The sequence below is a fragment of the Hemicordylus capensis genome, chromosome 2, assembly GCF_027244095.1.
Source record: "Hemicordylus capensis ecotype Gifberg chromosome 2, rHemCap1.1.pri, whole genome shotgun sequence".
NCBI lineage: Eukaryota > Metazoa > Chordata > Lepidosauria > Squamata > Cordylidae > Hemicordylus > Hemicordylus capensis.
Window position 1 is genome coordinate 169,613,948 of NC_069658.1, and position 576,716 is coordinate 170,190,663.

General features: G+C 44.7%; 6 protein-coding genes and 1 long non-coding RNA gene across 30 annotated transcripts; 3 read left to right on the forward strand and 4 right to left on the reverse strand.

The window, feature by feature from the left end:
• Positions 1-3,185: 3,185 nt before the first annotated feature.
• LOC128347350 (uncharacterized) lies at positions 3,186-9,010 on the reverse strand. The gene is made up of 2 exons (XR_008317521.1): positions 8,351-9,010; positions 3,186-4,152 (listed from the first exon to the last, which is right to left on the reverse strand). It is a non-coding gene; the product is annotated as an uncharacterized LOC128347350 (long non-coding RNA).
• Positions 9,011-9,130: 120 nt separating this feature from the next.
• Positions 9,131-12,346, forward strand: NDUFB4 (NADH:ubiquinone oxidoreductase subunit B4). The gene is made up of 3 exons (XM_053301838.1): positions 9,131-9,388; positions 10,543-10,686; positions 12,182-12,346. The coding sequence occupies exons 1-3, from the start codon at positions 9,188-9,190 to the stop codon at positions 12,242-12,244; spliced, it is 408 nt and encodes a 135-aa protein (XP_053157813.1). The 5' UTR covers positions 9,131-9,187; the 3' UTR covers positions 12,245-12,346.
• A 3,695-nt stretch (positions 12,347-16,041) lies between these two features.
• Positions 16,042-55,752, reverse strand: HGD (homogentisate 1,2-dioxygenase). 7 transcript variants are annotated; one of them, XM_053303265.1, is made up of 14 exons: positions 55,597-55,752; positions 44,201-44,272; positions 43,397-43,485; positions 38,935-39,040; positions 36,783-36,842; positions 32,503-32,594; positions 30,528-30,562; positions 28,308-28,387; positions 24,684-24,783; positions 22,847-22,971; positions 21,278-21,382; positions 20,579-20,705; positions 19,977-20,158; positions 16,042-17,774 (listed from the first exon to the last, which is right to left on the reverse strand). In XM_053303265.1, the coding sequence occupies exons 1-14, from the start codon at positions 55,618-55,620 to the stop codon at positions 17,649-17,651; spliced, it is 1,323 nt and encodes a 440-aa protein (XP_053159240.1). In that variant the 5' UTR covers positions 55,621-55,752; the 3' UTR covers positions 16,042-17,648. The 7 variants fall into 7 exon arrangements, with proteins under 7 accessions (XP_053159240.1, XP_053159242.1, XP_053159241.1 ...); XM_053303267.1 differs by lacking the exon at positions 55,597-55,752 and adding an exon at positions 54,930-54,942; XM_053303266.1 differs by lacking the exon at positions 55,597-55,752 and adding an exon at positions 44,652-44,667.
• A 7,027-nt stretch (positions 55,753-62,779) lies between these two features.
• Positions 62,780-86,523, reverse strand: RABL3 (RAB, member of RAS oncogene family like 3). Its single transcript, XM_053295963.1, has 8 exons — positions 86,381-86,523; positions 85,471-85,562; positions 82,753-82,882; positions 73,903-74,017; positions 71,185-71,335; positions 68,038-68,109; positions 66,604-66,642; positions 62,780-64,229 (listed from the first exon to the last, which is right to left on the reverse strand). Exons 1-8 carry the CDS (start codon positions 86,424-86,426, stop codon positions 64,164-64,166), a joined length of 711 nt encoding a protein of 236 aa, XP_053151938.1. The 5' UTR covers positions 86,427-86,523; the 3' UTR covers positions 62,780-64,163.
• A 134-nt stretch (positions 86,524-86,657) lies between these two features.
• GTF2E1 (general transcription factor IIE subunit 1) lies at positions 86,658-123,148 on the forward strand. Of its 3 annotated transcripts, none has more exons than XM_053295961.1 (5): positions 86,658-87,416; positions 99,864-100,321; positions 113,231-113,432; positions 116,397-116,638; positions 121,035-123,148. In XM_053295961.1, the coding sequence occupies exons 2-5, from the start codon at positions 99,874-99,876 to the stop codon at positions 121,463-121,465; spliced, it is 1,323 nt and encodes a 440-aa protein (XP_053151936.1). In that variant the 5' UTR covers positions 86,658-87,416; positions 99,864-99,873; the 3' UTR covers positions 121,466-123,148. The 3 variants fall into 3 exon arrangements, with proteins under 3 accessions (XP_053151936.1, XP_053151935.1, XP_053151937.1); XM_053295960.1 differs by lacking the exon at positions 86,658-87,416 and adding an exon at positions 87,916-88,133; XM_053295962.1 differs by lacking the exon at positions 86,658-87,416 and adding an exon at positions 88,148-89,062.
• Positions 123,149-137,441: 14,293 nt separating this feature from the next.
• Positions 137,442-319,837, forward strand: STXBP5L (syntaxin binding protein 5L). 4 transcript variants are annotated; one of them, XM_053302765.1, is made up of 27 exons: positions 137,442-139,296; positions 173,216-173,313; positions 178,097-178,178; positions 194,068-194,168; positions 200,749-200,883; positions 206,371-206,434; positions 208,408-208,491; positions 213,930-214,053; positions 215,740-215,818; positions 221,338-221,492; positions 223,573-223,645; positions 229,709-229,856; positions 232,707-232,774; positions 239,388-239,428; positions 252,393-252,607; positions 256,284-256,456; positions 259,944-260,069; positions 273,371-273,522; positions 275,772-275,843; positions 278,554-278,622; positions 279,535-279,705; positions 284,188-284,427; positions 302,358-302,718; positions 308,256-308,421; positions 310,291-310,402; positions 317,418-317,638; positions 319,188-319,837. In XM_053302765.1, the coding sequence occupies exons 1-27, from the start codon at positions 139,096-139,098 to the stop codon at positions 319,227-319,229; spliced, it is 3,573 nt and encodes a 1,190-aa protein (XP_053158740.1). In that variant the 5' UTR covers positions 137,442-139,095; the 3' UTR covers positions 319,230-319,837. The 4 variants fall into 4 exon arrangements, with proteins under 4 accessions (XP_053158740.1, XP_053158741.1, XP_053158743.1 ...); XM_053302766.1 differs by lacking the exon at positions 275,772-275,843; XM_053302768.1 differs by lacking the exons at positions 137,442-139,296; positions 173,216-173,313; positions 178,097-178,178; positions 194,068-194,168 and adding an exon at positions 198,671-198,774.
• An 8,177-nt stretch (positions 319,838-328,014) lies between these two features.
• Positions 328,015-414,847, reverse strand: POLQ (DNA polymerase theta). 13 transcript variants are annotated; one of them, XR_008317677.1, is made up of 32 exons: positions 414,629-414,847; positions 407,948-408,130; positions 407,063-407,193; positions 405,732-405,888; positions 403,646-403,754; positions 402,151-402,370; positions 400,318-400,459; positions 400,084-400,230; positions 391,534-391,746; positions 389,481-389,623; positions 385,295-385,493; positions 383,701-383,840; positions 380,718-380,911; positions 375,551-375,675; positions 373,965-374,208; positions 369,435-372,472; positions 367,118-367,264; positions 365,196-365,389; positions 362,442-362,682; positions 360,903-361,096; positions 359,517-359,648; positions 358,273-358,447; positions 352,630-352,759; positions 346,302-346,417; positions 344,698-344,882; positions 340,871-340,982; positions 336,981-337,105; positions 335,023-335,176; positions 333,573-333,688; positions 333,250-333,385; positions 329,912-330,229; positions 328,015-329,208 (listed from the first exon to the last, which is right to left on the reverse strand). XR_008317677.1 is itself a non-coding variant. In XM_053302757.1 (31 exons), exons 1-31 carry the CDS (start codon positions 414,732-414,734, stop codon positions 329,192-329,194), a joined length of 7,665 nt encoding a protein of 2,554 aa, XP_053158732.1. In that variant the 5' UTR covers positions 414,735-414,847; the 3' UTR covers positions 328,015-329,191. The 13 variants fall into 13 exon arrangements, 8 of the variants coding, with proteins under 8 accessions (XP_053158732.1, XP_053158731.1, XP_053158734.1 ...); XR_008317678.1 differs by lacking the exon at positions 333,250-333,385 and adding an exon at positions 334,278-334,378; XR_008317679.1 differs by lacking the exon at positions 333,250-333,385.
• Between the last annotated feature and the right edge of the window lie 161,869 nt (positions 414,848-576,716).

The following is a 576,716-nucleotide window of genomic DNA, read 5'->3' on the forward strand; positions in this document are numbered from 1 at the left end:
CTGAGACGGGCCTCCAGCATTTTGGGTTCCCATCATTTCCTTGCTTAGAAACGGCTCCAAAAGCACGTCTCTGCTGGAGCTGGTTTGTATGGACTGTCTCCTGTGAACACCCCTTTGGACAGAAGCAGTCGGAAAGAAAGGCTCCATAGATGCAATCAGTTCATCCATGTCTGAAAAGACATTGTGGAACTGGTCAAGGAGATACCATTGCTTTGACCATCCCATGTTCTCAATTTCTCTCATTGGAGAGGAGGTGGTTGAAGGTAGCCTAGTGTAGTGTTCCATATGGAGTGTCTGTCACTGAACCAAAGAACCAAGAATTATCAGATATAAATTAATGTCACCTCCCATAATTATCTAGGAAGAACTGACAGTCTTAATATTATGCTCCTCCTTTCTGATCAGTACTCTGATGTTGCTAAATTTTCTGCAGCAGCTAGCAAAATTTGTAAGTTGTGTGCAAATAACTGTAGCCAATTACATTCCGGCTAATATGATTTTTAGTATGCATATTCCAGTTTTATTATATGTTTGTATGGACAATTTCTTATTCTACTGTTACTATTGCTGCTGTTCTCATATTTGTTACAAGAAGCTGGTAATTGACTGTAATAAAGATTTGATTTGATTTGATTTGAAGAATACTGTAATCAGAGAATTCTATCATCAAGAACCCCCCACACATACATTAGTTAGAGGAAGATGCAACCATATCTCATAGCATAGTTATTTCATATTTTAATATACAGTGATGGGTAGAAAGTTATCCTAGCAAGACCACCTGCACGCCACTCAGAACAAAGAAAAGGTCCTGGGAGCACCAAGAGATTTCCCAGATGGTGACTTTACTTTGGGAGGGTGGGTTTACATATCAGCCAGATTTACCCCGAAGTCTGAGCAATATATCAGAGAGCACTCCATACATGATGACAGAGCCAGCGTGGTGTAGTGGTTAGAGTGCTGGACTAGGACCAGGGAGACCCGAGTTCAAGTCCCCATTCAGCCATGAAACTAGCTGGGTGACTCTGGGCCAGTCACTTCTCTCTCAGCCTAACCTACTTCACAAGGCTGTTGTGAAAGAGAAACTCAAGTATGTAGTACACCGCTCTGGGCTCTTTGGAGGAAGAGCGGGATACAAATGTAAATAATAAATAAATAAATAAAATGATTCGGGTTTCCCCCTGTGTACTGCAGCTGAGCCTGATTTATGTCCAGAATAAAAATATCCACTTTTTGCCTCAGTTTTTTGGGGGAAATTAGAACTTGCAGTAATAATAAAGCCTTGCAGTGAATCCGGAATAAAGCCTGGTGTCTGGGAAAGCTCCAGGAGGCTTTACACACAGGGCTTTTACTTTGAATCTCCTCTGGAATGGAGGATGCCAGTCCACATATTACCTGCATTTACCCTGAAGTCGCTGCAGGCTATCAGGGACCAGTACAGACAAGACTCTGTTTTTCCCCAAATCAAGGCTGTGCATTTTGGCTTAGCCCAAAGTATGTCTGGCATAAAAAAAACCCTCAAGGGAGTTATTCACACATGCCTTCATGCTGCAGGGTATCTGAAGAGGCTTTAGATATGCAGAATGGATGCAACCTGAGCCTTTTTGTCTGAGCTGATTCCATTAGCCTGCAATTTTCTTCATGACAGAAAGCGCTGGTTTCTGCTTTAAACTTCCCTGCCTCTTAAATGGTCTGGGGTGTATGGGGGGAGGGAGAACATGAGATGATGCAGTCACTCACAAAGACAAGCGTTAAGTGTTCTGCTCTTTAATCCAGCTATTGGCAACTAGTCATGCCTGTCTCCTTAGCTCAAACTAACAACAAAAAAGCTCTCTTACCTCCTCCTCTTTGTGATTGGTTGGAGGAAAAACCAGGAGCAAGCTAGTGGGAACATACAGGAAAAAGATCTGCCAGGGTTTGCTGAGAGGAGCCAACCCTATGTGAACTGTCCATTTAATCCCCCAAATTAAACATCTTGCAAATCTGTTTCAAAGCAGATTTGCTCTTCAGATACCCTACAGCATGAAGGCATGTGTGAATAACTCCCAGGTGAGGACAAGAGATCTTCCTCAAGTGAGAATGAGCTTGAGAATGCTGCGGATTCCCCACCTCACACTGCATTTTGCCAGTGAGGGGCCCCGCTAGCAGTTCCCCTGTAGAGCTGAAAGAGACTCTTGTCTGCATCCTTGGAGAAGCCGCTGCCCGTTTGTGTAGACAATACTGAACTAGATGGACCAATGCAGGCTTGCTCCATCCCACCCCCATCTCTGCCTCTCAGCTTCTCAACACGCCTTCTCCCTCTTTGTGGCGTGTATTTGTCTTTCTCACCCCTTGCCTTTCTCTCAGTCTCCTCCCCCCTCCACAACTCCCCAGCTTTACAATCTCCCTCCCCAATTTGCCTCATATGTAGGCAAACTGGGGAGGTGATAATCCCTCAGTCATTATTTATGCATTAATTTATTCAGGACAGAAGGGGGATGAAAATGATTCAGTGTCATTTGTAAATGGATTGTTTCTTGATCAATTCTAATTGGAATCTTAATAGAAGTGAATTTAACTGGTGTCCAGGACTGGAACGAGTGACCAAAGGAATCTGCTCCTAGTTGGGAGAGGCTTTCTATTGGCAGAATGTGTGCAAGGGTGGGTTCTTCATTCCTTCTGATTTAATGTGCTGCCCAACTCCCCACTGGCCTGTTGCCTTCCAGGGCTGACATATGCAGGGAACAGGGGACACAACTGGGTGGTGATCCCAAACGTCCCAGGTTCAATTTTGAGCATCTCCAGTGAAACACATCTCAAGTTGGGAAAGATCTCTGCCCCAGACCTTGGAGAGCAGCAGTCACTTATTGTAGACCTTACTGGGCTAGAGACTAGTAGTCTCTAGTAGACTAGTCCATGGCAGTCGCAAACACATCCTCCATCTTGTCGAGCCACAGGAAGTGGGTTGTCATGACTCCTACCAGAGTTGGAGGGGGGAGGGGAGTGCACTGGGGTGAATCCTTGACTGCAAGAGATTCACACTAGGCTGCCACCACCCACTTTACTTGAATGTGGGACAAACTACTCTTTCCACATAAGATTCCTGGGGGAGGTTAAAATGGCAAAACCCTCCCAAAAAAGGCTGAGCAGTCCTAAGGCTCCAAAGGTGTGTTACTAAGGCAGACCCAAAAGAAAGAGTAGCACACTTCACCAACAAGGATTTATTATTAGATTAAAAGAAAAACAACAACATGCAATAACAATAATTGTCTCATAAAACAGATTATAAGAGAGTTTCCATTAAACCAGGCAACTCAGATTTCAAGCAATATAGTAAAGAAAAATAACTTCCCTTCCTTCACATTTCCCCAACAGGTCTCTTTTCTTCATTAGGTTGTTCTCTCTGTGTGTGTGTGTGGGGGGGGTCCCACCCAGTCCTCTGGACTGGTCCTTCTGTTTTGAATTTCCTGGGCTTTCCCCCTTAGTAGGAAAGGACTACCCTCCCAGCAGTTGCTCTTAGTGAGGCCTAGTCCTCCCCTGAAGTCTTTACTATCACTACATGGGTCTATTCTCCTTTTAGTGGGATAGGAGGCAAAACAGAATGAGAAAGCAATTCTCAGGGGATAGGATCAAGAGACATTTAGCAACTGGGCTCTACGGAAGAAGATAATCACAGGAAGTCCTTCTGGACCAGGGACACTGCAGCATCAGCTTCCTGCTTTTACTGAAGACCTCCAAGTTCAACTCCAGCTAATATTTTTTGAGATGCAGGAGCAGCTGTGTAAGGCTCCAGGACTGAGGGCAGGATGAGGGCTGCTGCTTCTCAGCCTGAGGGTTGTTGGGATTCCTCACCTGAAAAATGTTACAGGATTCAGAGCTGCCTAGCATACAGGTGGGTGGCTCATCAGACTGTGTCTCCTTCCAAGTGACCTATGCGATGGGTTTAGCAGGAGGCCTTGGGCCAGTCACTTCTTCTTGGGGTCTTGGCCCCAGCCCCTCCCTTCCGCAAAGGCACCATACGGACCTCTTTTGCAGGGTTGTTGTAGGTATGGCTGAAATCAGGTTGCACCCTTCTTTTCTTACAGACAAGCCCACGAACAGGTGGCCATCTGCAGGCTCAAACTTGTCAACCATGAACTCTACAATGGGAGGAGGAGCTTGGCTGCACAGCACCTGCAAGACACCAATGCTGGACATCAGCCCCACTTTTCTACAGTCTACAATCTCCGACCTCACCATCGAGTCCACCCAAGAGGGCAAGCAGAGACAGCAACTGGGTACCTTCACTCCAGTAGGGAGATCTGGGGAAGCCCCAGCAGGAGCTCCAGATGCCTGGCTCAGGAGTAGCTTTTCCCTACCATCTCTCCGGGCCTCACTTTGGCCCGTTGGCCTCCAGCATGCCCACTGACAGCCCCATGGCCCAACTCTGCTGGCATCCGCATATCGGTGGACTGCCAAGCCTTCAGCTTGTCCAGCTGTAGCCTACAGGGCAAGTGGAAATCCAGCCAGAATTCCAGGGTGCAAAGGGGCCCTTTTCAACAGATAGGGATCACGAGCCCTCAGACCCCTGGCAGAAAGGAGACCTCTGGTGCAGGGTTGTCAGAGAGCCAGCAGCAGCGCCAAGGAGGAAAGTGCTTCTGCTCACCAACTGGTTGGAGTCTGAATGCAGAATCGCACCTGCCGCAGCTGGGGAGTTTCAGCCAGCCCCACCAACTCAGCTGAGGAGCACCAAGCCAAGAAACATTTGCTGTGCCTCAGAAGGTTAGTGCTGGTTTGGGGGAAAGGGATGTTCTCCCGCCTAAGGCTCCCTGTGTCTTTGGGAATCCTGGATGCTTCAGACTCTCTCCAGTTGCTCTTTCGAGTAGAGATGCTGTAGGCATCCTCCCCGCCAGCCAGAAGGTGTAGCAACTGCCAAAGGAGACGGCCCCTTGCCATCTGATGATCCTCAGGAGGCAACCCAAGGGAATTCCTTCAGTGAAGTGACTGCAGAGGGACCTAAAGTGTGGTTGTTAGCCCCAGCGGAGACAAAGACTGAAAGCAAAGGTGCCAGACCAGAACCACAGCCCTCTGACATCTTGCCTCCTCATACCCCCACTCCAATACATAGGAAGCTGGATCTCCCTCAGCAGAAAAGTCTTCTGAGGTTGGAGGGAACTCCTTGGAGCAGAGCTCTGTCCCTCGCTATGTTTATCGGGTCAAATTCGGACGTCACACAGTCCAACCTAGTTTGACAGTCCCAAGTGAAGATGAAACACTGGAGGAAGGGAGAGACCTGGCAGCGTAGCCCACCCTTTGCTGGAGATGGCCAGGGGAGCCTAACTGCTGAGGAATAGAAGGCTTCTGCGCAAAAGAAGAAATATCTTCCTCTCGAGAGACACAAAGCTATGAAAACGATCCTAATATGCCATCTAGAGGTTTGCGTTGATGTACTGCAGCAGCAACAGAAACATCTTGGTGGGGAAACAAACAGAAGCCAGGAAAAAGGAGCCTCCAGAAAGGGTTAAAACAAAAATTGTTCTTTCCCGAGCCTGCAGCAGCATTGAAGAGGAAAGTGGGGAGAGAAAAGAGTGGTTCTGCAGCTGCTCAAGCAGGCTGTCTTGAGGTAACCAGGAAGGAGGAACGTGGCCATTCCACTAGGGATATGTGAACAGGCTCAAGGTCAAGCTGGCTTGAGGCTGCGGGCCAAGACCAACTTAAGGTGGCTGCTCTTGACTATAGAATTCAGGGCAATAAGATGAAAGGGCCAACTGTGTCCACAGCTCCGGTGCCTCCTTCCGTAGCCCAGCTTTATTGGTGGGGGAGGCAAGAAAGCAACAATGGGGTAACTACATTCAAGAGACACAGGGGAGAGAGGATTACTGTGGCCCAAGCTACCCCTACCCTGCACCCTCCTAACCCAGCTCCACTATACCTACCAAACTAATCCCACCCCTTCCCCAATCCCACCCCTTCCCCAAACTAGACCCTACTTATTTAACCTAACCAAGGCAAGAGAGTTTGTCCGGGGTGGAGAACTCACCAATCAGACATCTTTCAGCTTCTTCAGCTGGAGTCTGACCAGTGGCTCCAGGCTGGCACTCAACAGGTGGGGGGCAGGGGGAAATGGGGGCCAGCAGATAGGCCACCCACCCACCAAATAAAAAAAGAACAGAGATAAAAACCACTCAGAAAAACAAAAAGTAGTTGGTACTAGGGATGTGCATGAACCTGTTCGGAGGCCCTTTTAAGGGCCTCCGAACAGGTTCAAACATGCAGCCAGTTTGAAGTTAGACTTTGAACACAGCGGGGGTGCCTCTTTAAGGGCAGGGGAGGGTGCACTTACCCCTCCCACCGCTTTCCTCCTACAGGTGCCCATTGCATTTAAAAGCCTTTGGGGCGGCAGCGTACCTCCCTGCCGCCCCGTTGCCCTCCCCGGCCGGAAGTGGCTGGAAATACTGGGCGTGCATGCGCCTATCACATGTGCGTGCATGCACAGCAGACAGGCACACACACAATGGGTGCCCAGTACTTCCGGCCAAGGAGGGCAATAGGGAGGCAGGGAGCTATGCTTCCACCCCAAAGGCTTTTAACTGCAACAGGCGCTGGTGGGGGGTGGTGGCAAGTGCACCCTCACTCACCCTTAAAGAGGCACCCCGCCGCCTTCAAACCACCCAGCTGTGGTTCCATGCACATCCCTAGTTGTTACTGCAAAAGAAAAAATAGAAACAGATAGGCAGCCAGCTCTTTCTTCAGAGATTCTGAGGCAGAGTGAAGCCAGGTAGGCATTACCTGCCTTTAAATACACTTTGAATCTCCCTCCTTTTTGCTCAGCCCTCCTTCATCCCCACCCAACCAATGGGGTCAGAGTTGCCCTGAGAAGACTGATTTGAATGACAGCAAGCCAAACAGGAGCAAGGAGATCACTAGCCAATCGGAAGACAGTGGCAGAAAACCAATAGCAAGGATAGGATTTTTGTCAACAGAAGCAGAAAATGGAGGCTACTCAAACCTTTGAACTGGAAATTTGGCACACCCCTTATTTCCACCACTGAAAACAACACTATTACCATGAGTTACTTCCGAGTTTGAATAATTTGTTCCCCAGAGCTAATCAGAAATTATGGGGGTGGGTTTTTGTGCTTGGGCACCAGGCTGCAGTGCTCAAGCCAACCTGGAAGGCCAAGGCATTCAGAAGGGTGGGGTGATTGAGGCTGGGAAGCTAGAGTCGGCCATCTTGGCACATGTGACTGAGGACTTGAGATTGCTGCTGATCACTGATCTTGGTGGTGCAGTGCCTGTGGCACAAGCAAGGGAGAGCAAAGCACCCAGCCAGGCTAGGGAAGAAAGTGCTTGCTGGCCAGACACACCATGTGTCTATGCCTGAAGCCAGCAGTGCCCCCTGCTGGCATGTTGATGCAGGCAGAAGGGGTGTGACTAGCATGGGGTAGTGTGCCTCGTGCTGTGTGCATGAGACAGCAGCGACAACAGGGCACAGCAGAGTGACAAACAGGAGGCACCCAGGGCTGTCACCAGACTTCCTACAACCCTGGCTCTGCTATTGAGACTGCAATGTGTTGAATAGAGACCTGTCTCTGAAGAGTGCTCAGAAACCACACTTAATTCAAAAACAACCTCAGGATTACTAACTGGGTCAAAACATAAGGAACATATATCATATACTCCAACATTTTGCAGGTGAAAATAGGAATACACTAGCAACAAACAATTCTCATCTCTCAGCCAAGCCAGCCCATCTGCCCACCCTGCCGAAGACTGGATCCCACCCGCTATAAGCTGTGCACGCCATTGTGCCGTAGTGTTGTGCACCCATTTGCAACCAGGTGAACTAGAGACAAGATGTATCCCCCCACCTACTGGAGATGTAATTTCTAGAGATGCTGGGGAGGAAACTGAATCCTGAAGAATGGCAGTTCTAGCAACTCACATGAAAACAAATGAACAAGGCATTCCCAGGAAGCAAAAAAAAAAAAAGGGACAATGATTTACTAGAGGTAGAATCCAGAAAATATGTACTCTCCTTAGTAAAAAAAGGAACATTTGGAGCCTATGCATATCTTGCTAATTTTATAATGGCTATACTGGCTCCTGATCCATTTCCCAGTACAATTCAAAAGTGCTGCTTTTGATCTTTAAAGCCATAAAGGGCTAGGGACCCTGACCTAAGTACCATAGGATCAACTTCTCCCCTAACCTACCCAAACTTTATGATCATTCTGGTGAGCCTTCTCTGAGCCCCCTCCTCCTGGGTAGTATTGGAGACAAGGCTACTGTAATCACCTATCTCCAGAATTCCCTCTCCAGAAAGGTTTGCCTCATACAGTCATTATTTTATTTTTAATGCCAGATGAATAACTTTTATTTGGCTTTTTACCTGCTCTCTGAAATTGTGTTTTTGCTGTCTTCTTATATTGCATTTTATATTTTAGACTGATAATGTAAGCTGCTCTGAGAGCGTCTTGGCGCAAGAGCTGCAAATAAATTCTCTTTATCACGAGGGAGGAGGGTCTGAAGCAATAACTCTGCAGTGTTATGAACTTAGCACCATTTAGTATACCATAATCAGATCTAGACCACACAACATCAGGATATTCTTAATCAATATCCTGACGGTTTTATTTTTAATTTTTAAAAGGGAAGTGAAGGTTTGTGGGGACTGCAAAACTGTTTGCAGCAGGAGTGCTGGGGTGGAGATGGCAGTGATTAATCCTCGTCCCCACAGACTGCTTTTGCAATAAAAATCGCCCTTCCAGCAGCTTCCTCACAGGCACCCACAAAAGAACCATGAGATGGGGAAACAGCTGGGGGGGATTTTTTTAATTGCACAACCAGCCTGTAGGGAAACGGCTAACTAACCACCCCCATCTTCCAGCATTGCTCAACCACAATCTTGCCCCGCTATTTCCACCACAATAAACAAAACCTCCATCTGATCAGTCACAGATTTCCCAGTAGTTTTGTGTAGTCTGAGCAAAAGCCCACCACCCTACAACAAATGCGTTGGTTTTTCAGGTGACAAAAGATTCTTTGCCCTTTTTGCTGCAACGTCCTTTCCGGGCGACCTCTCCGGTTCTTTCCGTTTGCGTGCCTGTCAAGCCGGAAGTTGGGCAGTGGGTGTGACTCTGGGCTTTCTGTCTCGACTCTCTATGGTAGGTGCGGAAAGAGCGCTTCCGGGTTAAAGGGTGTTGGTGCATCTTTTTGCTCCAGCAAGATGGCGACGGGTGACCCGCCAGCCTCGACCTCTAAGTACCGCCCGGCGCCTTTGGCCTCGCTGCCGCCGCAATTGGACCCGGCTGAATACCAGGCGTCGCCTGAGAAGCGCCGCGTCGAGGAGGAGCGCGTGGCCCTTCGCTCCCGCCTGAAGCGTCAGTACCTGCTGCAGCTCAACGACCCCCGGCGGACCCAGTTCATCGTGAGCGCGGGCGGGGCGGCGGGGCCTTCCCCCTTCGTCCTCCAGGGCCCCTTGGAGGACGCTCCTGCTTACCTGCCGTGAAGCTGAATACTGCAGAAGGGGAAAGAAAGCTTTCCCCCGAGGCTGGAGGAGTTGCGCATTTGAATGCCGCTCCCGCCTCCAATCAATCAAACAAACAAAACCTTTCCTTGCCCGCCGAAAACGGTTGTGTCGGCCTCGACCTCCTTGGCAGGCTGCCGTCCGCTGTGGAGTGCTAGCTTGCTTGCTTGTTTGTTTGCTCTTTAAATGGGAGGCAGCATTCAAATCTGCAACGGTTCTCCCCAGCACCTGCAGACTAAAGTGGCACTGCCCAAGGAAACCTGCCAAAATCGATTCTGTAGCAGCTATAAGTGGGCTGGCTCCTTGTTTACCTTAGCCAGGCAAGAGGGGTGGGGGCAAGTCCAAAACTACTGGCTGTCCCAGCACTACTTCAGTAGTCACAGCCCTGCCCTTTTGCTGGGCCCTGAGGCAGAAGGAACCCTTTAAGGGCATAAACAAAGACTTCTGTGGTTATATGGTGGTGTGTCACTCCTTTTCGTGGACTTAAAGCCCCCACGGTTTGCTGCATGACGTCTCAGTTGACTGGTGTGTTGTTCCAGATTTTGGGGATGGTATTCACACCCTGCAAATATGTGGGTCTGAGGAGAGCATGATGGATAATTGTTTCTATTTTGAACACAGAAAATGTACAAATTGCCCTTGTTATACTTACCGAATGCCCCCCCACACACACAAATACTCTTCAGAGAGGTTGAATGGGGAGAGCTTGGAGTCACCCAGCTGGCGGGGCCCCCTCCCTCAGGGGAGTCCTCCTCAGTTGAGCAGGGAAGGCTGCCTCTTTGGCCAGGATGGTGGGGGAGAGGAAGCGAGCGATGATGGCTCAGTTTTCACCTTGGATATCCCTAGTGAGCTTAAGTCATCTATAGGAGGGCAAGTATGAAACCAATCATGTCACTTTGGTGGCCTCATTTTCTGTAGTTGCATTTAGCATGCACTTCAGGCCCAAGACATGCACTAGGTAAATGCATCAGGCTGAGAGATCAGTTCCTGGTATTCGCTGGGCTTTTTGTAAAACTTCATCGTTGTCAGGTGTTCACTATTGTTCTTCACTTTAGGATGATCCTGCTTTGACTCGTTGGACGTATGCCAGATTACATGTTTACCCTAACTTCCGAGTTACACCTAAAACTTCCTTATTGGGTGCTGTTGTTGCAATAGGCCCCATTGCTTTCTGGTGGTATATCCTCAAAAGGGACAGGGTAAGCTAATAGATATATAGTGTGCATATGAATACTTAGTGACTGGAATGTAACCATACATGGCTCACTATGCAAGAATGCTTTGGGTTTCCCAACAGGCATATGTTACTAGGAAATATAAGAAACAGATAGGAAACATAGGATGCTTTCTAACATCCCCTTTATCTGTTACATGTGTGCTGTCATTTATTTAAGGAAGCAACTATGGCCAATTTGCAATGCTCTTCATTTTTTGCATTGTATTTATTCATATCTATGTAAACTGCTTTGGGAACTTTTATTGAAAAGCAGTTTATAAATATTTATAAATATTTGCTCTGACATGGATTTTGTTTAGAGTAGATGCCACAGAAATGTGCCCTTTTGGAACACGATTATTCTAAAGAATGCTGCAAGCTGCTCTGAGCCTTCTGGCAAGAGTGGGATATAAATGTAATAAACAAACTGTATAGCTGTTTTGGATTCTATCCAGTTTGTTCAGGCTGATGATGTGGATAGGATTCCTGTAGGAGTGCAGCTGACCATGTGCTTGTTCAGCCCTTGCCCATCTTGGCTAATTAAGGCAGTGGTGGGGGTCCTGGTCAAGTGGGTATCAAGGGTTGTTAATGACTCCTCCGTGGAGGATGCAGTGACAGCTGTTTTCAAGGCAGACCACTGCTGAAGAAACCCTCATTAGACAAGAATGACAAGAAAATAGTGCTGGGAAACTGCTGTTTGAACTAGTGGCATTTGGCCTGTGGGGTTCCAAGAGTTCCAACTTGTTCTCCATACCATTTAATATCTACATGAAACTCTTGGAAGAGGTTGTTCAAAGAACTGGGTTGTCAGCAATATGCAGATGATATTGTACAACCCCACACCCCATTTCTGAGGTAGCAGTAGAGATCCTAAATCAGAGTCTAGGCTCCATTGTAGATTGGATGTGGGCTAACAAACTGAGACTTGGTCCAGACAAGTTAGAGGTACAATATTGTTTGTCTGTAGAAGAGCTGATCTTGGAAGACATGTTCAGTCTGTCCTAGATGGGATTGCACTCTCCCTGGAGGACCAGGTTCACAAAAGCAGTTCTTGGACACTTTTGTGGCTGCAGCCAGGAGAGTTTTTGCACAGCTTCAGCTGGTTGCGCCAACTGGAAAAGACAGATCTGGCTATAGTTAGCATGCCTTGGTCACTTCCAGGCTTAACTACTGCAATGAGTTTTATTTGGGGCGCTCTCTCTCTCCCTCTACCCTCACCCCCTTCCCCAGCTCACCCAGTTGGTCAGTCTTCATTGACTTCCTATTTGTTTCTTGGCACAACTTAGTGCTTGGTTATTACCTTTAAAATGTCATATAGCCTGAACCCCTGCTATTTAAATCCTAAAATGAAAGTATTTGACATGTCAACTAAAGGAGTTTCAGTGTGAAAAAGCAAAACAGCCGAATATTGACCTCTGCAGAGTATTATGGAATAGTGGGATGTGCACCTTATTTATTTCACTTCTGTCTTGGTATAGGATAACAGAGAGAAACTCATACAGGAAGGCAAGCTTGAGCGGCCGTTCCATCTCTGCTCTTGAGTCCCTGACAACTCCGTGCTGTGATGCTGCTGAAGGTCCACTGCTGCAACTTTCTCTGTTAGTTCTTGCCCTCTTACATAATAAATCTTATCAATTCAGAAACTGGTTTATCTTCTTTATATTTCAGATTACCCACAGTAAATTGTATTTGTCTTGATGCAGAAACATATTTCATGCATATTTTATTACATATGTAATATGTACATATTTCGTACATATGAATTACAATTCAACATGCAATTCAGAATGCATCCCCGGCACCTTTTATAACGGAGATGAGCAGGCATATACCTGCTCCTCCCAGCTATCTTCATGTGCCAGCAGCGCTCATCCCAGTTGCCCTCATGTGACGCCGGCATGTACATACGATTACAATGGATATTTATATACCGCTTTTCAACACAAGTTTCAAAAGTGGTTTACATAGAAATAAATAAAATGTCTCCCTGTCCCCAAAGAGCTCACAATCTAAAAAAGAAACATAAGATAGACACCAGCAACAGCCTCTGGAGGGATGCTGTGCTGGAGATGGAGAGGGCTATTTGCTCTCGCCCTGCTAAATGAAAAGAATCGCCACTTTCTGTGCTCAGTTAGCAGGTGACACATGACCTCTGTGCATGCGTGACAGCCATTTGCATGGTCAGCATGGTTGCTGTGCATGTACGGAGGCCATGTGTGTGCCATGGCCATGTGTGGACAGCTGGGGGAGAGTGCCACCAATTCAAGAAGTGGCGGTGAGTGGTGAAGGAGGAGCAGGTATGTACCTGCTCTCCTCAGTTTAAAGGTGCCAGATGTGTTTTGAATAGCAGTTCGTGCACATCCTTATATTTTATAGTTTGCATTTCAGCTTCCAAAACTTGGATTTTCAACCAAAAAAAAAAAATTGGAATTTTCACACTTCAGTTGTGAGTAGTTGTGGAGAAAATGGATGGGGAAAGGTCATAGAAGTGGGAAGGTAGGGCAAGGAATAGCGGATAAGGAACATCCCTCTTGCTGTAAGCCAGAGGAACAAGAGCAGGTCATTTATCAAAGAGTGATGAAATTTGGAAATGTTTGTTTCCTTAAGGAGGACACAACTGTGTTCAACTGTGGTGTGAGAGATTCTTCTTCCATGGAGGAGGGTATCTTTGAATGGGTTGCTCCTCCCACTCACTCCCAACAGGTAAGGTTATACAAAACAGACTTGTCTACTCTCCTACAGGAAGAGCCCCTTTCTCTTTCTAATCCTGCTTAGTTGATGAAAGTTGTTGATGAAATGTCACTGAACAGGCAGGAGCTAAGTGGTGTCAACACTGAAGTGGATTGGTTGAGTCAACAAGATCTGGATTAGATAATGAATATGAAACTTCAAAGCAGATTCCTGTAGATTTGGAACTTTGGCAATGGGTCTCTGGATCAATGGCTCAACTGCCCTGAGCCAGTTTTTGGAAGGGTGGTATATAAATCTAAATAAATAAATCTCTTCACATCACTGGTGAATTGCAAAGTGGGCAGGTTCTACATGAGATTCTAGTGCAAGGAAGTGGAAGCCACTAATGCCTTCACATCAAATTGACCGACACAGCTCCTTTATGTGTTTCTACTGACAGTCCTTATCAGGATGCTCAGGAAGATCAGGGCAGAGGTCGTGGGATGGTGGCATCAGAGCCGAACTGGGACAGTGCTGAGGCTCTCCCTTCAAGAAGCACGTGGCAGTTCTCTTCATGGTTCTAAAGAGCCCGTGGTCCTGTTTCTCACATTTGAAGCACTTTCTGATATACAGCTAAGTCGGGTGCTGCACTTTATACTGCATTTATAGATCTGACGTCGGCGTTTGATTCCATATCAAGAGACAGGCTCTGGCAAAAACTAATAGTTGAATCGTCTCCTTATGCATAAGTTTCCAACTGGGGATCTACACAAAGTTGCAGGCACTGAACAAACTAATATTTGAACTGCTCGGCGAGGTGCCTTTGAAGATGCTATCTTGAAAAGTCTTGTTCATGGCAATTGCTTCTGCACATCAGGTCTCAGAGTTGAGCACTTTTTCTGTTAGAAAGGAACTCTGCCTAATCCACCAGGACAGGTTTTAGTGCTTAGGATAGACTCCTGCCTTTCTTTCAAAAGCTAACTTTTTCATGGGGCACAATAATCATTTCCTCCATATCTTAGACGTCCTAAGATGATGAAGTGGCGTGCCTTGGACCATATGCAGAGCCATCCAGGTTTATCTCAAGGACATGAGGGAGTGCCACACTTCTGATATTATCTTTCACCCACCCATTATGGAAAGGAAATTTTGAAGGCTGTGAATCTTTCTTATGAGATCGGAGTATCTAGAATTTTCACCATTCTACTCAGCATGGCTGCTTTTGTGGCACCTAGCACTAATGCTTCTAAAGCTGACATTTGTAGGACAGCCATACAGTTCTTGCCTTGCTCTTCTGTTTGTCACTAATAGATGCCTTCAGCTCTGCAGAAGCAGCCTTTCAAAGATGGGTGCTTGAGCAGGTTATCATCGGTTAATCTGAAATACTGAGAGAGGGCACCCTTGAATGGATGCTGCTGCTGGATATGCCATTCAAAGCTATCCTTTTCCACAAAAGGAGAAAACCGCATTGGTGTTAGAGGTATCCTACCCACCCAAGAAATGTTTGCTATCAGGGAGAGGGACTCTATGGAGAGGTTTACCCAAGTCTTCAAGCTAGATGGTCTTCCCTCCTGTCCTACTGTTTCCCTCCCCCATCATAACTTTTTGAAGATATTGGCAGTAGAGAGATCCCTAGTTTCCCCTTTGGGCTACTTGGTTTTCAGATTGGAAGGGTGCTCTGTTTCCCAGGAAGACGTGAATAAGTCTTTTCTGCTTATTGGAATGAGTGAGAGGAAGAAACCTGTTCACTGAAGAGAATGAGCTTACCATGGTAGTCCAATATTCTTTTTTAGACTTTAGTATTTAACATTTCTTTGGGGTTTTCCAAGTAGTGTCAACCCACATATGCACATGAAGGGAAATTATCCTTGCTGCATTCTGCAATATCAGTCTCTGACGTGACTGGTGCTTCTCTCAAGAACTGCCTCATTTAGCAATTGAACAGAAGAATATTGCTGACTGGGATTACATTGAAGAATATGCAAGTGATGTCATGGTGTCTTTTAAAGTCTTTTTAAAATAGTGCCAGAGCAGGGAAAAGATTATAGGGGGCTTAATTCCTTGACCTGACTTGAGGTGTGTGTGTGTGTGTGTAAGTAAAATATAGAGTTTTTGAATTTGTTTTCAGCTTGTTAATGTGGTGTATCCATAGGGAAAATTGTACCCAAGGCCCATTAAAATCTGACTCAAAGACCTCAGTGGGTGATTAGCTACTTGATTCACTTGGCTCTAACTTGGATTGTATCTAATGTCTTTATGTAGCCACCACCTTCTTAAGACCCTTCAAGTATCTGCTACAAGTTTTGACTTTAAGGAAGAACACCATCTCTTATCTTCCACCACAGACTAGTTATTGGTCTATATTTCAAGTTGATTACCATAAGTGAGCTATGGGGAATCAGCCACCCTTCCTAGTAATTGATACCACGTCCCTAGTTCTCAGCGAATGTCTTTGCTGCTCTTCAACTCTTGAAGATGGAATTTATGAGACCCACACAGGTGGCTACAGAAAGCTTTGGTGCTTTGGTTTAATTTTGTTGGGTACCAGATTTTCCAGGCACTCTGCACATGCTCAGGGCACTGAAGTCTTGCACACTGCTCCATTAGATTCATTTGAATGGGTTAGGCTTGCTCTGTTGGTAGTGATGCAAGAGACTGCAAACACCAGGAGTCTTTAAAAAAGCTTTACTGTGTTATTAAAGGCATACAAAATAGTGAAAAGGCAATGCATATATATAATTCTATCTTAATATGTCTGGCCAAAGATTCTGACTAAAATCCTAACAGGAGATTTAGAGAGAGAGAAAGAGTGAGAGGGGGAGAGGAGAGGAGAAGATAGGCAGAAAAATTGGAGGGTGGTGGTGCAGAGGCAAGTGTCTTGCTGTTGAGTTCAATTGCCAGGGTGAAGGTAGTCGGAGTCCACAGATCAGGCAACTTGGATGCGCTGCAACTGGCTACAAAACCAACAAACGGGAACTTTGAGTATGTCGTCTTAGCACCAGGACGACAATCTAGCCAGACTGACGGCTTGGCTGACAAAAGTGGCCAAATCCCGGGGCCAGTATCCTCCTCAGGTCCCATACAGCTGTGAGATCCCAAGAAAGTCCAGCCGAGCACCTCCTTCCCAAGGTCACCCAACCTGGTCCTAAGCTCCTATAAGGAGCTTCTCCCTTTGATCTCTCCATCTTCTTTTGATGGCTGTCTTGTTGTCTTCCATGCAAATCATTATTCCACCTCTCATGACATGCATCTTCCAGTGTGTGCAAAATCCCATAATTGTTCCTTGCTAGATTGTCCAAAATGTGCTGATTAGCATTTGGTGGGGATGGGCGGGGGGCGGGCTACAAACCTGGCCAGCCTCCATTTTACCATCTCTCTTTCTTGGTGTGTTAATTGCAATTTGCTTCCACAGACTGCAGGGAGCCAGAGGGGAGGGGTAGAGATGGAGAAAGAGGAAATCTGATACTCTTGCCAGCTCGGACTAAATTGCGGGGCCATACATCTATTCTAACAAGCCCAAAGGCACAGATGGTTAAGGGAGGATACATTCTAACAAGAAGCTAAAAGCTCATATTCTCATACATGGTTCATTAGCGAGAATACATCCAGGCAAGCAAGCAATTTCCCCATAATCTCCCTGTAGTGCTCCGGTGCAGCTTAGGTGCAGGATCAGGCTGGTCTGCTGGGGTCTGGCAATCTTCAGAAATACTTGTTCATTGGGCACTGTCAAGAGCAAGCATAACTGAAGGGGGTGAGGTTGTGTGTTGTGGGGCCAGTAACTTTGCTATGCTGCTCCTTGCTATGTATTAATTCCTACCTCCTACTCTTATCATAAAGCAATAATGGTTCAACAATTGGCTGACTAAATTGCACACAGCTTTGGATGTCTATGATCTAGAGTTAGTGGCAACAGATCAGTCTATATTGGAAAATCCACCAATGAAGTCAATTATTAATATTATTCCCCTACATAAGCCTATAAGATACATTAGTCTCTAGCTACATTAGTCTCTAGTCCAGAAAGCAACTAAGTAAGTAATTACATTACATTGAGCCCATTCTATGTGATGGGAGACCTGCAGGCTTTTCCAGACTTCGCACAGAAAGCTTTACTTGATCAATTAAGGCTAGTGGTCATTTTATTTTATTTTATAGTTGCTAGTCATGCTTCTTGTTGGCTGCTCCTGGAGTTTTCACATGTAAGACTGACCAAAGCAAACTGTTTTCTCAACACCCTTTATGCTGTACAGGAAACAGCTCATACATCTGGACTCTTCACTTCTGCTTAGGATTAAAATGGCTCTTCAGGGGTTCCCAGCACTTGTAGTAGTTCTTATCCAAGCCAGCTTTCAGCCCCCATTTGGTAACGGCCAAGCTAAGAGAAGACTCGAACATGAAGGCCTGTTGGGAAACCGTAGGATTTTAGAGTTAGAAGGAACCTTGGAGGTCGAACCCCTGTTCAGTCCAGGAAATGGCTACAGCACCCCAACAGGTAGCCATCCAGGCTCTCTTTGAAAACCCCCAGCAAAGCAGAGCCCACCACTGTATGAAGCAGATCGTTCCACTGCTGAACTGTTAGGAGAAATTTCCTAATCTTATATCTAGCCCAGGGATTCTCAAACTTGGGTCCTCAGGTGTTATTGGACTTCAACTCCCATAATCCCCAGCCTCAGTGGCCTTTGCTTGAGGATTATGGGAGTTGAAGTCCAATAACACCTGAGGACCCAAGTTTGAGAATCACTGATCTAGCCTAAACATTCTTCTTTAAATACAGAGCCCAGAATTGGACATACTGTCTTACAGTACATACTGCTCAAGGGGATGTGGATGGCACATCGCACAACTGCATGCATGGAGCCCTTACCTCTGAGCACTGCTGCCCTGTGGCACAGCCGCCTTGCAGCTGCTTACACACATGCAGGGGTGCAGGTGGTGTTCAAGCTGCCCACATTCCTTTGCAACTCATCAAACAGCGTCTAATGAACATAGAGCGCCAAACTGATCTAGACAGGGCCCCAAACTTCTTCATCAACGAAAGTCTATGATATACTGCATCCCCTGCTGCCTATCTAATGCAACTGGAAGTTCCAAATCATAGAAGGGCCTTTACCCTGGCCCGATGGCGTGCCCTCCCATCCGCTGTGCTAGAAGGCAAATACAGAAAGACCCCACCCTTGGAACGCCTGTAGCCTTGGGACTCTGGGCAAGTTGAAACAACCACACACATTCTCCTCCACTGTCTGTTCTACAGAAACATTCGTACCACCCTCATCCTCCCAGTACTACTCAAGCAACCAGGACAGTCAAGCCAATTTTACACCTCTCTTCCACTCTCTGACTCCAAGCCTGCAACAACACATAACGTTGCCAAGTTCTGTGCGGCAGTGTGTAAACTCCGCCGGGTCCTGACAGGCACCAAGACCTAATCAGGCTGGACACAGCATTCAACCCCATAGCTCAGGTGCAGTGCACTCCTCAACATTTTATAATAGCTTTATAATATTATAATCACTTTTTATAACCTGTATTCTAAAGTTCTACAGTTTTATAGCTTTGCAACTTTTAAGGTACTTAAACTATGGAATTTTTAAATCATACGGATTCTGGGATCTCAGGATGTTGAGATTCAGACATTTAGGCCCTTTGGTCCTGGGATCTTGGGATCGAGGGAGCTTTATGTCCTTTTTATGTCTTATTCATGCTTTTTATTCCATTTTGTGTCTTTGCCATTTTTCGCCTTGTACTTTATGCTGGTCTAAGACCGTAACAAAGATCGATTTGATTTGATTACTTCACATCCCTTAGTAGCAGTATGTAAGCTACTATTCCAGATGAGGTCTGCCGAGCACAGAACAGAATGGAAAAACCACATCTCATGATCTGGACGCTATACCTCTGTTAATGTAGCCTAACACAAGATGTTGAGACAGTGAGAGGTCAAGCACCATTTGCATTGTATTAAATGCACGCACACAAGTTTCTTTAATGACTGGTTGTTAGAGAGATTGCCATATGCCCTTGACGACTGAGTGAATCCCAAGATAAGTCTAGTTCACTTATGCACTCAGAGGACAATTTCTGTAGTGTGTTCATTGGGCTTGCTGATATGTCTGGGAGAGATCCAAAGGCATATTATATCGATAGAGTCCTCCATCTAATCCCTTCCCAGCCCCGTTTTTTTGCCCGTGACTCTCTTTTCATTATCCTGGCTTGTGATGAGTAGACTACCACCTCTTTCCAAAAGGAGTTTAGACAATCTGCCATTTGACTACCTTATGACATCCCTCTTACTACTGTGTTGCCTTCTTCTGGCAAGGCAACTTAAAAACCATCTCAGCCTTCTCCAGCTATGTCTTACTTCTCTGTCCCAATTTTCCAGTTAGTCACAATGGGTCACAACTGAATTATCTCTTTTTCCTGTGGATCACATCCTGTTGAAACGTAGGCGTGACTCTCATGCTTTGTTACCTACTTTTTAATTTTGATGTATTTATTTGCATTTCCTGCCAGAGAGCAAGCTTGGGAGGAAATGGTTAGACTCCCATAGAGCTGCCCCGGCCCTTGGCCAAACCAATCTTTCACTTGGATGTTTGAGGCTCTTACCATGGTCCCCTCTGCAATTCTCTCTGGTTCCAGTTTGCTTGTGCTTGCCTTCTCAAAACACTCAGCATCTGGTCCATGGGGTGTCATCATACTGTGCAAAGTGGCCCCTCCGGGTAGAAATCCCTGTTCCTTTGCCTCATAACTCCCTTGAATGAGGCCCATAAACTCACTCATGCAGTTCCCTGTGGAAATAAACACCCACGGTTAATTTGCCGCTTGGTGAAGATCTCATGAGAGTTGACCATTTCAGTGGGAGAGGTCCAAGTCTGTCACAGGACTGAAGATGTCTGACGCACTTCACAGATGCTATATGATATTCCCTAGTATTCAATGGCATTTAGTTAATGAGGCTTGTACAGCTATTTTATAGGATGAATAAGCAGCAGCTCATATGTTCTCTTGTCTTTAGTAAATGTTCTCATTAGAGGAGACATCTCTTATCCAGTTAGTTTTCAGTCTCTTTCTGGGGATTTTTAGAGAGAGCTGTGCTTACAGCTAAATTCTGCTAAAGGTGCCTACAGTTTCCTGTGGAGAACTGAAGTCTTGATGCAGGCACCGGGTGTAACCATTTCCCAGTTGGATGGAGTGTGTGTGACACCTACTGTGGTAATAAGGTGGGCGGAAAGTCTTGCTGGCCACTGCCCAGCGGGGTGGGAATATAACAAAATCAGCAACTGCCACTCCGGGATGAGCTGACTTTGCAGTCAAGACAGAGAAGATAGAAGGATCCTACAAAGAAAAATAAAAAGAGATTATTTAAATTGCATTGGCTGACATGATGAAGAAAATTACTCAAAATAGTCCTATTGAAATTAAGATTCAACTTGTTCTTGTTCTTCAGTGGGACTACTTTGAACAATTTTCCTCATGTCAGCTGTTGAGTTTAGCTAGTTATAATTTTTACTGTCTTGTGTCATTTGTTTTTCTTTAAGCATGATGTATTAGCTATTATGTTTTATGTTGTTTTATTATGCTTTAATATGTGTGTTGTGACCTGTGATTACAACAATACTTACTTACCTGAATACACAACTGCATTCCATGACACCTGTAAATTTACAGGCCTAAACTGTTAATCCCCATTAGTGTTATAAGCAGCAATTGTCCTTAGATATTGAGTTTTAGACTGCAAAGGGCTTTAGTCAATTTATGTTAAGCTATTTGAACAGGCATCTGTAATTCCAATTCACGCTGGATTCCAATTTTACTTTTGGTTGATGGAGCTGCTTTTGGTTGATTAGCACTAAACAGTGTGTCCAAAGTGAAGATTTTAAACCTACCCAGTAAGGTCCAAAACTTACCGCATGATCAAAAGCCACAGAATTTATGATCATGAAATTGCTGAGGTTATACTTGTATGGTGTATAATTTCCATGCCAGGCCACAACATTGAATGGGGAGCTTCCCTGTAACATTAAACAGAGCAGCGATATCTTGTCTGTTGAAGATTTCTGATATCCGTGGAGAAAATATATAACATACAACCAAGGAGAAACTGGAAATGCTTCCCATTATATAGAAAATCTATATCTCACAGACGTATGTACACATCAACATGTAGGAGCTTTCCCAGACAGAAGGCTTTACCATGGGTTTACTGCGAGTTTCAAGTTGCCAAACACACACACACACAAAACCCTAATGCAAAAAGTGGATTTTTTTAAAACCCCAGATATAAATTGGGCTATACTCTAACTCGCAATGAAAAACCTGAATCGTGTGTGAAGTGCTACCTAATAGCTCATAGGGACTTTGAGGTAAATTTGGCTATGTGAACACACCCCTCCATTCCAGAGAAGATGTGAACTAAAAGCCAGATATGAAAAACTTTGTGCGTGCTTTTAATCTAGCCCCAGAGATAAGATTTCCCCCAGATGTATCTAGCGTTTTTTCCTTTGGGGTTAAAACAGTAATCGGACCAAAAACAGCAGTGTATTCTTTGTGATGCAAATTTGCTCCACAGACATGAACTGGTTCCCGCTCTGTCAGAGGATCAGTGTTAAAGGAGTGGGCATTTTTCCTATCAGGAAAGCATAGAAAAAGTGAAGTCCACCAGGGCTTGCCTTGGGTTTTTCTCCTCACCTGTTCCAGGCTCAGAACCAGCTTCAGTCTATTTAGGGTCTTGCCGCTCACCACCAGTACTCCCATGAGAGGGCCCTTCCCTCACTTAAAATGTTTTGCTTCCACTTGCTTCAAGCTGGGCATGCTTAGAATTTACACATGTTAATTTCACTAGGAGGAAGCCAGCAGCACTGTAGTCTTTGTATTGTACAGTTTCATTTGAACTTTGCAATACATCTGTTGGAAGTGAAGGACTATGCGCTGTCTCTTGTCTCAAAGACAGTGGAGGACAGAATAGTGAGTCAGAGGGCTAGAGGGTCAAGACATTGGTCATCCCTTCTCTACTGCTCTGACACTACCCTTTGGAATGTAGATTGCTACTCATAGGGACTAACTTACTTCCTTCCTGCTTTGTACTTCCTCTTCCCTTCTCTTCCTTCCTTCTACCTTGCAACATGCAAGCTCCTCTCCCCTGCACCATGTGTGCAGAGATGCAGAATCCATCTGCATCCAGCTAAATAGATAGATTAGAGATCCTAACTCCTCACTTTCCTATCTAGAACTGAGTTTTCTAATAAATACCATTTATATTGATTTGAAACTATGAACTGGCTCCAAGTTACTTTACTCTCAGCATACACACATGCCTAACCAAATTCTGCTGTGTTGTGCCTCTGTGCACTCTGCTATAATGAAAAAGGGAGAGAATCCCCAACAACATCCCAATGACCTCACTGTGAATTAAAGATTAGGATTCTTCATCCTCCATCTAAATAATATAATTGAATAGACAATTCTAATTACCTTACCTGTTGTGCTGCAAAGAGCTTGCCCTGATACTTGTTGATAACTGTGTAGCCCTCGGCTACTTGGCGATCTTCATACCAGGCAACTGGCACAAGGAAATCTCGCGGGTTAGCCAAGCCATTGGCTCCTAGGAGAGAAAGAAAGAAACAAGCAAGCTGCACAGCTTTGTAGCCAATTATATGTTTGAGCACATGGGCATTGTCAGTCTGCTCCTGGCTAACATCCAAGGAGCTTCTCTATACCATATTGCAGAGAAAACACATGTTGTGCAGTCTTGTATATTTATATTTTATTGTATAAAGCATTTCATCTATGATTCTTGCTGTGGAAATTTGTGTTTGTTTGTTTTTAGCAACAGAAATTACCGTATATCTTTGCTCCTAAATTTACGTTTTCATGGTACTTCCTTTGATTGTGCTCTTGTAGCTTGGAAAGCTGTAGACCAAGTCACGAATCTACCAGAGAACCAGGGCTCAGCTTTCATGAACCCAGCAACAAACCCCATAATGCTTCATAAATCACCATGTGGTGATGTTGTAATGCATGCTGGAAGAATGGATCCCCAAATACTCTGACATCCTTACCACTTTATAATGATAACTTTAAGGGATTAGAATCCTGAAAGGGCTTCTTGGAGTAAGAACATGATAATTGCTCTTGTGCATCAGACCAAGGTTCACCTAGTGACTTTTAAACACTAATAATGTATTATAATTATAACATTTTAATTTTGATATACCATTTTCCAACAAAGAAGTTTTCAAAACGGCTGACACAGCAGAAAGAATAAAAAGTTGATTCCCTGCCTCAAGGAGGCTCACAAAAGAGAAGGAAACACAAGGGAGACAGCCACAACCACTGGGAGAGGGATGCTGTGCTGTGCTGTGCTGAATAAGGACAATCTTTTTGCCCCATAAGAGAGCCACCACTTTAACAAGGTGCCTCTTTGTCCAGTTAGCAGGGAGAAAGAATTCTGTTTCCAGCAACAGCCAACCAGATGCTTCTGGACGTTCACAAGTAGGCCATGGAGGTGGACAGCTTTCCTCTGTTTGTCTCCTGCAACTGATATTCTGAAATAGACTGTCTCTAAATATTCTGCTTTGCTGACATGCTGATAGTCAGTAATAAACACCTTGCCCATGAATTTGTCAAGCTTTTCCAAAGCTATTGAAACTAGTGACCATCACCATATCATACATAAAATTTCATAATTTAATTATGTGTTGTGTAAAGAAGTGCTTTCTTTGGCCTATCTAGAATCTTCTGCCCATTCAATTCGCTGGATAACAACGGAAGTTGTTGACAACATACGAGCTTGAGGATTAATGTATGGAGGGCATGCCTTTTGTTTTACAGAATGCTTTGAGAACTATTTTTGTTGACAAGTAGTATATAAATAGTATAAATAAGTTATAATCTAATGTCTGTGAACCAGTCCTCAGATTCATCATTAACCTTTTGCTGTTCCTCCAGTACTCTTCCTTACAATAATTTAAAGTAATTATAGCCCCCAAGTATCATTTTTTCCTCCCCTGGCTTTTTTGCTTTTACTGAACTCAAATTAAGCTTGCTTACTATTTTTGTGATGTTTCACTTGATCCTAATATCCATCTTTACCAGCCTTTAAAAGAGCCCTTAAGACATTTTTTTTTTTAGCCTGGCGTTTAGTAATTGTTGAGTGTTTTTAATTGTTGCTTTAATAGCTGTTTTGTTTTTATTGCATTTATGTGTGTGAACTGCCTAGAACCTTTGGAGTCAGGTGGTATATAAATAAATTAATTAAATAAAAGCTCTGGCACTAGTGTTGTTTTCAGAGGTAGTCAAGTAGTTAATTGTTACCAATCGGTCCCAGGTCAGGCAGTTCAAAATGTACTCCATATACTTCCAGGATATAGCCCCGAGTTTCCCCAAACACTTCCACACTGAAACGCATCCCTTCCTGGAAGACAAAACAGAACAACGAGCATTAGGCGTCACGTCCAGATCATTGATCCAAGCCAATGACAGACTGGCACAGGAGTGGCCAGAGGCGGGCCAAGCCCTCTTCAGCTGAGGGCTTCCTGAGATAGTGTAGAGGCACCATGCAGAACTGATCCAAGTAGCCAAGCCACAAATATGGTGCAGCGGGTGCTGTTTTCTGTCTTAAATGACCAGAATAGTGTTACGATATGTTCTTGAGAGAAACTGGAGTCCCTGGAATGCCTGCATTATTCCCAAATGTTAGCAGCTTGAGCCAAAGAGGAGAATTGACAATGGCAGTTGGGAGAGGAGGGTCACTGCAGTCATTTCACAACTTACAGCGGTGCAGCTCCAACAGCTGAGTACAAGGTCTGCAAGCAAACATTAAAGAGCAGAATGTGCTTACAACAGAACTCAAAGAACATGGAGATTGTCACATGAACTTGGAAAAAGCTTACTGATTGGAAGTCACACGGGCTCCATGTTGCTCTAGAAATACATGACAGGACATCCTGGCACCAGGCCACACTGAGGAGGAAAGAATCCCATCACTCCAAATGATGCATTGTACCCCAGATGCCCTTTGCTCACACCCATAACTGAGCTAATCCTGCTTCATTCATGAAATCAAATGGTATCATAGATTACAACAGCCTATCGCGTGCTTGGGCACAAGGGACCAGGCATTGGAGTCTGTGGCACATCTTACCACCCTGGTTTCAAAGCTATCTCTATATATAATTCTCCTGGGTGTGCCCAGGAGAAATGCGTCCCGGCAGCCCAGCTGATTGGCTGGGCTGCAGCGGGCGCCCGATTGGTTGGCAGCACACCCAGGAGAATTCGCTTGCTGGGCGGCTGCGGAGGCAAGGTGGCGGGCCCAGGGCTGCGGCGGCGGAGCCCAGCAAGGTGGCGGCGGCGGCGGCCCCGGCCGTGAGGTGGGGCGAGGCGGCGGGCCAGAGCGATGGCGGCGGGCCAGGCCGTGGTGGTGGGGCCCAGCGAGCGGCAGGCCCAGCGAGGCGGGGCAAGGCGGCGGGGCCCAGCGAGGCGGCGGGGCTGGGCCCGGCCGCGGAAGCGAGGTGGCGGGACTGGCCGGGCCGCGGAGGCGAGGCGATGGGACTGGCCGGGCTGGGCCCGGCCGCGGAGGCAAGGCGGCGGGCCTGATGGCGGCACTCTGGGGCTGGCCGCGGCATCGGCGGCGGCACTCTGGGGCCGGCCAGGCCCGCTGGCGGTGGCGGCGGCTGCACTCTGCCCCACCGGAGACGGGGGGCGGGAGGAGAGAGAGAGGTAGCCTGGCCTGGCCGGGCCCGGCCGCGGAAGCGTGGCGGCGGGACTGGCCGGGCCGCGGAGGCGAGGCGGCGCGGCGGGACTGGCCGGGCCCGGCCGCGGAGGCGAGGCGGCGGTGGCCGCACTCGGCCCCCGCAGGGCGGCGGCGGCCGCACGGGTCAGCTAGTGTTGTATAATACAAATATGATGAATACGCTGCTTTTCAACAAAACTTTCCCAAAGCGGTTTAGATGGATAGCTGGAAAAATAAAAAAGGTCCCCTGTCCTCAAAGGGCTCACAGTCTAAAAGAGAAATAAATTAGACACCAGCAACAGCCACTGGAGGGATGCTATGCTGGGGATGGATAGGGCCAGTTGTTCTCCCTCTGCTCAGTAAAGAGAATCACCACTTTAAAAGATTCTTCTTTGCTCAGTTAGCAGGGTAGCATTAGGTAAAGGGGAAATGGGCCCAACAGATGCAGAGCAGGTCGTTCTGTACATAATATGGTCATGATCTCACCAGCAAAAGGGCCAGAGAGATCCAAAACTTTCATATAATCAGAAACTGAGACAAGTTACACATGGATACATAACCACAACAACTACAGTGAATTCAGACAAGTGACAAGACAAGCTAAATGCACAGCCTTCTTCCTTCATAGACACATGTTCTGATTCAGGCACAAGCTACAGCTACAGCTTAGGGCCTCACATTATGAGGGGCCTCTGGATTATTATTTTTTTAAAAGACCAAATTCAAAACTTTTATATAATGAATTTTCATTTAAAGGTATTTCTAATGCAAATAGGCTTCTTAGAAGGCAACTGGTTGTTGTTTTTTGTTATTCATTGCATCTCCGCCAAGTAAAAACAAAGCTTTATTACTTCTATTTTTATTGTGCCTTATGTTAGAATAATACATTTTTTGGGTAATGCTTTGGGGCCTTTTAAGCTTGACATAGCATAGGGCCACAGCATGTCATAAACCTTTCCCTGTTTTCCTTGGTCCATATTAACTAAAATATCCCTTTCCTACTAAATGTGCCTTCTAAGAGAGGGCATAGATGCACTTGGGTATAGGAACATAGGAAGCTGCCATATACTGAGTCAGACCCTTGGTCTATCTAGCTCAGTATTGTCTACACAGACTGGCAGCGGCTTCTCCAAGGTTGCAGGCAGGAATCTCTCCCAGTCTTGTCTTGGAGAAGCCAGGGAGGGAACTTGGAACCTAGATGCTTTTCTCAGAGCAGCCCAATTCCCTAAGTGGGATATCTTACAGAGCCCACACATCAAGTCTCATATGCAACCAGGGCGGGCCCTGATTAGCTAAGGGGACAGGTCCTGCTTGCTACCACAAGACCAGCTCTCCTCCCTGGAAGGAGGAGTGTGGGGGAAAGTGGAGCAGGGCCTTAGCCCTGCCTCTCCAAATGTTTTTCTGTTAAAAGTGTTCTTTGTATTGCATCCATAATATTCTTGTGACAGAACTCCCCCAAATTATAGCATCTCTCTAAGTGGGGTGGGTGAGGCCATGACGTGTGGCTGCCAGGGAGAGTGCCTGCACTCCTCAATTTGTGATTATACCACTGCCTGGCAGGGAAAAAGTTGGCATCTGACTGAAGCCTCCCCTGGCATGGAGGTGCAGCTCTAGAGCTTCATCTGCTCAAGTTTACTTATCAGGCTGCAATGTTATTCACCAATGTTTGTTTGTTTTTTAACTAGCATGGTGGTTTTAAATTGTTTTGTTTTATGTTGTTGTAAACTGCCCAGAGATGTAGGTTTGGGATGGTGTAGAAATATGATACATCAGTAAATAATCCAGCCCTGTTCTGTTTCAGCACAGGAGGCCTATGTCCTGTGATGGGGAAACACTTTAGTGGTAGTTGTGTATCTGGACAGCAATAGTTGTGGCCATTTGGTCCTCACTGGACAATGGATGAGGATTTTTCCAAATTCCTCTCTGGTGCCAGCTCTGTTATCACATCAGTGAGAATGAGAACTGGGTCAGGGACATCAACTCTGCATAGGTATCCATTGTATTCCTTGAAGGGCCACATTCATGCTTCTTTACTGCCACTTGGATATGGAGTATACAACTGCTGTGACTGTGTAGGAAAAAACAACTATGCAGTGAGCCCTCCAATATCCAATGGTTGTGTACCTGATCCTAAAGGACCCACACAGCATTGTGCTCTTAGGCTATCAGACACAACCAATTAGACTGACCAAGTACTCAGAGCTCACCTGAATGACACAGATCTCATTGGGCTCCACCAGCAACCTGCCAAACTCGGTTGTGATGAGCAGTTTTCCTTGCTGTGGTACTAGAGAGAGTAGAAAGAAGCGCCATCAGATGATGTTGAAGGACTGAAGATCATTCTTGTCCACAGCTAACGCCATTTAAAAGATGTTGTTGTCACATATATTAATCTCTGTATACTGCCAAACAGCTTGTTTATTTACAGTAATTTTATTATAAAACAAAATCGTACAAACTCAATCACAAAACCATGACTTTACATCAGTATAAACAAATAACATGGATAAGTATTGTCTGCAGATTTTGTATTTCAACAATCAAAACACAAAATCCAGTTTCTAGCCAATTTATTGCAACTAAATTATCATTTGCTTACCTGTAATAGGTATGTTAAAGTTTTGTAACCAAAGCTAAATCCAAATTTGTTTATACCAGTTTTCAGTGTTGGGAACCAAGAGGTTTAAAATTAAAAAAAATCCGTACAAGGCCAAGCAGCAGTTAACAAAGAAAGTACCATCTCCAAATCCTCAGGTAATCAGACAAAAACCTTCCTTGGAGTATGAGTAATGGCATAGCCTGTTATTCCTGCCCCCGCTCCCACACCAGTACAATTTCTACCCAAATTTTAATCAAAAGGCAAATCCAGCAAGTATTAAAAAATATCTGCATTATGACATCTTCCATTTACAGATGTAAATGTACAGGAGTTAGATTGCAGGTTCAAATAGCTCTCCTTAAGGGCTGGTTCTCACGATCAAAGTAATGCCAGATTAAGGCTAACCAGGTTGAGAGTCAAAGCAGAGTGCACGATCAGAATCCCACTGATCAACATCAGTCACTCACATGATCCCAGATCCCGGCTAGGGCTGATGCCTGCTGCCCCACCCCTGCCTGGGCGCTTTCCCGATTACACGCTACAACAATGTCACTATGTATCCTCCAAGTATGCTTCCACACTGCCTGTGTTTCAACATCGCAGTCCCTGCACTGTCAGCAAGGTGCCGGTCACATTTCCAATGCCTTCTTTCAGGTTTTATCTTTGCAATACAGTGCTACAACATTGTAAAAAAATCGCTGTGTTTTCCCATTGTAGGACATTTGTGCAAGTTAGAAAAGACTGTTCTCCCTGCTGGTGGCTTTGCGCAACACCCTTTATTTACGGTTTGAAGACTAAGTAAACTACTGTTGAACAGCAGGTAATCTGGAAAGTGCCCTCACCAAGCCTCCAAAGGCCAGGAGGCTATCATCAGCTTGCTACTGCTGCCATGTACATGACGTCTGAAGTCAGAAATGCAAGGTGGGGAATATTCACCTCAACCTGATATTCTTAACCAACATTTGAAGTTGGCTTAACAATGTTGAGCTGAGGTGGGTAACCAGCATTCTCTGCCCAATATTTCTTTTACATTGGATGATTGGAAGCTGGCCATAATCTTCTGTTCTCCAGGCTAAACATACTCAGCTCCTTCAACTGTTCCTCATAGGACTTGGTTTCCAGACCCCTCACCATCATCTTGGTTGCCCTCCTCTAAATCCATTCCATCTGTTCAACATCTTTCTTAAAATACAGGGCCCAGAACTGGACACAGTATTCCAAGTGAGGGCTGACCAGGGCAGAACAGAATAGAACTATAGATCTGGACTCTAAGATACATGGAAGTAAAGAACAAAGGCACCTGCTGGATAAATTTTGTTTCATATTTCTCTCCCATTTTAAATAATCACTCATATTTGGGGTTAGGAAGGAATCCCCACCCCTGGTCAAACTGGCCAGAGCAAACTTATTTGGGAGTTCTTTTGCCTATGTATGATTTGGCTTTTTATTCATTTAACATATTTTAACATATTTGTATTCCGTTTTTTAACTTCCGCTTTCTGAAAGATGTTGTTAAAGGCACTGTTCTCATATGGAATTTTCTCATTCCTGTTATCTGCTTGTGGGTCTCTGTTTATATAGGGCTCTCTATTGTACCTAGATTTATTTATAAATGAAACCAATGCATTTGAGGCATACAAAAATTGATTGGTACGTGCAGGATCCTACTCCCGGACAGTGGACTGGACTAGATGGTTTTGATATTGTATTCAGCTATGATTCTATTATTATTTCATCTTACTTCTCTTTCCAGTCATACCGATTTTCAAAACTTAGAGACGGCAATCCGCAAAATACAAATGAGTTGGAAATCAGAGTGGCAACTCACCAATGAGAAAGTCTCCATCTGAATTATAAAAGCATCTATAAAGAAAAAGAAGCAATAGCTGAGTTTACACAAAATAAGGTGCATACAACAGAACCTTGGAGAGCCAGTGTAGTGTAGTGATTGCAGCATTAGACTAAGATCAGGACGGCCTGGGTTGAAATCCCCCTAGCGACCTTGGATCAGTCACTATCTCTGATTAATCTACTTCACAGGGCTGTTGTGAAGATAACGGGGAAGGGAGCCATGCATACTGTCCTGAGCTCCTTGGAGGCATGGCAGGATTGACATGTAATAAATAATTCTAATCTTCGAAAGAAATCTTACGGTTTTCAGTGAAACTTATTCTCAAGCAAAACTGCTAAGAAAATTCCACAGTATTAGGTACATGGCTGTGGAAGTAAATGCCCCTGAAACAACCAAACAACCAAACAAGCTAACTTTATTTGTTAGCCACCTCATAACAAACTGTTCCCATTTCCATGTCATAGTTTTAGGATCAGAGGGGCATACTGAGCACACCAAAATACAAAAAGTGCTATCCTAGCCAGTAGGGATTTCATCCAAGTAATGTACTTTGATGCAGCTGCTGCAATGGGCTTCCTTTCTTCATATAGTCAGCACAACTGGATCCCTCCACTGTACTCAAGTAGCAGGATCACAGATGAAGACCAAAAGGTACCATGATGGTCTGTTGATACCAATGTCTGATGTGCTTTGAATGACCTTGGTCTTATTTTGGGTGTCTTCGTTTTAGTATTTAATGTATAACATATAACACAGTGGTAGAGTAGTCAACTTTTTAACACATTAGCTATGTTTTCATTTTAGGCAGCAGTTTAGAGAGGTTTGCAATTATATGGACATGTTCTCACGATCCTAAACAGGGTAGGAGAGCCATGGGCGCTCCTGATCGGCAGTCATGTGCATGCAAAGATTAAGGTAGAAGGGAGGGAGAGTGATCATATGGGGGCCAGGAGCTGGGTAGGATGGGGTTTTATAGCAGCTTCCCTCATAGACACAAGGAGAGATCTTATCTAGATTTGACTAAAGGCTTATTCCAGGTACAACTCCATTTTTTCCTTCTCTTTTTCCTCCCTTTCCCTTTCTGACTCCATCCCCTACATTCTCTACAGCCTCCCTACTTGGACAAACTTCTCAAAAACAAAACATACAAGATTACTACATAGAATGCAACATGGGTGTAGCCAACCCACATTCTTTCCCCAGCATTTTATTGAAAAGCCATCCTACCCAGCTCCCACACCATCATTCCCCCCACCCTCCTCCTGCTCCCTTGATCTTTGCATGCACACAACCACCGATGGGGAGCACTCACGGCTTTCCTACCCTTGCTGGGCGCTTCTCCTACCCTGTTTAGGATTCTGAGAATGAGCCCTATGGTTTCTGCCTTTGTGTCGAGGTTGGACAACAAGCTGAAATGTGTCAGGCAGAGCCAATTGTGCTTGTTGTTGTTGTTGCTTTTTTATCATTTTAATTGTAGTACTGTCCCTTGATTTTCCCTTCTGATTATTCACACTAACTGATCAACAGTGCACTACCCAATATTGATGGCCAGATCATTTGGTTGCTTTTTTAAAAAGAGAGAGAATTGAAGGTATCTACAGGAGCCTGAGCACCTTTAGTAGTCACCAGCAACAGTCTATTGAGGTTCTTGTGAAGTTTGGGACATTTTGTGGTAGGGGAAGAAACTTGGAAATAATGCTGACTGCCTCCCATTTTCATGACACATGTACATCCTCAAACCACTTCAGTGACATTCACAACATTTGCCCTGTGCAGTTTAAGGAAAGGGGGAGAAGAAGATGGAAAAGAAGGGAGGGTTGCTTGACTGCTGTCAAATGTCAAGGGACAATCAAGGTCAGCTGGTAAAAATTGCAATTAAACCATCTCTGGTGTCAGACAGTGATTTGCAAAACCCTTGGAAACCCACACAATTGCCACATAACTCACAGACCTGTTGATCATGGAGGTGTTACAGCTGAAGATATGTATTGCAAGCCCTCTCCGAGACTTGGGTTCACCAGCTCCACACAAAGTATGCAATCCCTATGGAAAGAACCCCCAAAGAGAGGAATGAACAAGTGGTGGGTCTTATCCCATCAACAAGACTCTCTTACCCTTAAGGAATCACTTTGCTATGGCTATTTTAAGTAAAACCACTCCAGAGCTTTAAAACCATTCACTTTTGAGCATGACATCAGAGTGTTACGTGTCTCCAAAACCTATTAGAATTTTAAACACAAGCCATGCAGTGCAATGCATTCCTCATCAGCACATGAGGAGCTAGACCAGAGGGACACCAGGGAAGTGCTTTACGTTTTTTTTTACAGAGGAAAAGAGTTGCAAGAGATGTCTGCTGCAGAATTTCTCAGAAGCTAAAAATGGGAATGGGATGGGGTAGCATTACACAAGCAAAATCAAGTGAAATCAGTAGGTTTTGTTTGGTTGTGTAGGAGGAAGATTTGGCTGTGACAGTAGAGAGTGGCAACTTTGGCATGGAGAATTCTATATTAATGAAGGAACCTGCAGCCTCAGGAGTCACCTGGCCCTTTGGCTGCCTGTCTTCTTTACATATCAGCAGTGAGGACTGATACTTATTCAACCAAATCAGTTTGCATCAGCTGCATGTTGAAAAATGTAAAATTGCTTCACTGGTTTAGATCAGGGGTTCCCAACCTGTGGTACTCCAGAAGGTGCTGAACTACATCTCCCATCGTCCCCAGCCACAATACATGGGGGATGATGGGATTTGTAGTTCATGAACATTAGGAGTACCACAGGTTGCATGCAGAAGGTTCCAAGTTCCCTCCCTGGCAGCATCTCCAAGAAAGGGCTGAGAGAGACTCCTGCCTGCAACCTTGGAGAAGCTGCTGCCAGTCTGTGTAGCAGACAATACTGAGCTAGATGGAGCGAGGGTCTGACTTGGTATAAGGTAGCTTGGCCAAGGGCAGGAAGGAGAAGAGAGGCCAGGGTGCTCATTCTGCGCTGCCTGGCTTAGAAGAAAAGTGGGGGTGGCTTGTGCTATGGCCAGTTAAGGTAAATACAGAAACAGTCGGAGTATATGCCTCAGTGAAAACTAGGGCTGTGTTCTCTGCATTGCATTGTCCATCGTTTTGGGATTCCACAACCAGATTAAATTCATTCAGTCTTCTGAGGTGACCATAGCATCAAACACTCATGAGACTATTTGGGTTCCCCATCCCAAAGAGTCACCCATGCAAGCACCTTGCTAAAGCTAAGGAGCTTCTCAAACCAAACAGACCTAGACCTAAATCTCCTTAGCTTTAGTAAGGTTGCTGCATCATGTGCCACTAGATGGCGCCTCAGTATGGTGAGGAATAAGGGAAAGCCTGGTCCTGCTGAGATTGGGGGAAACAGAAAGGGGTACATTAGCTGAAATTTTGGAACAGAAGGAATGTGTTAAAAATGGTCGAAAGCCCCTGCTCTGAAGCAACCAGGCATTCTTTGAGGAAAATGTTGTCATGCCCTCCTAACTACTAACTGGAAATAGGGGGAAAGGAGAATGCTAAAGCTCTCCTTCCCATATGGCCAGATGCTACAGGCAACTAGTTTTGAACATGGTCACAAGTGCATTGCATCCAGTGGCTGTGAGCATCATGACCATTTGTAGCCACCTGGTGCTTCTTCCTTTGCAAACTGGTCTCAATCCTTACATTCGTTTTCACAACCTTGAACCCAGCAGGGTACCGGTCACTCTTTCAGGGAGATGAATGGGACTGGAGATGTTGTTCGAGGTGAGACATTTCAATGTTTATTTTTCATATACTGAACTGCTGACAGCAGAAGAGTCATGGTTATATTGCTTCTTTCATGGATTATTTCACCGTGTCGTTGCTTCAACACTAGAGCCCGTTAGTGTGGCTGAGGCACAGTTTTCAGCAGTTTGGTAGGAGCAGAATTAAAACTGAAGTGACACACACAGCACTTCAAATGGTTTCATAATATCCAGCAATCCCTTCTCCGTGGCCAATATATTTCTATAATGTTAGGTCGTTCAGCAAAAGTGCTTTCCAACATTAATTAAAAGAATCCTCTTTGCGGGTCTTCCCATTTTATTGCTGCTTGTATTGCTTGTGGCTGGAACATTAGTAATGAATTGCTCTTTAATGATCCCTTTTACAGCCTCTCTGCAATGTCAGTTTCTCTTCCCATGGGTGGGGGTGGGAGGCTTCAAGTACCCAATTCCTCTCATGTTTTCTTTTATAGCAAAATAGGACTATTTCTAGTGCCAGCCGGTTGCTGCTTGAAGTGAATGGCAACAAGCCACCTGCAAGAAGGACCCCACTTGCTGATCCTTCTCCCTGCGTGGGAGCCAGCATTGATTCCCCCCTCACTAGCCCACCTTCTGTCTCACTGGCCCAGACATCACCTCTCTTGCCCCTCACTGTGCCAAGCTCTCCTTCTGGGGCTCACTGCAGCAGCAACTTCACTGGCTGGACTTTCCTCATCACCACTGTACCAGCATCAGGCAGCTTTCTCTCTCCCCTGCAGTCTCAAAGCAGGCAGGTTGGGTGCTGGAGGAGACCGGCAGCAGGGAAAAGAGAGGCAGCCAGTCCCAGTGTTGCCACAGCAATGATGAGAGTCCAGCTCTCGAAGCTGCCAGTGGCAGTGAGCCCCGAAGGTGAGGCCAGTGGCAAAGGGAGAGAGAGGCAGTGTCTGGCCACTGAGCTGGAGGGCAGGTTGGACTGTTGGAGATGGAGTTCCAGTGCATCGACCTTTTGCACCAATTACTGTAATGGCCACTAGGGGCATTGGGAGTAGAGGTAGAGTGAGTGAGGGCCTCCTTACCTGTCTTTGCCTTGCCTCTACTCTATGACCCCTGCCTTGACTCCTCAGGTGTGTCCTGCAAAGAGTCAGTTCTCTTCTTTTCCTCTTGGAGAGTAGATGGAAAGATCTCTCTCTCCCTACCTATCCATGATGTAGGACTAGGTCTTTCCTATCTCAAATGTACTTCACCAATAAACCTACTTTGTTTAGATTGTACAACAGTCTCCATGCATGTCCTTTAAATAACTGCAACAACTAAACTCTGCACTCTGCTCTGGAACTGGAGTGGGTCGCTTCCCTTGTTGTTGGCGCTTTGCGAAATAAACACAAACCCCAACATGGACAAAGTGTGAAGGTGGGCTGCGGCAGCACAGAGGAGGTAGGAGTGGCCGTGGCCGTGGCAGCAGCAGCTGCAGGCACATAGGAGTGGGAGGGTGCCTGCACTTGCCACCTCAGGCGGCCTTTTCTAGCTGCCCACAACAAAAAGGAAAAGGGGGGAAAGGGGAAGAAAAAGCCTACACACACACACACACAACATTGGGCAGATCAAAATTATATTTCAATTATGTATTAATCAATTTTAACTAATTATTCAATTCTCAACTTGTTATTAATTTTAATAACTAATAAATTTAATTAAAATAATTTTAATTAAAGTTTTAATTAATTATTATTTAATTAGAGAGTAAAGCCTACACGCACAACACTGGTTAGTTCACTGATCAAGAGAAAATAATGTAATGGGCAGGACACAAGACACTTATTCAAGGCATGTTGAAAAGCCTCCTTTGCTTGTCCACAGCAAACAGGCGTATACTATGGTTTGTTGCCATAAAAACCAAAACACAACACAAACCAGGTCTGAAAAGCGAGGGAGGACAATACTAGGAAGCCTGGACTACAATGATCTGACATCATCGTCTTAATTCATTATAAAATGTGAGTGAGGGAAAGAAAAAAAGGCTATACAAGAGAAAAGGGCTAGGTTGGAAACAGCCTGTAATTTGGAACAAAATATATATGCCTCCATATTAATGTTAGTTGTATTAATATGCCTCCATATTAATTTTTGTTGTCCATATTAATTTTGCCTGTAAAGGTAAAGTTGTGCCATCGAGTCAGTGTGTCGACTCCTGGCGCCCACAGAGCCCTGTGGATTTTCTTTGGTAGAATACAGGAGGGGTTTACCATTGCCTCCTCCTGCACAGTATGAGATGATGCCTTTCAGCATCTTCCTATATCACTGCTGCCCAATATAGGTGTTTCCCATAGTCTGGGAAACATACCAGCAGGGAATTGAACCGGCAACCTCTTGCTCCCTAGGCAAGTTACTTCCCTGCTAGTTGAGGCAAAACTAATATGCCTCAACGACAACTCTAACTGTTTCTTGTTATATTGAAAAGCACCCGTCAGAAAACTCTTCAATACTTCTCTTTTCAAACTTACATTCACGAAGTCCACCTTTCTCTGAGAGGCAGTCGGTATCTCGAAAGGATTCCATCGCAGCTAGAAAGGGGGGAAATTGAAACTATGATTCCTTCTTTAAAAGAACAGAGACTCTTATCCCCCAACCCCACCCGCCACTGCACAGCCAGGATGGTTCCTATCCTCTACTCTCTTCTTGCATTCTCTGCCGCATTCCATGGTTGTTGGCTGGCCTGGGCCCCTAAGCTACAGTTTTGGCCTTCTGCCCCTGTCCCTGGCTGGCAGGGTGCCTGAGCCAGACACTGACAAGGACACTCACCCACCCTTTTCACTCCGGCTCTAAAGCAGCAATGGGAAGCACCGGAGCTGGCTGTTTACCCACTGTTCTGCAGAGCACTGCAATCCAGGAGGGGCCAAAGAAGCCCCCTCCTTCCTTTCCTGAACTAAAGTAGAAAAGCACCAAGTGCTTCCATGGGATTCGTGGGAGGAAACTTTCGGCAATTTGTTTAAGACAAGACATATACGGATGGAGGGATTCAGATGTCAATGAGTGTGCCCTCGTGGGATCTGATTGGAAGACCTAGCTAAAGATAAAGGGATGGTTAGGAAATATCAGCATAGAGACAGGAGAAGACCCCAATAGGTTTGGGTATTAAGTTAACCTGTTACATTGGTTGAGATCTACCAACACTTTCTGAAGAATGATTATCTTTGTGGTCCGTTGTTGCTGTTGTTTTATTTACAGAAAAAGGGGGGTTTACTGGAGTTGCCATGCCCCCCAGATTTCACCCAGATTTTAAGCATCTCACCCAGATTACTTAGCCCACCCAGTTTCACCTGGAATTCAGCTTTCATTTAAAAAGAAGAAAAGAAAAAGCTAAGCTCTAGCCCTTGTGGAAGTGGAGTTATGGAGCAAAACATGAAGTCACTATTCTGCTCAAAAATTATTTTCAAGCCAGTTTACATAATATGCAAATTAGGCAACCAATTTTGGAACACCAGAATATGGCAACCCTAGGATTAACAGAAAAAAGGAGGATGGAATGAGGGCCTTAGAAATTCATCCGGCAACAGCACCTTCTACATGAAGAGAGAGGTAATATGGGCAGCAGCGTGATTGATGACCCTGATCCCCAAGTCACAGCAAAACAGTAATCAGGCAGACAGGGTGAGAGCACCTAGAAATTAATCAGCCTACCAGCTGATTTATTAGAAATAAATCAGACACCCAGCAGCCTGATTCTTCTCACAGTTTAGATTATGGTGTCCAAGGACAACAGAGCAATTATTCTGCGTACAGATTAGAGTGTACTGTATTGGAAAGAATCTGGAATGGAGTCCTGAGTTCAAATCCTAATACAGCCATAAAGATGACTTTAGGCCAGTGACTGTCTTTTAACAGGGGAAGTCACAGGGTGGTTGCCAAGATACCTCCAGGTTTCTGTTGGTCTGCAGGTAAAACACGCTTAGTGGAGCCCTCTTCCCTCAGAGGGGCTGTGACCTCTGTTACCCTTTCCATCGCTCTTTGGCTTGCCTTCTTCCCCTGGGCCCAATTCCCACTGCCACCCAACAGTCAAGTGAGCAAGTGGCTACTGTGTCTCTCTCTTTGTTCCCATTGCTGTGTTCACTTCCATATACCCACTTTCTCCCTGTAGGCCAGGCAGGATGAGCAGGTGGCAACAGCACGGAGAAGCAGGGCCAGGGGTGGGGTGGGGTGGGGTGGGGTGGGTGTCAGCAGTGGGGCCAATGCCGGGGTGTGCGCTCAAGAATGGCGGCCCCTGATGCCTGCATGAAGATCCTTGGAGGAAGGGCAAGTTACCAACCAATTCATGGTCACTGTTTCTGACTCTAACTATCCAGCGGTTCTTGGGACAGCAGGGGTAACAGCAATAGGGCAATTTGCATTACTGAAATTAATGGACTTTTGCACGATATTCTAATTTTCCGAGTTTCACCTGTACAGGAAGGCAAAACCATCCCCCAGGTGCAAAACAGGACCAGCGGGACCCCTTCTGAGGAGCGCGTGACTTGACATTAGTTGTCAGAAGTCAGGGCAACTTGAGCTCTTGTCTCCCAGACCTGCGTGTGAAGACAGCAGTCATGGGCCTCCACATGGGAGAAACCAAAGCCCTTTGATTTCAGTGTCATCATCATCATCATCCCTTGTGATTACCTGATTGGGATCCGGCTCAGCTTCATCCCAGTCATTTGCCAGAAAGCCGTGACCCATAGACTGGAAGGGCTTGTGGCACACAGAGGGCAGGATTCTGTACAGCCAACTAGAGTGAAAACAAATACATTGATGTCAGACTGAGAGAGAAGCGGGATGATTCAAATGCACCAGTAACATTTTGATTGAAACCAATTATTTCCATGTCTATACTGCTCACTCCTAGCGGCTCTAGGCGGATCACAATCTGCAGTGCTTCTTGAAATCAGCTCGAGCCTTCTCTATGGAGTCTGCACACCATTACCGACTCCTCCAGTCAGAGCAGAGGATGAGGGAGAACCCCTTGAACAAGAGCACTGAGGCCTAGCAGGTCTGAGGTAAAATGAAGCCCACTCTCCTCCTCCTGGAAGTTAAAGGACAGCAGTTAACGGTCAAGATAATCTTTCTACGTTTGAAAAATAAGACAAGCTCAGTTCTATTAATGCATTAGCACATTTGTTTAAGACAAGACATATACGGATGGAGGGATCCAGATGTCACTGAGTGTGCCCTCGTGGGATCTGAGTGGAAGACCTAGCTAAAGATAAAGGGATGGTCAGGAAATATCAGCATTGTATTGTATCCATTCTATTGTATCCATCTCTGTGGTAAACATATCCATGCCTCCTCGGATTCTCTTTTGCAAAATGTGCGGATTGTAATTGTTGCCTCCTGAGGTAACAGCACTTACCATATGCTCAGAGGCACGTTATCCATTTCTTCTTAAACATTGCTGTAATACTCATCCCCCATTTTTGCTGTTGCCACCAACCTATCCATATTGTGTTTCCATGATGATGTATTCTACCCTCAGAACTGTGCACTTTTTAGAGTGGCAGACAGTCTCCATTCCTAAGATCTATGTAGTTCTGAGGTTTTAAGCGTTGCACTAGCCTTACTGAGGGCAAAAACAAACAGACTGTGAGAAGGGTCCCGTAAGAACAGCCTGCCGGATCAGGCCCAAAGCCCATCTAGTCCAGCATCCTGTTTTGCACAGTGGCCCACCAGATGCCGCTGGAAGCCACAGGCAGGAGTTGAGGGCGTGCCCTCGCTCCTGCTGTTACTCCCCTGCAACTGGAACTCAGAGGTATCCTGCCTTTGAGGCTGGAGGTGGCCCACAGACTAGTAGCCCATGATAGACCTCTCCTCCATGAAGTTATCCAGACCCTTCTTGAAGCCATCCAGGTTGTTGGCTGTCACCACGTCTTGTGGAAGAGAATTCCACAAGTGGATTATGCGTTGTGTACAAAAGTACTTCCATTTGTTGGTCCTAGATTTCCCGGCAGTCAATTTCATGGGATGACCCCTGGTTTTAGTGTTATGGGAGAGGGAGAAGAATTTCTCTCTATCCACTTTCTCCACACCATGCATGATTTTATAGACCTCTATCATGTCTCCCCGCAGTCGTCTTTTTTCTAAACTAAAAAAGCCCCAGGTGTTGTTGTCTTGCCTCATAAGAAAGGTGCTCAACAAGAATTCATGGCTGTCTCTTTGTATTCTGACTGTGTGTTTGAAATGGCCTTTCCACATTATTTTGTCCCAGGCATTCATATGACAAACACAGATTTGTTATTCACTCTGTTGCCAGGAGTGGGGGATTTAGATGCCCTCTCTCTAACTAGGGCTGTCATGGAGAGAAGACATTTTCCTGACATGTTAGCACATTGATTGCTATTGTGGTTATATCTTTTTCTGCCAGCACTGCCCCACCCAGACCTCATGAACCATTTAGAAAATTGCTTTAATAAGGTGTGTGTAAGTTGTGAGCAGGCACACCCCTATCTTTGTGTAGAAAGACTATTCCGCTGCCCCATTGCACTATTGCTCTCCATCTGTTGAGGGCAGGGATAGGATATTGAACTACGGATGCTAGACTAGAGCTAATGTAATTGTAGTCCATCATTGGGGCAGGTAATTATGTGCGTGTGTGTATCTTCTGAAAAGGTCACCAAAGGGCACCACCATCGCTCAGAAAAACTGGTCCAGCAAGCAAACATGCATTCTTCTTTTTCTATTTATTTAGTAATTAAGGATGTACTTGCATGGAACAAAGATCCGCCACCCTCTCCTGTCCACATTTAGACAAAATGGAGAGGAGAGCTGGTCTTGTGGGAGCAAGCATGACTTGTCCCCTTAGCTAAGCAGGGTCTGCCCTGGTTGCATATGAATGGGAGACTAGAAGTGTGAGCGCTGTAAGAAATTCCCCTCAGGGGATGGAGCCGCTCTGGGAAGAGCAGAAGGTTTCAAGTTCCCTCCCTGGCTTCTCCAAGATAGGTCTGAGAGAGATTCCTGCCTGCAACCTTGGAGAAGCCGCTGCCAGTCTGTGTAGACAATACTGAGCTAGATGGACCAATGGTCTGACTCAGTATATGGCAGCTTCCTATGTTCCTATGAGAGCAGGTTCTCTACAGTCAGGGAGACCACAGAGAGGAGGGGGACCTGGCTGTTCAGGCTTCCTTCTTGCATGAAGGACAGCCTGCACAGCCAACCATGGCCAGAGTGAGGGAAGAGCTTCCTCCCTCAACTCCATTTACAGCGAATGAAGCCTCCAGTTCTTTATTCGTATGCAACACTCAAACCTCGAGTATGAGCAGCAAAACTCACTACAAGCTGAGGGTTAAAACTGGAGTTTGTGGGGCCCAACCTCAGATCGCTTTCCAAATGGGACCGAAGTTGCATGCATTCAAATGCGCAGGTTTGGCAACCTCTGGCCCCTTTAACTCTGGTTTCCCGTTATGTGCAAATGTGGCCTAAGTAATAAATCACTATCAATGTTTATGGTACTTTATCAAGAAACTGAAGCAAAAGGGGGCAGGTTACACACATTTGCATGTACTGTGTAGTTTGGCCCTCAACCAGTTTCTAATCAGCTCAAATGCCAGCTCCATAGCAGAAATCACTGTATGAGCCAAACAAATGAGAACAGCTTCCTCCATGTGATTAGCAGTTTCCCTTCCATTCCTCTGCAATCTGACTAAATGCTGCTTCCTTTTAAGCTGTTGCACCTGCTTCTTGAACCTCCAGCTGCCAGCATCCGGTTCCTCTACAGAAGAACTGTGCCAAAGCAGAAGATGGCTTCTCAACAAGAACAGCAGGTCACTGATAATTAGGAAGGCAGCACACCAAATGTTCTGATGTGCTATTTGATTCGACTGAGGAAGAAAGGAGAACTCTCTGCTCCTGTGAGTGCAAGACGTGAATCCAGCAGGACTCAATGACACCTTTCTGTGAGCATCTGAAGGAGGTGGCAGGGCACCAGCAGGTATCTGCCAGGAGACCATGGCATCCATCTGAATGAGCAGCAGAGAAATCAGAGAGTCTCTCCAGGAGGAAGCAGGAAATAGAAAATGGAATTCACGTCATTAAAGTGGCCTAAGCAGACCAGGGTTTCACTCCCACTTTCCTGCAGGCTTTGGCCTCCATGGACGAGCACTGGTCCATGACAAAAAAATGTGAGCCCTTTGGGGACAGGGAGCCATCTTATTTGCTTTATTTCTCTTTGTAAACCGCCCTGAGCCATTTTTGGAAGGGCGGTATAGAAATTGAATTAATAATAATAATAATTAATAATAATAATAAAGGGGTGCCAGCATGTAAAACTGCCCCAAAGCTGCCTGTAAACTCTCCCTTCTAATTCCAGAGGCAAGGGTACCCTCTCATATGTTCCCAAGGCTGACACAGCAGGCTCCAGGGGTGAGCAGGAGAGCATCCCATGTTGAAGTCAAGAGCAAGATGATGCCATATGGAGCTTTCATCAAGGATACCTACTCAGGCAGCCAGAATTGACACAGCACTGACTAAAAAAGCATGCCACTTCAGGCCTCTTTGGCCTTGGGCATCTTTGGGAGGCCAATGCACAGCTGCTTCCTTCCTGAAAAGTATGCCAAAGGCAAAAAAGGAGAGGCACGTTGTCATCACCATTCACAAATTTGGGTTGTGAAATTGGGTTGTTTAAGTACAACCAATACAGCTGAGCCTCTCAATCCAACACACCCGTCTTTATCACATTCTCACTCACCTGTTCTTCCCTCTTTGCTTTCATCCATATAGCAAATATCTCTTTCCAGCAACATACTTTCAGCTCAACACAACATGGGGAGGAAACCCAGTTTCACTGATGCACCCCCTGCCTGCCACCCAAAGGGAAGGCAAAGGGGAGAAAGTAGCCATGGAGGGAGGGAGGCATACACGGCCTGGCCCCTGTCCAGGGTATCCCAGGCAAACAAGCAGCATGCCCCAGGGATCTTTCCCTAGAAATCCAAGCTCAACATTGCTTTTATTTCAAAAGGAGGAGCACTGCAGCAGATTTTAAATACCATTTAAGTACCAACATGATGTCACTATCACCACCACTTCATTCCAGCACTTCTAATTAATTTCTCCACTCATTACATTAATTTCTCCACTCATCCACTCATCACAATACCTTCTCTTGTTGCTGGATCGTGGGCAGGTGAATGCCGTGCCCGACAGCTGTTCAGCATACAGACCATACGGGCAGACCTGAGGATTATTCTAAACCAAAACAGATCATGGATTATAAGGACCAAGTTTGGCTTTTAAAAGATTTATTCTTAAGAGGCAAACTACACGAGAGAACCTTGAGGATCCTGCTGGGTTGCCATTAAAAATGTTATTCAAAATCTGTATCTACTGCTTTTCAACCCAAATGAAAAAAAGTTCTCCAAGTGGTTTATATAGCAAAGGCATGAGAAAAACATTCCCTATTCCAAAAGGGATCACAATCCAAAAAGAAGCACAAGGGAGACACCAGCAACAGCCATCAGAGAGACACTGGGCTGGACCCTATGTAAACTGCTTTGGAAACTTTGCTGAAAAGTGATATATAAATAGTCATCATCGTCGTGTCTTAGAAATTATATTTCATAGACAGTCCTTCATAATCAATCCTTTTTTATGTTTGATGTTTTGTCTATGGTTTATATTCTATATATGCTGCACTAGAAGGTATAGACATTATAAACAAGTGTTTTGGTAGCAATGTTTTTGCTCGAGTTCTTCTCTTTTGCATTGTCAGTACAATACTCTAGTGAAGACGATCTTAGGTAGTGGTGTATTCTCTAAATTATAGCTTTGCACCTTCAAAACTATATTACTTTTCTGATATAGCTCAAAGCTGATCTATGTACTGAAGGTGTGAATGAGTTGATCTGCAACAGCCTGAGCTGAGAAGTACCCTCTCCCCTCATACTCCAAGTGACACAAATACCTGTCCTTGTGGTAAGGCTCCAGGGCAGCGTGGATCTTCAGAGTGGAATTCGTTACCAAATCCTGACATGTACTGAAAAACAAAATAACATGCTGCACAAACAAGCCAGAGTTCAATCGGAGAGAGAGAGAGATCTTGCTTTTAAAGACATTTGGATTTCAAAGTAGATTGCTTCAGTAACCTGGTCTTCAAACTGTACTTCATATACTTCCCACAAAGCAGGTCCACACAGTGTGGCAGTGTAGCCTGATAGCCACACACACACACCCCGTTTTGTAAAGTCTCCAGCAGACTGCAAACCTAGGTGGCTTATTGAACCCTTGAGAGCCACCATGGTGTAGGGATTAGAGTGTTGGACTAGGACTGGGGTGACCTGAGTTCAAGTCCCCACTCAGCTGTGAAACTCACTGGGTGACTCTGGACTCGTCACTTATCTCTCAGCCTAACCCACCTCAAAAGGTTGTTGTGAGGATGTACATAATAATGTACAGTGCTCTGGGCTCCTTAGAGGAAGAGTGAGATATCAATGCAGGGGTAGAGCCACCATTAAGCAAACGGGTTCAAAGAACCTGGGCCACCGACCCTCAGGGGCCACGCCTCGCATCTGATGTCCGATGTGGGGGGCGTGGTTTAGCTCCCAAATGGGGCCGCGCAGCCCTGTTTGGAGCTAAATTGGCCAGCACTGCATTTGCAACGTGGCCAGAGTGACTTTCCCTGCCTTTTAAAGGCAGGGAGAGCTACTCCTGGCTGCACTGCAAATGCAGCGCTGGTCAATTTAGCTCCCAAACGGGGCTGCGTGTCCCCGTTTGGGAGCTAAACCACGCCCCCATGTGTGTGTGGCTAAATGTTCGGAGTCTGACGTCAGACACAGGGGGCAGGGCTGGGGGGGGGCACGGCAGAACCCGGGCCACTGCTGGCCTCCCTCCGCGCCTGTATAAATGTATAAACAAACAAATAGTGGTGGTTGTAGAACCCAGAGGAAAGAGTTGTGGTGTGCAAGGACAAGGCAGTGGAGTTGAATCAGGAATAGTAATGGTTGAATGAGACAGATATTATGTACGGAGAGGCAAGTGCAGTCTGCCTTCCGTGCTCTTGCTGCAGGACTGGCATACAAGTAACTAAAGCCCCATTCAAAAGCTGGCCTGGATCAAGGAATGGATTAATCAAAACACTACAGTGGGTTGTTATGCAGGGCTTTCAACTGCATTCAGCACTAAGCCAGTAAGTGAGAGAACAAGGAACATAGGAAGCTGCCATATACTGAGTCAGACCATTGGTCCATCTAGCTCAGTATTGTCTTCACAGACTGGCAGCGGCTTCTCCAAGGTTGCAGGCAGGAATCTCTCTCAGCCCTATCTTGGAGAAGCCAGGGAGGGAACTTGAAACCTTCTGATGCTCTTTCCAGAGCAGCTCTATCCCCTGAGGGGAATATCTTAAAGTGCTCACACATCAAGTCTCCCATTCATATGCAACCAGGGCAGACCCTGCTTAGCTAAGGGGACAGGTCATGCTTGCTACCATAAGACCAGCTCAGCTTCCTCTTTGAAACTGCTGGAGTCCCACACCCCAGTCTCACTCTCCTCGATTTAGTGCTGCAGGAGGAGTATTCAGAGATGTAGCAGCAAATTCAGAAGTGCAGAGGGCGTTCTCCATGACAGCCCCCATGGCCATGCCCACCCCAACAACCAGAGAAGCTGAGAAGTATCTCTTCGTTCCATTCCTGCGCATCCTCCCTCCACGACACCCCTGGGAGTATTGATATGCAAAACAGCAAGTGGCCATATATAGCTTGGGCAAACGTATTTTAGCAGAATAATTATTTATGGAGATGCAGCAAGAAGCACCACAGAATTGCAGAATGATTGGCGCTCCAGTCACTGAAGGGGGAAGTTCATGCCCATTGCCTGCTACAGCCCCATTGCCTGCTACTAGCCCTCTCCACCCCCAACACAGCACCTCCAGTGACTGTTGCTGGTGTCTATCTTATGTTTCTTTTAGATTGTGAGCCCTTTGGGGACAGGGATCCATCTTATTTATTTGTTATTTCTCCATGTAAACTGCCCTGAGCCATTTTTGGAAGGGCGGTATAGAAATCAAATACATTAATAATAATAATAATAATAATAATAATACATGTTTGAAAGGCACAGTGCAACCAAGCAAATCATGGCACCAGTATGGGAAAGCCACACTACAGGTCTGAACAAAAGGCAGATACATAACAAATCAATTCAATTCAGTTAATATCGCTTCCATTTAAAGCTGTATGTATATAGTGTGGTATAGACATGTCTTATAGTTTTTCAGAGCATGATTAGGCATGCACATTTCACCTGAACAAAAAATGGTCCTATGTCCACGAGATTGATGATGCTGAACTACAGCACACATAGAAGAGAATCCACCACACAGTTTGACTTTCCAGAATATTATTTTTAAAAAATGAAAAGGAAAAAAAATCCACCCAACTTTCATTTGAACCATTTCAGCCTTTCATAGCTGATCCTGGAGACTTAAATTGCTGCCCTGCTGTGAAATGCAATTTTTAACCCATCTCTTTCCAATGGTCAACCCCAGTCCCAGTGGCAGCATATTTGCAATTTGCCAGAGGAGGTGGAGGGAGAAGGGGATGATGAGTCATGCTTTGTCAAGTCAGTCTGACATTGCAGGGAAGGGAGGGAAGGAAGAGGTAAGTGCAGCTTCTTAACTGCTGTAAAGTAAAGTGTGCCATCAAGTCAATTTCAACTCCTAGTGCCCACAGAGCCCTGTGGTGGAATACTGGAGGGGTTGACTATTGCCTCCTCCCGCCCAGTATGAGATGATGCCTTTCAGCATCTTCCTATATCGCTGCTGCCTGATAGAGTACCAGCAGGGATTTGAATCAGCAACCTTCTGCTTGTTAGTCAAGCATTTCCCTGCTGCGGTTGCAAAAGAACTAGAACAAGCTGGGCACTGAGTGCCAATCTAGGTTTTTATTTGATGAATAGTTTGGATTCAAGGTCAAGCTTTGTTGCAGTCTGAATGGAAGATGACTCATCTTTTTCCCTTCCTACGCATGTCTCTGTAAAGGTAAAGTTGTGCTGTGGACTCCTGGTGACCACAGAGCGCTGTGGTTTTCTTTGATAGAATACAGGCGGGGTTTACCATTGCTATCTCCCTCACAGTATGAGATGACGCCTTTCAGCACCTTCCTATATCGCTGCTGCCTGATATGGGTGTTTCCCATAGTCTGGGAAACATACCAGCAGGGATTCGAACCAGCAACCTCTTGCTCCCTAGGCCAGTTACTTCTCTGCTGCGCCATCAAGTGTTTTTATTTTTTTAAAGTAGAATTATTTGAACCACTTTTCTGCTTTCACCTTACGTCAGAGACATTATCTTTTCTATTTTAGCTTAGTCACATAATAATAATAATTTTTTAAAAAGGTTGAAAGTGTTGGAAGTGAAGGACTGTATGCTGTCTCTTATTTCAATGACATAGGAGGAGAGACTAGTGAGTCAGAGGGCTAGAGAGGTCAAGACATTAGTCATCCCTTCTCTACTGCTCTGACACTATCCCTTTGATAGGTAGATTGCTATTCTTAGGGACTTCCTTCCTTCCAGCCACTCACTTCCTTTTCCCTTCCTTCTCCCTTGCAACATGCAAGCTCCTCTCTCCCTGCACCATGTGTGCATCTGCATCCAGCTAGATAGACAGATTAGAGATCCTAACTCCTCACTTTCCTATCCAGAATGGAGTTCTCTAATAAATATCATTTATATTGATTTGAAACTATGAGCTGGCTCCAAGTTATTTTACTCTCGGCATACACACATGCCTAACCAAATTCCGCTGTGTTGTGCCTCTGTGCATTCTGCTATAATGTTGGGGATTATGGGAGTTGAAGTCCAATAACATCTGGGGACCCAACATTGAGAATCCCTGGTCTAGGCTGGTCTATTCTATTCACATTTATGCCTAGGAGTTCTATCAAGTTCTGAGTGTAAGAGTGATAATGTTCCTACATGGAGCCTAAATTGCTGAACAGGAATTGTACCATAAATGAACATTTTGTCCAATGTTTGCAAGACAAAATCGATTGCAGTAAGAGCTGCTCCAGCTGCATATGTGAAAACAGCTCTGGTCCGTTGTTTCCAAAGTCCATCACTCTTCCCTTTTACAAAAAGCTCTGTGTATTCAGAGGTCCCCATAGTAGGCCACACCTATGGGCAATGCTGCCTACCCAGCAGTGCCCTTAACGTCACACCTTCCTTTCAAATAGAAGGTGCATATCATGCCTCCTAGAAACTTTAGAGAAGAGAGGAGAGCTGGTCTTGTGGTAGCAAGCATGACTTGTCCCCTTAGCTAAGCAGGGTCTGCCCTGGTCAGGGGCGAGGCGGCTGCCTGGGGGCCCCCATGTCTCGAGGCCCCCCCCAGAGGCAAGTCACATGTGAAGTCTCTGTGTGTACATCAACGAGGGGCCCGTTTTAAAAATTTGTCTCTGGGCCCACTCCAGCCTTGTTATGCCCCTGGCCCTGGTTGCATATGAAAGGGAGACTAGAAGTGTGAGCACTGGAAGATATGCCGCTCTGGGAAGAGCAGAAGGTTCCAAGTTCCCTCCCTGATAGGGCTGAGAGAGATTCCTGCCTGCAACCTTGGAAAAGCTGCTGCCTGTCTGTGAAGACAATACTGAGCTAGATGGACCAATGGTCTGACTCAGTATATGGCAGCTTCCTATGTTTGTTCCTATTATCTGGGAAAAGAGAGGGAGGGAGAATTGCTGATGGGACTGGAGGAGGGACAGCTATTGGGACAAGAGCAGCATTCACATGGCCACTTTTCTGTGGTGACGGCGCCTTCCCTGGCTTGGGGAAATCACCCAGATTGAGACCTGGTTGACCTCTGAATCACCCTGGCAGGGAGGCAGGCACAAGGAATGGGTTGTCTAGGATTAGATTGAGAGGCAGGTATTGCAATCATATAGGCCTGCCTGAACTCCAGGGTTGGATTAGGCAAGTCTATGGATCTTGAGACATCCTGAACGCTTATTTATTTTATTTTAAAAAAATATTTCTATACCTCTCAAACCTTGCGTCTCTGGGCGGTCAACAATTAAAATCATTTAACACATTTATGAGGTCTACCTGCCGTCGTACTGAGACCATTGCCTGTGCCCATGATGGGCAGATGTGGATCCAGGGGGGGGGGCACTCCTTACAAACCCAGCCACTATGAATTTGGCAGCTGGCAGGAGGTGAAGGGACAGCATCCCCCGCAGGGACCCTTGCTCTCTGGCTGGCTTAGGAGGGAGGCGTATCAACTATGCCCACTCACAAGTTGTCCCCTTCCCTACCAGCTTGGCATCTTCTTCACACTCCAGCAAATGAACATCTGGAAATGTACAGCTGTGCAGCAAGTAGCAGAGGTGGCCCAAACACAGGTGCACTTGCAGCTCATCTGTGGGATGCATGCAAGTGCAGTGAACATAGGAGTGCAAATGGGAGGAGGGCAGCACTACTGCAGCCAGTAATGAACAGCAGAATACTGGGGAGTTGGAAGCATCTGGGAACGACAGGCAAGGGCATGCATATCACAGGGATCTGGGAACTACAGAGCCACAGGTGTAATCGCTGTAATCAGTGAGGAGGATTGGGGAGTACACCCAACCAGTGTTCCCTGTAAGAGGGAATCCCAGGTGGTGGTGACTACAGCTCCCAGAATCCCTAGCTGCAGTGGGTTTTGGCTGAGGATGCTGGGAGTTGTAGTCCACAGCATCTGGGATTTTCTATAAGAGGGAGCACTGCACCTAACCCCTCAGGAGCTACTAAACTCAGGCAGGGGCAATATGGTTTCTCAGGGGTGCGACTGCAGCTTGGCAGTGTGGCGGGGTGAGTGCCAGACTGTTGGAAGTTAAAGGACTTTGCGCTGTCTCTTTGCCTCAGACAGTGGAGGACAGACTAGTAAGTCAGAGGGCTAGAGGGTCAAGACATTTGTCATCACTTCTCCGCTGCTCTGATGCTATCCCTTTGAAATGTAGATTGCTAATCTCAGGGACTTCCTTCCTTCCCTACCTGGCCTCCTACCTTGCAACATGGCAAGCTTCTCTCCCTGCACCATATGTGCAGAGAGGATGCAGAATCCATCTGCATCCAGCTAGATAGATAGATTAGAGATCCTAAATCCTCACTTTCCTATCTAGAATGGAGTTCCTTAATAAATGCCTTTTATATTGATTTGAAACTATGAATTGGCTCCAAGTTACTTTACTCTCAGCACACACGCATGCCTAACTAAATTCCGCTGTGCTGTGCCTCTGTGCACTCTGCTATAATGAGAAAAGGATTCTCTCACCACAGAGAATTTCCAACAACGGTACCTGGGGGTTGATGCAATGGGGTTTGTTGGAAGGACCATCTTGCGACAGCTGCCTGTGGTGGGCCCTGGCACTCCTTCCCTTGTAGGTGACCTGCGCACCTCGGGCCCCTCCAGCTCCTCAGCCCCATCCCTCCCCTGATCCTGTGGCACCATTAAGGGCATTTACCCCTGGGGTTCGGAGTGGGTAGTGCTGATGGGACGGGGATCTCTGTGGAGGTGATGGTGGTGGAAGGGCTGCCTATCTATAGCCAGCAGCGACATCTGCGGTTCTGTGCACCTCAGCTGCATGCACAAAGGATTTTTCTGAGCAGCCACACATCTTTGTCACCAAGGACATGGCACTGGAATCCGTCAACCCCATGGAAGCATGGTTAACATGGTCACATGAATGCAACCAAGATTTTAATATGCAAAACCGTGCTAGGATTTCCCTGAAGTCAGCAGTACGCCATTCTGCACTCAGTCTGATATGGTATTACATTTGTAGCAGGGAACCAGAACAGCCGTGTGTCGGGCAAGAGAAAGAGAGACAGTGTTGTGGGGCGGAAGGTGGGGGAGACTGAGAAAGAGAGACAGGCGGGATGGTGAGGGAGTGGAATTGAGATGGGAAGTGGTGGACTCTGGTGGTAGGAGGTAGAGGGAAAGTGTGGGGCTGCCTGCAGAGGCGCTCTTACCCCTGGACTTCTGGGCCGAAGTCCAAGGCCTACACAGCCCCTAGCCCCCCCCCCAAATCCTCTTTAGCTTGTCCCAGGTGGTGTGGCTGCCCAGACGGACATAATGATGCTTAATTCCAAGCTCCAAAATGTTGAAGGAGTTCCAGTGCATTGACCTTTTCCACCTGTTATCCTAATGACCACTAGGAGCACTGGGAGTAGAGGTAGTGAGTGAGGGTCTCCTTACCTGTCTCTGTTCCATGACCCTGGATCTGACTCTGCAGCACTTCCTATGCTGAGTCACAATCCTTCCTTTCCTCCTAGAGAGCCGATGGAAACATCTCTCTCTCTCTCTCCTTACCTATCCACTATGTAGTCCTTTAGATTAGATATAGGTCTTTCCTATCCAAGTGTACTTAACCAATAAATACTTAGTATATAGTTCTACAAGGATCTCCATGTGTTTTCTCTAAACAGCTGCAATAACTAAACCATCCTCTGCTACCCACTCTGTAACTGGAGTGTGTGCCCATTCCTTAGTGCTCTGCTCTTTTACCCACTGGGGTAAAACTTAACAACCTCTAACACAAAATGACCTAGTGCCCCTCCGGCTGCCTGGGATTGTGTGGAGGAGACAGAGGGGGATGGAGAGAGGACATCCTCCCATTATCTGCTGAAGGCCCTTACAGTCCCTCTGGTGCCACTGCCGGCTGCATCTTAGGCCTCACAGATGCCCTGGCCCCCTAATATTCACAAAGGGGTGGGACATGGGCAATCTAACACGGCACTGCTGCCAAAGGAACATCCACTGCTGCCCGCTATCCCCCGACAGACTTGCCAGGGCTCAGTGGCTTGCCAGATGACGGGTGGGTAGCATGCCGCAGCACCAGACTTTCCTCCTCCAGTGGTTGTACCACGGCCAAGCCAGAGATACAAATACAGAATGGCTTGTATAATTGAGCCAGTTGTTGTGTCATGTCCTCCTCCCATCTTCCACACCTGCAAAAGGGCTTGCTTCAGAGACCCCCGTATCATCCAAGGGGCCCCCAGGCCTCTGATGGGTGCAGGGCTCAATCTGGACAGTCCCTGGAGTTAGCCCTGATATTTTGACTGGAGAGAGGGTGTACGGATAGATAATTTATCAGCCAAAACCATGGCTTCAAGCCGCTAGTCCTCCCTAATCCTGCACGCACATGCACACACACACACACACACACACACACACACAACACACACACACCCCTTTATACTCAGGGTGTCTTTAAATCTCTAGTCCTTAGATAAGAAGAATAAAAACAGGAAATAAACAGTCCATTTTTTGCTTTATGGTAAACAAAAAGAGTACAAGGTAGCACCTTTTAGACTATGATGTTTCAAAAACATCAGCTTTCATGAGCTTTCATAACCCACTTCTTCAATTGCAGAGTGAAAGCAACAATAGTTACAGCAAGAGGTGGCAAACATTCCATCTACATTTAAAGAGACATGTACAATGGTTTTACACATACTATACATAAATACAATGTATTACATAAATAATAAATAAATAGGCAGCAAAAGAGAGATTGCTGACGATGTGTCGCTATAATGCGTATAAAACCCATAACCTCTATACAAAGAGAGAATGACACAATCAGATTTTACTATAAGTTCTTGTTTGGCTATTTCACCTCCCAAATGTTCCCCTGAGCTTATTATACAGTCATCCTGAGGTCTGTAATCTTATGCCCAGGGAGGTTAAAATGCTAACCAACAGTCTTCGTAGTATGTTTGGTCTTAATATCAGATTGTATCCATTCAGTGGTTATCAATAAAGTCATTGCTTTATGATGTTGCACAGTATTGTGCACTGTAAAGATCGATCCTAAACTATACAGATCTGGAGGAGGAGATACCAAGGATACACACATCCTAGCCCAAACATTTTGAACCTGGACCTGATTTTTCTGCACTTGCAAGATTCATACTATGGGACATTTTAAACATTCTCTAGGGTTGCTTTTGGAAATACTGACAAGGACTTTTGATTTTAGTTTGCTTGCTCATCATCTTATACCACTTAATACAAATGTGATATTAAGGAGTTCATCAGGTAACATTCTATATTTGCTTTGCATTTTGCAATAGAATTAGGATATGAAAGCTCAGCCTAGCATAAAAAATTCAGTATTCATTGAGCTGAATTACTGGGATTAGGAAGTCAAATGCTCAGTGCTTTCTTATAAACCATGACCTTTCACAGAAGAGATTAGACAGCAGGCATGGAAAAATACTTTTGAAGTTGGACTCCATAGAGTGGAACATGAATAAGGGGGCTTCTCAAGCATTGTGCATAATGTATTTTCTGTATATGCCACCCTGGTGACGGCTGGCTTTGAAATACACTTTTGTTATGCTTTCACAACACCTGTGAAGAATTCAGCATTGGCCTCCTTTTAAACTACATCATGCAAAGGTGAGAGAATTAAAATGGTTTAGGTCAGGGGTTCACAAATTGGGATCCCCAGATGTTGCTGTACTACAACTCCCATCATCCCCAGCCACAATGGCCCCAGTCCATTGTGGCTGGGGAAGATGAGTGTTGTAGTCAAACAACATCTGGGGACTCAAGAGAACATCTGGTTTAGGTATTTGTGTGTGTGTGTGTGTGTGTGTGTGTGTGTGTCCGTGTACCATCCACATAAAAACTGACTGTAGATAGCCATGTAGATCTATTAGGACAAGTTCAAAAGCTACAATTCTAGGAATATATGTATCAGCCCCAGCAAAAATGACATAATATCTTAAGCAAGGCTACTGGATTACTGCAATGTGCTCTGTGTGGGGCTGCCTTTGTATGTAGTCCAGAAACTACAGCTGGTCCAGAATGCGGCAGCCAGGTTGGTCGCTGGGTCATCTCGGAGAGACCACATCATTCCTTTGCTGATAGAGCTACTCTGGCTACCGATAGGTTTCTGGGCAAAATACAAGGTTATAACCTATAAAGCCCTAAATGGCTTGGGCCCTGGGTATTTAAGAGAACGTCTTCTTCATCATGAACCCCACCAACCATTGAGATCACCAGTTGCCACCAGCTCATTTGGTGGCCTCTTGGGGAAGGGCCTTCTCCACTACTGCCCCGAAGCTTTGGAACATGCTCTCTGCTGAAATAAGAGCCTCCCCATCTCTGACAATTTAAAAAAAAAAATCTTTAAAGACACATCTGTTCACCCAGGCTTTTAATTAAATACCGTTTTAATAATTTTAACATTGTTTTAAGATGTTGTTATAAAGTTTTAGGTTGTTGTAATGTTTTAATGTTTTGCTGTCATGTATTTTAACCAATGTTTTAATTTCTCTAGTATTTATTTGTTTGAATTAATGTTTTAACTTTCTTGTCATTTTTTGTTGTGAACCGCCCAGAGACGCAAGTTTTGGGTGGTATGTGTTAAATAAATGAAAAATAAATGAAAAAATACAGGTTATTCAGAACGCTTCATCAGGCTGGATGTTAAGAAACAAAACAGAAAAAAGAGAGGGGCAGCTGGTCATGGTGTCATAGCTGTAAGTGTACAGTTAATACAAGTTTTAAGCTTCAGTAAGTCTTAGACTCTGACCTTAGGCTGCACCCAGGGCTTTTGGGATAAAGAAGAGACAAAAATGAGAGAGATTATTGCAGACTCTTACAGCAATTACACCCTGCCCAGCTACCAAAACACAAAATAAAAAATAAAAATCTTACACTACAGCATGAATGGAGGCTGCTTGTTCAGTCTGGGAACTCTGGAGTTAACTAGAAGTTATGCAAGTGCAAAGTAGATGATTGATCTGATTGGCTGATTGAGGAACAGCCCCTGCATGAGAGGATGTGTGCTGAGGGGAAGGGATGCCAAATATACAGACTCGCATTACCAAATCAAATCTTTACAAAGAATTGCAGTATCAGTCTTGTGGAATTTTGGGGAGAGGAGATCTGCAGTTAAGAGATCTTCCCTTTCCCAAGTCTTGACTGAAAGGGAATGCCACCACTTAGATTTAAAGGATGTGGCTTAAAAGATGACTGAAAAATATTCCGATATTCAAAACAAAGTTCAAAGCAAAACCAGCAAACTAACCAAACACTATCTCCTTGGGAGGGAGAGTTGGAAAACATGTAATGAGCTGAACAAATCAAGAAATGAGAAGCCTTCAGTCCAAGTCAAATGACAGGGTTTACTTAATAGGAAAGCACCTCTCCAAAGCATATGTGGCTTCATTCAAACATCTGGTGTTGGTTTCAGTGAGGCACACTGACCGCATTTGCAGCCCGGGCTCCAAATAAAGTTTTGAAGCAATCCCCTCCCTAAGAAAGCAGCAAGGGGAAATTTTTTCAGGCTCCTTCTGTCCTGACAAACTCCAGGCTCACTTACCTTCAGTTCTGCCGTTCTGTCCATGTTCCTTTGACTTTATTGGGGCAATTACAAAAACTAAGCTAGATGTTTTGCCCAGATGGTGGATGGTGAGTTTCAAATGGAAGTACTGTTGGGCAATGACTGGAGACAGCCAAGATAGTGTGAGGGCAAACTCTCTGTGAAGCAAGTGAGAAAGTCCAACAGATGTGTAAAAACTGTTTACTTAACTGAGCCTGGGTTTAATCAGAAACAGGCCTCTCTCTTATGGGGACCAATCAAAGGACTGATCTTTGCAAAAAGAGAATGGGGTGGAGGGAGGGCAACTTGTTCAGCAGTCATCTTATTGCAGACAACATTAGCAAGGGGCAATGGAACACTAAGGATAGATAAATATTTTAAAAACAAATTTAAACTACAAAAGGAATGTTTAGAACTAGGACAGAAATGTTGAAAGCCATAAGGAGCCTCAGTTTATAAAAAATCCTTTTAGCACTTAAACCATGTTGGGGATTCTAATTAAACTTCAGATATTTCTGCTAGTCAGAGAAATATAATTCTAAATACATTATAATTCTAAATACATCATAGGCTAGCCCCAGATTCAATTGGTCTTTGGAGAGGTAGTGCTTCATTTCCAGACCCTCAAGTTGGGACCTGGCCCCAGTCAGTTGATTACATTGTTTTATTCCAGACCATAGATAATAACAACATCATATTTCTATCCCCCTCCCACAAAGTAAATTCACAAAGAAATATATAAAAGTTATTATCTTAAAAAGTAATCTACCACATGCACACCTAGCTGCCCAGAGATGTAAGTTTGGGTGGGGTATAAATTTAATAAATAAACAAACAAACAAACAAACATACATACATACATTCTTGGTTAATTTTGCAGATGCAAACTTTCCCAGATCTTTACTATCACTGTCTTTATCAGCTAACAAAAGTTTGATTTTCTTTGTTGATTCATTGTGGCTCAACGTCACGTTCCCCCACGCAAAGGGAAACATTGCAAATACAGTACAGCAGATCTTCCACAACCCCTTCACTACACATGTGTTTTCCTCAGGTTGCAAGGGGGTGTTTTATAAAAACCTCAGTTAACTTCTGCTAGAAATGTTGGATTCGGGGCTTTCCTGGTGGAAAAGGTAGAGGGATCTGACAAAGGACATTAATATTTATAGAACAATTTAAACACATAGTGTGGCATTTACCTGGGATACCTCCAAGGTCCTTCTATCCATTTTTATACTATGACCACAGATACCTACAGAGCAAATAGCTCAAGAGAACTCACGGAAGCAAGCCAAACATGGCAAAGTCTTCCTCACTCCAGATACGCCACAGAGGGCGATTCCATTAGTGGCATGCTTTGTTCAGAACAAATAGCAAACTGATGCACATCTTATGGCCCTATTCACCCCCAGCACAGTACTTCTAGTGACTGTTGCTGGTGTGTGTCTTAAGTTTCTTTTTAGAATGTGAGCCCTTGGGGACAGGGAGCCATCTTATTTGTTTGTTGTTTCTCTTTGTAAACCGCCCTGAGCCATTTCTGGAAGGGCGGTATAGAAATCGTATTATTATTATTACTGTTGTTATTATTATTAGGAACAGCCAGCTGTTTTGGCTCATGGTTGCACACGTGGACAATTTTATGCAAGCTCTCATGCAAAACCATTCCAGAGTTTCTTCACTCATACTATCAAGGCTGCAGAAAACTTCCACGATAGCTTCACACCTGGTCTCTGACTGGTGGAGGAACTACTGCCTGCCAAGGACTGTGGGGTTTTCAAATTTCCACAGGTGGGAATTCATAGTGAAACACCAGAATCTCCGAGCCACAGAAATCTGAATGCTACCTCAAGTCACTGAAGAAAACACAGGCAGTAGATGCAGGCAATAGTAAGGAGACGTGATGGTTTTGCCGGATATTTGATCAGGCAAAAAACAAAATTAGAGATAGCAGCAAGCATACTAGAACAAAGCGCTATTAGCAATGTTGCACATTACTAGTCTAGGGCAGACAGACAAATAGGGGAATCAGTGCAGGCTGCATCTGGGGTGGCTCCCCCATGAGGCCACGTGAAGTGATGGTCTAAGGTGGTGAGTGTGCCATGGATCAACAAGTGCAGCCATCTCCTGGGCATCACCCCACCTGCCTGCTGCCACCTTTTCTCCCTCGTTGGCCCTTAGGGATGTGCATAAACTGAGAGCGGTGAGTAGGATCTTTTTTTAAAAAGGAGTAGAGCAGGTCCTTACTTGCTCTCTGCTGCTACATGCAGCTTCCTGCTGTGTTTGAGAGGAGAGCTGGTCTTGTGGTAGCAAGCATGACTTGTCCCCATAGCTAAGCAGGGTCCACCCTGGTTGCATATGAGTGGGAGACTTGATGTGTGAGCACTGTAAGATATTCCACTCAGGGGGTGATGGGGCCACTCTGGGAAGAGCAGAAGGTTCCAAGTTCCCTCCCTGGCATCTCCAAGATAGGGCTGAGAGAGATTCCTACCTGCAACCTTGGAGAACCCACTGCCAGTCTGTGAGGACAATACTGAGCTAGATGGACCTGTGGTCTGAATCAGTATGTGGCAGCTTCCTATGTTCCTATGTGGCGCTCATCCCAAGAACCTGCATGTGGCGTTGGCACACACAACATCCATGCATGTGCAAGCACCATTTGTGTGTTCAACATATTTCTGACCATGCGCAGATGCCATATGTGTGGCAGCGCCCTGTACGGGTTCTTGTGACGAGCACTGCAGCAGTAGGAAGGAGAAGAGAGAGGAGGTCAGGACCTGCACTCCGTCTTTTTAAAGACCCTGCTCGTCACCTACCCGTGGTGCTGAACCAGTTCAGACCTCGTTTGAACCAGTTTGGCGCCGAAGCAGTGCATGCTATTGGCACTGTCTCAGCCTCATAGGCCCTACCCCAGCCACCCCACACACTGCCCCATCCCCTTGTCTGGAAGCCCAGTGCGGGTTGCTGCTGTTCTTCCCCTCACTGATGGTGCATTTGTCCTTTGGTGGCACACTTTGTCCTCTGTAGCAGGCAGCAGATTTTGCCTGTCAGCCTGTCTCTCCCTGCTATCACTGTGCCACTGCTCCAGCTCATTCTCTTCTCCCCTCCACCCAACATGTTTGCTTGTGAGCCAGTGAGGAAGGCCAGCAATCAGGTGCATCAGGTGGCTGGGTCAATGAGATAGCGGGTGGACAGCGTCACCACTGGTCTTGCCCAAGGGGTGCAGCTGGCCAGCGTGGGCGGTGTGGTGCACTGCAAGTCGCCTTAAGCGGTGACATACCAGGAGCCACCTTGGGCTGTATCTGAGTGCTGCATAGTTTGGCGGCTAGAGATTTGTACACAGCCTGGAGATGTCTATATCAGGTGGTACAAAAATATTATGAATAAATAAAATATCAGGAGTGGGGTGGACCACTGTATCACAAGCAGTTGTGGAATTCCGTATTGTTGAGAGAGAGAGAGAGAGAGAGAGAGAGAGAGAGAGCGCACACACACACACACACTTTGTTCTGAGTGTCTGCTCATGAATGCTGGCTGGCCTTTGCTTTGCTGAATGAATAGCTCAGGAAGGCAGCTGATGTTTCTTCAGGTGAGCTAATGGCAAAGAATGAATGGCCCTGAAGTATCCTGAAGGTAGGAAAAGCCCTCACAGCCTTCTAAGATGAGAGTGGCTGATCTGCCAGTGGGAAAGAACAAAAGAAGCCACTTCAGAGTGAGGCTGGACACCTCAGAGAATTTTTAATAAGGGTTGGTTGCAAACTTCTAAGTTGTTGGAGGTGTAATTTGGATGTGTGGACACTTACACATATGGTTTGGTCTTGTCCTGTTATTGTTCCATTTTGGCTTGAAATCCACAAATTAGCAATTATAACTTTACAAGTGAATTTTAGCCCGTTGAAAAACGGGCGCTAGTAATGCTTTCGGCCTCGCCGCCGAACCGCCCTCCCAGCTGCCCGATCCCACCATTTGTACAGGAAAGAGGAGCTCGCCAGCAGAGCTCCTCTTTCTGCAAAGGCTCTTCTCAAACTGGCGCTTTGAGGGGAAAGGACGCCCTTTCCGCTCAAAGCGCCAGTTTGAGAAGAGCCTTTGCAGAAAGAGGAGCTCTGCTAGCGAGCTCCTCTTTCCTGTACAAATGGTGGGATCGGGCAGCTGGGAGGGCGGTTCGGCGGCGGCATTTTTCAGGGCCAATTTGGCCCTTAGTAATTTGGCGGGGGGACGGGAATGGTGGGATCGGGCCCCAAGGTTCCCCCCCCCCCGCCCGGCTTTACTGGCGGCACCAGGCCTCGGCGGCGGCTCCGCCGCCACCTCGGCCAGCTTCCCTGCCGCCTCTTCCCCCGGCGCCTCTCTCCTTTATTTGCGGCGGCCGCTTCTGGCCCCGCCGCCGCCTCACCCGCACTCCCGCCGCCAGTTGCCCCGTCGCGGCCACTGCCACCTCTGGCCGTGGCCACGGCTGCGCCGCCGCCTCTCCTGCACTCTCCTCCTGGCGTAGGCGGCGGCCACTTCTCCTTCTCCCGGCCCCAACATGGCCGCCGGGTCCTGCCGTTCGTGCCTCCCATGCCCTGTTCTGGGCATGCCCAGAACAGGCCAGGCACGAACGCACGCTTGGTGTCCGTCCACGGACGGGGCTATATGGGGCTGCTCTGGGAAGAGCATCTAAGCTCCAAGTTCCTTCCCTGGCAGCATCTCCAAGACAGGGCTGAGAGAGATTTCTGCCTGCAACCTTGGAGAAGCCGCTGCCAGTCTGTGTAGACAATACTGAGCTAGATGGACCAATGGTCTGACTCAGTATATGGCAGTTTCCTATGTTGATGCTGAAAGAAAAAAAAAGTATAATTCAAGTACAGTATGCATGCAGCAACAGGATAATTGAATTCTAGCAGTGTTCCCTCCAAGGTGTGCGCATGTGCGTGCGCTCACCAGTTTCTTGGTGTCTGCTCAGTTAATTTTAGATCTCCTCAGGTTGAATCAGGAAGGTCCCACTCTGAATGCATCTGCACACACACTGCCTCGATACTGCTGCCCAGAAGAAAACTCATTCTGTACACAGATGAAAACAAATAGAGGGAACACTGTTCTCAAGCCTCCATGGGACTGGTAGAACCAAGGAAGGCTCATCCCACAAATCTTCGGCAACTTGGAGCACTTTGCCTGTTCCTCAAATTAGGAGAGAGGGAAGAGAAGCATTAACCATGGAGAAAAGCTTACTATCAGTGCTTCTTCTGCTTGTTGCCGTCTCCTATTCCTTGGCTAAAGACATTACTACTAAAGATGTAAGAAAGGGCACAAAAGAAGCAAAAGAGACCTGTCCTAAACTACCCCAGACTCTCTCTAGAGGCCGATGTGATCAACCTATTTGGACTCAGACTTAGGGCATGCCCTCAACTCCTGTCTATAGGCTTCCAGCAGGCATGCTGGACTCAGAGGGCATGCCCTCAACTCCTGCCTGTAGGTTTCCAGCGGCATCTGGTGGGCCACTGTGTGAAACATGATGCCGGACGAGATGGGCCTTGGGCCTGATCGAGCAGGGCTGTTCTTATGTTCTTAATCTGGGCTGGGAGGATGGGGAAAGCCACATTTGTTGCAGGGTCTGGTTGCATAAAGTGGTACAATGGGTAGTCAGTCCAGAGAGCCATTGCTTTTATTGCCCAAAGAATTTGTTCTGCATACTTGCAGAGCTCCTTGGAGGGAGAACCACATTTTTGTGTTGCCCATGAGGTGGATGGGGATGGATCAGAAGCACAATCGGAAAGCACAAAAACGTCCTCTCAATCTAAAGACAAGGAACCTCAGACCTAAGTAGGGATCTGTAGATGGAACAGAATGTGTTGGTCTTGAAACTGGGGTGGAACAGGTCAGGATTGTAGAGACTAGTGTTGAAACTGGCACAATATGGTAACTGGAACGGCATGTGGTAGGCAGTATAACAGTAGACAGTCAGAGATGGGCACTTTTTCAGCACAGACATGGAACTATGTAAAATGAGCTAATTTGCACCATGCAAAATAAAGTCTGAAATCCAGAACATGAAGAATGATTAACCTAGATGAAAGAATGATAAAACAATTAAAGAAAAACTGAAGAATTATGAAGATACTCCAGAGAAGGATGCTGAAACTTCTAGTGTTCTTGAGTGATGCTGCTTGTGCAGCAGTCAAACAGTAATTGAGCAGGAAGGTGTTTACCCACCCTGCAAAGCATGAGCACAGTGTAGGCTCTGCCTCTTAATAATGAGCAAACTCCTCCTTGTACACAAGAGCCTGAAAGGTCAATTGCATGCAGAGTGCAGAAACTGACCGCAAGATCTCTTTGTTTTCACAAGGCAGTTTATGATATACAGTATTAAAAATTTGGCATGCTCCATTGTCATTTGAGTCTGACAGATCCATTGAATGCAAAGCACTCAGAGTACACTTGAAAGTAATCAATCTATATAGCTAAAGAAATAGTATGAACACTTCAGAAGGGACCACTTTTGGGTCTTCCCTTCCCTCCTTCAAAAATAAGGAGTCCTCAATATGCTATCACCATCTACTGGATATTGGAAGAAGCAGCAGGATAAAGGAGACATTAAAGCACCTAGGATGTTCCAGTAAGGGTAAGACTGCCCATGTTCCTACCGTGGCCTCATACTGCCTCCTGAAAGTAGCCTAGCCAAGTCCTCATTTGGTCGCCATAGACAGACCTAGCAAGGGGCCCTTGCTCTTCCATTTACACTGTGAGCAGTGATGGCGGCTTCAGCAATATTTGAACTGCAACACGAAAATGCATTCCAAAGGGAAGACAATGGTGATTGGCAGGAGCTGGCTGCCAGGGACATGATCAGTGTTACAACAATGCTGAAGCTACAGAGGTGCAGCGTAACAAGATTAAGAAAAAAGCACTACCACCTCCAACAACAGTAAATTTATCCCAAACTCCTTGAAAGTTTGGAAAGAGTCTGTGTTAGGCACTCCCCTCCATGACCCCCCCAACCCAACAAAAACTGAGTTGAGAATCTTTCCTCAAGTGAATTTCATCTATTTCTTGTAGAAATTGTCTGCAAACAGGCAAGGAGACATTTTTGCAGATGAGTACATTATGTGGATTTAATTACAAAGCTGAAATGGCCCGTCAGTGTTGCCACCAGCTTCTGACTTAGGTAGGTGATGCAATGACTAATAGAAACAGACTGGAAGGTAGACAGACATTTTCCCCTCAGCTTCCTTCATTTCATGTGGATATAAATACAAACAGCAGAATTCAGTTGTCAATTTTACAAAAGCATTTTCTTCCATTGTTACCACTTTCTCCTTATGTTTAGAAGATCTATGGCAGGGCTAAGGCAACATGTGGCTTTCCAGATGTTGACGAACTACTTCATTTTATTTTATTTTATTTTATTTTTTATTTTTTATTCGATTTCTATACCGCCCTTCCAAAAATGGATCAGGGCGGTTTACACAGAGAAATAATAAATAAATAAGATGGTTCCGTCCCCAAAGGGCTCACAGTCTAAAGAAGAAAGATTATCCTCAGCTGTAATAAACTGTGGCTGAGAGTGATGGGAGATTTAGTTCAGCAACATCTGGAGAGCCCCACCTTGCCTTGTTCTGGTCTGTGGCAAGAGGGGAAAAAGCAACACTATTGCTACAACTCTTTGCACATTTGTAGAAAAGTGATCTTCCAACATTCTTTCCTGTCATGTGGCAGGTCATACAGGCATTTTTAACTGTATAGTTGCGTGACTCACAATGGTGCTTTAGGGACCATACAGTTAATAATTTGACTGACTGACAATGCTGAACATGAAATTATTCAAAAAAGCAACGGATACTCCCCAATGCAAGTTCTTGGTAGTCAATGAACTCTCCAAGAAATCAGACATATTATCTAATATCTCACTCCCTTACTTCCCAAACTTGCCCAAATTCCTGCTCTAGTCTACTCTTGCAATGCATTCAACAGTCCAGTTATGCACTGCATAAAAGTACACTTCCATTGATTAATGCAAAAAATGATAGATATTAAATATACTTCTTTTTAAAAAAATACAAAGCCATTTATTTGCAATCTAATTTTTCCAGGCCTCTTCCAATTTCTCTTAGCTTATCTATGAGCAACTTTTTAATGCTCATATACATTTTTAATACAGGGTTCTTCTAGCAATGGTTTACAAACAGTGGTATAGTCTCATCTGGAATATTGTTAAATAAATTGGAACGCTGCATTTTCATTCCTTATAAACCTTTAATTAAAGAATTGTTTTCAGCATCCCACTCAGCATGATTATTCTGCTAGGGGTAGCAGTACAAGTTCATACATCCTGTCACAGCATATCCCACAATGATGCTGAATATACAGTGGATATACTGTACTGTTTGTTCAAAAGATCTCATATTTCGAAAAGAATCAAGTGACTGTTCTCCAAAAAACTCCTTCTGCATATATTCGCCAGTCCTTGTATTTGAACAGTCTTGTGGGTTTATGTGCTAGAGAACCTGATTTTGCCAAGCATAAGCATCTGCTGCAGCAACAGGAATGTTACAGTGAAAGTGAGAGATTTCCCACAGTCTCTGGATGGCAAGTGAAGGTCAATCATAGTGAAGACTCTTTACAAAGGCACCTCCAAATCGCTTCCTCTCTGCGAAGCCAGGAATCTGTTGACAGAGAAAAGGTGCTATGTTAGAACAACTTCTGCCTCAAATTGCCTTCTGAGTCAATTACTCCTTGATCTTCATAGTCACATTACTTCTGTTAGGCTGCACTCTACTATGATTTCTATTAAGCCATCTATGTACATTGAGCTTTACAGAGAATGAGAGAACAGGTCCCTACACCAAGGGGATTACAATCTAGAAAAATGCAACAGAAAAAGTGGAGGGAAATATATGATTCTTTCAGCGAAACCTATGCTTAGATATAGTATGGTGTTTGGATGAGAGGATGGTGCCAAATATTTCATTAAAAGGTTTTAAAAACTGCTTTAATTCTATTCCAATCAAAATTACAAAACAAATTACAGTTTCTGTTAATGAACAACAGCATTTAAAAACTAAACCAATTTAAAACCACAGCTTTGCTAATTTTGTAATTAAATTAAAAGACAGAAACAATATAAAGGATTGTTTTTCATAGTATTGGATAAGCAGGCTTCATCTTTCTACAAATCTACAAAGTTAATTTAGACAACAAAGCTACATCCCAGGCTTGCCCAATCCATTCTTCAGTTACTGAAACCTTATGTGATTTCCATTCAGTTGTTTATGCACACCACTGCTAACATGTTACCAACTCGAAATTCAGACGTATTAGGAAATGAGAGGTCCCCTTCACCTCCGATTTCCCAAACCGCACATCTGGATTGAGGAAACCCTTAACCGGAGTTAAGGGCGAAAAGGGATCTGCAGTTTTCCTTCTCAAACTTCACTCTGAACAGTTAGAGTAGTGTCTCGTAGCACTTAACTTCGGTTCTGCGGTGCCAGCGTTACATCCAAACGCTGGCACTGCAGTTTCGGCCCCACGGAACCAGAGTTGAGGGAGGAAGCTCCTCCCTCACTCCGGCCTGATTAGATGTGTGGACTATCTTTGTCATGAAGCCAGCCTGCACAGCAGTCAGCAGTCTTGCTGACTTCAGAGAGGCAGCTCTCCCCGATGTCCGAAAGTGGACAGGAGAGCGGGAGCTCTAAGTTTTTTGCTTGCTCTCTCAACAGTTTTTTTTTAAATTATTGCCTTGAATAAATAAATAACGTTCCATAGTTTTTCTTGAATCAAAATACCTAAATACCTTATAGGATCTATTGTCTACAAAATGACAGATAATTCCTAAGAAGTTCTGTAAGCAAGATTAACATTCAGCTACTCTGACTCATCCTGATTTATCCTATAACCAGAGACCTTACTAAACCGATGTAAAAGAAGATTAAGGTTTTAACAAAGTAACCACTACCATCTGCATAAGGGGCCACTTTCATTTTCTCTTTTACCCAACTTAAACTCTGTAATATCCTTATCCTCTCTCATTGGTACCATCAGGCACCAATGGTGTATAATTTTCAGTTGCTTCTTTCCCATTCCTGCCTCAATATAGAACTTTCTAATTTGATTATGTCTTCATTAGAGAATTTGAGTAATTTTATATCATAATAAAAAGAACCTATTACAGATACAGATGGATTCTCTGTAGTGTGCAAATTTTTATAATAAAGTAAGACAAATTGTTGGACTCTGTCTCAGCAGTAGCTGTTTTGCCTCTATATTTGATTGCTGGGAGAAGTCTTTTGTTTTGTTGCCACTCATCTTACCACCAACTTCACAAGTGCGTTGCCATATTCAAAGAATATCAACCTAGCCAAGTTATAAGAATTTTTTAAGGCCTTAGTTCTTTTCACTTCTAACTGTTGCCTTAAACGTGAAAAGGTGGGTTTTAAGGAGCCATTTGAAAGAAGTAAGAGAGGAAGCATCATACAGGCATTTGGGGAGGCAGTACCAGGTATAAGGGGCTGCAAGGGAGAAAGGGCACAGTAAGTTGAGGTAGCAGAATAATTTTGGATGTCTGATGGAGGTACAGCTGGATGATCAGCTGATAGCAGGAAGGGATGTGTTGGGATAGAGAGAATAGAAATAAAGACAGGCAAGGTCATAAAGAGCTTTGAAGCCAAGTATGAGAAACCTGTGTGGGATTCGGAAGCAAACAGGAAGCCAGTACTAGTATCTAAGAAGGGATGTCATTTGGTGAGGAGACACACGAACGATGTTGGGAGCAGGGTGCTAGGCAGAGATGCAAGGAGAAGGAAGCCCGGAGGGGAAAGGATTGTCGTAAAGCAAGAGATTACTGGGGTGTGAGCTAGAGTTTTTGCCAAGGAAGGGCTGTGTTTTTGTAATGAGGAGAAACAGCATGAATTGACGATGAACTGAATATTGGGGAATGGGAGGGAGGGCAAAGGAGACAGTAGAAAGAGTAAAAGCCAAGGCTTGAAAGTATTTTAAATGTGAAATCAATCGAGGACAAAAATGAGGAAAATGTACACATACCTGGTTACCATCCCGTAAAAAGTGTCTCTTCTCGATGACCTGCAACAGAATAAAAGAACAAGATAGATGTGATACATCTAAAGTCATCAGATATAAGGAAACTTCATTATCAAAGCATAAGCACCAGTTCCTAAACTGAAGGTTCTATCTAGTCTGTAGAACACAATTGCTTATTTCAGAAACAAGGGACAGATCTCATCACACTCAGCTAAAAGCCATTTCCAGAAAAAACCATGACCACTGGTATTTGCAGCACCTTTTAGGGCATCTGCAATGAATCATGCAATAGAGTACATTTTATTTCAGTCCAACTGGTTTAAGTGCTAATTAGTTAAATTCCACATGGTGCCGATTCCCCAAGCAGGGGTGTGGGTTGACTGTCAACAAAGGAATTCACAGAGCACTACTACAGTTATTGCACTGTGGAAGCCAAAGAGGAGCATGATCAGACTGCCAACTGTACAGAGTTTGGAGACTGGGCTGAAGCCTCCACCTCTTAATTGGCCTCCGCCTGTGCTTTAAGTCGTTCTATTAGCCCCCTGCTTATCCATCACCCCCACCACTAATCACTGCCCTTTCTGATCCCAACGGGACAGGAAAAAGACAAGGGTTATGCATGCCTCTTATGTCTCCGCTCCCATTTTGAACATGGAAACAAACACCAAATGTGCTGCTGAAGTATACATTTTATACATATTCTTGGGCAAACACACACATAGGCTCAGTGAAGAAGATACTGACAACAAAATTAAGATTTTATACTGTTTTCCTCCACTGAGTCCAGGAAACTGTTTACTTAAACAAATGTACATAACCCTTTCCCCTTATTTATTTGTTTTTAAAAAAATGTGCATAGCCTTTTAGAAGAGGCAGTCAGTAAGTGGGAGTTAAATGCAGTATTAAAATGTCACACACACTGTGAAATCAGATTAGGTACTCCAAAAGCTCAAGAGAATAAGACAAACTTAGTCTGACACCTAACAGATAAGAGTGAAAGTGCCATGACCCTGCAGGGGCCCTGCTTTTCAATATGCCATTATCTGCATTGCTTACTTGGACTCCTTTAGAGAATCGGTGCCTGCTTTCCTATATGACCATGAACTCAACATGTTGCCTCAGCCTGACCTCCTCACGTGGAGGAGCATGTGCAGACTGAGTTTGAGCAACAAGGGGAATGAATTGACCTGTGCAATACAAACTAGGCCACACAATTCTGATGCGTGTTCATTTCCATGATTCTATGCCTTAGAGCAGGGATTCTCAACGTTGGGTCCTCAGATGTTATTGGACTTCAGCTCCCATAATCCCCAGCCCCAGTGGCCTTTGGTTGGGGATTACGGGAGTTGAAGTCCAATAACATCTGGGGACCTAACGTTGAGAATCCCTGCCTTAGAGTATTAGAAGGCAAAAGCGAAACTTAACTGAATGGCTCACCTTATCAAAGAATCTACTGAGCTTGACAGCATTGGAAGAGCCTGCAGCCAGGTAGCGAGGATTGGTGCAGTCCTGAAATACCAAGAGGTCATTTTCTTTTAGGACTCATAGAAGCCACAATCCCTAAGAAGCACAGCGGGTTTGCAGTGCAAGACATAAACCTGTGTACAAATTTGGACATAGCTGCCATGTCTGTGCATGCAGACTCCTTCACACAAGATGGTTTTTCTGTCTGGGTAATCGTCACTTCCATGTAGGGAAGCCATGAGTACACCACAGTGTGCAGCATGCATGGCCATGCACAGCTTTTATCCTGTATGAAGCACCTGTTTGCGGGCAACTGTTAAAACTAAAACATGAAGAGGTTCAGATTGTTCCAAATGAATGAATCTTGCAAACATTACAGTAATCTCTCGCCAACCACTACGGTTCCATCCTGGCAAAACCTCACCATCGGCAAATTCACGGTTGGCGAGGCATTAAAGTTTATGGGAAATAGGGGGTTAGGGGAACCACAACTGAAAAAATACCTAAACATAAAAGGAAAAAATACCCCAAAAATGCTAAAAGAAGAATGAGCAGATCAAACCTCTAGAAATCTTTTGAACACCCCGCTCCCCAATCACTCAAAGGCATTTTAAACAGGCAAGGGACAGCAAGGTCAGCAAGAGGAATGAGCAGATCAAACCTCTGAACCCTCCAAAATAGCTGGTAAAACCGTGGTTGGCAAAGGATGTCTAATTAACTGGTTTCTGAATCATTAAAGATCCAGATAACCAAACACTTAGCATTCAGACCCTTCCATGGCATGCTGTTCGCAAGCAAAATTCTATCTTTTATATTTTTACAATATTTACTCCTAAAAGAGACAATGTCTTAAATTTGATCCAGATACTTCACTGATATTGCAAAAAGGGCTGAGCTGAGAAGTGGGTAGAGTACTTTTCATGAAAGCTTTCAGCAGCTTGGTGATTTTTTGAAAAGTCCCATGAAAGTATTTGCTCATCCACAGTGAGGGCAATGCTGATCCAAGGATGTCATCATGTAGCCAGATACGATTGGCCTAATGGTGTGGCAACATCACCACACAACATCACCACACTCACTACTTAATCTCTGATTGGGTGGTACTGCTTCCTGGAAGAAGCAGCCCTGCATAGAATGGGGGAGGGGAAGGCAACCAATCAGCAGCTACTGACTGGGCACTGAAGAGCCAGTGAAAAGATATGGGGAGGGACATTTTGCACCCACTTCCCAACATTTCCGTGCCAAAACGTTTGAGGGAGAATATTTGGTGCAACCCGGTTACAAACTGCACATAAATCTTCTTTTCTGGATTTCCCCAGAGCTGTTAATTATTAATACTACACTAGGGGGGAACCTCATCTTGATTATATCATTACCTCCAGTAATGTTTTCAGCTTTACTATTTATTTATTTTTTATTTCTATATTGCCTCAAACCAATGCCTCGTGGCGGTTTACAAAATAAATGATAAAATCAGAATTAAAACCAAACATTAAAACAGTTTAAAAAAAACTTTAAGAATTTAAAACAGCAGATCAACCGTAAAAAACTAACTCGCAGCTTGATGAAATAAATGTGCCTTGAGCATCCTTTTAAAACCTGCTAGAGATAGGGAAGCTCTTACAACCACAGGGAGTTTGTTTCAGAGCCTTGGGGCAGCTGTAGAAAAGGTCCAGCCCTTAGTTGCCACCAGACGAGTTGGGGGCAGCTGCAGGTGGACCTTTCCTGAAGATCTTAATAAGCGGTGGGGATCCTGAAGCAGAAGGCGCTCTCTTAAATATCCTGGGCCCAAGCTGTTGCTATCACTCCTCTGTGCCCATCAGAGAAGATGGGAATGAGAAGCCACTCTCAAGTTAATACACAGAGGGTACCCAATGCCAGTGAAGCTTCACTACGTTAACAGAACACTTTCTCCAAATTTTTGGACGGGATGTCAGGACCGTAGGCCCTTTTTACATTTATGGCGGGAGTGCCTAGTTAGAAAATTCTGGGGGCTTGTCTTTGGCATGATTTCAGACATAGCAATACAGATCATACCACCAGCACTGTTATCCACCTTTAACACCGATTATCAAAGCACTGGAAGTCAGAAAAGGGCCTCACAATAGCAGGATGGCAAGGCTGGGTGTGGCAAATTGCTGTAGAAAAATGTACTCGTCAAAGAAGACTAGTTAATGGTCTGGTAAAAAGACCAATTCAGGATACTGTATGGCAGAATATGGAAACAAGGCATCCAATAATTGTTACCCTGTTTCCTCTGATCAGATAAGCCTATGGAAGGATATCATTACATAACTGAGATATTGTATATGTAAAACCATTCTTTTCTCCTCTTTATTAGTAGGACCTGTCAAAAAGGCATGTGTATGTTCACTACCTCCCTTGTCACAGATTATTTGTACACTAACTTTTGCTTATTTGGATTATTACACTGGTCTATGATTTTTGTTGCTTTTTAATGATTCACTAATGAGCCATTCACAAGAGTGGAAATGCATTTCTGTGCTTTTTCGCTATGTAGAAGAAAAAAAATCAAAATAATTATTTTAAAAAGCAAGCATCTTTGAAGAAGAGTCTAGCCCAGGGCTGCTAAACTTCAGCCCTTCTGCAGATGTTGGCCTACAACTCCCATAATCCCTGGCTATTGGTCATTGTGGCTGGCATTATGGGAGTTGTAGTCCAAAAACAGTTGGGAGGGGGCCTACATTGAGCAGGCCTGTCCTAGCCTGAAATGAATGCATGCTATTTAGTTTCTTGGTGAGCAAATTTGTTTTGCCTTCTACAGAGGCTCTACTTGGGGTCCCAGATGATGTTGGACTACAAGTTCTATCATCCCCAACCACAATGGCTGTGCTAGCATTTGTGGGCTGCCCCTCTCCCCCCCTAGTGCTTTTTGGTAGATACAGCTTTCTGTTTTTTTCCCCACATCAGTGTCAAGAATATTTAGGAAGAATGTATTTGGTCAGAAGATCACACTTACTCTCTATGCCTTAAAAAAAACAAAAAACAAAAAACAAAAAAAAGAGGGGGGAGGTGCCAATGCACAATTTAGTTTTCTCCAATTTAATTCCAGCCCCTTCCCACAAAAAAAACAATGCAAAATACGATATAAATACAAACCAGATTAATTTCTTCTGCACTGAAATCCTCAGCAAGAAAAGCAGTTCTGGTCAAGACGTCATTGCGCTTTGTTTCTGGGATCTGGTCCAGCTTGGTCCCGATGACGAGCAGAGGAATCTGGCTGTCAGCAAACTGTTCGCGGTCATAGTCCCTATGCAGTGAAAGACAGACCCACATCAGTAAGTATCAGGCCCCACAGATTGACAGAGAGTAAATATGATTGAAGGTTGTGGGCGGGGGAAGAGGTGAAGGGAGTATCCTGAAGTGTGTCCACTTCCCCCCACCCCCATGGAAGCAACAGTACATATTGAGGAAGAATAGAGAAAACATGGACTAGCCCCCAAGAAGGAAGTTGGACTGAAGGGGGCAGGCATATATTAGGGGGCTCAGGAACTCCTGGCAGGTCCTGGGCTTTTCTGAAGTAGCTCTCCAGGCAGCTGGTCTTTCTTCCTTTCCTTCCAGCCCACATTGCAAACCCGGTTAGCTGGCTGAGTGGTTCAGAGTTATTTTTACTTTGTCTCCCATTCATCTCTCTCCATTTTCTTCCCCCACAGGGTAGCTTCTCCCCTCCGGTCCTGCAGCAAAACTTTCCTGGGGTTCAGGGGTTTTGATGGTAAAATCCCCTATTCTGTAGATGTGCATTTTTGTATGAGCTACCATACTGCAACTGGCTCCACTTTCCCAAGCTGCCATTTTGTGACTGGCTCTGCCTCCCCAAATTGCTATTTTGTGCTGCTAGTTCCCAAGGCTCTAACAAATCACACACAAAAGAAGGAGTTCCTGGAAGTCCGGTATCTGCCCATCCCTAGTATAGGAGAGAATAGGGAATGGATTAGGACCAGGGACCTAGACTCAAAGTTCCGCTCAGCCATGGAGATCACTGGATGACCCTTAGCCAATTACAACTTCTCAGCCTCCCCTTCCTCACAGGGTTGTTGTGAGGATCTAAGAGTGAGAGATGGCATGCACGGCCCTGCACTCCTTTGAGGAAGTGAGGGATAACAATGTAATAAACAAATGAATCACTAGCAGAGACAGGAGAAGGAAGGAATCAACAGCTGTACTGGGACTGAAAGGGAGCAGGTAGATAAGAAATCAAAAGCAAGCAAGCAACTGGGGACATTGCATTTCAGAAGACACTGGACTGGAGGAGGGTGGCAGAAATAATTGCAACAGCTTCCTATAGACAGTAACAGCAGGTTGCCTTAGACTAAAATGGAAAATATGACGTAGATGGAAAGGAATTCCATATGTGACAAGTGCATGGACAATTGTCTGCCCGAGGTGTACAGTCACTGCAATAACTAATAGCTTTAAAACACCCATAATGTTTTCCCAATGGAGGCTTTAAAAGAGCACAAGGCAGACGAAGAGAGAGGCATTCTACAATAAATGAGAACAAGTGTTATGTAATTAACAACTGTCATGTCTCACTATACTGAAGCAAGTCAGTTATTACTGAAGCAATAAAAAACAAAACACAGAATATTATTTATAGGAGGTAATAATTAGCACATTTTTTCATAAGGATGTAACAGGGTTTGGTTGTAAGGTATACCTTGGGAAAAAGTAATCTGCCCTAAAAAATGTGCTGGTGAGAGATGGGTGACTTGTTTATTTATTTATATCTATGTAAACCACTTTGGGAACTTTTGTTGAAAAGCGGTATATCAATATTTGTTGTATTCGTATTTTAAATCGTGAATAGTGGGCGACATCCAGACTAAGTTCCATTAAAATTAATGGGACTTAAGTTTATCATCATGACTGACTTGTCTCCCTGATTTCAGAGGTGCTTAGTCTCACTAACTGGTCTGGAGGTTGTGCAGCGGGAGTTATCACATACATAAGGAAGTCATCTTAGGTTGTGAGTTGTACCTTTTCTAGAACGCAGAAAAGTACAACCTTTTTTTAGAACGCAGTGTTGTGATTTGACCTTTTCTGCTTCATACTGTGAGCTTCATATGTGGTCCTGAAATCCATTTTCTGAAGCAGGTGTCTGGCCTGCAGGGGTTCCGGCAGCATTTTACTATGTCCTGCCTGTTCACAGCTGGACGTTCCCTCCATTCCTCAGTCTGAGAGCCATTCCATCATGGTGATGGAGCAAGGGTTAGATTCTAGAACAGAATGACTTGATTTTTCAAGTCAGCAACAGCATCCATGTACAGTTTTTGTGTTTGTATATTATATATTTTAAATCAGATTTGTTTTCATATTTTTAGCCTAATACTTTTAACTATCATTTTCATTATATTTTTTAAACTTTTGTAAACTGCCTTGGGATTGTTTTTAACGAAAGGCAGTATATAAATTTAACAAATAAATAAATAAATTTTGTTCTAACCATTAGCACAAAATGCTGTTGCTGTCATGAAAAACCAAGTCATTCTTTTCTCAAACCTAAGGCTCACCACCATTTATTCATACATAAAGTATATGGTGTAAATTTCACCCAGCCTTTAAGGGTGAACAGCTCTGAAAGTTTGCAAACCACGACCTTGCTAGCTGTTTACTATCTTTGTGGAAGCGAAGCATTTGCTATATGTAACATAGTGCAGGACTAATCTTCAGTAGTATATTATTTCTTTCCCTTTCCACAAATCTCACAGCTATTCTCATCCCCCTACCTTATTCTCTCTAATGTTAAAATGCCTCTGCTATTAACAGAAAACAGTCTACAAGAGAGATGAAGAATGATCAGGCATTCTCAACACTTACCCATTTGTCACCACAACTCCAGATGGAGCCGCATCTCTGTTGAGTGCTTCCAAAGACCATCGATACAAGTTCTGGGAAGACTTCTTATTGGTTAAGTCATGAACTAAAATTATGCCTAAACAATAACAAAGCCATTCATAAATAAAATGATTTCTTCCGAATCTCACCAAAATCAGGTTGACAATCTATTAACATAAGAAAAGCCCTGCTGGATCAAGCTCAAGGAGTCCCATCTAGTCCAGCATCCTTTTTCACACAGTGGTCCACCAGATGATGATGATGATTTTGCATTTATATCCCGCTCTTCCTCCAAGGAGCCCAGAACAGTGTACTACATAGTTAAGTTTCTCCTCACAACAACCCTGTGAAGTAGGTTAGGCTGAGAGAGAAGTGACTGGCCTAGAGTCACCTAGCTAGTATCATGATTGAATGGGGATTTGAACTCCAGTCTTCCCGGGTCTCCCAGCACTCTAACCACTACACCATGCTGGCTCCTTCCCAGATGCCTCTGGGAAGCCCAGAGGCAAGAGCTGAGGGCACACCCTCTTTTGTACTGCTACTCTCCTGCAACTGGTGTTTAAGGCATCTTACCTCTGAGGCTGGAGATGGCCTATAGCTCTCAGACTAGTAGCCACTGATAGACCTATCCTCCATGAATTTATCTAAACCCATCCAGGCTGCTGACTGTCACAATATATTGTGGCAGAGAATTCCATAGGTTGATTCTGCATTGTGTGGAAAAATACATCCTTTTGTTGGTCCTACATTTCTTGGCAAGTTGAGAATATAGATAACACATGCCCTTTGGATACGCTAAAACTAGGCTCTGTGTCTATGCAAGATGCTTTTGAAATCAAGGAGACTCAAAAGCAGTTTATGACATGGCTTCCCTTTTAAAAAAAGTGTGTGCATGTGTGTCTGGATGCATACATTTCATTACATTTTTATCCCATCCTTCCAGGAAACAAGGCCAGCATACATGGTTCTCCACCCATACATTTTATCCTGTGAGGCAAGTTTGGTTGTGTGTGTGTACGCGCGTGTGTGAGACTGGCTGGCTGGCTGAAGGTCACACAAAGAGCTTAATGTCCAAATGAGGATTTGAACCTGGGAATCCCCAGGCCCAGCCTACCCAGTAGCTCCTTGGATCATAGCCATAAGGCTTATCTGCATGAAGTACTGGCACAAGGAGACAGGTGTCTTGATAGATAAAAAAGCCATTTCCTGATTTATCTTCTGCAGTTTACCTATACAAGTTCTTCTGCCAGTAGAGGTCATTCATGTAAAATGATTGAGGGGTTCAGACCAACAGCTAGAAAAAAGCCTCTGCACTGTACACAACAGCCTCTCAGGGAAGCTTTTGGTCAGGGATGGGATAGGGGGAGAGAAAGGATGCTGGGAAAAGTTGCCCACATTCCTAAGGGATCCTACGGGTAGTGTCAGCAGCAGAGACAAGTATTAAACGCGACAAAGGGCCTTATTTAAGGGCAAAGAAGGAAACCCAGTCACCTCAGCCTCCCTTTGGGGATAACACTCAAGCTGTAATAGTATAAGCAGAGGTCTACGACAGCAGCACAGACATACATAATATTTATTCGGTCATTTGACCAGCAGTTGCTACAGCAGCACACATTCTGGATAAGACTGGAGTGTATGTTAATAACACAACCTTTCACCATAGTTATTCAGAACATACCACCTGAATGAGGTGGCTCTTCCCAACAATGCTAGTTTTCTATGTGCAGAAGTTTGGGGGGGTGAGTGGGTGATACAGACCAGGGGTTATAGATGTGCCCAGACCGCAGTTCAAGCACGTTTTGGGAGTGGCATGGGGTTGCTGTAAGAAAGAGGAGAGCAGGTCCTAACCTGCTCTCCGCCACCCCATGCAGCTTCCTGCTGGGGCAGTGCACAGCCCAACGACCCCCATGTGGCACCAGCACACATATGGCATCTGCACATGTGCAGGTGCCATGGGTGTGCTGGTGCTGCTCGGGGGTACTTGGGCCGAGCGCCACCCCAGCAGGAAGCTGCATGGGGTGGCGGAGAGCAGGGAAAGACCGGCTCTCCTCTTTCCTAAAGCTCCCCTGCGCTGCTCCCAAAACCTTTTGGAATCATGCTTCAAACTGCAGTATGTGCACATCTTAGCAGAGGTTTTCATTTAAACAACAACCACAACAACCACAAGTGTACCCCTTCTATCCCAAAGATTCAGCTCAAGGTGCTCCATATAAGCAACGAAGAATTGTGACTACCAGAAAGAAATCTTCCCAAAGTCGGGAGGAAATGAAATACAAGCTAAGTGAATCTGTCCTGGAATTTGGCCAAACACACCCCAAGCCCCTAACTAGATGCTCTGGCATCCTTCCATCCTCCGGAGCCTCATGGCCAGAGGGCTCCACAGCATACCCCGGACTTGACGCTGCCTCTCCCTCCTTTCCATGTGATTGGCTGGCTAGGTCATCAGGCTCAGTCCACCCCTCCCTCAGCAATGCTGAGCATTAGCCAGCATTTCCCTTGCTGCTGAGTCTGTCAGTCAGGCTGAGGGAGGGACAGACTGAGCCTGAACACATAGCTAGCCAGTCATGTGAAGAGGGAGGGGGGAGGGAGGCTGCCTGACAGTCCTCCCTCTTCCCTCCTGGAGAGGGAGCCAACAGTGTAGCATGTAAATCAGTGATTCTCAAACTTGGGTCCTCAGGTGTTATTGCACTTCAACTCCCATAATCCCCAACCAAAGGCCACTGAGGCTGGGGATTATGGGAGTTGAAGTCCAATAACACCTGAGGACCCAAGTTTGAGAATCCCTGGTGTAAATGAGTCAAGGAGGGCAGGAGGGATTCCCATGTACCCCCAAGAGTCTTCAAAGTACCCCCAGGGGCTCAAATACCTTGGCTGAAAAACCCCTGGTATAGAATATTCAGTGATGCGAGTCTCCACCTGCTTTGTAAAGTGGTACAGTACATGGCACTGCCGCCTTAGTCAGAATAAGGCCATAGAGCAGTGTTCCCTCTAACAGGGATTCCCAGATGTTTTTGACTACAACTCCCATAATCCCTAGCCAAAGGCCATTGTAGCTGGGGATGCTGGGAGTTGTAGTGAGCAACATCTGGGAATCCCTGTTAGAGAGAACAGTGCCATAGAGTTTAATTAATTATAAGAAAACTCAAACAGACAGACTAAAAATGATTTTGCTTTCAAAACAGGCCAAATGGTATCTTTTATACATTTTTGAACTTTTTTGCCATGGATTAATGCAAAAGTCTGCAGTTTACAAAATTGTAGGCGCTTATTTGTGCCATCAAAGGTGTAATCATTGGATTATTTTATATAACAGATTTTTTTTTTTTTAACTCTGGTTATAAATTAATGGAATCAAATGATTCCAGGGCATGATTTGAGGGCACAGGGTGCAGCGACCTTGCTGAAGCAAAACAGGTCTGGATCTGGGTCAGTGCTTGGATGGAAGACTGCTTGGGAAACCCATGTATGCCACTTTGAGTTCCACCATGAGAGAAAGGCAGGCGATCAAGGAAATGAAATAAACAGCACCCAGAGCATCACACACAGTAGTTATCTGTTCACCTTGCAAACACAAGCAGCATAAGCTGCATGAAAGCTAGCAGCAAAGGTTTTGCCAGGTGCAAACAGTAGCCCAGCAACTGCAGGAGCATGACACGCAAGGGTTCTGTGAACTAAACCATAGACAGCTTGCTAAGCTCAAAGGGGATGCTGCTCTGGGAAGCATGACACACATACGGGGACAAAACAATTGCTCACAAAACGGCCGGCTCTCGGCGGCAAGCCCACAAGGGAGCCCCGGCTGTTAGCCCAGGTTAAGGGTGCAGACGCGCCACTAGCCGGGGCTAACTAATCGTGTGTCAGTGCCTGATCGTGTGTCTTCGCATGGCACCCACACTCCAGCAGCTTCCTGGCCAGTGTCAAAACACTCCCCATAATGCACCAGACACTCACGTGGTGCATCATGGGAGTTCCAGAGGCCTCCTGGCCCCCAATCCTCCCTGCTGCAGGCAGAAGCTGGCAATCATCTGGGCAACAAGGAGAGGATCGTTTGTGGGGGAGGTAAGCTTTTTGAGGCTTCCTGTCTTTGGCTCTTCAAGCCCTTCTCACGGAGAGGGCTCGCTGTGTTTTTCTCTAAGAAAAAGGCATTGGGGGTCAATGGAGGGGGCAGCAGGCAGCCTTTGTGGCCAGCAGCAACACAGGAGCAAGGAGGAGGGGGTTGCAACAGCCCAGGGAAAGGAGGTAGCACGCTCTCTCAAAAAGTACTGATACCTCCCGCCCAAACTCTGTTGTTAAAACCCTGTGCTACTGATTTTTTAAACTGTTAAAAAAAAAAAAGCTGCTACTGATGCAAAAAAGAAAAAGAAAGAGAAAGAAAAAGCTGAGGGGTGACATACACAGTAAGATCCCAGGCCAAAAACAAACGAACAAAAAAAGTTTATGTGGTGGCAAGGTCACCACAAGAAGTTATTACAAGAAGTACTGTGGACCAGAGACCCAGTCCTAGTAGGCCCGTAGCATCACCTCTGCTCCTCATGAATGAATTTCCTTCTCTTCTAAATTTGATGCATTATGATTGAGTCAAGGCTAAACTTCAGTTAGGGCTAACCAAGGCTCTAGAATTTGCAAACTAGAATTTGCAAACACCCATCAAACCACCATTTTGGGCAATCCTGCTTAGCTTTACCACAGTTTAGCATCAATGCAACCACACCAACTTTGGTTATAGCTAACCACATAAGGAAGATGTTACCACGAGAGCCTGTATGGGGGCTCCCTGGAGCACCCCTCTATGCAATTCGGGGCTACAGGCTTGTGGTTCCCACATTTTGCGGCTCGCATCCTACAGGACCACGAGGTCTCCATTTTGGTTCTCATGAGCTAACTCACTCGGCCTTGTCACTTGGAGCACAGCCTGGGGTGACAGCTCTCAGGTCAAGTTTAATTTCTGGACTGCAGGTGTATCTCCCTGCGCTTGCCTCCTTGATTGCTTTCAGGTGAGGAATGCCAGAGTAGACATGACTGAATCAACGCTATTCTTTTCGAGAATCAGCCAACTATTCTCCCTATGTTGGCACAGAGGATTAGGTCGCAAAATCACCTCCTCAGGAAGGTACAATAAGGTAGCAGGTCATCTCCTCTGCTAAAGAGTATGCTAATGTTGGGTCAAGCCATGGGAAGCTAGCTTGTTTACATTTTAGTCTCTCCCAGATATTCTAAAAGACACAAGAGCTAAACCTTTATGTGTCAATTTAGTTTCTCCCTGTATGGGTCTTTCAGACCTCTCTCAGCCTTGGTTCAAGAAGAAGTCCACTCCTCACAATTAAATAGGACAATGCTTCATCCTGTCCTTTGTCCCTATTGTCCACCTTTTCAGGGTTTGATCAGCCTAATGCCTTTGGACAAGATTTTCTCTATAAAAGATCAAGACACAATCAGTCCACGTGTCTCCTGGGTCTCCCATTTCTCTACCCCAGATTCACCAGGTGTTTTTTCCTTGGATCCACCAGCTGCTTTTCACTACATCTTGGCACGGGCACCTCCCTCTTGCCCTGCCTTGACTCTCGCTCCTGCTTTACTTTTCACCTCCAGAATGGCCTTTTTCCTAACCCGCTCTGTGCAGCACTGTGAGATCCTGGTCCCTTTTGGGATTTTTCCTGGCTCCTGGACCTCTGCCTGATCCCTGAGTTTCTGCTCCTGCCTACCTTGAAGAAGAGAAGCCCCTTGGTAATGGCCAAGCTACAAGGGTTTACGGCAGCCCACTGGAAGGATCAAGGTAGTATGATCCTTCCCCTGCTCTCAAATCTCTCACTCTCTTTCCTCTTACCCCTTCTAAAATCCAAAGCCTGTTTCTCTCACCCGCCTTGAGAGAACTTAATTCAGAAACTCAAGCCAAATTGCCTCCTTGTAAGCTGTAACATAATCCTGCTAATCTCTTAGCCTTACTAGTTTTAAGTATTGTTGCTCATTAATCATTTTCTCTTCCTGTACCCCTAAAACCCCCAAATAAACATTCTATTTTTGAACTAACTTCTCTGTTCAGTTCTTTCTGCAACCGGAGCTCTGTACAAATTTATTCTGAAGGTGGGTCTTCATTTAAGCTAGCTAATTTCCCCACTCAAGCCTAAAACATAGCACAGGGGATCTGCCAATTTCCTGGGAGCAGTTTGCTAACCCCTGCTAACTGAGCAAAGAGGCATCTTTTAAAAGTGGTGCTTCTCTTTATTTAGCAGGAGGAGAGCAACTGGCCCTATCCAACCCCAGCACAACATCCCTCCAGTGTCTGTTGCTGGTGTCAACTTTATATTTCTTTTTCGATTGTAAGCCCTTTGGGGGCAGGGATCCATCTTATTTATGTATTACGAGAGCTAGCGTGGTGTAGTGGTTAGGGTGCTAGACTAGGACCGAGGAGACCCGAGTTCAAATCCTCATTCAGCCATAATACTTGCTGGGTGACTCTGGGCCAGTCACTTCTCTCTCAGCCTCACCTACTTCACAGGGTTGTTGTGAAGAGAAACCTAAGTATGTTCCTCTTTGGAGGAAGAGCGGGATATAAAATATAATAAATAAATAATTAGGATTTGTCTTCTGCACAATCATCAGGCACACTCATGAAGAGCCTTTTCATAGTTCCCTGGGGCTGCCTCAATGGAGCCAGCGTGGTGTAGTGGCTGGAGTGCTGGACTAGGACCGGGGAGACCCGAGTTCAAATCCCCATTCAGCCATGAGACTTGCTGGGTGACTCTGGGCCAGTCACTTCTCTCTCAGCCTAACCTACTTCACAGGGTTGCTGTGGGCTCCTTGGAGGAAGAGCGGGATATAAATGTAAAAATAATAATAATAATTATTATTATTATTATATTTATTTTTCTATGTAAACCACTTTGAGAACTTTGGTTAAAGGGTGGTATATAAGTATCTATAGTAGTAGTAGTAGTAGTAGTAGTAGTAGTAGTATCATTAACAAACGGAGTTGCACAGAAGCCTGTTATATGTTCCTGATCTTCAAATCCTGGTTTAGAGATTGGTAACATGACGACTGAACCAAAGCAGAGACAGTGTATATCTTGCTGATGTATAGCACATCCAGGCGATACATACACGATGCATATTTTGTGAAGAAAAGCAAAACAAAAGAAACTAACACCATATGAATCCTTCAAGTAACATCTGAAAAACTGATGTTGTCAGCTCTACGTATGGAATTGCACATCAAATTTCTTTCTTTCTTTTTTATCCTGTCCTCCTTCCAAGCAACTCAGGGAAGCATACACATTCCTCCTCACAAACACCCTGTAAGGTAGGTTCGGCTGAGAGTGACTGGTACGAGGTCATCCAGTGAGTTTCATAGCTGAGCAGGGATTTGAACCAGGGTCTCCCAAGTGCTAGTCTGACATGCCAACCACGACAACCACGTGCCTTCTCTGGTTCATATGTTTTCAGGGCAGTCCCACTGGCCCCAGTTCTCCCCCATACCACATGCTACCCAGGAGAAAGAGGGTGAAAAGGCAGAAGTGGAAGATGCCGTCTCCTCCTCTTGCTTACTGGCTCACCTGAGCTTTCCCTGTGGCAATGTGCAGAGGGCTCATTTCCTTCTGGCAGACCAAGAGGTGATGGCAGTGGTGGCCATTCTTTGCAACCTCCACCCACTTGTCTGCTTTTGTGGCCAAGCAAGTAACACCTGTGTGCTCCAAGGGCAAGATGTTGCTGTGCATGGCCCAAAGCAGGGAGGCTTCCCCATCCAGTAGGACCCAAACCTCCCAGGGGCTGCTGCATTTCAGTAGCAGCTGCTCAGTGTCCAATGCCAGTGAGCCCTCCTGAGGCCCTGGACCTCCAGCAGCTGCCCAAGGGTGTTGAGTCCCCATAGCAGCCCTGACAGCAAGGATTCTTGGATGGCGATGCTTGAATACATTGTGCTCCGCTTCAAGATCAGGGTCAGATATTTGTTTCCTTTCAGCCCTATAGTTCATGTGAACACACAAATCTAGAGACAGGTCTAACCTGTCTCCTCTCCTAGGAGAGGAGAGCTAGTCTTGTGGTAGCAAGCATGACTTTTCCCCCTAGCTAAGCAGGGTCTGCCCTGGTTGCATTTGAATGGGAGACTTGATGTGTGAGCACTGCAAGATATTCCCCTTAGGGGATGGGAAGAGCATCTAGGTGCCACGTTCCCTCCCCGGCTTCTCCAAGATAGGGCTGAGAGAGATGCCTGCCTGCAACCTTGGAGAAGCCACTGCCAGTCTGGGTAGATAATAGTGAGCTAGATAGACCAATGGTCTGACTCAGTATATGGCAGCTTCCTATGTTCCTAACCTGAGAGCAAGCTGGTGTTCACTGGGTTACAGCTATGCAGTATAAACAATATGAACACTTTTACTTGCCTAGTGAGCAAGAGGTTGGCGGAACGAATCCCCGCTGGTATGTTTCCCAGACTATGGGAAACACCCATATCAGGCAGCAGCGATATAGGAAGGTGCTGAAAGGTATCATCTCATACTGCACGGGAGGAGGCAATGGTAAAACCCCTCCTGTATTCTACCAAAAAAACCCCACATGGCTCCGTGGCCACCAGGATTCGACAGCACAGCTTTACTTACACCCAGAAACTAGTTTCAGGAAAAGAAAAGGAAAAATACACCCAAATGTGCCAGAATTTGCATGCACACATGGAACCTAGAAAAGTTAAACATGTTCATTTCTAAATTTAATCTATTAAGGAATTATCCTTTAATATCAGAGATTCTCTTTTGCAACATTTCTGCAACATAGTCTGCACAAACTCAGATTTTTCACAGCATGAAAATATTGGAAACAGATCCAACAGCATGCTTACATTACCATTAACTGAATTGTAGAATACAACACGTGTACTTTTCACACTACTGGCACTGCCCACTGAGCCGCCAACATCCCATAACTCTACGTAGTAGGTCTTCTCTTCTGGAGTTCCTTCTTTGTAGTCATGAATCTGACAATTAAAAACAAGCAAACCAAACAGCAAGTAAACAGAACTGAACAATGTTTGAAGGTACATGGTTGTCAACCAACAATATCCACCTATAACACTATAATCCAGTTCCAAATTATTCTTAATAAGAATATTATGTATTTTTATTGTATTGTATGTATTTTTATACAACACGGAATAAGCCTAGGTGTTGTACGAAAATTAAAACAATGCGGGGTCTCCCTGCAGGTTTCTAGTTTGGATGAAGACAAGACACATTAGGGTAAGGAAAACAAATGGGAAAACAAGACAAATCAGAGTGAACAGCTACATTTTTAAGGAGGCCCTCAAATTTGAAAACATAACAATAATATATTATTTATCTTATTATTGTCCTGCCTCATATATACATCTCTAAGCGGTGTACAGAACTTCACACACAATACAAAACAGAGTAAAATAAATAAATTTTAGAAAATGCAATAAAAATAATCTGATAAAAATAAACAGTATAAAATTGACTGATCTGATTTCAGTTAAAATCAAATCACAAAAATGGGTGCATCTTGAAGGTCTTCCTAAAAACAAGCAGAAAAGGCGATACTCTTATTTCGGCAGGGAGCATATTCCAAAGCCTTGGGGCAGCCACAGAGAAGGCCTGGTATCATGTATGGTGTCATCAATATGCAACAGGGTGGATTTGATTTAAATCAAACTGATTTAAATCACGATTTAAATCACTAGCAGGGTGGATAAAAATAAAAAAAATCCAATTTAAATTAAAAAAAATCTGATTTAAATCAAAAAAATCAGATTTTTTTGATTTAAATTGGATTTTTTTGATTTTTATCCACCCTGCTAGTGATTTAAATCGTGATTTAAATCAGTTTGATTTAAATCAAATCCACCCTGATATGCAAGCCATGTGACACAGTACCATAAGCAAAAGTCAAGGCGCTTCATAGAAAGCTCCCCAAGGAGCTTCATAGAAAAGTTGGGTTTTGCCAAAGGATTTAAGAACACAAGAACTCTCTTTCTGGATCAGACCAAGATCCTCCTGTTTCCAACAGCAGTCAACCAGCCAGAAGCTCACAAGGAGGGCATAAAGGCAACAGCCATTCCTTATACTCAGAAGGATGCTGCCTCTGAACATGATGGCTTCTTTTAGCTATCATGCCCAATTGCTGTTAATATACCTGTCCCCTAAGCATCTAGCTAATCCTTAAAAAAAAAACACCCATCTAAGCTTGATAACACCACACCTTCTGGTAATTAATTCAATATTTATTTAGGGTATTTAGACCCCTCCCACTGCAAGTTAAGCATCATCCCCCTACACACACACACACACACACACACACCATGACAAACCCAGTATTTTTAACAGGTGGGGTATATTTATGCAAATATGCAGTAGCAGAAAATTTCAACACGAAATTTAAAATATTCCCATCCCACATTTTTCTTTCCCCACTCCCCTCTGTCTCTAAAGCACACCACACAGATCATAATCACAACTGGCCACCCAGCACAGTGCAGACCAACAGCAACCACACCAGTCTAAAGAGGATTTGGGGACCTCCCAAGGGTTGTGGAGGCCCTGGACCTCGGCCCCAAAGTCCAGGGGTAAGAACACCACTGTTTCCACAAAAGGCCTTGTTTATTCATTTAGAATATTTATATATTGCTTTTCAACAACAACAAGTTCTCAAAGTAGTTCACAAAGCAAAAGGAATGAGAGAATAGTTTCCTGTACCAAAAAGGGTCATAACCTAAAGGAAACACAAGGGAGACACAAGCTGGATCTATTACAAATTTAGTAAATACATTGATGATATGAAAACAGGTATTGTATGCATATAAGATTGGAAACCATTTTTTATATCTTTCTTTTACCTTGTTATTTATGTAAAAAACTTTTGAAATAAAAAAGAAAGAAAACGAACAATTTTCTCAGTATACAAGATGGCCTGTCACTCTATACTTCTGCACAATCTTTCTTGGTGGCTTCATTTATGTATTAAACAAAAGATGAGAGAGAACCATCACTGAGAGATAGCACAAAGTAGATCCCAGGGATAAGAAACGACTAGTGCTGTCCTCCTTTGGAAAGAAGCTTTTCTTAGCATTTTTGTAAAACTTTGGAAGGCAGGTCATATTACAGACACAGCAATATAACTTCTTGACAGGCATTACCTTGGTCTGTCAAAGAAAAGTCACTATGGAGAAGTAAAAGTGTTTTCCTGCTTATAAACTAGACAGGGCAACCCCCCACCCCACCCCCGTCCAAAACAAAAACAAAAAACAAAGAAGATGAGGAAGGGGGTGTATTTCAGAGGTGGGGGAGCTTTGTCCCATCAGATTTCTGAAAGAGTGCATTTTTAATCCAAGAAGGGTTAAGTCGTGACCACTTTTTTCTTAGCAGTATTGCTGTGACTATATCTATGACTCTATCCTACGGAAAATTGTACTTTTCATTGATAATCCCCTTTACATCTTAATTACACGTTTACCAATTGGGCTTTGGTAGTTTAGCTATTGCTAAATGTCATGATTCATTTCTTGAAATCTTTGACATGCAATAACAAGAAGTTTATAGTTTCACCTACTCGGACATCAACGGAGCATCCCACTGTCCAAGATGGGTTTCCCAACATCTGATTGTGACACAACAGGTGGACAAGTGATGATTTGCCCACACCTGCAAGAAAACCATAAAACTAGACTAAAATATCAAAGACTGGGATATTATTTCCCCTTTGCTGTGTAGTTTAAATGAAGTATAGATCATATACTCGCACACAAAAACAGTAGTGAACAATTCAAATGGTCCGTTTAAGAAATAAGCTTCAGGATGTACACGTGTCACAGTAATGCAGATTTTTTAAAAAATGAAAGCATGCATTTCTAGAAAAGGAAATCTGAAATAAATTCCACCCTCTCATCACCGGTCTCAGATGAGAAAAACACCCTTGCTTACAGTAGCAGAAAGAGTTAACTCCCTATTCTAGATAGGATGAAGTCACCAACATTCCTAAACAATACACTTACAGTTTATAAAATGGAATTACTTAAAGGAATAAGGGATGCAAATTCTGTTGTTCCCATCACTAAACACTCAAGCTGAAGGCTAAGTTGATCACAAAGAACATAGCTTGGGTTTTTAGAGTGTTTTGAAGATTTAAGGGCGAGTCAATGACCTGATTAAAGTACAGTATTGGGAGAAATGCAGCTTTAAAAGACACATTGTTTTCTACACGTATGTATTTCAAAATCAAAGTCGACTACTCAAAATGTTTAAATAACAACTATTCCCACCAGTCAAGCATAAAATGCTCTAGAAACGTCATGCAAAAGTAAACAAGCAGTTTTGTTGCCTGTTTACAAAGAGCAGCATTTAGAAATGTTATTCATTATCCATCTGTGTCGCCAAACGACACTGTCAACTCCTCCACTTCATTTCCCTCTCTCTCTACTGCATGGGCACACCAGGCTTCGCCTCTGCATTACGGCTCTCACCTGAGTCGCCCAGCACCAACACCTTCACCCTTTCCAAGGCAGCCATTTTCCCTGCACAGTGCAACCACCACCACCAACCAATAGTTCACATCCGCCCCACCTCGCTGTCAATTGCCCTATCCTCGACAGGCCAATCGCAAGCTCGAACCGGACAATTGCTTGTCTTTCTGTTGGCTAACAGCTGCGCCACTCGTTCCTATTGCTGTTCTATTGGTTGTTGGTTTAGCAGGGCGGAACCAAATGTTGTGGGGCGGGAAGCATGGATGTAAGAAATCTGTGATGGCTACTTCACGTTACCCATAGAGATAACAACTAGAGAGACATTCCAGTTGTCCTTAACTGCGACAGCTTATTTGGATGCTAATTTCTTTCCTGTCTCCCTCTCCAGGGGGCGGAAGTGAGCGCTATCCATAGAACCAACGAACAAATCCAGGCTTTTTTGCGTTCCTGTGATTGGACAGCAGCAGCATATGCCTACTCAGAAACAAAAGACAGTAGTAGCGAAAACTGGGGTTCATGGTCTCAGGTCTTATTTGGTGTGAAAAACTGGATTTCACTTTTGAGCTTTTAAAATGTTTATTAAGTTGGTGTGCCAGTGTCAGTATCTCGTGCGCTCCAACTGTCCCTATTTATTAGGGTTAGTCCGTATATATGCTGATCTCCTTGATCACTCGGTAAATCAAACACCGTCTCTATTCCGTCTTTGAGGAAGTAGTTAGCGATGCCCTTTCGTTCGTGTGCGCACAAAGATACTTGCTTCGCTTTGCATTCAAATCCTTCCCCCTCCACACACATACTACACCTTTTACGGCCTATCCAGATAGAAAATGAACGAGTTGCAGCTATTCCATGTAAATACACCACATCTCTTGTCAGGTTAAAGATAGATCATTCTGTCTTTTATAAACGGAAACCGGAAAATAATACTAATAGTCTGCTTCAGACGCTTAAGGACAAGCTGCCGCAGAAGACGACTACAAAGAGCCGTCAGCAACGTCTCGAGGGGGATTCGGTCCATGAGGATGTGAGGATAGGGGTACAGTACTATATGCACTATTTTAATCTGTGTGATATTGGAGAATAAGATTTATTCTTTATTTAAAATATTTATACTGCGCCTCTCCAATACACTACTGCTCGGGGCGGCTTACAACACCTTTTACCGCCTATCCATATTTATTGCCTATCATATCGTCATATTGCTGGTTGTGCGGGGGATGGGGTGGGAGAGGACCATGGCTGAGACAGCAGCTTATTATGGCAGCCCTGCCGTGTAGCGCACTGTTAGTATTGCAGGTTAGAAGGAGGAATGAGACTGGTTCGCATAGCAATTTCCCGTACAAAACACTCATCAGATTGCAGCAAAGGTCAGTCTACTTTAATTACCCCTTCAGACTCCCTCCTCCCAACTCAAATCCCATGCTTAGCTGCGTGCAGAAGCCTTGAGCAAGAGAAAAAAAAATCGCACGAAACAAAACCTAAATTAAAAAGAGCACTGACGTTTGCCTTTGTTACTATATTGTGGTGGGGGGGAGAAGGGAACGAGAAAAGAAGAGACTCGCGGAGGCTCAACATGTCGTGCATCTCACGGCGTTGTCTCGCGTAACTCTATGACTCTGGCTGAACTGAACGTCGCGTATCGCTGACGTCGACGCGACCGACGGCGTGCCTGTTGCCCGGACTCGACGACGTGACGAGAATTTGCGGGCCCGGTAGCGGTGGGGACGGAAGAATTTATCGCGGGATCTCGCAGGTCAGTCCAAAGGCCGCTGGGAGGAGAAGCCGGGCTCCCAGAAGCATTCCCTTTCCTCCTTGCTCGCCTCACTCGCTCAGGAGTCCCCTCCCTGCCCGTGGGGCTTCCTCACCGGCCAGAGGCGTGCCCGCCTTGCCGCCCTCGGCTTCAGAGACCCGGCTGGGGCTGCCGTGCAGCTGCAGCGCCTCCTTGCTTCTGGAGCGCGGGGGCAGAGTCGGCCACGGCGGAGCGGGAAGGCTGTTCCCGCGGCTGCTGCTGCTGCTTCCCAGTCGAGCTCCAAGGTGGCCGGCCAGTCGCCTGCATGGCGTCAAGGGGCAGGGGGGGGGCTCACGTGACTGGACCCCCCAGGCCCTCCCTGCCCCCTAGACGGTTAGCGTGGTGGCAGGGAGAAGGGGGGTTGGTGGTCTTGCTAAGCCTCCTTCTCTGTGGGCAGGACAGGGAGGAGGAGCATTCCGTCAGGTGAGGCCCCCCACCTGCACTCTGGTGAAGTTGCTCCGGGCGCCACAGGCTAATTGCCATCTCCAGAAGAGGCTGTCGGACCAAGCTAGACGTGATAGCACTTGTGGGATGTGTCTGCTGCCCACATCCCCACTTTAGCATACGAAGCGAGTGATCTGATTTTTAACATGGAAAAGGGCATGCAGGTGAGAGGGAGGTCAACCTTTCCCTCCCTTTCCTGCATACTGTCTGGCGCCCAAATGCTTGCCTGTTCCCCAACTGAGCTCTGATTGCAGAGGCAAGCTGGGCTGGGGTAATGATGTGAGAGGAAGGAAAGTTCGCCTCCTCTCACTTGCACCCCATATACAAACTCGAAGATGTTGCCCCTCACCTTCCTACTTGAAGGAAGCTGATTGTAATTAAACCAGTGTTGTTGCTCCCGTCAACTCACTTTAGCCTGTTGAAGGTGTTCACAAAAGACTGAGCTTAAGGTATCCATCTACCATTTCACTGGTAGTCTGCACCAATTATCTTGCTTATCTATCTGCTTAGGCAGCCCAGTTGAAGGGTGAGAAAGTTAGAATAGAGACACACACTCTTCCTCAGTGTTTCAGGGCTGTTTACACAGTCAGTTTCTCTGCAGAAATATTTGTGCACCCTGTAACAGAGCCACTGTTAATGCTATGTTTTGAAATATTTTTCGTTTGTTTTTCTGTGTGAAAATTAACATCTGTAGACTGAAGCAGCTACTCTGTTGCTATAAAAACCTCAAAATGTTAGCTACTATCATGTTTTCACTCTGGATATTTCAGCATTTATGTAAATGGACTACTTACACAAGCAGTTATTTACAGGGGCTAGCCAGTTTTTATCTGTCTGTCTGTCTGTATCTATCTATCTATCTGATAAATAAAACCTTTTAGTAAGATTTGCACTGGCTCTGAAGGAAGATGTGCCTTTTGAGTTCTTGTGCCTGTGGCATAGGGGTTTTTGTCTTTGTTTTTTTGTGCCCTAACCACCCTATTCACCTCTTTGGAAATATTATTACTGGTTTATTTTTAGGTCTAAAAAGTAAATGTTCCTGGGAGTTATGGGAAAGCTCTGGAAAACCTTTAATAATTTGAGTAAAATTGGTCACACTGGGTGGAGGGCAGTGGTTCTGACTTCAGACATAAGTGACTGAACAATACAATGTGTTGAGCGCCCAATGCACAAAAACTGAATTCTGATTGTATTGTATTGTAATTTTATTTACGGTCATTTTACCAAACAGAGAATAAAAACTAGTAAAGGACAGTTTGCAATTAGGATGATGTCCCATTATACCTCTTAAAGGCAATATAACTAAACTTAGCTACAGAAATAGAAATTGAAGCATCTTTATCTGAGAGCAGATGTTTAACAAGATTTTTTCAGATTGATCTACCAGTTTACATATTAAAGGAGCAATAAGACATTCCCTAAGGGTATAAATGGAATTTACAGTGAAGAAGAATATGTGCAACAGTTTCTGTATGTCCTGACCCGCAACTACAGTGTCGTCGTTCTAAAGGCACACCCTGAAACCTCCCAGCTAAAAGTGCAGATGGAAAGGAATTAACCCTTACTCTCGTGAATATCCATCAAAACTTAGAAAAAGTGATAGTTGACAGATATTTTGCGGGGGAAAGGTCCATCTTAGTTCTTTATTACTCTATAAAACTCTGAAAGTACAGCCCAGTTCTCTTGGATCTCAGTATCAACAAGGCGTTGTCTCACTACTCTTTTCGCATTCACTAGACCCAGTTCCAGCAATTGAGCTGGATCTAAACCTAGAGAGGTGAGTTTATTACTTACTGTAACACCCCATAGTGACTGGGGACTAGCTGAGAGAAACTCAGGAATTAAACTAACTGGTTGCAGATGTATTTTCAACCAAAAATAGATAATTAAAAGCCAAGCCCAAGATTCAATTTTTTAAAAGCCAGCCTCTGTCCGTAAAATCACATTCTCTGTACATTTTGGAGTGCCAAATAAGTTCCTCAAGAACTCTGATTGGCTTCTTTCCAGACTATCAAACCTTGAATATGGACCTAACTGAATACTGTACAATAATTGAGGAATGCCCTTTGCAGAATAGAGCTTTAAAGCAGCTGGAATGAAACCTGCACCCTGAGTTCTAAAACATCTTAAGATTGCTGTCATGCTACGTTTCGCCGACTCTGCGACCATACTTATATGTGTTGATTTCCCAGCATTCTGTTGAAAGATTACCCCCAAATATTTTATTTGATTTACCTGTTCTAATTGATGTCCATCTAACATCCATACATTTTAAAAACTTCATTAGTGAAGCACATAATTTTAGATTTATCATAATTAATCTGTAGATGCTCCTCTCTGCAATATAATGCTAAGGCATCTAACACTCTTTTAAGCCCAACACTGGTTTGAGATAAAATTACTGTATCATCAGCATACATCAGGATTGGGATTTTCTTTTTGACTAGTTTTGGTGGATGAGTGTCAGATGTCTGCAAATGCCTTATCAAATCATTAATATAAAGATTAAATAAGTAAGGGGCCAATACACACCCTTGTCGCACCCCTTTCCTAATGGGTATTAAATTTGTAAGATTACCAGCATGATCTAAACATACTCTTAAATAGGAATTTTTGTGCGGTTTGATGAACAAAAGTAGAAGCTTTTGGTCCGTAGAAGTAGCAGCCAATTTAGACCAAAGATGACTTCTAGAAACTGTATCAAAAGCCATTTTAAGGTCTATAAAAGCGGCAAACAAAGGTTGTTTATTCCTTTTAACCTGTTTGTCCACAAGATGTTGTAATATTAAACAGTGGTCTGGTTCAGATCTATTAGTTCTAAACCCTGCCTGTTCATCCTCAATAATGCACTGTATGCACTATCCAAGCACATAATTTAACACACAAGTGCTTGGCATAGAGTTTACTTATAATATTTAAAAGGCTAATTGGTCTATAGTTAGACCTTCTTCCTTTTTTATGGATTGGAACCACGATCGCTGTTCCCCAATCCTGGGGAAATTGTGCAGTTTGATCGATATATGTTAAAAAAGCAGCCAGCACAGGAGCCCACCAATCTTTATAGAGCTTCAGAAGTTCCAGCGGGATATGATCGTTTCCAGGTGCTTTCCTGCATTTCAATTGCATGATTAGCTTCAGAAGTTCCAGCGGGATATGATCGTTTCCAGGTGCTTTCCTGCATTTCAATTGCATGATTAACTGCTCTATCTCATACGTAGAGACCGGAGACCAATATGATAATGAGCCTATTTGAAGGGCACTTTGAGGAGATATCACTATAAAGTGCTCAAAAATGAGTTTCCCACGATTCTGGGGTTATTGGGCAAACCTGAAAGGAATATATCTTATTGTTTGGTATTGAAATCAGTCTCCAAAAACTCATCAAATCTTTATTCTTCACTACACTTATTAGAAGTGACCACTTCTTTTGTGTATCAGCCCTTTTTTTAATCTAAGAAGGGCTTTATATTCTTTTTTCTTTTTTGATATTTCTATAACCAGGTCTGCAGAGGGATTAGAACTGGCATACTTTGAAAGAGTAACAAGATGTTTTTTAGCCCTAATACACTCATGATCAAACATTTTTTTAGGGTGATAAGGTTTTAATTCTGAACTGGCATGATATGATTTAGTTTTTAAAGCTTTAATTGAGCAAATAAAAGCCTCATAGCTCTATCCAGTTTGGTTAAAACACTGAGTAGATTCCTCCTGGCCACTTCACCAGTCTCTGAGTTGATCCAAAGAGAAAAAACTTGATCCAGTTTATAATTCCACCTAACTTTGCCACCCCTCAATTCCTTAGATTGAGTTAAACACACATTCTTATAGGTCTTAAGGTGTCCATCGTATATATAGGTTAAAGTTAAGGGATTATGGTCACTTTCGGGTCTAGCACTAATTTTAAAATTATCTATTGAGTCAAATACATCTCTCATGAAAAGCGTATAGTCAATTGTGGATAAACGTTTCCCTCGATGGAAAGTGTATTGACCCGGACAATCACCTGGAGCTATCCCATTTAACAGAAATAAATCCAAGTTATTAGCCATACGGGCTAAACATAGTCCTGCAAAATTGCTCATGGTATCTAAAAAGACACGATTTTAAGGACTAAACTCTGTGTCCTCCAATGGGGGCCACTGGGAAAATTTACCATAAAGAGAAACATCATCATACCCCAATCTCGCATTACGATCACCAGCTATAATTATTGGAACATTAGGGTATTCATCAATTAACCTTGAGATTTACGACTCAGCTTCTTCCCATAATACCTTTGTTTGGAGATGGCAACTCTGGGTAGGGACATACAGACCAACACAGATACATTTAATGTTATGAGAAGTGACCAACACCGACAAAGCCCAATCTCCCTCATAAATGCTCCTTCTTTCTAAATCAGTTCTTTCAGTAGAATTGAATTCTATTTGTGAGTTATAATTTTGGTCTAAAGCTCCATCCGTAGATTCACTTATTGATAGCCGTGTTGTGAGGTAGGATTCTAACTTGGTTTGCATAGAGTTTGTAATTGGTTTAGTAGCAGCTTGTTTAACTCTCTCCTGTTCCTTATTCCCATTCAGTTTCTTTTTGGTTTGTTTCTTCCTCATTATTAATACCCAGTTTTCTTCCCAAATATTAATTAACAGTCAGGAATAATCATCCACTTGCACCAGCTTGAGGGCTTTTATTATGCCGTGTCTTGCCCCCGTTCCAAACTGCATACTACATCCTCCGCTTCCTCAATTCTGTAAGCCAAGACCTTCAAGCCTATAATTCTTCCTATAGTTTGTCTGTTATGGGTTATAGAAGGAGGCCTCTTACGTTGGTAGATTAATGAGATTAGCGAGTAGTAATTAGCCGATGCTTTATTTTTTGTTCTCCTAGTTTCCTCAGTCACAAATGGCTAAATAAATGCTGACTCAGCCATTTCAGACTAAGCCAAGCTAAACTGTAAACTACCAGCTACTAATTAGATTTTGCAGGCTTTTCCTCATAACAACTGACTAAGTTGATAAGGAAAGAGCAACAGTAGCTAGAAATATTTATAAATATACCTAAATAGCTAAGATAGAATGGAGCTCACACACAAAAAATTGTCTCCCTGTCGCCGGAACCAGAACCCCCTGAATTCTGATCCCCCCCCCTTCTTCACTCCCAGCTCAGACCCATGCAGATTAGTGAGCCAAAACTCTAGGACTACCATTAGCATTTTCCTGATCTGTTCTGTGAGATCTTGCAAATGTTCTGACCAGTATTTTAGTTTCTAAGTGAAGGCAGTTAATCTATCCAAGTTAGTTAGTGTTATTAGATGTTCTCTGGCCGAGGCTTTGGAATGCACTTCCTGATGAAATAAGAGCCTTCACATCTCTGACTCTGTGTCTTAGTCTTGTGATTTAAAACCACAATTCTAATTAAAAAGCTTGGGTGAATAAATGTGTTTAAGGTTTTAATTTGTTTTATGCTTGTTGTAAACTGCCGAGAGACATGAGTTTGGGAAGGTATACAAATATATTAAACAAATTGTCTTGTAATCAGGGGCTCACAAACCCAGTCCCCATGGCAACTCTCCCTCCCCAATTCCATTTATTTCATTGGGCATGGGCATGGAGAACTTTGTGTAGAACTGGGCTATTAATTTCCAGAACCATGCTCTATGCTCTTGTTAGTGAAATTTCAGTTCACTTAGAAGTATCTAGTGCTTGCTTATAGCACCTTATGTTCATGCACAAAAATAGGTGTACATACTTCAGTATCTCTGATACCATCATAACGGCTTTTTGCTTCATTTCCATATGCTCATTTAAGTTTGAAATGCTGTTTCACGTAAAGTCACCAATAGTGACAGGTTGTTGCCTTGACCTTTTAATTAGATCTTAGTTGTGTCAACTGTCTTTGAAATTTCTGTTATGGTCAAGAGGTGAAATGCTCTCACCAGGTACTTCTGATTTAGGGGCTCTTAGGTGATATACAAGTGGTAGCACCTCCTTTTGGCAACATGTTGGTCATTCACCATTTACAATGAATCCCTAGTATAGGAGGTATGCTGGACTGCCTTTGTATAATGCTGGGCAAAACAGCTTTTCCTGTCCGCTCAGAGAGTTAGTTTGGGTGGCGTATAAATTTGATAGATAGATTAAAAAATGATCTCTTTGACACATGGAATAAATGTCACTAACCTTTCTAACTTTAAAAGGTACGGGAAGATCAGGAGGAGCATTGGGGTGCCTTTGTATTCCGCAGTTTTTTAGACTGGGAGCAGCAGCAGTGATGGTGTTTTCCACCTAGAAAATTAACAGTGTAGCGCAGTGTTCTCTCTATTTTTTTCCATCTGTGTGTGGAATGAGTTTTGTTCTGGGCAGCAGTATCAAGGAAGTGTGTGCACAGATGCATTCATAATGGTTCCTTCCTGATTCAACCTGAGCAGGATCTAAAATTAACAGAGCGGACATCCAAAAACGTGTGAGCGCACGCTCACGCCTTAGAGGGAACAATGGTGTCGCACAATAAATACCGTCTCTCCTATATATTTATTACAGCCAGGAAATATGGCTGCAACTTATAAATAGGAGCTATTGGTGCAGCGTGGAAATTGACTAACAAGCACAAGGTTGCCGGTTCTAATCCCTGCTGGTATGTTTCCCAGACTATGGGAAACACCTATATTGGACAGCAGCGATATAGGAAGATGCTGAAAAGCATCATCTCATACTGAGCGGGAGGAGGCAATGGGTAAACCCTGCCTGTATTCTACCCAAAGAAAACCACAGGGCTCTGTGGGCACCAGGAGTTGAAATTGACTTGACGGCACACTTTACCTTTATGACTATTGTGCCTCTGTGTTGGGAGAGCTGCCTTGCCCAGCCTTAAAGGCTTGTAGTCAGGTATAGGTCTGCAATTTGGGGAAATGGAGAATGTGTGAATAGTCAGATTTATGTGGAAGGCTGGTTTTGTAATTATTAAATTTTTAGAAAAGCTGTATTAATTAAAGTACTGTTTAAAACAGGCAGCCAGAGTTCCCAACCGCAAAGTCTTGATCGGCCACTCATGTGATAAATGCCAAAGCAACTGAAGCAGCATCTTGTGCTTTCCAAGTGAGGCACAGTCATTTAGCTCTTCACCCTGCCAGCCAACATTTCATAGCAATTGCTAATACCAAAGACATACTTAGAATTGTGCTAAGAATTAGGTTCTGGGGCTGGCTGAACAAGCTGCTGTATAGGGAAATTTGTATTATTCCCTTGCATGCAGGAAAGGTTGATGTGATCTTTTTGATGAGTGTAATGCTGTAGTGTCAGAAAGAACAGGATCAGGCTGATAGCCTAAAAGCAACCTACTGAAATAGTGTCAGTAGCTCTTGCATGCAAGGTGTTTTGCTCCTACAGCCATGGTTTCATCCACCCGCCCCTGCCCAAGTCAGACGCATCCAGACATCTACCCTCACACCAACCTGCCTTTAGTCCCAATCAATACACCTATTCCCACTTGCTCAGCTTGCTTCACTTCTTTTCCACCTCTGCGCTGTCAAGCAGTCCAGAGACTTTCTACTTTGGTAACTTACTGACTGGGCTCCTGCTGCTTCCTCCTCTTATGAATTTCCTCGGCATTCCTAAGCAGTGTGGAGGCAGGAGAAGAAAGGAGCTTTACTGTACTTCTGGTACATATGTGCAGCAAGGTCAGAATCTTTTAACTTCATTTTGGTGATCTGTCTGGAACCTACAAGTTTTTATATATAAAACACACACATCTAAGCAATCCACCATTTACTTATTATTATTGCTCAGCACCAGCTAGTTGGGCATCTAAGGAAGTCCTTAACGAAGATCAAGAGTCATCATGGTTATTAGCCACTTAGACGACAAAGTAGTATTGGAAAACGTGTGTGAGTACTGTGAGGTATTCCCCTTAGGGAATGGAGCCGCTCTGGGAAGAAGGTTTCAAATTCCCTCCCTGGCATCTCCAAGATAGGCTGAGAGAGATTCCTGCCTGCAACCTTGGAGAGGCTGCTGCCAGTCTGTATAGACAATGCTGAGTTCGATGGACCAATGGTCTGACTTGGTATATGGCAACTTCCTATGTAAAACTTTTACTTCTGCTAAACCATATACACTGTTTTGTTTGAGCTACTTTTCCTAATCTTTCTAATTGTCTCACTGATATGTTTTGCATAAGGCTGGTACCTGAAATTTCATATTTTCCCATGATGCTGTATCTGAAAAGTATGTTTTCCACTGCTATTGTGTACTCTATATGTGCAGCAAGTTCCAGCATTAAATTATAAGCCACCTGTTCAAGTAGACACCTGGAATTTCCAATCACACCCCCACTGCTATCAAGAATAAGTGAACCTACACTGGCAAATGTAGAGCCAGAAAAGCAGGAGGCCAAATGTTAGGCAGGATGAAGGAAGTTTGATAGGAGTCCTAGGAAGAATGAAAATTGAGAAGAAGTGTGATGAACTCTGTAACTCAGATTTAGCTCAAGAGAGCTATGGGTACACACGCACCGGGTACTTCCGGGCAAAGAGGGTGGCAAGGAGGTATGCTGCCGCCCCGAAGGAACCTTTCCAAACGGAGCGCCAGTGGGGGGAAAGCGGAGGGAGGGGTAAGTGCACCCTCCCCTGCCCTTAAAGTCAGACACCCTCCACCCCTGCTGCCTTCAGATCAGCAGAACAGCCGGTTGTTTGAACCGGTTCGGAGGCCCTTAAAAGGGCCTCTGAAGTTACAGGTTTGTGCACATCCCTAGTGTTGGGAAGTCTTAAGCAAGGCAGCTCTGGAGTTTGTTGAAGCAGTGTCTGAGTTTGGTTAGTGACTCTAGATCAGTCTTCATATTTTTTATATTCTTATTGATATTTATTGTACTGCTGTATGTTTTTCCTAGTGTTTTCTTTCTGGTTGGCTTAAGGCTGTAATAAAATTGATTCTGATTCTAGATCAGTTTTCAATTGGTGATAGACTTAGAGGTGAAACTCGGAAAATTAGAATATCGTGCAAAAGTCCATTAATTTCAGTAATGCAAATTAAAAGGTGAAACTGATATATGATATATGACGCATTACATGCAAAGCGAGATAAGTCAAGCCTTAATTTGTTATAATTGTGATAATCATGGCGTACAGCTCATGAAAACCCCAAATCCACAATCCCAGAAAATTAGAATATTACATGGAACCAAGAAGACAAGGCTTGTAGAATAGAACAATATCGGACCTCTGAAAAGTATAAGCATGCATATGTATTCAGTACTTGGTTTGGGCCCCTTTTGCAGCAATTACTGCCTCAATGCGGCGTGGCATGGATGCTATCAGCCTGTGGCACTGATGAGGTGTTATGGAAGACCAGGATACTTCATTAGCGGCCTTCAGCTCTTCTGCATTGTTTGGTCTCATGTCTCTCATCCTTCTCTTGGCAATGCCCCATAGATTCTCTATGGGGTCAGGTCAGGCGAGTTTGCTGGCCAATCAAGCACAGTACACTGTATACTTTTCAGAGGTCCGATATTGTTCTATTCTTCAATCCTTGTCTTCTTGGTTCCATGTAATATTCTAATTTTCTGGGATTGTGGATTTGGGGTTTTCATGAGCTGTACGCCATGATCATCACAATTATAACAAATTAAGGCTTGACTTATCTCGCTTTGCATGTAATGCGTCTGTCTCATATATCAGTTTCACCTTTTAATTTGCATTACTGAAATTAATGGACTTTTGCACGATATTCTAATTTTCCAAGTTTCACCTGTACCTAGAAGAAGCAGTGTGTTCCTAAAGTAGGATCAGATCATCCCTCTACTGAAGGTGGATTCCAGGGAAACATAATAGCCACCACAACCCCACATCCGTCACAAGAAGAAAAGTTCCTCGAACATAATAGTGAGACCATTTCTTTTAGAGCAGAACAGATGAAAACTAGGTTGAAGAGGATTAAGGAGAGTGTTGGATGATGAGAAGTTGTTGTTAGAAGAAGTTAGATGATATGGTGATGTAGTTATGGATGAGGAAAAGGGAATAGACTAGTGTCATAAATGGAGAGTGAAAATACAGAGGAGTAGGTGGAACTCTTTATTAAACTTTTTCTTCAAGGCTGAAATATCTCTGTGGGAGGGATAGAAATATTTGAGTAGTAAAATAGAGTTCAGAGCTCTAAATCGGTGAGGCTTTAAGTATAGACTTGACTGATATCTCTAGTAAAAGTTACTTTGCTAACAATCTGTGCTTTATTAGTTCCATTGGTAATTAAAATAATCTAACACAAAAGTGCATATAAATAATACAGCCTTTATTTATGAATGAACAAACTGTACAGTGTTTATGCAAGCCGTAATTGCTCACACATCTTTTGCAGAATTCTGTCTGTCTAAAGGCTGAGGGGGACAATTTGAAATTAATGGATTTTTCTAGTCTCTGTACACCTGTAAGAGCACTTTTGCAGGCCAGTTCACACATGCAGTTTCTCCAGATTTCAGCACGCAAAATTTTCTCACTTCCTACATTCGTGTAGAAGAAGTCGCTTGGAAACTGGAAGTGTTGGTACATGTTACTGTCTGATAGCCATGATCGCAGCAGCTCTTTTCAGCTGCTATAGTTTATAGTTTTCCCATGTTCATTGGTGTACCAAAATGTATTTGTAGACTTATTTAAAACTGCAGAGGCAAATTATTCTAGCAACATCTCAGTAACAATTCAGTTGACAGATGTATGTTGGCAGTAGTGAAGTTCCATACTGGACTTGATGTATGGTGAAGTAACGACCCTTATACATTATGTCTGATGGAGAACCACTTTTGGGGGCTCTGAAGTATGTAACCGTCAGTTTTTGTGAATATCATAAGTTCTGATTTCAGTTCTTCAAGATGCTAAGAACTTTGTGACAATGATAAAGATAATAGAATGATACTACAGAAAGTTTTCCCCATGGAATTGTGAAAACTTTGACCTGAAGATAAAGTAGCCTGCTAAAAGTAGTATGTGAAGCCATATTTTACTGCTTTTGCAACTATAAAAATCTTTAGGGCATCTCTCCAGGGCCAAAGAGATGAGCTAGACATCAAACCTCCTCCCTATCCATTTTATGCTATCATTCTTTGTAAACTGCCATATACATGGATGGTCCTATATAAATAATATACAGTGGTAGATTGCAGTTGTGGAGCTTTTAACTGGGAGCAGGTGATGGAAAGAGGGAGAGTTTCAGTTATCAAAACAAACAATGGAATATAGCTTTATAATTTTCTTCCTTTGTACTTGTGTTGCAGTATACTTGAAATGACAGACCCAGAAGTTCTCAAGGAAGTCCCAGCTGCTCTGAAGCGTCTTGCCAAGTACGTGGTACGTGGCTTCTATGGTACAGAACATGCTTTGGCCCTGGATATTCTGATTCGCAACCCATGTGTAAAAGAGGAGGACATGTTGGAGTTGCTGAAGTTTGATCGGAAGCAGCTGCGAGCTGTTCTGAATACTCTTAAAGGAGACAAGTTCATCAAATGCAGGATGAGAGTAGAAACAGCCCCAGATGGCAAGACTACCCGGCACAACTTCTATTTCATCAATTACCGCCTACTGGTCAATGTGGTGAAGTATAAGTTAGATCATATGAGGAGGAGAATTGAGACAGATGAAAGAGACTCCACCAACCGGGCGTCTTTCAGATGCCCCATTTGCTTCAGCACCTTCACAGACTTGGAGGCAAATCAGTTGTTTGATGCTATGACAGGTAAGGTGCAACCCCAAGATATCAGTGACATAAGTGAAGCTGCTCTAATTAACCTTCATCCTGAGCTATGGGGTAAAGTCCTACCACTGGTTGCATAAATGTCTGTAAATAAACAAACCGGCTATGCCCCTGTTGTCACATTACCTGCACTTTGGCACACACTATATCCAACAGTATGACTCTTCATCAGTCATGAGATTTGTTATTAATAAAAATATGACACAGGGTAGAAAACCACCCCAAAATCCTTGGACTCCCTATGGTGAGATAGTTTCTATCCTGTTTCCACTGTAAGTCATTTAGGAGAAAAACCACCCCAGGAATGCATGGACTTTCTCCATTGGGGTAGTTTCTATCCTTGCCAGTGGTGCACCTAGCTGATTTTGGTGCCTGGACTGCTGTTGCAAGGCACACACCCGTTTCCCGCTGGGAGGCCCAGCTACGCCAAATTGCGGCTCTTCTGTAATTTTAGCTGCCATGTGCAGGGGTGGGGAGTGTGCTGAGCAGGCCTCCCCCCACTGTGGCAGCCTGCTCAGCTCAACCCACTGCTCAGCTCACCACCCACTGTGGCAGCCTGATCACCGCCACAGTGGGAGCAGGAGTCCCCCCCCCCCCGTTCTTTGAAGGCCAGGGCTCCAAAGTCTGGAGGTTAGGACGCCTCTGATCCTTGCCACACGTCAAGTCAATTGGGATAGAAGATAATGCCCTGTTTCTTTTTAGAAACTTAAATTTTATTTTCCCTTGCAAGCTCAATTGACCTTCAGTGATGATAGTGTCTGGCCAATAGTCTGAGGTACTGTTTAGGTTTATGCTCCTGAATTTGGACAGATGAAAGGAACCGAGATTTATCTGATTTCATCAGATTTAGTGTTTGAAATCATTCAGAAGCATCTGACCTCACAGAAGCAAGGATTCTAGCCACCACAAAAAAGAAAAATCCTAATGGGCAGCACCCACAACATCTCAGCTTCATTAAGCCTGGCATCAAAGGATCAACCATCAACATTATGTATTTGGTCTTTTCCCACTTCTCCTGGTGAGATACATCCCAACAAGAGGGGAGTTGGAGCTTGGTTGCAGGTGGAGAGAGCAAGAAGATGTAGTGGTAGGATGCATAGCACTGAACAGTCTGCTGAACCTCTCACCTGCCTGTGAAGATACTGAGATCATGGATTCCACGATGGACAGGAATGGCAGAAGATGGTCTACAATACCAGAAGCAGTCTGTCACTGGCCCAGTGCAGACATCATATGTGAACACACTGGAGCAGTGTGTGAAACAGTCATAGAATAGGGGAGGGGAAAAAAAACACGAAGTGAAGTCCTGGAGAGCCACTGCAAAGTAGGCAATACTGCATTAGATGGGCCAATGGTCTGACTTAGTAGATGACAGCCTCATATGTTCCTATATAAGCCCCTTGATCTAACAGAACTGAAAGCATATCTTGGCCTGCTAGTCTTCTTTGGTGTGTTTCATGCCAGTAAGGAAGTACTGCAGGGACTGTGGGCAGTACATTTAGGGCATCCCTACTTCTGTGCAATGATGTAGATGAGATGGTTTGAGGGCATCACAAGTGTTGATGGAACTGCCTCGGGCGTGATTGGGCAGCACCCCAGCAGTTTGGGGGAATGTGAGGAATTCCACTCAAGGAGAGGCAGTTCCAAGCAGTTTTAATTTGTGCAAGCGTCTGAACTCAAGAAATTAGCTTGAGAGAGACGTTTTAATTAACAAAAAGGAGTTTATTAGAAGAAAAATAATAAAAGAATAAACTAAGTTACTAGGTGGTCATAATGTGAAAGCATTGCAAATATGTTTAAAAACAGACTATTGTAAGGCACATTAGCGTCATTCCAAATTATGTGTAAATTCTCAGGCGGGCTAGATTAATTTAAGATTGTGTGTGTGTGTGTGCGTGTGTGTGTGTGTGTAAAGTTTCAGAAATAAGAGAAAGCGATAGATTCGGCCCTGAAGGAACCGGGCAAATGGCTATATCACCTATCCTCACGAAGATCCGACTTGGGCAATTGGAGACTCGCATCCGTCCAGGGAGTCAAAGTGGGAAGCAGGAGAGTTGAAGGAGTTAGCGAAAGGATGGATGCCCATGAGATAGGTATCTCAGTGGGCCCAACTCCCTACACCTTTATACAAAGAAAGTAAGCAATCTGCTCTGCAATGACTAGTAATAAAAGATGGTGGAAGACAAGGCACACCAGGGAAAATCACATGACAGAAGCTTCATCAGGGGCTGGTTCGCATTAGAACAGGACAGAAGTAGAAAAGCATTTCTTATACGATCAAATTTATCCAGGCATGTTAAAGCCTCAGGGTTACCTGAGTCATTGCAGAGCAGGTTGCTTACTTTCTTCATATGAAGGATTCATTATTTGATCTACATGCATCTTCATCACCTCACTGAGTACATCGTTCCCTCTCTTTGGATTTGAGGACTCATCACCTGTACTGCATGTGCTTTTCAATTTCTCATTTTTGAAGACATCTCAGACTGTGTTTGGACACCTGCATACACTGGTTTCTCATTTTTTCATTGTATTTCTTTATTCTACTTGGTATTTTGTTATTGTATTTTTACATGTATTTTAATATGTGTTATACAGATGTGTTTGATATTTTTGATGTGTGTTGAGAGCTAGTTGTTTATACATTCATCATTTTTTACTCTTTTTTAGTTCACGGGTCTTGCATTCTTTTCCCTCTCCTGTTCTGTGGACCCCAGTTTTTCTCCTTGGCACTTGTCTTATCTGCTTTCCCTTCCTAGACTAATTAGCAACAGGTGTTATCTCTCGTTTTAGAGTTCATCCTAAGTCCAAAACGACCTTGGATGCCAGATAACTTGCAATAGCTAGTTCTGGAGTCTGCTTAGCCATGCCCCCACATAGGGAGAGGGGGTGTGAAGCTAATCCCCTTTGCAATTTGTGTTACTTGCACAACTAGGGGCAACCAGTCCACTGCCAACTAAGCGACTTGTCCCCATGTATAACATAAACTGGGAGCTCACATTGTGGTGCAGCTCCTGAGCATAGCAAAAGTGCAATCTCCAAGCCTGGAGATGCAGCTGTAAACAGGGAGGCTTCTGGGAGCCGGGCAGAATAAGCTGAGCTAGTACCATGGTGATTTTACTATATGTCTAAAGTGGTTTGTCCTTGACCCCAATTATATGTTACTAGAACAGTGTAGGAGTCACTTTGACCTAGAACCAGATGGTGGGAATGTGGTGATGTCCATAAGGAGAAATAAAATATGCCGGCTAAATTATTTGGTTCTGTCCTGTGCCAGTCTGGTTCACAGGATGGGTTGATGCTGGAATGAATATAAGCCACATAATTCTGACCCACATGGTTCCTCATCATGCAAAGGTACCAACAAGAAGAGATGACATCTCAAGGTGCTTGTGAATATTTATGGATGTTTTCTTAGAAGCCCATTTTGGCTCCAAAAGGTATCTTCCGGGCAATGTTATAACAAACAGAATAATACCATTTTATGACAATAATTGTAAAAAACCTGCCATAAAAACAGAACTGATGTGCCAAAGACCTTTTTAGACAATATATTCTCAACATGTTTCAAAATATGTATACTTACATATTCCTGAAATACTTGCAAGAGATCTCTGTTGAAGTACTATACTACTTACTTGAACCTGTTGCAGTCTCTCACAGAAAGGAGTGAATAAATAATTCTCTCCCACAGTGTTTTTGATTGCAAGACCTGGGAGCCAGTGTGGCACCTCCTGTTGACCATATGTGTGACTCCCTAACTACTTGTTTCTTAGGCCTATGTGAAGCTATATGTCTTTAGGCTTGTGCACAGTCCCCCTGACACCATACAGAGGTGACCGTTGCTACCACACAGTGCTGTGCATTGCCAAGCGCCAGTGGAACTCCTCTAAAAGAAATGGGGCCCTCTCACATTCCAGCACTAGCTTGGAATGTGCACACGGAGAAAGTGCTGAGAAGAACTACACTTCCTAGTGCTCTGTGCATGCCTTCCATGATGAGGCAGAGTCTTGATAGGGCTCCATATCTCATAAAGTGGCCTCTCAGCTCTGGGGAAAGTGCAGCACCGTGAGGAGGTTTTGTTTCTGTAAAGATAAAAGTTGGGGGTGGGATTCAGAAGAGTACATTCTTTTCACATATTTCTGTATACAAATTGGCCACCCTGGTGCCATGAGGCATCCCATAGCCACTCCTATTAAAATTGATTGTCAAACTTGAACTATTTTTTTCTTAGATCAATTTCTGCCAAATTAAGAAGAAAGTGGGTAGGGTGATGTCGGTCCTCTCTCTAAGAAATATTTCAGATTAGACAACCCTCTAAAATGTGTCTATATGCTCAAGTCACAATTATTGATATTCATCCCACAAATAGGACTTGATGATGCTCTGGATATATCCCTTGACTGAGCTGTGGAACTAGTGGCATTGAAACTGATGTAGTAAACCATCCAGGGGTTTAGCAAACGTATCACAAAGTGGGCTTCTTTATATTCTCCTATGGGCCGAGTTGTCACCTTGAGAGGCGCAGTGGGGAAATGCTTGACTAACAAGCAGAAGGTTGCCAGTTCAAATCCCTGCTGGTACTATATCTGGCAGCAGCGATATAGGAAGATGCTGAAAGGCATCATCTCATACTGCGCTTTAAGAAAATAGAGACCAGGTGCTTATCTGCTCTCCTCATCCCCTCCCTGCTGGGGTGACGCTCTTCCCCAAAAGGCCATGCACCATCAGCATGCACATGACGTCCATGCATGTGCAGGCATCATTTGTGTGGCCAGCATGGTGTTGCTGACCACGCAGATGGTGCCCACGCATGTGCATGCTGATGGTGCATGGGGCTTTTGGGGACAAGCGTCACCCCAGCAGGGAGAGGGTGAGGAGAGCAGATAAGCACCTGCTCTCCATTTTCTTAAAGTTCCCTTTTTATTTCTTTCAGAGTGCTCGAACCACACTTCAAACTGGGGTTCGGTCATATCCCTATCGGGGCCAAGCATCCTGTTTAGTCCAGCATCCTGTTTCAAACAGTGGTCCTCCAGATGCCTCTTGGAAGCCCACAGGCATGCCCTCTCTCCTGCTGTTGCTCCCCCTCAACTGGTATTGAGAGGCGTCTTGCCTCTTAGGCTGGAGGCAGCTTATAGCCCTCATACTAGTGGACATTGATAGACTTTTTATTTGAATGTGATTCTTTTTATTTGAATGACCTGTGCTGCATTATCCAAAGTTAATGCAAAATGTCCCTTGGAGGTAACTGCGTCTGGACAATGTTTTTTGTCTAGGCAGTGAACAGCATTTTTTTTAAATGGTGTTTTTTCGCAGCTTTGTTAGCAAGTTCTAACATATGTTTCTCCAGGGCAGGGTTTGTGGTTTCAATATGTGTTTAAACAGCTGGCTGGATTGGTGGTGGTGGCCTGCTCAGGGGCAGAACTATAATTGGCTGGATGGGTCCGAAAAAGATGAGCCACCTACTTTTGAGGAGCTCACTCCCCTCCATTATAATGTGGGGTTCCTGTATACTGCTCCTGCCTCTGCCACCTGCCTGTCACTTTGCGCTGGCTCTTGCTGCAGTGACTGAGTGGATTGGTTGGGATTTTTTCTGGTGTGCAGACAAGAGAGGAAGCAGTCTGTCTGCCCTCTCGTCACATGTACTTCCATCACCATTCCCAGTTGGTTCTTGCCGTGACGAGAGGGTGGACAGGCTGCTTTATCTCTTGTTTGCGCGCCAGAGAAAAACAACTGATCTGCCTGTTCGCCGCAGCAAAGTAACAGGTGGGTGGCAGAGGCAGGAGGAGTAGGCAGTGGTGGAGGTGGCAAGGCGAGGGTTGGTATCTTTTTGCTGATCCTAAATTCCTGGCAATCATTTTCATGGAATTAGCCATGGTTCTAGTGTCCCTCTTTCATGACACTAGAACCAAGGGTCATCCCATGAAACTAAATGTCAGGAAATTTAGGACCAGCAAAATGAAGTACTTTTTCAGTGCATATTTAATCTTCAGAATTAGCTGCCACAGGATGTGGTGACGACCACTAGCTTGGATGGCTTTAAAAGGGGCTTAGACGAATTTGCAGACATGCCTATCAGTGGCTACTAGTCTGGTGGCTATAGGCCACCTTCAGCCTCAGAGGCAAGATGCATCTAAATACCAGTTGCAGGGGAGCCACAGCAGGAGAGAGGGCATGGCCTCACCTCATGCCCGTGGGCTTCTCAGAGGCGTCTGGTAGGCCACTGTGTGAAACAGGATCATGGAAGAGATAGGCCTTGGGCCTGATCCAGCAGGGATGTTCTTATGAGGGGTAGCAGAGAGGAGGCAGTGCCAGGCCCCTTCCTGATATCAGAGGGGTGCAGGACTTTGGTGCCATGGGGACCCCTCATGCAGTCTGGCTGCTACAGGGCTTCCTATGCCCCAGCCCTGTTCCCTGCTAAATGGCCCTTTAATGAAAATTGGTGCTGGTACTGTAGAACAGCCAAAGCTGTCTATACTCTGGGCAAAAAGAAAATTTATGCCAGGTAATTCAAATTCTGTGACTTATATACAAGATGCACATTAAGCAGATTTGCATAATTCCATTTGTTGTGCATAATCCTCCAATCTATTTTGCATAACCTATTCTGGTTTTGTCATCAGGAGGCATCAAAACACTGCCTCTTCCCCATCCCCCAGTCCTTGGAAATGTTATTCAGCTATTCTGTTGGCTCCTGAGATTTCAGCAAGCATTGCCCACACACTTTCACGCATTTCTTCACAGCTATGAAAGGCTAAAAACTTGCTTTTTTAAAAAAAGCTGAGATTCTGAAGAAGTTGAATTCTGCACTAGTTACTACCTGATTAATTTTGTGTGTGTGTGTGTGTGTGTGTGTATGTGTGCATGCATGCATGCATGCACATGCTTTCCATGGTAGAGATGTGCACGCACCAGTTTGGAAGCTGTTTTGCGGACCTCCAAACCAGTTCGAAAGTCCAGCGGTTTGAAGGTGTGCAAGGGATAGCTTTAAGGACCGGCGAAGATGCTCTCCCACTACCACCACATTTCCCCCGCCTGTGCTGTGCTTTGAAATGGTCCTGCGAGGCGGAGGCGTACCTCCTTGCTGACCTAGTGCATGGCGGACCAGAAGTACTCGGAAATGTACCTAAGGTGGTACACTGCTGCCCCGTGGGGCCATTTTAAAGCACAGCACCGGTGGGGGAAACACAGCTCGGTCTCTCTCTCTCTCTCTCTGTGTGTATGTAAGAGCATCCTCCTCAGTCCTTAAAGCTGTCCCCCCTCAACCTTTGAACCAGCAGTAGCTGGTTCTGTGCACATCCCTATTCCATGGAATTGTGGTCATATACACTGCCCTGATAAAAGCAAAGATCTTGTGATACTAAAAGGTAGGCTATACAAGAGGTATTGATTTAGTTCTATATGCAAGCCCAATTAAGTCAACCCTAGAGAACACTTTGAACTAAATGCAGAGAATGGTGAAAGGTGATGACTGACTTGTGCTATCCAAATTGTTGGGCTGGAATAAGTTCAAGAGGGAATGTGGAGGGATTGGATAAGGACATAAGAGTGTCAGTAAGGCGTACTGAAGTGGGAGGGGAGGTTTGAAGAAAAGGGAGATAAAGAGATTGCAACAGATAATGTTGATTTTTATCATTGGAGAGGCAGAATCCTGGAGTGGAAAGAGGAGCAGACCTTAGCAGAACTATCAAAGATAGAGAAGAGACACCAGGAATAGTTAGAATGTGACCCTAGGGGAAGGATTGTGCTCCAAATATACAATCTGGTTTGTGATCCGGGCATTCAAGTCAACTGGTCGAAGTTCAGGTTGGAGCCAACAATACAGATAGATTACATAGGGGCGGTCCTCAGTGCACAGCTGCAAAAGGCATTTCTGCCCGAGGAGCGCTTCCTCCGCATCATCATTCATGGACCAACCCACACAGAGAGCCCACACAGCTTAAAGCTGCTGGGACTCATGGCTTCATACAACTCGACTGTGTGCTTCGCCAAGCTATGTCTTCGGCACCTCCAACTTTGGTTTCTCTCCATGTTTCATCCAAATGTGGACAGTGCGCAGATGTTGCTGACGACCCCACCTCTGGTCCTTGTGTTTCTTCAATGGTGGACAAAGCCAATCAACCTGCTTTCTGGGGTCCCCTTCCAGGTTCCCCAACCAGCGGCATGGCTGACAACGGATGTATCCTTATGGGGCTGGGGAGCCTATTGCAAGGCTCTGTAAGCTCAGGGTCTATGGTCTCCAAACCAACGCCAGATGCACGTCAACTTCTTGGAACTCCTGCTTCAGGCCCTCAAATATTTTCAGCTGTCCTTGACAGGGAAACACGTCCAAATCAGTCTAGACAACACTACAACCATTGCCTACTTGAATCGCCAGGGAGGAACAGTCTCCCGCTCCCCTGTATGCTCAGCCTCCATATCTGGAACTGGCCATACTGAGACAGGTAGGCCTAGTCGCGATCCACAACAAAGGGGTGGATAACTTCTTGGCGGGCCATCTCAGCGAGTTCTCACTCTTTCTGTACCAACACAAATGGGAGGTCAACCTTCAGTACCTCCATCCATTGTTCTGTGCCTGGGGCATTGCCAGAAATTGACCTGTCTGCTACACTCATGAACGAGAAGTGTCTCCAGTGCTGCTTGAGGGCAGGCATTGGTCACGGCTCCAGAGGAGATGCTTTCCAGTTCAATTGGAGTCAAAAATTTCTATACATTTTTCCTCCATACCCATTGCTGAACAGGGTACTAGTAAAAATCCTTCAAGAATCTGTAAACTGCATCTTGATTGCCCCATGGTGGCCCCGGCAGCCATGGTTTCAACAGGCACTCAGACTGTCGAGGGGTTGCCACACAGGCATCTGCCCCAACATGAAGACCTTCTTCTGCAAGAAAATGGAAGGCTACGCCATCCCAACCTAAGGACCCTGAACTTGACCACATGGAGAACAGGCTCTTGACATATATTCTCCTAAACCAGGGATCCTCAACGTTGGGCCCCCAGATGTTAGTGGACTTCAACGCCCATAATCCCAAGCCCTAGTGACCTTTGGTTGGGGATTATGGGAGTTGAATAACATCTGGGGGCACAACGTTGAGGATCCCTGTAAACAACCAGAAGAAATCAACTCGAGTAAACTATAATAGCAAGTGGAGACGGTTCAGACTCTATGCCCAGGAACTCAGGTTCCTACCTTGCACCTCCACTTCCTGGGGAGTCTTGCTTTACCCTGCGTCTCTGAAGCAAAGTAATCTGGCCAATGTTTCCATCAAGGTCCACCTGACCTCTTTTTCTGCCCGCCATCCTGGATGGGATGGGAAAACTGTCTTCTCTCACCCACACTCAAAAAGATTCCTCAAGGGGTTAACAACCTTTACCTGCCTGTCCAGCAGCCCACTGATCAGCAGAGGGTCTCTCTCATTCTCCTGATGGAGTCTCCATTTGAACCCATGGCTACGGCACCTCCTAAATTGGTGACACTGAAAATGGCCTTTTTGTTAGCCATAACGTTAGCTCACCGTGTCAGTGAATTGAATGCCCAGCAGCAATATAGGAAGATGCTGAAAGGCACCATCTCATACTGCATGGGAGGAGGCAATGGTAAACCCCTCCTGTATTCTACCAAAGACAACCACAGGACTCTGTGGTCGCCAGGAGTTGACACCGACTCGACTTTACTTCTGCTTTACAGATAGATATGCCTTATACTAAATTTCATGAGGATAAAGTAGTACTACGCATGGACCTTTAATTCAGACTTAAAATAGTCACTGACTTCCATATTAATAGTGACATTGTCCTACCTACCTTCTTCTGGAATCCCACGACCCATCTGGAGCACTCGCTACATTCCCTGGATGTCTGATGGGCTCTCCTACTTGAAGTTGACAAAGCCCTATAGAAAGACAACGCATCTCTTTGGGAGTTACAAGGGTACTGTGAAAAGTTACTGAATCTCATGACAGAGACTCTCCCACTGGATCATGGAGCTGATCTTAGCTTACAAACATTAAAAAGTGGACCCTCCTAAAACCATATGGGCCCACTCTACTAGAGCTTCTGCTGCCCATATGGTAGGTATCAGGCTCAGGGACATCTGCACTGCAGCTACCTGGTCCTCTGAGCATTCGTTTATCAAGCATTACACTTTGGACCTTTGCTCTGCGGCTCAGGCCAACTTTGGGAGGTGTGTGCTGAAAAGGGTCTTACCTTGAGCATACTACACCCACCTCCAGACTGACAGCTCGTTAGTTACCCGTTCTTATGGCTGCAACAGATCAGATATACAGGTTGCTTACCTGTAACCAGTGATCTGGTAGTGATCTGTTGCAGTCATAAGAGTCATAAGACTTCATAAGTCTTCATAAGACTTCAAGATCTTATTGTGTCAGGGATGGTTTGCTGTGCTCTGATTAATTTGTGGGTCCTTGAAAGGAAGAATGCTGGTTGGGAAGAAGAAAATGGGGATTAAAACATTGTGGTATTACCAGAATATATAGGAGAAAGGAAAAGTTGACTTGTCAGATATCACTTAATACTATTCATTCATTCATTCATTCATTCAATCATGCAATCATGCATTCATTCATTCAATTTCTGTATCGCCCTTCCAAAAATGGCTCAGGGCAGTTTACACAGAGAAATTTGACCATAAATGTACTCTTATATATAATTTCCTTATTTATTTATTTATTTATTTATTTATCTATCACATTTATATACCACCCTATATAAAATCTAATCAAACCAAAACCTAAAAATCATATAAACAGATTAAAATTCCCATAAATAAAGCTTTAAAATATTATAAACTAAAAAGCCTGATAAAACAGGTGTGTTTTCAAAAGTCATTTAAAAGCAACCAGAGATTATTATAAAATAAGTTGTCAGTTAAAAAGGTCTCGCGTCCCAGGATGTCCAAGGTTTCTAATCCTGAAAGCCACTCATCACAACCTTAAAGCTTTGAGCTAGATCCTCAGCACTGCACTTCCTTTCCTCTCCATGTAGCCTCTCCCTCCCTTCATTCACTTCTTGCTGCCAGCACTGGAGGCTGTGGATCCCATCTCTCCCTCTCTTCCTTCCCCTGGCTGCATACCCACTCCATTTTTCAGTTTGGTCTGTAATCACTGATGAACCTTGAGACTGTGCAAACTGCCATGGCTACTTCCTAGGCTACTGTGTAGGGCATCACAGCTTCAGCCTTCTAGCGGCTGTTGGACTACAACTCTCATCATCCCCAGCCACAGTGGCTAATAGGGCTGATGGGGAATTGTAGTCCAACAACAACTGGAGGACTGAAGTTGTACAACCCTGCCCTACTGTGTGGCCAGAGAAGCGGGAGTTGAAAGAACAAAGAGGGGCAAGCCTCTTCAGCTTTCCTGGATCTGCAGTTGTAGAATGGCAATTCTGTGAGCAGTTGTCCTGTCATAGTGGATGCATGGTTCCTCTGCCTCTGTTTGGAAGTGGAGGGGTTAATTTAAATTGCCCTGCAACCTATAAGCAAATAAAAGCTTGGCTATATTCATGAGAAGCTTGTTGGCTTGCTATTCTACCTTGAACTTCATCTCAGCTGGTGTGTCAATCTCTCTCCCCCATGCTGCTTTTTCTCCACAGTAGTCTCTCATCTGGTGTCCTTGACCTTCAAGCTCAGCCCTTTGTGCTTTTCATGCAGAGGAAGAACATTTTTGTTTTTTGGCTAGGATTGCTATTTGTTGGGTCCCCCACCCCCGGATACATGCCACATGAATAGTGCACAATTGATGTGTTGGTTAGCAGGGGCCTTGAAGGAGAGACCAATAGTTGCAGCTAGTTGAGAGGAAGCTTTTGGGTATAATTAAAGACACATTGCACTTCATCGCAGCTGAGGGAAATCACAATTTAAAAATGACTAGTAATTGCAGTGCCAGAAAATTCAGTGTTTTGGAACCATGCCCAAGCCTTCAGTTTATCACACTATTTTTACTAAAACGTGTCAACTGAAAATTAATTAACCCTGATGGCAAGCTGGTGGGAAATGTCTAAATAGTAGCTCAAAGTAGTTCTGAACAATGTTGGTCTTGTGGAAAGAACACTTTGAGTTCACACTTGTTGAACTCAGCCATGACTCTCTGGGAGTGCTATTTGATGGTGATACATAAGGAAAAAATACCAGTTGCTGCTGAAAAGTGTAGAGCATACCTGAGATGTTAGCAGGTTTGACGTTACATAATAAAAACCAAGCCTTTGGAAGATCTCTGTAGAATGTGTTTATCATTTTAGATTTTTTCCAGCTGTGAACTAATGAATGAATTCTTGATTGAGCTAGGAATGTCAGAGCTTTCAGTGCTGAGCATTTAGGCTGGGAAAGGCCAGGAAACAGATAGAAGACAATGCAGAAAAAATCCACAAGGTAGCTGCTTAGAAATACTCCAAAGGAAACAACACAGGGATGTTTGAGATAATCGGGGAAGATTTGGGAAAGTTGGGAAATCTGCTGACTATATGGCTTTCTAAAGAACAAAAGCAAATTTCACTTGTACTGATACTAAACATTTGATCCTTATCATTCTGTTGCCTAGGCCAGGGTAGACAACATAAGGCCTAAAAGCCAAATCGCAATCATACAGAGTGTTTCATCCTACAATTCCTAGAGATCACGTAGCTGCACAACTCATGTCTTGACACCCTTGGTATATACCACCGGCCTTATGTTGCTAACCCCTGGCCTAGTGAAACGAATATCCTTAGGAGATAAGGCGGTATTCAATATTAAGTATTAAGACATTTGTGATTTCAAATGTCTAGGAGCATTTTTTTTTGTACTCCATCAGGGAGCCAGAGGACCATCAGTACTCATACTTAAAATGTTTCCAGTTGTTTCCCTCTTGGTACTTAGCAACTTTTCTTTTGCTTAGGAATTTTTCGATGTACCTTTTGTGAGACTGAAGTAGAGGAAGATGAGTCAGCAATGCCCAAAAAGGATGCACGGACGCTTGTGGCACGGTTTAATGAACAGATAGAGCCTATCTACGAGTTGCTCCGTGAGACTGAGGATGTTAACCTAGCCTATGAATTACTTGAACCTGAGCCTATGGAGATCCTTGCACTGAAGCAAAGGTGCGGCATCTGTATTGATGTATTGATAGCTTTGTCAAATGTCATATTTGGAAAAAGGGTGTTTTATGTGATAGTATAAATATGATCACTTTATTTCTCATTACTTGATAAATGAAGAACCTTTGTGCATTTAGGTTACAGGTAAGGGAGGAGGATACCACCAAAGGATGTAGAAATCAAATCTACAATATAACATGCCCAGGTATTAGTTGTTCGGCCAAATGTACTTTAAAAATAGAATAATATAATTTTGAGTTCTAAGGGACCTCGAAGGTCTTCTAGTGCAACCCATGCTCAGTTCCAGAAATACACTTGATGATCTGTGACTGATCTGTGTGTCATATTCTCTCAGTTCCCAAGCTAGGATTGATTCCATGTTCCTTGATTGTCTTTTTCAAAACTCTGGTATCAGCTTCATGGAACAAACTACATCCCTCCTTTCACTAAACTTATGGACAAGGCAAACAGTGTTCCCTCTAACAGGGATTCCCAGATGTTGTTGACTACAACACCCATAATCACCAAGCAAAGGCTATTGCAGTTGGGGATGCTGGGAATTGTAGTCAACAACAACCGGGAATCCCTGTTAGAGGGAATACTGAAGGGTCATTCATTTCCTCAGGTGTTGACAGATGCAAGGACTGGAGCACCATGCATGACTTTTCTTTATCAGATGAGTAAGCGTGATTCCTGCTGTAGTGTGTTCTGTGTCTCAGCTCATGTGTGACTTCATTAATTTCCTTGATCTGTTAAAAAAAAGTGCGTATAGGCATATATCTTTCTTCTGTCTTCAAACATGAGCCAAGAGTGCGTTCACACACATGATGAGTAAGGATCTTATCTGCATCCAAAGCAGGACACACACGTATGTTGCTGCAGATAAGGTCCTCTGCTCATCATTTGAAAAGTACATGTAAGCTGGACTCTGACTAAAAAATCTGATGGCTTCCTAGATGCTTGACCCCTGCTAACTTGGCAAAGAGGCACCTTTTAATGTGGTGACTCTCTTTATTTAGCAGGGGGAGAGTAACTGGCCCTATCCACCCCCAGCACAGCACCTCCAGTGACTGTTGCTGGTATCTATCTTAAGTTTCTTTTTAGATTGTGAGACCTTTGGGGACAGGGTTCCATCTTATTTGTTTGTTATTTCTCTGTGTAAACCACCCTGAGCCATTTTTGGAAGGGCGGTATAGTAATCGAATTTATAATAATAATAATTAATAATAAAGAAAGGCAAAGAAAACTCGAGGGGCCTGTAGAGCTTCTGGCCACCTAATTTTCCCTAGGGGCTGGGAGAAGTAGGAGATAGGATAGACAAGCTTCATTAAACAGTAACTGCCGGAGGCATCAGGACTGTCGTTCATAGGGATGAGGTATTTAACATTTTCCCACTGCAGTCCCAATGAAAACCACGCTCCCAGAGCTGCTGCTAGCCCCAGAAGTGCAATTTTAATTAAGTCTGTGGCATGACAAGAATGAGATGCCCATGCACGATGGTCATGCTCCTGTCACACACACACACACACACACACACACACACACACACACACACACACACACACACACACACCCTATGCACATAATGTAATATGTTGTCCCAGGGCTGAGAGCACATGATATAGCCATCTTGCTGGAGGTAAGCTGGTCTGGGTCTAGCCAGTACCTGGACAGGAGATTGCATAAGAACTCCTTGTACATTCTCTTGAGTTCCACCATGAAAGAAAGATGGAATATAAATGTCATAACATAAATAAAATCACTGGGGATTGCTTGAGACTCAAACAAGTCCTACAGCAATCACATATGTATAGGAATCTTTTTTCTTTTTTTTTAAATGAGAATTCCAAAAATTTCTGTAGGGTTTTGAAAAGGGGAAAGGTATCAACATAAACATTTATTTAAATTATAAGATTATTGGCAGTTTATATAAAAATGTAATAATCCAATAATGTTCTTAGAAGAGGTTCTTATTCTCAATCCATTCATACAGACAAATTATAGATCTTAATGTTTAAATTATAAGTAAAGCCATCAGAAACTTGTTAGCCTAGGTCTGGTCTACACATGCTGCAGAATTAGGCAGTAGAATCTTGAGGTGGTAGAGTGAACTGTACTACTTTGTACTGGAGGTGGGGATGCAATTTTTGAATGTCCACCCACATAAAAAAGAAACTGCTTGCAAGTGACAAAAACCTAACCTCTTAGGAGAGATGTTTTAGCTTAGCCTGCTCGGTTTTCTCTCTGCAGGTAGGTTGGTGTTTTGTTTTTTTTACATCAAAGAACATTTAAAAATAGTACCACCACTGCAGTCTAAAGTGGTACAGTCCATTCTAGCACATCATTACCACCTCATTCTGCTGCTTACACCTAGACAATCTTGTCTGTTCCCAAATAGTTCAATTCTATGTCCTTGAGATGGTGATGATGATGATTTCTCTTCATACATCCAACCTTATTCATAAATGACCCCTGCTAACTGGGCAAAGAGGCACCTTTTACCGTGGCGATTCTCTTTATTTAGCAGGGGGAGAGTAACTGGCCCTATCCACCCCCAGCACAGTACTTCCAGTGACTGTTGCTGGTGTGTGTCTTATGTTTCTTTTTAGAATGTGAGCCCTTTGGGGACAGGGAGCCATCTTATTTGGTTGTTATTTCTCTTTGTAAACCGCCCTGAGCCATTTTTGGAAGGGCGGAATAGAAATTGAATATTATTATTATTATTATTATTATTATTATTATTATTATTATTATTATTATTATTATTAAATACATGGTGCTATTCAGATTCTCTGAAAAATCAATTCCACTGGTAGAAAATCCCAGGTTAATGGCCCTGTTGAGAAGTCTGTGGGATGTTGGATGATATTTAGTAGCTCTTAGGATAATTTGCTGAATAACTGTAATTATTTAAACATTTTTGTAAGACTTACTTTTGGAATATGTGTCTTCTATTATTGTATGCAGCAAGGAACGGGCCGCTGGTGCTGTGGGGACTGGCAGTCTACAAAGTGGGCAGCACAGGGAAGCCTGGGCTACAAAGGGACCCTCTTATGAAGACTTGTATACCCAGAATGTTATCATCAACATGGAGGACCAGGAGGATCTGCATCAGGCAGCAAGCGAAGGGAAGCCACCCAGAGAGAGGCCAGTTTGGCTACGGGAGAGCACAGTGCAGGGAGCCTATGACCCTGATGAGGCCAGAGAAGGTAAGATGGAGAGCAGGGAGGGAGACCTCACACAGCCTGAAGGCTCCTTCTGAATAGTGTGCTCTATAACCCAACATGTACGTTCATGCACAGGCACACATCTTCCTAACACTTTGTTCTTTCTCTCCTGGCCATTCCAAGCACATGCAAAATGGTAACCTTTACTGGGTAGAACTAAATGTACTTCTGTTGGGACAGCTAAACCATTTGGGATGGACAGAACTCAAGATTTACTGGTAGATCACTGGTTGATTTATAGTAGACCACAAGGATTTCTGAATCCCAGTTGTTTAGCAATAGCAACAACAAAAATGCTTTTTATCCCTAAATTAAGCTGATGTGAAATGAAGATTGCTCAGGAAAAAACCACGGGCAAATTGTATATCTCTTTGTATCAGTGTTCCCTAGTTGTGAAATTGAAATTTTTGCTTTAGAGTGTGCTGACACAACTTTCTTTTCCTTTAAAACTGCAATTTTTTTTAAAAAAACTGCTTTTGTAGGCTTACTGTATGTCAGTTAATCATCATCATTATAATCTTTATTTGTTAGCTGCCCCATAACAAATTGTTCTCTGGGCAACTCACAATAAAAAACAACCAGCAAAAACACATGGAACAAGCCAAGCAAATTAAAATAAAATACAGTGCAAAAAATTTTTAAAACTTCTTTAACATTTGTTTGTTAAGCCTGAATATACAGTCCCCAGCCCCTAAAGTCTTGCAGAAAGAAAGGAATTTGGTGTGTGTGTGTGTGTGTGTGTGAGAGAGAGAGAGATCTTTTTCTTTCCCAGTCCCTTGAAGCCTTTTCCTGATAGTATATCTAGAGGGTCACTTCTGGGGCTGCTCATCAGACCTAAACCTGAGCATTTGGTGCTCTGTGTGTGTGTGTGTGTGAAGTTTTGAAGAGAAGAGTTTCCATTTCCTTCCTCTTTCCTGTATAATTCTGGGAGGGGAGTTTTTCAGTCTTCCAGCACACATCCCCCCCCCACCCCCAAGGATATGGCTGACATCCTGACTAACAAAGCACTTATGGAAGGAAGGATATCTGGAACCTGCATTCCAGGTTCGTGTTGCATTACTGCATACATGAAACTGCGGCATTCTTGTTTTTTAATATTGTGCACTTCCCTTGTCATTTTAGCACTACTATGTGTGATCTTGTGCTAGTGCAACTTTGCTCATTAAGCAAGCTCTTCATTTGTCAGGATGTCAACCACTTACTATAAACTGTTAGGCACTTGAGCAGGTCAATTCTCCATTTTCTTTCTTAAACAAAAACAAACCAACTGACGCCATAGCTTCATTATTCTTCAAATAATCATCATTATTTTTCAAGTGGGGGCCACTTTGGCAAAAAGTCCTTCAGTGTGAGAGCCGTTTCCCACGATGTTGCTCTCTGCACAGGAGGACACTTTTCTCAGTGCTGTGAGAATGCCCTTAAAAGAAATGGAGCCCTCTCTTAAGCACTTTAGGAGAAAAGTGCAGGGAAGTGCTACACTTCCCAGCACTCTGTGCACACCTTCAAGATGGCACAGAGGCTCAAGAGGGCTCTGTTTCCCTTAAAGGAGCCCTACTGGTGCTGGGCAAAGCATAACTCTGCACAGGGGGAATGCTTATCTCAACATGATGCCATGCAGAATATTCACCTTGGGCCAAATCTTTTGCACGGGCCCAATAAACAAAGGGCTGCCACTGGCCCCAGGCGGTCTCACCGTGAAGAACACAGCCCTAGCTCAAGAGTCTACAACATTCTGTAAGTTCTGAAAAACATATGGGGTCATTTGGGTTTTAAAAAGAAACACACACATTTATCAATCAGTCTCTTTATTTCGGTCAGCGACCAGCATGAGGTTAAAACAAATGTAAAAGAGAGGACAATCAAACTTCTATTACAAACAATAACACCAAATAAATTTTAAAAAGTCCTCCTCAGCATAGATCAAGGTACTGAAAATACTACTAAAATAATTAGAGATAAAGGAGGCAGCAGTATTTCATACTTATGACGCTATTACACACAAATCAAAACTCAACCAGTTGCCTTCTCGACTCCTAAATCTGAGAGGGGTTAAACAATTCAGGAGCTTGGGAAAATATTGTCATTAGATTTACTGCTGATATACAGGTGATAGCAGTACCTGCATGCCCACCTGCAGCTAGCCACATTATAGCTACAAGTTGCTCTGGCCTTAAATCCATCGCCTATTTTCCCATTATTAAGCTCTTCCACAAACGGAGGGCTGTACTACAAAATTTAGCTACCTGTCTGGTGGCGCAGGAATTACTTCCTTCCAACAGCCTGTCAATCATCTGAGGAGAATTAAGACCTGGGCATTTAGCTATCAAAGGGTAAATGAGATCCCGACGCAGGTCTCTATAGAACAAACACATTTATTTTTCTTTTACCTTACAAATGTATATACAGTACTTCTGCATCCTCAGATTGAAGTCAGGGCTTTGATTTCAACCTCTTTTGGACTCTCTACTATACCATCTCACATTAAATGAATACATTGATTATGGCAGTGGGAGCTTTCATAGGGTAGAGTTTGTCCGGGTAACCTCTTCCCTGTGGGGTTTAATGCACTTCCATTTACACAGGTTTACCACAGATCCTGACTAGAAATGAAAATGAGCCTTGAGATTCCTCCTCCCTGACATGTTGTTGTTCTACGTACATAGAGCCTGCTTGTGGAAGAGCATTCCAGTATGCATCTTCTCTCCTTCTCTCATATACACGGGCACACATACCAAGAGTTTTTACAACTTCTAGATCGCCTACAGGTACTTTAGCTGGATGGACTGACTGGGTGGAGTCAGACATGCTTTTGGCTCTATGTGAACAAGCCGCCTGAAACTCTCAGGCTAGCATATTCCCATCTTCCCTTGCATGCCACGATTTTCTTTTTCCTTTCCTGATTTGAGGCAAACTGTAGTTCATCGTTTTGTCCAAACCAGCAAGTGATGCTTGCCCTGCAAATCAGGGTTGGGAACTAGGATCTGACAAACAGCACACTATGGCTTGCCTCAAACCAAGAAGTTCTAGAACTAACTCTGCTAACTGAGCAAAGAGGCACCTTTTTAAAGTGGTGATTCTCTTTATTTAGCAGGGGGAGAGCAACTGGCTCTATCCAGCCTTAGCACAGCATCCCTCCAGTGGCTGATGGTCAACTTTATGTTTCATTTTAGATTGTGAGCCCTTTGGGGACAGGGGACCATCTTATTTATGTATTATTTATTTTTCTATGTAAACCGCTTTGAGAACTTTGGTTGAAGAGTGGCATATAAATATTCATAGTAGTAGTAGTAGTAGAACTAATTCATATAGCATCGAATGAGGGTTTGGGATTATGTCTGAACCAGCTCACAGTGGTTATTAAAATAAAGAAAAGTTAATTCCCCAAATGTATTACTAAAAGACTTTCTAAACTCTTTCAAGTTCAGCCATTTTGTTAAACTATTGATCCCTGCAGGCAGTTTGTGTTTGTGATATATAGTTTGATATACTGTATAGAAGCTGCAGCTAGCACAGAATGCCACAGTGTGACTCTTGGCAAGCAGCAAGACACATCCAACTGGTGCTGCACCAGCTGGACTGGCTGCCAGTGAGCTTCCAGGGATGCCACATCTTTGAATATTCTTCCTTTAAAAAAAAACAAAAAACACCTTACACATTTTTTTTTTAAAAAATCCCAAACAACCTAGCATATCAAAGAAGGCTAGGCTAAAACCCTTCTGTCTTCATGCTAGTTTTCTATGAGGGGGGAACTTTTTTTTTTAATAGAGAAGCATTCAGTCATGGGATTTGTCCACCTGCAGGCTACCTAGTATAGCCCACATACAAGTTGATTGCCTCTGTGAGAACTAGATCATGAGCTTTGGCAAGTCTGGGGAAAGGGAATTTCCATAGCTGAGAGGCAGCCACCCCGAACACCTATCTTATACCTTCTGAAAGTGTGCCCAAACTTGGTATGTAAATGGAAAAGGTAAGAGGGGAACACACACCACTCCCCAATTTGGTCTTGGACGTTATGCTGGAATACAGAGGTGGAGACTGTCACCTAGGTATGCTGGGCTCAGACTATTTAGGGCTTCATAGGTCATCACCAGCATTGTGAACTGAGCTCAGAAGGCAAGAGGCAGTCTGATGCTTAGAGCACTGACATCATGAGTCCCTAATCAGTTACCCTGAGGCAGCAGTTGGGTGGGCTTTTCACTCATGCAAATGGTAGCCTTGCCTTTCATTTAGTTGAAATGAGCAGCAGATTGAGCTCCTTGAGGTGCTTATTACAAGAACTCTTCTCACTCTTCTCATAGCACTCTTCTGTGCACCCTTGGTGGAAACAGCCGCTTATAAAATAGCTCACTTCTTTTGCTTTCTTATGCATCCATTGCAGGTGATCAAGGCATGGGTGTATTCCAGGAAGGAGAAGAGGGTCAGGCTTCTCTAGACAATAACGAGGAGGTGATGCGTGCTCTGTTGATCCACGAAAAGAAAACCCCCTCTGCCTCTGTAGCTGCTGTTGGTGGGGCTGCTCCATTATCTAGCACCAATGCCAGTGACTCTGAGAGCGAGACCAGTGAATCGGATGAGGAGACCCCTCCCCGGGTGGCTACTGCCACAACAACACTTTATGGGTTGACAGAAGATGATGACGATGATGAATTTGAGGTGGTTACGGAGGACCCCACTGTTATGGTTGCCGGACACCCATTTTCTTACAGTCAAGTGAACCAGCGGCCTGAGCTGGTGGCCCAAATGACTCCTGAGGAGAAAGAGCTGTATATAACTATGGGTCAGCGGATGTTTGAAGACATGTTTGATTAGTTTCCTTCTTGCCTGGGGAGTATTTATAGATGACATCTGCAACTGGAAATCCTGCAATGAAGCAAAGACTGAATTATATCTTCCCCTTGTCAGTTAATTTAGTCATCCTTTAGATCCACTCAGAGAACCTCATGTAGCTGTCAAATATCAGAAAATGGGGCCGGCCAAAGGTATTGTATGAGTATGGGAGAAGAGTGTCAGGACAGTCCAGTTACACACATTCATATACTCACATTCACACAGCTGTTTTAATCTACAAGTTTCCAGATCCCATTGATTGTTGAACTTAATTTTGCTTAACCTTGGAAATCTGAATGCTGTTTGGGTACTTATTTTTTCTGTCTCAAGAGGGGGTTGTAGAAAGCATTGTCTCAAGTGCCCTTGATCCTGAATGTGACTGATAATAATATCAGTCTGAAAATAATACCTGCAGTCGATTTTGCTTCAGAACTGCATCAGCTTGTTGTAGCTGCAGATTTCTGCACAAGCAGGGTATACAGGGATTTTTATTTCTGAGAACCAGAAATGCAGGAATCCTATGTTATCCTCATTTACACTTCTCATATAGATCCAGTTTCTAAAAGAGAGTGTAACCACAGAAAGTGTACATATAATCATGTTGCCCAATGGGTATTTAGTCACTGCAGTGTTTGAAAACAGTTTCTTTGAGAGGGGGGGGGGGAATTGGGGACAGGTAGACAGTTTAGTTATTGAGGCAGGTGCCCCTTAGAACATCCACCCCCGGAGTCCCAGTAGAGAGATATTCTTTTTTAAAAAACTTTTTAACACTTCTTTTACAAGTCAGCGACTGTTTCTTTGCTTACATGAGGAAATTCCTGTCCTCCCATGTAATCACTTTACTGTGTTGCTGCAATTTTCATTTGAGGGGACTTGACTTGAAAATGTAGTGTGAGTTTAGTTCTCTCACATCTCCTCCAGAGATGTTGAGTTCTTATGCTTCCTATTGGAATTTATTGATGAAAAGCATGTTGGAATCAAGCCTCATTTGGTCCCAGAATGACTGAACCAAAACACTGGAACTGGTTTATTTCCATGCTGCGTCATGTTGAATGAGCAGAACTGTTGGTCCCCCTGACTGGCCTTCTGCGAGAGTATGAGGACAGCCTTTCCCTATTCCTGAACTCTGTCCAAGCAGCATGCATTTGCTGTGAGTGAGGATTGTCATCCGAGCAGCTTTGTGGATTTTTATTTCTTTTAAGACTAACTCAAAAGTCGTTACTATTTTTAAGAAGAGTATGCCAAATTTTGTTGGATTCTAGTATTTAGCATGGTACAGTCTATTTCCAGCAGTGCCTACCTGATCAAATTCAATTTTTTTTAATGTTTTATCTTTTTTAACATTTACAACTTTTAAAATCATTGTGCTTTTCTTAGTTAGCCTCACAGTAGAGCAGAGTGATAGAATTGTGTGTTCCAAAGCTGGAATTTACTGGGATGGTACATCTTTCACACATGCTCTTTTAATTTACTGGGATGGTACAAGTTGCCAGGCCTTTAAATTGTAAAGTTGTTGTATACTGACCATGTACTCTTTGCTGTGTTTGTGAGGTTTCATTTGTGAATTTATTTCCAGAGACTTAGTAAACAGTTGATTTTCTGTCAACTAGAGGTGTGTCTAAATTTGTTACTTCCATATTCAAATAAAAACTAGTGAATAACATATTTGCATCCATAGCCATTGGTTTCTTATCCTTCAATAAGCAAGTTAGAGTGGTTGGCTTTTCTTTCTCTTTTAACTCCATAGATAAAACCTGCTTTCTTCCTACACAGCTATTCGTAGACAATGCCCAAGTCTGTCTCCTGTACAGTAGTCATTCATATAGTAGTCACTTCTGCTACCTGGGTAATCATAAGCAAAGCCCACATGAGCCAATGGATACTTGGCAAGTGTTCAGTTACCAGTTTGGATGTGGTCTTGCTGCACTCAACTGAAATAGAACCAAACCACAATGCAGTTATCACAAGCGGCATCCAAGCGTGTGCCTCCTTGCATGAGGAAGGAGGGAGCGTGCAAGTCCAAAAGTGTGCTCCTGATCACCAAACCACAATGTAGCTTGCATCTGAACAGAGACACTCTTGTTTCTTTTTTAATTTTTATTTATTTTTACATTTTTATACCGCCTTTCGTTAAAAGAAAACCCCAAGGCGGTTTCTGATTTGTTCTCTTACTTATGGCATAACATATGGGATGAAGAGAACTACAAGCACTTTGTTTAAAGTGTCTGAGATGTGAATGTCCATTGCCTCAAAAACACCCCACAGTCATAGTCACCCCATGGCTTATTTAGAATTTCTTACTGCTGAGAAATGCTTGGGAGGTTGTGGTGACTTCAAACTAGTAGACGCTCAGATCATCCTTTATTACAGTCACTGCCCAGCCAGAAATACATCCAACATCAATAACATCCGCGTCAAATAAGCATCCTTTACAAATATGAGCAACTACAAGACGTTTAAGTGGCCCTTCTATGGTAAAGGGCAGAACTGTGACTGTGCTCCTGGCCTGACCGCATTTTGCCCACATGGTGCCTTGTCTTTTACCACCAAGGCCCAGCTCAATCAGTTAGGAAAAGTCCCATGTATAGGCACAATGTACTTGAGTTTTCTAGTTTCCTAATGTACAAGTATAGTATATGTTCAGCTCAGAAGTCTACACTCTTACTTTCCCCAGCTTTATTGTTTTCTCGGGTGTGGGGGTGTTCTTTCTTTCTTTGAGAAAAGGCTTGTAAGCAAAGGTGGCTCTTATCATCTGGACTGTCAGGTCCTACAGCTAGTAACGGAAGAAAAGAGACAAAGTGTGATACCAACATTGTCCTTCAACTGGCAGTGCTTCTAATGTAATGAAATAGCTCTCAGTGGAGTATGTGATTTCAAGATACGTGAAGGCTGGGCAAAAATGCAATGTTCTCTACTTTAGAGAGGTATAGATCAAGTAGCATGTGAGGCCCTGGGTAGTATGCCATAAATATAATTTCTTGTGGTTTCCCGTTAATAGCAAAATGCATGCTATCAGTATATTAACTTCGTAAACCTCCCTTGTGATGCCACTACAGTTATAAAATGTGAAGCATGGTACAGACTTGTTCCTGGCTGATGAGGATATTCGTGGCATTTCAGTTCTATCGGCACTAGTGAATGAGCAATTCCACTGGTATGGCATACTGACAAGAACAGGATGCACAAGGAGATGCTCTGCGCAAAGTTTTAATGGCCACTCTATGGAGAGAGAAATGACAGTTCAATAAAAAACGTTTCATGAGGCAAGGTGTGGCAGTCATCTTAGGTAGCAGATAACTGGGGCACCAGCAGGGTGGTAAGATACACACACACACACACACACACACACACCATCACGATCACCATCACCCCCGGTTGCCATCAGATGAGCTCTTTGGGACTGATCTGACCCTTGCAGGCTTTGCAAGGAGTGCCTCTCCTCCCACTTCTTGCAAAGCAAGCAAGAAGCACAAGGAGAGAAGAGGTGGCTGCTAACAAACCGCTCTTCCCTGCCCCTATGCACTTCCAAAGCTTGCAAGGGTCGGTTTTGAGAGGGGGCTGACCCCCACCAGGAAGTCGGGCAAGGCACCCCTGTCTTTTGGGTAGCTTGAGCCCTATCACTCTTCCCTCTCAAAACTGCCTTGCATGATCTCCTATAATACCTGCACTTGGAGCATCTATCCAGGCCAGCCTATTAATGAGGTGTGCTGAGATGGCTGCCTCCAGTGTCTGATGGGCAGAGGCTGATTCACTGGCCTGCTGCTTCTGACCATCTGCTCACCATCTGCTCTGTCAGCAGGTGGGCAGCTGCCCCTACCTTACCTGACCCTCCTGACCAGTGGCAACAGCAGCAGTGCATCTGCAGCTGCTGCTGCTCCACTTTGCAATTGACAGCCTGGATCCAGAGGGGAAAGAACCAGGGATCCCCAGCACCACCAGCAGCTGCTGAAGGGCAGGACCGAGCCTTGGCAGCAAGGAGGAGCGCTGGGAGCCCAAACGCGGACCCCTGGAGATGGTCTCCTCCTTTAGCCAGACTCACTTTCAAGGATCAGATCTGGCCAGGCTCTCACCCTTTAGTGCCCACTTGCTGATGCATGGAATGCATCAGGGGAGAAGTGGGGGCAGAGAGATGGTGAAGAGCTCAGCTCCAGGCCTGGGGGTTGCCTTTTAAATGTCACCATGCTGCAGCGGGGTGGAACCTGAGGAAGGCAGTCTTTAAGAGACATAAAAGGGCTCCATCAGATCAACCTGCTCTCTCTGATCCCATAGAGCAGGAGTTCCCAACCTTTTTAAATTTTATTTTTACAAGTGTGCCACTTTTGCTGCAGTCCTTCAGCTCAGGTACCCCCATGGAAAGTGTGTGCACATTTGTGGACTTGTAACTGAACACTTACAAGTTACAGTCAAGATGACAGCCACTCCCCCATTCCACACAGAGAATATAACAGACTGGGCGCGTAGCTATAATTGAGCAAAAGGGTTCAAAGAACATGGGCCCCCAGCTCCTGAGGGCCCTCCAGATCCACCCCTCTCTATTTTCTTCATTATCTCCCTCACTCGGGGGGGGGGCACCAGAGAAAGGGATGAACACGGGCCCCCTCTCCTCTAGCTACGCCCCTGGGGGTACCCCCACCCACAAGCAAAGACTACTAATTTCATGAATATTTACATACTGCTTTTCAACAAAGATGGTAAGAAAGGAGACAATTAGGAAGTTGGCAGAGGATGACACAGGGACAAGGAGGAGCTAAGAGCCTTGAAGAAAAGTAATGGTGGCGAACACACACATAAGCACACGTGGCACGCTTCTGCCTCAGTGCCCGCCCGCTCTGCCCTGCCCGCTGCCAACCAATTGAAATCAAGCTGGCTGCGTGTGCCACTGACAGAGCTTGCAATTGGCTGAGCTCTGTCAGGAGGATTCGGGAGCAGACATGGAGAAGGACTCCGGCGGAGATGTAGGAGCAGTTGGAGCAGGGAAAACAATCCAGTACACAGCTAAGCCCCTGCTGAGTACCACCCGGGGCTCTTCAAAGTACCACCAGTGGTACCCATTCCACTGGTTGGGAGCCCCTGCCATAGACCAAGCTCAGCTCAGCAGCAACAAGGACAGGACTTTCTTCTTCCTCCTGCTCATTCCACATTCCTTGCAAGGTGTTTGGTGTGTGTGTGTGTGTGGGCGGGGGGATGAAGTGGAAGGAATTGTGAGGTCCTCTACACGCTTCCTTCCATTCCTCACCCCTTCTTTTCACAGAACAGGGAACAGGATGAGTGGGAAGAGAAGAGAGGAGGAAGAGTGGCAGCAGCTGCTGCCACATAAGAAGAAATGGGGTGGGAATGATTGGCATGAGGGTGGGAAGAGAGAGTTAGGTGAGGAAAAATTGATGTACAGCATGCAGAATATATTGCAGATGGAGGAATGACTGAAGGAGATGGGAATGTTTAGTCTTAACAAGAGATTTTTTTTTTAAAAGCTCATGGTATATAAAAGAAGTTCTCATGCATATGTTGGTTAATTCATTGTTCATAAAAAGTCCTCAGACATATACAGGCTGAATCTTATGGTCTTGTGGTTCTTGGCTGGATTAAAGTCCTTGTAATATTGTCATTGCACAGTCAAATGCATTTTGGCCATCAGTCTTCCTTGGTGACTTTTTTGCCAATGTTCTCATGAGGACAAAGTGCCTCCAACCACCATAGATAAAATAGCCCCAGAGGCGTATCTAGGGAAAATAGCGCCTAGGGCAAGCATTGAAATTGCGCCCCCTGTCCAAACATCTGACACCCATCTTTCAGATAACTTTGCCATAATATCAGCAGAAAAATACAAGTCTGAAGGTCACATACAAGTCACATATCTGAATATGTGTACAGTGACTTATATTATATTAATTTTTTTAAAAAAAAATTACCTGTAGCTCCTTCGGGGGGCTTCCAAAGGCTGGGGGGGTCTGCAAAGGTTCCCCCTCCCCCCTGCTGGCCTCTAGGGCCTCTCAGGGACCATTTAAGCATGTGTGGTGGCCATTTTTTAAAATAATATTTTTTAATGGCAGCTGAAAACAAAATGGCCACCACGCATGCTCAAATGGCCTCTGTGAGGCCTGGTATGGCCCAGGGCCTCAAAGAGGCCATTTGAGCATGTGTGGTGGCCATTTTGTTTTCAGCAGCCTTAAAAAAAAATAATTTTAAGAAATGGCGCCCCCCTTCAAGTGGCGCCCGGGGCACGTGCCCTGCCTGCCCCACCCTAGATATGCCCCTGAATAGCCCAACTCTATGAATGTTACTTACACCCCCTATTCTATCCCTTATTATTCATCACCTTATAAGATAAACAAAAGAGGGGCAGGGGGACAAGCTTACCCTTCTAGTACAAAAAAATTACTTCTGTTATCTTCTGGATCAGGATTATTCCCTATTTTTTTCCTACTATCTGGAAGACTGTCCCATAGAAGAAGGAGCAGCCTTGTTCTCTGTTGCACTTGAGTTGAAATTTGAAGCAGATTTGGGCTAGATGTTAGGGAGAATTTCATTGACTAAGAACTGTTTGACAGTGGAATGGTCTGCATCACACTGTGGCGAGCCCTCCATGCTCAACTGTGGTTTGGCAACCTCCGGCTTCTGGGCAAAGGAACGCCTCCCTCTTTCTGGTCCGCCGAGGCTGCATGCCAGAAAGCTCCATACCGCCTGTGTCGACAGACTGTGGGAAAGGCGTAAGGACATCAGTGAGGAGGCTACCATTGGCCACGATCTTTAAGGGAGCATGCCCAGGGCAATCATGCCTTTTCGGCATTGATCGCCCGCCACCCCCACCCCCCACCTCCGGCAGGGAAGAGTCATTTTAACCCTTTCCTCACACCACTTGCACCACTGCCTTTGCAAGAACTCTGCAGCTATACAGTCCTGCACAAGTACAATTATTGATACTGGGGGGTGGCAAGGGGCATTTGCATATGGCAATGGGGTTTTGAGGGAAAGAACAAGAATAGCAACTGAGAAACTGGGGCGAGGCGGCAGTTTGCATTGTTTGCAATGAAGTTTATATTGCCATATAGCTTTGATTCTATGGTGTGGATGTCCGTAGAGGTGGGGGAACCAGACCTATGTACCAATGTGCCAATGAATCCCAGGGAAGGACCCCAGGTGCCAGACCAGAGAAAGGTCCAAAGCTAGTTATCTGTTACTCTGGGAACGGATGTACTCTGGGAAGGGACTTCCTAGGAGGGAATATAGGAGGCAAAGGATCCTGAGGTTTTCACTGTGACAAAAAGATGCTCTTAGATTTGTAAAACCTGGCCAAGCAGTCCAGGAAGTCTCAACACACTATTGCCCTCATGCTGGCTTGCTGGTTGGGGATTAGGCCTCTCATAAAAGGGCCAGTCCATCAGAGAAGAACAGAGGCACCATGTGCTTCAGCTCTCCGTTGGGCTGCACTCTCATGAGATGCTGATGTGGGGCTCCTGGTATCTCTGGTTAATAATAGAACCCATACTCCATACCTTCCACTCTCCACTCAACCCTTCCAGACTTCCAAGGAGTCCAATCTGGTCCAATCTGCTTCATGTGTCCAAGCCGTTTCGGGTGGGCAGTTAGGAAAGACGAGGGATGGAGTCTATGTCCAGAGCTAAACAGGCCAGACTTGGACTGGCGTTGTGATGTATGTAAATCAGCTACTGCAGGGCATCCTTGGGCAGGGCACCTGCAGATTAGAGCAATCGCTGGCTAGCCAGGTGACTGTAGAGACCCAAAAAAAGCATGGATATATGTTACGGGGAGACCAGACTGTCAGAAGGAACGCTTACTCTTGGTTCACAGCAGTCACTGGGACCAGGAAACAGGTTGCCGAGGGACCTTTCCCCAGAGCTTGCACGGAACTAGCAAATGGGTTGGGCGGCCATAGCCCTCCGGCCCGCACACATGTCTCCATGGCTAGGCACTTTCATGAGAGTGCGGGTCCTTGGAAGAAGGGCATAACCATCTATTACAGTTTCTGTCATCACACAAAACTTTAAAGCCTGATCCCTTTGTCCCATTAGATGGCTTTGCTCATGAGGTATGGCTGAGACTGAATGATTTCACCCCAGGGGATGGGGATGAGCCCCCTTCCCTACAAACTGGTACAAAAAGAGAACAGGATCACAGGAAAAAAACCAAGGGATTTCTTTGAATTCAAACTTAACTTAGGGTTATCCCGTTCATGGTAGATTTTCCTTTGCCAGAATGCATAATACCACACCAGTCTGAGGTATGTCCAAACTGGGGGCCAAGGCTGAACATCTAGATACATACCTCTCTATACATACAGATTTATAGACATCCCTCTATATAGTTGGAGGGAGAAGTACTGTCCACAGGAACTTTAAAAATACAGACAATGTTCAGGCATGCAAGGCAACCAGTGTCATGCTGCCCAACCAGACAACATGCACAACACCTTTAAAACGATGCCTTGCTGAGCAGTTATGTTAGATCAGGTGTTTTGTGAATGAAAGGGTTCCTTGTGTGTGTGCCTCTTCTCCTTCCCCAGATGGAAGCTGTCAAAACATTTTCTATGGTAATTCTAAGTAAAGATCCTGCATGCTGGGCAACGTGCCAAGGTGTGTGTTGCAGGTTGCTGACAAAATCCAATCCCTCCTGGTGCTAAGCACACATGAAATCAACCACCCCCTTTCCTGGAGCAAGTCAGGCTTTGTTTGTCATAGCTTTTGGAACCCTTATCTTTAAAATCTCAGCACAGAAGAAGTGCCACAGAAAACCTGACTTGCCAGCCTCCCACCACCTACAGATGAGTAGGTGCAATGGGCAGAGACAGATCTCAGATTTGTGGGGTGACATGTAGTCTCTTCATTGACTGGACCACAGGAAGATTGCCACGGCTGGGGTTTTCCCAGGTCTATCCCTGATGTAGCACTGATGGGAACCCCACTGTGTATGGGACCACATTGATATTTCTGATAAGCACCATGGTATCACTCCCCCAAAGCCACTTAATGGTGCAGCTGGGAAATAACTTGACTAGCAAGCCGGTTCAAATTCCCACTGGTATGTTTCCCAGACACCTATATTGGGCAGATTATGATTGTCTATTTGGCTGATGACTGTAATAAAGGAATGAATCTATCTATCTATCTATCTATCTATCTATCAGCAGCGATACAGGAAGATGCTGAAAAGCATCATCTCATACTGCACAGGAGATGGCAATGGTAAATCCCTCCTGTATCCTACCAAAGACAACCATAGAGCTCTGTAGTCGCCAAGAGTCGACACCAACTTGTCGGCACACTTTACTTAACCATTATCACTCCCCCAATGCCCTCTGTGGGAAAACAATCTAGTTGTTCAATTTCTTGTGCTACCAGGGCTTCATGTGTTTGGGCACAAATCACTGCAGTCCTGAATTGCTGGAAACCTCTCTTGATGTCCCTGTCTTGTCATCCCATTGTTTTATTGCAGATGGACTAGGGGGGCCGATAAGACACAGGGGAAAGCAAGCGTTCTCCAATGTGGTTCTTTCCCTTTAAATGAATGAACTCTAGGGATGCAGCATCCCTGTTGCCAAGCACTGGCAGGAGGAGTACGGAGATGCAGCGCCGCGCTGGTGGGCAGGGTACCAGCTCTGAGAGGCAGCCAGCAAGAAATGCGGCCAGCATAGAACAAACCCATTTCTGGGCTGCTATGAGCCGCCCTCTCTATGGTTTTGGGTGGAGCCAGAGCACAAAACCCAGAATATGTGCGGGTGGCGGCAGAATTCAGACAAAATAATGGCTGTTGGGAACTTGAGGTTTCAGCAGCTAAACTCACTACAAACTGAAGGTTCACATTCAGGCTTGGAAGCGAAAACAGAGCTGTGGTTGGGTGATGAAACCAAGACTTCATGCATTCATACGATAATAAACTCCAACCTCTGGCATGTTTACTTCCAGACGGTTTCACGTTATGTCTGAGGGCAGCCTGTGAGATGGGATGGATCCCAGTGAATCTATTATCAAGGAATAAAATGGTTCTTTGCATATGCATGCAGGTAGTTAATTATTTAAAGCAGGTAATGAGGGGAAAACTCCTATCCATTTTCTATTTAATTGAATGTATTGGGCTCTAAGCAGGAAGAAGCTGAAAATTCCAATCACAGAAGCAGTGTTGGAAAATGGGAATAAAAGCAGCAGGCAAATGCCTCACCCACAGCTTCAAGCTGTTCATAGAATCTTCATAGTTTTTGAGCCCAGAACAAATTGTTTCATTATCTAGTCTGAATTTTACAGATTCAATTAAGCAGAAAGCTCACCCAGCATTTCCTGAAGCAGGCCCAGAAAGTCTGGCTGTATTAGAATAGAAGAAATGCATGAAGACTACAAGAGTCAGCCCTGATCTAAAATAACAAAGACTAAGAATCCATTTAGGCTACTCTAATTGTTAAGAAAATAAGAAAGGTTCATCCTGTCTCCAGTATGTCTCACAGGGCATACAGGATACTCACTACCATCCATGCTCAGAGGAGGCCAAACTACCTGTTATCTTAGACCCATTAATAGCAGATATGCTTAAAGCAGGACATGGACTAGAAGTTATCCTTCTAGCCACAAAACAGCCACATGAGAAGTGGGGTGAGATTCAATTTTAGAAATATTCTAAACATTTGAACACAAAACCAAACTATCCGATCTAGTAGCTGTTGATATAGTTGGTAATGACCAGTCATTTCTGCATTTTAGGCCTCTTTTGCACTTTGTGATCTTATTATGCTTTGGTTCTAAAGGCAAATTCAAGTCTATAAATCTAATCCAATAAAATTATAATATTTGTGTTGGAAATGGGATGAATCAGAAGTGGCCCAAGGCATGCAACAAGGAACAAATATGTGCTAACCTAGGATTACTGCCATTTGATTAGGTTTAAAAACTGAAACATCTGAGTATCTTTTTGCTCTTGTATTTTCTCTACTAATGGCTCACACCTTTGGAAGTGTGTCTAAGAACAGAACAATAGATGAAGAAAAACGAGGAGCACCAAATACAGATGCAAATGAAGAGACAGGTGCTGTAAAGCCCAACACATATCAGCTGAAGCCTTCTTCAGGGGCAAAATATTATCCAACTAGCTGACCCTGCACAGAGCATCTGTGCGCTCTTGGTGGCCGGCGGTTACCTCTTCACCCCCACCTTCTGCCCCAGTCTCTGCTTCCTGACAACGGCCGGCCCGTGCCGAGGCCAGCTGCCTCTCCTCCCTGCCGCCTCTCCTCCCCACCGCCACTTCTGCCCCCCCTTTCTTTCCCCCCTCCTGGGCCTTGCCTCCACAGCCAGGCCGGGCTCGCGGCGGCGGCCAATCCTCCTGGGTGCGCCTTAGTCAATCAGGCGCCTCCGCCGCCCAGCCAATCAGCTGGGCGCTGGGATGCACATTCCAAGGCGCACCCAGGAGAATTAAATATATATATGTAATTCTGTCACAAAAACACTTCTTCAAAAACAGGTAACAATATATTAGAGTAGCCAAAGGTAATGAAGCACATTTGCTGCTATCTTCCTGCTGTAAGCTTACAGCACCACAACAAGACCTCCCCCAGTGATCTTAACAGGAGGCAGGGTTCATTAAGAAGCTGGTGCTCCCTGAAATATTCTGGACCCAAGCTGTTCAGGGCTTTATAGATAACAAGCAGCACTTTGTATTAGGCCCAGAAACTTATTGGCAGTCAGTATAGTTTGTTTAGAATAGAAGAAATGTGGTCTCTCCGAGATGACCTGGAGACCAACCTGGTTGCCTCATTCTGTGTCAACTGCAGTTTCTAGACTACATAAAAAGGCAGCCCAATGTAGAGCACATTGCAGTTGTTTATCCTGAATGTTACCAGCATGTGCACCATTGTTCTAAGGTCGTTTATCTCCAGAAGTGGATGTAGCTGGCATATCAGCAGGTGCGGATTAACTGTTTTGCTGCCTATAGGCAAAAATACTTAAAAAAATAAAAAAAATAAAAAGCTGCCACTGGCCACTTCTCGCCAGTGCCTCAGTCTGAGGTACCAGGAAGAGTACTCCCAAACTATGCACCTGTTCTTTCTGATGGAGTGTAACCCCATCCAGGACAAGCAGATCTAAATAATTTCCAGCCTTCAACAAGAAGTACCTCTGTCTTGTTTGGATTCAGTTTCTGTTAGTTATCCCTCATCCAGGCCATTACCAACTCCAGGCAGGCTTTAGAGGAGTTAAGCCATTTTCTGATGAAGCTGATATGGAGAAGTAGATATGGATATCATCAGTACATTGATAACATGCTGCACCAAATCTTCTGATGCTCAATCCCAGGAGTTTCATATACTGTAGATGCTAAAAAACATTGGAGACAGTATGGAGCGCTTCAGTACTTCAAACTGTAGCTCTCACTTTGAAGACCAAGTCTCCAAGTGACACCATTTAGAATCTACTTTAGAGGTAGGAGTGGAACTACTGCAAAGCAGTGCCTCCCATTTCTAACCCCCTCAGGTGATCCAAAAGCATACCATGGTCAATGATACTGAACGCCCCCAAGAGATCCAAAAGAACCAACAGTCTCACACTCCTCCATTTCCTAATTGGAGATGATCCATCTGGCTGACCAAGGAAGTCTCAACTGCATAACATGTCTGAAAGCCAGTTTGAAATGGGTCTAGATAATTTGTTTCCTCCAAGACCATCTGGAGTTGAGAAGCCACCACCCTCTCAATCATCTTGCCCAACCATAGGAGGTTGGAAACAGCCTATAATTTGAGAAATTGAATGTAGATTTCTTCAAATGTAGTCTAATAATTGCCTCTTTGAGACCAGGGAGCATCTCTTTCTTAGAGCAACATTAATGATATTACAAGACCCTCTCCAATAACCTCCCTGCTAGAATGTATAAGCCAATGTTGGCAGGGGTAAAAAAAACAGGTGGTAAGATGAACTCACAAGAGTCCCCACCAGTGGAACAACACCCTGCTCAGAGCAAAAGACTAAATTGAGCATGTGACCAGCAACATGTGTTGTTCCTGAAACCACTTGGGATAGCCCATAGTTGTCATGGCTGCTATGAACCCCTGAGCTGCTCCTAACAAATTGGTCCCAAAGTGAACATTGCAGTCTTCAACCATTATCAGTCTGGGAGACTAATGCCAACTCTGCAACCAAGTCAGTCAGCTCAGTTAGGAATTCTGTTGGACAGCAGGATGAATGGTATATTGACAGTGTTAGAGTTCGTAGGGGTTGTTTATCTACCCCACCTGCAGCAGAAGTGAACAAGTAAGAAGAGCACTGCTAAATAATATTGTTTGGAGACATGGAGATAAAGTTCTAATTAAAGTCATTGATTTAAGAAATACATCAGATAGATAGACAGCCTACATGCCTAGCTGCTAGCTACATCAGGACAGGGGAAAAGAAGAAATCTTTCTCTTAGGTGAGAGAATGAAACCTGAGACTATCAGCCTAACAAAGGAGACTCAGGAGAGAAATAGCATGGTCAGAGGGTAATCCATTCTCCCTAAATTTGCCCTAGTGGTCAATAGGGTTGCTGGTGCTGCATCAATGCCTTCTGGAGCTGCATCTCCAACAAACAGAAGTCCAAGTCTTTCCCTGGTCTTCAGATTTAAGTACATACATCCAATATAGGTTAATTCTCTGACAGGGATCCTAGTAAGGGGGATATTATTCTTAGAGACCATAGCCACTCCATCTTCCCACACACCTTATCTGCTCCACAACACAGTATCCTGCCAGGAGAAGCTGGGTACCATTAGCCTCCCCCAGCCAGGTCTGCATTACAGTACCTAATGCACAGGTACTGCATTAGTGTTTGGTATTCAAATGAATACTCCCTATGAATATCAAAGTGCCATTTAGCTACAGTGACTAATATGATACCTCTGTCAATCTGTCTAATCCTTCTTGAAGTCAGTGGCTGTCACTACATCTAAAATGCTACTGAATTCCAAAAATAAATCATGCACAGCATGAGACAATACTTTAGTTTGTCTGAACCCATCACCAACAGAAGGAACCCATCACCTCCTCCTAACTGAACAAAGAGGCACTCCTTCATTCTTTGCACCTCACTCCTTCATTCTTTGCACAATTGCAGCATGGCCCTCAGGAAGAGGCTGCTAATTAAGTGGAAGTGCACAATGAATTTTGGCTGAAACAGTCTTGCCCCTAATTCCAGATCAAGTATCCTGGCAGTGTCCAGCAAAACACAACCTCTGTTTCTGGCATGTATGTCCATTCAAGAAGATTTTTAAAGCAGAAATGCAGAAAAATACAACTTAATATTGGATATCCCCAGGCCACCTTATTTAGCTGGCCTCTACATTATAGTTTTCTAAGCTGGGACCTCCCCACACTGATTAATATCCCCAAATGGACGAATGAGCAGCAGAATGGAACTTATGGAAACTTGTGCTTCACATATTTTAACATGCATAAACATAGGGAATGCATCTTTCTCCCTCTCATTCTTTTCCCCCTTTCCACCCACATTTCATCACCTATCAATAGCTGAAGCAGAGGGATCAAGCCACTTCCTCATAAACCTATTGGTACACTCTCCTTGAAGATAGAGAAGACATGGGTTAATCTGTGGCAACAAGGAAGAGAGATGGAAGGAAAAGTCTTAGCTTGTTACAAAGGTAATAACGGCACCCCAAACTGAGATTCCCAAAACAGTCTCTCCTGTGACAGCTGTAGTTCATAACCCCCACCCAACCTCACTTCAGCTTATCCCTCACTTGAACTGTGGCTGAGATATTCTGGGATCCCTAAATCTCCCAGGCAATTCAGGGTCTCTGAACACAGGACAGGGAAGTAAATGTGCCAGTATCAGGATGAATAACTTATTTACAGATTAATTTTCCCTGATCCTTTCAATGCACAATTAACTCTCCTCCCTTATAGGGAACTCCACTTTGCCCCACTACCTTGAGATGTGTTGAATGGTTCATTGACTACTCTAGCAAAAAGAATAAAGAATCTTGTGGCACCTGTGATTTATTGTAGCATAAGCTTTCGAGGTCTATTGAACTTCATCACTTCATCATGCACTTTATTAAATGCATGAAAATGTTATCCTAAACTGGTTATAGTGAAGGGGGGAGGGGGGATGTAAACAATGAGGCCCCAAGTGGCCATGAAAGGCAAAAAGCATGGTTTGTGACAATTCTATATCAAATAATAAGGTATTACAACTACAATTGTATTTAGTATCAAATGTATATTTGACGTTCCAAATAAAAATTGACCTTCCAAAATGACTGAACAAATGTACCTGACATATACGTGCACATACAGACACATGCATAATGAACATTCAACATACAGCATCTTCAACATGTTGACAAATAGAAGTGTATTTCGGATTTGGTGTCAATTTCTGAATTATTTTGAAAAGGATTTGTGTGCGCGCGTTTGTATATAGCTTAATGTTGTTTTTTAAAATCTAAATGTGTGCCTTTCATTAATGTACTTTTTATTTAAGACATAATTGCATATTTATTAAAAACAGATCTTTGTATCATGTTTATTTGTCTGACTCTAAATTTCTCATGTTGTGGTTGGATAGGAAGAGTATTTGGGAGGTTCTTGATACTGAATATCTTGACATTATGTAGGATCATTTTTAATTGTAAAAGCATTCTGTAAAAATATTTTTCTAAACCCGTTATAAAATTGTAAATTAAAAAATAGAATAAAAATTGCCAGCTCTTCTTTTCAGCCATTTTCTTGAGCTATAGCCGAGGAAGACGCGTCAAGAAGCTCCTCCGCCCTCCGCTGCAGCGTTTTGCCCCCTTTCCAGATTCCTTATTGGCTGGGGACCTGCATCCAATTCGGAGCTCCGCTTTTGGCCCTCGTTATGTAACTGGCTTCCTTAAAGTTGACAGTCGTGTTTTCGGACCTATCGGAGCAGCCTCTGGGTTGGTGACTTCCCCCTCTCATTGGGCTTTTTGGTTCTCCCCGGTTTCTCCCAAGCCTGACACCTCTTCGCTTTTACCTCAGCTGCCGGTCGTATTGGCGACTAGCCCTGTCATTCACCTCTCTGTTCCTACCAGGTGCCGGACTAGCCTCTCTGGCCCTGGCGCGCGCCGCGGGTGGGTCAGGGGGAGGAGCTCCTGGTGCTGCTGCTGCTAAGATCGCCGCCGCCGCTTCTGGTTTCAGCACCTTGGACGGCGGCGGCTGCACAGAAGCCGCCCGGGACTGCAGAAGAAGTCGGGGCAAGAAGAGCGCGGCGCGGCACGAGGAGGCTTGTGGCCCTCCCAGCCGCCCTCCGCTGGGGGCGCCTGCTGCCCTCCATTGCAGCTGTCCTGGCCCCAGCCTTGCGCCCCCTCCCCCGCCCCCGCCCGGGGCGTTCTTGGCAGCAGCGCTTCCTGAGGTGGTGGTGACAGGCGGCCGGCCTCCCAGGCGTCGTCGCCCAGTGGGGAACAGCTGGTCGGGGCGTTGTTTCCCACGCGCGGTGGTTGTTGTGGTTGCTGCTGCTGCTGCTGGACTCCTGGGTGGTTCGAGCTTCGGGTCATCGCGGCGTCCAGACCGAAGAGGCCCCCCTCGTGCCTCTAGGCGACGGATGGACAGTCAGCCTTGTGCTCGCCTTGGGCCAACAAGTTCCTCGCCAACAAGGGGATCCCCCACTCGGCCTGTGGTTGCTTAGTCGGGACCGAGAGCCAGGGGTCAAACAGGCCGATTAGATTCGAGAGACCTTTTGGCTTTGCTTCGATCAGAGTCCATGTGAGACTATGGGAGGTTCCTTCATGATTAACCAACGGTGGTTTAGCCCGGGAGCGCGGCGCTCACTCCAGCAACCTTGCCGCTGAACGTGGTGGGTGGGGGGTCCAGATCTGCAGGACGGGGAGAGGGGCGGCTTAGCTGTGTGAAGCGCAGCCAGATACGCCAGGCCTGCCAGAGAGGATGCGGTTCGTCCATCACCGTGAGGGCTCGATGGGTGTACGAAGAGCACTCGGTTGAGGAACAGTTGATTACTCACCCTGACGATTCTCAAAGGAAAAGGTGGCAGGGAAGATCAAGGAGCATCTGCAGTTCCTGTAGATGGCAGGCAAGCAAGTGCGACAGTGGTAGAGGCAGGAAGAGGAGAATTGCTTCTCGAAATAATTATATTGGCTAAAATAACATTGCCTGCTCTGGGCAGTAGCTCGGGAGTTCTGTAAGGCCAGTCACTTCAATATGTGAATATTTTTTCAGCTAAAAGTGATGAAAGTTAGTCAGCATGATAATTAGTTCATAGGCAAATATATTTAGGCCAGTTTGAACCTTGGCTTGGATTCTGATTACTAATATTTTTTATGGATTATTCAAGAATGACATCCTGCAGTTGCTACAGTTGATTGCTTTCTGAATTCCAGTTCTTGAGTTTGCTGACTGTGGAGTTTCACTCCTTTTAAAGGATCCTTTTCCAGCCTGCCTTCTGTATTTTGATAAAATGAAGTCTTCATATACTTCGGTCAAACTGAGATTCTAGTTAATGCAAAAGACTGTATTGCTGCATCACTCACTCAAAAATTTGAGCAGTTCTTTATTATTGTTGTTACTGTTATTATTTTGCTAAATGTGAGCCTGTTAAGGGCAAGCAATTTTTTGTCCCTGCAAAATCCTTCTTAACATCTTTTCTTCAAAATGAAGAAATTTAACTTTCACAAAGTTTTGGATGGTTTAACTTCGTCCCCTGGTGGAAGCAGCAGTGGTTCCAGTTTTGGCGGTGGGAGTGGCGGTAGCAGTGGGACTGGAGGTGCTTCTGTACATTCAGGAGGGACTGCAGGGACTCCCAGGGAGGAAATCCACGAGATTCTCACTTCAGACTATTTTCAGTTATGCAAGGTAAGAGTAGGATTTTCTTTCTTTGTTTCTTTCACACTAGAGTACTACATGAGGTTAACATAAAAAACTAAGTCAATATGGTGAATTTCTAGAATATCTTTCACTTGCTAGCTGATATTATATTAGAAATTGGAGACAAAGAATTTCTGTTCTTCCATGAGCACAGTTATGAAAAGCCAAATTTCAATACCAAGAATCTGATCCTGCTGTGACAGCCATGGATAACAGAGAATACTCAAAATATTTACGATGTTTGTATGAATGAGATATTAAGCTGCAATTGTTAGCACATTTATTTGAAAGTAAACAACATGTTTAGGATTTGAATTTTGGTCCCAAATATTCATATTTTGTCGGTCAATTCAGTTCTTTAAAAACTGATTGCATTATGTTCTCTGAAAATAATGATCATTCCAAATGCAATATATTAAACTGTGGCCTAGTTAAAAGCTCTGGAAGAGTCAACTGGAAGACTTCACATTTCAGTTGTCTTGCATACAGGACTGATAATTTAATAGGAATATTATTGGGATGTTAAATATATGTTTAATTTTATGGTTTCACTCATTTTTTCATAACAGTTGCTTACATTTTTGCATAATGAAATCAATTCTAGAAGCTCAGCTCTCATGAATAATCATACAATAATAAGCTGCATGTTTAAAGCAGCTCTCTTGATGAAAAATATTTGGGATTCATTTTTCATTTGCTGATACTGAATTTAAATTCTGTGGGATTTTTATTGTATAATGGAAAAAAGAACATGTTTTCTTATGTTAAGCATTCAAGATTTTTTGTTGTTCAGTGAAGGGAAGCAAGATGTTCACTGTTTTCTGTTAACTTTTACTAGTGTCCCATTCACAACTAAACTATCCCAAATAAATTGTTTTTCACATATTTAACATTAAGTGTTTCTCACATAATCCAAGATAGAAAAAAATGACTTTGGCTCTTAAATCTCACAGAAAACACAAACACACACACACACAATTTTATTTATTTATGAGGATAGTAATTAAAATATATGAAAACTTATGTTGTCTTTCCTCCCATTTAGGATTGTATTACTTTACTGTGGTTCTCCCCACAGTAACAAAAACATATAAATGAGTATGAAGTTTAAGCATGCAAAAATGGATGCTATGCATAAATATTGCAGTAATATGAATGTTGGAAAAGGGGTAAAGGCCAAGTACCCAATGCATCATGTTTTTTTATATTCAGTATCCAGAATATCCATTAGTCTCATGCACAGCAGAAAAGCACCTCTTTCTTCATTTGTTGTTTCAGAAATCTTTGTATTAAGCGTTGCATAAATGGTGATTACTGACTGGCCTTTTTTGATAAATAGATCTTCTTCTAAGTTCTAACATTGCTGCAGCTTTCTAAATAAAGACAGCAGCAGCAATGTTAAATCAATCAGTTTGATTGTACCATGGTAGAAGTTGACTTATTTTGATATTTCTACAGCAACATAATTTAGGCAAACCCAGTAATTTTTTCACTTTGGGTGTGCTCTAATTTGTGAAAGAAACTGAAGAAATCAGTAAACTATGACATTGCCAGTATAGGTTATGTTTACTACGTGTCAGACAAAATCTGGTCACTGTTCTGATTCTGAATGGTGTTTAAGATTAAGCAGCTCTCTAAAGGCACACATTTATGTGGTCTCTTATGTAAGAGATCTGAGACATTTTTGCCGTGTACTTCATCCCACATTGTTTACTAATCTACAGAACCAGTGGAGGCTAGACAATGTACATTGGTGGATTCCCACTTGGAGGGGCAGGGTCCCATTAAAAAGTGCACTGCCCAAAGTTTTTGCACATATAGGAATTGCTGATGGGTGATTTTGGTTAAACCTATTGATGTAAACTAGTGGTTTACACCAATTTCCCTGTGTCTCTAGATCATTCTGTTAAGAAGTGAACTGTGAGATCCTTGTGGCATATTTTTAAAAACTTGCAGATGTACAAATACTACCACCCTTATACTTAAAATTCCTATGAAATCCTGACATTTGGCTAATTACCATCTACCAAATAAGTTTTTTTGACCTTATTCATCTATCTAGTTGTTGTTTCAACACACATTAAATTAACATTGCAAATCCATATTATTAAAATAATTCTATAAATAAAATATATATTTAGAAAAAAAAGCTGACACTGCATCTGACTCCATGTGCTATAACTGTGGAGAGAGAAATAAACCTCTTTTCTAAAGACAGTGATAATTTAGATGAACACATATTTACTAGGAGGTATGCTGTCAACAGCCATATTTCCTAAGCAAGTGATCTGAGAGACTCGGTGTAAAGTTTCCAATCCACATTTAATTTTTCTTATATGCCTGTTTTCTCTTGTTCTCCTTAGAGTGTCCAAATGCAAAGGAGGGAAGGGCTCTTGTATTTTTAATATTGTAGTGAAAAGGGAATTTTGGCAGGTGAAGCTTGCAGTGAAGGGGTGAAGAAAGCTGCACGCACCAAATGTTCTTTTTTCTATATAACAGGTAAAGGAACTGTCCCGTGTGCATCTGGGCTCTCTTTTGTCTCAGTTTTTATTTCTGCCTCTCACCATGTTTTTAAAACCAAAAGAAGGTGTTAGAGGTGTAAGTTGTTAATCCATATTAAGATGGGGCATGAACCATTTGGGGGTCCCAGCTCACAAGATCAATGCATTCGATTTCTCCATATTGCCTGGCCAATCAACATGTGATATGAGAAATTCTTGATCAGATCTCCCAATGTCTTAATTTCCCTGAAACCAACCAGAGTGTTTATGTGCCTGTGTGCATGACTGTGCGAGAGAGATATCTGGATCAGGACTGCAGCCTTGATGCAAATCCAGGGGTGTAGCAAGGTTGGAGTGGGCCCAGAGATGAGATCTTAAAATGCCCCCCTCCACCCCCCCCACACACACATCCAGGGCCTCCACACACCCCAGGCTCCCAAGGATTTAAGTCTGATATTTCAAAATAAGTATGCTTCCTGGAAATACATTTAACCGAATATACACACACTGCACAATATATAGTGATATACATTGAATACTATATATTTGTGCTACTTTTAATGTCTAGAACACACTAGAAACACTAATTATTAAAATGGGCCCCTCACTGCAGATTAGCAAAGGAGACTTTCAACCATGCAGTGTGAGCCTATGTATGTTTTCTCAGAATTCTGAACAAATTCAGTAAAGTTTGAATCCAGGAGGATTTTCACATGAGGCTTTTAAAGCCCTTTAACACACATCTCCTCTGGAATGGAGGTGCTACATTCACATGTTGGTCAGATTTACCCTGAAGTCCCTGCGAGTTATTGGGGAGCAGTTCACACACAAGAAAAATAAAATAAAAGCACAACACATGCTTCACAGTTCTCACTCAGACCTTCTGGGTTGCAGAACAACTTGAACATAAGTGCATTTATGAATGAATGAATGAATATAATATAATATAATATAATATAATATAATATAATAAATATAATATAATATATTTGTTCCAGAAGTTTTTGTAATTTTCTGCCATGAAACAAGCCACTTATAGGACTTTTTAGATAGTTACAAAGCTAGCAAATTTTCCAATCTATTTTAAATTAAATATTCAGAGACTTCTCAGTCTCCACCCCCCCATCAAAGCCCTATGGCAAGCAGATTGCTAAATATCGTGGGGGGGGTAACCACAAAAAGGAATTCACATTCTACCTGGCAAAGGCTGGGCTGGCTGGCCTAGGCAGATGGTCTGCTGCAAACTATGGTGGCCACTCTGCCTGCCTCCTTCCTTGCTTGCTTGCCTTGGGGCCTGCCGGCGTACTCGAGTTCAGGCTTCAGCGAGGCCTACATGGAGGCCTCTCTGGAAGCCCCGCCCACCCGCCAATCTGCTGAGAGCCAGGGAGAGAAAGAGCTCCTAGTAGCTTGCCAGCTGCTTAGATTGCCGGCCAGGAGGACAAGCAGGAGAGAGGGTGAACAGGGCAAGTGGCTGTGGGGCCTTGGGGCTGGGCAGTGGGCAATGGGGAGTCATGTGAGGTGTCTCTGGGGGTCCCCTCCAGGCAGTGGGGCCCCCAGACAACTTGCCTAATTACGATTAGGCAAAGGGACAACTGATTTTAGATTGTGAGCCCTTTGGGGACAGGGATCCATCTTATTTATTTACTTTGTAAACCGCCCTGAGCCATTTTTGGAAGGGCGGTATAGAAATCGAATATATGATGATGATGATGATGATGATCATCATCATCATCATCATAATTCTGCCCATGTGCATGCAAATCATACCCCTGAAGCAATTGTTTATTACAGAAGGAGAAAAACATATAAGTACTCATAGTATCTGTATATTTTCTCCTCCTCGGCTAACAACAACTTCATGTGGAGGGGAGTGATAAGTAATTTGCATTGGGGGCTCCTCGCTTCCTCCCTACTGTTACTGCCACGAGTGCAGCAGTTGCCAGTTAATGGGCGAGAGTGGGAGGGAGGACAAACTGATTCTCCTCCAGTTCTTCTCTGGCTCATATTTCAGACCAAGCCAGACAAGAATCATTGAGTGGGGGAATTGACCCAGTTCAGGAGAACATTATGAATGTGCCAAATTAGTATTCTGAACTAGATAATTAAGAGTGACAATCCCCATGTCACATTTTAAAAGTTACAGCTCAGGTGGTGATGACATTGTTTTTAGTGGCATCCTTGTGAAAAGTATAATATTTATTTTTATTTATTTTTACATTTACATCCGCTCTTCCTCCAAGGAGAGGGAGAGCTGGTCTTGTGGTAGCAAGCATGACTTGTCCCCTTAGCTAAGCAGGATCTGCCCTGGTTGCATTGAATGGGAGACCACATGTGAACACTGTAAGATATCCTCCTCAGAGGATGGGGCCACTCTGGGAAGAGCAGAAAGTTCCAAGTTCCTTCCCTGGCTTCTCCAAGATAGGGCTGAGAGAGATTCCTGCCTGCAACCTTGGAGAAGCCACTGCCAGTCTGTGTAGACAATACTGAGCTAGATAGACCAATGGTCTGATTCAGTATCTGGCAGCTTCCTATGTTCCTGTGGAGCCCAGAGCAGTGGTTATATATATCCTCACAACAACCTTGTGAAATAGGCCAAGCTGGGAGATAAGTGACTGGCCCAGAGTTTCATGGCTGAGTGGGGAGCCTCAGTAATCATCCTTGTCATCATTTATTGTTTAAAAAGTATTCAAAATATTAGGCTCTCTCTCTATCTATAGATCTATATCTATCTATCTGTCTATTCCTGCCCAGCTTACAGGGCCTCCAAAAGGAAGGGAGCTTGGAGGAAGTTTTATGCTTGCTGCATGAAACTGAAAAATTAAGGAACCTAAAAAAGAGTTACAATGAGCTACCTGTGTGATTTTAGTCCACTATTACAATGTTGCTGTTATTACAAAATATATTTAGGAGACTTTTAATTTCTTGGCAGTGGCATTCCAATAAGAATCCAACAAATGTATTTCCACATAAATGTCTGTCTTTGTGATAGATAGTTCTCAGGACCAAATGGCATGTTACTCAGGAGATTTGCAATTTGTTCTGCTTTATTTTTAATGAAATGCAGCCACAAGGGGCTGCCAGCTGTGGTAGGAGGTTTTTAACCCCTTCCCTGTTCACCAGTTCCTGAACCAGCACCACCTCCAAACAACCTAGTATTCCACTCTCCCCACACACAGGGGAAACAGAATCCTGAGGGGCAATCTGAGAAAATGGAAGGAGCAGTTAAAAACTCTCTCCCCCAGCATTGGTACTCCAATGAAGTTTGCAGCTGCCTGTGGCAAAGCTGGGTCTGGACTCCTATTACTTCAAACTGCAGTTGGGGAATCATGTGACTTCATGTCCTGCCATTCAAAAATCTCCCTGCAAATAGAAAATAATAGATATCATCATAATAGAAGAGTATTCAGTCATGTGGACCCTCGCATGCAACTGGAAATAGTACAGCCCACACAAAAATTTACCTCACCATCTTGGGCAATGTCTTCTTGCACAAGGGCATTAGACAAGTGCCTTGTCAAGCGTAGGAAAGAACCAGATTTACTTCTTTGCAGTCATATTGCACGAAGGTGGATAGGATTGATTTAAATTAGGGCTGCATAACTTTGGTCCTCTAACTGTATTTGGACTACAACTCCTATCATCCCCAGCCAAAGTGGCCCATTGTGAGAGATAATGGGAGTTGTAGACCAACAACAGCTGGAGGGTAGAAGTTGTGCAGCCACCATGAGGAAAACCTGGTTTTTATCTCACTGTTTAAATCAAGTTTCCCACTGATACCTTTTCACATATTTCTTAAACAATGGTGCAAGTCTGATCCCTAAAAAATATTAATTTATATCTCAGAGTAAAACTGAGCATTAAAACTTGTTAATTTACAACTCAATAGAACATTTACAATCTAGGAGGGTATATGACTTGATTTTTACTAATTTAGGAAATGGTTCAGCTGCATTCTCACATTCACTGTGATCCTGGTTAGTTAACCAAGATTACTGAGCCCCACATTTAACTAGGATAGGTAACCAATCAATCAATCAATCAATCAATCATTGATTGATTGATTGGTAACCAGGAATGTTTTAACCTGGGAAATTTGCATTCTCACAACCAGCTCCATGGGGCTAAGCAATCTTGGTAACTCTTTAACCATGATCGCCTTGATTGTGAGAGCAAAGTCTATTTAACAAGTATGGACTCATGACAAAATGTTGCCATATAGCCCAGGTTCCATGAAGCTCTCCACATGAGCAGTGTGGGACAGCACAGACAAGCAGGGAGCTCAGCCTGGGTTGCTGGATCGGCTGCCCACATGACTATTGGCTCTGTCACAAAGCCGGTAGGGGCAGCGGGGTTCAGGGGCTGCCTGGCCCTGAAAATCCCAGAATGCCCTGTGCAAGTGCACGAGACATTCTGGGGAGACCCCTGAAGCCGGGAGGCTTGTTGGAGCCTCCGGTTGGGGGTATCTTTGTGAGGCGGCGCAGAGCCGTGCAGTGGCAACTCACAAGCGCCGAAATGGGCTTAGCGGAGTGCTTGCTCTGCTAACCTAGTTTAAGGGGAGGGGTACTTTGGGAGATTTGCTACCGGGAGCTGTGCAGCCCCTGTTGCAGCACACAACCTCCCAAAAGCGGGCTGGGCTCCCTTAGCCTGCTCTTGGGAGGTTGAGAGAATACCCTCCATGTGTTACTTGGATCTATGTCTGAGCAGAGTGAAAAAACAAAAGTTTGCAATGGAGACAAGAGTCCTTGCTATAACTAGGGTCACCCCCCCCCGTTTTCTGGGTTTGGGGGCAGGCACTGGTGTTCAGTACCACTTCCTTTTCATCCAGCCCTGAAGCTTCAAGAGTTAATGTTAAGAAGCGGGGCTCTTCAGCTTTGTGTAATTGCTATAGCGTGGGCTATGGTATGTTTCTTCTATTTTGTTGTCTGAAACTCCAGAGCTGGTGAGTTCTGTGGAAATTCCCGCAAATTCCCTCAAAACCTGCCCATTAGCACATGGAAGGGCAGTACTTCATAACACCAAGAGATGAACTGTGCCAAACTCATCCTTCAGAAACAGGTTACCTGACTGGTGAGGAAGTAACCAAGTTTCAGCATTTTCTTTTGAGCAGGAGGGGTTGTGACTGTCTTGATGAAGTATTTTTCAAGCTGATAGGTTTGCTGCTCTTTTAGCTCAGACCCTCCCCCCACCTCTGAGTTCCATTAGCCCTGCTTCACTCTCCCTTTCCTTAACCTGCTACTGCATTAACCCCAAGTATGTGAGCTGGTCAATCACTGGATTCCCATACCTGACAATTGACCAGCTGCATGACTGGGATTAATGTGGTGGTGGTGGGGGCAAAATGAGGGAGAGCAAGGCAGCCAGGGTGGGGTGAGAAGAGTGGAAACAAGCCTGCCTGCCTGCCTGCCCTCACCTGGATGGGCCACCACAGCCACAGGATGAAGCAGGAATCCCGCAAGAATCACTTTTGGAGACCTACCTTCTAAGAAGGATGGAAGCTACTACAAAAGAGTGCCTCCCAGCTCCACCCCAGCTAGTCATTCCAGAATCCAGACCAGGATCAGTGGTTTTGAAAACTGCTAGTCCAGAGGTATACCAAGAATAATGGTATAGAAAGCCACTAAGAGATCCAGAAAAATAATCATGGTCGCACTCCCCTGTTGATCTCCCATGGTAAGGCATCCACTGGGATGACCAAGGCAGCTTCAGTTCCAAAACCAGGTCAGAAGCCAGATTGCAAAGTATCTAAGTTTTATTTAAGAAAAACTACAGCTGGTTTGTCACCATGCACTCAAGCACCTTGTCCAGAAAATGTAAATTAGAAACAGACCAGGACAATAATTATTCAGGCCAGATAGGTCAAATTATGTTTTTTTCAGTCTTAATGGTCTCTCTATAAGAGTTTCTAGAATCATCTTCTCACAGCGATGACATTACATCGGACAGCAATGTCATGTCCTAGATGATTTAATAAATCAGGATGGGCAAGGGTCAAGAGGCAAGTTGTAGGAATCTTGTCCACGTGCTCAGGTTGCATCAGCTAAAAAGTATCAAAGAACCAGGACTGGTTCTGACCACCTCCACCCCAAAAACTGCAAAAGAGAAGTTACCATTAGCACCAATTACAATAGCAGTTCAGAGGATGATTTTTGTTGGGATTGTGGTACGGGGGAATAGAGTCAACTTGCTCCTCCAATGATGCAGTCCTAATCTGAATTTGGACTCCCTATGACTGCTGTATTAGAAATATCTACACATGGAAGTGTAAAAATGCAGTTAACATCATGTGTTTATTTGACGCATCGTCTATCACACAGGCAGCCTCCAGGGCCGGATTAAGCTAGTGCAGGGCCTGTAGCATATGTTATAACGGGGCCCTAAATTTAAAAAATGCACATAAATATTAAAACATAAATTATTTACTTGTGACAAATGTCTGTCGCTTCAGTAATACTATTACTTACATGTAGGTATCAATTTCAAATGTATTTTATTTCTCACATCATGGATCAACTGGGACCTGTTTCTCTCCTTGCTTTTTTCAGATTCATTCCTTGTTATAGCCATAAACCCCAACAACCAAATAGTTACCTCTGCAGCCTGCTGGAAAGTTGCTCTGTGCACACAGTGCCTTCACAGTTGAGTAATCACAGCAGGTTCTCAGCCCTCTAGGTGAGGGCATATTGTTTTCAAGAAAAAAGAATATTTTTTTTTAACCTTGTGCCTGCCGGGCCCGGCATTCCTGGCTCAGGCTCTTCGGATTCTTTTGTGTGTGTGTGTGTGTGGGGGGGTAGTAGTCAGCACTGCATCACCCTGCGGGAATGGCGGTGGGTGGTGGCGGGTAGACATGCTCCTCTCTGAGCATAAAGCAGCAGCCAGTCAGCCCAACGAGAGGAGTGGGTAGAAAGAGGGGTCAGGTGGGGTGGTGAGACCACACGTAAGAGAGAGAAGCGCCGGAGGGATCGGCTATTACGTGCGATTGCAAGCGATGTGTGCGTCGCTTGGTGTGATAAGGTTGCATGCCGCAGGCATGAGGAGGAAGTGTGTACGCGTGCAGGCTGCCCACACCTATCATCAGCCCCCACGAGAAGCACGTGGGCGAAGGGCAACTGGGCAAGGAGGCAGCAGCCTATTGGAATCGGGCGGCAGCCGCCAACTCGGTAGAGAAATGGCTGGGCAACAACAACGAGGAGAGAAGCCGCGCTGCGGCATCAAGTAGAGAGCAGAATGGGGCAGTTGGAAGCTGGGCGTGTGGGGCCCTCGAAAATGTGGGGCCCTTAGCACATGCTACAGCCAGCTTCTTGGTAATAGACTTTTATCAAAGTGTCATCAGTATGGAGGAATGGCAACTGGAAGTACAAGGCAACTAGCCATTTCAAACAAGCAAATTTTGAGATGCCACAATGAGAGGTGAATTTGCAGCAATTGAATCTGGGCGATGAAATGGATGCTGTACAGAAAACAGACCACCCCACTCCACCATTACTTCTTGTGGATTCCACACTATGGAGATTTAATATCTAGAGCATGAGTTGTTGTGGGGCAAGATTGGGGCTGTGCAATTTACAGAAAGTGGCTGTTCCTCAACCTTTCAAGTTCCAGTTTGCCCTTGTTCTGTTCTTTCCTGCTCTGTTGTTTCTTATTCTGTTAATTCCTTGCTCTGTTGTCCTTTGTTTTATTCATTCCTTGCTCTGTTGTTTTCTTTTCAGTTATTACTCAGTTATCGTAGAGTGGGGTACCTAGTTCAATTCAGAGGACTTTATTCGTTTACTACTATTTTTCTTTGTGAGTCTTTCGTTTCGAGTAGCTTCGCTGCTACTTTCTGTTTAACTCACAGGGGGAGAGCTGAAGGGGTTGTAAATCCTGTTGGGTTAGCTGAGCTAACAGATTTACGACAGATTCATCTCCACCACCTGGGTCAGAGGCCAGTAACTGATGCTTGAGGTTTGCCTGCCCATTCCCCCTTGGGATCTGATTTCAGACTGCCACTTCTTGTCTGGACCATGACACTCACTACTGTGCAAGTCAGACTGTTTCACAGCCCTTACAGTTAGGATGGTTAGAGGTCTTGGGAAGAATAGATTGAAGCCTACTCTGGGAAGAGAAGGAGCAGCTTCAAGAGGTGAGCAAGCTTCTCTAATCAACACCATCTAGCTTTCCCCCCTTTAAACTAACAGGAAGAGGGGAGATCTTGAGGGGCTGGTTTATCTTTAAGGGATAAGTCCTAGTCTCTTGCTAGGGCTAGCATAGTCTTTGTGTGTTATTTGCCAGGGCTAGCATTTGCCAGGGCTTGCAAACTCCTGTGTTTTAGTTTGTCCCTGTCTAGAGGGGGTGGAGTCAGCTAGGGCTGGGGGAGACCCCACATTCCTTTGAGTCACATCCTGTGTCTCAGTTGGAAGCCTACTTTCTACTCAAGAGGTGTAGGCCCGAGAGCATAGTGCATAGCCAACTGGGATAGCAAACAAGATGTTGGAGTTTTGTAGGAGTTTAGCGGGAAGTGTGTGGGGGAGCCTGGAACAATCCCCTGTGATCAAAAGTAGCCCAGTGGAGAAGAGAAGGTAAGTACAAATCCCTCCCTAATATTCTTGAGAAAGGCTGTTTGGACAGTTAAATAGCTGACCATTACTGCTGAGACCTATCCTTCAAATAAACTATCTCTAAATAGTGTAAACAGCCAGCAAAACCAGTATGAAGCTAGAAAGCCAGCAGGAGAGGGGGCACCCTAGTGTATTGCACAGAGTGTCGCATATATGACTATTTGCTCCATGGGCAGAAGTCATGGGTGTGTGCTTGGTGCAAGGAGCTTTCAGGGAACAAGTTTTGTTCCCTCGAGACCAAGGTGGAGGATCTGGAGAAGCTCAGAGAGACAGAGAGGCCTGCGAACGAGACCTTCAGGGACGTGGTAGAGGCATCCCACTCCAAGGCAGATAGCTCCTCTGCCTGCGGGGAGAATTAAGGTCTTTGGGAAGGAGGACATCGGTCTGAGGAAGAGGGAAATGCTCCTTTAGAAGGGACCCCTTCCATGGAAGAGAAGGAGGTGGGGGCATTCTTGTAGTGGGTGCTTCAATCATTAGAGGTATAGAGAGATGGGTTTGTGATCCACATGTTGACCGCACGGTGACTTGCCTGCCTGGTACGAAGGTTGCGGACATCATGCAGTGTCTAGATAGGCTGTTAGGCAGTGCTGGGGAGGTGACAACTGTTGTGGTTCATGTCGGCACCAACAATGTGGGGAAGTGTAGTTGGGAATTTAGGCTGATAGGTAGCGTTTTGAAGTCCAGTTCCCTCAAGGTAGTATTCTCAGAAATGCTATCTGTTCCATGTGCAGGTACAGTGAGACAGGCGGAGCTGAGGGGTTTCAATGCATGGATGAGACGTTGGTGCTGGGAGGAGGGGTTTAGATTTGTTAGGCACTGGGATACGTTTTGGGGCAAGCAAGGCTTGTACAAAAGGGATGGGCTGCACGAACCAAGATGGAACTAGACTGCTGGTGCTTAAAATCAAAAAGGTTGCAGAGCAGCTTTTAAAATGATGCCTGGGGAATAGCCGACAGGAGCTGGACAGTATCTGGTTCTGCAAATGCCATCCTTTAAAGTGCGAGGGTGCAGAGGATTCAGATAAAAGAAAGGGACAGAGCAGAACCAGATAAAGAGCAGACAGAAGGCTGTGCCAGCTTGTCAGAGTCAAAAGAAAGGTAGCAGACATCAGGGAAGAGATTCAGCACATAGGTGCTTATATGCCAATGCCAGAAGCCTCACGAGCCAAGATGGGTGAGCTGGAGTGCTTGGTTGCTAACACAGAAATAGATATAGTGAGCATAACAGAAACATGGTGGAACAGTGAGAACCCCTGGGACACTGTTATCCCTGGATGTAAACTCTATAGAAAGGACAGGGAGGGGCACCTTGGAGGTGGAGTAGCACTGTATGTTAATGAAGGGATAGAATCTAACAAAGTAGAAAACCTAGGAGGACCCTGTGGGTGACAATACCCTGTGGGTGACAATACAAGGCCTGAAAGGAAATGTGCTAGTGAGGACATGCTATCGCCCTCCGGATCAAAATGCGGACAGTGACTGGGAGTTGCAGGAGGATATCAGGGAGGCTTCAAGGAGAGGCAGAGCAGTAATAATGGATGACTTCAATTACCCACACACAGACTGGGTAAATTCACAGTCAGGTAATGACAAAGTGGTCAAATTTCTAGATATGCTAAATGACTGTGCCCTAGAACAGTTGGTCATGGGACCAACCAGAGAGAAGGCGACCATGGACTTAATCCTGTGTGGCACAGAGGACCTGGTGTTTGATGTCAGTGTTGATGACCCTTAGTGAACAGTGAGCATAGTGCGGACATAGCATACATGTGGGGAGAGAATCACCAAGGAAGTCTAACACAGACATTTTGAATTTCAGAAGAGGAAACTTCTCCAGAATGAGAAGTATGGTGAAAAGAAAGCTGAAAGGGAAAATCAGGAGAGTCATTTTGCTCCAGAATGCATGGAGTTTACTCAAAGCCACAACATTAGAAGCCCAGTTAGATTGTATACCCAAAAGGAGGAAAGGTACCACTAAGTCCAGGAAGATGCCAGCATGGCTAACAAGTCAAGGAAGCCTTAAAAGGGAAGAAGATTTCCTTCCAGAATTGGAATGCCTGTCAAAATGAAGAGAACAGAAAGGAACACAAACTTGGGGGCGGGGGGGGGGGGGGGGCGGGGCGGGGATGCAAGGTGACAATAAGAGAGGCAAAATGAGAGTTTGAGGAACATTTAGGTAAAAGCATTAAGGGGAATAACAAAAACTTATTTAAATACATCAGAATCAGGAAACCTGTCAGGGAGGCGGTTGGGCCATTAGATAATGAGGAATTATTAAAGAAAGGGATTATTAAGGAGGATATGGAGGTTGCAGAGAAGCTAAATGAGCCAGTAGTGGTTAGATGCTGGACTAGGACCGGGGAGACCCGAGATCAAATCCCCATTCAGCCATGAGACTTGCTGGGTGACTCTGGGCCAGTCACTTCTCTCTCAGCCTAACCTACTTCACAGGGTTGTTGTGAGGAGAAACCTAAGTATGTAGTACAGCGCTCTGGGCAACTTGGAGGCAGAGCGGGATATAAAATGTAATGTAAATAAGTAAGTAAGTAAGTTCTTTGTGTCCGTCTTCACAGCAGAGGATACTGAGCATATACCTGTTCTTGAACTAGGCTTTTTGGGGATGGAGGCTAAAGAACTGAGTCAGATAGAAGCGACAAAAGATGACGTTCTAAACTGTCTGAAAAAAACGGAAAGCTAGCAAATCACCCTTGCCAGACGGCATCCATCCAAGAGTCCTCAAAGAACTCAAATATGAAATTGCCGACCTCCTTGCTAAAATATATAACTTATCCCTGCAATCAGGCTCTGTACCGGAGAACTGGAAAGTAGCAAATGTAACCCTGATTTACAAAAAGGGATCCAGGGGTGATCCGGAAAATTACAGGCCGGTTAGCTTAACGTCTGTTCCAGGCAAATTGATGGAAAGCATCCTCAAGGATAAAATTGTAACGCACATAGAAGAACAGTCCCTGCTGGGAGAGAACCAGCATGGCTTCTGCAAAGATAATATCTTGCCTCATGAACCTTTTGGAGTTCTTTGAGAGTGTCACAAGTGCAAAACCATGTATCTTCCAAATCCCTTTGCAAGGTCAGTTTGCATTTCAATCACACTGAATACAACACATACTTAACTAAACCATTCAAACTCAAAAGCTTTTTGCGTTTCTTATCTTCTGCTAATCACTCAGTGCCTCAGCTGGAGTGGAGAGAGTCAGAGAAGTCAATTTCAATTGCAATGCTTTTCCAAAGAACAAAGCATTCTGTCCAAAACACAGTCATTTCGATTTGGAAACAAAAATCTCTGTTTTTTAATTCTTGATTTTGTTTTGGTTACAGAACCTCCGAAATTGCCGTTTTCGGGCACAAAACGTTTTGTACCCAAATCGAAATGCACAAACCTAATTTTTTTCCTGTCCATCAATTTAACTTAGTATTGTTGCAGTGATGTTGCTCGAGGGCTTAGGCAACACTACTTCTCCTAACCCCAAAGCTGCTGTTGCCAATTCCTTTGGAATGTTCTCTCCTTTTGTGCTAAGACCTCCATGGATGTGCACAAAATGGATTTTGTGTTCTGATTTGAGCTCGAAATGAAATGCAGATGGCCAAAACGTTTTGTTGAAATAGCAGCCAACCCTGGCTGTTTTGATGAAACAAACTAGAAACATTTTGAGTGTTTCGGAGATAGGGAACAATGGGGAAATTTGACATACCCCATTGTTCCTCATGGGTAGCTCTGGGTGGTAGGGCATGATGGATGCTACCTACCACCCAATCCACAAAAGAAATGGGCAGGCACAAAACATTTTTAACCTTTTCACAAAATCCCCATATCCTATGGGGGTTTGGGGGAAAGGTTAAACATTTGTTTAAAATTGCCTGCTTGCCCATTTCTTTTGTATGTTTGGTGGTAGATAGCACGCATCATGCCCTACTACACAACCCACATTGGTGTCCCTACCAATGGGCTAGGGAGCTACCCCAGTGGGGAACAATGGGGTGTTTCGAGTTTCCCCATTGTCCCTTATGGCCAAAACAAGCCACACTCACAGAGTGTACACAAGTTTTACATTGCAAATAGCAATGCATTTTGCAACCCTGCCTCCAAAAACACTGTAGAATCACCCAGTAAAGGGGAATCTGTCCCTCCCAAAAAAGTCTAAAAATGGCCAAAAAAGAATCACTGACCTAGAATCCACTGTTAGCCACAGTGTAGTAACATCTTTGGCCCAAGTTACTCTTTCACACACATTATGAGCATTTTCTCATGAGAAGTGACAAAAGGCTGCAGGGTTTGCGGAGAGGAAGCCCTAAAGAGCTTACCTCCCTGCAGACGCTCATGCCGTCTTTCCTGGGCAGACGGATTGCACACGCATGCACCTTGGACAGTTCCGTGCCGATGCTGACTGGGGCTGCAGGGAGGCATGCTACAGTCCTGCACACCCGCCTTTTGTGAGAGCACTGGTGGGGGGAAAGTGATGGGGCTGGTGCTGGCAGGTAGGCAGCACCTCCCCTGCCCCTTAAAGGAACTCCCCCACACTGGTTGCGTGCACATCCCTACTCCCTTAGCCCAGTTTTGCATGTGCATGTGAATAGACTCTATGACTTCTTACTTCCTAGTATTGCAACAGCTGCCACAGCAACACCCTTACCTAACAGCAAGGATAGCCATTAGGGATGTGCGTTTCGTTCTGGATACAAAATGTTTTGTGCACAAAACAGGCCATTTTGGCTGTTTTGTAGCCAAAACAAAACACCCGATGCTCAAAACAGAAAATTTTGCAGCCAAAACAAAATGTCTCTTTTTCGGATACAAAACGTTTTGTTGTTTCGGTTGTTCTGGAACTCCATTTTTCAATTGCAAAAAGTCTTTCTCCTTCAGTCTCCATTTTGAATTTTGACATTTGTTTGAATTTCCAGCCCTTCCAGCCCTTCCAGCCCTTCCAGCCCGCAGATTGGCTACCAAAAGCATGGGCTGATCTGCTGGTAACTGCCTCCTTATTCCTTTTAAGCAAATGTAAGGGTAATTTTTACCCTCATTGGCTAGTGGGGCAGTGTGAATTTACCCTCACTGGCCAGTGGGGGAGTGTGCATTTCATTGCTGTTGTTTCACACTGTTGTGTGTAGATCAATTGCATTTTGGGCGGGGGGGATGTGGATGTGCATGACCTTTGGAAATCTGCCTGATTTCCCCCAAAGCTCTGCTGTTGTTGATGTGTGATGTGTGTTGTTGATGTTATTGGGGGTGGATTTGGGGCAGAAAGGGGGCTTTGGGAGCAGAAGAGTGGTTCAGGTGGTAGTGCCCCAATGGGTGCCTGCTGCCACCCAGATTTCAAAGGAATTGGGAAAAGGGCTGATTTTTAAAGAATTTCTGAAGTTGACATGTCTTTGGGGCATATTCGGGGCAGAAAGGGTACCTGAGCGGCAAAACAGTGGGTTGGGTGGCAGTGCCCCAAGGGGTGCCTGCCACAACCCAGATTCCAAAGGAATAGGGCAAAGGGTTGATTTCTTAGAAATTGTTGGAGTTTATGCTTCTTTACAGTTCCCCCCCTTAGGGAATAATGGAGGTTTCAGTAGACCCATAACTCCACCTGGGGGGCACTGGGGTGGCTGGGAGCGAGTGGTGGTGTAGTGCACATAGGGTGCCAACCACCCCCATGGGTTGCTAACCCATGGGGTGCTGGGGTCTGTTGTTTCTGAGATGTTCTGAGTGTAGGTTCTCTGGTAGCATATGAGATTTTCAATGAGAAGCCATGAATCCACTCTCACATGCTACCAGAGAATCTGAATCTACACTCAAAACATCTCAGAAACAACAGAACCCAGTACCCCATGGGTTAGCAACCCATGGGGGTGGTTGGCACCCTATGTGCTCTACACCACCACTTGCACCAACCCCGGTGCCCCACAAGTGCAGTTATGGGGCTGCTGAAACCTCCATCATTCCCTATGGGGAAGCACTTGAAAGATGTGTAAACTCCATTAAATCTTTAAAAATCAGCCCTCTGCCCAATCCGTTGAAATAACTCTGGCAGTTTCTTTGCCCCCACTGGGCACTACCACCCACCCTACTCTGCTCTGGGCCACCCCTTCCCCCCAAACATGAAGCTATACTTTTGTTGAAACCTCCATTATTCCATTATTCCCTATGGGAAAAACCCTATACTTCAAAAATTCACCAAAGATCAGCCCTTTGCTCAACTCCTCTGAAATTTGGGTGGTAGTTTCCACCCATTGGGCACTACCACCCCCACCCACTAGTTTTCTCTGGGGGCATTTTTAAAAATCCAAAACGTTTCGGATTCGGATTTTGCAATTTCGAACAAAGAACAAAATTGGGGTGTTTCGGATTGGCTGGTTTTGAACAAAGAACAAAATGGGGGTGTTTCGGATTCGGGCCAAAAACAAAACAGAAAAAAACACAAAACGCACAACCCTACCATAAGCTCAATTAGAGCAACTTTAGCCACATTTTGATTGAAATCAGAGCAGTGAGTGAAGCACAAGTTAATCCTAAGGCCAGACATGGAGTTCATCACAGCAATCACTAAGAAATATTGCGCGTGCGCGCGCGCACACACACACACACACACACGAAGGCAGGCTCCCTTTGTCAATCTTAGATCCAGCAAAGCCAGATAGTAAAACCAGCAATAGCACAGACTATTATACTCAGTGCTGAGAAAACAACAACAAAAAATCAAACCTACCTACCTCCTCTTCTGATGTATCCTCTTCTTCAAGAGAGGCACACTATAATGGCTCTCTCTGCTTCCCAGTTCCTTTGAATATACTTTGAAATTCCCTCATTTTGTGTCCCCCTTCCTCCCTCCCCCCAACCAATGGGGGCACAATTGCCCATGGCTACACTTGATTTGTATAAGAAGCCAAACAAGAAGCAAGGAGATTGCACGCCAATCAGAAGTCAGTTCCAGAAAACCAATCAGCAAGGGAAAAACAGGCCTCCAAAATTGCGCTCAAAACATCTAAACATTTCGCTCGAAATGGAGTTGTACTGTTCTGAACTTGAAACAGGCCCTTCATTTAGAGGGTGTTCTGTTTTGAGCTTGAAATGTTTTTGAGCTCGAGTCAAAATGTTTCAACATCGAAATGTTCTGCACATCCCTACTGGCCAAGCTGCTCTGGAAGGAGATGATGTCATTATCAGGGTCCTTGGGGCAATTGGGCCAGAAAGTCTCCAGCCTGGCCAAAGAACTTACCCATTTCTGATCTTTAGGTACTTTCACATGATACAGCCACATTTTGTTTTTTCTGTAGATTCTTGGTGTGCACATCTGCATACTGTGTAGGATTGTACGTGGAGTCAGGGAAGGGGCCAGATTTTAAGGGGGCAGCCACTAATAGCCACTGAACAGTTTACGTTTAGGTTACCTGAGAGAGCACCTTACTCTGCAAGATCCGCATCAGTCAGTAAGATCATCAGGAGAGGTCTGACTTTGGGTGCCATCTGGTGCCAATTTGGGATCAGGCCTTCTCAGTAGTCACCCCTAGGTTTTAGAATGCACTTCTTGCGAGTATAAGAGGTTGATCATCCTTGGAAGCCTCCAAGAGAGCTATAAAGATTCACCTCTTCACCTTGACTTTTAATTATACTTAAGTGGTTTTCATGGTTTTAAAATGAGTTTTATGTTATTTTTAAAATTATTATTTTATGCTTCATGTTAACATTTTAAATGGTTTTCTTTTTTATTATGAACCACCCTGAGCTGTTTTTGGATGGGCAGTATGTAAATGAAATAATAATAAATAATAGGCCTGCCTTCCATCTATGTGAATCTTTCCCCCTCTCAATAAAAGAATGGTATTTGATGCACAAATGGCATCAAATATATATTTTTACATATATTTGTAAAAATATGCTGGATGTCAGTGTGCGGTGTAAAAAGTAGCGCATTCTGCTAATTTAAGTGGTAGGATTGTGTCTGCCAAATTTGATATCTCTAGGTAATCACAAAATATAACTTTATTTTGCACAAACAAATCCACATACAATACAAACAAATTTCAAAATATATAGATTTTTTATATTTTAGATGTATTTTAGATTTTAGTTGTATTGCTTACTATCTGCCCCACAGGACAGGCTGCTGGACTGTGGTGAGGCTTTGCAGGACTGGGGCCCACAGGAGGTGACTTGGCAGTTTCCTGGTTTTCATCTGCTGGAGCTTGCTGCTCAGGGCTATTTAGGGTGCTGCCAGTGGTGGCGGGCCCACCACTGAAGGGGCGACACCAAAGGGGGTCACCCCTTTGGTGAAGCCACTTTGGGGGACAGCGAGGGTGAGGGCCAGCCCCCTGGCCCAGGTATTTGTTTGTGGGGAGGGGATTTAATAGTGGAGCTTCTGTTTCAATTAGTCCTGGATGTGATTGTTTTAGAGCGTGTCTGGGCTTACCTGGAGATGGAGAGACGGGGTGTGTGTCCACTGGGATGGCCATTCCAGTGGTGGTGGGGAACAGAAGAAGTAAGGTTGGCAGGTCAGCGGGACATTACAGAGGAAGGGGACTTGGAAATATAATAGCTGTTTCCCCTTCCAGCTGTCCTGCCAGCTCTTTGATCTTGGGAAGCAGTGCTGACTACCCTTGGAACCTCACCTTGCTCCTCTGTAATGCCAGGTTGGTCCAGAACAAATCAGAAACTATCCATGATTTGATTCTGGGTGAAGGTGCTGACCTGGTATGTATTACATAGACCTGGCTGGGGGGAGGCTGGGGGCCCAGTGTGGTCCCAGCTTCTCCCTCCAGGGTACTCTGTTGAGGAGTGGATGAGGGACCATGGGTGGGGGCGTGGAGTGGCTGTGGTCTATAAGAACAATATCTCACTTACCAGGATCCCTATTGAGGCGTTGGACCATATCGAATGTGTGCACTTAAGTTTGGGGACCAGGATTAGACTGGGACTTCTGTTGGTGTACCGATTGCCCCGCTGCTCAACAGAGTCCCTAACTGAGCCGACGGACTTGGTCTTGGGCTTGGTGTTGGAGTCCCCCAAGCTTGTGGTGCTGGGGGACTTCAGTGTTCATTTCGGGACCAAATTGTTCAGCGTGGCTCAGGGGTTCATATTAGCCATGACGAGTATGGGCCTATCCCAAGTGGTCTCGGGACTGACGCACATTTCAGGTTACATGCTTGATTTGGTCTTTCACTCTGATCAGGGTGGTGTTCCATGGATGGGGACTCCTGTGATTTCACCATTGTCATGGATGGGTCACCATCTAGTTAAGGTTGGACTTACAGTAACTTCCCACTTTTGCAGGGGTGAGGGACATATTAGGATGGTCCGCCCAAGAAGGTTATTGGAGCCAATAGGATTTCAAGAAGCCTTGGAGGTATTTAGTGTTGGCTATGCCAGCGATCCTGTTGATGCCCTGGTGGAAAACTGGAATAGCAAACTCACTGGGGCAGTGGACATGATCGTTCCTAAGTGTCCTCTCCAACCCGCTTCAAAATTGGCCCCTTGGTATACGGAAGAACTACGGAGGCTGAAGCAGCGAGGTAGATGACTGGAGCGCAAGTGGAGAAAGGCTCGACTTGAATCTGATAGATTACAACATAGAGAGCATTTGAAGATCTACGCTCAGGTGATACGTGCGGCAAAGAAGCGATTCTTTTCTGCCCATATTGCATCTGCAAGTTCACATCCGGCGGAGCTGTTTAGGGTTGTGAGTGGGTTAGTATGTGCCCCTCCTCCCTTGAATCAGAATCTGGAACCATCGATTCCCTGCTGTGACATGTTTAATGAATTCTTTGTGGAAAACTCTCGTATTTGGTCCGATTTAGATTCCGTCTCCACAATTACTTCAGTGTCTGGTGTGGAGGTGTCCAGCGACTCCTCTTGTGTGGTTAAGTTGGATCAGTTCCAGTTTGTGATTCCTGATGATGTGGACGAGCTGATTGGAACATTGCAACCTATCACCTGTTCTCTTGACCCTTGCCTGACATGGCTTGTACTATCTGGCAGGGGGTTGTTGTAGAAACTATAAATGCATCTCTGAGGGAAGGCAGGATGCCTCCTTGTCTTAAGGAGGCAATTATTAGACCGCTTTTGAAGAAGCCTACCTTGGATTCCTCAGAGTTGAGCAACTACAGGCCTGTTTCCAACCTTCCGTGGCTGGGCAAGGCAATTATTAGACCGCTTTTGAAGAAGCCTACCTTGGATTCCTCAGAGTTGAGCAACTACAGGCCTGTTTCCAACCTTCTGTGACTGGGCAAGGTAATAGAGAGGGTGGTGGCCTCCCAACTCCAGACAGTCTTGGAGGAAACTGATTATCTAAAGTTTAGATAACCCATTTCAAACTGGCTTTCGGGCAGGTTATGGGGTGGAGACTGCCTTGGTCGGCCTGACGGATGATCTCCAATTGCAAATTGAAAGAGGAAGTGTGACTCTGTTGGTCCTTTTGGAACTCTTGGCGGCATTCGATACTATCAACCATAGTATCCTTCTGGAGCATCTGAGGGGGTTGGGAGTGTCACTGTTTTGCGGTGGTTTTGCTCCTACCTCTCAGGCAGGTTCCAGATGGTGTCCCTTGGAGACTGTTGTTCTTCAGAATCTGAACTTTTGTATGGTGTCCCTCAGGGCTCCATATTGTCTCAGATGTTGTTTAACATCTACATGAAACCGCTGGGAGAGATCATGAGGAGATTTGGTACAGGGTGCTATCAGTATTCTGATGACACCCAAATCTACTTCTCCATGTCAATATCAATGGGAGGGGGCATAACCTCCCTAAATGCCTGTCTGGAGGAGGTAATGGGCTGGATGAGGGATAACAAACTGAGACCGAATCCAGATAAGACGGAGGTACTCATTGTGCAGGATCGAAACTTGGGAGATGAGTTTGATCTGCCTGTTCTGGATGGGGTCACACTTCCCCAGAAGGAACAGGTACGCAGTGTGGGGGTGCTTCTGGATCTGAGCCTCTCCTTGATCTCCCAGGTTGAGGCGGTGGCCTGAAGTACCTTTGATCAGCTTTGGCTGATATGCCAGCTGCGTCCGTTTCTTCATAAACAACCTCAGAATAGTGGTACATCTGCTGGTAACCTCCAGACTGGATTAATGCAATGCGCTCTATATGGGTCTGCCCTTGTGTGTAGTCTGGAAACTACAGCTGGTTCAGAATGCGGCAGCCAGGTTGGTCTCTGGGTCATCTTGGCGAGACCATATTATTCCTGTATTGAAAGAGCTACACTGGCTGCCAATAGTTTTCTGGGCAAAATACAAGGTGCTGGTTATAACCTATAAAGCCCTAAACGGCTTGGGCCTTGGGTATTTAAGATAACGTCTTCTTCGTTATGAACCCCGCTCATTGAGATCATAAGGAGAGGTCCGTCTGCAGTTGCCACCGGCTGGTCTGGTGGCTACTCAGAGACGGGCCTTCTTCGTTGCTGCCCCGAGCCTTTGGAATGTGCTCCCTAGTGAAATAAGAGCCTCCCCATCCCTGGGGGACCCCACTTCTTACTTCCCTCCGTTGTGAAAACTCTCCATTTATACCTACCCTATTGCTGCCCCAGAGCTTTGGAACACTCTCCCTGCTGAAATAAGAGCCTCCCCATCTCTGACAACTTTTAAAAAGTCTTTAAAGACACATCTGTTCACCCAGGCTTTTTACTGATATTGTTTTGATTGTTTTGAATGTTGTTTTTAGAATATTGTTTTTTAAAAATTAAATTGTTGTGTTTTAAATTTCTTGTCTTTGTTTTTAACTAATGTTTTACTTTTGTTTTTATCTTGTAAACTGTCCAGAGACGTAAGTTTTGGGCAGTATAAAAATATGTTAAATAAATACTAATAATGATGGTGGTGATGATGATGTTTTAGCTTTTTGTTTGCTTTTTGTAAACTGCCCAGAGACGTGAGTTTTGGGCGGTATAGGTGTTAAATAAATGGATAGATAGATGGATAGATAGACAGATAAAATTGTATTGAATTTTACTTACTTCCCCTCTCTGTGCTGTGACCATCCAGGTATTTTGTTTTTAGGCCTTTTCTGATATATTTTTCTTTGTCTCTTCTTTGCTCTTCTTTCATTTTCTTCACCTGCAGCTTTCCCTGGCAGTTTTTCCCATGGGACTTTTAAAGCCCTTTAACTCACATGTCCTCCGGAATGGAGGGGGTGCGGTGCGTTCACAAATCAGATTTACTCCAAAGTCCCTGCGAGTTATTGGGTAGCAGTTCACACACAATTCATGCTTTTCACAGCATGTTCGAGTACAGCCCGATTTATATCTGGGGTAAAAAAAATACACTTTTTGCGTCATTTTTTTGGGACAACTTTGAATTGCAGTGAAGCCTTCCAATAAACTCATGGTAAAGCCTGCCATGTGTAAATGTCCCTGCTGAATTAGGATTCCCTTTGTGATTGCAACTCTGTGTCATTTAAGAATTTAATCATATGAACAACTCTGCAGTAAAGCTAGAAGCAAAAACCCTGGAATCAATTGACTGATCTCTTTCCTAATTTATTTTTATTTTTTATTTTTAGCGAAGCTGGTGGTGTATGGAAGATAATGTAATTACGTTTTAAATAACTGTATTATACATATCAGGCGTTCATCTGTTTGTTTCCCTTCTCCCTGGATTAATTGGTTACAGACAAACCTCACTGTACACAGCCCCGACACCCATGGTACCTGCGGTTGGACAATTGACCCCTGTCCTCAGTATACACAGCTTAAAAATGATTTATTTTCGCATGTTTGTGATTTCGGGGTAGCCAGAAATGACCTCCGAGGTCATTTCTGCCACATTTTGGATAAAATGAGCCGTTTTGTGTGACTCATTTGCAAAAATATATAAATAAACAAACAAACTCTCTCTCTCTCTCTCTCTCTCTATCTGAATGATTTATTGCTGGAAAATATCGGAATTCGGGCTTGCGGGGACATTGTTGGACATCTGGAGACCCACAGAGCATAGTACATAACTTCTTTCTCATGTTTTTAGCCATTTTTAGCCTTTTAAAAAAGCCTCCAGGACCCTAGCCCCACTCCCCAATTCCCATTGCCTCAATGCTTTGTTATCTGCAGTTCCATTATCTGTGGTTGTAGCCAGGAACGGAACTCCAGTGGATAATGAGGTTCACCTGTATTTGGAACATGCAGGTACAAGAGATACGAGGAGATACATGACAGCCACACTTGTTGGCAGGTGGGAAATACACAGAGTGTAATTCTGGCTGTGATAGCTGCTTAAAAGCTGTCCACAGATGGAAGTTTGGGGCGGCATACAAATTTGCTAAATAAAAAAATAAAATAAAATAAAAAGAAGGTGGTAGAAGCAACCTTGCCTGCAATGATCTGCTCTGCTCCTGTTCTGAATTAGCGTTTCCTGCCTTGCAGAATGTATTTCTGTAATTCCTATTCAATCTAATTTTGCAAATAGCCTGACCTCTTATTACAAAGACAGCATAAGCACCCAGACGCACACTCTCTCTCTCCTAACAAAGTTGTCTGGGCCTGAACATTTTGCTACTTGAGGAATGGGGAACAAAACATTATGAAGAAAGGGTGCAGAGGTGACTCTAGAACAACTTGTTTGGGGGAACAAAGGAATGGCAAAGGATTTTGTTATACATAAAATATATATAGAAGTAAGGTATTTAAAGTTGTTAGTTTATTCACCTTATTCATGAAGCTTGCTTCACATTTTCAAACTTATTCAGAATTGGCCAGATTCCTCTCTTTAAAAATACTGCCTTTTTAGTCCAAACCTTCCAGTCTGCTTTCCAGGTTAGTTTTCTCCCACAACTATGCATATTTTTAATTTGATCATTTTTTAATATTTTATTTGCATTTACCTCAGAACTCCTAGATCTCAGTGCTGCTGTTTGGCTTTTAGCACCCTGCAGCCTTTAACCTCATAATGGAGAGGAACTGCTGATTCCTTGTAAGGGCATAGAACATAGAAAACTGCCTTCTACCGAATGAGACCATTGGTCTCTCTAGCTCAGTATTGTCTACACAGACTGGCAGTGGCTTCTCCAAGGTTGCAGGCAGGAGTCTCAGCCCTATCTTGGAGGTGCCTGGAAGGAGCACCAAGCATGCAATTGCTCTTCCCACAGCGGCCCCATCCCCTAGGGGCTATCTTAAAGTTCTCACATGTAGTCTCCCATTAAAATGGGAACAGGGGGGACTCTTCTTAGCAAAGGGGACAATTCATGCTTGCTACCACAAGACCTCTCCTGGGCCCAGAACTTTGAATAGTTGCAAAACAGCTGGAACTTTACCCAGCATATGCAGATGGAAGTAGTGCCTCCTAGTCTATACTTTAATTGCATAAGAGTCAGAAGAACTTCAATAGGTGCAGTTCCCATCTTCACATGCTGGGGAAAATACTGAGTTTCTTCCTGTCATTCAGCTGTTAGACACAGAGCTCCAGGCATGGTCAAGCCCATGTTTTGGCTTAAGACACAGGTTTCAGAAACCAATCATCTTGTAAGTCTGAGGACTTTCTGTATTGTCTAATACTATGTATATTCATCCGCTTCTTCTGTGGACCCCATATATCTCTTCTGTCACTAATTGTCCCTTGTAATCTCTACTGTTCCTCTAATAAACAGAGCCTTTGGATGGGGCAGTATAAAAATGTAATAAAATAAATATTAATAAATAAATAATAAATAATCTAACTGACATGTTACTCCCGTCACTTTATCATTCTCTGCTCTGAACATTCCATCCCATTCTACCAATCCTGAAAACACAAAGTCCTCCTTCTATTTATATAACCTTGACATAAATTAACATATTAATGCCATATAGCCCATTTTACTACAACTTCCCCTGTGCCTCTGACTGACTCTTCATCATAAATAAATAAATGAATAAATGAATGAATAAATAAATAAAATTCTGTTGTTGCACACTTGCAGTTTAATGAACTTCCTTAGCATTTCCTGCTTCCCATGGAGTTTGGAATGGAAGCAACAACATGTTTGATTGGGTTTTAAGTGTCTCCAGGTTCTCTGGCATTGGTTCGGATCCAATTGTAGTTTTTCTAATTCCGCCCCCCCAGCAATTATTGTCAATGCTATTCAGTACTGAGTTTTTAAAAACATAATTGGCATAGCAAATGATAATGTCTAAATATGATAGTTATAAAACTGAAGCAATTTGTCCACAGCCTCATGGAAGTTGGTACAAAGAGTAAATGTGGCAAGGATTATAACGGGGCCAAATACCAGTCTATTCTGGATGGGGTCACACTTCCCTGGAAGGAACAGGTACACAGTCTGGGGGTGCTACTGGACACAAAACTCTCCCTGGTGTCCCAGGTTGTGGCAGTGGCCAGAAGTGCCTTCTCTCAGCTTCCTCCGATATGCCAGCTGCAACCGTTTCTTGAGATAAATGACCGCAGAACAGTGGTACATCTGCTGGTCACCTCCAGACTGGACTACTGCAATGCGCTCTATGTGGGGCTGCCCTTGTGTGTAGTCTAGAAACTACAGCTGGTTCAGAATGTGGCGGAATGTGGCAGCCAGGTTGTATTACTCCTGTACTGAAAGAGCTACACTGGCTGCTGATAGGTTTCTGGGCAAAATACAAGGTGCTGGTTATAACCTATAAAGCCCTAAATGGCTTGGGCCCTGGGTATTTAAGAAAACCTCTTTTTCATCATGAACCCCACTGCCCATTGAGATAATCAAGAGAGGGCCGTATGCAGTTGCCACTGGCTCAACTGGCGGCTACTTGGGGACTGGCCTTCTCCGCTGCTATCCTGAAGCTATGGAATATGCTCCCTGCTGAAATAATAACCTCCCCATCTCTGACAACTTTTAAAAAATCTGTAAAGATGCATTAGGCTTTTAATTAAATACTGTTTAAATAGTTTTAACATTGTTTTAAAACATTGTTTTAAAATTGTAAATTGTTGTAATGTTTTAACCTTTTTGCTGTCATTTATTTTAACTAATGTTTTAATTTTTTCCTGTTGTCACTTATTTGGTTTTGTTGTAAACCACCCAGAGACATAAGAGTTGGGCAGTATAAAAATATGTTAAATAAAATAAAATAAAATAAAGTGGGTAAGAAATGGCTGATATACAGTTGTCTAAAGAATTTGCCTTGAAGTGCAGTTTAACTTGTTTGCAACTATTCCTTATGCACTCACAACAGACCTTCAGTCCCCACCCCACCCTTTCCAGTTTATATTCTATCAAAAATTCAGGGAGGTTGCAGGAGTATTGATCTTCATGGTTTAAAAGAAGCCTGTTGTGTATTAATAAATTTATGAGATGTTAAACTCCCCATTGTAATCAATTACTATGTGTGAATGCCATCGGAAAGTCCATTTTGCTTTGAGTTGCATTCTTAAACTTTTCATATAAAGAAAATTGTGCTTTATCAAATAATGCCATAACAATGTCCTCAGCAATTTGTTCAGGGTCACTTTGTGTATTGACTGTAATAATGGAAAGATGCATACAATTAATAACCCATTAAACACTGTGCTAGAGGTCTACAAGTCTCAACAGGGTGTTTTATGTAGACAAAAACCAATTCCTTGACCTTAAATATCTCTATTTAGATACCAAAAACATCTTCCTCCAATATCTGCAAAGTAAAAGAAAATGTGTTAAAACTGCTGTTTGGTGCTAGGCATCTTGTATTTTTTGCCTAGTTATTTTTTCTCAGGTCATCCTGATCCAATTTTATCTACCCTTTTAATCTAGCAAAACATTGGCGGCGTGGGGGGAGGATTTAAAACATGTCAGACTTGTCCTCATAGAATGGTCACAGAATCCTGTTGTTTTACCTTTACTGCTATGTGGATCAGTAGCAAAAGTGACAGGACCCAGATGCAGTAGCAAGAGTATGTATTAATTGATCAGTCAGTCTGGCTGGGTAAATGGATGCCAATCATCCTTGAGGAGAACCAGCCACACATAAATAGGGCTCTGGTAAAGAGAGGCATTTCCATCAGGACTAACCGATCCAAGCAGTGCAGATGCAACAGGGTGGAAACTTATTTCTACTGTGGTAGCTTGATCCTGGGAGTAGGTGCCATTTGAATGAGAGTCTCTGCCAGAAGTCTACAGATTCATTCAGATTTGGTAGTCAAGGATTATTTTTGCCAGGCAGTGAGAATATAGTAACCATATCTCTGAGCACTCTTTCCCTTTGAGCCTTTCCCTTTCCGCTAAGCAAGCACAGCCTGCTGCCCCTCTCCAGCTAATGGGTTATAGATGGCACTGCTGTTTCACAAGCTTAAGTCCAGGCATGGCAGTCAGAGTTGGCCAAGTTGGGCCCTGGTCCAAAGTCCCATGACTGAGTGCCAGGACCCATGTGGGGATGCCAGAAGGAGGCAGTGCCATCATAAGTCTCTTGTACGGCCTTAGGGATGCCATATTCTGGCTTTCCAGATCCGGTTGCCTAATTTGCATATTATATAAGTTGGCTTGAAAATAATTTTGCATATGCAAATTAGCAGCTGCATTTTCCAGTTGACTTGTATTTGCTCTGGATATCTACCAGCAATAGTTGGGGAAGATATCTTTGCCTGACCATTTTCCTTGACATATTAACAGCAGCAATAGAACAACAAAAACAACAACAAAAAGCACAGCTTTTAAATTAAGGCTGCAATTCTGTACACACTCATTTGAGAGAAGATCTGATTGAAACCAACGGTGCTTACTTCTAAGCAGGCATGCATTGAGCATAAAGCCAAGAAAGTCTTTAAACATCACAATACACAGCCTGGTACGCAGGCAGTGCTATACATCAAAAGCAAACTATCCTCTCAACTGCCCGATAGAGATCCCCTGCTGATAAAAAGCAAGGCAGCATTCCTCAGCGGATTACTGTACTTGTGAAAGTGAAATCCTCCCAGCGAGCCTCCTGTGCTACCTTTCTTAATCAAAGGCCAACAGTTGAGCAGAATAGTGACTGCACATTTTGCTCCATAACTCTGCTTCTACAAGGGCTAGAGCTTAGCTTTATTTATTATTGTTGTTGTTATTGTTTACATAGTCAGACAGGTGTTACTGACTGGTTTGTTTTATCCAGACATTGAGTCCTTCCCAAGGACCTGGGATAGCTGAATTTTATTATCAAATTTGTTGCTGTTATTATTATAATAGATATCGTCGCAGAATATAAGCTGTTCCCAGTAATGTTCCTTTTTGTAATTGGCTGATGGTGGTGTCATGGCTCAGACTCAGAAGAGTCAGAGCAGGAGGATTCGCCTGCTAGTGAGGGCTCAGAGGCACAGCAACAGGATTTGGCAGGGAGACCAGACTCTGGAGCTGAGGATTCGGAACAGCTGTCAGACATGATTTCTGATGAGGAGGAGCCTGGGATTTCAGCTGTCTTAAGAAGACGTCTCAAGAGGCAGGCTCAGTGGGAGTCACGCAGGCGCAGGAGATAACAAGAGAGGAAGCAGAAGTGCTGACTCAGGGAAGCCTGATTGGCTGCTGGTTCTCTTGAACCATATATATTTAGCAGTCTCTCAATTGCTCAGATGCTGTTAGCAACATCATTGACTGTAGTCCCTGTGCTATTCTGAATTCCTGACTTTTCTGAATTCCAGTTTGCCCTTGTTTATGCTTTCCTGCTTTGTCCCGTTAATTCCTTGTTTCTGGTGTCCTTCGCTCTTTCATTCTTCTCTCTGTGTTTTCTTTTCAGTTATTACTCAGTTATTGTTAGAGGGGGGTACCTAGTTCAGTTCAGGGGGACTTAATTCATTTACTGTTTTCTTTGTGAGCCTTTTATTTTCCTTCATGTAGCTTCGCTGCTGCTTTCTGTTAACTCACAGGGGAGTGCTGAAGGGGGTTGTAAATCCTATTGGGTGAGCTGAGCTAACAGATTTACGACAGGTGATTTCTGTGGCCCCTATTGTGTTGAGGTGCTCTTCAAGTTGTTTTGGAATTGCACCTAGGGCGCCAATTATTACTGGGATTATTTTGGTCTTCTTCTGCCACAGCCTTTCAATTTCAATTTGTAGATCTTTGTATTTGGTGATTTTTTCTATTTCTTTTTCTTCTATTCTGCTATCCCCTGGTATTGCTATGTCAATTATTTTCACTTGTTTTTCTTTCTTCTCGACTACAGTTATATCTGGTGTATTGTGTGGCAGATGTTTGTCTGTTTGTAGTCGAAAGTCCCATAATATTTTTGAATCTTCATTTTCTTCAACTTTTCCAATTTTCTGGTCCCACCAATTTTTGGCTACAGGTAGCTTGTATTTTTTGCAGATGTTCCAGTGTATCATCCCTGCTACCTTGTCATGCCTTTGTTTGTAGTCAGTCTGTGCAATCTTTTTACAACAGCTGATTAGGTGGTCCACTGTTTCATCTGCATCTTTACAAAGGCGGCACTTGCTGTTTGTTGTTGATTTTTCTACTTTTGCTCTTATTGCATTTGTTCTTAGTGCCTGTTCTTGTGCAGCCAGTATTAAACCCTCTGTTTCTTTCTTCAAGTTGCCATTCTTAAGCCATTGCCAGGTCTTGGTGATGTTTGATTTTCCAGTTATATTGTGCAAATATTGACCATGCAGGGGCTTAGTTTTTTTCTTCGTTGTTGTTGTTGTTGTTGTTGTTGTTATTACCTGAAGTCTGGGTGGGCTAAGCAATCCAGGTGAGATGCTTAAAATCTGGGTGAAACCAGGAATTCTGGGGAGGGAGGGCATGGCAACTCTATATGCCTTTTCCCACCTTCCATCAGGAAATGGACTAGAGCCTCCTTTTTTGCAGGTACCTCTAGGAGGAAAGCTCATTTGCTCATGGGGAGGGGAAAGGAAGAACTGCTATAACCATAGCCTTCCCATTCAATAAAGAGGGACTGTTGCCATGTCACTCCACCTAAAAATACCCCACCCAGATCATGGAGGAGCCCCCTGCCCATGCTCATGTGTTGAAGGCCCCCACAAACCTAGAGCCAGCCCTGCTCAAGTCCCTACCCATTTCTTTTTGGAAATAAAACACTGCTCATTTCTCTAGAAAATATGCTATGTATACTATGAGAACACTGTCTCTTTCATCTCAGCTAGCCTGTCCTGGTTTTTCTCAACAGCTCTTAATTAAAATGTAATCATCTATATTTTCCACAGACATACAAGTCTCTAGCTCCCTTGCCATAGGCAGCAGGATTTTATTTTATTTTATTTGCACCCACCCAGGCTCAGGGCTTCATTTGTGCCACACTCTAGCAGGAATCTCTTCTCAATACCAGAGCTAAAAAGACTAGAGGAAAAAAACCCTTTCCCTCCATTAAAGAAATCTACTCCAGAGTTTTATGCCAACCCCTTTTCTCTATAGTAGTACTGGAACTGACAAATGGATCCTCGCCCCCTTAAGATGATGGCACAACAGCCAAAGGAGTTGGTACAAAATGTCTTTCTCTCTTTCCTTCTTGGTGAGAGAAGGTGCAATCTGCTGCAAAGGGCACATGCCAGGAAGAGAGAGGGGACTCAGGAAGGGACTGGAAGAGGATCTTGCCAGAGGTGGAGACATAGGGGAGAACAGCAGATGAGCTGAAGGAAGTGCCAAGCACATTTAAAAATGCCACTGCCTGTTCCCACTCAGTCAAGTCAGCGGACTATGGGGGCAGTTAAAGAGCCAAATCAAACCCCAAGAGCAAAATGCCATGACTGGGGACTGCACACCGATTCTGATTGCTAGAATTAAATGCGTGGTTGCCATGGCAAACATCTTTGTGGACATGTGGTCCCCGCTTTCCCCAGGCGGGATTCTTCCCATCAGCCTCAGTGTGCTACAGAGTGTGTAGGAAATGTGGGCAGTGATTGTCAGGATGGTATTGTTACACACTCCCCCATTTCTGAGAAATTTCAGGTGCAGCAGTACAGGGTTCAATCAGTTCACTTTGAATGAAAGAGTGCTGAAAACTTATGTCTTTGTAATATCTCTTTTATTTACAGATACATAAGCTGCACATGAGTGGAGGCAAATACACTTCTTTCTATAAGCAGACAGTGCAGTTGCTAACTCTGCATTAGAACCACAGAGATCAAGTTGTGCAGCCTCTGCACTCTGGCTAGTAGCTTTAGTTAACTCCTGCTAGATACTCAGAATTTTCTCTGTGTTGTGTCATTCTGTCTAAATTCAAAACTCTAAACTGGCTGTTTCTTGGGGCCCAAACATGAGAAAAGGGAGATCCATAGTCAGATCTCCCAGTGTTTCTTTTTCTCCCCCCTTCTCCCCCACCCATTTCTTAAAAGCAGCCACAGGACCCTCTAAATTGGACTGCGATAGCAGTGCTGAGAAAGGTTTAGGTCCCACCCACCCCCACCCCATGCTGTTTCCCCAATCTGAATTGCCTCCTTAATATACTATTTGAAGCACTGGGGGAAATGCTGTGGGGCAAATAGTTTGGGTGGACAATTTGTGTCAGGGAAATAGAGCAGGAGGAACATAGGAACATAGGAAGCTGCCATATACTGAGTCAGACCATTGGTCTATCTAGCTCAGTATCGTCTTCACAGACTGGCAGCGGTTTCTCCAAGGCTGCAGGCAGGAGTCTCTCTCAGCTAGGGATAGGCCTGGACCGGTCCGGAGGCCATTAAAAAAGCCTCCGGACCAGTCTGGATCTGGGCGGTCCGGTTCGGGGGGGGTACCTTTAAGAGTGGCGGGAGGGTTTACTTACCCCTCCCGCTGCTTTCCCACTCTGTTGCCATAATCCTAAGAGTAATTGGGGTGGCAGGACACCTCCCTGCCGTCCCTTCCCCGACGTTGCTTGAAAAAACTCCCAAGAGTCCTTTGCGTGAGCAAAGTCATAACCTTTATTCAAGGAGATCTTTCCAAAATGAACTGTGAAGAAACAGTGGAGATAGAGATGGACCATTGCTGTTTATATATGAAATAAAATTATACAATTTTAAATAAAAAGAGTTTGAGCCTTTGTCTCTTTAAAAGTCTGACAGCTTTTCTAGGAAGCTACTTTGCCATACTCTTTGATGCCACTTGTTGAGCTAATAATATGAGAGCCAGTATGGTGTAGTGGTTAGAGTGTTAGACTAGGACTGGTGAGATCAGAGCTCAAATCCCTCCCCATTCAGTCATGGAACTAATTGGGTGACTCTGGACCAGTCACTTACTTCTGAGTCTAATCTACCTTACAGGGTTGTTGTGAGGCTAATTTAACAATGTACACCACTCTGGGTTCCTCGGGGAGGAAGCAGGATATAAATGTAAAAACAAACAAATATTTTACATTGCCTTGCAACCAACCAATAACCAGGAAGTTTTTCACATGGGGCTTTTAAAGCCCTTTAACTTGCATCTCCTCCGGAATGGAGGGTGTATGTTCACATATCGGGCCAGATTTACCCCCAAGTCCCTGTGAGTGTGTGAAGGGGAGCACTTCACACACAATTTGGGTTTTGTTGTTGGTTTTTTACTGTGTGTGAGAGTGTAGCCTGATTTATGTCCAGGGTTAAAAAAATCCAGTTTTTGCGCCGGTTTTTGGGGACAATTTTGAGTTCACAGTAAAGCCTCCCAGTAAACTCAGGTAAAGCCTGCTGTGTGAAAAAGTCCCAGGTGAGCATATATTTGTAGAGTATGACTTGTCCTTGACAAGTCCATCCTATAACAATAGTAGGGTTTGAGGAGTATGCAACATCTTTATTAAGGAGTTGCGTTATGTAAATATGTGAATTTAACGGGTTCATCTGTTAAAAACTTGACTGGTGATTAAAAGAGCTTTGGTCAGTTGTATCCTATTAATCAATGGTTACCCAGATCTTTGTTTGCTCCAGACAACTAGAGCTAATGAGACTATAATACATTCCTGTCACCTGAAACTCTACAACTATTTTACATAAACCAGCTTATTTTTCTTGTTGCAGACAGTTCGCCATGGGTTTCCATATCTGCCTACCGCATTAGCTTTTGATCCAGTTCAGAAGATTCTGGCTATTGGAACAAGAACAGGAGCCATCCGAATGTATCCTTTATTATTGCACAAGTATGATTTCTGTTGTGCAAGTTGTTCATTCATTTTCTTACACATTTATTGTGTAAGATACAGTTTGTATGTACTTACAGTTGTATGTACTTTGCTTATCTGGGGTAGGATTAATCAGTTGTCACCATATTTTGTGGGCTTTACTGTTTCATTTTCACTGTTACTAATTAGCAGAATAGATTTTCACCTCAATTCAGGAATACCTTTCCACATTCATTCTGTGCATGCAACTTCTGTGGGGTTTGGATGCATATGGGTAAAAAGACATATCCACAGTTTGCCTTCTGCAAACAGAAAACTCTGTGGAATTTTCTATTGTATTAATGTTATAAGAATCCCTCTGCAAGAAACATGATAAACTATATGTTGCTTAAGGAACCTTTTGACATGGATAGGGTTCCAGCGGACAGGATTGTCTGCTGGTTTCATTATGACTTGTTTTCATACAAAACACTTAGCAATTACACAGACGTGTATAATTAAAGTGAGGTGTAAAAGCTGAATTCCATCATTATAAGTGTTAAATGTTCTATTTGTATAAATCTTCACCAGTCACCCAAACTAGCTGAAATTTGGCTTGGAGTAACTAGATGAGAAGTGCCACCATCTCTCTACATTTGTTGCAGATCTGTTAAGAAATGAAAAAGATACAGCAGTTTGAAAAGTGACCCCTAGAAATGACCCCTAGGGTAGTCAAGTCTTGCCATAGATCATAGCACATGACAGAAGTGGGATATGACAGTTCTGTGATTGAATGTTTGCCCACAAAAATAATGACCTGATCAGCCAAATGTAGAGGAGGCAGCCTCATAACAGCTTAGGCCCACGGTACTTAAGAGAGCGTCTTCCTCTGCATGATTCCCATCGTCCACTACGTTCATCACGGGAGGCTCGTCTGTGGCTACCTTAATGTCGTTTGGTGGCCACCCAGGGACAGGCCTTCTCTGTTGTCGCCCCGAGACTTTGGAACGCACTTCCTGTGGGAATAAGAGTCTCTCCATCTCTAGTGGCTTTTAAAAGGGGTCTAAAGACTTATCTTTTCTCCCAAGCTTTTTAGCTTTTTAACTTCTTAACTTTTTAAATTTTTGATTGTTTATTATTTGTTTTAAATTGTTTTTAGTATTTGTTTGCTGTGAACCACCCTGAGACCTTGGGTTAGGGCGGTATAAAAATGTGCTAAATAAATAATAAATAAATAAATAAAATCCTTCCTACTTTCTCCATCCAGGCTGAGGGCTAAGGAAGCTCCTGCATTACCATCAGCATGGATGGGAGAAAGATTTGCTGGGGGCGTGATCAACAAGCCTGCTTGTTAAAATTCTTCTTGGACATTTACTATAGGAAGTTACATTTTGGGAAGCCCTGCACTTTATAGATATACATCAGGCAAAAATTTATCAGGTGCATCTGTAACTAGTGACTGGGGAAACAGCACCTCATGAATTTCTGCCTGGACACATCCCTCAACCCAGTGTCTAGCTGAAAGACCAAAGCACCGTGTGGGTGCATGCAGCCTAATTTGTAAAACCAGCATAATATGAGACCATGCAAAGCCTTTACAGCTTCCATGGTGCAGAAGTTAAGATGACTATCTTATCTTGCAGTTTCAATGCTTTTTAAAGCATGAGTGAAAATGGGAAGCACTGTAACTCTCACCTTAAACTGAAGGTTTAATACATCACAGTCTGTAGGAAAGACAAGTAAATAAAGCTTTTGTGAATACACTCACTTCAAGTCCAAATTCTATGTCATCTTTGGAAGGTATTTTAAAAATATTCAAGGAATACCGTCATGTTTTGAAGGATAACGTAAGAAAATCAGAATTTGCAAATGTAAGTTTCAACCCAGATTTAAGACCACAGTTAAAATATAAAATGAAATATAGTGGGAGAGTGACGAGGTACTTTATCAGAAAAGTTGTATGCCTTCTTTTTCAAATACCAATCATTCAATTAACTTGCTTACAAAATCCCAGTATCTGCGTGGCCATTGAGTTAATATTGACACATCGGGTAGCTGCCTGAGTAACTGAGTAATGCTTAATTTAGCAGCTAAAAATAAAAGATATAATTAAATCTTTAAAAGCCAAAAAAGATAGCCTCCTTGTAGCCGCCATTAAGAAGTATCCATTGGGAAGAGATTAGGGGGCTAGTCACATGACGGCGCTTGTGTGTGGTTGGGCGGGCAGCGGGGAAGGCAGGGTTCAACCTACCTTCCCCCAGATCATCCTTTGCAGTCCCTGCAGCATGCAAGATGCACACCCATGTGAACAGTGCTGCTGGGAGCAATGCGGATGACTCTCTGTGCTGCTCCCAGCAGTGCTGGCAAACAGAGGCGGGGACTTGTTGTCCCGGCCTCCGAGTATCCCACAGTGCACAATGTGCCAAGCGTGGCGCACCTGGGGGATTCCCCCAGGGTATGGCCACTCTAGGCACCCCTCTCTGTGTCAGCATGAGCTGCAAGCAGCTCACACTGACACATGATCTTAGGAGGATGCCCTTAATCTTAAGGGAGTTTGTGCCCTTAACTTCAGCTAAGAGCTGGGCTTCGGCGCTGGGTTTAGTGCCACAGTGTTGCTGGGATCTGGTTGGATCATGGCGGTTCTCACGGGCAACTTGAGGTTTCTGAGCACAAACCTGAATTTGTACCCTGGGTTGCTCTTTGGTTTCACCGCCAAAAACTCTGGTCAGAAAATGGCATCATATTGTCCAAAGGTGACATGTTCTTATGTTCTTAATACTGCTGGCATTCACCAGTAATAGAACTATGTGCTGTTGACACTCACGTGAAGTCAGGCACTGAAGGCACCAATCCTCTCACCTCCAAAGCAACCTGCTCCTCACCAAATGTATTTGCTGCTCTGTAGCGGGGTCTTTTTATTTTCAAAAATGTTTTCACTTTAGTTACGGCTTCAAGCAATGCCTGGAAGTAGCAAGAACAACTGCACTATTTTGGTGCTGCCAATCAGCATTTTTCTTAGTCTGAAATTCTGGACTAAAAAAAAATGGCGGCCACAGTTTATTTTAATCTAGAACCAGGCAAGCTCTTTATAGGCTAAGCTAACAAACAAAGTAGGGTAAGGGTAGCATTTAACAGAAATACAAATACAGTACATCTACAATAAGTGCTATAGAATAATGCAGGGGAAAACTTTTAAGTATAATTATTTGAAAAAGAGTTTTAATACAATAAATAGAAAAATAATTTGCTGATATATAGAAGTCAATACAAACTGTCAATTGGTATAATATACCATTAAGAATAATAATGGACAATGAAAGATAATGTAAACAATAGTATTGTGTATGTTAATGAAACTGCCTCGGGGTGATTGGTGAACAGCCCTAAATTTGTGTTCGGGCTTGTGTGGAAAAATTAGCCCAGAAATGAACAGTTCCATGTCAGATTAAATTTGTGCAAAGTTGTGGACCCAGGAAATGACTGGACTGAAGCAAGATTTAAGTTTCAAAATCTAAAGAAAGTTGTTATTGGAGGGAGGGGTACAGCGGAAAGAAATGTGTGGTTAAAGCAATATTACTATTAAAGATGCATTCAGCTGCAAAGAGGCGTTTTAGCTTAAAGTCCTAATTGTATAAATTCCCAGGCGCGCAAGAGAAAGAGGCTTTAGAGAGGAAGGTGGTTGGATTTAAGAAAAGGGAATGGGGATAGAGTTGGTCCCAGCAAGGGGCAAACGTTCATATCACCTGATCTGGATGAAGAAACCTTGGGGACCCTGGAACAACCTAAGGACCTCGTTCCTCCGGGACAGTTCAGTCAGAGACAGGGGCAAGAAGATTGGAGGGGTTAGGTGATAGAGGTGAATTCACAAGGGTGCTTCCTCCAGGAATCAGCTTCCTATATTAGCAAGAAATTCTGGGCAGATCAGGCTAGGCAAGAAAGCCAATCTGGAGAGTGGCACGAAGAACTGGACACAGCCTGGCTTGATGGCCTGTGTGAACAGTAAATTGCCCAAACAGCTGGTGACTCCAAGGTAGAAGGATAAAGAGCCAAAGTTTCCTATCTCTGCTTTATGGTATATTATACCAATTGACAATTTGTTTTGGCTTTTATATATTTGCAAATCATTTTTCTATTCATTGTAATAAACCTATTTTTCTAATCACTATACTTAAAGTTTTTCTTGCAATATTTTATAGCACTTATTGTAGTTGTATTATGTCATTATAGACTTTTAAAAAATGGAAGTCAGCACCACTTGGCCACTATGATGGTTCTTGGCACTTCCAGGTGCTGTTTGAAATTGCTGTTGTGGCAAAAAAAGGTGTTTTAAACATAAAAAGACTGCTCACTCACCCACATACATATCAGCCCACCCCCAATTCTAGCTCACTGATGGCTATATTGGTTGGTGAGTGTCATTTGGAATGTGTGTGTAGGGGTGGTGGCGGCAAAATATCACTTTAAATGTGATATATCACTTTGTAAGCAAACTTACTCACCACTGTTACCTGGAATGTTTCTGCGGAGCAGAGGCACCCGACATGGCATCTTGTAGAGAGACTGCCCCACCCTTTCTGCTCAGTTGGCCTCCGCATATGCTAGTAGTAGTAGTAGTAGTAGTATGCCAACTATATATAAATGTAAATTATCTTCTCATCGTCATAGTTGAGCTAACTCTACACCTTTCTATAGACGCTTTGGGGTTGTGCAAAAAATGATGGTTAATCACGATTCACTTTGTTTCGCTGTTATTTCAGCTAACAATCTAGGCAAAGTGATCCTTAACTCTGGCTGTTAACAGATTGGGCAGACCGGGTGTTGACTGTTATTGCCAACATGAAAGTGGTGCGGGAGTTCTGCAGCTTCAGTTTTTAATTAACGAGGTAAGAATAGCTTTACTGGGTCTTTAAACACAAATGAAGTTAAATGTTGCAGTTATACAAAAGGATAAGGATCACCTTTGTTTTTATGTATACAGGCATAATTTTGAGCCTGAGGGAATTTTTGAAAGGTTTAGGGAGATGAGCCAAAATTGCATACTCACAGTCTAGATCCCCTATCACTCAACCCTTTTCTTACCCCCCCCCAGTTTTTAATATTTTCATTAGCAAAGTCAAAGTTTGCAGTTAGCTGCTTTATGAATTAAATATTTCCCTCCTACAGCTCAAAATTGTGCATAAGTAGAATTAGTTTGGTGATTTTGGGTTGTTGGTTTTTTCGGGGTGGGTGGGGGTGGCGTTGTTTATCTAAGTCCTGAACACAAAGAAGTTTATACACAGCTAAAAAAAACACTCCTAAGAGATGGTTTTTAAGATTCCAAGGCATATGGGCAAACACCATTGGGAGCAAGACAGCTGTACAATCCCTGAGCTTTTCTAACTAGTCACCATGAAATCCTTGACCCTAATGAACTAGAGTTATACTGAAGCTGAGGAAACAGTGAGGGAAATAAAGAAAAAATGGGGCTGGGCACAGGACCAGATGTGGCTGTGAATTGATGGCAAGGAAGAAGTGAAGAGGCAAAACATATGGAGCATGGTGGTTCTGGGACCCGAGTGGCAGACATAAGTTTGTCAGACATAAACCTTGAGAGGCTCTTGTTGCATGGAAGGGAACATTTTGCCACGTATTGCTTTTCCTGTAATTGCACCATGATGGGGTGAGGACTTCACCTGGAGTATTTCCAGATACCTGGTGTACTGCGAGGTTTTACAGCAAGTTCAAATTTTCCCCTCCCCGCCAAAGTAGGTTTTTTTTAACCCCAGACAAAGATCAGGCTGCACTCTAAAGTGCAATGAGAAACTCAAATCATGTGTGAAGTGCCCCCCAATAGCTCTCAGGGACTTCGGGGGTCAATCTAGCTGATATGTGAATGCACACCCTCCATTCTGGAGGAGCAGCAAGCTAAAATACCCATCTGCAAATGCTCCTGGGAGTTATCCAGACATGGCTTAATGCTGCAGGGTATCCAAAGAGCTTTGCAGCAGATTCGCAGCTGTTTAATTCGGGCCGTTCGATGGGCCGTTCACATAGGATTGGTTCTCTGTGGATCTCTTTCCTGAGAAGAAGCTTGCTCTGGGTTTTTTCTACAACCAATCACATTCCAGAAGGAGGTGAGAGATGCCTCCCTTCATCATCATCATCATCATCAGTTTGACAGTCAGCATTCAGCAAGATTGACTAGTCAAAACAACAGTTTAACCCAAACCTGCCAATCTGACACAGATCTTTGCTGATTTTTATAATGAACTTGCCTTTGTGAGTGACTGCCTTCATCACCTCATGTTCCCCCCACCACCCCAGACCATTTAAGAGGCCATGGAAGTTTAAAGTAGAAATCATTGGTTTCTTTCTGTGATGAAGAAAAATGCAGCCTCATGGAATCAGCTCAGACACAAAGGGCTTAGGTTACATCAAACCTGTAGTCTCCATTGTTCAGCTTCCAGGAATCCTCCAACAACATCTACATATGTAAAGCCTGCCTATCTGCCCGATTTGCAGCATCTATGTTCCTATGGTAACCAGGCTTCAATAAGACGAAGCCAAAGACTCATATATGAATTAAAAGTAGCCAAAAGACTGGAGTAGAACTAGCAAGGATCTTGTACATGTTGAAAGTATAGGAAGACCCTCTAGTCTACATTACTTCCCAAGAAAGCCTTTGAGATTGACCCATTGGTCTCAGTTAGAGGGACGGAAAGCATAATGGCTTGGAATAGCAAAAGAATCCCACATATTGCATTCCCATTCATGCCTGCATTTAACTCAGGAATTTCTCCCTCCCCCTCATAAGAACAGCCTTGCTGGATCAGGCCCAAGGCCCATCTAGTCCAGCATCCTGTTTCACACAGTGGCCCACCAAATGCCACTGGAAGCCACAGGCAGGAGTTGAGGGCATGCCCTCCCTCCTGCTGTTACTCCCTTGCAACTAGTACTCAGAGGTATCCTGCCTCTAAGGCTGGAGGTGGCCTATAGCCCACTGACTAGTAGCCATTGATAGATCTCTCCTCCATGAAGTTATCCAAACCCCTCTTAAAGCCATCCAGGTTGTTGGCTGTCACCATATCTTGTGGCAGAGTGTTCCATAAGTTGATTCTGCATTGTGTGAAAAAGTACTTCTGTTTGCTGGTCCTACATTTCCTGGCAATCAATTTCATGGGATGACCCCTGGTTCTAGTGTTATGTGAGAGGGAGAAGAATTTCTCTCTATCCACTTTCTCCACACCATGCATGATTTTATAGACCTCTATCATGTCTCCCCACAGTCATCTTTTTTCTAAACTAAATAGTCCCAGGTGTTTTAGCCATGCCTCATAAGGAAGGTGCTCTAGACCCTTGATCATCTTGGTTGCCCTCTTCTGTATCTTTTCCAGTTCTACAATGTCCTTTTTTAGATGTGGTGACCAGAATTCTATGCAGTACTTCCGGTGTGGCCGCACCATCGTTTTATATAAGGGCATTATAATAGTAGGAGTTGTATTTTCAATCCCCTTCCTAATGATCCCTAGCATGGAATTGGCCTTTTTCACAGCTGCCGCATATTGAGTCGACACTTTCAACGAGCTGTCCACCGTGACCCCAAGATCCATCTCCTGGTCAGTCACCGACATCTCAGATCCCATCAGCATATACTTGAATTTGGGCACATTGTCGTCCCAATATGCATCACTTTACACTTGCCAACACTGAACTGCATTTGCCATTTTGTCACTTACTTCCCCCAGTTTGGAGATCCTTTTGGAGCTCCTCACAATCAGTTTTGGATATCACTACCCGAAAGAGTTTGGTATCATCGCAAATTTGGCCACCTCGTTGCTTACCCCTACTTCAAGATCGTTTAAGAATAAATTAAAAAACGTGTAAAATAAATTTAAAAAGTCCCAGTACAGATCCCTGGGGGACCCCACTTAAACTTCCACCCATTGTGAAAATTCTCCATTTATACCTACCCTCTGTTTCCTGTCCTTCAACCAGTTAGCAATCCACACATCCTCATCCCCTTATCCCATGACTGCTAAGTTTTCTCATGGGTTTTTGATGAGGAACTTTGTCAAATGCTTTCTGGAAGTCCAGGTATACTATGTCAACTGGATCACCTTTATTCATATGCTTGTGACACTCTCAAAGAACTCCAAAAGGTTCATGAGGCAAGATATTATCTTTGCAGAAGCCATGCTGGTTCTCTCCCAGCAGGGACTGTTCTTCTATGTGCTTTACAATTTTATCCTTGAGGATGCTTTCCATCAATTTGCCTGGGACAGACGTTAAGCTAACCGGCCTGTAATTTCCCGGATCACCCATGGATCCCTTTTTGTAAATCAGGGTTACATTTGCTACTTTCCAGTTCTCTGGTACAGAGCCTGATTGCAGGGATAAGTTATATTTTTTAGCAAGGAGGTTATATATTTTAGCAATTTCACATTTGAGTTCTTTGAGGACTCTTGGATGGATGCCATCTGGCAAGGGTGATTTGCTAGTTTTCCGTTTTTTTCAGACAGTTTAGAACGTCATCTTTTGTCGCTTCTATCTGACTCAGTTCTTTAGCCTAAATCCCCAAAAAGCCTAGTTCAAGAACAAGTATATGCTCAGTATCCTCTGCCGTGAAGACGGACGCAAAGAACTTACTTGCTTATTTATTTATTTACATTACATTTTATATCCCGCTCTGCCTCCAAGGAGCCCAGAGCAGTGTACTACATACTTGAGGTTCTCCTCACAACAACCCTGTGAAGTAGGTTAGGCTGAGAGAGAAGTGACTGGCCCAGAGTCACCCAGCAAGTCTCATGGCTGAATGGGGATTTGATCTCGGGTCTCCCCGGTCCTAGTCCAGCATCTAACCACTACTGGCTCATTTAGCTTCTCTGCAACCTCCATATCCTCCTTAATAATCCCTTTCTTTAATAATTCCTCATTATCTAATGGCCCAACCGTCCCCCTGACAGGTTTCCTGATTCTGATGTATTTAAAAAAGTTTTTGTTATTCCCCTTAATGCTTTTATCTAAATGTTCCTCAAACTCTCATTTTGCCTCCTTATTGTCACCTTGCATCCCCCCCCCGAGTTTGTGTTCCTTTCTGTTCTCTTCATTTTGACAGCCATTCCAGTTCCGGAAGGAAATCTTCTTCCCTTTTAAGGCTTCCTTGACTTATTAGCTATGCTGGCATCTTCCTGGACTTAGTGGTACCTTTCCTCCTTTTGGGTATACGATCTAACTGGGCTTCTAATATTGTGGCTTTGAGTAAACTCCATGCATTCTGAAGCAAAGTGACTCTCCTGATTTTCCTTTTCAGCTTTCTTTTCACCATACTTCTCATTTTGGAGAAGTCTCCTCTTCTGAAATTCAAAATGTCTCTGTTAGACTTCCTTGGTGATTCTCTCCCCACATGTATGCTATGTCCGCACTATGCTCACTGTTCACTAAGGGTCATCAACATTGACATCAAGCACCAGGTCCTCTGTGCCACTCAGGATTAAGTCCAAGGTCACCTTCTCTCTGGTTGGTCCCATGACCAACTGTTCTAGGGCACAGTCATTTAGCATGTCTAGAAATTTGACCACTTTGTCATTACCTGACTGTGAATTTACCCAGTCTATGTGTGGGTAATTGAAGTCACCCATTATTACAGCCCTGCCTCTCCTTGAAGCCTCCTTGATTTCCTCCTGCAACTCCCAGTCACTGTCTGCATTTTGATCCGGAGGGCGATAGCACGTCCCCACTAGCACATTTCCTTTCAGGCCTTGTATTGTCACCCACAGGGTTTCTGTGGAGGACTCCAGTCCACCTACGTTTTCTACTTTGTTAGATTCTATCCCTTCTTTAACATACAGTGCTACTCCACCTCCAAGGCTCCCCTCCCTGTCCTTTCTATAGAGTTTACATCCAGGGATAACAGTGTCCCACTGGTTCTCACTGTTCCACCATTTTTCTGTTATGCCCACTATATCTATTTCTGCATTAGCAACCAAGCACTCCAGCTCGCCAATCTTGGCTTGTGAGGCTTCTGGCATTGGCATATAAGCACCTATATGCTGAATCTCTTCCCTGGTGTCTGCTATCTTTCTTTTGACTCTTTGACCAGCTGGCACAGCCTTCTGTCTGCTCTTTATCTGGTTCTGCTCTGTCCCCTTCTGTTTGATCTGAATCCTTTACACCCTCACACTTTAAATGATGGCTTTTGCCGAACTGGATATTGCCCAGCTCCTGTCAGCTATTCCCCAGGCATCATTTTAAAAGCTGCTCTGCAACCTTTTTGATTTTAAGCACCAGCAGTCTGGTTCCATCTTGCCCCAAAATGTATCCCAGTGCCTAACAAATCTAAACCCTTCTTCCTGGCACCAATGTCTCATCCATGCATTGAGACCCCTCAGCTCTGCCTGTCTCACTGTACCTGCACGTGGAACAGGTAGCATTTCTGATAATACTACCTTGGGGGTCTTGGACTTCAGTATGCTACCTGTCAGCCTACATTTGGCTTCCAGTCCTTACCGACTACATTTTCCCACATCGTTTGTGCCGACGTGCACCACGACAGCTGTCTCCTCCCCAGCACTGCCTAAGAGCCTATCTAGATGCTGCGTGATGTCCACAACCTTCGCACCAGGTAGGCAAGTCACTGTGCAGTCAACACTCGAGTCACAAACCCATCTCTCTATACCTCTAATGATCGAATCACCCACTGCAAGGAGGCTCCCACCCCCCAGAGGAGTATCCCCTATGTGAGAGGATATGGGCTCATCATCCATGGAAGGGGTCCTTCTAAAGGAGCATTTCCCTCTTCTTCAGAATGATGTTCTCCTTCCCCAAGACCTTTATTTTTCCTGACAGCAGAGGAGCTACCTGTCTTAGAGTGGAATGCCTCTACCACTGCCCTGAAGGTCTTGGCCGCATGCCTCTCTGTCTCTCTGAGCTTCTCCAGATCCGCCACTTTGGTCTCAATTGAATGAACTTTCCCCTGAGAGCCAGGAGCTCCTTGCACCAAGCACACACCCATGACTTTTGCCCATGGAGCAAATAGTCATACATGCGGCACTCTGTGCAATACACTGGGAAGTGCCCCCTCCCCTGCTAGCTTTCTATCTTCATAAATGGTTTTCTTGGCAGTTTACAGTATTTAGAGATAGTTTATTAGAAATATAGGTCTCAACTGTATTGGTTAGCTATTTAACTGTCCAAACAGCCTTTCTCAAGAATATGAGGGAGGGATTAGTACTTACCTTCTGTTCTCCACTAGGCTCCTTGTGATCATGGGTACTTGTTTCAGGCTCCTCCCACACACTTCCTGCAAAACTCCAGGGCCCTGTTTGCTATCCCAGTTGGCTATGCTCTGTTGGCTGTGCTCTCAGCCTTCACCTCTTATGTAGAGAGTAGGCTTCAAACTGAGACACAGAAATGTGGCTTGCAGGAATGTGGGACCTCCCAGAGCCCTAGCTGACTCCACCCCCTCCAGGCACAGAGAAACAACAACTGAATGCCACAGGCATTCAGTGCTAGCCCTGACAAATGCTAGCTCTAGCAAATAACAAATACACTGACTAGGACTTCTCCCTTAAAGAGAAACCAGCCCCTCAAAATCTTCCCTCCTCCTGTTAGTTAGTCTGAGGGCGGTGGGGAGTTTGATGTTGTTCTGTTTAGAAAAGCTTACTCGTCTCCTGAATCCGCTTCTGCTCTTCCCAGAGTAGGCTTCAAACCAAGAGTAGGCTTCAAACTTCCCCTTCTGGACTCCCTCCACAGAATTTCACCAATCTGTCACAACCGCTCCCTCCGCCCCCAGCACTCACAATTGCAAATCACTCAAAGAGCAGACCATACCGAACACAACTCTCAAACTCCCTTTCATTTAGCCTTGCGAAAGATCGGTGAGACAAGTTGCCAAGCAGTGCCTTCTGCTGACACTTGGTGTTCCGCTAGTTCACCCAAGGAGCGACCTGCTCAATAATTCAGCAAAGTGGGTGGCGCGGGGGGATTGGGGGGTGGGAAGAGATGCGGGGAGAGAGAGAATAAGAGAAGCAGCTTTTATTGGTTGGAGATAGTCACTCCTGCTGCCAGCCCCCTCCCATCCGCAGGCACGGCATAGGGTGGGTGTCAGGATGCATTAGGACAGTCTCACTGAACTGACTGGACCCGCCTTGGCAGGAGGTGAGGGAAAAAAGTGGGGAGGGAGCAACAGCTGGGTTTGGGGGCAGGCAGGCAAGGCTTCATGCCTCCTCTTCTGATCCCCAGAGCTTCATCCAGAGAAAGCGCTTCCTGAGCTGCAGGCTCTTTCTGAAGCTGATCGGCGCCGCTTGAAGTTGTTTAATAAAACCACGAAGTGTGAGTTTTGAAAAAAGCCAAATTATTGGCAATGGCCACTCCATACATCATGGGAGAAGCGTCAGGACATACAAGAAAGCTTGGTGGTTTAAAAAAAAAACAAAAAAACCCACTGCAAATAGTGGATTTTTTAACCCCGGACATAATTTGGGCTAGGCTAGAATGCTCAGCAGTAATTCGGGGGGAAAGCAGAATTGTGTGTGAACTGGCCCCTGATAGCCCACTGCGACTTTGGGGTAAATCCAGCAGATATATGGACTTGCACCCTCCATTTTGGAGGATATGCGAACTAAAAGCCATGTGTGTAAAGGTCCCTGGTGAAATTCTCCTTTTTATGTAACTACTAGAAGCACAGGATCCCACTTAAGGTCTGGACTTCAAAATCTAGTGGGCTGTCAGGCCCATGAGGTAGCTGCATTTCACAAAATGATTGGGATGAGCAGGTTGTTTACTTGTAACTGATGTCCTTCAAGTGGTCATCTGTCCAGACACGCCTATGGGATTGGTGCCTGCATGCGCAGAGCTTCATCCGGAACTTTCTAGAGCATACCCATAGAGGATATTGGCACAGGCTGTGCCCACCAGAATGATACATACCTGTGTGTTTGCACTCAGTTCACCTATCAATTGCTACACTGTATTTGCAGTTAAGCGGAAACTTGGAGAGAGAGCTGCAGCGAGAAGGTGGGTAGGATGTGTGTCTCCACAAATTCTCACATTTTATTTAATGAGACAGGGGAAGAAAGCCTGACAGAAGCTTTGAAATCTTTAGCATTCGTATTATTTTTATTGAAGCTTCATGAAAAAGAAATCAGTTATGCCCTGGCTTAGGCTCACATTCACCCCACTCATACACACGTCACCTAATTAGTTGTGGTCACGCTGTGGGTGGCCAACACAAGCCATACTTGTGACATAGAGAGTCATGTCAACATGTTGATGCTTCTTTTTGATTTTGAGCCTTTCTCAAAATCATCACACTGCTGAGGCACTTTTGTAGTCAGTGTTCACTGCTTGTGGGTCTCCAGCTTCCTTTCATGTTTAAAAACTGTCATCTTGGATCTTGACTATCATTCTGTCTCCCAGAAAAGTAAATAATCTGGTTATTTCTCAGAAATTGTCTCATTGTGCTTCAACACATTTGGGTCACAAAGACCTCTTCCTTTCCCTTGGCCTTGCCCGTTTATTGTTTTCCAGCACTAACTCCTTAGGGTAATTTTCATTCACCCATCCACCCACTTCACACACATACATTTTCTTTATACATTAAAATGGCTTTTAGAAGAAAACAGCAAGAATATAATATTGATATATTGAGTGTAGGAGTGTGGCATTGGTTACATATAAATGCTATCATAGGACTAAGGCTACAAGCAATAGAACTACAAGCAGGATATACATAAGGCAGAATGGCAAAATTGCTCAGCAAATGACAAAATGACCAGTTAAAGAACATCAGTTTCAGGTAAACAGAACTGCATATTCCTTGATGAATGCAGAGGGTTGTGACTGATTCATCACAAGAATCAGGAGTTCTGGTACAGGAGTTCTTCTGCTGAACACTGAGAAGGCTGCCATAGCCTTTGTCAAGCAAGCTCTGGTGCCCTCTGGAAGAGATTAACCTGCTGGGGTGGCTGGGAATTGTAGTTTTTATATTTGTTTGTTTTATTCCATTTCTATACTGCCCTTCCAAAAATGGCTCAGGGCAACTTACACAGAGAAATAACAAATAAATAAGATGGCTCCCTGTCCCCAAAGGGCTCACAATAGTTCATCAACATCTGGAGGACCCCAGGTTGAGAACCACTGTTCTAGAAAATTTTGAACAAAGCTCTGTGGTGTAGATTGCCTCGGTATAACTGCACAAAAACCACAAGGAAGAATAGAAGTCACTGCAAAATGGTGTGGGGGAGAGGCAAACCCTAGACTGGGATACTTATTACAGGCAGATTAAAAAAAATTGCAATAGTGGGCAGCACTAGTAGCAATGGGCTTAGCTTCCCTTTCCTTCCAATTGTAATAGTGGCAGGTTTGCCTTAGGGAGTACAGCTGAGCCCCACAGCTGAAGATGGTGGGCAGGGCAAATCGCATCCCAGGCCTCAACTCCTCCCTTGAACGCTATAGAACACAGATAGGCCATTTCCTTGGTGTTCCTCTGCCTCCATACCAGGCCGCCTTCTCACTGAGGGGGCATGCCTGAGTCTGGTCTGTACCACTTCAGATTGGAGGTGTGGAGATTTTTAAGCATTCAATCATGTGAACCTGCATCTGCCGAGGGAGCAGCCAATGCAGTTTTTCCTACTGTGAGGCTTTGCTCCCATACTGATATGCCTACCTGATTCTGTCTCCAGTGTTTCACCCTTCCCAGGCTTTGAACAAGTTTTTGGCTGTTAAAAAAAATGTTTTTTGCACATGTCTGACACATTTATTTAGTTAAATGTTTGTTTAGCTCCCTCTATCTTTTTTTTAAGCCAGTCCCTTTAAAAAAAACCTACTTGAAATATTGCTCTGGGCCAGGGGTGTAGTGATAATTAAACAAGGAGTGTCCATGGGCCTTGAGAGTGGGGCACTGAGTGGAGAGTGTGTGGTATTATTGCAAAGGAGTGAGTGAAAAGGGCAGCATGCCAAGAGTGTTTTTCCCCACTATGTCCTTACCGTTCTTATGCAGCAAAGACATGGTAGGGAGAGAAGAAGGTGGGGGCCGGGGGCCATCTTTACTTCTTGTTGCAGGGTCCACTCCAACCTTGCTACATCCCAGTGGCATAACAAGCTTTGAAGGGTCCAGGGTTCCTTAACTGAACACTGCCTCTTCCTTTTTTTCTTTTTCTTTTTGCAGTGCCATAGGCACTGCCGGTTTTTAAAAAAACATCATTTTCTTGGTGGCCCCCACCAGCCACCTGCCTGCATGCCTTGCTTGCTGCTGCCAGTCCCAGTGCCACAGCCCAAATGCCGGACAGGACTGTAAGACTGTGTCAAGCTTAAGAAATGGGGTACCGGTACTAATGTTGTTTTGGAGGCTGATGAAGCTTTGTGGGCGAAACGGCACATATCCGGAAGAGCCGTTCGACTTTGATTCATGAATCACATTGATTCATGAAGTTTGTTTCACTCCACAAGGACGTGCAGTGGGCTTTATCTCTGATCCAGGTCAGCTTATTTATGGAAGCATCCACGACGGGTTCTCTGTTATCAGTACGTTTGTGACTTTACATCTTCACTTTTGTGTGGACGGTATTGAGTATCTCGCTATTGAGGACGTCCACACCTCTTCTGAGACCACGTCTGACGCAGTGCTTTTGTCATCTGCCACTTCCATTTTGATTTTGATAACTGACTTTGCTTGTTTCATCCTGCAGTCCATTTTTTGCCTGGCTCAGTTACTTCCTTAACTTTTGATGGTTATTGCACATGCTTTTGTATATATATTCTGCACTGTGAGAAGGCATTTTGTATATTGTTCATTAATGTTATGGCTCATGTATTACTGACTTATTATTTTTGAATATATATTTCTAGTATTTATTTACATTTTCAGCGTTTGGTCATCATTATTAGCATTTTTTTGTTTTGTAGTCACGGTGGGATTTCCCTTTTCCCCTCTTCTTTGTTTGTTTTATTCTGTGACTGCCCCTGTTCATTGCTTTAGTTTTAAAAAAACATCATTTTCTTGGTGGCCCCCACCAGGCACCTGCCTGCATGCCTTGCTTGCTGCTGCCAGTCCCAGTGCCACAGCCCAAATGCCACCATCCATCCACCTGCATGCTTTGCTTGCTCATCTCCCTCCCCAGCGCTGGCAAAGAGCCAGCATGCATGGGATCAGGGCCAGGGAGCTGCTCGCCTGCTCACTCGGTGCTGGCAAGGGCTAATGACATCATTGCTCGGTAACGGGCAGTGACGTCATTAGCCCTTGTCAGCTTTACCAGCATTGTCAAAGATGGGCAGGCCAGCATACAGATCTCTTGCCACTGGCCCCAGCTCTGGCCCCATGCATGCTGCCTCTTTGCCAGCACTGGCAAGTGGCAGCAGGTAATCAGGACAGGGGTGGGGGGAGGCAGGCAGGGGAGGGGCCCTCGCAGCCCCTCTTCTGGGGGCGGGCCGGGGCATCTCATTTTCTTTGAACATATCAACCCAGTTATAGATATGCCTCTGCTACATCCCTGCTGTGGGCAGTGGGGGGAAAGTAAATTTTTTACATTGTCAGAAGAAGCAGCCAATCAGCACTAAATGCAGCTTCCTTCTGTTGGAAGCAGGGATAGCTGGTTGCTTCTGAGCTTGATGCTCAGTTTGGAAGTTTATGCATCTGACAGAAAAGGGATGAGTGGAGATTTGCAGCAGGATCACTGCTCCACCAATGTATATCTGTGTACCTATATTTATTTATAGGTATTTAATTCTTAGCCACCTAATGGCACAGTGGGGAAATGACTTGCTTAGTAAGCATGAGGTTGCTGGTTCGAATCCCCACTATATTGGGCAGTAGCGATATGCTGAAAGGCATCATCTCATACTGTGTGGGGGATGGCAATGGTAAATCCCCCCTATATTCTACTAAAGAAAAACCACAGGGCTCTGTGGTTGCCAGGAGTTGACACCGACTTGATGGCACACTTCACCTTTATTTAATTCTTAAATTGGGCAATTTTCTCAATTCTTCCCCAGTTAACTTCATCTTTAATTGACTGCAGAATGTTAATAACTATTTTCAGTGTAGGAGTTCTAAAGCATTCTCTAATAAATGATTTGTTTCACTTCCCACATAGTTAAAAACAACAACAACCCTTATGGGGCATGACCTAGCCAAAGTGAAGTTATTTTAAGACTTACTGATTTTCATTTGGCTCGATTTAAGCATTTGCTTAACTCTCACTGAAATCAATGGGGCTATTCTCACGATCAACAAAAATAGGGCTAGGAGAGCCTAGCCCGATTTTTCTTGATTGTGTAAACCACCATTTTTGTTGATCATGTAAACCACTTTGCTGGCAAGCCCGGTGGTTTACGAGCGGGTAACCCACTCAAGTAGCCCTCCCTAAAGCCCGGGTTTGCAGAGCGAGCGCTCTGCAAACCCAGGCTTTCTGATTGTGAGTAGCCGAGTACTCATGAGGCTGCAGCTACTCATGCGCTGCAGCTACTTGTGAGGAGACCCCCGGAGGGAAGGTGAAAAGCCGCCTCCCGGCTCTGGGGGTCTTGCCAGCATGCCCTGCCCCCGCTCCCCCCAGCCCCCGCCAGCTTCGTCACGGAGCCGGCAATTGTGTGGGCGGCCGATCCGGCTGCCCAGGGCTCCCTCCCCACTCACCGCCCCAAACTGGGTCTCACGGATCGTGAGACCCAGTTCAATGACTTGTCAAAATGCTTAACTTTGACTGGATCATGCCAAAGGTACATTATTATGTAGAATAAAAACCTTTGGTTTTAGTCAAGGCTTCTAACTTCACATATATTATATCAGAATCTTCACATGAATTCTGCAAGGTAAGCCTTTTATTTGTATTTTTATTATTATCTTCATAGCTTGTCCAGTTGTTCAAGAAATGTATTGGGTACTCAATTATTATATCCATATTGTGCCAAGAAGTATGAGACTAAAGGTGAAAGGGAGACAGCGCGGTATAGTGGTTAGAGTGCTGGACTAGGACCGGGGAGACCCGAGTTCAAATCCCCATTCAACCATGGTACTAGCTGGGTGACTCTGGGCCAGTCACTTCGCTTTCAGCCTAACCTACTTCACAGGGTTGTTGTGAAAGAGAAACTCAAGTATGTAGTACACCGCTCTGGGCTCCTTGGAGGAAGAGCGGGATATAAATGGAAAAATAAATAAATAAATAAATAAAGTGGCTTTTGGTAATGCTGGAATATAGACCATTATTATCACAGAATGTAAATAAAGTGAACATGATTGAATTTACTCAAGGAAGTGAGCCAAGCCAGACTGCAAATTAAGGGATTGCATGCAGAGATCTCAGAACATATAGAGATGTCATCACTGGATGAAAATTCTCTCTCTTCTCCAACAAAGCACACATAGAGCAACAGCACCTCCCCCAGGCCGTATTCGTCTGAGTACCCATACAGAAGTTGAGGGAAAGGCGTTGTTTTGTTTGTGAGTGAATCCGAATATGTCAGAGAAGGAAGGATGCTGTCTGTCAGCAATTTCAGACATTATCTAAAAAGACGGTGCACACGATTACACCGCCAAAAGCGGATTTGGAACTCCTGCCCTGACCCATCACTCAGCCCACTCACGTGCCACTCATGGTTACATCAGTGCCGGAAGAGGGAAAACCTGTAACTGTGATGGCAGGCGCTTCCATGATTAGCAGCCTGGATCACCCCAGGCCGCTAAGCCTAGAAGCCTGCCCAAGGCTGCTAATCATGATAGTGCCACACTGCTGATCATGGAAACCTGCCATCGCATGATCAGCATCAAGCACTGCTGCTCACAGAAGCCCTCCATCTCAGTTACAGCACTTCCCGCTTTAAACAAATGCCACCATAATCATGAGGTGAGGGGATTGAGGAACTGACTGGGGTGGGACTTACAGACGTTCTTGCAGTGGTCTAATCATGTACACCGTCCTTTTAGATCATGTCCAAATAGGGCTTCTGACGGACAGCAACATCCTTCCTCTCATACACTTCCAGCCACCTACAAACAGATCAATGCCTTTCCCTCACCTTGTGTATGGGTACTTCCAGATGGAGGTTTATTTCATTGTGAATGGCTGCTTATTACGGGGGATTTTGTGGTGCATCCAAATTATATTCTTATCTTATAAGAAAGTTGCCCTACTCCCATGAAACAACTGTTCCTTTTCAGACCACTTTTTTCTATCTTAAAAGCACTAGGGGAAAATCTTAAGCAACGAACAAACTTGTAGGGGGACTACAGTGTTATCTCAGAATGGTTTTCTGCATAAGTTGTGACTGTTGGGGCTGGCTTCCAAGGGCATGCCACACTCTTCTGCACCTGATGGCTCTATTCATGTTTACTCAGATGTAAGCCTCACAGCTTTTCATGGGACTTCCTTCCAAGAAGGAAGGAAGCAGAATCATGGGTTTTGGGGAAAGAAGTAGGACTATTCATCAATTCAGATGGAAATTTCTTTCTTTCTATTGTTCAATTTGTATACCGCCTTTCATTAAAACAATTTCAAGTCGGTTTATATAGAAAAATAAAAACAAGACTATAAAAATTGCACAATTAAAATATTAAGCTAAAAAATAAAAACAGAGATCTAACTAAAAAGGTTAAAAAATATATGCATAAAATAACCATACAAAATACAAAGAAGCATTTTAAAACATTGTTCTCATCCCAACTGCCCCAACTGCAGCAACTCAGATGACACAAAGACAAGCCTCAAAAGTTTAAAGTATGCCTGTATGGAAACTGCTGAAGATATGTCTCTGATGGAGGGAGTATCATAGTATAGCATTGGAAGGTTCTATTGCAAATACACATTTCATCCCATTCAGCAAAGAAATGAAGAAGTTATGGGGTGGGGTGGCTTCAAACTTTAACGTATGCATGCACAGAAATGCCCACACCTACTTGCCTACAATTTGCTTAGCATCATGACCTCCCAAGAAACTAACATGCCTACAACCTTTGTACAATTCTGACAATAAATAACAAACTTAGGAGGAGAAACCTCAAAATTTAAGGGCTACCTTTACATAAATCTTCAATTACAGCCTGAAAGTATAATGCCCTCAGAGGGGTCTACCATACAGGTTTTTTTAGCCCATTATATCAAGAAATAAAAGTGATAAGCATTTTAGTGATTTATTTAGTCTAGAGAATCATTTCCGTACTGAAGATTTTGTGCTACATCGCTCATTCTTTCCTTCACCCAGTAATCAAAAAAGTACGAAAGTGGCAATTTAATCTTAACAAATTAAAAAGGACAAATTGGTGTTCTGTATAGCACAATGTAGGCAGGTTTACTCATAAGTAAATTCCTACTTATGATCAGTGGGGCTTACTCCTAGGGAAGCATGCACTGGATTGCAGCCTAGTCCATTAAAGGGAATCATTCAGGAGGGAGAAAAAGAAAAATAATTGAGCATCAGCAGCAATGCTCAGAGAACCAGGAGACACTTGAAACCATATCAATCATTGTTTCTTGCATTCCAAGTTCTCTGAAAGTCTTGGCAGAAAGTGGGGAGGAATACTGCAGAATTGGTCAACTATAAGTGTGCATCAACAGAATTTAAATAATAATTAAAAAGATGGTCTCAGTGGGGAGGCTGAGATGGGGGTGGTTACAGAAACATAACTTCATCAAAACTGGCAAAAAGAGAAACTGAGTATCTTTCGGGTGGACAGAAATATTGTCACAAACAGCAGGGCCTCAGTAGTTCAAAGCAAATTTCTTAAAACTGTTAGGGTAGCCATTTTTCATTAGTGTCTATAACCTCAACGTAACATTTCAGCTTGCTTGATTTCTGTCACTTCAATAGGGTGCTTTGGTCAGTGCAAGTTCAGATGACATGCTCCATTTGTGGAATCTAAGACAGAAACGGCCAGCAATTCTTCATTCTCTGAAATTTAACCGAGAACGGTAAGGCATGATGAAAACCAGTTTTAATTAATCCCATTTATTTTGCATCTCTTAAAACCTGCTGAACTGTCTTTATGAAAATAATCTTATAGCAGTTATTGTACAGAACTGAAACACAGAGTTTGAAGTGACTCCTGCTCCTTCTTCCTTCCATTTCTCTTTGTCACCATATGGCAGATTAGAAAAGGGGGGCTGAGCAGTCCTCCTTATACAGTTTGTACACAGGGGTGTAACTATAATAGGGCAAGGGGAGACTGTTTTCTGGGGGTCCACTGCCTCGGGGCTTCCCCAGAGGCAAGTCACATGACTCACTCCCCCAGCTGCGCACCTGCCCGGGCTTCCTTCAGTTATATTCATCTTCCAAAATTGATGTGAGTGTTAAGACCTGGAGCTACCAGAACAGCATGTCTTTCTCTAGTACCATTAAATGACTTGCATTGTCCAGAATTGACAAAACCTTTAAAAAAATAATTTAGGATGATGTTTTATTGTGGCACATAGGAGATTATTTTATTTTATTTATACACACACACACACACACACACACACACACACACACACACACACACACACCACTATGTTATTTGTTACCACTATTCAGCCTCATTTATGATTTCTTTACTTCATGAGCTGAGCTTCAGTGTGTGTGGGGGGGGCATTTTAAAATCTTGTCTCTGGGCCCACTCCAACCTTGCTACGCCCCTGTTTGTACAGGTTTCTATAATTTCATCACAGTTGCCATGGCAAGAGCTCAGGCAACCTCTGGCAAGTGAGCCCAAGTCTACCTTGAAACCTTAGGGCTGGGTGCCAGATCCCACTTCTTCCCAAGGCCCAGCGTTCAGATGATGCCTGGAGTTTATTTTGACATTATAGTTCTGAGGACTCTGTACGCCCCAGAAGTGAAATACCAAAACAAGTTCCATCCTCCTTTTGCTGAGCTGGATATGGAGGGCAGTAGCTTCTTGGCTTGCTTCTGTGCTCATCTAGCACTCTAAGTGCCTGACAAGAGCAGACCTAAAGAAGCTTCAGCCTTCCCTTTCTGACTGAACTAGTAAGTGTGTGTGTCAGGTGGGGCAGGGCTTATTGACTTGGCTGTGTGCTTCTGTGGCAGAGCCTGTGGGGGCAATCTCTGTTCTCCTCTAACTCATAAGGACATAAGAACAGCCCTGCTGGATCAGGCCCAAGGCCCATCTAGTCTAGCATCCTGTTTTGCACAGTGGCCCGCCAACTCCAGATTAGGAGTTGTGGAAGGAGAGCAGCACAAGTTTAAGTATGTTTGGAAATGTTCCATTGTATTAAATGGAACTTACTCCCAGGTAAGTGTGGATAGGATTGCTATATACATTTACACAGGAGTAGACCCCATTGAACATAGTGGAAATTACTTCTGAGTAAATGTACAGGAGCGAGCAATGTCCTGGCAACCACAAATTTTGATTTGGCTAATAAGGCCAGCCAAAATCTATAGACCTCTGAGTTTGTACTGTGGTACCTAATAGGGTTCAAATCCCTACCCGTATGTTTCCCAGACTATAGAAAACACCTATATCGGGCATCAGAGATATAGGAAGATGCTGAAAGGCATCATCTCATACTGCGTGGAGGATGGCAATGGTAAACCCCTCCTGTAAACCAAAAGACAACCACAGAGCTCTGTGGGTGCCAGGAGTCGACAGCAACTTGAAGGCACACTTTACCTTTACCTTACCTGGGTCTTGAAAAAGACCTAACAGCTAAATTAGACAACTAAATTAGAAGATGCACGCACATTTTCTTTGACTGAAAGGGGAAATAGATTGTAGTAGTAGTAGTAAAAGGCTCTGTTTTCCATCTGGCTCACTACTGTGTGCCGGAGAAGAGGGCACCTCCTCCCCTGAGTATAAAAAAGTGAGTCAGCTGCAAAACCATAAGTTTAAACTCCCAGCATTTGGAACTGATTCACCCCGTAATGCAGTGGGAAGGAGGCACCCTGTACTGGTGTGCATGGAACCGGCATCTGCCGGTTCGAAGGCGTGGGGACTTTAAGGACCAGGGAGGGTGTACTTACGCCACCCCCACATGTTTCCCCCGCTGGCACTCTCTTAAAAAATAGTCTGGCGGGGTGGCAGCATACCTCCCTGCTGCCCTGTTGCCTCCTTGAACTGGAATTGACTGGAAGTACCCGGCATGTGCACACACGTCGAACACATGCACACGCACATCATGCTCGCTCACATGACATGCATGCTCGATGTGTGCATGCGTGCTGGGTACTTCTGGTCTGAGGAGGCAATTGGGTGGCAGGGAGGTACGCTGCTGCCCCGCCGGACTGTTTTTAAAGAGAACGCCAGTGGGGGAAATGTGGCCGGGTGAGGGGGGGAGTGCACCCTGCCCAGTCCTTAAAATTATCCCCCCACCCCGGGCCTTTGAACTGGCTCAACTGCCAGTCTTTCAAACCTGTTTGGAGGCCCGCAAAAGGACCTCCAAACAGGTTTTTGCACATTTCTAGTGCCCTGTTCCCAATGCATAAAAACATGTTCCCAGTGAATTATCCCAAGGCTTAAGTTCCCGATGCATAAAGCCAGGAGTTTTCAAACAGCTGTGTTTGATGTGTGCATGCATGCTGGTACTTCTGGTCACTTCTGGTCTAAGGAGTTTGAACAGCTTTTGCAGCTGACTTGCTTCTACATGCCACAGGAAGGTAGCATCTCTTTCCTGATGCATTGTGGGGTAAATCAGCACAACACACCAGCCTGCAGCACATCAGATGGGAAACACTGCTCTACCTGTAATGTTCTGTCCTGTATTGCTTTGTCAGCTTCAAACAGCCCTTATCTGCTCCTTTTGGTTGGAGCCTACAATGTTGCTTTTAAACCACAAAAAGAAGATGTCAGACTGTTGACATGTGTAACCTGTATACACCTGTATATTGTCTTGTTTGACTCCAAGATTTGCATAGGGAGAGAAAGGAGAAGGCAGTGATTCCTTCACCCACTAAGTGCTTCTAAAAAAACAAAAACTGAGTGAATCAGTCTGCTTTTGACAATCAGTCTACTTTGACTAGTCAGGATCTCACTGCAAAAGTCTTGTTGGCAATGGTGTTTTCTTATTTTACTTGAATTTCTTCTGGGTGCCTTTCTATGAAACACCAATTAGCAATTACAATTTTTGATGGCATTGTCGTTCAGGTGCCCAAAATTATACTGTAACCCACTAAGGACTGGTTACACAAATCTCCACTATTACTCACTTTTCTAAAGTCACACATTTTCAGTATATTTTGAAAGTGTAGTGTGTATCTGTTAGTAAGGGCATGTGTATACAGGTGGACATTGGGGGTTCCATTCTCCGCTACTACCGCAGATACCAAAACCGCGGATACTGAGGCATTAAGTAACCTGGCTAGAGAGCAGGAGGCTGTTGGTTCGAATTCCCGCTGGTGTGTTTCCCAGAATATGGGAAACTCCTATATCAGGCAGCAGCGATATAGGAAGGTGCTGAAAGGCATCATCTCATATTGCTTGGGAAATGGCAATGGTAAACCTCTCCTGTATTCTACCAAATAAAATCCCATGGCTGTGTGGTTGCCAGGAGTTGACACCGGCTTGATGGCACAACTTTATCTCTTTTTAAATTTCTGCATTGGTTTCCAGTGGTTCCAGTACACTAAAAGCATCCTAGATACACTAAATACACTAGATACCAGTACACTAAAAGCAGCCTTCCCAAGGTGCAGTATCTTTTTTTTTTTTTTTTAAGTATAAAAACATTACTGAATCTTGGAGCATTCCTGGAAAGGTGGCACCCACTGGCAGGCAAGAAGCCAAATAAAATGATTTATGATTGTCCTTGAGAATAGTCAATCCACATATAGTACTAAAAATAAAAGCAAAAAGCAGACACCAGTAACAGGAATTTGATATTTAAATAGTTAACATAAATTCCAATACATTCAAATTTATATTTCAGCCTCAAAGCACTTAATTAAGACAAATATTTCACAATAAAAATGAAACAATTTTATGTATTTGCTTAATTCATTCTCAACTGTAACCACGTTTGCACATTTATCCACAATAATATTTTCCTACCCCATTGTTCATTAAGCTTCCTGGGGGTAGGGACCTGTCTTTTGTTGTCTATACAAGTCTATAAAGTGCCATGTATCTGATGGCACTGTATTAGCAATTGCAACAATAATGAGCAGCAGCTAAAAGGTTGCATCAAGTAAACACTCACAATGTCTGGCTGAATAAAAGTGTATTTACTGCCCCCACCCCAGTACAATAGGAGCGTGCCTACTAATGGATGAGACACCCCCCAAAAACATCTTCCTGTGTATTATGCAACCTACAGAAATGTCAAAGGTAGAGTGAAACAAGAGGCAAACCTTGAGAATCTTCCAGGCAAGAAACTTTGTCCTTCTCTGAGGGCTCTGTTTATGCACAACTAATTCATTGCCTTGGTAACCAAAGTCAGAATGTGCAGAAAATGGGTTGTGTGGGAGGGAGCCTAATGGAGGCACAGAAGCTCATCATCATTGTTGAGCTTCAGAGAAGACCTTGTCCAGATTAATGAAAACATCAAAAAGAATGTGTGGCACGAACTGCTGAAAAATTAGAGACAAGTGAGCACGGAATGTAGGGTGCCATTATGTATTTTCATATGCGGCAAATTCCTGCCCAGCTCTGGGGGCGGAAGGGATGCGGGGAGACAGATACAGAATTGGGTGTGGATCATAGTTTCACAAAGTAAAACTGGCTACCTCACCAGTTGCTGAGTTGTGCACAATGTTGCAAAATGGATCAACAGATGTTATTGTATATTCTATGGTGTTTTATTTGCTCTAAATATATATTCATAGTTGTAAAAACAAGCATTGTCTAAGGAAAAGAACTGCAATGCATGGGAGAAAAAAAGGAATTAAAGATTCATCATACTTACTAAGTTAAAGCAGTTGGGGGACTCCATCAGAAGCAGAAGTTGATGAAAGATATGATTGGTTGGAGGTTAAAGGAGACAACTAGAGGTATACAGCTGGGCCAATGATAGTTGGAAGAGAGTTGGTCAGTTAGAAGAGAGTTGGACTTGGAAGTAACTGAAGGAGGAAAAGGCTGCCTGAATAATCATCTGGTAAAAGTGGTTTCATTAGGTTAGGAGTTATATATTTCTTTTCAATAATCCTTGGTTTATATTAGTTTAATAACTTGGTTTAATAACTTGGTATATATGGTTACTGTTAAAAATAAAGTTCAAGGGTTGCCATCTGTTGATCCATTTTGCAGCATTGTGCACAACTCAGCAACTCAGTTGTAGTGCAACTGGAGGGCCCGTGCGAGCCCTCCAGAGCTCATGCCCAGCCAGTGTTTGCTGGCTGAATTCATTTAGAGGAGATCAACAAACATGGGCTGGGAATGAACTCCGGAGGGTTTGCATGGCCCTTCCATGGCTCACGGCCAGGTTCTTTGAACCTGTCTGCTCAATGGTGGCTCCGCCCCTGCTAACCACCTGACCATGGAAGTGCCTGCTATCATGATTACAGCATTCAGCTCTTCAGACAGACTCTGTTGGAATTGATTGATTGATTGATTGATTGATTGTTACATTTATCTACCGCCTTTCTTTAAAACAGTCCCAAGGCGGTTTACAGCAAAATTTAAAAACAAGATGGTAAACAAGTCACAATTAAAATATTAAGTGAAAAATATTAAACAAATCTGATTAAAAATTTAAAATGAAAGCATAAAAGCAATACAGAGTACAAAGAGCAGCAGCAGAGAATCAAATAAATGCCTGGGCAAAAAGCCAAGATTCTACACTCTTTATAAAAGCTGTGATGGAGACCGAGGAGCGAATAGCCACTGGGAGAGCATTCTGGAGTCTGGGGGCAGCAACAGAGAAGGCCCTGTCCTGCGTGCACAACAACCGAGCCTCCCTCATTGTCGGCACCTGGAGCAGAGCCCCATCAGATGATCTCGTCAAGCAGGCAGTAACCCTTGGGAGCAGGTGGTCCCTCAGGTATCCTGGGCCCAAACCGTTAAGGACTTTAAAGGTCAAACCCATCACCTTGAATTGGACCCAGAAACAAACTGGTAGCCAGTGCAGCTCTTTCAAAATGGTTGTGATGTGCTCCCACCGGGCAGCTCCAGATAAAACCCTAGCTGCCGCATTTTGCACTAGCTGCTGTTTCCGGATATTATTCAAGAGCATAATGAGCAGCATGGGGGAGAAGATGAATGATGTGCCAGGGAGGGACTTCCAGCGTGTTTTCGGAGGCTCTACACGAGTACAGCTTATGTTTCAATAACATCTGGATGGGGCTTGTGACTTGCCACAAACTAGAAGTGGAAGCTTCTCATTTCCTCTCCTCATGATTGAAGAGTTTGGAAGGAGAGAAAGACATGCATGAGTCAAAAGCTGAACACATGGTTTGCAAACCATGGTTTTCTATTACATCTGGACACAGCTTCAGTTTTTCCTGTGCTTACTGACAAAGTCCCAGTTTAGTAACTATTACCCAGTAGTTTGTATGCATGTGTAAACTTGAAGAAGTGACAGCTGTTATATTTTTATGATTTTATTGTATTTGTTCCCAATACAGGATCACCTTCTGTCATCTGCCGTTCCAAAGCAAATGGCTCTATGTTGGAACAGAGAGGGGAAATACTCACATTGTAAATATTGAGTCCTTCGTACTTTCTGGATATGTTATCATGTGGAACAAGGCAATAGAACTGTAAGTTTTGAGTTGTTCATCGTCTCTGTGTTGTTGATTTTTTAGGGTCTTTTAAAATTAGAAACAGTCACTATATTTATCTCTTGCTCATTATTTAAATAATTCTCACGCTGATCCAGAGTGAGGTAGTTAAGTTTTAAAAAGGTACTTCTGTGAGACTTCTGTAGTTACACCACAGTTTGAATGGGGATGTGTGTTCATGTGCTGGGCAATGCAGTGCAGACAGACAGCATTCTTACTCCATGATTTGTCTTGCAGTCTTATTTCTGCAAAGAAAGTCTGTTCTTTGCAGAGACAGAGTATAATCATTTTGAAGTGTTGGTGGGTATTTTAATCCTCTGAAAGCATATGGAAACAGACTATAATTAAATGATTTATATTGTTATAAGTACAGAACAAAATAAAATAACCACTAATTCTAAGAGGTGTAATTCTTATTAGGACATTTCTCCTTCTGTACAAAGTGATACAGATAGACTTTGCTCAAGGAAGAATTGCATGTCCTGTCCAAATTAACACAAACACACATGGCTACAATGCTCAATGCAGTTAAGTGCCATTGAACTTCAAGGGACCTACTTCTGAGAAACATGTTTAGGATTGTGCTGAAATTCTTAAAAATCAGATTTCTCCTTTCTTGTTAACAAAGATATTTTGACCTTGCAAAAACAGAATTTTTACACCTGTAAAGAAAGGTGTTCCCCCAGCACAGTGTTTTTCAACTGCTGGTCAGCAGACCGATGCCAGTCCGCGAGGCATCACTAATAAAAATCACCACCCCCAAAAACCAATTTTGAGCTGGCGGAGGCTGCTGCTGGGAGTTCTCTGAAGCTTATTTCCAGGCAGCCCTCACTGCTTGATAATGCTCATTTTGAGGTAGGGAAATGAACATTATCCAGCAGCAAGGGCTGCCTGCCTAGAAATGAGCTCTGGAAAGCTTGCCTGAGCTCCATGGACCCTGGGGCCCTGCCCCCTTTGCACATGACATCACTGGGGGAAGGGGTGGCGGCGATGGGGGTGACCCCTTTACTAACTGCTGGTCCGGAAACGGCGCATGAAGAATGTACTGGTCCATGACTCTAAAATAGTTGAGAAACACTGCCCCAGCATATTCCAGTGTAAAATGTAGAACATTCAGCTACTTTAAGTGGCAAGATTGTTTATGCAAGGTTTGGTATCTGTACAATTATAAGCCTCAAAATTCTGTTGCTTATAATGATGACATCTGTTGAGCTAATAACTTGAAACTTGGCATTCATGATCTACTGGACAAGGTCTACAAATGTGCCTAATTTCAAAGTGATACAATAAAAATAGCCATTAAAAAGTGCTGAAAATTGACAAATTGACCCCCTTTTTGCTCAGATTTTACCCAGGTGTATCATATATGTCTTTTAAATATGGTGGAAATGACTGATGTACTCTGTTTAGGCTTGTCTAGGAAGAGTGTATTTTAGTGGTTTGGTAAAGTTTTGAACAGTGATTCAAAAGGTTTTACGGTTTCCCTGCCCCTTTTACGCCTGTGGCTAGCAATTGCTGGCAAAGTTATTCAGAGCATGGCCAGTTTGACAATGAAGCCAGAATGCACATTTGCTAGGACTATGACATTGTCAGGAGAAGCTAACTAGTGGCGTGGTGTAGTGGTTAGAGTGCTGGACTAGGACCGGGGAGACCCAAGTTCAAATCCCCATTCAGCCATGAGACTTGCTGGGTGACTCTGGGCCAGTCACTTCTCTCTCAGTCTAACCTACTTCACAGGGTTGTTGTGAGGAGAAACTCAAGTATGTAGTACACCGCTCTGGGCTCCTTGGAGGAACAGGGGGATATAAAAATGTTTTTTTTAAAAAATGCAGTTCCTATTCCATTAGTTATGGAACGTGAGCTCTCAGGAAAAGGGCAGGACATGCTGACACACAGAGATACATGTGTATGCAGAGAGAGAGAGAGAGAGAGAGAGAGAGAGAGAGAGAGAGATGGTTGGGCATGCACACAAAAACACAGACGCTTGTGCACACACATAGTTAACTATGTAGATGCATACAAGTCAAAAGAAAAAAGGATATTTTGGCTCAATTTGTTATCTGTACGCAAGGGCTTACTTCTGAGTACACCTGCTCAGGATTTCAGCATCCCTCCCCCCCCCATCCTCTCTCCATTCGTAAACTGTCAGACAGAGAGTGCTTTCTTCAGCCCTCACAGCTGTTTCCTCAGTGTCCTCCTGCCCATCCCCCACTGTCAGAATGCTAACAGGAAAAGTGCCCTCAACTTCTGCGATAAGAAAGGTCCCATTGTCTTCAATGGAGTGGACCACTTTAAGTACACCTATTTTATAAAGCAAAACACTGAGGTAATCTCAGATACATTTAGCCCATTTGTGGACTATTCACAAAATGCGGTTTGTCCCACAGTTCCCAGCTCACTAACTTCCCTCTCCTACCCCTTGGACTTTGAGGCAGGGGGTGGGTCTCTGATTTAAAGTAAAGGTAAAGTGTGCCGTGAAGTCGATTTCGACTCCTGGTGCCCACAGAGCCCTGTGGTTGTCTTTGGTAGAATACAGGAGGGGTTTACCTTTGCCTCCTCCCACACAGTATGAGATGATGACTTTCAGCATCTTCCTTTATCACTGCTGCCTGATATAGTACCAGCAGGGATTCAAACCGGCAACCTTCAGCTTGTTAGTCAAGCATTCCCCCGCTGCGCCACTTGTGGGTCCCTGATTTACAGTGGAAAAATTTCATAGGTGCAGTGCTGTGCTTTTCCCAGCATGGAAGTTTGGGGGTGGGGCCTTAAAGACTAACAGACCACAAGCATACCTCCATCCTGGAAGTTGCACATGGAGTACTGGAAAGTGTAGACCTTCCTAGCATCTTCCCCACAGATTTATATGGGGTAAGTGCTGAGAAGGACTACACTTCCCAGCATTCTGTGTGCACCTTCCAAGCTACTGTGTACAGATGGTAGTGTATGACAACGATATAATGCAGAATATACTACAACTGTTTAAGAAATATGTATGATGTAATGCAGTTCACTGGCTGCATTCACACGTAATGCGTAACTACAGGTAGGGGTGTGCACAGAACCGTCACACTGCTGTCCGGCACTGGGGTGGGGGGTAGCTTTAAGAGCGGCGGGAGGGTTTACTTACCCCTCCCGCTGCTTTCCCGCTCTGGCGCAGTAATCTTCAGAGTAATTGGGGCAGCAGGATACCTCCCTGCCGCCCCTTCCCCGCTGCTGCTCTGCAAACCTCCCAGGAGTGCTTTGCGTGTGCACGCTTCACGTCTCTGACCTCCTGGGAGGTTTGCAGAGCAGCGGTGGGGAAGGGGCGGCAGGGAGGTATCCTGCTGCCCCAATTACTCTGAAGATTACGGCGCCAGAGCGGGAAAGCAGCGGGAGGGGTAAGTAAACCCTCCCACCGCTCTTAAAGCTACCCCCCCCACCCCCGAACCGAACCACCAAGGTCCGGACCGGTCCAGGCCCATCCCTAACTACAGGTCCGATGGTTCCACTCCCCACCCCACTCACCTGTCTGAATGCGGACGTCATGGAGAGCACTCTCTCTGTAGTCAGTGAGACTGTAGAGAGGAGGGGGAACTGGCTGTGTGGGCTTCCTGCTGGCATGAAGGACAGCCTGCACAGCCAGTCAAGGCTGGAGGGAGAGAGGAGCTTCTTCCCTCAACTGTGGTCACAGTGAACACAGCCTGCGGTTCTGAATTTGAACTACATGCAGACTGCGTGAAACCTTGGGCTGGGCTATGAGACTCTCTACAACCTGAGGGTTCAGACTGGAGTTTAAAAATCCAAACCCAGGTGGGTCGCCTCGCAGAACCGGTGTTGCACGCATTCAGTAGGAGTGTGCATGGTTTTGGTCCGGCGGTCCGGATGTGTGGGGGCCTGTAACTTTAAGCGGAGGGTGGTAGTTCTCCCCCCCCCCGCCGCACTTCCCCCTCGGGCGCTGTTCCTTTGAAGAATCTTCTAGGGGTGGCAGAGTTCCTCCCTGCCGCCCCTGGCCCCGTTGTTCCTTAAAGTCCAAAAGAGACGAGTGCTAGTGGCGCATACGTCACGGCGCGTGGCAGCGTCAGAGATGAGCGCGCGTGCTGCGCACGGCGCGTGCGCGCCGCTAGCACTCGTCTCTTTTGGACTTTAAGGAACGACGACGGGGGCAGGGGCGGCAGGGAGGAACTCTGCCGCCCCAAGAAGATTCTTCGAAGGAACAGCGCTGGAGGGGGAAGCGCGGCGGGGGGCGGGGTAAGTACTACCACCCCCCGCTTAAAGTTACAGTCCCCCCGTGCCGGACCGGGGGGGACTAGGGACCATGCACACCCCTAGCATTCAGACAAGCAAAACAAGCTCTGCCCCCTTAAACTCCCGTTCCACGTTATGTGCTAATGTGGCCACTGTCTCTTTAGAATCAGGTCTAAATGTTACATTGGAGAGGGTATTGGATTGCCAGTACAGCCAGTTGGGGATGTGCACAAAACTGTTTTGCCCGGTTTGGTTTGAGTCTGAACTGGACTTGAACCAAACTGGGCATTTCTCTTGACATAAATGAGCAACTTTCTTCTACATTAAGGCCCTGTGATGTGTGGCGCAGGGGATGTTTCTCACACACCATCTGCTAGTTTTCATCTACCAGAGACATGCTGTACATAAATTATCAATCATTTTGCACTTGCTCTCCAGTGAGCAAGTACTGCTCTCTTGTTGAGCAACAGGATCATATTCTCTAGCTGAACTTGAGATATTATCTACAAACTGACACTATGTTTGGTGTCACTGGACACTGAGTTTGGTCAGGCTACACAATTTTTAATTTTCCACCTCTATGTCCCTGTTTTCATGGAATTCCTCTATAGGCATGCTTCTTTTACTGCCACAGTGCATTGTGCTGAAGTATTCATTTAGCTATCCACCATGACCTCTATGGTTCTTAGATAATCAGAGCCACTGCAGATCAGTGTATGTGTGAATTTAGGACATTTTGCCCCATTTCATGTCACTTAATACTCACTTTCATTGAATCTCAGAGCAATTTTACAGTCTTTTTGGTTTTTTTCATTTTAAATATTTGTTTTTTACCATCTTGAATAATTTGATGTCATCAATATGTTTAATTATTGTTCACCCCTAACTCCAGACCACTTATGAATAGCATCAGTCCCTCAGTGACGAGTTTGGAAACATGTCCTCAGTGACATATTTCCAATTTTGCAGAGACTTTCTAGAGCGCAGGGAGTACTTCAAAGTCTAAAGGCTTTTGTGCAACTGCATTCACGCAGGGGGATGGGAGAATTGTGTGAGGGCTCCCTGCATACCCACTCAACCCCTCAAAGCATGAGTCAAGATGTCAGCCAGTACATCTGAGTGAACCCTACAGGACTAGGGACTATTTCTCTAATTTATTTTTCCTTCCACTAATTCTAACTTACATGACATTCAAGATAAACATCTATTTTATTCCATTTTTATTCCAATTTTGATTTGCAGGTCTACAAAGACTCACCCTGGGCCCGTTGTGCATCTAAGTGATAGCCCAAGAGATGAAGGGAAAGTGAGTAAGAGGAACTTAAGTATTCTCAGCATTTTTGTTTTAGCCGCTTTGCCCTTTCATTCTATCATTTAATTGGGCAACTCAAATATTAAAAAATGCCTTTTGTTAAAAAAAAAAAACAACACCCCACAACCCACCCCTCTGAACATCCACATTAATGTTGCATGTGCTGAAAATTGTTTCATATGCAAAACAATAATGTTTTCCAGTCTCCCCTTCCCTCTGCAGCTCATTGTGCCTCCTGAAACTATGTCCCTGAGGGCTTTGGGGCCTTCAAGGACATATTTTTGGGAGGCACAGTGGACTGTAGAGCGAAGGGGAGATTGGTAAAAATTGCCGTACTCCTCTGTGTACATGAAATGGTTTTTTGGCAAGTGCATTATTGATCTGGATGTCAGCCACTGCATACAACACATTATTAAATAGTATAAACAGCACAATTAGCCTCAGTCTTCTGAGACAAAATTCAATTTTGTTTAAATAGAAGCTTTTCTTGAATTATAATGAGCAAGTACAGCAAATGAATTTTATTATGTGTATTTGATAATTAGGCTGTTAGTTGATCTTTTTAATAAATTGATATTCTTGTGTTTAATGAACTAGCTCCCTAATAATAAATCAATATTATCGTATGCCCCAATACAAATTTTAGTTTTAAATTATAAATACAATTCACAATTTAACAGGGTTGTCATGAACCCAGATCCAGGAACACCCTCTTCTCCACCTGGAGAGTTCAGGGGATGAGACAGGGTAGTGAGAACCAATGATCCAGACCCCAGGTTACTTCCACCCCAGGAGACTCCCCACCATGGAAGAACTGGAGGAACTCAATTCATCCACTGCCTGAGTACAGAGCCCTGCTTTCATTCTCCGACTTGGCGGAATCCTCTGAGAACTTACCAATATTAGCAGTGGCCCCACAGCATAATCAGAACTAGCCTTACAAAATCGGGCAAGATCTATCTGGGAGTTCCCAGTGCCTTCCAGCACATTGTTTGTACCAGGAAGCATTAGAAGCTGATTTCCTGTGCTTCTTGGCAATAATGGATGCTCTGTATGGGCATTCAGGTCAAAGATGAAGCCTCTGCCACCCCCATCAGGTCCTCCCCACCACCAGTGAAAGGGTGGATTGGTGGTGGGGAGAGAAGGCTGGCACTGGAGAGGGCAGGCAACAGCGGACTTACAAACTGGGCTCAAATGTTGGAGGAGTCTTGAGCTCAACTTGTGATGGGCTCACAGTTTTTTGGGCTTTAGCATCATCACTCATTAGTTTAGTGAATAAAGAGCCTAAATCTTGGTATGTTCCCCAGATTGAGACCAATAGCACTTGTACCCATATTTAGGCAAGATTGTTTCATCATATGAGATGCTAGCTATTGTCAAAGGTGACAATAATCCACCTTCTCAAAGTCTGTGCCATTTGCCTAGCATTTGGATTCATTGGGCCTGCATATATTTACTTATTTAAAAAGTATATATCTTTATATTTCATATTTATTATTATATGACAAAATGGAAAAAATGATCAGGCGATATATGGAGACAACTGCATTGATTCCTGTGACTGAAACAGTATTTGGTTCTCATTCTGGGTTAGGCAACCATAGCTCACCAACTGTTGTTGAACTACAGCTCCCATCATCCCCAGACTCAATCAATCAATCAATCAGTTGTGGCTGGGAGTGATGGAAATTGTAGTTAAACAACAGCTGGAGAGCCACAGTTGCCCATCCCTGTCTGGTTCCCTGTCTGGTTCATGTATTCTTCTTTGTAAGTACACTTCAGCTTATAAATGCCTTGACTGACTCATTTTCTTTTTAAGAAATATGTAAACTCAACTCGGGTGTGAAAAGTCAAAGAACATATTTAAAAGTATAATGTTACATATTTAAAAGTTTGTTAAAGAAATATTTGAAATAAATGTTAGATCTGAGAACCTGATTATGTCTGGGTTTCTCCCCCGCCCCCAGCTGTTGATAGGCTATGAAAATGGAACTGTAGTACTCTGGGACTTAAGATCAAAAAGAGCAGATTTAAGACTATACTATGATGAGGTAAGTTGTTTCAGTTTCCTTAAAAGCATAACCCAGTGTGCTGAATGTCTTGAAAACTACTTCTGCTATTAAAACTGGACTGTTGCGCCCAGACCCAAGGAGACATGGAGACATTACTGTGGTGTAATTGGTCACTTTTATTGAGGCTTAATTTTCTTGTGCCTACAAGGTATATTGGCTGGGATTGGCCCTCCTCCCCTAGCAGGCAGGCCACAGTCGTGGCCGCCATCGCCTATGACCATGGCGATAGCACCTTGGCTCCAGGCGGCTCCTCCGCTCTAAAGTGTGGAGCGCCCTTCTTCACTGACCTAAGGTCAGGTGTCCGATAGCAAACGCCACCCCTCCAATGCTATACAGCCATACGGAAAGGATGTCGCCTGCGAAGAGGTAGGAGTTAAGCAGCATCCCTGATCTGTCAAGCCTCAAGGGATCCGCCCCCTCCTTGATGTATAAAGCATACCTAAGGTGCCACACCCAGCGTGCTGAATATCTTGAAAACTACTTCTGCTATTAAAACTGGACTAGTTTTTACAATGTACACAACTACCATTTCCTACACCAAACACAAAAATGAGTCTTGTGGCACCTTAAGGCCTAATATATTGATTGAGGCATACACTTTTCATGGGCTAGAGCCCACTTCAGATGCATGAAGTGTAAACTCAGCCGATAGATGAGTAAGAGGGGGAAAGTGGTAAAGGTTTGGGCTGTTACATTATATTGCATTCAAGAGGCTATTGCATTCAAGAGGCCTAACGTGTAACAAGTCTATTCAAGGCTCAAATGTATACAATATAAGCATAATGATTATTTACAATAGCAGTAATTAGTGATAACAATCTCTTAGCTTAGCTTTGCTTTCTTTAGTTTTGTGTCTGCTTTTATTACAACCAGTATGGCAAAGCAGATAATGAGGCTGTTCTCACGAGCAACCAAGACCAGGCTAAGGCAACCAAGCCTGTGAGAAGCACTGGGATCCACGCAGATTCCAGTGGCGGCATGGCAGCAAACTTGCCTATGAAGCCTGTTGTTTAGCTGAGGTTAAGGATGCTAGTGCGCCATTAATTTGGACTAACTGCTCATGTGTGAGCACTGGCTGCTCCAAGCTGGCAATGGCACAGAACCAGGCTCCTAGCCTTCGCCAGGGGGATTCCACAGTGTACCATATCCTCACTGGGATATGCCTGGGACAGGGGCGTAGCCACCATTATGCAAAAGGATTCAAAGAACCCAGGCCACCAATGGTAGGAGCTGCTGAAGAAGCCCCTGGAGGGGCGTGGCTCGGGCTCCGGAAGAGCCCTGAATGAACGCCCCTGCCCCTGCCCCTTCCTGGGCTACCGGGAGCCAGAGAGCACTTGCTGATCTTTTTCAGGCAGTGTTTGCTGCCTGAAAGCGTCTGTTCCCCTTTCTCTCCCTCAGAGAGCTGCCTAAAAGCATCTATTCCCCTTTCTCTCTCTCAGAATAGATGCTTTCATTCAGCAAGTGCTGCCTGAAATGAAATGGAAGGGCTCACTCGGACTCTTCGGTCGGTCACAGATGTTGCACAAAGGGGGCGTGTCCTCAAGCTCCGAAGAGCCCGAGTGAGCCCTTCCCTTTCATTTCAGGCAGCACTTGCTGCCTGAAAGCATCTATTCTGAGGGAGAGAAAGGGGAATAGATGCTTCCAGGCAGCAAACACTGCCTGAAAAAGATCGGCAAGTGCTCTCTGGCTCCTGATAACTGGGGTGGGGGTGGGGCGCACGGACGTCAGCAGAGAGGCCGCCGGGTGGGGCTGGACCGAGGCCGCCGCTTGGCTGGCTCCGCGCCTGCCCTGGGATATCCGGGGACCGGGATGACGCATCCTGGCCTCTGTGCTGTCGGGGACGGCACCAGCACCATAAGACAATTGTCTGTGGGAGAGATAAGCTTTGCTAGGCTTCTTCCCCAGCTGCCCAGCTGCCCTCATGTTTGATCGTGAGAACGGTCTCAATGTGTTAGATTTGGCTGAGGGAGACCTGGGCTCAAATCCCTACTTAACTTGGAAGCTCGCATGGGCAAGCCTCTCTTTCTTGGCCTAATTTATTTCCTAGAGATACAATGAGACTACTGGGAACTTCAATCAATGCAGAATGTAGCTGCTAGGTTGTCGATTGGCACTAGAGATTGTGGTCATGTCACATCCTTGTTGTTTCATCTTTACTGGCTGCTGTTTTGTTTCCAGAGGCGATTCAAGGTGCTGGTATCGCTCCACCCTTAATGTGGGGGGCTCAAGTGACTATGAGTAGAATGCAGTTCATCAGTAAAAAAATGTATTCATCAATACATAATAATCCCCTACGCACTGGAAACTAGCATGTCAGAGAGAAGACGAGACTTGAACCCTTCACTCTGTCATACTGATTACTCAGGCACAGGAATGCCTGTATTATGGGTGAAGAGGTAAATTATATCATGTTATTTCACTCCATACCCCGCCACCCATCCTCCATGGCTTCTCAAAACTTTCCCTTCACAGTATTTATGCTAAAAGAGGCGTTTTAAAGCTCAGGATCACCTGCAGAACAGGCAGTGCTGAATCGCCTGTGTGAGTTGTTGGGGAAACGGCTAACTTATGAGAGCACATGTGAAATCTCAGCATCATGGTTGAGTGTTTTCTCCCCCTATATTTTCAGTAGGTGGTTTTGCTAACTAATCTGGAACTCATTATTCCTGTGGTTGTGACATGTCTAGCTGACAACACCCAACGGCAACAACCCCCTTTTCCGTTGGAACCCCAGAGATAAGAGAGGTGTGTGGAGGAAGTGGTAGACACACTGACATTCTCTATGGGATTGGAGCAAAAAAAAAAAAAAGCTGCTGGCCGGGGATGCCTTCCCACTTTTCCTGTTCTAGGCTAAAAAGCAAGGACTGCTTAAACTGTTTGCGTCATAGCAATGAAAACTTTGTCAGAATGGCTTATACTAGTCAGGGTTGAAAAATGAGAAAGAGATACGAGTGCAGACTTTAATATGGAATTATATGCAGAAGGGGGAAAGACAAAAGGATGAAACCTAGATCTCACACACCAACGCTTGCACAATTCTATAGGATGAACAATAGTGAATGGCTGTTACTTTCTCAGTTTGTGAGCTTCTCAAGCACATCTGGCTGGCAATCTGTAGAAACAGAATGCAGGACTAGATGGACGTTTGGCCTTTAGCCCTAATCATACTTACACACTAAAGTTGCTGCCCTATGCTCTCTTACTTAGGAATTGGCCCAATTGAACACATTGGGAAAGTAAACATGCATAGGATTTGATTGCAAGCGTACATATTTGTGTACTCACTGAGGGTGCTTCCATGCTAGCTATTTTCACTGGAATTTCTATCCTTTATCCACTCACTTTTTATGGAGCACCTTTTTATGGAGCACCTGGTCTGTTTCCAGACTGGTGGCGTAGTGTATTCTGCATTTCTCTTCTGTGCTTTTCAGACTTGATTTGTGGTGATGTTTTTGTAATAAAATGTAGTTGCAGCATGTCCTGTGTAGGTAGGCAAAGTGCTATTGGGGCTTTTCAGAGTGTTTTTACATTAACCACCACCTCTTGACATGTTTCACCAATGTATTGATTCCCTGTTCAGCATAGCCAGAGGACTAGTTCTGAATACCCTCACTGATTTTCCCTAATGTCAGAGGCTGACATCCAGACTAAGTTTATTTATTTATTATTTATTAAAAATATTTATACCCCGCCCCTCCAGTGCACTACTGCTTGGGGCGGCTCACAAGAATAAGATAGACACAGATACAATAAAAGTAATAAAATTTACTAATTTTTTAAAAGTCAGATTAAAAACCACAATTATTAGGTTCAAATTAAAACTGAAAATTATAAAAAGCGAAAGAAGCGGAAGAACCTACCAGATAAAACAAAACAATAAAAAGCCTTCTTAAAAAGGTGCGTTTTGAGATGTTTTTTAAAAACACTGAGGGAGGGAGCATGGCGAAGCTCTTCTGGGAGGGTGTTCCAAAGCCGAGGGGCCACAGCTGAAAAGGCTCTGTCCCTAGTCCCTACCAACCGGATCTCTGTTAGTGGGCAGGGCCTGGGATGATGAGGTCATGGGCAGGGCCTGGGATGATGAGCGGAGGGCCCTGGCAGATTCATATGGGCGAATGCGATCTGACAAAGTTACTTAAGTTACTCTAAAGAACTACTTAGTTTCAGTAGGACTGCTGTTAAATAATTCAGTCATGTCGTCAGCCATTATATTTTCTTGCAGGGTGATGGTGGTGAAGTTTTGATTATTTATTTCCTCTCATTTTAATTTTCTGTTAATAGCAAAAGAGCAATATTTTGCTGTTACAAAAAGAAAATAAATGAGAGAAAAAGTAATTTCTCCTTCTCTCTGGCAATAGATAGATAGATAGATACCGGAAAACCTTGGTATTCATTGGGGCTCCATTCCCAGCTAGTGCCACAGATACTGAAACCGTTAATACTGAGTAATTGGGTCAAGCCAAGCCGGCAAAGGGGCGGCAGGGAGTTATCCTGCTGCCCATTTGCAATGGAGCACTGGGGAGAAGGGGGCGGCAGGGGGCTTGGGGGTGGCAGGGGGCTTGAAGGGGGCGGCCACCAGCCGAGCGGGGTTTTGAAGGGGGCGGCAGGGAGGTATCCTGCCGCCCGATTCGTAATACTTAAGGAGCCAAGCAGGGAATGAAGCGGGCTGCAGGGAGGTATCCTGCCGCCCGATTGCTCAAGAAAATACGGCGCCGTTGTTGGGAGGGGTAAGTAAAGCCCCCCCATCCTTATTGGAACCCCCCACCCCATCTTCCCAAACTGAACCACCCCGTGTCCGGACCGGTCCGGAGGCCTTTAGGATGGCCTCCAGACCGGTCCGTGCACATCCCTAGAGCCCACCAAGAGTCAGAAATCAACCAAAAATCACGTTCCCTGTTTTTTTTAATAAAATAAGCCACAAAATGGCTCTTCTCAAAATTGTGGCCACGAATGACCTCTGGGGACATTTCTGGCCACCCCTGACCCGTGGATATGCAAGGTTTAACCTTTCCCCCCACCCTCCATATTTTTGACTGAGTATACCGAATTTGGGTGTCCATTACCCGACTGCGGATACATGAATCCATGGATGCAGGATCTGCGAATATTGAGATTCTCCTATATATAGATAAGATATATATTCAAATAACTAACTTTGCTTTATTTGTGTTAATACAGAGCCTATCTAGATTTGTAGAATAATGGACTGTGAACATTTTGCTCATCAGCAGTTGAATATGCTGTTCATTCTAGTTTTCTGTGCATGTTAAATGAGTATTCTAGAGCTGGTGGTATACAGTTTAGATGGTAAAAGTAAGAGGATCTCAACATAGCTGAGCGTAAACTATACATAGTTGGATTGATCTGACTTGAGTCAAGTGTCAATGTGAACTGCCTGTTATTGCTACTATTTCTTTTAGGCTATTCACTCAATTGGATGGCATAATGAGGGGAAGCAGTTTATGTGCAGTCATTCTGATGGTAGTTTGACTCTGTGGAATCTAAAAAGTACCAACAGGCCATTCCAGATCATCATTCCACATGGTAAGACTTGTAAGGTATTGCTAGGTAATTATTTAAATTGCTTGGAAAAACAGGCATGCACAGCAAAACATGCGAATGTAACTGAACTTCTAGCCAGTGGCATGATAATGGGAATATATTGGCTGTGTGCAGACTGTTATTTCTGTGGGGAAACAGGAGCAACTCCTTTTCTCCTACCACAATGATCGTGTTAGTCCCCGACTAGCGTTGGAAGCTTGGTAATTGTAGAAATGCAGTGGAATCTGTGGGGGTCCCATTTGCACAACTTTCCAGATTCTGAATTTTAGCTGTAGAAAAATGTGGTGTGGAAGAATGTGGTGTGGAAGTGAATACCTCCTTAATAAGCTACCTAATTTTTAAAAAGCACCCTTCTCCTGAAATAGGACTTTAATGAGGAGGTTCAGATTGTAGTAATTTCTGTTATTTGTAAAGCCAGTTGGCTTTTGGAAATGTTAATCACAAATGTGTAGCTAATACTATAGATGTTACTATAATACTAAAGATGGGAGGAGAGCTGGTCTTGTGGTAGCAAGCATGACTTGTCCCCTTAGCTAAGTAGGGTCCGTACTCATTTGCATTTGAATGGGAGACTACATGTGAGCACTGCAAGATATTTCCCTCAGGGGATGGTGCCGCTCTGCAGGGGCGTAGCAAGGTTGGAGTGGGCCCAGAGACAAGATTTTAAAATGGGCCCCTCGCTGATATACACACACGCACACACACTTCACAATATATAGTGCACTCACACTCACATTCCCATTTTGAATATGGTGAATAGCTAGTTTACATTGAATCTGGCTTTTTTACTTTCTGCTACTGCCGATCTCCAAGAGGCTCAACATAATTCATAGGGGATGCAACACAGGTGGGTGGGGAGTCATGTGACGCGCCTCTGGGAGGCCCCTTGAGGCAGTGGGGCCCCAAGACGACTGTCTTCCCTTGCCTAATGGTAGTTACGCCCCTGCCGCTCTGGGAAGAGCATCTATGTTCCAAGTTCCCTCCCTGGCATCTCCAAGATATGGCTGAGAGAGATTCCTGCCTGCAACCTTGGAGAAGCCGCTGCCAGTCTGGGTAGACAATCCTGAGTGAGATGGACCGATGGTCTGACTCAGTATATGTCAGCTTCCTATGTTCCTATGTTATTGTCATATGCCACCCTTTCCCCAAACAAGTTGTTTCATGTAAATTATTTGGCCATTTAAAGAGCACAGATTAAGGAATCTGTGTTAGTAAATATAGGCCAAATGATCTGTGCTGAACATACTGTACCTCAGGGGCTGAAGTACATTGCAGTGTATCTGAGCAGACCGCAGTAGTTTGATCTACTTACCACCCTGTTGCTGCTTAACAGTGACTCATGAGATGTCTGGAGTTACATGGATAGCCATCTGTTAGCTCCGGACACACAGTGGATAGCATGTCTTTCCTAGATTTCTGAGGGATTGCAAGAAGATGATAGTATTTGGTTTACTGAAGCATTGGAATCTACAGATAGGCAGTTCTTCAAGTGATCAGTGCCACTACATGGAATATTTTAAATCACATGCTGAATTATTATCTGCCTCCACTCTGGTTCTTAAGGAAAATAACTGTATCAGCTTTTCAGTATGACCTTTGCAAATGCAGTGGACTGTAAGAGAAATATTTTGCCTTTTCTATATTAATTTTTAAACTACCTTTTGACAGGTAAGATTCAACGAGATGGGAAAAAAGTTGAATCTTGTAAGCCAATTCTTAAAGTAGAATACAAGACTTGTAAAACCAGGTAAGTAGGGTTCTTTATAATATTAAGGAAGTGGCATGATCACTCCACAATAGCCTCTTTCTGTTGAAATCAGTGCAGCTATGCTATTATGATTCTTCTGTTTTATGTTTCTCTCAATTTACAGAGTTTATGACACTTATAGTGAATATGTCAGATCATATTCACTGTCAGGCTGACTTTCTCCGTAGGGAAATGGAAGTAGCTCTAGAGACTAGAGCTTAAGTGTTCAGTGCTCCAGTCTTTCACCACAGTTCCAGTAGAGGTGGGGAGGTTGATTCAAGCTGCTCTCTCCTCCCTCCAGCTGAAGGAAGGTAAGGGTTGTCCCCAGGGATTGCATTGCACCCAGACAGCTTTCCCAGACAGCAGGCTTTACTGCTGGTTTTCTGTGAGGCTTTACTGCAAGTTTGAAGTCCCCCCCCCCCCCCGAAATGATGCAAAAAGTGGTTTTTTTTAACCCCAGATATAAATTGGACTACATTCTAACGTGCAATGAAAAACCCTAATAATGTTTGAAGTGCTCCCTGAAAGCTTGCAGGGACTTCAGGGTAAATTTGGTCATTATGTGAATGCACACCTCCTTTTCAGAGGAGATGCGAACTAAAAGCCAGGTGTGAAAAACTTTCAGGAGCAGATTCCTGGAAGTAAAAACTCCACCCTGGAGAGAACAATAAATATTGTACCCTCCCCACTCCACCACCATAACTGGGACTGCAGGGGAAGACTGGAGCACAATGAAACTTCAGTCTGTTTGCATCTCCACAGGGCTACTTCTGTTCCTGCAGAGAATGTCAGCCATTTTCCTTTATAATGTAATAGGCAGAAATGGTTCAGCTCCCCACCCCTCATGCCAGATTTGCTTGGAAAGTAACTCGAGCTACTTTCAAAAAAAATTGGGAATGCTTCATATTTTCCAAGGGGCATAGCAAGGTTGGAGTGGGCCCAGAGACAAGATTTTAAAATGCCACTCCCCCATTTAAGCTCAGCTCATGAAGTAAAGAAATCTTAAATGAATAGGCTGAATAGTGGTAACAAAAAGCACAGTATATATATATATATTTCCATCAAGGCTGGCAAATACACACACACACACACACACATACACACACACACACACACACACCCCATCCAGGCTGGCCTATGTGCCACAATAGAACATCATCCTAAATTATTTTTTCAAAGGTTTTGTAAATTGTGAACGATGCAAGTCATTTAATGGTACTAGAGAAAGATAGACATGCTGTTCTGGTAGCTCCAGGTCTTAACACTCACATCAATTTCGGAGGATGAATACAACTGAAGGAAGGCTGGACGGGTGCGCAGCTAGGGGAGTCAGTCAAGTGACTTGCTTATGGGGAGGCCCCCAAGGCAGTGGGCCCCCAGACAACTGTCTCCCCTTGCCCTATTATAATTACGCCCCTGAAGCTAAAGCAATGTTTGGAAGTTGCTTCAAAACCCCATTTGCCTTCCAGCTATCCACCCAAATCCCTCAAGCCCCCTCTCCCTTTCATCAAAATTTACCCATCCAGGCTGGCAGGAGCACACTGGCTGCTATAGGAAGGAAGGTGGGAGATCTAATCTCTCTCCTTCCTTTGTCTTGAGCATTGATTACAAGCAGTAGGGAGAAAAGTCCAGGAACTCTTGGGCCTTTGCAAAAAAAATAAAAATAAAAATAAAGTATCTTCCAAGAGTCACTGTGGCTTTTCTCCCTGGCGAGCATAATGAGCACACTGGAGGATTTCCCTGCTTCCCACTTACCATGTCCAGAGCACCACCACTGCTGTCCAAGACAGGTATGTTTGGGAATTCTTCTCTGGTTCAGAGGCAAATATTATGGAGGCACAAAGCTAGTTTCAGGGCCTGGGCCTGGCAAACGTCACTGGTATCTCTGATAATAGGTACAGGGGGGGAAATATAGCAGAGCAAAGCCTTGGGGTTTTAAAGGTATTTCAGAGAAGCATGCACAGACTTTTGACTGCTTGTCTAGGCCAATGGGGTGTGGGCAGAGAGTTGGATTTCCATTGGGATGATTTAGCTATGAAACTCAATGGCCTAGTTCTCACTGATGTGACAAATTTGTATGCATCACATCAGTATGTATTTATCACTTTCAGACTGCAGGTGAGGGCTCACATGATTGAATTTGACAGCCATACAAAACCATTCCATGCATACAGAAAACTTGTATTTCAGGTATAATTTACATGAAAGATGCTTTCTTGGAAGCTTTTTTCCAGTCTTAATCACAAACACATCAAGCTGCTTTCCTGCTTATAGGAAAAAATATATAGTACTACTACTACGACAACAACAACAAATATTTATATTCCGCTTTTCAACAAAAAGTTCTCAAAGCGGTTTAAAAATAAATAAATAAAAAATGGTCCCCTGTCCCAAAAGGGCTCACAATCTAAAAATAAACATGTCAGACACGAGCAACAGTCACTGGTAGGATGCTGTGCTGGAGTTGGATAGGGATATATCTGATCCTATCTTTTCTCCTGTGAAAGAAAAGTAGTTTGGAGAGTTCAATTATTAGTTGGCCAATAGTCTTCAGGGAAAGGATTAGGCACCCCTTTCTTATGTTAGTGTTCTGTTCAAATACTGAATTCCCCACAACTTTTTTAAAAATCAAGAGACACATCTTGGGTCTCCCATTGCCCTAAGAATTAGGCCATTGAATAGCTCTGGACTGTCACTCTCTCTCTCAGCCTATCCTCCCTCACAGGTTTGTTATGTGAATAAAATGGGGAGAACCACATGTAAGCTGCCTTAATTTACTTTGAGGAAGGATGGGATACAAAGTTGTTACTGTTGTTTTTATCAATAATAAGCAATTAACTGTTTTCATAATCATTGGTTTACATGACTTAAGAAAACAGTAAAAATGACACAAGTATATCACAATAGCAATACCACAACATATTATCAACTTTAATACAGTAATAATCCATATCAATAGTATATCAGAACAATGAATCAAAACTCATTAATGGGCTGTATCAAAAGAAAACTAGTCATAACTAAGTCCCACTAAATTTAATAGGACTTAAATGTTAGTCACAATTAATTTGTTTCAATGGCAGGCAGTCATGACTAACTTTCTTTGAATACAACCCAATAACAGCAACATTAGTAGACTAGCAGACAACAAAATTTAAGATAAACATTTCAAAACAATATTAGCATTAACTCTTTACAATAATTCATGTCTAACATATTAAAAAAAAAACTAAAGTAGCAGCAGCACGAAACTTCAACACTATATAAATAAATGAACCAACCAGCTACTCAGACGCCAACATTCTGACTAAGGAAGTGTGAATACTATGTGAGAAGCGTCAGTGCTGCTGATGGGTTTTACTAATGCTGCAACAGCACTTACAGGGGCGGGGTTGTGCAATATCAGTGGCCTCCTTCCCCCCCAGAAGTATTCTGTGCTACTCAAAAATATGTCCCTGAGGACTGCACAGTCTTAAGGGGACATATTTTCAAGTAACACAGAGCACTTCTGGGGGAAGGGGAGGTTATCAAAATTTGCTTTGCCTTCTGTGAGTGTCACCCACTCTGCTTTGTGAGTGGGTGGGTTCAGTCTTTATCTGGGAGTGGAACTCCTACCTGCAGTTGCACCAGCACCTCTGAATGAAATCTATAAAAATAATGCAGTGGTAAATACCATATTTTGGAAATACAAAATTTAATATTTAAAGCATGGAGTCCATCTGTATGACTCCGAGTATATATGTGATCTTGCTGCTTTTGCTTCCTAGCAGGTAAGTGTCATACAATTTAATAAGAAATCACAATTCTCTTCAGCATCCATAACGATGTATGCAGTTGTATACACAAACATTCACATATTTGAATGCAAACAGTCTTATTGCCCTCAGTCAAAGTGTTCACAAATCCTGTTTTTCAGTAGATGTGTTGGCTTGACTGCAGTGCAGATCCTGAATCTGCAACTGCAAACAAATAAAAGGCAGGCCCATCAAATAGGTTCTCTGCAGACCTACTCTACTCTTTTCTGGAACAGCTTTCTTTTGCTTGTTGCTAGAACTTGCTCCCAGAGCTTTCTAAGAGTCTATAGCCCACACTTGGGGGTGGTTTCTACTGAGCATGCTCCAACACCAATGAAGAAAGAGGGAGGGAGGGAGCAGATTTGCTAGACCCTTTACTGGTAGCCACCGGTAGATTTATTTCTATACTCTTCTTTACTTTGCTAGTCAATGACCAAATAAACTTATAACTAACTCTTCTTTACAACTACTGCTGCTGATAAAAATGGTGGCAATAAAAGCATAGGTACAAGTACCAGTGCTGTGTTAGTCTAGAACTCAGCAGCAGTGCCATGGCTTCCCACATATCTCCGATGCTTTGTAAGGATGTTGGGCTAGAAATGGCAGCAATAAAAATTCAGAGGTGAAAAAACGCAAGTGTGTAAAAGTAAAATGTGTTTGACACCAACAATTAAAAGCAGCCTAAAAATCACCCATCTACTTCTCTCTCACTCCACATAGGAAACCACACCAAGCAACTTCCAAAAATATGAATGTGGAATGATGCCTCTCACATGCTAGTCTAGCCTGCCCCCAGCAGTCACCTAGGATGTTCTTCAAAAAACACCTCCTCCTCTCACCTGCTCAAAAGCACACTCCCAGAATTCCTCCTCAACCATGCCTGTGGCAAGTAAGAATCACCTCTGACACAAAGACATAAACACAAGCCTCTCTTTATATCCCTGAGCCTTCTGGAAGAACCAGCGTGGTATAGTGGTTAGAGTGCTGGACTAGGACCGGGGAGACCCGAGTTCAAATCCCCATTCAGCCATGAGACTTGCTGGGTGACTCTGGGCCAGTCACTTCTCTCTCAGCCTAACCTACTTCACAGGGTTGTTGTGAAAGAGAAACTTAAGTATGTAGTTCACCGTTCTGAGCTCCTTGGAGGAAGAGTGGGATATAAAATGTAATAATAATAATAATAAGAATCAGTGCCATCGGCATCCCATTGCTATTTTGAAGGCTTCTGTATATGCCCATGGGTGCACTAAGGCTCACAACCTGCTCTATTTTCTAACAAACTTGGACACTGCCAGAATGCTGTAGGTCCCAGGTAGGGGTGTGCATGAACAGTTCATCCCGAACCAGTTTGTCTCAAATAGGCTGGTTTGAGGGTTTGATCATGGACCAAAGTGGAGGCAGTTTGGTCTATGATTGAACCAAGCCATGCCCAGTTTGGGCTAACTGGTTTGGGACAGTAAGGGGCAGCTGGGTGGGGGTGGCAAGAAAGGTAAGGAGCTCCTTACTGGCACTGCCACTTTCCACCGCTCACCTGGCGCAGCTCCAAGTGTGCTCCCCCTCCTTTACCAAGCTGCCTGGCTCAGTACTCACACACACATACATATATACAAACAAACAGAAACTACCTTTGTTTCAACTTGCAGAGATCTTTGGACTGAAAGTAAATTTGAAATGCAGAAATGTGAAATGATCACTTTTTTAAAATGTCTTTTCCCCCCAATATAGTGAACCCTTTATAATTTTTTCGGGTGGCCTCTCTTATGACAAACCTTGGCGAAGACCAAGTCTAACAATCATGCATGGAAAAGCAATTACAGTTCTTGAAATGGATCACCCAATTGTTGACTTTTTAACTCTTTGTGACACGCCATACCCAAATGGTGAGTGTTTGCCATAATTTTAGCAAAAGCAAATAGTGCAGCTGTAACTGTAGAGCAGGGAAACCGAAAGGAGGCTGGGTTTAAAGACTGGTTGATTGGATATTTGGATAAATGGAATATTTGGATAAATGGAATATTTGGATAAATGGAATATTTGGATAAATTTGGATAAATCTAAGAATTTACAGTCTGCTTGGGGTCTTGCAGAACCCAAGACATTTTGAAATCTCTTCTATGTAAGTGGATATATAAGAATGTGTGGGTATTGGGGTTTACTCATGACAATCACCATTCTCACATTTGTAAAAATGCCTGAAGTATACTGAAGTATTACTCCTTATGAATGTTTGTATTAAGCCCTATTCATACATAACCATAGAACATAGTGGCCATTAAAATTTATTTCTGTGTGGTCTGGGCTCCATATGACTACAGAAACATTTGACTTGGCTTCCCAATATGGGTTAGCCAGATTGCATAATAAGGAGCCTTGAAGCATCACACCTCCCAACACCTTGTACATTCTCACACCAATAAAAGCTCTTTTAGTGCTTGATAATTCTTGATAATAACATGCTTAATATAGCATTCGCCACTATCAGCATTGGCATATTAAAGCCACGTTTAGCTTTAGAGCATCTCACAGGGCATGTCATTAGAAGGAGCCCAGCTGGTGCCACCTCTGCCCCTCTTCCCACTTGCAGATCTCACACTTCCAGGGCACACTCTGTTTGCAAACTGCTGTTTGCAACAGCAAGAATGACAGCAGCAGGAAGGCAGAGCATGCACGGAAAAGGGGAGGTCAGCAAGGGGGAAGCACTGGGCTCTGGCTGAGGGGGCAACGTGGTGAGGTGGGGGAGCAGGACCAGTGAAGGAGAAGAGAGGGAAAAGGGCCCAGAACAGGTTTGGTCACAGTGGAGAGGAGTTGGTAGCGGTGGCAACAGACTGCACTGCAGTAGGCAGGTGTGGCAGGGGAGCCAGGTGGATCGCCTACACTCAGCACCCTGTGGTTCACTCACCACCTGAAGCTAATGCCTCACTTGGCCTGCTGGGAGAGCCACCTCTGTATTGTTGACTTAACTGCTGAATTAGCATGCACACTTCGCTCAGAGTTCCAGATGGGTGTCAAATCTTTACCTACTACTTTATTATAATTCTAATCATGTGAGAGAAAGGGAGAGAAGCCCAGTGCTTTAGGATTATTTTAAACACATATTCCAGTGTGTGTGTGTGTGTGTGTGTTTTAATAGGAGCTGTAGGGTTGGAGATCTAGATCGGGATTGTGGCATGAAAAGAGCAAATCCTGATGAAAATCCTCCTCCTCACTGCAAAATGGGAGGGATGCTGCCATTGATAGCAAGAAGCATTGGCAAGAAGCTTATGAACTGCTGTTACAGCCTAAGAGCTAAGCAAGATGTGCTTTTAATCACATCTTCCATTGTGTGTGAGTGTGTCTTAATAGCTAGCTGAGTGGGGATCCAAATCAGAACTGTGGCATGCAGTGAGTTAGGGTATATGTGTGTGGGGCAGCGGGAGGGCAGGTAACCATCTCCTCTATGTCACAGCTGCAATTAAGTTTGCCACCCTCCAAAAATGCTGTTTGCAGAAGGAGGAATGCTGTCATTGGCACTCCAAAGCAGCTTTGGGAGGCTGTGATTTTCATCAAGACTAGGGCTTAGGGTTGACCTTCCTCCCTGTATGCCATAGTTTCAATCTGGATCCCCTGCCCCCATGACTGTTGGTGGGGGGAAAACCACAGGGAACTGTTACTTAAACTATTGTTTTTAAAAATAACACACATACAGAAAAGAACATATTCAGTTGTATCCAGTTTGACCATTAATCTGTAGCAGCAGTCTAGAAGCTTCTTTACAATGCTACTTGCCAATGTATGAATTTAATTAAAAATATCATTCTCGATTCAGTAGGATGTCTTCCAGACTGCTAAACAATTTTCAGCTGTTCAGGATTCTGTCTGAAGTTTTTCATTGCTCAGAACTGTGGTGTCTTTAAACTACTTAAGAACCAAATCATATAATGTCCTAATTCACGAACTTTCTGTTTGACTCTTGGTTCCTAGAATTTCAAGAACCCTATGCTGTAGTTGTACTATTGGAAAGAGATCTCATTGTCATTGACCTGACTCAAAGCAAGTACGTATCTCTCCTGTCCTCTCTCTTCTCCAGGCTTAACATATCCAGCTCCTTTAAATGTTCCTCAGATTTGTTTTCCAGATCTCCCACCAGCTGCAAAGGCCTCCTCCAAACTTCTTCCAGTTTATTAATGTTCTTCCTGAAATGTGGTGCTCAGAACTGAGCACAGTATTCCAAATGAGATCTGATGAGCACAGCATAGAGTGGAACTATTGACGCTTCTGTTAATGCAGTCCAAAATTGTGTTAGCTTTTTGAAACATCTTTCATCCACTGCTTGCTCATATTCAATGTGTGGTCCACTAAGTAACCTAGATCATAAGAACAGCCCTGCTGGATCAGGCCCAAGGCCCATCTAGGCCCATTTCAGCAGGAGCCAGCGTGGTGTAGTGGTTAGAGTGCTGGACTAGGACCGGGGAGACCCGAGTTCAAATCTCTATTCAACCATGGTAGAAGCTGGGTGACTCTGGGCCAGTCACTTCTCTTTCAGCCTAACCTACTTCACAGGGTTGTTGTGAGGAGAAACTCAAGTATGTAGTACACTGCTCTGGGCTCCTTGGAGGGAGAGTGGGATATAAAATGTAGTAATAATAATAATAATAATAATATTCTAGCATCCTGTTTCGCATAGTGACCCACAAGATGCCGCTGGAAGCCACAGGCAGGAGTTGAGGGCATGCCCTCTCTCTCCTGCTGTTACTCCTCTGCAACTGGTGTTGCTCTCCTGCAACTGCATCCTTTTTAGATGTAGTGCTACCAAGCGTGGTATCCTCCATCTGATGCAGTACTTGTGTATTTGGTTTTTCTTACCTAATTGCAGGACTTTATATTTCTCTGTTGAACCTCATCTTGTTGGATCTGGCCTAATAGAGCCTCTCCAGATCAGTTTGAATCTTGATTCGGTGTTCTAAGGTGTAAGCTATCTCCTCCTCCCACAACATTGTGTAATTTCAAGTTTATAAGCAACCTTATATTCTCTCCATCTCAGCATACCCAAATGCAGGCAAAGAATTAATTTTTGGTACTATCTTCTTTGAAGATGACTTCCCACCTGCTTCACAGAACTATCTGTGTCATAATGATTGGCTACATCACCCAGACATGACTGGCCAATTAATTAAACTGGCTTCTTAGCATAGTGGGAGAATAAGTGGAAAATAAATTGGGACAAAACTACAAGTGATGTTAAAGCTGTCATTGGGGGGTGGGCTTAACCTTGAAGTTGACAGAAATTGGGCCTTTATCATCAAAAATAACCAGTGGGGTCCCAGTACCATGGAAGCAAGGTGCACAGCAATGTGTTAGGGTTTTTTGTTGTTTTTAAAACATTTTCATCTGTGCTGTTCCAGTGTTGAAAATTGTGCCCCCTGCTGCCACCTTCCACAAGCCACTGTAGCAATAATGGCTTCAGAGGTGATTTTGATGCAGAAGCAGTGCAACTCTCGCTACCATAATGCTGATGGCTGAATCAGTGGGGTGTCCAGAGTTGCCTTGTTTGTGTATTTTGGGCACTAGATATTTATTATTTATTTGATTGATTGATTGATTTATATACTGCCCTTCCAAAAAAGTCTTAGGGCGGTTTACATCAAAATAAAAACAATTAAAATCAATTAACAGTTAAAATCAAACCTATAAAAACAGCATAAAACTAATTTACAGTTAAAACATTTAAACTGTTAAAAACCCTGGAGAACCAGGCTGGACACTTAGAGCAGTTAAAAACAATTTACAACAAATTAAAAACCCTGGAAGGCAGGGGCATAACTAAGGTGGGGCAGGCAGGGCACATGCCCTGGGCGACATTGCAGGGGCACACAAAGTGCCTGCCATGCCCCGCCATTGCCCCAACTGCGGTCTGGAGAGGCGCCTTGCCCCTCCTCCCAGCGAGCACTTGCCGTTTATTTCAGGCAGCGTTTGCTGTCTGAAAGCGTCTATTCCCCTTTCTCTCTCTCCAGAAGAATAGATGCTTTCAGGCAGAAAGTGTTGCCTGAAATGATGCCGAAGAGCTTGCTCAGGCTCTTCAGAGCTTGAGGCCATGCCCCCTTTGCATGTGATGTCAAAGGGGCATGGCCTCAAGCTCTGAAGAGCCTGAGTAAGCTCTTCAGCGTCATTTCAGGCAGCGCTTGCTGCATGAAAGCATCTGTTCTTCCTTTCTCTCCCTCTCTGGAGAGGGAATAGATGCTTTCAGGCAGCAAATGCTGCCTGAAATAAATGGCAAGTGCTCGCTGGTGGGGGGTGGGTGGCGGATGTGGATTGGGCAATCAGGTGTCGATTAGGCAATCAGGTGTTGGTGTAAGCACCTAATGTGTTGGTTTTTCCCATTTATAACCTGCTTTTACTCCAAGAAGCTCAGAGAACTGCATGGTTATGTTTATCCTCGCAATAACCCCGTGAGAGAGGTTAGGCTGAGAGATAAGTGGCTGACACAGAGTCACCTGTAAGTTCCATGGCTTGAATGGGGATCTGAACTTGGGTCTCCCCAGCCCTAGTCCAACACTCTAACCACTACATGCAACCGTTTTCCTCAACAACCCTCCCCCCTCCCCCGCTCCTGGGTAAATTCAAAGAAATATTCAATTTCACCTTCAGTGAAAGAGAAGCCATATAATAGTGAACAGAAATCAATATTTCTTTTGGAATGGATGTACTCATGCCTGATAAATATTTACTCTGTACTCATGCCTGATAAATCTTTAACACAATACAAGCATTTCACCTTCCATTGAAAGATGGGTGTCAGATGTTTGGATGGGGGGGGTGCAATTTCAGTGCTTGCCCTAGGTGCTATTTTCCCTAGATACGCCCCTGAGGCCAGGCCAAACAGGTTTTAAGGGCTCTCCTGAAGGCCAGCATTGAATTCAGATTACGTATTTCTGCCAGGAGTGCATTCCACAGCCCCAAGGCAGCTACAGAGAAGGTCCGCCTCTGAGTCACCTCCAGATGAACCGGTGGTAACTGGAGACGGACCTCCTCCGATGACCTTAACGTGCGGTGGGAATCATGATAGACCCTAAAAACCTCAACCAGAGGTCTTGTAAACTATTTCTATGCTTATTCCATAAATTACCTTAAAGTAAGAAAGTCACCTACTGTACCTCTTGCTTTCCATAGCTATTTGGTCCCGTTACTTACAGGTCTGGCATTTAGAGTCCTTAGGAAAACATTGTTCCTATTTCACTACTAGTGCTGATTTATTTGCAGAGCCAGGAAAATTGCTATTAGTGCTGTTGTTAATTGTCACTGTACTCACTTTTAAGCTTCACATAATAATGATCTTAAAAGGCACCTTTTACATCCATATTCACATCTTTTCTCTTTATTTTACCCCATAAATACATACCAACTGAAGATAATATTTGATGCATATGGTAAAGTGGACTGCAGTCCATGAAAACTTATGCCAAAATAAATTCATTAATCTTTAAGGTGCTACAAGACTCTCTTCCTACTCCCCAGCGAACAATGTTTATACATTCTGACATTTTAAAGTGGTTCCAGTATAGCCAGGCTGTTAAGAAGAAAAGCATACATTGACTTCCTTTTCCACACTGTTGCTTTCTCTTGCATTGCTTAAAAAAAAAAAAAATGCCTGAAGCAGCCCACAGTAAAGTATCTCACATCTTTACTGGCCTATTCATGTCAGGGCATGTCAACCTAAACCACTTTCTAGCCTGTTTAACTTTCATGACTTTAAAAATAAAAATTGGATCACAGTTCTGTGAGGGAGTCCCCCCCCCCTTAATCCAGAGGTTCCCAACCTGTGGATCTCCAGATGTTGCTGATTACAACTCCTCATTCCCAGGAGGCTTTACACACAGGGCTTTTGTTTTGCACCCACTCCTGATTGGAGTGTGCCAGTTCACATATTAGCTGGATTTACCTCGAAGTCCCTGTGGGCTATCAGGGACCAGGACAGACAGCACTTCCCCCCCCCCCCGAATGGGGGCTGTGAATTCTGGCTTAGCCCAAAGTATGTCCAGCTTTTAAAAATCTTCTAATTTCAGAGGCTTTTGAGAGAGAAAATGAGGCTTTTTTCAAAACTCAATGAAGGGTTCATCCCTGGTCCCCAAACTCAAGTACACACATTCAATATGGTCCGATACCCTAAAAGGGACCCTGGTAAGGGAGATGTTATCCTTATAGACCACAGCCACTCCACCTCCCTGCCCATGTCCCCCCACCTGCTCCTCTACAGAATATCCTGGAGGGAGAAGCTGGGACCAAACTGGACCACTAGCCTCCCCCAACCAAGTCTCGGTAATACATACCAGGTCAGCCCCTTCATTCACGATCAAATCATGGATGAGTTCAGGTTTATTTTGGACCGACCTGGCATTACAGAGGAGCAGGGTAAGGCTATGTGGGTTGTTGGGGATGAAACCACACTGGGAAGAGCAGAAGGTTCCAAGTTCCCTCCCTGGCTTCTCCAAGATAGGGCTGAGAGAGATTCCTGCCTGCAGCCTTGGAGAAGCTGCTGCCAGTCTGTGAAGACAATACTGAGCTAGATAGACTAATGGTCTGACTCAGTATATGGCAGTTTCCTATGTTGGCAGTGCTCCCCGAGGTCAAAGAGCTGGCAGGACAGCCGGAAGGGGAGACAGCTATTACATTTCTGACTACTCTTCCCCTGGAACGGCCTGCTGACCTGCCAACGTTACTTCTTCTATTCCCCACCACCACTGGGATAGCTGCCCCATAGTCAACAAAGGTGCCCCCTGTCCCCCCATCTCCAGACGAACTCAAACACATAACAGCAACTTCAATCCAAGTCCAAAACAGCTGAAAACTGATTAAACAGAAGCCTTATAGCCCTTGCCCTCCCCCGAAGTGGCTCCCCAAAGGGGTGACGGTGGTGGACCCGCCGCCACAAGGAACCTTCCTATAAAGCCCAAAACTGAGCAAGTGACCTGAGGAACAGCTGAGTCACTCAAGGGCTGGTTCCAATCCTGCCCACACTTCCCACAGATGTTAACCTGAGGCTGCAACCCCACAGGGGAAGCAGAAGCAGGCAGGCAACAGCAGAAGAAACCCCAGAGCCCACCTGGTCACTTACTCCAGGCAGCACTGGGTGGGAAGTGGAAGAACTCTCCCTGTTCCTCTCTGATGGGCTTCTAGCAATTGAACTTCTTCTGGCAGCTCAGTGTTCCCTCTATTCTTTTTCATCTGTGTGCAGAATGAGTTTTATTCTGGGTGGCAGTATCAAGGCAGTGTGTGCACATGTGCATTCAGAGTGGGGCCTTCCTGATTAACCTGAGCGGCATCTAAAATTAACGGAGCAGACATCAACAAACATGTGAGCGTGCATTTTCTGCCTCCACACCCTGAATACCCACTTAAAATGACACTATGTGATGATATAGCATCATTCTAGAGCATCCTGTTGGGGAGATGGGAGCTGCTGGTGGAGCACCATGGTTGCCATTAAGGTCCCATTTTAGCTCCCAACCCTCAAAAACAGGTGAAATTGGGTGGGGCATTTTAGTTTCAGCCTTGAAATATAACAACAGCAAAACTGACAGAGGCATACTTCTCACTAAACCTGTATCTGGGCTGTATCACTTAAGACAGCAAGTAGAAACATACTGAATGCTCATCTCTGGAGAAAAAACCTCAATGCATATAGAAAATTAGCAAGTCAGGAAGCAGACTAAACTAGAACCCAGGTCCTTGAAATATGCTGTTAATGTTCATAGTTTTTGCTTTTTTCTGCATAAATGAGCAGCTCCCACTACAGTCTGAAGTGCTGCAACCACATGCAGCTTTATCACATCCACGAGAACAGCCAGAGCTGAGACATCTAACAGAGCGTCCCCCCAAATGATAATTATCCTAGTATTTTGAGAGAAATTAAGGCAACTGAACCAGCATGGATGTCATTTAAACATTTTTCTTTACAAATGCTTCACCATGTTTTTATAAATTCTAAACCTGGTATTAAAAATATGCTTTGAAGAAAATAAAATATGCATTACTTAGTAGTATGGTTTAGTATAATTTGTTTATGTATTACATAATGTCCTACTAAAATGTTAATATCTCACAAAATATTTTTCTCAAATAGTTTTCCAATTTTTGAAAATCCTTATCCCATGGACATTCATGAATCACCAGTTACCTGCACAGAATACTTTGCTGACTGTCCTCCAGATTTGATTCCTGTGCTATATTCTGTAGGCGCTAAACATAAGAAGCAAGGATATAGCAATAAGGTACAAAAAAGAAGAAATGCTTTGAACTGTTTTAAAAGCTTGAAGTTTTCCCGATGAGGACTTTAATGTGTTATAAGTTATATAGCATATTAAATGTGTTATAAGATTTATGTGTTTATAAGTTATAATGTGTTACAAGTTATAAGCAGAGTTGTAGTCCACAATCGGAGTCAGTACAGACTGTACACACAGATTGCCTTTTATTATTTCCACCACCACGCCCTTAGTTTGTTCACACAGTAGGGTTTCATACTGAAAAGGAGCAGGTTTTTCTTTTTCTTTACCTGTATCCATACCTGGCCATTTCTGGCCAATAGAGTGCTAGAGGAGGCGGCCAAATTTCCCATTGGTCTATATACCTGTGCTCAGGTATGGCAGAGAAGGGGGAAGAACATGTGTGCATGCATGTGTGGTGCCCCTGGATTAACTCTGTGTCCCCATGCCTCCGAAGTTCTAGTGCTTTAACAGCAGTTCACCAGGACAACAGGAAATGGCTACTTTAATAAAGTGCAACATACGGAGTACATTTCATGGTTGGGGGGAGGGGGCAGCTGGGAAGCTACTCTCTGCTTCCATTTTCCCAGGTTGTAGACTCCATTAATGGCCAATGGGGTGCCAGAGGAGGCAGGCTGGGCAGTCTTCTTGCTTCCCATTGGTTTAGTCACCTGTGCCCAGTTACAGGACCGAAAAGCAAAGGATAGGTGTGTGCATGCGCATGGTGCCCACAGATCTCTCAGAAATGTTGTTTTTGGTCTAACTCTGATATATATGTACACACACACACACACACACATGCGCGCGCGCAGATGAGGCCTGTTGTTGACTGGGCAGTCATTTAGAAATCCAGGAGGCAATCTAATATCATGAGATTAATGTTCACAGAAACCACAATATTGGAGTGCTTGACCTAACCCCCCAAATGGGGTTAGGATCCTTCGCAAAATAATCCACTCTCATGGAGAGTGGCTATGTACACTTTAAACCTCCCTGGGCATCAGCTGAGAAGCATGGGGAGGTGTAAAGTTAGCTCGTTGCCCCACTTCTCCATTGATGCATGGGGAGGTTTAAAGAAGCGGCTCAGGAGGACAGAATGGATAGAGCAGCCTGTGCCTTTCATGGCACTTCTTTAAATCTCACCACATGCCAATTGAGAAGCAGGGACTGTGGCCATTTAAACTATATACCAATGTAATTGGGGGTGGGGTTGGTAACTGCATTTAATTAAAACAAACCCCTGCAGTAACTAAATTATACAGAGGTGGCCACGAATGGGCGAAGCCACTATTCCAGGACCATATAGCTTTTTAAAATTATTAATGTGCTTGCAAAAAGGAAGTAAAAGAACAGTTTGAAATTTGTAGGATTTCATTATTCATATAATTCAACCATAGTAAATTTGAATCTGAGAAAGATTATCTGCTTCTCTTGGACATGATATTGTTTTTGAATTACAGTACTGATCTGATTATTGAGTGTTAAAATTTTTTGAGGACAATAACAGTTAAAATCTGTTAATTGTGTTCAGAATTACATATAATTTTTTTTAATTATACCTTCCTCATTGGTGTAAAAAGTAGTGCATTCATCTAATTTCAGTGGCAGGATGGTATATGTAAAATTTGGTATCTGTAGGTCCTCGGGAAGTATGACTTTATTTCACAACAGCCAGCCAACCAACCAACCAATTCTTCAAAATATATAATAAATAAATATAGATTTGAATTTTCCCCTGTGTTCTAGCACTCCAGCAGCAGCTTCCAGGTAACTGGTGCCGGTTACCTGGAAGTTGCCTGGAGGAGTGGCGCTCCCCCCAGCAGCCCGTGTGATGGTGGCATTCACTTGGCCTCTGTGGATGCGTGGAGGCCAGGTGAGTGATGGAGCTGCTTCACCGCCACGTGGGCTGTTGTGCGGAGCATCAGCACACCTGGAAGCTGTCTGGAGCAGCGGTACAACCAGTAAGGACCTACTAAATTACTTTTAAAGGTGCCTCTCACCGCCCGCCCCCACCCACCAGTGCTGCCTTCACTGGCCCTTGAAGCGGTTTGCTTCTCACTGGGTTCGGTTTGGTTCAGTCTTGGACCAGCCCCCTTTCCTGAAGGGGAGTCTGGTTTGCGATCGAACCACCTCGGTTCACAGTGGACCAGTTTGGATTGAACCAATTCTTGCACATCCCTACCATTAATGGCTAATGGGGTGCCAGAAAATGTGGTCACAGCAAGCTTCGTGCTTACTGTTACTGTAGTCATCTGTGCCCAGGTATGGAATGGAAGGCGAAGACATGCATGTGTTCATGCATGGGTGCCCCCTGATACCCCCTCCATAGACTGCAAAACCCTGCTTGTGTTTTGTGCTCTGTTACAGTAGTTGCTTTCCCATTGTCCTGGTTCACAATTGTTTTCCAAGCTGGGTCCATTTCCTGCCCAGCCAAGTTCTTCTGTAGCTCAGATAAAAATTGGAACCAGAAGGGGGGGAAAGGCTGAGTTGTCCCTCCTTCCTACATGTTTATATGGCTGTAGTTCTGAGTGCAACTGCAACCTCTCTCTTCCGCTTTCGTCTTTCTTTCCCCTCCCTCTCCCTTTCCCTGCTCAGAAGCACAAAAAGCCAGCATATATATGTCCATATATATTGTTACTGGGTAGCATATATTGTCACAATTGTTACTGGAGCCCCCCAATGAAAAGGATGGCATAAGGGCATGTTAATGCAACATTTTTTCCCAGGTTATCTACAAAATATTCCATTAAAGTCTATAAAAATTTTAGAAGCTGCTTTTATACCAATACAATGTAACTTTTCTAAATTTTAACTTTAATTACTGTACTAAAATTTACATTTTCTGATTGTGTTTAGGAGTGGCCAATCAGTGGTGGAATATGGAACCTAGGATCACAGACATATCCTGAAATTATTATTACAGGGTAAGGGGGAATTTATTTTTACAGGATACTGGTCTCTGAAGGAATTGTGAACCTGTTATGATGATCTGATTCTGGAAACTTCTAGGTCCATATGGAATAGCCATGAGAGATTCTTTAGCTGATTTGGCCAGCTGTACTGTTGAAATGACTTGGCTTCTGAAATAGTGAGTTCTGAGATCATTCATACCCCGGATGACTGCCTATAAGGTGACTTCTTCCCGTTGCCTATCTGTGGATTAATGCAGTATTAAGGGCAGTGAGGTAGCAGGAACAACTTGAGTGTAAGTGCAAGAAAATTAAGGCTAAACTGAAAGCTCTTACTTGAGAACTCAAAAATGGGGAGGGGAAATTCAGGGTCCTGAAATGGGGTGGGATGGGATGTGTGAGGGAAAATTTGAAATGTGTGTGTCAGGGCAGGGGGTGTGGGTTGAGATGAATGCTACTGCTGCCTGTGGTGGTGATGGAAAAAGAAGAAAAGAACCAGCAATGGGAACTCCTAAACTATTTAGAATAATTTTGCCTCCCTGAAAAACTGCTGGAATTGCACGCCTCAAATTTGCAATGTGTGACTGAGGTAGCAAATTTGGGAGACAGTTTTTGCTCAGTTTGTGAGCCCACTCAAACTTGGCTTTAAATTCATTTGAAGGCCTATTCTATGGTCGTCTTGAATAATTGCAGAATAACTGTCTGTGGGCAATTTGAAGGCCTATTCTATAGTCGTCTTAGATTCTTCTATGGTCTGCCTTAGATTGTCTGTGGGCTTGGATGATGGTGAATGATTGAAATTTAATCGAAACAAGATGGAGTTGCTCATGATGGGCAGTCCTAAAGTCAGGGAAGGCATGGAACTTCCTCTTCTGGATGGCGTTACAACTCCCCCTGAAAGATCAGGTTTGTCACTTGGGAGTGCTTCTGGATCAGCGTATTGTTTTCAGTTGGATGCTGTGAGCATTTCAGTAGGAAAGCCAGATGTTCCCCTTCCTGGGGGGGAAATCCCACATCAATGCATATATGCTCATCCCTAATGGGACCAGACTGAAAGTGTTGGAAATGCAACTAGCACAGCAATGTGGAGATGCCCGCTGTATTTTCTGGATTGTTCTCTAGACCTGCCCCCCAGCAGTAGTTCTGATAGCTTTCTTGACTCACACAATGCACAATCCTCCCTTCCCCTCCACATCCTGTAGATCATTCATCCAGTCTGCCAACTGCACTTCATAAGAAAACTGAGAGGAGGGTCTTGCATAGTGCCAGCACAAGCAAAAGTCTTATGCCTTCCATAGAAACACTATGGCTGAATTCAGACATAACACGAAGCCGGGTATTGGTGAATCTGGTTTCAGTTTGAAACTTTAAATCGCACTGCAGATATTCTTCCAACTGTGGTCCGCCAACCTCCAGTTCCAGGAGAGGGGAGCCTCTTCCTGCTTCTCAGCCACCGAGGCCGATCCCAGCAAGCTCCATGGCCAGACTGTGAGCAAAGCATCAGCACATAGTGGAGTGGCTGCGATTTGCCACGATTTTGAAGGGGGTGTGCTGAGCGTGATCATGCATTTTCAGAGCTGTCCTCTCACCCTCAGAATGGAAAGGGCATTTAAATCCCTTTAAATGCCATGCCAGCTCTTCTTCAGACATCAGTGGCACTGCTGCCCTCCTAAGGGCACCTAAATTGTTTGGCACAAGCATGATTTCAGGGTGGATGGATATCGGGGTGGGGGGCACTATTTCCCTGTTACTCAGTAAAGGGAAGAGAACATGAAGACTCCCTAGGAGGCCATATGTATATGAGGGAGGGCAAAGGATCCTGGGGGGTGGGGTCTGTCCCACCATGACCTAGATAGCTGTTGTGAGGGATCACCATGGCAAAGCAGTCCATGCAGACCAAATTACACTCCTGCTGTGCTGGAAACTTGCTGCTGGAGGACTATTCCTCTCAGGACCAGTCTACTGGGGAGAACCAGTCTACTGGGGAGAACCATGTAGCTGTAACCCCTAGGTCTCTGGTTGGACTTGACACTCATGAGTTGAGCTAACTCAGCAATGGGGGCCCCACTTGTGTGGGGCACTCTACTCTCCATGGTAAAAGATAGAACAGAAACACTGCACCCCACCCCTTCCCTGTGAATACCCAAAGGAGATTTTGATATTCCATGTGTCAGAGTCTGGCCACGTGCATGGATGGAGGGAACACCAGGTGTGGGGATGGATCTTTACTCCCATTCAGAAACCCCAGGTTTGGTCCAGTATTGCATCATATGCATATCTGCTGGTGCAGAGAATAGCTGGAGAGGGGAGCCCCGGTTTCCAGTGGCCCCAGGAGAGTGAGGTCGCCATTTTGGGGCACAAGCAAGGGTACACATGCAAATGGGCTGGCAGGGTCAAGCTTAGATAGCTAATTGGAGGCAGTCACCAAGACAGGGAGAGCAGTCAACAGAGTATCCATCCCCACAGCTTTCCTCCGTATAGCAACCTGACTCGATATAGAGCCCCAATGGTTTGACACTCTCGTGAGAGAGCATTCCATGGGAGAAGGGGTTGTTCTGTTGTCACACATGATTAGGGATTTTGCTCAGCAATTCTTTCCCCTCCCCTCTGACGCTTCTTCTCATGAATTGTGAGGGGGTGTCCCCATGGTCTGGCACTCTCTTGAGCAAGCACGGTCCGCCCCGGGTCAGCATCCATCATCATCACATATGTTGAATTGGTCCTTTGACTGGAGCAATGCTGACCCTGGTGACCAGCCCTGCTCATGAGCGTCAGGGAGAGGAGAGTTGGCCTTATGGTAGCAAGCATGGCTTGTCCCCTTAGGTAAGCAGGGTCCACCCTGGTTGCATATGAATGGGAGACTAGAAGTGTAAGCACTGTAAGATATTCCCCTCAGGGGATGGAGCCACTGCTCTGGGAAGACCTATGGTCTCACTCAGTATATGGCAGCTTCCTATTTTCCTATGAGTAAGCGTAAGAGCACTTCCCCAACCTTTCCCCAACCCTTCCCCAACCTTTCTGTGAAAAAAATTAGAACTTAGCTGTTTAAGAATCCCTGGTTGGGGCTGCCTTTTAAACCCAACCCCAGGCGCGCGCGCGCGCACACACACACACACACACACACACACACACACACACTCCATTTGTTCCCCTCCTGGCACTGTGATGGGGTGTTCTGCTTATGTTGCCACCTGGAGTGTTTGTGCTTGAACATACATAATTGCCACTTCGTTCTCAGGGAGCAAAGCACTTCGTGCATGTTCTGTCATCCCATCCTCTTTCCTTCCTGCTTGCTAGGTGGGGGAGCAAGGGACAGAATGGGAATGCCCCTGGGTGACTGTGCCACTCGACAGGCTGAAAAGCTTGGGATGGGACTTGGTGGCATCCCTGTTGTCGGGCAACTGCATAGCTGGATAGGTGACAGGAGAGACAGGATAGCTGCTCAGAGAGGTGGCCAGCGAGAAGTGCCACAGCCATGGAGCAGCCATGTTCCCGGGAAGGTCTGTGCTGCCATCTCTATGATTGTGGTTTGAAAATTGACATGAAACTGGTTACAGCAGCTTCCAGGATTGGATGTAATGCTTTGGTGGCCAAACCGAAGGTCTCAGCAACTGTACGTTCAAAAAAGTTTGAACCTTTGTGCAAACTGAAGGTTCACGTTGGAGTTTGGCAAGGCAAACCACAGGTTGCTTTTGGCTTGAAACAGCGGTTTCACAAATTCGGACGTAATAGAGTTCCAACCTCTGTCCCTTTTAACTCCAGTTTTGTGTTATGTCTGAAATTATGTCTGAATTCAGCCTCTGTGTTTCTAGCAGACAAGGGGTAGAAAAGCATCATTCATTGCAGATCTGCTTCTCTATAGCTAGTCTAGCAAAGACTGACTGGTGGAGTGGTTACTGCATGTCTCATTTGAGACACAAGGAGACTGGGACACATGCTCAGTCTCTGTAGAAAAATGTGATATTGACCGAAACAGTAACAGTTCTTTAGCCCTGGTTTTCTGAGGAGTTTGGATCATGAAGCAGCTGGGTAGGTTACTGAAATGATGGTGAGGGAAGACTTGTGATGAATCTAAGCAAGCATGGGTTAAAGCCCATTTTAGCATCTGTGCCATGGTAGTGATGGTGTTGGAGAAATTCTGCTTATCCACCATGATTGCATTGGCACAGAATGGCAGGTGATTAAAGTTCTGTAACTTGGCCCTTAAAGGGTAGAAATGAATCCCTGGTGATCTACTGTGATCCCCAGGGCCGGGAGGCTTGTTTCAGCCTCCTGGCGGGGTCTCCTCATGTGTTGCCTTGCCGCGAAGCTGCACCATGGCAAGACACGATCAAATAGATGGGGTTAGAGGAGCGCTCGTTCCTCTAACCTCGTCTAAGGGGAGGGGGAATTAGGAGGGTTTGCTGCCAGGAGTCGTGCTGCCAGGACTCCCTTAGCCCGCTTTTGGTGGATCGTGAGAATCTCCTCATTGTCTGATAACTGCTTGTATTTGTTCTAATTTAGACTCTTCTATAAGAGCATATCTATGAATGTGCACTTGACATCTGCTTGTCATGTTTTAATGGATATGTTTCAGCTTGTTCAGCCTGAGAATATGAACAGGATATTTGGTAGTCTGAGGTTTGCCCTCTCAACCTTTGTTCTTCCTGGTTGATTAAGGCTGACTGGTTGGCTGGTGGAGATGGTAAATGCTTCCCTGAGAGGGTGAGATACCAAATGTATTAAAGGAAGTAGTGGACAACATTCTGATTTACACTGCATCTGTGCAGCAAAAGGATGCCTTGCTGCAGTGATAGCATCCCCACTTCAAAAGTGCAGGTAGTCACGGGTGAAGAACCAGTCAGGAATCAGGTATCAAGCCTGTTCTGAATGGGGTTATGCTCCCCTTGAAAGAGCAGGATTGAGGAAGGGTGGTGCTACCAGCGTTCAAGGGTGTCTCTTGAACACGGGCCCCTCCATTCCTGCCTCCCCCTCTGGCCATCTGTATTCTCCTGCTGCTACCTTCTCCGCTGCCCGCCTGCGTGCCTCCACCCACTTGCCCAATAATGCTTCTCCTCTCCCTGTCTGTTTTCTCCTCCTCTGCCTGCATGCAGTTTTCAAGCACTTCCTGGTTTTGTTGGAAATGCTGGAAATGCTTCGTCCACAGCATGTGGACGAAGGAGGAGGAGAGGAAAGAGGAGGAGGCAGACAGAGAGGGAGGTGGCAGCAGGCGAGCAGGCGGAGGAGGAGGTGGAGGAGTCAGAGGGTGAGTGGGGCAGTGCCCGCAAAGTATGCACCACTCATGTACCCCCAGCACTGCAGGAGCCAGGGGGGATCTCCTGTACACTAGCTACACCATTGGAGTTGGAGCCATTTCAGTTTTGCTCCTGGATAATCGGGTAGTGTCTGTGGCCAGAACTGCCTTTGCATATTTTCTGCTGAGGCACTGGGACTCTTTCCTGGAAAAGATAGGCCTGGTCACTGTAACACATGCTCCAGATTTGATTACTGCAACACACCCTATATGAGGCTGCTTCTGGAAAACTTTTGGAAGGTTCAGCGGCACTTTCCAGATTAACACACCACAGTATCACTACAGATCTGCTAAGTGTGCTTCCGTAATTCCTGTATTGTGACACTGCATTCCCTGTGCTGACAGCAAGGTGCTGTTCACATTTCCGTTGCCTTACTTCAGATTTTATCTTTGCGAAAGTGGGTTACAGCCTTTTTACTACTAAAATGTTGCAAGTCCATTGCAGAAAAATAGCTGTATTTTCCCGTTGTAGGAGTTTGAGATTCTGGGAGTCGTTTTCAATATGATCTTACCAAAAAGCTGAAGAATTTTACTGCTTTTCTAGGATGTAATCTGGAAAGCACCCTGGTGCACAGGGTTTTGTCTGGATTCTGTTTTTCAGAGTTGCAATATTTCATTCTTCATAGATTACCTCCTTGTTCCTGAGCACAATTCTAAGTGTTGTTTGTTCTCTTTAAAGCCCTAAAGCACGAGTATCAAACTGCGGCCTTCCAGCTGTTGTTGGCCTACAACTCCCATCAGTCACGGTGGCCAGTAGCCAGAGTTGATGGAAGTTGTAGGCCAACAATAATTGGAGGGCCACAGTTTGACACCCCTGCCCTAAAGCCTGGGACCAAGATACTTGAAAGACCACCTTCTCCCACCACTGCAGTCCTCATCAGTGGCTCTGCATCGTGTCCTGTTGCCACACTGGAGATCTGATTAGCCAGAAAGTGGGTTACAGCCTTTTCAGTTGTAGCATCCCAGTTGTGGAACTCCCTACCTTAGAAAACTAGATTGGCCCTCTCTTTATTGGTGTTTCAGTGTTCTTTCAAAACTCTTTGTTTCACTGTGAGTTTGATTTGGTTTCTTTTCCCCCTTTCTGTAATGTTCATATCTAACTTCTAATTTTCAGTTTGGTTTTTGTTTACTTTTGTGTGCGTTATGGATTGTTCAGTTCAATTCAAACTTTATTTCAGTCACCAACCAGCAGAAGTGTTATGGATTGTTTTAAGTGATGTTTGTGAGCCACCTTGTGGTGCCTGTGAGGAGGTGAAAGGTGGAATATAAGTATTTTGATTCTAAAAATTAAATAAATACAATTCTTGTATTAACATACTCTTTTTTTTTTTTAAGTCATGCAGATGGATCAGTAAAATTTTGGGATGCTTCTGCCAGTAAGTTCCTCAGCGTAATTCTTACACAATTTACTAACTGTAGTACTTTACAGATTTGAAAAGGATGGAATTAATTTCAAAATTTCAATTTCAGTTGAAATTGTATAAATAAGATTCATGACACTGAAGCAATGAATTTAATTCCTTACATGTATATTTTGGCAGCATGGTATGCAATAGGAATGCTCAAGTATTGTGACTTTGTCATCACTAAACGTCAATTCATATTATTCATTCAGGGTCAGGATCCTAGGATAGCCCCTTAAGAGGCTTCTACTTCTGATTTGTCTACATATTCAAGTGATTTAATCAGCAATTGAAGGATTGGAAAGAGGAAAAATAGCTAGAAAATACCGGCTCTTCTTAATGCTTTGGATCTTGTGAAGTGCAAGGATAGAGTAACTGTGAATTACCTGAAACATAGACATTACCACATATACACTTACAAATGTGAAAGGGGGGGTGGAAGCCCTGTCCGCATGCATGGCACACCCGCCTTCAAGGCACTGCTCACAAATACGGCAGTGTTCATCTGAAGAAGCGAACGCCATATCTGTGATGGTGGGTGCTTCCGTAAGATCAGTATGATGCTTGCTAGAGTAGGAGACGCCTCCTTTTCCTCCTATCTCATCTAGCAGCTGCTTAGTAAGAGGGAACCCTCCAATTCAGCTGTTGCTCACTACATCATGGAAGGAGCCTCCGTCCTCCTTTTCCCCCTCCTTCCAGTGTTCTCTCTAATTTTTTTCTTCTTCTGTGTGTGGAATGAGTTTTGTTCTGGGCAGCAGTATAAGGCAGCGTGTGCACATGGGCATTCAGTGTGGGGCCTTCCTGATTCAACCTGAGCGGTGTCTAAAATTAACTGAATGTGTGCACACCTGCATTAGAGATGTGTACCAATGGTTTGTGCATAGGCTGGCAGGGCGGGGAGCAGATCTGGATAGTGGTTCCAACATCCATAAGGACTGGGTTCTGTGCCTGCGCAGACTATACTTCGGATAGAATTCTCTAAGGAATTCTAAGGAGCGCCTTACTAGGGGAACCATTCCCTGCCCCATCGACAGGGCTGTCCCTAGTGGGGTGAGGGGCTGGGGGCGAATCAGCATGTGTGGGGCCTCCTTAACATTTCATAACATTACAAAATCATACTGATTGATGACATATAGTATAAATAGTGTGAGTGAGGTTTTTGGACATGTCCAACCAGCTTGGACATATAATGTATTTCTAAAGAAATAAAAATAAAAAGCACAACACATGCTTCACAGTTCTCAGACCTTCTGGATTGCAAATCAACTTGAGCGTAGTACATTCATAAGTAAGTAAGTAAGTAAATAAATAAATAAATAGCATATATTGTTTGTTCCAGAAGTTTTTGTAATTTTCTGCCATGAAAAAAGCTACTTATAGGACTTTTTGGATGGGTTTTTAAAAGTTCAATTAAAAAAAACCAAACCAACAATTTGTTCAGTCCACTTCAATTTAAATATACATATTCCTCCCACCCTGCCCTACATCTCTGCTCAATGCCGAAGCCCTATGCCAAGTCATTCCAGGTGTTCTAAAGCCTGGGGCAGAAAGGGGGGCGTTTTACCCTTTTTTAAGGGTAAAGAAATCTGTGAAGGGCAGATTCTTCCATATGGGGGTTGAATGATGGTCTAGGTGCAGTGGGGCCGGGGGGCTTCAGTTCCAGACATTTTTGTAATTTTATGCCATGAAGCAAGCCACTTATAAGACTTTTTGGATGAAGATTTTTTAATTAAAAACAAAAACAAAAAAACAATTTGTCCAATCCACTACAATTTAAATATACATATTCCTCCCACCCTACCCTACATCTTTGCTAAATGCCAAAGCACTATGGCAAGCCAATCCCTAAATATTCAAGGGTGGCGGGGGGGGGGATAACCACAAAAAGGAAATCATATCATACCTCCATTACTAAGGCTGGGCTGGGCAGAGGGTCTGCAGAATGCTCTGGTGGGCAAGGGGAGAGCAGCCAGGGCTGGTCACTCTCTGCCTGCCTGCTTGCTTCCTGAACTTCAGGCTTCACGAGGCCTGCATGGAGGCCTCTCTGGAAGCCCCGCCCACCTGCCAAACAGCTGAGAGGCGGAGAGAGAAGGAGCTCTAGGAGCTTGCCTGGAAGGATGCTTTTCAAGCTGCACACACACAAAAGATGGGCTCTGGCTGGGCTGCGGGGAAAGATAAGTGGCTGGGACTGGGGGGGAGAGGAGGGCAGGCTGTACTGCAGTGTGACCAGAGCAGGCACAGCGGGGCTTGGGGCAATTGCCCTGGCTTCACCACTCTAAGGACGGCCCTGCCCATTGAGCTGATTCAAACACCAGCACATGAGCCAATTGGAGGTGCTAAACCGGCTTGTGCACATCCCTAATACACATGCCTTAGAGGTAACACTGTCTCCCTCGCAGATGATCAAATATGGGAACATGTACAGCTCCCAAACAAGGGTAAAAGAGATGTCCTATTCTAGTAATCATTGTGTGAATGCCCTAGTCTCTAGGTTCCCCTGATCATAGAGCAGTCCAATGAACCAATGTGGTTCAATATAAGCAAGTATAAAGTGATGCATACTGCATACAGTTCTGGTCACCATATCTTAAGGAGGACATTGTAGATCTGAAAAAGGTACAGAAGAGGGCAACTAAGATGATCAGGGGCCTGGAGCACCTTCCTTATGAGACAAGGCTACAGCATCTGAGGCTTTTTAGTTTGGGAAGGAGGCGACTATGGGGAGACATGATTGAGGTGTATAAAATTATGCATGGAGTAGAGAGAGAGAGTGGACAGAGAGAAACTTCTCTCTCACACACACAACACTAGAACCAGGGCTCTTCCCATGAAACTGAAGGCCAGAAAATTGAGGACTGACAAAAGGAAGTACTTTTTCACACAGCGCATAATTAATCTATGGAATTCTCTGCCACAGGATGTGGTGACGGCCACTAGCTTGGATGGCTTTAAAGGGGGCTTAGACAAATTCATGGAGGACAGGTCTATCAATGGCTACTAGTCTGGTGGCTATAGGCCACCTCCAGCCCCAGAGGCTAGATGCCTCTAAATACCAGTTGCAAGGGAGTAGCAGTAGGAGAGAGGGCATGCACATACCTCTTGCCTGTGGGCTTCCCAGAGGCATCTGGTGTGCCACTGAGTGAAACAAGATGCTGGACTAGAAAAGCCTTGGGCCTGATCCATCAGGGCTATTCTTATGATCTGGATCGAGATCCATCGACAGCCATAAGAATGGGTTCTGCGCCTGCGCAGGAATCCCTCCGGTGGCCATGCCTCAGCTTGTCGAGGCGTCCAAGCCCTGCCCACACGCAGCGCGTGCTATTTAAGAGCGGGGCTGGGCGCCATGTTCCTCAGTTCTTCTCCGACCGCCTTCGTGCGTGGACCTCGGTCTGCCGCCTCTTCGTCGGAAAGTTACCTCAGTATTCTCTTCAGAGACGATTTCTTTTTCTTGGACTGATCGCTTCGTGTATGACCCTCTTTTTCTGGCTGACGGACTCCTCTAAAGTTGACAAGGAATGGCTACCGACCAACGAATGGCTTGACGCGGACTGGACTTGACTTCCCTGTCGTCGCGCTATGGCGGATGATAAAAAGTCTTTAAAGAGGTGTAAGGGTTGCGATGCAAAGCTCCCTTCCAAAGACCTCCATGAATTATGCCTTATGTGCCTGGGCGAAGAACATAATGTTTCAACTTGTAAAATTTGTCTGTCTTTTTCGAAGCAGACGTGAAAAAATAGAGCGCTTCGCCTCAGAGCGGCAATCTATGATGAGGTGTTAAGTCCCTCGACACCGGGCACACCTCACCCCTCGACATTGAGAGCTCAGTCTGCTTCCACACCGCGTTCGAGGTCGAAAACTTCGACGTCGACGCATCCGGGATCTCCACGTTCAAAGTCCATATCCTCGACTTCGAAAAAGTCCAGACCTTCGACATCGAACCGTCCGTTGCCTACGAGCGAAGTCTTCTCGGTTGCAAAGACATCCTCAACACCGAACAGCCGTAAGCGTCGAGTTCCATCGACCTCCAGCAGTGACCCCGACGCCGACGAAACAGTGACAACATCTACGACAAAACGTTGACGATTGATTGATCTAATGGGAGACGCTACGCCTTCCCCTACTGCTCGACATCGACCATCTTTGACGCCGACTCGCCCGTCGACGCCGAGGCCGTCGACACCGAATGTTTCGGCTTCGAGAGCAAGATCCCTCTCGCCTGCTCCAACACCGGTTCCTTCCTTTCCACCTTCAACACCACCGCCTCAGGGACCTAGCGCGCTGCTGTCGCTACATACGCCGTTGATTACTGCATCAAGGCAGGTCACCCCTCGATATCGATCTCCACCCCTGAACTTCGATATCGACGGAGATACTCAAGAGGCTGAAATTGGTCTACATCCGACTACGACTCAGTCGCTCCTGTCGCTCTTGGATTCCACAGCAAGCACACCTTCACAAGCCACATATACCTGGTTCAGGCCCTGCAATCTCGACTGGTTCTCAAACCTCTTTACCAACCGTGTCATGGGAACCACTGACGTCTCTTCCCGCCACAGTGGCTGTACGCACGATATCTGCGTCTACTAATACTCCCTCCACAGCAACTAGACACTCAGCGACGCAAGCACCTACAGTTATCACCTTCAATGCCTGCGGGCAAACGAGACTGCCGGTAACCCATTCCGTAGCGGCTCAGACATCACCCCTGCCTTCACCTCCCACTCCTTCAGTCCGTTCTCAGGGGACCGCACCTACTTCTCCAACAGCCTCGCCTTCTGAACATTATGGCTCGTCTGATTTTGAATCGGACCCTGAAGGAGAGGAGACCATTATTGAACCTCCCACGGATGTGGCACCGACAGTGTATGTTTCACCCAACGAAGAAATGAAAGCGTACCACCGTCATGTGCGTACCATGGCAGACGCCCTAGGGCTCGACCTACGCTCCGAACTGGCGACAATAGACGATCCCGTCTATAATTTTATGTTGAAGTCACAATCGATGGCCCCAGTAGCCCTCCCGATGCTCCCTGTAATCACAAGGGCAGCTAAATGTGCTTGGGAAGTACTCCATACTTCCACCCCTACTTCTAAAAGGCTGGAGAGCCTTTATCGTATAATGGAAAAAGACAATACGTACCTTCTAAAACATCCGGCTCCCAATTCCCTCGTAATTGACTGTGCCTCTACGTCAAAATCTGGGAAGCGGCATATTGTTCCTCCTGAAAGAGAGGGAAGGAAATTAGACCTCTTAGGCCAGAAAATCTATTCAACTGCGTGCCTCTCAATCAAAGTTGCTAATTACGCAGCGTGCACCGCCAAATACACTCACAGTCTTTGGGAAGGATTGTTTACTGAACTTGACAACCTGTCACCGGAGGAGTTCAAGGTTAACTTTCAAAAGGTTCTGGAACGCTCGGGCGATCTGACTAGGCAACAACTCAGTATTGCCAAACACCTAGCTGAGAGCGAGTCCAGAGCCATGACGGCCGCTATCACTCTTCGCAGGCATGCTTGGCTCCGGTCTACTACCTTACAAATGGACATGAGAGAAAAGATAGAAGGTCTTCCTTTTGACGGCTCCGGCCTGTTTAGCGAAAACACGGATGCCACAATGGAACAACTTAAAAAATCTAAGTTTACCACGAAAACGTTTACCGCGCAACCATCCACTTCTACGTACGTGTCCAAGTACCGTTCCACGTATAATAAGCAGTGCCCTTCTTTCAGACAACAAGACCGTAGAGACTTCCGCAAGTCCTACCAGCCTTATCACCGGTGCACTTACCAGAACAAGTTCAAAACAAATCGGGCCCAACGTACCAAAGGGCCAGAAACTCAGAAGCGCCTTTGAAACTCAGGTCCGTCCACCACCAATTCTCCACTCCCCGTCCCCGCTGTCGGGGGCAATAACATCTCAACTGATGGGTCCTTCCAACGACCCCTGGCCGGCTCAACCCTCCATCAGGCTGGCAAGCCATGCCCCCGCATGGCAACATATAACATCAGACCATTGGGTCTTGCAGATCGTATCTTCAGGATATGCCATCGAATTCAAGTCGATTCCACGGTTCAGGGGAATAACATTCACCCCTCCTTCCTCTACACTACGGGAGGAGGTCAGGGAACTACTGGAGAAGGGGGCAATCACCCCAGTACGGTGGACGGACAGACAGGATGGATTCTACTCCCGTTATTTTCAAATTCCGAAACGGGACGGGGGCATCCGTCCGATTATGGACTTACGCAACCTAAACAAGTTTGTTCATGTCAGGAAGTTCAGAATGATGACGTTGCAGCAAATCCTCCCGCTCCTCCAAGGCGAACAGTGGTTGGCAACGCTGGATCTCAAGGACGCCTATTTCCATGTGAACATTCGGCCTCCACATCGGAAATTCCTACACTTCACGGTCGGTCACCAAGTGTACCAATACAACGTATTGCCCTTCGGCCTGTCCTCCGCCCCAAGGGTCTTTACGAAATGTATGGTGCCAGTGATTGCCTACCTGAGAACACATGGCATCACGGTCTACCCTTACCTGGACGACTGGCTCCTGGCCTCAAGGGATCCAGACGAGTTACGTTCGCAGATCCATTATGTTCTGTCGGTCCTTCACGACCTAGGCATCCAAATCAATTGGAAAAAGTCACATCTGGAACCTATGCGGGTGGCAAACTACATAGGAGCGGTATTAGACACAATGCGCCAAAGAGCATACTTACCAGAAGAGAGGTACGTCTTGATCAAGGACATGGTAACGCTCTTTTGGGATCACCCCACCCAGCCGGCACGCTCCATCCAGCACTTATTGGGCCTTATGGCCTCCTGCAATGCGGTGATTCACTATGCCCGTCTAAAAATGAAGAAGCTTCAGCTCTGGTTCCTCTCAGTTTTTCACCCTACAAGACACAACCAAGAGAAACGCCTACTGATACCTACTCCCATACTTCAATCTCTCTCCTGGTGGACGGAACGCAGGAACCTCCTGGAGGGAGTACCTTTCCCGCTTCCTTCCCCAACAGTCTGGCTAACAACGGATGCCTCCCTGCTAGGATGGGGAGAGCATTGTGCAGGCCGCCGGACGCAGGGCAAGTGGTCCCTCAACCAAACTCAACTCCATATAAACTTCCTAGAATTGCTGGCAGTTTTTCTGGCTCTACGGTCCTTCCTACCACTGTTGCAAGGCAGCTGTGTACAAGTACAATTAGACAACACGACAGCGCAAGCATACATAAACTGCCAAGGCGGGACGGTCTCCCGGAGCTTGTGCACTCTAGCCCTCCAGATGTGGCACTGATGCATCCGCCACAAAATTTACCTTCTCGCAGCCCACATCAAGGGCCTAGAGAACAGCTTGGCGGACAATCTCAGTCAAGTATTCCTGAACGACACTCACCACGAATGGGAAATCAATCCAAGATACATCAATCCGCTATTCCGTCAGTGGATTCGTCCATCAGTGGACCTGTTTGCGACCTCAACAAACAAAAAGTGTGCTCGCTTCTGTTCCAGAGCAGGTCACGACCCACTATCATTGGGGGATGCTTTTCAGATGGACTGGTCACTAGAAACGCCCTACATGTTTCCACCTCAACCCTTAATTGCCAGAGTGGTGGCTCGACTCCTAGCGCACCCAACTCCCTGCATCCTCGTGACGCCATGGTGGCCGAGACAACCATGGTTTCCACAAGTACGCAGACTGTCCGGAAATCTTTACCATCGCTTCCCACCAGAAGTGGACCTCCTCTCGCAGGACAACGGCCTCGTACTCCACCCAGACATTCTCACTCTCTGTCTGACGGCTTGGCGAATAAACTTTTAGATGATATATTGTTGAATCAAAGGAAATTGTCAACCAGGAGAAATTATCACAGCAAATGGCTTCGATTTAAGGCTTATGCGAAATCCCATGGGTTTCTGCCAAAATGGGCCTCCGTTCGTCAAGTACTCCTCTACTTGTCCACTCTTAAATTGCAGGGCTTGGCAAATGTTTCTATCAAAGTTCACCTTGCCGCCCTATCATCCCTTCACCCGGGCTGCGACGGTGTTACTCTCTTCTCACACCCCCTCAGCAAAGCCTTCCTGAAGGGCCTCTCCAATGTCTATCCTCCAATAAGACCACCGGTGGAACCTTGGAGCCTGTCTTTGGTCCTTTCTTCGCTGACGCAAAAACCCTTCGAACCTCTGGCCTCGACGTCTTTGAAATTGCTATCCTTGAAAACCGCGTTCCTGGTTGCGATCACGACAGCACGTCGGGTGAGTGAGCTCACTGCATTGAGAGTTGACTCCCCGTACACTCAATTTCATGAGGACAAGGTGCGTATGCGACTGGATCCCACTTTTCTGCTGAAAGTAGTTTCCGATTTTCACTTAAATCAGGACATTATTCTACCTACCTTCTTTAGGAACCCACAATTGGCCCTGGAAAGGTCCATGCATTTGCTGGACGTTCGTAGAGCCCTTCTATTCTATATGGCTCGTACGAGGGACTTTAGAGCCTCTTCACGTCTCTTTGTATCATACCAGGGCGCTACTAAGGGATCTCCAATTTCTCGTCAAAGATTGTCTAGATGGCTTGTCAACCTCATCGTACTCACGTATGAGATACAGCATAAAGCACCTCCGAAGTCCATCAAAGCCCATTCTACCAGGGCTTATGCTTCATCGTCCGCACACCTCTCAGGGATTGGCTTCCTGGACATATGCAAAGCAGCTACCTGGTCGTCCAATCTCCCATTTGTCAAGCATTACGCCATAGACGTGCGCTCTGCTGCAGAGGCTAGTTTTGGGAGAAGTGTCCTAAAAAGGGTGTTACAATAGCACTACTGCACCCCCCTCCTTGGGGAGCTTGCTAAACACCCATTCTTATGGCTGTCGGCGGATCTCGATCCAGATAAACAGGTTGCTCACCTGTAACTGATGATCTGGTAGAGATCTGTCGACATCCATAAGACCCTCCCATCCTTCCCCTCTGCAGTAGTGATGCTCCTCTGTGTGCGTGCTGCTTACTATACTTACCGTATCTATTCGTCTCCACTCATGATGTCCATCTGCGATGATCGTCCTCCTCAGCGGTCGTCGAAAGAACTGAGGAACATGGTGCCCAGCCCTGCTCTTAAATAGCACGCGCTGCGTGTGGGCGGGGCTTGGATGCCTCGACAAGCTGAGGCATGGCTACCGCAGGGATTCCTGCGCAGGCGCAGAACCCATTCTTATGGATGTCGACGGATCTCTACCAGATCATCAGTTACAGGTGAGCAACCTGTTTTTCTTAACAAGAGAGAGTAATTGGTGGCTTCCTTTTTTAAAAAAACACCCCCCCCCAAATGCCCAGCTGTGGTAGCCACCTCCAACCTTCATAACGCGTCAACTAGAGGTAGAGCGCTCTAACAACCACACCACCACTACTTGCTCCTAAAGCCTATTAATATTTAAAGAAGTATGGAGCTGCAACAAAATGTTGTATGTTCCTGGTGTCCATATGTTACCTGAACAAATGCCTGAGCATGGTGAAAAAGGAAAAGTTAGCAAAAGAAGGCAGGAGTCCCTGCTTTCTGCTTGGGTCTTTCTTCACATGAAAATTTTATTTTTTCTGATTTTGGGGTGTTGTGTGGAGGGAGCACTGGTTCTCAGTTCTGTCTTCTTTTTAATTCATCCTTAAAGCTTCAAGAGTTAATGTTAAATTGTAGGGCTCTTCAGTTTTGTGTAACTTCTACAGCGTGGGCTAAGGCACATTTCTTCTGTTAAGTTTTACTGTGGGTAAAACTTTATCTGAACCTTTTATCTGAACCTGCAGAGTGTTCCCATAAAGCTGGGGAGGTTGAGGAAATTCCCTCAGAACTTGTCCACTAGCACCTGGGAGGGCAGTACTGCATAACACGAAGAGATTAACTGTGTCAAACGTCTTCCTTCCCCTTCAGAAATAAAACAGGGTTACCTGGCTGGTGAGGAAGTCACTTGGTTTCAGCATTTTCTTCAGTGGAGACTGTTAGACAGCTTTCCCCCTCAGGCGAAGGGATTGTGACTGTCTTGAAGTATTTTTCAAGCTGAGCAATTTTCTACTCTTCTTGCTCAAGTCCTCCTTCCCCCACAGCACAGAGTTCTCTTACTTCCACCCATCTTCTTATCTGTTGAGCTGCACTTGAAGCATGAACATTCCACCCCACTGACTAACATGGGGCAGTTTTTTGGGGAGGCGGGCTTTCTCACTTCAGAATTTTTTAACACTGACATATCTGCAGGTCACCCGAGTCTGCCAGTACCTTCCACTTGCCTGCAGGCACTCCAGTTCTTTGTTCATAAGTATCCCAAATTTCAGCACTCTCAGAAATAGTATACAGATTGCAAATCCTAAGCAGGGAAAGACTGGCAGGACAAAATACACAGGCAGTTCCCAGGAGGGCTTGGTGAAGGAAAAAGTGTTTCAGGCAACTCATTGTGACAGACAGAATTAAACAAAGCAAAAGCAATGTGTACACCTTTACTTTTTACTTTAATAAATGTGATTCGCTAGCTGCCTCCCAAAATGGAATCTTTGAATTTTTAATATGGAAGCCAGTAATGTTGTACTGATCTAGCATAGCAATAATGTCAGTATACGTCAAAAGACTATATGGCAAAATGTGTGCATTTGCAAGAAGGACTAGATGTTAGATTTTAATTTGAACATTTTTGGGTTCCCATTGCACATTGTGGTCTCAGAACTGTATTTTAAGAATATTTTAAATATATATATATTAAAGATGCAGGACTCCTAGGCTGAAATCCAGACTAGTACTGCACTGGTACAATAATACTGACATCCAGATTAATACTGCACCCTCAATGGCATATTTTCAGGAGGCACAGTGGGCTTCAGAGTGAAGAGAAGATCAGTGAATATTGCCTCCTCCTCCTCATATGATGGTGCAGCATTAGTCTGGATGTCAGCCAGGGGTGCACCTAGGTAATTTTGGTGCCCAGACCTGAAGGGCTTCTGAGGGCCTGCCCACATCCCGCCCGCCCCAGCAAATTAAAATAAAAAAGTTAAAGTTTTTTTCAAGTTAAACCTGCATTTTTGGAAGGCCTCCCATGGATGGCCTCCCTAGAAGAATGCCACTGCTGCCCTGCAGTGCCAAGAGGTCCGTGAGGGGGCCTCCAAAGACCCAGGAGGGTCTCCTGCTACCACCCCACCCCACCCCTGACCCTCTGCTACCCCGTGGTGCTGAACTGCGGTGCCAAAAACTTCAGTAATTCTAGCAACCATGTGCACGGCTAGGGGGTGGGGGTGAGGTGCACCAAGCAGGTTTCTCCCACCTCCGTGGTGGCGGCAGTCGGCAGAGTGGGATTGGTGATGTCACGATCTTGAGACACTATTCTAAATGCACAGGCACGCTGGAGCGCCTCGCAGTTCTCAAGGGCTGCTGGGATGAACAGTCAGGCCCAGCGGCCACTCTCACTCTGCTTGCCATCACCACCACAGGGGTGGGGGAGGTCTGATTGGCTGACCTTACACCCCCCCCCAGCCGTTCACATGGCAGCAAGAATTATTGAAGTTTCTGGTGTTGCAGTTTGGGGCAGTGGCGGGGGTGGTGGCAGGAGTCCCCTCTGGGTCTTTGGAGGCCCCCTTGGAGGCCACAGGCAGGGGCCCCAAGGTCTGGGGGTAAGAGCGCCTCTGATGTCAGCATTGTGGTACCAGTACAGTGCTAGTCTGAATATCAGCCCTAATGTTGAAATGTTGCCCTTTTCTTTTGAAATCAGAATTGTATCCTGCCATAACAGCAGATATACAGTAGTTGTCCTTTTGATCATCTCAAAAATCAGAGTAGCCAATTAAAGCCTTTGTCTCAGAGCAAGCTCACATGAGGGAAAGAAATGCTGAATCATCCCTGCCGAACTTCCTGACTAGGCGTCTCTGTATTATTGGTAGGTTCAAAATGCTGCCACCAAGCACCCTAAAACTTGCAGAGAACTGGACCAGAGGATTGGGTGCTGTGATCCAAGGTCCTGCTGCAACTGGGTATTGGGCAAATACAAAAAACCCACCTTCCATGTGTACACTTACACGGGATGAGAAAAACTGATAGTTGCTGAACATTTGAGGATGTGTTTGCACCAGGGTAAACCCCCTTCGTTCCTGAGTTAAAAACCAACTCAGAGAGGCTTGTAAAAAGAAAATAACAAAAAAAAGTTTTATTCAAATTCCTACAGACTGCTTCCATCTGAGGCTTCTAGCTTTCTTAGATACACTCAAAAATACTTAGTAGGTTACAAAAATAGGTTGTCTTAGGCAAGCTAAAATGTTTATAGAGTCTTTTGCAATGCCCCAGGTAGGGTGGGCGTAGGCTAGTGTTTATTATTTTAATTATGTTACAGGTAAACAGTAATAGAACAGTATCAGGAATATGCAAAAGCACACACCAAAGAAACAGAAATTCTAACGCAAAGTCTGATTAAACAAACATTTCCCTAAATCAATCTTCCCAAAGCCAAAGCCCTGGCTCCTTGCCTTGAACTCACCAAACTCCGGATGAGATTTCAAGCTTCTTGCCCTCCTGTCTTTCAAGGATCTGCAGAGTCATTTTCCTGCAGCTAACTTCCATGGCCTCTTGTGCACCTCTAGCCTAGCTTCTTCTCACAAATAACTCTTCCCTTCCTGGCAACAGCTCTCTACGTCCCACCCACTTGGTGTACTGATTAGCTGAGCCTTGGAGTTCACCAGCCAAGTCAAGACAGGGTTCACTTCTGGTTAACTCTTTAGAGGGAGGGGAGGCTGGTCACTACAAAAAGTTACAAAACCTAGTAAATAAATATAACCTATAATTCTATGTTTTGCAATATTTTACCTTACCAGCCTTGTCTTACAAGGCTGGAAAAGACTAAAACTGTGATAATGTGCAATTAATAAATATTTATTTCCTCTAAGGCAATACAGTGGATGTGTTCACTATTTTCCAGATGCACTTCAGATATTATACAAGTTAAAAACTTCAAAGGTTTTTGAAAAACAGAAGCAAGAAGGAAAACCAACTGCAGAGATTGTAGAAGATGATCCTTTTGCTATCCAGTTGATGTACTGGTGTCCTGAAAGTAGAATCTTCTGTGTAGCAGGAGTCTCTGCGTATGTTATTATTTACAGATTCAGCAAACATGAAGTTAACACTGAAATATCAGTAAGTAGGCATATGTTTTGCGTATATATCAATCAACTTACTTTACTTCAAGGCTTGATAAAGTAAAGTGTGCCATCAAGTCGATTTCGACTCTTGGCTCCCACAGAATTCTGCAGTTGTCTTTCGTAGAATACAGGAGGGGTTTACCATGCTTCCTCCTGCGCGATATGAGATGATGCCTTTCAGCATCTTCCTGTATCACTGCTGCCTAATATAGTACCAGCCGGGATTCAAACTGACAACCTTCTGCTTGTTAGTCAAGCATTTCCCTGCTGCGCCACTTAAGGTGACATTCATAGGTAGTAGTTAAACACAGCTGAGATTCCAGAAGAGAATTAATTACTTCAGACAGCTCCAAGGGGAAAGAGTCAAGACCTTGCATAGCTCTGAGCAGCAGCAAAGCAGAGAAGGGTATAGCAATATAAGAGCAATGTTGCTCCAATGGCAGACTTTTTATGTCTACGGCCCAGGTAGAATAGATTGCTCCTGTTCCTTCTCTGCTAAAGGCTATTTGTTTAAAACAGGGCTTGCTCAGTTTTCTCAGCGTTGACTCCAGCAGCACTGGAGATCCTCTCCTTGGGCTGGGAAGTCCTTGAGGGACTCCTCCAAATCAGAGGATGAATTCAGGGCCGTGTTCTTGAGCTTGGGTGGGCAGTTATCTCTGGTTCTCCTGGTTTATCTGGGATGGTGGCTGCTGGTGGCATAGGGTTACCTGTGGTCAGAGTTTTCCCACCCTATCTCTTCCCCTGGATTGTTGGCATCATCCCCAATCGGGGGAGTCCTGGATCTGGGAGCATAACAAAAAAATCTTCAAGGTAGCGAACAATGGATTTCAGTAATAATAATTTAAAACAAGCTACACTCACACATACATGCACAGTTTAGGCCCCCGGCTGATGGTAGAGGCTAGAAGGTGCTTCCCTTTGCTTTGCTTCTGCCATCCCCAGGCAAATGGCAGCTGGAACAGACAGTTCTTTTCTGGCAGAGAGGTGGGAAGCAAGCTCCTTCAGCTGCTTTTTCCTTGGCAACTTGGGTTAGGCTAGTTGTCCCCTTGCCATGATGTTCTTTCAACCTCCCGGTGGTGCTTAGCCCTTAGTTAATAAAGTATAATGCTGAATAAAATTTCGGGGTGATGCAACACAGTGGGGCCATTCACATGACCTACTGGGTGTGTGTGTGGGCGGGAGGCTTCCCAAACCTTGCCTTCCCCCAGGACAGCCCTTTGTTGCTCAGTGGGAATACGGAGTAGGGAGGATTGTTCTGAGGCCGGGACTTGTCCTGGCTTCTGTGAAGCCCTCAATGCAGCACATGACATGCATACTGAACTGGGGGAGACGGGCACTCTAGGTGTGAAAGCAGCCCCTACTCACACATGAGTAGGGGTGTGTCCGAACCGGTCTGGAAGCCATTGTAAAGGCCTCCGGACTTTCCAGACCGGTTCGGATCTGGCTCGTCCGGGTCCGGGTGGGGGGGTTCCTTTAAGGGCGGGGAGGGTTTACTTACCCCCCCGCCACTTGCCCCCGTCCAGCGCGCGTATTTAATGTAATAATTGGGGCAGCAGGATACTTCCCTGCTGCCCCTTGTCCCTCTGCCATGCCGCCAGCTTTGACTCACAGTTTTGAAAATAAATTACTGCTGCCCAGTGCCAATAATGAAGTTGAAGAAGAAGCCGGCCTCCACTTCGGCGCCTCTCCGCCCGGCGGCTCCCCCAGGAGCCACCGCCGCCTCCCAGCAGCCACTGAGAGCGGCTCTGCCATGGAGGACGCGCCGCGGCAACCCTCACTTCCGGCTACCATGCGACTTTCCCCCACATACAGAGTGGCTGCATTCTGCCACTCTGTATGCGGGGGAAGTCGCATGGAAGCCGGAAGTGATGCAACCCTCACTTCCGGCTTCCATGCGACTTCCCCCCACATACAGAGTGGCAGAATGCAGCCACTCTGTATGTGGGGGAAAGTCGCATGGTAGCCGGAAGTGAGGGTTGCAGCGGCGCCGCGGCGAGTCCTCCATGGCAGAGCCGCTCTCAGTGGCTGCTGGGAGGCGGCGGCGGCTCCTGGGGGAGCCGCCGGGCGGAGAGGCGCCGAAGTGGAGGCCGGCTTCTTCTTCAACTTCATTATTGGCACTGGGCAGCAGTAATTTATTTTCAAAACTGTGAGTCAAAGCTGGCGGCATGGCAGAGGGACAAGGGGCAGCAGGGAAGTATCCTGCTGCCCCAATTATTACATTAAATACGCGCGCTGGACGGGGGCAAGTGGCGGGGGGGTAAGTAAACCCTCCCCGCCCTTAAAGGAACCCACCCCACAGTGCCGGACCGCAGCTCTGCGGTTCCGTGCACACCCCTACACATGAGCAGATAGCCAGGGGTAAGGGAGAGCTCGCTCCCTTGACCTCGGCCAACAGCTGGGCTTAAAAGCCGGGCTAGGCAGTGCTGGCCTGCCGGGATTGGGCCCGATCCCGGTGGTTCTCATGCACAGCTTAACCTGGTTAATTAGCCCAGGTTAGGCTGCGTGTGAGAACAGCCTCTATATCTTTTGAGTCATGGTTGTGTCTGAGCCTGATTTCAAGCATCACCAACAGCTATATTGGAGACAGCTTTCCTATCTATCTCATGAATGCAATAATCATCAATAGAGGCAGGCATATCAAGTGAAAATAAGCTTAATGTTTTATACCTATCACCTTGGCAAGCTGTGTGGGTAAGGTTCTCAACACTATTTTTTTTAACCTATTGATTGCTTTGTTTTGATGCTACCTTAATGTACTCATTTTCCAAGATACCAAACTATGTTGCCAACAAAAAATGGAGCCGTGTTTTCAGTGGATAATTTGTGAAAGCAAAACATTTTACTGCATAGTATTGCATATACCTTGCATATACCTTTGTGTTTCTGTACCTGAGATAACAGCATGGCTTAATTGTCCAAAGAAAAAATACATAGAGATGTATCTTTTGAATAAATGTTACAAATAGACCATGGTTGACATTCTGTGAGCGAAATGGCGATACAGACCAACCTGTGCCTCTGCAGGGCTCACAATCACCTGGCAATACTGCTGCGCAAGAGGGCAGTACAGGTACTGCTGATTCTTGCATGATCACACATCATGCACTGCTTCCATTATTCCCAATGGAAACAGCTCACAACATGTGATTGCAAAAGAGTCAGCAGTACTGGTACTTGCGCAGCATCAGCATCAGGTGATTTTGAGCCCTGCAGTAGTGTGGGCAGGTCTGTACTGCCAATATTTCACTACATAGGATGTCATCCAATTCTCTTATCTTGTGCTTAGTAGTAGAAGTGAAGAGTGCATCATCTGCTTCCCTGAACATCGGATATACCCTGACCTTGAAGACTTTGATACTTCTGTGTGTAATATTTTGTCATGAATCTAACCTTATTTTAAGGATTTTGATTAATAAGCACCCTCTGTGTGCCTAACCATGGATTTTGATGGTTTTTCCAGGTTAACCTTTATTCTAAGGCACTACATTTTACTTCTTCCCTTAATCTCTTGCACACCATTTCCATATTACATAAGTAATATATCACATCTATGATATGTATTTACAAATCTATATTCAAGAGCCAACCAAATTTATTCTTATTAATTTAGTTTTTACTCGGGAAATATTCTGATGATATCATAAGATAATGTGGGTTTTAATTTCCTTAAGTCTTTAGAGGTGCGACTTCAAAGTGAGATAGAAGATATAATTAGTCCTGAGGCAGAAATGATTCCTCCATTTCCAGATGCCTCTTTCCAGCTTCCAGCTTTAAATGATCTCTCAGGCAGTACAAATACCGTGGCATCTGAAGGAACAATGAAGGATAGTATCCCATGTCTCAGGTAAAACTTCTTATACTCGTTGAAAGGTTCCTTCTCCCCACCCTTTGTTGTCTTTCTGTCTGTCAGACTTTATATTGCAAGCTACTCAAGTCAAGCAGGGACTTTTCTTTTTGCTTGTTCCTCTTTAAAGCATAAAATAAATACTACGTCAGCTCTGTATTTTCTCGGCCTTAGAAATAAAAATTTGTTACGTATCCCAATGTATTGCCATATTTAAGGTATTTGTTAAATATTATACTAAATTGGGTTATGCAGCAAATATTGGAAAGCACCAAGAAATAGAAAGCTGGTGTAGTATAGTGGCTAAGAAACTGAGTTAGAAACCAGGAAGTCCTCAATTCAAATGCAGGTAATATGATCTGTCTACAGAGTGGTTGTTATAAGGATTACAGATTAATATATGTAAGCATTGGAAGTTGGCTAGGAAGAACCTCATCACAAGGCTGAATTTGCACTAGTTGCTACAAAATACATTTTACAGGAACATGGTTTTGCAAAAACAGCAATGGTGTTTAGGCTGTGGGCAAACTCCGTATTTTTAAACCAACATTAGATTGTACCAAAATGTGTTGGCACAAACACATCTTTGATGGGTTTTATTTATTAATTAATGTTTTTCTATACCATTTTTTCTACTAAAAGTGTCCAAAGTGCTTTTCACTCATGGACTGACATCCAGACCAGCCTACTAGTAGTATGCCAGGAAGACTTCACCCGCCTGTGCAATGGAGAACTTCTCCAATACCACTGGAACCATGTATCCAGCAGTGGGGAGCAAATTTTGATGATTTGTTCTCACTGCATGACACTCCAGGACATACCATATTTACCCAAACAGAAGAAAAGTCTGAATTTAAGATGACCCCTATAAGACGCAGGTTAAATGCAGGTTATACCTGTATTTACAGGAAGCAAAGAGGAATTTAAGACAACCCCCCCCCCCAATTTCTAGCATGAAAGAACTGGGGGAGGGGGACCTAGTCTTGGATTCAGGCAAATTCGAATATTTGGGGTGATACAGGGCATTTCTGAAGCTAGAACAAATTGTCAGACCTCAACCCCCCATGCTGTGCACACGCTTCCAGCGCAGCTAGAAAAGCTCTCCATTGTGCAGGGGAGTCTCTCTGGCAGGCTGTTAACAGTAAAGCATAACCACAACATACCCGCACATGTTAAGGAAGGAAGAAACAGAAAACAAAGGAGCACTCAGAGTCAAGCTGCACATGACATTTAAAGCATGGTTAGCCTTGATAGGCTTTGTTTTTCTTTAATGGAGAGCAGCCAGATTGGAGCCTTCTGCAGTGGCACAATCCAGCTGCATTTTAATGGGTGGGCCGTGGGGGTGGAATTCCATCTGTGCCAATGGTAGGCTTTTCCCTTGGGGTAAGCAGCAGGTAGATAAACCCCTCCCCTATGGATCAGGACCATGGCAAGGTGAGACTTAAAGCCCCTCTCTCTCCCACCACGCTCACAATCCTGATCTAGCTGCTATTAGTGGAAGGAACTGCCAGAGCTCAAACTACGCCACATGTAGTTTGAGTACTATGTGATGAAGAGAGAAACTCTGGGTACCTGGATGGTCCAAATTTAGATTTTTTAAAAATCTAATTTTTGTACAGGAAGAACAGTGATCACGGGGGTTTGGGAAATTATAGCAACATTAATCTGAAGATGCTTTCTCACTGAGGCTTCAAGCAGCTCTTGCTTCAATTAATTTGTAATGTGAATGTTAAAACTACATGGGCTAGAATGCTCATTCACATTTCAAATGCCTCTTCTCTGCTTTCTCTCCCACATTAACTATGAACAGGTCTTAACATAAATAGCACGAGAGAAGCTTAAAGGCAATATAATCCTTACATGTGAAAATGTCCTATAAAGGAGCAGTAAAGGTAAAGTGTGCCGTCAAGTTGATTTCAACTCCTGGCGCCCATAGCACCCTGTGGTTTTCTTTGGTAGAATACAGAAGAGGTTTACCATTGCCTCCTCCTATGCAGTATGAGACGATGCCTTTCAGCATCTTCCTATATCACAGCTGCCCAATATAGTACCAGCAGGGGTTCGAACCGACAACCTTCTGCTTGTTAGTCAAGCATTTCCTCACTATGTCACTTAAGGAGCACTGCCATGCAGTAAAAGCAGCACCTCTGGCACTTTGCAGTCCTGGTGCGTCTGTCCATTGAGAAACAGCTGCAAACAGGCCCCAGTGAAAAAAGCACAGACATCTGCAGACAGGTACAGAAGTTACTGAAGGCAGATGCATTGCTAGAGAAAGATAAGGGGAGAGACCCATTCTAGTTAGAACAGGCACTAGGGCGATGACAGCATTCGACCACATTGCAGCTAGCGATGGTGGTGGTTGGGTGCAGTGCCAAGCAGGGGCCGTGGAGGTGAGCAGCAGGTGGGCAGGGGGCTGCAGAGGTGAGCAATGGGTGAGGTCCATTAGCACCAGGAGGTGCATGGTGCCCCCTCACCCCAGGTTCTTATGGTCTCCCATGTGTTCTGCACATATGGGCTCAATTATGAATCTACCCCTGGCAATAAGAGCCAAACTGCAGTCAGCAAGCCCCTGTTGCTTGCTGAATTCTACCATCTCAGGTTGAAGGGCAGGGATATGCCACACTGCTTCCTTTGACCCTTCGTGTGATGCTTCATGAAATTCAAACACCTTGTCCCACCAGCGATCCCTATAGCTGATTCTGTGCTATGGATTGAACAGTGTTGTGTGTATGTGTTTCTTACAGATCAAAGGGCATCTAAAGCTCTGTTTACTAATATACAAAGCTGTTCTGAGTTAAGTCTTCCAAATTTTAGGAATTGAAGAGCATCTTAGTGCTCTTCACTTTAGGGAATAATGATGTGTCAAGAAAGCAGATCATATGAAAATCCAAAGAGGTGAAAGGGGTTGAGAGAGAGTCCCAAAAGAGCCAAAAGATGTCCCTTGAGAGCCAAAAGATGATGCCTGTATCTGACTGAAGAAGTTCAGTCTTGCTCCATTTTCCCCTGCATTTTAAATAAGGGAGAGGCGATAGCCTGAACACTTACTCCAGGCCTTTCAAGTGCTATCTGTGTACAGATCACATGCATCTCATATGTAGTAGCTTGAAGGGGGATTCCTTATCTGCCCCAGTTTAAAGCCCAAACTAGACTTTGCTTGCAGATATGTGTAATATTACCCCAGCAGCCCTAAAATCAGTCTTTTAAACAGCCCTTAAAAAAAACAAACAGGAAGAACTCCCAGAGGAGCAGTTGTGATCGGTGGAGGAGAAAAGATTCTTAACTGTTTCACAATCTATTGTTTCCTCTCTCCTAATCACCCCCTACACACACACACACACACACACACACACACACACACACGTAATGTTACATGTATTTGTGGGTAACGTCTAGTTTGACCCTCTCAAGGTAGTTTTCTCACCCACACAAGTCCTTTCCAGTTTTGTAGCCTGGTCATTCTGTTCACTGTTTCTCCTTTCCTTCTTAGCGTTAAGACTCGTGCTGTGAGGATGCCTCCTGGTTACCAAGCAGACCTTGTTATTCAATTGGTATGGGTAGATGGTGAGCCTCCTCAACAAATAACCAGCCTAGTGGCAAACTCGGCATATGGATTGTAAGTTAACCCAATCTATTTTTACAGAATAGGCTATGTTTTATTCACGCAAATAATGTTTGTGCTACTTATTCTTTGCAGTTTGTTGGCTACACTTAGCTACCAACGTAAACATGCCCTAAAGGAAAGGATGTTTAGAGTGACCATCATTTAATAATGATGGTATACAAATACCCTAGGTTGAGTTCAGATGGGGACCAATAATTACAAGCTACATTGGAGAACACTCAACAAAACATGTCCCCCCCCCACCTACATATATATTTGTGTTCCTAACTCTTCCCTATGAGCTCCCAAGGCCCCTAACTTGATGGCTACAGCTGCTAGTCTCCAGTGGGTGAGAGCTTGTGGCAGCTTAGGTGAGGGCTTGCAGCATCTCCCTCCTCAAGCCCGCAGCTTCAGGAAAGGCCTGAACACTGCGCAGCTGCTTCCAATTACAAATGTGGTTCTAGGCCTTAAGGATTGCTTCCATGAGCATGCACAGCACAAATCAGTTGTCAGTGGAAAGCTTGGGAACTACATTTCCCATGCTTTTCAGATTCAATTGTATAATGCTGCAAATGCTCACAGAAAGGTCTAGGCCTTAAACCTGAGGTCTATGTTGCTGTGAGCTACACCATCTGCTGCCTCTCAGTTCATTTTGGGAAAGGAAGTTGCAGGCAAGTTCCTACAGCTTAAGCAAAACCAAGCCATTTCAGATTGATTCAGATTTGAAGTGGGCTCGGAAGAGGGGGATTAAACTGCAGAAATGTGCTGTTTGAACCTCCCAGTGGTGAGGTTCAGGTGCCTGAGAGATCTTAAGGGACTCAGAATTGAAATTGTTGATTGAACATTTAACCATAGTATGTCATGCATTGCTAACATCAGCTCCCTCGCCAAAAGTTGGAAAAGTAGCAAAAATAATACAGTCCTTTAGAAAAGGGTCTGGAGGGAGCCGCAAAATCACAAATTTGTCAGCCTCTGACCCAGATGAATAAGTGCTCAAAACAGAATTGCAAAACATATAGGAAACCAGTCTGGCTGAGGCAAAAGCAGCAGGACCTGCAGACGGAAGTCCCATTTCACCAGCCTTTTACGAATTCTTCAAGGGTGTCATCAAACATGTAGACAGGATATATGAGTGATCCAGTAAATACCTATTTGAATTACATGGTGTAAATGTGTTAGTATGTGGCACCTTAAATATGAAGATTTAATTTGAAAACTTTTTATTTTTATAACAAGCTATAATTTTAGAATAACACAATAAAATATACTTAAACTATAATGCTTCATAATCTGCCCCTCCTTTTCTTATCCATGGGAATTTCTTACTAGGGATGTGCACGGAACCAGTTCTGTGCACTCCCGGGAGGGCAGGGGGCTCACTTTAAGGGGCAGGGAAGGCATTGCCTACCTGCCAGCCCGTGCCCCACCACCTTCCCCCTGCCTGCGCTCTTCCAAAAAGCGGGTGTGCAAGGCTGCACCGTGCCTGCTTGCAGCTGGGATCAGCATGCACACCAGCCATTTGTGTGGCAACACTGATCCCGGCTGCAAGCAGCCCCCCATGCCCGCTTTTTGGAAGAGCAATGGCAGGGGGAAAGCAATGGGGCAGAGGCTGGCAGGAAGGCCTTCCCTTCCCTTAAAGTGACCTCTCCCCCTCCAAACCGGTTCGAACGGTGGTTGCCGGAACTGGTTTGTGCTACTAGAATGGAGCACCGAACGGTTCCATTCACATCCCTATTCCTTACTCGATTCCTCCTGGAATGTAGTCCAGTGAATCCTTTGTTTGTCAGATGTAACACACCTTTACGTGGCTTCAGCAGTTTCAACTTTCCTTGCTTCATGCTTGTTTCTAACAAAGTAAGATGAAACATGATGAGAGGTACTTGGAGATGTTTCTGGACTACGACTCCCATCATGGGAACCTAGCTTCAAGAGCTTCAAAAAGCATTCCGCTTTGGGATGGCCATTATTATTGTTTTAAATAACAAACTTATTTTTAAGTTTTTGTTAAGTTATTATTAGCTTAAGTTAATGTTGTTATTATTAAGTTTATTATTATTTTATTAATTTTTAAAAATGAGATAATATATAATGCTTTACGCGCTACTGCCAAAACATGATCTGTCATGCCTAAAGAGTAATTTTGCTTTTCCCGAAAGGGCATTAGGTAAATTAAACTCATTGTTAGCAGATATTTTAGAGAGTTAGAGGGAGAGAGAGATTGAGAGAAATAGTGCTTAAGTTTTAATATGTATCATTAACAAACATCTTTTAAAAAGAGGCAGGTCTCTCAAGTCATCTTTATAAACATTTACCAGTTTCTATAATTTCAGTAACTAGGAAATAAGCATATGATTTTTCCAGGTTGTAGAAGTAACCTGAAGAGTATGGTATATACAGTATCAGAAGGAGAAAACCTTCCCAGGAGGGGGTTGGACCCTTAGATGATGAGGGTGTGAAAGGGATTATTAAGGAGGAAATGGAGATTTGCATGAACCAAGGTTCATGCCACGGTTTGAAGCTGAACCAGTTTGTGCTGCCACTAAATCGGTTTGGCAGTTTGCGTGCGGTGCTGGAGGGGGTGAGCAGGATCTTTAAAGGTTAGCACAGCAGGTCCTTACCTGCTTGTCCACCATTCCATGCAGCTTCCTGCTGCTGCGGCACTCCCCCCAACAGCCCATTTGCAGCGTCGGCACACATGTGGCCTCCACGCATGCATTTGCAGATTACAAATTGGAGATTGCAGAGAAGCTGAATGAGTTCTTTGCATCTGTCTTCACGGCAGAGGATACTGACTGTATACCTGCTCCAGAACTGAGCTTCTCAGGTTTGGAGGCTGAAGAACTGGGCTAACTTGAGGTGACGAGAAAGGATGTTCTCAACTGTCTTGAAAATCTAAAAGTGAACAAATCGCCAGGGCCAGGTGGCATCCACCCAAGAGTTCTGAAGGAACTCAAATGTGAAATTGATGATCTAGCAAAAATATATAACTTGTCCCTACAATCAGGCTCTGTACCAGAGGATTGGAAAGTAGCCAATGTAATTCCAATTTTCAAAAAGGGATCCAGGGGGGATCTGGGAAATTGATGGAAAGCATACTTAAGAACAAAATTGTTCGACATATAGAAGAACAGGCCTTGCTGAAGGAGAACTAGCATGGCTTCTGCAAAGGCAAGTCTTGCCTCACTCATTTTTTGGAGTCCAGGGTCAACAGGCATGTGGATAAATGTGATCTGGTTGATGTAGTATACTTGGACTTCCAATATGCTTTTGACAAATTTCCCCATGAAAGGATCTTGAGTAAACTTAGCAGTCAGGGGATACATGTGCAGGTTCATGTTTGGATTGGTAACTTGTTGAAGGCAGGAAACAGAGGGTTGGAATAAATTGACAGTTTTCACAATGGAGGAAAGTAAGAAGTGGAGTCCCCCAGCAATCTGTATTGGAACCAGTGCTCTTTAATTTATTCATAAATGATCTAGAAGCTGGGGTAAGCAACGAAATGGTCATATTTGCAGATGACACTAAACTCTTTAGAGTAGTGAAATCCAAAACAGATTGTGAGGAGCTCCAAAAGGATCTCTCCAAACTGGATGAGTGGGTGACAAAATGGCAAATGCGATTCAGTGTAAGCAAGTGTAAAGTGATGCATATTGGGGCCCAAAACCCCAGTTTCACATATACACTGATGAGGTCTAAGCTGTCCTTGTCTGACCAGGAGAGGGGTCTTGGGGTAGTCGTGGACAACTAGTTGAAAGTGTCGATTCAGTATGCGGTACAGTATGCGATTCAGTACACTACCCATTAACATGAGTACATTAGCATTTCCCCCATCCTCTTTGGAGAAGAAGAAATTCTGGTATCTATCTTCAGTTGCTGCATTACTGTACAAAATGACATTTTTGTTGTATTTCTAAGAATGAGTTTTCTTTTTAACACCAGCAGATCTTTTGGGCTCCAAGGTAAGGTGTCCCAGAGACACACAATGGTCAGTTATTGGGACCTCAAAGAATGACAACATTCCATTCTTTTAAGCCTGATGTGGCCCAATCTCTGCATGGGAAACTGATGCAGAGTTTTTTATCCTGAGGTGATGGTGGCAGCATCTATAGATCCTACAAAGCCATATTACCATATCTATAGATCCTTTCAATAACATGTCACACCTTGGCCTGCAAAAAGTGAGTCTCTTTCCCACTCATACAGGTGAAACTCGGAAAATTAGAATATCGTGCAAAAGTCCATTAATTTCAGTAATGCAAATTAAAAGGTGAAACTGATATATGAGACAGACACATTACATGCAAAGCGAGATAAGTCAAGCCTTAATTTGTTATAATTGTGATGATCATGGTGTACAGCTCATGAAAACCCCAAATCCACAATCCCAGAAAATTAGAATATTACATGGAACCAAGAAGACAAGGATTGTAGAATAGAACAGTATCGGACCTCTGAAAAGTATAAGCATGCATATGTATTCATTACTTGGTTTGGGCCCCTTTTGCAGCAATTACTGCCTCAATGCGGCGTGGCATGGATGCTATCAGCCTGTGGCACTGATGAGGTGTTATGGAAGACCAGGATGCTTCATTAGCGGCCTTCAACTCTTCTGCATTGTTTGGTCTCATGTCTCTCATCCTTCTCTTGGCAATGCCCCATAGATTCTCTATGGGGTCAGGTCAGGCGAGTTTGCTGGCCAATCAAGCACAGTACACTGTATACTTTTCAGAGGTCCGATATTGTTCTATTCTACAATCCTTGTCTTCTTGGTTCCATGTAATATTCTAATTTTCTGGGATTGTGGATTTGGGGTTTTCATGAGCTGTACGCCATGATCATCACAATGATAACAAATTAAGGCTTGACTTATCTCGCTTTGCATGTAATGCGTCTGTCTCATATATCAGTTTCACCTTTTAATTTGCATTACTGAAATTAATGGACTTTTGCATGATATTCTAATTTTCCGAGTTTCACCTGTATGATACCTTGAGTCTCATCCAGGGAAAAGGAGAGAGAATTTTTTTAACTAGCTATGAGCTCTCTTCCTCCCATGCAGAGATGAGAGTTGCTGGTTTCATAACAAAATTTTGTTTATGACAATGTCCAAGATTAGGACACTGATCTGAACTTGGGCATGGGGAATAACAGCAGGAGGGAAGGCATGCTCTCAACTCCTGCCTGTAGGCTTCCAGCAGCATCTGGTGGGCCACTGTGAGAAACAGGATGCTGGACTAGATGGGCCTTGGGCCTGATCCAGCAGGGCTGTTCTTATGAGTTTTGACTATCAGGTCAACCACTAGGCATTATAGTCTTAGGATGAGGAGTGTTTATCTGGATTCTGCTGATTCAGCATCAGTTCAGTCCAGTGGGATTTCCTTATATTTTTCTTTCTTCAGTGTTCCTTATAGCGTTGCACATCTTAGAGCACTTATATTGTTGAATATTTTATTTTTTGACTTGTGAGGGTGAAAGGGCTTACTTCCAGAGTCTGGCTTCATCTTGGAGCTGAGGCGAAACTCCTCCTTTTGGTGATGTTCTTGCTGATGGACCCTGCCTGTCAACCAAAGGGAGGTACATCCCAAAAGTAAAGACTGCCCTACCCCAGAAATCCAAGAATAGAAATCCGTGGTATTTCCTTTCAGACATCATGCCAAACTCTGGTTAAGGATCTGAATTAAGAGACCATGGTTGTGTCTACCACTTTGCCTCAGATTCTGCTGCAGCATGGAGATGGGAGTGGAGACAGAAGATGCAAGCAAACAGCTCTAAATCATGGTTTCTCTCCCACAGTGTAGGGCATCCTTTAGACAGGTTATTGTTCTCTTTTGCTCCGGTCAGACAGGGCTATGTAGATTTAAACTTTTTCCAAGATCCTCTGAGAGTAGCTCCTCTCAGTTCTGGTCCAGTCTTGCTCTGTGGAACAGGGTTTTGAGCGTTCTCTTTCACTTCATGCTTTTTGCTTTGTAATCTAATGTTCACTTTATTGTATCCCTGCTTGCTTTCTTTTCCCCGCCCCTGAGCTGTTAGGGAGGGGAGGAAGTCCCCCCCCCCGCCAAAAAACAAACAAACCCCTCATTATATCTGCTACTTATCTGTCTCTACCTTTATGAAGCCAGGAAATGAGCAAATACCTTGCTGTCTGTCAGCTGTTGGATTCATACCAGAAGAACTCTCGGCTCCTGAGAATGCTGTCCCTTCAACTGTTGTATCTGACCGTGGTTGTTCTCCACAGAGAAAAAAAGTGTTGATTTACTGAAGCTGCCTCCATGCTCCAGAAGCATGTGTGCAAAAAAGACAAAGTGGTGAAGAAGCCACCTCCAAAACACTGGCAGGGGCATATAGTCATGGTGGCATGGCTCCTCAAATGGACAAGTACTCTTTGATGAAGAACAGGGTTCAAAAGGCAGGAGCCATCATCCTGACTTCATCTACCCCATCAATGACCATTTTAAAAGAGAGTACAGTGTACTCCATAATGGGATGCCATGCTCTCAACTGACCACTTGGTGGTGCCATTGGTTTCTGATTCAGAGGACAAAACCACTTTACAGGGTGCTTCTTCCCAGGCAGTCCCAGCAAGGTAGCAGATGCTGGAACAGCCAAAGGACTGAGTAATACTCCTGCTGCCCTTGCTGGCCCATCTCCATCTCCTTCCTCACTTTTTGGTGAATTGCTTCCACTCAATATTTCTTGTTGGATAAAGACAATGGTAGCTGTGTAAGTTAAGAACATAAGAACAGCTCTGCTGGATCAGGCCCAAGGCTCATCTAGTCCAGCATCCTGTTTCATACAGTGGCCCACCAGATGCCACTGGGAGCCTACAGGCAGGAGTTGAGGGCATGCCCTATCTCCTGCTGTTACTCCCCTGCAACTGGTACTCAGAGGTATCCTGCCTTTGAGGCTGGAAGTGGCCTATAGCCCTCCGACTAGTAGCCGTTGATAGACCTCTCCTCCACGAAGTTATCCAAACCCCTCTTAAAGCCATCCAGGTTGTTGGCTGTCACCACACCTTGTGGCAGAGAATTCTACAAGTTGATTATGTGTTGTGTGAAAAAGTACTTCTGTTTGCTGGTCCTAAATTTCCTGGCAATCAATTTCATGGGATGACCCGTGGTTCTAGTGTTATGTGAGAGGGAAATGAATTTCTCTCTCTCCACTTTCCCCATACTATGCATGGCTTTATAGACCTCTATCATGTCTCCCCACAGTCATCTTTTTTCTAAACTAAATAGTCCCAGGTGTTTTAGTCATGCCTCATAAGGAAGGTGCCCTAGGCCCCTGATCATTTTGGTTGCCCTCTTCTGCACCTTTTCCAGTTCTACAATGTCTTTCTTTAGATGTGGTGACCAGAATTGTATGCAGTACTCCAAGTGTGGCCGCACCATAGTTTTGTATAAGGACATTATAATATTAGCAATTTGATTTTGAATCCCCTTCCTAATGATCCCTAGCATGGAATTGGCCTTTTTCACAGCTGCCGCACATTGAGTTGACATTTTCAATGAGCTGTCCATCACGACCCCAAGATTGCTCTCCTGGTCAGTCACCAACAGCTCAGATCCCGTCAGCATATACCTGAAGTTAAGAAAATGTCTCAGGAAGTGGGTAGACAGCCCACCACTGCTTCCTATCATTGCATCAGGTCCTTCAGAGTTGCCCATACAGATTTTTACTCCTGATATAAGGGGTCTCAGAAAGGGAGGTGCAAATAAGACATATATCTGATTCATCCCCAGATAGGAGACCTATACACCGGGCAATGCTAATGGGGTGTCCTCATTCCCAGGGCTCTATCATTAGGACATAAGCCTTCTAAGAGAATGGTTGATCTCAATACAGGATCTTCCTCTGGCTTTGCCGATCATGGTGGGGGCAGGGGGATGCAGCCAACTATATTGCCATGCAGACTATGCTGTCCCGGCCCTGCTCCTATACCTCCATGCAGACCACATTCACTCAGCCCTCCTCATTCACTATACTGTCTGAACCTGTCCTGAGATTAGACTCAGGGAAAGGAGGAGGAAGAAGGAGATATCTTTGGAAGAGGCTTATTTACCTCAGATGCCCTTGGTGACACTGTTTTAACAGGCAGCTTTTGAGCTGCTGCTGACAGACTACTTCAGATTACTGATAAGGCTAGCTCAGCAGGTGCCTCCCAATTTGTAGCGCAGTAAATTTTTCCTTCCTGCGTGCAACCAATTTATGTAATTCCCTTTCCAAATTACATAAATTACATTTATGTAATTCCCTTTCCAGGAGAGATGATGGAGGCTGAGTAGAAGGTCCCCACTTCTGCTAAAGGGGCATCAGAAATGTCTGCTGGATTTGATACATTACCGACGATGTAATGTCTAGCCTCATCATTGATACTCCAGTGACTGCTCTGCTCTCCAGAGCAGTGGTAGCTAAAGATGGTGATAAGCATCTTTAAAATCCCAAAGATTTAAAAAGTGCTTACATGTTACGTACAGTAAGTTGCACAAGGCAGCTACACTAACTTTCTAGGCATTGGTGTTTATACCAGTATTCTCCCATGCCTCTATCCTGTGGGCAAAAAAAATGTGGAAAGGCATCCCCAATTAGAGAAGGTAGAGCCGGCTTGAGGTTGAGCAGCTTGCACTCGAACCGGCCCAGCTCAAGGGTTTCTCCAGTGGAGGCTGTCTCCTGCCCTGCTTGAGTGAGTTCCCCTCAAGGAACCCAACCAGCTTCTAGTTGCAACAGATGCCAGGCTATTGGGCTGGGGAGTGGGGCACACTGCGGCAGCCAATTTGCTCAAGGCACATGGTCAGTGCTGGAAATCAAGCACAGCATCAGTTGGCTGGAGCTCTGGGCAGTCCATCTGGCACTAATGAAGTTCTTTCTCATAATTTCACATCGGCTTGTTCTACTCTGGATGGGCAATGTCATGATGAAAGCACATCTAAATTCCAGGGAGGCACCAGGTTGCATTCCAGCCTTCTGTTACAGTATATGGAGTATCATCTTCTCTCAGTGACAGCGGGATATTTCTGCAGGATATCCAATTGGACAGTGGACTGGCTCAGCCATCAAGTGGATCAGACAGAATGGCGCCTCAAAAAGGAAATCATGTCTAGGAATTCCAGTCACATGTATCTTTTCACCTGGACAGTGAACACCAAGCTTCTTCACGGGATTCCAGTGACTCCAAGGAAAGGCATTAGATGCCCTCCACTCTCCATCGCTTTGTGGTCTCCTATATGTATTTCTAATCTTTCATGCTAATCAGCCAGGTCATTCAAAAGAGCAGGACAGAGAGGTCGGAAGTAATTCTCATTGCACCCAGGTGGCCCAAGAGACCATGGTTCTCCAATCTGACCAATCTTGCAGTTGCACCCTCTGCACCTTCCAGCTGTCCACGATCTTCTATTACAGGCCTCTTCGCCTGGAACCAGCCTGGCTCCAGCACCATGTCTGGAAAGGTTGACCTTCTCTCTCCAAAGCTATTCAAAGTTGATGCTAAGCACCATCAGCTTCACAGCATCCATCTACAAAATAAAATTATGAGGCTACCTGGTCTTCCTAATGTGGTATTGAATCTTGGAAAGAGCTCGAATCTATATAGCTCTTTCTGACTGGAGCAAGAGAGAATGACAACCCATCTAAAGGATGCCCTCCATACTCTGCATAGAAAGAAGCCTTTGTGGTAAGACTAATGTTTATTTGAAGCTCAAACTATGGTTTGTATTCTCAGTTATGGTTAGCACATATATTTGTGCTATAGCATGATGTCTGAATAGAGTTTCTATCATAGGTTACGACAGGTCATTTTATAACTCAGTAAGTCATTAGAAAAATAGGAAGCTGAGGCAGACACCAACAGGGTCTTATAACAGATGGATGCTTTACCCATTCCTGGGTCTTTAGCTCAAGGGTACATGTCTGTCCTTGCCTCTTCCTCACAAGTAGAGTTAAGGGAAGGTAAACCTTGGGCAGCCAAATGGGAACTTGGTTACTGGTTCTAGGTTTCACCCTCACCTATCATCACTGCTGCTTTGGAGTTCCAAGGTCTAGAACTGGGTCGAGAACTAGGACAGCAGTCCAGGGTGGAGGATGGGGAATCCCTCCATATCTCCCGATTGGGTGTCCTTGGGAGAGATGGACACCAGTTGGTGCTGAGGAGTTGCTGCCTCTGTGGAGTTACCATCTGTACCAGATGCTGTGGCAGAGTCTGGCTCCTCCTCCTCCCTGGAAGTTAGACAAGAAAACAGGCATTAGGGTAGGCAGTAAACCCATCTTTGGTTATATCTGGTAGGTTTTTTAGTTTTTAGTATTTTATTTTTTAGTTTTTATAATTCTAAATTTTTAGCTTTTAATATAAATTTTAAATTGATACTTAATTCTGATTGTGGTTTTAGCCTGACTTTTAACTTAATTTGTTTAATTTTATTACTTTTATTTTACATTGTATCTATTTTATTGTTGTGAGCTGCCCCAAGCAGTAGTGTACTGGAAGAGCAGGGTATAAATATTTTAAATAAAATAAATAAATATATCAACATAATTGTCAGTTTTTCTCATGTGCCCAACACATATATATGTTCAAATCTGGGACTCTGTTAAACAGGAGACCTGTGAGGGAGCTGGAACTCAGATAGCCCACAATAGGTCCATCTCCCCAACCACTGAGTGTAGTCTGAAACTGCTCCAAAAATCTGAGTGGACATAATTGAGACAGGCTTATCCCACCTGCATTATCATGACTAACTGGATCTGGGGTCATGACATTGTGTCTTGGTGATTGTCATGACCCTGGATACGGACACACACACATATTACAATTGAGGGGAGAGGTGGATAGTTCCGGAGATGAAACTGAGTAGGGAAACCCTAAGAACAAGACCCTGGATGACCCTGTGCTTCTAGGACCTCCCCCCACCAACATCAGGAGAACCAGAGCTAGCTCCCCCACCACAATTCAAGGACACAGCCCTGTCTTCATCTTCTGTGTTGAAGGAATATCTTGAGAGCATACCACCTCAAGCAGAGGTTCTTCAGTCCTCCCGGAGCCAGTGCTTAGAATACCCAAAGCAAGACCCACAACCAAACTGAAATGGATTCAGATATCTAGTTTTATACAAGAATATCTGGAATTGCCAACCCATCTTGGGTCCCTTCCCCCCACCCCCCAAAAACCCCAGCTTAGAAGCTAAGCTAACAAATTTGGGGATGTGTACAAACCAGTGCTTGGCTGGTTTGGCGGGACGGTTACTTTTAAGGAGCAGGGAGGGTGCTCAACCCCCCCCCGCCATGTCTCCCCCACCTCCCGCCAGTGCTGTCTCCAGAACTGCTGGTGCGGGGCAGCAGCATACCTCCTTGCCGCCCTGGTCAGCATCGGATCGGAAGTGGCCAGTGCATGGGCATGATGTGCACACGCGCACCGGCCACTTCTGATCCAGTGCTGACCGGGCAGCAAGGAGGTATGCTGCTGCCCCGCGCTAGTGGATTTGAGGGGAATGAGCACCTTCCCTACTCCTTAAAGTAACCCCCTTGCCGTCGAACCGGCCTGAACTCCAGAAAGGAACGCTGAACCTGCTTATGGACATCCCTATGACAAATCTCTAAAAAGCATAATATAAAAAACAACATTAGTAAACACAGCTTGTATTAGAAAACGGATATAGTCTTGGTTCCCACTGAAAATCACCCTTCCCCCAGTCTAAGTATGTGATGGGGAAGCTCTTGCACATGCTAGTAATATTATGATTAATATTACTAAATTGTGCATCACACGTTTGGAGTGAGAGCTCTTACAAGGTCCCTTTTTATATTTTCTAGGAATCAGGCTATTAGACAATGCATATAGCAGCTTTCTGTTTTATGGAAGTATATTAGTAATTTTGATGCTGTGATCAATGTATGATGTTTTCAGATAACTATCTTTTTAGCTGACAGGGCTCAGCAAAGAACATGATGGATGAAATAGCTCAGCAGCAAAGCCTGTGTATCTATTTTAAAAAATATTATTTTCAAATTATGGCACATGGTATATTTCAAAAATATTGTTTTATACAATTTAAGCTGTCTAATTTGGACATGGACATTTTAGAACTAGACTAGATCCATGTTCTAGTTCTCTTTTAAAATTATTACAGATTAATATCTATACATGCATCCTAAACTACTCATAATTGTGCAGGCAAACATATTATGTGCTCCCTGAGGGTAAAGTAGTTGATAGGAATTTCAAACCCTGTTGTTTTACAGCACAATTCTTTTTGTGAAGTGTGGTGTTTTTGGTTAATCTGTTCCTTGATCCAGGCCAGCTTTTGAATGGGGCTTTAATTACTTGTATTCCAGTCCTAGAATAGAGGCAGGGCTAACAAACAGCCAGCAGCAAGAGTACTGAAAAGCAGTCTGCACTCTCTGTACATAATATCTGTTTCATTACACTATTAATATTCCTGATTCCACTCCACTGCCTTGTTCTTGTATGCCACAACTCTTTCCCTTGGATTCTTCTACATGAAGGAACTTCTATTCCACACGAAAGATATCCTCAGGTCCCTAGACCTGGATTGCCAGTATTTTGATATGACATTTGTCTTCTCAGAATAATGAGCATGTCTATCACACCTCTAGAAAATTGGGGTGGGCCAAGTTGCTTTGAACACAGAGAAGATGAAAAGCAGCTGCAGTTTTTAAAGTGACTAAAGCACAATCCAAGTCAGGATCTCTTTGTCTTATTCAAGGTATCCCCTTTCCCAGTCCTAGCTGAGACATTGAAAGGCAGTGGGGTGTCACCAAAATCTAGAAAACTACCTAATGTCATCTGTCGAAGCCAGACGCCTACTTTATCCCCTCCTCACATACATACATCTTCCCAAAGTTTTGGATTAGGAAGGTCAAGATCCACTAAATTTAAATGGCCAAGGGCATTCTGGCATACTGTGCACATATTTTTGGTGAGTGTGTGAGTACAAGTTCAAATATAGTGAGAGTATGGGTGTGTAGTTGGGAGTGGTTGGAGAAAGGGAGGTATTAGCATGTGTGTGCACAGAGTGCAAATAGTGTTGTGTGGATGCAGTAATGTATGTGTGGAGGAGTGTGTCAAGGGGCATATGGTTGCTGTACATGTATGTAAATAAGATGAAGAGTTAGAAGAGCTGTATGAGCATGTGAAGTGATTGAAGAACAGGAGGGAGTGCTTAGATGTCATCCTGGTTAGAAAAGCGGTATATAAATATTTGTCGTATTGGTCGTCGTAATATACCCCCAACAAGTATTTTGCTACACCACCATTGTGGATCATATTAAACTACAGTATCTTTGAAGAATATTTCTTTTCTCAGAGTTGCATTTGGAAACTGCAATGGTTTGGCTGTTGTGGATTTTATTCAGAAGACCACAGTGCTGAGCATGGGAAGCATCGACCTCTATGGATCTGGTGATCCATATCAACGCCAGCTTCGCTCTCCCCGTAAAAGCAAACAGTTTGCTGCAGGTAGGAGGTAAAATGTAGTTGGGATGAGCTGGGATAACCTTTTCTTTTATTGCCTGCAGCTTTTGGAATAGGTTTGAACTTGAAGTGCATGCCTGTATGCTTGTTAGGAGAATGCTTCCAAGAGGCATCCAACTGATTGCTTGTTAAATACTTATACCTGCATAGTGGTCAAAGACTGTGTGATAATTTATTTGGTTTGGTTCAAGCTGAAAGCTCTAACTTATTTATGATGTATTTTTAGAAGTTCATGCTAAGCTGTACAATTCTTGTTAGAATTATGGTTCCTTCTTATTGTGAAATGTTTCAGTAAGCTAAGAAATTTTTAAGTCTTAAAGCTGCCTGTGCTTTCAGCCTTCTTTAGCTTTTAAATTGTTAGTGGTAGAATTAATGACAATAAGCATCTAAATCTTTAGGACTCGAATGCAAGAGTACTAGGACTACTAATCAGACATAAGAATATATCTTGATAGCCTATTTTTAAAAAGTAGATGTTAAGCAATGTACAGCTACAGTAATGAATGGTGAGCATTCAAATGTGTGTGCTGCTAGCAATTACACTAGGACTTTTATTTTCAAATTAATATGTTTTATACAAGAAAAGAAATACATAGTTATTTAGTATCAAAATACAATGCTGTCCAAGTTTCAAATCTACATAATAAAAATATCTTATTAGAAGCCACAACTTTTCAGGGTTAGATACCAGCTACAATGTGGGTGAAAACCAGTCCAGCCATGACATTTTTAAAATGCAAGTTATGCTGTTGTTTGGGATAAATACAACTACATATCACACATATACACACATACTTAGTTGGTGGAGGAGATGAGGCAAATGGGAGGAAATAAGACTTTCCCTCTCCTCATCAAGCATAGACACAGAAACATATTCCCACCCCTCCTCTCTTTCTCTCTCTCTCTCTCTCTCTCTCTCTCTCTCAGGCAGTCTCTCTCCCTCTCTCTCTCCCTCTCCCTCCTCGACTGCAACTCTGACTCTCAATATTTTGACAAGACTTGGGTTCTCTATCCTTGGTTTTCCTGTGACATACATTACCCTTCCACCAATCCAAAGTGTTCAGGATTATCCACTCACTTTAGTGAATAAAACGAAGTGAATAAACCACCTTTAATGCTTTTCTGCACTGGTCAATTAGTTAGCAACTTCCATGGTAGCAGGTCCGGCCTTCCATGAAAGGTACAATGGAGACATTTTGTATATCTTCTGGTCTGTTCCTGAGAGGGAATTTCTCTTCATAAATCTTTAACAGGTTACGTGTCAAACTATATGTGATGTGGGAGATCTGTGATCAGATTTCCAAGCATTTTATTTTAGACTTAAAAACAACTGTGTGTTCAGTTTAGATTGGGCTTGTAGCACCGGGGGAGGAAGTTTAACCTTATGTCATTTCCTTAAGGGAAATTCTCCCCCTCCTAAAACTATTAGCCACAGAGAGGGGAAAGGCCAGGGACAAAATGGTCTTTTATCTCCACCAAGGCTAATGGCAGCTTTGTGGGATGGTACATTTCCAATGGTACATTTCCATTGGGCAAATGACACGAGGGAGAGAGTGATACCCCTTTCCCAGTATTGTGGCATCTGTGCAAATACCCCCTCCTCAGCAGCTGCTTTTCAGACAAAGTTAAAAATTAAAAAATTGGAAGATCCAGCCATGGATTCCCCACCCCCCACCCCAATTCATGTATTTTGGCCTGGACAATCCGTTAGTAGTACAAGGATGCAAACCTGGCACTAGAGACAAGAGGCTTCCTTTGCTTTGGGGCTGACTAAGGTGCAAAACAGAACTCAGGATAAATTAAAGAACCTCAGAAATCAGACTTAGGGCTGCTGTAACATATCCCAACTGAAATAGATATAGTAGCTTGTTTGGCAAATCCTTGGGTGAAACTTCAGAGCAACGTTTCAGCTGCTGAAAAGTGAGCCCAGTGTTTCAAAATTATACTTAGAATAACAAACCTCTTTAGCCCATACAAAAAATACACAGAAGAAGACCTCAGGTATGCGCTTTCTCTTTCTCACTCTCTTCCATCCATCCCACATCCTTTACTTTTTAGACCAATGTCTTTGGTATGTCGTATGACCCACAGTGTCTGCAGAGACATCCGTGAAGGTCCCTTCATCTGGGCTTGACTAGATGCAGGTTACAGTATCGCTTCCTTTCACTTTGGACTTTTTTTCTCTTTCTTTCCTCTGCCTGCTGCTGGTGCTGATGTTCTGGCATGTTCCAAAGACAACTTTTGCATGCGTGGCCTGTCTAACTTTTATCCTGATTTAACGAAACGGATCCATGCTTCCTATCAGAGTAAGTTCTGTAAAGATTAGGCTTGATGCTTTGTCAAGACTGGTATGTGACCAACCTGAATTAATTTTAAAAATATGAGTTGAATGTGTTTTTTAAAACACATACAGCTCATAATTTAAAATTAATACAAGTTAATTGAATTTATTGAATGTGTTTTTAAAAACACATTCAGTGTTTTGAATTTTCTTTTTCTTTTCATTTATGTGTTTTTAACACATTTTCAGTGTTGAATGTGATTTTTAAACACATACACTGTGCATGCCATTTTGTTTTCTTTTTGGATGAAATGTGTAACTTGCTTTGTTTTGGTAGTGGTATCCGTTATGCCATCTTTAGTTCTGATTTTGCTTCCATTTAATTTAGAGACAACACATTTTTACTATCATGGGACCATGGAATAGATTATTCTGTTGTTGTTTAAACAGAAGTATTTTAAAATTAATGTAAAAACAATCAATTTTCTATTAGCTTTCTCATGATTAGTGCCAGATGTTACTGAGGTCAGGCATTTACAGGGGCCCAGAGACCAGGAAATGACCATCTGAGCAAAGATTTTGATTTGCTGCATAAAGTGTGGAATTCTGCAATTGAAGAGACGCTCAAAGCTTTTTGTGCAAGGCGGTTCTTGGTGTAAAGTGCCTAAGAAGGTCAGAAGCTGCTGAGAAATATAGTGTTTCCTAGTGCTTTCCCCATAGAGCACCAGGAAGGATACATTTCTCAACATTCATAATGTCACTAGGGCAGCTGCATATCCCTTTAACTGGCCTCCCTGGCTCTGTGTAGAGAGGGCTGCTGTGGCTGCCTCCATGCAGGCAAATGATTCAGTTTCAAGTTCAACACTTCAAGGCTAATTGTTTCCACAGATCTGCTGGATGCCTACAGATCTTTGTGTTCTCTGTGAAGTGTAGAGACATGTAGGCCAACTGACACAAGGTGAGAGAATGACCTCTGGCATGAGCAGAGAACTCAGGAAGGGGATCCTAAAGTTGCCCCTAAATAAAGCCCTACATGCATACATGTACCCTGAACATATGGTACTAGACCCCTGAACATTACAACAGCAGCACCATTAGATGAAGACACAAAAATGTTTCTATACCACTACTGCAATGTGTAAACACTTACAGTACTCCAGATGTTCCTATCTGAATGGATGGGGGTGGGGTGGAGCTGAAGTTTGTGGTAGGGTTTATCTTTGAGATGGGAAAAGAGGAGGTGGTGATGATGCAACTCTCTTGACCAAGAGAATTGCTCTGGCATGACCACACAGAGCAGAAGTGGTCATGGGGATCAGCAGGGGCCCTTCTGAGGGCTTTGGCCCTTGGCAGCTGCCTGTGATGCTGGCTTCTGATGCTGGCCCTGTTTGGGACCTGTGGTCGCCCAGTTCAGAAGGGATTCAAGATTCTGAACAGGGAATGTTTATTTCACGACCTTCCCTCAAATCTGAAATTCACCCCCATCAGTATCTCTCAGGATCTCTTTTCATTTAGTTTTCCAGTATTTAGCTTACCCCACCAAACTTTCCTATCACTGTGTGAAATATTAATCCCTCACAAGCATAAAGTATCCCAATCCATCAAAGAAACGGTTCTGTGGTTGCTACACATTCCTGAGTAGCTGGAATGTTTGGGAACATCTTGTGACATCATACTACCTCGGCTAATGAAGGTGCAGCCCAAGGTATTAGGGCATCTGAGGCAAGACATCAAATGCCACATCACCCCAGGCCCCACCTGGGCCAGTCCTCCCCCACTTGCAGCACTGAAGTGAGGATGCTGCTTTTTGGCAGCCTCTTGTCACCCTGGGCACCCTTTCGAAGTCTTCCAAGGGTCAAATTGCTTCTGAATTGCTCATTGCAAGCCTGGCAGTCACCCATCCTGGTCCTGCTCTCCTGACAGTTTGCAAGGGATGGATCAGAGGCTTCCAATCTTATCTTTGCAGGACCAGGATGAGAGACTGCCCACTCTCCTTGCGGTTTGCAGGGGCTTGCAAGGGTCAGATTGGGGGTTCTGACTGCAGGCCTTTGCAAAGGGAGCAAGATCAGGATGGGAGGCTGCTGGCTTCCCTTGCTCCCTGTGCTCCTTGTAAAGGCTTGAAAGGGTCAAATATGGTGAGAGGAGGGAAGTTGCTGTCTTGCCCTGCATTCCAGGCTTGCAGATGTTGGATTGGGAGCTGCCCATCCGACCCATGCAAGCATTTGGAGAACATCCCGCCACCCCCAGCTGCAACAATGGCAGCAGCTGCAATCACCATCCTCCTCTCCCTCTTTCCTCTGTCACCTGCAGCGAGTGGGACATTGGAACAGTAGGAAGTGTCTTTCATTACTTCCTGCTGCTCCAGTGTCCCTGCCCTCTGCCTTTTGAACAGGCAGAGGGCAAGAGGCAGTGAGGAAGGAGAGGAGGCGGAAGAGGACATTGGCAATAGTAATAGGCAATCACATGTTTGGAGAACAGAGGCAGTTCTCTCCTTCAGGCTTCAGTTCTCTCCTCAAAAGGTAATCTCCACCTGATTTGTGCAAGTGGTTCCTTATTGAGCTAGGAATGCATGGGCAGAAACTTGATTTCGCTCTTGAATCTGCCATACTGCCTCAGGGTACAAGCCTGACAATATTAATGTATCCTTTGTTTGAAGTAACTGAATTTTTTAAACAAAGTCACATATTATTAAATATATTGGTTCATAAATAATTTTCATTCACTGTTTTTTCAAGGTCTTACTGAGCTGTCAGATGGTCCAGTTTCACTAGAGCTGGAGCGCTGCAAGTCCCCCACAACCTCAGGTAAAAGCGATTAATATTTCAGTCATTTGTGAGAGCCACTTTGTTCCTTAGTTGTTTTGAGGTGAACCACATTTTCAGTGTTTGAACAAGTTAGTTTTTCTGTGTGCTGGAGAAGATCTGAATAGCTGTGCTATAATAAGGGATTGATTATACATAAGTTATACAAAGTTATAAGTTATATTTAGTTATAAAATGAATGAAATAACTTGCACAATTTGGTTCTCCTATAGATTATTCTTTAATAAAGTAGTTATTCATCTTGCCTGACAATGCATTCTAACAAGAACCTTGCAGTCAAAGAACTTACTGTGTTCATTTAGCAATCTATAAAATTTAGCTCCCTTTCCCATGCTGTTTCTAGGCCCTTATTATCCCCTTAAGGTTGCTAGTCCCAAATGCTCCAGCAACCATAGAAGTCACAGCCTGACAGATATGAGCCACAAGGGTCACATCTCCACTGGCTGCTGCTTCTCTAACTGGGACTGGGACTCATCCTTCTCTCACTGGGTGGGGTCCATGTAATCACCAGCTGCCAGAGGAAGAGCAGAAGGGAAAAGCAAGCAAGACAGTAGCCCTGTGCAGACATTTGGCGGGGGTGGGGTGCGGCCCTCTACTTGTGTACACCATCCCAGAGCGTGCCTGGAAGTCCTGCCCTGGCACTGATGCACTGGGAAGAATCATCTTCCCGCACTCTTCACAGTTATGGCATTCGTCTGAAGAGGAGAATGCCGTAAGTGTGGTGTTGGCTGTTTCATAATTGAAAGGCTATATCAGCTTAAGTCACTTGCATTTTGTATCTCCTTTTGCCATTTCCCTGAAGCTGTTGAAAATCTTTGTAGTTCTCAAGTACCAGGATTTATGTTTTTTATTCATAAAGTTATGGTCATTAAAAATATATATATATTATTGCAGATCATATAAATGGACATTGTACAAGTCCAACTTCCCAGAGTTGCAGTTCTGGAAAACGGCTATCTAGTGCAGATGTCACAAAGATAAACCGCCGAAGTCATGGAAAGCCCCCATTTAGAAAAGCTCAATCTGCTGCTTGCATGGAGATTTCTTTGCCAGTTGCGACAGAAGGTTAGTGAACATTTAATTTTGGATCTGCTATTTTCACCCTTGAATCTTGTTGTAATAGGACTTCTAAACTGCTGTTCTCAGGCAGTTGTTAAATAAACTGTTTTTTAGTATTGAATGAAAATGTATTTCAGGTTGTTGGTGCCTACCCTTCCAGGGTGCTTTCCCGATTACACACTACAACAGTGTCACTATGTGTCCGTTAAGTGTGCTTCCATACTGCCTGTGTTTTCTGACATTGTAGGCCCTGCACTGTCAGCAAGGTGCCATTCACATTTCCAATGCCTTCTTTTGGGTTTTATCTTTGCATTACAGTACTACAACATTGTAAAAAAAAAGCAAGCTGTAGTTTCCCGTTGTCGGAGGTTCACACATGCTAGAAAAGACTGCTTCCCTTGCTGGTGGCTTTGCGCAACACCCTTTATTTACAGTTTCAGGATGGTCCTACCATGCCGAAGTAAACTACTGCTGAATAGCGTGTAATCTGGAAAGTGCCCAGGCCTCTTATCTCCCCCCCAAGTTCCTCAGTTAGGGAAGGGAAGGGGATTATTCACCCATTTTCTTCTCATCTGGGTTTCCTACCACTGGCTGGACTCCTCCTCAGGAGCTCCTGCTTTCTCAGCAGGCCCTCCTTCTTCCTCAGCACCAGCTCTGTGAGTCCTAAAGAGCTCCATGCTATCAGCAGGAGTCCGTCATGATATCCTTCCTTCTTAATAAGGGTTGCAATGTGGGTAATCTGTTTGTTATGGTAAGTGATGTCTAGGGCAGCTTTTGAATCCAGCTCTTGAAGAGCTTTCACTTGCGTTTGAAGTTCAGGATGTTTGAAAAAAAGCTTGTAAATGTTCTAGTCCACTCGCAAGAGATTACCTGAGCCCCTCAAGATCCTACTGGAGTTTCTAGCCCAGCCCCTCCAGGTACAGCCTTATCAGCAGTGCCTCTGCTGCCCTCCTCTGCTACTTCCTGTGGCCCTCTGTCTCCCTTCCCAGACTGCTTCTCCAGGGACTTATACAAACAAGGCTTTTAGCTTACATCTCCTCCGGAATGGATATCAGCCGAATTTACCCCGAAGTTGCAGCGGCCTATCAAGGACCAGTTCACAAACAATTCTGGCTTTCCCCAGATTAGGGCTGCGCATTCTAGCTTAGCCCAAATTATGTCTGGGGTTAAAAAAAATATGCTCTATTTGCAACAGTTTTTTCTGAAAAACAAACAAACACAACAACAAGGTTTCTGCTATGCCCCAATGCTTCTCTGCGATGTGTGGAGGGGCCATTGCCAATAAATCGGCTTTTAAAACTCACACTTTTTGTTTTGTTTTGTTTTTAAAAAATATTTGCTGGGTGGATTTGCGGACCACCAAGAGTCAGCAGAGAGGGTTAGGGTTAGGGTCCAACCAGCAGACCCAGGAGGCAGGGCTCCCGTCTTGCTTTCCCCCCTTTCCCCCTCCCCCATTTCCCTTTTTGTTTCTCGGTTGCTGCAATCAAGGGCATCTCGATGAGTTATCCCCCTCACGTGCTCCTGGGCAGGACTTTGCTAATTAGCTAAAAGACAGAAGCCTCTAGAGCCTGAGGGGGATGACCCTGCCCAGTTCGTAACAGTCCTGAATCGCTCCTGGCAGTTTTTCTCTCTCTCTCCATTCCATCCTCAGCTTTTTCCTGGATTTTCGAGTTCTGCTATCTTTTCCAAACCTCTGGATTTGCTTGGCTCCCTACCTTGATATCCACCTTCTTCCACCTTAAAAAAAAAAGAAAGAAAGAAAAGAAAATCTCTGTCATCTCTCTCTTTCTTCTTTTCTCTTCCCTCCTTCCCCCTCCCTTTTTCTCCCCCTTTTTATGGAGCATGTGGGAGGGGTTAGGAATATTTGTGTACCTACGGGAAAGCCTAGCACTTCTTTTCCACAAGGCTCTTGAGCGCCCGGATTGCCCCTGCCGCTCGTGTTTCTGCCAGCCGCTGCGAAGCTGTTCGATAAGACGCAGGAGAGTGCCTCCATGAGTCTTCTGCCCTCGGGCTGTGAAACGTGGACTGAGGCGGCGGCCAGAGCAAAAATCTAAAACGTGGCTGCGTTAAGCGCCCTTACCTACCATGCTCAACTCCCAACTAAGAGCAAACAGGAAGACCCCTCTCCCCCGGCAAATCCTCCTCTGTCTCAGGTTGAAATCAGGGCTCTGAGCGGAGCGGGCAGAATAGCAGCATCGAGAGGGGCTGCAGTAATGGAAGATCTCCAAGATGGCAGCCGCAAGGAAAAGTCTGCCAAAACACAGAGTACCATTCTGCAGCAGTGCACCGATCAGGCTGAAGAGACTGCGGCGAGCCCTTTCCAGGGGGAGGGTAGTTCTGACGGGGGCTTCTCGGCACAGTCCTCTTCTCTACCTAAGTCAGTGCCCCTGGAATGGCTGTTTTGCTGTTAAAGCCCCCTAGGAAGGGTAAAAAAAAAAAAACCAAAGAAGCGTAAACTCCCTTCCTCTCCCTCGGAGGAGTCCTCTTCCTCTGACCCGCCTTCATCATAGCCCAGAAAAGCCAAATGCAAGAAAAAGCATTCCAGTAATGCAGTTAGCAAGGCACAGTTAGCAAGGCACAGTTAGCAAGGCACATTCCAGTAATGCAGTTAGCAAGGCACAGTTAACAAGGCACAAATGTAAAGGCAAAGAAACTAATTCCTCTGACCAGTCTGGAGCTGAGTCTGGAGACCCTACCCCTCTTAATGTGAGGCCAACTAGTTCCAAGAAGCCAATTAACCCTATGTCTGACCTAGATGGTGATGCAGCAGGGGGTATGAGCGAGGGTGCTCAGGACCCTTAAGTAGCTCACGAAGAAGAAGAAGAAGAAGAAGAAGAAGAAGAAGAAGAAGAAGAAGAACGGGAGTGGTAAGGGGCAGAGGACTTGGAACCTACACAGGTCTCACAGAGCCTGTTTGTTCCTGAAGATTTTAACCCCTTATTGACTAAAGTACTTACCACCATTGGGCTGCAGTCTAAATTGTGCCCAAACATTTTCCTCTCTGTGGCTAACAACAACTTGGAGGGCAATGAGACTCAAGCTGGGAAATGGTGGGAATCCCGATTAATAACGCCCCCCCCCACTTTGCCTGGTCCAAATTCCCTCCCTCCCACACAAGTTTTTTAAGGCAAACACAACCACCAAAAGGCAGAGAGACCCAGTCACCCCAGACCTCTCTTTGCTTGCCCCATCCTTCTGGTGGCCCCTCTCTCATCTGCACAAGGGTGGCTGGAGTTCTTCCTAACTGCAAAGTGGTGAGCTGCCACCAAAAGACCGCTGCCAGCTGAGTAATGCCAAAAGCAGCAGGGAGACAGATCCCAAGGAACTCTGTCCACGGTGGACAGATGCCCAGAGGAGGACCAGCCTGGGGTGGACAGTGCTTTGGGAGGCAGGACTGATCCCTAACAAAGCTACTTTGAGCAACTGCAGACTAGAGCCCCTGGCCTTGATCCAGCTGCTTGGCAACCTGTCTTGCCTGTCTTCCACAACTAACTGTCACACTAACACACACACACAAAAGGTCTCTCACCTCCTCCTCTGGGATGTGATTGTTTGGAGAAAAAACTTGGAGCAAGTTGTGGGACACACAGGAAAAAGATCTGCAGGGATTGCGGAGAGGAGCCAATCCTATGTGAATGGTCCATTTAATCCTCCAAATTAAACAGCTGCAAATCAGATGTGAAGCAGATTTGCTTTTCAGATGCCCTGTGGCATGAAGCCATGTCTGGATAACTTCCAGAGGAGGGTACGGATAGGCCTCCTGTGCCCTTATTGTCACTGCTCTTATTCCATCGTGGCTCTGATTCTTGACAATGCTCAAACTATCTGTCACTGTCCTTTATAAACCTGGGCCTTTTGATTCATTTCAGATTATAGGAATCCAGAGATGTCCACTTAGCAATAAAATGGGCAACTTAATAAAAGCAAGCTCTTAGCTTATTTTAGCTCGGCTGCTATGATGAAGATTTGAATCTTGCTGGTGATTATTATTGTTCTGAATGTTTTATATTTTATTGCATCTTATAATGTTTTTCTAGAATTAATTGTTGGTATTATATGTTGATTTGATTGACATTGTGCCAGAGTGGGTGACATACGTGTTTTAAAATCAATAGATTTAAAATACTGTACATGAAGTACTTTGAACATTGCAATTCTCTATCTAAAGCGAAGCTTCTGCTTCTTGTTGTCCTCTTCAGCTGATGTCTAATGACATTTTATGCTCTTTATTCTTATGATTGCCTGTGACATTGTGATACTCTTTAGATATTTGTAACCTGCTGGCTCATATGTTCTGTACAGGAGAGGAGCCATAACTTAGGGCCATAGGTAAAAGAATGTCTTGTATCAAGACTGTGGAAGACCTTGGCCTGAAACCATGGAGCGCTTCCTGCTCAGCATAGTAGATAACACTGGCGAGATGGACCAATAGTCTGGCTCTGTATAACACAGATAAACATGCTCATATGTATTGCTTTCTTTAAACAGAAAACAGAGAAAATTCCTTCAACCATTCTCGAAGCTCCAGCATCTCCAGTATTGACAAAGAGTCTAAGGAAACAATTACAGCTTTATATTTCACTGAGTCATTTGCACGGAAAAATGACATGACGGTGTCTCCTTGTCTTTGGGTTGGTACAGGCCTTGGTATGGTCTTGACCATATCCATTAACCTGTCCAGTGTGGATGAATTAAGGCAGACAGAGCCTGTAACAGTTTCTCCAAGTGGTAAGTATTTTCTTACCTTTGTATTTTCTTGGAAAGGGTCCAGAAATATGCCTGTAAACATGACGACTTCTTATACTCAGGATATAGGTAGAACTGGTGTAATGGAGCCAAAGGATATGGTCAGGAAAGGGTGCTCATGCTGTCTCCAGGACTGTCCCTGTATGCACTGACAGAGACAGTCCTGTGTGCACACATGTGCATGCATGTCAGGGGTAGGGGTGAATGGGAACCTGGATACATGTGATCCTTGCATTCGGGGGTGGGCATCAATATCAAATCAAATCTCAAATCTTTATTGTTATGGTCATTCAACCGGCAAAACACAAAGTACAAAAACTTTACATAAAAGCGAGCTTTACATAAAAGCCAACTTGATCAAATAAAGTAATAAACTGTTAAAACATAAAACAGAACTATAACATCCGAATTCATCCATTACATAAAACAGAGGGCTCCATGCATTATAATAATCTAAAATTTAATTCAGTCCAACCCCATATCTCGCTTCTCAACATTTCTTATCCTAGTCTTATTAGCCAGAAAACAATACTTCGCCATGTTATAAGATACTATATCTCAATGGTCTGTCAAAAGTAATTCTAGATAGAACTGCTCAGAACAACTGGGGTATTCTGTTAAAAAAGGACTTATATATCTCTCCTGCAAAGTTCAATAAAACTGACAATTCAAGATAACATGGGCCATTGACTCCACTTCCCCAGAACCACAAGGGCAGACACGCTCCTTATAGGGGATCTTACAGTATCTCCCCTCCCGGACAGCCGTTTCTAAGGCATTACACCAGGCCAACGTCAGAGCCCTCCGGAAACTAGATACTAATATTTTATTAAGGTATCTTGCTGGGCCAGACAGTGATGTTTGATTACCTAAATAAATGTCAACCCCTATCTGGCTTCTGTCCATCCGTTTCTCCATATCCACAATGCATTCGCGCAGACATGATCTCGCTCTCCCGTAGTCCAAGACAACCAAAGCATCGCTGGAGAAGCCATAGTAGTTCAACCCTTTCTCCTCGTAGTATTTCCACCTAGACCTATATGTATCATTCAACACTAAGGGTGCTGGTCCTACTGGCTGAAAAATCAACTTCAGCCAATATTCAAATATTACCAGCCAGACACTTGCCTCCACCCGAATCCAGCCTGCTTCCAATCGTAGAAATGCATTGGAGACACCCCGGGATGCATTGGAGACACCCCGAGGTAGTTGAAGCACACTTCTCAAAAACTTTGATTGGATTGCCTCCAGCCTGGCAAGGTTGGAATAGATACCTAGCTGCGCTCCATAAAGGAGCAAAGGCTGGACTTTGGCCAAAAAATGTTTAAGGGCAGCCGGAACAAACTGTGCACCTTGCCTCTTATGGAAGGAGTTAATAGCTGCTGCTGCCCTTGAGGCATTTTGCATTATATATTCCTTGTGCGCATTCCTCCTAGTATTGGTCTGGAAGATTATACCCAAATATTTAAACTGTGATACCTGTTCAAGTCTATGTCCATTCAACAGCCAACCTCGCTTCTTAGGTTTGTCTTGGTCTTTTCATAATTTATGATGATCGCCTGTGAATCACAGTAGGACACCAAAGCATTAAGGGCTCTCTTGAGGCCAATTGGGGTCTGTGATAAAATCACCGCGTCATCCGCATATAGGAGTATACGCAGTGTCTATTAGCCAGCTTAGGGGGATGAAAATCCTGGTTATTCATCTGAGTAACTAAGTTATTAATATAGAAATTGAATAACATTGGTGCCCAAATACACTCCTGCCTAACTCCTCTACTCGTTTTGATTTCATTTGTAAGATCGCCATGGCATATCTATAAAGAGTAGGCAGCTCCTCGAATGAGGCCCTTATTAAAGATGCAATAGAAATAGAGAGCCCTCCACTTCCCCCTCTCCCTCCTGCCCCAGCCCCCGGCACTGCACACAAGGCAAGGGTCACAAACCCGGGCACCAATATTAATGTTGTACAGTACAGACTGTAAGATATTTTGGCATGCAGTAGGGGAGGAGGAATTTTTGCTTATCCCTCTGTCTCTCTGTGCCTCCTGAAAACATGTTCCTGGGAGTTGGGGGATCCTTGGGACATATTTTTGAAAGGTGCAGAGGGCTGCAGAAGGAATAGAGGATCAGTGAAACTAGATCTGGATAGTGGTTCCATCATCCATAAATAGTGGGTTCTGCGCCTGCGCAGATCAACTTTGGGTAGAATTCGTTAGCTCCTCGCGATGCCCACAACCGCCTGTCGCACGTGACTGTAGTAGCCTCTAGTGGCGGTTGGGAGTCTCTGCAATCAGTTTCTTTCTGACCGCCATTGCGATCAGTACTCGGAGATAGTTGCTCCTCGAAGAAAGTTTGTTTTTCATTTATTTGGACTTCTGAACTTTGGACACAGACTTTGACAACTCTTACGGATACTCCTTTGGACTTGGCATTATTTCGGATCATTTGGCTTGAATTTTGCATACGGACTCGGCTCCCCTCACGGACACTCCTTTGAATTTGTTGTGATCTCTGATTTCCCCCTCTGATGACAGAACGGACTCGGCATCCCTCACGGACACCCCTTCGGATTTGTTGCAATCTCTGATTTTTTCCTCTGACTACGGAATGGACGACTAATCTTCGAAAATGACGGAGAGATCTGGTAAGACAGATGGCTCGGGGAAGTCTGGGAAGGACAAGACAATCTTTAAGCGGTGCACCAACTGCCGCGGGAAGATTCCCTCAACAGACGGCCATGCCCTCTGCTTGTTCTGTTTAGGAGAGAGGCATGACACAAAATCCTGCTCGGTCTGCGTTACTTTTAGCAAGCAGACTTTAAAGAATTGTGCAGCATGCCTTAGGGTGTATTTGCTTGAGGAGTCTCTGGCGCCTAAGATGGCTACAGAGAGTACTGTGCCGAGTCCTGCTCCGAAAGGGCAGTCTAAGACCCCAAAGGACGCTGGTTCCTCAAAATCGGCAGAAAAGGCCTCAACATCGATTGCTTCCACATCGAGGGCTACGACATCGAAAGCTGTGGCATCGACCGCTTCGACCTCGACTGCATCAGCCCCTTTTAAGCGACTGGAGGATCGCCATTCAAGCCACAAGAGGAAACACAGGGAAAAGCTTTCGAAGCAGGAGCCGCCACCTAAGAAGCTGAAGCAGTTAGAGCCAGTTGTGGAACACACTCCCTCGCCTTCGGGTCTGCAGAATTACGTCATCCCTCAACGGCGAGTGGCTTCCTTATCCCTGGCGCCAACACCTCACCAGTCTCCATTGACTCCACTGTCTCGACAGATTCCACATCGAGACCACTCGGCGTCGAGGGAGAATAGACAGGAGATGGCGGTGCCTTCGATACCAACTTCTCGACACCGACACCACTCGGCATCGATGCCGGTGTCTACATGCTTCACTGCTCTGGAGTCGACGGTTGCAGTTATTCTTGACACCGAACTCGACATCGTACCAGACATCGACATCGACATCATGCCCGACGTCAACCTCGGCGTCGTGCCCTATGAAGAGAAAAATTCAGAGGTCATCCAATTGCCAACATCTGGAATGTCCCCTGTGACCACGCCAGGGCAAAGAGAGCTTTCTCCTGGTGGCAGGCTGGCACGCTTGCTTAATTCAGAGGAGAGTACACCTTCTACCTACACCTTTACTGGTTTCAATGAAGGTTACTATAATGCTCTGCATATTCCTAAGACGCCCTCTCTTTCGGCAAAGGCTACACCTGTCATGGGTCTCTTACCCAGAGGTGGTTGGGGAGATTCCATAACAATATCTCAAGAGGACTACTCCCTTTTCACGAGATGGCTTGAAGAACGGGGATGTACCCCCCCCCCCGCCGTAAGAGCACATAGTACGGAGACTGCCGTGCAAACTGCCATGCAAGCTACTAGAACTGAGATAGCTGTGCAAACTGCTGTGCAGCCTATGATTCCTGTGCAGTGGGTGGAGACGGCCGTCCAAGCCTCTGTACTGAGACCTACTCAACGTACGGTTTCGCTTCAGACGTACTTACCACTCAGACCAGAACTCACACTGCCGGCGCAGCGATCAATTTCGTTGCAGACTGATATGCCACTTACGTCGACCCGACCATTGCTCTCCGTTCTCCACCAGGCAGCAACACAGACAGCTAAAGAACCAGTTAGGGTGACCTCTACAGCTGTAGGCAACTCACCTGTTTCGTCTAGGGAAGACGACGATGATGATGATGTTGAGGAGGACTATACCTCAGACTTAACAGAAGGAAATCCCTAAAATCCAGAGACTCCTTCACTCCTGGATCCAGACTCAGATGTTGCAGCAGTTCCATCAATTTCTCCTAACGAGGAAATGAAAGGTTACCATCAGCAGGTGGCAGAAATGGCTCGAGTCCTGGGTCTACACTTCAAAGAAAAAACAACTGACTTAGAGGACCCCGTTTATAATATGATGTGGTCCGCCGCGGGCCTCCAGCCGGTTTACCTGCCTATGCTGCCACATATTTCAAGGGCGGCTAAGTCGGCTTGGGAGGTATTACAGACTTCAACACCTACTTCCAAACGATTGGAGGCTCTATATCATATTCAAGCGGAGGAAAATGCTTACCTGGTGCACCATCCCGCTCCAAATTCTCTGGTAGTAGATTGTGCGACAACAACTAAAGGCGGTAAGCGACATAAAACACCGGCAGATAAAGAAGGCCGCAAACTGGACATGCTTGGCAGGCGGACTTACTCAACTGCATGCTTGTCGATCAAGATAGCTAATTATGTAGCTTGCCAGGCAAGATATACACATTCCCTCTGGGAGGCTTTGTATGATCAGCGCGCTGCGCTGGAGCCAGGGGAGTTTGTCAAGAGGTTCGAGGTGATATTTGTGAAGACGACTGCAGCCACCCTCCAACAATTGGCGAACGCAAAGCACCTAGCCGAATCCGAGTCTCGGACTCTGACCTCTTCTATTTTTCTAAGAAGGCATGCCTGGTCGCGTGCAACGGGTCTCCAACAGGACATGAAGGATCGGATTGAGACATTGCCATTTGATGGTGCTGGTCTCTTCTCTGACAAACTGGATGACAACATGGAACAGTGGAAGAAATCCCGGATTACAGCTCAGTCTTTCACTAATTCCAGATATACTGGTAAAAACAGACCTTACAATCAGTATAGTCAGTACAGGCAGTATCAAGCTCATCAGGGTTCCTATCGTCGTTCTGACAGGAGGGACTTCAAACGACCTTACCAACGTTACGGCAGTAACAACAGATGACCCTATTACCCGAGGAATAGGGCAAACCAAACTTCTCAAAATAAGAGAATGCCACAAGCGAAGCAGTAGCTTTGATCAGCCGCTGAGCCCACCAACACCAAGCAAAGTACCTCATCTAACCGAGATCAAGCATTTGAGTACCAGGAACACCATCTCCTTGAACACCGCCAGGGTAACCATCAAACTGGCAAGCCATGCCAAAGCATGGCACCATATAACATCGGAGCAGTGGGTCCTATGCATAGTTACAACGGGATATGTGCTGGAGTTCAAGGAATACCCGCCGTTCCTGGGAGTGAAATACACTCCGGAAACACCGATATTGAGGGAGGAGGTGCAGAAGCTCTTATTGAAGGGAGCGATATCACCGGTGAGGTGGGCTTTCAGTCGGACAGGATTTTATTCTCGCTACTTCCAAATCCCCAAGCGTGACGGGGGCATAAGTCCTGTAATGGATCTGCGAGGCCTGAATCAGTACATCGAGGTACAAAAATTCAGAATGACAACGTTGCAAGCCATCCTACCACTCCTCCATGGGGAGAACTGGATTGCAATGCTCGACTTAAAGGATGCGTACTTTCACATAGGCATTCAGCAGAATCATCGCAAGTATCTACACTTCACCATGGGGGGCGAGATTTACCAATACAATGTACTTCCGTTCGGGCTAGTTCAGGGTGTTCACAAAATGTGTGGTAGTGATAATAGCCCATCTCAGAGTACAGGGTGTGTCCATATATCCGTATTTGGATGATTGGCTTCTGACAGCTGAGACGAAGGAACAGTTGCTGAGGCACATAGACATGGTGACGAATCTACTGGAGGACCTGGGAGTGCAGATCAATTAGGAGAAATCCTTTCTCATGCCGGCAAAATGCCTGCAGTACATTGGTGCGGAGTTGGATATGTCAGCCCAGAAGGCATTCCTCCCGGTAGCTCAATTTTCTCGTCTGTGTGCCCTGATTTACTGTTGTCAAGATAATCCTGTGCAAAAGGCAAAGACAGTACAGGTACTGTTGGGTCTGATGGCGTCCTGCACCACCACAGTCCTGTACGCGAGGTTGCGGATGCACAAGCTACAGCTCTGGTTTCTGAGGGCCTACAAGCCGAGATCCGAACCTCAGTCCAAGTGGGTTACTCTTCCACAGAAAGTTTTGGACTCGCTGAGTTGGTGGACAAAAGAATCAAATATGCTCAATGGCATTCAGTTTCGCACGAGGGAACCCGCATTGACAGTGACATCTGATGCCTCCATGCATGGCTGGGGGGCGCACTTGCTGCACCACAGAGTTCAAGGAGTATGGTCTCCAAAGGAGAGACTCCTGCACATCAACTTTCTCGAACTGCTGGCTGCATTCAGAGCCCTGGTCGCCTTTCAGGGAGAACTTGTCGGGAAAACTGTCCAGTTACAGATGGACAATAAGACAGCCATTGCTTACATCAACAAGCAGGGCGGAACAGTGTCCAGGTCTCTATGCGATCTCAGTCTACAGTTATGGAACTGGTGCATCCCGCTCGGAATTTACCCCGTGGCCATTCATATCAAAGGCAGCATGAACTGTCTAGCAGACTCACTGAGCAGAGACCTAGTGTTGGAGCAGCATGAATGGGAATTGCATTCGGAGGTGCTGGATCAACTATTCAAAGCTTGGGGCAGACCAGGGGTGGACCTATTTGCGACCACCGAGAACAGCAAGTGCAAGCATTATTGCTCCCGGATGGGAGTCGGACCTCTGAGCAAGGGCGATGCCTTTCAGTATCTCTGGAGCCAGGAGCTATTTTATGCTTATCCACCCACGCCCTCACTGCCCAGCGTGGTGGCCAAGTTACTACACGACCAAACGAGAGCAATAGTGATTTCGCCATGGTGGCCAAGACAGCCGTGGTACACACAGCTACTCAGACTATTGGGAGGGAATTACAGGAGACTCCCTCCGTGGACAGATCTAGTCACTCAAGATCAAGGCAGGGTGGTGCACCCCAACCTGTCTGTACTGAATCTCACAACGTGGAGGATAGGCTTCTGAGGAAGATCCTCCTAAATACCCGTAAACAGTCCACGAGACGAAGCTACAGGGCGAAATGGCATAGGTTCGCTGCACATAAGGCCTCCAAAGGCTATGACCCTAGGGAGGCGAGTCTGAAAGCTGTCCTTCTCTACCTGACCACTCTGAAGCAGAGCGGACTATCAAACGTGTCTATTAAGGTGCATATGGCGGCAATATCGGCGCACCACGATGGGTGGGACGGCAAGACGGTCTTTACCCATCCACGTTGTAAGGACTTTTAAAGAGGCATCAATAATCTATATCTTCCAGTGCGGCAGCCGGCCGAGAAGTGGAGCTTCTCCTTAGTTCTTTCATCTCTGACGGAAGCTCCCTTTGAACCACTAGCTACGGTATCTCTAAAACACTTGACCCTAAAAACTCTGTTCTTAGTGGCAGTAACCTCAGCCAGATGCGTAAGTGAACTGCGTGCACTTCGTATAGACAAACCCTATACAAAATTCTATCCGGAAAGGGTTGTCATGCGCTTGGATCCTGAATTCCGGCCTAAAGTAGTGACTGATTTTCACCTGAACGCCGATATTGTACTGCCTACCTTTTTTAGGGATCCAACATCTCCCCTCGCATGTGCGATGCATTCGCTAGATGTCCGACGGGCTCTTCTGTTTCACATCTGTTCACATTTGAAGGCCACGAGTGCTATACGTTAAACACCTTGGATGTTTATAGACTTACAGGGGAAGTTCAAGGGGTGTTCACCAACCCGACAGAAACTTTCCTTTTGGTTGGTGGAGTTGATTAAACTAGCGTATGACCAGCAAGGGGTCAGTCCCCCAAAGACAGTTAAAGCACACTCTACTAGGGCTTATGCCACATCGGTGGCACATTTGGCTGGCATTCGTTTTGCTGACATCTGCACGGCAGCAACGTGGTCATCACATCAGACGTTTGTGAAACACTACTCTATAGACATACGAGCAGCAAAGGCTGCGGACTTTGGACGGGCAGTTTTAAAGAGGGTGTTACAGTGACTGGCAGGTTATGCCCACCACCAGCTGGGTAGCTCGCAATTCACCCACTATTTATGGATGATGGAACCACTATCCAGATAAACAGGTTGCTTACCTGTAACAGATGATCTGGCAGTGGTTCCATCATTCATAACGCCCTCCCTGCCATCCCCACATCTGAAATGACAAGCCACTGTAACAGAAGCATCGTACGGCCATGTCGGCCATCAAGAAACTGATTGCAGAGACGCCCAACCGTCACTAGAGGCTACTACAGTCATGTGCGACAGGCGGTTGCTGGCGTCGCGATGAGCTAACAAATTCTACCTGAAGCTGATCTGCGCAGGCGCAGAACCCACTATTTATGAATGATGGAACCACTACCAGATCATCTGTTACAGGTAAGCAACCTGTTTTTCCTTTCCCATTGTATGCATGAAATGTTATTCAGGACAAACAACATTAGTCTGGAAGTCAGCCAGTATACTGAGAAGATACAGCCTGTTTCCACACATTGACTTAGTGAGGTGAAGTCACTAAGTCAATTTTGCTGAAATTGGTCAGCAAAATAGAAATGAAAACAAATACTTTTAGCTTTATAAACTAGGATTATTTTTTAATTAATTTTTTAAAAATTAATTTTTTAAAAATAGATTTTCATTAGGTAGAGAGACTGCTGGAAAAGACAAGGTTTAAATGACAAGAGAGTGTTCTGGAAAAATTGTTGCTAGTAAAACCTAATATTAGGGTTCCTGGTGAGCTTTTTTAAAACTCTGAAACAAATTAATAGAAAGCATTTATATCAATTCTGACTTCAACTCAACCATTAGAAAAGTAACTCTGGATATGCCTCGGGCTCTGTCTTTCCACTTGTTAAAGATATATTTTAGTTTGTGCGAACAGAGGGCATGGTCAGGATGCTTAGAGGAGTGAGACTGACCACTTGTGCTCTTGCGCTTTCCCTTTCTGGACTTATTAAAGCTGCCAGTGCAGGACTGACATCTTGAGCAGTGTAGGGTTTAAATGCTCTCTTAAGGGTTTAAATGCTCCCTTCAAAGAGATCAAAGGCTCCCTTCAAAGGCATCCTGGTAGATTTGAAGAGAGTTGTGAGACTTCTCTTGAAAAAGCCTCATTATATTAATGTCTCAGCAAGTTGTTGTTGTTTTTTAGAATACCACTTATCTAGATTCTTATGAGTTTGGATATCTAGTTCCAGTTATCTAGATCCCTATCAACAGGCATGTGGATAAAGGTGATCCAGTTGACATAGTATACTTGGATTTTAAAAAAGCTTTAAAAAAAGTTCCTCATCAAAGACTTTCAAGAAAATTTAGCGGTCATGGGATAAGGGGACAGGTTCATGTGTGGATTGGAAAGTGGTTGAAAGACAGAAAACAGAGGGTAGGTATAAATGGACAGTTATCTAGATGGAGGGAAGTAAGAAGAGGGGTCCCCCTGGGATCTGTACTGTGACCAGTGATTTTAAATTTATTAATGAATGATCTAGAAGTTGAGGGAAACAGCAAAGTGAACAGATGACACCAAATTTGCAGATGACACCAAATTATTTAGGGTAGTAAAATCCAAAACAGATTGTGAGGAGCTCCAAAAGGATCTCTCCGAACTAGGGGAGTGGGCAACAAAATGGCAGATGTGGTTCAATGTTAGCAAATGGAAAGTGATGTATATTGGGGCAAAAAAATTCCCCATTCACATGTATACTGATGGGGTTTGAGCTGTCAGTGACTAACCAGGAGAGAGATCTTGGGGTCATGGTGGACAGCTCATTGTATTGACGCAAAGTATTGACTCTGTGAAAAAGTCCAATTCCATGCTTGGAATCATTAGGAAGGGAATTGGAAATAAAACTGCTAATATCATAATGCCCTTATACCCTAGGGTGTGGCCACATTTTGGATTACTGTGTACAGTTCTGGTTACCATACCTCAAAAACGACATTATAGAACTGAAGAAGATGCCGAAGAGGGCAACCAAGATGATGAGGGGCCTAGAGCTAGGGATGTGCACATAACCGGCTGGCCCAGTTCTGTTCGGGTCCAGACCGGACTTGTACCTTACCAGACCAGTTCGGTCTGGCACCCCCTAGAACGCCCCCGGTTCACTTTGGTCCAGGGGGGGTTGTGAATTTTTTTTAAAAAAATCAAAGGGTTATTTTTAACCTTTAGGCCCTTTGTGGAGCTTTCTCTAGGCTGTGGGGTATGTCTGTGTGTGTATCTGTGAAGGTTCCCCCTCCCCCACCAGCCTCGGTCATCACCGCAGCAGCTCGGGCCTCCGTATTTTTGCGCGTTGGCCATTTTGCCCACCGCCGTGCATGTGCAAATGGTCTCTGCAAGGCCTAGCATGGCCCAGGGCCTCTCAGAGGCCATTTGTGCATGCACGGTGGCCATTTTTTTTAATGCCTCCGAATACCACTCTCAGGGGAGCAAAAGCAAGAGACAGGGCATGTCCTCACCTCTTGCCTGTGGGCTTCTTGGGGGCATCTGGTGGGCCACTGTGTGAAACAGGATATTGGACTAGATGGGCCTTGGGCCTGGTCCAGCAGGGCTGTTCTTATTGTTTCTGGCCTGGATTGGGGACTAAAACCACCTTGGTCACCCTGGTGGATAATGTATGTTGAGACTGTGAGAGTGCAACCACGTTCATTCTCTTAGAAGCAGGAAGGCATAAATTATTCCACAGAGCCTTAGACTCGGCTCCTGTGAGAAGATGGGTCTCACCAATCCACCCCAAGGAACCAAAAGCAGTGCATACAATATACTTCTTGCCATTTGGACCAGTCTAATAACATAAGAACAACCCTGCTGGATCAGGCCCAAGGTCCATCTAGTCCAGCATTCTGTTTTGCACAGCAGCCCACCAGATGCCGCTGGAAGCCACAGGCAGGAGTTGAGGGCATGCCTCTCTCCTGATGTTACTCCCCTGCAACTGGTACTCAAGAGGCATCCTGCCTTTGAGGCTGGAGATGGTCTCTATCTTTCTAACTAGTAGCCGATAATAGACATCTCCTCCATGAAGTCATCCAAACCCCTCTTAAAACCATCCAGGTTATTGGCTGTCAACACATCTTGTGGCAGAGAATTCCACAAGCCGATTATGCATTGTGTGAAAAAGTACTTCCATTTGCTGGTCCTAGATTTCCTGACAATCAGTTTCATGGGATGACCCCTCTAGTGTTATTTGAGAGGGATAAGAATTTCCCTCTATCCACTTTCTCCACACTATGCATGATTTTATAGACCTCTATCATTTCCCCCCTCAGTCGTCTTTTTTCTAAACTAAAAAACCCCAGGTGTTGTAGCCTTGCCTCATAAGAAAGGTGCCCTAGGCCCCTGATCATCTTGGTTGTCCTCTTCTGCACCTTTTCCAGTACTACAATGTCCTTTTTTAGATGTGATGACCAGAATTGTACACAGTACTCCAGGTGTGGCTGCACCATAGTTTTGTATAAGAGCATTATAATATTAGCAGTTATATTTTCAATCCCCTTCCTAATGATCCCTAGCATGGAATTGGCCTTTTTCACAGCTATTGCACATTGAGTCGACACTTTCAACGAGTTGTCGACCATGACCCCAAGATCCCTCTCCTGGTCAGTCACCGACAGCTCAGATCCCATCAGTGTATACTTGAAGATGGGGTTTTTCGTCCCAATGTGCACCACTTTACACTTGCCAACACTGAACCACATTTGCCACTTTGTCGCCCACTCACCCAGTTTGGAGAGATCATTTTGGAGCTCCTCACAATCCGTTTTGGATTTCACTACCCGAAAGAGTTTGGTATCATCTGCAAATCTGACCACTTAGCTGCTTACCCCTGCTTCTAGATCATTTATGAATAAATTTAAAAGCACCGGCTCCAGTACAGATCCCTGGGGGACCCCACTTCTTACTTCCCTCCATTGTGAAAATTCTTCATTTATACCTACCCTCTGTTTCCTGTCTTTCGACCAGTTAGCAATCCACACATGTACTTGTCCCCTTAGCCCATGACTGCTAAGTTTCTTCAGGAGTCTTTGATGAGGAACTTTGTCAAAAGCTTTTTGGAAGTCCAGGTATATGATGTCAACCACCTTGGGATTGTTTTTAATGAAAGGCAGTATAAAAATCTAACAATTAAATAAACAAACAAACAAATAAATAAATTGGATCACCTTGATCCACACACTTGTTGACATCTCAAAGGTTCTATCTACAGCCATTGTGAAGCTATTTTGGAAAGTGACTCCTCCTACAGGCCACTCAGGGGCGTATCTAGGGTAGGGCAGGCAGGTCACGTGCCCTGGGCGCCACTTGAAGGGGGGCGCAAATGCTTAATTTTTTTTTAAAATGGCCACCAAAAACAAAATGGCCACTGCACATGCTCAAATGGCCTCTGTGAGGCCCTAGGACATGCCAGGCCTCGCAGAGGCCATTTGAGCATGTGTGGTGGCCATTTTGTTTTCAGTGGCCATTTAAAAAAACCCAGTTATTTTTAAAAATGGCCACTGCACATGCTCAAATGGTCTCTGCGAGGCCCTAGACGCCAACAGTGGGAGGGGAAACCTTTGCAGACCCCCCCCCCCCACAGCCTATAGGAAGCGCCCCAAAGGGGCTACAGGTAAAAAAAAAAATTATTATAATATAAGTCACTGTACACATATTCAGTTTGGCACTATGTACAGAGAATCAGGGCTTGTGAATACTGAGCTGAAGCTTATGAGCTAGGATTGTATTCATTTGCTCTTACTTTGCTTATGATAAGTGAGTTAAATGTGGTGTCTTAAAAATATGGTTATTAATGGTGAGTTTGTCTTTGAATCAGTGTTAAATCCTTATTATTAAGGCCCACTGGGAGTTTCTTGCTCTCTTTCTCTCATTTTAACTGTCTTTCTGAAATACTAGAATAAATTCCAAGCAGTGACACAGTTTACTCTGCATATCCTTTAATTATTTTCAGAGCATCTGGGAAAAGTCAAATTCTCCATTTATTTTTAAAACTTATGTAATAGTGATGCTAGTAGATGCATAGTAGAGAATTAGACAGGCACTTCTGTTTAGTTTTCCAAGTACACCTCCACATAGTATTTGGGTATTTCATGAGCGCCAGCATACTGAAATTTGTAGTTTTCCAGCATTTTTTGGTCTGGATACGTCCACTGCTAAATAGTTTTTGAAATTTTAAAAGATTAATGAGCTTGACTTATATTTTTCAGCTGATATTATAGTAAAGTTATCTGAAAGATGGGTGTCAGATGTTTGGACAGGGGGCGCAATTTCAGTGCTTGCCCTAGGTGCTATTTTCTCTAGATATGCCTCTGAGGCCACTGCATACATGTGTGTGCCTTCTGGTGGATTTGAAAACTTCCACATGCATACATCATCAACCTGAAATATGCCGCTGATAGCTGGAAGTGAAATATTTTTACAGTTAGTTCCCACACAATATGGAATTCATTGTTGCAAGATGTCTGTTCATTAAATTTCTATGCTGCTTTTCATACAACTTTCTCAAAGTGGCTAACAGTATGTTTTGATGGAGCATTTCCAGATGCTGATTTATTGTGTCTTTTAAGTGGTCATGAAAAGAGAAGGGAAGGGAAAGACTGGCAGGTGATGTACCAAAAATATTGAAAGAAAGGTGCTTTTCTAGCTTCAGCACTGAAGATTGCAAAGAGGGACAAGAAGTTTCTTTGAAAGCAGATCCAGGTGTCTAGAGCCTGCTCAAGAGCCCATCAGTAGCTAAGATAGGCTTTTAAAAAGACACAATAAATCAACACCTGAAAATGACCTTGAGCTCTAGCATTAAAACAATGTGATGAATTATGGAGGATTGGTAATACTGCAAATTCTTTATGACAACTTGATCTAGAGTTTAACCAATCAATCAATATATTTACTGTATCTTGGTCCTTAACCAGCATAAGATTAAAACATTTTACCTTATTAACAGCCATAGCACTTAGTCTGTGCTTAAAACTATAAGGATAAAAGGTGGAGACATAATTAAAATTGAAATTTAGTTAAAATTACTATAATATGAATACTAAAAAGTATTAAGGTAAGGTTGCTATAAAACCTAGATCTATGAAAAGCTATAAAGAATTAAAATTAAGTTAAAATTAAGTCTAGAGGGAGTAGAGTTTAACAAGAGGTAACTATTTTAATGGCAACAGTTTGGCATCCATAGTGGTGAACTTACCTCCAAGAATGACCAACTGATAGCTCATTTGAAAGCTATGTAACCTAGGTATTCATGCTAGTAGGAGTGTCTCATAAGCTTAGCTGCTACGTGGAGCAGGGGCAGTAGGAAACCAGCCAGTTGAGAGCAGCATTTGAGTCTTTCATGTATTGCTTTTGGCATTGACAGTACTGCTCCCCAAGTGAGTTAGTACAGGAAAGCAAGCTCAGTATTGCCCATACCAAAATAGTGGCAGACCTCTTGCTCACCACTTAAAACTGACAGGCATTACACAGGCACAGGAGTAAAACAACATTCCGTCATGTTATTTTACCGGACACCACCCTCCCCACCCACTGCCGCTCAACCTTCTGCGGCATCTCAAAGCTTTCTGCTTCCACTGTTCATTCCAGAAGGGGCGTTGTTACACTCAGAATCACCTGCTGAACAACTGTCAATTTATTATTGAATCCGTGGGGAAGTGGCAAAGTTAAGAGGAGTAAAAGTTGAAATACAGACATGAAATCTCATGACCACAGTTGGGTCTCTCTCCTCCCCACCCCTTTATAATGGGAATCTTTAGCCTTGACTAGGGAAGCACAGACTGTCTCAATTACTTCAGGAAAGATCTCTTCAGATAGCCTGTGTTCCATAGGATGTGCTAGTACCTTTCATGGGTTAGTCAAAATAAAAATGTTTGGAACTTCTACAAATTAAGAACAAAGAGGGGCCCATCCAGTTGGAGCATGCTCATATCAGTCAGAATGCTCGTGAGGGGGAAGAGAGTGAGTAGGCAGAGAAGGGTGGGGCAAGTACATGGTTTCTGCCCTGGTTACCCAGGAAACAGCTGTAAAAGAGACTTTTATTTCTGCTCCTTCCCAAAGAAATAGAAATGTCTTGAAAGGAAAACTATTACAGTTGAATGACATAACTCCTGTCTCTGAGGCAAATAGGAAAACAGGCATCACTGTTTGGTACATTTTAACTCAGAACTGGTAGGCCTCAGTGTTCCTGTATGGCTTTAAACACCTTCCAACTAAGGGGGAAGAGCTGCTGAGTTGGTTGTAAGGGCTAGAGGGGTCAAGACATTTAACGTTTGATGGGCAGAAACTTAACAGATGCAACTTGGGCTAGCCCAGGAGGATGCAAGCAGTACCTGCTGATATTCTGCCTGTAGTTCAACTGCTTGATAGCCAGAAATGAAGTGAGCCAGTTTGCATGTCCATAAGAAGCAGAATGGCCTCTTTCCTTGATGAACAGAATTTGGAGGGGGCAATGTTAATTATTAAACATAGGCCCCCCTCTGACCTTTTAATACCACCATGGCACTGTCCATTTTAAAAAGCAAGGAAATTCAATTAAAGGAAAAAACCTTTGGTTCACAAGATAACTATGGGTGTGGCAACTCCAACTGAACTCCCCAAAGTGAGGAAATTCAATGGTCCATGATTTTCACGCCATGGCGGTATGAGACCTGATGTCCAGTGTCTGAGATATTGTATTGGTTTACAAAATCATAACCATGGAAACATAATTTGGCTAGGTCCTCCATGCTCCAATCCACTACCTGCGTAGGTAGCAGCAGTCACCATAAGGTCAGAGGCACACTTTTCCAAATTCTTCTTTGTTGGAAATTCTCCCTTTCTCATTATAGCAGAGTGCACAGAGGCACAACACAGCGGAAATTTAGTTAGGCATGCGTGTATGCTGAGAGTAAAGTAACTTGGAGCCAATTCATAGTTTCAAATCAATATAAAAGGCATTTATTAAGGAACTCTGTTCTAGATAGGAAAGTGAGGAGTTAGGATCTCTGATCTATTTCTCTAGCTGGATGCAGATGGATTCTGCATCTTCTCCGCACATATGGTGCAGGGAGAGAGGCTTGCCATGTTGCAAGGTAGAAGGGCAGGTAGGGAAGAGAGAGAGAGAAAGGAAGTTAGTCCCTGAGATTAGCAATCTACATATCAAAGGGATAGTATCAGAGCAGTGGAGAAGTGATGACCAATGTCTTGACCCTCTAGCCCTCTGACTTACTAGTCTGTCCTCCACTGTCTGAGACAAGAGACAGTGCAAAGTCCTATAACTTCCAACATTCTTAAACATTGCTCTCACATGAATCTGCTGACTTTTCTTTTGCTATTAGCCTATGCAAGCAGTGCACTTGTTACTAGTCATAACTCACTATACCATTTTGGGGGTGCTTTAGTGTATCTCCCAAACTTAGCCTTTCAGCCATTTTCTTCCTTTCGCCTGTTCGGAAGAGAAACACCGGCTGCATTTCAGACAAAAAGTCACTCTGGCCAGGCATCTCACTAAGTGCCTGCCAGGTCATCTGCAAAAGCAAGGGACTGAAGGAAGGGAGTGCTTCTGGATCCAAGCCTCTCCCTGGTGTCCCAGGTTGAGGTGGTGGCCAGAGGTGTTTTCTATCAGCTGCATCCATTTCTTGAGATAAATGACCTCAAAACCATAGTACATATCCTGGCAGCCTCCAGACTTGACTGCAGTAGGTACAATAAAATAGTAGAAGAGGTGCTCCATGTGAGGCTGCCTTTGTACGTAGTCCGGAAACTGCGGCAGCCAGATTGGTTTCCGGGTCATATCGCATTAATATAGGACTGTATTACTCCTATATTAAAAGAACTACATTGGCTATCAATATGTTTCTGGGCAAAATACAAGGTGCTAGTTATAACCTATAAAGCCCTAAACAGCTTAGGCCCTGGGCATTTAAGAAACTGTTGTCTTCAGTATAAGTCCCACCACCCATTGAGATCATCTGGAGAGGTTCATCTGCAGTTGCCACCAGCTCATCTTTTTTTGCCACCCCAAGACTCTGGAATGTGCTCCCTGCTGTAATAAGAAGCTCCCCATCTCTGACAACTTCTAAGAAGTCTCTAAACACACATCTATTTACCCAAGCATTTTAACTAGACTTGTGGTTTTATATCATTTTAAGGTTTTTATGTCTGTTTTAATTTGTTTGACATTATTTTAAACCACCAAGAGATGGAAGTTTGGGGCAGTGTACAAATTAGATAGATAGACAGACAGACATCTCAGTCAGCACAAGAGAATTGCAAGAGAGACTTGTGTTTCCACTGCTTCCACTTTAGTTGGCTCCTGCACCACGTTAAGTAGCATGATGCTCCAGAAGCTGGTGGATAATGCTTTGATTTGGCAGTCATCAGCACTTTCCCCTGTGTACCAGCCTTCAACCAGCTCGGTGACATATGGCCCTCCAGAGAGAACAAGCTGATTGTTCCTGGATTTAGGCGTTATCCCAGTAGTTGTTATTTCTTATGCCTTATATTTGTCAGTGTCCTAAAATAGTAGAAGGGGGGGCACCTACTGTATATGTTTAACTCAGACAAACACATGGCAGCACAATTTAACTAATATGTGCTGGCACTGTGATGCAGTGGTGACCACTTTCAACTCATAAATCGTGTTGAATTATGTTTTATAGGAACAATTCTGACAGTGAAGGGAACAGTGTTGACTTTTGCTTGTTTGGACTGCATGGGGACCTTGATACACCCACCCTACGAAGCATGGAGAGATCCGAACAGTACTGATGATAATGAAAGAACAAGGAAAAGGAAATTTATCCTGCATTCTCCATCATCCTCCCAGGACATGGGAGATCACCAGTTTGCTGTTATATGTTCAGAGAAGCAAGCCAAAGTATTTTCACTGCCTTCCCAGATATGCCTTTATGTTCACAACATCACAGACACGTCCTTTCTGTTGCGAGCAGATGTCGTGACTCTGTGTAACAGCGTTTGCCTGGCATGCTTCTGTGCCAATGGGCATATAATGACACTAAGGTATTTGATAGCATTCTGAGCCAACAACAACAACTCCAAGAAAAGGGGAAGTGGCAGACTTAGTTAATTCCTACTCAAGGAAGTTTTAGAGGTTGTGATGGGTAGTTGCTTATCAAGAAATCCCTAAGGGAGGATCCCAGCTAAAACGTTATTCTTACACCATGTTCAACATGCATCAATACAAGTGACGCTCACTTTACAAAAAAAGTCCGTTCCCCCCCCCACACACACACTTTAAAATTTGTTTGTTTATTTTTCAAGTTTACAACCCATTGTATAGTCCAGCCAGGACCATCAAGGTGTTTTCACATTAACACTCTAAAGAGAGTTTTTAAAAAAGAGTTAAAGACTAGAACATATTGTTTTCATCTTGTTTTTACTTCCATTATTGTTGAAAAGCACTTCTGCTACTGGGTGTGCTTTTGACTGCCTCCTAAAAATTTTGCATCTTCTTCCTCACCCACCCCCCACCCCCGTTCCCTCTGTAAGCATGAAGATAAGCAAAGATTAGTTAGATATTAACAAGGAGCAGAATACAAGTGAGGCAAATCAATTAGGTATGTGCAAATTGATTTGGGTACAAATTGATTTGTACTGGAATCTAGCTGATTCAGGTCATTTGGAGACAATTGTCGTCCACTGGCTAGATTCGGGTACAAATCGAATCACGCCTGATTCAATTTGAATTTATTCAAGATTCGGATCCCTCCTATTAATTCCCCCAGATTCCCAGCTTTCATTTTTTAAAATAGGTAAGATCTAGCCCTTGAAGAAGTGGAGTTATGGAGCAAAATGTATGGTCACTATTTTTCAAATGTTTGGATTCTTTGGTGTATAATAACTTTCCTTTAGTGAATCCCTATGAGGATTCATTACAAACCTTCATTTCTTCTATTCATTTTGACTGTCTTTTTGAGTGTGCCAACTGTCAGCTGCCATGTGCCAACTATACCCCACTCCCACCCGCAAGGCATTGGGGTACTACTCAGTTTATGTTCTAGGGGTCCCCCCCAAAAAAAATGTTTAGGCTCTTTAGTGTCTAATAACCTTTCCTCATAATGAATCCCTATGAGGGTTCATTACACACCAAAGAGTCTAAACACTTCAAAAATTCCTAAAATATAAACTGAGTACCCAGTGGCTTGTGGGTTGTGGGGTAGTTGGAACATGGGATGCCACTAATTCCCCTCCCCCACCTGCAAAGCAGTGGGGTCAAAATGAACAGAATAATTGAAGGTGTGTGATGAAGACACCAAAGAATCTAAACACCTCAAAAATGCCTAAAAAATAAATTGAGGACCCCAGTGTGTGTAGTGGGAGGGAGGTGTAGTTGACACATGGCAGTTGACAGTTGGCACTGTCCAATGATTGTCAAAATGAACAGAAGAAACGAAGGTGTGCAATGAATCCTCATAGGGACTCATTATGAGGAAAAGTTATTAGACACCAAAGAATCTAAGCAGTTCAGTATTCCTAAAAATAAAAATGAGTACCCCACTGCCTTGCAGGTGGGGTGTGTGTATGTGTATTTGGCACATGGCAGTTGGCACTGTCCATTGACAGTCAAAATGAACAGAAGAAATGAAGGTGTGCAATGAATCCTCATAGGGATTCATTATGAGGAAAAGTTATTATACACTAAAGAATCCAAACACTTGAAAAATGACTACACGTTTTGCTCCATAACTACACTTCTACATGGGGCTAGAGCTTAGCTCTTTCTTTCTTTTTAATAAAAGCTGGGGATCCGTGTTAGGGTTAGGATATGGCAACTTCGAATCCCCATTGTTTCATATGGCAGAAATGTTAAAAAACAGTAAAAACTAAAAAATAAATAAATAAAAAATCAACCAAGTGTCCTACTGCCCTGAAATTTGGGTGGTAGGTGACACCCATGGGGACCTACCCACCACCCACATTTGGTGCCCCTAGGACCTTGTTAAGCGGTCAGAATTGGTCTGAATCCAAATTGAATCAAAGCAAATACAAATCTGGGGTGATTCGGAGGGGGTAGATTTGGATACAAAACAAATCAGGGGTGATTTGTTCTGGGCACAAATCAAATTAAAAAAATCAATTTGTGCACATCCCTAAAATCAATGTGCCATCCAAAAACCACCTTTGAGTGGGTGCCACTCCTTAAAAGGCACAACTCCTTATAGTTGCCAGTGTCACTTCTAAAGATGGAGGCAACTGGAGCAGGGTCATATCTTGTTGACCTCCATGCATGGAAATATATGAATGGGAGATCCTGGAAAACATCAGATTAATGATCTGAGCCAAAAAAAAAATACCCTCATAAAGTCAATGGAGCTTCTTCAGAGTTAATATACTTTGAGGCTGTTCTTACAATCAGCCTAAACCAGGCTAGGAAAGCCAAACCCGGTCTTTACTGATCGTCAGAACTACCAAGAGCCACACGGCTTTCAGCAGCAGCACGGTGGCAAACCCCGCAAAGAGGCCAGCCTCTTAAATGAGGTTGAGAGTGCATGTTCTCTCTTAACCCCCTTTTTAAAATCATCTGCCAGCCCCGGCTGCTTGCAGCTGGGCTTGGGAGACTGCAAGGCTCCTGGCCAGCGTTGGGGGGATCCCCATAATGCCTCACACACTAGCGTGGGGCATTATGGGAGTTCTGGGGGGAGGAGAGACACTCCCAGCTTCCCGACCCTCCACACTGCCTGAGGAGGCAGCTGCACATGTGAACTCCACACTCAGACTCTTCGAGAGGATCGTCTGCGGAGGAGGTAAGCTTTTGAAGGCTTCCTCCCCTCACCCTTTCTAAGTCCCTTCTCCAATCGTGAGAAAGGGCTCATTATGTTGCAACTACCAGTTAACAACTCGGTCACTGGAAGTGTCTAAGAACTCTCCAGAAGCAGCCTCACATAGGTTTGTTACAGTACTCCATAGATGCATGTTACAACTTATGTGGCAGTGACCAAGCTATCAGTTGGGCCAAGATGTCACCTTGATTGCATCCACATGTGAATCTTCTTTTAATCTAAACCTAGACCCTTTTGTTTACTCTGTCTTGAAAGTGGAAAGCAGCAGGCAAGCCGAAAAACAGAATCTGGACTAAAGAAGAATGATTGGCAGGGGGAAGGATAACTAGGATATCTGGCATTGATGGAGTCCAGCCTTTCCTGATTATTCATATTAGCAGTCTTGGAAAAATCATGGTGCATGTAGACATCAAAATTACCTTATCATTGTAGACAGGCCTACTCTCCATTTCAACCATAACTCTTCACCTTTCAGGACACCCTGATTGACTCAGGCCCCCTTTGGACATAATTCTAAACCGGAAGCAAACTCACCTCAAGTCTTGCCCCCCACAGCTGTCTGAATGATTGCTTCCCGGACCCAACCGCAGTTCCAGTTTTCACCCCAAACCTAGGAATGAACCCTTGGTTTGTAGTGAGTTCTGCTCACCCAACCAAGGGTAGATTCCTTCCTCCGTTATGTCCAGATTGGTATTCTTCGCCAAAGGTAAGAGAAGCTCCTCCCATGAGCTTCCCTCCCATTGGCTGGCGCAGGCTGTCCTCCCAGGGTTAGCGAAAGCCCATGCAGCCAGTCCTGTCCCCTTTGTTGGCTCCCAGACTTGAGAATGTAATCATCTGGGAGTGCATAGGTGGGGTGTGGGGGGGGGGGGGGAATGGAGGACCACTTTGTTATGTCTGAAGGCAGACTTATTTAGCAGGCTCTTGGAACAATATAGAAGATGTCTCCAAAGTGATGTGTTCAGTTTTTTAGAATAAAGAAACATAGGAAGTTGACATATACTGAGTCAGACCCTTGGTCCATCTAGCTCAGTATTGTCTACACAGACTGGCAGCGGCTTCTCCAAGGTTGCAGTCAGGAGCCTCTCTCAGCACTATCTTGGAGAAGCCAGGGAGGGAACTTAGGACCTTCTGTTCTTCCCAGAGTGGCTCCATCCCCTGAGGGTAATATCTTGCAGTCTTCACGCTTCCAGTCTCCCATTCATATGCAACCAGGGCACTCCCTGCTTAGCTAAGGGGACAAGTCATGCTTGCTACCACAAGACCAGCTCTCCTCTCCTTCCAGGGTGGGAAAGATCATTATTAGGGGAGTCAGGATTTTGCTCTACATTAAATTTGCACAGAGGTAAGGTAATTAATGTTGTTAGACCCTGCACCCCCCCCTGCACACATGGTCTCAACCAGGCCCAGTCTCTGGTCAGAAAGGAAGCTAAGGGGTTGGCCTGGCTCCTGGGACACTGGAGGTGCTAGACACAGAATTAAATAACCTCAGGTGATGAAAAACATTTTTTCTAGTTTTTATGGTTGAAAATATAAGCTTAAAAGTGTTTGGGCAATACCTAGTGAAATCCTGGGAGCTTGTGGGGGTGACTAAGGCTGAGTAGAGTTTTCTGAGATGGGATGGAACTTCAGTGAACCCGCATAGATACTTCACTTCTGTGAGGCATGGTACTTGACTCCCCCATGTCTCACAGAAGTGAATATCTATTCATTTTTACATAATTGATATAGGAGACAGAATTCAGCCTTTGGGAGACCTCATTCAGAATTTTGGATCATTAAGAAGAGGACTGAAAAGAAAACTGCTAATATTATAATGCCCTTATACAAAACTATGGTGCAGCCACATCGGGAATAGTGCGTACAGTTCTGGTCACCACATCTAAAGAAGGACATTGTAGAACTGGAAAAGGTGCAGAAGAGGGCAACCAAGATGATCAGGGGCCTAGAGCACCTTTCTTATGAGGCATGACTACAACACCTGAGGCTATTTAGTTTAGAAAAAAGACGACTGTGGGGAGACATGATAGAGGTCTGTAAAACCATGCATAGTGTGGGGAAAGTGGAGAGAGAGAAATTCTTCTCCCTCTCACATAACACTAGAACCAGGGGTCATCCCATGAAATTGATTGCCAGGAAATTTAGGACCAACAAACAGAAGTACTTTTTCACACAACACATAATCAACGTCGAATTCTCTGCCATGAAGATTGTTGACAGCCAACAAACTGGATGGTTTTAAGAGGGGTTTGGATAACTTCATGGAGAAGAGGTCTATCAATGGCTACTAGTTGGAGGGCTATAGGCTACCTCTAGCCTGAAGGTCAGGATGCCTCTGAGTACCAGTTGCAGGGGAGTAACAGCAGGAGAGAGGGCATGCCCTCAACTCCTGCCTGTAGGCTTCCAATGGCATCTGGTGGGCCACTGTGTGAAACAGGATGCTGGACTAGATGGGCCTTGGGCCTGATCCAGCAGGGCTGTTCTTACGTTCTTATGAAATTATCAAAATCATATAAAATGTTGGTCATTTTCTTGGGAGTGCTATAGCAGTTTAATGGAACAAGCAGATGCTTGATGGCTTGACAACGCAATGTTATCCATGCTTACTCAGAAGTAAGTCCTGCTGAGTACAGTGGGACTCACTCCCAAAGTGTGCACAGGATTGTAGCTTTAGTCTTTTTAATTGCATTTAGCTTTTTGAGGGTGAAGCTGACAAATGGGCTACAAAATTTCCCCGTACCAACATATGTTTCTCTTCAGTTTACCCAGCCTCCGCCCATTGCTAGATGTTAACTATTTGCCTGTAACAGACATGAGGATTGCCCGGACCTTTTGTTTTACCAATGAAGGACAAGCGTTGTACCTTGGTTCTCCCACAGAAGTCCAGCGATTGAACTACAGCCAAGAGATGTGTGACAATCTACAGGTGAGTCTTGCATTATTGACAGACATAATATTTGTTACTGCTGGAGATGGGCAAAATCATGGAGTTAGGCTCTGGACATACAATAGCTCAGCAAAAAAAAAGGGGGGGGGAGGGATTTTGCATCTGAAATACAGTGCAAACCATCTCAGATTCTGAGAGGATGGACCATACCCAGTGTTGTGCACGCTCAGGGCAGGTATACAGAATTAAGCTTGTTTTCTCAACATCATAAGAAAATTTAAATTTTCCTTTTTATAAAGTAACTGTCTCATTTATTGGAATACATCAGGAAAGTAATCAGTCAGAATCCTGTCTCCTTTGACTTACTGCATAAATAGACTTTTCTCTTCCTACTAATCGTTGACTAAGAGCGTGATTTTGCTAGAGCAGTCAGTGGCAGTCCTTCCATATGAAGTTGAGGCAGTTGCTTCAAGCGGTAGATTACTGGGGTGTTGTTGGAGTTGCAAGATGCCCCCCCATCAATCTGCTGCCACCCACCATTGGAGCAGCTCTTTGCTGGCACTGCCACCTCCTCTCTTCCTCCTCCTTTTCGCTGTTGCCTGTCTAAACACATCACACCTGTTGGCATCTTCTGCCTCCTTCTTTGTGCACTGGTGGGCAGACTATGAAAAGGGAGATAAAGCTGAAGAGGAAATGAGAAGGCAATAGATCATCTTCAGTAACTTCTACTGACCTTTCCTTATTTTATCTTTCACTTCCTTTTCATAGTCAGTACAACAGCACTTGAAGGTGGAGAGTGTGTGCAGCGCTGCAGCAGATATCACCATAGCAAAAGAACAAGGGGAAGATGAGCATTTGTGCCTGCATGCACATGCCAAACTTGGTTTATTTTAAAACTGAGGGCAGTTGCAGACTGACTTGTGGGAGGTGGAGGAGGAGGAGTGGGGCTCAGGTAAGAGTGGGGAGGTGAGTTTTGGGAGACCCCCAAAGAGCTTCAGCTCGGTCCTGGGCATGATGGGATAAAAACCTCATGGTGATTAAGTGTGTATGTGTGTGTGTGTGGCAGCTGAAGGCTGTGGGAGAAGGAGGATATAGAGGAGAAGAGACTCCAGGAGGAGAGAGAGACAAAGAAAAACAAAGATGGAAGAGGAAGGAAGGAAGAGGGGAAGAGAAAGAAAGGAAAAGAAACAGAAAAGAAAAGAAAGAAAGAGGGAAGAGAGAGGGGAGAGCGAGCTGTAGCTGGGGCTAAGGGGAGCAATCAAGTACTAGCGCACAGATGCTCTGTGCGAGTCAAGCTAGTATGATCTATATTTGCTTCAAGGGCGTAGGGACAATGGAGCAAGGAAGAATTAGCATCCCTAGGCTGCCGGGTCTGGAGGTCTGCCAAAGCACCCCTTTGCCCCTCCCCCTGGACACTCCCACACACAGCTAATCAATGAAGTGCTCATAGGCTGGAGGCATGAGGCGCACCCTTCTCCTGCCCAGCTAGTGCTTCATTCCAGCGCTGGCCTGACCATGCTCCCTGTATCAACATCAGATGCAACATCAATTCTCACGAGGCAGAGAAAGAAACTCGCAGCCAGTCAGCGCTAGAACAAAGCTCTGACTGGGGAAGGATCAAGAGAATGGCTGAGCAACTCCTCAAGGTCAGATGCAGGGGGCGTGGCCAGTATTGGGAGCAGGCCGCTCTGCCCCACACCCAATTCTCACCAGTCAGCCCTTTGTTCAAGCACTGCTGGGAGCTCCTTCCTTTGCCTCATGAGAATTGATGTTACATCTCACCAATTTGAAATGGGGTGAGGGCCACCAGCGGGAGCTTGTCCACCAGCAAGCTTCCTACACCCCAGTCTGCTTTCTATTATGTTGTTTTGCTTTAAAGTAGTTTTGTTTTGCTTTATCTTTGGCTAGGACATGCTTGGGGAATTGTTCACCCCTGTGGAAACTCCGGAAGCCCAGTACAGAGGCTTTCTAAAGGGGCTGTTTGGTGGAACTGGTGGAACACTCGACAGAGAAGAGCTCTGTAAGTGATCTTCACAATTACATAAAATACATTAAAAGGAACACGAGACAAAGGAAAACAATGTTAAACAAGAGGTTGATTTTTGAAAGGAATTTATTTTCCAAAGAAATGAAATTGCTCTTTATAGCATCATTGGTTAAACAGGCAACCTTTTTGAGGCACTGCCCCCTCCACCAATAGTGCCCCTGAATATTAGGAACAAAATGTAAATTAAACAATTCTGTTATGAACATCACTAGTTGAATTCTCCACCAGAGTTATTCTGTGTGTGATACAAGTTTTATTGGGGGCATTGAAGTAAGAAGGAATGGGAAATTGTCTTCTCTGCAGGGGGAGATCCAAAACTGAGCAAAAGTCTGGAATAAACACAGGCTACCACTAAGAGAAGCCATGCTTGAATTTGTGGCTTAAATCATAATTTCCCCATAGGGTTCAATGGGAAACTCAAAAATATTAAGAACTCCCAAATGGCTGGGCAGAAAGCTCTGAAAATCCACATGGTGTTCCTACGTGATTGTTTATTAGTTTATTATTATATTTGTACACCATACCAACTTTCCATTTCTGGGCGGTTTACAGCAACTTAAAAAAATAAACACAGAAATTAAAACTATAAAACGATTTAAAACCACAGGTCTAGTTAAAAAGCTTGGGTGAATAAGTGTCTCTTTAGAGACTTTTTAAAAAGTTGCCAAGTGGGGACGGGGCTCTTATTTCAGCAGGGAGCACATTCCAGAGTCTTGGGGTGGCAAAAGAGAAGGCTCGTCCCTGTGTAACCACCATATGAACTGGTGGCAACTGCAGACAAACCTTTCCAGATGATCTCAATGGGTGATGGGACTCATAGTAAAGACAATGTACTCTTAAATACCTTGGGCTTAAAGCTGTTTAGACTTTATAGTTTATAACCAGCACCTTGTATTTTGCCCAGAAACATATTGGTAGCCAATGTAGTTCTTTTAATATAGGAGTAATATGATCTCTTTGAGATGAGAGGGAGACCAACCTGACTGCCGCATTTGAATCTGTACCAACTGCAGTTTCTGGACTATGTAAAAAGGCAGCCCCACAGAGAGCACATTGCAGTAGTCAAGTATGGAGGTTACTAACATCTGCGTTACTGTTTTGAGGTCATTTATCTCAAGAAACTGACGCAGTTGATATAAAGCACCTCTGGCCACCACCTCAACCTGGGACACCAGGGAGAAGTTTGGTTCCAGAAACACTCCCAGACGGCGTACCTGTTCCTTCTGGGGAAGTGTGGCCCCATCCAGATCCAGCAGATCATAATTGTCTCCTGAGTTCTGACCCCGCACAATAAGTACCTACATCTTATTTGGATTCAGTCTCACTTTGTTATCCCTCATCCAGCCGATCACTGCCTCCAGGCAGGCATTTAGGGAGGTTAGGCCTTCTGCTAATGATGTTGACATTATAGCATTAATTCCTGCTCAAGGAAGTCAGTCCACCTGTTAATTTTTAATTAATTATAGATTTTAAAAAAACAAACACCTTAAGACATTCATTAAAAATCAATAGGTGCACTGATGTCCTTGAACATCTACAGATTTAATGCTACTATCATGTGTTACTTCCATATTAATTTCAAGAACTGTATGCCCCACCATTCTGGAGTTATAACATCTGGTGCAAAAATTTGAGTACTCCTTTTATTTCAAGACAAGGAACAGCTTCCTCCAAATGAGGCTTGAAAGATGTACAGACTGAGGGATTAAACTCTAAAACATTTTGTAACTTCCTGCCTTGAGACAAAGCAGTTATGACACTTTTAAACAGTTTTAGAAACTTAAAAAATCAAAAATCAATGAGTGAACCAATATCTGAACAATGAGTATAATTAGATTTTCTCCCACAGTGTAGGAGGGTATCCTTTAGAGCGAGTTGTGCTGCCCTGCTGCTCCCATAGACAGGACTGCATGCCAATCAAAGTGAGGTCCCATAATGCACCATGAAGTGGCACCTCCCAGTTCCAGACCAGTATTACTCCTGAAAACAGGTCTTTGGAAGAGCTCCTCTATTGTGCTAATTTCCCCCTCTATTTTCTTCTTTTGGTTCATCTTCAAAAAACCCAAAACCTTATCTCGCTTTCTCTCTGCCTTTCTCTCCACCTCCTCTTATCTCCTCCTCTTCTGCAATCATGGTACACGTTGATCAATCAGATCAGGCTGCCTCCTTATCTGAAGACCCTTCGCTCCTCTTGGGCAGGAAAAGAAGATGAGACTGCATGTGCGAGTTTTCTCCTCCCTACACATGGCATCGGAACATCCCAGGAAGAGGAAGCATGCACCAAGTTGGCCCACTGGCCTCGGCCCCACCTTGGATTGCAGACACAGCTCAAGTATGGAGTGCAGGCCCAGGCCAAATCTCAGCTGCATCTCGGTTGCCGGGCTGCTAGGGACAGCAGGAGGACTGAAACTTTTCTGGGGCTGTGCAGTTGGCTCAGCCACAGGCTTTATGTGGTTGCACCACCAAAAGAGACAGCATCAACCCAGGCACCTTCTCACCTCAGCCTTCTTCAGGGGCCAAGGGAGTATCAGAGGCGGAGTTTGTGGAAGGCCCACAGGAGGCCATGGACCACCCACTCGAGGAGGACTTACCCTATGACAGCCTGCTGGGGGAGGATCAACTGGCTAGCACCATTCCCTTCCACGAGATTGTGAATAATGGCAACTGTCCTGCAGGTCCCTCCTGCTGTCCCTGGCTCCACAGGACCCCATTCTTTCCTTACCTGCCCCTAAGGATTGTTCACCAGCCCCAGCCCCACCTTCTCTCCTTCTGGTTCTCTCTGCCTCGATAAGGGTTGTAATAGCTGCAGAGATTTAAAAGAAATTTAGTGGGGCTAAAGGCCTCCCCCAGGGCAAATTACAATTGAAAACCCAACAGTGGCCCCAGCAGAGACTCATTTAGACCCGAGCTGCCAACTAGAAGGTGCTCCATTTTGAGGCGGGAAAATTCACAGTCCTCCATTTTGTCCACCCCCACTCACCAACCTATTCCAGTCTGTGAGCAAGGCCATTTTCAGTCAAGGCCTGTATCCAGACACCACAGGCAGAGGGCCAGAGCCCCTGGAAACAGATCTTCTGATAGTTCCTGCTAAGGTTCACCAGACCCAAGGCGTGTAATTTGGTATACAGGGTCTAGACATTCTAGATGTTACTCAGCATTATATTCAGTTAGACTCGGATGGACTGAGTAATGGAGGGTTACCATGTTCTGATGCAAACAGACAACACTGCCATCAAAGCACACATCAACAGAAAGGGAGGGATCTACTCCTGGTCCTTGATGAAAGTGACAGATCTGCTGTTCACCTGTGCAGAAACTCACCTAGCTTCCATCAAAGCAGAGCACCTAAGTGGGGTACAGAACAGACTGGAAATGTCACCTCTGCGCATTCAAAGAGATAGCCCAACAATTCGGTCTCAATCTTGGACCTATTCGCCACAACGAGCAACAACCAGACACCCAGGTTTTACTCCAGATTATACTGACAACAAGCAGAATGCATGGATGCCTCGTCAGCCCCTTGGCTTTAGGGTCTTGTATATGCCTTTCCTCTGTTTGCTCTGATTTCCAGGGTAATTCAGAAATTCAGGCAGGAAGAAGCAGACCTCATCCTGATAACTCATTTTTGGCCCTGAAGGGCCTGGTTCTTAGACCCAGCAGACCTCACTGTTAGACCTCCCTTAACAATTCCAAACCATCAAGATCCACTCATACAAGGCTCACTTCATCATGCAGATCCCTGGTGGCTTCAGCATCACTCATGGAAACTGAGCAGCAGAGCTCAGTAGCTCAATAGCAAGAGGCTATTCTTTGGCCATCCACTGGCTGCCAGACAGCCATCCATGACAAGAATCTATTAAATACACGGTCTTACACAAATACATTTGTGTAAGGCTCGGCATAGTGATCCTCTGCAGGCAAGGATCCCACAAATAACAGCCTTTCTGCAGTCAGGACAAGGGTCTCAAACCCAATAAGCTTAGGATGCAGGCATGAGCACTTCCATTAGTCCTTTCTTCACCTTCAAAAGATTCTGTAGCATCTCATCCACATCTGAAGAGGTTTCTGTGCGGTGCAGTGAACATCTCTCCACTGTCCATACATAGATTCCTTTCTTGGAATCTAAATAAGTTTCTGAACTCTCTCACTAAACACCCCTTCAGACATTTAAAATAAGTTCGTCTACAATTAATTTCCTACAAAGTGCTATTCTTGGTTGCCATAATCTTGGCTCGCTGGGTCTATGAACTAGGAGCATTGTCGGTTTGGAAAGAACTATGTCTTTTTCAACTTGATTTAGTGGTTCTGAGGACTGACGCTACCTTTTGTCCTAAAGTTAACATTCTTTCCATAGGAATCAGGATATCATCCTTCCCTCCTTCTGTCTATTGCCGAAACAATCTCAAGGATCTTACACAAGCTGGATGTGAGAAGAACCTTAAAAATCTATCTCAGACGTACTCAAGAATTCCGTCAATTGGACTCTTTTTTTGTTTCTTTTAATTCTCTATTGGCACTGAGGCTTCAAACGCTATACTTTGTGCTGCATAAAAGCATGCAGTATTGTAGCCTGTGAAGCCCTGTCTCTGCATCGTCCTGGAAGAATCAAAGCTCATTCAATCAGAAGCGTTTCAACCTCTATGTATCAATCCGTAAAATATGTATCATATCATCCCATATATATCAATCAGCACAAATAGCCTTTGGATGCACTGTTCTACAGCAAGTGGTCACTCCAGAAAACCTTTTCTTTCCTGCCCTTCTTGCTTCCTATCTCACCACTCTGGTGTGTCCCACTATAAAGGGTACCCTCCTACACTGAGAGAGAGAGGAACATTGGTTGACTTAGCATGAAATGTTCCTTCTCCTCCATGTATGGAAGGTATCTGACCCACCTGTGGTTTATGGGTGAGGTTCCTGTACTGAATTGTAATTGGGCACATAAGGGAACCCCTTCTTGTTCCTATGTTTTTACTTCCTATGCTGTATATAGTTATGGCTTTGTTACCTGAAGTTTTTTCTGCATCAGTGTTCATTGCTATATCTGTTAAGAGTCTTTTTATTCTCTTGGGAGTTCCTTCGTACACTGAACAGTACTGGAACAGGGAGGTGCCTCCTTCTAGTGTATCATGGGACCTCACTTTGATTGACACGCACACAGTCCTGTCTATGGGAGCAGCTGGACAACACAACCTGCTCTAGAGGATACCCTTCATACACTGAGGAGAGAGAACCCTTCACAGTAAGTCTACCATTGTTCATTTTGTTATGAGGTGGTTGTTTTCTTAAACTGATGGAAAATCATGCATGTCAAGCCAAGCCATTTCCTGATAATAAAACACGTTTCAATAGTATTGTTTCTCATTCTGTAAGAAAGAGACCAAATGGTGGCTTTCTTTAGCAATAAAGCTAAATATATAAAATAAATAAAGCAATAAAGCATCACGAACACCACTGTTCCTTACTTTGCGTCATTCCTTACCTTGTGCCACACTTTTTGTTTGGTTTACTTTTCTTAAACTTGGCGGAATCTATGGGTTTTTTTTAGCATTTCCAGATGTTTCCCCAAACGAAGGCAGTCTTATTGTCAGTTTGTAGTTTCCTCAGGGGCAGAGGAAACATTGGGCAAATGGGTTCAAAGAATCTGGGCCGCCGCCACCCCTCAGGGGCCATGCCTCATGGCTCCCAGATATGCCCCCCGCATCAGCCCCGTTTTGGAGCAAAAATCATGCCGCTGCACCTGCCATGACTGTGGCTGGTGTCTATCTCATGTTTCTTTTTAGATTGTGAGCCCTTTGGGGACAGGGATCCATCTTATTTATTTATTATTTCTCTGTGTAAATCGTCCTGAGTCATTTTTGGATGGGTGATATAGAAATCGAATGAATGAATGAATAAATAAAATACCAGTACTATTCTGGAAGTTCTAACTTTCTGCCCAGCCATTCAGGAGTTATTCACCTTTTTGTTTCCCATCAATCCCCTATGGGGAAATTATCTTATGGGGCCCATATTCAATTCTTGAAGCTCCCTTTTGAAGCTTGTTATGTCACTGCTTCTCTGTCATTGGTCACAAGATAATCTGACAAATGTACTTTAATAGCACCACAGGGAGAATGTGTTAACATAAACAGAGAAATTTGAGCCAAGCTACAAAATTCTGAAGGCTCACCAACCTGAAGGCAAAGAGAACTGGAGGAATTAGCATGTGTGCACGCGCATACATACACACAGAGTGAAGGAGGAGCTGCTGGTTGCCTTTCTCCATCCATTGTTTATCTCGTCTTCTCTCTCTCTCTCCTTAGCAACTCATTCTCTTCCTATTAGTAGGGCAGCCTTCAGAATACTCAGTGGGCAGAGCTCTCCCATGATGGTGCTGTTCTCATGTAACATGTAGACAACCTGTTAGATGCAATGTGAAACTATCCTCTCATAACCTTTCTCAAAGCATTTCAGTAAGTCAGATATAGAATATGAAACTATATTTTGCCTCAGTTGAATAGAAGCTGGATGAGAGTAGAAACCTGTCCCCATTTTACTACTCAGTACGTGAGTAGCTGACACAGAACATTATGAGATCGTAGGAAGCACAAAGAATTAGTTTCTCCTGGAGAAGAGGAGACTAAGAGGAAAAATGATCACTATCTTCAAATATCTGAAGGGCTATCACATAGGAGGAGGAATGGACTTTGTTTTTGTTGCTCCTAATGGCAGGGCTAGAACCAATGTTTGGAAATTTCAAGAAAACAGAGTTAGGCTAGACATCGGGCAGAATGTCCTACCTGTACAAGGTGTCTAATAGTAAAATTGAAAAGAAGCTCTTGTGTAGTACTACATTCTAACAGAAACTTTGGTGGTCACCTGTTAGGGGTGCTGCAGCAGTTTCCTGTGCTGAGCAGGTAGTTGGACTAAGAAGACTTCCAATAAGACCTCCGTTCAACTCAATTATGTGAAAATACTCTGATTCTTTCCTGTGTTCCATTTCTAGTTGGTGAAGCTATGGCAGGAAAAGCATCTCGAAGCCTTGCTCAACATATCCCTGGGTCAGGTGGAGTCGAGGGTGTGAAAGGAGCTGCAGGATCTGCTATTGGGGAATTGGCTCGTGCACGAATTGCCCTTGATGAGAGGGGACAGAAACTGGGAGAGCTAGATGAAAGGACAGCAAGAATGATGTCGAGTGCAGAGGCTTTTTCCAAACATGCACATGAGGTGGGAATGAGGCTTTTCTTTCAACTGTGTTTTGCCTAGAAATTGAGAGCTATGTATTCGTCTCCCTTTGTGTTTGCAGTCTGTCCACTGGATGCTTCAAGAGCTACTTCAGTTCAAAATATGAATGTCATATTTTGAAATGAAACAAATTAAAACTAGTATTTGAAGTGGGACCCTATTTTTTGAAAAAGTACCTCAAAGCATTCTTCTATTTGTTATATTATTACAATGGTGATGTCTTATCATTATGAAAAGTTTCAAGAGGTTTACATAGGAAAAGGAATGCAAAGATGATTCCCTGTCCCCAAAGGGATCACAATCAGAAAAGAAATACAAGGGAGACCATGGCAATAGCCACTGGTGAGATGCAATGCTGGATTGAACAGGAACAGTTGCTACTCCCCTGCTTAACATGTTAAAGTCAAGGGGGAGAAAGATAGCAGAGAAGAGTGCTTAGCTATAGTGGCCCATATGAACAGAGAACGTCAGTTCATGAATATGTACCCTCCATTGTACTCATACGTCCACTAAACCCATGTGACCCACCACTCTTCTTGAAGCTTCCTGCCCATAAACGCCGCAGTGGGATCCAGTGATGAAAGAGTGCCACTGGGCACTTTATACACAAAATGTCTTGCAAATTATTTGTGATCCTTTGGAGCATTCAGTTTTAATCAGCATTTATGGGGTCAATGTATTGCTTACATCTGTAAGAGTTCCCCTCAGAGTGTCTAAGAGGACACAGGGTTTTATTGACAGGTTAGGTCAAGTCAGTGAGGTGGATACATTTATGTAGACCTGTCACTCAAACAAGGTACGAGATAACCTTTCTAGTAAGAATTTAGAAGTGAGAGGAATAAACCCTCACACAAGATGCCAATGAAGGATTTAAATCCCTAAAATGTAACTGGACAATACCGGTCATTAGTTAAAGAGTGTCCTAAAATAACCTATCAAAAGACAGATTGAGCATACAATACTCCAGTCAGCCGAGGAAGAGAGATTGGCATAAAAGGACCAGAGCAGACCCAAAGAGAAAATTGTCTTTGGTTCCAGAGCAACTTCAGCATAAGAGGCCAGTATAACACCTTTCAAGAACTAGCTGACAAATATGGCTGCTGTCACCAATAATCATTTCTAATCTGTAGAGGTTTCTTACATCTTTGATTTTAATATATGCAGTTTAGTTACTCATAGGGCATGCAAAAACATGCGTATGAGCAGGGGATTCAGCCAGGTTTTAAAAAAAATAGGAAGCAGTAACACAGGAATGGACACAGCTGTGCTGGTGGCTCACTGTGGTACATTCAGTTTAGACAAGGCCCCCACCCCAAAGGTTGTCTTTTACCAAAGTATTTTTAGCAGAGTGGTTGCTGCAACTCCCACAGTTGCTTTTATGCTAGCCAGACACATATTGGAACTTACTTTGAGAAGTTCTAATGCTGCTAATTAAGTTAATCTTCAAAAATGTCACAAACTAACAACAAAATATTTATTTTGTTTTAGAATATTTGTTCTACTTGAGTAATTTTATTTTCTACCCCTGCAGGTGATGCTGAAATACAAGGACAAAAAGTGGTATCAGTTTTAGATTTTTAACCATGAAGTTACATTTTAATGTACTGAGAACACAAATCAAAGGAATGGACCTTATTTTCAAAAATCAGCCACTGGACAGAAGCAGCCTTCTTCTTGGAAACCTTTCCCTCTTTTACCATATCAGACTATTAAGAGAGAGAGAAGTTTTGAGACATGGATGTGTGTTGAGTCTTTGCAGTCAGATCTCATTAAGCGAGTATTTCCCCAGACCATCATCTTTAACAGATAATATTTCAACAATTTCAGGTATGAACTGAAAGGGAGACTGTTGCTGATTGAAAACATCCTTTACAAAGTAGATTGTTAATGCATTTAAACTGAATAAAACTTTGCATGAGTAACTGACTTCTTATACAACAAAGACAAAAACAAAGCATGAGGGAAAGGGATTTATTTCTAAGTTCCACAATTAAATAATAAAACAGCAAAATCTTTGGTTTAAAAAACAAAACAAGAAGTTGATACATTGGAAGCATGTTGCTCTCCACAGAAGATAATAAGCTGCATTTCTCTTATTTGACATCACTTTTCTGTGGCCAGTCTTAGTTTAAAAACACTCATACATTTCATTAGTAGAAAAATAAAGTAACATTAAACTTCTGCGGCCAAATTATGGTGCTTTATTTATGCGATGTCTCCTGAGCTAGACAGTCAAAGATTAAGAAGGCATCATGCAGCTATAAGAATAGATAGCGTGAAGTTTCAGCTTATACGGTGGCTGTGGGAATCACAGCAGGAGTGTAGAAATACACGCTTCTTTCCTTTCCAATATTACCTGTGGAAAACATAGCTGGTAATCAGGTTAAGAAACAAATGCCACTCAATGCTACCATTCTCACAGTCTTGCAAGAAAAAGGGCCTTGCAGTGCTCTAGCCCAATGAAATAATGACTAGATCAGAAGACCAGTTATTAGTCCAGACATGGGAGACTGGCCTCTTAAGAGAGAATGCCCTTTTGACACTCATTGTTAATGAGTTGCAACAACAGGTTGCAACAACATGTCAATTGTGTAGCCAATGTTATAGCGTTATAGTATGTTATAGCAATTTCATGGAAAGCAAACCAGAAGATAAATACACTTCTTTCTTGGTAGAAATCTACCCTCTACCTTTGGTAGCTGATGATCATGACAGTGGCTGACACCCAGACTAACAATGGGTTGGTGAAAGTGTGTTTTCCATTACACAAAGGGGTGGGGAAGGGGCAGTTTTCAATGATCCCCCCTTTCCACTGTAGACACCTGTGCCTCTTGAATGATGTCTCCGAGGAGGTATATTTTTAGGAAAGAGGAGACAGAGAGGTGACTGGAAGGTGGTGGGTCACCAAAAATCACGCCCGCTCCACTTGCGTGATAGAAAATGCTTTTTGGCCAGAGTGGTGTTAGTCTGGATGTCAGCCAATATGCTTGGTGCCTCTGACTTACTAACTTCTACTCTCTCACATAGCTTTCCTTTTTAATACTGAGACAAAGTAAACCTATTCAGATAGATTTGTAAAATAAAGCTGAGAGTGCTTGATCCAGAAACAACTGTGGCTGACTCACTCCCTCACACAAGAGTACTTAGATGCAGATATGCATACACCTCTTATTCTGTCCTCCCAGATAAGCTGATAGTCCACACTCCTTCACCATTGTGCCTACTTCTGCCTGAGCACATGTGGAATCTGATCTGGAGATGCACTCTGCCAATCTACATGGCATTCCTTTTCTTAACCATATGCTGTTTGTTAATTAGCATTCCAAATGAATTTCTGCAGATGAAAAGTAGAGCTGTGGGTCTGCTTGCTATATGTCATGATCCTCTCTCTGTGTATTCACACACATGGAAGTGCTCCTGCACAGCTGATCTTTCAGGAAACTTCCAAAGCTCCACATGAGATCTTCAAACATGCAGTGCATCTGTTTGAAAAGTACAGTTGGAGTATCACCTCCTTAGTTCCTTTTCAACCGCCATGCAAACAGATTCAAAGGAAATTGTGCTCCTCGGAGAGCTTTGTATCTGAATGAGAGAGAGAAGTGAGAGAGATGTTTGCTGTGTATGTGCTTGTGTTTTGGGGTGTATTTCATTTGATTTTCATGGACTCTAAAAGAAGTTTTAAGAAATGTGTTTCTTAAATGTGGAGCTAAGCTCCCTTCCCCCAGTAGGCACTAAGTTTCTCTGATCTGCCTCGGGGAGTACCATGAAGTGCAAACATGTCACATTTGTTTGAGTTTCTCTAAACAGACTCACAAGGGTCAAGAACTCATCTTGAGAGTGGCATTTTCCAATTTAGCACTTCATGCAGATATAATTGGACAGCTGCACACTTAATATCAGTATCCATGTTGGGACTGACACAGGCTTTGATGTCTACTACAATAGTGATGCTGAAACCTACTGCTAAGCTTCCACAACAAATATTGAAACGCTCCTCTGGGCAGTTGTCCTCATCAAGAGCTCAGAGAAATGTGGCTCAAGACGTGTTTTAGATAAGTCCTCCTTGTCATCAAGGCAAGAAAAAACATCTTCAGAAAAGTTCAGAAGTGATCTCATGAGCAAAAAAGAAGCAACTGTCATCTGACACATCAAGGCAGATATCTTCTACATTGAAAGCAGGCATCATCCCATCAACATTTGAAAAGCTGTGACCATCTCAACAGCAAAGGATCTGTCACCTCCATCAACATCAAGGAAAGATTTGCCAACCTCATCGACATCAGGATAAGATCGACAAACAGCTTCAATGTCAATAGAATCACACTGTGGTCACTATGCATAGATTGACATGGAAAGAAACAGAGACTTGTTTTAGAACAGTGGAAGATGATGATATGGTGGTATCTCAAACATCATCATTCTCTCCTTAGCAAATATTAGAAGATTCTCAATCCACTAGAGATGCTTGAAAACCAAAGGTGATAGATTGTAACAATCAAGGTCATTATGTACCTAGATATGAAGATGGACGTCCCTCTCCATTTTCATCTGCTCTGTGGAGTATTCTGGCAGGATACAAGTGTGGATTCACACACCATTCTCATGATCACCATTATGGAGTTCTGTTTTTGTCACATCAAGGTTGTGAATTGATGGTTATCATCCCTGTCCTATGGGATATCCCTATCCTTCTGGACCCCATAGGATAAAACACACAGTGTTATGGAACATCATTGATAACAGGAATTGATGCAAAGAATGAAAGCCTATGCCACCATAACATACATATACAAGAACAAACGACAGAGGTTATATACAACTGCAAGAAGTACCCCCAGTAACTTTATCAACATCAAATAAAGTATCTTCCTGTAACATTGGTATTGAGCTATAACAGCGAGCTATTCTACTTAAGCATCCATATCAACAAGGACTCTGAAGGTTTTTGCACCAATGTATATCATGGGGGTGGAAAATAAAAGTATGGATCAGATTTCAGCATCAACAGCTAGGTTGATACTTGCCATTACAATGCAAGCTTCCAGGGTTTGTTTCTGCAACATCTACCCTGATGTTATCATTTCGCTGGCTGTTTCACTATCAACCTTGGCATCAGTAGAAGGAAAATTCAGTTCACCTAATGAAGACAACAAAGGATAAACAGGAAATGGCATCAGAGTTATATGAGTCAGAGGAGGAGGGTTTAGGGGTAACAGACAACCCTCTCTGAATGAATCAACACAAACAAACAAAACAAAACAAAACAAAACAGGCTACAATTCCTTCAGAGGAATTTAAAAATTACAACATGCAAAAGTCTTGAGTTTAATCATAATCATTGTCACCAGTGGACGACCCTGTTTTCAACTTAATACAATCATCCAAAGGTTCAAAATGCTCAACCAATGCCCTGGCTTCCTGTTTGAGTCAAGCTGCCAAATAGGCCTGATTTAAGCCATCTTCCACCCTTCCAACCTCAGAGAGGTTATAGGGAATGTACAGATGACAACTGCCCCTTTTAAATTAAAAACCCAGTTCCAAATTCCATGGTGGTGGAACATGCTTGTATTTTCATGGCAAGTAGGAAACAAGCGGCACCAACAGATAGAGAATTCAGAGAGTTAAGATAATTTTGGAAGAAAAATATAATCAACATCAACATTGACCACAAAAATTTCAAACTATTTGGCTTTTTGTCTTGCTATCAACATGTTATGGGAATAGACAAACCATTGTTGGTTGTCAATTATGAGGACTGTGAGTGAGTGAGACCTGAGTCTTAGAAAAAAGTAAACAACACTGAACAAGAAAGGGACTTCTCTGAGGAAGGGAAAAGAATGGGTTTTAGGCAGAGGAAGATCTGCACTGTAAAGTTTTCTGTGCCTTGTCTTCTGTGCAGGGAAAGACCTAGGAGTCCTCAGCTGGGAGGCAGGTCTGAAACTACACAAAGTAACCAAGCAAGGCACCCTAACCTTAAAAGAGTAAATTCACATAGAAGGAATCTTAACTGTCAAACATCTCAAAACATCAACACTGCTAGAAGTTATAAGTTATTAGTTATGTTTGAAACCTGAAACCATTACGCTTATAAGAACCTGTTCAACAACACCTGAGCAAGACTGATTCACACGTACAGTTTAACAGTATTTAAAGCTAACATTTTTTTGTAACAGCAGTATGCCCGAATGCAGAAAACTGCTGTTAAGCCTCAAAAGTTAACTCCAATCTTCCCCAACTAACTACAATTTGTACCTGAGAGTTTTCCTATGGTCCGGTGCTGATAACTGCAGTTATGCTGCCGAAGCATTACACCCGAACACCGACTCCCCTCCAACAGTTGTGCCTCTGTCTGCAGTCCTACAGCTGCAATCCTATGCACTCTTACTTAAGAGGAAGCCCATTGAATGAAATCATTTACTTCTGTGCAATCCCATTTGTTTACTGCAAGACAATGGAGCAGTCCAGGGCAGAGAGAGAGAACTGTCACTTACTTAAGAGGAAGCACATTGAACTGAATCATTTACCAGCAAACCTGCAAACTGTTCTCAAAACACAGAAAAGCAGCTACTATTTCATGATGCCCATGCCCCTCACAGCCAAGCCTGTTTGGGATCTTATCTAGATGTTTCAGGCTTGGAGGGGCTCTCCTTGCCTTCAACTCCGGTTAGGCTAACTGGAGTTGTTTTCTGTACATCTGCAGCATGAATTGGAATTAGGATTTTTAAACTCCAGTTAGCGTTAAATCCAGTTAAACTGTAAGTGTGAACTAGCTCTGAGTAAAATAAAGCTTGTTAATTCAATGTTACCATGTTGTTAGAACATTTTCTTTCCTCTTTTGCGTTCACCAGAAGTGTTCAAAGCCTGCCAGGTATGAAAGCTACATTTAAAAGTTCCGTGGCTAAATCAGCAGATACTACAGGCCAGCAGATTAGTGCAATCCACCACTTGGTGAACTGCAAACTTAGGAATTTAGCAGGGGCAATAGTGCCCCATAGACATACTTGATTAAGATAATCAAACCTACTGCAGAAAGCAAGAGACAGGATAGAAGATCTTCCATTCAAAAGAAATGGACTATTCAGTTCTGAGACAGATGAAACTTTAGAGAAATTGAAGAAACCTAAGTTTACAGCAGATGTGTTTGGAATTCTGGGTCATCAAAGTCCTCAGAGATATCACCAGTCTAAATGCAGGCAGTCATATTGCCCTCTGGGAGATAGAAAGGATCCTAGGAGAAATTTTAGACCTCGACAGAAGAAACCTTTTCCCCAGAAACAGAAATAATCTTTAGGCCAGTCTAAATAACCAGACACTACAAAATAACATATTTGATCCCTTATTCCATGCAGTAGTCAAGAGGTCCTATTGCAAACATCAAAGATGATCCAACTTTCCCATTATAACAGCAATTGGAAACACATAACAGACTCATGGGTATCATAATCAGGATTGGGTGTGCAGTAGAGCTTTACACCTGTTCAGTATTTTCAGGGGTGAAGTACACCCACCCCACTCCTACTCTTATCAAAGACATGGAATCATTACTGACAAACTATGTAATAGAACCTGTTCCAAGTTGCTACCTCCAAGGTTTTTATTCAAGGTACTTCCAAATTCCCAAAAGGGATGGAGGTCTATGTCTATCTGCTAATTGGCCCCTGCTAACTTGGCAAAGAGGCACCTTTTAATGTGGTGATTCTCTTTATTGAGCAGGGGGAGAGTAACTGGCCCTATCCAACCCCAGCACAGTACCTCCAGTGACTGTTGCTGGTGTCTGTCTTGTGTTTATTTTAGATTATGAGCCATTTGGGGACAGGGATCCATCTTATTTTTTTATTATTTCTCTGTGTAAACCACCCTGAGCCATTTTTGGAAGGGTGGTATAGAAATCAAATACATACATACATACATACATAATCTTAGAGCTCAAGGATCTGTATTGTTTTATGACAACTAAAGAATTACAAATGATTTCTATACAAAACTTTCTACCATTGTTTATTTATTTATTTAAATCGATTTATATACACACTTCCAAAAATGGCTCGGGGCAGTTTACACAGAGAAATAATAAATAAGATGGATGTTGATTCAGGAAATGTGGTTTGTGACAATAGTTCTCAGGGATGCCTACTTCCATGTGAATACGAGAGTCCCACAGAAAGGACCTTTGGTTTGCTTTAGGATACACGATCTACCAACACAAGGTTCTGCCATTTGGTCTATGATACATTGAGTCTCATGTATGGTATGCCATGAAATGATGGTATAAATCTGTACTTAGATTACCGTATTTTATGGACTATAAGACTCACTTTTTTCCTCGAAAAATATCCGCCCAAATTCAGGTGCGTCTTATATGTTTTAACAGTTTAATATGTTAAAACTCTGAAAAACTGGATTAAAATTAAGGTGCGTCTTATAGACCGTAGCGTCTTATAGTCCGTAAAATACGGTATTGGTGTGTCATGGTGAAGGATGCATACCAACTACTTGATCAAGTCAAGTTTATTCTAGGAAGGTCAATGCTAGATCGAGCTCAGAGAATTCAGTTTATAGTTGTGGTTCTAGATACTACAGAGAAGTGCGGGCTTTTTGCCAGAGCCAAGGGTAAAGGTTTTTGAGTTTTATAGGGAGCCCAGTAAGAAGGGCCATGAGGAGGAGTTTTATACGGAGCCCAATAAGGAGGGCAAGGAACACACAGTGCCTTTTGGATCTCACAGCCTCCTGTATGGTGGTGGTACCATTGGCTCATCTACATACGAGGCCTCTTCAGCCATGGTTCAGTTCCAATTATCACCCAATAAAAAACAGAAAATAAGGGTTATGGCTCATTTTCAGAGACTAGAATCTTTGGAATGGTGGCTTCATCAGCAAAGTTTAATGAAGGGCATCCTGTTCCAGTCCCCCCAGCCCTCAGTCATAGTGACTTTGGATGTTTCATTGAAAGGTTGGAGTGTACACTGCTAAAGTCACAAGGTAAGGGGGTGGGGACCTCCAGCGTAAAGAAATTACATCATCAGTTTATTGGTGTTAATGGCTTTTTTTGGTGTGGCCCTAATATTTTCTTCCAATCATTCAAGGAAAAGCAATTCAGACAGCCATAGACAATACCACAGCACTGATGTATGTAAACAGAACAGAGAGGAACAGTGTCCAAAACACAATATGTACTGGCAATAGAGATGTGGGACTGGTGTGTTCAAAAAAAGCAGTACTACTCTAAGGTGCCACTTTACCCTGCCACTCCTCAGTTTGGTGGCATTTGTCTTCTTGAGGATTGCAGTCCCATCCACATAAATCTTGCAATGTCGATACTGTCTACATTGCCCTTTTTGGCATTTACAGCCACAACTCTGGGGTAGGGATGTGCACAAACCTTGGTCAGTGCACAGGTTTGAATATGAATTGGTTCATGGTTCTGCAAACCATTTGGCCCAAGATCTGCTGAAGAGATGTCTCCAAAGAAAACGTTATGCTGATATGGGCAGGGATGAGAGGTGGAGAATCATGCTATAGATTCCAAATGCTTTGCATATGTATTGCAATGGGGAAGTCTTGTTCTTCTAGATTGTTCTAAATGATCTCTCGAGGTCATATGGGAGCTGATACTTTAGGATCCAAAACTTTGGTTGGTACTGGTCCAGATGAAGCCATCATGGCAACAGCATCAAGACTAATCACAGATGTAGGAAAAAGATTTCAAAGGAGCAGTAGAAGCTTGAGCCATGGAGACTGGATCTGATAAAGAACATTTCCACACAGGAGGACAAAGGCCTGTCAATCCGTTGCAAAAAAACCTGTTCAGTAATTTTTTGACAGTGTGAGCAAGTGTCCATTTTGTACTCCTTACAAAGACAGAATACCAGTTGAGACAGAACAAGCAACTGTCATGCCTATCTGTAACTGGTAATTTGCCATTATACCTCTGACACTTTTAAAAGGAGGCTCCTGCATCAGACATGCGCAGCTGGCAAAGAAAATGCAACAAGAAAACAGATGGAAAAAGACCAAACAAATGAAGAACAAACAGTAGGCCTAGCACATTGTAAAAGAAAGTTTTGCTCTCAAGCACATTTCTCTGAAAAACACCAACAAGTTGATGGGGTTAGCTCCATAACATTCCAAACATTGCATAGAACCCATGTGTGTATCTGCACAGAGACCATGATGAAAAACACTGAATGTATAGAATGCTCCTGTGTGCACATACTCTAAAAGTTGCTTGAGTAGATTTGGGGCAGATAATAATGGTTTCATCAGTGATAATCAAGAAGTGATCACTTGAAATATGTGGCACATTGATATCATTTCATCTTCTGTAAGACACTGTTATTCTTGTTTTTCAAGAATAAAAGTAATATAAAAATCTGTTTTATTATTTACACAATAAATCACCATAAATCAATTTAAATCAATAAATCAAGTTACATGAATAAAAGTAATATAAAAATCTGTTTTATTATTTACACAATGATAAATCAAGCATCTATCCAATGGTACAAAGCAAACAACTTGATTGAAAAGCTAGCATAAAAACCTGAAGAGGCAGCATCACATGACATAGCATAGCTACATAGCATTTGTGAAAAGGAAAATGAGACTGGTAAGAAAAGTGTCCCTTCATTTTCCCAAGGCAAGTAAAATATTTACTAGAAGTAGATCTCATGCTCTTTATGAGACTGCCCAATAGGAAGCCAGTTCAGTATGGTGTAGCAATGAGCCATTTCACTCATTTGCTGTCTGGAATTCATGTAGATGAAGGCAGGATTGCTTGGGCACTGCAACCACAGCTGTTCATTTGGTGTAACATACATGTGCATGTATGCCCAGTTCCTGCAATCCTACGCCCAATTCCTGAGATGCTTTGTTAAAGAGATGGAAAGATCACAGAAACTTGGGGCATCATGCACACAGCTGCCCCATATTATACGTTCTGTTAAGTGCATGGTGAGATTAATGGTACATAAATATAAACTGAGCCAATATGAGGCTTCTGTGGCAACAGAACAGAAAAACAATCACACTTTCCTGAGGATCCAAATTGTGCTGTATCTGAAGAGGCTGGCTCACTTATTTAAAAATACTTAGAGTGGATGTTTTTTGGAAGTTTCATTAAGAAACGGTGAATTACTAAACTTTAAAAATATTTATCTCAGCTCTTAATATTTTAATAGGAATCAGTTTAAATACTTTGCTCTAAACAGTTCATTGTAATTTGAAAGGGGAAAAAACACATTTCTGGTTGTGCAATGTGACCTTAAATGTTTGCTTAGGTGAATTCATTTAAAGTTTTAAGATTCATCTGATAAGTCAACTACAGCATCAACTGAGCATGAAAAATAAATGTGTCCAGGTTGCTGAGTTTGGTGTTAGAAGCCTTGTATTAGGTTGCAGAGTTGGGAGTCCATTATGTAGGACAAGCTTCTATGTTATGTTGACAGCTCCAACTCTTGCAGGTCTCCCCAGCTAGGTCCAACTTTGACTTTTACGGAGAGCTTCACTGAGAGTTTCACAGCATTTTCCATTTCATGCTTAACAATCTGTGCCACCTACAAGGCAATACAGAATCAGTGAAAGGAAACTTGGAGTCATGCAGTCCAGATGATCAGACATATTGAATTTCTTATCACTTACATATTTGGAGAAACCTCTACCTCTGGGAAGTGCCATATCGTCCCACCAGAAAAAGAGGGGCACAAGTTGGACATGCTTGGGGAAAAGATTTATTCTACAGCATGCTTGTCCATTAAGGTGGCCAATTATGCAGCATGTACTGCCAAATATACCCACAGCCTCTGGGAAAATTTGCATGACGGAACAGACACTTCATCCCTCGAAAAATTCAGGGATAAATTCAGGGATAAATTGTCGGACTCTGGAGAGATCGGGAGATCTCACCAGACGACAACTCAGCATAGCAAAGCACCTTGCTGAAAGCGAATCCCGGACTATGACCTCTGCTATCACCCTCCATAAACATGCCCGGTTAAGGTCTACGAATTTGCAAATGGACATGAAGGACAAAATTGAGGGTCTTGCCTTTGATGGCACTGGGCTCCAGCAAGACCGATGCCACCATGGAGCAGCTCAAAAAATCAAAATTTACTGTAAAGACGTTTACTACTCAAACTTTCTACATCTTCATACTCTGCTAAGTACTGCTCAAAATACAACAAGCAGCTCCCTCCATTCCATCACCAGGAGTGCCATGATTACAGGAAACCATACCCGCCTTTCCAGAAGTGTTCTTACCAGGCTAAATTCAAGCCTTCCCAGCTGCAGCCTTCCAAGACTTCAGTCGCCCGGAAGCGGCTTTGAAATGCAGGTCCACCCACTGGCATCTCTCCACATCCCATTCTCCCCATCAGGGTTTTCACATCTCAGCTGACAGATCACACCATCCCTCCATCTCTGCTACAGCCTTCCAACAAGCTGGCATGCCATGCCCAACTGTGGCAACATATAACATCAGACCGCTGGGTCTTGAAGATCATATCTTCAGGATATGCCATCGAATTCAAGGCAATCCCACGGTTCATGGGAATGAGGTTCACCCCTCCATCAACCGCTCTATAGGAAGAGGTGAAGGAACTGTTGGAGAAGGGGACTATAGCCCTGGTGCAGTGGGCAGATAGGCAGGATGGTTTCTATTCCCGCTACTTTCAAATTCCGAAGTGGGATGGGGGCATCCACTCCATCATGGACCTTCGCCACCTGAACAAGTTCATTTGCATCAAGAAATTCCGCATAATGGCATTGCAACAAATACTTCCACTTCTCCAAGAGGAGAAATGGCTGGCAACGCTGGATCTCAAAGATGCCTACTTCCATGTCAACATCAGACCACAACATTGGAAGTACTTGCGTTTCACAGTCGGCCACCAAGTGTTCTAATACAACGTATTACCCTTAGGACTGTCCACCTCTCCTAGGGTCTTTACGAAACGTATGGCGGTAGTGATCACCTACCTCAGGACAAAGGGGGTGTCCATCTACCCCTACTTAGACGATTGGCTCCCGACATCCAAAGACAGAAGTGCATTACTTTTGCAAGTCCGTTATGTACTGGCCCTCCTTCAGGATTTGGGCATCCAGGTCAACTGGAAGAAGTCCCACCTGGAGCCTGTGCCAGTTACCATCTACATAGGGGCAGTGCTAGACACCAAGAACCAAAGGGCATACTTGCCAGAAGAGAGATATATCTGCATCCGAGATCTAGTGACTCTCTTCCAGCAACGCCCTGTACAACCTGCGCAGTCAACTCAACACCTACTGGGCCTCATGGCGTCCTGCAAGACAGTCATCCACTATGCAAGCCTAAAGATGTGGAGATTACAGGTATCGTTTCTCTCTGTCTCCCACCCTGTCAGACACAGTTAAAGGAGGCGAATGGAAATACCCCCCAGGTCCTACGATTGCTGTCCTAGTGGACAGAACGCAGAAACCTCCTCAGTCGGGTGCCATTCGAAGCACCATCACCATAGGTATGGCAGACGACTGATGCCTCCCTGCTAGGCTGGGGCGCTCACCGCAAGGGTCACCGGACTCAAGGAAAATGGACCTCACGCCAGACTCGGCCGCATATCAACTTCTTGGAGTTGCTAGCTGTCTTTCATGCTGTGCAGGCTTTCCTACCAATCATACAGAACACGACAGTACAGGCCTACATCAACTGTCAGGGCGGAACCATATCCCGCAGTTTGTGTGTTTTCAGTGTTCAAATGTGGCACTGCTGCATCCGGCATCGAATTTCCCAGTTGCAGTACACATCAAAGGTCTGGACAATATCCTGGCGGATGACCTCAGTCGAGTCTTCCTCCAGGACTGGCAGCATGAATGGGAACTCAAATCCGAATACATCACCCCCCTCTTCTGCCAGTGGATACGGCCGACGATAGACCTGTTTGTAACCTCAGTGAACACAAAATGTGCCTGCTTTTGCTCCAGGGGAGGACACGATCCTTGGTCCTTAGGGGATGCTTTTCAACTGGACTGGTCGAAGGAAACACTGTATATGTTTCCTCCTCAGCCAATAATCACCTCCTCAGCCAATAATCACCTCCTCAGCCAATAATCACCTCCTCAGCCAATAATCACCTCCTCAGCCAATAATGGTAGTGCGTCTGCTATCTGCTCCGATAACCTGCATCCTCGTAACACTGTGGTGGCCAAGGCAACCTTGGTTTCCACAGGTACACAGACTGCCCACTATCACCAGTTACCTCTGGGACTGGACCTCCTCTCCCAAGACGAAGGCCATGTCCTTCATCCGGACGTTCATACCCTCTGGCTGGCTGTTTGGCGAATAGGCTTCTAAACAAGATCCTACTCAATCAAAGGAAGGCCTCGACCAAACAATTATTTGGGCAAATGGCTCCGGTTCAAAGCTTACACAAGATCCCGGGGTTTTCTATCAAGCCAAGCATCTGTCTGGCAAGTACTACTATATCTCTCCGCTCTAAAGTCACAAGGCCTCACCAACGTTTCGCTGAAGGTCCACTTGGCTGCTCTATCCTCTAGGCATCTCGCTGCTGATGGAAAGACGCTATTTTCTCACCTGCAGACTAAGGCTTTTTTGAAAGACCTTTCTAATGTTTACCCTCCAGTGAAACCCCCAGTGGAGCCATGGAGTCTATTGGTGCTGTCCTCACTCACCCAGGCACCATTTGAACCTATGGCCATGGCGCCATTGAGGTTGGTTTCCCTAAAGACCACTTTCCTGATCGCCATCACCACAGCATAGCACGTCAGCGAACTCACAGCACTTCGGATGGATCCTCCGTACACAAGGTTCTATCAAGATAAGGTCCACATGCACCTGGACCTCTCTTTTCTACCGAAGGTGGTTTCTAGTTTTCACCTGAATCAGGACATCCTTTTCCTACTTTTTTCAGGAACCCTTCCTCTGCCCTAGAGCGGTCTATACACTCCCTCGATGTTCGCAGGGCTCTCTTATTCTACCTGGCACGCACAAAGGACTTTAGGGCCTCTACACGCCTCTTCATAGCCTACAAAGGCCCCACCATAGGCTCCTGTATATCTAGACAGAGGTTGTTGAGGTGGCTAGTCAAACTTATCCTGCTCACCTACAGACTCCAGAATAAGACACCACCAGAAGCCATCAAAGCCCACTCTACTCGGGCATATGCTTCTTCAGCTGCACACCTTTCTGGAGGGTCCTCCTTGGATATCTGCAAGGCAGCTACCTGGTCCTCCAAACTCCCATTTATTATATTATATTTATTATATTTACTCCCATTTATTATATTATATTTATTATTATAGACGTAAACTCTGCTGCTGAGGCTAGTTTTGGGAGAAGTGTGTTAAAACTTTTGTTACAATAATCACTACTGAACCCTCCTCCATCGGGAGCTTGCTAAACACCCATTCTTATGGCTGCCGATGGATCTTGATCCAGATAAACAGGTAACTCACCTGTAACTGATGATCTGATAGAAATCCGTTGGCATCCATAAGACCCTCCTGACCTCCCCTCTGCAGTAGTAGTGTTCTGCTATGTGTGTAGTGGTGTACATGCCATTTTGCCCTTGGTGTACTCTGTCATCGATGTGAACTCACCTGCTTACCTGGATGGTTGTCCTCCATGGCAGTTGTCCAAGAACTGAGGGACGTCATGTCCAGCCCGCCTTTAAATAGCACGCTCTGGTGTGGGGGCGGGGTTCGAACACCTTGACAAGCTGAGGCATAGCTACCGCGTGGTTCCTGCGCAGGCACAGAACCCATTCTTATGGCTGCCCATGGATCTCTACCAGATCATCAGTTACAGGTAAGCAACCTGTTTTTCTAGTCCCTATCAAGTGCATTGGCTTAGCACACGAGGGAGCCTTCATCAAATTGGCCCCAAAAGGCAAATGTATCAGATGTATTCAGAGGATGAAAGGCCTCTTACCTGAATCATGCTGTCTTCTGTCACCTCATATAGAAGTTCATCATGGAGCTGGAGAATGAAGAACCCACCATGGCTGGGATACAAAATCTTCCTCTTTTCTGCCCTCTCTGAATTTCCTAGGCAGAAGAAAAACCCGAAGGATAGGTTTTAAACCCTTGATAAAGAAGTTGGAGTTACAGTGACAGATTCTATCTGTACAAGGGACAGCAGTTAATCTAAGATGAGTTCTACAACCCACTTGCTCTGGAAAAACGGAACCACACAAATTCTAAACTTGTCCAGGATACTATAGGAGGTAGCTGCCCCCAGTTTTGGACCTGAGACAGTTACAAAAGGTACATGGGCCACTAACATGTAATGGGCCAACCAGAATGAACAACAAGAAAAGCAGACTGTTTACCTGTAACTGATGTTCTTTGGGTGGTCACCTAGTGGTTCTGCATTTGCACAGTACCCTTATTTTGGAATTGTCTAGAGATTTAACTCAGAGCATTTTGGCCGGAACCCGACACCCGCAGAGTGCCAGTACAAAGTCTAGTTCCCGCCTATCCTTCCTCAGTTCTAATAGACTCCTGCAGCAAGATCAAGAAAAGTCCTGCAGCAGGGAGGAGGGAAGGCTGTGTGACTTCACAGATGACCAAGTCAGAGAACATCAGCTACAGATGCAGCAAACTAGAAAAACATGGAATTCAGGAAAGGTGTTACCAGGATGGCTGAAAACCATTTTAGGGCTGGAATATCAAAGAAAAAGCAGGAGTTTTGCAGAAAGAAGCAGTCCTGACTTGTAAATGCAGATGGATAATGCCCTAGGAACAGCAAGAGAGTGCAACAACCATTCAGTATCCAAAGCAGGAAAAGGAACAAATACTGGCAAGCATATATGCCTGGAGTAAGGTAGAGCAAAGAAACCACTTTTGGCAGGAACAATGGTGTTAGATTGTGCCACTACTTTATCTACACAAAATATTTAAAAGGAAGGTAAAGCCTCGAACCCAACGAGCTGAAATGATGGCAAAGGGAAAGGCCATCTTGAAGAAATGAACATCCCAGGTAGACAGAGGTTTAAAGGGTTTTGGCACCAATGATGTTAGGACTGAAGTGAGATACTATCAGTGGCAAAGCTAATCAGGTGGAACTGGGGAGGCTGAAAATTAAAATTATTTAAGAAAAACATTTAGCAGCCTCCTCATAGTCTGGCAAGCAGGAAAGGAGAAAGGAGATCAATCCCGCTAGTTGCTTTTTTTGTGTCGTCATTTACCTCTGCCTAGTAGAACCTGCATGAGAGGGGAAATGGAAGTGATGAGAACTGTCTTCACCATCGGGGTTTCGCGCCTAAAGGCTAAACTCAGGTTGCGATGCGTTAAGCTGGTGCTAAACACTCTTTACAACCCGCCCCCACCTTTTCCCCATGCAAATCTGCTGGAATACAGAGCCAGAAGGAAAAACATACCTGACCATTCTTTCTGGAATGAGCTTTCCAAATGTCCATAAGATTTTACTGCTGAAGGTAAAGCTTCTAGCTGTGTCTGAATATTCACTGTGGCTGTTTTGACAATATCTGCTGCAGAGCCTTGGACAACAGTGTTTACAGCTTGCCTCTCTGCCTGCAGGTTATAAAACACACAATTTAAAGCTAAGCAAGGAGCTCCAGTCTAAATATTTAATTGAAAAATTGTGGGGGGTCTTATTCCAGTAATTAGGATCAGTAATTTGTTGAAGGATCAACAAAACGGTTCTCTCTCTTTTTCCCTACAAGTAGGAAGACTTCCTACAAGAGGAAACTCTTTCTCATTCTATGGGACTTGCAACAGACCATTCAGAGCAGTGTTTCTGAAAGTGAAGAACTGGGAGGGGTTGGAGGGTACAAGTTGCACAGGCTTTGGGTGATGGGCACCAGTGGGGTGCCATGGGGATCCATTTTGTCCCCCTGCATGCAGTTTAACATCTACATGAAACCTCTGGAGAGAACATCTGCAAGTATGGGCTCTACCTATCATTTAAGTAAACACATATCAGGGAGGCGGTGGGTGTCCTTCATATCAGGGAGGCTGGTGTTTGGAGGCTTTGCTGGGCTGAATGGAGGCAAACAAGCTGCAGATAAGATGGAAGTGCTCTGGGGTGAGTAAAACTGATTATCTGAGTGGTGAGGTAAATCTGGTCTCAAATGGGGTCACACTTCCCCGTTAGACAAAGTTCACAATTGGGGGTACTTGGGACTTAACACTGTGCTTAGAGGCACAGGTGGTAACTGGGAGGGGGAATCAGAAAGTGGAACAGCTCTCGGTTGTTTGTGACCCCCTCCCATCAATGCATCACACTCTACTCCCCACACTCTGAATGGCAGCTCCTTCTCTCCCTCCACCCATGATCTCCAAACACATGCCCTCTCTCAGCAAACACAACACACACACAAAAACAGTTCTGTAGTTTCAAAAGACACTAAGGAGGAACTGCTATTTCCCTATGCTGTTGCTGCAGTTTGAGACTGAGTAACACCCTCAGGATTCCTGTTTGTTTTCCAATCTCCAGTTTACACTGAGAGAGGTATAAAACCAGAGTGTCTGCGTGCAAGTGTATGGAGAGAAACACATTCAGTGCCAAACACTGGCTTTGAGTTGGGAAGGTAGTTTGAAGGGGCAGTTAATTAGATGTACCTTTGCTGACCTGAGGTCAGTAAAGGTAATTGGATGCCTGTCTTTTAACTGAATTGGGTGCCTTTCTCTTTATTCACTTGCATGCAGACCCTTCTGTGTTCTTTCTCTCTTGAAGTAAGAAATGGAGATCCCTAATCAAACAAAAAAGCTGGGATATGTGCGTTACTCTAGCTCTTATGTTAGCAGCAGCAAGCTGTTCTCAATATGTATACAACCATTCTGTAGTTTCGATGCTTGATGGAGAGCATAGATGCCCAGTATTGTTTGGTTGGCTTTTGCTGCACATGTGCTGTAAGTGCAACAGGAGCCTAGAACCACAGTCATTTGGTGCACATGTGCCTTCATTTGTTTGCAAGATCCTTAATCCTCAAATGCACCACACACCCAACAAAAAGCTCTGCTATGCACAATCATTGTTTTCGCAGCCTCTTGATCCAGTGTTACACCTCCATTCCTTCCCAAGTCCCTCCCCACTTTTAAGGCCATAGTGGCCTAACCTTTCCACTCCACATTGATTGGTCCATGACAGCCTCTACAGCACAAAGGGGATCCAACACTCACAAGAAGTGGGATTAAAAAAAAGTTATAGTTGCTAACAAAACCTAAGACAAAACATCTTAGCAAGACAGAACAGGCATTGTAATCTTATCAGCCAAGTCAGCAACACTGATAGTGTGAAACAGAGCACTGCTTTCTAATTTGGTTTCCCTCTGAGCAGATTTTAATCATTTGAACAAAATGTTTGTCATCATACCTGAGCCTTCTTGTAAGGGTTTGGGTCCTTAATAGCTGGCAGGTACCTACGCCGTCCCATGATTGTCTGCACAAACCCATCCTGGCTGCACTTCTTCACTGTCTCTCTCAGGAATTTTTGAATACCTAGAAAAATATGAAGGAAGGTGGAGCTATCAGTAGAGTGTTCGGCTACCACTTCAAAACGTACTACACATCTGAACATATTTTACGTCTTACTAAACATATTTCCTATATGCATACACTGATCTTTCATAATGTTTTGCTCAATAATCAGACACTCCAGAGATCCTTTTGAGTGGAGAAGGGTTATTCCTCAGATACATCTGAGGAAACTGTATTTCCCAGTTAACCATCTGAAAATAAGGAGAAGACTCGGAACAGCTGAAGGGAGTGGTAGGCAGGGCCTAGGCATGACTGGGAGGCCCCTGGTGCTCCGGGAGAGGCTTGCCCACTCACAGACTGGTGTCCAGCAACAAGGGGGCAATGGGAAGAAGGATGCTTAAACTGAAGCTTCCTGGCACTGCAATTCCTCTTTGCCACCATTCTACTTTTCATCCTAAACAAGGAATTCGCCTGTTTCTTGTTGTAAAACCCTACAAAAATGCAAAATAAACATTTTTTAAAACAAAGAAAATAATGATAATGGGGACGCCTCTTCAAAAATAGTTATTGTTCAGTTCTGAAAAGCGTTAACATGTCATCTGGCATTCTCTTCCTTAAAGCTGTTCCTACGCAGCTAAAATCAAGGCTTGAAGCTCCTATTTGCCCACCCCCCCCTGCCTCCCCACAGGCAGCAGCCATGTTAGCGGTGCTGTGACATCACACTTGCCTGTCTTCCTTTGAGGCCTGGGGAGTGAGCATGGAGAGTGACATTTCCGGTTATAATTTGACCAAAAACCAACTGTGATCTCAAAAAGCCCAGAAGGCACAGTATAATTGGTGTATAGTACCATTGTGCAAGAGTACAGCAAAAAGCACACTGTAGAAAATAGTTGTGTGTGCCCCTATGAAAAGTAAGTGACAGAAGGCATGGGTAGATGCTATGAGAAGAGAAAAGGTGTTCAGTGAGAAATCTGTGGTGTTTGTGTGTCAAGACCATGTCACTGTTAGTATAAATAGCTTATATAATGTTTATTATACCCAACACTATATGTTTATTATCCCTATGCATATTTTTATTTGATCATTTTATTTGCATCATTTTACCTCAGAACTGCTAGGCCTCAGCCCTTTTAGAACCCTCTCGTCTTGTACCTCACAGGACCAGAGAACCCAGATTGCTTAACAGTTGTATGACAAGTAGGCATTCCACAGGTGCGACTTTACCGAGCACATGAGGGTGAAAGCACCACCTGTTGATATTCTGCCTGCACTTCAGCTGCACAAAGTACAGCAGCCATAGCAAAGGAGCCAAGGCCTATATGATAGGGGAACAGGCTCAATCTGCCTCAGAGACGTGAGTTAAACTGTTCAAGTGTAACGCTTGCCCTTTATTATCAAGACATTTCTCCTTCCGAGAGGGGCAGATAGAGTCCAGATTACAGCAGCCCTGACAGAAACCCTTCTCAGCTGTTTCCAGGGCTAAAGACAAAAGGAGCAGCAGACACTGACCAGGCAATGTTGGCTGCCCCTCCTTTTCCCCCCACTCCCCCCACCTTTTTAAAAGGGGGAACATCAAATAAAAATATCTACCTATACTGGCATATCGTATGAGAGGGGATTTTTGAGTTATAGAACCAGCTCTAATATTAACCTTGTGGTTTTTACTCCCTCATCTCCACTCCAACGCAATCTTCATTGCCAGCCCAGAAACATGCTACCACAAGGAATCTACAAATGGCAGGTTCCCAGGATTTCCTTTCACAAATCCTTTCACAGTTATTTTAAGGATTCGGTGCAAAACAAATCACAGTTGACATCATCACTTCAACCAATGGGAGAGCATTCTTGCCCTGCCAGGAAATGTGAATTTTAATCAGGTTTTTAAAACAAACTATTTTATGTATTGGGGGCGGGGGTGGGTGGGTGGGGGGGCTACAAAACTACTTAATGGAGTAAAACTACAAAAAATACTATATGGGATTTGGGAGACATCCCCGTTATTACTTCTGAATAATATACACGAGAAAGTTGAATATTATTCTGCATGAAAAATATCTAAACTGGTAACTTTTTTGAGTTACAAGTCTGAATTCGAGAGTAAAAAAATGCTGATGAACCATAACCATACTCAAATTTTTAATCGTTTAATTCCCTACTCCTAAATCTTTGGGTCAGCAGTTTCTGTTGCTATTAAAAATGGAAAACAAACATCACTCTGTCTGGCTTACTGTATTCCCTAAGTACTTTAACAGAACAAGTAGATTGTATGTTACATTTTTTTCAGCTGCATTCAGAAACTGGATCATGTAAGAATGCCACCATACATAATGAGGCTGTTCTCACGACCAGCCTAACTATGTCTGGGCTGCCCCAAGCAGGATTAGGCTGGTCGTGAGAAGCGGCGGGATCCTCGCAGATCCCTCCACTCCCCACCTGCTTAACCCCCTTAACAAACCCAGCTTCTAGCAGAGGTTGAGTGTGTTCTCGTACCCTTAACCCGGCTACTGGGTATCGTGTGATAGAGACGGGTGCATAGAGTGCCGGTCTGATGGGGGAATTCCCAATGCAGTGTGCATGTCATGCGTTGCATTGAGGGATTCATTCCATGCCTGGAGGCCGAAACAGGTTCCAGCCCTGAATACCTCCGCCCTGCTCTATGCTTCACAGAACTGCATGGAGCAGGGCTGCACATGTGGGCGCATGGGAGGCACGTGCTGAGGATGGACGATTTGGTCATCGGGGGGGGGGCAGGGGAGGAGATAGATTAAATGCAGCTTTTCCCCCGCGCCCTCCCAGCCTGCCTGGGATAATCAGGTGAATCACCCCAATATATATCTCCATCCTTATATGACATTTCCAATACTTTCCTTCTGTATTTCAAATTTTATATTAATCTGCTTGGTGTTATGTACTAGTGACAAATTGTATTGTAGTGGGTCTCTCTCTTTCCTCCCCCTTCCCCTCAAATTCAGAGACTCAAAGTTTTTTTCTGTTGGGATGCCTACATACAGGGAGTGATATCAGGGATAATCTCTCTTCTATAGTTTTAAAAACCTATAATATCTATCTGAAAGTATCCCTTTATTTCAAATTCTCAGTTTTGATTGTTGCCTCAACTAATAATCACAGTGACACCCTACCAAATGCTAATGAAATGTCAAATTTGCAGGTACCGGGTCAGGGTAGGGTCTTAATAACTCCTGGTCTGTCTTCCTGGAACACAGGAAGCTGCCTTATACAGAGTCAGACCATTGGTCCATCTAGCTTAGTATTTTCTACATAGACTGACAGCAGCTTCTCCAAAGTTGCAGGCAGGAGTCTCTCTCAGCCCTCTCTTGGAGATGCCAGGGAGGGAACTTTAACCATCTGCATGCAAACATGCAGATGCTCTTCCCAGAGCGGCCCCAACCCCTGAGGAGACTATCTTACAGTGCTCACATGTCTCCCATTCAAATGCAAACCTGGGTGGACCCTCCTTAGCAAAGGGGACGATTCATGTTTGCTACCACAGGACCATCTTTCATCCTCAATGACATGAAATAGTTTTTATCTCTTCTACTATCTAATTCTGAAGCCTAGAGACTCTCACAAGTCAAAAGAGCTTAGTATATTTGCAGGATTCAATTTTAAGAAACAGACAAAAATGGACTTGGAGCCCTATTTATTCCAAATTTTCAAGAGTTAGTGTGAGTGGAAGTTTGACAGAGAACTTTCAAGCACAATTAAACAAACCAATAATTTATCTCCAGAGAAGTCAGGCCCCTATCAGGTACTGGCAATCTTTACCTGTGTATCTTGATTTGAAGGATTCAATGTAACAGGAAGCTTCTGATTCCTCAACATCCATTTGGTCTCCTAAGGATCTAGCTCCTATTCCATAGATTATTCCATAGCAAATCTACAGAAACAATGAAAACAATTCATGCAAATACTACAGTCAATAAGTTTCCAGCATGAGAAAGATAGGATGCATATTTATAACTGATGTTTATAAATAAGCAGGGATGTTCTTATGTTCTCTGAGTGGTCATCTCTGCAGTCCTACGTATGAGAGCAGTGCCTGCACAGGACTACCTTTGGAAGTTTGCATGCCAGGGAATTTGGGATGTGGTGGGGGTGGTCCTGCAACTGCACATGCCTCAAAGAAGCAGGGCAAACATGTTCCCCCTCATTTTGTTTTCAGCTGCCACGTGGCTACATGTAGGAGTCAGAGGACACAGGCAGTGGAGATGGATGGTTGTCTGACTGTAAAGATGACTACTTTAAAAAAATCAGTTACCAATAAGCAACCTGTCCTTTTTCCATCTCTGTCCAGTACCACATATGGGAGTTCAGCAAGCTTGCATACCTGGAGGAGGGTACTGTGTTCTCCGGCAAAAAGGCTCAATAGAACCTGCCAAAAAGGGTACTTGCCTTAGAGAGATATCAATTTATAAAAGATATTCTGGACTCAATCTGCAGCTTGGAAGCATAACTCAAGTTCTCTTTCAACTGATAGCACCTTTTGCCTCCACCACACTTGGATACTATGAACAAATGAATCCAAAATAATTCCCGAGTCTGAATTAAAAAAATTGCTGCCCAAATAGCAAGAGGAGTTGTCAGGTTTTGAAGTACAGGAAACAGTCCATTTGATTTGGACCACCAGTGGTTGTGATTAGAAGATAAAGTTTTGCAGTCAAGTCAGTGTCGACTCCTGGTGACCAGAGAGCCCTGTGGTTGTCTTTGGTAGAATACTGGAGGGGTTTACCATTGCCATCTCCTGTGCAGTCTGAGATGATGCCTTTCAGCATCTTTCTATATTGCTGCTGCCCAATATAGGAGTTTCCCATAGTCTGGGAAACATACCAGCGGGGATTCAAACCAGCAACCTCTGGGTTGCTAGTCAAGTCATTTCCCCACTGCGCCATTAGGTTTTCCCATATATTGCCTGAATAACATTGTGGGAAAGATGTTAAAATTATAATGGGTGACACAGTAGTGCCAGTATACTTATAAAGATGAGGAATTGCTTCAACATTCTGCCATTATAAAGAGCCCCTGGTGGCACAGTGGTAAAACTGCCGCCCTGTAACCAGAAGGTTACAAGTTCGATCCTGACCAGGGGCTCAAGGTTGACTCAGCCTTCCATCCTTCCGAGGGCGGTAAAATGAGTACCCAGAATGTTGGGGGCAATATGCTAAATCATTGTAAACCGCTTCGAGAGCTCCGGCTATAAAGCGGTATATAAATGTAAGTGCTATTGCTATTGCTATTATAAGCCCTGAACATTCTATTACTCATAAAATCAATACTATCCATCCAATTGCCCTGAAATTGTGCACATATCAACTAGATGACAAGAGACACTACCCCTCCAGAATTTCAGATCCATTAAAAAATGGCTGAGATACAGCAATTTAAAATTTTAACTCCTAAAAAGTATTGGCAACTAGGGATGTGCACAAAGCAGATCGTTACCTGTTCCTCTACTGCGGTGCCATGCTGCTCAGAAGTCCATGTGCAGCTGCTGCACTGCACCTGCACGGCGGTGAGACACATATGGATGGCCGCCGCACATGCATGTACATCCCACGCAGCAGCCACACATGGACTTCTGAGCGATGCTGCATTGCAACAGGAAATGCAGTAGGGCAGCGGAGGAGCAGGCAAAGACCTGCTTTCCTCGTTCTTAAAGGTCCCGCTCCCTGCCTCGCCGAAACTATTCAGCAGGCTGCATCGAGAAACTGCTGAACAGTTTCATGCACATCCATATCAGTGACCTTTTGTCATCACAGATAATGGCATTTATTTTTACATTTTTAATGTCTCTTAAATATTTCCCAAATATTCATTGGACTAGTTCCTTTGGCTGGTTTGAAAAATATCCATCCAATGGTTTTCAAATAACTACTGTTTGAATGTGGAGTATCTTTTTCTCTTCATCCCAGTTCCTCAGCAAAGCTCAGAAGAACATACTGAGTGGGCTAAACCCATTTATTTATCTGGGGCTTACATTTGAATAAACATTCATATGATTAGGACCAAAGACTCCATGAGAGGGAATTCCAGAGAAGAAAACCCCCCAAACCATTCCCACCCGACATCAAGAGACTGCCTGTGAATATGGAAGTTTCACTTGACCATACTTCAGAAATGAACCCTCCATATTCACAGGCAGTTTGACTCTCTTGAAGAGCCTCCATGTTCAGTCTACACCAAAACACAAGTTTGTTGGCACAGGGTGGAAAGGTTTTCTGAGATTTCCATGCTGCACTTCCTTGGAGCTTTCTGGAAGCATCTGGCTGAGCACTTTGGGAAACAGAGCTGGAATACATAGTGGGATACTGCTCCTTCTAAATAGATAGCACATTTTCCTTAAAGCTAGTGTTGTGCAATTCAATTTGACATCGAATCAATTTGGGTCAAACTGGGGGAGTGAGGTTTGAAAATTCGACCCCAAATTGAATTGGGGTCAAATTACACTTAGGAACACAGGAAGCTGCCATATACTGAGTCAGACCATTGGTCTATCAAGCTCAGTATTGTCTACACAGGCTGGCAGCAGCTTCTACAAGGTTGCAGACAGGAGTCTCCTTCAGCCCTATCTTGGAGAAGCCGGGGAGAGAACTTGAAACCTTCTGCTCTTCCCAGAGCAGCTTCATCCCCTGAAGGGAATATCTTACAGTGCTCACATGTGGTCTCCCATTCAAATGCAGCCAGGGCGGACCCTGCTTAGCTAAGGGGACAATTCATGTTTGCTACCACAAGACCAGCTCTCCTTTTACACTTTGAAACAGAGGGCCTGATTCGGGGTCAAGGAGAATCAAACCCTCATTCAACCCAAATCAATTTGAATGCCATTTTGGAGGCCCATTTTGCTGGGCTTGGTCCACCCACCGATCTCAACTGGCAGACCAGATCTCCCTGGGAAGAAGTGCCATTTTGAGGCCCATTTTCCCAGCAAAATGGCCCTCAAAAAGGTGCACAAATCACCCCAATCAATTGGGTGATTTGGGGCTGATTCGTTGAGGCAGCTGGCCAAGCTAGCTGCTTTCAACAAATCAATTCTGGGGAGTCTCTGATTTGACCCCGAATTGAATCATAGATTTTGATTCATGAACACCCCTATTTAAAGTTCTAATGTGCTTGTATTAGCATCCTAATCTGGTCTCAGATTTAAGTAAATTGTGAAAGCTACAAAGCATTTTTAGTAGGCCTAATTCACTTTTATTGTTGCATTTAAATTATCAGAAAACAATAAATTTTCCACTTAAAAGTGAGGCCTGATTGGAAAGTAAAGATAATAAGTTTAGGTAGCTTTGTACTTCATATTGGGTAAGCATTTTTCTCTTTTAAATGGCTAATAAAACAATGGGCACAAAGCACTACTGGATTGTCATCATCCTGGATATTGCCTTGGACTGGTGGTTGGTTTTTTGTTTTGTTTTTTAGAGACAGAAGCATCATCTGAACAGACTCAAGTTATTTTGAGCCAGAGAGATATATTGCAAATATTTTATTTTCTGCAGGTGGTAAAGAATCACCCACTCACATAGCAATTTACATTTAAAAAACCATGTTAGTCAAGTTATATTAAATGCTCTGGGAAGGCTAGATATGGGCAAGACTACCTGCTTGGCTTGTTGCCTTAAATCATCCCCAACCACTTCCGGATCAATCATTTTCCACTCAGCTGCAATGGTTTTGAAGACATCACCACCATCATTTAAGACCTGTAGAAGCCGATCATCACGGCACAAATGAGCAAGGATCCTCAGCTCGAGCTGGGAGTAATCTGCAGCCAAGATCAAGCCACCTAAAACCAAGGAAAACAGAATCAGAAAATAAAACAAGCATTTCTCTGTATCGTTCCAATTTTAGTATATGTGCTGCCGAAGTGAGCACAAGCATTTTCATTGTAATTATTGTTCATCCACATAATCTGTGTACAACCATTCATAGACAGTGACCACGTAAGGAGCATTCTACAGTCTTGAACATTGTCCTTGCTTACAACTTAACCTTGATCCACTAGTTATTTATATAGCTCATTATTGTCTATGCTGACTGGCAGTGGCTCTCCAGGATTTCAGGTAGGGATGTTTTCCAGCCCTACTTGGAGATGCCAGGGATCGAACCTGGGACCTTATGCAAGGCAGATGAGGGGTTTTATTTATTTTTATTTTATTTATTGTTAAAATTATACCCTGCTTTTCATTAAGAAAATCTCAAGGCGGCTACCTCCATTTTTGGGAGGCTTCCGGTGCTCCACTGACAGTTGAAGTGGAAGCATCTGAAGTCTTCCTTCATCCATGAAGGAGCTGTGGAGAGAAAACTGCAAACAGCCAGGAAGCCACCCTATTACCTCTGCAGCCAGTGACAGCCAATCAATTTCAAAGATTCAACTTGCCACAACGCAAGATACCACACCATATTCATATTGCTTGAATAATGTGCCTGTTTAAGGGCGTGGCCAGTAGCAGCCACAACTTCCTGTCATTTTGGAGCTTGAGTGAACATGGAAAGCCCTTCACACACCATGTAAAGCCAAAAGGTTTTTGGTTAATGAAATAATTTTTTCAGACTGTACGATGATAGAACATTTTAAAAGGTTCACACCTTAACTTTAGGGTTGGCACTCACAGCCCTATAAAAGTAGGAGGGGTGTTCATTATACTGTGCAGCTTTTAAAAAGGAAGATATACACTTGAAGCACAGTACAATATTCTGAATCCAACATTTAATTCTGCACATATTGGTATAATAGCCGTTAGGGACACTTTTTGACCAGCTCTATTTTTATTTATTTTTTAAAATGATATTTTGTGTAATATTTTTGAAACTGTGTTCTTTATGTCAGATTGTTTTTGTTTTCCAAGCATATTGTCCAAGATTACATATCTTGCATCCTTCCAACTACGATTTCCATTAATTATTGCTGCCACCTTAAGTGGTGAAGCAGGGAAATGCTTGACTAACAAGCAGAAGGTTGCTGGTTTGAATCCTCACTGGTATGTTTCCCAGACTATGGGAAACACCTATATCAGGCAGCAGCAATATAGGAAGAAGCTGAAAGGCATCATCTCATACTGCACGGGAGGAGGCCATGGTAAACCCCTCCTGTATTCTACCAAAGAAAACCACATGGCTCTGTGGGTGCCAGGAGTTGAAATCGACTCAACAGCACACTTTACTTTACCTGCTTAAGTACTAGGGCAACAAAGCAAGGTATTACCTGGAAATGGAACAAAGGCATGTCTCAAGCTAACAGAAAATGGCAGTCTTCTCCTCTTGCACAACTCTTCAGTCAAACTCTTAGCCCCACATGGAAGGACTGAACACTTTCTAACTCTGTAAAATTAAGCACAAACACACCCCATGGCATTTAACTGTTTTCAATAGGATACTGCACCTGTACCAAGTTAAACAAGAATTAACATTGTAGAATTAATTCCAACATACGTAATGATTAAAAACAAAAACTTCATATTAAATTTATCTATTTATACATACACACACCACCCCAAACTTCTGTCTCTGGGCAATTTACAAACAACATAAACAAATTAAAACAGAAATGAATACCTTAGAACAATTTAAAACACAAGTCTAGTTTAAAAGCTTGGGTGAAAAATGTGTCTTTAGAGAAATCTCATTTTTACATTTTATTACACTTGTATACCATCACTCATTGACTCTTGAGGTATAATAAAACAAAACAATTGTTGATTGACAGTATATACTTGGGATTTAATTGGCTATTAATAAATATAGTAATATAAGCAGTATTTCTAGTAGTCTAGTCTTCTCTCTTTCTGAGAGAGAGGGAGAAAGAGGGGTCCGGGAAAGGCAGAGGCTTGACCAGCCTAGCGGCTCGTAGAAACTATGGGAGGTGGAAGCAGGGGAAGGGGGAGAGAGAGAGAGAGAGAGAGAGAGAGAGAGAGAGAGAGAGAGAGAGAGAGAGAGAGAGAGAGAGAGTAAAAACAGGTTGCTTATCTGTAACAGATGATCTGGCAGTGATCCACTGACAGTCACAAAAGTGGGTTCTGCGCATGCGCAGAACAACGTTGGGACAGATTATTTAGCCCCTCCCCCGCCAAGTATGCGTGCTCCGCGCCTGTTACATTTGGTGGCTGGGTGCCATTTCCCTCATTTTCTGATGGCTGTCAATAGCATACTATTGCAGTATTCTTTCTATTTAATTTAGCTTTCCCAATGCTTGCTTTCTGAAGTGGGGTTGGATGGGTGGGTTTTGTGACTCTCCAAAAGGTGGTAGGACATTGTACTGATAAATCTTTTGTCCCACTGTGAAGCAGAAGAACTTCCTGTGAGTTTCCTGTAGGCTGATGTGGAAGTAGGTCTAATGTCACAATCCACTCCTCCCCATGCAGGAGGGGAAGGATCGCTTGCAATGTGATCATTCAAAATTTTCTTGCCTCGACATACAGGTTGAGCCACTGCAAGCCCATTATGGGACAGTTTCTCCCGTCCCACTTTGAGCTCTGAAAGTAACGGGAGTAAAATCCCCCGTGTCTGTATACCCACTACACTGGAGATATTGCTCCTTTCTCCATCCACAAAACAACTTCCTCCATCAGAGTCTCTTAGGCAGGGGTGAACGTCACCATCATATAAACTGGAAGGGAATTGAATTCTATCGCCTATCCTGTTTGCATTATCCTGTTTGCATTATCCTAATCTGATGTTATGCGGCGCCATGCTTAGGCATGACTCGCCAGTCTGATGGTGTAGCTGGCTCTGTCCAGGGAGATGGTGGTCCTGGTTCTGAACGGTGGAGGTATCAGTAGAAAGGGTGACGTTTCCGACTGTGCAGTTGGGCTGGCATTCCAACCAAAGGTGTTGCTTAGTTGATTGCATAGCCTTGCTGTGTGCAGCTTGATTGCCTTTATTCTTGGTGTTGTAAGGCTTCTTATTGTAGCATTGGAGGAGACCGTGGTAGTCCTTCCAATCTGACTGGCAATAGTTGCTCTGTCTATGGTTGTAAGGATGGAACCTAGTATCTTAGTATTGGAGTACTGCTGCGTTGTGGATGTGAAAGTTTTTAGGGATGTACACAGACCGGTCTGGAGGCCATTCTAAAGGGGACATGGAGCCAGTTTGGTGCCGAGTGTGTGTGTGTGTGTGTACCTTTAAGGGTGGGGGAGGGTGTACTTACCCCTCCCACCACTTTCCCCCCGCCAGCATGCCTGCTTTGTAAAGCATTTGGGGCGGCAGGGTACCTCCCTGACGCCCCTTCTCCCATTCCTCACCAGAAGGCTTCAGAAAGCCTGATTGCGTGTTTGCATGTTATGCGTGCACGTCGTGTGCACACATGTCTGATGTTCGCACATGTGCACAGTCAGGCTTTCTGAAGCTTTTTGACGAGGAATGGGAGAAGTTTACAAATGCTTTAGAATACAGGCGTGCCGGCGGGGGGGGGGGAGCGGCGGGAGGGGTAAGTACACCCTCCCCTGCCCTTAAAGAGCCCCCCTCCCTAGTGCGGGGTCGCGGAGGTGCAGTTCCATGCACACCTCTAAACATTTTAGCTGTATATTTATATTTTTTCCATTTTTCCATAGTGGTGGAGTCTGTTTCATCACAGAACAGACCTTTTCCACCAAAGGGTAAAGCCTCCACCCTGTCTCTCATATCCTGTTGGACTGGTGGAGCGTAACCAAGCATACCAGTATAATGCTACTGCAGATGTGAGATGCTGATTCTGCCAGATGCTTGGTGTTACTCAGCTGTTGTCTTGTTGCTGTAGTTGTCTCAGTAAATGTTTCCTCAAATTTCTTTTGGAAGTCTGCTGGAGCCGCACATTTCTCAAAAAGATTGTCCTACAAGGTTTGTGTATATTAGGATAGACAAGCCATATAATTAGCAATCTTTATTGACAAACATGCTGCGGCATAAGTGCAGCACCCCAAAACATCCAACTTGCGGCCCTGTTTATTGCCCGGGGAAGTATACTATCTGTTGCTTTTTGAAGAAGAAGCACCGTCGATAATGATATAATTCGGTATAGGGCGTTTCAATAGATATCTGTTATCTTCTCCCTGCACCCTACAGAGCGTTTCCAATTTTTTAGAGGTGGGTGTTGATGTCACAAGACCCTCCCATGCTGACTTAGCAGTCTCAGTTATCACTGGGACAATGGGAAGATATACAGGTTGAGTTGTTAAAGTTTTCTTCATAAAATTATAGACTGTCATTTTCTGCTTAAGATTGAGACCCAGTACAGAAGCCATCTCTGCCACTTGCTGGTGGTAGGAGCGCATCTCCTCATTGGGTGATATGGAATGAGTGGCAAGTACATCCTGGCCAGGGTCAGAATTCTTTCTGGTAGATTCAGAACTCAAATTCATCATCAGAGGAGATAGGTTCTTCAGACCTCACTCCTAGTTTGGAGCCGACTATCTTAGTAGCATTACATGCTGTAACTGAAGCACTCGCTTTCGCCAGCCAGTGCTGTTTGTCTAAGTTTGTCGAAGAGCCGGATGAAGTCTTAGACTTGGAAGATTGCAAAGTCTTGTCCAAGGTGAGTGTTTGAGTGATATTAGAGGTCAGTAATACCTGAGTCTGTGTAGACATAGATTTTGGCTGAACTATAGTTTGCATATACATAGAATGAACAGCCTGAACTGGAGCGGGGATAGTAGCTAGAGATTGAGTTGCAGAGGTAACAGCCTTAATAGAAGCAGTGACAGGTGAAAGTAGGCATGCACAACTGCATCTTGATGCACAAACAGTGGAACAGCCCATTGAAGCATTACGACTTGCTGTACAACTGTTTGTACAGCCATATCCTGTATGATCACTAGAGGGGGAGAGACTTGAATAGCCATCTGCACCATGGAGCCTCCTGCAGTCTTGCTTTCCATGCTTTGAATGCCTTATAGTCCTCTAGGGGAACAGGCGAAGGATCCGAGGATGCAATATCCCATCCTCAAGCCAGCTGTAAACCCTGTACAGGTGTTATAAAGCCTGAGTACTGGCAAAAAGGATGGTCTTTTTGGAACTGGTGGGGTTACATCCACAACGTCGTCATCTTGCAAATCCAGCCCCTGACTAAGAAAGCCTCCAAAAATGCCCACTGACAGAGTGCTGTCACCAGACTCCCAGGGCTAAAATATGCTGTGTTGACTTTGGGTCCAAAGACATCACTGCATCGACATCGAAGTCGACACTGAACACCAGCAGAGATGTTGCATGCTGGATCAACGCCGAATCTTACCTCCAACAATGGGCATCGAAGTGTCGATGGTGACTGTTGAGGGGTTGGAGCCGGAGATAGAGATATGGCTCAATGTCAAAAGCCCTGAAGCAGCAGTAGTTGAAGTTGGAGAGGGAGCTGTTTGATTTCAACCCCTCTATGCCAAAGGCGGAGAGCTGCGTCACAGCCCTGTAAGGGAGGGAGTCGTCTCACTCAACTTCGAGTGAGGACAGGACGACCTCACAGACTTGTCCTTGTGCTTCTTCGTCCATGGAGCATCTGAACTATCCCTCTCTGCCTTGCACTTTCCCTTTTCTCAATGAGAAGACTTGTGCTTCCATGTCGACTCTGGCTTTTTAAATATTGAGGTCAACTCCGATGTTGACTGTCTCAGTGCTGGAAATTAAGACTGTATAGATAGAGCAGTCCCCAGCTTAAACGTCGGCACCATGCCGAGCACTGAGGGAATTTGGGGCAGCGACTTCCTCGAGGATAGAGTTTCCTTCAATCGAGCCGCTCGATTCTTCAAGATCTGCTGCTTAGAAAATGAAGTGCAGCACGATCAGTTTGAAGTGGCATGCCCTTCCCCCAAACAAAACAAGCAGAGGTCGTGGCCGTCTGTAGATGGGAGTTTGCCTCTGCAGTCAGCACACCTTTAAAGGTGGTCTTCCCCCAGGGAGAGGTCCCAATCATGAGGAAGCAGTCCAAACACTAATTTAGACCGTAAAGCAAAGAATATCCAAAAAACTTTCCAAAGCCCATTACGAAAAAATCCACTGAGGTAAACATAGCCAATCCAAAAAAACTAAAGACAAGTCCTTTAACCGTCCTGTGTCAAAGGATCCATAAAATCACACCGAATACTTTATGATTAGAAACAGAGTAGTCAAAGTCCAGTCCAAGATCAATCCGGTAAACAGGTAGAAATCCAAATTACAAACTTTCTGAGAAGCCGAAGACACTGAAGATCCGATCGTATTGGCGGTCAGAAAGAAATTGATGGAAATGGTGTCCAACTGCTGAATGTAACAGGTGCGGACTACGTGTACTCAGTGGGGAAGGGGGTGCATCGAGGAGCTAAAGAATCTATCCCGAAGTTGGTCTGCGCAGGCACAGAACCCACTTTTGTGGCTGTCACTGGATCACTATCCAGATCTTTATTTCTGTCTTTTATTCTCCTGTTTCATAAATGAGGCCAAGGGAGTGGATCTCATTGGGGAAATCCAAGGAGTCCTATCCACAGAGATGCTGCCAGAATAGTAGGCAAGGAGAGACAGCAAAGTGCCGACTTGGTACCAAGTTCCAAAGGGCTAAGGCATTCTGTATGCCAACGGCCAATCAGAGGGAGCACTGGAGTTTGCCTTGATTGCATTTTAGGGTGCGGTTAGGTTCTCAGGATGTGTCTTTTGGCGAAGACACATCCTGTTTGTTCTATATGTAAATTTAACTTTAAGAATTCAAGGATTTAGTGCTTTGCCTCTCCAGACTGCTGTTATATGACAGTTTTCATCTTAAAGGAGAGACCTGTTTCCTGCTGGCACCAAATATCTGACTCTGCAAAAGGATTGCTCAGGTTTAAAGCTGAAATTCAAGATGGAGAGAAGGCTATCTGGAAACATGAGATCTGAACCAGCCCCATACTTACTGCCACCAAAGCAAAAAAATGCATCAGTCCATCAGACTTCATAACATTTCCCCTAGTCTCTTCCTCTCATTTCCCCTAGAACATGGCCTTACGTTATCACTATTGAGCCTTCCTATGATGTCAACAATACATTGAACTGTGGAATAGAGCAAAAAGAATACACCTGCTAAACCTAGATAGTAGCTTGGATTAGAAAACAACACTAAACCAGTAACATCTTTAACATCTGAACCAAGCCTGCCCTGCCCACAAACTGTGACTTGTTTGGGGCCAATGAACCAGAATCTGCAACTATGGTTTGATGTTGGTTTGCAAACCCAGTTTCTGCTAACACTGATATACTGTAATGGCTAAATTCACAGTCCATTGACAAACCACAGTTAAGGCCACTGTTCTACCATAAGAGGGCAGCTGTACTATGAAAATGAAAGTGAAATTATAAAGCTGAGTCCTGAGCAGATGGGAAATAAAAGGAAACAAGCAGCTCTAAATCAAGGTTTGCCTCTTGCCCATTTGGAACTCACCAGTTAAGAAGTGGATTCTTAGTACAAATCAGAATTACACATTTTCTCTGAACCCAGCAGCCATCTCAAATGCCATCGCTTAAATCTAATGCCATTATTTTCTGGAACATATTTGGAAAATCCAACAGTAGAGCTAAAATTAAGAGGAGAAACTGTAATAAATTGTCCAATGTATTTTTACCTTCTTCCTAGAACATTGGATCCCTTGTGTGGTCCTTGAGAGGGAGGACTCTCTTCAACTAAGGTTGGCATTTCAATCTCAAAGTCTTTGGGCACATTCTGTATATTTGGCTCTCTGAAGCTTATGCGACCTAAAAGCAAACAGAGGGTGAGCTATGGGAAATCAGTATTCTTGTTCCATAGCACATCTCTGAATACAGAAGCTGAACTAAATAAAGCACAAGACATCTAAATGCAAGAAGTACTCACAAGTACAAGCCACGGCATGCTTCCTGATTTGTGAAAGAGTACATCTCTTTTAAAAAACTGAAATAAAATCCCTTGAAGGGATTAATCTGAGAACACTTAGTCTGTACATGGTCCAAAAATCTAGCTTTTGTACATTATACATGTTCCTGAACTACAGAGAGATATCTTGATAATATCCCCTTAAAGTACAGTGGATACCAGAAATACACACACGCACGCCTACGATAACCAAATGGTACTTCCTTAGTGGCAACTTCAGAACTCGAGAGAGAATGGACTTGAAAGGCATCACAACCTCTCCAGTTTTCTCTCTGGAAACCTCCCCCACCCCTCCCCCCACACCCCTAGTGTTTTTAACAGGTGCAGAAAGACTTTGCATACTTTTCTTTATGGTAAGACTTTGACTATTGCTTAATGGTGATCCCCTTAAAGACTTTGAGTACAATGTCTATGCTGCTTTTGCTTTGTCAGTCTAGGTCAGCTTTCTGAAGAGACACACAAAGATCTGAGAGCCTGTCACCAGAGCTTTGCAAAAAGGAGATTACAAAAAGCAATAAGGGAGTTTTATGTGGGAGTTCAGCAGAGGAGTGTGCAGTGAGGGAAGACCAAGTGCTAAGGGACTCTAAACAACATGGATCGTAAGAGAGGTGCTGTGGTAACCTGCAGCAAATGTGTTCATTTTCTGATGCAAAGAAAATTGAGAATGACACCTGTTTCAAGAGCAAACTAGTAGCCCTGCTGGAAGAGAAGGTGGAGGGCCTTCAGGCACATCTTTCTACCTGAAGCTTATCAGATTCAAGGGAGATGAGGAGCTCCTGGACAGGACAGAAGAAGCTCTCCAGAAACAACCACAGAAGGAGGAGGTTTACACGGAGGATGAAGTCACCCCATCAGAAGAAGTGAGCACATGGAAACACGTGACAAACAGGAGCTGGAGAATCAAGAGATATTCAGTGTCACTGGTTCTGAGCAACTGGTACAATGCTGACCTGTGGCCCCTCTAATTTTTTTTATCCCTGTGCGGAATAAGTTTTGTTCTGGGCGGCAGTATCAAGGCAGTGTGTGCGCACCTACATTCAGAATGGGGCCCTCCTGATTCAACCTGAGCAGGATCTAAATTGAACTGAACGGACATAGAAAAACTTGTGAGCTTGCACACATGCGCATGCCTTAGAGGGAACAGTAATGCTGGCCCACTGTCACCTGAACAAAGGATTACCATCCCAAGCTGCACAGGACAGGTAGGAAAACAGTTGGTCCCCCATAACTAGGATGGACCCAACTACTATCCCAACGAGCAGGAGATGTGCAGTGGTTGTGGGTCACTCTTCCAAGAGGTATGGAGCCAGTTGTGTGCAGACCCAGTAAGTCACTAAAGGAGATATGCAGTTGCATGTATCCAGAATGCTATGAAGTGGTTGCAGAGACTTATCAAAGGCATAGACCACCACCCTTTTTTGCTGACCCATGTGACAACAAATGGTATCACCAGAATAAACTGATGGATCTATAAGACACTGGATAGGAATGTGAAGGAGTTAGAGGCACAAGTGGTGTTTTCACTAGTGGGGGAGGGAGAGCTCAGTAGGCTTAATACCAGTATCAAGTATATGGAAGAAGAAAACATATTTCAAATGTGGAAGCAAAAAGGAGCATTAGTTCACTTACTGTGAAGGCTTCTTCTTGCTGCTGGAGCTGAGGACATCTCCGATTCTTGTGGGCGGACAAGGCGTGCAGTTCTGAGACCCTATGCACAGAAGTTACTGCTATTAGGAAAACAGTCTTGTAGAATAAGATTCTTAATGGTATGGATCTTATCGGTTCAAAAGGTCGTCCCTGTAGTGCTCTCAGTACAGTGTGTAGGTCCCAAGATGGAAACCGATGTACCACCATGGGCGAGAGTAAGGTTGCTCCTCACAGAAACCTTTTAATATGAGAGTGATTTAACACTCTGCTTCTTGAAACCTCTGAGACGATTCCAGCAAGTGATGCCACCTGTCTCTTTAGCATATTTGCCTTTAGCCCCTTGTCCAAGCCCTCTTGTAGAAAGGCTAGGTCTTTAATCGTTATTGCATCACAAAGAATTGAATTTTTGGCCAACCAGCATAGAAATGCTCTCCATGTATATTGGTATCAGTATTCCATACTGTCTCAGTATTCCCCGCTCAGTCTCCAGGTGGCTAGCTGTAACCAGCTTGGATCATGGTGCTCTACTGGACCTTGATGTAGCAAGTTGGCTGATACAGGAAGAAACCATGATTCTTCGGTGGCCATGTGATACAGTTCGGAGAACCATGGTCTCCTGGGCCAGTATGGTGCCACTAGGATGACCTGTACTCTCAGTTGTCGCATTTGGTGAAGGAATTGTGTGAGAAGTGGGGTCAGAGGAAACACGTACAGAAGTTCTGGAGGTCACACTGCTGATAGCGCATCGACTGCTTCCGCTCATGGGCACAAAATCACCCAATGTTTCGGGAGACCATAGGTCAACTTGTTTACATCGACTCTCAACACCCAACTCCCCAGGTTCCTCACCCTCAACTGTCGGGATGTATTGGAATATGTAAGTATGCCTCCTTGAGATCTATGGAGGCTAATGGGTCTAGGTGTTGCAGAGATTCCGTTATGGAGTGAAGAGATTCCATGTAGAACCTGCGCTTCAGTACCCAACAGTTCAGAAACCTGAAGTCCAGAACAGCCCTGAGAGAACTGTCTTTCTTGGACACAGTGAACAGAATTGAATAAACCCCCTTGCTGTGTTGAGATGGTGGAACCAATTCTATCACATTTATTTCCATCAGGTATTGTATTGCATTTAGTAAACCTATGTGCTTGATAGGCCAATGTGATCTTGGCATGGGTATGAATCTGTTGGGAATAGTAGCAATTAATTCTATTCTGTATCCTGTTGCAATAGTTGCTTAGTACCCACTGGTTTGTGGTGGTCTTCTGCCACTTGTGTAAGAAGGCTGACAGTCGCCCTCCCAGACCTCTTACAGGTAAGTCATTGATGTTTTTGTGGTCTGGGCTGGCTTGAGAAGTTCTGTTGGTTCTGGTTGTATGCCCTGCCCCCCGCTGCTTGTTCCTTTGGGGGCCCTGGGATCTAAAATCCCTGTCCCTCCCTCGAAAGGAGGGTTGGAACGAGCGAAAGGGCTGGAACTGGAACTGAAAGTTCCTCCCGCGTGGTGGGCATTCCTGTCTGCATGGCTCTGGAGGCATTGGCATAGTTTTGCATTTTTCTTTTGACTCCACCAGTACTTCTTTGAGAGCCTCTTCTCCAAAGAGCTTTACCCCATCAGAAGGGACTGCAGCTAGATTTGCTCTGGACGCTGTGTCTACAGGCCAATGTTTTAGCCACAGATTGTGTCTTCCTACAACTGTTGCGGTAGATGCCCTGGAGGTGAATCTTATAGCGTCCAAAGTGGCATCCAATACAAACGCCTGGGCCTTTTGGATCTTTATTAATTGATGTCTAAGGCTACAGATGTCAAGTGGAAGATCTTGAATCAAGTCATCCAACCATTCTACAGAGACACAGGATAACATAGTTGCTGCCGCTGACGCCCTAATGGATAACGAAGAAGCCTCGTTTGCTCTTCTAAATGAGGCCTCTGTACGTTTATCATTTTGATCCTTGAACGCCGATTCCCTGTCTCTAGGGAGCAGTGCCACATTTAACAAGAGCTACCACCGGTCCATCTGTGGGAGGAACTTTGAACATATCAGTTGCCTCTTGCTGAAAAGAGTACTATTTGTTAGCCACTGCTATGGATTTCCAGTTAGATGTATCAGCTTCCCTTTGATTAGTGGAATGATGATGCCTTGTTTCCCTGGTGTGCTTCCTTTTTCTTTCGGCTTTTCTAGGGGAATGGCTTTCAGAGTCCACAGATGAAGATGATGCAGAATGCCCCCTGCCCCTCTTTTTTCCTTTCCTTTCCGTCTGCATTACACCTTTTAAGGATGAATCTAGAGTGTCTTTAATCCAATTTTGCCATGTAGTGGGCATTGCCTGGGGCAAATTTATCGTTGTCATATCTATCAATGGGGGCTGGGGGGGCATTTATGCTAACCATGACAAGAAGGGATCTCACTGGTGCAGAGGTAGCATCCCTTTGTGAGGCTGCAGCAGTGTCTCTCCTGTGCTCTGTTCTTGCTCTCTGGCAGTCTGTGGCCAGCAAAGTTGGAGTCAGGGAGGCGTGGCTGTGATCCGCGGCAGCTCCCGACCTTCTCGTCAAAGCCAATGAGCCATCGACGCCCGGAGTGGTAATGGCGTGTGTCTGCTGCTGCTGGGAGCTTGGCTGTGGTGGGAGCGAGGTGTCTGCCTGGCCCACGCTGGCCGGCTCTGAGCCTTCCTGAGCTCTGGCAGCTTCTTGTAGTGCGGGCTGGTTGGGAAGGACCCGATCCGGTGTCCTTCCATGCAGCTTGGGAAGGACCCGGTCCGTCACCCTCCATTTCAGTTAAACCACGTGCCACAACCATTGAGGGTGGCAGCACGGAAAGCGGGGAGCCTGGGGCTCTAGATGCAAAGGGAAAGCCCGTTCCGCTTCTTCCTCTTGGTAAGGGAATATGCCTAATAGCCTGTTGGCGCTCCATAAGCATACAGGGAGAGGAGAAGTGAAAATAAAAAACAAAGTAAGGTTTTTTGTTTGTTTTAAAGAGAGACGGTAGCAGAATAAGAAGCACAACAAACAGACAATAGATGAGTAGAGAACAAGAAAATAATAATTGTAAGATAAGAGCGTTCAAAGAGAAGCTATGGAGATCTTTCTAGGAGCGCAGCAGGACTAAAAGAACTGGGTGTGGTTATCCATCCCAGGCTCTTAAGGCTTGTAATATTTTTCCATTAGTCCTGCCTGGGAGCACGCGGGAAGGATAACCCAATCAGAGATGTCCTCGGCTCAAGGCAGCAGAGAATGGGGGAGAGGGAGCTCTGAATTACACAAGTCACAGCAGCAAGGAAGCCAGAATGTCTCCAATGTCTACATACTAATGGCTCAGAGTATGGGGGCAGCTGCAGAGGGAATGGGAAATAGCTGGAAATTTCCCTCCCCCGACTTGCACAATGAAAAATTGGCAGAGAGTTAATTGGTATGTTGGACACTGTATTTAATATAATACGTAGTTTGGTTGTTAGTGCTCCTATACTATGAAAGACCACAAGAGTTGGGATGGGAGTAGGAGATGGAAATCCCACTTCCCAGAACAATTGATAAGCATTTTGCTAGTCCAAGAAATTGAGATTACATAGAAATCCAGCCATCAATGAGCAACAGCATAGTGGAAGAAAAACAGAAAAGCTTGGATTATTCGTGACAGCAGAATACTGCATCCACTTAATTCCTTTTCATTAGCAGAGATACCTTTAAAAAAAGAGAGAACACACATCACTGGCTACCTGTAGCACTGTAGCATTGGGAAACAGGATAGATTCTTTCCATTCCTAGCACAGGATTCAAATGCTTCTCCCTCTGCAGTGGATATATCACTTTGGTTATTGCATTGGTTATCTTCCTCCATTCTAAAATGAGGCCTGGTAATGGGTGTAACACCTTCAATTTCTCTAACACATCCTATGGAAATTAACAATGGGACAAATCAGTTATCTATAAGCGTTTTCATTGCCTTGATATTAAGTTTTACCACCATGTTCCTAGAGAGAACTCTCTCTCTCTTTCTCTAAATACACACACACACACACACACACACAGCTCAAAGGAAATGGGAGTTTAGCCAGGCTAGCATGGATGTGGAATGACCAGACTGCCATGCTCTGACCCAGGCTGAACAGGACCAAGGCTGTGGCACAACTGCTGTGACTTTGGGGGGGAAATACTTCCTGGCCTTCCCTAGACGAACAGGGAAGGAGTGATACAGGGCTGCTGGGGAGCATGGACGCTGGTCAGTCTCCCATTGTTGTTCTTCCTTTTCTCTTCCTAGGCTCTACCTTACAGGCTCACAAAGAGCTCTGAGCAAGCTTGCCTTCTTGCTTGAGAGTAGAACGTTGACAGGTAAAGGTTAATCCCTTTCAGGTATCCCCTTTGGCATTTCTGAAATCAAAGCACACCTGTGCTAGCACTGTTTAAGTAAAGTTGTGCCCTCGATTCAGTGTCGACTCTTGGCGACCACAGAGCCATGTGGTTGTCTTTGGTAGAATACAGAAAAATGGTTTACCATTGCCTCACATTGCAGTATGAGATGATGCCTTTCAGCATCTTCCTATATCACTGCTGCCCAATATAGGTGTTTCTCATATTCTGGGAAACATACCAGCGGGGATTCGAACAAGCAACCTCTTGCTCGCAAGGCAAGTCATTTCCCCGCTGCGCCAGCCTTAAAATGACAAATTCCATTATACAGTACTGCCATGATGAAAAGATGCACATGTAACACATTTGGGGTCTTTACGTAAAAGACTGAATTAACAGTATTGAATCAGACATACCAACTATAATCCACTGAAGTTTAAATTGGTATATGGCTTTTTCATGGGAGTTAGTAGTTCAAAACTGCGAATTGTGAAACAATTTCTCCCACTAATTTTTTACATCCCTGCCTTCTTATCTGGCTGATGAGAGCAAAGCAAGTTAAAGGCTGTAGTGAGTTATTTTCATACAATTTTTTTTGGAACAAAAATTATACCTTGGTTGTTCTGAATTGCTTGCCCAATCTGACTCGGTTTCCTTTTGCCATTGCCCTTCTGGTATAGCCTAATGTTTTCTTTTGCATTTTTATTTCTCCATCTGGTGGCAACTTCTGCTCCAAAAACAACACCTGTAAGAGATGCAAACTTAAGTCACTCATCTTTTAGCAGACAACAGCCATGGATTCTGAATGACTCACACTTCATTGATAATCTTTTGAATCAGCTAATTAAAAAGAAGAACAAACATAAAGTGAAGTATGCCATGGTGGTTCTGCATACAATTTAAACAGAATCTTACCTTAATTTCTAATTTACAGATAATTCTACTATAATGGGATGTAAATATCCAGATTAAATAGTTTTAATATGTTTTTTTTTAAAAGCCAGTTGCTTACCTGTAACTTATGATTTTCAACATAATGTAATTGAACTAATGTAAAATGGAATCACGGCTATGGGACTTGTGCCTGAGCACAGCCGACTGCAACTACTAAAGCTTTAGTCAGGAAACTGATTCCCTTTTCACTCAGTTGCTTCTAACAGAAGGACCAGCAGCATGGGAAAGAGGGCAGGTTGTGCAACTGCACAGATGGACATTTTTTAAAAAAACTAAGGTTAATCAGGGTAGCAAGAACACGGGGCAGTGAACACTGTTTATGAACTAAAATTAGTAGGGATGTGCATGAACCACAATTCGATCTGCGGTTCGAGCACAGTTCAGGATTGCAGTTTGGGAGCATTAAGAAAGAGGTGAGCAGGTCCTTACCTGCACTCCACCACCCCATGCAGCTTCCTGCTGGGACGGCATCCCAAAAAGCCCTACGTGGCTCCAGCATGCACATGGCGCCTGCACATGTGGTTTGTGCACATCCCTAAAGGTTAGTCAGGGTGGTAAGAACCCTGCAGAAATCTCCCACTGACTGTCACAGTTCTTAATGGTACATTTGGCTTAAAATAGAAATAGTTTCCCACTCCAACTACTCATGCAAATTATATTAAGTTTTCACTACAGATACAAGGGGATAACCTCTGTATAAAGAGATGATCATGGCAAATGATGGCTTTTAATTTTTACTAGAAGTCCAGGCTATGTGTTGCTGTCTTTTTTCTGTCAATAAAGAATGGCTCTGATAAAGAATGTATCAGACCATACATAGGGAGTACGGAGACACTCAGAACATGCTCAGAAATTATTAAATGTTGAGAACAGACTGCCATTGGAAGGGGTCAGCACTCTTGCCAGTTGAAGAGGGGCAGCAACTCTGTTTCATTTGTGGATTTCTGTATGATCCACAGTTATCAGTCTCCCATTCCACTTGCAACAACAGGAATCACTCTATCAGAAAGAGCGGCTTATTCGCCCAGCAAGATCATTCCAATACCTCAGCAATGTCATCAGGACAAGTCAAGCAGAAACTGTGGCCTGCCAGCTGATATATTCGATTCTCAATCTCATTTAGTTTGGCCTGCATGATATATTTTTGGGTCTCACACTCTATCATGCTAAAGCCTATACCGTTGAGCTCCAGCAAGGCCAAGCAATATTGATTTGGCATCTCCACCTTACGAAAAATATCTGGAATAAATATTGACACAAACAGGGTAGAACACAACATCAGTTTAATGTCACAGTTTGCACACACTACTATTGTAGGCCACCTAAATTAAAATAAATTAGACGTTCCTACAAATATTTTAATCCCACACAAACATTCTTCAGTTGCTCTTGATAATATGTAGTATATAGCATAGGGAGTGTAAGAGTAAGCAGGAGCTCATAGCCTAGGAATGGAGACTAATCCAGCTGGGAAATGACTTTAGAATCTGAAGGGATTCAATATAATTGGCTTAAAAGCAAGACTTTGAAAAACTCTCTCTCACGCACGAGAGCAAGAGCGAGAGAGAACACCAGCCAGCCAGAATCACTAGCCTATTAAACCTGGGGAAACATTCCTCACGAACACTAAAATATATCATACTCAAGAGCAGTTATTGTTTGTGTTACATGTCACCCAACACCCTTTCTAACTGTGTATGATGTTCAGCGGAGATGGGGGACATGGTTTCTTATGAAAAAGAAAACACCTCCTAATGGAAAACTTGGAAACTGTCATGCATGGAAGTCTCCACTTTGTTCTGTTAACATCTTGCTGTGGGTTCCAAACATGTTTATTTGCAGCAAAATATTTAGTGTAGAGGACATCCAGATTAAAAGAGTACTTGCATAAACGTGTGCTTCCACAAGGCTGCTGTGCTAAGGCTGGAGTATGCATTCCAGGCCAGTGTTGTGCTAGCAAAAATATGTCTGCACTAGTGCAACAAGGTGCACAACCTGTGGCTTGCTTCGTGTGTTTTGCAGGAAACTTTTGTGCAACAACACAATTTTGAAAATCCCCATGGTTTAGCAAACTAAGTACTAGGAACAAAGGAAGTTGCCATATACTGAGTCAGACCACCAGTCCATCTGGCTCAGTATTATCTACACAGATTGGCAGCAGCTTCTCCAATGCTGCAGGCAGGAGCCTTTCTCGGCCCTATCTTGGAGATGCCAGAGGGAACTTGGAACCTTCTGCTCTTCCCAGAGCGGCTCCACCCCCTGAGGGGAATATCTTACAGTGCTCACACTTCTACTCTACTATTCATATGCAACCAGGGTGGACCCTGCTTAGCTAAGGGGACAAGTCATGCTTGCTACCACAAGACCAGCTCTCTCTCTCTCACTGTGGTGCAATTGTATTCACTGTGCAAGTGCTTCATTAGCCAGGATGTCTGATTTTCACTATGTGTTGCATTTATTTTGTACATTGTTGCCAACACTCATTTATCAAGTGCTTCCGTGAAACTGACCTCAGCTACTAACATCATGTAATCTTACCAATAGTAAATCCACATAGTAAAGTTTCAACCCCTGAATGTTTTACCTTGCAAGTTATCCCTATGCAATGAAGTGTTGAGTGGATTCATGATATGGAAGACCAGCACAGATTCTACAGCTGCTCTGTACCGTCCGGAGTGATCTGCACTGGCACCAAGCCCCAGGCTCTGATCCCCATGGCCTACTCCAATTCCATCAAGCAAGGACAATTCTTGAGGAAGAAATCTGGAGACCATGTTGTAAAGGGAGTACTCTTTAGACCCAGAATCTAGCAGCCAGCATGCCACCTGGAATGAATGAAATGTACAACACACACAAGACCAAGAAAGAAAAGAAAAGAAAAACACACACATTTTTTACAAGAACATGACAAGCATTGGGAACAGAAGTTCCTGAACAGCTGGCAAATTAAACTGGTGTCTTTCCCACACCAAAGGGATTTAGGATTTTATGTATTTATTGTGGGACTTATACATAATCTTCTGTCTGCAGACCTCATTCTTTGGGGCCTCAGAACTCTCAGACACATTTAGTGATTCACTTCAAGGGTCACTCTGCTTGGTCAAGTTCTGGCACAAAAAAGGATGGCTTTGACTAGTGACCCAGTGGGCCCTGGATGGTCCTCTCTTTGCTTCACTGTTGATCCATCTCCCGAGTACGCAGAACAGCTGGAGGTCCTTGAAGTGACTGGGAAGGGGGCTTGAGCAAAGATGGCTGAAAAATGCCAAACCTAACCCGCCACAATACAAAGACCATTTGAAAGATGTTGCCATTGGGGTGAGGAAAGCAGCCTGCCTCCTCTTCAGAAGACAAATGTGCAGCATTATTTCACATTTTTTATATTATGATTCTATATGCTTTATAATGGTTAGGTTTTGTAAGCTGCTTTGGGCCTTCCATGAATGCAGCAAATCAAATCAAACCTTTGAAAAGTCATTTGTATAGGAAGTGCCAATATTGAAAGTGGATAATTGCAAAATGGAGCTAGTCTGTGATCCACACTTGACATCTCTCTGAGCAATGAAGCAACTGACAAAAGGGACTTGTTTTATTCCAACACAATCCAAGATTAGTCAGGGAAAAGAGTGGAAAGTTAATACAGGACCCCAGTCATGATTAAGAACACAGAAATATAGCCAACGCATATAAGGATTTAAACCCATCTGTTAATAAATATGCAATATTACAAGTAATTACCTTTAACTAATTCATTGGAGGCAAGAAGACCCCCTTGCTACTTAAAAAGGGGAAGGGAGAGAATTTGGCTTGAGTGCCCTTTGGGATACCTCCTCAGAGCCCAGTTCCCTCCTTTGAATTCTTCCAGGAGCAATTGCTCATGAATTCCTGTTTTATTTATTTGCATATGCTGCAGTTTCTACAGGGGTTCTGCTACAGAGGACTCTCTTGCAGCTTTAATTTTTTTTATTAAGAAGTAAACAATGAGAAGAAAGCCGAAAAAGAAAAGCGAATCGCCATAGAAATAGTATAAAGCAATATCATCAATTGGATAGCTCTTCTTACAGCTGAAAGGATCCTTTGTTGGGAAGGTGAGGGGATTTGATTTGGAAGATGCCTGCACTAAAGGGTGCAATTCCTCCAAGCTAAGGGTGTACGTGGAACTGGTTGGCATGGTTTGGTATGAATTTGTACTGGATTGCAGCCCATGAACCGGTTTGGTCGAACCAACTGGCTGGTCCGGTTCATCCGACCAAAGTGGCTTGAAATGGTTCGAATGCCTGTAAAGTGGAATCTGGTGAGGATTCCCTTTGCTTCCAAAGGTGATAAAAGGCGTCGGGGAGTGGCGAGAGAAAGGCGCCTTTAAAACTGAAAGAAAAGGCACTTACTGGCAGGCCTGCACAGCACTCAGCATGAGTGGAGGCCATTTGTGTGCCGCTGCCGAGAGGGTGGAGGGAGCGCCGCCCAGGCCTGCCAGTAAGTGCCTTCTATTTCAGTTTTAAAAGGTGCCTCTCTCTCGCCGTTCCCCTGCCACCTTTTATTGCCTTTGGAAGCAAAGGGGAATCCAGTGAGGATTCCCCTTTACAGGCACTCAAATTAGCCTGTGGACAAACCGGGTTCGGTCTGGTTCGATCACAAACAGGGCCAGTCCGGTCTGTGATTGAATCAGTCAAACCGGCCTGGTTCTCTGTGGACCAGTTCAGCACACCCCTACTCCAAGATCAATTTCTCCCCCACCCTATCTGTTCAAATGGTGAAGGGGGAACCGTGCTTGCCATTGGAAGGATCCTTGGAAAGGGAAACTGGGCTCAGATAGGAATGTAGGAAGCTGCCTTATACCAAGTCAGACCATTGGTCCATCTAGCTCAGTATTGTCTACTTTGATTGGCAGCAGCTGTCCAAGGTTTCAGGCGAGAGTCTCTCCCAATCCTTCCATGGGGATTGAACCTGAGACCTTTTGCATGCAAAGCAGATGCTTTATCACTGAGCTACAGTCCCATCTAGATGGCGTGCACTCTCCAAGCCCCATTCCCTCCCCAGGCTCCAGGCTGAAGGGTCACCTACTTCCCTTCAACCTGCCAGACTCTTGCCTACACTCTTCAGCCAGGGTTCCCAGTAGCAAGTGGGAAGCATGCATGTGCAACCTTTATTCTTTGGTGGTTTGGAGACTTGTGGTAGGGATATATTTTGACCTCTCAAGATTGTTCTGTGAGAATATAGATCTCTACCATGGAAAAAGACCTTCTCCTATCCTGTCCCCGGTCCCTTTATCTCATGTTGTCTGCTGATGGCACTCCCACTTTACAAACAGAGGAAGAGATGAAAAAATGGTTACTCATTTAACCTTTGGGTCCTCAAAACACCCTGCCAAAGAGATGCCACAAGTCTTCAGGAGAATCTTGTAGTGCTCAAGGAAGTCATAGACGGCAAGTAAGAAAGATCTCTTGGACTCCTGCAGGCATAATTGAAGGTGCTGCAATCTCTCTGCTACAGACAAATTCTGATCCAACGGAGGTGGTGCCAAACTGGCACTAATTTCTAAAACAGGAGCAAACAGGCTGTGTCAGTCATTATGCCAAGGTTCCAAGGAGTCCTGTCCTCGTAATATGGCCTTCTAGTTAAGATCAAGTGTAAAACAACTTTCTTGCACAGTAAGGCAGAAATGCAGGAGGGGAGCCTGTGCTCAGCCCACCTCTGACTGCTGTTGGAGCAACTTGGCCCACTGAGCTGTTTCTGGTGCTGCAGTCCAACTTGCCTTACTCCTTCCAGGCCCCATGGAAGGGGCCAGCATGGGACTGGAGGAATGACTGACTGAAAAAGGATATGTGTGGCCCATTCTCTCTAGAACCCAGTAGCTGACTGCAGAGCCTTGTTTGCAGTGGCTGGGAGCAGCCCAGATGAGCTCAGTCTCAGAATTACTGCATGTGGAGTGCATGTGAATGAATGTGTGTGAGGTTCAGAGGAGAAGCCAAAGAGTCTTGAACAGAAAGCTTCCAGTTCCAAAGTTCATGTACGGACTGTGTCTTAAGTACAGTTGACCGACATCCCCTTTGAATGGAATCTTCATTTAACTGGATTAGGGTTAGGGTTTAGCACAGGCTTTATCTAGTCTAAATGTGTAACTGCATGCATATTGAATCAGAAGCAAGTCCCACCTAATTCAGTTGTGCTTACTCCTAAGCAAGCATGCACAAGCTTGCAGCTTATTAAAATGGCTGCTGTGCAGATTTCAAATGTTCCAAGGAAAATTATTCTGTGTCTGCAGGTGGAAGGTAGGCTCCAAACTCATAATGCCTTTGAAATGTCTCAGAAAAATTAAAAAGGAGATGTGTCTCTAGTGGCAAATGGTCTAGGAGAGCAGCGGGGAGAAACAAACTCTCTCTGCTCCCCTCCACCTTTCTAGTGATGTTTGCCCCCAAAGTCTGCCATACCACCAAGCAGGCTGAGGTGGTCATCTCAGGTAGCAGATTTATTTGCCCTCCTCCCCCAGATCTGCTGCCTTCTGCCTCCTCTTCCCCTCTCTCCAGTGTACAGGAGAAGGAAACACATCAGCTTTAAATATCTGGTGTGTTCTCCCACCTCCTGCTGCAAATAATAGGAGCAGAGGACTGACCAGCTCAGTCACCACGGGGTCAACGGGGAGAGAGTAACAATGGAAAGAGGACTATTCTTGCTCTATTGTTCTGCCCACAATCTCAGGGCCAGTCTGCTCCAGATGGCCAGCCCCTTTCCTGTGTGCCACTTGCCAAGAGGTCCCCCACCACCAGTGTTCACTCTAACAGGGATTCCCAGATGTTGCTGACTACAACTCCCATAATCCCCAGCCAAAGGCCACTGCAGCTGGGGATGCTGGGAGTTGTAGTCAATATCTGGGAACCCCTGTTAGAGTGAACACTGCCCACCACCCCACAGGATCACCTGAGTGTGGGTATAATATAAGGGAAAACCTGATGATCTGATCACTTTCAGAACAATGTCAAAACAAAAAGACAAAAAAACCTGTGGCTTGGTGCATGCTTGCACAACATTCATTACACCCTGATTGCCTTGAGTTCCCACACTTCCGGGGCCTGTTACTGGTCTCCCCCTCTCTCCTGCTTCTCCTTCACAGGGCGGTGATGACAGATGGCCCTGTGGAGGGGAGTCCAAATGAAGCCGGAACAGGTGTTCAGCATTATTATAATTTTCTTAATGGATCTGGCAACGAAGCGAGGTGTTTCACATGCCCCCCCCCCTCTGAAGTGCATTCCTTTAGCAAACACTTACCAGTCTGTTCTTGGGGCTTCTGCTGCAATGAGATATAATAAGCATCCTTTCCACCCCAGCAAACAGCTAACCCAGTGACCAATAGCTCTTCACAGTCTTTAACGGGAAGCCCATCACCTTTGCCCTGCGTTTTCTGGGAAGCTTTTCCTATGAAAATGCACACATAGATTGACCTATTTAAACTGTTTAAATTCCAACCATCTAAAGCAATTTAAGTATAAAACAAATGTTCCATTCCTGTTCTAATTAATTAATTGGGACATTTAAAAAACACACACCACTTGCAGTCACTGGGACATTTAAAAAATATCACCACTTACCGAGATTCTGATACACAGTGGGTTTCAATTGTTTCTGGCCCCTTTCCGCCATGACATGTTCTTTAAATATTAACATGTGAAACTGACAAGAGCCATCTGTACTTGCCACCGCCTTCCTCTTCTATCCTTCTCCTTCTAAGTGGCAAAGTAGCAGGGAAAGATTCTTGAGAGCCAGACAGCTCAATCTCCTAACGGTTTTTGTGTGCTGAATGCTGAAAAATCCGCCCCCCCAGCTGAACACAGCTTTTTTCGCCATGCTACTCTTTTTTTCTTTTCTTTTTTAATCTTTTGCTGTTCTTGAATGCAGCTCCCCAAAGTTTTATCAAGAAAAAAGAGTTTTGAGACAGTGGATATATTTTGAGATTCACTGGGTACAAGAGAACCCTGTTAATCAAAAAACCTGGCATCCACGTTTTCGCATATCCGTGGCTGAGTAATTGCTACCTGACCTCAGTATACGTTGCAAAATCAGGCACAGAAAGGGTTACGACTCACGTATCTGTGGGTTGGGGGTGGGCAGAAATGACCTAAAAGGTCATTTCCACCCACCATTTCAACTAAGGGGACCATGTGCTGGCTCATTCCTTTTTCTCTCCCACCCCCCAACACTGTAGTTTTTTGTAGGAAAAAACCCGGGAAATCCAGCATTTGGGGAAAATTGCTGGACAGCTGGAGATGCATAGAGCATGGTGAGGCACTTCCCTTGCCCCCATTTTGCTTGTTTTTTCATGGCTAGGGAACCTAACCCCCAATTTCCATAGTCCTAATGCCCCGTTATTTGTGGTTTTGCTATGCACCCCCACCCACACGGAACAGAACCCCCACAGATAATGGGGTTCTCCTGTATTTCCTTTGTGGGAACACTGTGGGGATCCAGGGAGCTACACTCAATGGCACACAACAGCAGAGTTACTCAGTGTCATGCAATACCACGGTAATGGTGCTTGGGGCCACATGCTGCATCAGATATAGCACAGTATAGCTGTGCATGTGTATTTATTTTCTTCCATTTTTTCCTATAACACACTGTGTGCTAACTAGAACCAATACATCTGTGCCAACACTTACTAATTTGCCAGTTGATCATCTGCCGTTGCTGCCTTTCCCCAGTCAAATTCCACGAGGTGTTCCTATGGCCCAACAATGCATGCTGCCCCTTTGTGGCAATATTCTCTTGCTCCTAGAGCTTTTCACATTTGTGCACCAATCTCTCCCCTCTCGTGAGCCACATATTATGTGCAGCCACATATTATGATATCTCTGGAACAGTGTATTGTTGGTGTTGGAGGGAGGATGGGCTTGGCAGTTTATTTTACTTATTGTTAAATTTGTATTTAAAAATCATTAAACTTTCATTAAAACAATCCCAAGGTGGTTTACACAAAAATTAAACACAAGACTAGCACAACTTTAGCTAGACTAGCACAAGACTCTTTAGACTAGCACAAGACTAACACAATTTTAAACACAAGTTGTTTTCAGTGGTGGTGGTCTCTCTGCATGCTTACCTTATCAGCTGCCTTTTCCTGCATACACTGTTGAATGCACATTTCTGCAACTGTGCATTTTGAAGCATGGGTGGTAGTATCTGGATTGTGCCCCAACTCCTAATAATACTTTCTCTTAACAAAAGCTTGTAAACTACATATCTGAAGTGGTGTTAACAAATAACACAAGAAACAAAGTGGAAAAGAAACATTGGGATTTCTCATTAAATGGCGAAAAAAGCTGTGTTCAGCTGCGGGGCGGATTTTTCAGCATTCCGAGTGCCTTTTAGTAGAAGGGAAGTTTTAGATAAAGACTGTCCATGGGCATTCTTTCTACAGGGCTTCACAGCATATAGTGTAGAATAAGACCTTTGTTAAGCATTTCCTTCCAAGATCTAGATGTTCTCTCTCTTTAAAGATCTTATCATTTGCAATATTAACACAAATCCAGAACATTACTTTTTAATGCTTTTCAAAAGAATTGTATGTTCTAACATGCAAGGAACTCACCTTGTTGGAACTTGGCACCAATAGCTGATTGATGGGGAAAGTGGTTCTTTGTTTTTTCACAAGCCACTGAGATAGCAAACTTCTTTTTTGTTCTCCATTCTTTAATAAATGTTTGGAAGAGATCTTTATCATTTGCCACATCAATTATAGTGAAGCTTTCAGCGCCAGAAGATGGTGATGAGACTTTATCTTGAGATAACTGAAGCGAAAAATGTTCATCTATAATAGAGTTATCATCCTCAAGTAAAAGCTCACCATGTGCTCCAGTTTCTGGTTGATGCTGCACGATTTCTGCTTGCAGGTGTGAATCAAGTTCATCATTCTGTAGGAGGAGGAAACATGGAACATTGTCTGTGGGGTTCATATTTTTTGTTTGTGCAGATTTCACAAAGGATAGTCCTACACACTGTGAAGTAGACTCCATAAGGGACACTGGACGAAGAAGTCCCTTGTTTCCATCTGTCCAAGGATCAGATCGCTCATTTCTGCTGATTAGCATAGATGTACAAATCTTATTTTGATCCTCCATCTTTCCAGTTATGCAGATATTCTTTAAATTGTTGCAGGAGGATAACTCCTCTTGTTGATGATGGTAGTCTGAAATTACACTTGAATCCTGATTACTCTTGGAGGCAACTACTCTCAAATTATTTATTGAACCTAGTTCAGGTTTATTAGTTGAGGAGCTTGGCCATCTGTCTAAAATTTCTTTCATTCCTGGACTTAAATCAAATAAAAAATCGCATTGGTCTACTGGATTGGCAGTTTTTCCTACATGAGCTTTCTGCAGGTTTTCACCTGCACCCTTTCTAGTATTATCAGGTCTTGCATCACCAACTACCTCATTCAGTTTTGTGTGGGTGACTCTATGGAAAGGAGACAGAACCACACTATCCAAATTCTCTGCTACATGAGAAGAATCTGTATCTAAGAAGAGAAGGGACTCATCTTCATTACACCCTGCCAATTGCTGAAATTCTTCCTGGCTTACACTGGCACGTGTAACTGACTCTACATTCTGATGACTGGAGGGATCATATTTTACAGTGGACTTGGAAGGAGAAGGAATGATTTGCTGCTGTGAAGGTGCCACCAAAGGGACAGCTTCACTAAAGTGAATGTCCTGGGGGTCATTAATGTGGCTAAAGCTTTCATCAAACAGCAAACTATCACTGTGATTCAGATTTACTTCAGGCAGGGGACAGCACTTCACATTTGTGGCTACAATGGGAGGGTACTGACTAGGAGAATGAGAAGTGGTATTTGGAAGAACAGGAGATGCTGGCTCTTCTGTTAAATCGGGAGTCTGATAACCTTGTAAGAAGCTGTGCAGCTGGGAGTCAGTGAAGGAAAAACTGTTTCCTTCCAGGAAAATTGGTGTTTGGGAGTACTTTGCAGCAGGCTTTAAATGAGAAATCTCCGAGCTTGACACCTTACTACACAGTAAACCTGTACTTTCTGCTGCATTATCTTTCTTCACATGTGATAGTTTTACTTTTCTGCACTCTAGTTTGTCCTTGGTATACATAACATCAGTTTCTGAAATACTAGCACCCTTTGTGCAAATAAAGCTTTTCTGGTTTGGGTTTATTAGTTCTCTCCTATTGACTCCTTGTTCATCAGCAATTGCAGCTGTCATTCGCTGTTGCAATATCCTATCTGTCTGGGTATCCAACTGGAAGCTGTCTTCGAATTCTTTCTTCAAATACAAATCAGGGGAATAACCATTTTTAATATATTCAGAATTCTCCAGAAAATCATCAGGACGATGGTTCTCTTTATTCATATATGCCACTTCTAATAATGCCTCATTGGATTTTCCAGGACAATCTGTGTCTTTTTGACAACTGTAAATAGCTTTCTGTTTGCTCCCATTTCTGTTGGAAGAGCCACTTGCTGCTTTGGCATAAACATCTCTGCTTCCAATTATTGTATTTTCAATAAGTATGTTTCTAGTACTGTTTTTACTTTGCTGCATTTTGTTCCCATTAGTTTCCAGCTTCTGTATCTTAGTAGATATTTCTAGATCTTCAGGATAATCTTGTATTTCCATTTGGTCTTTAATAGGAGACATATATCCCACTACAGTATTACTAGTAGGTTTATCAGTGTGACAAGTTACTGTTAATTTATGTTTGGATTCACTTGTATTTATAGGTTCCAGAAGCAATTTTTGCATATCATCTCTGCAATCTTGATGGGTTTCATTCGCCCACAAAGTTATTTTGTCAGCTTCTCGCTGGTAACGTGACCATCTTTTATCTACAGTGTGTCGATGCCTTTGCTCTGACCCACAAGTGCTAGTAGAGGACAGGCAAGGCTTACTGGAACATCTGCTTTTCACTGACTGTTGAGACTGCGGTCTACTCTGTTTTACAAATGCTCTATCCCAACTTTGATTTAAATGAATTGCAATCTTTGCATTAAATCTAGTGGCAATGTGCACTTTTCTTGTAGTTGCTTTTAAGACTGGCATTCTCTTTTCAGAGTTCTTCATTGCTTCCCTGGCATCCAACTTTTGTGTCACAAAAATATTCATCACATTTTCTCCCTCTTTGTTCAGATTTGGCCATTTCCTTGCACTAGAGTATATGTGATCATTCCTGGCTGATGTTTTAATCTCATCTATCAAAGGCTCCTCTTGGAATCTGGCATTTGCTGTACTAGAGTCTAAGTGTCTCTTATTGTTTTGTTTAACACATGATGGATTCCCAAGCTGAGAACTGACATTTTTGCCTGATAAAATTATGTTGTGGCTATTTCTGAATGCCTGATTGCCATTCAGTCTACACTTTTCCTCCTCTAGATCACTACTTGTTGCGGAAAATGTGTCAGATCCATCTGATAAGAGAGAGGAATCACCATTCCATTGCACTCCCAGATCAGCCAAGTCCTGCTTTAAGAGCTTTTTAGCCTCCTCTACCACAAGATGAGCAGCCTCACTCTCATTTAAACCCTTCAGGCCAGTGATCCAGATACAACGGTCATTAAGGCGTTCTTCAGCAGCCTGCTCATCTTCATCCACTGCCCTACGAATACTAAAGGAATACAAATCAACATTAGCCAGAAGTCATGGTTAAAAGAATAGCACAACATTAACCAGAAATCAACATTTTAAAAAAATGCTCATTTAAAGGAAATGCTACCATGCGCTCAGACTTTCAGCTAGCACAATAGACATAGAGAACCTTATGCAGAAGTCACATTCTTTTCCACTATATTGCACACTGGTGGGGAGGAGAAGGCAGGAGGTAGAAAAAAAAACAGTAATGACATCTTAACTTGGTTGAGCTGGGAGGAGAGCTGGTCTTGTGGCAGCAAGCATGACTTGTCCCCATTGCTAAGCAGCCTCTGCCCTGGTTGCATTTGAATGGGAGACTACATGTGTGAGCACTGGGAGATATTCCCCCTCAAGGGATGGGGCCGCTTTGGAAATCGAATCTGAAGGTCCCAAGTTCCCTCCCTGGCAGCATCTCCCAGACAGGAATGAGAGAGACTCCTGCCTGCAACCTTGGAGAAGCTGCTACCAGTCTGTGTAGACAGTACTGAGATAGATGGACCGACTCCGTAGAAGGCAGCTTCCTGCGTTCCTATGAGAAGCATGTGTATTCAGTTTCCTGCCCCGCTGAACTAGGTAATAGGGCTAGACAACCAGAATAGGGAAGTATGGACTGGCACAAAAGGAGAAGGTTTTGCTTCCTTGATAGGAATTCTTCAAAATCCTTCTCTCCCTAGAAACTGCAGGGAAGCAGGAGGGAGCGACAGGAATGAGCAGATCTGCCCTGGCCAGGAGATGTCAATTATAAACAACACATCTTGCCCATCCGGAGATGACATACCTCTTAAGACTAGGATCCAAGCACCACATCTTTAACACAGATATTTCTAGGCATTTACCATAGTTAAAAGATTTTTATCTAGTATCTTAAACCTAGTCGAGATAAACCACAACAAAAAACTTGTTACATTGACAGGAAATCTCAAACACACACATGCATCATACTACCACTGGAAAAAGCAGTTATGTTGGGGGTACATGGGCTGGGAGCTAAAATAAATTCTCAGGAGTATGAAGTACCCTACTCAAGCCAACTGATGTTAGGGATTAGCACCAACTGAGGTTTGTAAACAGGTTCACTGCCTCCGGGGGCCGAGGTGGCGTGGGGAGCAGGGCGTTTAAAAAGGGAGTACAGCAGTTCCTCTCGCTCTCCACCACCCCATGCAGTGGCCTGCTGCGACAGCACTCCCCGTAACCCATGCGTGTGGGTTGTTGGCAGAAGTACTATTGCAGCAGGATATTGCATGGGGTAGCGGAGAACAGGTAAGGACCTGCTGTACGGCCTTTTAAAGGTCCTGCTCACTGCTCCCCACCCCTACCCCTGGGCGCTGCCAAACCTGTGCAAGAACAGTTCATGCACAATCCTATCCTGGTTCGTGCACATCCCTAGCTGATATCTGAGAGATAGCAAGAAACCCACTTCCCAAACTCAAACTGCAAAGAACTTTAACAAGAGTAACTTTGTTTTTCACCTTCTGAATGGTGCTGCGTTCCTCAAAGCATTTTCCACCTCGGCAACATTCCCTTTAGCCAGCTGAGCTACTGTGATAAAACCAGCCTTGTAAAGAGCTCTGGCATACTGTGCATTTAGCAGAGATATCCGGACAAGATCACAGAGTTCCCTCTGGACACCAAAACTGAGGCGACTCTGGAACTGCGAGAGCAATTGCTCCATATTGTGCCATCCCAGCCGATTACAGAAAACGGTGATCATCCCTGGAACATACAAGCATCGTTAGTGTAGATTAAATGCAAGACCACTCTTTGACTTATCATTTAAGCTGGGATTCAGAAGGCTGCTCTTACCTGTACTCTGTGCTCATCACTGGCAGTGGCCAACTACTTCCTTACGTTGGCTCTACTTTGCAATATATACTTTTAAATATACAAGTAAGTTTTTGTCTAAAGTTGTACACAAAATGGAAGACAGCAAGCAAGATCATCATATATAGAATACAGCAGAGGGGGTGTTCAGGGTTACCACCTCTGCTCTTTGGAAGTTGGAACAGTCTTATTTCTATTCAATTTAGCCTTGTCTTGAACTTAAAAAAAACACACCCCAAAACGATCACTATTCAGAATATTTATATACCACCTTGCAACAAGAGAGGATCTCAAAGCAATTTACACAGAAAAGGGAAAAGATGGTTCCATGTCACAAATTGTTTTGGAAGATTTTACAGAAAAGCTTTTATTTAAGGTTCTAGAAGCATTTTTGGTAAAAAGTTGGCAAACCCATTTTCCCCTTAATTTGAATGTGCAGAATTCAACAATGCAGTTTATCAAGCTAGATTTTGGCATTTTTGTAGCTGAAAATCAAACAACAAAATGGTGACTGAAGACGGCTTCTAGTCGAGCTACATGAGCACCCTGAATAATAAACATTTTCATTCCATTACACCCCAAAATATGCTGCATAACATAAACCCCCATGACTGCAAAACTACCCTCTTTCAGATGCACAATTTTTCAGCCCAGTCCAAAATGTTGTTTTTTACATACAATGCATTGACACACCATGCCCCCCAGCAACACTTACCATTAAGAAAGTAGGGTGTTACACCACAAATAAGACTTGGGCTACCTTAGACTACACATCACCATGATCAGAAGACTGTCCCCTTTAACATGTAGTAGCACAGTACCTGAACCAATGCTGTGTTTCTGCACAGGACATTGCCAAACACAAACAATTTAGTCCTGAGTGAAACAATGAAGGGCAGCACCAAAAATAAATAAGTGTACCTTTGACTTTTCTCCACCAGTGGAATCTCTCACTTTAAACCCCCCCCCCAAAACCCTCATGTTCTGAGCATCTTCTTGCCATTTTGCCTCCCTTTTGTAACATTTCAGATCACCTTAATACCCCCCTTCTGCTGCAAAAGTGTTCAGCAGCACAGCCTTAGGGGAAAATATGCTTTAGAAGTGACAGCTGCACAGAGTTTTCTGTTCAAACGTATCTTGCGTGCACTTTCAAATATAGATCTTTAGTGCTATATGCATTATAAAAATATACAATTTACATACAACAAATCAGTGTTTAGTATTAATGTCTCACCTGCATAAGTAGCAGCAGACTGCTGTAAAGACTGAAGTTGTCCACGATTACAACCATATTTCTTTGCAACATCCTTTAAAGGAATCTCATTTATTAAATCGAGGAGGGCTAGGCTAGTGAAAAATCTGTAACAATAAAAATTAGGACAGATAGATGAGAGATAGAGAGATCATAAAGAATGTGACAAAAGTTCTCTGTACTTCAGAAGAGACAGGAATACTGGTCTGTGGTAAGAACACAATTAAGAAATTTAGAAGTCTATATAAAGATACCATTGTATTCTAGATAGTTTTTTATTTCGTATGTGGATACTATAGTGTCACTGGTACGAATAATTATCCCAAATCGCTGCTGGACTTGATCATCTATTTCCCCCTCAAGTGTTGATGACTGGCTGCACAGACTCTTGTACAAGCTAGCTAGAGGGTTGTGAATGGAGATGCACATCTGTATTCAGATGTGTACCCTATTGAAAACTATGGATAATATCCATAATGGGATAAATATGCATATTATTTTATTTATTTCATTTTTATTTATTTATTTTTGCATTTATATACCGCCTTTTGTTAAAAGACAACCCCAAGGCGGTTTACAAAAGTTAAAACATACAATAAAAAGACAATAAAAACATCAAGCTAAAAAGTATAAAAACATATAAAAACAGGCATAAAAACAATACAACAGATAAAAACACACAGAAGCAGCAGTAAAAACGATTATGTAAAAGCCTGGGTAAAAAGCCAAGTCTTTACAAGTCTTTACCATTGCACATCTGATTTATGCTGAATAAGGACCACCAATATACTCTACAGAGTTTCCACAGACAATTCCACAGATAATTTCCATGGAACAGAAACACACAAAGAAATAAAATAAAGAAATAAATGGACAGACTTCGCACAGAAGAACATAACAGCAGCCTTGCTGGATCAGACCGTCCTATGGCATCTGTAATTCAGCCCCCTCTTCCACACAGTGGTCCACCAGAGGCCTTGGGGAGCCACATGGCCAGGAGAAGAAGGCATGCTTCCTATCCTGCCACTGCTCCTCTGCAGGGCAATCTCAGCCAGTACAGGGCTGTGATAGCTTCAGGCATGCCCCACTGTTTCCTTATTTTAAAAAGGGCTGACAGTCATAGCAATGCCATAGGACTGCACTGCTGCTCTCTCAGCTGCGAAAGCAGCAACACAAAGCCATCTTGGCTCTACACACATACACGAATACAACCCCCTCTGCTGCATCAATGGTAGAACAGAAGCAATATTTGACAGCATTAATAGACTGAAGCATATTTTCTATAAATATATAGAGAGAAGACTGTGAGTGTGCACATTACCACCTGCTTTAAACACAAATTGGGAGGGGGGGTGTCTTTTCATAAGGCAGCCCTTTCAAAACTACCCTTACCTGCACTTCCATGCCCTGTACTGTCTCTTGGTCCACCTCAATACATGTCCTTTGCCCACCACCATCTATTAGAACGTGCCTCTCAGGCGATCATTCCATTCTGTGCTTTGAATAATGCCTACCACACAGACGACACTAAATAAATACCGAACTGCAGCAGAAGTTCAATACAAATCTGAACAAAGTCAAATATTATCAGGGCCTCTTCTGCCTGGAGTGAGGCAGAAGAGGCTTGAATAGAAGTTACAAATACAAGAACAAAAACCAAGTTGGGGGCAGGGGGAACTTCTAGAAATTAAGCTATGTGCCTAATACATATAGCTATGGGATGGATGGTAATATTCTGACCAAAACTGAAAAGGAAGACACGGTGAACTGAACCACCGTTACAGTTCCACTATAAAGACTCACATATTCATAAGGAAAACAAGATTTAAGGAGCTGAATACGTAAAACAAAAATTATAGAAAAAGAGTGTCATTCCATTAACACATATGCTGAATTCACACGAAATCAGAGTTAAACGGGGCAGAGGTCGGAATTCCAGTATGTCCAAATTTGTGAAACCATGGTTTTGAGCCCAAAGCAACCCACGATTTGTCTCACCAAACTCCCATTTGAACCTTCAGTTTGTAGTAAGGTTCACTGCCGACTCAGACTTACGACCGATCCTGGATGCCACCATAACCATGGTTGCATGCCAGTTTTCAAACCGCAATGATCCATGCCTGCGGCACTTCTCACTGGTTGCCTCTCCCGTCCAGCTAGCCAGCTATAGAGTTGCCCAGCAACAGTGACACTGCCATGTGTCATCCCCAGCTTGTCAGCCTGTCAAGCGGCACAGTCACAGAGGGGCATTCCCTCTTCCCACTCTGTCCCTTGCTCCCCACATCTGGCAAGCAGTAGGGAAAGGGAGTGGGGTGACAGGACAGGCACGAAGTGCTTTGCTTCCCAAGAATGAAGTGACAGTGATGTCTGTCCCCTGCTAACTGAGCAAAGAGACACCTTTTTAAAGTGGCGATTCTCTTTATTTAGCAGGGGGAGAGCAACCAGCCCTCTCCATCCCCAGCACAGCATCCCTCCAGGGGCTGTTGCTGGTGTCTATCTTAAGTTTCTTTTATGAGCCCTTTTGGGACAGGGAGCCATATTTATTTTATTTTATTTTATTTCTATCTATCTAAACTGCTTTGGGAACTTTTGTTGAAAAGTTACATGTAAATATTCAACATATTTGTATTTGTATGTAAGTTCAAAAGCGCACACACACACACCAGGTGGCTAGGGCACCCCATCACAGCACCAGGAGGGGAACATATGCCGGGGGAGGGGGGAGAGATATCCAGGGTTGGGTTTAAAAGGCAGCCCCAACTAGAGATTCTTGAGCAACTAAGTTCTATTTTTTTCACAGCAAGGTTGGGGAAGTGGGGCCCAGCCCCTTCCTCTGGGGGGTTTGTAATACCCAGGCTTAGTCATGAGCAGAGCCGGGCAACAGATTCAACATTGCCATCACCAAGAAGGAAGATTCTTCATATGTGATGTCAACAGATGCCAACCCAGGGTGGATCACTCTCGCTCAAGAGAGTACCAGGCCATGGGGACACCCCAATGGATTTCAGCCGCAGGGGCAATAATTTGTAGTATTTGAAAAGGAAACCTTGACCAAGTAGACCTCTGCCTTCCCTGAAGCAAAGATCTACTTGTTAAAGGTCTCTTTGAAATACTACAGATTATTGCCCCTGGAGAAGGCCTCTGAGGCTGAAGCACATTGCATTTCAATAAATGCTTCACTGCACCATGACACTGTCGCCTTTTTTGCTTTTCTGATTCGCTGCCTCTTGGGTTTTTCTGCCTGCATGGGGATACCCCCTCACAACTCATGAGAAGAACCATCAGAGGGGAGAGAGTTGATGAGCAAAATCTCTGATCATGTGTGCCGATAAAACAACCCCTTCTCCCACAGATAGCTCTCTCACGAGAGTGACAGGCCATTGGGGCTCTATATCAAGCAAGGTTGCTATATGGAGGAAAGCCATGGGGACAGATACCCTGACGACTGCTCTCCCTGCCTTAGTGATTCTCACCAGAGACTGCTCTCCCTGTCTTGGTGTCTGCTACCAAAGTATGCCCCCTGCCAGCGCTTCCACCCATGTGGGTGCGTGCACCCTTGCTAAAGGGGTGCACGAAGTGGCAACCTGGGATCGCTGGAACTCGAGGCTCCCCTCTCCCATGATTCCCCGTACCAGCAGATCTGCATATGGTGCAATGTTGGATTAAGCCCAGGAATTTTGAATGGATTTAAAGATACATCCATGCACCCGGCATTCCCCCCATGTGTGCGATCGGCCAGGCTCTGACACATGGAACACTCATTTGGGTGTGTGCAAGGCTTCAGGTAGGGGGGGGGGGGTTTGCAGTGCAAAAGTTCTGTCTTTTACCATGGAGAGCTGGGGGCCCACAGAAACGGGGTGGGGGTGGGCTTTGTTGGGTTAGCTCAATCCGTGAGTGTGCAGTCTGAAGGGAGACTTAGGGCTAACATCCTATGGAACATCCTATGGCCCTCCCCAGTAGATTGGCCTTCTAATGAGGGGGATAGCCCACTGGCAGCAAGCTACCAGCAGAGCAGGAGTGTAGTTGGGTCTGCATGGACTGCTTTGATGGGGTGATCCCTTGCAATAAAATCCTAGGTCACGGCAGGACAGACCAACCCACCCCAGATCCTTTGCCCTCCCTCATATACATATTCCCTCCTAGGAAGTCTTGGTGTCCTCTTCCCTTTCCTGAGTAACAGGGGGAAAGTGCCCCCCCAACACCTCCCCCCTCCCGAAATTGTTCTGGTGTATGACTCTTTGGGTGCAGGGCTCATTGGGGGGCGGCGGTGCCATCGCTGTCAGAAGATGCACTAGCATGGCATTTAAAGGGATTTAAATGCCCCTTTCCATGCCAAGGCTGGGCGGAGCTCTCCGAAAATGCACTATTGTGCTTGGCACACTGCCTTTGAGATTGTGGCCAATTCCAGCCGCTCCACTAATGTGCTGATTCTTTGCTCACAGTCTGGCGGTGGAGCTTGCTGGTATTGGCCTTAGTGGCCAAGCAGCATGGAGGGACTTCCCTCTCCTGGAACTGGAGGTTGCCAGATCATGGATGGAAGAATGTCTGCAATGCAATTTAAAGTTTGAAATTGAAACCGCAGGTACACCAACCTCCGGTTTCATGTTACGTCTGAATTCAGCCATAGTATACATCAGTAAAAACCTACCAAATGCACTAGAGACACATGAAAATAATCACATATAGTTAAACATCACAATCAATACATATTCAGCACTTTAAGAGCCCCCTCCCCCACCTTATGAATGTGGGAACCCTTTTGGAATCCATAATAGTAATAAACCATTCTTTCCCCTGCACAAATGAGTAGTTTCTACAGTAAGAAAATGGATGCCCATAAAAGTAACATTGTGTGAATTAATATCAAATTATGGTACTTGTACCATTAATCCAGCTCTTCACATTTTGAACTCTCTCTCTCTCTCTCTCTCTCTCTCAAAAGTCAAAACTATGTGTGTATTTTAATTATTTACAAATATTGTTGATGTGAAGTTGACTGAAGACTGTAATGCATGGGGTGGGGGGCATTTCACCTTTCCCCTCTATTGCTGTAGGCAAAGTTGATTATTGGCAGTCCTTATCATCACCCATGTGGGAAGTCACCATGTACCCATCATACAGCCTATTCCTTTAGTTGTCAAATCATTACCTTTTGTGGATGGCCATTTGCCTATGCTGCTTTTCTGTCCTGGCAATAATTCTGCCCTTCACAGAGCGTGCAAGAAAGCTTTCTTCAATCCCCACCAACTCTGCTACTCTTCTCATTGAAGCAGGCAATTTTTCCCATAAGCAAAAGAATTGGTACCAATCGATTTTGGCCCAGTCTTCATAAACGGGAGTGACCTTTATTTAAAAGTAAAGGAGAAACATATTTTGAATCCAATTCCATTTTCAAAGTATAGGCTTTCACAACCTGGGCCTTTCCAGGCAATCGCCCCAATAAACAAACCAAGTGCCCTTTTTCTTAAAGTAGCCCAATGTTAGTAACACCAAAACAATCCTAGTCTTAGTTCAGCACAATTTCCAGACTCTGTGCAGTAAAAGGCAATTAGACAAGCTTGTTGCAAGGCAAATAACGGTGCTTCCAGACTTCGTTAAAAACCACCACCACCAACAACAACAACAACAACAGGACAGTGTACACAGGACTGAACAAAATCCAAGACAAAAATGAAAGAAAAATTTACAAGACGTGGAAGTTCCTACCCTTACCCTCACAATTTTTAAGACCAGTGTATTTCTGGGCTCAAATTAAAGTGCCGTCCTGGATTTCAAAGCTCCAAACGGCCTGGAAGCAGAGTATCTCAAGAAATGCATTTCCTTACTCAAGTGTTCAGATCTACCTCAGAGGGCGTGCTCCAGGTCCACCACCAGAAGTGTGGTGGGTAGGCATGAGAAACGTGGCTTTTTCCATTGAGGCACTGAAATTGTGGAATACACTTTCAAGGGAAAGCCACAGGACCCTATTTTTCGGAAGTCACTTTTCTCCACGAGCATTTTGGAAAACTGTCCTTTAAGATGGTATCTGTTCACTGCCATTTCCAATTATGATTATGGTGTTTTGATCAGTTATAAGATTAAGTTTTAACTTTACTTATAATATTATTTTAGTCAGATGTACGCTTCCCCCACCCCCCATTGTTCGTTTGCTATTTCAGTTGAAAGGTGGGATGTAAATGCTTGAAATAAGTACTATAATGAACGGTGCTCAACCTTTAAAAGATTTGTTTTAAAATTCTGAAATGAAGCAGGCCAGCAGGGAGGGAACTGGGTCACAAATACCAATCAATATCATGGAGCAGCAGAGCTCTTATACACAGTGGAACACATTTAATGTAAGAACAGAACAGCCCTGCTGGATCAGGCCCAAGGCCCATCTAGACCAGCATCCTGTTTCACACAGTGGCCCACCAGATGCTGCTGGAAGCCACAGGCAGGAGTTGAGGGCGTGCCCTCTCTCCTGCTGTTTAGGGATGTGCACAAATGGTCTTCAGCACCGGCAAGGGTAGTACTTTAAGAGCAGGGGAGGGTGTACTCACCCCCTCCGCCACATTTTCCCCACCAGCACTCTGTAAACTTTAAGCCCCTCGGGGCGGCAGCATTCCTCCCTGCCGCCCCGTCCCCCGTCAGCCGGAAGTGGCTGGAAGTTGCGAGCGCGCGTGCGCCCATCGTGCGTGCCTGCGCGTGCCCGTCTGCCGTGCACGCACGCGCATGATGAGTGCACGTGCGCTTGCAACTTCCGGCCGACGGGGAGGAAGGGACGGGGCAGCAGGGAGGAACGCTGCCGCCCCGAGGGGCTTAAAGTTTACAGAGCGGCGGCGGGGGCGGCAGTGAATACACCCTCCCCTGCCCTTAACGTACTGCCCCCGCCATGCTGAAAAGCCGAATACTGCCCCAGCGCCGAAACATTTCAGAGGCCTTTACAACGGCCTCCGTAACGTTTTGGGCACATGCCTACTGCTGTTACTCCCCCTGCAACTGATACTCAGAGGCATCCTGCCTCTGATACTGGAGGTGGCCTACAGCCCTCCAACTAGTAGCCATTGATAGACCTCTCCTCCATGAAGTTATACAAACCCCTCTTAAAGCCACCCAGCAGTAGGTAATAGGCTCAGCTGCTTGGTCCAGAAAAGGCTTCAGTGTGAAGAGCAAGAATGTCCTGCACAGCTGCTGTTTGGGGAAATACAATTAGAGAAAGCAGGAGGCATGCTTGCTCTGAATGGGCAAGAGTCAGGGAGAGTGAACTACGGAAAATCCACATAGGCAAGCAATGCATGGGAGATCAATCTTGTCTGGAGAAGTTCATTACATAACTTGGTAGGCAAAACAGCTAAGTTGATGATCACAGAGATTTGGGTGGAGGCTGGTGAGTGTGCCAGGACTTCTACAGCACACAAGTATAAGGGTCCTGAAGAAGCTCTTCCAAGGGAAATCTCTAGAAGACCTACATATTTAGGATACTTGCCAATATCCTGCTTCAAACAGAACCGAGAGGAAATGGGGAGGGTGTGTTATGTTTGGTGTGGTGGTTTAGCTGTTGCCACATTCTTGGAACCAGAACAATAAAAAAGGGTTCCAAGCACAGCGACTGAGTAGGAGGAAAGGCACCAGGGTTCCAGAGACTGATACCTGAAAAGATGGGATGGACAGCCCAAGGAGCAAATCTAACAGCTATTCAAAGATTGCAAGGAGGCATATCTGTCTCCTGGCATATAAGGCCTGTCCCTTAGAAGCAATAAGCATCAATGGCAGTGCACTAAATTAGGCAGTGTAACTTTGCTCTCAGTCTGACAAGGCAGAAATGTATGAGATAGTTTCAAAGAACTTTTCAGGAAAGTGAGCGAGTCAAACTTTGATAGAGCACTGGGGCAGAACTTAGCTCAGCAAGTCAACCCATAGTTTCTCTGTACACGTGGCTTTAGAGAACAAAGTTTACAAGTCTTACTGATCTCAAGGCAAGAGTTCAGTGCATTTTTGAAAGACATCTTATCACTGTTTCTGCTGGTATGAGTTGATCCACTGGTGTCAGGACAGATTTCCCCTCTTTTGGAAACCCACTGTACTATGCAAGTAACTGAAAAGATCAGAACAACAACAACAAAAAGCAAAACAAAAAATGCACAAACACCTACCAAATAGAGACAGTGCAGATCATTCTCTAGGACAAAACTCTTCATTGCTCTCTGAAGATCAGCAAAGATTTCTAGGGCTGCTGCCGGAGAAAAGGAGGAAAACAGGGTAGCAGATCCAAGATGTGTCGGACAATATACTTCTGTCAAGAGAAAAAGAGGATTTTAACATAGAACAAAGATATTTTTTTTTCATTTGCAAAGTGTTTTTACATAATAAGGTTTCTCTAAACTTAGAAAAAAGTCATTTCATCTTTACAAATAAGGAACCTGACATACAGGCTGAAAATGTCTTCCTCAATGGTAGACTTTAATTTCTAAAATGGGACCAAGGAAAAAAAACATTTCGTATTAATTATAGCACCTAGAAGTATACGAACAACACCTCTCCAGTTTTCCCTTATCAAAGTCTATATACATAAAGCTGTTTAAATTTTTTTAAAAAAATTTGTTTAATGCAAATACTTTGAAAGTGGAAAACTGATCTCCACTCGATGACTGGAGGAGGATGGTTGGGGGTGGGGGAAGCAGCAGCCCGCTCCCACCAACTACCTCTCTTCTGAAAATGAGCCCAGCCTGTCGCATGTACACATTAGATACATTTCTGTTAAGAGAACTCCACCTTTTTGCTCAAAAAATGCACAATTCCAGCCTGTCATTTCATCAGAGGACACCTCAGTACTACAAGAAGTACTCCGTGCACCCATCACTGAAGAATCCTTTACTGTGCAATCACTTGCTGCTGCTGGCAACACTGCCTGCCGAGTCCAGAGAAACAGCTAGCAACACCTTTCCTCTATCCACCTTTCTTCTAATGGGAAGAGAGCTGGTCTTGTGGTAGCAAGCATGACTTGTCCCCTTAAGCTAAGCAGGATCCACCCTGGTTGCATACGAAAGGGAGACTAGAAATGTGAGCACTGTAAGATATTCCCCTTAGGGGATGGAGCCACTCTGGGAAGTGCATCTAGGCTCCAAGTTCCTTCCCTGGCATCTCCAAGATTGGGCTTCCTGCCTGCAACCTTGGAGAAGCCGCTGTCAGTCTGTGTAGACAATACTGAGCGAGATAGACCAGTGGTCTGACTGCCATATGGCAGCTTCCTATGTTTGTTCCTATTGCCACTGCTGCAGAGTAGGATGGGCAGAATCAGTCAACTGAAAGGTTGCCCCCACACCACCATGTAGTACTGGATGTAGCCGATCTGCTCTTCATTTGATTGCTACTAAATTACCCCAAATCCAAGATAAGTAAGAGGCTTCATCATAGTACTGTGAAGACATTACAGCAGAGTGTGCCTGCAGGGGAGCTGCCATTTCTTAGGGGAATCTTGATATTTATGCAGAGGCTGTCTTGTCAGGGGAAGCCGAGGACTGACTTCGTGGCCACCACAAGAACCACGGGACCATCCTAACACATCATCAGCCCAGCACACAGCAGAGGATACTTTCAATTTAATATTCTTATTCAAGAAGGAGGATGGCGATCTGCTTTTAGGGGATTCCTACACACTTCCGTGTCATGGCTGGATCACTTTCTACTGACATTTAGACTGTCAGTAGCGGAGGAAAGAAGCAAACGGAATGCAGGAAAGCACTTTACCTTTGCCCACACCAGAGACTGAAATCTGGATGAATTCATTCTCAAGCAACCACTTCACACAAGCATCAATAGCTCCATGACAAACCCTCTCCTGCTCTCTCCCACTGTCCTGGAAGTCTTTCAGGCTAGCACCAAGAAGTGTACAGGCAGCATAAGCCTGGATGTCATCTGGAGAGCTGGCCACACCACTAACTATGATCTGCAAGAATAAAAGTGTTATCAACATCCTTGTTAAAATGATACAACAGCAATTACTTAATTACTTTTATGATGCGAAGAAGCATACTACCAGGTTAAAATTTCTTAGAGGGTCTCACAAAGAACACTTGTGAACAACGTAAAGGTAAAGTTGTGCTGTCGACTCGGTGTCGATGCCTGGCGCCCACAGAGCCCTGTGGTTGTCTTTGGTAGAATACAGGAGAGATTTACCATTGCCATCTCCTGCACAGTATGAGGTGATGCCTTTCAGAATCTTCCTATATCGCTGCTGCCCGATATAGGTGTTTCCCATAGTCTGGAAAACATACCAGTGGGAATTCGAACCAGCAACCTTTTTCTCCCTAGGCAAGTTATTTCCCACTGTGCCATTAGATGGTTATTGAGAACAACATACCTACATCCATTTTCTAACGCACACTCACTCCCAAAAGGTTATTTCCTGGGTAGAGAGGCAACTATGCACATTTGCTTAAACACACACACACTTGCATGTTCTTGCAAATTAGACATGTCCCATTTCACCAGATAAAGAATAGAAGAGAAATCTTCTTAAATGCTTATGGATTTTTCTGTCACAAAATGTGGTGATGGACAAATTTAAAAGGGGTTAGAAGATTAATAGAAGATCAATGGCTATTAAATTGCTATAGTTCAAGGGAGCTTCCTATTAAGCTCGTATAAGTCTCTGAATACCAGTTGGGGCGGGGGGCGGGGAGCAGGGGTGTGTGCTTTCATGCTGTGCTTGTGAGCTTCTCAGAAGCATTTAGGTGCCTACTGTAGGATAAGAGAATACTGGGCAAAGAGGGACTTTAAAAGATCTAGTTAAAGTGCTCTGATTTTCCTTTCTCATTAGGGACAGGCGAAGAAAGTTAACCTGATAAACAATACATAATATTTATGTATTTATTTTTCTATGTAAACCACTTTGAGAACTTTGGTTGAAGAGCAGTATATAAATATTCGGAGGAGGAGGAAGAGTAGGAGGAGGAGTTTCCTTTCCTTCTAGTCACTGTCAAAAATTGCGTGCAGAGGCACTTGACAGCTGCTGAAGAGGGCTCTGGATAGTGATATAAAATGGAAACTTGGAAAGCCACAGAAACGCCCCCCCCCCGAGTTTCTTCCAACAGAAATCTGGAAGACAATGGAAGTGTATACAATACTTTTTAGCTCATTTCAGATATATGATTATAATTATAATGTTACTACATCTTTCCTCCTCTCCCCAAAATGGGTAAAGGATACAGTTATGGCTACCACCAGCTCATTTGGTGGCTACTCAGGACCATGCCTTTTCCGGGGCTCCCTCCTTTCAAGCTGAGTGACAAATATCTACAGGTGAAACTCAGAAAATTAGAATATCGTGCAAAAGTCCATTAATTTCAGTAATGCAAATTAAAAGGTGAAACTGATATATGAGACAGACACATTACATGCAAAGTGAGATAAGTCAAGCCTTAATTTGTTATAATTGTGATGATCATGGCGTACAGCTCATGAAAACCCCAAATCCACAATCCCAGAAAATTAGAATATTACATGGAACCAAGAAGACAAGGATTGAAGAATAGAACAATATCAGACCTCTGAAAAGTATAAGCATGCATATGTATTCAGTACTTGGTTTGGGCCCCTTTTGCAGCAATTACTGCCTCAATGCGGCGTGGCATGGATGCTATCAGCCTGTGGCACTGATGAGGTATTATGGAAGACCAGGATGCTTCATTAGCGGCCTTCAGCAATTCTGCATTGTTTGGTCTCCTGTCTCTCATCCTTCTCTTGGCAATGCCCCATAGATTCTCTATGGGGTCAGGTCAGGTGAGTTTGCTGGCCAATAAAGCACAGTACACTGTATACTTTTCAGAGGTCCGATATTGTTCTATTCTTCAATCCTTGTCTTATTGGTTCCATGTAATATTCTAATTTTCTGAGATTGGAGATTTGGGGTTTTCATGAGCTGTACGCCATGATCATCACAATTATAACAAATTAAGGCTTGACTTATCTCGCTTTGCATGTAATGCGTCTGTCTCATATATCAGTTTCACCTTTTAATTTGCATTACTGAAATTAATGGACTTTTGCACGATATTCTAATTTTCCGAGTTTCACCTGTATATCATCTCTCTTTATTCCTATATAATAATTTCATATGTGTCACATAACTTGAGATTCAATATTGCAGGTTCTATGTTCTCCAATGATAGGACAAGCTTTAAAAGTGTCTCCTCTTCTGCACCCCATAGATTAGGAAAGGCCTGAAAACCTGGGCATTTTGGTACTTTCAGAAGTGACAAATGACTTCAAGATTTCAACATGACCCATTTATTTTTAAAAAAATACATTCATCTTGGTGGGTCTCTCCCATTTAATATAAACTTAAAGCCTCACTCTATGCATGTTTACTCAGAAATAAATCTCACTGTATCCTTTGGAGCTTACTCTTAGGTAAGTGTGCAAAATTGCACTGATGATGATGATGATGATGATGATTGGTTCTTTCAAAACTGTCTGTTGGAAATCTGAGTTCTTTTATTCTATAGAATGTTTCTGGTTGTATGTTGGTTAGTATCTCAATCACATTTTAACTCTGCCATTTTTAAAGGTTTTTATTATTTATAATTTGGTGTGTGTTTTGGGGGTAGAGATTAAAAATGTGGAAGTACTTTAACTATAAACTACCTGAACCAGGCACAGAGCATTTGTGCCTCTAGTTCTCCCTTGTTCTCTCCCCCCCACCCCCCTGCTTTCTCCCCTCGCCCGCCTGCTTACTGACCTGCCATTTGGCCAGGAGGCGGGCCCAGAGAGGGAGGCTGCGCCACCTTCTCCGCTACCTACTCACCGTTCTCCAATGTGGGCCATCCTTCCTTTTGGCCAGCAAGTGGGCCTCTTGTTCACCACTGCTGCTGGCACCCCCACCTGCCTGCCGTTTTCTCTGCCCAGCCACCCACCGCTGCCTGCCGCCGTCTTTTTTCCTGCCAGCCTGGCCACCACTGCCACCATTTTCTTCCTTCCCGCCCGTGCCCGTTGCTATCCGGCAGCTGCTTGCGAACTCTCACAAGAGCTGCCACACATGGAATTAGCCATGGGTATGTCTATATGAGTTTTGAAAACAATCTCAAATTCATAGGAATGCCTGAAGAAGTTGAAGGAAACAATCTGATGGGATACATAATATATGCCTTGCAGACAGTTAGGATAGATATATGAAACAGGTCCATTAATTCATTTGCATCAACTGATTTTTATCACCGATACAAATTTTGAACATACATGCAGCATACATTTATTCAAACACACTCAGCTGCCTAATTTAGCCCACAGAAGCTAAATATATGATCTGCAAGAATAACCCCTTCTAACTTTAAGAACAAGTTTCTGATGAGCTATTATCGACATAATATCAAGACATTTTTCATCTGTTAGCTCATTTTATCCAGAATTATAGATGTGTGAGAAATATGGTACTTTCTACATTGAGACATCTGTTGCAAACAATAATTATTGCAGCAAACAAAAAAGTGAAGATGAAAGGCCAATTCACACACTCAGGACAGGATCTGTGTGTGGCAGGGGAGTAGCCTTCCCCACAACAAGTATGCACTCCGGTTGACCTCAGTACTCTATACATAGGCCCATATGCTTGATTCACATAACTTAACTCCTGCCCTTGACCAACAATGAAGGACCACCTGAATTAGGCACCTGTGTGGAGGAACCACATTACCTACATTACATTATAAACACAATGGGTGAGTATTTGGCAACTCCTTTACCATCCAGAGGGGATGCTCAGCTGGTTGAGTTCATGAAGCAGGCTAGAATCAAACTGGCAGATTTCTGTTCAAGGCAGAGGAGGAAACATTTCTACAGACATACTCAACAGTCTCACTCAAACAATCCAAATGCTCATCAGCAATACATGTATTAATATATGCAAAATTTTATTTCCTTAATATGTATTACATACCTCAAGGATTGCCCGAATCATACTGGAAGTAAAACCTTCCCCTTCCTGGCTGAGCAAACAGCTGCACACAGGCTTGAGACTACCCTGTAGCAGAGCAATCCCTTTTGATTTCTCAGAGAGCTTACATACTAGAATGCTCTCACCTGAAATCAAAACACACAATTTTCAATCAAGACAGGGACATTTTGCATTGCACACAAAGAACACAATGTGTATCTAGTTAATAAGCCGTTTTATTATTAATCAAATCAATGTTAGAAAGGTCCAAAAGACAAGCTAAGTAAAATTACTGCACAAAGCAAAGTAGCTGCTCTAACCAGCAGACTGGGGTCACCAGTAATGTTCCCTCTATTTTTTTTCCAGCAATATAGCATGTGTGTGAAAATGTGTAACAATAGAAAAGAACAAACAAGAAAACTCCAAATATAAGCCAGAAATTGAGAGCCTTTTGAGATCCCCAAGTCCAATGTTAAGAAAAGATGGTCAGCTGTTGAGCATGCAGGTACAATTGAAAACAAAATTAAAGGAAGAACATTATTCCAAAATTTGATTCGAATGGATGATTACCAACTGACCATCCCCCACTGACATATTCAATAAATGGACTACAACTCCAAGCATCCCCAGCCACATACATACATTCTTTATTTACGGTCAGTGACCAAAAGAGGGGTATACAGTAGTAAATGACATAACATAAAATCCTTAAAATTAAAACATAGTATAAACCAATACCCCAAAATGGAAATTTTAAAATACACTCATAACTTTAAAACTCTTATTCTAAAGAAGACATAACAGTACTTAGCAACCATTCTAGAAATTGCTGAATCTTCATCGTCCCCAGCCACAGTTTATTGTGCCTGGGGATGCTGGGAGTTTTAGTTCAGCAACATCAGGCGGACCCCCACATTAAGAACCACTGCATTAGATTAAAAGGAATAGTTTCTAATCCATGTGTGTTGTGCTCCCTCTAAACTTCACACAAGTCATGCTTCTTAATTATCTCCTTTAAAGATGCACATATGTTGTTCCAGAGGGTTGAGCAAACACTTCTGTCTAGCTTAGGCTCTAGAACATGATTTAAATCCCCTCCAAGAATCACTGCCCCATGTTCAAACCCTTCCAGTTTGTCTAAAAAGTCCACGAGAAATTGCTGATGTTGTTTGTGAGAGAAAAATGCAAGTACAGGTGAACCCAAGTATCCGAGGGGGTTCCATTCTCCACTACAACCGCAGATAACGGAACAGCAGATACCGACTAATTGAGTAAATGGGACTCAGGGGAATTAGGTTCCTGGAGGCTCTGAAATTGGCAGAAGACGACAAAAAAGGGCCTGAAAAGCTGCAAAAAAAGTGCCCTACTGTGCTCTGCGAAACTCCAGGTGTCCAGCAATGCCCCCCCTCAAACTCCAAATCTGGTGTTTTTTCATGAAAAATCGTGAGTTAAAAAAAAAATTTAACCAAATGAGCCACAAAATAGATCCTTTTTACAAAATGGTGGCCGGAACGGACCTCAGAGGTCATTCTCAGCCACCCCGAACCTGCAGATATGCAGAATCAGCTCTTTGTGAACCTCCCCGTCCCCTGCATATGCCAAGGTTGGGTGTCAATTACCTGACCACGGATACCCAAAACCGCAGATGTAGGATCCACAAATGGCAAGGTTTGCCTGTATTGTCAATAAATGCAATGATTTGTGCCTATTACTTATTTCCTTGGAATCTTGATCGCTTGGGTGGTACCTTTTTGTTGCGACAGAACCGCAGCACAACTATTGCTCTCTCACCCATTTTCTTAGACTTTTTAGACTTTGGGTTAAACATAAAATTGTTTCCCAATTTAGATACTTATCTGCATATATTAACTTTCTGGACCACTTTATGCAGATAAATAAGATAAAGCAGGTATTTGCATATAAAAGTCAGTACCACAATAAATGTGTTGGTCTTTATGGCTTTTAATTAGATGCTACATTTCTTGTTTTAAATAAAACTTAAAATAAAAATAAAAATGTAAATAGAACTAGTGATCAGGCCTCTAATTGCACTCACCTATGGTGTCTATTCCTTTCCTTCCAGCCCTTCCAACCATCTGCTTATACGTTAAGACATCCAGTGATCTGCTGCCGAACACAGGAGTCCGGATAATTACCCGGCGTGCAGGCAGGTTCACCCCAGAAGAAAGTGTAGAGGTTGCTGCTAGGACTCGGAGTACTCCTTGACGAAAGGCTGATTCAATTTTGTCTCGTTCATCAAATGTAAGGCCTGGTATTCAGTAAAGATTAAAATACATTATTCAATAGCAATACTATCCAACAATGGTAGCACAAAGAAGTTAACAGAACTCTTTGATCCAGGGAGATCATCTCCAGCTCACAGGGCTGTAGGTTCTCCTGACCTCCGTAGGGAGGAGGAGCCCAGGCCCAGCTGGGGTCAACTATTGTAGACCAGGAAAAGAAGTCAGCAAAGCAAACTGCCATTAGTCTAAATTCTGGCCAATTTAAACATAAAGCACATTCATAACCAACCTCCTACTCACCCACTTCTTACAGTTTTCTCTTCAGTTAGATTGTATGTTGGAAGAGTGTGTAACTGCTGTACAGCTGCAGGCTGCAATTGCCCCCTTAGCCTAACATATAGGCCAAGGAGCCTAACATAGGGCTCTTTCCTACCTGCATGGAAGTCACTGTGAACTTTAGAAGCAGGTCAGGGTGAAGACTTGTGACTAAGTAATATTTTATTTATTATGTAAAACAATGAGTGGCTGTCAGCCATGAGCCAAGCACCCTGTTTTTAAGGCCCATCACGTGACCATAGCCATCACTGTCTGTTGGCTATAGGCCACCTCCAGCCTCAGTGGCAAGATAGCAATAGCAATAGCACTTACATTTATATACTGCTCTATAGCTGGAAGCTCTCTAAGCGGTTTACAATGATTTAGCATATTGCCCCCCAACATTCTGGGTACTCATTTTACCGACCTCAGAAGGATGGAAGGCTGAGTCAACCTTGAGCCCCTGGTCAGGATCGAACTTCTAACCTTCTGGTTACAGGGCGGCAGTTTTACCACTGCCCCACCAGATGCCTCTAAATACCAATTTCCCGGGGAGCAACAGCAAGAGAGAAGGTATGTCCTCACCTTTTGCCTGTGAGCTTCTCAGAGGCATCTGGTGGGGATCAGAATGCTGAACTAGACAGGCCTAGGGCCTGATCCAGCAGGGCTATACTTATGCTCTTGCGTGTTTCCATCAGTATTGTTTGGCACAATTTGTGGGAACTCAGCACCATTTAAAACATAGGCTTTTCAGAATATAAAATTTGGTTAATATAAAGAAAAGTGGGGGACCAAAGTATAATGGTAATAATTGTTACAACTTGAATAATAGAACTTTGGTAGTTTTAGTTTATCTTGGGCAGGAATCCTTTTACATTAGAAATTACGGAGGAATATCTGTCACAAGGTAACACGGTGACATCTAGTGGGTATTGTATAAAATTAATTTCAGCGTTGTGAAAGAATATCTTGATATAGGTCTCTAAAATAAGTGAATAACTATGAGCTTAAGTAGCCCAATTTCATTTGTCATTAATTATATTGAACTCAAACATGCACAGTGGAATTTTAACATACTCATAGCATCAAAGAATTTTGAGTTGGAAGGGGCTAACCCCCTTCTCAGTAGAGGAATACATTACATTATCCTCTGAGGAGAATGGAAATTTTCCACACAATAGAGCGAAATAATGTCGCTCTTAGCAGAAAGGAATTCTAAACTAAGATTATCTTTGCCAAGCCCCAGTACTTTCAAGCTTCCACGATACAAAAGGGAGATGACTTAGGGGCCCTGCTTCTTTATTAATTACTGATTAAGCATGGAAATATATTAACATTATAAAACCAAGAAATACTCTAACATTTATATTTTATGTGAGCTTGTATTATTAGAATAAAAAGAAAAATTAAGAATAAGATTAGTTTCTTGAAACTACAGTCAAACTCTATAACCAAGTGGTTTAAGATTGAAAAACAACACTTAAGAGAAATAATAGGAAAACATGACCAAAGGGTGACAAGAAGCTAAACACACAAGACCAGGTGACACAAGTTAAGGTCTATTCCTGAGGCCCTGTAAAATGCATTAAATTGACAAAATCAAGATTTTATGAAACCCCCAATCCAGAGCAACCATCTCAGTGATGAGATCTAATGTCAACCACTGTCAGATGACCAAGACAATCACATCATTCCACCACTTGACAAGAAAGGGAATGCAACACTCATTACCAAGTTGGCTTGGTAAGACAACTGGCCTTTGCCAGCCTTGTCTTCTCTACATTCCAATAATTTTTTAGGAACCTTTTCCTGGGACTGTTTAAACCAGGGTGCTATTGAGACTTTGGGTTCCAGCTGATTCATAAGTATGTAATTCTCTGGGTTCAGTTCCGGTCCTGACACCAACTTTAAGAAGTGGTTTGGCAACCAGTTGAGTCACTTTGAATGAGTTAGAAAAAGAAATATCTTACCATGAATTCCTGTTCTTGTAGACTCCCAGAGGGCATTCCCAAACCTTTGGGATGGCTCCTCCCTCCACCCCCCGGAACAGCAGACAGGTCCCACTTTCAGTTTTGCTTCTCCAGGGAGAGAAGCTACCCTGCTCTCCCTGACTGAAGCGGAAGAGCAAAGGCACCCCACAACCCCACACAACCAGTACAAACACAACTACATAACACCAGTGATGAAAATATGGCTCCATTCCCTATAAAAAACATAAGGGAACACAAAAATGACAGGGAATAAGGAATCTTCTAGAGGTCCTTGTTACTACCTCCACTTTTATGACAGGCAGAAGCCTAAAAAACAACCATCAACAAACAAGAACATGGGTATGAGGTGGAATGCCCTCTGGGAGTCTATGAGAACAGAAATTTATGAAAAGAAATGTCCTTTTCTCCCTAGACTCCCAGAAGCATCTTCCCTTCAGAAATCTGTTTATTCGTTTTAAGATCCAGCATCACCTACACATCTTCATCCCACTTGGGAACAATATAGAGAAACAAGCTATACTACCCAAATGACCAACAGGTGCTTTATCAGCCTGACGAAGACCTGATATTTGAGTGGATCCCACAACTCAGGACAGTTACAAGCCAAATAGTTGTTCCCAAGAAACAGGCAAAAAGCAAAACAAACAGGGGCCAGCCCATGAAAACTACCTCCAGCTCCCATTGCCTGAGGTCAGGCTGAGGGTTAGCTTTTGGGATGGGGCTTGGCAAAGGAAGGGCGAGGAATAAGATGGACACCTGAGATGACCCTTAATGCATCTTCTTCACTTGCTGTACATACAATATAACCTCCTGAACTGTGAATCGTGAGCAGCTGTTGAGTGGGTCAAAAAGGCCACTGAGGCTTGTGGTGATGTTCATCCAATCTGATAAAAGGCAAACCCTTCTTATCTCTGGCTTCAACAAGGACTACAGCTGGAGGCTCCCTGAAGAGCTTAGATCCAGACCAAGGAGAGTTGGCTAATCTACCCTGTAAACCCAGAACCATGTCACAGTTAGGCAACCAGATGTTCTATCTAGCCAGGGCACTAACAGACATAGATGGGGCAGAGCCACCATTGAGAGGCAGGATTCAAAGAACCCAGGCCGCCAATGAAAAAGGCCACCAGAGCCCCGTTGCACAGGACATCACATGCAAAGGGGGCATGGCCCGATTGCCAGAAGGCCCACCCCAGTCCTCCCAATCCCATTTCCAGTGAGTGTTTGCTACCTGGAAGCATTTATTTCCCTTCCTCTCTTTTGCTGGAGGGAGAGGAAGGAAAATAAACACACCCAAGCAGCAAACACCGGCTGGAAATGAGATTGGGAGAGCTTGCTCAGGGCTTTCCAGAGCCCGGGCATGCCATGTGAGTGACGTGACGTGCACATGTCACTGGCAGAGGCAGGGCAGGGCATGGGACACCATTCAGCTGACTCCACCAGTGGTCACAGATCAGCAATTTTTCTTAAGCCAAATGTGACTGCCCTTGGTGTGGTCTCCCAAAGCAGTCTCCTCCACCCAGACGTAGACCACTCAAAAGAAAACCAACTTAATGACAGACGCTCAAAGGGCAGCAGCATCCAAGGTTTCAAAGTCCCTATGCAGTGCAGCTTACACCCTCTTGACCCATGAATCTCTAGGCCTCCCTTCCACATCCACAGAAATAATGGCCAAGGAAGTCAGTATCATCACAGGCACCTACTGGGAGGAAATAGTTTATGAGCTCAGCAACAAATCGGACAAGGTTTGGAAGGGTTGACTCAATCTGCTTACAAGACCCAGTTAAAAAAAAAAAATGGAAAAGAGAACTGTGAGGGGTTTGGAAGATCTCTGGAAGAAAACTGCCTGTGTCCACCTTGGGTGGAAGGGCAGCCACCTGCTCTAGCAACTTAGTCACCTCTTTTGTGAGCTGTGGCATGTTTAGACTAGCAAGGTGAGAGGTAATCTGTCTGGGAAAGCCTCTCCTGAAGGGCACAAGCTTGTTCAAGCCTGTCCTGAGAAAATTCACCATCCTCTTTAGTGTCCAAAGCGACAGAAACACCAGACCATTTTGGAGAAGTGGGTGCGTGCGCAGCTGCACCCCCTCTTTGGGTTTGGATGCCTTGAGGCATCTGCAGGGCCAGCATACATGTTTGCCCTTTCTTCAAATCAGAGCTGCTACCATAACTCAGGGTGGGGTGTTACCATAACTCAGGAGAGACAAGGTGTAGAAGAGGAGGAAGAGGAATCACAGGATAAGTATGCTACAGGGTTTCCCCATATTTGGAAAAGTGACCCTTGATATTTTCAGGCCTTGACCCATAGCAAAAGCTAAGGATAGGCCCAGTACCAAGAAAGAAAACAAATCAGGGAATGAGTGGGATAGGGCTAGTCGGAATGGGATATTCATCACTGTTGCGCCACTGTTGGGCACAAAATGTAGCCCTGTGGGGTTGGCATGTGAATGTCTTCCCCCAGGAGAATGCCACTCTCCTCCACTGTGGCACCGTGGATGCCTGTGCCATCACCCCCTGCCTACCCTATATGAAGGGGAGGCAGTTAGGACTAGTGCCCATGCTCCTGGGAGTGCATTCTTTTCACATTTGTGCTGTGTCAAGCCTTTGTCCTCTACATGACCTATAGAGAGGATCAAGGAAGAATAAGAATAGGTGGCTGCAAAGGTTTCATGGAGCTACTGTGATTTCTGCCTCATGGCCTTGCCAGATGGGTTCAGTAATGTAGCTGGCCACTAGGTAGCAGCAGAGTCTAAGGGAAAGCAGCATGCGGCTTGTCTCAAGGCTTCTGAGTGGAGGGCCTTTGAAGTCGTCTTCACTTCAAGCAAAAGCTGCTCTGTAGACTGGGCCAGTCTTGAAGAGCAGAATAGCCTCTCCTGCTGGAAAAGCAGAATCAAAAGTGGAACCTGCCTGCTATTCTGGGGAGGAGCCCTGCCAAATGTGTTGGAATGCTCTCTGGGAGTCTAGGGAGAAACATCACATTCAGAATAATATCAAACTTTTCTGTTTGCAGTGTAAGACAAAACAATGCAAACTATTTAACGGGGCAGGATGGGAAGTTAGCTGTGTGGTTTTTTTAAACCCCTTAAAGGTTGTTAATAATAATAATAATTATAATAATTATTATTATAATTGTTATTATTTTTACATTTATATCCCGCTCTTCCTCCAAGGAGCCCAGAGCGGTATACTACATTCTTGAGTTTCTCTTTCACAACAACCCTGTGAAGTAGGTTAGGCTGAGAGAGATGTGACTGGCCCAGAGTCACCCAGCTAGTTTCATGGCTGAATGGGGAGTTGAACTCAGGTCTCCCCGGTCCTAGTCCAGCACTCTAGCCACTACACCACGCTGGCTCCATACATTCAAAACACATCCAAGCACAGCAATGAAATGAAATGAAATGAAATGAAAGCGTACAATTGCAAACAGAGTGCCCAGTTACTGAATGAATTGTTTCAATCCAGTTGTCCATTTCCAATTCAGGTTCAAGGCAACCAAGAGATCAGGCCTGGTTCTGGTTTATTGAAAGAAAAAAAAAACCCTCTCTAAACCAGTGTTCAGGCTTGGGTTGACTTCCTAGTTTGAAGTTTTAAGGGAACCTGTTTTAACTGTAAAAATGTCTGATATTATTATTATTATTATTATTATTATTATTATTAAAACTTTTATACCGCCCTTCCAAAAGGCTCAGGGCGGTTTACATTAAAACACCTTAAAATCAGTTAATAATTAAAATAAAAATTATAAAACATAACAATGATTAACAATTAAAAACATCATACAACTACAATTAAACAATCAAACAATTTAAAAACGAATTTTTAAAAAGCTGAGAAAGCCTGGCTGAAGAGATGTGTTTTCAGGTGTTTTCTGAAAATTGCAAGAGATGGGGAGGATCATATCTCAGCAGGGAGTGCATTCCACAATCTCGGGGCAGCAGCTGAAAAGGCCCGTCTCTGTGTAGCCACCAAACGAGTTGGTGGCAGCTGGAGACGGACCTCCTCAAGTGACCTCAGTGGCCGGTGGGGCTCATAGCGAAGAAGACGCTCTCTTAGATACCTGGGGCCTAAGCCGTTTAGGGCTTTATAAGTAATAACTAACACTTTGTATTTTGCCCGGAAACCTACTGGCAGCCAGTGTAACTCCATCAACAAAGGAGTAATGTGGTCTCTCCGAGATGACCCAGAGACCAACCTGGCTGCCGCATTCTGGACCAACTGAAGTTTCCGGACTACGTACAAAGGCAGCCCCACGTAGAGCGCATTACAGAAGTCCAGTCTGGAGGTTACCAACAAATGTACCACTGTTTTGAGGTCACTGATCTCGAGAAACGGGTGCAGCTGGCGTATCAGCCGAAGCTGATAGAAGGCACTCCTGGCCACCGCCTCAGCCTGAGAAACCAAGGAGAGACGTTGATCCAGAAGTACTCCCAGACTGCGAACCTGTTCCTTTTGGGGAAGTGTGACCCCGTCTAGAACAGGCAGATCAAAATTGTCTCTAGAGTTCTGACCCCGCACAATAAGTACCTCCGTCTTATCTGGATTCAGCTTCAGTTTATTCTCCCTCATCCAGCCCATTACTGCTTCCAGGCAGGCATTTAGGGAGGATATGCCAACTCCTGAAGAAGTTGACATGGAGAAGTAGATCTGGGTGTCATCAGCATACTGGTAACACCCAGCTCCAAATCCCCTGATGATCTCTCCCAGCAGTTTCATGTAGATGTTAAAAAGCATTGGAGAGAGTATGGAGCCTTGAGGAACACCATACCTAAGCTCAGATTTTGAAGAGCAACAATCTCCAATCGACACCATCTGGAATCTGTCCGAGAGGTAGGAGCGGAACCACTGAAAAACAGTGCCTCCCACCCCCAACCCCCTCAGACGTTCCAGAAGGATACTATGGTCGATAGTATCGAAAGCCGCCGAGAGATCCAAGAGGATCAACAGAGTCACACTTCCTCTGTCCATTGCCAACTGGAGATCATCCATCAGGCCGACCAAGGCAGTCTCCACCCCATAGCCCGCCCGAAAACCAGTTTGAAATGGGTCTAGATAATCAGTTTCCTCCAAGACCGCCTGGAGCTGAGAGGCCACCACCCTCTCAATTACCTTGCCCAGCCATGGGAGATTGGAAACTGGCCTATAATTGCTCAACTCTGAGGGATCTAATGCAGGCTTCTTTAGAAGAGGTCTAATAATTGCCTCCTTAAGACAAGGAGGCATCCTGCCCTCCCTCAGAGAAGCATTTATGATTTCTACCAGGCCGCCTACAACAGCCTCCCTGCTAGATAGAACAAGCCATGTTGGACAAGGGTCAAGAGGACAAGTGGTAGGCCTCACCGCTCCAAGCAGCTTGTCCACATCCTCAGGAGTCACAAACTGAAATTGATCCAGCCGAATCGTATAAGAGGGGTTGTCGGACACCTCCAGTTCAGACATCAGATTAATTGTGGAGTCTCCATCTAGGTCAGCCCGAATCCGAGAGATTTTGTCTGCGAAAAATTCATTAAACACACCACAGCGGGTAACTGATACTTCCAAATTCTGGTTCAAGGGAGAGGGAGCAGATACTAGTCCCCTGACAACCCTGAACAACTCCGCTGGACGTGAACTCGCAGAGGCAATACGGGCAGAAAAGAACCGCTTCTTTGCTGCACGTATCGCCTGAGCATAGATCTTTAAATGTGCTCTATGTCGTAATCTGTCAGATTCGAATCGAGTTTTCCTCCACTTGCGCTCCAGTCGCCTACCTTGCCTCCAGTCGCTCCAGTCACCTACCTTGCCTCGCCTACCTTGCCGCTGATATGGAAACCTTTTAATTTTGCAGCAGTTTGTGTGAGCTGCAAGTAGGTTGTAGTCTGTTGGATTCTGTTATTGTGTTAAAATAAACTTGTAGAACTCTTGTGCATTTTGAATAAAGTATTATTTTGCTTTAGTCACAAGAGAATTGTTCATTGGCACTGTGCCCCAGAGGGGGATTAAGGTCCCATTTCAATACATGATAATATCACAACAGACCACAGAAATTGACTGATATACAATGAAATTAAAAACAAAAAGGCATACCTGCATGGTGGAAAGCAACACCCCATTTTATAGTTCGCTGAAGCACACAGTCCAAACCAGTAGGAGAATGCTTCAGCTGATTCGTCAACTCTTCTATCCCCTCTGTGTTTAGGGCAACTGGTGAAAGGCTCGATTTTTTCTGAAGACCTTCAGAAAGGAAAAAGGGATCTTGTAATTTTTATATGGCCTTTTTCAGAGTTCCTTTCCCTCCACAACCCCTCACTGTTGACTAACGCTGTTGCTGAAGATTATGGAACTCTCTGGCGATGATATCTGCTAACTTCTCACACCAGTTTTTAGATGGGCAGAAGACAAGAACAGAATGTCCATCCTGAACAGTCTCATAACACAGACTCACCACATGGTCCTCATCTGCCTACAGAGAAACAAAAAATTATTTTAGAAAGTATCTGACATAAGGGCTGAAAAGCTATGTTTTTTTGGCCTTTTCAACCTCCATTCATAGATTCAGATGCATAAAAATGCCTTGGCATCAGCAGATGCTGAAATGTTTACCCTGTCCCAAATAGTAAGTGGCCCAAGACTCTAGCCATGCGATGTGGTGCGAGGAACATTACTGCAAACCATGTCCCTACCCCACAGCTGTGCATTACAGCTGTCTGAATGGGGCATTCCCCTGCTAACTGAGCAAAGGGGCACATTCTCTTTATTGAGCAGGGGGAGAGCAACTGACCCTATCCAGCCCCAGCACAGTATCCCTCCAGTGGCTGATGCTGGTGCCTGTCTTATGTTTCTTTTTAGATTCTGAGCCCTTTGGGGATAGGGAGCCATTTTTATTTCTCTATGTAAACCACTTTGGGAACATTTGTTGAAAAGTGGTATATAAATACTAAGCGGTAGCAGCACTGGAGAATGAAATAAAGTGACAGGGCAGGATGTCGCATTCTCATAGCTTCAGGCTGATCTCCTGCTCTGATCACTTCTTGGAAAGCACAACCCGACTCCTGCCTGTTGTACCCAATATAGGTAAGCAGGGAGGTCATGACCCAAATGCCAGACTCTTAATTGCAGAAATATAAAATTTTCTCATAAAGTACAGGATGTTTTATTTCCTTTTATTCTTGGGATAGCGCAATCCATCCTGGTCTTTAAAAAATGAAGGTTTTCTACCAAAAGTCACCAAATACCTAGTATTCCCAGGTTATAGCTGTCTCCATCTTTTGCCCCTTCCTCTATTGCCTCTCCTCTGTTGAACTGTAGATTGGTATGTTCCTTTTTGTTAATACTCTGGAAGGCACCATGCCCACTGGCAACACTATAGAAATATAGTAACTCATCCCTTCACTTTCATTAAATGCAAGTATGAAGGGTAAAAATCTTCCCTTTATACAATCCATTTTAGTATGATTCTGTCTTTTGCTTAACCTTTTCATTCTTCTATGACCCTCTCAAAAAGGTTCTTCAACAGTTTCTTCCCTCAGTTCTCTTTCCTGAGTCTGTTTCTCTCTTGATGCTTTAATGTATTTAATGTATTTAATGTATAATGTATTTAATGTATAATGTATAAATTTCCTTGTCTCATTTTCATGGGTGTAGGTAAAAACTTCCTGTATCCCTCTGATTACATAATAAAGTTTCTCCTCTTCCTGTAAAAATTTCAGTTTTCTCAACTTGCTTCTTCTACCCCTGCCATTTACTTAGATCATCAGTAACAGAATACTGATACATCAAAATTTTGTTTGAAGCCAAGATTAGCTAGGAACATCTAATGCCATCTGTATCTCTCAGATCCATTATTTGAAACCTCCTAAAGACAAATAAAAGTAATATTGCAGATTAATGTGCTGTAGTCTGCACTTTTCAAAACTTGCATTCTGCAGAGCCCAAATATGAAACAGGGGGAAAACATAAGCTTAGACAGAAGTTAAGACCTTCTTAAATTGTTAGTCAAGAGCCGAGGATGGGAAAAGATGTTTATCTACCTACTATGTGATATGATCTTCTTAAAATGTGACTCACCTGTTGGCACAGGTGAGTTTGATCTAAAAATCTGCACCACAAAGAGCATTATATTAAGCAGTCTGGTACTTGACAATAGCAAGTTACCTTCATGTGCAACATAGGTTGAATTTCTCTAACAACTTTAACTGAGGAGTCATAAATCTTGCTGCCAATTTTCAGTTGCTCCACAAGGGGCACTGGGCGAAAATCTGTGTGATACAACTCTGCATTTAGCCAGGAAGCCAAGAGATCCAGATTCGGAAGAGTGGCACTCATGCCTACAATTTGTATCCCATCCAAGACAGGTGTGATCCTGTTAGTTTGCCTATAAGAGGGAAAAAAATCTGAATTATGGTACCACCAACAATAGTCATACCATGGTATAATTTAACATCAGGAACTTAACATATGCCTCAAGATGTGGCGATGGTCAATGGCTTTAAAAAGGGCCTAAACAAGGGTGCTGTGTCCATCCACGGCTGTTGATGTGGGGGTGGGCAGTTGTCTTCATGCCCTGTTTGTGGGCAACTGCTTGTGGGAAGCACCTGGCTTTCTACCGTTCGATACCAAATACTGAACTCAACACCACTTTGGTCCAAATTGACAACCTTTCAGAAGCGGTATTCCAGGTCTTCAGGGTGGCTCCAGGCAGCGTGTCACACAAAGTTCAGTTGGCATCTCTGCCTCGCTAGCCACACGCTATCCCCTGCGTCAGTCAGTCTGTGATGCTGCCCCATGCCCGTCAGCGGCCATGCCACCAGCCACGCAACTCACCACTGGGCTGCAAGCTCCGCACTGATTACCACCTCTTTACTTCTTGGAGGTATTCAGTGCTATTCTCCAGCCAGCATTATGCATTGCCAGCTGGTCAGTCTCCATGACCTTCAGCCAATCTTTACTGCAGGGTTTCTTAACCTTGGGTCCCCAGATGTTGTTGGTCTACAACTCCCAGAATCCTCGGCTGCAATGGCTTTTGCTTGGGGATTGTGGGAGTTGTAGTCCAACAACGCTCGGTCTGCTCCCATTCCTTAGTATGCACCTTGAAAAACATCAGTGGGGCTTCCTGCAGTTCCAAATCCCTCTAAGGCAGGGATTCTCAACGTTGGGTCCCCAGATGTTATTGGACTTCAACTCCCATAATCCCCAGCCAAAGGCCACTGAGGCTGGAGATTATGGGAGTTGAAGTCCAGTAACATCTGGGGACCCAACGTTGAGAATCCCTGCTCTAAGGGATCTCCTTGATGATGCACAGAGGATTGTTCCATGCAAAGGTGAGCGCTGCAAGCCACCACCTCCCCACAGAGCTGGGGTGATGCGCAGATGATTTGGCTTCAGTGCTTCAAAGCTGAATCTTTGCACAGCCCTGCTATCCATCTTAAGTAAAACTGGCCCTTCAACAACACTGTGTGTATGCATGAGGCAGCCTGTATGCAGAAGACGGGAATCAATCCTGATAGAAAGTTCTCTGCACTGAAGGAAGCAACATGTCCAGAAAGTAATGAAGGAGACTTTTGAACTAGAGATTCCCTTCACTCCACTCCACTTAATTTTAAAGGCTTTTTTCAGACCTTGAGAGACAAAGACTTTTTATTCTACTCACTTGTTTTTCATTCTTTCAGTCAAAAACCGAACCTTTGTCAACAGGAGTTCCAGGAGATACCCTCTTTGAGAATCTCCCAACATGTGCAACTCATCCACAACTATTATTCCTAGTAAAGAGAGGGAGGGGGGGAAACTATGAATATAAAGTTCACCAGAGCTTCAGACTTAACTTCCTTTGAAAAAGCGCAACTTCTCTTCCAAGTCAGACCAATAACAGGGGTTTGGAAGAATATAATTATTAGCTATCGACACATTTACATCCCTCAAATGGGTGAGTGAAGGGAAACCCATATTAAAAGTTTAATCACTTCAGTCTCTAAACTATATCAACACTGAGGGAAAGGCACATAGTGGAACTGTAGAGTGCATGCTTTATATACAGCAGCCAATATTCAGACAACATTGCTCTAGTGCTCCTAAGCGAGTGCTATGGGGAGGGGTGATATTCGTCAATTTCCGCTTCCCTCTGAAGTTGACTGTGACTTCCAAAAACACTTATGCCCCTAAGGCAGTGGCTCCAACCTGGGTTCCTCCAGATGTTGCTGAACTACAACTTCCATCCCCCCTCAGCCACAATAAATTGTAGCTGGGAATGACGGAAGTTGTAGTTCAACAACATCTGGAGGGACCCAGGTTGAACTACTGCCCTAAGGGGACATCAACGAGAACTGCCCCCTTCCAACAGCATGTACTTAGTGTTGCTGCACCAGCACTTTGTTAGTCTGGCACTGGCCAGAAGGCTCAGCATTTCCAGTTAGAGGATCTCCAGCAGCAGAGCAAGGAACTCTACCTAAGATTCTGTGATAGAAGATCCATGGGTCTGAATTATTATGTGTGTATTAACTTAATACATTTGCCTACCTATGTAGACTGAACAGGTTTGTACTCTGAGACATCTCATACCCTTTGATACACTGTCAGGAAGAGCTCTTTGATGGTATCATTACGGCTTCTCACCATTCTGCCACCATCAAAACAGCAGAGCTGGACCAGAAAGACGAACACAGGGTTCTATAGGCCTAAAGAAAGGCTGTAAAACTTTGGCCCTCCAGCTGTTTTCAAAATGCAACTCCCATAATCCCTAGCCAGAGTGGTCAATAGTCAGGAATGTTGGGAGTTTAGTCCAACATCTGCGGAATATCCGGAGCTGTGCTGCCCTGGATAAAGGGACAAGATGGATGTACAGCAGCAGCTTGACAATATCAAATCACTAGCTGTATTTACAGCATGCTTAAAGATTCTTCACACAGATTAGCAACCAGTGGGCTTCACATCTCTAGAACAGGGCTGCTCAACTTTGGCCCTCCTGCTGATGTTGGTGTACAACTCCCATAATCCCTGGCCATTGGCCACTGTGGCTGGGGATTATGGGAGTTGTAGTCCAAAAACAGTTGGGGGGCCTAAGTTGAGCAGGCCTGCTCTAGAAACACTTTCATCTACTGTATGACTGATTTTATTCATTAAATGTTGAGAAACTTGTTTTTAAAATGTGTTTCTCCCAAGTTACATGTTGCAATTTTAATTGCTTTAACAATGTGCCCATAAACCATTAAAGCACAGATTTGGAAGCTCCTAGCCCCTTTGCTTGCTCCTAGCCCCCTACAGCCTGTCCCCAATGAAATCTAAACTACATGCATTGTAATCTGCTTTGATATCTTTAAATTATGTGGGGCATACATGAATATATACATAATAATAAAACTTTTAATAAATACAATCCACAAACATTTTAAAAACCTTTTTAAAAGGCCTGAGTTTTAAGAGAGTTACATCTCTCAAGAAGATATTCTTATATTTAAAAATAGAATTTTCCTTCACAACATGCATTCCAGTATCTCAGTATGCAAGGCAAATGTTACATTTCAATGTTTTTGCAATTTCCCCCTCCCACTTTGAAAATGAATTACCCAGAAATGACATACTCAAATATTTCTGGATGTACAAGCAGGCACATAGTTTTTCACACCAAATTATCAAAATGTTGCCCAAGTTTGCTGTGGAAATATCTATCATGCAGAAAGAAAACGGCAATGCTGCAGACCACTTTTTCTCGAACATTTTTAACAGCTGTTCTACTGTCTTACCAAGCAAGTCCATTATGTTCTCCTCTAGGAGTCTGTTGATCAGGCCATTGGCTCTCTCAATAGTACAGACAGCAACATCCAGGGCAGAGAACGAGACAGAGGGGGAAATACTGCCTATATAGCCTTCCACTTGCACACCTACTTCTTGAAATATAGCCTGTTTGCCAGAGACACAGTATATACATTTTCCATGGGTTTTTAGAGATGTACTTACACTATGAAACAATTTCCAACACATCACTAGACCACTCACTCCCCTTGACAACAACAAGAACTGCTTCCAGGTGATCAGGCAGGGAATTTTAACTAAAGTCTGTTCTCTTTCAGGCCACAACAGTTATATGTGGACAAGTGGATTAATAATTGTTGTGGTCCAAACAATTTGAGCTGGTCTTGGTAGCTAAGCAAAGTCACCTGGTCACCAGGACCAGGTCTGTCTGGAAACAGGTCTTGCCTTCAACATTACACTGAGTTTGAAGAATATGGAGTGCCCTCAAAGTTCAGCAATCTCACCACCCTGACCTGATCTCACTCATCACCAGCTCCAAACTTGGTGCGGGTGGAGCTGGAGCTGTGTTGTACTATACTCCTGAGGTGCTGGACAACATAGACTAGACCCAGTACTCTTCCCAAGCTTGAAGATGAGGAGGGGTCAGGGCAGCATCACCAAAAATGTGCTGCACTTCCAGTGCACTCGGCTCCAGCAAGCTTCATAAGCAAGGGAGGATTCGAATCCAGGTCATGCGGATCCAAATCCAATACTCCTAACCACTACCAATTAAACCACATGACCTCTCTTCTACTAGCCACATATAACTGAAGACATCTCAGAACTGGAACAGTGTACTACAGTGGTACAGGCCATAAGTACCGAAGAATCAAAATTATCATCGAGTAGGCTGCATGTGCTATAGAAAGGAGGAGCCTCCATATGCTCTTGCTAGTACTCTGTCAAGCTGCTTGGAGTCTCTTAGAAGACAGTTCTTGTAATTGGCCTAAATTTCTGTTGTTTTGTGGCTTATTTGACCATGATGATTTATGACAGTCAAGTTGTTAGACTATGGTTTGATTTTTTAAAAAAATTAACTGGTCAAATGCCAGCCGCTAGAATGTCTCCTTATTGGTCTACCTTCAAAACCATTGTGCATAAACCAAACAGTATGGTGTTTCTCCAAAAAACAAACAAACCCTAACACACCCTCTCAAACCCTCTCTCTCAGAAATTTGAATTATTTACCTTACCAAATGTCCAGCATTAAAGATTTTGCCAAATCAGATTTCACCTGATTTCTGAACTGCAATCCTACACTACATGTATTCAACTTACTTACCTGCAAGTAATACTTCTTTTCTTTGGCCACAGAGATAAAGGGCAGGATGAACAAAGCTTTTTTGCGGGTTTCTAACACTCTCTTCAGTATGAGTAATTCAGCCACAAGTGTTTTCCCAGCACTTGTAGGAGCTGAAAGTATTAAAAGAGAGACATTACTTTTCAGGAGATAGACAAATTTCCAACCAAGGATTTTTCAGATCATAAGGAAAGGAACATCTAAGGCTCAAACCAAAGGAGGTCTGGCGATATATCAGCTATATGTATACCTGCCCTGGCACAGGCGGTCAGGAGGAATGTGGGAGCAGCAGATGGAAGAGATCAATGTTTTTGCTCTTCCCCACAGCCTGTGTTGCATCATCTCTTCATGAAAACAGTGTCTTAAAGGCTGTGCTGCGGCAATGGCATGTAAATGGCGTCGGCGCATGCGAGGGATGCATCCCATCGCCGTGGCGTGGCGTTTTAAAGGTGCAAGCGGCACAAGCTGCCACTTGCACAGAAGTATTTCTGCTTCAACAGTGCCTCAGCGGGCCAGCGGGGGGTTGGAGTGGCCACCTAATGGCGCAACGGGGAAATGGCTTGACTACCAAGCCAGAGGTTGCCGGTTCGAATCCCCGCTGGTATGTTTTCCCAGACTTTGGGAAACACCTATATTGGGCAGCAGTGATATAGGAAGATGCTGAAAGGCATCATCTCATACTGCACGGGAGGAGGCAATAGTAAACCCCTCCTGTATTCTACCAAAGACAACCACAGGGCTCTGTGGTCACCAGGAATCGAAACCGACTCGACGGCACACTTTACCTTTACTTTAAACCTTTGGGAACTTTTGTTGACAAGCAGTATATAAATATTGGTCATATATTCATATCAACTGCTAGCATACCTGAGTAAACCAAGTTTTTTCCTTCCAGAACTTGTCCAACCATCAGACATTCTGCTTGCCATTGGAACATATGAACTACTCCCAAAGCATGGTATTTCTCCAGGACTGCTTCAGGAAGCCCCCAGCTGGCTAACAGCAGTTTATCGGCTTGGTCATCAGGAACTTCAATGGGCTGATATTGTCCTGGATAGAGGCACGGGAATCCCGCATCAGATTAGCAGCTTTCAACAGAGGTGACAAATCTGGACAGTTACATGGCTCACATGCATCACAGAGTCTTCTGGAACTCTTCCAGTCTTCTGGAAATGTGACTTTTATAAACCACCTTGGGATGTTTTATGAATGGTGGTACAAAAATTGAACAATAAATAAAAAAAATAAAAAATAAACAAACCTTAATGACTAACGGAATTATTTTAATATTAAAAAGTCATATATGAAAGCCCATCAAATGTGTAAAGTGTTATCAGTTTCCATTCACAAGGACACAGAGAAAAAGTTGAGAAACATGCAATATATGGGTAAAGTCATGACATTTCAGTGGAAAGTCATAACGTATACAAGATATAGTGATCCTTTCCTAACAGTCGTAAGTGATAAGACTTTCTGGGATGGTGTAAAAGCAGGAACAGGCCAGAACCACCCGTTAAAAATCAAACTGGATCCCAAAATGAGCAGGATGTGTTAGAGATACTTGAGAACAATATTTTAGAACCGATGAATCTCTTCAAAGCCCAGAGTGGACATTTCAAACATAACTTCTTTGCCAAAAACAGTGGGATTTGTTAAATACACATGCAAACACCTTAGGAATGAAATCTATGCATCCGTATAAAATTATTAACCTCTTTTAGAACTGAAATATGTCAAAGACTATACTTTTATTATCATCATCATCATCATCATCATTAAAGAATCGGGTTCTGATCATTGATATTGCAATCCCAGGGGATAGACATGTCAATGAAGAACAACTGGAGAAAATAACTAAATACAAGGACCTTCAGATTGAAATTGAGTGGCTCTGGAAAAAGAAAACAGTAGTGTTGCCAATAGTTGTTGGTGCCCTTGGTGCAGTCCCAAAAGAACTTGAACACCGTCTCGACACCTTGGGCATCAATAAAATTACAACACATCAACTACAGAAGGCCACACTACTTGGAACAGCATGAATACTTCGATATCTTTAATTCTTCTTTAGTTATCCTAGACCCTTGGAAAGGGCCTGATAATTAAAGCACCAAATCCAGTCAATAACATCTGTTAGACTGTGTGTAAATAGCATAATAATAATTACTTATACCCCATCCCTTCAGTGTGGCATGCGGCTTAACATTTTATCAACCTCAAGTTGAAACAGAACAGACTAGGATGACGCCTTAGAAACCACAATGGATACAGAAAATAGGAGTGTTAGAGCCACTCAAGAACACTGTTTTAGAATTTAACTCTGTCTTATATTTTTATCAACCCCTTGACAACCAGAAACAGGCAGGAATGGCCCAGAACTGTCATTTCATTAAAAATTTATTTGGTCAAAACAGCAGGATGTGTTATATTTATTTACATTTTATATCCTGCTCTTCCTCCAAGGAGACCAGAGCAGTGTACTACATACTTACGTTTCTCCTCACAACAACCCTGTGAAGTAGGTTAGGCTGAGAGAGAACTGACTGGCCCAGAGTCACCCAGCTAGTATCATGGCTGAATGGGGATTTGAACTCGGGTCTCCCCGGTCCTAGTCCAGCACTCTAACCACCATACCACGCTGGCTCACATATACACATGTGAACAGTATTTAGGAAATTATCCCATGCATTAGTAAATTCTAATGAATACTTTCCCAGCCAAAACCCATTTTTACCAGTTAAAAATAAATAAATCAGAACTAGTGGTTCTAACAAATCAAACCAAGCCAAATACATACATCACAAAGGAACAGGTGGGAATAATGCATTTATAGAAATGCAGGCATCTTCACAAATCAATTGGTCATGGTGGATCACTCACACAACACTTGATATACTGGTACAGAATAACTCATGCAACTATAGGGTTTCTGTATGTTTTACAACATTACCAGTACTACTCCAAGTAGAAATGATACCTGTACAACAATAACAGTAACTGCACAGACAGACTGCACTGTCCAGACAGAAATCATTTCTTCTACAGCCATGTTTAATGCAGGGAAAGCAGCAGAACACAAGGAGGAAATAAAGTCACAAAAGAATTCAATATTTGTTTCCAAAAATATTCCTAAAGGGTAACCATCTGCTATCAATATCTTATTTCAGAAGTACAGTACAAGAGTACTATGAGTGAATTCTCCCAGTGACTTGGCTTTGATATGATGCCAAACGTAATTGGCATCCTATAGAACACACGGTACATTTAGGGAAACACCACAGCACATAATCCTATCCAGGGATCCAAAATCCCACTCATTACACTAGCCAAGGTGTGTGTTCCAGTCCATTCTAGACCAGCTTGTGGTTGATCAAAGTATAGAATTGGACATATTCAAGTTCTAAAATGTTGTTCTCATGTGTCTCCAACAAATCCTGCTGTTTTTTGCATCCAGTTTGATTTAAGAAAACAACAGTCCAGCTGGATCAGGCCCAAAGCCTATCTAGTCCAGCATCCTACATCACACAGTGGCCCACCAGATGCCGCTAAGAAGCCCACAGGCAAGAGGTGAGGTCTTATTGTTGCTCCCCTGCTACTTATTTAGAGGCATCTTCTCTGAGGCTGGAGGTGGCCTATAGCCACCAGACTAGTAGCCATTGATAGACCTGTCCTCCATGAATTTGTCTAAGCCCCTTTTAAAGCCATCCAAGCTAGTGGCCATCACCACATCCTGTGGCAGAGAATTCCATAGAAAAAAGTACTTCCTTTTGGTGGTCCTAAATTCCCTGGCCTTCAGTTTCATGGGATGATCCCTGGTTCTAGTGTTGTGACACACCTCTATCACCTCGGTTGATAGAACCAGGTTGCCTCTTTTCCAAATTGAAAAGTTGCCTCTTTTCCAAATTAAAAAGCCCCAGATGCTGTAGCCTTGCCTCATAAGGAAGGTGCACCAGGCCCCTGATCACCTTGTTTGTCCCCTTCTGCACCTTTTTCAGTTCTACAATGTCCAAATGTGGCTGCACCATAGATGTGTATAAGGGCATTATGATATTAGCATTTTTATTTTCAATCCCGTTCCTATGGTCCCTAGCATGGAATTTTCCTTTTTCACAGCTTCTGCACATTGAGTCAACACTTTCAATGAGCTGTCCACCATGACCCCAAGATCTCTCTCCTGGTCAAGCACCAGCAGCTCAGATCCCCATCAGTTTATATGTAAAGTTGGTGGTTTTTGCCCCAATCCGCATCACTTTACGCTTGTTTACATTGAACCGTATTTGCCATTTTGTTGCCCATTCACCTAATTTGGAGAGATCCTTTTGGAACTCATCACAATATCTTTTGGATCTCACTACCCTAAATAGTTTAGTGTCATCTTCAAAACTGGCCACTTTGCTGCTTACCCCAACTCCTAGATCATTTATGGATAAGTTAAAGAGCACGGGTCCCAGTACAAATTGCTGGGGGACTCACTTCTTACTTCCCTCTATTGTGAAAACTGTCCATTTATTCTTACCCTCTGTTTCCCGTCCTTCAACCAGATAACAATCCACACATGAATTGGTCCCCTTATCCCATGACTGCTAAGTTTATTCAAGAGCCTTTGGTGGGGAACTTTGTCAGAAGCTTTTTGGAAGTCCAAGTATACTATGTCAACTGGATCACTTTTATCCACATGCCTGTTGACACTCTCAAAGAACTCCAAAAGGTTAGTGAGGCAGGACTTGCTCTTGCAGAAGCCATGCTGGTTCTCCTTCAGCAAGGTCTGTTCTTCTATATGTTTAACAATTTTGTCCTTTATGCTTTCTATCAATTTACCTGGCACAGAAGTTAAGCTAACCAGCCTGTAGTTTCCCAGATCTCCCACCCCCCGCTGCCCCCAGATCCCTTCTTGAAAATCGGGAGTTACATTAGCTACTTTCCAGTCCTTTGGTACAGAGCCTGATTGTAGAGACAAGTTACATATTTTTGCTAGGAGATATGCAATTTCACATTTGAGTTCCTTCAGAACTCTTGGGTGGGTGCCATTTGACCCTGGCGATTTGTTAATCTTTAGTTTTTCAAGACAGTTTAGAACATCCTCTCTTGTCACCTCAAATTGCCACAGTTCTTCAGCCTCCAAGCTTGAGAAGCTCAGTTCCAGAGCAGGGATATGGCCCGTATCCTCCACTGTGAAGTCAGATGCAAAGAACTCATTCTGCTTCTCTGCAGTCTCCTTATCCTCCTCAATAATCCCTTTCATGCCCTCATCATCTAACTAAGGGTCCAACCACCTCCCTGGCAGGTTTTCTGCTTCTGATATATTTAAAGACATTTTTGTTATTCCCCATGACACTTCTAGCCATATGCTCCTCAAACTCTCTTTTTGTATTTCTTTTGCCAGAGTTTATGTTCCTTCCTGTTCTCCTCATTTGGGCAGGACTTCCATTTTCTGAAGGAAGTCTTCTTCCCTTTTACAGCTTCCCTGGCTCTACTATAGCCATGCTGACGTCCTCCTGAACTTGGTGGCTCCTTTTTTCCTTCTTGATATACATTCCAACTGAGCTTCTATTATTGTAGTTTTAAATAAGTTCCATGCTTTCTTCAGTGATTTGATCCTCCTGGCTTTCCCTTTCAGCTTCCTTTCTACCAGGCTCCTCATTTTTGAGAAGTTTCCTTTTCTGAAATCCAACGCATTGGCAATGCTCCACTCGCATATAAGCTGAACTGGATCACACTATGGTCATTGTTCCCCAGTGGTTCTATAAGTCTGACATCTTGCACCAAGTCCTGGGCACCACTCACCACACACCATTAAGCCCAAGGTTCCCTTCTCTCTGGTTGGTTCTGCGACCAACTGTTCTAAGGCATAGTCATTTATTTAGCATGTCTAGAAATTTGGCCTCTTTGTCAATAACCGCACGTGAATTTGCCTAGTCTACATGAGTGTAATTGATGTCACCCTTTATTACAGCTCTGTCTCTTTTTGACACTTCTCTGATCACTTTCAGCATTTTGATCTGGAGGTGATAGTACGTCCCTAGGAACACATTTCCTTTCATTCCTTGTATTGTCACCCATCATGATTCTGTGGAGATCCTCCTAGGTTTGCTAGCTTGTTCTATTCTATCCCTTCTTTGATATACAGTGCTACTCCACCCCCAATCCGCCCCCTCTGTACAGTTTGTATCCAGGAGTAACTGTGTCCCACTGGCTCTCACCGTTCCTCCAGGTTTCCATTATGCCCACTATATCTACGTTTTCATTAGCAACCAAGCACTCCAGCTCGCCCATCCTGGCTCAGAGGCTTCAGGCATTGATACATAAACACTTATACACAGAGTATCTTACCTAGTGTTGGCTTGTGCTATCTCCCTTACTGTCAATTTTAAGGGTTTGTTCCACCCCGCTCTGATTTTGGCTGAAAATGGGTTAATAATGTTTTTCTAATGTATGGGTTTCATTCCTAAACTATTGTCTGAATGTGTGTTGAACACATCCTACTGTTTTTGGCAAATAATTTATTTATGGAATATCCCCACTAGGCCACTCTGAGCCATTCCCAGCTGCAAACAGGTTGATAAGGGTATAATATTATAAACATTCCAATGCCAACATATAGATCTCATGTAATGCCAACGCATCCCTTTCGCTTTGGATCCCAGTTTGCTTTTTTAAGCGATCGATCCAACCATCCAGTTCTGTTCTGGCTTTTACATCATCCCTGTCCAGGGGTGTTGGTAAGGGGGAGGGGGCCTGTGTTCGCCCCTCTCCCCGGTGGCCGCTGGGAGTGAGGGAGATAATGAAGAAAATAGAGAGGGATGGAGCTGGAGGGCAGTGGTCCCTCTAACTTTTTTCATCACTGTGCAGAATGAGTTTTGTTCTGGTTAGCAGTATCAAGGCAGTGTCTACACACCTTTACGCATTCAGAATGGGGCTTTCCTAATTCAGCTTGAGCAGGATCTAAAATTAACTGAGCAGACATCAAAAATCTTATGAACGCACACATGTGTGCAGGCCTTGGAGGGAACACTGCCCCCAGCTCCCCCTCAGGAGCGGGGGGGGCAGGTACTTTGAACTCTCCTGCTCAATTAAAGCTATGCCCCACTCCCTGTCTTTCTAACATTTTCAGTGCTAATTGAAAAGCAGGAAGAAGGAATGCTACCGTTTTGATTAAGTCTGGCCTGAAGAGAAGAGACTAGCTAACCACTGCAGTTTCGCCCTGGAGCCTCCCTTGGAAGAGTCCTTGCTGGGGAAGGCTGCGGGGCCGGCGCTGTGAAGTCCTCAGCAGTCACCCTGGAGGCCTGACCTAAGTCTCCTAACACGCTCCACTCCCAGGCTGGTTTTTCTGCCCAAATTAGCGTGGAGGGAACCACCGCCTGGGACCTCCTCCACAAGACGCTGCCAGGCAGGCAGGCAGCTGTCAGGGGTTTGGCTGCTTTGGCTCCCATAAGCAACCGAGCCGGAGAACGCCCCCCCCACACACACCCACCCCTCCGGGGCTGCCTTCAGCTCCTTTTCTTCCTTGCCTACTTCTGGAGGCAGCAGCAACATCGAGGCAAGATGACCTACCCGAAGGACGGAGGCTTCGCTCCAGACCGGGAGGGGGGCTCAGAATTGGGCTCCTGGGCTCCCCTCGGCGGGGAGGGGGCGGCGGCGGCACCATCTCACCCAGCATCTCCTGCCAGCCGTTCCGCCACGGCCGCCATCATCTTCCCGCCCGGGCATTCAAGTGGCAGGAAGCTGCGAAGGGCTGTCACGCCGGCTCCTCCCTTCCCTCGAGGGCCGCCGGCGCCGTCTCTTCTTGGCTCTCTCTCGCCCCCTCCCGGGCGGAGCGGGGAGAATCGGGGAGGCGCCGGGCGCTGCTGTGCGGCTCGCGAGACTCTGGACTTCAGAATAGCAGCAGCAGCAGGCGCGCTGTGTGTGCCTCTAACAGACCAGAGGACAAACGAGAGCGCCATAAACACACACTCACAGGTTTATTGTTATTTTAAGAACCTTAAAGGCTAGCGTGACACGGTCTGGTGATCCTTATCAGGACGGTAGCTGTTATAGGCTGGCACAAGTGGATGTTTGGTTGTTTTTGTTTTTATCTCTAAAGAGCCAGCTGTGGTGGCTCTCAGCGTGGTTAAGAGTACTGGGCTAGGACTGGGGAGACCCGAGTTCAAATCCCCGTGCAGCCATGATACTAGCTGGGTGACTCCCCCATTGGCAAAGCACAGGGGTAGGGGTAGGACAACAAACTTTGGCAGCAGTGGTACTAGGGCATGCTTGCAAAGTGCAAGCCGTTTTAAGGCTGTGTGTTTATATATAATTTTATTCATTTAAAAATAATAATAATAAGTAGAGTGAAGACAGGGGAAGAGTTTTTATTTCTTTGTATTTTTTGAAAATTCAATATGAAAGTTTAAACTATTGTTTGGTTTAAACAATAGAGACTATATTGCAAGCAAACTATAATTATACTGCATATATCAAAATGGTTACATAGATGCAGAGACTGCTTTTTCCCCCCTTTTCTCCCACACCCCTTGCTCTAGTAAAGAGGAGAAAAGGTTTTGTTCATTAAAGATGTAAGCTGTACAGAGGCGTATCTAGGGAAAATAGCGCCTAGGGCAAACACTGAAATTGCGCCCCCTGTCCAAACATCTGACACCCATCTTTCAGATAACTTTACCATAATACCAGCTGAAAAATACAAGTCAGGCTCGTTAATCTTTTAATATTTCAAAAACTATTTAGCAGTGGACTTAGCCAGACCAAAAAATGCTGGAAAACTACAAATTTCAGTATGTGGGGGCTCATGAAATTCCCAAATACTATGTGGAGGTGTACTTGGAAAACTAAACAGAAGTGCCTGTCTAATTCTCTACTATGCATTGTAGCATCACCATTACATAAGTTTTAAAAATCAATGGAGAATTTGACTTTTACCAGATACTCTGTAAATAATTAAAGGATATGCAGAGTAAACTGTGACACTGCTTGGAATATATTCTAGTGTTTCAGAAAGACAGTTAAAATGAGAGAAAGAGAGCAATAAACTCCCAGTGGCCCTTAATATTAAGGGTTTCACACTGATTCAAAGACAAACTCACCATTAATAGCCATATTATTAAGACACCACATTTAACTCACTTATCACAAGAAGCAAAGTAAGAGCAAATGAATACAATCCTAGCTCTTAAGCATCAGCTCAGTATTCACAAGCCCTGATTCTCTGTACATAGTGCCAATCTGAATATGTGTACAGTGTCTTATATTATATATTTTTAATTATTTTTACCCGTAGCCCCTTTGGGGGACTTCCTAAAGGCTGGGGGTTTTTTTTTGCAAAGATTTCCCCCTCACCCCGCTGGCCTCGCAGGGACCATTTGAGCATGTGCAGTGGCCGTTTTTAAAAATAATCTTTTTTTTAAAGGCCACTGAAAACGAAATGGCCACCACGCATGCTCAAATGGCCTCTGCAAAGCCTGGCATGACCTAGAGCCTCACAGAGGCCATTTGAGCATGCATGGTGGCCATTTTGTTTTTGGCAGCCATTTTTTTAAAAATTAATTTTCCAAAATGGCGCCCCCCTTCAAGTGGCACCCGGGGCACGTGCCCTACCTGCCCTAACCCTAGATACACCCCTGAAGCTGTAGGAACACTGTCTCATTAATTATCTGGTTTTAATTACACTGTAACCCTTTGAATCCATAGATATGGAAAAAAAAGTATGTACACCACCCAGACCCTCATACACTCTTTTGGAAAAGGAGGGGTTGTTGTACAGTTTTTAAAGGTACAGGAGTCTCAGAGGAGGGGGTCAAATCCTAAAGGGATGAGAATGCGGTGGGAAAGGAAGAGATAAAGCTGGGGGATGGGGAGCTTGTGAAACCTCATTATTACTACTTATTAATTAAAGTGGAATACAGGGAGGGTGAGGGTTTGGGAGATAACATGATACAAGAAGACATCCCGATTGACAGATTTTTAAATTTAAGATTTGCATTGGAAAGAAAACTAGTTGAAGTTTAGATCCAGCTGCCTTTGATTGAATTGATGGTTCTATTTCCCATTTCCAGAAAGAGAGAGCTGAGTTTGCACCAGGATATATATCTGGTGTAGGGCACCATTTCCTCCTTTCTGCTGCATGTGTGGGTGAAGAGAGAGCTCCATTCATTGCCAGTTCTATCATCCTTTGCCCCTATACTCCGCCATTGACTCCACTTTCCCGGGGGAGCTGCCATTCTCCAGGATTTACGCCCTTGCTTAGCCTCACTGACCAGCCTGCTGCATCTCCCAGACTCCCATGGAATTGACCTAAGGGCTGCTTTCTAAGGAATTGTCAAAGTTGGAGTGTCTTTGGGGCAGATTTGGGGCAGAAAGGGGTCTGCTGGGGCAGAAGAGTGGGTTGGGAGGAAGTGCCCCAAGGGGTGCCTGCCACAACCCAGACTCCCATGGAATTGGCCTAAGGGCTGATTTTTAAGTGTGTGTCTTTGGGGCAGAAAGGGGTCTGCTGGGGCAGAAGAGTGGGGTTGGGAGGAAGTGCCCCAAGGGGTGCCTGCCACCACCCAGATTTCAAAGGAATTGATTAAAGGGTTGAGTTTTTGTGATTTGGGGAAGTTTGAGTGTCTTTAAGCTTTTTCCCCATAGGGAATAATGATGGTTTCATCAGCCCCATAACTGCACTTGCGGGGCACTGGTGTGGTGCTGAGTGAGTGGTGGTGTAGTGCACAGAGGGTGCTAACCACCCCCCTGGATTGCTAACCCCTTGGGGTACTGGGCTTTGTTGTTTCTGAGGTGTTGAGTTTAGATTTTCTGGTAGTAAATGAGATTTTTAACGAAAAACCATGAATCCACTCTCATATGCTACCAGAGAATCTACACTCAGAGCACCTCTGGAACAACAAAATCCTGTACTTCATGGGTTGGCTATCCATGTGGGTGGTTGGCACCCTATGTGCACTACACCACCACTTGCTCTGGGCCTCCCCAAGTGGAGTTATGGGACTGCTGAAACCTCCATTATACCCTATGAGGAAAATCTGAAAGACGTGTAACTTCATTAATTCTTTACAAATCAGCCCTTTGCCAAATTCCTCTGAAAAAATTGTGGTAGCTTCCTTGCACCAACTGGGCACTACCACCAACCACTCTGGGCCACCCCTCCCCCCCCATGAAGCTATACTTTTCCTGAAGACCTCCATTATACCCTATGGGGAAAATCTGAAAGACTCACAAACTTCAAAAATTCACCAAAAACCAACTGTTTGCCCAATTCCTCTGAAAATTTTCTTGTAGCTTCGACTCATTGGGAACTACAACCCCCACCCACTCTTTTGGCCATGTGACCCATTTTTAAAATGCGAATTAATTCGGATACAAAACAAAACTGGGGTGATTCGGAAGGCTTAATTTTGTACAAAATCTGAAATGGTGTTAAAATGGTATACACTGAAATGGTATATACTCAGTTTATTGTTATATAATTGTAACCTTTTTCTTCTGTTTTGGCTTGTGGCTATAACATTAAAGAACAGTGGAACAGTGGATTCGGTCCAAATTGAAATGGAAAAAATACAAAACGTGCAACCCTAGTCCATTGTCTGATGGAGATTATCATGATATTGACAGTATGGACCTTTTCTCAGATCTTAAGGTACTATGAGAAGTCATTTCTAAAGTAACAAGTGTACTTCAAGCCCTACAGTTTCTTGAATAACTAGATCTCAATGTATGCTTTCCTTAATGCAGTGTTAGCATATAGGATTTTGCCAACAATCCCTGTCACAGTAGTTAGAGGAGCAAAGTTTTTCAAAATTAAAATTAATAAAGAACTCAATCAATCAATCTTTATTACGGTCTCAGATTAGCACAAGGTAAAAGGAGCATGTAACAGATGATATTAAAAGCAATTAAAAGTAGACAAAAGCAATAGAATCTGTGCTTATTAGTATAAACATGACATATATTTGTATACCGCATTTCAACAAAAGTTCCCAAAGCAGTTGAGAGCGAGAGAGAGGGGCTCCCTGTCCCCAAAGGGCTCATAATCTTTAAAAGAAATTGACAGACACCAGCAAAAGCCACTGGAGGGATGCTGTGCTGGGAAAGGATAGGGCCAGTGGTTCCATAACAAATCGTTCTGTGGGTGGCTCACAACATCAAAACATCCAATAAAAACACATAAAACACATCAAATCACAACACACCAAAAACAAATACAAAATACAACACAAAACAATTCAAAAACCTGTTCTTTTAAAATCAATTTTTAAAATAAAAATTAAAAAGCCTGAGTGGACAGAATGGTCTTCTAATGTCTAGCCTGAGTCTACTTCATTGTAATTTCCACACATTGATTCCAGTCCTGCCTTCAGCAGCAGCAACAGAGGGCAAGTCTGCTGCTTCTGCGTGTAATATGCATGCAGCACTCCATATGTTGTCCAAGGTGAAGATCCATTTAAGTTCTTTGAACAATGGAGCACTTTATCTGCACAACCAACCTAAGACATTTAGGGCATTCTATTTGGTCACTAATAGTTGACACCAGCTTGATGGCACTTAATCAATCAATCAATCAATCTGGTGTGTGGGGGAGAAAGTGGAGGGGGCCATGATATATATTCAAATAATTATGAGGGAGGTTTTTTCTTCTTGACTTCAAGACAAACTTGGGGTCACTCAAGGAAGCTGATGGTTAATATTTGTTGTTGTTTTTTAGATGTGTATTGTGCTTTTCAGATAAGCTTCTAAAGTGATTTACAATATCAATAAAAAGTAACAAATACTTTACCACTGAGAATTGGTCTCAGCCAGGCCATTAGAGGAAGCCTGGCTCTCTCTGATTTCTCCTTCAGAAGGGGTCAGAACTTGCCCAAAGTAACACCTTCAGCATAAAACCCAGGACATGGTCAGAGTGCACATGACACAGCTACTTCCTGGAAGTAGCCGATGTCTGCAAATAAGTCATTTAATAACCAGATGATCAGTTTTCAATTGTCTGAGCAAGAAAATAAACCATTGCCGTTGTATGTATTTGTAAAAACCTTTAAAATTCTGTATCCTTGAATTTATTAAAGGAATGTCTTTCAGTTTAAATAGTTTTGCATCGTACTCATTTTATAGTTGCATTGCAAGCAAAAGGATGATAAAAAACCTCTGATAGAAGTCAGTGAGCTGGTTTTTTTGTTGTTAGCACATAGGCAACACCAAAACAGTTTTGTGAAATTATACCAATAACAACATTGAGAAAAATCTATCAGCACCTGGGGAGTTCTCCACCCCCGCTTCCGCCCTCAATTTGTCAGTGCTGTCTCCCCCTCCACCCTCTCTTGCTCCATAGTTGTCCAAGTCGGTAAGTGAGGTTGCATGAAGAGGGCCAGAAAGGGCCAGCAACAAAGTGCCTCCTGGCCATTAAGTAGGAGGTTCTGTAAAGCAGAACCCTTTATAGCCCTCCCAGAGATGGTGATATGAAAGGAAACCCCTTCATTCATTCCCTGGGCCTGCTTTGGATCTTCTTTACAGATATCATGAGAGCATTGTGGAATTAAAAGGGCATGGCTGAAGTTGTCCTCAGGTTGAATTCAATCAAACCCAGTTATCCATGGATCCTATATCTGCAGTTTAGCATATCCATAGTCGGGCAATTGACACCCGACCTCGGCATAAACGGAAAACAAATGGTTAATTTCCGTGTATGCACAGTATGGAGATGCCCGAAAATATCCTCCAACAACATTTCCAGCTGCCATTTTGTAAAAGGGAGCTCATTTCTTTTTTCTGCAGAAAATCGCTGAATACTTGAACAAATTGGACTTAGGCGGGAGGGGGATGGCTAGCTGGATAGGCACAGAGCACAGTAGGGTGCTTTATTTCACTCTTTTAAATGTTTTTTGGCCATTTCCCCAGTCATTTTTGCATTGACTTAATGCCTTGGTATATGCAGTTTCGGAATCGGCGGTTGTAGCAGAGAATGGAACCCCTACGGATACCGAGGTCTGCCTGTATATCCCTTCCTTGAGCGGTATGTGATCCAGCCACAGACAAGTGACAAGCACACTCTTCCAGAAACATACAAACTGGGCCCGAGTGTTGAGACAGTGCAGTACAAGACTAACAAGAAGTCTGCAATGGGGAAGTGACTGAAAAGGTGCAGCTTGACACACCTCCTCACATAGGCGACAAGGAGAAGGAATGGCCAACTTCTGCATCCGATAGCTGTCCACACTGGAGCCAGTGTGGTGTAGAGTTGGACTAGGACTGGGGAGCCCCGAGTTCAAATCCCTGTTCAGCTATGAAGCTCATTGGGTGACTCTGGGCCAGTCACTCATTTCTCAGCCTAACCTACCTCACAGGCTTGTTGTGAGGGCAAACCTAACCACAGACACCGCTTCAAACACAGGAAGCAATGAAGAATCCACCTTCCCTTTTGATGAAGCCCCCCAAAGGTAAACCAAACCGACAGAAAGCAGCTCTCGTCAAGGAGGTGGCTGCACCGCTGCTGACCCACCAGGCATGGAAAGGGCCTTGATGGATGCTCAGCAACTCCCCTGTCTTTGCGGTGCTGGGAAGTAAGCAGAACCAGGGAGTTTCATTAGACTCCTGGTGGGCTATGAGGGGTGGGGGTGGCACAAGCCCTGCAGATCTGGACTCCTGGAAACATTTGTCCATCCAGGGCAATCTCAGAATCAAGATTGGGATGACACTAGTGTTAGTCTAAAGGTCTCGCAGAAGTCGAGATGTGGTAACTCCAATCAATGGACAGCTCGGGCTTCACGGAGACTTCCGATCTTCGGTCTTGTCTATGCCTTCCATCCTCCTCCTAGTTATCTCCCTCTGGGATGGATGGTTTGTCCCCACCCCCCTAAGAAACCCTTTAAAACATACCAGGACGGCAACACGGATTCAGCACAAGGCATTCGCTGCCCACAGTTCTGGCTGGTGCCCACAGAGAGAGGCAGCAAGGAGGACTCACCATCCCTCAGGCAGGAAGAAGCCGGTCTTTCCAAGCCAGATCCCTTGCCTCCTGTGTGTGTGTCAGGACTCCTGCCAGAGGCCCAGGGGGAGCGGGGAGGAGTTCCCTCACTGGGGTGGGATCCTTGCCCGGAAGGGCTTCCCAGGAGGCTGCTGCCACCATCCACTTTATTATTTTGATGTGGGGAAACACGCTCCCCATATCCGGTGCCTGGGGGTGGGGGATTAAGGGGCCCAACCCTCCCCCAAGGGCTGAGCAGTCCTCGGCCTCCAAAGGCAGGTGCCGAAGGCAGACCCAGAGCAGCCAGGATTTCGTTTCGGATTCCAAGGAAAAGTGGTGCAGTAAGGACTTTTCACCAAAGAGATGACCAGAGAGAGGTCTCATTAACCTGGCAATGCAGATCCCCAGCGATCCGCACAGAAGAACCACTTCCCTCCGGAGGCCTTGCACAGATGTCCTGGTCCTTCTTCCTCACAGGCTGCGGCCTTCCCATCTCCCCAGCAGCTCTCGGCCTGCTTCTTCCTCGGGGTCCTCATCCTCCTCCTCCTCCTCCTGGGACAGACTCACCAGGAGACCAGAGCTTCTGCTGGGGGTGGAGCCAGGAATCCCGCCTGGTCCTCTGGGTGGGTCCCTTTGATTTGAAATCCCCCTGGTGCAGGGAGCGGGAGGCTCTAAGCGAGGCCTAGTCCTCCCTCCAATCCTCACACTGTAATGCTACAATGTGCATTATCACCTCTTCAGGATGACTAGTCCTCATTGCCTTAGATGATGTCACTTACTGCATATGCCTCCCTAGCTGAGCAATTAGCTGGCCAGCAGGTCTCCTAGGAAGAGGGAAAGGGTGCCATAACAGCTCATCCAGAGAGAGGAGGAGGGTTTCGTTTGGATGTATAGCACCAGCCTTTCCAATTGATGTGAATTCGGCTGGTCCCTGGGTCCGCCTCTCAGTCAATCAAAACAGACTCAGTGGGAACCATTTAGAGGCTTTATTGCTACTACAGCAAGGTATTCAACAGGCTAGTTGCTCTCAATTGAATACAAATTGGTTACAGCTGAGGTTCTCTTTTATACAATTAACAAAATGGAATCTCAGGCTCCCAGCTCAATACACATAACAAACTGGTGATCTAACCCTTTCAAACTTGACTCCTTTGTCCATCAGTTGATAACCCCTTATTTGGTTAGATCTGGTCTTTCTCAGCCTGGGAAGCTCAGTGTTAGCAGTTTTATTGGTACTTTCTAGCTAGAGAGAGGTAATGACGTTGATCGTGAAAGACAGTGTTGCAAATCATGTCCCTGAGCTTGGGCTTTGGGTTACATTAAGTTAGAATGAGATTTTCTAAGTAAAATTGAGTTTCTTTGCTTTTTCAAAACACATCACGATCACAGGGTCACAATTGTTGGAGATGGAGTTCCAGTGCATCGACCTCTTGCACCAACTATCCTAAAGATGACCACTAGGGGCATCGGGAGTAGAGGTCGTGAGTGGGGGTCTCCCTCAACTATTCTACCTGCCTCTACTCTATGACCCCTGATCTGACTCTTCCGCACTTCCTGTGCTGATGAGTCTCAATCCTTCCTTTCCCAATCCATCAGGGCGGCTGGAAGGAAGGGCACGGCATGCTCCCCACCCGTTAAATGTGTTGAAAGTTGCTCTTTATGGAAGGAGCGGAGGCAGCAGTGCCCGGGCTGACGCCTTGCCTGCACATGCTCCAAGCAATGTGCTTGCATGATGGTCAGTTTGAAGAACTACTCCGAGAGAGAGACAATAAGATTCCAGGATCAGAGTTCCATTATCGATTGATTTATTTTATTTTATTTATTTCTGTACCACCCAAAACTTATGTCTCTGGGAGGCTTACAATAAACAGTGCACATTATATAAAAATAAAACATTAATAGAATGTATTGTCCTTGGTATGAAAATGTGAAAGCCACCAATTTTTGTGTGATACTGAAAACAAAATCCCGCAATTAATACATCCTTTATTGGGTCTTTCTGGCAAAATGAAGGGAGCATCTCAGAACGGAAAACTTCTTCTGGCCATGACTTCCTGATGGGGGAAAGAAGGGCTGGATAAGGGCCACAACAGGTGGTTGTGTCTTATAGACAGGTCAGTCGAGCTGAATGATGTCTTCCCATTCATCAATGGGACAGATCCCATTGGCCTGTACATTGGGTAGTGTGGTCTTCCAGTCCCATGCCTTCACAGGTATCTTCCATGGTTGGCTTTGATGTACTGGAGGGCTTCACACGGTACACGTACCCTGAGTTCTATGAACTCGGTCCAACAGAGTGTGGATTTGGAAAACAGGGACCTGTGTAACATAAAGGACAGGAGGGTTAATGGAATGCATTTTTTGAAAAAGCCTTGCCATGAACTGGAGCACAACCTTTGTGGAAAAGCAAGATCTCTATAGTAGTAGTAGTGGTGGTAGTAGCGAATAATAAGAACATTCTGCTTCCTCCAGGAAGGCTGACAGCAGGATGCCATCCATCCTCAGGCAATCATAGCTCTACATTATTGACCCTTCCAGGAGAATTAACACTTCCTGGGGAATATCACTCAGTCAGTTTCATGGGAAAGCAAGCATTTGTCACAGGTGGTCTTAGTCCAAGTGTAGCACACTCTCTAGAATGCTGCTCTGGCTGTAAGCATGCCGCACCATTTTTGAAAAATGCTGGAACCAAGCTGGCCCTCATACATACAGATGATATTCCCCAGGAATTATAGATTCTCTTGGAAGGGTCAATAATGTGGAGCTTGACTGCCTGAGGATGGATGGCATCCTGCTTTCAGCCTTCCTGGGGGAAGCTGGTTCTTACTATGGACTACTACTATTTATAGACTGCTTTTCCACAAATGTTTTCCAAAGCAGTTTACATAGAAAAAGAAACACAAAATGAGGGGCCTCACTGTTTCCTCAACTGGACTTTGACTGTGGTTTGAAACACAGTTAACTCTTTCTTCTAGCTCCAACACAAGGTTGGTTAAAAAGAAGAGAGCAGGTTGTCTTTCAGGCAGAACATGCCCACCATTCCTGACCTTCTCATTGAGGAGCCCTTGAGATGCCTCTGTGGGATCCCAGGGTCCCCCAAAACACAGTTTGAAAACCCAGCTGCAGACGATGCAATTGCTTGATGCCTGGTGGGCTCTTTCTTGTTTACGCTCCCTCCACCAAGACAGATGCTCTGTGCTTCCTGGGAGGAGCATTTCATCTTAGGGTGGTCAGGTAGCTCATTTTCTTCCCCCCAGACATGGAACCCAAATCATACTAGAATATCTTGCCCGATTTGGCCTGTATTCCTCCATTCCACTCGTTCACATCATCTTCTCCCTGAAAAGAGAGCTCCGAGCTGTCTTCCACTTGTAAGGGAGACAAAAATACACCTTGTATGAACAAAAATATTTCATAGAGGCTGCAGTTGAGCACTGAAAACACACAAAACAGAGAAAATGCGACATCTGAATTGGTCACCTTTGCGCATATAACCTCTGCTACAATTTGAATGAGACGTCTCTAGTGGATTTGAAGATATGCAGAGATGCAAGAGCCAAATGGAAAGAATGTTGATCCCCCCCCGACCCCCAAAGCAAACAATTTTAAAGGCTAATTCATACATACATATTCACCCAGCTCATGGCTAAATGTCCAAAACAACAACTCCATGGAAAAGCTTTGCGCTTGAGGTGATATGGAGGTTGCAATTGTGGTGTTGTTAGGGGAGCCTATTCAGAGATGCGAGTTACCACCCGATGTTTCAATGATCCAGTGAATATGTGACACACATTCATCAACCTGAAGTAAGAACAACGATCAGAGTGTGTTCCTGTCAATCTTACTTAATGGCCATTGAGATGATCTGCAAGTGGAAGGTCACTGCACTCTACACTCACATCACAAGTTACAAGGATACTATCTCATATTCAGTTCCTTTACAACCTTTTCCAGATTGATCACAACTATTGCCCTATTTTCAGGCTTTGAGGATATTTTCCAAAATATCTCATGGATATTATCCATTTGCCATTTGGAGTTGGTAGCCCAAAAGATGGATGTTTCTAGATAGGGCCTCAATACTTACTAGTACATTTTATCTCTCCAGTGGTAATAGACTGCTGTTTCTGAGTTAGCAGGTTAACTTAGAAACAGCAGCAGGTAGAGATGATATCCTAACAGGTAGAGGCGGGATTCTGAATGGAATGCTAAAGGCCCGCAACCAATGGGCAGGGTGAATTGCACAACAGTTTCACCCCAAACTCTTGCCTCGATCTCAGTCGGGCAGCAATTGTGCCTACAGAAACTGCACAACTGCTCTGTCCAGGTGACTGCAGGCCACTGAGCATGACTGTAGAGCTGTGCCAAGAACCCACCGAAAAGCGGCTCCTGCCGGGCCCAGATCCTATTGAAAGGGAATCCATTGCACAGTAAACGTGTAAAATCAGGCTTTAGGGAATGTTTCTTTCCCCTAGTGTCTGTATATCATAATGCTTATGCCACTGAAATTCTTGAGAGAGCCAGCAGCAACACTCACCAGCACTCCTTTCAGAGGAGACAATTCAGGCACAAACTGAGCATAGTGTTAGAGACGAACAAAATCCCCAACATTGATAGCAGATGGACACACGTAAAAGGATCCTTGTCAGTGAGGGCTGGGACATGAAGCATCAGGACGGAAGGTAGGCAACCACATTTCCAAGTGATGCACTGGAGATTTCCCCGATGGAATGGACATAGGTGGTCCATTGATATGGGGGAAAGTGAGGAGGTGCACTCAGGCACATCAGTGGGGTGGCAGCTAAACCAAAAACAAGCCCGTTCCTGTCTGCATGGCCCCATCAGGGCTTCTGCTTCTTAGCATGCTACAGTGCAACACAAGGTTGAGAACTCAGTAGCCAGATTCACATGTTATGTTCAACACTTGCACAATGAGGGTACGTTGTCCACAGATACCGCTCTATACACAGGTGGAGAAGGCAACTAGCGCCCGCTATTTCAACGGGCTGAAAAATACTAGTACAACATAATGTCTGAATAAGGCTTCCCTGGTGTGTGTGCGCATGAGTGGACAGAAAACATTCTCCCTGTAAAACCTTGTGGTAAATCTGTATTGCAGACACTTTGAAAGGAGGGCTTACCCAAGAGGGGCAAAGCACTACAGACAAACATGAGTATACTATCCACCAACCTTGCCAGACTTGTGCTTTGGTGGTAATCCTGCCTTCTGAAATGCTGGAATCATATCTGTTTTATAGTCTGGAATAAAAATCCTCAAGTCCACATCATTGCTGTAAGGACCTTGAATGGACTTTGGGATATGTACGGCTGGAGTATGAACGCACACTCTCTCCTCCGGAGGAGATTCGGGGTAACAGCCCTTTCTGTAAAGCCCCCAGGCCAAACAGATAGGTGTTAAGGGCTCTCTCAAAAGCCAACAATGAACCCGAGTTCTAGTCCAGCAATATCTAGAGGACCACCGGTTGAGGACCTCTGGGAGCAAACAGTGATAAAGGGGACTCTGTGTGTGTGTGTGTGTGTGTGTGTGTGTGTGTGTGTGTGTGTGAATTCTCAGTCCCGGGTTGGCCTGTGGTTACCCGCAGCTGTGCCCCATTCATTGCCCTGCCCACCAGCCTCCACTGACAGAAGAGACCCCTTCTGTTCCTGGCTTCTATCGGCCAACCAAAGTTTGGGGGACTCCTGTGGAGAACCAAAGGGATCTCTCCCTTCAAGCAACAGCTGTAGATTGAGCAGTAGAAAGTGGATCCCTTGACCCTAGAAGTGATGCCCTGACTTGAATGACTTGCCCCCCACAGCTCCAGGGGGCACAGTGGAGTATGTATGTATGAATGTATGTATGTATTTAATATCCCACTTTTCCTCCAAGGAGCCCAGAGCAGTGTGCGTGCTTGTGTTTATCCTCACAACAACCCTGTGAGGTGGGCGAGGCTGAGAGAGACGTGACTGGCCCAGAGTCCGCCAGGGAATGTCATGGCTGAATGAGGATTAGAGCCCCGGCCTCCCCAGTCCTAGTCCAACACTCTAACCATGACACCACCCTGGAGGCAGTGTTGCCTGGAAGACCGCAACCACCAACAGCCCAAATTAGACCTGTAAAGAGGCTTCCATGAAGGGGGGGGATCCCAAAGCAACCGTTTTTGCCCGACTCATCTGCTGCCACTGGAGTCAGGGGACAGTGAGCTCAGGTGCACCCGTCTCCCCGGGGAGCCCTCCTGCATGCCAGCCACATATGCCTGTGAGTGACATCACATTGGGGGGCGTGGCCATAAGCTGGAAGGGCCCAGGTGGCCCTCTGGAGCTCTTTTCCTAGCTGGCTGTGTTGTCAGCTGGAGGTCTTCTTGGTTCAAGGTGGCTCCTAGGCAGCTGGGCGGCTTGGGTTCTTGGAGAGGAAGGGGAGGAGAGCTGGTAGCAAGCCTGAATGGTCCCCTTTGCTAAGCAGGATCCATCCTGGTTTACATCGGAAGGGGAGACTACATCATGTGAGCCCTGTAAGATATTCCCCCCTCAGGGGATGGAGGGGCCGCTCCGGGAAGTGCATCTGCAGGCTTGCATGCAGAAGGTTCCAGATTCCCTCCCTGGCAGCATCTCCAAGATAGGGCTGAGAGAGGCTCCTGCCTGCAATCTTGGAGAAGCTGCTGCCCGTCCAAGGAGACAATCTGGAGCTAGATGGACCAAGGGTCTGACTCAGTATATGGCAGCTTCCAGGGTGTGTGGCGCCATGGATATAAAGAGCCAAGCTGACCAAGGAAAGAAACTACTAGCCAGAGCAGCCAGGGATTGTAGAAGCCACGGAGGGACAGCAGCATCCCGCTGAGAAGGCAAAGCATTGAGGACCTTCCTGTATTCCTCGGTAACCACTGGAAAAGGTGAGGCGTGCCATCAAGTCAATCTCGACTCCTGGCGACCACAGAACCCTGTGGTTGTCTTTGGTAGAATACAGGAGGGGTTGACCATTGCTATCTCCTGCACAGTGTGAGATGATGCCTTTCAGCATCTTCCTATATCACTGCTGCCCGATAGAGGTTTTTCCCATAGTACCAGCGGGGATTGGAACTGGCAACCTCTGGCTCCCTAGTCTAGTCGTTTTCCTGCTGTGCTATTAGTCCATCTGCTTAATTATAGCTTAGCCCAGGACTGGATTAGCCCTCCCCAGTAAAAACTATATTGGGAAACACTTGGGAACTAGAAAGTGGCACAAGCAGGAAAAACAGGGACAAGCAAGGAAGCTGATACTTATAATATTTCTATACCACTTTCCAACAGAAGTCCTCTTAAGTAGTTTACATAAATATGAATAAATTTTAAAAATGGCTCCCTGTCCCCCAAAGGGCTCAGAATCTAAAAAAGAAACATAAGATAGACACCAGCAACAGTCACTGGAGGGATGCTGTGCTGGAGATGGATAGGGCCAGTTGCTCTCCCCCTGCTACATATAAGAGAATCACCACTTTTAAAAGTTGCCTCTTTGCTCTTTTAGCTGGGATACTAGTAGTAGCAACGATGATGATGATGATGATGATGAATCAAATGCAGTCAATAACATCTAGTAGACTGTGTGTAAATATAATAATAATAATAGTAATAACACATATAATTATTTTAAAATATATATCTTTATTTAGAAGATAGAAAGCACCATGGCCCTCAGTTCTTGTTTCTTTAATGTTACTATTATCTGTATACTGTTTTTCAACAAAAAGCAAACTCTTCTCAGAGCAGTTTGCACAGGGGTAAGGTTTGCTGTCCCCAGAGGGCTCCACGCAGAAAGAAGGGAGACCCCAGCAAGAGCCGCTGGAGGGATGCTGTGGTGGGGCTGGACAGGGCCAGATGCTCTCCCCCTGCTTAACCGAAAGGGCATCACCGCTTTGCTGGGTGCCCCGTTGCTCAGTCCACAGGGGGACCTTGCCTCTCCAAGCAGACCGGGCTAATCATTACTTGACTTTTATTTGAACATCTGCGCCCTGCCTTTCTCCACAGGCCCCAAAGTGGCCAACCAAAACTAAAATCCCATAGAAAGCAAAAAGGTCATTTCCCAAAGTGCCATGAAATGGGGCACACCCCACAAGCTGTGGGGGCAGAGCAGGCACTGGAAAACTACCACTAGAAGACAAACAACCCTGTTCAAAGCAGCCATTGAGCAGCAACTGTTACCCAGCAACCATCAATGATAGAACCCTGGCCCTGTTTGAGCAGGAATAACTGTCCTTCTGGCCTTCCTTTTCCCTGGGGGTTACCAACCTCTCCTCCTGTGCCTTTCAAAGCAACCCAAGAAAAGTGTCAGGAGATAAGGATCAGAGGAGGATCTGGGGCCCAATTCTCATTCAGCCTGAAGCTCCCTGGGGGGAATTGGGGCCAATCTCTTGCTATCTACTGGCTTTTGGCCAAAGGGTGGGTAAGACTATAATTGCTTGCTAGTGGCAAATTAGTATAAATTTTATGTCTATTTTGTTATGTAAAAAGAGATATTTGCAGACTGGATTGGGCAAGGTTCAGACCTCAATGTGTGTCTGGACATTTAAATTTGCATTCTGATTGGGCAAGACCTCTAGGGTTTTTAAATTCTGTCTTGATCGAATTGGGCAAGATCTCTAGGATTTTTAAATTGTATATGGAATTGGGCAAGATCAAGGCCTGTGTGGGCCTCGATTTTTAAATTGCATCCCCCAGCTTGACCTTTACAATTGTATTCTGATTGGGCAAGACCTCTAGGGTTTTTAAATTCTGTATGGAATTGGGCAAGATCAGGGCCTGTGTGGGCCTCGATTTTTAAATTGCGTCCCCCAGCTTGACCTTTACAATTGTATTCTGATTGGGCAAGACCTCTAGGGTTTTTAAATTCTGTATGGAATTGGGCAAGATCAGGGCCTGTGTGGGCCTCGATTTTTAAATTGCATCCCCCAGCTTGACTGAGCACACAATCTCTAGGTTCCCTTAGAGTGAATTGGGCATGATACCATTTTTTTTAAATTCCATGTTTGGGCAGCTTTAAGCCAGTGGACTGGAGTCCCATGAGCTTGGAATCTCCAATGGCTCAACTGGGCTAGACAATTGGTGTCTTTAAATTCTGTCAGGGCCTTGTGGACATATTTTTCAGCCAGGGGTGTAGTGTTAAATTTGGATCGACTGACCACCCACTTTTATTCATGCTCATGATAAAGTCTGAATCAAATGGATCACGTTGCGTGTTTTATATGCGCTGTGTCCCAAGTCTTGAGTGACCCATGAAGAGATGAGTTCTTCTTTAGTGCACTCATGGCCATCTCGGATCCTTATTCCTTACTCAAGGAAAGCATTGATTTTGAATGCTGGGCTCAAGGTTTTGATGCTTTTCTGTCTATTGATAAAATGGAAGGAATCATTTCACATGCAACTGTTTAAATTGGTTGTGTCATGCAAGGGTTTTGAGAACTGTCTGGACTAAAGAAATAGTTTGATTGCCTTGTCAGCAAGAGAGGTGCTTGCAGCCTAGGCGGCAACCATGCTATATTGCACAGACACAAAAAGCCTTTTGGGAGGTTGTGTCTTTGTTGAAGATGATGTTTAGCATTTTAGCATTCAAGACTCTTCAGACACGGATTGCGAGAACGCCTGGCCTGAGAAATTGACACCCGAGTGAATGGAGGCGAATGCACCTGCTTAAGTTGAGGAAGGCAGATCACCAAAGGCGGCAGGAGTCCTTTGGTGAGGATGGGGTGAGTAACTGGGCCTGACTGGTTGGATGATGGCCCATCTGTATTGGGCTTCTTCCATAACAGATGCCCAATTAGTAGATAAATGTAAGGCAGTCTAACGTTTCTCAATGACTCTCTTACAGAGGTCGGGAGAAGCTAAGAAGAAGGAGAGAAGAGACTCTACAGTGGGAGAACCACTTTGGGAAGAGCAGGATCAGCCCCTTTATCATTTCGGTTTCCCTCTTCTGCTGCACCTTCTTCAGTTCGACAGTATCGCTTTTTTGCTAATCTGGCAACCGGAACGATACACTGTAAGTATTCCAAATGTGGCAAAATACCAGGCTCTAGTTTCCCCAGGCACCATGAAATTGGGGCACACACCCCATGCAGTGGGGACCGAGCAAGCCGTAAAAAATGACTCCTCCTCTTCCTGGCCCCAAAGCCAGAGCAGACTCGCCCACCAGCCCTGTTCAAAGCAGGCCTTGACCAGCCACAGTAAGCATTGGAAGCCTGGCCCAGTTTGAGCAGGGAGAACAGTATGACTGGTCTCCTCCTCCCTCAGGGTTTCCATCTTGCCCTGACCTTGCAGCTTTCAAAGCAACCCAACCGATGTGCCAGGCGTTAGTATCTGATCAGGACTTGGCTTCCAAACCTCACCCAGACTAAAGGTCCATGGGGGAAACTTGAGCAATCTCTTGCTTCTTTCCCTACCTTATGAGACAGTGGTGAGGTTAAATCATGAGTGGGGAGCACAGGAAGAGACGGATGTACATTGCCCCAAGCTTTTGGCCAAAGGGTGAAATGAAAAATTACTCAGAACATTGCCTAACACAATGTCTGTATCATTTACAGTTACTTCTGAGGAACAGCTACAACTGGAAACAAGGTCAGCTTCATGTTGTTGTTGTTGTTGTTGTTGTTGTTGTTATAGCCCAGTAAGCTTCCAGACCACCTTGGGTTTATTCTCTCTTTTTGACAGTTAAAGCACCACATTTTCATTGATGCCAGGAGATGTTGAACAGTAGGGCGCACATCCTGGGGTGCCTCTGTTATGGCACAAGAGATATTCCCAGACTGATTGGGCAAGGTTCGGACCACAATGTGTGTCTGGACATTTAAATTTGCATTCTGATTGGGCAAGACCTCTAGGGTTTTTAAATTCTGTCTTGATCGAATTGGGCAAGATCTCTAGGATTTTTAAATTGTATATGGAATTGGGCAAGATCAAGGCCTGTTTGGGCCTCGATTTTTAAATTGCATCCCCCAGCTTGACCTTTACAATTGTATTCTGATTGGGCAAGACCTCTAGGGTTTTTAAATTCTGTATGGAATTGGGCAAGATCAGGGCCTGTGTGGGCCTCGATTTTTAAATTGCATCCCCCAGCTGGACTGAGCACACAATCTCTAGGTTCCCTTAGAGTGAATTGGGCATGATACCATTTTTTTTTAAATTCCATGTTTGGGCAGCTTTAAGCCAGTGGACTGGAGTCCCATGAGCTTGGAATCTCCAATGGCTCAACTGGGCTAGACAATTGGTGTCTTTAAATTCTGTCAGGGCCTTGTGGACATATTTTTCAGCCAGGGGTGTAGTGTTAAATTTGGATCGACTGACTACCCACTTTTATTCATGCTCATGATAAAGTCTGAATCAAATGGATCACGTTGCGTGTTTTATATGCGCTGTGTCCCAAGTCTTGAGTGACCCATGAAGAGATGAGTTCTTCTTTAGTGCGCTCATGGCCATCTCGGATCCTTATTCCTTACTCAAGGAAAGCATTGATTTTGAATGCTGGGCTCAAGGTTTTGATGCTTTTCTGTCTATTGATAAAATGGAAGGAATCATTTCACATGCAACTGTTTAAATTGGTTGTGTCATGCAAGGGTTTTGAGAACTGTCTGGACTAAAGAAATAGTTTGATTGCCTTGTCAGCAAGAGAGGTGCCTGCAGCCTAGGCGGCAACCATGCTATCTTGCACAGACACAAAAAGCCTTTTGGGAGGTTGTGTCTTTGTTGAAGATGATGTTTAGCATTTTAGCATTCAAGACTCTTCAGACAAGGATTGCGAGAACGCCTGGCCTGAGAAATTGACACCCGAGTGAATGGAGGCGAAAGCACCTGCTTAAGTTGAGGAAGGCAGATCACCAAAGGCGGCAGGAGTCCTTTGGTGAGGATGGGGTGAGTAACTGGGCCTGACTGGTTGGATGATGGCCCATCTGTATTGGGCTTCTTCAATAACGGATGCCCAATTAGTAGATAAATGTAAGGCAGTCTAACGTTTCTCAATGACTCTCTTACAGAGGTCGGGAGAAGCTAAGAAGAAGGAGAGAAGAGACTCTACAGTGGGAGAACCACTTTGGGAAGAGCAGGATCAGCCCCTTTATCATTTCGGTTTCCCTCTTCTGCTGCACCTTCTTCAGTTCGACAGTATCGCTTTTTTGCTAATCTGGCGACCGGAACGATACACTGTAAGTATTCCAAATGTGGCAAAATACCAGGCTCTAGTTTCCCCAGGCACCATGAAATTGGGGCACACACCCCATGCAGTGGGGACCGAGCAAGCCGTAAAAAATGACTCCTCCTCTTCCTGGCCCCAAAGCCAGAGCAGACTCGCCCACCAGCCCTGTTCAAAGCAGGCCTTGACCAGCCACAGTAAGCATTGGAACCCTGGCCCAGTTTGAGCAGGGAGAACAGTATGACTGGTCTCCTCCTCCCTCAGGGTTTCCATCTTGCCCTGACCTTGCAGCTTTCAAAGCAACCCAACCGATGTGCCAGGCGTTAGTATCTGATCAGGACTTGGCTTCCAAACCTCACCCAGACTAAAGGTCCATGGGGGAAACTTGAGCAATCTCTTGCTTCTTTCCCTACCTTATGAGACAGTGGTGAGGTTAAATCATGAGTGGGGAGCACAGGAAGAGACGGATGTACATTGCCCCAAGCTTTTGGCCAAAGGGTGAAATGAAAAATTACTCAGAACATTGCCTAACACAATGTCTGTATCATTTACAGTTACTTCTGAGGAACAGCTACAACTGGAAACAAGGTCAGCTTCATGTTGTTGTTGTTGTTGTTGTTATAGCCCAGTAAGCTTCCAGACCACCTTGGGTTTATTCTCTCTTTTTGACAGTTAAAGCACCACATTTTCATTGATGCCAGGAGATGTTGAACAGTAGGGCACACATCCTGGGCTGCCTCTGTTATGGCACAAGAGATATTCCCAGACTGATTGGGCAAGGTTCGGACCACAATGTGTGTCTGGACATTTAAATTTGCATTCTGATTGGGCAAGACCTCTAGGGTTTTTAAATTCTGTCTTGATCGAATTGGGCAAGATCTCTAGGATTTTTAAATTGTATATGGAATTGGGCAAGATCAAGGCCTGTGTGGGCCTCGATTTTTAAATTGCATCCCCCAGCTTGACCTTTACAATTGTATTCTGATTGGGCAAGACCTCTAGGGTTTTTAAATTCTGTATGGAATTGGGCAAGATCAGGGCCTGTGTGGGCCTCGATTTTTAAATTGCATCCCCCAGCTTGACTGAGCACACAATCTCTAGGTTCCCTTAGAGTGAATTTGGCATGATACCATTTTTTTTAAATTCCATGTTTGGGTAGCTTTAAGCCAGTGGACTGGAGTCCCATGAGCTTGGAATCTCCAATGGCTCAACTGGGCAAGACAATTGGTGTCTTTAAATTCTGTCAGGGCCTTGTGGACATATTTTTCAGCCAGGGGTGTAGTGTTAAATTTGGATCGACTGACCACCCACTTTTATTCATGCTCATGATAAAGTCTGAATCAAATGGATCACGTTGCGTGTTTTATATGCGCTGTGTCCCAAGTCTTGAGTGACCCATGAAGAGATGAGTTCTTCTTTAGTGCGCTCATGGCCATCTCGGATCCTTATTCCTTACTCAAGGAAAGCATTGATTTTGAATGCTGGGCTCAAGCATTCAAGCATTTTGATGCTTTTCTGTCTATTGATAAAATGGAAGGAATCATTTCACATGCAACTGTTTAAATTGGTTGTGTCATGCAAGGGTTTTGAGAACTGTCTGGACTAAAGAAATAGTTTGATTGCCTTGTCAGCAAGAGAGGTGCTTGCAGCCTAGGCGGCAACCATGCTATCTTGCACAGACACAAAAAGCCTTTTGGGAGGTTGTGTCTTTGTTGAAGATGATGCTTAGCATTTTAGCATTCAAGACTCTTCAGACACGGATTGCGAGAACGCCTGGCCTGAGAAATTGACACCCGAGTGAATGGAGGCGAATGCACCTGCTTAAGTTGAGGAAGGCAGATCACCAAAGGCGGCAGGAGTCCTTTGGTGAGGATGGGGTGAGTAACTGGGCCTGACTGGTTGGATGATGGCCCATCTGTATTGGGCTTCTTCCATAACAGATGCCCAATTAGTAGATAAATGTAAGGCAGTCTAACGTTTCTCAATGACTCTCTTACAGAGGTCGGGAGAAGCTAAGAAGAAGGAGAGAAGAGACTCTACAGTGGGAGAACCACTTTGGGAAGAGCAGGATCAGCCCCTTTATCATTTCGGTTTCCCTCTTCTGCTGCACCTTCTTCAGTTCGACAGTATCGCTTTTTTGCTAATCTGGCGACCGGAACGATACACTGTAAGTATTCCAAATGTGGCAAAATACCAGGCTCTAGTTTCCCCAGGCACCATGAAATTGGGGCACACACCCCATGCAGTGGGGACCGAGCAAGCCGTAAAAAATGACTCCTCCTCTTCCTGGCCCCAAAGCCAGAGCAGACTCGCCCACCAGCCCTGTTCAAAGCAGGCCTTGACCAGCCACAGTAAGCATTGGAACCCTGGCCCAGTTTGAGCAGGGAGAACAGTATGACTGGTCTCCTCCTCCCTCAGGGTTTCCATCTTGCCCTGACCTTGCAGCTTTCAAAGCAACCCAACCGATGTGCCAGGCGTTAGTATCTGATCAGGACTTGGCTTCCAAACCTCACCCAGACTAAAGGTCCATGGGGGAAACTTGAGCAATCTCTTGCTTCTTTCCCTACCTTATGAGACAGTGGTGAGGTTAAATCATGAGTGGGGAGCACAGGAAGAGACGGATGTACATTGCCCCAAGCTTTTGGCCAAAGGGTGAAATGAAAAATTACTCAGAACATTGCCTAACACAATGTCTGTATCATTTACAGTTACTTCTGAGGAACAGCTACAACTGGAAACAAGGTCAGCTTCATGTTGTTGTTGTTGTTGTTGTTGTTGTTATAGCCCAGTAAGCTTCCAGACCACCTTGGGTTTATTCTCTCTTTTTGACAGTTAAAGCACCACATTTTCATTGATGCCAGGAGATGTTGAACAGTAGGGCACACATCCTGGGGTGCCTCTGTTATGGCACAAGAGATATTCCCAGACTGATTGGGCAAGGTTCGGACCACAATGTGTGTCTGGACATTTAAATTTGCATTCTGATTGGGCAAGACCTCTAGGGTTTTTAAATTCTGTCTTGATCGAATTGGGCAAGATCTCTAGGATTTTTAAATTGTATATGGAATTGGGCAAGATCAAGGCCTGTTTGGGCCTCGATTTTTAAATTGCATCCCCCAGCTTGACCTTTACAATTGTATTCTGATTGGGCAAGACCTCTAGGGTTTTTAAATTCTGTATGGAATTGGGCAAGATCAGGGCCTGTGTGGGCCTCGATTTTTAAATTGCATCCCCCAGCTGGACTGAGCACACAATCTCTAGGTTCCCTTAGAGTGAATTGGGCATGATACCATTTTTTTTTAAATTCCATGTTTGGGCAGCTTTAAGCCAGTGGACTGGAGTCCCATGAGCTTGGAATCTCCAATGGCTCAACTGGGCTAGACAATTGGTGTCTTTAAATTCTGTCAGGGCCTTGTGGACATATTTTTCAGCCAGGGGTGTAGTGTTAAATTTGGATCGACTGACTACCCACTTTTATTCATGCTCATGATAAAGTCTGAATCAAATGGATCACGTTGCGTGTTTTATATGCGCTGTGTCCCAAGTCTTGAGTGACCCATGAAGAGATGAGTTCTTCTTTAGTGCGCTCATGGCCATCTCGGATCCTTATTCCTTACTCAAGGAAAGCATTGATTTTGAATGCTGGGCTCAAGGTTTTGATGCTTTTCTGTCTATTGATAAAATGGAAGGAATCATTTCACATGCAACTGTTTAAATTGGATGTGTCATGCAAGGGTTTTGAGAACTGTCTGGACTAAAGAAATAGTTTGATTGCCTTGTCAGCAAGAGAGGTGCCTGCAGCCTAGGCGGCAACCATGCTATCTTGCACAGACACAAAAAGCCTTTTGGGAGGTTGTGTCTTTGTTGAAGATGATGTTTAGCATTTTAGCATTCAAGACTCTTCAGACACGGATTGCGAGAACGCCTGGCCTGAGAAATTGACACCCGAGTGAATGGAGGCGAATGCACCTGCTTAAGTTGAGGAAGGCAGATCACCAAAGGCGGCAGGAGTCCTTTGGTGAGGATGGGGTGAGTAACTGGGCCTGACTGGTTGGATGATGGCCCATCTGTATTGGGCTTCTTCAATAACGGATGCCCAATTAGTAGATAAATGTAAGGCAGTCTAACGTTTCTCAATGACTCTCTTACAGAGGTCGGGAGAAGCTAAGAAGAAGGAGAGAAGAGACTCTACAGTGGGAGAACCACTTTGGGAAGAGCAGGATCAGCCCCTTTATCATTTCGGTTTCCCTCTTCTGCTGCACCTTCTTCAGTTCGACAGTATCGCTTTTTTGCTAATCTGGCGACCGGAACGATACACTGTAAGTATTCCAAATGTGGCAAAATACCAGGCTCTAGTTTCCCCAGGCACCATGAAATTGGGGCACACACCCCATGCAGTGGGGACCGAGCAAGCCGTAAAAAATGACTCCTCCTCTTCCTGGCCCCAAAGCCAGAGCAGACTCGCCCACCAGCCCTGTTCAAAGCAGGCCTTGACCAGCCACAGTAAGCATTGGAACCCTGGCCCAGTTTGAGCAGGGAGAACAGTATGACTGGTCTCCTCCTCCCTCAGGGTTTCCATCTTGCCCTGACCTTGCAGCTTTCAAAGCAACCCAACCGATGTGCCAGGCGTTAGTATCTGATCAGGACTTGGCTTCCAAACCTCACCCAGACTAAAGGTCCATGGGGGAAACTTGAGCAATCTCTTGCTTCTTTCCCTACCTTATGAGACAGTGGTGAGGTTAAATCATGAGTGGGGAGCACAGGAAGAGACGGATGTACATTGCCCCAAGCTTTTGGCCAAAGGGTGAAATGAAAAATTACTCAGAACATTGCCTAACACAATGTCTGTATCATTTACAGTTACTTCTGAGGAACAGCTACAACTGGAAACAAGGTCAGCTTCATGTTGTTGTTGTTGTTGTTGTTGTTGTTATAGCCCAGTAAGCTTCCAGACCACCTTGGGTTTATTCTCTCTTTTTGACAGTTAAAGCACCACATTTTCATTGATGCCAGGAGATGTTGAACAGTAGGGCACACATCCTGGGGTGCCTCTGTTATGGCACAAGAGATATTCCCAGACTGATTGGGCAAGGTTCGGACCACAATGTGTGTCTGGACATTTAAATTTGCATTCTGATTGGGCAAGACCTCTAGGGTTTTTAAATTCTGTCTTGATCGAATTGGGCAAGACCTCTAGGGTTTTTAAATTGTATATGGAATTGGGCAAGATCAAGGCCTGTGTGGGCCTCGATTTTTAAATTGCATCCCCCAGCTTGACCTTTACAATTGTATTCTGATTGGGCAAGACCTCTAGGGTTTTTAAATTCTGTATGGAATTGGGCAAGATCAGGGCCTGTGTGGGCCTCGATTTTTAAATTGCGTCCCCCAGCTTGACCTTTACAATTGTATTCTGATTGGGCAAGACCTCTAGGGTTTTTAAATTCTGTATGGAATTGGGCAAGATCAGGGCCTGTGTGGGCCTCGATTTTTAAATTGCATCCCCCAGCTTGACTGAGCACACAATCTCTAGGTTCCCTTAGAGTGAATTTGGCATGATACCATTTTTTTTTAAATTCCATGTTTGGGTAGCTTTAAGCCAGTGGACTGGAGTCCCATGAGCTTGGAATCTCCAATGGCTCAACTGGGCAAGACAATTGGTGTCTTTAAATTCTGTCAGGGCCTTGTGGACATATTTTTCAGCCAGGGGTGTAGTGTTAAATTTGGATCGACTGACCACCCACTTTTATTCATGCTCATGATAAAGTCTGAATCAAATGGATCACGTTGCGTGTTTTATATGCGCTGTGTCCCAAGTCTTGAGTGACCCATGAAGAGATGAGTTCTTCTTTAGTGCGCTCATGGCCGTCTCGGATCCTTATTCCTTACTCAAGGAAAGCATTGATTTTGAATGCTGGGCTCAAGGTTTTGATGCTTTTCTGTCTATTGATAAAATGGAAGGAATCATTTCACATGCAACTGTTTAAATTGGTTGTGTCATGCAAGGGTTTTGAGAACTGTCTGGACTAAAGAAATAGTTTGATTGCCTTGTCAGCAAGAGAGGTGCTTGCAGCCTAGGTGGCAACCATGCTATCTTGCACAGACACAAAAAGCCTTTTGGAAGGTTGTGTCTTTGTTGAAGATGATGTTTAGCATTTTAGCATTCAAGACTCTTCAGACACGGATTGCGAGAACGCCTGGCCTGAGAAATTGACACCCGAGTGAATGGAGGCGAATGCACCTGCTTAAGTTGAGGAAGGCAGATCACCAAAGGCGGCAGGAGTCCTTTGGTGAGGATGGGGTGAGTAACTGGGCCTGACTGGTTGGATGATGGCCCATCTGTATTGGGCTTCTTCCATAACAGATGCCCAATTAGTAGATAAATGTAAGGCAGTCTAACGTTTCTCAATGACTCTCTTACAGAGGTCGGGAGAAGCTAAGAAGAAGGAGAGAAGAGACTCTACAGTGGGAGAACCACTTTGGGAAGAGCAGGATCAGCCCCTTTATCATTTCGGTTTCCCTCTTCTGCTGCACCTTCTTCAGTTCGACAGTATCGCTTTTTTGCTAATCTGGCGACCGGAACGATACACTGTAAGTATTCCAAATGTGGCAAAATACCAGGCTCTAGTTTCCCCAGGCACCATGAAATTGGGGCACACACCCCATGCAGTGGGGACCGAGCAAGCCGTAAAAAATGACTCCTCCTCTTCCTGGCCCCAAAGCCAGAGCAGACTCGCCCACCAGCCCTGTTCAAAGCAGGCCTTGACCAGCCACAGTAAGCATTGGAACCCTGGCCCAGTTTGAGCAGGGAGAACAGTATGACTGGTCTCCTCTTCCCTCAGGGTTTCCATCTTGCCCTGACCTTGCAGCTTTCAAAGCAACCCAACCGATGTGCCAGGCGTTAGTATCTGATCAGGACTTGGCTTCCAAACCTCACCCAGACTAAAGGTCCATGGGGGAAACTTGAGCAATCTCTTGCTTCTTTCCCTACCTTATGAGACAGTGGTGAGGTTAAATCATGAGTGGGGAGCACAGGAAGAGACGGATGGACATTGCCCCAAGCTTTTGGCCAAAGGGTGAAATGAAAAATTACTCAGAACATTGCCTAACACAATGTCTGTATCATTTACAGTTACTTCTGAGGAACAGCTACAACTGGAAACAAGGTCAGCTTCATGTTGTTGTTGTTGTTGTTGTTGTTGTTATAGCCCAGTAAGCTTCCAGACCACCTTGGGTTTATTCTCTCTTTTTGACAGTTAAAGCACCACATTTTCATTGATGCCAGGAGATGTTGAACAGTAGGGCACACATCCTGGGGTGCCTCTTTTATGGCACAAGAGATATTCCCAGACTGATTGGGCAAGGTTCGGACCACAATGTGTGTCTGGACATTTAAATTTGCATTCTGATTGGGCAAGACCTCTAGGGTTTTTAAATTCTGTCTTGATCGAATTGGGCAAGACCTCTAGGGTTTTTAAATTGTATATGGAATTGGGCAAGATCAAGGCCTGTTTGGGCCTCGATTTTTAAATTGCATCCCCCAGCTTGACCTTTACAATTGTATTCTGATTGGGCAAGACCTCTAGGGTTTTTAAATTCTGTATGGAATTGGGCAAGATCAGGGCCTGTGTGGGCCTCGATTTTTAAATTGCGTCCCCCAGCTTGACTGAGCACACAATCTCTAGGTTCCCTTAGAGTGAATTGGGCATGATACCATTTTTTTTTAAATTCCATGTTTGGGCAGCTTTAAGCCAGTGGACTGGAGTCCCATGAGCTTGGAATCTCCAATGGCTCAACTGGGCTAGACAATTGGTGTCTTTAAATTCTGTCAGGGCCTTGTGGACATATTTTTCAGCCAGGGGTGTAGTGTTAAATTTGGATCGACTGACCACCCACTTTTATTCATGCTCATGATAAAGTCTGAATCAAATGGATCACGTTGCGTGTTTTATATGCGCTGTGTCCCAAGTCTTGAGTGACCCATGAAGAGATGAGTTCTTCTTTAGTGCGCTCATGGCCATCTCGGATCCTTATTCCTTACTCAAGGAAAGCATTGATTTTGAATGCTGGGCTCAAGGTTTTGATGCTTTTCTGTCTATTGATAAAATGGAAGGAATCATTTCACATGCAACTGTTTAAATTGGTTGTGTCATGCAAGGGTTTTGAGAACTGTCTGGACTAAAGAAATAGTTTGATTGCCTTGTCAGCAAGAGAGGTGCCTGCAGCCTAGGCGGCAACCATGCTATCTTGCACAGACACAAAAAGCCTTTTGGGAGGTTGTGTCTTTGTTGAAGATGATGTTTAGCATTTTAGCATTCAAGACTCTTCAGACACGGATTGCGAGAACGCCTGGCCTGAGAAATGGACACCCGAGTGAATGGAGGCGAATGCACCTGCTTAAGTTGAGGAAGGCAGATCACCAAAGGCGGCAGGAGTCCTTTGGTGAGGATGGGGTGAGTAACTGGGCCTGACTGGTTGGATGATGGCCCATCTGTATTGGGCTTCTTCCATAACAGATGCCCAATTAGTAGATAAATGTAAGGCAGTCTAACGTTTCTCAATGACTCTCTTACAGAGGTCGGGAGAAGCTAAGAAGAAGGAGAGAAGAGACTCTACAGTGGGAGAACCACTTTGGGAAGAGCAGGATCAGCCCCTTTATCATTTCGGTTTCCCTCTTCTGCTGCACCTTCTTCAGTTCGACAGTATCGCTTTTTTGCTAATCTGGCGACCGGAACGATACACTGTAAGTATTCCAAATGTGGCAAAATACCAGGCTCTAGTTTCCCCAGGCACCATGAAATTGGGGCACACACCCCATGCAGTGGGGACCGAGCAAGCCGTAAAAAATGACTCCTCCTCTTCCTGGCCCCAAAGCCAGAGCAGACTCGCCCACCAGCCCTGTTCAAAGCAGGCCTTGACCAGCCACAGTAAGCATTGGAACCCTGGCCCAGTTTGAGCAGGGAGAACAGTATGACTGGTCTCCTCCTCCCTCAGGGTTTCCATCTTGCCCTGACCTTGCAGCTTTCAAAGCAACCCAACCGATGTGCCAGGCGTTAGTATCTGATCAGGACTTGGCTTCCAAACCTCACCCAGACTAAAGGTCCATGGGGGAAACTTGAGCAATCTCTTGCTTCTTTCCCTACCTTATGAGACAGTGGTGAGGTTAAATCATGAGTGGGGAGCACAGGAAGAGACGGATGTACATTGCCCCAAGCTTTTGGCCAAAGGGTGAAATGAAAAATTACTCAGAACATTGCCTAACACAATGTCTGTATCATTTACAGTTACTTCTGAGGAACAGCTACAACTGGAAACAAGGTCAGCTTCATGTTGTTGTTGTTGTTGTTGTTGTTGTTGTTATAGCCCAGTAAGCTTCCAGACCACCTTGGGTTTATTCTCTCTTTTTGACAGTTAAAGCACCACAGTTTCATTGATGCCAGGAGATGTTGAACAGTAGGGCACACATCCTGGGGTGCCTCTGTTATGGCACAAGAGATATTCCCAGACTGATTGGGCAAGGTTCGGACGACAATGTGTGTCTGGACATTTAAATTTGCATTCTGATTGGGCAAGACCTCTAGGGTTTTAAAATTCTGTCTTGATCGAATTGGGCAAGATCTCTAGGATTTTTCAATTGTATATGGAATTGGGCAAGATCAAGGCATGTGTGGGCCTCGATTTTTAAATTGCATCCCCCAGCCTGACCTTTACAATTGTATTCTGATTGGGCAAGACCTCTAGGGTTTTTAAATTCTGTATGGAATTGGGCAAGATCAGGGCCTGTGTGGGCCTCGATTTTTAAATTGCGTCCCCCAGCTTGACCTTTACAATTGTATTCTGATTGGGCAAGACCTCTAGGGTTTTTAAATTCTGTATGGAATTGGGCAAGATCAGGGCCTGTGTGGGCCTCGATTTTTAAATTGCATCCCCCAGCTGGACTGAGCACACAATCTCTAGGTTCCCTTAGAGTGAATTGGGCATGATACCATTTTTTTTTAAATTCCATGTTTGGGCAGCTTTAAGCCAGTGGACTGGAGTCCCATGAGCTTGGAATCTCCAATGGCTCAACTGGGCTAGACAATTGGTGTCTTTAAATTCTGTCAGGGCCTTGTGGACATATTTTTCAGCCAGGGGTGTAGTGTTAAATTTGGATCGACTGACCACCCACTTTTATTCATGCTCATGATAAAGTCTGAATCAAATGGATCACGTTGCGTGTTTTATATGCGCTGTGTCCCAAGTCTTGAGTGACCCATGAAGAGATGAGTTCTTCTTTAGTGCGCTCATGGCCATCTCGGATCCTTATTCCTTACTCAAGGAAAGCATTGATTTTGAATGCTGGGCTCAAGGTTTTGATGCTTTTCTGTCTATTGATAAAATGGAAGGAATCATTTCACATGCAAATGTTTAAATTGGTTGTGTCATGCAAGGGTTTTGAGAACTGTCTGGACTAAAGAAATAGTTTGATTGCCTTGTCAGCAAGAGAGGTGCCTGCAGCCTAGGCGGCAACCATGCTATCTTGCACAGACACAAAAAGCCTTTTGGGAGGTTGTGTCTTTGTTGAAGATGATGTTTAGCATTTTAGCATTCAAGACTCTTCAGACACGGATTGCGAGAACGCCTGGCCTGAGAAATTGACACCCGAGTGAATGGAGGCGAATGCACCTGCTTAAGTTGAGGAAGGCAGATCACCAAAGGCGGCAGGAGTCCTTTGGTGAGGATGGGGTGAGTAACTGGGCCTGACTGGTTGGATGATGGCCCATCTGTATTGGGCTTCTTCCATAACAGATGCCCAATTAGTAGATAAATGTAAGGCAGTCTAACGTTTCTCAATGACTCTCTTACAGAGGTCGGGAGAAGCTAAGAAGAAGGAGAGAAGAGACTCTACAGTGGGAGAACCACTTTGGGAAGAGCAGGATCAGCCCCTTTATCATTTCGGTTTCCCTCTTCTGCTGCACCTTCTTCAGTTCGACAGTATCGCTTTTTTGCTAATCTGGCGACCGGAACGATACACTGTAAGTATTCCAAATGTGGCAAAATACCAGGCTCTAGTTTCCCCAGGCACCATGAAATTGGGGCACACACCCCATGCAGTGGGGACCGAGCAAGCCGTAAAAAATGACTCCTCCTCTTCCTGGCCCCAAAGCCAGAGCAGACTCGCCCACCAGCCCTGTTCAAAGCAGGCCTTGACCAGCCACAGTAAGCATTGGAACCCTGGCCCAGTTTGAGCAGGGAGAACAGTATGACTGGTCTCCTCCTCCCTCAGGGTTTCCATCTTGCCCTGACCTTGCAGCTTTCAAAGCAACCCAACCGATGTGCCAGGCGTTAGTATCTGATCAGGACTTGGCTTCCAAACCTCACCCAGATTAAAGGTCCATGGGGGAAACTTGAGCAATCTCTTGCTTCTTTCCCTACCTTATGAGACAGTGGTGAGGTTAAATCATGAGTGGGGAGCACAGGAAGAGACGGATGTACATTGCCCCAAGCTTTTGGCCAAAGGGTGAAATGAAAAATTACTCAGAACATTGCCTAACACAATGTCTGTATCATTTACAGTTACTTCTGAGGAACAGCTACAACTGGAAACAAGGTCAGCTTCATGTTGTTGTTGTTGTTGTTGTTGTTGTTATAGCCCAGTAAGCTTCCAGACCACCTTGGGTTTATTCTCTCTTTTTGACAGTTAAAGCACCACATTTTCATTGATGCCAGGAGATGTTGAACAGTAGGGCACACATCCTGGGGTGCCTCTGTTATGGCACAAGAGATATTCCCAGACTGATTGGGCAAGGTTCGGACCACAATGTGTGTCTGGACATTTAAATTTGCATTCTGATTGGGCAAGACCTCTAGGGTTTTTAAATTCTGTCTTGATCGAATTGGGCAAGATCTCTAGGATTTTTAAATTGTATATGGAATTGGGCAAGATCAAGGCCTGTGTGGGCCTCGATTTTTAAATTGCATCCCCCAGCCTGACCTTTACAATTGTATTCTGATTGGGCAAGACCTCTAGGGTTTTTAAATTCTGTATGGAATTGGGCAAGATCAGGGCCTGTGTGGGCCTCGATTTTTAAATTGCGTCCCCCAGCTTGACCTTTACAATTGTATTCTGATTGGGCAAGACCTCTAGGGTTTTTAAATTCTGTATGGAATTGGGCAAGATCAGGGCCTGTGTGGGCCTCGATTTTTAAATTGCATCCCCCAGCTTGACTGAGCACACAATCTCTAGGTTCCCTTAGAGTGAATTGGGCATGATACCATTTTTTTTAAATTCCATGTTTGGGCAGCTTTAAGCCAGTGGACTGGAGTCCCATGAGCTTGGAATCTCCAATGGCTCAACTGGGCTAGACAATTGGTGTCTTTAAATTCTGTCAGGGCCTTGTGGACATATTTTTCAGCCAGGGGTGTAGTGTTAAATTTGGATCGACTGACCACCCACTTTTATTCATGCTCATGATAAAGTCTGAATCAAATGGATCACGTTGTGTGTTTTATATGCGCTGTGTCCCAAGTCTTGAGTGACCCATGAAGAGATGAGTTCTTCTTTAGTGCGCTCATGGCCATCTCGGATCCTTATTCCTTACTCAAGGAAAGCATTGATTTTGAATGCTGGGCTCAAGGTTTTGATGCTTTTCTGTCTATTGATAAAATGGAAGGAATCATTTCACATGCAAATGTTTAAATTGGTTGTGTCATGCAAGGGTTTTGAGAACTGTCTGGACTAAAGAAATAGTTTGATTGCCTTGTCAGCAAGAGAGGTGCCTGCAGCCTAGGCGGCAACCATGCTATCTTGCACAGACACAAAAAGCCTTTTGGGAGGTTGTGTCTTTGTTGAAGATGATGTTTAGCATTTTAGCATTCAAGACTCTTCAGACACGGATTGCGAGAACGCCTGGCCTGAGAAATTGACACCCGAGTGAATGGAGGCGAATGCACCTGCTTAAGTTGAGGAAGGCAGATCACCAAAGGCGGCAGGAGTCCTTTGGTGAGGATGGGGTGAGTAACTGGGCCTGACTGGTTGGATGATGGCCCATCTGTATTGGGCTTCTTCCATAACAGATGCCCAATTAGTAGATAAATGTAAGGCAGTCTAACGTTTCTCAATGACTCTCTTACAGAGGTCGGGAGAAGCTAAGAAGAAGGAGAGAAGAGACTCTACAGTGGGAGAACCACTTTGGGAAGAGCAGGATCAGCCCCTTTATCATTTCGGTTTCCCTCTTCTGCTGCACCTTCTTCAGTTCGACAGTATCGCTTTTTTGCTAATCTGGCGACCGGAACGATACACTGTAAGTATTCCAAATGTGGCAAAATACCAGGCTCTAGTTTCCCCAGGCACCATGAAATTGGGGCACACACCCCATGCAGTGGGGACCGAGCAAGCCGTAAAAAATGACTCCTCCTCTTCCTGGCCCCAAAGCCAGAGCAGACTCGCCCACCAGCCCTGTTCAAAGCAGGCCTTGACCAGCCACAGTAAGCATTGGAACCCTGGCCCAGTTTGAGCAGGGAGAACAGTATGACTGGTCTCCTCCTCCCTCAGGGTTTCCATCTTGCCCTGACCTTGCAGCTTTCAAAGCAACCCAACCGATGTGCCAGGCGTTAGTATCTGATCAGGACTTGGCTTCCAAACCTCACCCAGACTAAAGGTCCATGGGGGAAACTTGAGCAATCTCTTGCTTCTTTCCCTACCTTATGAGACAGTGGTGAGGTTAAATCATGAGTGGGGAGCACAGGAAGAGACGGATGTACATTGCCCCAAGCTTTTGGCCAAAGGGTGAAATGAAAAATTACTCAGAACATTGCCTAACACAATGTCTGTATCATTTACAGTTACTTCTGAGGAACAGCTACAACTGGAAACAAGGTCAGCTTCATGTTGTTGTTGTTGTTGTTGTTGTTGTTATAGCCCAGTAAGCTTCCAGACCACCTTGGGTTTATTCTCTCTTTTTGACAGTTAAAGCACCACATTTTCATTGATGCCAGGAGATGTTGAACAGTAGGGCACACATCCTGGGGTGCCTCTGTTATGGCACAAGAGATATTCCCAGACTGATTGGGCAAGGTTCGGACCACAATGTGTGTCTGGACATTTAAATTTGCATTCTGATTGGGCAAGACCTCTAGGGTTTTTAAATTCTGTCTTGATCGAATTGGGCAAGATCTCTAGGATTTTTAAATTGTATATGGAATTGGGCAAGATCAAGGCCTGTGTGGGCCTCGATTTTTAAATTGCATCCCCCAGCTTGACCTTTACAATTGTATTCTGATTGGGCAAGACCTCTAGGGTTTTTAAATTCTGTATGGAATTGGGCAAGATCAGGGCCTGTGTGGGCCTCGATTTTTAAATTGCGTCCCCCAGCTTGACCTTTACAATTGTATTCTGATTGGGCAAGACCTCTAGGGTTTTTAAATTCTGTATGGAATTGGGCAAGATCAGGGCCTGTGTGGGCCTCGATTTTTAAATTGCATCCCCCAGCTTGACTGAGCACACAATCTCTAGGTTCCCTTAGAGTGAATTGGGCATGATACCATTTTTTTTAAATTCCATGTTTGGGCAGCTTTAAGCCAGTGGACTGGAGTCCCATGAGCTTGGAATCTCCAATGGCTCAACTGGGCTAGACAATTGGTGTCTTTAAATTCTGTCAGGGCCTTGTGGACATATTTTTCAGCCAGGGGTGTAGTGTTAAATTTGGATCGACTGACCACCCACTTTTATTCATGCTCATGATAAAGTCTGAATCAAATGGATCACGTTGCGTGTTTTATATGCGCTGTGTCCCAAGTCTTGAGTGACCCATGAAGAGATGAGTTCTTCTTTAGTGCGCTCATGGCCATCTCAGATCCTTATTCCTTACTCAAGGAAAGCATTGATTTTGAATGCTGGGCTCAAGGTTTTGATGCTTTTCTGTCTATTGATAAAATGGAAGGAATCATTTCACATGCAACTGTTTAAATTGGTTGTGTCATGCAAGGGTTTTGAGAACTGTCTAGACTAAAGAAATAGTTTGATTGCCTTGTCAGCAAGAGAGGTGCTTGCAGCCTAGGCGGCAACCATGCTATCTTGCACAGACACAAAAAGCCTTTTGGGAGGTTGTGTCTTTGTTGAAGATGATGTTTAGCATTTTAGCATTCAAGACTCTTCAGACACAGATTGCGAGAACGCCTGGCCTGAGAAACTGACACCCGAGTGAATGGAGGCGAATGCACCTGCTTAAGTTGAGGAAGGCAGATCACCAAAGGCGGCAGGAGTCCTTTGGTGAGGATGGGGTGAGTAACTGGGCCTGACTGGTTGGATGATGCCCCATCTGTATTGGGCTTCTTCCATAACAGATGCCCAATTAGTAGATAAATGTAAGGCAGTCTAACGTTTCTCAATGACTCTCTTACAGAGTTCGGGAGAAGCTAAGAAGAAGGAGAGAAGAGACTCTACAGTGGGAGAACCACTTTGGGAAGAGCAGGATCAGCCCCTTTATCATTTCGGTTTCCCTCTTCTGCTGCACCTTCTTCAGTTCGACAGTATCACTTTTTTGCTAATCTGGCGACCGGAACGATACACTGTAAGTATTCCAAATGTGGCAAAATACCAGGCTCTAGTTTCCCCAGGCACCATGAAATTGGGGCACACACCCCATGCAGTGGGGACCGAGCAAGCCGTAAAAAATGACTCCTCCTCTTCCTGGCCCCAAAGCCAGAGCAGACTCGCCCACCAGCCCTGTTCAAAGCAGGCCTTGACCAGCCACAGTAAGCATTGGAACCCTGGCCCAGTTTGAGCAGGGAGAACAGTATGACTGGTCTCCTCCTCCCTCAGGGTTTCCATCTTGCCCTGACCTTGCAGCTTTCAAAGCAACCCAACCGATGTGCCAGGCGTTAGTATCTGATCAGGACTTGGCTTCCAAACCTCACCCAGACTAAAGGTCCATGGGGGAAACTTGAGCAATCTCTTGCTTCTTTCCCTACCTTATGAGACAGTGGTGAGGTTAAATCATGAGTGGGGAGCACAGGAAGAGACGGATGTACATTGCCCCAAGCTTTTGGCCAAAGGGTGAAATGAAAAATTACTCAGAACATTGCCTAACACAATGTCTGTATCATTTACAGTTACTTCTGAGGAACAGCTACAACTGGAAACAAGGTCAGCTTCATGTTGTTGTTGTTGTTGTTGTTGTTGTTGTTATAGCCCAGTAAGCTTCCAGATCACCTTGGGTTTATTCTCTCTTTTTGACAGTTAAAGCACCACATTTTCATTGATGCCAGGAGATGTTGAACAGTAGGGCACACATCCTGGGGTGCCTCTGTTATGGCACAAGAGATATTCCCAGACTGATTGGGCAAGGTTCGGACCACAATGTGTGTCTGGACATTTAAATTTGCATTCTGATTGGGCAAGACCTCTAGGGTTTTTAAATTCTGTCTTGATCGAATTGGGCAAGATCTCTAGGATTTTTAAATTGTATATGGAATTGGGCAAGATCAAGGCCTGTGTGGGCCTCGATTTTTAAATTGCATCCCCCAGCTTGACCTTTACAATTGTATTCTGATTGGGCAAGACCTCTAGGGTTTTTAAATTCTGTATGGAATTGGGCAAGATCAGGGCCTGTGTGGGCCTCGATTTTTAAATTGCGTCCCCCAGCTTGACCTTTACAATTGTATTCTGATTGGGCAAGACCTCTAGGGTTTTTAAATTCTGTATGGAATTGGGCAAGATCAGGGCCTGTGTGGGCCTCGATTTTTAAATTGCATCCCCCAGCTTGACTGAGCACACAATCTCTAGGTTCCCTTAGAGTGAATTGGGCATGATACCATTTTTTTTTAAATTCCATGTTTGGGCAGCTTTAAGCCAGTGGACTGGAGTCCCATGAGCTTGGAATCTCCAATGGCTCAACTGGGCTAGACAATTGGTGTCTTTAAATTCTGTCAGGGCCTTGTGGACATATTTTTCAGCCAGGGGTGTAGTGTTAAATTTGGATCGACTGACCACCCACTTTTATTCATGCTCATGATAAAGTCTGAATCAAATGGATCACGTTGCGTGTTTTATATGCGCTGTGTCCCAAGTCTTGAGTGACCCATGAAGAGATGAGTTCTTCTTTAGTGCGCTCATGGCCATCTCAGATCCTTATTCCTTACTCAAGGAAAGCATTGATTTTGAATGCTGGGCTCAAGGTTTTGATGCTTTTCTGTCTATTGATAAAATGGAAGGAATCATTTCACATGCAACTGTTTAAATTGGTTGTGTCATGCAAGGGTTTTGAGAACTGTCTAGACTAAAGAAATAGTTTGATTGCCTTGTCAGCAAGAGAGGTGCTTGCAGCCTAGGCGGCAACCATGCTATCTTGCACAGACACAAAAAGCCTTTTGGGAGGTTGTGTCTTTGTTGAAGATGATGTTTAGCATTTTAGCATTCAAGACTCTTCAGACACAGATTGCGAGAACGCCTGGCCTGAGAAACTGACACCCGAGTGAATGGAGGCGAATGCACCTGCTTAAGTTGAGGAAGGCAGATCACCAAAGGCGGCAGGAGTCCTTTGGTGAGGATGGGGTGAGTAACTGGGCCTGACTGGTTGGATGATGCCCCATCTGTATTGGGCTTCTTCCATAACAGATGCCCAATTAGTAGATAAATGTAAGGCAGTCTAACGTTTCTCAATGACTCTCTTACAGAGTTCGGGAGAAGCTAAGAAGAAGGAGAGAAGAGACTCTACAGTGGGAGAACCACTTTGGGAAGAGCAGGATCAGCCCCTTTATCATTTCGGTTTCCCTCTTCTGCTGCACCTTCTTCAGTTCGACAGTATCACTTTTTTGCTAATCTGGCGACCGGAACGATACACTGTAAGTATTCCAAATGTGGCAAAATACCAGGCTCTAGTTTCCCCAGGCACCATGAAATTGGGGCACACACCCCATGCAGTGGGGACCGAGCAAGCCGTAAAAAATGACTCCTCCTCTTCCTGGCCCCAAAGCCAGAGCAGACTCGCCCACCAGCCCTGTTCAAAGCAGGCCTTGACCAGCCACAGTAAGCATTGGAACCCTGGCCCAGTTTGAGCAGGGAGAACAGTATGACTGGTCTCCTCCTCCCTCAGGGTTTCCATCTTGCCCTGACCTTGCAGCTTTCAAAGCAACCCAACCGATGTGCCAGGCGTTAGTATCTGATCAGGACTTGGCTTCCAAACCTCACCCAGACTAAAGGTCCATGGGGGAAACTTGAGCAATCTCTTGCTTCTTTCCCTACCTTATGAGACAGTGGTGAGGTTAAATCATGAGTGGGGAGCACAGGAAGAGACGGATGTACATTGCCCCAAGCTTTTGGCCAAAGGGTGAAATGAAAAATTACTCAGAACATTGCCTAACACAATGTCTGTATCATTTACAGTTACTTCTGAGGAACAGCTACAACTGGAAACAAGGTCAGCTTCATGTTGTTGTTGTTGTTGTTGTTGTTGTTATAGCCCAGTAAGCTTCCAGACCACCTTGGGTTTATTCTCTCTTTTTGACAGTTAAAGCACCACATTTTCATTGATGCCAGGAGATGTTGAACAGTAGGGCACACATCCTGGGGTGCCTCTGTTATGGCACAAGAGATATTCCCAGACTGATTGGGCAAGGTTCGGACCACAATGTGTGTCTGGACATTTAAATTTGCATTCTGATTGGGCAAGACCTCTAGGGTTTTTAAATTCTGTATGGAATTGGGCAAGATCAGGGCCTGTGTGGGCCTCGATTTTTAAATTGCGTCCCCCAGCTTGACCTTTACAATTGTATTCTGATTGGGCAAGACCTCTAGGGTTTTTAAATTCTGTATGGAATTGGGCAAGATCAGGGCCTGTGTGGGCCTCGATTTTTAAATTGCATCCCCCAGCTTGACTGAGCACACAATCTCTAGGTTCCCTTAGAGTGAATTGGGCATGATACCATTTTTTTTAAATTCCATGTTTGGGCAGCTTTAAGCCAGTGGACTGGAGTCCCATGAGCTTGGAATCTCCAATGGCTCAACTGGGCTAGACAATTGGTGTCTTTAAATTCTGTCAGGGCCTTGTGGACATATTTTTCAGCCAGGGGTGTAGTGTTAAATTTGGATCGACTGACCACCCACTTTTATTCATGCTCATGATAAAGTCTGAATCAAATGGATCACGTTGCGTGTTTTATATGCGCTGTGTCCCAAGTCTTGAGTGACCCATGAAGAGATGAGTTCTTCTTTAGTGCGCTCATGGCCATCTCAGATCCTTATTCCTTACTCAAGGAAAGCATTGCTTTTGAATGCTGGGCTCAAGGTTTTGATGCTTTTCTGTCTATTGATAAAATGGAAGGAATCATTTCACATGCAACTGTTTAAATTGGTTGTGTCATGCAAGGGTTTTGAGAACTGTCTAGACTAAAGAAATAGTTTGATTGCCTTGTCAGCAAGAGAGGTGCTTGCAGCCTAGGCGGCAACCATGCTATCTTGCACAGACACAAAAAGCCTTTTGGGAGGTTGTGTCTTTGTTGAAGATGATGTTTAGCATTTTAGCATTCAAGACTCTTCAGACACGGATTGCGAGAACGCCTGGCCTGAGAAACTGACACCCGAGTGAATGGAGGCGAATGCACCTGCTTAAGTTGAGGAAGGCTGATCACCAAAGGCGGCAGGAGTCCTTTGGTGAGGATGGGGTGAGTAACTGGGCCTGACTGGTTGGATGATGCCCCATCTGTATTGGGCTTCTTCCATAACAGATGCCCAATTAGTAGATAAATGTAAGGCAGTCTAACGTTTCTCAATGACTCTCTTACAGAGTTCGGGAGAAGCTAAGAAGAAGGAGAGAAGAGACTCTACAGTGGGAGAACCACTTTGGGAAGAGCAGGATCAGCCCCTTTATCATTTCGGTTTCCCTCTTCTGCTGCACCTTCTTCAGTTCAACAGTATCACTTTTTTGCTAATCTGGCGACCGGAACGATACACTGTAAGTATTCCAAATGTGGCAAAATACCAGGCTCTAGTTTCCCCAGGCACCATGAAATTGGGGCACACACCCCATGCAGTGGGGACCGAGCAAGCCGTAAAAAATGACTCCTCCTCTTCCTGGCCCCAAAGCCAGAGCAGACTCGCCCACCAGCCCTGTTCAAAGCAGGCCTTGACAAGCCACATTAAGCATTGGAACCCTGGCCCAGTTTGAGCAGGGAGAACAGTATGACTGGTCTCCTCCTCCCTCAGGGTTTCCATCTTGCCCTGACCTTGCAGTTTTCAAAGCAACCCAACCGATGTGCCAGGCGTTAGTATCTGATCAGGACTTGGCTTCCAAACCTCACCCAGACTAAAGGTCCATGGGGGAAACTTGAGCAATCTCTTGCTTCTTTCCCTACCTTATGAGACAGTGGTGAGGTTAAATCATGAGTGGGGAGCACAGGAAGAGACGGATGTACATTGCCCCAAGCTTTTGGCCAAAGGGTGAAATGAAAAATTACTCAGAACATTGCCTAACACAATGTCTGTATCATTTACAGTTACTTCTGAGGAACAGCTACAACTGGAAACAAGGTCAGCTTCATGTTGTTGTTGTTGTTGTTGTTGTTGTTATAGCCCAGTAAGCTTCCAGACCACCTTGGGTTTATTCTCTCTTTTTGACAGTTAAAGCACCACATTTTCATTGATGCCAGGAGATGTTGAACAGTAGGGCACACATCCTGGGCTGCCTCTGTTATGGCACAAGAGATATTCCCAGACTGATTGGGCAAGGTTCGGACCACAATGTGTGTCTGGACATTTAAATTTGCATTCTGATTGGGCAAGACCTCTAGGGTTTTTAAATTCTGTCTTGATCGAATTGGGCAAGATCTCTAGGATTTTTAAATTGTATATGGAATTGGGCAAGATCAAGGCCTGTGTGGGCCTCGATTTTTAAATTGCATCCCCCAGCTTGACCTTTACAATTGTATTCTGATTGGGCAAGACCTCTAGGGTTTTTAAATTCTGTATGGAATTGGGCAAGATCAGGGCCTGTGTGAGCCTCGATTTTTAAATTGCGTCCCCCAGCTTGACCTTTACAATTGTATTCTGATTGGGCAAGACCTCTAGGGTTTTTAAATTCTGTATGGAATTGGGCAAGATCAGGGCCTGTGTGGGCCTCGATTTTTAAATTGCATCCCCCAGCTTGACTGAGCACACAATCTCTAGGTTCCCTTAGAGTGAATTGGGCATGATACCATTTTTTTTTAAATTCCATGTTTGGGCAGCTTTAAGCCAGTGGACTGGAGTCCCATGAGCTTGGAATCTCCAATGGCTCAACTGGGCTAGACAATTGGTGTCTTTAAATTCTGTCAGGGCCTTGTGGACATATTTTTCAGCCAGGGGTGTAGTGTTAAATTTGGATCGACTGACCACCCACTTTTATTCATGCTCATGATAAAGTCTGAATCAAATGGATCACGTTGCGTGTTTTATATGCGCTGTGTCCCAAGTCTGGAGTGACCCATGAAGAGATGAGTTCTTCTTTAGTGCGCTCATGGCCATCTCAGATCCTTATTCCTTACTCAAGGAAAGCATTGATTTTGAATGCTGGGCTCAAGGTTTTGATGCTTTTCTGTCTATTGATAAAATGGAAGGAATCATTTCACATGCAACTGTTTAAATTGGTTGTGTCATGCAAGGGTTTTGAGAACTGTCTAGACTAAAGAAATAGTTTGATTGCCTTGTCAGCAAGAGAGGTGCTTGCAGCCTAGGCGGCAACCATGCTATCTTGCACAGACACAAAAAGCCTTTTGGGAGGTTGTGTCTTTGTTGAAGATGATGTTTAGCATTTTAGCATTCAAGACTCTTCAGACACGGATTGCGAGAACGCCTGGCCTGAGAAACTGACACCCGAGTGAATGGAGGCGAATGCACCTGCTTAAGTTGAGGAAGGCAGATCACCAAAGGCGGCAGGAGTCCTTTGGTGAGGATGGGGTGAGTAACTGGGCCTGACTGGTTGGATGATGCCCCATCTGTATTGGGCTTCTTCCATAACAGATGCCCAATTAGTAGATAAATGTAAGGCAGTCTAACGTTTCTCAATGACTCTCTTACAGAGGTCGGGAGAAGCTAAGAAGAAGGAGAGAAGAGACTCTACAGTGGGAGAACCACTTTGGGAAGAGCAGGATCAGCCCCTTTATCATTTCGGTTTCCCTCTTCTGCTGCACCTTCTTCAGTTCGACAGTATCACTTTTTTGCTAATCTGGCGACCGGAACGATACACTGTAAGTATTCCAAATGTGGCAAAATACCAGGCTCTAGTTTCCCCAGGCACCATGAAATTGGGGCACACACCCCATGCAGTGGGGACCGAGCAAGCCGTAAAAAATGACTCCTCCTCTTCCTGGCCCCAAAGCCAGAGCAGACTCGCCCACCAGCCCTGTTCAAAGCAGGCCTTGACAAGCCACATTAAGCATTGGAACCCTGGCCCAGTTTGAGCAGGGAGAACAGTATGACTGGTCTCCTCCTCCCTCAGGGTTTCCATCTTGCCCTGACCTTGCAGTTTTCAAAGCAACCCAACCGATGTGCCAGGCGTTAGTATCTGATCAGGACTTGGCTTCCAAACCTCACCCAGACTAAAGGTCCATGGGGGAAACTTGAGCAATCTCTTGCTTCTTTCCCTACCTTATGAGACAGTGGTGAGGTTAAATCATGAGTGGGGAGCACAGGAAGAGACGGATGTACATTGCCCCAAGCTTTTGGCCAAAGGGTGAAATGAAAAATTACTCAGAACATTGCCTAACACAATGTCTGTATCATTTACAGTTACTTCTGAGGAACAGCTACAACTGGAAACAAGGTCAGCTTCATGTTGTTGTTGTTGTTGTTGTTGTTGTTATAGCCCAGTAAGCTTCCAGACCACCTTGGGTTTATTCTCTCTTTTTGACAGTTAAAGCACCACATTTTCATTGATGCCAGGAGATGTTGAACAGTAGGGCACACATCCTGGGGTGCCTCTGTTATGGCACAAGAGATATTCCCAGACTGATTGGGCAAGGTTCGGACCACAATGTGTGTCTGGACATTTAAATTTGCATTCTGATTGGGCAAGACCTCTAGGGTTTTTAAATTCTGTCTTGATCGAATTGGGCAAGATCTCTAGGATTTTTAAATTGTATATGGAATTGGGCAAGATCAAGGCCTGTGTGGGCCTCGATTTTTAAATTGCATCCCCCAGCTTGACCTTTACAATTGTATTCTGATTGGGCAAGACCTCTAGGGTTTTTAAATTCTGTATGGAATTGGGCAAGATCAGGGCCTGTGTGGGCATCGATTTTTAAATTGCGTCCCCCAGCTTGACCTTTACAATTGTATTCTGATTGGGCAAGACCTCTAGGGTTTTTAAATTCTGTATGGAATTGGGCAAGATCAGGGCCTGTGTGGGCCTCGATTTTTAAATTGCATCCCCCAGCTTGACTGAGCACACAATCTCTAGGTTCCCTTAGAGTGAATTGGGCATGATACCATTTTTTTTTAAATTCCATGTTTGGGCAGCTTTAAGCCAGTGGACTGGAGTCCCATGAGCTTGGAATCTCCAATGGCTCAACTGGGCTAGACAATTGGTGTCTTTAAATTCTGTCAGGGCCTTGTGGACATATTTTTCAGCCAGGGGTGTAGTGTTAAATTTGGATCGACTGACCACCCACTTTTATTCATGCTCATGATAAAGTCTGAATCAAATGGATCACGTTGCGTGTTTTATATGCGCTGTGTCCCAAGTCTTGAGTGACCCATGAAGAGATGAGTTCTTCTTTAGTGCGCTCATGGCCATCTCAGATCCTTATTCCTTACTCAAGGAAAGCATTGATTTTGAATGCTGGGCTCAAGGTTTTGATGCTTTTCTGTCTATTGATAAAATGGAAGGAATCATTTCACATGCAACTGTTTAAATTGGTTGTGTCATGCAAGGGTTTTGAGAACTGTCTAGACTAAAGAAATAGTTTGATTGCCTTGTCAGCAAGAGAGGTGCTTGCAGCCTAGGCGGCAACCATGCTATCTTGCACAGACACAAAAAGCCTTTTGGGAGGTTGTGTCTTTGTTGAAGATGATGTTTAGCATTTTAGCATTCAAGACTCTTCAGACATGGATTGCGAGAACGCCTGGCCTGAGAAACTGACACCCGAGTGAATGGAGGCGAATGCACCTGCTTAAGTTGAGGAAGGCAGATCACCAAAGGCGGCAGGAGTCCTTTGGTGAGGATGGGGTGAGTAACTGGGCCTGACTGGTTGGATGATGCCCCATCTGTATTGGGCTTCTTCCATAACAGATGCCCAATTAGTAGATAAATGTAAGGCAGTCTAACGTTTCTCAATGACTCTCTTACAGAGGTCGGGAGAAGCTAAGAAGAAGGAGAGAAGAGACTCTACAGTGGGAGAACCACTTTGGGAAGAGCAGGATCAGCCCCTTTATCATTTCGGTTTCCCTCTTCTGCTGCACCTTCTTCAGTTCGACAGTATCACTTTTTTGCTAATCTGGCGACCGGAACAATACACTGTAAGTATTCCAAATGTGGCAAAATACCAGGCTCTAGTTTCCCCAGGCACCATGAAATTGGGGCACACACCCCATGCAGTGGGGACCGAGCAAGCCGTAAAAAATGACTCCTCCTCTTCCTGGCCCCAAAGCCAGAGCAGACTCGCCCACCAGCCCTGTTCAAAGCAGGCCTTGACAAGCCACATTAAGCATTGGAACCCTGGCCCAGTTTGAGCAGGGAGAACAGTATGACTGGTCTCCTCCTCCCTCAGGGTTTCCATCTTGCCCTGACCTTGCAGTTTTCAAAGCAACCCAACCGATGTGCCAGGCGTTAGTATCTGATCAGGACTTGGCTTCCAAACCTCACCCAGACTAAAGGTCCATGGGGGAAACTTGAGCAATCTCTTGCTTCTTTCCCTACCTTATGAGACAGTGGTGAGGTTAAATCATGAGTGGGGAGCACAGGAAGAGACGGATGTACATTGCCCCAAGCTTTTGGCCAAAGGGTGAAATGAAAAATTACTCAGAACATTGCCTAACACAATGTCTGTATCATTTACAGTTACTTCTGAGGAACAGCTACAACTGGAAACAAGGTCAGCTTCATGTTGTTGTTGTTGTTGTTGTTGTTGTTATAGCCCAGTAAGCTTCCAGACCACCTTGGGTTTATTCTCTCTTTTTGACAGTTAAAGCACCACATTTTCATTGATGCCAGGAGATGTTGAACAGTAGGGCACACATCCTGGGCTGCCTCTGTTATGGCACAAGAGATATTCCCAGACTGATTGGGCAAGGTTCGGACCACAATGTGTGTCTGGACATTTAAATTTGCATTCTGATTGGGCAAGACCTCTAGGGTTTTTAAATTCTGTCTTGATCGAATTGGGCAAGATCTCTAGGATTTTTAAATTGTATATGGAATTGGGCAAGATCAAGGCCTGTGTGGGCCTCGATTTTTAAATTGCATCCCCCAGCTTGACCTTTACAATTGTATTCTGATTGGGCAAGACCTCTAGGGTTTTTAAATTCTGTATGGAATTGGGCAAGATCAGGGCCTGTGTGGGCCTCGATTTTTAAATTGCGTCCCCCAGCTTGACCTTTACAATTGTATTCTGATTGGGCAAGACCTCTAGGGTTTTTAAATTCTGTATGGAATTGGGCAAGATCAGGGCCTGTGTGGGCCTCGATTTTTAAATTGCATCCCCCAGCTTGACTGAGCACACAATCTCTAGGTTCCCTTAGAGTGAATTGGGCATGATACCATTTTTTTTTAAATTCCATGTTTGGGCAGCTTTAAGCCAGTGGACTGGAGTCCCATGAGCTTGGAATCTCCAATGGCTCAACTGGGCTAGACAATTGGTGTCTTTAAATTCTGTCAGGGCCTTGTGGACATATTTTTCAGCCAGGGGTGTAGTGTTAAATTTGGATCGACTGACCACCCACTTTTATTCATGCTCATGATAAAGTCTGAATCAAATGGATCACGTTGCGTGTTTTATATGCGCTGTGTCCCAAGTCTTGAGTGACCCATGAAGAGATGAGTTCTTCTTTAGTGCGCTCATGGCCATCTCAGATCCTTATTCCTTACTCAAGGAAAGCATTGATTTTGAATGCTGGGCTCAAGGTTTTGATGCTTTTCTGTCTATTGATAAAATGGAAGGAATCATTTCACATGCAACTGTTTAAATTGGTTGTGTCATGCAAGGGTTTTGAGAACTGTCTAGACTAAAGAAATAGTTTGATTGCCTTGTCAGCAAGAGAGGTGCTTGCAGCCTAGGCGGCAACCATGCTATCTTGCACAGACACAAAAAGCCTTTTGGGAGGTTGTGTCTTTGTTGAAGATGATGTTTAGCATTTTAGCATTCAAGACTCTTCAGACACGGATTGCGAGAACGCCTGGCCTGAGAAACTGACACCCGAGTGAATGGAGGCGAATGCACCTGCTTAAGTTGAGGAAGGCAGATCACCAAAGGCGGCAGGAGTCCTTTGGTGAGGATGGGGTGAGTAACTGGGCCTGACTGGTTGGATGATGCCCCATCTGTATTGGGCTTCTTCCATAACAGATGCCCAATTAGTAGATAAATGTAAGGCAGTCTAACGTTTCTCAATGACTCTCTTACAGAGGTCGGGAGAAGCTAAGAAGAAGGAGAGAAGAGACTCTACAGTGGGAGAACCACTTTGGGAAGAGCAGGATCAGCCCCTTTATCATTTCGGTTTCCCTCTTCTGCTGCACCTTCTTCAGTTCGACAGTATCGCTTTTTTGCTAATCTGGCGACCGGAACGATACACTGTAAGTATTCCAAATGTGGCAAAATACCAGGCTCTAGTTTCCCCAGGCACCATGAAATTGGGGCACACACCCCATGCAGTGGGGACCGAGCAAGCCGTAAAAAATGACTCCTCCTCTTCCTGGCCCCAAAGCCAGAGCAGACTCGCCCACCAGCCCTGTTCAAAGCAGGCCTTGACCAGCCACAGTAAGCATTGGAACCCTGGCCCAGTTTGAGCAGGGAGAACAGTATGACTGGTCTCCTCCTCCCTCAGGGTTTCCATCTTGCCCTGACCTTGCAGCTTTCAAAGCAACCCAACCGATGTGCCAGGCGTTAGTATCTGATCAGGACTTGGCTTCCAAACCTCACCCAGACTAAAGGTCCATGGGGGAAACTTGAGCAATCTCTTGCTTCTTTCCCTACCTTATGAGACAGTGGTGAGGTTAAATCATGAGTGGGGAGCACAGGAAGAGACGGATGTACATTGCCCCAAGCTTTTGGCCAAAGGGTGAAATGAAAAATTACTCAGAACATTGCCTAACACAATGTCTGTATCATTTACAGTTACTTCTGAGGAACAGCTACAACTGGAAACAAGGTCAGCTTCATGTTGTTGTTGTTGTTGTTGTTGTTGTTATAGCCCAGTAAGCTTCCAGACCACCTTGGGTTTATTCTCTCTTTTTGACAGTTAAAGCACCACATTTTCATTGATGCCAGGAGATGTTGAACAGTAGGGCACACATCCTGGGGTGCCTCTGTTATGGCACAAGAGATATTCCCAGACTGATTGGGCAAGGTTCGGACCACAATGTGTGTCTGGACATTTAAATTTGCATTCTGATTGGGCAAGACCTCTAGGGTTTTTAAATTCTGTCTTGATCGAATTGGGCAAGATCTCTAGGATTTTTAAATTGTATATGGAATTGGGCAAGATCAAGGCCTGTGTGGGCCTCGATTTTTAAATTGCATCCCCCAGCTTGACCTTTACAATTGTATTCTGATTGGGCAAGACCTCTAGGGTTTTTAAATTCTGTATGGAATTGGGCAAGATCAGGGCCTGTGTGGGCCTCGATTTTTAAATTGCGTCCCCCAGCTTGACCTTTACAATTGTATTCTGATTGGGCAAGACCTCTAGGGTTTTTAAATTCTGTATGGAATTGGGCAAGATCAGGGCCTGTGTGGGCCTCGATTTTTAAATTGCATCCCCCAGCTTGACTGAGCACACAATCTCTAGGTTCCCTTAGAGTGAATTGGGCATGATACCATTTTTTTTTAAATTCCATGTTTGGGCAGCTTTAAGCCAGTGGACTGGAGTCCCATGAGCTTGGAATCTCCAATGGCTCAACTGGGCTAGACAATTGGTGTCTTTAAATTCTGTCAGGGCCTTGTGGACATATTTTTCAGCCAGGGGTGTAGTGTTAAATTTGGATCGACTGACCACCCACTTTTATTCATGCTCATGATAAAGTCTGAATCAAATGGATCACGTTGCGTGTTTTATATGCGCTGTGTCCCAAGTCTTGAGTGACCCATGAAGAGATGAGTTCTTCTTTAGTGCGCTCATGGCCATCTCGGATCCTTATTCCTTACTCAAGGAAAGCATTGATTTTGAATGCTGGGCTCAAGGTTTTGATGCTTTTCTGTCTATTGATAAAATGGAAGGAATCATTTCACATGCAACTGTTTAAATTGGTTGTGTCATGCAAGGGTTTTGAGAACTGTCTAGACTAAAGAAATAGTTTGATTGCCTTGTCAGCAAGAGAGGTGCTTGCAGCCTAGGCGGCAACCATGCTATCTTGCACAGACACAAAAAGCCTTTTGGGAGGTTGTGTCTTTGTTGAAGATGATGTTTAGCATTTTAGCATTCAAGACTCTTCAGACACAGATTGCGAGAACGCCTGGCCTGAGAAACTGACACCCGAGTGAATGGAGGCGAATGCACCTGCTTAAGTTGAGGAAGGCAGATCACCAAAGGCGGCAGGAGTCCTTTGGTGAGGATGGGGTGAGTAACTGGGCCTGACTGGTTGGATGATGCCCCATCTGTATTGGGCTTCTTCCATAAGAGATGCCCAATTAGTAGATAAATGTAAGGCAGTCTAACGTTTCTCAATGACTCTCTTACAGAGTTCGGGAGAAGCTAAGAAGAAGGAGAGAAGAGACTCTACAGTGGGAGAACCACTTTGGGAAGAGCAGGATCAGCCCCTTTATCATTTCGGTTTCCCTCTTCTGCTGCACCTTCTTCAGTTCGACAGTATCACTTTTTTGCTAATCTGGCGACCGGAACGATACACTGTAAGTATTCCAAATGTGGCAAAATACCAGGCTCTAGTTTCCCCAGGCACCATGAAATTGGGGCACACACCCCATGCAGTGGGGACCGAGCAAGCCGTAAAAAATGACTCCTCCTCTTCCTGGCCCCAAAGCCAGAGCAGACTCGCCCACCAGCCCTGTTCAAAGCAGGCCTTGACAAGCCACATTAAGCATTGGAACCCTGGCCCAGTTTGAGCAGGGAGAACAGTATGACTGGTCTCCTCCTCCCTCAGGGTTTCCATCTTGCCCTGACCTTGCAGTTTTCAAAGCAACCCAACCGATGTGCCAGGCGTTAGTATCTGATCAGGACTTGGCTTCCAAACCTCACCCAGACTAAAGGTCCATGGGGGAAACTTGAGCAATCTCTTGCTTCTTTCCCTACCTTATGAGACAGTGGTGAGGTTAAATCATGAGTGGGGAGCACAGGAAGAGACGGATGTACATTGCCCCAAGCTTTTGGCCAAAGGGTGAAATGAAAAATTACTCAGAACATTGCCTAACACAATGTCTGTATCATTTACAGTTACTTCTGAGGAACAGCTACAACTGGAAACAAGGTCAGCTTCATGTTGTTGTTGTTGTTGTTGTTGTTGTTGTTATAGCCCAGTAAGCTTCCAGACCACCTTGGGTTTATTCTCTCTTTTTGACAGTTAAAGCACCACATTTTCATTGATGCCAGGAGATGTTGAACAGTAGGGCACACATCCTGGGGTGCCTCTGTTATGGCACAAGAGATATTCCCAGACTGATTGGGCAAGGTTCGGACCACAATGTGTGTCTGGACATTTAAATTTGCATTCTGATTGGGCAAGACCTCTAGGGTTTTTAAATTCTGTCTTGATCGAATTGGGCAAGATCTCTAGGATTTTTAAATTGTATATGGAATTGGGCAAGATCAAGGCCTGTGTGGGCCTCGATTTTTAAATTGCATCCCCCAGCTTGACCTTTACAATTGTATTCTGATTGGGCAAGACCTCTAGGGTTTTTAAATTCTGTATGGAATTGGGCAAGATCAGGGCCTGTGTGGGCCTCGATTTTTAAATTGCGTCCCCCAGCTTGACCTTTACAATTGTATTCTGATTGGGCAAGACCTCTAGGGTTTTTAAATTCTGTATGGAATTGGGCAAGATCAGGGCCTGTGTGGGCCTCGATTTTTAAATTGCATCCCCCAGCTTGACTGAGCACACAATCTCTAGGTTCCCTTAGAGTGAATTGGGCATGATACCATTTTTTTAAAATTCCATGTTTGGGCAGCTTTAAGCCAGTGGACTGGAGTCCCATGAGCTTGGAATCTCCAATGGCTCAACTGGGCTAGACAATTGGTGTCTTTAAATTCTGTCAGGGCCTTGTGGACATATTTTTCAGCCAGGGGTGTAGTGTTAAATTTGGATCGACTGACCACCCACTTTTATTCATGCTCATGATAAAGTCTGAATCAAATGGATCACGTTGCGTGTTTTATATGCGCTGTGTCCCAAGTCTTGAGTGACCCATGAAGAGATGAGTTCTTCTTTAGTGCGCTCATGGCCATCTCAGATCCTTATTCCTTACTCAAGGAAAGCATTGATTTTGAATGCTGGGCTCAAGGTTTTGATGCTTTTCTGTCTATTGATAAAATGGAAGGAATCATTTCACATGCAACTGTTTAAATTGGTTGTGTCATGCAAGGGTTTTGAGAACTGTCTAGACTAAAGAAATAGTTTGATTGCCTTGTCAGCAAGAGAGGTGCTTGCAGCCTAGGCGGCAACCATGCTATCTTGCACAGACACAAAAAGCCTTTTGGGAGGTTGTGTCTTTGTTGAAGATGATGTTTAGCATTTTAGCATTCAAGACTCTTCAGACACGGATTGCGAGAACGCCTGGCCTGAGAAACTGACACCCGAGTGAATGGAGGCGAATGCACCTGCTTAAGTTGAGGAAGGCAGATCACCAAAGGCGGCAGGAGTCCTTTGGTGAGGATGGGGTGAGTAACTGGGCCTGACTGGTTGGATGATGCCCCATCTGTATTGGGCTTCTTCCATAACAGATGCCCAATTAGTAGATAAATGTAAGGCAGTCTAACGTTTCTCAATGACTCTCTTACAGAGGTCGGGAGAAGCTAAGAAGAAGGAGAGAAGAGACTCTACAGTGGGAGAACCACTTTGGGAAGAGCAGGATCAGCCCCTTTATCATTTCGGTTTCCCTCTTCTGCTGCACCTTCTTCAGTTCGACAGTATCGCTTTTTTGCTAATCTGGCGACCGGAACGATACACTGTAAGTATTCCAAATGTGGCAAAATACCAGGCTCTAGTTTCCCCAGGCACCATGAAATTGGGGCACACACCCCATGCAGTGGGGACCGAGCAAGCCGTAAAAAATGACTCCTCCTCTTCCTGGCCCCAAAGCCAGAGCAGACTCGCCCACCAGCCCTGTTCAAAGCAGGCCTTGACCAGCCACAGTAAGCATTGGAACCCTGGCCCAGTTTGAGCAGGGAGAACAGTATGACTGGTCTCCTCCTCCCTCAGGGTTTCCATCTTGCCCTGACCTTGCAGTTTTCAAAGCAACCCAACCGATGTGCCAGGCGTTAGTATCTGATCAGGACTTGGCTTCCAAACCTCACCCAGACTAAAGGTCCATGGGGGAAACTTGAGCAATCTCTTGCTTCTTTCCCTACCTTATGAGACAGTGGTGAGGTTAAATCATGAGTGGGGAGCACAGGAAGAGACGGATGTACATTGCCCCAAGCTTTTGGCCAAAGGGTGAAATGAAAAATTACTCAGAACATTGCCTAACACAATGTCTGTATCATTTACAGTTACTTCTGAGGAACAGCTACAACTGGAAACAAGGTCAGCTTCATGTTGTTGTTGTTGTTGTTGTTGTTGTTATAGCCCAGTAAGCTTCCAGACCACCTTGGGTTTATTCTCTCTTTTTGACAGTTAAAGCACCACATTTTCATTGATGCCAGGAGATGTTGAACAGTAGGGCACACATCCTGGGGTGCCTCTGTTATGGCACAAGAGATATTCCCAGACTGATTGGGCAAGGTTCGGACCACAATGTGTGTCTGGACATTTAAATTTGCATTCTGATTGGGCAAGACCTCTAGGGTTTTTAAATTCTGTCTTGATCGAATTGGGCAAGATCTCTAGGATTTTTAAATTGTATATGGAATTGGGCAAGATCAAGGCCTGTGTGGGCCTCGATTTTTAAATTGCATCCCCCAGCTTGACCTTTACAATTGTATTCTGATTGGGCAAGACCTCTAGGGTTTTGAAATTCTGTATGGAATTGGGCAAGATCAGGGCCTGTGTGGGCCTCGATTTTTAAATTGCGTCCCCCAGCTTGACCTTTACAATTGTATTCTGATTGGGCAAGACCTCTAGGGTTTTTAAATTCTGTATGGAATTGGGCAAGATCAGGGCCTGTGTGGGCCTCGATTTTTAAATTGCATCCCCCAGCTTGACTGAGCACACAATCTCTAGGTTCCCTTAGAGTGAATTGGGCATGATACCATTTTTTTTTAAATTCCATGTTTGGGCAGCTTTAAGCCAGTGGACTGGAGTCCCATGAGCTTGGAATCTCCAATGGCTCAACTGGGCTAGACAATTGGTGTCTTTAAATTCTGTCAGGGCCTTGTGGACATATTTTTCAGCCAGGGGTGTAGTGTTAAATTTGGATCGACTGACCACCCACTTTTATTCATGCTCATGATAAAGTCTGAATCAAATGGATCACGTTGCGTGTTTTATATGCGCTGTGTCCCAAGTCTTGAGTGACCCATGAAGAGATGAGTTCTTCTTTAGTGCGCTCATGGCCATCTCAGATCCTTATTCCTTACTCAAGGAAAGCATTGCTTTTGAATGCTGGGCTCAAGGTTTTGATGCTTTTCTGTCTATTGATAAAATGGAAGGAATCATTTCACATGCAACTGTTTAAATTGGTTGTGTCATGCAAGGGTTTTGAGAACTGTCTAGACTAAAGAAATAGTTTGATTGCCTTGTCAGCAAGAGAGGTGCTTGCAGCCTAGGCGGCAACCATGCTATCTTGCACAGACACAAAAAGCCTTTTGGGAGGTTGTGTCTTTGTTGAAGATGATGTTTAGCATTTTAGCATTCAAGACTCTTCAGACACGGATTGCGAGAACGCCTGGCCTGAGAAACTGACACCCGAGTGAATGGAGGCGAATGCACCTGCTTAAGTTGAGGAAGGCAGATCACCAAAGGCGGCAGGAGTCCTTTGGTGAGGATGGGGTGAGTAACTGGGCCTGACTGGTTGGATGATGGCCCATCTGTATTGGGCTTCTTCCATAACAGATGCCCAATTAGTAGATAAATGTAAGGCAGTCTAACGTTTCTCAATGACTCTCTTACAGAGGTCGGGAGAAGCTAAGAAGAAGGAGAGAAGAGACTCTACAGTGGGAGAACCACTTTGGGAAGAGCAGGATCAGCCCCTTTATCATTTCGGTTTCCCTCTTCTGCTGCACCTTCTTCAGTTCGACAGTATCGCTTTTTTGCTAATCTGGCGACCGGAACGATACACTGTAAGTATTCCAAATGTGGCAAAATACCAGGCTCTAGTTTCCCCAGGCACCATGAAATTGGGGCACACACCCCATGCAGTGGGGACCGAGCAAGCCGTAAAAAATGACTCCTCCTCTTCCTGGCCCCAAAGCCAGAGCAGACTCGCCCACCAGCCCTGTTCAAAGCAGGCCTTGACCAGCCACATTAAGCATTGGAACCCTGGCCCAGTTTGAGCAGGGAGAACAGTATGACTGGTTTCCTCCTCCCTCAGGGTTTCCATCTTGCCCTGACCTTGCAGTTTTCAAAGCAACCCAACCGATGTGCCAGGCGTTAGTATCTGATCAGGACTTGGCTTCCAAACCTCACCCAGACTAAAGGTCCATGGGGGAAACTTGAGCAATCTCTTGCTTCTTTCCCTACCTTATGAGACAGTGGTGAGGTTAAATCATGAGTGGGGAGCACAGGAAGAGACGGATGTACATTGCCCCAAGCTTTTGGCCAAAGGGTGAAATGAAAAATTACTCAGAACATTGCCTAACACAATGTCTGTATCATTTACAGTTACTTCTGAGGAACAGCTACAACTGGAAACAAGGTCAGCTTCATGTTGTTGTTGTTGTTGTTGTTATAGCCCAGTAAGCTTCCAGACCAGCTTGGGTTTATTCTCTCTTTTTGACAGTTAAAGCACCACATTTTCATTGATGCCAGGAGATGTTGAACAGTAGGGCACACATCCTGGGGTGCCTCTGTTATGGCACAAGAGATATTCCCAGACTGATTGGGCAAGGTTCGGACCACAATGTGTGTCTGGACATTTAAATTTGCATTCTGATTGGGCAAGACCTCTAGGGTTTTTAAATTCTGTCTTGATCGAATTGGGCAAGATCTCTAGGATTTTTAAATTGTATATGGAATTGGGCAAGATCAAGGCCTGTGTGGGCCTCGATTTTTAAATTGCATCCCCCAGCTTGACCTTTACAATTGTATTCTGATTGGGCAAGACCTCTAGGGTTTTGAAATTCTGTATGGAATTGGGCAAGATCAGGGCCTGTGTGGGCCTCGATTTTTAAATTGCGTCCCCCAGCTTGACCTTTACAATTGTATTCTGATTGGGCAAGACCTCTAGGGTTTTTAAATTCTGTATGGAATTGGGCAAGATCAGGGCCTGTGTGGGCCTCGATTTTTAAATTGCATCCCCCAGCTTGACTGAGCACACAATCTCTAGGTTCCCTTAGAGTGAATTGGGCATGATACCATTTTTTTTAAATTCCATGTTTGGGCAGCTTTAAGCCAGTGGACTGGAGTCCCATGAGCTTGGAATCTCCAATGGCTCAACTGGGCTAGACAATTGGTGTCTTTAAATTCTGTCAGGGCCTTGTGGACATATTTTTCAGCCAGGGGTGTAGTGTTAAATTTGGATCGACTGACCACCCACTTTTATTCATGCTCATGATAAAGTCTGAATCAAATGGATCACGTTGCGTGTTTTATATGCGCTGTGTCCCAAGTCTTGAGTGACCCATGAAGAGATGAGTTCTTCTTTAGTGCGCTCATGGCCATCTCGGATCCTTATTCCTTACTCAAGGAAAGCATTGATTTTGAATGCTGGGCTCAAGGTTTTGATGCTTTTCTGTCTATTGATAAAATGGAAGGAATCATTTCACATGCAAATGTTTAAATTGGTTGTGTCATGCAAGGGTTTTGAGAACTGTCTGGACTAAAGAAATAGTTTGATTGCCTTGTCAGCAAGAGAGGTGCCTGCAGCCTAGGCGGCAACCATGCTATCTTGCACAGACACAAAAAGCCTTTTGGGAGGTTGTGTCTTTGTTGAAGATGATGTTTAGCATTTTAGCATTCAAGACTCTTCAGACACGGATTGCGAGAACGCCTGGCCTGAGAAATTGACACCCGAGTGAATGGAGGCGAATGCACCTGCTTAAGTTGAGGAAGGCAGATCACCAAAGGCGGCAGGAGTCCTTTGGTGAGGATGGGGTGAGTAACTGGGCCTGACTGGTTGGATGATGGCCCATCTGTATTGGGCTTCTTCCATAACAGATGCCCAATTAGTAGATAAATGTAAGGCAGTCTAACGTTTCTCAATGACTCTCTTACAGAGGTCGGGAGAAGCTAAGAAGAAGGAGAGAAGAGACTCTACAGTGGGAGAACCACTTTGGGAAGAGCAGGATCAGCCCCTTTATCATTTCGGTTTCCCTCTTCTGCTGCACCTTCTTCAGTTCGACAGTATCGCTTTTTTGCTAATCTGGCGACCGGAACGATACACTGTAAGTATTCCAAATGTGGCAAAATACCAGGCTCTAGTTTCCCCAGGCACCATGAAATTGGGGCACACACCCCATGCAGTGGGGACCGAGCAAGCCGTAAAAAATGACTCCTCCTCTTCCTGGCCCCAAAGCCAGAGCAGACTCGCCCACCAGCCCTGTTCAAAGCAGGCCTTGACCAGCCACAGTAAGCATTGGAACCCTGGCCCAGTTTGAGCAGGGAGAACAGTATGACTGGTCTCCTCCTCCCTCAGGGTTTCCATCTTGCCCTGACCTTGCAGCTTTCAAAGCAACCCAACCGATGTGCCAGGCGTTAGTATCTGATCAGGACTTGGCTTCCAAACCTCACCCAGACTAAAGGTCCATGGGGGAAACTTGAGCAATCTCTTGCTTCTTTCCCTACCTTATGAGACAGTGGTGAGGTTAAATCATGAGTGGGGAGCACAGGAAGAGACGGATGTACATTGCCCCAAGCTTTTGGCCAAAGGGTGAAATGAAAAATTACTCAGAACATTGCCTAACACAATGTCTGTATCATTTACAGTTACTTCTGAGGAACAGCTACAACTGGAAACAAGGTCAGCTTCATGTTGTTGTTGTTGTTGTTGTTGTTGTTATAGCCCAGTAAGCTTCCAGACCACCTTGGGTTTATTCTCTCTTTTTGACAGTTAAAGCACCACATTTTCATTGATGCCAGGAGATGTTGAACAGTAGGGCACACATCCTGGGGTGCCTCTGTTATGGCACAAGAGATATTCCCAGACTGATTGGGCAAGGTTCGGACCACAATGTGTGTCTGGACATTTAAATTTGCATTCTGATTGGGCAAGACCTCTAGGGTTTTTAAATTCTGTCTTGATCGAATTGGGCAAGATCTCTAGGATTTTTAAATTGTATATGGAATTGGGCAAGATCAAGGCCTGTGTGGGCCTCGATTTTTAAATTGCATCCCCCAGCTTGACCTTTACAATTGTATTCTGATTGGGCAAGACCTCTAGGGTTTTTAAATTCTGTATGGAATTGGGCAAGATCAGGGCCTGTGTGGGCCTCGATTTTTAAATTGCGTCCCCCAGCTTGACCTTTACAATTGTATTCTGATTGGGCAAGACCTCTAGGGTTTTTAAATTCTGTATGGAATTGGGCAAGATCAGGGCCTGTGTGGGCCTCGATTTTTAAATTGCGTCCCCCAGCTTGACCTTTACAATTGTATTCTGATTGGGCAAGACCTCTAGGGTTTTTAAATTCTGTATGGAATTGGGCAAGATCAGGGCCTGTGTGGGCCTCGATTTTTAAATTGCATCCCCCAGCTTGACTGAGCACACAATCTCTAGGTTCCCTTAGAGTGAATTGGGCATGATACCATTTTTTTTAAATTCCATGTTTGGGCAGCTTTAAGCCAGTGGACTGGAGTCCCATGAGCTTGGAATCTCCAATGGCTCAACTGGGCTAGACAATTGGTGTCTTTAAATTCTGTCAGGGCCTTGTGGACATATTTTTCAGCCAGGGGTGTAGTGTTAAATTTGGATCGACTGACCACCCACTTTTATTCATGCTCATGATAAAGTCTGAATCAAATGGATCACGTTGCGTGTTTTATATGCGCTGTGTCCCAAGTCTTGAGTGACCCATGAAGAGATGAGTTCTTCTTTAGTGCGCTCATGGCCATCTCGGATCCTTATTCCTTACTCAAGGAAAGCATTGATTTTGAATGCTGGGCTCAAGGTTTTGATGCTTTTCTGTCTATTGATAAAATGGAAGGAATCATTTCACATGCAACTGTTTAAATTGGTTGTGTCATGCAAGGGTTTTGAGAACTGTCTGGACTAAAGAAATAGTTTGATTGCCTTGTCAGCAAGAGAGGTGCCTGCAGCCTAGGCGGCAACCATGCTATCTTGCACAGACACAAAAAGCCTTTTGGGAGGTTGTGTCTTTGTTGAAGATGATGTTTAGCATTTTAGCATTCAAGACTCTTCAGACACGGATTGCGAGAACGCCTGGCCTGAGAAATTGACACCCGAGTGAATGGAGGCGAATGCACCTGCTTAAGTTGAGGAAGGCAGATCACCAAAGGCGGCAGGAGTCCTTTGGTGAGGATGGGGTGAGTAACTGGGCCTGACTGGTTGGATGATGGCCCATCTGTATTGGGCTTCTTCCATAACAGATGCCCAATTAGTAGATAAATGTAAGGCAGTCTAACGTTTCTCAATGACTCTCTTACAGAGGTCGGGAGAAGCTAAGAAGAAGGAGAGAAGAGACTCTACAGTGGGAGAACCACTTTGGGAAGAGCAGGATCAGCCCCTTTATCATTTCGGTTTCCCTCTTCTGCTGCACCTTCTTCAGTTCGACAGTATCGCTTTTTTGCTAATCTGGCGACCGGAACGATACACTGTAAGTATTCCAAATGTGGCAAAATACCAGGCTCTAGTTTCCCCAGGCACCATGAAATTGGGGCACACACCCCATGCAGTGGGGACCGAGCAAGCCGTAAAAAATGACTCCTCCTCTTCCTGGCCCCAAAGCCAGAGCAGACTCGCCCACCAGCCCTGTTCAAAGCAGGCCTTGACCAGCCACAGTAAGCATTGGAACCCTGGCCCAGTTTGAGCAGGGAGAACAGTATGACTGGTCTCCTCCTCCCTCAGGGTTTCCATCTTGCCCTGACCTTGCAGCTTTCAAAGCAACCCAACCGATGTGCCAGGCGTTAGTATCTGATCAGGACTTGGCTTCCAAACCTCACCCAGACTAAAGGTCCATGGGGGAAACTTGAGCAATCTCTTGCTTCTTTCCCTACCTTATGAGACAGTGGTGAGGTTAAATCATGAGTGGGGAGCACAGGAAGAGACGGATGTACATTGCCCCAAGCTTTTGGCCAAAGGGTGAAATGAAAAATTACTCAGAACATTGCCTAACACAATGTCTGTATCATTTACAGTTACTTCTGAGGAACAGCTACAACTGGAAACAAGGTCAGCTTCATGTTGTTGTTGTTGTTGTTGTTGTTGTTATAGCCCAGTAAGCTTCCAGACCACCTTGGGTTTATTCTCTCTTTTTGACAGTTAAAGCACCACATTTTCATTGATGCCAGGAGATGTTGAACAGTAGGGCACACATCCTGGGGTGCCTCTGTTATGGCACAAGAGATATTCCCAGACTGATTGGGCAAGGTTCGGACCACAATGTGTGTCTGGACATTTAAATTTGCATTCTGATTGGGCAAGACCTCTAGGGTTTTTAAATTCTGTCTTGATCGAATTGGGCAAGATCTCTAGGATTTTTAAATTGTATATGGAATTGGGCAAGATCAAGGCCTGTGTGGGCCTCGATTTTTAAATTGCATCCCCCAGCTTGACCTTTACAATTGTATTCTGATTGGGCAAGACCTCTAGGGTTTTGAAATTCTGTATGGAATTGGGCAAGATCAGGGCCTGTGTGGGCCTCGATTTTTAAATTGCGTCCCCCAGCTTGACCTTTACAATTGTATTCTGATTGGGCAAGACCTCTAGGGTTTTTAAATTCTGTATGGAATTGGGCAAGATCAGGGCCTGTGTGGGCCTCGATTTTTAAATTGCATCCCCCAGCTTGACTGAGCACACAATCTCTAGGTTCCCTTAGAGTGAATTGGGCATGATACCATTTTTTTAAAATTCCATGTTTGGGCAGCTTTAAGCCAGTGGACTGGAGTCCCATGAGCTTGGAATCTCCAATGGCTCAACTGGGCTAGACAATTGGTGTCTTTAAATTCTGTCAGGGCCTTGTGGACATATTTTTCAGCCAGGGGTGTAGTGTTAAATTTGGATCGACTGACCACCCACTTTTATTCATGCTCATGATAAAGTCTGAATCAAATGGATCACGTTGCGTGTTTTATATGCGCTGTGTCCCAAGTCTTGAGTGACCCATGAAGAGATGAGTTCTTCTTTAGTGCGCTCATGGCCATCTCAGATCCTTATTCCTTACTCAAGGAAAGCATTGATTTTGAATGCTGGGCTCAAGGTTTTGATGCTTTTCTGTCTATTGATAAAATGGAAGGAATCATTTCACATACAACTGTTTAAATTGGTTGTGTCATGCAAGGGTTTTGAGAACTGTCTAGACTAAAGAAATAGTTTGATTGCCTTGTCAGCAAGAGAGGTGCTTGCAGCCTAGGCGGCAACCATGCTATCTTGCACAGACACAAAAAGCCTTTTGGGAGGTTGTGTCTTTGTTGAAGATGATGTTTAGCATTTTAGCATTCAAGACTCTTCAGACACGGATTGCGAGAACGCCTGGCCTGAGAAACTGACACCCGAGTGAATGGAGGCGAATGCACCTGCTTAAGTTGAGGAAGGCAGATCACCAAAGGCGGCAGGAGTCCTTTGGTGAGGATGGGGTGAGTAACTGGGCCTGACTGGTTGGATGATGCCCCATCTGTATTGGGCTTCTTCCATAACAGATGCCCAATTAGTAGATAAATGTAAGGCAGTCTAACGTTTCTCAATGACTCTCTTACAGAGTTCGGGAGAAGCTAAGAAGAAGGAGAGAAGAGACTCTACAGTGGGAGAACCACTTTGGGAAGAGCAGGATCAGCCCCTTTATCATTTCGGTTTCCCTCTTCTGCTGCACCTTCTTCAGTTCGACAGTATCACTTTTTTGCTAATCTGGCGACCGGAACGATACACTGTAAGTATTCCAAATGTGGCAAAATACCAGGCTCTAGTTTCCCCAGGCACCATGAAATTGGGGCACACACCCCATGCAGTGGGGACCGAGCAAGCCGTAAAAAATGACTCCTCCTCTTCCTGGCCCCAAAGCCAGAGCAGACTCGCCCACCAGCCCTGTTCAAAGCAGGCCTTGACCAGCCACAGTAAGCATTGGAACCCTGGCCCAGTTTGAGCAGGGAGAACAGTATGACTGGTCTCCTCCTCCCTCAGGGTTTCCATCTTGCCCTGACCTTGCAGCTTTCAAAGCAACCCAACCGATGTGCCAGGCGTTAGTATCTGATCAGGACTTGGCTTCCAAACCTCACCCAGACTAAAGGTCCATGGGGGAAACTTGAGCAATCTCTTGCTTCTTTCCCTACCTTATGAGACAGTGGTGAGGTTAAATCATGAGTGGGGAGCACAGGAAGAGACGGATGTACATTGCCCCAAGCTTTTGGCCAAAGGGTGAAATGAAAAATTACTCAGAACATTGCCTAACACAATGTCTGTATCATTTACAGTTACTTCTGAGGAACAGCTACAACTGGAAACAAGGTCAGCTTCATGTTGTTGTTGTTGTTGTTGTTGTTGTTGTTATAGCCCAGTAAGCTTCCAGACCACCTTGGGTTTATTCTCTCTTTTTGACAGTTAAAGCACCACATTTTCATTGATGCCAGGAGATGTTGAACAGTAGGGCACACATCCTGGGGTGCCTCTGTTATGGCACAAGAGATATTCCCAGACTGATTGGGCAAGGTTCGGACCACAATGTGTGTCTGGACATTTAAATTTGCATTCTGATTGGGCAAGACCTCTAGGGTTTTTAAATTCTGTCTTGATCGAATTGGGCAAGATCTCTAGGATTTTTAAATTGTATATGGAATTGGGCAAGATCAAGGCCTGTGTGGGCCTCGATTTTTAAATTGCATCCCCCAGCTTGACCTTTACAATTGTATTCTGATTGGGCAAGACCTCTAGGGTTTTTAAATTCTGTATGGAATTGGGCAAGATCAGGGCCTGTGTGGGCCTCGATTTTTAAATTGCGTCCCCCAGCTTGACCTTTACAATTGTATTCTGATTGGGCAAGACCTCTAGGGTTTTTAAATTCTGTATGGAATTGGGCAAGATCAGGGCCTGTGTGGGCCTCGATTTTTAAATTGCATCCCCCAGCTTGACTGAGCACACAATCTCTAGGTTCCCTTAGAGTGAATTGGGCATGATACCATTTTTTTTTAAATTCCATGTTTGGGCAGCTTTAAGCCAGTGGACTGGAGTCCCATGAGCTTGGAATCTCCAATGGCTCAACTGGGCTAGACAATTGGTGTCTTTAAATTCTGTCAGGGCCTTGTGGACATATTTTTCAGCCAGGGGTGTAGTGTTAAATTTGGATCGACTGACCACCCACTTTTATTCATGCTCATGATAAAGTCTGAATCAAATGGATCACGTTGCGTGTTTTATATGCGCTGTGTCCCAAGTCTTGAGTGACCCATGAAGAGATGAGTTCTTCTTTAGTGCGCTCATGGCCATCTCAGATCCTTATTCCTTACTCAAGGAAAGCATTGATTTTGAATGCTGGGCTCAAGGTTTTGATGCTTTTCTGTCTATTGATAAAATGGAAGGAATCATTTCACATGCAACTGTTTAAATTGGTTGTGTCATGCAAGGGTTTTGAGAACTGTCTAGACTAAAGAAATAGTTTGATTGCCTTGTCAGCAAGAGAGGTGCTTGCAGCCTAGGCGGCAACCATGCTATCTTGCACAGACACAAAAAGCCTTTTGGGAGGTTGTGTCTTTGTTGAAGATGATGTTTAGCATTTTAGCATTCAAGACTCTTCAGACACAGATTGCGAGAACGCCTGGCCTGAGAAACTGACACCCGAGTGAATGGAGGCGAATGCACCTGCTTAAGTTGAGGAAGGCAGATCACCAAAGGCGGCAGGAGTCCTTTGGTGAGGATGGGGTGAGTAACTGGGCCTGACTGGTTGGATGATGCCCCATCTGTATTGGGCTTCTTCCATAAGAGATGCCCAATTAGTAGATAAATGTAAGGCAGTCTAACGTTTCTCAATGACTCTCTTACAGAGTTCGGGAGAAGCTAAGAAGAAGGAGAGAAGAGACTCTACAGTGGGAGAACCACTTTGGGAAGAGCAGGATCAGCCCCTTTATCATTTCGGTTTCCCTCTTCTGCTGCACCTTCTTCAGTTCGACAGTATCACTTTTTTGCTAATCTGGCGACCGGAACGATACACTGTAAGTATTCCAAATGTGGCAAAATACCAGGCTCTAGTTTCCCCAGGCACCATGAAATTGGGGCACACACCCCATGCAGTGGGGACCGAGCAAGCCGTAAAAAATGACTCCTCCTCTTCCTGGCCCCAAAGCCAGAGCAGACTCGCCCACCAGCCCTGTTCAAAGCAGGCCTTGACAAGCCACATTAAGCATTGGAACCCTGGCCCAGTTTGAGCAGGGAGAACAGTATGACTGGTCTCCTCCTCCCTCAGGGTTTCCATCTTGCCCTGACCTTGCAGTTTTCAAAGCAACCCAACCGATGTGCCAGGCGTTAGTATCTGATCAGGACTTGGCTTCCAAACCTCACCCAGACTAAAGGTCCATGGGGGAAACTTGAGCAATCTCTTGCTTCTTTCCCTACCTTATGAGACAGTGGTGAGGTTAAATCATGAGTGGGGAGCACAGGAAGAGACGGATGTACATTGCCCCAAGCTTTTGGCCAAAGGGTGAAATGAAAAATTACTCAGAACATTGCCTAACACAATGTCTGTATCATTTACAGTTACTTCTGAGGAACAGCTACAATTGGAAACAAGGTCAGCTTCATGTTGTTGTTGTTGTTGTTGTTGTTGTTATAGCCCAGTAAGCTTCCAGACCACCTTGGGTTTATTCTCTCTTTTTGACAGTTAGAGCACCACATTTTCATTGATGCCAGGAGATGTTGAACAGTAGGGCACACATCCTGGGCTGCCTCTGTTATGGCACAAGAGATATTCCCAGACTGATTGGGCAAGGTTCGGACCACAATGTGTGTCTGGACATTTAAATTTGCATTCTGATTGGGCAAGACCTCTAGGGTTTTTAAATTCTGTCTTGATCGAATTGGGCAAGATCTCTAGGATTTTTAAATTGTATATGGAATTGGGCAAGATCAAGGCCTGTGTGGGCCTCGATTTTTAAATTGCATCCCCCAGCTTGACCTTTACAATTGTATTCTGATTGGGCAAGACCTCTAGGGTTTTTAAATTCTGTATGGAATTGGGCAAGATCAGGGCCTGTGTGGGCCTCGATTTTTAAATTGCGTCCCCCAGCTTGACCTTTACAATTGTATTCTGATTGGGCAAGACCTCTAGGGTTTTTAAATTCTGTATGGAATTGGGCAAGATCAGGGCCTGTGTGGGCCTCGATTTTTAAATTGCATCCCCCAGCTTGACTGAGCACACAATCTCTAGGTTCCCTTAGAGTGAATTGGGCATGATACCATTTTTTTTAAATTCCATGTTTGGGCAGCTTTAAGCCAGTGGACTGGAGTCCCATGAGCTTGGAATCTCCAATGGCTCAACTGGGCTAGACAATTGGTGTCTTTAAATTCTGTCAGGGCCTTGTGGACATATTTTTCAGCCAGGGGTGTAGTGTTAAATTTGGATCGACTGACCACCCACTTTTATTCATGCTCATGATAAAGTCTGAATCAAATGGATCACGTTGCGTGTTTTATATGCGCTGTGTCCCAAGTCTTGAGTGACCCATGAAGAGATGAGTTCTTCTTTAGTGCGCTCATGGCCATCTCAGATCCTTATTCCTTACTCAAGGAAAGCATTGATTTTGAATGCTGGGCTCAAGGTTTTGATGCTTTTCTGTCTATTGATAAAATGGAAGGAATCATTTCACATGCAACTGTTTAAATTGGTTGTGTCATGCAAGGGTTTTGAGAACTGTCTAGACTAAAGAAATAGTTTGATTGCCTTGTCAGCAAGAGAGGTGCTTGCAGCCTAGGCGGCAACCATGCTATCTTGCACAGACACAAAAAGCCTTTTGGGAGGTTGTGTCTTTGTTGAAGATGATGTTTAGCATTTTAGCATTCAAGACTCTTCAGACATGGATTGCGAGAACGCCTGGCCTGAGAAACTGACACCCGAGTGAATGGAGGCGAATGCACCTGCTTAAGTTGAGGAAGGCAGATCACCAAAGGCGGCAGGAGTCCTTTGGTGAGGATGGGGTGAGTAACTGGGCCTGACTGGTTGGATGATGCCCCATCTGTATTGGGCTTCTTCCATAAGAGATGCCCAATTAGTAGATAAATGTAAGGCAGTCTAACGTTTCTCAATGACTCTCTTACAGAGTTCGGGAGAAGCTAAGAAGAAGGAGAGAAGAGACTCTACAGTGGGAGAACCACTTTGGGAAGAGCAGGATCAGCCCCTTTATCATTTCGGTTTCCCTCTTCTGCTGCACCTTCTTCAGTTCGACAGTATCACTTTTTTGCTAATCTGGCGACCGGAACAATACACTGTAAGTATTCCAAATGTGGCAAAATACCAGGCTCTAGTTTCCCCAGGCACCATGAAATTGGGGCACACACCCCATGCAGTGGGGACCGAGCAAGCCGTAAAAAATGACTCCTCCTCTTCCTGGCCCCAAAGCCAGAGCAGACTCGCCCACCAGCCCTGTTCAAAGCAGGCCTTGACCAGCCACAGTAAGCATTGGAACCCTGGCCCAGTTTGAGCAGGGAGAACAGTATGACTGGTCTCCTCCTCCCTCAGGGTTTCCATCTTGCCCTGACCTTGCAGTTTTCAAAGCAACCCAACCGATGTGCCAGGCGTTAGTATCTGATCAGGACTTGGCTTCCAAACCTCACCCAGACTAAAGGTCCATGGGGGAAACTTGAGCAATCTCTTGCTTCTTTCCCTACCTTATGAGACAGTGGTGAGGTTAAATCATGAGTGGGGAGCACAGGAAGAGACGGATGTACATTGCCCCAAGCTTTTGGCCAAAGGGTGAAATGAAAAATTACTCAGAACATTGCCTAACACAATGTCTGTATCATTTACAGTTACTTCTGAGGAACAGCTACAACTGGAAACAAGGTCAGCTTCATGTTGTTGTTGTTGTTGTTGTTGTTGTTATAGCCCAGTAAGCTTCCAGACCACCTTGGGTTTATTCTCTCTTTTTGACAGTTAAAGCACCACATTTTCATTGATGCCAGGAGATGTTGAACAGTAGGGCACACATCCTGGGGTGCCTCTGTTATGGCACAAGAGATATTCCCAGACTGATTGGGCAAGGTTCGGACCACAATGTGTGTCTGGACATTTAAATTTGCATTCTGATTGGGCAAGACCTCTAGGGTTTTTAAATTCTGTCTTGATCGAATTGGGCAAGATCTCTAGGATTTTTAAATTGTATATGGAATTGGGCAAGATCAAGGCCTGTGTGGGCCTCGATTTTTAAATTGCATCCCCCAGCCTGACCTTTACAATTGTATTCTGATTGGGCAAGACCTCTAGGGTTTTTAAATTCTGTATGGAATTGGGCAAGATCAGGGCCTGTGTGGGCCTCGATTTTTAAATTGCGTCCCCCAGCTTGACCTTTACAATTGTATTCTGATTGGGCAAGACCTCTAGGGTTTTTAAATTCTGTATGGAATTGGGCAAGATCAGGGCCTGTGTGGGCCTCGATTTTTAAATTGCATCCCCCAGCTTGACTGAGCACACAATCTCTAGGTTCCCTTAGAGTGAATTGGGCATGATACCATTTTTTTTTAAATTCCATGTTTGGGCAGCTTTAAGCCAGTGGACTGGAGTCCCATGAGCTTGGAATCTCCAATGGCTCAACTGGGCTAGACAATTGGTGTCTTTAAATTCTGTCAGGGCCTTGTGGACATATTTTTCAGCCAGGGGTGTAGTGTTAAATTTGGATCGACTGACCACCCACTTTTATTCATGCTCATGATAAAGTCTGAATCAAATGGATCACGTTGCGTGTTTTATATGCGCTGTGTCCCAAGTCTTGAGTGACCCATGAAGAGATGAGTTCTTCTTTAGTGCGCTCATGGCCATCTCAGATCCTTATTCCTTACTCAAGGAAAGCATTGATTTTGAATGCTGGGCTCAAGGTTTTGATGCTTTTCTGTCTATTGATAAAATGGAAGGAATCATTTCACATGCAACTGTTTAAATTGGTTGTGTCATGCAAGGGTTTTGAGAACTGTCTAGACTAAAGAAATAGTTTGATTGCCTTGTCAGCAAGAGAGGTGCTTGCAGCCTAGGCGGCAACCATGCTATCTTGCACAGACACAAAAAGCCTTTTGGGAGGTTGTGTCTTTGTTGAAGATGATGTTTAGCATTTTAGCATTCAAGACTCTTCAGACACGGATTGCGAGAATGCCTGGCCTGAGAAACTGACACCCGAGTGAATGGAGGCGAATGCACCTGCTTAAGTTGAGGAAGGCAGATCACCAAAGGCGGCAGGAGTCCTTTGGTGAGGATGGGGTGAGTAACTGGGCCTGACTGGTTGGATGATGCCCCATCTGTATTGGGCTTCTTCCATAACAGATGCCCAATTAGTAGATAAATGTAAGGCAGTCTAACGTTTCTCAATGACTCTCTTACAGAGGTCGGGAGAAGCTAAGAAGAAGGAGAGAAGAGACTCTACAGTGGGAGAACCACTTTGGGAAGAGCAGGATCAGCCCCTTTATCATTTCGGTTTCCCTCTTCTGCTGCACCTTCTTCAGTTCGACAGTATCACTTTTTTGCTAATCTGGCGACCGGAACGATACACTGTAAGTATTCCAAATGTGGCAAAATACCAGGCTCTAGTTTCCCCAGGCACCATGAAATTGGGGCACACACCCCATGCAGTGGGGACCGAGCAAGCCGTAAAAAATGACTCCTCCTCTTCCTGGCCCCAAAGCCAGAGCAGACTCGCCCACCAGCCCTGTTCAAAGCAGGCCTTGACAAGCCACATTAAGCATTGGAACCCTGGCCCAGTTTGAGCAGGGAGAACAGTATGACTGGTCTCCTCCTCCCTCAGGGTTTCCATCTTGCCCTGACCTTGCAGTTTTCAAAGCAACCCAACCGATGTGCCAGGCGTTAGTATCTGATCAGGACTTGGCTTCCAAACCTCACCCAGACTAAAGGTCCATGGGGGAAACTTGAGCAATCTCTTGCTTCTTTCCCTACCTTATGAGACAGTGGTGAGGTTAAATCATGAGTGGGGAGCACAGGAAGAGACGGATGTACATTGCCCCAAGCTTTTGGCCAAAGGGTGAAATGAAAAATTACTCAGAACATTGCCTAACACAATGTCTGTATCATTTACAGTTACTTCTGAGGAACAGCTACAACTGGAAACAAGGTCAGCTTCATGTTGTTGTTGTTGTTGTTGTTGTTGTTATAGCCCAGTAAGCTTCCAGACCACCTTGGGTTTATTCTCTCTTTTTGACAGTTAAAGCACCACATTTTCATTGATGCCAGGAGATGTTGAACAGTAGGGCACACATCCTGGGGTGCCTCTGTTATGGCACAAGAGATATTCCCAGACTGATTGGGCAAGGTTCGGACCACAATGTGTGTCTGGACATTTAAATTTGCATTCTGATTGGGCAAGACCTCTAGGGTTTTTAAATTCTGTCTTGATCGAATTGGGCAAGATCTCTAGGATTTTTAAATTGTATATGGAATTGGGCAAGATCAAGGCCTGTGTGGGCCTCGATTTTTAAATTGCATCCCCCAGCTTGACCTTTACAATTGTATTCTGATTGGGCAAGACCTCTAGGGTTTTTAAATTCTGTATGGAATTGGGCAAGATCAGGGCCTGTGTGGGCCTCGATTTTTAAATTGCGTCCCCCAGCTTGACCTTTACAATTGTATTCTGATTGGGCAAGACCTCTAGGGTTTTTAAATTCTGTATGGAATTGGGCAAGATCAGGGCCTGTGTGGGCCTCGATTTTTAAATTGCATCCCCCAGCGTGACTGAGCACACAATCTCTAGGTTCCCTTAGAGTGAATTGGGCATGATACCATTTTTTTTTAAATTCCATGTTTGGGCAGCTTTAAGCCAGTGGACTGGAGTCCCATGAGCTTGGAATCTCCAATGGCTCAACTGGGCTAGACAATTGGTGTCTTTAAATTCTGTCAGGGCCTTGTGGACATATTTTTCAGCCAGGGGTGTAGTGTTAAATTTGGATCGACTGACCACCCACTTTTATTCATGCTCATGATAAAGTCTGAATCAAATGGATCACGTTGCGTGTTTTATATGCGCTGTGTCCCAAGTCTTGAGTGACCCATGAAGAGATGAGTTCTTCTTTAGTGCGCTCATGGCCATCTCAGATCCTTATTCCTTACTCAAGGAAAGCATTGATTTTGAATGCTGGGCTCAAGGTTTTGATGCTTTTCTGTCTATTGATAAAATGGAAGGAATCATTTCACATGCAACTGTTTAAATTGGTTGTGTCATGCAAGGGTTTTGAGAACTGTCTAGACTAAAGAAATAGTTTGATTGCCTTGTCAGCAAGAGAGGTGCTTGCAGCCTAGGCGGCAACCATGCTATCTTGCACAGACACAAAAAGCCTTTTGGGAGGTTGTGTCTTTGTTGAAGATGATGTTTAGCATTTTAGCATTCAAGACTCTTCAGACACGGATTGCGAGAACGCCTGGCCTGAGAAACTGACACCCGAGTGAATGGAGGCGAATGCACCTGCTTAAGTTGAGGAAGGCAGATCACCAAAGGCGGCAGGAGTCCTTTGGTGAGGATGGGGTGAGTAACTGGGCCTGACTGGTTGGATGATGGCCCATCTGTATTGGGCTTCTTCCATAACAGATGCCCAATTAGTAGATAAATGTAAGGCAGTCTAACGTTTCTCAATGACTCTCTTACAGAGGTCGGGAGAAGCTAAGAAGAAGGAGAGAAGAGACTCTACAGTGGGAGAACCACTTTGGGAAGAGCAGGATCAGCCCCTTTATCATTTCGGTTTCCCTCTTCTGCTGCACCTTCTTCAGTTTGACAGTATCGCTTTTTTGCTAATCTGGCGACCGGAACGATACACTGTAAGTATTCCAAATGTGGCAAAATACCAGGCTCTAGTTTCCCCAGGCACCATGAAATTGGGGCACACACCCCATGCAGTGGGGACCGAGCAAGCCGTAAAAAATGACTCCTCCTCTTCCTGGCCCCAAAGCCAGAGCAGACTCGCCCACCAGCCCTGTTCAAAGCAGGCCTTGACCAGCCACATTAAGCATTGGAACCCTGGCCCAGTTTGAGCAGGGAGAACAGTATGACTGGTCTCCTCCTCCCTCAGGGTTTCCATCTTGCCCTGACCTTGCAGTTTTCAAAGCAACCCAACCGATGTGCCAGGCGTTAGTATCTGATCAGGACTTGGCTTCCAAACCTCACCCAGACTAAAGGTCCATGGGGGAAACTTGAGCAATCTCTTGCTTCTTTCCCTACCTTATGAGACAGTGGTGAGGTTAAATCATGAGTGGGGAGCACAGGAAGAGACGGATGTACATTGCCCCAAGCTTTTGGCCAAAGGGTGAAATGAAAAATTACTCAGAACATTGCCTAACACAATGTCTGTATCATTTACAGTTACTTCTGAGGAACAGCTACAACTGGAAACAAGGTCAGCTTCATGTTGTTGTTGTTGTTGTTGTTGTTGTTATAGCCCAGTAAGCTTCCAGACCACCTTGGGTTTATTCTCTCTTTTTGACAGTTAAAGCACCACATTTTCATTGATGCCAGGAGATGTTGAACAGTAGGGCACACATCATGGGGTGCCTCTGTTATGGCACAAGAGATATTCCCAGACTGATTGGGCAAGGTTCGGACCACAATGTGTGTCTGGACATTTAAATTTGCATTCTGATTGGGCAAGACCTCTAGGGTTTTTAAATTCTGTCTTGATCGAATTGGGCAAGATCTCTAGGATTTTTAAATTGTATATGGAATTGGGCAAGATCAAGGCCTGTGTGGGCCTCGATTTTTAAATTGCATCCCCCAGCTTGACCTTTACAATTGTATTCTGATTGGGCAAGACCTCTAGGGTTTTTAAATTCTGTATGGAATTGGGCAAGATCAGGGCCTGTGTGGGCCTCGATTTTTAAATTGCGTCCCCCAGCTTGACCTTTACAATTGTATTCTGATTGGGCAAGACCTCTAGGGTTTTTAAATTCTGTATGGAATTGGGCAAGATCAGGGCCTGTGTGGGCCTCGATTTTTAAATTGCATCCCCCAGCTTGACTGAGCACACAATCTCTAGGTTCCCTTAGAGTGAATTGGGCATGATACCATTTTTTTTTAAATTCCATGTTTGGGCAGCTTTAAGCCAGTGGACTGGAGTCCCATGAGCTTGGAATCTCCAATGGCTCAACTGGGCTAGACAATTGGTGTCTTTAAATTCTGTCAGGGCCTTGTGGACATATTTTTCAGCCAGGGGTGTAGTGTTAAATTTGGATCGACTGACCACCCACTTTTATTCATGCTCATGATAAAGTCTGAATCAAATGGATCACGTTGCGTGTTTTATATGCGCTGTGTCCCAAGTCTTGAGTGACCCATGAAGAGATGAGTTCTTCTTTAGTGCGCTCATGGCCATCTCAGATCCTTATTCCTTACTCAAGGAAAGCATTGATTTTGAATGCTGGGCTCAAGGTTTTGATGCTTTTCTGTCTATTGATAAAATGGAAGGAATCATTTCACATGCAACTGTTTAAATTGGTTGTGTCATGCAAGGGTTTTGAGAACTGTCTAGACTAAAGAAATAGTTTGATTGCCTTGTCAGCAAGAGAGGTGCTTGCAGCCTAGGCGGCAACCATGCTATCTTGCACAGACACAAAAAGCCTTTTGGGAGGTTGTGTCTTTGTTGAAGATGATGTTTAGCATTTTAGCATTCAAGACTCTTCAGACACGGATTGCGAGAACGCCTGGCCTGAGAAACTGACACCCGAGTGAATGGAGGCGAATGCACCTGCTTAAGTTGAGGAAGGCAGATCACCAAAGGCGGCAGGAGTCCTTTGGTGAGGATGGGGTGAGTAACTGGGCCTGACTGGTTGGATGATGCCCCATCTGTATTGGGCTTCTTCCATAACAGATGCCCAATTAGTAGATAAATGTAAGGCAGTCTAACGTTTCTCAATGACTCTCTTACAGAGGTCGGGAGAAGCTAAGAAGAAGGAGAGAAGAGACTCTACAGTGGGAGAACCACTTTGGGAAGAGCAGGATCAGCCCCTTTATCATTTCGGTTTCCCTCTTCTGCTGCACCTTCTTCAGTTCGACAGTATCGCTTTTTTGCTAATCTGGCGACCGGAACGATACACTGTAAGTATTCCAAATGTGGCAAAATACCAGGCTCTAGTTTCCCCAGGCACCATGAAATTGGGGCACACACCCCATGCAGTGGGGACCGAGCAAGCCGTAAAAAATGACTCCTCCTCTTCCTGGCCCCAAAGCCAGAGCAGACTCGCCCACCAGCCCTGTTCAAAGCAGGCCTTGACCAGCCACAGTAAGCATTGGAACCCTGGCCCAGTTTGAGCAGGGAGAACAGTATGACTGGTCTCCTCCTCCCTCAGGGTTTCCATCTTGCCCTGACCTTGCAGCTTTCAAAGCAACCCAACCGATGTGCCAGGCGTTAGTATCTGATCAGGACTTGGCTTCCAAACCTCACCCAGACTAAAGGTCCATGGGGGAAACTTGAGCAATCTCTTGCTTCTTTCCCTACCTTATGAGACAGTGGTGAGGTTAAATCATGAGTGGGGAGCACAGGAAGAGACGGATGTACATTGCCCCAAGCTTTTGGCCAAAGGGTGAAATGAAAAATTACTCAGAACATTGCCTAACACAATGTCTGTATCATTTACAGTTACTTCTGAGGAACAGCTACAACTGGAAACAAGGTCAGCTTCATGTTGTTATTGTTGTTGTTGTTGTTGTTGTTATAGCCCAGTAAGCTTCCAGACCACCTTGGGTTTATTCTCTCTTTTTGACAGTTAAAGCACCACATTTTCATTGATGCCAGGAGATGTTGAACAGTAGGGCACACATCCTGGGGTGCCTCTGTTATGGCACAAGAGATATTCCCAGACTGATTGGGCAAGGTTCGGACCACAATGTGTGTCTGGACATTTAAATTTGCATTCTGATTGGGCAAGACCTCTAGGGTTTTTAAATTCTGTCTTGATCGAATTGGGCAAGATCTCTAGGATTTTTAAATTGTATATGGAATTGGGCAAGATCAAGGCCTGTGTGGGCCTCGATTTTTAAATTGCATCCCCCAGCTTGACCTTTACAATTGTATTCTGATTGGGCAAGACCTCTAGGGTTTTTAAATTCTGTATGGAATTGGGCAAGATCAGGGCCTGTGTGGGCCTCGATTTTTAAATTGCGTCCCCCAGCTTGACCTTTACAATTGTATTCTGATTGGGCAAGACCTCTAGGGTTTTTAAATTCTGTATGGAATTGGGCAAGATCAGGGCCTGTGTGGGCCTCGATTTTTAAATTGCATCCCCCAGCTTGACTGAGCACACAATCTCTAGGTTCCCTTAGAGTGAATTGGGCATGATACCATTTTTTTTTAAATTCCATGTTTGGGCAGCTTTAAGCCAGTGGACTGGAGTCCCATGAGCTTGGAATCTCCAATGGCTCAACTGGGCTAGACAATTGGTGTCTTTAAATTCTGTCAGGGCCTTGTGGACATATTTTTCAGCCAGGGGTGTAGTGTTAAATTTGGATCGACTGACCACCCACTTTTATTCATGCTCATGATAAAGTCTGAATCAAATGGATCACGTTGCGTGTTTTATATGCGCTGTGTCCCAAGTCTTGAGTGACCCATGAAGAGATGAGTTCTTCTTTAGTGCGCTCATGGCCATCTCGGATCCTTATTCCTTACTCAAGGAAAGCATTGATTTTGAATGCTGGGCTCAAGGTTTTGATGCTTTTCTGTCTATTGATAAAATGGAAGGAATCATTTCACATGCAACTGTTTAAATTGGTTGTGTCATGCAAGGGTTTTGAGAACTGTCCAGACTAAAGAAATAGTTTGATTGCCTTGTCAGCAAGAGAGGTGCTTGCAGCCTAGGCGGCAACCATGCTATCTTGCACAGACACAAAAAGCCTTTTGGGAGGTTGTGTCTTTGTTGAAGATGATGTTTAGCATTTTAGCATTCAAGACTCTTCAGACACGGATTGCGAGAACGCCTGGCCTGAGAAACTGACACCCGAGTGAATGGAGGCGAATGCACCTGCTTAAGTTGAGGAAGGCAGATCACCAAAGGCGGCAGGAGTCCTTTGGTGAGGATGGGGTGAGTAACTGGGCCTGACTGGTTGGATGATGCCCCATCTGTATTGGGCTTCTTCCATAACAGATGCCCAATTAGTAGATAAATGTAAGGCAGTCTAACGTTTCTCAATGACTCTCTTACAGAGGTCGGGAGAAGCTAAGAAGAAGGAGAGAAGAGACTCTACAGTGGGAGAACCACTTTGGGAAGAGCAGGATCAGCCCCTTTATCATTTCGGTTTCCCTCTTCTGCTGCACCTTCTTCAGTTCGACAGTATCGCTTTTTTGCTAATCTGGCGACCGGAACGATACACTGTAAGTATTCCAAATGTGGCAAAATACCAGGCTCTAGTTTCCCCAGGCACCATGAAATTGGGGCACACACCCCATGCAGTGGGGACCGAGCAAGCCGTAAAAAATGACTCCTCCTCTTCCTGGCCCCAAAGCCAGAGCAGACTCGCCCACCAGCCCTGTTCAAAGCAGGCCTTGACCAGCCACATTAAGCATTGGAACCCTGGCCCAGTTTGAGCAGGGAGAACAGTATGACTGGTCTCCTCCTCCCTCAGGGTTTCCATCTTGCCCTGACCTTGCAGCTTTCAAAGCAACCCAACCGATGTGCCAGGCGTTAGTATCTGATCAGGACTTGGCTTCCAAACCTCACCCAGACTAAAGGTCCATGGGGGAAACTTGAGCAATCTCTTGCTTCTTTCCCTACCTTATGAGACAGTGGTGAGGTTAAATCATGAGTGGGGAGCACAGGAAGAGACGGATGGACATTGCCCCAAGCTTTTGGCCAAAGGGTGAAATGAAAAATTACTCAGAACATTGCCTAACACAATGTCTGTATCATTTACAGTTACTTCTGAGGAACAGCTACAACTGGAAACAAGGTCAGCTTCATGTTGTTGTTGTGGTTGTTGTTGTTGTTGTTATAGCCCAGTAAGCTTCCAGACCACCTTGGGTTTATTCTCTCTTTTTGACAGTTAAAGCACCACATTTTCATTGATGCCAGGAGATGTTGAACAGTAGGGCACACATCCTGGGGTGCCTCTGTTATGGCACAAGAGATATTCCCAGACTGATTGGGCAAGGTTCGGACCACAATGTGTGTCTGGACATTTAAATTTGCATTCTGATTGGGCAAGACCTCTAGGGTTTTTAAATTCTGTCTTGATCGAATTGGGCAAGATCTCTAGGATTTTTAAATTGTATATGGAATTGGGCAAGATCAAGGCCTGTGTGGGCCTCGATTTTTAAATTGCATCCCCCAGCTTGACCTTTACAATTGTATTCTGATTGGGCAAGACCTCTAGGGTTTTTAAATTCTGTATGGAATTGGGCAAGATCAGGGCCTGTGTGGGCCTCGATTTTTAAATTGCGTCCCCCAGCTTGACCTTTACAATTGTATTCTGATTGGGCAAGACCTCTAGGGTTTTTAAATTCTGTATGGAATTGGGCAAGATCAGGGCCTGTGTGGGCCTCGATTTTTAAATTGCATCCCCCAGCTTGACTGAGCACACAATCTCTAGGTTCCCTTAGAGTGAATTGGGCATGATACCATTTTTTTTTAAATTCCATGTTTGGGCAGCTTTAAGCCAGTGGACTGGAGTCCCATGAGCTTGGAATCTCCAATGGCTCAACTGGGCTAGACAATTGGTGTCTTTAAATTCTGTCAGGGCCTTGTGGACATATTTTTCAGCCAGGGGTGTAGTGTTAAATTTGGATCGACTGACCACCCACTTTTATTCATGCTCATGATAAAGTCTGAATCAAATGGATCACGTTGCGTGTTTTATATGCGCTGTGTCCCAAGTCTTGAGTGACCCATGAAGAGATGAGTTCTTCTTTAGTGCGCTCATGGCCATCTCGGATCCTTATTCCTTACTCAAGGAAAGCATTGATTTTGAATGCTGGGCTCAAGGTTTTGATGCTTTTCTGTCTATTGATAAAATGGAAGGAATCATTTCACATGCAACTGTTTAAATTGGTTGTGTCATGCAAGGGTTTTGAGAACTGTCTGGACTAAAGAAATAGTTTGATTGCCTTGTCAGCAAGAGAGGTGCCTGCAGCCTAGGCGGCAACCATGCTATCTTGCACAGACACAAAAAGCCTTTTGGGAGGTTGTGTCTTTGTTGAAGATGATGTTTAGCATTTTAGCATTCAAGACTCTTCAGACACGGATTGCGAGAACGCCTGGCCTGAGAAACTGACACCCGAGTGAATGGAGGCGAATGCACCTGCTTAAGTTGAGGAAGGCAGATCACCAAAGGCGGCAGGAGTCCTTTGGTGAGGATGGGGTGAGTAACTGGGCCTGACTGGTTGGATGATGGCCCATCTGTATTGGGCTTCTTCCATAACAGATGCCCAATTAGTAGATAAATGTAAGGCAGTCTAACGTTTCTCAATGACTCTCTTACAGAGGTCGGGAGAAGCTAAGAAGAAGGAGAGAAGAGACTCTACAGTGGGAGAACCACTTTGGGAAGAGCAGGATCAGCCCCTTTATCATTTCGGTTTCCCTCTTCTGCTGCACCTTCTTCAGTTCGACAGTATCGCTTTTTTGCTAATCTGGCGACCGGAACGATACACTGTAAGTATTCCAAATGTGGCAAAATACCAGGCTCTAGTTTCCCCAGGCACCATGAAATTGGGGCACACACCCCATGCAGTGGGGACCGAGCAAGCCGTAAAAAATGACTCCTCCTCTTCCTGGCCCCAAAGCCAGAGCAGACTCGCCCACCAGCCCTGTTCAAAGCAGGCCTTGACCAGCCACATTAAGCATTGGAACCCTGGCCCAGTTTGAGCAGGGAGAACAGTATGACTGGTCTCCTCCTCCCTCAGGGTTTCCATCTTGCCCTGACCTTGCAGCTTTCAAAGCAACCCAACCGATGTGCCAGGCGTTAGTATCTGATCAGGACTTGGCTTCCAAACCTCACCCAGACTAAAGGTCCATGGGGGAAACTTGAGCAATCTCTTGCTTCTTTCCCTACCTTATGAGACAGTGGTGAGGTTAAATCATGAGTGGGGAGCACAGGAAGAGACGGATGTACATTGCCCCAAGCTTTTGGCCAAAGGGTGAAATGAAAAATTACTCAGAACATTGCCTAACACAATGTCTGTATCATTTACAGTTACTTCTGAGGAACAGCTACAACTGGAAACAAGGTCAGCTTCATGTTGTTATTGTGGTTGTTGTTGTTGTTGTTATAGCCCAGTAAGCTTCCAGACCACCTTGGGTTTATTCTCTCTTTTTGACAGTTAAAGCACCACATTTTCATTGATGCCAGGAGATGTTGAACAGTAGGGCACACATCCTGGGCTGCCTCTGTTATGGCACAAGAGATATTCCCAGACTGATTGGGCAAGGTTCGGACCACAATGTGTGTCTGGACATTTAAATTTGCATTCTGATTGGGCAAGACCTCTAGGGTTTTTAAATTCTGTCTTGATCGAATTGGGCAAGATCTCTAGGATTTTTAAATTGTATATGGAATTGGGCAAGATCAAGGCCTGTGTGGGCCTCGATTTTTAAATTGCATCCCCCAGCTTGACCTTTACAATTGTATTCTGATTGGGCAAGACCTCTAGGGTTTTTAAATTCTGTATGGAATTGGGCAAGATCAGGGCCTGTGTGGGCCTCGATTTTTAAATTGCGTCCCCCAGCTTGACCTTTACAATTGTATTCTGATTGGGCAAGACCTCTAGGGTTTTTAAATTCTGTATGGAATTGGGCAAGATCAGGGCCTGTGTGGGCCTCGATTTTTAAATTGCATCCCCCAGCTTGACTGAGCACACAATCTCTAGGTTCCCTTAGAGTGAATTGGGCATGATACCATTTTTTTTTTAATTCCATGTTTGGGCAGCTTTAAGCCAGTGGACTGGAGTCCCATGAGCTTGGAATCTCCAATGGCTCAACTGGGCTAGACAATTGGTGTCTTTAAATTCTGTCAGGGCCTTGTGGACATATTTTTCAGCCAGGGGTGTAGTGTTAAATTTGGATCGACTGACCACCCACTTTTATTCATGCTCATGATAAAGTCTGAATCAAATGGATCACGTTGCGTGTTTTATATGCGCTGTGTCCCAAGTCTTGAGTGACCCATGAAGAGATGAGTTCTTCTTTAGTGCGCTCATGGCCATCTCGGATCCTTATTCCTTACTCAAGGAAAGCATTGATTTTGAATGCTGGGCTCAAGGTTTTGATGCTTTTCTGTCTATTGATAAAATGGAAGGAATCATTTCACATGCAAATGTTTAAATTGGTTGTGTCATGCAAGGGTTTTGAGAACTGTCTGGACTAAAGAAATAGTTTGATTGCCTTGTCAGCAAGAGAGGTGCCTGCAGCCTAGGCGGCAACCATGCTATCTTGCACAGACACAAAAAGCCTTTTGGGAGGTTGTGTCTTTGTTGAAGATGATGTTTAGCATTTTAGCATTCAAGACTCTTCAGACACGGATTGCGAGAACGCCTGGCCTGAGAAATTGACACCCGAATGAATGGAGGCGAATGCACCTGCTTAAGTTGAGGAAGGCAGATCACCAAAGGCGGCAGGAGTCCTTTGGTGAGGATGGGGTGAGTAACTGGGCCTGACTGGTTGGATGATGGCCCATCTGTATTGGGCTTCTTCCATAACAGATGCCCAATTAGTAGATAAATGTAAGGCAGTCTAACGTTTCTCAATGACTCTCTTACAGAGGTCGGGAGAAGCTAAGAAGAAGGAGAGAAGAGACTCTACAGTGGGAGAACCACTTTGGGAAGAGCAGGATCAGCCCCTTTATCATTTCGGTTTCCCTCTTCTGCTGCACCTTCTTCAGTTCGACAGTATCGCTTTTTTGCTAATCTGGCGACCGGAACGATACACTGTAAGTATTCCAAATGTGGCAAAATACCAGGCTCTAGTTTCCCCAGGCACCATGAAATTGGGGCACACACCCCATGCAGTGGGGACCGAGCAAGCCGTAAAAAATGACTCCTCCTCTTCCTGGCCCCAAAGCCAGAGCAGACTCGCCCACCAGCCCTGTTCAAAGCAGGCCTTGACCAGCCACATTAAGCATTGGAACCCTGGCCCAGTTTGAGCAGGGAGAACAGTATGACTGGTCTCCTCCTCCCTCAGGGTTTCCATCTTGCCCTGACCTTGCAGCTTTCAAAGCAACCCAACCGATGTGCCAGGCGTTAGTATCTGATCAGGACTTGGCTTCCAAACCTCACCCAGACTAAAGGTCCATGGGGGAAACTTGAGCAATCTCTTGCTTCTTTCCCTACCTTATGAGACAGTGGTGAGGTTAAATCATGAGTGGGGAGCACAGGAAGAGACGGATGTACATTGCCCCAAGCTTTTGGCCAAAGGGTGAAATGAAAAATTACTCAGAACATTGCCTAACACAATGTCTGTATCATTTACAGTTACTTCTGAGGAACAGCTACAACTGGAAACAAGGTCAGCTTCATGTTGTTATTGTGGTTGTTGTTGTTGTTGTTATAGCCCAGTAAGCTTCCAGACCACCTTGGGTTTATTCTCTCTTTTTGACAGTTAAAGCACCACATTTTCATTGATGCCAGGAGATGTTGAACAGTAGGGCACACATCCTGGGGTGCCTCTGTTATGGCACAAGAGATATTCCCAGACTGATTGGGCAAGGTTCGGACCACAATGTGTGTCTGGACATTTAAATTTGCATTCTGATTGGGCAAGACCTCTAGGGTTTTTAAATTCTGTCTTGATCGAATTGGGCAAGATCTCTAGGATTTTTAAATTGTATATGGAATTGGGCAAGATCAAGGCCTGTGTGGGCCTCGATTTTTAAATTGCATCCCCCAGCTTGACCTTTACAATTGTATTCTGATTGGGCAAGACCTCTAGGGTTTTTAAATTCTGTATGGAATTGGGCAAGATCAGGGCCTGTGTGGGCCTCGATTTTTAAATTGCGTCCCCCAGCTTGACCTTTACAATTGTATTCTGATTGGGCAAGACCTCTAGGGTTTTTAAATTCTGTATGGAATTGGGCAAGATCAGGGCCTGTGTGGGCCTCGATTTTTAAATTGCATCCCCCAGCTTGACTGAGCACACAATCTCTAGGTTCCCTTAGAGTGAATTGGGCATGATACCATTTTTTTTAAAATTCCATGTTTGGGCAGCTTTAAGCCAGTGGACTGGAGTCCCATGAGCTTGGAATCTCCAATGGCTCAACTGGGCTAGACAATTGGTGTCTTTAAATTCTGTCAGGGCCTTGTGGACATATTTTTCAGCCAGGGGTGTAGTGTTAAATTTGGATCGACTGACCACCCACTTTTATTCATGCTCATGATAAAGTCTGAATCAAATGGATCACGTTGCGTGTTTTATATGCGCTGTGTCCCAAGTCTTGAGTGACCCATGAAGAGATGAGTTCTTCTTTAGTGCGCTCATGGCCATCTCGGATCCTTATTCCTTACTCAAGGAAAGCATTGATTTTGAATGCTGGGCTCAAGGTTTTGATGCTTTTCTGTCTATTGATAAAATGGAAGGAATCATTTCACATGCAACTGTTTAAATTGGTTGTGTCATGCAAGGGTTTTGAGAACTGTCTGGACTAAAGAAATAGTTTGATTGCCTTGTCAGCAAGAGAGGTGCCTGCAGCCTAGGCGGCAACCATGCTATCTTGCACAGACACAAAAAGCCTTTTGGGAGGTTGTGTCTTTGTTGAAGATGATGTTTAGCATTTTAGCATTCAAGACTCTTCAGACACGGATTGCGAGAACGCCTGGCCTGAGAAACTGACACCCGAGTGAATGGAGGCGAATGCACCTGCTTAAGTTGAGGAAGGCAGATCACCAAAGGCGGCAGGAGTCCTTTGGTGAGGATGGGGTGAGTAACTGGGCCTGACTGGTTGGATGATGGCCCATCTGTATTGGGCTTCTTCCATAACAGATGCCCAATTAGTAGATAAATGTAAGGCAGTCTAACGTTTCTCAATGACTCTCTTACAGAGGTCGGGAGAAGCTAAGAAGAAGGAGAGAAGAGACTCTACAGTGGGAGAACCACTTTGGGAAGAGCAGGATCAGCCCCTTTATCATTTCGGTTTCCCTCTTCTGCTGCACCTTCTTCAGTTCGACAGTATCGCTTTTTTGCTAATCTGGCGACCGGAACGATACACTGTAAGTATTCCAAATGTGGCAAAATACCAGGCTCTAGTTTCCCCAGGCACCATGAAATTGGGGCACACACCCCATGCAGTGGGGACCGAGCAAGCCGTAAAAAATGACTCCTCCTCTTCCTGGCCCCAAAGCCAGAGCAGACTCGCCCACCAGCCCTGTTCAAAGCAGGCCTTGACCAGCCACAGTAAGCATTGGAACCCTGGCCCAGTTTGAGCAGGGAGAACAGTATGACTGGTCTCCTCCTCCCTCAGGGTTTCCATCTTGCCCTGACCTTGCAGCTTTCAAAGCAACCCAACCGATGTGCCAGGCGTTAGTATCTGATCAGGACTTGGCTTCCAAACCTCACCCAGACTAAAGGTCCATGGGGGAAACTTGAGCAATCTCTTGCTTCTTTCCCTACCTTATGAGACAGTGGTGAGGTTAAATCATGAGTGGGGAGCACAGGAAGAGACGGATGGACATTGCCCCAAGCTTTTGGCCAAAGGGTGAAATGAAAAATTACTCAGAACATTGCCTAACACAATGTCTGTATCATTTACAGTTACTTCTGAGGAACAGCTACAACTGGAAACAAGGTCAGCTTCATGTTGTTATTGTTGTTGTTGTTGTTGTTGTTATAGCCCAGTAAGCTTCCAGACCACCTTGGGTTTATTCTCTCTTTTTGACAGTTAAAGCACCACATTTTCATTGATGCCAGGAGATGTTGAACAGTAGGGCACACATCCTGGGGTGCCTCTGTTATGGCACAAGAGATATTCCCAGACTGATTGGGCAAGGTTCGGACCACAATGTGTGTCTGGACATTTAAATTTGCATTCTGATTGGGCAAGACCTCTAGGGTTTTTAAATTCTGTCTTGATCGAATTGGGCAAGATCTCTAGGATTTTTAAATTGTATATGGAATTGGGCAAGATCAAGGCCTGTGTGGGCCTCGATTTTTAAATTGCATCCCCCAGCTTGACCTTTACAATTGTATTCTGATTGGGCAAGACCTCTAGGGTTTTTAAATTCTGTATGGAATTGGGCAAGATCAGGGCCTGTGTGGGCCTCGATTTTTAAATTGCGTCCCCCAGCTTGACCTTTACAATTGTATTCTGATTGGGCAAGACCTCTAGGGTTTTTAAATTCTGTATGGAATTGGGCAAGATCAGGGCCTGTGTGGGCCTCGATTTTTAAATTGCATCCCCCAGCTTGACTGAGCACACAATCTCTAGGTTCCCTTAGAGTGAATTGGGCATGATACCATTTTTTTTTTAATTCCATGTTTGGGCAGCTTTAAGCCAGTGGACTGGAGTCCCATGAGCTTGGAATCTCCAATGGCTCAACTGGGCTAGACAATTGGTGTCTTTAAATTCTGTCAGGGCCTTGTGGACATATTTTTCAGCCAGGGGTGTAGTGTTAAATTTGGATCGACTGACCACCCACTTTTATTCATGCTCATGATAAAGTCTGAATCAAATGGATCACGTTGCGTGTTTTATATGCGCTGTGTCCCAAGTCTTGAGTGACCCATGAAGAGATGAGTTCTTCTTTAGTGCGCTCATGGCCATCTCGGATCCTTATTCCTTACTCAAGGAAAGCATTGATTTTGAATGCTGGGCTCAAGGTTTTGATGCTTTTCTGTCTATTGATAAAATGGAAGGAATCATTTCACATGCAAATGTTTAAATTGGTTGTGTCATGCAAGGGTTTTGAGAACTGTCTGGACTAAAGAAATAGTTTGATTGCCTTGTCAGCAAGAGAGGTGCCTGCAGCCTAGGCGGCAACCATGCTATCTTGCACAGACACAAAAAGCCTTTTGGGAGGTTGTGTCTTTGTTGAAGATGATGTTTAGCATTTTAGCATTCAAGACTCTTCAGACACGGATTGCGAGAACGCCTGGCCTGAGAAATTGACACCCGAATGAATGGAGGCGAATGCACCTGCTTAAGTTGAGGAAGGCAGATCACCAAAGGCGGCAGGAGTCCTTTGGTGAGGATGGGGTGAGTAACTGGGCCTGACTGGTTGGATGATGGCCCATCTGTATTGGGCTTCTTCCATAACAGATGCCCAATTAGTAGATAAATGTAAGGCAGTCTAACGTTTCTCAATGACTCTCTTACAGAGGTCGGGAGAAGCTAAGAAGAAGGAGAGAAGAGACTCTACAGTGGGAGAACCACTTTGGGAAGAGCAGGATCAGCCCCTTTATCATTTCGGTTTCCCTCTTCTGCTGCACCTTCTTCAGTTCGACAGTATCGCTTTTTTGCTAATCTGGCGACCGGAACGATACACTGTAAGTATTCCAAATGTGGCAAAATACCAGGCTCTAGTTTCCCCAGGCACCATGAAATTGGGGCACACACCCCATGCAGTGGGGACCGAGCAAGCCGTAAAAAATGACTCCTCCTCTTCCTGGCCCCAAAGCCAGAGCAGACTCGCCCACCAGCCCTGTTCAAAGCAGGCCTTGACCAGCCACATTAAGCATTGGAACCCTGGCCCAGTTTGAGCAGGGAGAACAGTATGACTGGTCTCCTCCTCCCTCAGGGTTTCCATCTTGCCCTGACCTTGCAGCTTTCAAAGCAACCCAACCGATGTGCCAGGCGTTAGTATCTGATCAGGACTTGGCTTCCAAACCTCACCCAGACTAAAGGTCCATGGGGGAAACTTGAGCAATCTCTTGCTTCTTTCCCTACCTTATGAGACAGTGGTGAGGTTAAATCATGAGTGGGGAGCACAGGAAGAGACGGATGGACATTGCCCCAAGCTTTTGGCCAAAGGGTGAAATGAAAAATTACTCAGAACATTGCCTAACACAATGTCTGTATCATTTACAGTTACTTCTGAGGAACAGCTACAACTGGAAACAAGGTCAGCTTCATGTTGTTGTTGTGGTTGTTGTTGTTGTTGTTATAGCCCAGTAAGCTTCCAGACCACCTTGGGTTTATTCTCTCTTTTTGACAGTTAAAGCACCACATTTTCATTGATGCCAGGAGATGTTGAACAGTAGGGCACACATCCTGGGGTGCCTCTGTTATGGCACAAGAGATATTCCCAGACTGATTGGGCAAGGTTCGGACCACAATGTGTGTCTGGACATTTAAATTTGCATTCTGATTGGGCAAGACCTCTAGGGTTTTTAAATTCTGTCTTGATCGAATTGGGCAAGATCTCTAGGATTTTTAAATTGTATATGGAATTGGGCAAGATCAAGGCCTGTGTGGGCCTCGATTTTTAAATTGCATCCCCCAGCTTGACCTTTACAATTGTATTCTGATTGGGCAAGACCTCTAGGGTTTTTAAATTCTGTATGGAATTGGGCAAGATCAGGGCCTGTGTGGGCCTCGATTTTTAAATTGCGTCCCCCAGCTTGACCTTTACAATTGTATTCTGATTGGGCAAGACCTCTAGGCTTTTTAAATTCTGTATGGAATTGGGCAAGATCAGGGCCTGTGTGGGCCTCGATTTTTAAATTGCATCCCCCAGCTTGACTGAGCACACAATCTCTAGGTTCCCTTAGAGTGAATTGGGCATGATACCATTTTTTTTTAAATTCCATGTTTGGGCAGCTTTAAGCCAGTGGACTGGAGTCCCATGAGCTTGGAATCTCCAATGGCTCAACTGGGCTAGACAATTGGTGTCTTTAAATTCTGTCAGGGCCTTGTGGACATATTTTTCAGCCAGGGGTGTAGTGTTAAATTTGGATCGACTGACCACCCACTTTTATTCATGCTCATGATAAAGTCTGAATCAAATGGATCACGTTGCGTGTTTTATATGCGCTGTGTCCCAAGTCTTGAGTGACCCATGAAGAGATGAGTTCTTCTTTAGTGCGCTCATGGCCATCTCGGATCCTTATTCCTTACTCAAGGAAAGCATTGATTTTGAATGCTGGGCTCAAGGTTTTGATGCTTTTCTGTCTATTGATAAAATGGAAGGAATCATTTCACATGCAACTGTTTAAATTGGTTGTGTCATGCAAGGGTTTTGAGAACTGTCTGGACTAAAGAAATAGTTTGATTGCCTTGTCAGCAAGAGAGGTGCCTGCAGCCTAGGCGGCAACCATGCTATCTTGCACAGACACAAAAAGCCTTTTGGGAGGTTGTGTCTTTGTTGAAGATGATGTTTAGCATTTTAGCATTCAAGACTCTTCAGACACGGATTGCGAGAACGCCTGGCCTGAGAAACTGACACCCGAGTGAATGGAGGCGAATGCACCTGCTTAAGTTGAGGAAGGCAGATCACCAAAGGCGGCAGGAGTCCTTTGGTGAGGATGGGGTGAGTAACTGGGCCTGACTGGTTGGATGATGGCCCATCTGTATTGGGCTTCTTCCATAACAGATGCCCAATTAGTAGATAAATGTAAGGCAGTCTAACGTTTCTCAATGACTCTCTTACAGAGGTCGGGAGAAGCTAAGAAGAAGGAGAGAAGAGACTCTACAGTGGGAGAACCACTTTGGGAAGAGCAGGATCAGCCCCTTTATCATTTCGGTTTCCCTCTTCTGCTGCACCTTCTTCAGTTCGACAGTATCGCTTTTTTGCTAATCTGGCGACCGGAACGATACACTGTAAGTATTCCAAATGTGGCAAAATACCAGGCTCTAGTTTCCCCAGGCACCATGAAATTGGGGCACACACCCCATGCAGTGGGGACCGAGCAAGCCGTAAAAAATGACTCCTCCTCTTCCTGGCCCCAAAGCCAGAGCAGACTCGCCCACCAGCCCTGTTCAAAGCAGGCCTTGACCAGCCACATTAAGCATTGGAACCCTGGCCCAGTTTGAGCAGGGAGAACAGTATGACTGGTCTCCTCCTCCCTCAGGGTTTCCATCTTGCCCTGACCTTGCAGCTTTCAAAGCAACCCAACCGATGTGCCAGGCGTTAGTATCTGATCAGGACTTGGCTTCCAAACCTCACCCAGACTAAAGGTCCATGGGGGAAACTTGAGCAATCTCTTGCTTCTTTCCCTACCTTATGAGACAGTGGTGAGGTTAAATCATGAGTGGGGAGCACAGGAAGAGACGGATGTACATTGCCCCAAGCTTTTGGCCAAAGGGTGAAATGAAAAATTACTCAGAACATTGCCTAACACAATGTCTGTATCATTTACAGTTACTTCTGAGGAACAGCTACAACTGGAAACAAGGTCAGCTTCATGTTGTTATTGTGGTTGTTGTTGTTGTTGTTATAGCCCAGTAAGCTTCCAGACCACCTTGGGTTTATTCTCTCTTTTTGACAGTTAAAGCACCACATTTTCATTGATGCCAGGAGATGTTGAACAGTAGGGCACACATCCTGGGCTGCCTCTGTTATGGCACAAGAGATATTCCCAGACTGATTGGGCAAGGTTCGGACCACAATGTGTGTCTGGACATTTAAATTTGCATTCTGATTGGGCAAGACCTCTAGGGTTTTTAAATTCTGTCTTGATCGAATTGGGCAAGATCTCTAGGATTTTTAAATTGTATATGGAATTGGGCAAGATCAAGGCCTGTGTGGGCCTCGATTTTTAAATTGCATCCCCCAGCTTGACCTTTACAATTGTATTCTGATTGGGCAAGACCTCTAGGGTTTTTAAATTCTGTATGGAATTGGGCAAGATCAGGGCCTGTGTGGGCCTCGATTTTTAAATTGCGTCCCCCAGCTTGACCTTTACAATTGTATTCTGATTGGGCAAGACCTCTAGGGTTTTTAAATTCTGTATGGAATTGGGCAAGATCAGGGCCTGTGTGGGCCTCGATTTTTAAATTGCATCCCCCAGCTTGACTGAGCACACAATCTCTAGGTTCCCTTAGAGTGAATTGGGCATGATACCATTTTTTTTTAAATTCCATGTTTGGGCAGCTTTAAGCCAGTGGACTGGAGTCCCATGAGCTTGGAATCTCCAATGGCTCAACTGGGCTAGACAATTGGTGTCTTTAAATTCTGTCAGGGCCTTGTGGACATATTTTTCAGCCAGGGGTGTAGTGTTAAATTTGGATCGACTGACCACCCACTTTTATTCATGCTCATGATAAAGTCTGAATCAAATGGATCACGTTGCGTGTTTTATATGCGCTGTGTCCCAAGTCTTGAGTGACCCATGAAGAGATGAGTTCTTCTTTAGTGCGCTCATGGCCATCTCGGATCCTTATTCCTTACTCAAGGAAAGCATTGATTTTGAATGCTGGGCTCAAGGTTTTGATGCTTTTCTGTCTATTGATAAAATGGAAGGAATCATTTCACATGCAAATGTTTAAATTGGTTGTGTCATGCAAGGGTTTTGAGAACTGTCTGGACTAAAGAAATAGTTTGATTGCCTTGTCAGCAAGAGAGGTGCCTGCAGCCTAGGCGGCAACCATGCTATCTTGCACAGACACAAAAAGCCTTTTGGGAGGTTGTGTCTTTGTTGAAGATGATGTTTAGCATTTTAGCATTCAAGACTCTTCAGACACGGATTGCGAGAACGCCTGGCCTGAGAAATTGACACCCGAATGAATGGAGGCGAATGCACCTGCTTAAGTTGAGGAAGGCAGATCACCAAAGGCGGCAGGAGTCCTTTGGTGAGGATGGGGTGAGTAACTGGGCCTGACTGGTTGGATGATGGCCCATCTGTATTGGGCTTCTTCCATAACAGATGCCCAATTAGTAGATAAATGTAAGGCAGTCTAACGTTTCTCAATGACTCTCTTACAGAGGTCGGGAGAAGCTAAGAAGAAGGAGAGAAGAGACTCTACAGTGGGAGAACCACTTTGGGAAGAGCAGGATCAGCCCCTTTATCATTTCGGTTTCCCTCTTCTGCTGCACCTTCTTCAGTTCGACAGTATCGCTTTTTTGCTAATCTGGCGACCGGAACGATACACTGTAAGTATTCCAAATGTGGCAAAATACCAGGCTCTAGTTTCCCCAGGCACCATGAAATTGGGGCACACACCCCATGCAGTGGGGACCGAGCAAGCCGTAAAAAATGACTCCTCCTCTTCCTGGCCCCAAAGCCAGAGCAGACTCGCCCACCAGCCCTGTTCAAAGCAGGCCTTGACCAGCCACATTAAGCATTGGAACCCTGGCCCAGTTTGAGCAGGGAGAACAGTATGACTGGTCTCCTCCTCCCTCAGGGTTTCCATCTTGCCCTGACCTTGCAGCTTTCAAAGCAACCCAACCGATGTGCCAGGCGTTAGTATCTGATCAGGACTTGGCTTCCAAACCTCACCCAGACTAAAGGTCCATGGGGGAAACTTGAGCAATCTCTTGCTTCTTTCCCTACCTTATGAGACAGTGGTGAGGTTAAATCATGAGTGGGGAGCACAGGAAGAGACGGATGTACATTGCCCCAAGCTTTTGGCCAAAGGGTGAAATGAAAAATTACTCAGAACATTGCCTAACACAATGTCTGTATCATTTACAGTTACTTCTGAGGAACAGCTACAACTGGAAACAAGGTCAGCTTCATGTTGTTATTGTGGTTGTTGTTGTTGTTGTTATAGCCCAGTAAGCTTCCAGACCACCTTGGGTTTATTCTCTCTTTTTGACAGTTAAAGCACCACATTTTCATTGATGCCAGGAGATGTTGAACAGTAGGGCACACATCCTGGGGTGCCTCTGTTATGGCACAAGAGATATTCCCAGACTGATTGGGCAAGGTTCGGACCACAATGTGTGTCTGGACATTTAAATTTGCATTCTGATTGGGCAAGACCTCTAGGGTTTTTAAATTCTGTCTTGATCGAATTGGGCAAGATCTCTAGGATTTTTAAATTGTATATGGAATTGGGCAAGATCAAGGCCTGTGTGGGCCTCGATTTTTAAATTGCATCCCCCAGCTTGACCTTTACAATTGTATTCTGATTGGGCAAGACCTCTAGGGTTTTTAAATTCTGTATGGAATTGGGCAAGATCAGGGCCTGTGTGGGCCTCGATTTTTAAATTGCGTCCCCCAGCTTGACCTTTACAATTGTATTCTGATTGGGCAAGACCTCTAGGGTTTTTAAATTCTGTATGGAATTGGGCAAGATCAGGGCCTGTGTGGGCCTCGATTTTTAAATTGCATCCCCCAGCTTGACTGAGCACACAATCTCTAGGTTCCCTTAGAGTGAATTGGGCATGATACCATTTTTTTTAAAATTCCATGTTTGGGCAGCTTTAAGCCAGTGGACTGGAGTCCCATGAGCTTGGAATCTCCAATGGCTCAACTGGGCTAGACAATTGGTGTCTTTAAATTCTGTCAGGGCCTTGTGGACATATTTTTCAGCCAGGGGTGTAGTGTTAAATTTGGATCGACTGACCACCCACTTTTATTCATGCTCATGATAAAGTCTGAATCAAATGGATCACGTTGCGTGTTTTATATGCGCTGTGTCCCAAGTCTTGAGTGACCCATGAAGAGATGAGTTCTTCTTTAGTGCGCTCATGGCCATCTCGGATCCTTATTCCTTACTCAAGGAAAGCATTGATTTTGAATGCTGGGCTCAAGGTTTTGATGCTTTTCTGTCTATTGATAAAATGGAAGGAATCATTTCACATGCAACTGTTTAAATTGGTTGTGTCATGCAAGGGTTTTGAGAACTGTCTGGACTAAAGAAATAGTTTGATTGCCTTGTCAGCAAGAGAGGTGCCTGCAGCCTAGGCGGCAACCATGCTATCTTGCACAGACACAAAAAGCCTTTTGGGAGGTTGTGTCTTTGTTGAAGATGATGTTTAGCATTTTAGCATTCAAGACTCTTCAGACACGGATTGCGAGAACGCCTGGCCTGAGAAACTGACACCCGAGTGAATGGAGGCGAATGCACCTGCTTAAGTTGAGGAAGGCAGATCACCAAAGGCGGCAGGAGTCCTTTGGTGAGGATGGGGTGAGTAACTGGGCCTGACTGGTTGGATGATGGCCCATCTGTATTGGGCTTCTTCCATAACAGATGCCCAATTAGTAGATAAATGTAAGGCAGTCTAACGTTTCTCAATGACTCTCTTACAGAGGTCGGGAGAAGCTAAGAAGAAGGAGAGAAGAGACTCTACAGTGGGAGAACCACTTTGGGAAGAGCAGGATCAGCCCCTTTATCATTTCGGTTTCCCTCTTCTGCTGCACCTTCTTCAGTTCGACAGTATCGCTTTTTTGCTAATCTGGCGACCGGAACGATACACTGTAAGTATTCCAAATGTGGCAAAATACCAGGCTCTAGTTTCCCCAGGCACCATGAAATTGGGGCACACACCCCATGCAGTGGGGACCGAGCAAGCCGTAAAAAATGACTCCTCCTCTTCCTGGCCCCAAAGCCAGAGCAGACTCGCCCACCAGCCCTGTTCAAAGCAGGCCTTGACCAGCCACAGTAAGCATTGGAACCCTGGCCCAGTTTGAGCAGGGAGAACAGTATGACTGGTCTCCTCCTCCCTCAGGGTTTCCATCTTGCCCTGACCTTGCAGCTTTCAAAGCAACCCAACCGATGTGCCAGGCGTTAGTATCTGATCAGGACTTGGCTTCCAAACCTCACCCAGACTAAAGGTCCATGGGGGAAACTTGAGCAATCTCTTGCTTCTTTCCCTACCTTATGAGACAGTGGTGAGGTTAAATCATGAGTGGGGAGCACAGGAAGAGACGGATGTACATTGCCCCAAGCTTTTGGCCAAAGGGTGAAATGAAAAATTACTCAGAACATTGCCTAACACAATGTCTGTATCATTTACAGTTACTTCTGAGGAACAGCTACAACTGGAAACAAGGTCAGCTTCATGTTGTTATTGTTGTTGTTGTTGTTGTTGTTATAGCCCAGTAAGCTTCCAGACCACCTTGGGTTTATTCTCTCTTTTTGACAGTTAAAGCACCACATTTTCATTGATGCCAGGAGATGTTGAACAGTAGGGCACACATCCTGGGGTGCCTCTGTTATGGCACAAGAGATATTCCCAGACTGATTGGGCAAGGTTCGGACCACAATGTGTGTCTGGACATTTAAATTTGCATTCTGATTGGGCAAGACCTCTAGGGTTTTTAAATTCTGTCTTGATCGAATTGGGCAAGATCTCTAGGATTTTTAAATTGTATATGGAATTGGGCAAGATCAAGGCCTGTGTGGGCCTCGATTTTTAAATTGCATCCCCCAGCTTGACCTTTACAATTGTATTCTGATTGGGCAAGACCTCTAGGGTTTTTAAATTCTGTATGGAATTGGGCAAGATCAGGGCCTGTGTGGGCCTCGATTTTTAAATTGCGTCCCCCAGCTTGACCTTTACAATTGTATTCTGATTGGGCAAGACCTCTAGGGTTTTTAAATTCTGTATGGAATTGGGCAAGATCAGGGCCTGTGTGGGCCTCGATTTTTAAATTGCATCCCCCAGCTTGACTGAGCACACAATCTCTAGGTTCCCTTAGAGTGAATTGGGCATGATACCATTTTTTTTAAAATTCCATGTTTGGGCAGCTTTAAGCCAGTGGACTGGAGTCCCATGAGCTTGGAATCTCCAATGGCTCAACTGGGCTAGACAATTGGTGTCTTTAAATTCTGTCAGGGCCTTGTGGACATATTTTTCAGCCAGGGGTGTAGTGTTAAATTTGGATCGACTGACCACCCACTTTTATTCATGCTCATGATAAAGTCTGAATCAAATGGATCACGTTGCGTGTTTTATATGCGCTGTGTCCCAAGTCTTGAGTGACCCATGAAGAGATGAGTTCTTCTTTAGTGCGCTCATGGCCATCTCGGATCCTTATTCCTTACTCAAGGAAAGCATTGATTTTGAATGCTGGGCTCAAGGTTTTGATGCTTTTCTGTCTATTGATAAAATGGAAGGAATCATTTCACATGCAAATGTTTAAATTGGTTGTGTCATGCAAGGGTTTTGAGAACTGTCTGGACTAAAGAAATAGTTTGATTGCCTTGTCAGCAAGAGAGGTGCCTGCAGCCTAGGCGGCAACCATGCTATCTTGCACAGACACAAAAAGCCTTTTGGGAGGTTGTGTCTTTGTTGAAGATGATGTTTAGCATTTTAGCATTCAAGACTCTTCAGACACGGATTGCGAGAACGCCTGGCCTGAGAAACTGACACCCGAGTGAATGGAGGTGAATGCACCTGCTTAAGTTGAGGAAGGCAGATCACCAAAGGCGGCAGGAGTCCTTTGGTGAGGATGGGGTGAGTAACTGGGCCTGACTGGTTGGATGATGGCCCATCTGTATTGGGCTTCTTCCATAACAGATGCCCAATTAGTAGATAAATGTAAGGCAGTCTAACGTTTCTCAATGACTCTCTTACAGAGGTCGGGAGAAGCTAAGAAGAAGGAGAGAAGAGACTCTACAGTGGGAGAACCACTTTGGGAAGAGCAGGATCAGCCCCTTTATCATTTCGGTTTCCCTCTTCTGCTGCACCTTCTTCAGTTCGACAGTATCGCTTTTTTGCTAATCTGGCGACCGGAACGATACACTGTAAGTATTCCAAATGTGGCAAAATACCAGGCTCTAGTTTCCCCAGGCACCATGAAATTGGGGCACACACCCCATGCAGTGGGGACCGAGCAAGCCGTAAAAAATGACTCCTCCTCTTCCTGGCCCCAAAGCCAGAGCAGACTCGCCCACCAGCCCTGTTCAAAGCAGGCCTTGACCAGCCACAGTAAGCATTGGAACCCTGGCCCAGTTTGAGCAGGGAGAACAGTATGACTGGTCTCCTCCTCCCTCAGGGTTTCCATCTTGCCCTGACCTTGCAGCTTTCAAAGCAACCCAACCGATGTGCCAGGCGTTAGTATCTGATCAGGACTTGGCTTCCAAACCTCACCCAGACTAAAGGTCCATGGGGGAAACTTGAGCAATCTCTTGCTTCTTTCCCTACCTTATGAGACAGTGGTGAGGTTAAATCATGAGTGGGGAGCACAGGAAGAGACGGATGGACATTGCCCCAAGCTTTTGGCCAAAGGGTGAAATGAAAAATTACTCAGAACATTGCCTAACACAATGTCTGTATCATTTACAGTTACTTCTGAGGAACAGCTACAACTGGAAACAAGGTCAGCTTCATGTTGTTGTTGTTGTTGTTGTTATAGCCCAGTAAGCTTCCAGACCACCTTGGGTTTATTCTCTCTTTTTGACAGTTAAAGCACCACATTTTCATTGATGCCAGGAGATGTTGAACAGTAGGGCACACATCCTGGGGTGCCTCTGTTATGGCACAAGAGATATTCCCAGACTGATTGGGCAAGGTTCGGACCACAATGTGTGTCTGGACATTTAAATTTGCATTCTGATTGGGCAAGACCTCTAGGGTTTTTAAATTCTGTCTTGATCGAATTGGGCAAGATCTCTAGGATTTTTAAATTGTATATGGAATTGGGCAAGATCAAGGCCTGTGTGGGCCTCGATTTTTAAATTGCATCCCCCAGCTTGACCTTTACAATTGTATTCTGATTGGGCAAGACCTCTAGGGTTTTTAAATTCTGTATGGAATTGGGCAAGATCAGGGCCTGTGTGGGCCTCGATTTTTAAATTGCGTCCCCCAGCTTGACCTTTACAATTGTATTCTGATTGGGCAAGACCTCTAGGCTTTTTAAATTCTGTATGGAATTGGGCAAGATCAGGGCCTGTGTGGGCCTCGATTTTTAAATTGCATCCCCCAGCTTGACTGAGCACACAATCTCTAGGTTCCCTTAGAGTGAATTGGGCATGATACCATTTTTTTTAAAATTCCATGTTTGGGCAGCTTTAAGCCAGTGGACTGGAGTCCCATGAGCTTGGAATCTCCAATGGCTCAACTGGGCTAGACAATTGGTGTCTTTAAATTCTGTCAGGGCCTTGTGGACATATTTTTCAGCCAGGGGTGTAGTGTTAAATTTGGATCGACTGACCACCCACTTTTATTCATGCTCATGATAAAGTCTGAATCAAATGGATCACGTTGCGTGTTTTATATGCGCTGTGTCCCAAGTCTTGAGTGACCCATGAAGAGATGAGTTCTTCTTTAGTGCGCTCATGGCCATCTCGGATCCTTATTCCTTACTCAAGGAAAGCATTGATTTTGAATGCTGGGCTCAAGGTTTTGATGCTTTTCTGTCTATTGATAAAATGGAAGGAATCATTTCACATGCAACTGTTTAAATTGGTTGTGTCATGCAAGGGTTTTGAGAACTGTCTGGACTAAAGAAATAGTTTGATTGCCTTGTCAGCAAGAGAGGTGCCTGCAGCCTAGGCGGCAACCATGCTATCTTGCACAGACACAAAAAGCCTTTTGGGAGGTTGTGTCTTTGTTGAAGATGATGTTTAGCATTTTAGCATTCAAGACTCTTCAGACACGGATTGCGAGAACGCCTGGCCTGAGAAACTGACACCCGAGTGAATGGAGGCGAATGCACCTGCTTAAGTTGAGGAAGGCAGATCACCAAAGGCGGCAGGAGTCCTTTGGTGAGGATGGGGTGAGTAACTGGGCCTGACTGGTTGGATGATGGCCCATCTGTATTGGGCTTCTTCCATAACAGATGCCCAATTAGTAGATAAATGTAAGGCAGTCTAACGTTTCTCAATGACTCTCTTACAGAGGTCGGGAGAAGCTAAGAAGAAGGAGAGAAGAGACTCTACAGTGGGAGAACAACTTTGGGAAGAGCAGGATCAGCCCCTTTATCATTTCGGTTTCCCTCTTCTGCTGCACCTTCTTCAGTTCGACAGTATCGCTTTTTTGCTAATCTGGCGACCGGAACGATACACTGTAAGTATTCCAAATGTGGCAAAATACCAGGCTCTAGTTTCCCCAGGCACCATGAAATTGGGGCACACACCCCATGCAGTGGGGACCGAGCAAGCCGTAAAAAATGACTCCTCCTCTTCCTGGCCCCAAAGCCAGAGCAGACTCGCCCACCAGCCCTGTTCAAAGCAGGCCTTGACCAGCCACAGTAAGCATTGGAACCCTGGCCCAGTTTGAGCAGGGAGAACAGTATGACTGGTCTCCTCCTCCCTCAGGGTTTCCATCTTGCCCTGACCTTGCAGCTTTCAAAGCAACCCAACCGATGTGCCAGGCGTTAGTATCTGATCAGGACTTGGCTTCCAAACCTCACCCAGACTAAAGGTCCATGGGGGAAACTTGAGCAATCTCTTGCTTCTTTCCCTACCTTATGAGACAGTGGTGAGGTTAAATCATGAGTGGGGAGCACAGGAAGAGACGGATGGACATTGCCCCAAGCTTTTGGCCAAAGGGTGAAATGAAAAATTACTCAGAACATTGCCTAACACAATGTCTGTATCATTTACAGTTACTTCTGAGGAACAGCTACAACTGGAAACAAGGTCAGCTTCATGTTGTTATTGTGGTTGTTGTTGTTGTTGTTATAGCCCAGTAAGCTTCCAGACCACCTTGGGTTTATTCTCTCTTTTTGACAGTTAAAGCACCACATTTTCATTGATGCCAGGAGATGTTGAACAGTAGGGCACACATCCTGGGGTGCCTCTGTTATGGCACAAGAGATATTCCCAGACTGATTGGGCAAGGTTCGGACCACAATGTGTGTCTGGACATTTAAATTTGCATTCTGATTGGGCAAGACCTCTAGGGTTTTTAAATTCTGTCTTGATCGAATTGGGCAAGATCTCTAGGATTTTTAAATTGTATATGGAATTGGGCAAGATCAAGGCCTGTGTGGGCCTCGATTTTTAAATTGCATCCCCCAGCTTGACCTTTACAATTGTATTCTGATTGGGCAAGACCTCTAGGGTTTTTAAATTCTGTATGGAATTGGGCAAGATCAGGGCCTGTGTGGGCCTCGATTTTTAAATTGCGTCCCCCAGCTTGACCTTTACAATTGTATTCTGATTGGGCAAGACCTCTAGGGTTTTTAAATTCTGTATGGAATTGGGCAAGATCAGGGCCTGTGTGGGCCTCGATTTTTAAATTGCATCCCCCAGCTTGACTGAGCACACAATCTCTAGGTTCCCTTAGAGTGAATTGGGCATGATACCATTTTTTTTAAAATTCCATGTTTGGGCAGCTTTAAGCCAGTGGACTGGAGTCCCATGAGCTTGGAATCTCCAATGGCTCAACTGGGCTAGACAATTGGTGTCTTTAAATTCTGTCAGGGCCTTGTGGACATATTTTTCAGCCAGGGGTGTAGTGTTAAATTTGGATCGACTGACCACCCACTTTTATTCATGCTCATGATAAAGTCTGAATCAAATGGATCACGTTGCGTGTTTTATATGCGCTGTGTCCCAAGTCTTGAGTGACCCATGAAGAGATGAGTTCTTCTTTAGTGCGCTCATGGCCATCTCGGATCCTTATTCCTTACTCAAGGAAAGCATTGATTTTGAATGCTGGGCTCAAGGTTTTGATGCTTTTCTGTCTATTGATAAAATGGAAGGAATCATTTCACATGCAACTGTTTAAATTGGTTGTGTCATGCAAGGGTTTTGAGAACTGTCTGGACTAAAGAAATAGTTTGATTGCCTTGTCAGCAAGAGAGGTGCCTGCAGCCTAGGCGGCAACCATGCTATCTTGCACAGACACAAAAAGCCTTTTGGGAGGTTGTGTCTTTGTTGAAGATGATGTTTAGCATTTTAGCATTCAAGACTCTTCAGACACGGATTGCGAGAACGCCTGGCCTGAGAAACTGACACCCGAGTGAATGGAGGTGAATGCACCTGCTTAAGTTGAGGAAGGCAGATCACCAAAGGCGGCAGGAGTCCTTTGGTGAGGATGGGGTGAGTAACTGGGCCTGACTGGTTGGATGATGGCCCATCTGTATTGGGCTTCTTCCATAACAGATGCCCAATTAGTAGATAAATGTAAGGCAGTCTAACGTTTCTCAATGACTCTCTTACAGAGGTCGGGAGAAGCTAAGAAGAAGGAGAGAAGAGACTCTACAGTGGGAGAACCACTTTGGGAAGAGCAGGATCAGCCCCTTTATCATTTCGGTTTCCCTCTTCTGCTGCACCTTCTTCAGTTCGACAGTATCGCTTTTTTGCTAATCTGGCGACCGGAACGATACACTGTAAGTATTCCAAATGTGGCAAAATACCAGGCTCTAGTTTCCCCAGGCACCATGAAATTGGGGCACACACCCCATGCAGTGGGGACCGAGCAAGCCGTAAAAAATGACTCCTCCTCTTCCTGGCCCCAAAGCCAGAGCAGACTCGCCCACCAGCCCTGTTCAAAGCAGGCCTTGACCAGCCACAGTAAGCATTGGAACCCTGGCCCAGTTTGAGCAGGGAGAACAGTATGACTGGTCTCCTCCTCCCTCAGGGTTTCCATCTTGCCCTGACCTTGCAGCTTTCAAAGCAACCCAACCGATGTGCCAGGCGTTAGTATCTGATCAGGACTTGGCTTCCAAACCTCACCCAGACTAAAGGTCCATGGGGGAAACTTGAGCAATCTCTTGCTTCTTTCCCTACCTTATGAGACAGTGGTGAGGTTAAATCATGAGTGGGGAGCACAGGAAGAGACGGATGGACATTGCCCCAAGCTTTTGGCCAAAGGGTGAAATGAAAAATTACTCAGAACATTGCCTAACACAATGTCTGTATCATTTACAGTTACTTCTGAGGAACAGCTACAACTGGAAACAAGGTCAGCTTCATGTTGTTGTTGTTGTTGTTGTTATAGCCCAGTAAGCTTCCAGACCACCTTGGGTTTATTCTCTCTTTTTGACAGTTAAAGCACCACATTTTCATTGATGCCAGGAGATGTTGAACAGTAGGGCACACATCCTGGGGTGCCTCTGTTATGGCACAAGAGATATTCCCAGACTGATTGGGCAAGGTTCGGACCACAATGTGTGTCTGGACATTTAAATTTGCATTCTGATTGGGCAAGACCTCTAGGGTTTTTAAATTCTGTCTTGATCGAATTGGGCAAGATCTCTAGGATTTTTAAATTGTATATGGAATTGGGCAAGATCAAGGCCTGTGTGGGCCTCGATTTTTAAATTGCATCCCCCAGCTTGACCTTTACAATTGTATTCTGATTGGGCAAGACCTCTAGGGTTTTTAAATTCTGTATGGAATTGGGCAAGATCAGGGCCTGTGTGGGCCTCGATTTTTAAATTGCGTCCCCCAGCTTGACCTTTACAATTGTATTCTGATTGGGCAAGACCTCTAGGCTTTTTAAATTCTGTATGGAATTGGGCAAGATCAGGGCCTGTGTGGGCCTCGATTTTTAAATTGCATCCCCCAGCTTGACTGAGCACACAATCTCTAGGTTCCCTTAGAGTGAATTGGGCATGATACCATTTTTTTTAAAATTCCATGTTTGGGCAGCTTTAAGCCAGTGGACTGGAGTCCCATGAGCTTGGAATCTCCAATGGCTCAACTGGGCTAGACAATTGGTGTCTTTAAATTCTGTCAGGGCCTTGTGGACATATTTTTCAGCCAGGGGTGTAGTGTTAAATTTGGATCGACTGACCACCCACTTTTATTCATGCTCATGATAAAGTCTGAATCAAATGGATCACGTTGCGTGTTTTATATGCGCTGTGTCCCAAGTCTTGAGTGACCCATGAAGAGATGAGTTCTTCTTTAGTGCGCTCATGGCCATCTCGGATCCTTATTCCTTACTCAAGGAAAGCATTGATTTTGAATGCTGGGCTCAAGGTTTTGATGCTTTTCTGTCTATTGATAAAATGGAAGGAATCATTTCACATGCAAATGTTTAAATTGGTTGTGTCATGCAAGGGTTTTGAGAACTGTCTGGACTAAAGAAATAGTTTGATTGCCTTGTCAGCAAGAGAGGTGCCTGCAGCCTAGGCGGCAACCATGCTATCTTGCACAGACACAAAAAGCCTTTTGGGAGGTTGTGTCTTTGTTGAAGATGATGTTTAGCATTTTAGCATTCAAGACTCTTCAGACACGGATTGTGAGAACGCCTGGCCTGAGAAATTGACACCCGAATGAATGGAGGCGAATGCACCTGCTTAAGTTGAGGAAGGCAGATCACCAAAGGCGGCAGGAGTCCTTTGGTGAGGATGGGGTGAGTAACTGGGCCTGACTGGTTGGATGATGGCCCATCTGTATTGGGCTTCTTCCATAACAGATGCCCAATTAGTAGATAAATGTAAGGCAGTCTAACGTTTCTCAATGACTCTCTTACAGAGGTCGGGAGAAGCTAAGAAGAAGGAGAGAAGAGACTCTACAGTGGGAGAACCACTTTGGGAAGAGCAGGATCAGCCCCTTTATCATTTCGGTTTCCCTCTTCTGCTGCACCTTCTTCAGTTCGACAGTATCGCTTTTTTGCTAATCTGGCGACCGGAACGATACACTGTAAGTATTCCAAATGTGGCAAAATACCAGGCTCTAGTTTCCCCAGGCACCATGAAATTGGGGCACACACCCCATGCAGTGGGGACCGAGCAAGCCGTAAAAAATGACTCCTCCTCTTCCTGGCCCCAAAGCCAGAGCAGACTCGCCCACCAGCCCTGTTCAAAGCAGGCCTTGACCAGCCACATTAAGCATTGGAACCCTGGCCCAGTTTGAGCAGGGAGAACAGTATGACTGGTCTCCTCCTCCCTCAGGGTTTCCATCTTGCCCTGACCTTGCAGCTTTCAAAGCAACCCAACCGATGTGCCAGGCGTTAGTATCTGATCAGGACTTGGCTTCCAAACCTCACCCAGACTAAAGGTCCATGGGGGAAACTTGAGCAATCTCTTGCTTCTTTCCCTACCTTATGAGACAGTGGTGAGGTTAAATCATGAGTGGGGAGCACAGGAAGAGACGGATGTACATTGCCCCAAGCTTTTGGCCAAAGGGTGAAATGAAAAATTACTCAGAACATTGCCTAACACAATGTCTGTATCATTTACAGTTACTTCTGAGGAACAGCTACAACTGGAAACAAGGTCAGCTTCATGTTGTTATTGTGGTTGTTGTTGTTGTTGTTATAGCCCAGTAAGCTTCCAGACCACCTTGGGTTTATTCTCTCTTTTTGACAGTTAAAGCACCACATTTTCATTGATGCCAGGAGATGTTGAACAGTAGGGCACACATCCTGGGGTGCCTCTGTTATGGCACAAGAGATATTCCCAGACTGATTGGGCAAGGTTCGGACCACAATGTGTGTCTGGACATTTAAATTTGCATTCTGATTGGGCAAGACCTCTAGGGTTTTTAAATTCTGTCTTGATCGAATTGGGCAAGATCTCTAGGATTTTTAAATTGTATATGGAATTGGGCAAGATCAAGGCCTGTGTGGGCCTCGATTTTTAAATTGCATCCCCCAGCTTGACCTTTACAATTGTATTCTGATTGGGCAAGACCTCTAGGGTTTTTAAATTCTGTATGGAATTGGGCAAGATCAGGGCCTGTGTGGGCCTCGATTTTTAAATTGCGTCCCCCAGCTTGACCTTTACAATTGTATTCTGATTGGGCAAGACCTCTAGGGTTTTTAAATTCTGTATGGAATTGGGCAAGATCAGGGCCTGTGTGGGCCTCGATTTTTAAATTGCATCCCCCAGCTTGACTGAGCACACAATCTCTAGGTTCCCTTAGAGTGAATTGGGCATGATACCATTTTTTTTAAAATTCCATGTTTGGGCAGCTTTAAGCCAGTGGACTGGAGTCCCATGAGCTTGGAATCTCCAATGGCTCAACTGGGCTAGACAATTGGTGTCTTTAAATTCTGTCAGGGCCTTGTGGACATATTTTTCAGCCAGGGGTGTAGTGTTAAATTTGGATCGACTGACCACCCACTTTTATTCATGCTCATGATAAAGTCTGAATCAAATGGATCACGTTGCGTGTTTTATATGCGCTGTGTCCCAAGTCTTGAGTGACCCATGAAGAGATGAGTTCTTCTTTAGTGCGCTCATGGCCATCTCGGATCCTTATTCCTTACTCAAGGAAAGCATTGATTTTGAATGCTGGGCTCAAGGTTTTGATGCTTTTCTGTCTATTGATAAAATGGAAGGAATCATTTCACATGCAACTGTTTAAATTGGTTGTGTCATGCAAGGGTTTTGAGAACTGTCTGGACTAAAGAAATAGTTTGATTGCCTTGTCAGCAAGAGAGGTGCCTGCAGCCTAGGCGGCAACCATGCTATCTTGCACAGACACAAAAAGCCTTTTGGGAGGTTGTGTCTTTGTTGAAGATGATGTTTAGCATTTTAGCATTCAAGACTCTTCAGACACGGATTGCGAGAACGCCTGGCCTGAGAAACTGACACCCGAGTGAATGGAGGCGAATGCACCTGCTTAAGTTGAGGAAGGCAGATCACCAAAGGCGGCAGGAGTCCTTTGGTGAGGATGGGGTGAGTAACTGGGCCTGACTGGTTGGATGATGGCCCATCTGTATTGGGCTTCTTCCATAACAGATGCCCAATTAGTAGATAAATGTAAGGCAGTCTAACGTTTCTCAATGACTCTCTTACAGAGGTCGGGAGAAGCTAAGAAGAAGGAGAGAAGAGACTCTACAGTGGGAGAACCACTTTGGGAAGAGCAGGATCAGCCCCTTTATCATTTCGGTTTCCCTCTTCTGCTGCACCTTCTTCAGTTCGACAGTATCGCTTTTTTGCTAATCTGGCGACCGGAACGATACACTGTAAGTATTCCAAATGTGGCAAAATACCAGGCTCTAGTTTCCCCAGGCACCATGAAATTGGGGCACACACCCCATGCAGTGGGGACCGAGCAAGCCGTAAAAAATGACTCCTCCTCTTCCTGGCCCCAAAGCCAGAGCAGACTCGCCCACCAGCCCTGTTCAAAGCAGGCCTTGACCAGCCACAGTAAGCATTGGAACCCTGGCCCAGTTTGAGCAGGGAGAACAGTATGACTGGTCTCCTCCTCCCTCAGGGTTTCCATCTTGCCCTGACCTTGCAGCTTTCAAAGCAACCCAACCGATGTGCCAGGCGTTAGTATCTGATCAGGACTTGGCTTCCAAACCTCACCCAGACTAAAGGTCCATGGGGGAAACTTGAGCAATCTCTTGCTTCTTTCCCTACCTTATGAGACAGTGGTGAGGTTAAATCATGAGTGGGGAGCACAGGAAGAGACGGATGGACATTGCCCCAAGCTTTTGGCCAAAGGGTGAAATGAAAAATTACTCAGAACATTGCCTAACACAATGTCTGTATCATTTACAGTTACTTCTGAGGAACAGCTACAACTGGAAACAAGGTCAGCTTCATGTTGTTGTTGTTGTTGTTGTTGTTATAGCCCAGTAAGCTTCCAGACCACCTTGGGTTTATTCTCTCTTTTTGACAGTTAAAGCACCACATTTTCATTGATGCCAGGAGATGTTGAACAGTAGGGCACACATCCTGGGCTGCCTCTGTTATGGCACAAGAGATATTCCCAGACTGATTGGGCAAGGTTCGGACCACAATGTGTGTCTGGACATTTAAATTTGCATTCTGATTGGGCAAGACCTCTAGGGTTTTTAAATTCTGTCTTGATCGAATTGGGCAAGATCTCTAGGATTTTTAAATTGTATATGGAATTGGGCAAGATCAAGGCCTGTGTGGGCCTCGATTTTTAAATTGCATCCCCCAGCTTGACCTTTACAATTGTATTCTGATTGGGCAAGACCTCTAGGGTTTTTAAATTCTGTATGGAATTGGGCAAGATCAGGGCCTGTGTGGGCCTCGATTTTTAAATTGCGTCCCCCAGCTTGACCTTTACAATTGTATTCTGATTGGGCAAGACCTCTAGGCTTTTTAAATTCTGTATGGAATTGGGCAAGATCAGGGCCTGTGTGGGCCTCGATTTTTAAATTGCATCCCCCAGCTTGACTGAGCACACAATCTCTAGGTTCCCTTAGAGTGAATTGGGCATGATACCATTTTTTTTAAAATTCCATGTTTGGGCAGCTTTAAGCCAGTGGACTGGAGTCCCATGAGCTTGGAATCTCCAATGGCTCAACTGGGCTAGACAATTGGTGTCTTTAAATTCTGTCAGGGCCTTGTGGACATATTTTTCAGCCAGGGGTGTAGTGTTAAATTTGGATCGACTGACCACCCACTTTTATTCATGCTCATGATAAAGTCTGAATCAAATGGATCACGTTGCGTGTTTTATATGCGCTGTGTCCCAAGTCTTGAGTGACCCATGAAGAGATGAGTTCTTCTTTAGTGCGCTCATGGCCATCTCGGATCCTTATTCCTTACTCAAGGAAAGCATTGATTTTGAATGCTGGGCTCAAGGTTTTGATGCTTTTCTGTCTATTGATAAAATGGAAGGAATCATTTCACATGCAAATGTTTAAATTGGTTGTGTCATGCAAGGGTTTTGAGAACTGTCTGGACTAAAGAAATAGTTTGATTGCCTTGTCAGCAAGAGAGGTGCCTGCAGCCTAGGCGGCAACCATGCTATCTTGCACAGACACAAAAAGCCTTTTGGGAGGTTGTGTCTTTGTTGAAGATGATGTTTAGCATTTTAGCATTCAAGACTCTTCAGACACGGATTGCGAGAACGCCTGGCCTGAGAAATTGACACCCGAATGAATGGAGGCGAATGCACCTGCTTAAGTTGAGGAAGGCAGATCACCAAAGGCGGCAGGAGTCCTTTGGTGAGGATGGGGTGAGTAACTGGGCCTGACTGGTTGGATGATGGCCCATCTGTATTGGGCTTCTTCCATAACAGATGCCCAATTAGTAGATAAATGTAAGGCAGTCTAACGTTTCTCAATGACTCTCTTACAGAGGTCGGGAGAAGCTAAGAAGAAGGAGAGAAGAGACTCTACAGTGGGAGAACCACTTTGGGAAGAGCAGGATCAGCCCCTTTATCATTTCGGTTTCCCTCTTCTGCTGCACCTTCTTCAGTTCGACAGTATCGCTTTTTTGCTAATCTGGCGACCGGAACGATACACTGTAAGTATTCCAAATGTGGCAAAATACCAGGCTCTAGTTTCCCCAGGCACCATGAAATTGGGGCACACACCCCATGCAGTGGGGACCGAGCAAGCCGTAAAAAATGACTCCTCCTCTTCCTGGCCCCAAAGCCAGAGCAGACTCGCCCACCAGCCCTGTTCAAAGCAGGCCTTGACCAGCCACATTAAGCATTGGAACCCTGGCCCAGTTTGAGCAGGGAGAACAGTATGACTGGTCTCCTCCTCCCTCAGGGTTTCCATCTTGCCCTGACCTTGCAGCTTTCAAAGCAACCCAACCGATGTGCCAGGCGTTAGTATCTGATCAGGACTTGGCTTCCAAACCTCACCCAGACTAAAGGTCCATGGGGGAAACTTGAGCAATCTCTTGCTTCTTTCCCTACCTTATGAGACAGTGGTGAGGTTAAATCATGAGTGGGGAGCACAGGAAGAGACGGATGTACATTGCCCCAAGCTTTTGGCCAAAGGGTGAAATGAAAAATTACTCAGAACATTGCCTAACACAATGTCTGTATCATTTACAGTTACTTCTGAGGAACAGCTACAACTGGAAACAAGGTCAGCTTCATGTTGTTATTGTTGTTGTTGTTGTTGTTGTTATAGCCCAGTAAGCTTCCAGACCACCTTGGGTTTATTCTCTCTTTTTGACAGTTAAAGCACCACATTTTCATTGATGCCAGGAGATGTTGAACAGTAGGGCACACATCCTGGGGTGCCTCTGTTATGGCACAAGAGATATTCCCAGACTGATTGGGCAAGGTTCGGACCACAATGTGTGTCTGGACATTTAAATTTGCATTCTGATTGGGCAAGACCTCTAGGGTTTTTAAATTCTGTCTTGATCGAATTGGGCAAGATCTCTAGGATTTTTAAATTGTATATGGAATTGGGCAAGATCAAGGCCTGTGTGGGCCTCGATTTTTAAATTGCATCCCCCAGCTTGACCTTTACAATTGTATTCTGATTGGGCAAGACCTCTAGGGTTTTTAAATTCTGTATGGAATTGGGCAAGATCAGGGCCTGTGTGGGCCTCGATTTTTAAATTGCGTCCCCCAGCTTGACCTTTACAATTGTATTCTGATTGGGCAAGACCTCTAGGGTTTTTAAATTCTGTATGGAATTGGGCAAGATCAGGGCCTGTGTGGGCCTCGATTTTTAAATTGCATCCCCCAGCTTGACTGAGCACACAATCTCTAGGTTCCCTTAGAGTGAATTGGGCATGATACCATTTTTTTTAAAATTCCATGTTTGGGCAGCTTTAAGCCAGTGGACTGGAGTCCCATGAGCTTGGAATCTCCAATGGCTCAACTGGGCTAGACAATTGGTGTCTTTAAATTCTGTCAGGGCCTTGTGGACATATTTTTCAGCCAGGGGTGTAGTGTTAAATTTGGATCGACTGACCACCCACTTTTATTCATGCTCATGATAAAGTCTGAATCAAATGGATCACGTTGCGTGTTTTATATGCGCTGTGTCCCAAGTCTTGAGTGACCCATGAAGAGATGAGTTCTTCTTTAGTGCGCTCATGGCCATCTCGGATCCTTATTCCTTACTCAAGGAAAGCATTGATTTTGAATGCTGGGCTCAAGGTTTTGATGCTTTTCTGTCTATTGATAAAATGGAAGGAATCATTTCACATGCAACTGTTTAAATTGGTTGTGTCATGCAAGGGTTTTGAGAACTGTCTGGACTAAAGAAATAGTTTGATTGCCTTGTCAGCAAGAGAGGTGCCTGCAGCCTAGGCGGCAACCATGCTATCTTGCACAGACACAAAAAGCCTTTTGGGAGGTTGTGTCTTTGTTGAAGATGATGTTTAGCATTTTAGCATTCAAGACTCTTCAGACACGGATTGCGAGAACGCCTGGCCTGAGAAACTGACACCCGAGTGAATGGAGGCGAATGCACCTGCTTAAGTTGAGGAAGGCAGATCACCAAAGGCGGCAGGAGTCCTTTGGTGAGGATGGGGTGAGTAACTGGGCCTGACTGGTTGGATGATGGCCCATCTGTATTGGGCTTCTTCCATAACAGATGCCCAATTAGTAGATAAATGTAAGGCAGTCTAACGTTTCTCAATGACTCTCTTACAGAGGTCGGGAGAAGCTAAGAAGAAGGAGAGAAGAGACTCTACAGTGGGAGAACCACTTTGGGAAGAGCAGGATCAGCCCCTTTATCATTTCGGTTTCCCTCTTCTGCTGCACCTTCTTCAGTTCGACAGTATCGCTTTTTTGCTAATCTGGCGACCGGAACGATACACTGTAAGTATTCCAAATGTGGCAAAATACCAGGCTCTAGTTTCCCCAGGCACCATGAAATTGGGGCACACACCCCATGCAGTGGGGACCGAGCAAGCCGTAAAAAATGACTCCTCCTCTTCCTGGCCCCAAAGCCAGAGCAGACTCGCCCACCAGCCCTGTTCAAAGCAGGCCTTGACCAGCCACATTAAGCATTGGAACCCTGGCCCAGTTTGAGCAGGGAGAACAGTATGACTGGTCTCCTCCTCCCTCAGGGTTTCCATCTTGCCCTGACCTTGCAGCTTTCAAAGCAACCCAACCGATGTGCCAGGCGTTAGTATCTGATCAGGACTTGGCTTCCAAACCTCACCCAGACTAAAGGTCCATGGGGGAAACTTGAGCAATCTCTTGCTTCTTTCCCTACCTTATGAGACAGTGGTGAGGTTAAATCATGAGTGGGGAGCACAGGAAGAGACGGATGTACATTGCCCCAAGCTTTTGGCCAAAGGGTGAAATGAAAAATTACTCAGAACATTGCCTAACACAATGTCTGTATCATTTACAGTTACTTCTGAGGAACAGCTACAACTGGAAACAAGGTCAGCTTCATGTTGTTATTGTTGTTGTTGTTGTTGTTGTTATAGCCCAGTAAGCTTCCAGACCACCTTGGGTTTATTCTCTCTTTTTGACAGTTAAAGCACCACATTTTCATTGATGCCAGGAGATGTTGAACAGTAGGGCACACATCCTGGGCTGCCTCTGTTATGGCACAAGAGATATTCCCAGACTGATTGGGCAAGGTTCGGACCACAATGTGTGTCTGGACATTTAAATTTGCATTCTGATTGGGCAAGACCTCTAGGGTTTTTAAATTCTGTCTTGATCGAATTGGGCAAGATCTCTAGGATTTTTAAATTGTATATGGAATTGGGCAAGATCAAGGCCTGTGTGGGCCTCGATTTTTAAATTGCATCCCCCAGCTTGACCTTTACAATTGTATTCTGATTGGGCAAGACCTCTAGGGTTTTTAAATTCTGTATGGAATTGGGCAAGATCAGGGCCTGTGTGGGCCTCGATTTTTAAATTGCGTCCCCCAGCTTGACCTTTACAATTGTATTCTGATTGGGCAAGACCTCTAGGGTTTTTAAATTCTGTATGGAATTGGGCAAGATCAGGGCCTGTGTGGGCCTCGATTTTTAAATTGCATCCCCCAGCTTGACTGAGCACACAATCTCTAGGTTCCCTTAGAGTGAATTGGGCATGATACCATTTTTTTTAAAATTCCATGTTTGGGCAGCTTTAAGCCAGTGGACTGGAGTCCCATGAGCTTGGAATCTCCAATGGCTCAACTGGGCTAGACAATTGGTGTCTTTAAATTCTGTCAGGGCCTTGTGGACATATTTTTCAGCCAGGGGTGTAGTGTTAAATTTGGATCGACTGACCACCCACTTTTATTCATGCTCATGATAAAGTCTGAATCAAATGGATCACGTTGCGTGTTTTATATGCGCTGTGTCCCAAGTCTTGAGTGACCCATGAAGAGATGAGTTCTTCTTTAGTGCGCTCATGGCCATCTCGGATCCTTATTCCTTACTCAAGGAAAGCATTGATTTTGAATGCTGGGCTCAAGGTTTTGATGCTTTTCTGTCTATTGATAAAATGGAAGGAATCATTTCACATGCAACTGTTTAAATTGGTTGTGTCATGCAAGGGTTTTGAGAACTGTCTGGACTAAAGAAATAGTTTGATTGCCTTGTCAGCAAGAGAGGTGCCTGCAGCCTAGGCGGCAACCATGCTATCTTGCACAGACACAAAAAGCCTTTTGGGAGGTTGTGTCTTTGTTGAAGATGATGTTTAGCATTTTAGCATTCAAGACTCTTCAGACACGGATTGCGAGAACGCCTGGCCTGAGAAACTGACACCCGAGTGAATGGAGGCGAATGCACCTGCTTAAGTTGAGGAAGGCAGATCACCAAAGGCGGCAGGAGTCCTTTGGTGAGGATGGGGTGAGTAACTGGGCCTGACTGGTTGGATGATGGCCCATCTGTATTGGGCTTCTTCCATAACAGATGCCCAATTAGTAGATAAATGTAAGGCAGTCTAACGTTTCTCAATGACTCTCTTACAGAGGTCGGGAGAAGCTAAGAAGAAGGAGAGAAGAGACTCTACAGTGGGAGAACCACTTTGGGAAGAGCAGGATCAGCCCCTTTATCATTTCGGTTTCCCTCTTCTGCTGCACCTTCTTCAGTTCGACAGTATCGCTTTTTTGCTAATCTGGCGACCGGAACGATACACTGTAAGTATTCCAAATGTGGCAAAATACCAGGCTCTAGTTTCCCCAGGCACCATGAAATTGGGGCACACACCCCATGCAGTGGGGACCGAGCAAGCCGTAAAAAATGACTCCTCCTCTTCCTGGCCCCAAAGCCAGAGCAGACTCGCCCACCAGCCCTGTTCAAAGCAGGCCTTGACCAGCCACAGTAAGCATTGGAACCCTGGCCCAGTTTGAGCAGGGAGAACAGTATGACTGGTCTCCTCCTCCCTCAGGGTTTCCATCTTGCCCTGACCTTGCAGCTTTCAAAGCAACCCAACCGATGTGCCAGGCGTTAGTATCTGATCAGGACTTGGCTTCCAAACCTCACCCAGACTAAAGGTCCATGGGGGAAACTTGAGCAATCTCTTGCTTCTTTCCCTACCTTATGAGACAGTGGTGAGGTTAAATCATGAGTGGGGAGCACAGGAAGAGACGGATGTACATTGCCCCAAGCTTTTGGCCAAAGGGTGAAATGAAAAATTACTCAGAACATTGCCTAACACAATGTCTGTATCATTTACAGTTACTTCTGAGGAACAGCTACAACTGGAAACAAGGTCAGCTTCATGTTGTTGTTGTTGTTGTTGTTATAGCCCAGTAAGCTTCCAGACCACCTTGGGTTTATTCTCTCTTTTTGACAGTTAAAGCACCACATTTTCATTGATGCCAGGAGATGTTGAACAGTAGGGCACACATCCTGGGCTGCCTCTGTTATGGCACAAGAGATATTCCCAGACTGATTGGGCAAGGTTCGGACCACAATGTGTGTCTGGACATTTAAATTTGCATTCTGATTGGGCAAGACCTCTAGGGTTTTTAAATTCTGTCTTGATCGAATTGGGCAAGATCTCTAGGATTTTTAAATTGTATATGGAATTGGGCAAGATCAAGGCCTGTGTGGGCCTCGATTTTTAAATTGCATCCCCCAGCTTGACCTTTACAATTGTATTCTGATTGGGCAAGACCTCTAGGGTTTTTAAATTCTGTATGGAATTGGGCAAGATCAGGGCCTGTGTGGGCCTCGATTTTTAAATTGCGTCCCCCAGCTTGACCTTTACAATTGTATTCTGATTGGGCAAGACCTCTAGGCTTTTTAAATTCTGTATGGAATTGGGCAAGATCAGGGCCTGTGTGGGCCTCGATTTTTAAATTGCATCCCCCAGCTTGACTGAGCACACAATCTCTAGGTTCCCTTAGAGTGAATTGGGCATGATACCATTTTTTTTTAATTCCATGTTTGGGCAGCTTTAAGCCAGTGGACTGGAGTCCCATGAGCTTGGAATCTCCAATGGCTCAACTGGGCTAGACAATTGGTGTCTTTAAATTCTGTCAGGGCCTTGTGGACATATTTTTCAGCCAGGGGTGTAGTGTTAAATTTGGATCGACTGACCACCCACTTTTATTCATGCTCATGATAAAGTCTGAATCAAATGGATCACGTTGCGTGTTTTATATGCGCTGTGTCCCAAGTCTTGAGTGACCCATGAAGAGATGAGTTCTTCTTTAGTGCGCTCATGGCCATCTCAGATCCTTATTCCTTACTCAAGGAAAGCATTGATTTTGAATGCTGGGCTCAAGGTTTTGATGCTTTTCTGTCTATTGATAAAATGGAAGGAATCATTTCACATGCAACTGTTTAAATTGGTTGTGTCATGCAAGGGTTTTGAGAACTGTCTGGACTAAAGAAATAGTTTGATTGCCTTGTCAGCAAGAGAGGTGCTTGCAGCCTAGGCGGCAACCATGCTATCTTGCACAGACACAAAAAGCCTTTTGGGAGGTTGTGTCTTTGTTGAAGATGATGTTTAGCATTTTAGCATTCAAGACTCTTCAGACACGGATTGCGAGAACGCCTGGCCTGAGAAACTGACACCCGAGTGAATGGAGGCGAATGCACCTGCTTAAGTTGAGGAAGGCAGATCACCAAAGGCGGCAGGAGTCCTTTGGTGAGGATGGGGTGAATAACTGGGCCTGACTGGTTGGATGATGGCCCATCTGTATTGGGCTTCTTCCATAACAGATGCCCAATTAGTAGATAAATGTAAGGCAGTCTAACGTTTCTCAATGACTCTCTTACAGAGGTCGGGAGAAGCTAAGAAGAAGGAGAGAAGAGACTCTACAGTGGGAGAACCACTTTGGGAAGAGCAGGATCAGCCCCTTTATCATTTCGGTTTCCCTCTTCTGCTGCACCTTCTTCAGTTCGACAGTATCGCTTTTTTGCTAATCTGGCGACCGGAACGATACACTGTAAGTATTCCAAATGTGGCAAAATACCAGGCTCTAGTTTCCCCAGGCACCATGAAATTGGGGCACACACCCCATGCAGTGGGGACCGAGCAAGCCGTAAAAAATGACTCCTCCTCTTCCTGGCCCCAAAGCCAGAGCAGACTCGCCCACCAGCCCTGTTCAAAGCAGGCCTTGACCAGCCACAGTAAGCATTGGAACCCTGGCCCAGTTTGAGCAGGGAGAACAGTATGACTGGTCTCCTCCTCCCTCAGGGTTTCCATCTTGCCCTGACCTTGCAGTTTTCAAAGCAACCCAACCGATGTGCCAGGCGTTAGTATCTGATCAGGACTTGGCTTCCAAACCTCACCCAGACTAAAGGTCCATGGGGGAAACTTGAGCAATCTCTTGCTTCTTTCCCTACCTTATGAGACAGTGGTGAGGTTAAATCATGAGTGGGGAGCACAGGAAGAGACGGATGTACATTGCCCCAAGCTTTTGGCCAAAGGGTGAAATGAAAAATTACTCAGAACATTGCCTAACACAATGTCTGTATCATTTACAGTTACTTCTGAGGAACAGCTACAACTGGAAACAAGGTCAGCTTCATGTTGTTATTGTTGTTGTTGTTGTTGTTGTTATAGCCCAGTAAGCTTCCAGACCACCTTGGGTTTATTCTCTCTTTTTGACAGTTAAAGCACCACATTTTCATTGATGCCAGGAGATGTTGAACAGTAGGGCACACATCCTGGGCTGCCTCTGTTATGGCACAAGAGATATTCCCAGACTGATTGGGCAAGGTTCGGACCACAATGTGTGTCTGGACATTTAAATTTGCATTCTGATTGGGCAAGACCTCTAGGGTTTTAAAATTCTGTCTTGATCGAATTGGGCAAGATCTCTAGGATTTTTAAATTGTATATGGAATTGGGCAAGATCAAGGCCTGTGTGGGCCTCGATTTTTAAATTGCATCCCCCAGCTTGACCTTTACAATTGTATTCTGATTGGGCAAGACCTCTAGGGTTTTTAAATTCTGTATGGAATTGGGCAAGATCAGGGCCTGTGTGGGCCTCGATTTTTAAATTGCGTCCCCCATCTTGACCTTTACAATTGTATTCTGATTGGGCAAGACCTCTAGGCTTTTTAAATTCTGTATGGAATTGGGCAAGATCAGGGCCTGTGTGGGCCTCGATTTTTAAATTGCATCCCCCAGCTTGACTGAGCACACAATCTCTAGGTTCCCTTAGAGTGAATTGGGCATGATACCATTTTTTTTTAAATTCCATGTTTGGGCAGCTTTAAGCCAGTGGACTGGAGTCCCATGAGCTTGGAATCTCCAATGGCTCAACTGGGCTAGACAATTGGTGTCTTTAAATTCTGTCAGGGCCTTGTGGACATATTTTTCAGCCAGGGGTGTAGTGTTAAATTTGGATCGACTGACCACCCACTTTTATTCATGCTCATGATAAAGTCTGAATCAAATGGATCACGTTGCGTGTTTTATATGCGCTGTGTCCCAAGTCTTGAGTGACCCATGAAGAGATGAGTTCTTCTTTAGTGCGCTCATGGCCATCTCGGATCCTTATTCCTTACTCAAGGAAAGCATTGATTTTGAATGCTGGGCTCAAGCATTCAAGCATTTTGATGCTTTTCTGTCTATTGATAAAATGGAAGGAATCATTTCACATGCAACTGTTTAAATTGGTTGTGTCATGCAAAGGTTTTGAGAACTGTCTGGACTAAAGAAATAGTTTGATTGCCTTGTCAGCAAGAGAGGTGCTTGCAGCCTAGGCGGCAACCATGCTATCTTGCACAGACACAAAAAGCCTTTTGGGAGGTTGTGTCTTTGTTGAAGATGATGTTTAGCATTTTAGCATTCAAGACTCTTCAGACACGGATTGCGAGAACGCCTGGCCTGAGAAACTGACACCCGAGTGAATGGAGGCGAATGCACCTGCTTAAGTTGAGGAAGGCAGATCACCAAAGGCGGCAGGAGTCCTTTGGTGAGGATGGGGTGAGTAACTGGGCCTGACTGGTTGGATGATGCCCCATCTGTATTGGGCTTCTTCCATAACAGATGCCCAATTAGTAGATAAATGTAAGGCAGTCTAACGTTTCTCAATGACTCTCTTACAGAGGTCGGGAGAAGCTAAGAAGAAGGAGAGAAGAGACTCTACAGTGGGAGAACCACTTTGGGAAGAGCAGGATCAGCCCCTTTATCATTTCGGTTTCCCTCTTCTGCTGCACCTTCTTCAGTTCGACAGTATCGCTTTTTTGCTAATCTGGCGACCGGAACGATACACTGTAAGTATTCCAAATGTGGCAAAATACCAGGCTCTAGTTTCCCCAGGCACCATGAAATTGGGGCACACACCCCATGCAGTGGGGACCGAGCAAGCCGTAAAAAATGACTCCTCCTCTTCCTGGCCCCAAAGCCAGAGCAGACTCGCCCACCAGCCCTGTTCAAAGCAGGCCTTGACCAGCCACAGTAAGCATTGGAACCCTGGCCCAGTTTGAGCAGGGAGAACAGTATGACTGGTCTCCTCCTCCCTCAGGGTTTCCATCTTGCCCTGACCTTGCAGCTTTCAAAGCAACCCAACCGATGTGCCAGGCGTTAGTATCTGATCAGGACTTGGCTTCCAAACCTCACCCAGACTAAAGGTCCATGGGGAAAACTTGAGCAATCTCTTGCTTCTTTCCCTACCTTATGAGACAGTGGTGAGGTTAAATCATGAGTGGGGAGCACAGGAAGAGACGGATGTACATTGCCCCAAGCTTTTGGCCAAAGGGTGAAATGAAAAATTACTCAGAACATTGCCTAACACAATGTCTGTATCATTTACAGTTACTTCTGAGGAACAGCTACAACTGGAAACAAGGTCAGCTTCATGTTGTTATTGTTGTTGTTGTTGTTGTTGTTATAGCCCAGTAAGCTTCCAGACCACCTTGGGTTTATTCTCTCTTTTTGACAGTTAAAGCACCACATTTTCATTGATGCCAGGAGATGTTGAACAGTAGGGCACACATCCTGGGGTGCCTCTGTTATGGCACAAGAGATATTCCCAGACTGATTGGGCAAGGTTCGGACCACAATGTGTGTCTGGACATTTAAATTTGCATTCTGATTGGGCAAGACCTCTAGGGTTTTAAAATTCTGTCTTGATCGAATTGGGCAAGATCTCTAGGATTTTTAAATTGTATATGGAATTGGGCAAGATCAAGGCCTGTGTGGGCCTCGATTTTTAAATTGCATCCCCCAGCTTGACCTTTACAATTGTATTCTGATTGGGCAAGACCTCTAGGGTTTTTAAATTCTGTATGGAATTGGGCAAGATCAGGGCCTGTGTGGGCCTCGATTTTTAAATTGCGTCCCCCATCTTGACCTTTACAATTGTATTCTGATTGGGCAAGACCTCTAGGCTTTTTAAATTCTGTATGGAATTGGGCAAGATCAGGGCCTGTGTGGGCCTCGATTTTTAAATTGCATCCCCCAGCTTGACTGAGCACACAATCTCTAGGTTCCCTTAGAGTGAATTGGGCATGATACCATTTTTTTTAAAATTCCATGTTTGGGCAGCTTTAAGCCAGTGGACTGGAGTCCCATGAGCTTGGAATCTCCAATGGCTCAACTGGGCTAGACAATTGGTGTCTTTAAATTCTGTCAGGGCCTTGTGGACATATTTTTCAGCCAGGGGTGTAGTGTTAAATTTGGATCGACTGACCACCCACTTTTATTCATGCTCATGATAAAGTCTGAATCAAATGGATCACGTTGCGTGTTTTATATGCGCTGTGTCCCAAGTCTTGAGTGACCCATGAAGAGATGAGTTCTTCTTTAGTGCGCTCATGGCCATCTCGGATCCTTATTCCTTACTCAAGGAAAGCATTGATTTTGAATGCTGGGCTCAAGCATTCAAGCATTTTGATGCTTTTCTGTCTATTGATAAAATGGAAGGAATCATTTCACATGCAACTGTTTAAATTGGTTGTGTCATGCAAAGGTTTTGAGAACTTTCTGGACTAAAGAAATAGTTTGATTGCCTTGTCAGCAAGAGAGGTGCTTGCAGCCTAGGCGGCAACCATGCTATCTTGCACAGACACAAAAAGCCTTTTGGGAGGTTGTGTCTTTGTTGAAGATGATGTTTAGCATTTTAGCATTCAAGACTCTTCAGACACGGATTGCGAGAACGCCTGGCCTGAGAAATTGACACCCGAGTGAATGGAGGCGAATGCACCTGCTTAAGTTGAGGAAGGCAGATCACCAAAGGCGGCAGGAGTCCTTTGGCGAGGATGGGGTGAGTAACTGGGCCTGACTGGTTGGATGATGCCCCATCTGTATTGGGCTTCTTCCATAACAGATGCCCAATTAGTAGATAAATGTAAGGCAGTCTAACGTTTCTCAATGACTCTCTTACAGAGGTCGGGAGAAGCTAAGAAGAAGGAGAGAAGAGACTCTACAGTGGGAGAACCACTTTGGGAAGAGCAGGATCAGCCCCTTTATCATTTCGGTTTCCCTCTTCTGCTGCACCTTCTTCAGTTCGACAGTATCGCTTTTTTGCTAATCTGGCGACCGGAACGATACACTGTAAGTATTCCAAATGTGGCAAAATACCAGGCTCTAGTTTCCCCAGGCACCATGAAATTGGGGCACACACCCCATGCAGTGGGGACCGAGCAAGCCGTAAAAAATGACTCCTCCTCTTCCTGGCCCCAAAGCCAGAGCAGACTCGCCCACCAGCCCTGTTCAAAGCAGGCCTTGACCAGCCACAGTAAGCATTGGAACCCTGGCCCAGTTTGAGCAGGGAGAACAGTATGACTGGTCTCCTCCTCCCTCAGGGTTTCCATCTTGCCCTGACCTTGCAGCTTTCAAAGCAACCCAACCGATGTGCCAGGCGTTAGTATCTGATCAGGACTTGGCTTCCAAACCTCACCCAGACTAAAGGTCCATGGGGGAAACTTGAGCAATCTCTTGCTTCTTTCCCTACCTTATGAGACAGTGGTGAGGTTAAATCATGAGTGGGGAGCACAGGAAGAGACGGATGGACATTGCCCCAAGCTTTTGGCCAAAGGGTGAAATGAAAAATTACTCAGAACATTGCCTAACACAATGTCTGTATCATTTACAGTTACTTCTGAGGAACAGCTACAACTGGAAACAAGGTCAGCTTCATGTTGTTGTTGTTGTTGTTGTTGTTGTTATAGCCCAGTAAGCTTCCAGACCACCTTGGGTTTATTCTCTCTTTTTGACAGTTAAAGCACCACATTTTCATTGATGCCAGGAGATGTTGAACAGTAGGGCACACATCCTGGGGTGCCTCTGTTATGGCACAAGAGATATTCCCAGACTGATTGGGCAAGGTTCGGACCACAATGTGTGTCTGGACATTTAAATTTGCATTCTGATTGGGCAAGACCTCTAGGGTTTTTAAATTCTGTCTTGATCGAATTGGGCAAGATCTCTAGGATTTTTAAATTGTATATGGAATTGGGCAAGATCAAGGCCTGTGTGGGCCTCGATTTTTAAATTGCATCCCCCAGCTTGACCTTTACAATTGTATTCTGATTGGGCAAGACCTCTAGGGTTTTTAAATTCTGTATGGAATTGGGCAAGATCAGGGCCTGTGTGGGCCTCGATTTTTAAATTGCGTCCCCCAGCTTGACCTTTACAATTGTATTCTGATTGGGCAAGACCTCTAGGCTTTTTAAATTCTGTATGGAATTGGGCAAGATCAGGGCCTGTGTGGGCCTCGATTTTTAAATTGCATCCCCCAGCTTGACTGAGCACACAATCTCTAGGTTCCCTTAGAGTGAATTGGGCATGATACCATTTTTTTTAAATTCCATGTTTGGGCAGCTTTAAGCCAGTGGACTGGAGTCCCATGAGCTTGGAATCTCCCATGGCTCAACTGGGCAAGACAATTGGTGTCTTTAAATTCTGTCAGGGCCTTGTGGACATATTTTTCAGCCAGGGGTGTAGTGTTAAATTTGGATTGACTGACCACCCACTTTTATTCATGCTCATGATAAAGTCTGAATCAAATGGATCACGTTGCGTGTTTTATATGCGCTGTGTCCCAAGTCTTGAGTGACCCATGAAGAGATGAGTTCTTCTTTAGTGCGCTCATGGCCATCTCGGATCCTTATTCCTTACTCAAGGAAAGCATTGATTTTGAATGCTGGGCTCAAGGTTTTGATGCTTTTCTGTCTATTGATAAAATGGAAGGAATCATTTCACATGCAACTGTTTAAATTGGTTGTGTCATGCAAGGGTTTTGAGAACTGTCTGGACTAAAGAAATAGTTTGATTGCCTTGTCAGCAAGAGAGGTGCCTGCAGCCTAGGCGGCAACCATGCTATCTTGCACAGACACAAAAAGCCTTTTGGGAGGTTGTGTCTTTGTTGAAGATGATGTTTAGCATTTTAGCATTCAAGACTCTTCAGACACGGATTGCGAGAACGCCTGGCCTGAGAAATTGACACCCGAGTGAATGGAGGCGAATGCACCTGCTTAAGTTGAGGAAGGCAGATCACCAAAGGCGGCAGGAGTCCTTTGGCGAGGATGGGGTGAGTAACTGGGCCTGACTGGTTGGATGATGCCCCATCTGTATTGGGCTTCTTCCATAACAGATGCCCAATTAGTAGATAAATGTAAGGCAGTCTAACGTTTCTCAATGACTCTCTTACAGAGGTCGGGAGAAGCTAAGAAGAAGGAGAGAAGAGACTCTACAGTGGGAGAACCACTTTGGGAAGAGCAGGATCAGCCCCTTTATCATTTCGGTTTCCCTCTTCTGCTGCACCTTCTTCAGTTCGACAGTATCGCTTTTTTGCTAATCTGGCGACCGGAACGATACACTGTAAGTATTCCAAATGTGGCAAAATACCAGGCTCTAGTTTCCCCAGGCACCATGAAATTGGGGCACACACCCCATGCAGTGGGGACCGAGCAAGCCGTAAAAAATGACTCCTCCTCTTCCTGGCCCCAAAGCCAGAGCAGACTCGCCCACCAGCCCTGTTCAAAGCAGGCCTTGACCAGCCACAGTAAGCATTGGAACCCTGGCCCAGTTTGAGCAGGGAGAACAGTATGACTGGTCTCCTCCTCCCTCAGGGTTTCCATCTTGCCCTGACCTTGCAGCTTTCAAAGCAACCCAACCGATGTGCCAGGCGTTAGTATCTGATCAGGACTTGGCTTCCAAACCTCACCCAGACTAAAGGTCCATGGGGGAAACTTGAGCAATCTCTTGCTTCTTTCCCTACCTTATGAGACAGTGGTGAGGTTAAATCATGAGTGGGGAGCACAGGAAGAGACGGATGGACATTGCCCCAAGCTTTTGGCCAAAGGGTGAAATGAAAAATTACTCAGAACATTGCCTAACACAATGTCTGTATCATTTACAGTTACTTCTGAGGAACAGCTACAACTGGAAACAAGGTCAGCTTCATGTTGTTATTGTTGTTGTTGTTGTTGTTGTTATAGCCCAGTAAGCTTCCAGACCACCTTGGGTTTATTCTCTCTTTTTGACAGTTAAAGCACCACATTTTCATTGATGCCAGGAGATGTTGAACAGTAGGGCACACATCCTGGGGTGCCTCTGTTATGGCACAAGAGATATTCCCAGACTGATTGGGCAAGGTTCGGACCACAATGTGTGCCTGGACATTTAAATTTGCATTCTGATTGGGCAAGACCTCTAGGGTTTTTAAATTCTGTCTTGATCGAATTGGGCAAGATCTCTAGGATTTTTAAATTGTATATGGAATTGGGCAAGATCAAGGCCTGTGTGGGCCTCGATTTTTAAATTGCATCCCCCAGCTTGACCTTTACAATTGTATTCTGATTGGGCAAGACCTCTAGGGTTTTTAAATTCTGTATGGAATTGGGCAAGATCAGGGCCTGTGTGGGCCTCGATTTTTAAATTGCGTCCCCCAGCTTGACCTTTACAATTGTATTCTGATTGGGCAAGACCTCTAGGCTTTTTAAATTCTGTATGGAATTGGGCAAGATCAGGGCCTGTGTGGGCCTCGATTTTTAAATTGCATCCCCCAGCTTGACTGAGCACACAATCTCTAGGTTCCCTTAGAGTGAATTGGGCATGATACCATTTTTTTTAAATTCCATGTTTGGGCAGCTTTAAGCCAGTGGACTGGAGTCCCATGAGCTTGGAATCTCCCATGGCTCAACTGGGCAAGACAATTGGTGTCTTTAAATTCTGTCAGGGCCTTGTGGACATATTTTTCAGCCAGGGGTGTAGTGTTAAATTTGGATTGACTGACCACCCACTTTTATTCATGCTCATGATAAAGTCTGAATCAAATGGATCACGTTGCGTGTTTTATATGCGCTGTGTCCCAAGTCTTGAGTGACCCATGAAGAGATGAGTTCTTCTTTAGTGCGCTCATGGCCATCTCGGATCCTTATTCCTTACTCAAGGAAAGCATTGATTTTGAATGCTGGGCTCAAGGTTTTGATGCTTTTCTGTCTATTGATAAAATGGAAGGAATCATTTCACATGCAACTGTTTAAATTGGTTGTGTCATGCAAGGGTTTTGAGAACTGTCTGGACTAAAGAAATAGTTTGATTGCCTTGTCAGCAAGAGAGGTGCCTGCAGCCTAGGCGGCAACCATGCTATCTTGCACAGACACAAAAAGCCTTTTGGGAGGTTGTGTCTTTGTTGAAGATGATGTTTAGCATTTTAGCATTCAAGACTCTTCAGACACGGATTGCGAGAACGCCTGGCCTGAGAAATTGACACCCGAGTGAATGGAGGCGAATGCACCTGCTTAAGTTGAGGAAGGCAGATCACCAAAGGCGGCAGGAGTCCTTTGGCGAGGATGGGGTGAGTAACTGGGCCTGACTGGTTGGATGATGCCCCATCTGTATTGGGCTTCTTCCATAACAGATGCCCAATTAGTAGATAAATGTAAGGCAGTCTAACGTTTCTCAATGACTCTCTTACAGAGGTCGGGAGAAGCTAAGAAGAAGGAGAGAAGAGACTCTACAGTGGGAGAACCACTTTGGGAAGAGCAGGATCAGCCCCTTTATCATTTCGGTTTCCCTCTTCTGCTGCACCTTCTTCAGTTCGACAGTATCGCTTTTTTGCTAATCTGGCGACCGGAACGATACACTGTAAGTATTCCAAATGTGGCAAAATACCAGGCTCTAGTTTCCCCAGGCACCATGAAATTGGGGCACACACCCCATGCAGTGGGGACCGAGCAAGCCGTAAAAAATGACTCCTCCTCTTCCTGGCCCCAAAGCCAGAGCAGACTCGCCCACCAGCCCTGTTCAAAGCAGGCCTTGACCAGCCACAGTAAGCATTGGAACCCTGGCCCAGTTTGAGCAGGGAGAACAGTATGACTGGTCTCCTCCTCCCTCAGGGTTTCCATCTTGCCCTGACCTTGCAGCTTTCAAAGCAACCCAACCGATGTGCCAGGCGTTAGTATCTGATCAGGACTTGGCTTCCAAACCTCACCCAGACTAAAGGTCCATGGGGGAAACTTGAGCAATCTCTTGCTTCTTTCCCTACCTTATGAGACAGTGGTGAGGTTAAATCATGAGTGGGGAGCACAGGAAGAGACGGATGGACATTGCCCCAAGCTTTTGGCCAAAGGGTGAAATGAAAAATTACTCAGAACATTGCCTAACACAATGTCTGTATCATTTACAGTTACTTCTGAGGAACAGCTACAACTGGAAACAAGGTCAGCTTCATGTTGTTGTTGTTGTTGTTGTTGTTGTTGTTGTTATAGCCCAGTAAGCTTCCAGACCACCTTGGGTTTATTCTCTCTTTTTGACAGTTAAAGCACCACATTTTCATTGATGCCAGGAGATGTTGAACAGTAGGGCACACATCCTGGGGTGCCTCTGTTATGGCACAAGAGATATTCCCAGACTGATTGGGCAAGGTTCGGACCACAATGTGTGTCTGGACATTTAAATTTGCATTCTGATTGGGCAAGACCTCTAGGGTTTTAAAATTCTGTCTTGATCGAATTGGGCAAGATCTCTAGGATTTTTAAATTGTATATGGAATTGGGCAAGATCAAGGCCTGTGTGAGCCTCGATTTTTAAATTGCATCCCCCAGCTTGACCTTTACAATTGTATTCTGATTGGGCAAGACCTCTAGGGTTTTTAAATTCTGTATGGAATTGGGCAAGATCAGGGCCTGTGTGGCCTCGATTTTTAAATTGCGTCCCCCAGCTTGACCTTTACAATTGTATTCTGATTGGGCAAGACCTCTAGGGTTTTTAAATTCTGTATGGAATTGGGCAAGATCAGGGCCTGTGTGGGCCTCGATTTTTAAATTGCATCCCCCAGCTTGACTGAGCACATAATCTCTAGGTTCCCTTTGTTGGAAGTAAAGGACTTTGCGCTGTCTCTTTGCCTCAGACAGTGGAGGACAGACTAGTAAGTCAGAGGGCTAGAAGGTCAAAGACATTTGGTCATCACTTCCTGCTGCTCTGATGCTATCCCTTTGAAATGTAGATTGCTAATCTTAGGGGATTCAACTTCCTTCCTCCTTCTCTCACTTGCTACCTGGCTGTTGACCTTGCAACATGGCAAGTCTCTTGCCCTGCACCATATGTGCAGAGAAGATGGTGAATCCATCTGCATCCATTTAGATAGATAGATTAGAGATCCTAAATCCTCACTTTCCTATCTAGAATGGAGTTCCTTAATAAATACCTTTTATATTGATTTGAAACAAGCAATTGGCTCCAAGTTACTTTACTCTTAGCACACATGCATGCATAACTAAATCCGCTGTGTTTGTGCCTCTGTGCACTCTGCTATATTGAAAAAGGGATTCTCTCACCACAGACAATTTCCAACAGGTTATGGGCTCCAGCCAGTTATGGGAGCAGTATTTTGAGCTGCGTGTGCTGCAACTAGATAGTTAGGTTTGTTCCAGGAGATCCATTGAGATCTAGCGTGGACACTTTGAAGTGCTAATCTACAGCAACTGCCTTTTGGAGCCAGTGAGCATGGCTGCATACCTGGAGGGAAAACTCAGGCTTACCATCCTGGAAGCGGATAATTACTTGGAATGGAAGACTCGACTGAGGATTGCACTGAAAGCAGAGGGACTCCACCAAGTTACTGAGGAAGACCCCCCGCCAGATGGAACCTCGGACGCTGAGAAAAAGGAGAAGGAACTCTGGCTAATTAAGGACCGAAAATCACAAGCGATGATTGCAGCTTCCGTGAGTAAAACTTTCCTTTATGCTATTTGTGATCTTGGAACCTCAAAGGAGATGCTAAACAAGCTAGATTCTATGCATATGAGGAAAGGATGGGCATACACGTTTAATTTACGCCGAAAATTGCAAGATCTCCAATATAAAGATGGGGACTGTTTCTCTACTTTTATTGGGACTTTGGAAGATTTCTTTTTCCAATTTAGACAAGCAGGAGAGGAATTTACAGAGAGTCAAAAGCTGGAGACTCTGTTCTTGAGCTTGCCTGCTTCCTATAGCACTATAATTGGGCAATTGGAAACCCACACCAATCTAAACTTTGAAAAGGCTGTAGAAACATTGTCTTCGGAGGCAAACCGAAGAAACCTTTTAAACTCACGCTATGAAAGTGAACTGGCTAGCAACTTTGCTCTTAAAGCAACAATTGATCATTCCAGACGTAACCCGAGATGGGGAGGGAATGCTGGAGGAAATGCTGCAAGAGGGAACCGCATGGGCACCTCACATTTGCATACAAAGAGAGCAGATTACACCAGAGAAACTCAGCCCAGAGAGAGAGGTCACATGACCGCCAGTGCTGAAATGAGGTCAGCTGGAAACAAAGCCTTCAGGTGTTTCCTATGTAACGAATTTGGCCACCGGGTGGCGCATTGTCCCAAGAATCAGACCAGGAGGTCTGGGAATATCAGTCAAACAAAGGAGAATGAAAATAGAGATTCCAAGTATACAGACAGACATTTCAACAAGAACTATAGTGTTAATTTAATGAAAAATAATGAAAAGCTGATTTTAGATTCTGGGTCATCTGTCCATATTTCTAAAAATCTAAGTTTCTATACTGAACTGTTTGATATTCCTGAAGAGACTGTTTATTTGGGCAATAATACTACAATTAAAGCAAAGAAAAAGGGCGAAGGAATTTTATATTGCAAATTGCTGGATGGATCTGTTAAACCATTTTTTCTGAGAGATGTTTTGTATATCCCTGAATTCTCAAGCTCCTTGATTTCAATATCCAAGCTAGAGCAACAAGGCTGTGAATTGTATATTAAAAATGGACAATGTGTTGTTACCCAGAATGGAGAAGTTTGCCTTGTGGGCTCGGAATTTCAAGGTCTTTATCATGTGGAAGAGCAATTTACAGACAGAGAAAGACCAGCCCAGTCCAGACCTGAGGCATACCAGCCTAATGTAATGAACCTAGCCAAGTTGTGTCAGCATGGAAACTGCTTACAATTATGGCACAGAAGACTAGGACACAGAAGTTTTGAATCAATTCAAAACATGAAGGAACAGGGATTAGCTAATGGCATTGATTTTGTACCATGTGACACTGTAACTAACTGTGTTTCTTGTCTCGAGTTCAAAGCAGTAAACAAGCCATTCCCAAAGCATAATGAAAGGAAGACGAAAGGACCCTTGGATCTGATCCACAGTGACATATCTGGACCACTACCAGCAACCATAGGTAATCATAAATATTTTCTAACTATAACAGATGAGTTCTCAAGATACACGTGTGTTTATTTACTGAAGGAAAAATCAGAGATTCTGGAGAAATTAAAACAATATGTGGCGATGGCAAGCAACAAATTTGGCTCGAAGCCAAAGATCCTGCGCACAGACAATGGAGGAGAATACATGTCCAATGCTACACAGCAGTTCTTGAGAGAACATGGAATTGTGCATCAAACTACGGTGCCTTACTGCCCGCCCCAAAATGGAATCGCAGAAAGAATGAACAGAACTCTACTGGACATGGTAAGATGCATGCTTGCTGACGCACACCTCCCACAGAAATTCTGGGGAGAAGGCATCATGACTGCTACATACATACACAACAGAATGAACACAAAACCTATTGAAACAACACCTTATGAACTTTGGCATGGTCATAAGCCGTCCATGACGCATCTGCGTGTCTTTGGAAGCACGGCTTACTCATACATCCCAAAGGAAAAAAGGACTAAGTTAGGGCCTAGGGCCACAAAAGGGATTTTTGTAGGCTATGCAGCACAATCCAAAGCCTACAGAATTCTGGATCCTGACACCAACAGGATAACCATAAGCAGAGCAGTGTGTTTTGAAGAGGATGAAAGAGCTACACCTTCAGAGGGGGCCTACACTGAAGCAAGCAACCAGACCAAGCACCCTGATGACTGGATTATGCTTCCTGATCTCAGAGGAACTGAGGAGGAGGAGGAGACAGCAGATCCAGATCCAACCACACTTGACACAGAGACCCCCAGCGATCCACCAAACGCACCTGAGGTGATAGAAGAGACCACAGAGGGTGAGGTGAGGCGATCAACGCGCTCAAACAGAGGTGTTCCAGCTCCGAGGCTGTCCTACCTCGCAAGAACAGTGGAACAACCAGAACCTTCATCATGGGAGGAAATATCCCAGCTACCACAACCAGAAGCCCAGAAGTGGAAACAGGCTGCAATTGAAGAGCTTGAGGCTCTACAGAAAAACAAAACCTGGACTCTTACTAAGTTACCACAAGGAAGAAAAGTTATTGGCTGCAAATGGGTTTTCAAACTCAAACATGATGCTGATGGTGAGATTCAGCGCTACAAAGCCAGATTAGTAGCAAAAGGATATTCACAAAAATATGGAGAAGATTATGATGAAACCTTTGCACCAGTGGTTAAACATACCACAGTAAGGACTCTGTTAAGTATTGCTGCTAGCAAAGGAATGCATGTTGAGCACCTAGACGTGAAAACTGCATTCTTGCATGGTGAACTAGAAGAGGACATTTACATGCAACAACCACCAGGTTTCTTACAGGAAGGCAAAGAGGACTATGTATGCAAACTGCAAAAGAGCATTTATGGTTTAAAACAAGCTGCCAGAGCATGGAATATAAAACTGAATGATATGCTGCTTCAAGCAAACTTCAAAAGAAGTGAAGCTGATCCCTGCCTGTACACGAGATGCAGAGATGGGAAATGGACTTACATTTTGGCGTATGTTGATGATTTGATTTTTGCCTATGAAAATCCAGATGACAGCAAGGAAATAATGGATCATCTGAACAAAGAAGTGGAAGTCAAGCAACTTGGCAACATTGCACACTACTTGGGCATTCAAGTACAAAGAGAGAAAGATGGAAGTTTCCTGATCAACCAAGAACAGAAAATTAAAGACTTGATAAACTTGCTCAGACTGGAAAATGCAAATCCTACACCAACTCCAATGGAAGTGAACTACATAAAGCAAGAAGATCAAACTGAGCCACTATCTGACAACCATAGATATCGTGAAGCATTGGGTAAGCTTTTATACATTAGTACACTCACTAGGCCAGATATTAGTACAGCAGTTGGTTTACTTTGTAGAAAGACTGCATCACCAACAGTCAAGGACTGGAATGCAATGAAAAGACTTGTTAGGTACCTAAAGGGTACTGCACACTTTAAGCTCAAGCTGCCAGCTAATAGTGAACCAAAACTAGAAGCATACGTAGATGCAGACTGGGGTGGAGATATAACAGACAGGAAATCCACCAGTGGTCACATAATTTTCTATGGAGATGGAGCGATAAGCTGGTCAAGCAGAAAACAAGACATAGTAGCATCATCAACCACTGAAGCGGAATATGTATCAGCTGCACAGGGCTGTCACGAGATACAATGGCTGTGTCAACTACTGAAGGACCTAGGTACAGATGTACCACAGCCCATACCAGTGTATGAAGACAACCAAAGCTGCATTCAACTCTCCAAACAAGAAGATGTAAAGAGGAGTACCAGACATATTGATGTGAAGTACCATGTAGTGAGAAGTCTGCAGAAAGATGGACTAATCAAGTTGCTCTACTGCCCGACAAATGAAATGCTCGCAGACTTACTCACTAAGCCACTACCAAGACCCTGCTTTGAAAAGCTGAGAGAGAAAATGAATATTGTGAACTGAGTCACGAGACAACGAGAGGGGGTGTTGGAAGTAAAGGACTTTGCGCTGTCTCTTTGCCTCAGACAGTGGAGGACAGACTAGTAAGTCAGAGGGCTAGAAGGTCAAAGACATTTGGTCATCACTTCCTGCTGCTCTGATGCTATCCCTTTGAAATGTAGATTGCTAATCTTAGGGGATTCAACTTCCTTCCTCCTTCTCTCACTTGCTACCTGGCTGTTGACCTTGCAACATGGCAAGTCTCTTGCCCTGCACCATATGTGCAGAGAAGATGGTGAATCCATCTGCATCCATTTAGATAGATAGATTAGAGATCCTAAATCCTCACTTTCCTATCTAGAATGGAGTTCCTTAATAAATACCTTTTATATTGATTTGAAACAAGCAATTGGCTCCAAGTTACTTTACTCTTAGCACACATGCATGCATAACTAAATCCGCTGTGTTTGTGCCTCTGTGCACTCTGCTATATTGAAAAAGGGATTCTCTCACCACAGACAATTTCCAACACCCTTAGAGTGAATTGGGCATGATACCATTTTTTTTAAATTCCATGTTTGGGCAGCTTTAAGCCAGTGGACTGGAGTCCCATGAGCTTGGAATCTCCAATGGCTCAACTGGGCAAGACAATTGGTGTCTTTAAATTCTGTCAGGGCCTTGTGGACATATTTTTCAGCCAGGGGTGTAGTGTTAAATTTGGATCGACTGACCACCCACTTTTATTCATGCTCATGATAAAGTCTGAATCAAATGGATCACGTTGCGTGTTTTATATGCGCTGTGTCCCAAGTCTTGAGTGACCCATGAAGAGATGAGTTCTTCTTTAGTGCGCTCATGGCCATCTCGGATCCTTATTCCTTACTCAAGGAAAGCATTGATTTTGAATGCTGGGCTCAAGGTTTTGATGCTTTTCTGTCTATTGATAAAATGGAAGGAATCATTTCACATGCAACTGTTTAAATTGGTTGTGTCATGCAAGGGTTTTGAGAACTGTCTGGACTAAAGAAATAGTTTGATTGCCTTGTCAGCAAGAGAGGTGCCTGCAGCCTAGGCGGCAACCATGCTATCTTGCACAGACACAAAAAGCCTTTTGGAAGGTTATGTCTTTGTTGAAGATGATGTTTAGCATTTTAGCATTCAAGACTCTTCAGACACGGATTGCGAGAACGCCTGGCCTGAGAAATTGACACCCGAGTGAATGGAGTCGAATGCACCTGCTTAAGTTGAGGAAGGCAGATCACCAAAGGCGGCAGGAGTCCTTTGGTGAGGATGGGGTGAGTAACTGGGCCTGACTGGTTGGATGATGGCCCATCTGTATTGGGCTTCTTCCATAACAGATGCCCAATTAGTAGATAAATGTAAGGCAGTCTAACGTTTCTCAATGACTCTCTTACAGAGGTCGGGAGAAGCTAAGAAGAAGGAGAGAAGAGACTCTACAGTGGGAGAACCACTTTGGGAAGAGCAGGATCAGCCCCTTTATCATTTCGGTTTCCCTCTTCTGCTGCACCTTCTTCAGTTCGACAGTATCGCTTTTTTGCTAATCTGGCGACCGGAACGATACACTGTAAGTATTCCAAATGTGGCAAAATACCAGGCTCTAGTTTCCCCAGGCACCATGAAATTGGGGCACACACCCCATGCAGTGGGGACCGAGCAAGCCGTAAAAAATGACTCCTCCTCTTCCTGGCCCCAAAGCCAGAGCAGACTCGCCCACCAGCCCTGTTCAAAGCAGGCCTTGACCAGCCACAGTAAGCATTGGAACCCTGGCCCAGTTTGAGCAGGGAGAACAGTATGACTGGTCTCCTCCTCCCTCAGGGTTTCCATCTTGCCCTGACCTTGCAGCTTTCAAAGCAACCCAACCGATGTGCCAGGCGTTAGTATCTGATCAGGACTTGGCTTCCAAACCTCACCCAGACTAAAGGTCCATGGGGGAAACTTGAGCAATCTCTTGCTTCTTTCCCTACCTTATGAGACAGTGGTGAGGTTAAATCATGAGTGGGGAGCACAGGAAGAGACGGATGGACATTGCCCCAAGCTTTTGGCCAAAGGGTGAAATGAAAAATTACTCAGAACATTGCCTAACACAATGTCTGTATCATTTACAGTTACTTCTGAGGAACAGCTACAACTGGAAACAAGGTCAGCTTCATGTTGTTGTTGTTGTTGTTGTTGTTGTTGTTATAGCCCAGTAAGCTTCCAGACCACCTTGGGTTTATTCTCTCTTTTTGACAGTTAAAGCACCACATTTTCATTGATGCCAGGAGATGTTGAACAGTAGGGCACACATCCTGGGGTGCCTCTGTTATGGCACAAGAGATATTCCCAGACTGATTGGGCAAGGTTCGGACCACAATGTGTGTCTGGACATTTAAATTTGCATTCTGATTGGGCAAGACCTCTAGGGTTTTTAAATTCTGTCTTGATCGAATTGGGCAAGATCTCAAGGATTTTTAAATTGTATATGGAATTGGGCAAGATCAAGGCCTGTGTGGGCCTCGATTTTTAAATTGCATCCCCCAGCTTGACCTTTACAATTGTATTCTGATTGGGCAAGACCTCTAGGGTTTTTAAATTCTGTATGGAATTGGGCAAGATCAGGGCCTGTGTGGGCCTCGGTTTTTAAATTGCGTCCCCCAGCTTGACCTTTACAATTGTATTCTGATTGGGCAAGACCTCTAGGCTTTTTAAATTCTGTATGGAATTGGGCAAGATCAGGGCCTGTGTGGGCCTCGATTTTTAAATTGCATCCCCCAGCTTGACTGAGCACACAATCTCTAGGTTCCCTTAGAGTGAATTGGGCATGATACCATTTTTTTTAAAATTCCATGTTTGGGCAGCTTTAAGCCAGTGGACTGGAGTCCCATGAGCTTGGAATCTCCAATGGCTCAACTGGGCTAGACAATTGGTGTCTTTAAATTCTGTCAGGGCCTTGTGGACATATTTTTCAGCCAGGGGTGTAGTGTTAAATTTGGATTGACTGACCACCCACTTTTATTCATGCTCATGATAAAGTCTGAATCAAATGGATCACGTTGCGTGTTTTATATGCGCTGTGTCCCAAGTCTTGAGTGACCCATGAAGAGATGAGTTCTTCTTTAGTGCGCTCATGGCCATCTCGGATCCTTATTCCTTACTCAAGGAAAGCATTGATTTTGAATGCTGGGCTCAAGCATTCAAGCATTTTGATGCTTTTCTGTCTATTGATAAAATGGAAGGAATCATTTCACATGCAACTGTTTAAATTGGTTGTGTCATGCAAGGGTTTTGAGAACTGTCTGGACTAAAGAAATAGTTTGATTGCCTTGTCAGCAAGAGAGGTGCTTGCAGCCTAGGCGGCAACCATGCTATCTTGCACAGACACAAAAAGCCTTTTGGGAGGTTGTGTCTTTGTTGAAGATGATGTTTAGCATTTTAGCATTCAAGACTCTTCAGACACGGATTGCGAGAACGCCTGGCCTGAGAAATTGACACCCGAGTGAATGGAGGCGAATGCACCTGCTTAAGTTGAGGAAGGCAGATCACCAAAGGTGGCAGGAGTCCTTTGGCGAGGATGGGGTGAGTAACTGGGCCTGACTGGTTGGATGATGCCCCATCTGTATTGGGCTTCTTCCATAACAGATGCCCAATTAGTAGATAAATGTAAGGCAGTCTAACGTTTCTCAATGACTCTCTTACAGAGGTCGGGAGAAGCTAAGAAGAAGGAGAGAAGAGACTCTACAGTGGGAGAACCACTTTGGGAAGAGCAGGATCAGCCCCTTTATCATTTCGGTTTCCCTCTTCTGCTGCACCTTCTTCAGTTCGACAGTATCGCTTTTTTGCTAATCTGGCGACCGGAACGATACACTGTAAGTATTCCAAATGTGGCAAAATACCAGGCTCTAGTTTCCCCAGGCACCATGAAATTGGGGCACACACCCCATGCAGTGGGGACCGAGCAAGCCGTAAAAAATGACTCCTCCTCTTCCTGGCCCCAAAGCCAGAGCAGACTCGCCCACCAGCCCTGTTCAAAGCAGGCCTTGACCAGCCACAGTAAGCATTGGAACCCTGGCCCAGTTTGAGCAGGGAGAACAGTATGACTGGTCTCCTCCTCCCTCAGGGTTTCCATCTTGCCCTGACCTTGCAGCTTTCAAAGCAACCCAACCGATGTGCCAGGCGTTAGTATCTGATCAGGACTTGGCTTCCAAACCTCACCCAGACTAAAGGTCCATGGGGGAAACTTGAGCAATCTCTTGCTTCTTTCCCTACCTTATGAGACAGTGGTGAGGTTAAATCATGAGTGGGGAGCACAGGAAGAGACGGATGGACATTGCCCCAAGCTTTTGGCCAAAGGGTGAAATGAAAAATTACTCAGAACATTGCCTAACACAATGTCTGTATCATTTACAGTTACTTCTGAGGAACAGCTACAACTGGAAACAAGGTCAGCTTCATGTTGTTGTTGTTGTTGTTGTTGTTGTTATAGCCCAGTAAGCTTCCAGACCACCTTGGGTTTATTCTCTCTTTTTGACAGTTAAAGCACCACATTTTCATTGATGCCAGGAGATGTTGAACAGTAGGGCACACATCCTGGGGTGCCTCTGTTATGGCACAAGAGATATTCCCAGATTGATTGGGCAAGGTTCGGACCACAATGTGTGTCTGGACATTTAAATTTGCATTCTGATTGGGCAAGACCTCTAGGGTTTTTAAATTCTGTCTTGATCGAATTGGGCAAGATCTCTAGGATTTTTAAATTGTATATGGAATTGGGCAAGATCAAGGCCTGTGTGGGCCTCGATTTTTAAATTGCATCCCCCAGCTTGACCTTTACAATTGTATTCTGATTGGGCAAGACCTCTAGGGTTTTTAAATTCTGTATGGAATTGGGCAAGATCAGGGCCTGTGTGGGCCTCGATTTTTAAATTGCGTCCCCCAGCTTGACCTTTACAATTGTATTCTGATTGGGCAAGACCTCTAGGGTTTTTAAATTCTGTATGGAATTGGGCAAGATCAGGGCCTGTGTGGGCCTCGATTTTTAAATTGCATCCCCCAGCTTGACTGAGCACACAATCTCTAGGTTCCCTTAGAGTGAATTGGGCATGATACCATTTTTTTTAAAATTCCATGTTTGGGCAGCTTTAAGCCAGTGGACTGGAGTCCCATGAGCTTGGAATCTCCAATGGCTCAACTGGGCTAGACAATTGGTGTCTTTAAATTCTGTCAGGGCCTTGTGGACATATTTTTCAGCCAGGGGTGTAGTGTTAAATTTGGATCGACTGACCACCCACTTTTATTCATGCTCATGATAAAGTCTGAATCAAATGGATCACGTTGCGTGTTTTATATGCGCTGTGTCCCAAGTCTTGAGTGACCCATGAAGAGATGAGTTCTTCTTTAGTGCGCTCATGGCCGTCTCGGATCCTTATTCCTTACTCAAGGAAAGCATTGATTTTGAATGCTGGGCTCAAGGTTTTGATGCTTTTCTGTCTATTGATAAAATGGAAGGAATCATTTCACATGCAACTGTTTAAATTGGTTGTGTCATGCAAGGGTTTTGAGAACTGTCTGGACTAAAGAAATAGTTTGATTGCCTTGTCAGCAAGAGAGGTGCCTGCAGCCTAGGCGGCAACCATGCTATCTTGCACAGACACAAAAAGCCTTTTGGAAGGTTGTGTCTTTGTTGAAGATGATGTTTAGCATTTTAGCATTCAAGACTCTTCAGACACGGATTGCGAGAACGCCTGGCCTGAGAAATTGACACCCGAGTGAATGGAGGCGAATGCACCTGCTTAAGTTGAGGAAGGCAGATCACCAAAGGCGGCAGGAGTCCTTTGGTGAGGATGGGGTAAGTAACTGGGCCTGACTGGTTGGATGATGCCCCATCTGTACTGGGCCTTTTCCAAACCAGATGCTAATTTTTTTTCCCTTTAAGTTCGGCACTTACATTTTTATTAACTTAGTGAAGGGGTGTTGCGACAGCTACCTGGGGAACTCTGGAAATGGGTCCAGAATTATGTAAGGATGACCAGAAACTGTATATTTATTAAAATTGACTTGGACCTTTCTTTTTAAAAATATTTATATTTTAAAGTAACCTGGAAATTGTACTGTCAGAGTGAATGCAGTAGAAAAGTGACGTAACATCAGAGAATCGCTGGGGAAGTGATGTGAAACTGAGGTAATCTTCTGCCTTCTTTTTCAAATGGTATGTGAAATAAAGGCAAAAAGGAAGAAATATCTTACATAAAAGATGCATGGGTGAGCAGGCATTTGGGCAAATTGAACCATCCACCCCGCAGCCCCCCAGCCCCAATCAGTGACAAAATTTGGAGCCCCACCACCACATGGAGCTCTAAAATGGGTCGGGAAATCCCGGATGGTGTTGGGGAACTCTGACTCAATGTAGGCTTTCCAACGTTGGGATTGGCTGATCCCCGACATTCTCCAACGTGGCCCATCTCAGGCCATGTCCAACACAACTGATGCAGACTTGAACAGCCGTATATTAAGCACCTTCTCTCTTTCTGTTCCGATTCTGTCCCCAAACTGAGCTGAACAGACCCAAGCCCAGAGATGGAAGGGGAGCTGAAAAGGCTGGAGAACAGCAGAGACGCTCTCAAGGCTGGCTTCTACGAATCCTTCGGTGGACTGCATCCTCCTCATGACTCTGATGACAGTAGCAATGGACTGAGAGAGAACCTACATTACGTGTTCAGGACTACAGAAATCCCCCTCCACTTGGCCTCGTGCAGAGGGGAGGGAGTTTGTCCCAGCCCCGCCCTGCACGAGGCCCAAGAAGCGGGCCGATTGGCCCTTTGGGTTAGGGGGTGGGGTTTCGGCCGGGATGATCCCTGCCCCGTTCTCCTCAGTTTGGGCCAGGCATTCCCCTCCCTCCCTCCCTGGTACAGAGCGGGTCTAGCGACTGGTCGCCCAATGGGGCCGAGTAGGAATTTTTGGCTCCCAACGCATTGGCCACTGTTGGGGTTTTTTTCGCCTACTCCGTTCTGTGTTCCAGGTGTGTAGTTAGAGTTAGGCCGGTCACAATGGCAGTAACAGTGCGGGCGGGGTGGTAATTCGAGGGTTTTCCGAGCCAGGGTGTGTCGCCCAGTAAGGTGCTGGGTAGGACGTCAGAGTTCTAACCCGGTCCTCTTTGCCCGCACTGTTCTCTAAGGGTGATTAATCACCTGGTGTTCCAGTCCGCCATGTCTTTTGTTACAGTTAATAAAGTTGTGGCCCTTTTACCCATACTAAGTCTACGTGTCTTCTTTGACTGGGGGCTGGGGAAAAGGATTCCACTTTTGTGTGCTGATCAGGCGCACACTGCCTTGATTCTTCCACTCAGAACAAAACTCATTCCGCGCACAGATGAAAAAGATCTGAGAGAACATTCAGAGGCACTCTTACCCCTGGATTTCTGGGTGAACTCCAAGGCCTCCACACATCCTGGGGGCCACAACATCCTTTTTAGTCTATCCTGGCCCATTGTTTTCCAGGCGACCGAGCATGGCTGTTGCCTGCACCGGAGTTGACTTCTGATTTAAAGACAATGGGGGGAGTGGGGAAAGAAATATGGATGATGGAAATATGTTACGCTGCGTGCTGAAACGTTCCTGCTAATGCATATTACCATAAATATAACTGTTTTTTATTCATACATTTTTGTGAGTTCAGTTTCTGTTTGCATTCTAAAGAACCCACATGTAAATGATACTGCATGTGTCATGGTGTGTGTGTGTGTGTGTGTGTGTGTGTGTGTGTGTGTGTGTGTAAGGGATGGTGCTTAACTTGCAGTGGAGGGCGGAGGCTCCAAAGGCCTTCAGTTCCAGGCTCCAAAATCACCTCGGTGCACCTCTGGGAAAACTGCAAGGGAAGCTCTGATTCTCTTCTCCACTCAGGGGAAGACAGGGGAAGGTTTTTCTCTCAGTTCCCCATTCTGCTCTACCACTGTGCTATACCAGATAGCACAGTAATAATCGGCCTCATCTTCAGCCTGGATATTGGTGGTGGTTAAATAGCCGTTGTCTCCAGAGGCAGAACCAGTGAACCGAGCTGGGATCCCTTCTCCTCTGCTGCAACCACTACAGTGCACAAAGCAAGGGGCCTGTCCAGATCTGTGTTGATACCAGTAAAAGCTGCCTCAGCGACCACCACTGCTTTTCGTGCAGGTGAGTTTTGCTGTTTGGCCCAGGGACGCAGACTGGGAGGCAGGCTGAGTCACACTTGCCTGGGAATGGACACCTTTACAAAAAAGACAAACCAACAGTCAAGATAGCCGTACATTAATGCTGCCTTCATATATCACATAATCATTTTCCCGATGTATACTGAAGATAAATTGCTTTGTGGTCAGAGAGCAATGTGATGCGGGCCCTGCATTCCCTTACCTGAGCAGTAATTGAGAAGCATCAAGAATAACAGAGTCCAGGCCATGGTGAGCTCTCTAGAGCAGTTTAACTGCCTGAAGTCAACAGAGAACCATGCGGGATCTTCCCCTTCCTTCCTTAAATCCTCCATCGCTGAAGAAAAGCCCCTTGATGCAAATTTGTTCTGTGATCATTTGCTCTGCTGGAGCTTCATAAAGTAAAGTAAAGTTGTGTTGTCAAGTTGGTGGCGACCCCTGGCCACCATAGAGCCCTGTGTGATTTTCTTTGGTAGAATACAGGAAGGGTTTGCCATTGCCATCTCCCACACTGTGTGAGATGATGCCTTTCAGCACCTTCCTATATTGCTGCTGCCCAATAGAGGTGGTTTCCATAGTCTAGAGAACATACCAGCGGGGATTCGAACTGGCAACCTCTGGCTCCCTAGGCAAGTTACTTCCTCACTGTGCCATTAGGTGGCTTGGAGCTTCATAACCTCTCTGAAAATACGTGTTCCTCTAGGAACATAGGAAGCTGCCTTATATTAAATCAGACCACTGGTCCATCTAGCTCACTCCTTTCTATACAGACTGTTAGCAGCTTCTCCAAGGTAATGTAGGTGAAGAGATGAAATATTTTTCAAATCTAAGCTATATAGCAATGTAGGATTCAAATAAAGAAACAGAACACACAATTTGCTGTGTATGCTAAACACCTTTTGGAGTTTTTTGATCTTCATAGATGATTCATAGATGCCATGAATAAATAAATAGCCATACAAGTCCTATTTAAACACATTTTGAGAACGTAACCACCAAGGACTTTGATTTTCCTCCACATGTACGGACTCCTTACAATCATTACATAAATGTTAATTTCCTTTGCAATTGAGAGAGCCAGGCAACTGCAATATTTTTAAAAGATACATACATTGATTGATTGATTGTTTGTTCAAATAACAACCTCCTTCTACCTGGGTTCTACCCGGATTTGGGTGCTGTGTGTACTCCCAATTTTCAGTTGTGTGGAAGCAAGGTTGGAGGAAAACCTGGGTAGCTTTTCCTCCTACCTTGCTTCCACACAATCGCTTCTCCACAACCAAAAATTGGGAGCACAGATAGCTCCCAAACCCCAATAGAACACAGTTTTGGGTTGTGTGAATGACCCCGATATGTGACTAGAGTGTCTGCATTTAACCATATGTGTACTTTGGCCCTGAGTGGCACAAGGCAAAGCAGAACCCCTCTAAAGTGGACAGTTACAGGCACAGAACACATTCAGGTTAGGGAGCCCTCACTTTGAGAAGGAGGAATGAAGGTTTTTGTCTCAGTTCCTCATTCGCCTGTGCCACTGTGATACACAGCAGTACTCCACTCCCTGGCCCCACAGTAATAATTGGCCTCATCTGCAGCCTAGATGTTTGTGATGGTTAAATAGCCAGTATTCCCCGATGCAGACCCAGTGAACCGATCTGTCGTAAATCAGAAGGCGAGGGGCCTGTCCAGGCTTCTGTTGATGCCAGTAGAAGTAGTCACCCCAGTTATTACCACCGTGTCTTGTGCAGGATAGTTTAACGGTTTGGCCCAGGGACACGGACTGAGTGGCCAGCTGATTCACCGTTGGCTGTGTCCTGACACTTTTACAAGAAACACAAAACAGCAATCATGGCTGTTTCTCCCTGCCTTCTCCCTGCTCTCAGATAGCACATCATCGCTAGGTTTCTCTCTTAAATACAGAGCATCAATTGCTCTGCGGTCTGTGCTTCAGGTTATGCAAACTGCATCCTCCACACCCTTACCTGAGGCATAACTGAGAAACATGAGAAGAAACAGGGACCAGGACATGGTGGTGAAAGGTGAGGCAAGAGTGTAGATCTGTCTGGAATCTTCCTTCTTTCTTACATCCCCCAGGAACTGAAGAATGGTCCACCATGCAAATCTGCTCACGTTCATTGGCTGTGGTCGAAATGGAACTCTTCCACTGGAGGAGGTGATACCTGAGCTCAGCCAATGACATGAGGTCAAGGTTGACCTCAATGGCATGAGACCAAGCTTGATCCATGATTTAATGTAAACGTAAAACCATAAATTGATGCAATAGCACTTAGCAATAGCAATAGCACTTACATTTATATACCGCTCTATAGCCGAAGCTCTCTAAGCGGTTTACAGTGATTTAGCATATTGCCCCCAACATTCTGGGTACTCATTTTACCGACCTCGGAAGGATGGAAGGCTGAGTCAACCTTGAGCCCCTGGTCAGGATCGAACTTGCAACCTTCTGGTTACAGGGCGGCAGTTTTACCACTGCACCACCAGGGGCTTATGGCAATGTAAGTTGCCATAAGTTGCATTCATTTCCTGTAATTGTATATATTTTTTCTTTTTGTTTCTGTTTTTGTTTTCTGGTCGTGGACTGTAATAAATGTTAGCTAATCTCAAAAAAGAATGAAAAATGAAAGGCAATAAATGGCCATTGGGAGGATATACCACCCACTTCCACTGATTAATTTTGTTTGTTACAGAGGGTGCATTTTCTTCTTGATGGATGAAAACGGATATGAACGGGGCCTGTCTCTAAACCATCCCAGAGTTCCAGACTATGTTCGTGGGTAGAGAAAGACATATTTTGGACCTTGATTGAAGCATAAATAGACAATAGAAATCGATTCTTTGTCATTGGCCTGGAAGCCAATGTTAAGAGAGTTCTCTACTCCCTTACCTGAGTAATAACTGAGAAGGGCAAGAATGCCCCTTCCCCTGGCCTCGTGCTGGGGGAAGGGTGATTTGTCCCACCTCCCTAGCACGGGCCCCAAGAGGCTCCAGATTGGGCCTCAGCGTCTGGTGGGCGGGGCTAAGGTTGCTGTTCCGGCAGCTCCCCACCCCGAAGGATCAGTTTGGAGCGCGATTCCTCCACCCTCCTTCCCCTAGGAGTAGAGCGAGTCTAGAGGCTGGTTGCCTTCCTTGGGGGCCAAGTAGGAATCTTTGGCTCCCAACGCATTGGCCATGTTGGGGGTTTTCTCCCGCCTACTCCGTCCTGCTACACTAGTATCAATGGTTAGCTAGTTAGGTCACGGCTTGGCAGAGACAGTGCGGGATGGGTGGCAAGTAGATGGGATGGAACATCGGTGAGTACCCTTGGACAGTCAAAACGGGTGATTGGTCAATCGTTCCCTTGTGGTTTGTGCAGCCCGGGGAGGACGATTCGCCATGAAACCTGCTTCAGGCACTTCACATACCCATGGGCTGTGTGGGTGTGCGAAGACCTGGAAGGATCCAGGCCGCCTTGGGGGTTGGCCATGAAGGTAAGGGAGAAGGTTTTCCACCTGCTGACTTCCTGAGCCAGGGTGTGTCGCCCAAGCAAGGCACGGGGGAGGACGCGGTAGTCCAAACCCGGTCATTGCTAGGCCCCGCACTGTCTTGGGGAGGTGGGCTTTACCCTATCCAGTCCGCTAATCCAATTATAGTTTATCAATAAAGCTGTGACCCCTTTTACCCACTACATTTGTTGTCCGTGTCTTCTTGGGGGCTGTGGTCTGGCTACAAAGCACGGAGCCCGGGCCATGGTAAGCTCTCTCTTGAAGAGCAAGCTTTCTGATTCCATCAGATAACAGGGTGGGACCTTCCATGTCGGCTCTTCAATCCTTTGGAGACAAAGAGTGACACCCCCCATGCAAATTTGCCTTACGGTCATTGGCTTGCTTTCCAGCTCGTGTCTCCCCTGAGAATCTGAGTTGCTCAAGTTAGTCCAATGATCATAGGAGAAATGTATGTAAAGGAGATGATGCCAGATTTTGGAAGAAGCTGCTTACTTTGCCCTGGATCAAAATCAGGCCGTGGTAGCAGAAATCACAATGAAAAATGTCCCCAGGGACATAAAGAAAGGGCGTTTTCAGAAACCATACCAGGAACTCCAATCACAATTTATTTTAGCTGGGGATGATGGGAGTTGTAGTTCCTCAACACCTGGACAGCCAAGGTTGCCTGAAGGAGAATATCTTACAGCAGAGAGTGCTCCCATGTATTTTATTTATTTTTACATTTTATATTCCGCTCTTCCTCCAAGGAGCCCAGAGCGGTGTTCTACATACTTGAGTTTCTCCTCACAACAACCCTGTGAAGTAGGTTAGGCTGAGAGAGAAGTGACTGGCCCAGAGTCACCCAGCAGGTCTTATGGCTGAATGGGGATTTGAACTCGGATCTCCCCGGTCCTAGTCCAGCACTCTAACCACTGCACCACGCTGGCTCTTGGATGTAGTCACCCATCCAAAAGCAAACCAGCATGGACCCTGCATAGCAAAAAGAACAATCCATGCTCCCTTCCACAAGACCAGCTCTCTTCCTCAGAGCCTCAAGTGCAGATTCTATGACCATATGAAGCTCTGATTCAAAGCAGTTCTAATATGGGCCTGCCTCCATTTGTTCTGGAGCGGCTGGCTTTATTTTCAGAATGGATAGAAGCACATATGGATGGGGCCCATTCTGGATCGGACTAGAGTCCCAGGCTATGTTCTTGCATAGAGGATGATGTTCTTGCATAGAGAGGAGAGCTGGTCTAGCAAAGAGAGCTGGTATTGTGGTGGCAAGCATGACTTTCCCCCTTAGCTAAGCAGGGTCTGCCACAGTTGCCTATGAATGGGAGACCACATGTGTGATCACTGTAAGATATTTCCCTTAGGGGATGGAGCTGCTCTGGAAAGAGCTTCTAGCTTCCAAGTTCCCTCCCTGGCAGCATCTCCGAGACAGGGCTGAGAGAGATTCCTCTCTGCAGATTTTGAGAAGCTGCTGCCAGTCTGTGTAGACAATACTGAGCTAGATAGACCAATGATCTGACTCAGTATATGGCAGCTTCCTATATTCCTGTGTTCCTATGATATGTACTTGCATTCTATCTCTATACCTGATGGCGTTCAGTCAGGAAGGCCCAGAAAGAGCACCCATGGATGGCGAATGTTCTCCTGCTCCCCTTCACCACCCATGTGTGACCACACATGTGGCTTCTGGGCATTCTTCATTTGGTGCTAAGTTGGGAAACTGGCCAGACATCCCCTCCAGAAGGCTAAAGTGGGAATCTCAAGCTTCCTATTGCAATGCATTCCAAGCAATGGCAGTGAGCTTGGCCTAATAGTTTAAAACAAGGCACTTGGACACAATCCAGTCCCTGACTTCTGCCCCCTAAGAGTGACTCATGGACTCAGTGAAGCCCAGGACATGTGCAAGCAGGAAAGGAAGGAAGGAAGCACACACACACTCTTCAGCACAAGAATGAACTGGGGGTCAGGATGTCAGCCTTTCCAAAAATGAACACATTGCAGCAGGCTATTGTAAAGTATGGGATCTGGATTGGACAACTAACTTTGCTGCCTTTAATCCAGAGGCCTATGTAAAGTGAGCTCTCCACACCATTAATGGAGCAGTGATGACAGGTAAGGGCGGTCCTTCCATGAGGCAAGGTCAGGCAGTTCCCTCAATGGGCAGATTATTGGGATGCCCGAGGGGCAGCAAGGTGGCTACTGCTGCTCTCATTACCTAGGCACTTTTAAAAACAATCCTTACAAAACAATTTCAAAAACAGTCTAAAACCATGAACAACGAAAACATGTAAAGCCGTTAGAAAACCCTGGAAGGCCAGGGAGTTATTCGCACCTGGCTTCATGCTTCAGGGTCAATGTTGAGTGAAGACACTTCGAATCACACTCGCGACAAGGAGGGAAGCAGCCCCTCCCCTCTGCTCTCAGGTTTTCTTTTGGTGCAAGTTCACATCGCGTGCCTCCGTATTTTCCTTCTAGCCAATGGCGGGGTGGGGAGAGAGATTTCTAAAGCCTCTATCTGCATTCCTAAAAGATTATATCCCTCTTCTCATGTGAATGATTCTACGTCAATGCCTCTCCCTATTTGCTCTGGTGTTTTCAGAAAATCTCATTAAAAGCAGCATTTTAAAAACCCAGAAATACATCGAGATAGGCTAGAATTTGGGAGACAGAGCCCGATTTGTGTGTGGAGTGCTTCAAAGAATAATATTTGCAGCTGCTTGAGTCCCGAGCACTTGCTATGCAGTGGTGGTTGAGATTTGGAAGGTTGTGATTTTACGAAGGAGACCTGTCTTTTCTGAAATAGGGAGGTCCTAGAAGGACGAAAGGAACGGTTAGTTGATTGAGAGTAGCTGGAAGGACAAAATGATATAGCAGCAGCAGCAGAAGAAGAGGATTTGTTGCCCCTTGAGGAATTGTAGGCAGGTTGTTGGGAGGTCATAGGTCTTGCCATATTTTTCAGTTTTTGTCTCCTTTCCATTTTGTCTCCTTTCCAACAAGGGCCTGGCCATCAAAAGGTCAAATTCTCTCTTCTTCTTCCTCTTGTTCCAGGTGCCAATGTAGGTGAACACATCCATGTGTGCCAGCGAGGAGTTGCTGCAGCAAACATTGAATGAACAGTCAGTGGCATGGCGAGATGTATATGGAGGAGCTGTTTGGAAAGGGGACAGGCCCAAGGGCATCTGCTTTTCTGCCTTCTGTGTCAGATGCTGCTGAATGGATTCTGTTCTTTGAACAGGACTGAGCAGAGTCCATTATAATGGAGTGAGGAGTAGGATGGCACAGAAGGAACTGATTGTCCCTGGCTTGAACCTTGTAAAAAACCTTCCAGCTTCTGAGAGGTAGGTGGCAAAAATGCCCAGCAAGCGTTGACAATGTCCATTCAAGCAGAGTTCAGTGGTAGGAAGAAAGAGTGCAAAGTTCCAGCATCAGTTGGCCCAAAAATGGGATCAGGAGGAGATTTAGGAGGTTCGTTAACCTGGATACCTAAAGAGGTAGCCATATAGGCCACTTGGTCAGTGAAGAGCTTCAGGTACTCCGAGGGAGGCAGAGGCTTTGGATCTTCAATTAGATCTGAAGGTGTGGAACCCCATGCGATGTCCAGGGCTGTTTCTGCATCTTCCTCTGAGGCGGATTCTTCAGTCGAGGAATCCGGTGGTAGGAGGTCAAAGTCCAGCTGCTTAGGTGGTTGAGTTCTCTTATCTCTTGACTGAGACCAAGACCTGCAGTGCTGAGGAGAGTGTGATCAGGACCGAGAGTCTGGATGGTCCAATCTCCCCGGATATTGGTTTCGATGTGGAGCCCAAGAGCAAGGGTGGAGATAGCGTTCTCTATCATCAATGACAGATCTGTCATCGAAGATGTAAGTGGAACGATCAGGCATGATCAGATGGAGAGCAGTCTCAATGTCGACGTGCTCAGTAGCAATACACCGGATCCTATGGAATAGCATTTAGGAGAGTACAGATGGTGAGGGGATTCCCTGTGACCCGGAGAGCGTTGGTATCACGTAGGGTCTCTTCTATATAGTCGGTATCGTGCAGGGAACGCTTTTCAGTCGGTGTTGAGAAGACCAGCTAGGGTTGATGATATAATCCTCCATTTGAGCTGGGTTGGAGTCACGTTCAGGATTGGAGGGTGATCTTGGTGTGACTTCTCTGGTGTCTCTCTTGTTGGGAATGGAGCGGTCTCTCGAGTCTATGTTGGGAGCATCATGTTCCCCGCTTTGTCACTGTGCAGGCTTAGGGTCTGCAAATACCAAAATCACCTTTTTTGGAATCAGAGCTGATGACTAAGATTTTTTGTGATTTTAGGCAGTTGAGATATTGGGGTGGGAGTGACGAGCTTGACGGGCTGCACTCTATTGGCAGCACAGTGTAGTGTTTGCATTAACTTAGGAATCTTTTCATTTGTAGTTGGTGAAAGATGCTGAGAATAAAAAGAAATATAGAAACACTTGATTTAGTTAGGATGCACATTCCAAAGTCCTGGGGAACCCTAGAAAAGGCTCGGTTTCAGGTCAGCACCAGCTGAGCCAGTGGCAACTGCCACTGAACTTCCCCAGATGATCTGAATAGGCAGCAGCAGGGTTCATGAAGAAGGTGGCATTTCCTTTAATATTTTGGGCCCAAGCCCCAGAGACCAGTCTGGCTGCTGCATTCTTTATACATTCTGAATACTACAGACAAAAACTGCCCAATGTACAGTGCATTGCACTAGTGCAGTCTGGATCTTACTTGCATATGCACCACTGTTTCCAGGTGGTCTATCTCCAGGAATGGATGTAGCTGGCATATCAGCCTAAGCTGACAGAAGAGGCTTGGGTCCAGAAGTACTCCCAGACTACATATGGGAGTACGGGATAGAGCTGCTCTGGAAAGAGCATCAGAAGGTTTCAAGTTCCCTCCCTGGCTTCTCCAAGATAGGGCTGAGAGAGGTTCCTGCCTGCAACCTTGGAGAAGCCGCTGTCAGTCTGTGTAGACAATACTGAGCTAGATGGACCAATGGTCTGACTCAGTATATGGCAGTTTCCTATGTTCCTTTCCTCTAGGAATTGGGATGGCTGTTTTGGAATTTGGGCTTTTAGCCCATCCATCAGTAGTTCTAGGCGTCATGAAAGAAAGAAAGGAAGGAAGGAAGGAAGGAAGGAAGGACACAAGATCCAGGCCAGTCAATCTAATACAGCAGAAGTGACTTTCTTTCCAAATAGTATCATAAAGGGGAGGTAGAAAAATACCCAACCCACCAACCAACCACTAGCACAGTTGTACGTCAGACATATAAGCAGCAAGTACAGTCTGTCCCTTTCCATTCCAATTCTCTGAAAAAACTCACTCATTCACAAGAAGCAACTCCAAAGCTCACAGCACATAGGCAACTGAGCAGGAGGAAAGTATCTTCTTTCCAGAGACTTGCATTGGAGGATAAAATGGGGCACAAGCTGGGGCAAGTCATCTCCCCCTCTCCCTGTTATTTATTCTGTTTTTCCTCAGCATCCAGCCCTCAGAGGGATACCTGCATTCGTTCACGGGGCTTCCCAGAGTTCACCTGTCTATCGGCAGACCTATCTTCCATTAATTGGCGTAATTCTTAAGTGAAGTCAGTGGCACTCCCGACATCTCGAAGGGAATCCCGCAACATAAAGATGCATTGTGCAAAGCAGTCTGTCCTGAATCTACTGCCACTGGGTAACTTCAAGTTCTATTATTATTATTTATTTACACAGTCAAACAGGTGTTATTGACTGGTTTGTTTTCTCCAGACATCGAGTCCTTCCCAAGGACCTGGGATGGCTGAATTTTATGGTCAATGTTGTTGCTGTTGTTATAGATATCGTCGCAGAATATAAGCTGTTCCCAGTAAAGCTGCTTTTTGTAATTGGCTGGTGGTGATTTCTGTGACCCCTATGGTGTTGAGGTGCTCTTCACAGTCTTTTGGAACTACACCCAGGGCGCCAATTACCACTGGGATTAGTTTGGTCTTTTTCTGCCACAGCCTTTCAATTTCAATTTGTAGATCTTTGTATTTGGTGATTTTTTCTATTTCTTTTCCTTCTATTCTGCTATCCCCTGGTATTGCTATGTCGATTATTTTAACTTGTTTTTCTTTCTTCTCGACTACAGTAATGTCTGGTGTATTGTGTGGCAGATGTTTGTCTGTTTGTAGTCGGAAGTCCCATAATATTTTTACATCTTCATTTTCTTCAACTTTTTCAATTTTACGGTCTCACCAATTTTTGTCTACAGGTAGCTTGTATTTTTTGCAGATGTTCCAGTGTATTATCCCTGCTACCTTGTCATGCCTTTGTTTGTAGTAAGTCTGTGCGATCTTTTGACAACAGCTGATTAGGTGGTCCACTGTTTCATCTGCTTTTTTCCAAAGGCAGCACTTGCTGTTTGTTGTGGATTTTTTGACTTTTGCTCTTATTGCATTTGTTCTAAGTGCCTGTTCTTGTGCAGCCAGTATTTAACCCTCTGTTTCTTTCTTCAAGTTGCCATTCTGAAGCCATTGCCAGGTCTTGGTGATGTCTGATTTTCCACTTATATTGTGCAAATATTGACCATACAGTGGCTTCTTTTCCCATTTTTCTGCTCGGTTCTTGACTTGTTCTTTCTTGTAGGCCTGCTTTCTTTCATTGGTGTTGAATAGTTTTGCGTTATTGACCATTTGAAGTGCATCTTCTTAACTGTCCTTGATATTTTCTTCAAGGCCTCTTTTCTCCTCCTCTACCGTTTGATGGACTTGCAGCATTCCTCTTCCACCTGAGCTGTGAGGGAGGTATAGCCTATCTACATCACTGTGGGGGTGCAGAGCATGATTGATGGTCATTATTTTCCTGGTCTTACGATCTAGCGTCTCCAGCTCTGCCTGGGTCCAGTCTATTATTCCTGCAGTGTATCTGATAATAGGTATAGCCCAGGTGTTTATGGCTTGTATGGTGTTCCCGCCATTGAGTTTGGACTTGAGGATTTTTCTAACTCTCCTGATGTATTCACTTCCAATTTTTCTTTTAACTTCAGTGTGTGCAATGTTATCAGCCTGGAGAATGCCCAAGTATTTGTAATGTTCTTTGTCTTCCAGGTTCTTGATCTTGCTTCCATTGGGCAGTTCTATTCCTTCTGTTTTTCTTATTTTTCCTCTGTTCATTATTAATGCAGCACACTTGTCTAGTCCAAACTCCATTGCTATATCGCTACTGAATATACGGAGAGTGTTTAACAGTGATTCCAGCCTAGCTGCCTTGCTGATGTTATCTGCATTGTCTGTCACCATGAAGCCTCGGTGGAGGCTTGACTCCACTGTCAGCCAACCCCCCACCTAGCGGTCCATGATGGCGGCCAACTCACCCGACCTGTGGTCTGTATCCATCACCTCCACATGCAACACTGCCCAAGAAGGCGTGCATGCATGGGAGGAGCTGGATACAGCGCCAGCAGAGCCAGATGTCCCCTCACCCCCATGCCCCCACCAGAGGGCTGTCAGGGACATGAAGGCAGTGTGCAGCCCGCTGCGGCTAGTCCAGATATCCGCAGTGAAATGCACACTGGTGCTGGGCCCAGCTGCACGCAACCGGGCCAACACAGCCTCCCTGCATGCATGGTACAAGGAGGGGACCACCCTCCTGCTGAAGGTGCTCCTTGAGGGGATCTTGTAATCTGGGGAAAGCAGCTGGAGCAGACGGCGGAAGCCGACATTCTCAACAATGGAAAACGGCTGGTCATCCAAAGCGTTCATCTCAGCAATGGCCCAAGCCACGAGATGTGCTTTTGGGTGATCAGACTGCTTTCCCAGAGATTGCATCCACTGATGACGATCGGTCAGTTTTTCCTGCCTAGGAGCAGGAGCCACTGGCCGCTTGCTGCCACTACTGTTAGTCGAGGCACTGGGCCTACTGACACTGCCAGCAGAGGTCTCTCCACCTGGGTGCCGCTGGCGCAGGTGCAACAACAGACCCGAGGTAGTGAAGTGCTTAGGGTCCTTGCCTCTGCTGACCAGCGCCTTGCAGTGGGTGCACTCAGCATGGGTGGGATCACCAGGGCGAAGCTCAAAGTGATCTCAGTCCACACTGTTGGACTCTCCTGCGACACGAGGTCGCTTGGGAGGTGGCAGCTTTGCTGGTTCCTTCTCGGGCATGCCACCACCACCACTGACCTCAGAGCTGGCCTGGGAAGGCCCAGGGACAAGTGGGCTTCCCTCCTCCTGAGACTCCTCAGATTCAACCCTGGGCCCCCCAACCCCCAACAGGGACCGGTGGGGAGGGCGGCAAGGTGGATCTGGCTGGACTGCCAGCCTCCTCCACCAGCACCACCTCCTCAGCAGCCACAGGAAGATCTTCTTCCCTGGCAAATCGGGAGGCCCTCCCCTCTAAATTCTGCCCTGCTGCAGGCTCTGGCATAGGGCCAGGTTGACTCGAGAAGTCTAGCCTGCACGCCGAAGCAGGGCCGGGGGTGACTCGGGGAGTAAGCCCCTCTGGCCGCCCCCTGCCACGACCAGCAGGGAAGAAAAGCCTCCCCCTTCCTTGCAACCTGCCTCTTTCTGCTGCTCTACCAGCCCTCCCAGCCATGGTTTTGGGGTTTCTTTTTAGAATGTAAAAAGGGGGGGTGGAGTGGATTGGGTTGTCTCAGGGGGCAGGTAGACTCAGAGGGCCAAAAACAGGGGCTGCTGTGATGACTTGTGGACTGGAGTGGAGTGCCTCCTTGCTTAAGGCTGTTTGGCACAAATTCTGTGGCTGGCTAAATCAGAAGTTGCTGTGTAATGTGTATCACACAGAGTTTAGCTAGAGGGACTGGGAGTTAGGTGTGTGTGACACAACAGAAGCAGGATGCCACAGAACAAGAAATAAAATAATGCCACTTAGCTTGTGGCACTGCTGTGCGCACACAGTGCACTGACTGTGGAGGAGTTCTTTAAGGCTGGCTCAGTGCACTCGCCACGAATAACAGGGATTACAGTTATTCTCTGTCTGTGGTTCTGGGAATGGAAGTTATTTACAAATTTATCAAAATTTAATTACACAGATTAGGATTGCTGGAACAACAATGATGCTGTTGTTGTCAATATCACAGGCACAGAAGATGAAAAAGTAACGGAATTGTGCTGGGCCTACCTACACACAATAGCACTTAGCACTAGCACTTACATTTATATACCACTCTATAGCTGGAAGCTACCCAAGTGGTTTACAATGATTTAGCATATTGCCCCCCAACATTCTGGGTACTCATTTTACCGACCTCGGAAGGATGGAAGGCTGAGTCAACCTTGAGCCCCTGGTCAGGATCGAACTTGTAACCTTCTGGTTACAGGGTGGCAGTTTTACCACTGCGCCACCAGGGTAGCCACCACTGTGCCACAAGTCAATCAAACAATGTGTGTTTCAATTCATGAATGATGGGCAAAGAAATAACTGGGTGGGCACTGGGCAGGCTAGGGCAGAGGTGTAATCAGGGGTGGGGCAGGCAGGGCACATGCCCTGGGCGCCAGTTGACTTGGGACACAGAAATGCCTGCCTGGCCCCTCTGCCAGGCCGCCACCACCACTACCACCACATTTTTTTAAAAAAAATTTCAATCCCCCACCCCCCAAAAATCAACCCAGTGCACCAGTGGGCCCACTGCTCACATCACCGCCGGCGTCTCTCCAGAGTCCGGCTCTGGGCAACACCTGTGCCCAGCCACCCCACCCCCCACTCACGCAGGCGCAGAGGTTTATGGCTGCAGCGGGCGGGGGCACCTATTCGCTGGCATGCCCCATGCAGAGGGTGGACAAGGCCCCCTGGGCAAGTGGCACTTCCGCTTCCTTCTTCCCCCGCTCTCAACGCTGCTCCTCTCCTTCCAACCTGAACCTTCCCACTGCGCTGCTGCAGGCTGCTCTGAGTGCCTCGGCCGGTCTGCATTCTGCCTGCCTGACTCAGTCCCTTGTAGCTGCTCACCACCTCTAATTGGTGTGCTGGCTGCCTGTTCTTTGAGTGCTGCTGTGCTGCTGCCGCCCAAGTGCCATTCGTCCCAGCTGCATTACACACTGACTGACTCTCCAGTAAGTAGTAAACTCCTCGAATCATGATGTCTCAGTCAGTGTGTCGCGCCACGTGCCCTACCCTGCTGCTTTGCCTTGCAGCTCACTTCTGTCCCAGTCCTGGATAGCATTTTCCTCCTCCCTCTCCCCCAAAGGCTCAAATGTATTATAATCGGCAAAGATCATCTATGAAAGAGGGCGGGCGGGGGCCATTGGGAGAGCAAGCGTGGGACAGAGAGAGAGAGACCTGCTGCCGGGGCAGGGCAGAGGGCGTGCACAACATCAGTTTGCTTTTTAAACTGTAGCCTGAGCTTTCCTCCCTTTCTCCAGAGTAGCTGCTTTGCTAGTCAGAAATCCCCCCAGTGCTTGCGGGAAACACACCTGGACTTGGTTTATAAAAGGTTGTTCTTTGCTAAAGACAAGCAGCTGCTCCCTACTGCTTTCCAAACTCAGCGGGCAAATCCCTTCACCGCTCCCTCCTTTTAAAAACGTTTGTCTGCATTAAATCCTTGCAAGCCCTCATAGTTCCTAAAGTGGGGACTCCCAGTAAATTAGCTTAGCTATAGATTAAATGCTTATACTTATTTGCATTTTAAAAATCACTCCAAAAACGGACCCCTTCACCCCCAATATCTAATCCCCGTTCTCTTTCCCAGTTTCCCTTGCTGCAGATCTGATGTCTTTTGGGGCAGGGGCATTTCAGAGTTGCCTTTCAGCTAAATAAAATCGGTGCTTTGCTTTATTCTTGGTTCTGTTTTTTGGTTGGCTTTCATTCTGAAAGAAGGGTGATTCGAGGAGTCTGGGAACTTGTAAACAGCTTCCAAGGAAGGATAGAGTTGCTGGCAATACAAGCTTTGTGTGTGAGCGCAGTGGTGCAGTGGCGCAGTGGCGCAGTGGCAGGAAACGGTGCCCAGGGCAAGCTCTGCCCCTGAAATTGCACCCTCCCCTGCCCCCCCAGGCCCCCAAATACCTGCGCCGGCACCCCCCTGGCCGGAGTGAGCGCGGCAGTGGCGGGCAGCAGCGGATCACCCGCCGAGCGCATCAGAGCGACGCCGAGGCCTGCTGTCTGGCCCAGCGTCGTTTCCCCACTGCGAGGCCTGCGCAGTTGGGAAGTGATGCCAGGCCAGATGGCAGGCTTCGGCGTTGCTCTGCTGTACTCGGCGGGCGATCCGCCGCCACCACCGCCGCACTCGGCGATCCGGGGGGGTCGGGGGGATGCCACTTTTTGGCGCCCCCCACGTGACCCACCGGAGTGGCGCCCAGGGCACGTGCCCTGCCTGCCCCCCCTATCGTTACGCCCCTGTGTGAGCGCCAAGTGGATGTCTTCCTCGATTTTGCTCTCCCTGTGGATGTCTGTGTGATGGTCTGTGCACGCAAGGGCGGGCGGGAGAGAAGCAGCGGCAACAGCCACCTCTGAGAGAGCTCAGCTGGATGCAGAGAAACCCTGAGCTTCTGCTGCAGCCTGGTGAGTCCCAGCAGACAGTAGCTGGGGCGCAGGGGAGGGAAGGCGAGGCGAGGGATCTGCAACTGGCAGAAAGAGGGGTGGGGGGAGGAGGGAGCATTTCTGGCTCCTCGTGGGGGAGGGGGAGTGAGCTATTCATGAAGTTTTCCTCAGCACTTGCAATGCAAATTCAGTGCTGAGTTGAGCTTGCCGTGTGGCTCTTAAACAAAAGCACCGGAATTTTGCAACAGGGGAAAAAAGGGGTGGAGAATGAGCGGGGTTATGCTTTCCTATAACGCTTCTAGCTTGCAACTCTAGTATCCCCTAGGCAGGGAGTACAGGCAAACTTGACTCTCTCTCGGCAGTTGAACTACAACTCCCATCATCCCCCAGCCACAATCAATTGTGGGTGGGGGTGATGGGAGTTGTAGTTCAACACCTGCAAATCCTGGCTATCACTGATAACAGGAGGGTGGGGAAAAGAAAAACGCTCATACTTGTGAAGGGAGAAGAAAACATATCTGCAGCTTACCACTTACTCATGTAACAGTAACAGTATAAATATCAATAGTCTTCTGTCTCCCTTCTACACTCACAACAGTACTTTGCTGAAGCCTTTTAACTGAAATGCTCTTGCAGTTTGAATGCCCCTGTTGGTGCCTGTTCAGCATAAGATTCAGAGCAGAGGGGGAGAGCGATTTTCTTCCCATTTCTCTGATAGAGATTGTTCATCCTTTTTAGGGTCTGTCTGACTTTTTAAAAAAGAGGGGGGGGGTTTGTCTGATCCCTCACAAAAGCTTTGGTCTTTACTACATATTTAGGTAGCAGTTTGCATAATCCTGCCAAGACCTGTACCTGATGGACCCCATTTACCCCTTTTGGAGTAGTTTGTGACTAACCCAGAGAGTAAACAATGAAAAGTGGCAGAAAATAATTTCTTACGCATGTGTAGTCAGGTCTTCTAAGTACACACAAACAAGGGACATTATCAAAACTATTGATGAGAAGAGCATTTGCTTCAAGTCCTTTATCTGAACCTCCATAGTTTCTAAACCTGAAGTTGGTTTGAATTAGCTTTGTGTGAGAAGTTATACCCAGTGAACAAGCTCAGGTTGCTTTGCTAGAGTTCAGGATTGGTTGTTGGAGGTAAAGATGCTCTAGAAATATAGAATGTGGCTGGTTGCTTTGGGGATTGTTAGTGTCTTTGAAATTGCGTTAAGAAGAGCCTCTGAAATAAGGAGTGGTGGGAAAACACAGGGAGGTTGTGTTTATATAGATTATATCATTCTTGCATGTGTGTGTCTGAGGTAGAGATCATGTATGAATATGAGCATGTACATATAAGAGATACGAAGCCATCCTTTTTTTAAATATAAGACTATCTGTAACAACGATTTCTTTTACCATACCTACAATCAATAGGGCTGCCACCTGTTTCCTAAGAGAGATTCTGTGTCTTTTGCAACCACGACAGGTAAAAATTCAATAGATGCAGATTTCTTGGAACTATACTTTCATGCTAGAAAAAGCTGTACTTATTGAATTTCTGCCTCTCGTGTGTTCAAGCTATAAGAAACTCAGCAAAACACACACACACACTCAAACCACCCCCACTACCCCAAGATAGTGTCGTTTCCTAAATGCTAATTGGCCCTTTGGCATCTTCCTTGTGAATTCTGTGCAAAGTGTACAGAGTACTGCAGCACTATTCTCTACTCCATCCCATGGGCTGAGGCCATATAATACAACCCCTTTGCTGAAGCTAAACAGATCCAGTTGTAGTCAGTGCCTGGATGGGTAATCGCTTGGGAACCCCATGCAGTGTTCCCAGATGTTGTTGACTACAGGTCTCATAATCCCTATGCAAAAGCCATCACAGCTGGGGAATATGGGAGTTGTAGTCAACAACATCTGGGAATCCGTGATAGAGGGAACACTGACCACATATATAGTTGGAATTCCATGATGGAAGAAAGGCGGGATATAAATGGAATGCATAAATAAATGCTTCTCCATCATATGCTTATGAGATGGGCCATTGATATCAGATTCCATACAGTATAGGGTTCATCGGCTTTTAATAGCTGGGTACAAAGCAGTATTTTGGCAGCTATAGTGCTATAGTATTTGGAGATATTACAGCTGAAAACATTCTTCTTCCTACAGTTATAGAATTAAGTAATCCTGTTAATGTTCACATTTTGCAAATAAGGGAATGAGGCTGAGAGAGTTATCTGAAAGATGGGTGTCAGATGTTTGGATGGGGGGGGCACAATTTCAGTGCTTGCCCTGGGCGCTATTTTCCCTAGATACGCCACTGGGCTAGGGGCTTTCAATATTTTTTAAAAAGCAACAACACAAAAGTGTATGCAGGACTCAGGATAGGAGTCAGTGCTGAGACCATTGAGCTGAATTAATCCTTTATTAGCGCAAGCACTGGAACAGGCTCAGGCTCCTTTCCTCTTTAAAATAAAATTTCTTGGGAGGGGAAAAAAGAATTATTTATTTAAAGCACTGCTAGGCTACACTTCCAGTCTACTCTGCAGTTGAACCACCACCTACTACTACCTAGCTAATGGGGATCCAGCCTATAGACTCTAAGGCAACACACACTGAAGAACCCCTTTTTAAAACCCAATCTTCCAAATATCACAAGACTTTTAGAGAACAGTTAAACCCCCAAACCTTAACCTCCCTCCAAACAGGGATAAAATAAACCCCAAATACACAATTGAAGGGAGACTAGAGAAAGATCTGTGTGTGTGTGTGTGTGTGTGTGTGTGTGTGTGTGTGTGTGTGTGTGTGAAATATAAATGGTTGGGCCACTCTCACTCAGTTGAAGGCTTCTCCAACGCTGGGTCTCTGTAGTCCCCCTCTGAGGGTCTGGTCACAGGAGGATGGCACACTGGGCCTGGAGTGGAAGTGCAGGCAGGCAGGCAGGCAGGCACAGGCAGCAGTGATGAATGATTTTCTCTCTCCACACTCCACAGCAGGAAGAAGTTGCAAAAATTTGGGGGGGAAATTTAAAAAGGAGGAAAAAAACCCTCCTTTTCTATCAATATTCTCTCTTGCTCAATTTAAAACAAAGACAGAAAATGCAGGAGAGACTGGATGCACAGCCAGCAGGCTGGCCTTGCAGCAAGGCAGATTTTTTTTTTTTTAAATAATTTTCCTCCTCCTCTTCTCTTTTTCTCAAAAAAAGGATGAAATTATTGCAGGATGGATGGCACGCTGGGGCTGGAGTTGCTTCAGGCAGGCTGCAGTGATGATTATCCACAGCAGGAAGAAGCTGCAAAAAATCGGGGGGGGGATATAAAGAGGAGGGAAAAAACCTCCTATTCTACCAATATTCTCTCTTGATCAATTTTTAAAAAGACAGAAAATGCAGGAGACAGAGAATGGCTGCACAGCCAGCAGGCTGGCCTTGCAGCAAGGCAGATGTTTGTTTGTTTTTAATTCTCCTCCTCATCCTCCTCTTCTCTTTTTCTCAAAAAAAGTGAGGCTGAAATCAAGCAGGAAAGGCAGGCAACTGGCAAGGCAGAGCAAAGGCATAAATGCTGAACAATAGCACCCACACGAATCACTGAGCAAAATGGAGGCAAGGCTGAGTAAGCAGGGCAATAGAGCTCTCTCTTCTCCCATACAAGGCAGCAGAGAGGAAGAAAAAGGCTACTGGTGGCCCTTTAAATACCCTCCTGCAAAGCCCTCCAATAATTGCCCCCACCCTTGACCCTTCCTCCACCTCCCCCTGGCCAATGGGGGGGGGGGTGTTATTTACTAATCAACACCAAATATGGAAATTCCTCTGCAGGTCGGACCTTTTCAGTTAAAGTGAAAGGGAAGCTATTTTTGCATTGAAATCCATGGAGGCAAAAAGGCGGGAAATTCAAATAGACGTCATTCTGAAAATGGAGGGGGAAGAAGAAGGCAAGGCAGGCACTTTATCGGCCACAAAATGGAGGGCTGAAACAACAAATATTGTGGATCCGAAACAGGGGTGATTCGTTTCGGATCTGAAAAGTTTGGGGGGGCTGGGAGGGCGATTCGTTTCGGGTCCGAATCACCCGAAATCGGCCGTTTCGGGTACAGATTGTTCTGTACCCGAAACGTTTCACACATCCCTACCGACTAAGCCTTGGTTCTGTTCAGGTTCAGTTCCTTTTTGGCTCACTCAATCCTCCTAAAAGTAATTTGGTCAGAATGAATGTGAATAAAATTATCTATCAATCCTGATCCAGCTATAGTCATGACTAAGACATAATGGATTAAATTAGTCCTGACAAATTTAAGCCCCATTACTTTCAATGTAACTTAGTTGTGGCTAAATTTTATTTGGTTTGCAGTGATTGTGTGTCAGGAGCTCCTTCAATTGGGAGTTGAAAACACGACATAATGAAAGTGAGTCACAGCTGGTAGGTTACAGTGCACAGTGTTCATTTTATTTTGGAATAAGTAACTTGACATGTGTAAAACATGACTTAGCCTGACAAAAATACTCAAATAGGCCAAAAAAAAAACCCCACATAGGAAACATCTTTTTAATCTTCCAATATTGGTCTCTTGCTACTGAGATTTTTACGTTTATGCCATCAAATAGGAATTCTAGACCTTTAAAAGCATAGAATTGAGGTGTTCTGGATTCTAACAAGTGATGGAGGGCCTTCAAACCACAATGTAATTTCTCTCTTTTATTTCAAATAAGTTTAAAGTAGTATGTACAGTATATGACATAATCAAGGATAACAATTATATCTGTGTATTACTGAAAGTGGGGGAGGAAGAGGAAAGAAGGAAAAAGAAAAAGAAAAGATCCCTTAAGCATAACTTTTTTACCTCATAAAGTAAAGTTGTGCCATCGAGTCTGTGTTGACTCCTGGCAAGCACAGAGCCATGTGGTTTTCTTTGGCAGGGGTTTACCATGGCCATCTCCCATGCAGTATGAGCCTTTCAGCATCTTCCTATATCGCTGCTGCCTGATATAGGTGTTTCCCATAGTCTGAAAAACATACCAGTGAGGATTCAAATATTTCTCTTCTTTACCTTTCAGTCAGTCGGTCGGGGGGCAACAATCCAGTTCAAATGCTGACTAGGAACACATATCAGTTATCCAAAGTTGCAATTCAGGAGTAAATTTCTCCTTTCAGTGCTGTATTATAATCCTTGGGGCCACTCCCTCCAGCATGAAGAATCCACCATTCTTGATGTAATGCTAGATTCCAGTTGCTGGGGATGTACCCCAACAAAACATGAATGTCCTTAACAGGCAATGATTGCTGCAAAGTCATGTTAATAAGCGTATGGATTTCAAGTCAAAATGGAGGAATAACTGGACCCTCATACAAATTGGCCCTCATACCATTGAGGGCACTCACACAGTGCCCTCATACAAATTGGAGCAGATGTGAGGATGTGGGCAGGGAGGTGGGATGGCTATGTGCTATAAGAATACCATTTCACTTACCATAATTGGGATTATGCCGCTGGATAGTGTCCTAAAATGGACCTTGAAGCCCCCCACCAACAACAACCTCCTGGGCCACTCCAAGGCCAACTCCGCAACCAGGTCAGGCAGCTCAGTTAGGGACTTAGGGACTCACCGGTTCCATGCACATTCCTAATAGTAGCCACCAGATGAGCCAGTGGCAACTGCAGCTGAACCTCTCCCGATGACCTTAATGGGCAGTCGGGCTCATGGCAAAGAAGATGTTCTCTTAAATACCCAGAACCTGTTCAGAGTTTGATAGGTTATAGCCAGCACCTTGTATTTTGCCCCGGACTTATAAGTAGCCAGTGTAGCTCTTTTAATGCAGGAGTAATATAGTCCCTCCGAGATGACCCAGAGACCCACCTGGCAACTGCAGTTTCTGGACTACATAGAAAGGCAGCCCCACATAGAGCGCATTGCAGTAGTCAAGTCTGAAGGTTACCAGCATATGTATCACTGATGTTGCCGCATATGGACCACCATTCAGAGGTCATTTATCTCAAGCAATGGACACAGCTGGCGTATCAGCTGAAACTGATAGAAATCACCTCTGAAACTGATAGAAATCAACCTGGGACACACCAAGGAGAAGATTCAATCCAGAAGCACTCCCAGACTGCGAACCTGTTCCTTCTGGCAAAGTGTGACCCTGGACTGGCAGATCAAAATCACACACACACACCCGGTTTCCAAAGAGGCACAGTAAGAGCCTCCATGTTATCTGGATTCAGTCTTAGTTTCTTATCTCTCATCCAGTCCATCACCGTCTCCAGGCAGGCAATTAGGGAGGTTATGTCTTCTCCTGATGATGTTGACACGGAGAAATAGATTTGGGTGTCATCAGCACACTGATACCACCCTGCACCAAATCTCCTGAGGATCTCTCCCAGTGGTTTCATGTAGGTGTTAAAGTACTTTGGAGACAATATGGAGCCCTGAGGAACACCATACGAGAGTTCAGATTTTGAAGCGCAATGGTCTCCAAGGGACACCATGTGGAATCTGCCTTAGAGGTAGGAGCGGAACCACTGCAAAGCAATGCTCCCACCCCCAACCCCCTCAGACACTCCAGAAGGATACTATTGTCAATCGTATTGAAAGCCACCAAGAGACCCAAAAGGATCAAAAGAGTTACACTCCCTTTGTCAATTGCCAATTGGAGATCATCTATCAGGCAGACCAGGGCATTCTCCACCCCATAGCCCTCCCCAAAGCCAGTTTGAAATGGGTCTAGATAATCAGTTTCTTCCAAGACTCTGCTCCGGGGCTGCCGACAAGGAGGGAGGCTCGGCTGTCGTGCATGCGGGACAGGGCCTTCTCTGTGGTTGCTCCCAGACTCTGGAATGCTCTCCCTGTTCGCTCCTCGGTCTCCATCACAGTTTTTAGAAAGCATGCCAAATCTTGGCTTTTTACCCAGGCTTTTTATATGATGGTCTCTACTGCTGCTTCTTTGTCTTTGGTTTGGTTATTTTATGCTTGTATTTTAAATCATATTTATGTTTGTATATTTCAGCTTAATACCTTGATTGTGTCTTTTTATAGTCTTGTTTTAATTTTTCTATGTGAACTGCCTTGGGATTGATTGAATGAAAGGCGGTATATACATTTAACAATAAATAAATAAATGAATAAAAATATAAGACAGGCTGGAGGTAGTAGAAGCCTTGTTGAAGAAGGGTCAGGAGAAGAGGTGGTCGCTGCACCATTTCAAGCAGCGCATCCTCATCCTCAGGAGTCACAAACTGAAACTGATCAACTGAATCACAGAAGAGGAGTCACTGGAAAGCTCTGTATCAGACATGGCAGGAATTGTGGGGTCTGAGGGATTGCAATGTCTAGGACTTGAAGTGAGTCTTACTCCACTTGGGCTCCAGTTGTCTAACTTGCAATGCAGAAAGGAGAAGAACGGGAAGGGGGCGAGGAGATGTAGAGGGGCAGGAGGGAAGTACGGACCCAGGTCCATTGGTGCCAAGCAGGTCTCTTCATGGGGGAAGGCAGCAGAAAAGCAGGAAGAAGGACTGACACGTGACCACTCACAAGCTAGAACCAGTATGGAAAAGGTCCTATAGATTTGGATTCAGTTCTGATCCCGAGAGCAGGGGCCAGTGGCGGACTGGCCAGGGTGTCAGCTTGCCCAATGGCAAGTGGGTCCCATGGGCCCCCGATGAAGTGGGCCCCCTTAAACATTAGACAATATGTTAAAAATGTTAATGACCTTTTAGTAGTTTGGAAATATAATAGAAGTTCCAATATTATTACTGTATGCTACTAAAATTTACGTCGTATTACTCTTTTAATAATTTTTTTTTAATAAAATCATTTTTTGAGGATACTTTATATTTAAGAATATTACGTCCAGCCAGCCAGGGGTGCCTGGCTGAGGGCAGAGGGCGCTGGTGAGCCTCCGGCAGCCTGCCCGCCATGGCCCCCGCCCGCCTCTGCCGCCTCCTGGGTCAGTTGCTGCCACCGCTGCCGCCACCCCGCCTGCCATCATGGGCCAGATGCTGCTGAGTGACACCATGCAGCTGGCCCTCGAGCAGATCATCCACGAGTCGATGCTCAGCCCCTACACCCTCGACCTGCGCGCTATTGCCCATGCCCCCACATTGCACAGACAGCAAATATTTTCCTTGCGTTGGCCTCCTCAGTTTGAGTGTGCTTCATCAGCTCTTCACCTCATGCTTGCTGTGTTTTATGTGTTTTATAAAAGGTATGTATTTAATTCATATTTTTAATATACTGTGACCCTAATGAGCCCCTGGTGGCGCAGTGGTAAAACTGCCGCCCTGTAACCAGAAGGTTACAAGATCGATCCTGACCAGGGGCTCAAGGTTGACTTAGCCTTCCATCCTTCCGAGGTCGGTAAAATGAGTACCCAGAATGTTGGGGGCAATATGCTAAATCATTGTAAACTGCTTAGAGAGCTTCCAGCTATAGAGTGGTATATAAATGTAAGTGCTATTGCTATTGCTAATGATGTGTTTAGAAAAGCAAAGAAACCCCCTTTTACTTAGAAAACCTCATCTTAACTTAAAGTAACCCCAGCCCAGCTCAGGGACATCACTGCCTCTCGTGATCAACGTCATTATCTCTCTCCACTAAATTGTATCTATGAAACTTGGTTCTCACAAGGCTCTCACTGTTTATCGCTGACAGTTAAGAAAACAGGATTTAACCAAATGAGGAGTAGTCACCAGATGAACAATGAATCATTCGCATGCCTACTAGATACTTGGACCACCATTTTATTGCCACGTATACTGTGTCTAGGGTGTCAGCATCATTCAGATTGTTTGTATGAATGTAAGACGCACCTGTAACCAAACTGTAATTGGTTTGAGAGCGTGAGCCTATTGATTACCTATTGCTAGACTGCAGTAGCGATAAAGCCTCTAAATGATTCCTACTGAGTCTGTTTGATTGACTAAGAGGCGGACCCAGGGACGAACCATGTTCACATCACTAATATACTGTGGAGACAAAGGGGGCCCACCCACAACTACAAGGCTATCATTTACTGTGGAGTGTTAAAATTCAGCAAGGAATTCCGCAGCATGCTCCCCTTGCAGTAAGAAAACGCTCTGCAATGATGTCTCTGGGACCGTTTGCTGTGGGCTGGGGCTCTGTAGGTGTAGTGTCTACTCTTCAGAAGCCTGAGGCCTACTTCTTCTCCCTGGATCGTATAAGTCCTGCCTGGCAAATACTGCTTCTTTTGCACCAGATCAGGCTTAATAAGGGTGACTTCTGCCCCTCCAGCCCACCACCTCTTCATCATTCACTCCCACAGGTCCCATATAATCCCTGTTCAATTCCTCCTGCCCCTTCCAAATCTGCAACCCCCTGGCTGGGCCTTCAGGAAGTGCCTCCTCTGAGACAGGGTTCTCTGGGGAGCTGTGTTCAGTGGCTTGACTTGGAAAAAGAAAAAAAGAAAAAACATAAATCTGGATCAGTGAAACGCAAAGAGCGACAAGAAGCAGAAAGGCAGGAATCAGCCAAGCGATTCAGGTCTATTACAGATTTTATAATACCACAACCACCATCCGCATCAATGTACAGTTCCGCCACAAATAATCAAGAAGCAAGCAACAATACTCATGGTGATGGTGCATGAGGGACCAATGTTCTGACCCAGTATAAAGCAGCTTCCTATGATCCTGTGCATGCTTATTCCCTGCCCTCTTACCTGGCTGTTGAGTAGCTTAGTAGGAATATAGGAAGCTGCCTTGTATAGTGTCAAACGGTTTGACACTTTTTAAGGCAGCTTCCTATGATGCCGCTGTCAGTACTTTTGTAAATCTATTGACCTGCTTATCAATGATACAAGATTCAGACAAGTTTGATGCAAAAACAAAACAAGAAGCAAATGTTTTACTTCAAAATCTTCTAAAGTATGAAACAATATTGAAAGCATTTACTTACTTGTATATATTTGAAACCCCGTTATCAAGTTATTTACAGACAAGTGGTTTAGATATGTTTACTGCATGGAGTTTAGTAGATTCAGCAACAACAAGGAACAGACAAGAACATTTGATAACGTTCACAGCAATGCATTGGAATTTGTAAACAAATGTAATGACAAAATTTCACAGTTGAATATGGATGAAAATCAAACATTGGAAATTGACTTTTTGGAAACAGCATTGCCAGTTAAGTGGCAGAGGAAGAAGAAAAGAATGGCAGATGAGCTTATAGATGATGAAGGAAATTCCTCAGATTCTCGAGCTGATTTTTGAGTAAATATTGGACTGCATTGTCCAGTCACTAGATCCATGCTTTGTACAACACAAAAAGTTGTATAAAGATTTATCCTGCTTGGACCCAGCAAAGTTTAAAACTATTGCAGAGATGGGCCTTGAAGATGAAGCATTGGAAGGTATTATTAAGCTGTCTCCACAAATCAGCAAAGATCAAGTAATATAGGAATTATTTTCTTTTGCTTTGAACTTTGCTGTATTAAAGCTATTGCTTAATGATGGTGAGAATATGGATTCCAGTTGCAACAAGTATAAAATTTGTAGCACTTGCCCATCGTGTGTACTAAAAATTCTGGCATCCAACAGACTTCATGACAAGTCATATGATAACCTTTATGAACTTTATAAAGTCATCAGCAACACTATCAGTTACTCAAGTCCAATGTGAGGGTACATTTTCCAAGCTAAATATCATAGAGACAAGACTAAGAAATTCACTGTCTGAGGAGAACTTGGAATCATACATGTTGCTATCCATTGAAAAGGAATTGTTAGATGAATAGGATGCAGAAGCAATTATTGACAGATTCGCACAATCATCTAGTGAACGCAAACAAATGCTCTTAATATAGTGGACTGCATGAAATATGCTTTTGAACTACCTGTTAATGTGTAAAATGTTCAGTACAAGCAAACTATTTAAAAATATCCAGCATTTATTTAAAAAATTTAAAAATTTAAAAATTCAATTATAACAACCTGTACTGTACACTGCCAGTAATATGTACAATATATGTACACTGTAATTACTAAAAATATACATTTATTTTGCAAAAAAATTAATTGTACCTTTTTCCCACTTATGTATTTTTGAAAATTTTATTTATTTCTTATAAAAAGTAAATGATAGCCTTATAGTTGTAGGTGGGCCCCCTTTTTCTCCTGGCCACCAATATTTTTACTGGCAGGGGCTGGGCCGGGAGGACTTGTACTCCAAAACCCACTTGGAGGCCATGCATCAGTCATAGCTGGAGGGGCCAATATTCAGGTAGAAGAATGAGTTCATGGATGCTGGAGTTGGTCCGTTTGGGTGCAAACCCAAGGAAGAGAAGTCTGGAAATGCCTTGAGTGAAGTGTGTGTGAAGGTTTGAAGGGGTGACCTTAAACTTCTCTGAGAATTGGGATGTCTCTTTCAGGTGGAGAGCAAAAGTTTTCTGAACTCTTAACGGCTGAGGCCTCACCAGCTCATGAGGTTTACAAGTAGAGGGAGTTCCCTGTCCTAAAAAGGGCGAGTGGGCAACCATGAGGGTCAATCTCAAGTGTTGTTTAGCTTTCCACAACTGCTTGGATACCAACATTGCTCGCTGTTCTAAGCTGCAGCTACATTGTTTCCATAGGGCTGTAGAACTGACAAATGATATTATGGTGAACAGCATAGCCATTGCCTGATGGCATTTGAAGTCTTGGGGAAGTCTGTTTCCTAATGTCTGCTCTTCAGAGTCCCAATGGCACCAGCTTCCAGCCTGCCTTTGAACCCCAAAGTGAGTGACAACATGACACACTTGATGGTGGACTTCTCTCAGGAAAGGCACATGCTCCAGGCTTGAACACTAATTGCCCAGATCCTGAAGGCGGCAACTGCAGAAAGAATCCTAGAGGAGGAAAACCTGGTTACCATAGCTCCAGAGATGACTCTCAGTCTGTTGACACAATAGCAATAGCAATAGCAATAGCAATAGCACTTACATTTATATACCGCTCTATAGCTGGAAGCTCTCTAAGCGGTTTACAATGATTTAGCATATTGCCCCCCAACATTCTGGGTACTCATTTTACCGACCTCGGAAGGATGGAAGGCTGAGTCAACCTTGAGCCCCTGGTCAGGATCAATCTTGTAACCTTCCGGTTACAGGGTGGCAGTTTTACAACTGCGCCACCAGGGGCTCAACAATAGAAAGGAGGTTAAGTGTTTTTCATAGACAGAGAAGCAAACAGCAGGCTGGAATGAAAGAAGAGGAGAGAGAGAGAGAGAGAGAGAGAGAGAGAATAAAAAAGACAAGTCTTTCAATGTAGCAACCAGGAATGACAGGAATGATTTTGAGATTGATTCAGGTGCTACCCCAAATACCCTGAATCCCCCTCAATTGTTGATGGATTCAGACAAAAATGACAAAGTTGCTGTTTGGGTTGCTGATGGGAACAATAGTTATTCAGCCAGGAGAGGAACTGCTGAACTGTATTGTAGGCAATTGGACGGGGAAATGGAAAAGATTTTTATCCAAGATGCCCTCTTAGTCCCTGATATGGAGAGTAACTTGAGCTCTGTGGGAGATGGAGTCAATAAAGGTTGCAAAGTGACTTTGGAGGACAAAGTTTGCTACATCAGCTAAGAAGGATGATTTCCTTATGACAGCCTATATGCGTAAAGATGTGCTTTTTCAATTGGACTGTGTAACTGAACAGGCCAGGCTTGGAGCCTCATGCAAACACAAGGACTATTCTACCATATGGCCTAAAAGACAAGCACATCGGCAAATCCATGTGATAAATGAGCTTGGGGAAAATGGCCTTAGTAAAGGACTTTAAAGTGGAGTCATGCAGAGAAGCTGCCACAAGGGCTCAGTGTTGCTTACTTAATCAAGGGGTAAGACCCAGCTTTTCTGCACAGACACAGAGTCACAGCGTCCTTTGGAACTAATACATTCTGATGTCATAGGAACATAGGAAGCTACCATCTCCTGAGTCAGACCATTGGTCCATCTAGCTCAGTATTGTCTACACAGACTGGCAGCGACTTCTCCAAGGTTGCAGGCAGGAATCTCTCTCAGTCCTATCTTGGAGGAGCCAGGGAAGGGACTTGGAACCTTCTGCTCTTCCCAGAGCGGCTCCATCCCCTAAGAGGAATCTCTTACAGTGCTAGTCTCCCATTCATATGCAACCAGGGTGGGCCCCAACCTTCTCCCAACCTTGGAGAAGCCACTGCCAGTCTCTGCAGACAATACTGAACTAGATGAACCTATGGTCTGACTCAGTCTATGGCAGCTTCCTATGTGTTCCTAAGTCCTTGCAAAGCAGATTGCCAGGCAAAGCAATAGACAAGACACCATTTGAAGGATGGCTTGGGCACAAACCCTCTCTAAAGCATGTCGAAATGTTTTTATCAAAGGCTTATGCATACGTCCCAAAGGCCAGGAGAAACAAACTCAATCGCAAATGTGAACTGGGAGTGTTGGTTAGATAGGCACCTGGCCAAAAGGGATAGAGAACCCTTGATCCTACAAATGGAGAGGTCAGGATCTGCAATGTGGTGTCTTTTGATGAGAGACAAGGGCCAACTAAAGGTCATGTGCCAGAACTTGTGCCAGAGATGCAGGTGGAAGAGGAACCACGTGAGTGGAGTCTCATGATGCAAGAGAAGAATCTGTGCCACAACCAGAAGGAGGTTCAGAAGGGGATACAGATTCAGAAGGGGCTGCACAGCCTGAGGCAGAACTGAGGCCCTGCCAGAGGCCCCACAAAGGGGTTCCACCCAAAAGGTTCTCACTTGTGACCAAAGGAGGAGAGCTATAAGAACCCACCACATGTCAAGAGAAAGAAAAGATGCCAGCTGACACAAGGTGAGACATGGAGAAAAGCAGCATTAGAAGGAATTGATTCCCTGCACAAAAAGGAGACTTGGAGACTTGTGTCAATACCTGCAGGAAGAAAGACTGTGGGATGCAAGTGGGTCTTCAGAGTCAAGCAGGTTGCAGAAGGGGATGTAGAGTGCTACAAGCCAA

Excerpts from the sequence above, each read along its gene's own strand:
- NDUFB4 (XM_053301838.1), top strand. The coding sequence starts at position 9,188 with ATGGCGACGGGTGACCCGCCAGCCTCGACCTCTAAGTACCGCCCGGCG. Across the intron at positions 9,389-10,542 it reads CCCGGCGGACCCAGTTCATC|GATGATCCTGCTTTGACTCG; the intron begins GTGAGCGCGGGC and ends TCTTCACTTTAG. Across the intron at positions 10,687-12,181 it reads ATATCCTCAAAAGGGACAGG|GATAACAGAGAGAAACTCAT; the intron begins GTAAGCTAATAG and ends GTCTTGGTATAG.
- HGD (XM_053303265.1), bottom strand. The coding sequence starts at position 55,620 with ATGGACAGAACGGCAGAACTGAAG. Across the intron at positions 32,595-36,782 it reads GAAAGGTGGACTTCGTGAAT|GGATTGCATACTTTGTGTGG; the intron begins GTAAGTTTGAAA and ends TTCTTTCCATAG. Across the intron at positions 20,159-20,578 it reads CCGCCCACCTTATTACCACA|GGAACTGCATGAGTGAGTTT; the intron begins GTAGGTGTCACA and ends TTATTTCCACAG.
- RABL3 (XM_053295963.1), bottom strand. The coding sequence starts at position 86,426 with ATGGCTGCCTTGGAAAGGGTGAAGGTGTTGGTGCTGGGCGACTCAG. Across the intron at positions 82,883-85,470 it reads GATGCTCCGTTGATGTCCGA|ATTCATGACTACAAAGAAGG; the intron begins GTAGGTGAAACT and ends TTTAATTGTCAG. Across the intron at positions 68,110-71,184 it reads GTGCAGAAGAAATTAATCTG|GACTGCACCAATCCTCGCTA; the intron begins GTTTGTATTTAT and ends TTGGTATTTCAG.
- GTF2E1 (XM_053295961.1), top strand. The coding sequence starts at position 99,874 with ATGACAGACCCAGAAGTTCTCAAGGAAGTCCCAGCTGCTCTGAAGCGT. Across the intron at positions 100,322-113,230 it reads GTTGTTTGATGCTATGACAG|GAATTTTTCGATGTACCTTT; the intron begins GTAAGGTGCAAC and ends TCTTTTGCTTAG. Across the intron at positions 113,433-116,396 it reads ATCCTTGCACTGAAGCAAAG|CAAGGAACGGGCCGCTGGTG; the intron begins GTGCGGCATCTG and ends TATTGTATGCAG.
- STXBP5L (XM_053302765.1), top strand. The coding sequence starts at position 139,096 with ATGAAGAAATTTAACTTTCACAAAGTTTTGGATGGTTTAACTTCGTCC. Across the intron at positions 284,428-302,357 it reads TGTAACAGTTTCTCCAAGTG|GAACAATTCTGACAGTGAAG; the intron begins GTAAGTATTTTC and ends TATGTTTTATAG. Across the intron at positions 317,639-319,187 it reads TTTCCAAACATGCACATGAG|GTGATGCTGAAATACAAGGA; the intron begins GTGGGAATGAGG and ends CTACCCCTGCAG.
- POLQ (XM_053302756.1), bottom strand. The coding sequence starts at position 414,734 with ATGCTGGGTGAGATGGTGCCGCCGCCGCCCCCTCCCCGCCGAGGGGAG. Across the intron at positions 402,371-403,645 it reads ACTGAAAGAATGAAAAACAA|GCAAACTAACAGGATCACAC; the intron begins GTGAGTAGAATA and ends TCCCTCTTATAG. Across the intron at positions 333,386-333,572 it reads CAGAAGACAGCATGATTCAG|GAACCACGCGGTAGCTATGC; the intron begins GTAAGAGGCCTT and ends GTGCCTGCGCAG.